A 576,716-nucleotide genomic window follows, 5' to 3' on the forward strand; every position below is an offset into this window, starting at 1 on the left:
TTTGTACTGAGATGGGGTGGACCCACTGGCTCCAACCTGGTGAGACATACTAGTGTTGTGCAGTGTTGTACTACCTACACTAGTTGAGGCCTACTGAACCTAGCTTGAGCTGTAGCAAGGGTGTGCTTATCCCTTCACAAACAGCTCTAAGTTCAGTAGAACTTATTGATACTAGCTTGACTTTATATGTACCTTAAGTACCTTTAGTGGTTTTCAGTTAGTAATTCAAATAGAGATTTTCTGGTAAAACAATGGCAAGCTGGAATCCCGCACGCTGCCCACCAATGTGAGAAGTTGGCCTGGCATATGGTGGTCACTAGTTATAGTGGCCACCTTGCACCAGTCCAATTCGACTCTTATGGTAGATAGGTTTAAGACAACCTTTTAAAGAAAGCTATCCTAGTGGTAGCTGTGGAGAGCAGCCTTCAGGCTAAGTCTCTGAGGAATGTAAAGCAGCTTGTTTTACCTTATAATCTCTTGAATTACCAAATAAAAAGGACACCACACAGGTCTATATATCAAATATATATGTATTTATTTCTAGATACACTCTACTAATCTCTGTATGAGATTAGAGCCCAGATACACATTCAAATGTCAACACTTCTCAATAAATTAAGCACAAATATGGCTGTAGCCCTAGGGGTGTACCAGACCATATACTAAAAAAATGGGTTAACAAACTCGACTTGCAAAATGAAAAGGCCTAGGGCCTTGGGAATCGCTGGGGCTTTACTTCTGCAGTGTTAGCAGGTAAGTAATCAGCCCACGGGAGATGCGTGCAGTGCCTAAACACAGCCGCGGGTTTCCTATAGGTTTCAATCGCAAAAGTCGCAGTTTATATTTTAAAGTTTTAGGGCACTTCGGAGAAGTCACCAAGCAAGCCACTTACAGGGTAAGTATTTCGAGGGCCAACACACACTTGGGCACCGGAGTGCATGAGTTACCTCACCCAGGGAAGCCGGGTGCATAGGTGTCTTTTGGTGTCGGGTCGCGATGCTGTTTTCAATGGAGATCACTGAAGACTTGCTGCTTGTGACGACTGAAGAGGTGTCCGCTGGAATCTGAAGATGGATTGAAGTTGAAGAGGACCTGAAAATTGAGGGGACAGAGTTCAAAGTCACTTGCCAGTGACCGGTGGCCAGCAGGATGGATGACCACTGATATCATGTCGCTTCAGGTCGTCGATGGTGATTTGTCTCTTTGTTCACGAGGTCCAGGAGGGATCGACGATGACCAGCAGCTGGATTCGGAGGGTCCCACAACGTCAGCAGCTGATGACGGTGTCGGCAACCAGATTGGAGCCAACAAGCCTTGGCAACTGCAAGTCTTGTGTGGAATGAAGATTAAAGATGGTGCAGACCAGCAAGGTCTGATGGACTTACCCAGCAAGGGTAAGTGAGGGCAGGCCTGGAGCAACCAGGAGAGCCCTTGAAGCCGATGAGAAAGTCTTTGGGTGAGTCACTAGCCAATGGGCAAGCAACCGCAAAGATGCCTTTGCAGGAAAAGTTCCACAGGAGCCCACGGTCACCCGGGACAAGGTAGGCCACTGATTTTCGGTACCAGACCTGCTAGGGACTTGTACTATAGATGGTCCAAAGCACAAGTTCGTAGAACGTTGTTTAGGGTTTGCACTTGAAATCAGTGGACGCCACAGCTTCGCTGGGGACTCAAAATGGCCGACGAGAGGTCAGGAAATCTACTTCAGGGGACGCAGGGACTTCGGACTCCGGCGGGAATAGTGAAGTTTGAGCAAAGTTACTGGTGCCTGCCAAGCAGGTGAGTCACTCCTTGACTCCAAGGGAGATTCTTCAGTCTTCCAGAGATAGTGGAACGTCGAAGGGCCAGGATTGTTCTTTGTAGGGCGTCATCCAGGGTAATCTGAATTGCATTGGCAATGCTTGGTATCTTATAGTGAAGATAGGGGAGGGACTAGCTCTATGACCACTCCTCTAGGAGGGTCAGGGTAGTGGGTGGTTACACCCACTTCCCTTTGTCCAGTTTCACGCCAGAGCAGGGGCAGGTAGCCCCTGAACTGGTTTGAGCTGGCATATGCACAGAGGAGCCTACTGCTCCCCCAGTGCAGGACTTCAAAGCACTCTAAGAGTGCACCCACCCAGCTCCAATACACTCAATCCTGTCTGGGAGGTGGTGACACCTCCCTGTGACAGGATACCCTTTGTTGGGCTTCCTCCACTGCGAGTTTCGGTCAGCAGCAGGAGGGCAGCCCAGTGTCTGTGCTGGTGGCATCCATTTTGTGATGCCAGGGCTCTAGAAGATATTCTACCGTTTAGTACAGTGGGTACATGTCGTCCCCTCTAGAAGGGTGGGATCCTACTCCCACACCAGTTACTGGTGTGGGGGTATGATTCCAAGTTGTTTGACACCAAACATGACATGTTTTGATGCAGTCATTCCAAAGTTAGCATTTACCGCGAGGTTATAATGCACTTAAGAGTATATGGTTTAACCGCATCCACAAACAGCAGCAGAGAATAGACTCTGCCAGCTGCAGAGGGGTCCTACTCATGCAGAAGCACCCCCTCACATAGTAAACCAAGCACCCTGCCCTCAGGATTGTTAGGGCCTGCAAGAGGGGTGACTGATAGGTTTATATGTGTGTGTATGGTGAGATATAGGAACCTATACCTCAGTGAGGAGTGCTAACACTACCTCACACAGGCTGCAGTAGCAGGCCTGTGGTGTCAGATTGTGAATGCTTCCCAGGGGTGGCATAATGCATGCTGCAGCCCCTGGTAGGCCTGTGAAGTACCAATGCCCTAGGTACCTAAGGTACCATATACTAGGGGCTCATAAGGTACCACAGTATCCAATCACTAGTGCATCTAATATGCACACCAAGTTGTTTTAGAGAGATCAGTGAGACTGGGGCCCTGATTAGCAGGGACCCAGCCAGACTGTAGTCAGAAACCAGTGTATACATCAGAAAAAAGTGGGGGCAACATAAGTGCAGATCCTACTCTCCTACACTTCCCCACTACAGAAATCGACCGGGGCCCCGACAGGTCCACCTGTTCAAAAGGGGCCCATAAAATGTTACAAGTGTGGTAACATGGGGCATTTTGCCTCCGATTTAAAGTGTCCTTTGTATGGTAAACCAGCACCCACTGGTGCTCCGCCCCGGCAGATAACTAGTGTAGCCTTGGAGGAGGAGATGGCAGTCCAAGGTGGGTGGGGTCCGGCAGAGATGTCCCTTGTCTCATTAGGAGACTGAAATGGTCCCCCAAACCCAGCTGCCGGATAACACTAAGAAATACAGGCAGTGGGTGAGCATCAATGGCCGTAGGGTGGAAGCTCTCAGAGATACAGGAGCCAGTGTGACAGCTGTCAAGTGTAACCTGGTGTCTCAAGAGCAGGTGGTCCCAGGAGCATTCTATCCAGTAGTTGCCGCTGACAACACAGAGAGTCACTGCAAGGTGGTTCAGGTGCCCTTTGAGTGGGGGGGGGGGGTCTCTGGTACTCTTCAGGTAGCTGTGAGGCCAGCCATGCCTGTAGACTGTCTGTTAGGGAACGACTTGGAGAGCTCACCTTGGGCGAAGGTGGAGTGGAGTGCTCACCTGGAGATGTTGGGTATGCCAGATTAGGCGTGTGTCGCCACACGGTCCATGGCAGCAAGTAGAGATGCTCAAGAGCTCCTGGAGCCTGAGAGGGAGGCCCAGGGACCGGCCTTAGAGAGAAGAGGCAGGGGACGCGGGAAACAGGCCCCTGTAGTTCCCACGGCCCAGGAGGAAGCAGACCTTGAGGGGGATGCCCTGGAGCCTACCGGGGAACAAATAGCTGAACTGGGGGACCTGCCTGAGCTGACCCATTGGCAGCAGGAAGGAGGGCCCTCCAGGGAGGACTTTTGTAAGGCACAGAAAAATGCCCTTCTCTCGTGGGTATGCGGCAGCAGGCTGCAGGCCAGGCCGCAGGTGATCAGTCTGGGTCACATTTCATTTAATGGGAGAACGACCTCCTATATACAGAGCCTAAGGTTGCTGAGCCTGGGTCAGCCCGTGCGCTGGTGGTACCCCAGGACTTCAGAGCCTTCCTACTGGGGCTGGCTCACGATGTGCCATTGGCAGGACATTTGGGGCAGGACAAGACCTTTGAAAGGCTTGTCACCCACTTTTATTGGCCTCAAATGCGCAGGAGTTCAGACACTCACTGCAAGACCTGTCAGACTTGCCAGGCAAGTGGAAAGAGTGGAAGGAAGCAGAAGACTCCACTCCAGCCATTCCCTGTGGTCAGTACCCCATTCCAGCAAGTGGGGATTGACATTGTGGGGCCACTGGACCCCAGGACAGCCATGGGCAACAGGTCTATCCTGGTCCTGGTGGACCATGCCACCCGGTACCCGGAGCCATCCCTCTGAGGACAGTCACGGCCCCCGTGGTGGGACGTGCACTGATGGGAATTTTCTCCAGAGTGGGATTCCCTCTAGAGGTGGTGTCTGACCGGGGTACCAATTTCATATCCAAGTATATGAAATCCCTTTGGCAAGAGTGTGGTGTAACTTACAAGTTCACCACACCTTACCACCCCCAAGGAAATGGGTTGGTTGAGAGATTCAACCGTACCCTCAAGGGCATGATAATGGGTCTGGAAGAACCCATGAGGCATAAGTGGGACGTCCTCTTGCCATGCCTTCTCTTTGCGTACTGTGAGGTGCCACAGAAGTCTCTAGGGTTCAGCCCCTTTGAGCTCCTGTATGGCCACCCAGTGAGAGGACCTCTAAGTCTGGTCAAGGAAGGCTGGGAGCAATCTCCCAGGAAACCTCCCCAGAGTGTATATAGCTACATGCTGGCCTTCAGAAATCAGACTAGGCGATTCAGGCAACTTGCTGAGGCAAATCTGGAAGCCAGCCAGGAGGAGATGAAGCGGTGGTACGACCAGAATGACACTCTGGTAGAGCTTCAGCCTGGACAAAAGGTGTGGGTCTTGGCCCTCGTGGAGCCTTGAGCGCTCCAGGATAAGTGGACCGGTCCCTTTGAGGTTGTGGAGCGCAAGCGTCCAGTTACCTATTTGGTGGACTTGCGGTCTCCAACAACCCCTTAAGGGTCCTTCATGTCAACCGCCTCAAGCCCCACTTGGAGAGGTCCCAAGTGGGCATGCTCTTGGCAACAGATGCTGGGATGGAAGAGGAGACTGAGCCTCTTCCTGACCTCCTGTCAGCCCAGGAGCAAGATGGGTCAGTGGATGGTGTCATCCTCTCTTCCGCCCTGACTCCTGAGCAACAGAATTATTGTCGCCAGCTGCTGGGACAATTTTCTGATCTGTTTTCCCTGGTTCCCGGTGTCACGGATTGGTGCGTCCATGATGTGGACACTGGGGATAGGTACACCTGTGAGGCACAAGGCCTACAGGGTGACTGACAGGGTGAGGGCCTGCATCAAGGAGGAGGTCTCCAAGATGTTTGCACTCGGGGTAATTGAGTCCTCCAGAAGTCCTTGGGCCAGCCCAGTGGTCTTGGTCCCAAAGGCTGCAGCGCCGGGAGCCACACCCGTACTCCGGTTCTGTGTGGACTACAGAGGACTCAATTCAGTCACCAGGACTGACGCACACCCCATCCCCAGAGCTGATGAGCTCATAGATCGGCTAGGGGCTGCCAACTACCTCAGCACGTTTGATTTAACGTCTGGGTACTGGCAGATCGCCTTGACCGAGGGGGCCAAAGAGAGGTCAGCATTTTCCACCCCAGATGGGCACAACCAGTTCCGGGTTATGTCCTTTGGGATGAAGAATGCCCCTGCCACCTTCCAGAGGTTGGTCAACCAGGTGTTGGTTGGACTGGACTCGTTCAGTGCAGCCTACCTGGATGACATCGCAGTGTTCAGCTCCACTTGGGAGGAACACCTGCGCCACCTCTGGGAAGTGTTGATGGTGCTGCGGAGGGCAGGCCTCACGATCAAGGCGAGTAAATGCCAGATCGGGCAGGGTTCCATGGTGTACTTGGGGCACCAGGTTGGGAACGGCCAGGTGGCGCCCCTTCAACCCAAGATAGAAACCATCCTGAATTGGGAGTCGCCCAAAACCCAGACAGAGGTGACAGCCTTCCTAGGTCTCACCGGGTACTACAGGAGGTTTGTCAAGGGGTATGGCAACATTGTTGCCCCCTTGACAGCGCTGACTTCTAGGAAGCAGCCCAGGAAAGTGATTTGGACTGACACCTGTCAGGAAGCTTTCGAGGCCCTGAAAGCTGCTATGTGCACCGCGCCCGTGCTCTTGGCTCCCAACTTCTCCAAAGAGTTTATCGTTCAGACAGACGCTTCAGAGCATGGTGTGGGGGCTGTTCTTTCACAGATTAATGAAGAGGGCCTAGATCAACCTGTTGCCTTCCTTAGCAGGAGGTTACTTCCACGGGAACAGAGATGGAGTGCTATTGAGCGTGAGGCATTTGCTGTGGTCTGGGCGCTGAAGAAGCTAAGACTCTACCTGTTTGGGTCTCACTTCCGGGTTCAGACAGACCACAGGCCCCTCAGATGGTTGATGCATATGAGGGGTGAGAATCCAAAGCTGTTGAGGTAGTCCATTTCCCTACAGGGTATGGATTTCATGGTGGAACATCGCCCTGGTACAGATCACGCCAATGCTGACGGTCTGTCCAGATTTTTCCGTCTTAGTGATGAGGAAGTCCCTGGGGTAGGGTAGTTCTCCCCACTTTTCAGCTGGACAGGACACGTTTTAGACCTGGCCCCTTGGCGTGAGTCTCCCTTCCACTTTTTGTCGCTGTGCCTCATGTGTTTTGCTGGTGTTAGCTGCTCAGAGCACTATGCCACTGCCAACCAGTGCCACAGTGCAAGTGCTCCCTATTTAAAATGTATATGTTGGTTGGATTCCATGATTGGCTTATTTGGTTTACTGTCAGACCCCAGTAAAGTGCACCAGGAGTGCCCAGGGCTTGTAAATACAAATGCTGCTGGTGGGCTTGCAGCACTGGTTGTGCCACCCACAGAAGCGGCCCAGTAAAATGTGTCTAAGGTCTGCCATTGCAGAACCTGCGTGCAGTCTGGTACTGTCATGCTGACTGGGCAAGTGCATCCACTTCCCAGTCCCTAAACCTTCCCTTAACTTCATATTAGTCACCCCTATGGTAGGCCCAAGGGCAGGGTGCATTGTAAGCATAAGGTAGGACAAGCCCCGATGTATGTGGCATGTCCTAATAGTGAATTACAGCCATTTTCGTTTTTCACTATTGTAAGGCTGCCTGTTCCCATAGGCCAGAATGGGCTGTTAGAATTGTTACATTCTATGATCCTAACAGACCCAGGGAACATGGTAGAAATTCGAGTTTAGTATGCCTGAAAGTTGGTATTTGCTTGCCTAACCATTTCAGCCCGCCTCTGCTATGATGTGTATATGCCTGTCTGGTTTGCGTGAGTGACAGGGCTGGGGAAACCCAGAGGGGCAGGGCTAGGTAGCCTAGTGGTGAATAGAGAGATTGACATCCAGATGGGTGGGAGGAGTGCACCTGGACTCTGACTAGGGCTGTGCTCTGCCACCACAATGCTGGCTCCACCTCCTGTGGAGCGGCTGATGTCTCTGCCCTGCACCCTGAATAGAAAGTCAGAGTCATGTCAACAAAGTGCTCAGGAACTGGTTTGGACTGGGCAAAGGCCCCTCTACCCCAGAGAAACAAAGGGATTAGGGGTATAAGTATTGGGACCCTGCTCCCAAGAAATTAGATCCTGTTTGACAAGAAGAACCTCTGCCTGAGGAGAAGGAGCCGGGAAAGCTGTAAGGAGGAGTACTGTCCCTGACCTGGGGGATTGGCCTTCTGTGGTTTCCTTGCTGCGGAGAAAGTGGAGAAAGACTACAAAGACTTTATTTCAACTTGTGCTTAAAAAGATCTCCAAGGGCTTGGAATAGAGCTTGCCTCCTGCTGAAGTCTCAGGAACAACAGACTTCACCCCCCAGCTCCCCAAAGTTCTTTGGAAGTGCCTGCTGCTGTTGTTGGGCCTTCTGAGGGACTGCGTGTCGCAAGGAGCTGGAAGCGCGACTCAAGAAGGAGAAGCGTGCCGCCGTCGGAGCTGCTGTCGTCGCATCTCGTAAAGTGTGTCACCGCTGCAGCATCGCATCGAGCAGAAGCGTCTTGCATCAGCCAAGAAGTGTCTCGCAACGCCGAAGAAGCGTGTCACCATCGCAGCCATCGTAGCTGATGAATCGCACCGCATCAAGAGAAGAGTCTTGCATTGAGGAAGAAGAGTGTCGCCATCGCAGCCATCGTAGCCGTCGCATTGCACCGCATCAAGAAAAGCGCCTCGCATCCACAGAGAAGCGTGCCGCCATCGGAGCTGCTGTCGTCGCATTGCGTAAAGGGGTGTCGCCACTGCAACATCGCATCGAGCGGAAGCGACTCGCAAATGTCAGAGAAGAGTGCCGCTGCCAAGGCCGCTGTCGTCGCATCACGTAAAGGGTGACGCCGCTGCAGCTGACGCATCGAGTCGAGTCTTCTCCCAACATCGGAGAAGCATAACGCATCTGGAAGATCTTCACGTCTTTATTTCTTTGCACCAAAAACTTCATCGCATCAACATCATTGCAACACTATCGTTGCCCTGCGTGTCACGTCTAAAAGGTACATTGACTTAAAGTGTTGCATTTAAGAACTTAAGAGAACTAAGCAAATTTCCACCATTTAAAGTAACAGTATTGTGTATTTTTGTCGTTTAATGGTCTTGTGGTAACTCTATATAAAGAATCCTTATTTTTAATATAAAACCTCTGTGGTGTCCATTTGTAGTGTTGTCACTTGGTTACTGTATGTGTTCACAAATGCTTAACCTATAACGCTCTGAGATAAGCCTTGTCTGCTCGCGCCAAGCTACCTAGAGGGTGAGCAGGGGTTATTTTAGGAGTGTAACCCCTTACCCTGACCGATGAATGGTTCCCTGCTTGTCACAAGTACCTACCTGTGCTAACCAGAGAACCCAAATTCTAACAGGCCCGGACGCACCTGACCTCCTGGAGCCCTGGCTGGGATTCGGGAGGCAAATGAGCCCTCATCGGGACTTCCAGGCCGGCCCGGCCATCTGGTCGCCCCATTGGAAAGCATTGCACGCGACCAGATGGCCGAGGGGAGAGGTGCGACCAGATGGCTGGGACCGAAAGGACTTCCATCTGTCCAACCCTGAGCCTCCAGGGCTCCAGGGCTCCAGGGCTGCAGGGCTCCAGGGCTCCGAGGCTGCAGGGCTCCGGGTCTGCAGGGCTCCGGGGCTCCAGGGCTGCAGGGCTCCGGGGCTGCAGGGCTCGGGGGGCTCGTAGACCCCACGCTGGGCCTCAGGCATGGGAGGCCCGCAGGAGCTCCTGGGGCCCGGACGCCCAGGGGGACCCACGGATCCCGTCCCGGGCACTTTGCCCCGCTGCGGGCTGGAGGAGGGAGCACCAGACGCCCCAGAGAAATGTCTTCCGGGCTTAGCCCATCTGGTCCCCGCCTGAGGACCGCCATCCCCAGGAGGGGTGTCCCGGCATACCCTGCCTCTAGTAATCCGGAGGAAGGCTACCCCCCTTTCTGGTAAACCGTGGGCACCGAGTGACGGAGAGGACCCTAGGCGCGGACGCGCCCGATCTCCTGGAGCCCTGGCTGGGATCCGGGATGCAAATGGACCCTCATCGGGACTTCCAGGCTGACCCGGCCATCTGGTTGCCTCATTGGAAAGCATTGCGCGTGACCAGATGACGGAGGGGAAAGGTGCGACCAGATGGCTGGCACCTGAAAGGACTCCAGTCTGCCCACCCCAAGCTGAGCCATAGCGGTAGGGGTAGGGCTCACGCCTGCCCACCCATGCAGGGCTTGGGGGGCTCTGCTTCCCGCGGGGCAGGGGGACCCCGGCTGGACCTCAGGCACTTGGAGGACCACCGGAGCTCTCGGGCCCGGGCGAGGACTGCCCGGGACCCGTGGAACCCGTCCCGGGCACTTTGCCACACTGCAGGCCGGAGGAGGGAGCCCCGGATGCCTGGGAAGATGTTGCCCGGGCATAGCCTATCTGGTCACTGCTGAGAACCGCGATCCCCAGGAGGGGCGTCCCGGCATACCCTGCCCCTAGTAATCCGGAGGAAGGCTACAACCCTTTCTGGTAAACCGTGCGCACCGAGTGACAGAGGGGACCCTAGGCCCGGACGCACCCGACCTCCTGGAGCCCTGCCTGGGATCGGGGAGGCGAATGAGCCCCCATCGGGTCTTCCAGGGCAGCCCGGCCATCTGGTCGCCCCATTGGAAAGCATTGCGTGCGACCAGATGGCCGAGGGAAAGGTGCGACCAGATGGCCGGGACCGAAAGGACTCCCAGCTGCCCACACTGAGCCATAGCGGTAGGGCTCCCGCCTGCCCTTGCAGGGCACCGGGGCTCTGCACCAGGGACCCTTGTCCCGGGCAGATGGACACTTGGCAGGCCGCAGGACGTGTGCTCCCAGGCCCTTACCGAAACTCAGGAGGCCCAGGCCGGTCCCTGCTTCTCAACGCAGCCAGGCCGGGGAGATCGGGGAGCCTGCCCAAGCACGAGGGACCCCAGTCCCGGGCACATAGGCCCTCAGGTTGTGCGCTCGTTTTCCACAATTTCTTTCAAAATTGTGCGTAGTTGCGCTAGGCAAAGTCCGCCCAGTCCTACTCAGGACATGCGCTCGTTTTCCACAATTTTTTTCAAACTTCTGCGTAGTGGCATTACGCATATTCCACCCAGCCCTAATGAAAATTACTCTAAACACACTTATTTTAGTTCCAAAAGTGATGATTCACATCCGACAGCCATTTACAGTCAAAAGATTTAACATCCAAAAAAATCACCATTACTGGCCATTTAGAGATCGTTCTTCATGTTCGGGGTAACATTTTTTCAACAGAAAATTGATTTTTTTAGACTGTACAAAAAAGGATTCCAAATGTCAATTGTATTGTGCCTTATGTTGACTAGCCACCTTTTAAGGCATCCCAGTGACCAAAAGTGCCACTTTTACAGACTTTACAGCCTACTCAGAAGCTTGTATTTTGCCCCATTTCGAGTATAAAAATGACTGAAACACACTTATTTTAGTTCCAAAAGTAATGATTCACACCCCACAGTCATTTAGAGTCAAAAGATTAAACATTAAAAAAATCACCATTACTGACGATAAGGAGATCATTCTTCATGAATGGGGTAATCGTTTTTCAACAGAAAATAGTTTTTTTTGTACTGTGCAAAAAATGATTTCCAAATGTCAATTGTATGGCACCTTATGTTGAATATCCACTTTATAAAGCCTCACAGTGACCAAAATGTACATTTTTATAGACTTTTCCTCCTACTCAGAAGCTTGTATTTTGGTCGATGTCAAACATGAAAATGACTCTAAAGACATTTATTTTAGTTCCGAAAGTGAGGATTCACATCCGGCAATCATTTACAGTCAAAACACTAAACATTTAAAAAAATCACCATTACTGACCATTAGGAGAATATTCTTCGTGTCCGCGGTCATCCTTTTTCACTACAAAAGACAGTGATTCTTTTGGGCCATAAATGTTAAATATTATTGTGTGAAGCAAAGTTTGCCTTTGAATATAAATATAGAGAAGCAAACTTTAAACTGCTCTGTGGGTTGCATTTTAGACCTATAAAGAACTCACATCTTTTTATTCATGGTGATAGTTGAACACTTTTTAGGTCACTATTCGGTTATTTTCTTTCTAGAAATCAAAGAACAATGTTTCTGAAATCCCGAGCCTAATACAGTAGCATTAATTAAATAGTATTCATAGTTGAGCATTTCAAAGTACACTGGGAGTTGCTGGTTCCCGATATCGAGAACCAACTCACAAGAACAACGTTTTTTTCTTTGACAAAATAATTGAGCTAGTGAAATTTCTTTCCCTAGAAGGGAGGTTTAAGGTTCAATTCTTTTTCATGATAAGCAGCTAAATTAATTTCACGGTAATACATTTTTCTGTTTGTAGATTCCTGAGTGATAAAAGATGACTTCTTTTTTATATGAATATTTACATTTTCACATACCTGTAACATCACGTTAACCATTGTCTTTTTCAGTGATTTTCAACGTTTTCTTGATGTAAACATAGATATTATTACCATACTTAACTCTAACGTCACTTTGACATTGTGTTTTTTAAATGCATTTGTGAGGTTTTTTAACTTATCAATATATATGTTACACGAACAAGGTTGGACTAGGGCAGAAAAAAGACCCAAAATAAAAGTGGCGCCTATAAGTGAGTCAGATAGTTAAAAAAAAAAGGCCCCATATTTGCAAATCAGAACTGTTTTGAACGTGTAGAGACACTCTGTATAGGTGGTTTTCAATGTATGGGAGACTGTGTAGATTTGTGCATGCTGCAAGCAATGTTTGTGGTAATATAAGATAAATCATCAGCACAAAATTACCCTCTACACTAATAAACAGGCCCACAAACAGCCAAACACCGGCCCACAAACTGACTTGTCAAACCTGCCACTCTGACACTAACAGACTGCTGTGGTATGAACTCTGCTCATGCCTTCGACTTACACTTCTTATCCATCCGAATTTTAAATCCAAGATAAGATAATACATCCTAGATTTCCCATAATTTGAATCACTAATATACCACCCTATCCCGACTCCACTTCCCAGTAAAATAGAATTAATGGAAACTTCCTTTAGTGTACTATTTATGTACATGAATTTTTTTCTGGGACAGCGGTGCTCTCTAGTGGCATTAAAAAGAAGTTCAGGTGTTCATCTGTCGCAACAAACAGAAAATATGTGTTTAAGTAAGGAATTAATATGGGCAAGATTTAAGGAACAACAGGCATAAGCAATGCCAGTAGATCTGGTGATTTAGACACTTATACATTCACTCTATCATTCATCCTTGCACTCATTCATCTATTCATCGACCCACTGATTCTTTCTTGCTTTCACCCACTCTCTCTCCCACAATAAAGCACATGCATTAACTCAACGAGCATTTGGACAATCAATTAATTAGAAGAATAAAGCTTAAAAAGATATCGCCACCTAAACGAAGTAAAAAAATGAAGCATTGGATTGGTATAGTGTGTTGTGTATACACAGTGTAATTAAAACCTACCCTTAAAGGCATAATGGCTTAAACATATACATTTAACCATAAATATGTCATCCCTACTTTCTTTGTCATAACTTTTCGTAATAAATAGATGAGATCTAAGGCATCTAACACAACGCGTCTTAATGTACTATTTAGTTATATAGCCTTTACCATTGGCTTGTAACTATAACCATGTCAGGCCTATTGCATAGAGGATAACCTTTCCCACATGAAAGTCAAGGGCATACAGTCATAAAATGGCAGATATACAAAATTAGATTTGGCAAAACAAAATACAAGCCCCTCATAAAGTGCCTAATAGCGAAGATTATCACAGTTCAAGTCTTTAAACCTTGGGGTTTAATGGGGGATGCGGGTGTAACCAACACCAAAATCCTTAGGTGTGATAACAGTTCATCTTATTGCTTGCCACCATAACTGACTCTGCCTCTTTCAGTGGAACACACACCTCTACCCAATCAAAAGCTTGCAGAGAGGAAGAGCAACTTGTGGGCTAAGTCAAAGCCCTGCTCTTAGTATTAATCCTTTTTCTGGTGAGCACAAAAGGTCTGAAGACAGTTGTGCTGTCAAGCCTGACTTAAAAATTAAAGGAAAATTCCGATCCGCATTAGATTTGTTGTAACCTGTGACTCTAGATGTGGGCATATCAACCACTCAATCACTTACTTAACAATAATTATAAAGTGTCCTTGAAATGAAAAATGACCCAATGCCCAGACCTTTGGAAGAATGTAATGATATATCTGGAACAAAAGATGTGATCGTGTGAGGGCATATTTGTCTATGTTCCAAAAGGTAGCACCTGAGAAGCCTCTCTTGTCTGTTTCTACTACTTCTGGGACCTATGACGCACTCAAAAAAGTCCCAATATGATCAGATGTGTACAGCATCCATGCGGTCCACCAGCAGGCAGGGAGCAATGCAAATCTCGAAATGTTCTTGGGTGATTTCCACAGGAAGTATACTCATGCTGATCAATGAGGACATGGATGCTAGCTTACAAATGTATTTATTTATTTTACAGGTTTGTATAGCGCCCAAATCACCCCCGAAGGGGTATCCCAGCGCTCGTGGACTGACATGAGCGTACTGGCACTATGAGAACGTCTAGAACAAATGTATTTTCAGTGCTTTTCTGAACTTAAGATGGTTCGGGCATTGCCTTAGTGTGATAGGGAGTGAATTCCAGTGTTGAGAGGGCAAGGTACGAAAAAGCTTTTCCCCTGTCCTAGGCTTGTTAATCCGAGGGACTTTAAGGAGGGATTTAGAGCTAGATCGCAAGTCCCTAAGGGGATTGTATTGCTGTACTTTCTCTGCGAGGTATGCTGGCCCATTTCCGTACACCGCCTTATGACCGATGCAGCAAACCTTAAATCTTATGCGTGTGTGCACCGGCAGCCAGTGGAGTTTTTGCAATAGCGGAAGCGACGGGGATTTGTGAAGGGCATTCAGTACCAGCCAAGCCGCTGTATTTTGGACTACTTGTAAGCGATCCAGTGAGGCCTCGTTAGCCGAGATCAGTGGGGCATTACAATAGTTGAGTCGACTCAAAACTAGCACCTGAATGGAAGTCTTCTGTGTGTGGTCTGGAAGTAAAGGAAATACCCGCCTTAGCATATTCAGCACATAAAAACATGTGTCCACCATATGGGTCACCTGTACCTTCATGTTCAGGCTCTGTTCGATTCGCATCTCCAGATTTTTCACTGATGTCTTTGGAACGAGCGAGACACCCAGCTCCCCTGGCCACCACTCAGACGTCCACATCAGTGTTGCCTCTCCGAAGAGCAGAATCTCTGTCTTCCCGGAATTCAATTGTAGATAGTTGTTATGCATCCACTGAGATATTGCTAGCATGCCGGTGGAGAAGGTGGTCTGGGACGTCTTAGAGGATTTGTCAAAGGAAACGGTAAGCTGGGAGAGGGGCTGCTCTGTTGTTCAGGTAGACAGGCTGGCACTTGGTATAGGAGACGTGAAACCAGTTGTCAAACTGGTTTTCCACTGGTGTGTAGCACCCTTGGTGGCCACACCTCTCGGTTGGGCTAGGGAGCTCCACATGCAGAGAGAGGGGTCCAGCCATATTGGCAGTGGGCAGAATGGTGCATCCTGGGATTTGCAGAAAGTGGTAATCCGGTGGGAGGGTGCCTGGTAGCCCACTGGCTACCAACTGCATTCTTCCCTGAGCGCATTTTCTGAGCATTAGTAGGGGACCCTGGCACTCAGAACTTAGATGTCAAATGGACTGGAAGAAGGACCAAAGAAAGACTTCCCTTCTGCACTGTGGAACCAGCAGACAGAGGTTGCACCTACGTGGACTGCACCTGCTGAATCTGGTGGCTAGCAAAGGAGAAGGACTGTGACTGCTGAGTCATGCTCAAGGAGAAGTCATCTCCAGAGCCCCAGCCAAAGTCATGAGACCCCAAGGGCCAGTGAGCAGGCCTCCTGTTCACAGCACAGGGACACAAAAGCTGAGAAGCCTGGTGGTGCAGGTTGGCAGCCCAAAGTCTTTAACCTACCACCAACCAGCAGGGACCAGGACCCATCGCATAAAGTTGCACCCAAGTTTGCTGAGCTAGGGAGTGTCACCAGAGTACCACTGGGACCTAAAAGGATGAGATATCATCCCAGGACAAATTGGCCTGTGACTGCTATAATGTGTGACCAGAAGTTCAGAGAGGATGTGAGGGACTTTGACCTTGTGACATGGACCACCTCTTCCCACTTTGTGGACCAATGAGTAGTCGCAGCAAGACCCCTGTTGCATCCACAGCATCCTTTGAGCACCTTCAGCATCCTTCATCTCTTGCATCAGGACCACTTTCATAGGAAAGCCCTGCAAAGGATGCAAAGTGCCTACAACTGACTGCTTCACCTGCTGAGGTAACTGTTTCTGAGGGACTGATTGGTCCCCCTGAGTGACTCTCTATTGGATTAGGTCACCTAAAGTGACTCTAAGTGACCACATTGCTGCTAGCCTAAACCTTTTGGTGAAAATGTTTCTATGTGTCAAATTCTTTGAATTTACTAAAGCTTTATTGCAGTTGAATGGAATAACTTGATTTACTATACCTAGTAAATTATATATCTCCACAACATGCAAAACAAAATGTATATCCCGTATTTGTAAAGTGTGAACAATTACCCAAGGGCTTCAAGGTACTGGGGGCCATCAGGAAGCTTAAGCAACCTATTGCCCACAGTCACATGGTGCTGGGCTCATCTGCTGCCGGCGCCGGGATAGAACAATGAGTCCCTGTGTTCTGGAGTCAGCCACCCTGGCCCCTATGCCACAACTCTCTGACACATCTTTTTTGTTGTGGTGTCTAAAAATACAGTCTATTTTTACAAATCGGTTATGGATTTTCATGGTGTCTTGTTGATTTCTTCTGCAATTGTTTTGGTACTGTTTCAGTTTAACATTGGTTTAATTGGGTACGCCTTATTTGTCAGAGCCACAGCTACTCAGGGTTGAGCTGAAAGTTTGACAAATGAAACCTGAGGGGTTGATAGTACATTACATGGTGAAGTTGCACAAGCACACAATCACACTATTTAATACACCCCACTTCCTCACAATGTCCAAATGTGATGTTATTGTTTTACAAATGTGTGTCCACTTCACAAGCTTTGCATGCATTTACTGCTCATTACAAGCTCATAAGGCCAGCAATTTTTTTCCAGAGGGTCCATAAATGGCCAAACATAAGTCAATTTAAAGCACATAGAACAGCCCAACAAAACGTTAAGAAATGGAGCCTGTTGAACTCATGCCCACCGTGTGTGTCTCTAGGAAGAACTTAAACTTGAAGAGTTCTGTGGCCAGATGTACACCCAGTCAATTAGGGAGTCGCAAATTGTGTCGTATTAGCGACTCGCTAATTGGGATGCATAACAATATCTGAGGCACTGTTTGGGATTCCCAATGGGGTCGCAAATTGCATGCCTCATGCTTTTAAATTAGGCTGCCTCGATTTGTAAACCCATTGAGAATGGCTGGCACTCCCTGAGGTGGTGGCCTGCTGGGGTCAGCAGATCTACATGTCTGGGACTGCTTTCCTTAAAGAAAAACGGAATGCATTTAAAAAATAAAAATGAAACTTTTCAGTTCCATTTTTTAAGGGCAGGCAGTGGTCCCTGGGACCCCTGCCTACCCTTAAAAATATTTGTGCATGCATTCACAAATAGAAAGGGACCCCTGGGGACCACTTCCCGTTTGCGAGTGCTTTACCACCCTTCTGAGAAGGGTGGTAAACTGCGAGTGTTTTGCGACCAAAACATTCTTACATAGCTTAAGGAGTCACTATTATGAAGGGATGCCCCTAGAACGCCCCTTCCTAATAGCGAGTTGCTAATCCTACTTTGCGAGCCGCAAATTGATTTGCCATTTGCAAAATAGGATTAGTACATGTGCCACAGGTTTTTTTCAGGCGCAAACGGGTCTTAATTTAAAAACCCATTTGTGCATGCAAAAAACCTTTGTACATCTGGCCCTTAAACACCTCTTTAATGCCTCATCTTAATTGTTACAGTGAGGACCTGGTTTGGCAGTTCGGGCTGGACTGTTCCCATGAGGCACAGGGCCAAGACTGATTTGCATATGGCTGGGTTCAAACTGGAATGGCATGGTGAGCAAAAAAACGATGGATTTAGGCCCAGATCTCTGTACTGGGGTGAATGTATGACATTGTTCTGCATTCTGTCCATCAATTGTTATTTTTGCATTTGTCACCCCGAGTGGGAAGGGTATGCTCAGATGTGAGTCCCTTGCTCTCCATGCCACTGGAATCAAGCTATCCTGGCTGACGAGGGCTGAAAGCCCGAAACCGGTCCTAGGATGCTTGTTTCCAGTCCAGGGAGGACCTGGCTTGGCAGTTCGGACTGGACTGTTCCCATGGGGCACAGGGCCAAGACTGATTTGCATATGGCTGGGTTCAAACTGGAATGGCATGGTGAGCAAAAAAACGATGGATTTAGGCCCAGATCTCTGTACTGGGGTGAATGTATGACATTGTTCTGCATTCTGTCCATCAATTGTTGTTTTTGCATTCATCTTAATTGGGCATTGAAAGGGAAGTTGGTTTGGTGGTGAAGAAACATCAAAACTAGGGCATGTTTTTGCTCTCTTGAACAACTGCTGCATCTTTAACTTTAGATATATCCGCCCTGTGCTCACAAAAAGCCTTAGGACCTGACTATAAGTTTGACTGTCTGTTGGACTGCCAAACCCATGGTTGCAGTGCGGTAACTGCCTTACCGGACCATTGCAAGTGCCAGAAATCTATGATCCCTCAGCAGTGGTGGGGCGGTCAGAGGCTCAAAATATGCTGGTGGTGCCTCTGCAGCACCGCCAAGCATATTATGAGTTTCCTCACCACCACAGTTTTCATGGAGGTGAGCCTGACATGAAAGGTGTGGTAGGACTTTTGTCTCGAGGTCTGAGGATGTATGCAAAGGTGTGTATAAATCAAAAGGAGGGAGAAAGAAGGGGTATGACCCACTCAGCTTCTTTGTCTCAATCGTTTAAATATCAAATGGAGAGTGGATCACAGGTCCTGAAAGAACCAGGGTTAGCAGCAGCAGTACTAGGTACTGTTAAGAAACCCTCAATCACGTGTTAATTTTCAGGTGGAATTTAGCGGTATGTTCGGTTATCCGCTAGTCGCTTGACAACGTGACAGCATCATCATCGGGTTAATGAGTGCTTCCTCCAACCGGAGGTTATTCCTCTGGTTTTTCCAGTTGTGATCAGAGAACCGTGTTAGGTGTGTAGTGAAGTGCTAAGTGGTGAGTGAAGAAGAATTAAAAGACTCGAAAGAGCCAGTTTGTAATTTTAATGAAACTGGGTTCGAGTTGAATTAAAAACTACTTATCGTGCACTGAGCAGACTATTTAGGGTCTGGTGCACTAAAAAAATGTGTCCAGAAAATAGGTCGACATGTTTCAGCCTTGTCTCATGCCCCGGAGGGTCATATAGGCTTTCATCAGGACCCTAGTGTATGTGTAGGAGATTCCAATATTAGAAGGGATCTCCCTCGTGAGATAGGTGAATACTATTGTTTCACCAATCGGTCTGTTTTCTTTTTAGAACTTATTTCAACAAATGAAAAAAATGAAAAAAGGGGGTGAAGGGAAAAAAAGGAAATAAAAGGACATTAAGAATTCAGTCCGAGTGTATGCTGTCAGGATGTTCAAAATTCGAGACATCAACTGTCGTAGCAATTTATAGAAATGGCAATACTTTTTACATGTAACATAGACAATTTGGCCACTCATACTTATTCATATGCAGTAACGGCAAAGTGAGCCCTCCTTTCTGAAAGATTACAATTTACAAGAAAAAGACAAAATTACACAAACACAGCAACCAGTTTGTTCTAAAGTTGCGATCAGGTAACGTGTCCCTGGTGGGGCACTAGTTTCATGGTATTGAAAGATCAATAACGTGGGTAGTATCTAATAGCGTCCAAGCTCAATGCCTACATAATGGTCTCATTTAGTAATGTTATCAAGTCTATCCCTTAAGAGATGAAAATAGGGTACAGAAAGCAGTGCAATCGGTAAGAACGTCAGTTAATAAGCGTGCCCAATCTCCCTAAGACAGCGGAGGAGGTGACGTTATACTGTTAATATAAGGGCAAACGCTGTCTAAACGTTAGTCAATGTAAAAGAGAAAGACTCTAACGCCGAACTTTTATGGTTATTTCCATATATACAAACAGAAGTAACAAACGGCTTTAGCGCTTCGAAAATGAAATAAGGAAAAGAATACCTTAATCGTTCAATCGGAGGGTTACATCTGGTAGGGTAAGCTGTGCACGCTCTTAAAAGGGAAAACGAAAGGTATTAGAAGTTTAGATACGTTACGTCTCTTCATCGGTTCATCGGCGTCCTCGTGTCAGGAGCAGTACCTATTCGGCGGCAATACGCGACTTGTTCTGTCACTGCTTCTCTCCACCCAGTGTGGTGCACAGTGTAACCGGGTCGAGATAAAGAGAATGTTCATGGAAAACAAAAGAGGACTCGCGTCACAGTAAACTAACCTGCCTCACTGTTGGTAATTTATATGTTATATTGCTCCAGCCAATAGATGTCATCCTGTTGTTTAGCAGTCAGTTGTTACTCATGAATATTTACCGCAGGATAGTGGTTCACTTATATCAATAAAGTTTGTCAAAAAACAAAGATCAGATGAATGCTTCGTTTATCTCGCAGGATGTTTGTTCACAGAGCAGTATTTCTTAGGACAGCATTTCACTTGCACCAGTGGGATTTTCACTTGAGTAGAAAACAAGGAGGGTTTCATTTTCCATCATCAGGTTCTTTCAGCACTGGAGTTCAGAGCAGTTAATTGTTACTCATGAATATTTACCGCAGGATAGTGGTTCACTTATATCAATAAAGTTTGACAAAAAACGAAGATTAGATGAATACTTCGTTTATCTCGCAGGATGTTTGTTCACAGAACAGTATTTCGTAGGACAGCATTTCACTTGCACCAGTGGGATTTTAACTTGAGTAGAAAACATGGAGGGTATCATTTTCCATCATCAGGTTCTTTCAGCACTGGAGTTCAGAGGTAATGGACCCATGTTTAGATTGTGATGCAACATACTTAGCGGTGACTGATTTCGCTATGATATGAATAAACATGTCTCTGTGAGGATATTGTTGCGATTAAGTTGAAGTTCTATCATGTTCACCTCTAATGTGGTTACCAGTTTTAGATTATTATCTCTTAATGCTGAGCCACGGGATATTATCATTCAATCCGTGAATATATGTGCGTAAGCGGTAAACCCACCTCTGCTCTTTTTCGAACAGGATGCTTTCTGCATTGACATTTTTCGTTGTTAGTGTCTCTAAGACCACCTATTGAAGGTGATCAACTGTGTGACCTTTCTCGAGGTAATGACTGCTCATCTTGGTTGTACCTTTCTTACACTTAACGTTACTCTTATGTTCGCAAAGTCGTAGCTTTACTTTGCGGCAGGTCATTCCTATATAGCGTAGTCCGCAGGGGCAAGTGATCATATAGATTACATAGGTGGTGTTACAGTTGGTAGGTTTTCTTATGGTCCATTTCAAGTCTGGTAGTAGTTGTAAGGTCTTGGTTGCTTTAGTGAGGTAACACACAGAACAGGAGCCACAAGGGTAGTGGCCAGTTACTGGTGTGTAGTTCCAGAGGCTAGAAGTGATCGCCAAGCTAGGTTTTGGAGGTGGTCTTGTATGTACTAGCATATCTTTCAAATTTCTGGTTCGTTTGTTTGAGAATCTTGGTTTTGGCCATTTCAATGATTCAGACGTGAGGATTTTCCAATTTTTGTTAATGATTTTTTTGACCTCATTAGATACCAAACTGTAAGTACTTACACAGGTGACAAGATCTTTTGTGGGTTCTCTCACTGTTGTTTCCATGAGGGCTTCCCTTTGTTGGTTTCTAGCCCTCTTTTGGCTCTTCTTGATGGTATGCTCAGGGTAGTCCCTATTTTGCAGTTTGTTGCAGAGATCTTTAGCTTGTTCCTTATAATCTCAGATATTACTGCAGTTTCGTCTTAGACGGAGGAACTGCCCATATGGTAAATTCTCCCTCATTGGGCGTGGATGAAAACTCTTAAATGACAATAGACTGTTCTTGGCAGTTGGTTTAAAAAAGGTTTTTGTTAAGCCTGGGCGGCAAATTCCGTTCCGCTCGCGGAATTAGCGTAATTTCGCGTTCCGCGGAGAACGCGAAATTCCTCAAAAGTCTGCTTTCCGCGATTTCGTGAAGTTTTTGCTTGTTCGCGTTCTCAAAATGCATGTTCGCGAGATATTTCTCCTCGAGCACGCAAACAGCAATTGCGAACAGGAAAAAAGCATCGCGAACAAGCAATTCCGCGTGTTCGCGGAATTTCTGCGTGTTCGCGGAGATTTTTTACCGTTTCGCGGAGATTTGCGTAACGCAATTCCGCAAATTCCGCCCACCCCTAGTTTTTGTCTGGATAGTGTTGTTCTCGATGAATATGGTGACGTCTAAGAAATCCAGTGTGTTGGAACTGGCTGAGTAAGTGAATTTTAACCATTCATCTCTAGTATTCAGCCACTGGTGGAAATCGATGAGGGTTTTTTTGTTCCCTTCCCAGATCAGCAGGACGTCATCGATATAACGTTTCCAGAAAACTATCCGCTCACGAAAAGGGTTAGTCGGACTCAGTATGTTCTTGGTCTCGAAATCACTCACGTATAATCCGGCCATGCTCGGCGCAAATGTACTCCCCATGGAAGTACCATGGCATTGTCTGTACATGATGTTATTGTACTCAAAATGATTTTCGGTGAGCGCCAGTCTACAACATTCAAGAATAAAATGTCTGGGCGTCTTGTGGTCCCATTGTTGACTGAATAGTAGCTCTTCCAGAGTGTCCGGTGTCTTCTTTTGTGGAAGGCTAGTGTACAGACTCTCTACATCTAAACCCACTAGAAGCATCTTGTCTCCTGAGAATTGTTGGTCTTGAAGTGAGTTTAGGAGGTCTTTGGTATCCTTGAGATAGGTAGGTGTCTTCTGTACCAAAGGTTTTAAGTAATGGTCTGCAAACTGGGACAATGGTTCCAAGACAGATCCGATCCCCGAGACGATTGGTCTTCCTGGGGGTGGTCTTCTTTCCTTGTGGATCTTTGGAAGCGAATAGAAATATGGCATCCTTGGTGTCCGGGCCAGAAGAAAATCTGCCTCGGTCTTTGAAACAACAGTGAGAGAACCCACAAAAGATCTTGTCACCTGTGTAAGTACTTACAGTTTGGTATCTAATGAGGTCAAAAAAATCATTAACAAAAATTGGAAAATCCTCACGTCTGGATCATTGAAATGGCCAAAACCAAGATTCTCAAACAAGCGAACCAGAAATTTGAAAGATATGCTAGTACATACAAGACCACCTCCAAAACCAAGCTTGGCGATCACTTCTAGCCTCTGGAACTACACACCAGTAACTGGCCACTACCCTTGTGGCTCCTGTTCTGTCTGTTACCTCACTAAAGCAACCAAGACCTTACAACTACTACCAGACTTGAAATGGACCATAAGAAACCATACCAACTGTAACACCACCCATGTAATCTATATGATCACTTGCCCATGCGGACTACGCTATATAGGAATGACCTGCCGCAAAGTAAAGCTACGACTTTGCGAACATAAGAGTAACGTTAAGTGTAAGAAAGGTACAACCAAGATGAGCAGTCATTACCTCGAGAAAGGTCACACAGTTGATCACCTTCAATGGGTGGTCTTAGAGACACTAACAACGAAAAATGTCAATGCAGAAAGCATCCTGTTCGAAAAAGAGCAGAGGTGGGTTTACCGCTTACGCACATATATTCACGGATTGAATGATAATATCCCGTGGCTCAGCATCAAGAGATAATAATCTAAAACTGGTAACCACATTAGAGGTGAACATGATAGAACTTCAACTTAATCGCAACAATATCCTCACAGAGACATGTTTATTCATATCATAGCGAAATCAGTCACCGCTAAGTATGTTGCATCACAATCTAAACATGGGTCCATTACCTCTGAACTCCAGTGCTGAAAGAACCTGATGATGGAAAATGATACCCTCCATGTTTTCTACTCAAGTTAAAATCCCACTGGTGCAAGTGAAATGCTGTCCTACGAAATACTGTTCTGTGAACAAACATCCTGCGAAATAAACGAAGTATTCATCTAATCTTCGTTTTTTGACAAACTTTATTGATATAAGTAACCACTATCCTGCGGTAAATATTCATGAGTAACAATTAACTGCTCTGAACTCCAGTGCTGAAAGAACCTAATAATGGAAAATGATACCCTCCTTGTTTTCTACTCAAGTGAAAATCCCACTGGTGCAAGTGAAATGCTGTCCTAAGAAATACTGCTCTGTGAACAAACATCCTGCGAGATAAACAAAGCATTCATCTGATCTTCGTTTTTTGACAAACTTTATTGATATAAGTGAACCACTATCCTGCGGTAAATATTCATGAGTAACAACTGACTGCTAAACAACAGGATGACATCTATAGGCTGGAGCAATATAACATATAAATTACCAACAGTGAGGCAGGTTAGTTTACTGTGACGCGAGTCCTCTTTTGTTTTCCATGAACATTCTCTTTATCTCGACCCGGTTACACTGTGCACCACACCGGGTGGAGAGAAGCAGTGACAGAACAAGTCGCGTATTGCCGCCGAATAGGTACTGCTAATGACACGAGGACGCCGATGAACCGATGAAGAGACGTAACGTATCTAAACTTCTAATACCTTTTGTTTCCCCTTTTAAGAGCGGGCACAGCTTACCCTACCAGATGTAACCCTCCGATTGAACGATTAAGGTATTCTTTTCCTTATTTCATTTTCAAAGCGCTAAAGCCGTTTGTTACCTCTGTTTGTATATATGGAAATAACCATAAAAGTTCGGCTTTAGAGTCTTTCTCTTTTACATTGACTAATGTTTAGACAGCGTTTGCCCTTATATTAACATTATAACGTCACCTCCTCCGCTGTCTTAGGGAGATTGGGCACGCTTATTAACTGACGTTCTTACCGATTGCACTGCTTTCTGTACCCTATTTTCGTCTCTTAAGGGATAGACTTGATAACATTACTAAATGAGACCATTATGTAGGCATTGAGCTTGGACGCTATTAGATACTACCCACGTTATTGATCTTTCAATACCATGAAACTAGTGCCCCACCAGGGACACGTTACCTGATCGCAACTTTAGAACAAACTGGTTGCTGTGTTTGTGTAATTTTGTCTTTTTCTTGTAAATTGTAATCTTTCAGAAAGGAGGGCTCACTTTGCCGTTACTGCATATGAATAAGTATGAGTGGCCAAATTGGCTATGTTACATGTAAAAAGTATTGCCATTTCTATAAATTGCTACGACAGTTGATGTCTCGAATTTTGAACATCCTGACAGCATACACTCGGACTGAATTCTTAATGTCCTTTTATTTCCTTTTTTTCCCTTCACCCCCTTTTTTCATTTTTTTCATTTGTTGAAATAAGTTCTAAAAAGAAAACAGACCGATTGGTGAAACAATAGTATTCACCTATCTCAAGAGGGAGATCCCTTCTAATATTGGAATCTCCTACACATACACTAGGGTCCTAATGAAAGCCTATATGACCCTCCGGGGCATGAGACAAGGCTGAAACATGTCGACCTATTTACTGGACACATTTTTTTAGTGCACCAGACCCTAAATAGTCTGCTCTGTGCACGATAAGTAGTTTTTAATTCAACTCAAACCCAGTTTCATTAAAATTACAAACTGGCTCTTTCGAGTCTTTTAATTCTTCTTCACTCACCACTTAGCACTTCACTACACACCTAACACGGTTCTCTGATCACAACTGGAAAAACCAGAGGAATAACCTCCGGGTGGAGGAAGCACTCATTAACCCGATGATGATGCTGTCACGTTGTCAAGCGACTAGCGGATAACCGAACATACCGCTAAATTCCACCTGAAAATTAACACGTGATTGAGGATGTATGCAAAGGGGCACATGGTGTGCCCCCCTGTGTACATGCACCCCCTGTTCCTGTTCCCTCAGTGGGCCCGATTCACAGAACTAACTTAAGACAAAATCCTAAAATTACTACCGTTTTGGTATTCACAGAAGGCACTTACTCATTTTGGTATTCGTACTTACTCATTTTGGAATTCACAGAAGGCACTTACTCATTTTGGTATTCACAGAAGGAACTTACTCATCAATGAGCAAGTGCCTTCTATGAATACCAAAATGGTAGTAAGTTTAGGATATTCTCTTAAGTTAGTTCTGTGAATCGGGCCCAGTATACCTTTGGATCTCTCAGACATCAGTTGAGGGGCATCTAAAACCAAGTCCAGTAGACAGCACCTCCAGGATTATGGCTACAGGGATAGGCTACATGTGGGGCACGTGAACCTAAGGATGCTATCTTCATGTCTATTGTTTCTATTCATGGGACGTTCAGAGTTTAGGACCTTTTGCTCCTGTCCAAAAGATGTTCAAAGTTGGAAACTATAGGCTGCATTGAAGAAAACATTTTCAGAGTTGGGGCCAATTGTGCTATCCAATAGATGGCAAGATTTGGATTTCTAGGTTATGTACTAAGATGTTCTGAATTTGATTTAAATGTTGTATTGAAGAAATGTTCAGAATTGGATCTCTAGGTTTTAACCAAGAAAAATTCAAATGGATCTATCGGTTGTATTGAAGTGATGTTTAGAATTGGGGTGTATGGAAACTAACCATCTTCCAACCCACACATTTGTTATGAAGCATACTTTTCTCATGATCCTCCTTAGCGCCAGAGTCCCCATACACACCCAGCGATTAGAATTTCTCTAGCGTCGCCTAGAAACACTACCACCTGTAGGTCCACTCTCATAAAAATGCTCGTTGCTAGAGAATATTTAACACATAGTGATGTAAAATGTGAAATGCAGGAAAAGTGTTCTTCATTTGCAACATTTTTTTAAAAACAAGCAACAAAACTGCACCAACGAATACATTTAAAGCATTTTATTAAAGAACATGTGATGTTTTTATTGTGCAGTTTATACCAAAACAATGAATAAATGACATTTTACGTTAAAGTTTTTAGAAGAACACTCATGTTACTTAGAGACTATGCAAATAAAACAGGGTATAGTGTACACCGTCGGAGAAAGCTAAAGGACAGGGCTGCTGAATGGGTAGAACAGTGTAACCATTTTTAAAGACTGTGTGCCTTTGTGAGGTAGCAGAAAAGTGTCTGCCCTTAGTAAAGTGCTGTTAATTTCAAACATGCCAGATGTGACAAAGAAGTGGTATGTATTTCCAATAAAATCTTCTTGAATTTTCTACTCAAGGCATTCAGGAAGTTTTTATTATGACTAAATAAAATATATGCCGGGTTTGAGGAAACCTAGTGCAAAGAAGTTTGCATACAGTCATCTTGTCCTAGGCAAGACCAAGAAGAACATAAGAAAGACACTAAAGGCCCGATTATAAGTTAATGCGGTGCAGGAGTGTGTAGTATGCCTCCACTGTGCCCCTGCACCACCGACACTGGCGGCTGCCTGCCCACCAGATTACGACTTAAAAGTGGTCTGGCGGGCAGGCGGCGTGACAGTCCTGCAGTGGTGTCTTTAAAAAGGCACCACAATGGACCTGAGCAACAAGGTTCCTGCACGGCATGGACTTGAAAGTCCATGCCATGCAGGAACTGGTGTGCATGCACACAGAGGGGCACATATTATGCCCTCCTGTGTATATCCACACATGGAGGAGGCACATTGGGCCCTGTAGGGCCCTCTTTGTTTCCTTTCTGCCACGGTTTACATGGAGGAGGAACTTCCATTACACCGCTGATGGAGAGGAAACTCGTAATATGCTTGGCGGGAGTACCGCGGTCCCGCTAAGCATATTGCGGTTTCCGATTTCCAGGCAACCTCTAGAGAATGCCAGTTCCCTGGTGACATTGGCGGTCCCAGGGCGGTCCAACCCCCTAACTCGTAATGTGGTGGTCAGACCACCTGTGTGGTGTGACTGCACCGTTGCGTTCACGCGTGTTTGGCAGTCCTCGGACCGCTAGGCTCGTAATCGAGCCCTAAGTGGTTCCAGTGCTTAAACTAAGCCTGTGGATTCTGGTGCTTGGCACTGGAAATTAATTGTCAACACCTGTGCTTGTGACAGTCTGCCACAAGGTAGTGCTGCCTGGCTAATTTAGAGATGATCACAACAACAGCTAACAATTAATTCAATATACATTAAAAATGATCATTACCTGCCATCCAAGCCATTCATATAGCTTTAGGGCCTGCAATAGTTTGAATTGTTGCACATGTAGGAGTATGTTGATTAGTAGTCCTGCCAGTTTGTACTGTTCTTATGATGACTGTGGGGCATTGTGCCCCTGACATGATTCTTTTAACTTGATTGAGGGAGACTCTGTGCTTTTATTGATTATTTTATTTGCTGCTGTTAGATTTGTCTTATTGAGGTGATCATGAGGTGTTTTAACAATGCTTTTTAGGTTGGAATGTACTTTTATGGCTGTGTTTAACTGCCACAATACAGTATCATCCGATCTGATCTCATTAGTAGTTGTGTTGTTGCTATCATTGGCAGCATGGCAGGGACAATATGTGATGCAATCTGCAGTGACCTCCTAACTAGAGCCCTGGCACTTATTTGTTTTTACAAATTAGCAAAGTGCATTTAGGAGAAGCTCAGATAGAGAAATAGAAATTATAAGCTCACCAGTATTAAATGGAAATGGTGTGTTATGATTTTGTTTTATGACATCAGGGTGGATAGAAAGGGTCCCTTCCATGGCCGAGGACATCTTGCCTGAGTACTCAATACTAACCTTTGTTGTTTTTCTTTACTATTTCACCTCACTACATGCAAATCCTGTGTGTGCATTGAAGGGCTCCTTGTGACATTGAATGCAAACCAAAGTAGGGATGTATGGTTTGGAGGACAGCACCATGTACACTCTCGTTTTCCAAGAGCGACAACCATCAGGTAAACTCTGCTGTAAAGGCAGTAACAGATTAGAGAGGGGAGACCTATCCATTTGCCTGTCACGAGCTTGGGAGAGTTGGAATGAGCCCCAAACAGTGTACATTTTAGAGGCTCTTCCTAGTACTGCTAAGGTCCTTTTATACAGTATGATGCAGAGGCTAGTAGAGAGAGAGATGCCCCCCCTTTGTTGTGTAGAAAACCACTTTCCTTGGGTAGCTTACACTTTATTAGTGTAGGATTTTAATGGAAGCAATCCCGCACTCATTTAAAAATAAAGTTTCCTATCCAGTGGTACATATATAATACCCCAGTATGCTTCAAGGGAAGAGTTGTGTTTAAATTCTAGGAATCTCCCAGGCAGGGACTAGCCTTCTAACCACTCGATATTGTTCAAGGGAAATGGTTAACCAATAAAGCTCTTTCAGTTTTTCAGCAGAAGGAATGGGGGCTTCTGTAGGATTGTCCTATAATGCCTTCAGACACAGCTTCATCAGTGAGTTTTTGGGAATGGTTGGCATCTATTATGTCCCTTAGAGCTGTGGTATAATGGGCCAGCTCAGGAGTGGACGCGAGCCTTTGCCAGTTTAAGATTGGACGAAGTTAGCCTTATTGGCTAACGATTTCCTACTGAGGTCTACCAACAATTACTTTATGGGCGTGCTTTGCAGGAAGGCGTGTTGCATACCTCAGAAACTTGTTCTCAGATACTGAAAGGTTGCCTACATTGGAGAAGCCCCATAATTCAGAGCCATAAAGAACAGAGCACAGAACCTTAGTGTCATAGATTTGGAGGACTGGGCTAATAGGCTTTGAAAAGGAGCTGTTAAATTCCTTGGGCAACACACTGGCCATTTGTCAGTGTTTCAGGGCCATATTTTGTGCTTGGTGGTTTCAGGACATATTGGAGGCTAGTGTGATACCCAAATTTCAGAAAACCTCTATTTTTTCCAAGAGTTGGTCCCCAACCTTCCAGTGTCCTTAAAGGATTTGTCCTGGTTAAATGTCATATGTTTGGTTTTATCTGAGTTTATTACCAGGCCCGCATCTTACAGAATTCCTTGTAACGAAGCAGAGCACGCTGTAAACCACTTGTTTTTTTTTAAATTATAAGTGTGTTATCTGCAAACATTAGAATGGGAATTTTAAGCCCTGCCAGAGTTGGGGAATTAGTGGGGAGACACTTGAGAAACTAGACAATACCATTGAGGAACAATGCAAAAACGGTGGGAGCCAAGACACACCCTTGGTGCATCCCTTTGACAATGGGAAAATGGTCAGTGAGTGGACTTGGGTGAAATTGTTGCCATGTAGTCAAAAATATATTACTAAAGCATAGTGTGGTAGCTACTGTCATTAACAGACAGCACATTATTCCAGTGACATGGCAACTAAATTTGCACAGACAAATAGTTTTACTAATAAAACCTTATAGCTCACAAATGACAATGTGTGGAAATCGGGTTTCAGTGAAAATGTAACACTTGCGCATCACCAAGCAAAGTTTCTTGATTTGTTGAGATCCTGTTCAGTTAATAAGCTTTATTCGATTATCTGTGATTGTTCTGAAATAATTATATAAAGTTAATTGATTGATTAGTTAGTTGTGAACCTGTTAAAATCATTTCCATCACACATTACAAAAAAGCATTTTATTTGTGATTTATTAACTGTGGATGGAATTTGGAATATTTTTACAGTTCATATATAAATAATTACATTTTCTTGTGTGTAAAAAAGAAATGACAAAGTACAGCCTTTCATTTCACAGCTGCGATACTTTCACATACTTCAATGTACAAAATACTTAAACTTTGCATTCAGAGAAAGAAAACTTTTCATTTAGAGAAAGAAAAGTAAACACCAAACTTCAGGTAAAAAACATTGACAGCCATTTGTCAGCAGACATAGCCTGACGTTTGGCCTCTGACTTAGAACAGAGCAATGCGATAAGATAAAACTAAAGTTAAAATGTATATGTATTGCTCATTCACCTTCTGAACTCCAGCATGGTTATTTTGGGGATTCTGCAGCACACCCTACTTCCGGCACCTATGTTTGGATTGTTTGAGAATGAGACATCCTTCATTTTGAGTCATTACTGCTTGTTTATAGCAGTATGAGGGATTTGTTTCCTATATTACTAGATTGTGCAGTCATCTGGAGTGTTATATCATTAAGAGTGGGAATGTTGTTGTGGATTCATACTATGTAGAATCTCCTTTAGCTGGTAAAAATTCCTATGCTGGCTCTACCTCAGAGTGACTTTGTGTTACAATAAAACATGGAACATCAACCCAGCACTACATCTAATATCTCAACAATCTTCATTTCTATTCTGCACAAAAAATAGTAGATGTGGGGGACTAAGAATTCCCATGTATTCAATGTACAGGTAGAGCAGAAGTGAAAGTTTCTAGCAATGCTTTGCCAAAGTATAACTTTATGGCTAGTCTAATCAAACACTGCCAATTGGGGTCATGGCTTCTGTTTTTTTTAATTTCAGAAAGTCAACATATGAAACATATAGATTAAATAATTAAAGGTCAGGAGAAAAACAAAGATAGCATATACATTTTTAGGCATTATCTACTTGTTAAATAATTCAAACACGTGTAACTAGAATTAAAAAAGAAACCTAAAATCAGTACTATAATGAGTCTGAACATTCATGATCATTGATTAAAGTCACGTTGGATGAAGACTTCTGTAATGTGGGCACCTGCCCAGAAAACACATGATTGACTCTACCATTAAATTCTTGATGGCCTTTAAGCATCATTCATATGCAAAGACATTTGAACACAAGAGGCAGATAAATAATTGGCTTAAAAGTAAAACAATTTCTAGGAATACCCCAGAACATTGGGCACAGGGTTAATATCGCCTTCTGGAAATTGTATACATGAGACAAATAGAATAAAATAAAGTGTTCCGCTGAGACATCGCTCATTAGGATCCCCACTTATTTGCGAGTGGTTTTCTGTGTCTTGCGTCTCTTTTTTGCATTGGTGTTTTTGCCGTTTTTAGGTTTCTTTCTAAATAAAAATACAATATGAAAAAAGGGGTTAGTAAGGTTTAAAACAAGCAAAGCAATTAAGATGTTGATATAGACCATTTGGAAGCTCTGAGTGTGGTTGTGTTGTACTTGGCGGGCAGACCCTTCATACGGGAGTCTGGAGCCATTAAGGTAATATGTAAGTTCTTTATTTCATGTTACGTCTTAGAATGCAGCAACAGCTTGACTGGTCCTCTTAGCGCTCTGTTCTCACTCCAACTGTCATCCGCATCTGTTGGAGATTTTTGTGTATTCATGTCTCTATGCTTTATAACAACATTCCCCATGCACATTTCACTGTTTGTTATTCCTGCAGCACACAGTCAAGCAGAGTCATGTTTGTTTATTCTCATTTTCGTTGTTCCTGCTGTTCTCGAGGAATCTTCCCCGGCTCAGTGAAAAACATTTATCTTTAATTCAAAGTCCTTCTGTTAGCTCACTATAACCTATTCATTCATAATAGCTTGCTTTTGTTCACATATTGTTGCGGGGATTCTGCTCATACACAGAACTATGCACAAGACAACAGGACCTCAGTAAATAGGGGTGTACCTCCTACCACATTAGTACCCAAAATCCCAACTGACTAGCAATAGTGTCTCATTCGGTCTGCTACAAATATCAAGAAGCTACGAATGTTTAGACAACCCAGAACACGAGCACTCCCAACTCACTTCAGAGTCGCAGGAACAAGACAATCTTTCGCTAACTTGTACTTGTCCACAATAAGAATATTCAGAGTCACTAAATAAGTTCAAAATGTTTATTTTGACTATAGTGATTCATAAAACAGTATGAAAACCACGACCAGCAGCAAAATGCATAAAGCTAGCATCATTAGCATTGTTACAATATCATAGAATACAAATGGAGTCGTCATTTTATGAAGACTGTGAAAAAGGCAAAATAACTAGTCCTAATCACCCTCCCCTTGGCAGTAAGAAGTTATGTTATATAACAGAAGATCTCTAGGCATTGTTAGCAGGCCCCCTACCTGAAAGCCTAACTGCAAAGGGTTACAACATAGGAACAGCAGAGCTCAGCTCCATCGCACGGCTTTCTTCAAGTGTGTTTTAAACACATGCAACAACGCTATATCAAAGCACAATTCTTCCATATTGCAGCTGTTGGTAACATGTTTTGTCTAGGTAATAGGGACTGACCAGAACAGAATAACAAGAGACATTGTTGATCGACCTTGCACATTATTTTCAGACAGAATTGAAGGGAAATCTGAGAACTTGAAAAACAATCTGTTATCTTAGCACTTTCGACAATGTATCTAAGGGCCACATAACACCATATAACACCCTCCCCCTGGTAAGTCAGTAGGACATAGACAGAGGAACAAAAACGGAGTGAAAAAATCAGGCAGTGTTCAAAATATTGTTGAGGAGCTTTCTAAAAAAAACAAATCTGAGAAAAAGGGAAAGTTCAAAGAAAAAGCTAAAGGCACTTTGAGCTTGAAAATAAAGAGTCTGTAAACCAGACAGAGGAGTTGTGACAACCTAAGCAGTCAATCCATGAAGGTATGTGTGCAAAGAAATGCAATTCCTTCCAAGAGTTCATCCTTGTTATCGGTAGAAAAAAGCGACGACATCCAATTAAGTAAGTCGAAGGAACAAACATGTTCCTCATAAGCAGGAGCATCCAAAAGTAGAATATGGAAACTTGCATGATATTCAATGAAACTACATTGTAGGAATGTCTGCACAGCCGCACAGATATCCCATTGAACCAAAATTCCAAGTAAAGCTGCACGGGTCATTTTACCATCCACAGAACAAGCCTCGTCATGCGCCTCTAAGGGACCCATCAACAGGCTGAAATCAGGGATTGGACACCACGTGTCGATAAGCAAAGTTCCACCACCCAGGAGAAATGACATCTTTTGCAATGAAGCACTGGTTGCACGCAAGTATAATAGGCAAAGCGGAAGGTCAAGTCGTAACTTACGCCAGGGGTTGCTAAAGGCAAGCATCCAAAAGCCTCATACAGGCGATTATGGTACAGCTGTAGCTGGGCCGGCCTGTGCAGAGCCACAAAGCGAGCAGCCATTACAAAGCACAATGAGGAGAAGCAGGACACCAGGTGCTAGTGCCAATATTAAGGGGAACCCTCTGAAAACGCTGAAAAATATAGAATGAATAAAAGCCAGTATCACCCCGAATATAGTTTGAAAGGAAGAGACAAGGCCAGATCCCACACATTTAAAAAAATGTGCAAGGCCTGTTGTCTCAGATGCATTAAATATTTGGTGAATTAGTTCCCCAAAATGAAGTGGGAGGTTAGTATTAAGAAGCAACTGTATCTCACTCGAGGTCCGAGCTACCTGTATTCTGAATGTTTCTCGGGCTTAAGTGAGTGCCACCTCCTGTTGAAATAAAAGGGGTTTGAGCCTGCTCAACTTGTTGAACTCTGCTTTCAAAGTCGGAGTGGAAGGCCAAAGTGAAGAATCTAAACTCCCTTGCGGGGGCGAGAAAAGGACATTGCTACAGCAAGTTACGTGCTGGGAAACTGTTGCCAATTATAGGACTCCCGCCTGCAGACCACAGCGGACTTGATTGTTTAAAATAAGATAGCTGCCGTTAATAAGCAATGTAAAGACTGGAGTAATGGATGGCACTGGGGTCCCTTTTAAAAAGCAAGCCAGATTTGGGGCTGACACGTTACACTCCCCGTGCAATTTAACGTGTTTGCACACTCCTCCCCTGTAAGGAAAACTTCTTTATCCTCCCTCAGACACCGATAAGCAAAGGGCAGGGCCCATAATTTATGCAGAAAAGCACTACCAATCGGTTCAAAGCGGCCAACAGGAAAGTGTTGAATACATGATTTAAACTGGAAAAGTGAAAAGGGCAAAGTGATAACCCCATGGATTAACCAAACAGTAGAGTCTGTTTCCGCTACTGAAAACGGCAAAGGGTCCAATTGCTCAATGTGTAACAGCATGTATACAGCATCTTTCATGGACATAAACCTCTGTTTATCAGTCAGGTAAAAAGGCAAAAATAAAGCAGTGGCATTCAAATAATCCCAAGGCACTTTACCCATTTTCAGTATCTGCAGTGTCCAAGCAAATTGCATGACCGACCTGCTTTGCCTCTATACTACGGGTATGGTCTATTATGACCGAAGCCTCAATCGGAACGCTGCACTTACCCTGATGAAGTTCCATCAACTGGAACGAAACGCGTTGGCTGTTGTCCTGTGTGTATCTACCATTATATGCAGATGAATAAAGGATTTTCTTGAAATATGATGGCTTCTTTGGATATGTGACTTCATTCCTGGTGCCGCCTCCACTTTTCTTCAAAAGTTTATTCCTGGGTTTTCCAGTAGGACCTTTCTGCAGCAGATCTTGGAGACGTTTGGCACGGGACTCTTTGATTTGTGGGACTTTGGTATTGATGTGCTCAACATCAGTCGGCTGTGCGATCTCTTTTTTGTCAAGATATTGCATGACCGACCTTAACTGATTCTGACCATGATATAACACAGAAACATCACTTTGCACAATACCTATTACAGAACAAACAATATTGTCTAAGGAGTAAATGCGTAAAGAAAGTGTGTTAATGCTTTTGTCCACTACAGCAAGGACTTTTTCTTAATTAGCCTGATCAATTTGACGCAGACGGAAGGCTGCTTTCATCTGTGAAAGTTTCCAAATTTCATTATAAGCGGCATAAATAAATCGCTTGGCTCTTGGATTGCGGGGCCCAGGAGAAAATTAACCAAATCAATATCATTCGATAAGAGGTAGATGCCAGGGTAGAGTGTTCTAACCACTGCTGGCATAATTTACCCACCGAGTATGTAGTCACAGAATGATGAGGTGGATAACGAGGGTCAGGTTTAGTCTGAATGAAACCAGGTGTAACATTATAGAAACGCAACTGGCATGCATTTGCATTAGTTTGCCACACTAACCATCCTGATGAATCAATTTCCGAATCATTAAAAGAGGCATTTTGAAGCAGAGCTTGCAAAGCCACAATGGTTTAGTTAGTGTGTAAGAAATCAAAAGTTATAATATCGCGCACACCGGTTTAATCTCTAGATATGGTTGAATCTTAACAGGTAGTGGCGTGCTGCAAGAGGAGCGACCCCTAAACCAAGGTCGGTAGATAATGATAGTTGCACTGTCCCATCCAGGGTGGTGTCCCTCTGTGCGCACAGCGCTGTGGGGTAACAAAGTTACCAAATTTTCTCAAACAAAGGTTGAATCAAAGTTCATTTATTCATGATTAGAAATTCATTATTCTGTGTAGCAAATTTTCACATGTTGTATCAACAACGGTACCAACGGATATCCTCAATGCATTTCGGGTTGAAACCCTTCGTCAGGAGGAATCCTATAAACAGAAATAGGAGATAATGTAGCATGTCCCCTCAAGGGATTCCATAATTCAACGTATAATAATGCAAAACAAAATGATACCACAGTTTTTAGCCTAGAACCTTGTGAAACTGAATGTGTGGCATATCCCGTCCGGGATACCAAACACAAAGAAAGTGCGCGACAGAAGATAAAGGAACGCAATTGAAAGGAATCACCAAACGTGTGACGTTAAGCCCAGACTACCCGCTGTGTTCAGTTTAACGCATATGCAGAGTGCGCCGGAGTAAAATACGGTAACGGCAGCATATTAAGTGAAATAGAACCACGTACCAAAGTCGGGTAAGATAATTAGTCGGCGAAGTTACCTCGGTTCACTCGTTTAGATGAGCATCTCCCAAATGCTCCAATCCGGAAGACTATTACTGTGCGTGTAACCGTGTTAAGTAAAGGAATCCAGTGGTAAACAGAAAAAGAGGACTCGAAATATGGCGGCCATCTTAGAGAAGGGAAATTTAGACGAAGTCAAACCGTGAGTGGAAAGTGAATCAGTAAACAACAACTCGAAGGAAAAACGTGTTTGTGTGCGATAGACGTCACTTCCCTCTACACTTCAATTCCCCATGACATGGGGTTAGAAGCCACGGAACATTTTCTTTTACAATCACAGACTCCTCATGATTTACAGGTTTTTCTAATGGAGCTATTACACTTCACACTTTATCACAGTTATTTTTTTCACAACAATCAATTTTTTCTCCAATTGAATGGAACATCTATGGGCAATTGTGCAGCTCCTTGCTACGCCAACCTGTTCATGCATAAGTTTGAATTGGACCACATTTTGCACACCACACCTTGGGAGAATCACTTGCTACTGTTTGTCCGCTACATTGACGACATTTTTTTAATTTGGAGAGGTTCCAAAATCACATTGACGGAAGCGATTATGAACCTTAATACCATCAACGATAGGCTGAAGTTTACCTTCCACATCAGTGACACACACATAAATTTCTTAGATGTTCACATCTACATCGTTGATCAACACATCCAAACTACACTTTACAGGAAGGATACGGACAGAAACAACTTGCTACACTATCTCAGCTTTCATCAGCCATCACTCAAACGTCACCTACCATATTCACAAATTCTCAGGATAAAACGAATCATTTCTGAACCTCAACAACTAACCCAACAAACTTTGGAAATGGAACAACGCTTTGTAAAGCGAGGCTATCCATCACAAATCTTTGCAAAAGCCATTGACAAATCGCTAAACAAACAAAGGAGAACATTGTTGGAAAAACAAACAACATCTTCAGACTCATCTTCGAGAATGGTTATGGTCACAAAATTCTCCACAGAAAGTTTCAATATCTGGAAATCTATTCTCAGGCATTGGCCCCTTCTACAAATGGAATCTGACTTCAATCAGATTTTTTCGGATCAACCTTTGTTTGCCTACGAAAGGAGCAAAAATTTCATGGAGTTATTAAAACCAACATGCTCCCCACAGCTTTTTTCCGAATACAAGGGCACCATACCTTGCCACAATTGTGGGAACTATAACAACATCATTACAGGTAACAACATACAGCATCCAACCAAGGGCCACAACATAAAACTGTTTGTTTCAGCGACCTGCGATTCTAAAAACGTTGTCTACATGTTGAAGTGTCCATGCGGCCTGCCTTATATCGGCAAAACTGAAAGAAAAATGAAAACCCGACTAAATGAACACAAAAGCAACATCCGCAACAATAACCTCAAATCTACAGTAGCCGTACACTTCAATGAATACAAACACAATGTTAGTCAATTACGCTTCCTAGTGTGTGAGACAGTTCCATTAAGAGAAGGATGTGACAACAGAAAATTTTTGATCCAGAGAGAAATCTCTTGGATATACAAAATGAACTCCATGGTACCCCTTGGACTGAATGACCGCCTCAAACTGAGTTGCTTTATTTGACTTTGTATTGATGCCTGCAAGAACGTTTAAGTGTTTATACATTTCATACCCGAATTGAATGATACTCAAGCCTTTTTTGTGTTTTAATTGACATTACATTTATTTGTTCTATTATTTGTTCTTTTTAACCCATTTTGTCTATGTGCTTCCTCCATCATGTTTTTTATTCCTGGACCTGTTGTTTGATTTTTCATAACTTTATTGTTTCTAACACAACTTTTTTCAACTAATACTTTCCTTTTTTTCCCAACTAACAGCGTGTATTACAAATTGAGAATCTTATTTCACATTTGGTTATTTGTTACTTCGCACCCGATCTATCTCACGTTCATTTGCACACAAACACGTTTTTCCTTCGAGTTGTTGTTTACTGATTCACTTTCCACTCACGGTTTGACTTCGTCTAAATTTCCCTTCTCTAAGATGGCCGCCATATTTCGAGTCCTCTTTTTCTGTTTACCACTGGATTCCTTTACTTAACACGGTTACACGCACAGTAATAGTCTTCCGGATTGGAGCATTTGGGAGATGCTCATCTAAACGAGTGAACCGAGGTAACTTCGCCGACTAATTATCTTACCCGACTTTGGTAAGTGGTTCTATTTCACTTAATATGCTGCTGTTACCGTATTTTACTCCGGCGCACTCTGCATATGCGTTAAACTGAACACAGCGGGTAGTCTGGGCTTAACGTCACACGTTTGGTGATTCCTTTCAATTGCGTTCCTTTATCTTCTGTCGCGCACTTTCTTTGTGTTTGGTATCCCGGACGGGATATGCCACACATTCAGTTTCACATGGTTCTAGGCTAAAAACTGTGGTATCATTTTGTTTTGCATTATTATACGTTGAATTATGGAATCCCTTGAGGGGACATGCTACATTATCTCCTATTTCTGTTTATAGGATTCCTCCTGACGAAGGGTTTCAACCCGAAATGCATTGAGGATATCCGTTGGTACCGTTGTTGATACAACATGTGAAAATTTGCTACACAGAATAATGAATTTCTAATCATGAATAAATGAACTTTTATTCAACCTTTGTTTGAGAAAATTTGGTAACTTTGTTACCCCACAGCGCTGTGCGCACAGAGGGACACCACCCTGGATGGGACAGTGCAACTATCATTAGTTAGTGTGTAACCATATTCAGCTAAGGAAGGAATGGAAGGGGCATTCAAATGTTTGACAGTTGCGAGGCCATAACAAGTAAATGGTAACGTTTAAAAACAACAATTGAGTCGGGATCAGGCAGGCACGATGTAATGCCTCAGTGCCCTGAACCTGCCATGGCTTTGTGCCCCAGATTGATTTTAAATCTATAGTCTGTTTCCAATGGTCATAACCATGTGTAGCCAACTGCGTTCTAAACAAGTTGGCGTAAATGAGTTTAGTGTGGGATAAAAGGAACTTGGATTCAGGGGATTTTTGAAGCCTAAAAATATAGGATTCAGGATTAGTGAAATCATAACCTGAAAAATAGGTGAACTTATTTCTAGGAGTTTTAGAAGTCCCCTCTAAGGGAGTTGGACAATGTTTAGAACTCACTATACAGGGAAGAGCTACAAAAACTTATTAGTAACAGGTAATCGTGATAGTAAAAGAGACACACTACTATCCCTTACTATCAGAACCTAGAATATTTGTAAAAAGGAAAAAGCATTATTCTTTTAATTCTGCCCTCACACACTCTGCAGTGTCATGCTTCATCATTGGGCCGCGTCAAACGCCCCCGTGCAGACCAACACAGAGGGCGGAGCGCAATGTTTTTTTTAAGAGATGAAGGATGTAGTGGTGAGGTCACAGAAAGATGAAAGGTGATAACAAATACAACTGGTGACAACAAAAACAAAACAAGGAAAAGTATTCCCTCAAGAAGGGACCACAGGTGTGCAGACATATATACTAAAACTACCTAGGGGGCGACTGTATACAATTTTATTCCTGTCACCTCCTGGCAGAATTTAAAAATAAACTGTTGGGATTGTTTAGGGGAGGTAAAGACCCCTAAATCCCAGCTGCTTGTACCAACATGTTTCTGCCAACATTAAACGCTCACAAAAGTCGTATTGGCATTCATCAGGGTGTTGGTCCCTTAGGTGTTTAGTCTAACCCCTATTTGGGGATTCGTTACCTTCTAACAACAGGCAGCCGCTTGTCGTTTTTTGTACTGTACTCTGAACAGTTTTCAAGAGTGAACAATTTCTGAAAAAGAGTAGAGCATATTCATTATCGTTCTACTTCTCTCATATACCTTTCATAAAAGTAACAACTTTCTCCTAAGAAATAATGCCACCGAGTATCGTGTCTCCCAGGAGAAAACACCACACTACGCCACTAAGGTGAAACTGACACAGTGCGTAATGAAAAGGTATCCATTATTCCCCCTAATGTGAGGAAAACAAATATCTTACCACCAAGCCTAAAAAATCAAGTTTGAACACATCTTTGTGGTGCTAGAATGCCATGCTGTTACCCACTTGTCACCCCAAAGTACGTGCGGCTTCCAAAGAATATGAGAGAGGATGCAGAAAGGACTTACAAGGGTTTATTGGAAAATCTCCAAACCCGGGACCGGCGAGGGACCGTGGTCCTGTAGTCACACTCTATTTACCAAACGAGATGGAAGGAACAAACACCGCCATCAGTTCAACTTCCCACTCTCTCGTAATTTATCACCAGTACTAGTCTCTCGCACTCCTTCTACTCGTATTACTTACTACTCCAAGGACCCACGGAACTGATCGCCCTCACATCGGTCCTCCATCGATGTAGACAGAGCCAGATAACATTCATTTAAATATCCGAATGTAAACTACCTCGACCGGTAAACGCTCTCCTAACACACGTCGTTCCGATCATCAGTTACTGTGCGAAAGGGAAGACGGACTACTCCCGAATGGGACTCTGTTCGTATGAGGTATCAACCACAGCTATCTTAGCAGTCCTAGCTAAACCCCAATTTGCGTGGACTAACCACGAACATCTTGGCTCCAACGTGCGGACTCGCATTATTTCCGTTTTTTAAAAAAAAAACAATTCTTTTAGGGACAATAATGCATTTATTAGTCTAAGCCTCAACAAATTAGTAAATCCCCCGTTTCTTCACTGTGTTGCCTCCATAGGGGGAAGGGCATTATGCGAATGCATATTGCAACAGCTTTGTTGTTCAAAATCTTAATATTGGCAACAACAGAGATATTATGAGCTCTCATTGTATTTACCATGACTTCTTACTGATGCAAAAACCAAACAGCTTATATTGTGCAAGATCTTAATACTAGAAACCTCAAGAGGTATTTTCAGTTCGCATTTTTATTTATCCAGTATCATCATTTTTTACCTAACCCATACAGATGGAACCATGGGATGGAATCATTTAGACCCCTAGTACTACTTTTCAGTCTGTTTACCCACCGTTGTTCTCTGATAAACAGAAAGCTGGCAATATCTACTGTATTGGGAGATATAAAAGGTTTATCCAATACAGTCCACCTTAAATCATGTTCTTTATGTTTGTTTTGGTGGAAATGGGCTGTCAATTTTGTGTTTGTTTTACCGCAACGTATTGTACTGAGATGCTCCAAAATGCGCGTTTTGACTCGGCGCGTGGTCATTCCAACGTACAATAGGTTGCACGGACACCTGATCATGTAAATCACATTCTCAGTGTTGCATGTAGTATGTCTTCTTTGCTCCCAGGGGTGATCTGTCCCGATCTCCACCTTTTTCCCATTCAGCGACAAAGGGCAAGCCCTACATGAGCCACAAGCATAATGTCCCATTACAGGAGGCAAAAAATGTTCTTGATGGCAGCCCCTGTTGTCAGCCCTTGATGTTCGCGGGCGCGTATTTACAATGGTATCTTTTATGCTTGCACTTTTCTTAAAAGAGAATAGTGGGAGAGGTTGTTGTAACCCATTTGAATTCAGGATCCTCCAATTTTTTTGTACTATCTTTTTTACACAGTTAGATGCTGTACTAAATGTTGTAACACAAATACTGCTCTCAACTCTTTCTTTGTTTTGTGTTTGTAGGAGGGATTCCCTATTGCAATTTCTCGCTCTTTTCTGTGCCTTGGAAATAACAGTCTCAGGGTAGTCTCTGTATTTCAATTTCTCACTCAGGATACTCGCCTGACCGTACGGCAAGTTTTCTTTCAGTGAACGGGGATGGAAGCTTTGAAAGGGTAACAGATTGTTCCTGTCCGTCGGTTTATGAAAAACACTACTCGCTAGGCCTCCATTTTCTGCTCTTATCCAAAGGTCCAGGAAAGGTAGTGCCTCATTGGTCAGTGTGCTAGCGAAAAACAGAAATGGATTTCTATGGTTTAGCCAGTCCATAAAGGTATCTGCCGAGTCTCTGCTGCCTCTCCAAATGATAAGCACATCATCGATGTACCTACGCCATACCCTAATGTGTTCTAAAAAAGGGTTGGCTGATGTAAACACTGTCTCGTTTTCAAAGTTAGAGACATAAAGGCATGCCAGACTGGGGGCACAGGAACTACCCATGGAAGTTCCATGGGTCTGTAGGTAAAAACAGTCTTCAAACTTAAAGAAGTTCTTCGTTAAGGCCAATTCCAAAAGACTCAAGATGAATGCCCGAGGTGTGTTGTAATTCCATACCTCAGCAAAGAGTATGTTCTCAATAACCCTTAATGTTTCTTGCTGAGGAATGTTCGTGTACAACGATTCAATATCGAGTCCCATCATCAAGTCTCTATCAGGGTCGAATTCAAGGTCTTTAATCAAATTCAAAACCTCTCTTGTGTCTTTCAGGTCGGCTGGCATTTTTTGTACAAGAGGCCGTAAAAAAACATCACAAAACTTGGACAAAGGTTCAAGTATTGAGTTAGTGCCTGATACTATCGGCCGTCCCGGAGGGGGCCGTGTTGGTTTGTGCACCTTAGGCAGAATGTAGAAGTAAGACACTGTTGGATGTAAATTACAGAGGAAAGCTGCTTCCTTCTGGCTAATCCAGTCGTTTCCAACTGCCTCTTCCACATACGTGTTTATCACAATTCGTAGTTCATCCGTCGGATCTTCCGGCAAAATTGCATAATTTCTTCTGTCACCCAAGAGACGGAGACATTCAGAATTATCAACATTCTTGTCCAAAATCACTAACGCTCCCCCCTTATCAGCAGGTTTTATTATGAGTGTAGGGTCATCTCTTAGTTCATTCAGAGCTTCCCTCTCAATTTTGGAGAGATTAGAGAACGATTTTATCTTGTCGGAATTCTCCAACAGTTCGACTTCCTTCAATACTGCTTGATCAAAAACAACCACCTCTGAGGGTAATTGTCCTACATTGGGAACAAAGGTCGAATGATTTTTTAACCCTGTGTCATCCCCTTTCTCCTGGACCTCTTTATCCTCAAAAAAGACCTTCAGACGTACACTTCGGAAAAAACCAGCCAATTCACATTTGAGCTTGAAGAGATCTAACTGGTTTGTGAGAACAAACCCCAGTCCTTTAGAAAGGACCATTTTTTGAGTTTCTGTTAATAACCTACTACTTAGGTTCATTACTAAGTGTGTTCCCTGCTGGTGCTGGGTTCCACATCTCGTGCCATGCTGCGTGTTATCCGCTGGTTGATGTCCTCCCATTGAACCCGTTGGGTTTTCTGTGGTCTCTGCCTCCCTCTCCCCCTCCCCCTGCCTCTCTCTAAAAAAGGTGGGTATTCATTTTGGAAGAATTGAGGTGGGCCCATAGGTGGATACATGGGAGGCCATCCAAATCCCATCTGAGGTGGTGGGTGGTAAGGACGTGAATATCCCCTTGACCAGCCCCTACCCCTAAATCTAGGTCAATAATCCGCATCACTGCTTTCACTACCAGAGCTAGATGTATCTGTCTGGTTCTTGGTAGTCTTCTTCTGTAAGTTTTGATTCTCTTTCAATTTGATATATTCATCATTCACATAAGGATACACCTTCTCTCTAGAGAATTTCTTCAGGTCTTTTTGTAACTTGTGCACCTTTGAATTCATGAGATAGTCCTTGTACTCATTAACTGTTTTATTCGTCTCCTCTAGTTTTTTCTTAAACACAGAGATCTGTATTGATGTTTTTAAATTATCCTCGCTTATTTGGATTTGCATCAGAAGATCGTCAGAGATCTTTTTCGCCGTGTCTATGATTAGGATGAGCCAGTCTCTGGAGCATCTCCACGCGATCAAAGACCAATCTTTTCGGAACGAAGCATTGTCCAGAAAGATAAGAGGTTCATTAACCATGAGTAAACCCCCTGGGGCAGCATTTGCCCGAAGATATTCCGTGAGGATTGCTCCGTGTAGAATGGTTTTGACTTGAGTCCTCTTTAATTCAGTTAATGTGTCCCAACCTTCTACCTGTGTCAGAGCCTGGGTAAGTGTGGCGTCCCCCAAAAGAGAGGGACAAGATAAAATCCTAGTGGCGGCTTCGTCCCCATAGGCGAGGCCTCTTTCCTCCATAAGTAGTCTGAAATCTAACTACCTTTTTTAAAAAACAATTTAAGGAGGCAAACAGGAATTCCCTGTAGAAATCTCTACGGCTCGGCGGCCGTGCTAACTTATACTATCACAAGGAAGAGATACAAGGGAGAGCTTAAGCCTTCTCTGACTCCCCTAGCAAACGTTTAGAACTCACTATACAGAGAAGAGCTACAAAAACTTATTAGTAACAGGTAATCGTGATAGTAAAAGAGACACACTACTATCCCTTACTATCAGAACCTAGAATATTTGTGAAAAGGAAAAAGCATTATTCTTTTAATACTGCCCTCACACACTTTGCAGTGTCATGCTTCATCATTGGGCCGCGTCAAACGCCCCGGTGCAGACCAACACAGAGGGCGGAGCGCAATGTTTTTTTTAAGAGATGAAGAATGTAGTGGTGAGGTCACAGAAAGATGAAAGGTGATAACAAATACAACTAGTGACAACAAAAACAAAACAAGGAAAAGTATTCCCTCAAGAAGGGACCACAGGTGTGCAGACATATATACTAAAACTACCTAGGGGGCGACTGTATACAATTTTATTCCTGTCACCTCCTGGCAGAATTTAAAAATAAACTATTGGGATTGTTTAGGGGAGGTAAAGACCCCTAAATCCCAGCTGCTTGTACCAACTTGTTTCTGCCAACATTAAACGCTCACAAGAGTCGTATTGGCATTCATCAGGGTGTTGGTCCCTTAGGTGTTTAGTCTAACCCCTATTTGGGGATTCGTTACCTTCTAACGACAGGCAGCCGCTTGTCGTTTTTTGTACTGTACTCTGAACAGTTTTCAAGAGTGAACAATTTCTGAAAAAGAGTAGAGCATATTCATTATCGTTCTACTTCTCTCATATACCTTTCATAAAAGTAAGAACTTTCTCCTAAGAAATAATGCCACCGAGTATCGTGTCTCCCAGGAGAAAACACCACACTACGCCACTAAGGTGAAACTGACACAGTGCGTAATGAAAAGGTATCCATTATTCCCCCTACTGTGAGGAAAACAAATATCTTACCACCAAGCCTAAAAAATCAAGTTTGAACACATCTTTGTGGTGCTAGAATGCAATGCTGTTACCCACTTGTCACCTCAAAGTACTTGTGGCTTCCAAAGAATATGAGAGAGGATGCAGAAAGGACTTACAAGGGTTTATTGGAAAATCTCCAAACCCGGGACCTGAATGGGAAAAAGGTGGAGATCGGGACAGATCACCCCTGGGAGCAAAGAAAACATACTACATGCAACACTGAGAATGTGATTTACATGATCAGGTGTCCGTGCAACCTATTGTACGTTGGAATGACCACGCTCCGAGTTAAAACGCGCATTTTGGAGCATCTCAGTACAATACGTTGCGGTAAAACAAACACAAAATTGACAGCCCATTTCCACCAAAACAAACATAATGAACATGATTTAAGGTGGATTGTATTGGATAAACCTTTTATACCTCCCAATACAGTAGATATTGCCAGCTTTCTGTTTATCAGAGAACAACGGTGGGTAAACAGACTGAAAAGTAGTACTAGGGGTCTAAATGATTTCATCCCATGGTTCCATCTGTATGGGTTAGGTAAAAAATGATGAAATTGGATAAATAAAAATGCAAACTGAAAATACCTCTTGAGGTTTCTAGTAAAAAGATCTTGCACAATATACGCTGTTTGGTTTTTGCATCAGTAAGAAGTCATGGTAAATACAATGAGAGCTCATAATATCTCAATATTCAGATTTTGAACAACAAAGCTGTTGGAATATGCATTCGCATAATGCCCTTCCCCCTATGGAGGCGACACAGTGAAGAAACGGGGGATTTACTAATTTGTTGAGGCTTAGACTAATAAATGCATTATTGTCCCTAAAAGAATTGTTTTTTTTTAAATAACCGGAAATAATGCGAGTCCGCACTTTGGAGCCAAGATGTTCGTGGTTAGTCCACGCAAATTGGGGTTGAGCTAGGACTGCTAAGATGGCTGCGGTTGATACCTCATACGAACAGAGTCCCATTCGGGAGTAGTCCGTCTTCCCTTTCGCACAGTACCTGATGATCGGAACGACGTGTGTTAGGAGAGCGTTTACCGGTCGAGGTAGTTTACATGCGGATATTTAAATGAATGTTATCTGGCTCTGTCTCCATCGACGGAGGACCGATGTGAGGGCGATCAGTTCCGTGGGTCCTTGGAGTAGTAAGTAATACGAGTAGAAGGAGTGCGAGAGACTAGTACTGGTGATAAATTACGAGAGAGTGGGAAGTTGAACTGATGGCGGTGTTCGTTCCTTCCATCTCGTTTGGTAAATAGAGTGTGACTACAGGACCACGGTCCCTTGCCGGTCCCGGGTTTGGAGATTTTCCAATAAACCCTTGTAAGTCCTTTCTGCATCCTCTCTCATATTCTTTGGAAGCCGCACGTACTTTGGGGTGACAAGTGGGTAACAGCATGGCATTCTAGCACCACAAAGATTTGTTCAAACTTGATTTTTTAGGCTTGGTGGTAAGATGTTTGTTTTCCTCACATTAGGGGGAATAATGGATACCTTCTCATTATGCACTGTGTCAGTTTCACCTTAGTGGCGTATTGTGGTGTTTTCTCCTGGGAGACACGATACTCGGTGGCATTATTACTTAGGAGAAAGTTGTTACTTTTATGAAAGGTATATGAGAGAAGTAGAACGATAATGAATATGCTCTACTCTTTTTCAGAAATTGTTCACTCTTGAAAACTGTTCAGAGTACAGTACAAAAAACGACAAGCGTCTGCCTGTCGTTAGAAGGTAACAAATCCCCAAATAGGGGTTAGACTAAACACCTAAGGGACCAACACCCTGATGAATGCCAGTACGACTCTTGTGAGCGTTTAAAGTTGGCAGAAACATGTTGGTCCAAGCAGCTGGGATTTAGGGGTCTTTACCTCCCCTAAACAATCCCAACAGTTTATTTTTAAATTCTGCCAGGAGGTGACAGGAATAAAATTGTATACAGTCGCCCCCTAGGTAGTTTTAGTATATATATGTGCACACATATGGCCCCTTCTTGAGGGAATACTTTTCCTTGTTTTGTTTTTGTTGTCACTAGTTGTATTTGTTATCACCTTTCATCTTTCTGTGACCTCACCACTACATTCTTCATCTCTTAAAAAAAACATTGCGCTCCGCCCTCTGTGTTGGTCTGCACGGGGGCGTTTGACGCGGCCCAATGATGAAGCATGACACTGCAAAGTGTGTGAGGGCAGTATTAAAAGAATAATGCTTTTTCCTTTTCACAAATATTCTAGGTTCTGATAGTAAGGGATAGTAGTGTGTCTCTTTTACTATCACGATTACCTGTTACTAATAAGTTTTTGTAGCTCTTCTCTGTATAGTGAGTTCTAAACGTTTGCTAGGGGAGTCAGAGAAGGCTTAAGCTCTCCCTTGTATCTCTTCCTTGTGATAGTATAAGTTGGTCAATGTTCCCATTGGGTAAAATTAAAAGCAGGTCTCAACGTGTTCGTTTTGTGTAAAGAATGATGCCCATAATGTTGATAGCAAAAGAAATCACCATAATTGGCAGAATTTGAATACAAATTTTCAGCATCCAAGGCAGCATAATACTTTAAATCTGAAAACAATGCATGAACTTCTTGCACATCCCAATCATCCAAATGTATGTCCCGTGTCACCACATCTCCTAATGAGACGCGAAACGTGTATGGCACTTGAAGGACCTCAGTTAGCCATTTTTACTGCAGAGCGTTCAGGGAGATAATGGCCATTTATAAGTAAAAAGAACAGTGTCACAAATCCAATTGACATGAAGAGAAAAATTAGTATGAGCACCAACCAAATGTAGGTCCATGGGGGAACAATGTATGTCTTTTTGAACCAAGAGTAGAAAATAATCAATTTAGATGGTGGTGCATCAGACAAACTGGATGATGAGGAGGACGAGTCAGAAGAAAGGTTTGCCGGTTCTCCATCACAGGCACTTACTGGACTTGCAAGCAAAGGTGAAAGTGCCAAATCATCCATTCGTACACATGGGCTAGATGGCATCTCACTCACGGAATCAACATCCGGAAAAGGGCACACAATATCTATTGCAGAAGAAGATTGTCGCAAAGGTTGAAGATGAATTACAGTGTCCATCATATGAGCAGACATCCGTTTGGCAGCAGATGACAGCAAAGTCAATGGCGCTAAGGAAATTGCGGTGCACAAAACTGCAGGTGTCACACTATTCAGAATCAGCCACACGGTGTAACTTGACATTGTCCACTGAGATGTAGCCATTGCCTTTGCGACCTGGCAACAGTGGTAGAATGACTGTACGAGTACCCTTTAGTCCAAGTACTGAAACAAGAGCATGGTAAGAGGGACCAAATACTTTTTTGTTCTCAATCTTCTCATGTACCAGAGCCCCAATTTTTGGAAACCAACCGGTAACAGGAATCAGTGGTACTTCAGCAGTGGAAGAGGGTAAATGCTCAGTTGCCAGGGTAGCACATTTCTTTTGTAGATCCTGTAACATAGCAGAATGATTATCTACATCAAACTTAGAGGCAGCCACCACAATGTCCAGACCATCAAGGTCAGGAACAAACATGTGAAAGCCAAAGAGCATTTCGTAAGGGGTCCGCCCACCCAGAGATCTTCTAGGGAGATTATTTAGTGCACGTTGGACTCCTTGCAAGTGGGACAGCCAGTTCCTGCCAGAACCTAAGTCTCTAGCTGTCAAGTATTGCTTTAAGTCACGGTTCATTAGCTCCACAACTGAATTGCCCTCGGGCCTGTATGGAGACGAAAACTGCACCTGTACCCCCAACAACTTCATCGCATCCTTGTAAGCCTTAGAGGCAAACGCTGGACCTTGGTAAGAATGGAAGGTACTACAGGCAAACAAACCGACAAAGACACGCAAATCTCTGATGACATTTCAAGCATCAGCCCTATGTTGTGGCCAGACCCACAGAAATCTAGTGCACAAATCAAACACAACCAAAATATACTGGTATGCAGTATCAGAAGAAAGAGGACTGCAGTGATAGACACAGCCAAAAGGTCTATCAGAAATACATAGTTGTGTTTGTGGCGGACGTGGGACCACAGAAGGCTTGATTTGTTGACAAACATCACAGCAAAGAACATAGTTACAAGTCTGTTTATATAAAACACACCACCTGTAACGTTGCTGAAGAATAGAGACTGTTGCCAACACACCAGCATGGGCCAAAGCAATGCCTTCGTGTGCGGCCTTGATCAAAGCTTGTCTGTGGTCTGAGTTGTCAATAAGCCGATCCTCAACCGAAGGAATGGTAGCATAAGGAACCTGTTCGAGAGTTACATGATAAGAATACTTAGAAGGGAAACCTGAAGGATAGTTACCCCCCTCCCTAGTTGCAGCAACCACTGCCAGAATCTCATTATCTATTTTAGTCATAGATCTTGTAACTGCTGCTACGGAACACGTGGCTACTGCAGACTTGGCTGCTTCATCAGCCAAAGAATTACCAACAGCGTGCATTCCGATACGCTGGTGGCCAAGAGTGCGAATAACATGTGTGAGAGGCAGACGTTGTTTAAGATCTGCCACCCGAACCCAAAGCGTTTTTTGCTTAATTGTGCTACCTTTAGAATAGCGGTAATCATTTTGAGACCAAAAGAATATGTTGTCATTGAACGACTGGACACAGTAGTAAGAATCACGCACAATAAGAGTATTCACCAGAGGATCAGCGAACTCGAGAGCAAGAGCAAGAGCACGCAGCTCCTCCATTTGCGCGGTACAGTCACCTAGTGCCTGAGTGTGCACAACTCCCCATCTACAATGGAGCCAGCTACAATAGCGCAAACCGCTGAATAAGCATGTTTGGAATCCGTGGCTGGTTGCGCCGAGCCATCGGTATAAATTATGCATTTGTATCCACTCAGATGAAGAAGCAACAAAGGAGGTGGATGAACAAATTCATACTGTAAAACGTCCTGAGTCTGAAGTGATGGATCAAAGACAAATGTGACATCCGAAGATGTCAAGGAAGTAGCCCACTGAATCCAATGTGGGTGTAATGCCTTCGAGTTAGGCACACTTGCTTTTGTCACCGCTTCTAAAACAGAGAAGGGGTGACCATAAGAATGCGTTTGCCCTGCACTATTGAGGGTTCCTTTAGGATCGCCATCTGCACTGCCCTCAAGATTTTTTCAACGGAGGAAAAACGCATTCCAGCCGCAGTGTACAAGTGTGATTTATATGCAATAGGTATTGTGTGTCCTTCATTGAATGTTGAGTACCTGAAACCCATTGCCCCTGAAACAATACATATTACCAGGTTGGTGGTGTTATCACAAGTCATTAAGAAGTTAGTCGCAAGCAAATCCGCCTGCAAAGACATTTGGAACGGAAGTATGTTCCGGAAGCCAGCTGGCAGAAGAAAACTTAGGTTGTATCAATGCATAAAGCAGTTTGATACGCTGGGCATAATCGGGAATACATGTCCTCCCGAAATTAAAAAAACTCAGCAGGGATTGTAACTTTTTCAAAGATGAAGGTGGTTGCAAATGTGCACATTTCACTAGGAAGTGAGGTGCTAGACCCCTTCCCTCATTATTGATCTCATAGCCCAGAAAGAGCACTGCCAAATGGGCAATGTGTGACTTTGCAAAATTGAATTTATAACCATAGTCGTCAAAAGACAATATTATGTGGTAGACTCAGTCAAGATGCGGCGTGAGGTCGTCGTCAGTCAAATAAATGTCATCAACATACGACAAGGCCTCAGGGTCAATGTCTTGCAACAAAGACACTATGCATGCAGCAAATGCCCCGGGGCTATACTTATACCCCATAGGCAATCGTGTACATTTTCTTCTGATTTCCGATGGCACTGAATGTTGTCAAGTCACTACTCGCACGGTCGAGATTGTGACTGTAGAAACCATTGGAATTGTCAAGTGTTGTTTTGTATTTTTTACGAATAATATTGTTCACCAGAGACGAGTTGTGTGTGTTTTGCACCACAAAGGTGCGGCAATGGCTGTTCAAATTTCTATAATCCAATACAATCCCAAATGAACCATCAGGTTTAGGGACAGTAAATAGAGGATTATTCATAGGTGATGTTCATGACTCAATTACCCCCTGATACACCAACTGTCTTAGAATGTCACAAATCAAAGCTTTTGCTTCACGTTTAATGGGATACTCAGGTTGAGGTTGTGGCTTAGAGCGCAACGGAATTTCATAAGCCGGTGATTCAACATCCCAACCGACCTGATTGCGAAAAACGGTTGGGGCCAAGGCAAAAGCCCATTTTTCCGCGAAAGCCGGCGCTTGATCCTCAGGGACACAACATGAAAAACTCGGAAGTATCACATCTTCCCCTCGAGAATAGGCTAACACAAAAGGTGGAGGCCAGTCCCTCTCCGCTAATAAAATGTCATAAGAAGCGATCAGATTCTCCCAGAAAACTGACTTAATGGGACGCTGAATATCACCTTCAATAAAAAAATGACTTCATAGAGTCCTTCCGGGGGGGCAACCCGGTTATCTGCAGTCTCAATGATAACGAATGTGTCAGTTGCTGTCGCATCCAGACGGGGACTCAGAGCCTCCCTGACTATGGTAACTTCAGCCGCGCTGTCGAGCAGGTTCACTGCCCATGTCCAATCCAGGAGTCGCGTTCTCACCGTCTGTGGCATATCTCGCTGTTAAAGCGGCAACCTTTTTCTTTTGAACAGGATGTCAGGTACGAGGGAAATCACCCTGCTTGTCCTTGACTTCAAACTGTCGAGGCTGTTCAGGAAGTTGTGGCGAAGGTTGACTTCTACCCCGATCCTGGCGATCACGTCCACTGGCTTGTGAGCCTGATGTTTCCTGTAAAGAACGAGGAGACTACTGATCAGGAAACTGAAATCTACAAGGAGACTTAATTTTAGCATGGTCGCGCAAGTCATAAGTACTTTCAGAAGCATCAGGGGTCGGTCAACTTGCACGCGAACCCTGCTTCTGTTGTTTCTTATTTCTTTGCCATTTCTTTTTAGGAAAGAAAGGGCGCCCATCCTTATCAGGCTGGGCTTTCTGTTGACTTAAAGACTGCCTTTGTGTTTGAGTCGTAGGCTTATTTCTCAGACTATTGCAGCCTAAAGATTTATAAGCCTTCGCAATAATCTTAGGTAATTCTCGTGATTTGTCAGGATCTGCAACCACTTCTAAGCGGTTTCCTACTTGAAAGCTAATGGCATCGCCTTTGACATTCACAAGGATCATATCAGCAACCACGTTGAACACCCCCACCAGTCTCATCCCCAGCTCGAGAGCCGCTTCGGCTCCATGTTCATCTTGAATGCAATTAGTCACAGAGGGGAGTATGGTCATGGAGGGAGTGCCGAGAAACATAGAATATACAGCTGCAAACACCCTGCCCCAGGTGTTACAATCAGCCAATTCAGGAATTAAGTCTTCAGGTAAAATAATAGTTAAGATCCTGTGTTTCTCCACAGGAGTGGTATTAGGAAAGACAGCTTCTATTTGTCCAAATTTCTCGGCAAGCCAATAAGGAAATTCATCCTTATTCTACGGGCGCTTGACCATGACACAATTAACAATAAGGGGACTGATGGTCATGCCACCAGGACCCGCAGGTTGTACAGCAGCGCCAGGTGGTCTCAACTAAACGGCGCATGTTACATCTCTATACACGTGTATCAATGAAGTGTGTATGACGTGGAGCTCTGCTAGTGTGGCAGTTGTAAAAGCACGTGGGTGTGGGGTAAACCCAGCCAAAACAGGCCATGTGGCCCCATCTATAAACAAAGGGCCTAAACGGACTACCGTTATTGGATGTGGGAGGGCGCCATTAAACCATATATGGTGCTGCCAAGCTGTAAGCGGAATCTCAAGAGCTCTATAAGGCTGATATTGCTGAGGAACGGCAGTGGGTGTGTATGTGTGAAACATATTATCAGTTTCATCCACCATCGGTAAGGTGACCCTAGAATAAAATACTTCAAACTGGTGAGACGGATCCCCTCCAACCACGAACATAAGCGTGATCCCAGCATCAGGGACTACGTAACGGGTCAAATGTGCCCTCAGCGTGGCTCTGCTATGAGCCGGAATATCAACTACAGCCATTATAGAGAAGACAGTAGAACAACTTAAAAAGTAGCAGCGCAAACTCGGGATATAAGAAAAGAAATACATTTTAAAACTTCAATCTTGAATAAACCTGTAAAAACATCAATATAGGAGGTTTGGTTTCACCGTCACAGCTGTCTCCGGAAACAGAAATGAGGGGGTTGTGGACCAGCACGAGCACTACTTAAGCGTCTCGCGATAAGAACCAGACCAAACGTTGGCGGCGCCATGTTGCGGGGATTCTGCTCATACACATAACTATGCACAAGAAAACAGGACCTCAGTAAATAGGGGTGTACCTCCTACCACATTAGTATCCAAAAATCCCAACCCACTAGCAATAGTGTCTCATTCGGTCTCCTACAAATATCAAGAAGCTACAAATGTTTAGACAATCCAGAACACGAGCACTCCCAACTCACCTCAGAGTCGCGGGAACAAGACAATCTTTCGCTCTCTTGTACTTGTCCACAATAAGAATAATCAGAGTCACTAAATAAGTTCAAAATATTTATTTTGATTATAGTGATTCATCAAACAGTATGCAAAATGCATAAAGCTAGAATTATTAGCATTGTTACAATACCATAGAATACAAAAGAAATCGTCGTTTTATAAAGACTGTGAAAAAGGCAAAACAACTAAGCCTAATCACCCTCCCCTTGGCAGTAAGAAGTTATGTTATATAACAGAAAATCTCTAGGCGTTGTTAGCAGACCCCCTACCTGAAAGCCTAACCGCAAAGGCTTACATCATAGGAACAGGAGAGCTCAGCTCCATGGCATGGCTTTCATCAAGTGTGTTTTAAAAACATGCAACAATGCTATATCAAAGCATGATTCTTCCATATTGCAGCTGTTGGTAACATGTTTTTTCTAGGTAACAGGGACTGACCAGAACAGAATAACAAGAGACATTTTTGATCGACCTTGTACATTATGTTCAGACAGAATTGAAGGGAAAGCTGAGAACGTGAAAAACAATCTGTTATCATGTACAGGGCAGACGCAAAGTGTTGTGAAAACACACACTCGCAGAGACGTGCGCGAAAGCAGCAGCATAGGGCAAGCAAAACTCATGCTAACTTAGCAATGTCGACAATGTATCACCATATAACAATATCTAAATATTCTACCAATTCTAGATGACATTAGGAGAGAGTGGGCAGAACCAATATCAATGTAGTGGGATAGCTACTAGGTGCTTGGGCAATATGCTGCTTAATAAAACTGCTCTGGTTTGCCGACAGTATTACACATTTGATAATATCAAAATGAATCTGCAGTTTAGTGATTTCATATGCAAGAATAATAGATTAAAATTCTCGATTTGGAAGATGTGCTGGAGAACTTTCCTGTGCAGCTAGGGATGTTGCTGGTTTCTCATTTGGTTTGCCGCCCACATGGGACCTAGAATATTTTTGATTTTGATGTTCTCTGTAATACTCTATTTGGTGAGGAGCCTTTATGGCATTGACTCTGTACCGTACTTCTTATGAATTTTTGTGATAAATCCTTTAAATTATTCAGCTGATCTAGAAATCAGTTATTGAATGATCCCTTTTACTTAATTAACGGCATTTGGACTATTTTGATGTGTTGAGAGGTGCCTTGCCAAGCGGACACATTGCGTCATGATATTGGGGTCTAACACCTTCTCTAATTCGGCAAACTGTGGGTATTCTGTTGAGGTAAAATTTAGGGGTGTTGAGATTGCCCCCTCCACCCCCAATCCCAGGCTTTGACCTGCACGCAGATCCCAACATTCCATGCATTATCATATTCTCACAGAAACCACGATCAACTTCAACCTGCCACAGCACACCCACTCAGCCTAGACACATCATGTTACTACATCATCCCCTTTCCTTATACATCAGACAGACCAAACAGGTTGCATACTAACTAACCAGATAATAAGATGGGCATTTATATTTTTAACTTTGATACCTGTATTTTTATATGCAGAAGTTACAAGTGGGTGGTGAAGGACATTTCAACTATGCAAAAAATCACAAGTTTTTTTAAACATATTCAAATTTAAACTATTGCGAACAACTTCAAATTGTTAAAATGCTATAGTTCAGTGAGTAGACTTCAATAAGAAGACATTCATAAAGCTTAAAGTCTTATGAAATACTAGTTCTTTTCTTAAACCTTGCCTTTGGCAATATGTGTATGGTTATGATTGATTTTGACTTTACCAAAGTTAATCAATTACTTTGCCAGCTACTTTAGTGGCAGGCATTTCACAACCTTGAGCGGTATACAGAATTTAGAAAGCCTGACATGTTTCTAGTGTAGTAGTTACTTGGGACTGTGAGGAGGTAACTGGCCTAGTAGTAGGGAATGAGGATGTAAAAGATTTTATATGCGTGTATTCCAACCATCTGTATCACAACTCAGGGTATTATTATGATGCCGGTGGGACCGCCACCGCCACCCCGTCGGTAGTGGTCCCATGACAGACAGCCCTTCGGGCCGACCACAGCATTATGATGCAGGTGGTTGGACACTTTACTGTTGGCGGATGGGCCGCCTCCTCCTACAGGATCTACTGATTCCGAGGTGGCGGCGGTTGGAATCTTGATCCTAATTGGATGCAGTGCCTGCGCAGGCACTGACGTCTGGATTACAATGTCCATGACCGACAGCCTTTTCAAGGCGGTCCCACAGCCATGAAAAGGCTGTTGGTAAGCGACTTTTGGGACCCCAAGCAGAGCCCACGTCCCCCAGGGGCCACTGGCAAGTGGCCAGGGGGCACATGTGGTGCCCCATAAAACATCCATGCACCGTATGCCTGGCACACAGTACATGGAAGTTTGTTTGAAATGTGCCCTTTTCTACTACGGCTTGCGCTGCGGGCCTTTCCCAGGTCAAAGCTGAATCAGCAGTAGCAAAAGGCATTTTACGACAGCCTGCATGGTGGTCATATCGTAATAGGGCAGGCTGGACCGCCAATGTCTTGTTGGATGGACCTCTGCCCGTGACGATGGCAGTTGGACGCTTGTCTGACTGCCATTGTAATAAGGCCTTCAGTTACTTGCAAATCAAGGTAAGCCAAATAATCTTAAATAATACTGATTCCCCATTTTCTCTCTGTTTAATTAAGATGACTTCTGTCAGAGGTGGGGAATAAACAAAATACAAAAACAAAACTGCTCAAGAGATGAGCAATATGGGAAGAATGATTTCAAGTAATAGGCATTTATATATTGCCCAAGATTAAAATTAGAGGCAGTCACTGTAAAAGCTATAAGGGATAGGACCTGAAACTAAAAGTTATTTCAATAAAAGACTGGAAGTCTACGATGGCAGAAAAGTGTTCAAAACATGTCCATACATGGACCGTGGACCCTAGTGGCTCAAAGTTAAGAATTTGCCAGGTTTGTAGTGGGGGTGCGTAAAATTCAAATTTTATTATTTGTTTTGTAAATATACAAAATTTTTGAAAAATTATCAAAGTTACTTGAAATAATAATCTGCCATTTAGCTCTATATTTTAGTGCAAAATAAGTCTGAGGTATTTTGTGCTAGAAAATTACAGCAAAAAACACAAGTGCCATTAACAACAGCCCTTCATGGTCTGGTCGTTAGTTTGAGTTGTCCCTGTGCTCTAGCATTAAGATTTTTCTGTGAATGGTTTATACTTATGAAATGTGTCATAATGGCGTAATTTCTGTAATTTTGCAATACAAGTGTAATGTGAAATCCCAGAAAGGATGAGAAATTAAAATGGCGTAACGAAAATTTCACCCTGGCCTACATTGGAGGGTCTACTTTAAGAACTGCTGAAATTGGGTCTACTGATAAAAGTTGCCTTAAAATTCTCTATCACAAACTAATTTACTCTAGTGCCCCCTGTTGTTAGTGGGAGAAACAAGATGGGTGCCGGTCAGCACAAGAGTCACAAACACCAAGCTGAATCTCACAAAAACACTAAGCTAACATGGTGACTCACCTACAGACCCCAGCTGTTGCCCTTTGTGTATTTAAGTCCCTTGTCTGTGTGTTTGTGCCCTTGTGCTCTTCCCTGGAGTGTTGTGATGGAGAAAGGTAACTGTAGTCCAGCCCATAATTCCACAACCTAATAAAGAACCAGCTATGCTAATGCGGTTAATCACGTACTGTTGACTGCTGCTGCTGCTGTCATCTGTCTCTCTGCGCTCATATACTGGTTGGGCAAACGCAGTGGATGATAGAAGTGGTTTCCAGCATTCTTATTAAACAAGCATTGGCGAAGCCTTTGAAAAATTTGTTTTGCTTCGTCAGTATTTTTGGACATGCTGCACAGCAGCACAGGTTGCTGTGAAACATGGCTGAAAGTAAAGAAAATAATAGCAATATGACGCGGTCAACGCTGGCCGCATTATAGCACTTTTTTCTTCACTTTAAGCAATGTTGCACAGCAACATATCTTAAGAATCCAATAGATCTTTCAAAGGCGAGACCTATTGGCAAATCTTGTTAATAAATCTGCCCAATAATTTTATACTTTTGTTAATCAGACACATGCTTATTTGTGTGTGCACAAAAAGTCATACTGCATGTTCAGATGCTCAATAAGAACAGTATAAAGAAGAATACTATGAAATGTCTTGTTGATGCATCTTGAGTGATTTTCCTGAGAGAAACATATTTTCAAAGCACATTTTTCACATTAGTCCCAACTTCAAGAGACCTGAAATTTGCAGATTGAAAATTGTGCACCTGATGATCACCACTATAAGTGTGCACTATACACACCTGATTTCGAAGTGCACCATCAAGAAAGGATAATTATATGCAATTTACACATAGGAATGCACAAACCGCTATTACCTGCATGTTCTACCTGCGATTTAGTTTACCATCCACAAACTGCGGGTATTACTTTTGATGCAAGTTGAACTTTGTTTTTAATTGTGCTGTAGGTGGGATAACCTCCCAATTGGTGACCAATGCCTTAGAAATTCATTTTATGGCCAGGACACTTTTACCGAAAAAGTGACACTCTTGCTTTTCAAATGCACCACTTGGTGCAAAAATGTTCCATTCCATCAGCCATCACCACTAGTGATCCAAAATGATTAAGGGGCCCATTAGGATAGCGTTTGGAAATGCTCCCCAACCGCCATGGCAGTGGGAAAAGACCGCCTGCAAGGACCGTGGCATAACCTCCGTTCTAATTAGGATGCTCCGCAGTCGAAATCTGACCGCGGCAGTCGGATTCTGGCGATTAACATTGCAGTGGTTGCTGCTGCCAGCAGCACCGCCGCAATGTCAAGAACAGCATGTCCTGCATATCCCTGCACTGCGTGGCAGGCACTCCACAGTGCCTGCCACCTGTTACAGGGACATGTAGGGGGTACCATGGGTACCCCCCAGTGCAGCCACCCTCCAACACATTGGGGGCCCGCAATGGGCCCCTGGAACATGCCTCTGCATGCCTTTCCATGGCGGCTCCACCGCAGCGAAAGGCTGGCTACTACCGGCATCATAATCGTGCCGGCGGTGCTTGGCCCTGATCCGCAACAATTGTAGCGGTCCAGCTCTGCCCGCCAGCAAGCAGGTAGACTGCAACCGGCAGAAAAGTGGCAGGTGGAAAATCACACCGCGGCGGTCATGTCCGCGATGCTAATTGGACCAGCGATTTTCCGGGTTTCGATAGTGGGCGGATGACCGCCGCCGGTCCGGCCGTTGCCCGCCGGACCGGCGGCGGCCATCCGCCCGCCATCCTAATAGACCATTAAATTCTTTCTTGCTGAACAGCTCATGTGTAAAACTATTCTCTTTACAATAACGTAGGAAAGTGCGGTGTTTAACAAATACCAAATGGAGTCTATAAGTTTAATGCTTCCCACTGACATATGATGCTTTTTTAGCTCATTATTTGAATTTTGCAAGTACTTCGAGGTAGGTAACATGTGATAGAAGAGTTGAGAGTGCACAATCTACGCTATGGAGTGCTGTCTTATATACAGCTCATTTTCAAAGAACTTGATGCGAGCCACAGAAAACCAGCACAGTCAATGCGTCATCCATTCCCAAAGACATTTCACCTTTTTGTTGCATCCTTACTGCAAAACAAACATTGGCATAGTATTTGAGACCTTATAAATGTTTAGCCAGAGCAATTGACTTTGCCAAAGTCTTTAAGGTATGGTGTAGAGCAGTGTGGCTACTGGGCAGCATGTTGAAAAGTTATAATAAAAAAGTGTTGTAAGCACTTTTGTTATTTTATATATAACCAAGAAAATATTATATAGAACTGAACGACCCTATTAAAAAAAGAATTAACATAAAAAAATTCTTCCAGTAAGTTTGTTCTTTGTTATAGCTTTTTTTTTTGTTATGGGGGAAGCGACCATGAACAGCACCGGTAGTGAGGTGGTGCTACACTGATGCAGAGGTGGTGCTGCACGTGTGCACAGGTGGCGCTGAACTGTTGCTGAGGTGTTGCTTAGATGGTGCTGCGCTGGTTTGAGGTGGTGCTACGCTGGTGCGGAGAAGGAGCTGTGCTGAGGCTGAGTGATGCTGTGGTGGTGCTGCTGAGTGATGCAGAAGGGGTGCTGAGTGACCCTGACTGGTGCTGCGCTGATACTGAGGTGGTGCTGAGGTGGTGTTGCACTGGTGCAGTGCAAAGTGTAATTGATTAACCAGCAGCTTGGCTAAAGGGAGCCTGCCCTTCGCACCATCACTGAGAAGGGAGGATGGTGGTACGGAGGAGGCAGGACTGGCAATGGGCATTCAATAAAAGGCGTTTTCCAATCAAACATAAATCCTGTTTGGCTAGGAACACATAATGTAAAAGTTCCTAACTTAATCAGTTTAGTGGAGATGTACACATAATATAAACACACTCATGGCAACAAACGATTTTAATTTGGCTCCACAAGTGGCAATTCACATGCATCGATAAACATGGCATACTGCTCACACATACTAAACGTATACACATGTCCACGATCCTGGCAACACACCATTCCTTGGCCACAATCAACATACCTTGTGGCTCTTGGCTTGTCTTGCTGCCTGCCTGGTTATTTAGCTGCAGCAAGGTTAATGCATCAAGGTTAATGTCATTGTCTCCCTGCTGATGTGCAGAACATGGATCTATATTTGTATTCACAAATGTACATTTATCTGCTGTGTTGGACTTTGCCCTTTTTGCAGGGTCATCCCTAAACTTTTTGCCTTTCTCCTAGCCTTTTTTCTGACATGGTGTTGTTGGTTTTAGGACTCTGGGTACTTTAGCACTGCTGTCCAGTGTAAAGTGAGTGTGCACTCTGTGTTAAATATGGTCAGATTGGTCTGCACCAGTTTGGCATTTGTAAAGTGGTATCCCATATACCCAGGGCTGGTAAATTAAATGCTACTGGTGGGCTTGCAGTGCTGATTGCGCCACCCACTGAAGTAGTCTTTCAATACTATCTCAAGTCTCTGCCATTGCAGGGCCTGTGCGCGCAGTGTTACTGCCGCTGTGACGTGGCACCTAAAGTGTGCGCCATGTCTATGACCCCCCTTTTACTGCATGTAAGTCACCCCTAAGGTAGGCCCTAGCTAGCCCTATGGGCAGGGTGCATTGTGGGTAAAAGATAGGACATGTACCTTAAGTGTGTGACATGTCCTGTTAGTGACAAATAGCCATTTTGGTTTCTCACTACTGTGGGGCTGTCCTCCCATAGGAAAGTATTGGGGATTCCCTGATAAGTGTTTCAGTGGTAATTCCTGATATGAGAGGCGCAGCGTGGTCAAGTTTGGGATATTTGGAATGGTGATAATAAATGCAGCGCAATGGTGTGTGCAGATTTATTGTAACTATTTTACAAATGCCACTTTTAGAAGTTGGCATTTCATTGTGCTATGTGTCTGCCTGCCAGATGTGAATTGCATGTCTGACTTGTGAGTGACAGGGGCTGGGAGGTGTGTGTGGCTCCAGGAGGGGCAGGGTGAGTCAGCACTAGGCTGAATAGCACATCTGCATTTGGAGTAGCGGGAGGAGTAGTCTCCTGACCCTGAATAGGATTATGCCTGCCCTAGTGAATGCTGGCTCTGCCCTCTGTGGTGTATCTGATGACCGAGCCCCCATCTCCCACAGAAGGGTGTGAGCACTGTAAACAGAGTGCTCCAGAACCAGTTCTAACTGGTTCCCCCAAGCCCTGTGCTTGCAGACAAAGGAGAAATGAAATATACATATAGGGGCTGTGACCCTATGAAGGTGCTTCCTTGTGACTTGGGGGGACTTGCTGCTGCTGGACCCCAGGAGGATCTGCCACAAGGTTCTGCCTCCCTGCTGGAGGGCCTTGTGAGCTGGCCTGCCTGGGCCCAGCCTTCTGCCACTTAGGACTTTGGAGATTTGATATGGCACTGCTGAGATTTGTACTCCAAGGAGATGGCTTGCGCAGGGCTGATCTGCTGCCCTGCTGGACATGGTGAGCGCTGTGCTTGAGGCACCCCTCTGAAGCATGAGGGACACTTTACCTTATTATGCCCCTCAGCGCTGTGTCTGCACACCTGGAGTGCGCGGTGGGCACTTTGTAATTATATCTCTAAAGCCCGAGAAAAGGGGCTCCAACATTGCTTGTAATTGTGCACTGTGGCCGAAACCGGAAGTCAGGCAGCTGTTGCCTGGTTTTGTGCGGGGCTCCCATTAGGAGAGGAGAGCCCCGCGTGAGTTCTAAACCAAAAGAGAGAGTGGCTCCTGCCAGTCCAGTGCAAGCGCATTGTGGGTGCTTTACTTTTGCCCATTCTGAGCTCGAGGAGGGGGCCCCAGATACCCAGAGCCTCGTGAGCGCTTCCCCGAAGTTGCCAGAAGCCAGGCGGATGTAGCCTGGTTTTGGGCGGGGCTCCCGTGAGGAGAGTAGAGCCCAGCAGGATCTTCAAGCATGGCCGCATGCCGGGGGAGACCAGAGAGGAACTCAGCTGACGGGTGGGAGAGAGAGGCGGAGCCGACGTGGAGGGCAATACCTTGATCCTGTGATGAAGGAAGCAGACCAACCAGGCAAAGGAGATCACTCTAGGAGGCCTGCAGATCTGCGGGTGAGCCAGCTGGTGGTTGTTGCCGGTGGAGGGGAGATTGAGTTAGTGTCTCCCCTCCCCCACCTCACGAGGCATGTTGTGAGTTCTTTGGGGCACCAGTGCCTTTGTCCCGAGCCGCACTGTCTGGGAGCATGGCCGCTGGAGACCAGTCTAGGTCAGAGCTGTCCCCTTCCAGGAAACGAGCCACCTGTTGTTTTCCGGCCCAAGGGGCCACTGGCAGAATGCACTCTGTGCGTTAACGGCACTGAAGCGAGTCACGCGTTCCTGACGTGTTGGAGCTGCACTGCACGGCCGCTGCCAGTTCCACTTTGCTTTGACGTCGAGGGTAATCTCTGGCGGGAACGAGTTGTTCTTGGTGTCTGGATAGCGGGCTAACCTCGATGGAGGCCACCGAACCTGGAGGAAAGGAATATCCTCAAGGACCACTGCGCAGTCAATGTGGTGATCCCCGAGGCGCTGTGACTGCCAATTGAGGGCCAGTTGGCTCCCAGAGATATGGTTGCCCAGGGTGCAGTCCTGAGTAGGCTTAAGGTGGGCCTGATGTAATGAGTATGGTGTATGCATAATGCTGATTATTACCCTGCTGTTCATACCTCATGTGTTGTGTTGAGAGCACTCCTACCAGTGGTTGTGGGGTGGGTACAACTATGATGTTTTCTGATTGCTGTGGGGCCATGACAACTGTGGTGCACGGGGGCTGATTCAGAGTTCATGCCTAAAGTGATGCGTAATAATATTTAGGCCTAAGAGGTTATGCATAATGTGTTTGTGCTAAGTAATTACTGGCGGTTTTACTACATACCAGATCTGATGGTTCTAACAGCGGCCCGACTGGCCCTGTCCTGTATATAATCCCCCTGTAAATTACTACCTGGTGCCAGTTGGCACAGTGTATATGTGTGATTATGATTCTTATGTGCTTTGGATAATACAAAGGCTATTTTTATATAATATTGTGTGGAGTTTCTTTTGTAGTGTGCCTAGTGTGTTGCTGGTGTGTGTGTGTGTTTTGCGCAAACGCTTTACACATTGCCTCTGGGATAAGCCTGACTGTTCGTGTCAAGCTAGCAAGGGGGTGAGCAGGGGTTATCTTCAGCGTGTAACTACCTTGCCCTGACTGGAGTGGTGGTTTCTGCCTGGCTTTGGCGCAAGCCTTAGCCAATTAGAATTCCCATTTCTAACATGCTGTTATTACCTTTTAAACGATTTTGCTATGACCTGTCAAAGGGCCTTAACTTGGTGTATGCTATTTAGGGTTCAGCTAGGCCTCTACGCCATCTTGTTTAAAATGGATGTCTTACCCTGTACATTCACTGTTTATTATTTCTGCGGCACACAGCCAAGTAACTTCAGATTTGTTTTCTTCCAAATTACCTTGCTCTCGATGAAGTCTCTCTGATATGGGCTCAGTAATGTTTCACCCTTAAAGGTTTTTCCACCTGCTCACTGTATATGCATTCTTTCAGAATAGTTCACTGTTGTTTTGTAACTAGTTTGTTCTGCTATGTCCAGATGACATTAGCATAGAGGAGGGTGAATCAATATGTATTTATTGTACTATTTCTTCGGTGGTAAAACAGCTTGATGCTTTTAATTCTGTGGTCTGACATACTAAAAATGTATTATTTGGATTGTGCCATGATGAATCTGCAGTTTTCATTATATCCTATTAGAAGATTTCCTTTGCAACCCTCACATTTGTGGGCTAGACATAGGACTTTGAGGGACCTTTCCTACGCTACTAGGGATTTGGTCCAATTTCGTAACTATTTTGCTGCTCATTTGGGTCTTTCCTATGACCGAGAACCTTGATGGAAATGACTTTATGCATCTGCACTTTACCATTTCTGTATTGAACCTTTTTGTTTTTTTGTAATAAATGCTCATGTATGAACATCGAGGAATGGAATGTCTGCACTTTTTAACTGGCTTCCTAAAAAGTAGCAGAAAAGTCAGGGCCCTAAAGCAATTAGTAAGAAATGGCAGTGATGAATCTCCGTAGACCCAATCAATGTCATGTCGTTAACTGCTGTAACAAGAGCGAAATAACTGAATAGGAATGGCAAGCATGCTAGTAGATACAGCAACTCTGGAGCTAGGCTTGTTAGTACAGATTGTATCTGCCTTACATTAATTTCCAGAATATATTTGAAGCTGATGTTTTAGTTATAAACCATGCAATATTTGTAAAACTAATACCTTAGTACCAGCTATGGCAGTCATGTATTACTCATGTAGAGGCATTCCAAATTGAAAAAGCCTTTTTGACATTACTGCTGGCAACCCTGCCTGATGCATTGAGTTTACGGCTGCTGGTAATCTTCTAAATGGTGGCCAGTAATCTTGGCTGAAGTGATCACTATTACTCATAATATTAGTAGCTCAGGCATCATTGCTTTAGAGATTTCTGCAATGTACATCAACATTTACTCTCTGGCACCATTACAGGTTGGATGGATCACAAGTGCCCGCACCAGGCATTAGCGGGTGTGAAACACTATGGCAAATTTTACAAAGTGGAAATGCTGCTCTGCAAAATCAAGTGTTCATCTGCTGAGGGACTATAGGCAAAAGGACAGAAGGGCAACCAAACTCTCACCATATCCCCCTCCTATGGCACAGGGGGAGAATTGATGGCTCCCCCATTCATCTTACCCACCTCACTGCCCTGGATGCTCACCCTAGGGCCAGACCCACAAAGTTCGAAGAAGGTGATAAATTGTAGCAAAAAAGGGACTGTCATCAGGACTGGGACAAGGCCGTAGTAAAGTAAGAGGAGGGGGGGGTTGTCCTAGCCATCCTATTCAAATGCTGCAAAACCAATTTAACAGAGTAAAGGCCATCAATTGAAGTGATGTGGACTATAAGCATGTATTTGCTACTTTTTTCTGTACCCTTTACTCCACATTTAATCATGGATCAAGTAAGTGCGGATATGCTTCAATCAAGAACAAACTATACCGAGAGAGAAACTGGGAATGAGACACCTTTTGATGACCTTCACTGCTGATTGCAAAGAGACGCGATGCGGTCCGTTTCTATGCAAACTTTAAAGGAAGCAACTCTTTTTACCGATTTGTGAAATTGGCAGCAGTGCAGCGCTGTTCAAGCTATATGTTGAACCGACTGAGAGCTGAAAGGAATCATTAAAGAAAACATTGCCGGCACGGCAAAAATCGTCAAACCAAAGTACAGTTAGGTTTCCATTTAACCGACAGCAAGCATTCTTATACCCTTTGTAAAAGCACTGCCCTCCTGGCGCAAATCGTGCCATCCACATTTTAACCTGCCTCTTCTCGCTGCAACATGCACATTTATTTCTCTAATTAATCAGATAAACCAGTCCAAGCCCTGAAGAAATTCCCACAAACAACCTTGGGATTCGAAACGCGTCGGCACTACACAACGTGGAGACTTTTGCTTTTAATTAAGTTTTCCCCAGTAGAAATGTTATTTGAATTGTCTCACTACTGGGCAGTGGCGGTTCACTGAGGGAGTGCTGTGGGGCCGTGAGACGGGGAGGGGTAGGGTGGGGGTAGTGGACTCGGACATACGAGGGACAGGGGTAAGGTAAGTAATTAAATAAATAAAACTATTTACCTTGCGCTTGCTGCATCGCCAACTCAGGGATGCAGCGAGTGCAAGGTAAATAGTTTTATTTATTTAATTACTTACCTCACTCCTGTCCATCGTATGTTCAAGTCCAATACCCCCACCTTGCCCCTCCCCTGCCCTGCCACTGCGCAGCACTCCCTCAGTGATCCACCACTGCTACTGGGCGTAATGTTTCACCTTCCCCCTTGGGTAGCAGCTTCTTGAATTTGTTTCACAATGTGGATGCTAAAGGTTGTCCTAGTAGCTGCTCCGTTTGTGAACTAAGACTGGTGTTATAATGTTTAGATAAATGTATCACGCTTCATGTATTGTTTGATACATCATATTTTTTCATCGCAAAGTTTGTATGTCTTTGTTTTATTTGTTGTCTTAATATGTATAATTTGTTCTTGATTGAAATGTATCCGCACTTACCTGACCCATGATTAAATGTGGAGTAAAGTGCACAGAACAAAGTAATAAATGCTTATAGTCAATATCAACTCAATTGATGGCCTTTAGTCTGTTAAATTGGTTTAGCAGCACTTAAATATGACGGCTAGGAGAAACCCCCCTCCCTTCTTTTACTTTTGGAAAGTTCGCATTTTCTTGACTTAGCCATTCAATGCCTGTGTCTGTCTTTGGGCACATGACTGGTTGTAGCTGACATTTGGGCTTTGTGAATACCTCCTAGACAGCTGCACCTAAGAGAGAGCTTAAGCGTGCCTGGATGGGCCGTCACTGATAGGATGAGAGGGCAGAGCTGGACCCAGCCCTACTTGAAGTTGAATAGGCTGTGTCTCACCACCACATAAAGGGCAGCATTCCCCCTATAGTTAGTCTGGAGCCAGTGCAGTGAAGGCAGGATCCTTGGGGACGTCATAGGGAAACCCTTTAGAAGCTTCTCCCGTGCTTTAAAGGCACAACTGGGTATAAATAATGGCCCTCAGACACCAACTTCTCAGCATACTTCTAGACCTGTGAATACTCTGCCTGGAAGAAGAACTGATGTGCTGTTGAAGGACTGCCACTTTGCTGGACGGCTGCGCTGCTGGACTACTTCCTTGCTGGTCTGCTACCTTACTGTGCTGACCTGCAGCCCGCTGCCCTCTTGCCTGGTTCAGAAGGACTGTACCTACATCTCTTGAACATAGAACCACAGACTGACTCCAAGGGCTAGTTGGCTGGCCTCCTGACTTGAGCCTCAGGGACAGAAGGTTCTAACAACCTTAACCCAGCATCTGGACTCTGCCATCTGCGTGTCTACTCAACCAAGTGGTGCCACCCAAGTCCTGGATCCTTGGAAGGGGGCCTAAGGTGCTCTTACAGATTCTGTGGATCTAGTGGATCTGATTCATTTCCACTGTTGCGTGGCAGATCCCTGAGCAGAAGCAACACATTGCTGCTACTGCGTGGACCATAACCCGCATCGCATCACAGCCCATTGCCGCATCGCACCCTCTGCGCAGGCTCTCACATCCTTCATGGTCGGCAGGCCTTGACAACGAAGCAGGACTCTGCATCACAGATTTACAGCTCTTCTGAACCGACCCATCACCTGACTACGTGGAACATCCTCAACTCCAGACTCCACATCATTAGCCTGACTGAAGGGATCGTCAATGATTTCACAGGATCTCGCACCGCAGCCTCACTGCTTCTCAGAAGCAATGCATCACTTTGGCTGTGTGATGCATCTTTGACATGTATCCTCACAATGCTCTGCAAACCAGGATTTAAGATACTTTGTTCAGCGGGCCTAACTGGGTGCCTGTAGCTGGTCCACAATCCTTCTTGGTTGGCCTGAACTTGTGAATTCACCCCTGCCTAGTATGACCAGATATCCACGGTTGACCCTTTGCACATTTTGCCACTGTTGTCACAAAAATGGTTAAAATCTAATAACTCCGGTTCTACTAATTTAATTTTTGTTGTTTTGGTCTTTTTTATTTATCAAAAATTGCTCTATTTTTCAAAACTGGTGTGGGATCCTTTTGTGATATGTTTACACTGTGTTACTGTTTGAAGTGTTGCACAAATACATTATACTTTGGCTCTGAGTTAAGCTTGACTGCTCCATGCCAAACTAACTGAGGGTTGAGCACAGGCTAATTTAGAGTTTACTTGTGACTTCATCCTGAGAAGAATTGTTGTTGCTGCTTGAAAAGTTATTCACCCCTCTCAACCAGTAACCCAATTTCTTATTCTGGGGTTCAGCGTTGAGGATTTGAACTTGTGTTTGTGCAGTGCCATAAGGTACATTTTGTGTTATACTACCACCTCACATAAAAATTTAAGTCCAATTCGCTTTTCTTTAAATTCTCCTTGATTGGCTACTTTTGTTTTTCTAAATCTACTCTCTTTGCTACCTGACTTCTGTCACCATACCTCCAGTGATAGAGTTTGAACTGGTCAACTTGGAAACTTGCACTGTGACTGAGCTCATGCAGTTCTGCCTGGAAAGGTGGCTCCCCACAAAGAAGAGCACCAAGACGTTGGAGCTACAGAAATCTCTGAGGGCCTGGTGGAAAGTCAACCAGTCACTGACAACCATAGAGGAGCAGGAGGATGACCAGGTTGAGTAGGATCATGACCAGGATATTGGTCCTGAAATGTTGACTTCAGTGGAGGAAAATGACCCCTCTCCTGTAGTTGAGCTCCCTGCCAGAGCAGAAAGCAGTGTATCCTCATATGGCCTTTACCAAGACGTGCTGGTGGACAGAAAGGTAGGGAGGGAGTTTCAAGCTGCAAATTAAACATGGAGAAATAACTGTCCCTTGCTGAAAAGAAACTTGCTTTGGAGCGTTGGCTCATGAAAGGAGCCTAAGATGCTGGAATTGAAGGTAAGACAGGCAGATTCTAGTTATGGTAGAGGCATACACTCAGTGTCTGAAGGAGATAAGAAGGCCCAGATACCCGAGGACCTGGTGCCCCGTTATGTGGTGGGAGATGATAATGACAAATGGTTTTCAGCTTATGATGTGACCCTGAGAGTACACAAAATCCCAAAGGAACACTGGGGAATGGTCTGTGGAACCATATGCCTCCAGTGGGAAGGGACACTCTTCTGACCCTAGAAGTAGAGGGTCAAACTAGGTAACCTCCATTAAAACTATCTTGCTAGCTAAATTTGGCCTTACTCCTGAAAAGTATTGCCAGAGGTTCAGGGAAAGCCACAATCAATCAATAAATCAATCATGGCATTTGTAAAGCGTACTACTTACCCGTAAGGGTGTCAAGGTACTGGGGGGTGGGGGAATGCTGCTACTGTTCGAAGTGCCAGGTCTTGAGGAGTCTTCTGAAGGTCAGCAGGTCTTGGGTCTGCCGTAGGTGGAGGGGGAGGGTGTTCCAGGTCTTGGCAGCAAGGTGGGAGAATGATCTGCCACCGAAGGTCGCTCTTCAGATACGGGGGACCACGGTGAGGGCGAGGTCGGCGGAGCGGAGTTGGCGGATGGGGGTGTAGAAGCTGAGTTGTCTGTTGAGGTACGCTGGTCAGGTGTTGTGGAGTGCCCTGTGTACGTGGGTGAGGAGTTTGAAGGTTATCCTTTTGTTGACGGGGAGCCAGTGTAGGTCTCTCAGGTGGGGTGTGATGTGGCTGTGGCGAGGGATGTCGAGGATCAGGCGTGCAGAGGCGTTCTGGATGCATTGAAGCCATTTCAGGAGTTTGGCCGAGGCTCCTGCATAGAGGGTGTTTCTGTAGTCCAACCTGCTGCTAACAAGGGCCTGGGTGACCGTTCTTCTCGTTTCGGTGGGGATCCACTTGTAGATCTTGCGGAGCATGCGGAAGGGTGTTGAAGCAGTAGGAAGAGACAGCATTGACCTGGTCATGGAGAGGGTGGAGTCGAGGATGACCCCTAGGTTGTGTGCATGGTCGTTGGGTGTTGGAGCTGTTCCCAGTGCGGTCGGCCACCAGGAGTCGTCCCAGGCCGAGGGTGCGGATCCGAGGACGAGGACCTCCATCTTGTCCTAGTTCAGCTTCAGTCAGCTATTCCTCCTCCATTTTGCGACGACCTTCATTCCTTCCTGGAGGTTTTTTTTGGCGGTGTGGGTCCTTGGTGTGGGAGAGGATCAGCTGGGTGTCATCGGCATAAGAGATGATGTTGAGGTAGTGCAGTCGGACGACGTGGGTGAGTGGTGCCATGTAGATGTTAAACAGCGTTGGGCTGAGGGATGAGCCCTGGGGTACGCCGCAGATGATCTTGGTGGTTTCGGAGTGGAAGGGGGGGAGGCAGAGGCTCTGTGTTCTGCAGGAGAGGGAGGAGGTGGTCCAGTCTAGGGCCTTCTCTTGGATCCCGACGTCATGGAGGCGTGTGCCTAGTGTGCGGTGGCAGACCGTGTTGAAGGCAGCTGACAGATCCAGGAGGATGAGGGCTGCGGTTTCTCCGTTGTCTAGCAGGGTCCTGATGTCATCGGTGCTGGATATGAGGGACGTTTCGATGCTGTGGTTGCTGTGGAACCCGTACTGGGATGGGTCCAGGATGCTGTTCTCATCGAGGTAGCGGGTCAGTTGTTTGTTGACGGTTTTCTCGATGACCTTTGCTGGGAACGGTAGCAGGGAGATGGGCCGGAAGTTCTTGAAATCCTTGGGGTCCGCCTTGGGTTTCTTGAGTAAGGCGTTGATCTCAGCGTGCTTCCAGCTCTCCGGGAAGGTTGCTGTCTCGAAGGAAGTGTTGATGGCCTTCCGGAGATGAGGTGCGATGGCGGTGTTGGCTTTGTTGAAAATGTGGTGTGGGCATGGGTCTGACGGAGATCCAGAGTGGACAGTGTTCATGATCTTGATGGTGTCATCATTGTTTATGTTGGTCCAGGAGAGCAGGCAGTTGGTGCGGGTGGTGGTCATGGGGGTGGAGGTCTCAGTGGTTGTCGGGGCAGTCGTGGCATTGAAGCTGTCATGGATGTCTGCGATCTTGCGATGGAAGAAGGTGGCCACAAGCTCCCAAATCAGTCTTGGGTGGATGTTTTGGACTATGCCAGTAAGGCACTAAAGGGATGGGTGAGGGGCAGCAAAGTCAATGATTATGACAGGCTATACAACTTGATTCTCAGGGAGCACATGCTCAATATTTGCTTTACAGAGCTGCTCCAGCACCTAGTGGACAGCAGGCTTACTGACCGCAGGAAGCTTGGTGAGGAGGTGGACCTCTGGGTTAGCATCAGAGTGCCCAAAATGCATCTGGGCTAGACTCCCAAAAGGCTGTCAAGGGCCCCACCAGAAGAAAGAGAGGGGAGAAAAACATAAAAATAAATAGTTCTCAAAAGATCCCCAAAATAATTTTCAAGGAAACAGTGGTAACCAGCCCCAGTCTGGAACCATGAGAAAGGAATTCTTTGAAAAACATACAGGGAGGTTTGTCCCACAGTGTAATGAGTGTTACAAATATGGGTACTTCAAAGGATACTTCAAATGTCCAAAGAGAACACATACACCCACTGGTGGGCAGACAACTGGGTTGGTGAACGTTGCATTCAGAGAGGAGTTGGCCCCAGTGAACTTTGGAGAGAAGACAGAAGTGATCCTACTGCCCTGGAGGATAAGGAGATTGTGCTAAAAGCCCATATACCTGCAAATACTTCTAAGTACAGGCAATGGGTCACCATCAATGGGCAGCAGGTGGAGGCTCAGAGAAACACATGAGCCAGCATGACTACTTTAAGTTGTCAGCTGGTGGCCTCAGAGTAGGTTCTCCTTAACACATTCTACCAAGTCATAGTCGCAGACAACCATGAGAGTCATATACGGGTGGATCTGGTTCCCTCTGAGTTGGGGGGCTTAGGTTCTCTAAAAGTAGCCGTAAGCCCTGCCATGCTTGCAGATTGTCTGTTAGGCAATGACCTGGAGCTCACAATCTGGATGGAGGTGGAGCTCGGGTTACTCTTGGAGATGTAGGGATGCCTGAATGGGTCTGTATGACTACATGGTCTATAGCTGCCCGGGAAGGACATCTAGGGTGCCTGGAGCCTGGAACAGTGGCCCAGGCAGCTGCCAAGAAGAGGGGGAGCAAGGGGCATAGGAAACCAGCCCCTGAGGTTTCCACAGTCGTGGTTAAGGGGGCACCTGAGGAGAATGCCTACCAGGGAGGACAGAGCCGCCCTGGGTGACCTACCTTAGCGCACTCAATGGCTAGTTGAGGGTGGGCCCACCAGGGAGGAGTTCTGCAAAGCACAGAAAGAGTCCCCACTCTAGAGGGCTTGAGGTGGCAAGCAGAGGCTCAGGCAGGAAGTAGTACCTCTGGAGATCACCTAATCTACTGGGAGAATTACGATCTATTAGCGATGGGTGGTAAACTCTGCTCCGCAGGTGGAGTTTGCAGTGTTTTGCAACTCTGCACTCCACTTGGAGCGTGAAGTTCTGCAAGAAACTCTGATTACTGTTGTGTGGCCGAGTTTACCTCCTACAAAACCAGAATGTACGGTTTTTATGTCGGTAGTTTTCCAAGCGACAATGGGATGCAATGGCTCCATGTCAGTGATTCCAAGATGTTCACGCCAACCTTGACCGAGCAATTCTGCTTTTCAATCTGGAACTGAAAGCATAAGATGTCCTAGCAGATTTAAGATTGATGTCTGCACAGTAGCAGAACAATCTGCATGTAAGCTTGTGAAATGCCCTCCAAATTTCAAGAATCACTGTAAACGTAACATAAAGTGATTTGTGGCAGGCTGTAAAGCACATTGGCAATACAGGCTACACTTTTGCCAAATGGGAGGGTGTGCCAGGGCCTGTAGCTTGCACAGAGGTGGTGTATCTGTGGTCACTCTACATCTATTTCTTTAGTCACCAGGCCCGCCCCTCGTCACCGCCTGTTGCTAAGGCCAAAGTGAAGCATGAGCATGGGACGTCATTTACCAGTTGTTTAGGTAACATGTGTAATATTCTATAGACTCTGTGGCCTTACTGGGACCGGTACCAAAAAGCAGCTGAGCCAAAAAGAGCAGCCTCTTCCCTGTTCGGAGCCTTCCTAAATAGCTCCAATGAGCCCCGGCGTTGCACCTTTCATTCTCATCCCCCAACCCCTGATCCCTGAACCCCGTATACCCTATTAACCTTCAACCGTTGTAGAAGTAGTGCCAACCCTATTGTTGATCAACGATGACTCAGACCACGCAGCTGAGTGTCAACATGTCCCCCTTGCCTTCCTCTTGGGCATGGCACTAGCCTAGGGCATGGCACTAAACTGGTGATCATGGCGCTACTGCCCAGCTTCAACAGGGCCCTTCGGAGTGTGATCTGTGCCAAGAGCAATGTATGGAGCTCAAAGGGGAGAATTTCACCAGTATAGGGGGGAAGAGAGTGAACTGGCCTTGTGTGTGTTTGTGAGCAAGCTATGAAGGGATAGTGAAAGGACTGTAATGTTAACATAGGTTGGACTAATGAGCAAAAGGGACCGTTTTTTGGTTATCAGTAAAGAAAATCATTAACTAATGGTGCATGTCTGGAAGTCGGGGAGCAAGGTTCAGTGCCTTGAGTCCAAACCTATAAGCAGGGATTTCTGTGTTGCAAGTAGTATACGTGATGCTTGGCTGAACATTTTATTAATGTCTTGAGATCTTCAAAAACTGTATGAATTTGTATATAGTTCTATCAGTCGCTGTACCTTGTCAGATGTTGCCATCCAGTGGGAGATCAGTGGAATGAGGGGGGGGGGGCAGAACTCCATGGAATTTCACAGTTTTTATGTTACTCTGTGGAGTATAACTCAGTGAGCTCCACCCACCTCTACTTCCTATATAGTAGGCCTACAGTTCCTAGACCTGGGGCAGCCTGCATGTTCGTGGTACCCCAGTGCTAGAGGATCTGCCTACTGGGTTTGGCTAACATTCCCGTGGAAGGGCATCTGGAGCAAGACAAGACCTTCACCAGGCTTGATGTCTACTTCTACTGGCCCAGAAGAAAATGATCTCAGATACATTCTGTAGGTCTTGTCCCACCTGACAGGCCAGTGAGGGGTCAGAGAAAAAGCTCAAGGCTCCCCTGAAACCATTACCTATTGTTAGCACTCCCTCTGAAACAGTTGGCATCAACATTTGTTGACCCTTGAGCCCAAAGACAGCTTTAGGCAAAAGGTTCATCCTGGTCCTGGTGGATCACACCACTCGCTACCCAGAGGCCATCCCTCTGAGGTTGGTGACTGCACCTGCAGCTGCCAGGGCCATGATGGGAATATTTACCCATGTGGGGTTCCCCAAAGAGGTAGTGTCTGACAGAGGTACTAACTTCATGTCTCGTACATGAAGTTCAGGTGGGATGAGTGTGGAATAACTTATAAGCTCTCCACATCCTATCACCCCCAAACAAACAGTATTGTGGAGAGATTCAACAAGACCCTCAAAGGTGTGATAGTTGGCCTTCCGGAGCCCAGGAGGTGCAAGTGGGATGTCCTCCTGCCATGCCATTTCTTTGCCCACAGGGAGGTGCCACAGAAGGGGCCGGGGTTTAGCCCCTTTGATCTATTCTATGGCAGCCCTTTTAGGGGACCTCTTAGCCTTGTCAGAGAGGGTGGGAGCAAGCTTCCAGTAAACCCACTCAGGATGTAGTCAACTACATGCTGGCCCTTGCAAAATGATGCATCATTTCTGGAAGAGGGCAAAAAGCAAACTTGAGGCCAGTCAAGAAGTTATGAAACTCTGGTAGAGTTCCACCCTGGCCAGAAAGTGTGGGTCATGTGCCTGTGGAGCCCTGGTGGACCTCAAGACCCCTAGAAACTGCTAACGGGTGCTTCACGTGAAGGGCCTCAAATCACACTTTGAGAGATCCGAAGTAAGCATGCTCCTGGTGACAGATGAAGAAGTGAAAGAGGAAAGCAAGCCTCTCCCTGACCTCCTGACTGTCCAATGGCATGAAGGGTGAGTGGAGGGTGTCAGCCACTCACCTTCTCTGGCCCCAGAACAGCAGAGTGACTGTTACCAGCTGCTGGGGGCATTTTCTTCTCTGTTCTCCCTCACCCCTTGACTCAGACACCTGTGAAACACTGTGCGTTGATAAAAATAGGATTTGCAGGTTGTCAGACGAGGTGAGGGACAGTATCAAGGAGGAGGTCACCAAGATGCTCATGTTAGGAGTGACTGAGCCCTCCAACAGTCCCTGTGGTGCTGGAACCCAAGGATGCCCCACCGGGTACCACTCCACAACTTAGGTTCTGTGTGGACTACAGCTTACTCAATTCTGTCAGTATGGCTAGTGCACACCCCATCCACCAAGATGATCAGCTCATCGACATGCTGGGCGCTGCCAAATTCCTAAGTACCTTTGATCTTACATCAGGGTACTGGCGGATGGCTCTGACTGAGAGAACAAAAGAGAGATCTGCATACTCAGTCCTAAAGGGCCACTCTCAATTCAGAGTGATGCCCTTGTGGCTTAAATAAGGCCCCTCCCACCTTTCAGAGGCTGGACAACAGGGTTTTTAGCTGGGAAGGAGGAATTCTGTGCTGCCTACATGGGAAACATAGCTGTCTTAAGCTCCAGCTGGGAGGAATACCTGTACCACTTTCGGGAAGTGCTTCAGGTCCTGCAGCAGGTGGGTGTGACTATCAAGGCCAGTAAGAGCCAGATTGGGCAGGGTTCTGTTGTATATATGGGCCACTTCGTGGGCAGGGGCAAGGTGCAGCCCCTTCAGGCCGAGTTTGGAACTTTGGGGCATCTCCCTAGACTGAGGTGAGTTCCTTCCTGGGACTTAGAGGATACTATAGAAGGTTTGTTAAGACATATGGCACCTTTGTTGTCCCCTTAACAAAGCTAACTTATAAGAAGCAGCCCTGAGAGGTGATCTAGACCGAGGCCTACCAGAAATCCTTTGATACCCTCAAGGAGGCCATGTGTACAGCACCATACCAAGGCTCCTCACTTCTCCAGGGAGATTATAGTGAATACAGATGCTTCAGACCATGGCATAGGGGTTGTCCTAGCACAGTTAAATCAGGAAGGCCTAGACCAACCAGTATCCTTAATTATCAGAAGGTACCTTCCATGGGAACAGAGATAGTGTGCAATTGAAAGGAGGCCATTATGTGATCTGAACATTGAAGAAGCTAAGATCATACCAGTTTGGGACCCACTGCCAGGTTCAGACAGACCACAGGCCCCTCAGATGTGCTCATACAAATAAGGGGTGAAAATACCAAACTGTTGAGGTGGTGCATCTACCTACAACAAATGAAATGTTGATGTGGTACACCGTCCAAGGTCAGACCATGCCACTGCTGATGGTCTAACCGGGTTCTTTTGCCTTAGTGTTGAGAACTCCCAAGGGGTTGAATAGTTCTCCCCACTTTAAGCTGGGGGAGACACATGTTAGAACTGTCAGCCTTAGGGTGGTCTTCCCCTTCACCCATTTGCCATCCTCTTACATGTTTGCTGATCTCGTTTTTGTTGGCCTTAGGACTCTGCACATTTTACCACTGCTAACCAATGCTAAAGTGCATCTGCATATTGCTTAAAACCTGGTAACACTGGCGTATTCCCAATTGGCATACTTAATTAGCTTATAAGCCCATGGTAAAGTGGTACACTTATTGTGCCACCCACATAAGTAGCCCTTTAAACATGTCGCAGGCTTGCCATAGCAGTTGTGTGTGCAGCTTTTAACTGCCATTTCAACCTGACAAAATAAACCTTTTGCCAGGCCCAAACCTTCCTTTTTAATATATATATATGTCACCCCCCTAGGGTACGCCCTAAACAGCCCACTGGGCAGGTTGAAGTGTCTTTAAAAAGTAGGATATGCACTTTAAAGTTTTACATGTCCTGGTATTGAAACACTCATAATCATTTGTCACTTCTGCAAGGCCTACCTCTCCCATAGGATAACATTGGAGATGCCTTATTACATTTAATACGCTGTAATTTCTAAATGGGAGAGGGTAATACGTTCATGTTTGGTGTCTTTGGAATTGTAATGAAAAATCCTAACTTATGATTAAGACGGATTTTAAATTACAATTTTGAAAATGCTACTTTTAGAAAGTTGGTTTTTTCCTGCTTTAGCTAATTAGTGCCTGTAGTCTATCGCTGGTCACATGACTGGGTGTAGCTAACAGGTGAGCTTTATGTATTCTTCCTAGACAGCCACACACAATATAAAGCTTAGGTGTGCCTGGATGGGCCATCACTGTCAGATAAGAGTGTGGAGCTGGACCAAGCCCTACTTGCACTTGAATAGGCTATGTTCTTACTCCACACAGAATGCTGCATACCTCTTGTAGTTTGTCTGGACCCAGGGCAGGGAAGTCAGGATGCCTGGGGACTTCAAAAGCTTCTCTCCCACTTCAAGGACATAACTGGGTATAAATACTGGACCTCAGACACCAACTCTTCAGCACACTTCTGAACCTGTGGATACTCTGCCAGGAAGAACTGTTGTGCTGCTGAAGCACTGCTACTCTCCTGAACTGCTGCCCTGCTGAACTACTGCCTTGCTGGACTGCTGCCTTGCTGTGCTGATCTGATGTCTGCTCCCCTCTTCTCTTGCCTGGATGAGAAGGGCTGGACCTACATCTCTTGAACTCAGAACCCCAGAGTGACTCCAAAGGCTTGTTGGCTGGCCTTCTGACTAGAGCCTCAGGGACTGAAGGCTGTAACAACCTTAACCCATCACCTGGACTCTGCCATCTGTGAGAGTACCCAGCCAAGTGGTGCCACCCCAGTCCTGGACCGTTGGAAGGGGGCCTAGGATGCTCTGCCAGTTTCTGTGGATCCAGTGGAAGTGGCACATCTCCTCTACTGTGTGGTGCAACCCCAAGCAGAACCAACACATCACCACTACTGCGTGGACTGGAACCACCACAAAGACCTTTATTGCATCACAGCCCATCATAGTTTCCGACCAGCAACTGCATGACAAATCCTCAGCATAGGCCCTCGCATCCCTCGTTGATGGCAGGCCTTGATGGTGATGCCAAACTCCACATTGCAGCTTTGCAGCTACTCAGAACTGACGCATCGATCCAAATTCCTGGCGCATCCTTGGTTCTGGATACCGAATCGCAAACCCTGGTTGACGGGATCCTCGAAGATGACTCAGAACCCCACACCGCAGCTTCTCCTTATCTCGGACCAACGTGTGGCTTTGGCTGCATGATACATCTTTGATAAAAATCCTTGCAACTCTCCTCAAACCAGGATTTAAGGTACTCTGTTCAGCAGGCCTAACTGGGTTCCTGAAGCTGGCCCACGTCTGTCACCTCAGCCTGAAATTGTGACTTTGTCCCAGTCCGGAACAACCTGATATCCTCAGTTGGCGCTTTATGCATTTTGGTGGTATTTCCACTAAAATCTCTAAAATTGAATTTCTCTGGTTCCACTAATTCCACCTTCATGATTTCAACCACAGAAACAATTAGAGATAGTATTGCTTTAGCTAACCCTACTAAAATGTCAACTGACTATCTGCGGCACAAACCCACTAGTCCTTGGTTTGTAGTACACTCAATTAAATTTCACCCATGAACCTTTTATTTAAGTGCAGGTCTGGCTCCCCCACAGGTCCAGTTCCGGCCTTGCTGATTCGCAGTTTTAAAGCCTTCATTTTTCCATCCTTCTCAACCTTCTCAATTTTCCTTTGGCGGAGGTAAGTGCTTTGGAGGCTTCTAATCCGGACCTAATGGTACCACTGTTATCCTTATAATCCTGCTGTCAGTTGACCTATTGGCTTGCTCCAGCCCAGCACAGTTCTGAAATAATTTGTTGCTTGACTGATTTGCTACTTTCTAGATTCAAATGACATCTTAGATTATACTCAGTTAAATGTCCCCTAATTGAAAAGGCAACATTGGTAGTTGTAGATGATCTGCTCGTGGAGGCTCATTGTGATAAAAGTCAATGCCCTGATATTAATTAATTTCTTAGCTAAAGTTAACAGGGTGGGGACTACAAAATTCTCATAAAGCAACCTCAAGAGATTGGGAGTACAGGCATAGCGCTTCACAGGTTTATATAATTTCTGTCAAGCATATCTCAGCAGATTCCTCACAGATGCTGTAAAATGTGATGCTCAGGTTCAAATGGACTCTCAAGGTCTTCTTTATGAGGAATCTCTGACTATTCTATTTTTTCATACTGTGGCGACTAGGAAAATAGCCATATCAACCCTCAGTCAGTCATCCCCCAGCTACTGACAAGACCTCTCTAATACGCCGGTTACAAGTCGTCCAAAATCCCATAACCAACCTGGCTTTAAACATTCCCTGGTTCAGCCACTCCACTCCCCTTCTGAAACCCTTCACCGGCTTCCTTTATGGGCTGGTATAATGTTCAAAGTTCTATGAATAATACATAAACCCATCCATGGTTTCACACCAAAGCTTCTAAATAAATAGAATATATAACTGTAAGATTTCTTCACTCTGTGAGTAAAGATCTACTCCATATCATCACATTTCACTGAACTTTCCAAGTTTTTGGGATGATTTCTATTCTGGCACCATCTATGTGGAATTTGTTTCTGAACACTTTAAAAGTCATTGAAGGTCACAAAAATAGATGTTTGAACAGTTTCTGTATGAACCAACAATTGCTGCTTCTCAATTGTTTGAGTGTTTTAGCACTAAGAGACTCACTCAGGTGATAGTGAAGTTTATTGAATGCAAAATCAAACGAAATCAAACCCTTAGAGGATGTTTATTATAATACAGCTTTAATTTGGCCATACAGCAACATGGGAATAGCAACAAAATTAGTGTGCTGTCTTGTGCTTAGTTAAAGACACTATAAAAATGAGGCAACAGAAGTGAAAGCATAGGTTGCAGTGGCCACACATCTGGGCCAATTAGCAATGTGGCATGGCATTTACAGCTCTCTACCTGTAATCACCATAATGGCCTTCTTTAGGGTTCAACAGCTGGTATGTTTGCCTGCTTGAGAAGCAGAGGGATTTACTGAGCTACCCTTGTGGAAGATAGATGTCTGTATTTACAGATCTCTACCAGGCACAGTCATGGTCACACATGTGCAACCTTGGATTTCAGCACCTCTTAGTGAGCAGAGTAGTAAGCAGTTTATTCCTGAAAAGTCAAAACAGGAAAGCTGCATTGTTGAGGGATGACAGCCAAATAACTCTTCACTGTGCAAAACTCAGGGCCAATGTATTTCTAAAGTTAGGTAAAGCAGAGGCCTTATGAATCCATCTGCAGAGCACAGTTCAGACATTGTATTGCATTCTGTGGATACTAATAAGACACTTGGGGCCTCATGTAGGTAGCGTACCAGTTACCACTTCTTAAATACCGAGCCGTACCGACTCGGTATTTAAGAAGTGGTAACTCGTATGTAGGTAATGAGTCGGTAATTTTTACCGATTCGTTACTAGTCGGTGATTACCGAATCGGTATTTACCGATTCGGTAATGAGGCATACCTTCCCATTGATGGGAAGGTATGCCTCATTACCGAATCGGTAAATACCGATTCGGTAATGGGGGGAACACATACAAGGGTGGCAGGGTGTCACATTGACACCCTGTTGCACCCCTGTTTCGGCCATGTGTGCACATGTGGCACACATACATGCCCTAAGGGCATGTATGTATGCCACATTGCACACTGCTACGCGGGTAAAAATGCATGAATACATACATTAATTATTTACCACCAACTAAAAGTTGGTGGTAAATACCGACTCTAAAACACACCCACACACTCCCCCTACATCTCGATTTTGCTGTCGGAATTTACCGAATCGGTAAAATTACCGATTCGGAAAAGTTACCGATTCGGTAACATTACCGATTCGGTATTATTACCGATTCGGTAATTTTACCGATTCGGTAAATTCCGAAAGCAAAAATTGTCCCCCTACATACCATTAGCCAAAATACCGGTCGGTAACGGTAAAATTACCGAAAATCGGCCGTTACCGACCGGTATTTGGCTACCTACATGAGGCCCTTGGAGTTCTATAAACAGGTTCCATAAATGAAAATGAAGAGAATCACTTACTTTAGTTCTTTCAATTTCTGCTTAACCCAGCGGACTTTAGGATCAGAGCAGATGGGTCCCATCACATTTGTGTAAAATCTAGACCAAAGGAATGAAACACACAGACAAGTTCATAATTGCATATTCTATCAATTCAACAAATCTTTATTCGATTGTTACATTATGAAAGATACACTTCAATAAAAGGATAAAGAGTATATGTGAGACAAAATAATAAAAGAAAAAAGGAAAAAAGAAACCTCGAAAAGGGTCCAGCCCTAGAGGTCATACTAAAACCAATAGCATAACGTAGCAATCTTCCAAGTTTTATAAAAGAATAAAACGAATAAAACTAAAAATAACAGGGCGTAAGTACATATAAATTCTGAAACTTAAAATACTAAGGGTTAGTCCTCTTAACTAAGACCCTGAGAATAGCCCAGGACCAACTTAAAAATTTAGCCAGAGCAATAAGTATGTCCTCTCAGGTGTTAGTTCTCAAAATGCGCATTGCTGTTTTATGTGATATGGTGCCTAAATTTGAGCAAATCGGCTTAAGCCATATTTGCCTAGGAAGAGCAAAAGCTGGGCACGCAAACAGAACATGAGCAATAGACTTTTCCTGTGTAATACAATTGCATATTCATATTGCAGAGAGGGACTTGAATATTGTTTACATAGTGAGAGACCTGGTTCCTGGGGTCCTGGAACAGTCCGTGGTTACTGTTCTTTGACTAGACATTTACCATAGATATCCTGGGCCAGGATATTGTTTGACCCCAAATTGGATGACAAAGTACTCCCTGTTAACACTTGGCTGTCTCAGAATAGCAAGCTGCAACAGACTAAGACTTACTCAAGGAGGTATTCACATTCACGAGGCAAAAGGGCTCTTAAATGGCATTTTAAATAGAATGTCCAGCCGCTGCTTTATTTTATGAAAGAAAAGTGCTAAACTAAAACATGAGAATAATAACATGTATTCTAACTAATGGACAGTAGATATAACCAGAAGCCCAAAAAGAGGAGTGTCAACTAGCCCATAGCCCCACCCTGTTCAAAATCTACATGACCCCCTAGCAGACGTCATCTGATCCCATGGACTCAACATAATCTCCTATGCATGCAGAACTCAACTGATCCTCTCGCTCACCGAGGACCCCGCCAATGCAAAAAAAACAACTTCTGCAATTCCATGACCAGTGTAGCCGACTGGATAAGAGACCACTGTCTCCAACTTTGCTCCTACAAAACAGAAGTACTGATCTTTAGGAAAAACACCTCAGCATGGGACCACAGCTGGTAGCCTGCAGAACTCGGACACACACTGACTGACCACGCGTGCAACCTCGGCATCTTCCTTACAGCCAACTGACCATGAAATAACAAGTCAACACAGTCGCCTCCTCCTGCTTTCACACACTGCGCAAGGTCCGCAGACTCTTCAGATGGATCCCGACCAACACCAGAAGGACCATCACTCAGGCTCTCGCCACCAGCCACCTCGACTATGGCAACGCCCATCATGCAGGCATCTCCAGCCAGCTTCTCAGAACACTCCAGACTATACAGAACACCAGACTCATCCTGGACCTTCCCAAATTAACCCACATCACCCTCGCCTGAAAAACCTCCACTGGCTCCCCATCCAGAAAAGCTGCCAGTTCAAGATCCTCACAAATGCCTACCAAGTCCTCCATGACCTAGGCCTGCCTACCTCAGCCATTAACTGAACTTCCACCAACCCGCTACACACCTATGCTCCTCTTCACTTGCCCTCGCACACACCCCCTGCTGCTCCTTTCCCAACATCATGTTCAAGTCCCTGAATGACCTCCACCTACAGCTTCGTACAGCCCCCTCGCTGGCAGACTTCAAAAAGAGACTCAAGACCTGGCTCTTTAAAGGAGACTCAGCACCCAGATACCCCTAGGGTTGACCGAGTTGCCCTTTACAAATGTTGAGTGATAGTAACTACAACTGTCAATTTAAAATTATCGGGTAGTGACTTGAGGTTCAAAAGTAAGTGTACCCGATTTAAAAAAGGTAAACTTAAACCGGAAGTCTTACTTTAGACCTGAAGTATAAGTTTAGACCTAAAGTCTACGTTTAGACCTGAAGTCCAAATTTAGAAGAACATGTGAAAAGACCTGATTAATTCTGCTGACACCACTGTAAATGTCTTTTGGCCTGGGGAAGAGGGCAGTCACCTCTTATTCAAATATGGGTGCACTTTGGTTACCCCCTTTCCTCAGTGCCAATTTGAAGAAAAACAACAAGGTCAAAAAGGTTCAGGGCAAGACAGTACAGCTCTCTAGAGCAATGCAGGGAATTTTCCATCACAACACAAGGGAAGACAGCCAGTGAAGGAGAAAAATGGAAACCAAGATAATTATGAGCTGTTCGTATAGCTTCACCACCCTGAGGCTTACAGGTGCTGGTGATATTTGGATGGAGAGAGAAGTGGAAAGTTGAGCATTAGCTTGATACATGTATAGAGTTTATTTTAAAAAGATTTTTGTTGAGTTTAAATGTGCATAAACTTCAGTTTCTGGGTAGACTGTCTGACATTCTCTAGATATCTAGACAAAGGATGCTGTCTTCTTATGCCTTGGGTTCTATACTATTCTTGACATTATGTTGAGTGGAAAGTCATCCCACAGCGGTCGGAGGCTTTGCGCCTGACATCATAAGTTTCCGTCTGACCGCCGTATTATGATACTGGTGGTCGGAGAGAACCCCACTACCAATGGACTCATGGAGCCAGTCGGGGCAGCGGGAGGAATTGTAATCCCAAAATGGCAGCAGAGCCCGCCTTAGCTCCGCCGCCGTGAATACAATGCCCCTTTCCACTTGCCCTTTCATGGCATTCCGCCCACCATGAAAAGGCAGGCAGAAAGTAACTTTGGAGGCTCCTAGCAGCGCCCCCTTGCCCCTGGCACCCCGCTATGGGGCCTAGGCAGCACCTGTGGTGCTCCCCTAAATATCCCTGCACCATGTGGCATGCAGCACATGAAAACATACATTTTTCTATTGCAGCTTGTGTTGATGACATTTTCTAGCAGCTGCACAAGCTGCAATAGAAAAATCTATGTTTCTGACAACCCATAATACTGCGGGTGGAACCGTCGACTAATAGTTGGACGGATTCCATCAGTTGAACGCGCGTCCAAGCAACATCATAATAGGGCCCCAAGTCTGGATAAACCATTCTCTAAGGGAGGTGCACCTGAACAGCACTGAAATCTTATGATACAGTAACATTAAGATAATGCAGGCCCCTTTGCAAAATCATGAAAACATAATGCACCATAATATGATCACACTTCTTCTTTAATCTTTCTAAACACTTTGTTAATGAAAATAATTAATGGAAATGTGAAAAGTTGAAGTACCAAACCATCTCAGACTTCTGCACAATAGCCATTTGTGAATCAGGCCATCAAGAATAACAAAACCAATCCTAAGAAACCTTTAAGATAAACAAATGATCAACTAGCAAACTTAAAGCTACCATAAATCTGTGTGGCGTAAAATACTGTAGATAGTGACATCCTACTTCAATGAGTATTACGGCACATGGATATTGTGAGGGCAACCTTTGCTTTTATTGTTTCATTTCTACAAAAATGGTATCAGCAAAAAAGGCTAAGTCTGTTTGCCCACATGGCCACATAAAGAGGCCTATTGACTAATCAAATTGAACAATATTAGAAGCTATTTCTGTCCTACCAGTAGGGTAGACAGATTATACTATACCCGGGAAAGGTACTGTGAAGCCAACTAATATCTCAGATGTTCTAAGTCATGTGTACGAATGCACAAAATTGAGCTATGACTTAATGGGTCAAAAAATGGAAGTGTGTAGTTTTTGGAAGGGTCATACTAGCCTACTAATATTTCAATGGCCATCACTAGGTAGTCCTGTTGCTTTCAAGAAAAGCCACAATTTCGGAAATCCCATTTGATCAGCATGATGGTTCTTTCCACAAGTGAATGCTCTCACAAGCAACACACACCTCTAAACACATAAACTCAGCAAAGTCAATCCCATGCTCAAATTGCATCACATATCAGAAACAGTCTGACTTTGGTGTTATCAGGCCTGGACTATTACAATAGCATGTACTTAGGCTTCCCGAAGAGCATCATGAATGAGCTTTGATTTAGCAGGAACTGGGTCACTAGCTAAGAATTAATGTTGAGGAGTACTTACCACATGTGAATTATAGGCAGAAGCGTAGGATGCAGAAAGAATCCAGGAAGCAAACAGTTAAGATGTATTTATCGAGCAATCTGCCAGTTGGGTGCCAATCATATCTTAGTTTGGTAACCAACTGGCAACAACGTTTTGTCCTAACCAGATTGCAGTTGGGCACTGCTCATCAACTGGTTGCCTTTCGTGATATGAATAAATGATTTACAAGTTTGACTCCCTACCCCTGTGATGGTTTATCGACACAAAGCACGCATCGCTTTATTTTATTCTGCAGTTTTTTTGTAGATTGAGAAAACGTTATTTAAAACCAATCTTTCTTGCACTAAATATCAGGGTTTTTAAATTTGTGGAACATTATTTATTTGCACTTAAAAACCCTTTTGTATGTTTTAGTATTGCACTTTGTTAGAAATGGGATTTCTGGTTGACTAAGGCTTGCGCCAAAGCCAGGCAGAAACCACCACTCTAGTCAGGGCAAGGGAGTTACATGCCAAAGATAACCCCTGCTCACCCCCTTGGTAGCTTGGCACGAGCAGTCAGGCTTATCCCGGAGGCAATTTGTAAAGCATTTGCGCACGCACACAACAGCAACAACATCCCAGGCACACCACAAAAGGAACTCCACACAAGGTTATATCAAAAATAGCCTTTGTATTCTCCTAACACATTAGAATAGTAATCATACAATATACACCGTGCCAACTGGCACTGGGCAATATTTACAAGGGATTATATACACATAACAGGGCCACAGGGACCACTGTCAGAACCATCACAAAGCAAACTTAGTAAAAGTAAAACAGATCCTAAACGTTCAACCAGTAAACACTAGTAATCACTGTACTTAGCATCAGCCTGTAACATAAACTACATTATGCCCAGTATCACATCAGGCGCGAATTACATTCTGCGCCAACCTCACCAGCATAAACACATAATGCAATTCTCTCAGAAGTCTAATCGCATTAGACCCTAACCTACTAAGTATAACTACATTAGGGGCATAAATCACACAGTGGAACATAATCTCACTAGCATAAACCATGATATGCAAAACAACCTCATAATCATAGAACACATTTAGAGGTATAACACAGGGTGCGTAAAACATACTACATGAATTACATTTCCTAGCACCCAAAATCACATTAGGGCCTGGGGCCCTACAACCCTCACAGTCCCCCTGGCCAACTGGCCATCTCAAAAAGGGGGCTCAAATGCCCTGTGTCCCGAAAGTCAGGGCGCGCTGCCTAAGCAGCGAAAGTCAAGGGTGCGCAACTGCGCAAACCTAAATGTAGCAGCTGACCACTACTTGCTGGGCAGCTGGGAAGGTATGGGGTAAAGGAGTGCATCTCACTCCTTACTCAAAACATGCCCCCCAAAGAACTGTGCGCCTAAACGGTGCAGCTGGCACTACGTGCTGCGCAGCTGTAAATAATGGGGAAGGCCTGGCACCTCTGTGCCACCTCTGTCCCTCTCAGGGACTATCTCAAGAACTGCGCAAAAACGTTGCAGCTGCCTGCACTCTCGCAGGGCAGCTGGGATCAGCAAGAGCGTGGGCCCCACTGTGCCTCTGGACTCCATGTGCCCCCGGCAGAAATGCACCAGCCGCTGCAGCTGCCAAGAAGCCAACTGGGGCAGCTGTAGGAAATGGCCAAGGCAGGGGCAGGGGCACAGGCCATCGGGCCCTCTTAAAACAAATATTGCCCCCACATTGGAGCACCCTAGGTTCTAAGAATAATGAGGACAAACATTGAAGCCACATAGGCTCTCAAAATCACTGTGCCCCATGTTGGAGCCACGTAGGCTCTGAAACAAACATGGCCCACGTTGGAGCAGCCCCCCTATCAGGCAGGGGCCGCTTAGAACTGGCTCCATGCATCACTCGGCACCCACACGGGACCTTCAAATCACCTCAGCCCCATCGTTGGAGCCGCGCGGACTCTAAGGCAATCATGACCCCGTTGGAGTAGCCCTGTCAAGCGGGGCTGCTCTGGAGAGAGGCACCGGCGTGGTGCTTCGACTTTACTCCCCCCCAGCCGGCTTCAATCACCGGCTCTTCCTGGCGGGGATTCCTCTTCGCCTGGTCCCTCTTCTGGGACCGGGACTTCAATGTGGAGCCGGCGAGGCTCCTGGCAGAGTCTTTTTGGAGGCAGGGATGGGCTCCCGTCCTCCTCCACACCTGCAGCCACGCTTCCCCTTGCTTCCCGGCATCTTCTCCTGGAAGGCGGAATCGGCACCCACGAGGCCCCGCCCACAGTCAGGCGGTTGCGTCTGGCTTCTTGTGGGACAGATCGGGTCACAGCGGTGATTCACGATCTCGGCGGCAATTGCGGGGTGGGCAGCCGCGTCTTTCAAAAAATAAACAAGCGGCCATGCGGGGTGGGCACCCGCAATTTGAGTATAAAAATAAGCGGGGTGGGCACCCGCCGACCAAAAGCACCATAAAGCGGAGTAGGCTCCCGCTATTTGAAATAACGCCAAAGCGGGGTGGGCACCCGCCATCTAAGCATAAATGGGGGGAATCCTTACATCGGGATTCCTTCAGGACATGCTGCTGCTCAGTGCTGCAAGGGCAATTAAAGGATAGCACTTCCAGGCGCTAGATGGAGCCAAAGTCCTGGGGTAAGGAGAATAGCAAATGGTCCCAGAAGTCTGTAAACACCAAAATAAAGGCAAAAGGTTCCAGGGTATAGCTAGGCCCAGGGAGGCAGCTCTCCTGGCAAGTCCTCCTGGGCCCCAGCAGCAGCACGCCCGGCAGCAATCAGGATCCAAAAGCAGAACATCTTCATGGGGTCACAGCCCCTTCTTTTCTACAGCATTTCCCTTTGTCTACAACTGTAGGGCAAGGGGAGTACCAGATACAACTGGTTCAGGAGCACTTGAGCAGTTTGTTTTGCTCAGCTCCTCTCTTCTATTCACAGGACAGGCCAGGGACATCAGACGCACCACAGGGGGTGGAGCCAGCATTATGGAGGGAAGGCACAGTCCTATTCAGGTCCCAGGTGCAACTCCTCCCTCCATCTACATGCAGATCTCTCCATTCACCACCGGGCAGACTCACCCTGACTCCTAGAATTCCCCAGCCCTCTCCGCTCCTGTCAATCACAAGCCAGACATGCACTCCACATCAGGCAGGCAGACACACAGTACACAGAAAGGCCAACTTCTTGAAGTGGCACTTCTCCACCAGTCACCATAAATCTGCGCACACCATTGCGCAGCATTTATTCTCACGAGTTCCGTTCGCGCATACCAAACTCGACCCTGCACTCCACTCACATCAGGAATTACCATGGACACAAATATCCCCCATGCATTCCTATGGGAGGGCAGGCCCATCTCACCACACATACACAGAGAGTGCACGCACTTTACACTGGACCCCAGTGCTAATGCACTCAGAGGCCTAAAATCACCAACACCATGTTACAGAAAAAGTCTAGGAGAACGCAAAAAGTTTCGGGGTGAACCTGCCAAAAGGGCCAAGTCCAACACACTTTATATGTGGCGTGCTATACATCTTAAAAAAAGCATTGTATAGTAATATATATTTTTAGAACTGATTTGACAGTTTTAATCCTTATGTTTTCAAATGTTATATTTATTTGTGACATATTTTAGGATCTTTTATGGTACTAGTATTTGTGCCGAATAAAGAATTCCATTGATCGATTCAGTACTTAGCACATAACACCCATGTTGCAATCCTTGTTTAGGTTACTAGTGAGACAAAGAATATCTTTTAACATCCTCTACATGACTCACAAAACATAGTGGCATGTCTTGCATGTCACTGACCACTGAAGTATACAAAAAGTGATGAATGGAAAGCTTGAGTTAGTCTCAGCAACTGGTAATTACTTAGGCCGCATCACAGCCCATCATTATTTTGCACACCATACCACCTCAGTTTGGACCCAGTAAATCAGCTTTGTTCCTGCTCGAATAAGAACAGTCCAGCCTGAAATACCAGGCCAGCTCCTCCCTCAACCACAGCTAAAGCAGCCCAAGCAGTCCAAGACCAGTTTGTCCCTTATTAAGGCTCTTCAGTCAGGTATAGCTTGGTTCCAGTGACACAGTGTGCACGTCTGAGCCTACCTGTCCCACGTAGCGCATCGCACTGTAAAATACAAAAAAGTGACGGATGGAATGTTTGAATTAGTCTTAGCCAGTGGACGGGGCCACATCCCAGCCCATCATTATTTTACACACAATGCTATGACCAAGCACATTTATAAACCACCCATGAAGAGAGATCTGCGGCAGACAAAAAGATCAACCCAGCTCCCTTTAACATAAACATTATGGAGGAAAAGGTCTTGGTCATCAAGAGTTTTGGAACAAGTGGAGTTTGCCACTTCTGTGAAACCTTCTCAACTTACTAAGCAGAAACTGCAACAAATTTAATGTAGCTGTGAAAGTACCTGACTATTTGGAATTCCACATTCAACAAACTAATGAACAATGACAGATGCCAGAGTGCACTGAAGACCAGACCTTCACCATACCTTCTTAGCAAATATGTTGAGTTCTCAGAATAACTAGATTAATGATTTTGATAAATGTTATCCCTATTGCCATTTTCTCCGAGAACCAATGAATAATAAAATACATATTATGTCTTGAATACATAAAGGTCTACGTGTGCATTGCCACTACAATATATGTAACATTTCAAATGTTAATAAATACTTTTCAACAAACTATGCAATTACATCTTACATAATTTAATATATGGTATGCCTAAGCAAGCATCAAGAAGTACCATTAGTTAACTAATCCTGCCAACGACTGCCACTTTTACAACAAGTCAAGAATTAGAACCCATCCATGTGAAGATTCAGGTTGCCCAGGTATTTTTTCGAAATAATTTGTCTCCTACTCAGGTTCTTGTGGCACCTCTCATATTATTTCCCCAATGTAGATGATCCTATCTTGATCCCTGTTGCTGCATAATATACTACAAAACCGCTTAGCCTCTTTCAAAATATTCTTGCAATGGGAGCAGACACTCTGGATATTAACACATGTAACCAAGCATTATCTCTCTAAAACTCTATGGGCCTGGTCTAAAGTTTGGTGGACACAGTACTTTGCCACAAATGTGGGTGGGGGAACTTTGTCCTCCGAAATGATAACATGTGTTCCCCACTTTTTACCTTGGCACCCCATTGATGGATTGGCATGAATTTGAAAGTATGGATAGTAATCTCAACATAGGAAGTGCCTACCAGGATTCATGTATATTCATCAAGCAGTGCCAAACATTACAGGCAAATCAACAAATGGCTTTTCAATTGACAAAATATACAAAAGATCTAACCCTTCACCTTGAAAGTGGACCTTTAGTCAGAAAGTGTGATCTTTTTAGTTTGGTGTACATATATTCAATCGTTTTTGAGTTATTATCAGTGTTCGAAAAAGTTACAAAGTGGCTTTCAAGGGCTAACACTTTCATATTTGCATATTATTCGCAAATCTGAGAATTTAAAAAATAAACCTATCTGATTTGATGAGGGAGCCTTCTGCTCTCATGGTCCCTTTCAGGTCAACAGATCCAGAGATTGATCAATGGAGCCAAAAAAACTGTTTGACTACCACAAGACAACAATTCCTCTTGAGGCAGCTATTGCAGAAAAAGTGGCACAGTGCCCTTGTCCTGCAAAGCATATAAGGGGACAGGGTAGCTACAGGTCACACTGAGGAGATCTTAAAGGCTCTCGCAGGATGCTTTCAAAATGTTTTTTTTTTTAAACTCAAAAAGGGCCAAGATTCGAGGACTCCAAAATGGATCCACGGACCCCTGTCTCACAAAAAATATCTAAAATGGGGGCCAGGATCTTCTGACTCAGGGTAATAGCTATGCCTTTGACTCTTGCCCTGGATCCGTAGATCTTACAGATCAGCGGATCCCCAAAAATTTGAAATGAGAAAAAATGTGACCTGATCCCGCGCTGTCCATGGTCAAAGGCTGTGTGCTGTGGTGATGAGTTGTTGGCAGTAGGATGGCCTGCATCACTTGCTGCAGGCCAGGCCCTGTGCCAGACCCCACAGTGAACAACTAAAGGTTGTGAGATGCAGGGGTTGGGTCAGTGGCAGTGGGTTGGAAGAAGGGTGCAACTGCAGACTGGGCCTTGTGCTGAAAACCATCCAGTGCATGGGCAAACGCAGTGTGCTTCAGGGGTTAGGTAGCACCTGTGGGTTGGGTAACCAGGACATCTGCCCAACTCCTGCGGTTCACAGGCGATACCCCTGCACTGCAGGTATGGCAGTGGGTTGTGCACAGAACATGACCACATAATGCGCATTTTGGCCACACAATTAAGAAAACCTTGCCACATTATTTGGTATTCTGTGGAGGCGTAATCCTAGTAATGCAGGCAGTGTTAAAGCGCAGCAGAGTGGTTTGGAGGTGGATGATGAATCCGTATTTCAAAACGAACTGTGAAACATTTCTCCCATGTTTCAGGCATCACTGTGAAATTTGGCTTTTAATTCATAGCATCTTAGCATTTAGTGTACTACAATTGTGTTTGTGTGTGTGTGTGTGTGTGTGAGAGAGAGAGAGAGAGAGAGAGAGAGAGTGACTGGCAGAGACAGTACCAGAGCTTTTACGGTTAGGACAGAGTTTCCATAAAAAAGGCATTTTTGGTTTCTTAATAACATTGGCACCATTCAATGAATGTGCATGAAACTTTCTCAAAAAGGGCACTGACATTGGGTCTTTCATGGAAAGTTTCATGCAGATCTGTCAAGCAGGGGAGTACCAAAAGTGCCATTTCCCATTTTAATTCATATAGGATTATTTGCTCTTCAAGACAGAAAAAACATCTGAATGAAATTACACCACATTTGGCACAAAGGTAGAAAAAAGATTTTGCTTTTCATAGTTAGTTGTAAATCCATTCAGAGGTTTTCGAGAACTTGGCCTTCAAAAAAGTGCTCTGGTTGGCAAGAAGAGGTTAAATATTAGAGACATCTGAACCATTAGTTCGCAGAGCATCTGTTATACCTGTACTGAAGACCTCGGCTGTTTCAAAATTAAAAAAATAATTTGATCTGATTGCCCTAAGGAGTTTTTTATCCCATCATCCATTTTATTACCATGGATATGAAGAGAGATCTGAAGTACTGGAATGATGGAATTGGTTGTCCACAACATCCAGAATAAATATTGTGGCTGCCCTTACAGGTTGGGGTGACTCAGTCTCTGCATCCTGAAACTATTTTTTAAAAAGCCACATTTGTGGAAAGAGTTTGCACGCCCTGTATCAAGTCCCATGTGGTGGAATCCCACTGGGACTGGTTTGTACTTAAATTTAGAAACAAATGCTGAGTTTTTTCATAGGATTTGTGGATCATCCACAACTTCCAACAAGACCACACAGTGCCATAGAACACTTTTTGTTCCTTGGAACCAGCATGCTTTCCACACCTGGTGGTGCGAGACCAGGGCAAGCCTCACCGACCCATCTTAGCCTACTGGAGTGTGTGTGGTTCCAATTCTGGTGCCTTAGATTATACATATGTCCCTCAAGCTTGCCAAAAGCTAGACCCTTTGGCACTTGCGGCTAACTACTGCTGCACGTGACAAAAGGTCATGTGTAGTGGAAACTGAATTTCCATTGAGGGAGGGGGACAGGGCCTGACTAAAGGCCAGATCCTGCATCCGAAACCCAATGCATATATCTGAAGGCCATGTGCAGTGTGAGTTAGATGCTCGCAGAGGGAGCAGATGAGGACCTTGCTGCAAAACAGACCCTATGACTAAATGTTACTGATACCAGTATTAATTGCACACACGATTATTTTTGTAATTTGTAGGAACTGTGCAGCCTCCACCAATCTGTCAAGGGAGCTGCAGGTAAACCATGCATAAAATGAGGTTTTGCCTGTTAAACATGGAGGATACATGGTCCCCCCAAAACTTTTGATAAAAGTTTTTATTACAAATACAAATCATGGCAAGATGGCTGCCGACTGACCTCGATGAGAGTTGCTGCGGCTTCTCTCCCTCTGCGCTTTCTTAGGATGCCATGACAAAGGGACGCTAAAACCACCCCGTTTTTTGCACTCGCCTTCGCAATGATATGAAGCTGTTGAGCATCGGGTGTCAGCTGAAAGCCAGGTCGTTTGCAACTGTTCTCTACCTGCTTTCTCAAAACCTCTGGTGCTTTCCTGGCGTGCCCCGGAAGTGCTGCTGGTACTCTGAGCGGATTATGGCCCCGAAAATGGAGAAAGCGAACAAGGCAGCCAAAGCTGCAAACAAAGACTCTCTGAATATATCTGTGGGCACAGGGGGGGCCACTGGAGCCCCCGGTGTCCTTAACTCCAAAGCTATCAACACTGCTCCTGTGTCTACATGGGGGCCGAACCCAGCACGGCGAGGAGGTCCAGTGAGAAAGGCTGACGGCAGTGGGAAGGATGTCGGCGCTGCTTAGTGCGACAGCGGGCGCAGAGGGAACACTGCGACAGCCGAAGGTGGCGGAAGCCTTCTCCATGTCCTCACCTTCGGCCTCCGCCGCTTCGGCCAAAAAAGCAAGTGAGACCACTCCAGGTTTGACGGAGGCAGGGGCAACAGAGACTGGGGAAGCCATTCAGCCCTACATGGGAACAGTGCTGCATGAACAAACCGGACCGGAGCAGGGTTTGCAGGTGGGTCTGGTTCAGCAAGTAGAAGCCTTGCAGGTAGAAGGCGCAGAACCTTCACCATCGCAACTTCCTTCCTTGGAGACTGCGGGTGAGCGGGCGGACAATGCTGAGGCTGCGCTAGAGGGTGGTTACTCAACTGAATCTGTGGGGTCATTGGGGATTCGCGCTATGAATGGGGCTTAGACTGAAAAAATAAGCTGCAACGGCACTATCAGCACTGCTGTAAATGAATGGGTATGCCTTACTGCACTTGCAGATAACATTGCAGATTATAACCCAAAACAAATCCTACAGCGCCATGAGATGACGCATGGATCTCCCGAGGAGAATAAGTTCTACTCTCTCAATGATGACTCTGAGTCTCCAGCACTTAGCGATTTTAACACTTCTGAAGAAACGGACTCAGGGGAATCCTCCACCTTGCAAAAAGGCTGCTGTAGTAAGTCAACGTTTCAGAAGCGCAGAGTAAGGTCTAGAGCAAGTCCTGTTAAAACTGACTTGGCAACGGCACGAAAATTGGAGTGGGATTATTCGGCTACTAGCATGGTTTATGAGAATGACGAGCAAGCGGGATCAGGCGGTTCAGCTGTGCCTCCTGGACCCTCTGTTCCTCCCTCACTAGACTTAGTATACGCTACCCTAAAACAAATGCAGGGGAGGCCAGAATGGAAAGTAGGAGGTCGCTTCAAGCAACTAAAAAACTGCAGGCCTCCATCCGCTATGTAAATAAACTCTGCACTAAAATGGCCGAAAGGGTTGCCCATGTGGAGGATAGAACTGTTGCTTTAGAGGAAGAGGTCGATAAACTACAGGAATTTAAGGAACAGCAGGAAAAGCAAGCAATGGATGTGTGCTGGAAACTCGAGGACTTCGAGAATCGGCAACGGAGAAACATTGTCCGATTATTAGGGACTGTCGAAAATGCTAAAGGGGGAATCATAATGCCTTTTGTTGTTTCCTTGCTAACGGGAGCTTTTCCGGATCTTGCCCATTGGAATTGAGATATGGAGGTCCAGCGGGTCCATCGCTTCCCAATGGTGCAGAGGAGGAATAACCCAGCTAGGCAAGAGGAGCGCCCTAGAGCAATCCTGATTTATATTGGGAATTTTCTTCTTCAACAAGCTATAATAGACAAGGCAAGACCAGACGCCAAGCGGACTTTTGACAAACACATCTTTTTTGTGCGTCCAAATTTTTGCCACGTCATGGAGGTGCGCAGATGGAGACTCCGACAGTTGATAACTGCATTTCAGGGGCTGGGCTGTGAGGCGTACTTGTTATTTCCTGCTCGCCTTAAGGTTATTGTTAACGGACGGATTCAAATGTTTTCTTCTGAAGTCAAAGCTCAAGAATTTATGACAGAGCTGAAGGAGGCAAAAGGGAGGGGTGATGTAGCCCGCTAGCTGCAAGGGGAACCAACAGCAGAATGACTGATTATTAACCATTGCTTTTGTATTTTGTATTTCATCTACTAAGCTGCGCAGGGGGGTTTCTTTGGCGGTGGTATATATAGGGGTAGAGGGGGAGAAGCGATAACGATAACTTGAGATGTGAGATCGGGTGCCACACATAGGTCATGATTGACCTATTTGCCTCTATGGGTTGTAGGGTGGGTGGGGGAGGAGGGAGGTCTGACTCAGGGGGGATTTGGGGTTCGGAGGGGTAGGTCACAGCACAGCAAAGTACAACGTATGAGGAAATATGGGGTTAAAGGCCTTAGGAAGTATAGAGAAGGGTTCTCCTTTAAAAGGGAAGTGGAGGACATGGTGGTATTAAAAGAAAGGAAAAAAAATAACTACGCAGAAGGAAAGCTACCCAAAATTGCTTTATGAATCTTAGAGTCGTCTCAATTAATATTTGTGGGCTTAACGATCAAGCCAAGTGGCACAGGGCGGCAGTTATTTTGAAAACACTGCGAGCTGATATCCTATGTTTTCAAGAGACCCATATAGAGGGTACTAGAGGAAGAATTCTTGAACAACTTGGGTTTAGGCTACTGGTGGCCACTAAGCAAGGTACTAAAACTAGAGGGGTCACTAGCCTCACCCGAAGGAAAAATATAATTGTTAAAAGGAAACTGTAAGATAGGTGGGGTCAGTGAGTATTAGTGGAATTTGTGTTTGCTGGGGAGCCATTCACTGTGTGTTCGGTGTATGGCTCAACTGCAGATGACCCAGAGGTATTGGAGTTTTTGGATGATGAGCTAGCCAAATGGCCTACCCCACTAATAGTATGCTGTGATTTCAATATCAATGGGCTTGGAGGACTCTGGGGAAATGCTGGTGATATATACTCTGGACGTAAGAGAAAGGTCTTTAAGGCACTCACTAATATGGTTAGCAATCACTAACTCATAGACCTATGGAATCATTTAAATATAAAATTTCCCGGTAGTACGTTTTTTTCTGCCCCACACAAGGCGGTACACAGACTTGATTACTTTTTTGTTTCACATTCCTTAGTACATCGGGCTAGAATAGAGAAACACCCAAGGATATTATCGGATCATAACCCCCTAGTCCTTACAGTGGCTTTCACTAACGGAGAGAGGGGTGAGCAGACATGGACTTTGAAAGGGGGCTTCTAATAGACTCCGAATATTTCCTCCATATGAAGGGGTGGATTAATGCATTCTGGGATATAAATAGACACAGCCCCAGTGCAGGTGCAGTGTGGGATGCTTTTAAAGTGGGTGTCAGAGGGGAGACACTTAGTGGCCCATTAGGATATCCGTTTGCCACCCTAGCGGTGCTGGGACCGGCTGCCAGTGGTGCCGCGGTCCCACACCTGCAATTAGGATGCCACTGCCACCGTGGCGGTGGCATCCTCCATTCCCAGCATTGTGGCAGGCGGTGCTCACAGCACCGTCCACCACAATGCTGGGAATGCACTGTGTGCATTGTCATGCACAAGGTGACAGGCACCGCGAGGTGACTGCCACCATGTCCATGACAATGCCATGTGCACCCCCACCACCTACCCTGGGGGCCTGCAACGGGCCTCCGACAGCAAACCCTGCATGCCTTTCCATGGCGGCATCGCCGCCACAGGAAGGCATTTCTCCGCCTGCATCCTAATATGGATGGCGGTGTCATGCCGACACCGCCACCATATTGTGCACCTTTTCCGCCCGATAGACTGGTTGACCAGCTGAAACCTGGCAGACAGTCTTTCCACCCGCAGGGGTCCCCCCTGCCATACTAATATGTCTGGGGGAAATGGGTGGTGGGTAGGGAAGGATGTAGGGTGGATCACCGCCCCCATGCGGGCGGTGGCGTTCCGCCCTACATCCTAATGGACCCCTTAGTTTAAGCCTACATCGGCAGAAGAGGGAGGCGCAACGTGAGGAAACGCTCTATAAAAACTTAGCCAGGATTGAAGAGGAGCTGGCAACTGCAGTGAATGAAGGTTTATTAATTGACGATACCCTGCTTCGGCTAGCCTGGGCCAAGGCATAATTTGGAGATCGGTCTGCCGCAAAGGCAGCGGAAAGTTTCTTAGCTAAAAGAGAGCATTGCCATGAATTCAGTGAGCGGGTCGGGCATACGCTGGCAGTTAGACTCAGACAAAGGAGTGTTGCGAGTGAGATAAATGAGATCATAGATGACTGTGGAAATCTAGTTATAGATCCCACTGGGATCCAGGAAGTGTTTCAACAATTTTACCAACGACTATATGGTGAGGAACGCCAGGTGTGGCAGAATTTAACTCAGTGGTATCTCAATAGCACACCATTGCAGAGTATTGAATCTGAGGACAGTGAGAAGCTGGAGGTAATTTTGACACAGGATGAGATCTATGGTGCGCTGAGGAATCTACCCTCAGGCAAGGCCGCTGACCCTGATCAGATTCCTCTGGAGTTTTATAAAACTTTCTTGGATGAAATCGGACCTGATCTGGTTGATACGATCCACCGGGCACAATCTGGGAGCTCGGTTCCCGAATCTTGGGCAGGAGCCGATATTATAATATTTCTGAAAAAGGGCAAGCCGTCTCTGGAACCTGGATCATATCGGCCAATTACGCTCATAAACTGTGACGCTAAGATTTTGTCAAAAGCTCTGGCGACCAGATTAAATACTATCATGGCAGAGTGAACTTTTATACCCAGCTGTTTGGAAATCCCACGCTGCCAGAAATCTTCTCTGATCAAATCATGGCGGAGTGGGCGGGGCGTGGTCTCTTGAAAGTTGGGGACTTAATGGGTTCTGAGGGAATCTATCAATTTAAGGATATTCAGGACAAATTTGGTATTGGTACTAGGAACTTCTTTAAATATCTCCAGCTTAGAAGTTTCCTGAGCAAAAAGGTGGGCGGGCTTAATGGCTTTGGTAAAGTTAAAGCCATAGACGTTATAAGAAGCGGTGAGGGCTGCACTATAAAAGGAATTTATTTTGAACTTACATCACTCAAGCAGGACGAGCTAGAAAAGCACGGTGAAAAATGGAAAGGTAGGCTGGGTATTGATCCGGATAACTTTCTTGAGTCTTTAGAGCTAGGGCAGACAGTTTTATGCACTGCTGGGCTTCAGGCTCAGCATTACAAGGATAGCACAGTGGGGAGGGCAGGAGGGAACTAGGTGTTCCCGGTGTGATTTTCCAAGCACTGACTTAGTCCTTATTTTTTCCACCTGTTCATGTCTTGACATGTTAAAATCCTCAATTAGGACATTCTGTGAACATACCTTGGATCTTAAAGTTAAGCTAACCCTAGCCCTAATGCTTCTTGGGGTTGATAACAGCCAGGGGCAAGTTATGTCTCACCGCTTTCTTTTTCTTGCTATGGCAGTTTTGCGAATCTGTGTTGCTTCTGCCTGGCTTGATAAAGCTGCCCCAACTTTTCAGCATTGGCTCGCCAGGCTACTTGCGGTATTTAATTTGGAGAGGGGAATCTACGAAAGGAAGGGCAAGAGAGGGAAAACTCTTGGTAGACGTATATGGGCACGTTTTTATAGTTGGAAGGAATTGCAGTTTCATAATGGGCCCTAGACATCTGAAAAAGATTGGCATGTAACTACTGTCGTGGCATATCCCCTCTGTTTATTTGATTGCTGGATCTTTATTTTATAGGATATTTGCTAGAGCTTCCTTTTAGTCGTGGACAAGCCTCAGCTCACTTATTTTCTCCTTCCCAATTAGAGCTTACGTAAAAAAGTATGTAAAAGAAAGTGTTTTTTTGAAATGTCGTATATAAAAGATGGAATGATTAATCCTCATACGTTAATGAAATGTATGTACATAATTGGTGCTGTTTATAAATGAAAACTGCAATTATGAATAAAAAAAAAAAAAAAAATGCAAACAAAAAATACAAATACAAATCACATTTATAAAGAATAGTTGCTTCTGAGAAAAGGCTTTGTGTTGAATTATTTGTTTTGTCCACACTTATAGATGGGTACATTCTATTCAAGTTGCTGAGGAAAATCCTATTCCCTTTTAGTGTCAAATGCCCTACAACTCCTTGGAAAATTCAAGGCATGTTGAACCGGATGTTTTGTGGATGGAACCCATGCCATACAGAAAAACTTGTCGGACCACTTCCACGTTTGCTTTTGACAGTTATTGGAATATACAAAGCCTTTTCCGGGGAAAGAGATACATCAACATGCCAAGGGTTTTGTTCACTGGAAATGATAAAAGAACACTGGTTATAATAATAATGGTTATAATAATACTTTATTGTTTGATTTCTTAAAACCATTACAATATAAATGCGTTCAATTAATTCATAAAGAAGACAACTCAATAAAAATTACAAACTGTGTTTTTCTTTCAATTCACTTAAACAATGTAAGCAGTTAGAATTCTGGTCACTTACAAGAATGATACACTCGAAATGCACAGTCATTACATGTGGGTGCACATATGGTTGCACATATGTCGTAATATTTTACACCAAAGTTAAAAGTTGATGCCATTTCATTCCACTTATGCCAATCTATGAGCCTCATGTAGGTAGCGAAATACCGGTCGGTAACGGCCGATTTTCGGTAAATATGCCGTTACCGACCGGTATTCAGACAAGTGAGATGTAGGAGTCCAAAAACCACTTTTCGGTAAATATGAGGCGGTAAATACCGATTCATAGTTACCGAATTCTAAAATACCGATTCATATTTACCGAATACATAATTAACGAATCGGTAAATATGAAGTGGTAAATATGAAGTGGTAAAAATTTAAAATGACATGTAGGAGCAGTCGGTAATTAAGAAATCCAGGAAAATCGGTAAATAAGAGTCGGTAATTAACACGGATTGAAAGCAGGTGGTAACCATCAACAATGCACATAAGCAATCCCAAAATGCAACAGCGTGGACAACATGGCCGCCATGTACGTCATTGCAAGGCGCCTACGTCTACAGGCAGCAGGACTGAGGGTGTGGCGACGGGAGGAACAAATCTACAGACAGCGCATCACACTATTCCAGCTGACTGATGCAGAGATACATGAGAGGTACAGGCTACACCCCGAAACCATCATGGACCTGATAAGGGACCTGCACCCACTCCTGGACCAGCCAACAAGAAGGGCGCACGCCATACCACCACATGTGCAGGTGCTCTGCAGCCTACATCTACTGGCATCCGGCAGTTATCAGGTGGTGATAGCTGCGGTGGGTGGTGTATCCCAGAGTTGCCTGTCCCGTTTCTTCAGGAAGTTCCTGGATGCCATGATGCAGAGAATGCACCACTACATAAGCTTCCCAAACACACAGGCTGCACTGCAGAAAACAAAAACAGACTTTTATCACATGGCACAGTTCCCCCATGTCATCGGCTGTATTGATGGTACACACATCCCAATCTGTCCACCAGCTGATACAGAGCACATCTACAGGAACAGGAAGTCCACCCACTCCATCAATGTGCAGGTGATCTGTGATGCAGGGAACATCATCACAGATATTGTTGCAAAGTTTCCTGGGAGCACCCACGACTCTTACATCTTCCAGAATAGTGGGATCTACACACGACTGAGTGCCGGCGAATTCGGAGAGGGATACCTGCTGGGTAAGTAACAGTGACGCCCCTTGAAACCTGCAAATCAGAGTGTATAGAGGCATGTAACTGATGGTTCCCTGTTACTCATCCAGGCGACAGTGCATATGCATGCCGTTCATTCATCCTCACTCCCTACCTACACCCAGCAACCCAGAGTGAGAGACGATACAACGTGGCCCACAAAACAACACGCAATGTGGTGGCGCGCACGTTTGGACTACTGAAGAGCAGGTTCCGCTGCCTCCACAAGAGCGGAGGCGCACGCCAGTACAAACCCATCACCTGCTGCAAGATTATTGCCACTTGTGCAATGCTGCACAACCTTGCCACGAAAAAAGGTACAGATGTGGAACTAACATATTTTGAGGACAACGAGGATGAGTCAGGCCAGCCAGAGGGCAGCGCAGCTAGAGTGCCAACTGCAATCGATGGGAGAGAGAGACGGGCAGAGATCACATGCAACTATTTCTGAGTAAGTGAGGGGACACAGCGAGTTGTGAGAAGTCATGACGTAGTTTAATGTGGCACCACGCCATGAACACATGAACAGGCCAATCTGGCAATATACCATCTATACAAGGAGTATGTCCAGGGTTACGTCACCCAATGGGAAGTGGCTAAGCAGGGCCACATCAATGTTTGCGCATACGCGCTGCAGTGGTGGATTGCACGGCCTGTGCATCCTCACTAGAGCCAACCCCAAGCCGCCTGCTGCTCCTGCGTGCTTCGGGGACGGGGGGTGTGATGCTGCTGCTGGTGTCGATGCTCTCCGCAGCATCCCCTGCAGCAGTTGTCGACGCCTGACTAGTCAATAGCACCCCTAGTGCACTTGTCACCTGCACCATCCCCCGAGACAGGTCGCTGCAGCACTGTGTTAGGCCCTCCTGCATCGTCACAGAGCGCCGGCAAAGTAGGGAAGTCGCAGTTGCCAGACGGTTGAGTGCCCTGCTGGTAGTGTCCCTTCTCTGGCGTTCCCAGCGCCGTGCTTCGATGTCAGCATCTAATTTGCTGCACAACTGCTGGATTGACTGGGACATGTCCCGAATGCCCGCAGCCATGCCGCCAATGTTTGTGTCCATGTTGACTAAGCTTGTCTTCATCACCCGCATGTGCCTCTGGACTGACATAACTGCCTTTGATTGCAGGCGCTGTTGCTTCAACATTTGGCCCTCGAGCCCCAAGAAGACACCATGGCCGTCAGTGGGTGCTGGTGGACTCTGGACACGCGACCTGCGGCGCCCTCTTGCTCCCGTCTGTGCTGCCTGTGAGGTGTGGGGCACAGTGGGATGGCTCCCTTCCTGGGGCCCGGTGCGGTCTTCTGGGCCCATGCTGTCGTCTGACGAGGTGTCGAAGGCTCGTAGCCTGGCTGCTGGACGCCTCCTCATTCTCACACCTGCAAGCGGAGATGTGGCCGGTGATTCGAACATGAGTGGCGATGCTGGCTGTGGTTGTGGTGATGCTGGCTCTCGGTGAGGTGATGCTGGCTCTGTGTGCGGCGAGGCTGGCTGTGTTGGTGGTGCGGCTGCAAGTGGGCCTGCTCCCTGGTCTGAACTCGTGCTGGCTAGAGGTGATTTTTGTGGCCGGTGTGCCGTCTCCCCTGCAGCATGCCCTGTACTGCATGATGTCACATCTGTGGACAGAAAAACAACATTGGCTCAGTGTCCCCGAAGGGCTGCATTGCAAGCGTCACAATAAATCATTTCACATTCCAATCTGTCCTCTGTCTCCTTGTGCCTCGAGTGCGTGACATGCCTTGTTGCCCTGTGACATTTACGTCATGGTTAGTGTTGCCCTGACTACATCTCCCGGAATGCATTGCCTGTCTGCACTGACACGTGTGGACTGCAGTGTGATTCTCGTTTCACAATGGGGGATGTGGGATAGGGGTAGGGGAGGCTACATTGCTGTGCTTTCGTCTTACCTTGGTGTGTTGCGGCTCTGGCAGAGCTGTCGGCGTCCCCAAGACCCACGACGCTCTCTTGCTCGATTGTGGCCGCCACCAGCTCCTCCAGTTCGGTGAGGGCAGGTGCCCTGTTGGTTCCACCTCCGGTCTGGCTGGCCTCCTTCTGGATGTCGCCCATCTTCCTCTTGGTCACAATCCTCAGGTCATACCAGCGCTTTTTGAGGACCTCAATGTCCCTGTGGGTCACTCCCACAGCATTGACCTGCGCCTGGATGGCCAGCCATATGTTGCGCTTTTCGGCCTCAGGCACTTGCAGGGATTGCCTCCCAAACAGCTTCTGGTGCTGCTTCACCACCTCCTCCACCAGCACCTGGAGTTCCTTGGGGCTGAATTTGAGCTTCCTCCTCCTTTCCCCTCCGTCTTTCTGTGTTCTCTGGCTGGACATGCTGTTCGTTTCCCGCTCGCACATGCAACTGCTCCCTGCCTCTCCTCTGCACTCCAAGCCTCTCCAGGGTCGGCTAATTATGTACACCTGCCTGGGTGTGGCCACTTCGGCTAATTGTGTACACCTGCCTGGGTGTGGGCAGTTCCTGGTTGGGTGGGCTGTCGTTGCACAGGATTAGCTGTTTCGTCAAGTCATGTGATGTTATTTACCAAATCCGTACATACCGATTCGGTATTTTCCGAATCGGTAGATACCACCTCGGTATTTTCCGATTCGGTAGATACCACCTCGGTATTTTCCGAATCGGTAATTATCACCTCGGTATTTACCGAATCGGTGAATTCCGATTCGTATTTACCGAATGTTACCGAATCGGTAACTGTTACCGAATTTTTAGCTACATATAACTTACCGATTCTAATTTACCGATTCGGTACGGCTCGGTATTTAAGAACCGGTAAAATTTATTTACCTACATGAGGCCCTAAGTAACGTGCACATTAGGCAAACACATATCCTTGCCAATGCTGCCATAGTGAGCATACTCATAATCCAAGTGAACAAGAGAGTAATTATCTATCCACAGACAAACTATGTTGCTGGAGTCTGTGTGAACATCAGCGAAAGAGCTGCTAAATGAAAAGGCTTTACCCAAAAAAGTGATTTGAATAGAAGTAATTAATTACATTGTGACTGGCTACTTTCTGTCAGAGAGAACAAATTATGAGGTAACAAATAAGGGTACAATGAGAGGTATCCAATGCAATGTGGCTCTCCCTTCCAGAAAAACACAGTTTCCCCCTCTTAGCTTTGCAAATCAATACCATGCAGTGAGAAGTACGGTCCCTGCAGTAAATGGTTTAAACTCCTAAGGGATTACCATTGACTGTCAATGATTTTCAATTAGAATTCTCCCAAAGAACGAAATAGGGATGGTGAACTTTTGATCTGACTAGAAACAGGGATATGGCAACCTCTCTGACATTACAACCTTGAAAACTAGTGTATAGAAGAAAGGTTTTTTAGTATTGGGTAAGGCTATTGAGATCATGTGAAGTTTTACCTATGACTTTGTTTGCAAAAAATAATTTTTAAAACTTTATCTCTAATCAGCTGTTACAGCCTGACTTTGGAGATTCAAATGCGTTCCATAATAAAGATGATGTGGATAAACTGGATGAGGCGATATGTTTAAATTAGAATACTTTTTGGAATTCATTCTTCCTACAGTTTCTACTAAGTGTAAGAGAATTTGCAGATTGATTACTGCTTATGTTTTGTACAAGCAATGTATTTTCCTATATTACTGTCTATTACATATGATGTATTCTTAAAACAAAGAAATATTAAGGCAGGACGGAGGAATATACAGGAATTTAAATAATGATGTTCTAACTCATGCACATTTGGTTAAATGACTTCTTAAAGTGAGAACAAGCTCTAATGTAGGTGTGCTAACCATGCTAGCATACCATCTGCAAACATTGTGAAACAACACAAAGGGAAATGCCCACTAATTGCAGTGTAAAGTATTTAGGAAACAGTAGTACATAATAGTGTATGCAGAGAGACACCCAGCTAAACTATAGATTTGAGTCATCATAAAGACCAAACTGTTGAAGAAAGGTGTTCACAGTGTGATTATTTTGCAATTAGCTATTAAAAGGCAAATTGTGTACTGACCTGGTCAAATGGTTTTCAAAAACGTGATCAGAGCTAACCTCTACTGCAGCTGTGTTAATCATGCTAAACTAGACTAATTTATACACACAATGTCAGAAAGCACTAAGGCAAATGCCTACTCATTGTGCATGCAATACAGGTAGTTCAACTAAAGTAACTATTTGATAAATTGCAAGCCGCTACTGTGTAATGTGCGTGTGTGTGTGTGTGTATATATATATATGAAAAATGAAGGTTGCCGCTTATGTGGGAAGCACTCACCTGGGGGTAAGCCAGAAAGCAAACAGGCAGCACAGACAGAGCCCTTCTCCACACTGCACACTGACAACGCGTTTCGAAATAACTTCCTTCCTCTGGGCAGTTGGGAGGCAAATGAGAGGCAAACAACGGGCTGACAGTACATCCCCTCTTTTATTTCCACAGCGTAAATGCAGAGTAAGTGGATTAAACTTGCATTGTGGGACTGGTAGTCTTTAATTTCAAGTGGGCGTTGCCTCGCAATTGTTACACAGTTCAAGGTGGGACAACCAAGGTTCAAAGAAGGCACCTTTATCACGAAGGCTCCCCAGGCTCCGCAACGCCATGCCAGTGCAAATGCGATGGACCTGTTTGGACGGACGCGCGCAGGCAAGGCAGAAGCTCTGTTGTTTTGCTTGACTGATCATGTTATATTAGACCCTGTGTTTTAAAAAACTTTTAAACCTTTTTTCTTTTAATGTGATATATGCACTGACCTACTATTTGCACTTTGGGGGATACTGATTTCTGTTTGTTACTCAGTTGCCCCTCCCCGGTCCACCACGGGTGCTGTCCTGATTGTGTGGAGGGAGGAAAGGCAACTTCCGGACTTGGGAGGTTAGCGCTCTAGTTTTCGCGCTTCTCCCTCCATTTAACTGGATGCCCTGGCATACGCGCAGCGGACACCCGCATTATGCTATAAATCGGATTGACCGGAAGATTGGTAGAGGAGGAGGTATAGCCATTATCTTCAAAAATACTTTTTTCTGTTGTATCTCCGCAGATCCCATCTTAGACTGTGAGAGTTTGGCCTTCTCCCTAGAGATCTCTCCTACTAGCACTTTCTCTGGCATCCTAGTTTATCGCCCTCCAGGTAATGCTAGACAATTTCTCAATGCACTACCCACTGTACTGGCGAACCTAGCCTTGGGACCAGCTAATTATACTATACTAGGTGACCGTAATGTACACCTAGATAATTCATCTGATAAAATGGCTATGGAGCTGACTGAGAATTTGTCAGCACTCCAACTTATGGAGACAGTGTCAAAACCTACTCATTCCAAAGGTCATCTTTTGGGCCCAGTCTTTAGTAATTGCAGTGAACTTACTATTGGACTCCCCATCTCCCTTCCTTGGACTGATCATTTCCTGATCCTGTTAATTTGGGAAATTCTCGGACCCGTTCGCTCCCCTAATATAATTCCGGTGTGTGAGCGAAACTGGACTAAACTCCCAATTGATCAGTGGAATTTGGTCCTGGAAATTAATAGACCATCCCGTGAGGTAAATTGTAATCTGGGGAAAGCTAATGAGAGATTTAACTCCTGGATCCAAGGCTCCTTAGACATAGTACTTCCTAAGAAACCTGCTTATATAACCAATAGGCCAAAAACTGCACCGTGGTTTACTCATAATTTGAGGGAACTTAAACAGTGCTGCAGACGGCTTGAAAGGAAATGGAGGTTGGACTATTCAGATCTCAGTAAAATGGAATATAGGGAATCTATTAGACGCTACAAATCCGAAATGAAAGCTACCCAAGCCACATTTTATGAACAGAAAATCAAATTAGCTGCAAAGTCTCCTAAAGAAATTTTTTAAATTGCTAGAACCTTCACTAAACTGCCTCAAAAACCTCCCAGGTTGAACAATGCTTTGGCACACTGCAACATTTTGGCAGAGTTTATCCAAAAGAAAATTCAAACTATTTATCAGGCTTTCTCGCCCTCTCAGTCCACCAGCTCCACGATTGTCCCTGCTGAGCTGACTGTAGGGCCTCATACCCTTCTAGCACAATTTCCTCTCCTTGACTCTGCCTCGCTTGGTCTAATTATGGCACACATAAAATCAGGCTCTCCCACAGACCCTGCTCCCCCCCAGGCCCTCACTTTAGTGGCTGATACCATTTGCCCTATAATTTTGGACCGGGTGAATTCTTCTATTTCCTCAGGTTCAGTCCCGTTAGCGTGGAAATGCGCAATGGTTAAAGCCCTTCTAAAAAAAACCTAACCTGGATCAGGACAATCTCGCCAATTATCGCCCTATTTCCCCCCTGCCATGGGTGAGTAAGATTCTAGAGAGGCATGTAAACAATACTATGGTAGCCTTTCTGGAAACTAATAATTTACTGCACCCCTCACAGACCGGGTTTCGTCCCCAGTTGGGTACTGAGACTGCCCTCCTTGCGGTGACAGAGGAAACAAAAAGGATCCTGGATCAAGGGGGCACTGCGGCTATTATCCCTCTTGACCTCAGCGCCGCGTTCGATACTGTTAATCATACTACCCTGATCCTCAGACTCAAGAATTTGGGAGGGTCCGGTATGGCAGTAGAGTGGTTGCAATCTTTTCTCAGTGACCGCTCTTTTAGGGTTTTTGAGGGAGATGTAGTTTCCAACCAGTTTCCCGTCAAGTGTGGGGTTCCTCAGGGCTCTGCCCTGAGCTCCACGCTATTCAATATATATTTGAGACCCCTGGCAGAGATCGTCCATCCATTTGGCATAAAAATCATCTCCTATGCAGATGATACCCAGCTCGTGGTGGCACTTAACCACTCCGAGGGGTCATCTAGCACTCTAGGCTGCTGCCTAGAGGAGGTTGCCAAGTGGATGGAACGCTTTTGCCTTAAACTTAATGGGGATAAGACGGAGCTTATGCTCCTGGGCAATTCCCCTGTTTTCGATCTGGCATATCTTTGGCTGGATTGCCTAGGCCCGGCCCGGGCCCGGCAGATCAAATCAAGAGCCTGGGCATCTGGATTGATCATTCCCTTACGTTTAGTCACCAGGCAGCAAAACTCTCTGCAACCTGCTTCGGGCTACTAAGGATGCTTCATAAGGTTCTTCCCCTTCTTCCTTTCCACGCTAGAAGGATCATGGTACAAGCCCTGATCCTCTCTCGCCTGGATTATGGAAATGCATTATATCTGGGAGCTCTGCAGTATACCATCAATAAGCTCAAAGTCATTCAGAATTGTGCTGCCCGTAGACTTCTTCAGATTCCTCGTTGGCATTCCGTCAAACAAGCATTAAAGAGCTTGCACTGGCTGCCAATCAGGGAAAGGATCCAGTTTAAGGCTATGTGCTTGGTCCATAAAGCCTTTTGGAAGAATGGCCCTCCCATTCTCCAATCTCTGATTACTTCCTATCATCCGAAGAGAGACCTTAGGTCATCTGTATCTTTTCTTGTCCTTCAACCCAGAATAAGGAGGGCCAGATGTGGGGGTCGATCCTTCTCATTTAATGGTGCCACTGGTTGGAATGCCCTTCCGCTTCAACTACGGAAAGAATCCAATCTTCTATCTTTTTGCAGGCTCCTGAAAACTTGGCTGTTTTAGCTTTTTTCTTTGTCTATTGTCCTTTGCCTGTTTAGTCCGCAGCGCTGGGAGGCCTACGGATAGCCATCGCGCTTTATAAATGTCATTCCATTCCATTCCCATTCCGTTCCATATCACAGCGGTGCACCCCGTGACCTGGGCTTGGCCACTAAACTTGAAAAATGAAGGTAGCCATTTATATGGGAAGCACTCACCGGGGGGTAAGCCAGAAAGCAAACAGGCAGCACACTTAGAGCCTTTCCCCACACTGCCAACACGTTTCAAAATAACCTCCTTCATCTGCGCAGTTGGTATGCAAATGAGAGGCAAACAACAGGCTGACAGTACATCCCCTCTTTTATTTCCAAAGTGTAAATGCAGAGTAAGTGGATTAAACTTGCATATAGATATATATATATATTAAAATGTAATATTTTAACCTCAAAGAAGCACTGAAATTCACCACTGATAGTTTACAGAAAAAACTAGATCTTGTTACCCTACAATGCAGAGTGTTGTCATCAATGATGTTATTTGAGATGTTATTGGTGACCTCACCAATGTGATCACTGAACATCATGAGTGATCCAATCTGAGGTCAAAGCAGAGTATTCCAGTCTGCTCAGCAACTGTAACTGGTGAATGTCAGATTTATTTTGTTTAAAATGTTACGTTTTAGCTGACATTTTCATCTAACTATAGCGTCACTTTAACCTTTGGATTTTTCAGTAATTTTCAGAGGTTTTTTTTAATGCGAAAAAAGATATTATACCACTCTTAATTATTCAGTCACTTTAGCCTTTGTTTTTGTCATTGAATTTCCAGATGTTCTTTAATATAAAGTAAGTAAGATCTTATCATACCCATCCGCCAGAGCGTGGCCAAAGCCCCACTGCGCATGGCTGCTGGTTGTGCACAGTGTGGGGTTGGGTGCATAGTCTGGCCTGAGCCTGGACCTACAAACCATCTCACCCCCAACCTAATGGGCAGTCAACGCCCCATGGATACTCACACCACAAGGGCTACGGTGTGTCATGGTATTCCTAACCTGACCCCTTATGTCTCTTTTCAGACAAAATGTAAACAAGCAATGGCAAGTTCCACAGTCAGCTGAAGCTTTGAAAAACTTTAAAAAAATTGTATTGGGGTACTCTGGACCACTTTGGGCTCCCAACTCTGGCAGAGAAAAGGACAATGGGGCTAGCAAGAATTTCTAGGACAGTTACTTGTCACCAAAGCAGTCTCAATTCCAGTTCCAGGCTGTATTGGTGATCCACAATAGACTTCAATGGAATGGTCCTGATGCAAGCGATGCTGGATGCTGAAGATGCTGTGGGATGCTATGTGGTAAAGGGGGTGTTCCTGGGGCTACTCCTTGATCATCAGTCTTTGTGGGGCGACCATCACCACAGGGATTGATGTACCTCAAAATCTTGTTGAGTCCAGCAAAAGTCCAGTTGCCACTGGACTAGTGGGATCCAGTAACAAAGAAACCAGAGCCCTTTGGTGTAGACTTGTGTCCTTCTTGGGTGACCAAACCGCACTCCGACAATTTGTCCAGCAGACTTGATGCAACTTTGAAGCATTGTTACTTGGTTGTCCGGGCTGCATGTTGGCGGTCAGTGGTGATAAAGAAATTGTGGTTACTGATTTGCCAAGTACTTTGCTTTTGTGGCTCTGGAGCTGAAACTGGAAGTTAGCAAACTGACTCTTGGAGTTCACCTGTTCTCAGGAGAGACTCTTCCATGAGCGCACCACAACCACAGTCCTCTCTTTGCTAGCCTAAGGATCAGTAGGTGCAGTCCAGCATTTAATGCTGCCTCTCTTGCCAGGTCCAGGGAACAGCAAGGCAGTCATACTTCAGTCCTCTCTGTGGTCCATATGTGATATGAGGAATGAGTTTCAGGGGTGCCTTATTTATGCAGAGAAAGTGCCCTCGGGGAATGTGGTTGTTGCTAGACTACTAGGCCCCTTCCTGCCTGATGACAGCTTTCTGTAATGTGTGGCAGCTAGTTCTCCCATTATGCTCACTCCCATGCTGGTAGACCCGTCTCTTGGCATGCAGAGCTTGGTAGCCCGCCATAGAGGTGTAGCTACATTAGGGCTACACGTCCATGGAAAAAACAGTTTGGCGGTCGTTTTCCCCTCTTTTCACAGCGCCGAACCAACAACCTGAACAAAAGATCAGCCCCTCTCATGGGTGTCCACCATTTGCCCTTCAAAGTTGGCTTCCCCTTTGAAGCTCGATTTAGGGCTCACACCCTGTGTGGCTTCCTGCCAGGGAAAGGTGACACCTCTTCCAATGGCATGCCTCTTTTGTTTCCTTTCCTGGGAGACATTCACACTTCTCCGCAGGGGCAGAAGGATGTCTTGTGGCTGGAATATACGAATTGCCACTGGAAAAATTAGCCAACAGAGTGGTAACTTTCTAAAAGTTGCTTTTAGTTAAAGATTACATTAAATTAGACGTAGGCATTAAGTCAGGCTTAATGTAACAATTATTTTGATACATTGAAGTCCCAAGTTTAGTAGTCCCATTCAAGGGTAAACACAGCTGAGTTGTTAGCTTGTAACCATGTACTTGAAAATGGCACTACCATCTTTTCTGCAGCAAAAATGACAATTCGAGTTTTTTACTGTGACAACTGAAAATATATGCTCTACTTTTTAATATACCGCACCCTGCCTTAGGACTCAATAGGTCTGGTGTAGGTGTGATGTATATATATATTCACTGAAAAAACAATAGGTTTTAGGGGTGTTATAGTTAGCTGGACATTTCACTCGAACAAAACCATTGAAATTCCTCCGATATAGTTAGTTGTACTAACAACATCTCGCGTGCCCGCAATCCACTTCTGCTGATGTCACATATTACATCATTCATGATGTGGTCAGTGACTAAATGCTAATTTCTAACTATAACGTCTCTGAAACCTATGGTTTTTTCAGTGAATTTCAAAGCTTTTTTAAATGCTAATTTTCAAGTGCAATAGTAGTTATACCTATTTTTGTACTGATTTTCTAGAGTTTTTTTTAACTGTTGATATTTTGTTCATTAAATAACATTATATATCTTTCTGAAAATTGCAATAACATTTTTTTTTTTAAATTAAAACTGAAATACTTTTAATTTTTATTTTATTGTAATATATTTATATTATTTTCTTTAAAAAAAAAAAATCCCAAATTTTTTTGGAGTCGCGCACCCAAAGCGTACACATCACGGTGGGTGCGTGGATTCTAACTGCCATTTTAGAAACGTCGTGAAGGATCCGCGTACCGTGTGTGACGGCTGCGTGTTTTTCAGTTACATCATATACATTTAATATTAGGTGATGTGTGCGATTGGTATGCGACCAGTCTGCGACTCCTGCTCCCATGCATTCGTGACACATGCGCATTACGGTACGCGATGCTTGCACGGTGGCGGGTCCCGCGTGACGTTATACACGTGCTGGGGCGCACTGGTTGCGTGACTCCCGCGAAATTCTTTATGTTCTAAAATGATATGTATGTGTGTTTAATATACATATTAGGGCAAGAGACTATCTAAGATATTCATAAAAATAATATATTTGTACTTATAATAAACTTATATTATTTTTAAATATATTTTCGCGAAGTCGCGTCGGGTGCGTGCTTCTTGAGCGCAGAGTGCGTGGATCCCATGTGACCTAAAAAAAAAAGATTTCATTGGTTCATAACATTTCCCACTGTAACTATTGAAGGACCCCACCCTATTTAATCATTCTATTTGGAGTATCTTTAGAGAGACATCTCTTTTGCTACAAGAACCCTTTTTGCTTGTTTTTTTTTGGTGTTTTTCAAAAATTATCAAACAAAATGGCATCTGGACAGCAGCAACAGCAGGAGGAAGTATCTACTGAAGAAGAATTCTTGCAGGAGGCACCATGTCCACAGAGGCCGGAATTTGTTGTGTGGAAATTCTTCACTTTTCCAAATGCGAGAAAGGTGACGTGCAAAATTTGTGACTGAGTCCTGTCAAGAGGCAGTGAAAAAAAAACTCTTGTGGCACTAATTCTATGTACAAGCATCTCCGGACCACACATCCTCTCAATCTTGCTCGGGAGGAAATGAGGCGAGCTGCTTTGAAACCCTCACCTGCTGTGACAAGTACATATGGAGTGTCCTCAGGAACACCTGCAATGGACATTAGGCCAGAATTCGCCTCTCTCGAGCAACACTGCGTGAAGTGTAAGAAACTTATATGCTTCGGTGAGCAGTCGGTGGATGCAGTTTGTGCTGCGCACGCAACCATCGTTGTTAATTTTTTTGTTTTTTTGTGTTTGGAATGATAAGTAATTTCAAATGTTTCCTGTTTTATTCGTTCTTTTTTTTGTGAATGTTTTGAAAAACAACCCAAAAAAATACAAAATTGTTCAAAAAATAAAAACAAATACAAAAGAAAAAAGAAGAAAAAAAGTTCTTATCAGAACTACCTTATCTGGTTAAAGAAAGAACTATAATTGCAAGGTAATGTGTGAAAGTTTGTTGAATATATGTATACAGCATGATTGACTGAAAGAATGCATTAGTAGTGTATGGTGAATTTATAGGTGAATATTTATGAGGAAGTACTGCAGCGTGACACTGCAAGCTCTTTAGCTGCACTGCACTGTGGCACTTCTGAAGCACAGGGATGTGACATATGTACATGAATATGTTGCAACTCTGTGCTTCCCTATGCACTGCTGCACAAACTGCAGCCAAGCGGTGACACAGGCACCCTTGCACCATGGTGCAAGGATGTCTGTGTCGTGTGGAGATTGTTTTTGTGCAGGAAAGGACACCTTCCTACACAAAAACAATCAGTAAGGCATTTTCCTCTTTTAATGTATGCTGTGGAATGCAGCATGCATTGAAAGAGGAGAAAATGAGGAGAAATGAAAACAATTCTCCTCGTTGCGCCTTGCTACACCGACTCTAGGATGGGGCAGCATTCACACACATCTCCAGATTTATGATTTCTCATAAATCTGGAGATGTGTCTTGTTCTATGGGTGTTGCGTGGGAACACCCACAGCAACACCTATGGGATGCCCCTTCAACGCAAAGTTCTGTGTATGAAGGGGTCGTATTTACAAGGAGAGGAAAAACCACGCAGGGTGGCTTTTCCTCTCCTTGTAAATATGAAGGAATGCCTGGCGCCATCAGTACGTTACAAAAAGTGACATACTGGTGGCGCAGGGTGCTTGTAAATCTGCCCCATAAGTGCTTAGGTATTAGCAGACTGATACAATAAGAACATAGTGCTGGATGGGTGATTGAAGAATTGCATGAGACTGACAGGAGGTATCCTACGCTACATGGGTACTACTTCAGTATTTAATGGAGTGGACCAATAGTATGTATCTGCTTAGATATTTGTAGGGATTATGCACAGAACATTTTATGTGTACTTGGTCATTTTATAAGAATACCACTAGTAACTGGAATGATGACAGTGCTGAACACTTAATTTATAAGTGCTTACGTATTGGTGGAGTGATAGGATAAGTAGATAGTGGTAGATAAGTGATTAAAGAAGTGCATGGGACAGACTGGACGATTCCTACATTGCATGAGTACTAACTGGGTATTTAGAAGAGTGTATCAATATTATGTAGCTAGTTAGAGGTCTGCTTGGATAGTGCACAAAATATTATAGATGTATTTGTGTTAGTAGCTAGTCCATTCCATAAATTCATGACTAGTAACTAGAATAATTACAGTATTACAAACAGAGTGTATAGTGAATTTATAAGTGCTTAGGTTTTTGACTACGCCATTCCTTAAGTATACGACTAATAACTGGAGTAATTTCAGTGTTGCAAAGAAAGTTCATGCTGAATTTATAAGTGCTTAGGTATTGGCGGAGTGATAGGATACGTAGATAGTGCTGGATGGGTGAATGAAGAAGTGCATGGGACAGACAGATGGATTCCTAGACTGCATAGGTACTAAATTTAGAAGAGCGTTTCAATAGTATGAAGCTGGTTAGAGGTCTGCATGCATAGTGTACAAAATATTGTACCTGCACTTTTGTTAGTGGCTAGGCCATTCCTTAAGTATATGACTAATAACTGGAGTAATTTCAGTGCTGCAAAGAGAGTGCATGCTAAATTTATTAGTGCTTAGGTATTGGCAGAGTGATAGGATACGTAGATTGTGCTGGATGTTTGAATGGAGAAGTGCATGGGATGGACAGAAGGATTCCTAGACTGCATAGGTACTAACCGAGTATTTAAAAGACTGTATCAAAGCTATGTAGCTGATTAGAGGTCTGCATGCATAGTGCACAGAATATTGTAGCTGTACTAGTATTGGTGTGTCTATGGCTTCGAGAAAGGTAGTCTGTATTTTAGGGTGTGAGGAGATGCATCAGATGATCATCAGTGATGTCATGAGTGATGTAATATGTGACGTCATAAGCAGTGCATTACTTTAATCCAAAAAGCTGGTGGCCATATTGGCCTGGTCACGATGTGAAAATTCAGGAATTGATACAATAAAGAAAAGAAAACAAGTGTTAATATGCACACAATGTCATTTCAGCATATCTTGCCCCGTGACCGCCATACCTGTATGATCGTCAACGTGACTTATTCATAATAAACATACTTAGAATTGCAAACATCAACATAAACAATGGACTACACATTACTTTAAAGTGAAAGGCTATCGGCCATATTCATCTGGGCACGTTGCGTACTATAATGGTTCTTACACAAAAGAAAGGGAAAAAAAGGGGTGTTAATATACACACACTATCCCTAAATAAAGTTCTAGCGATTATAGTTCCATTCCATTCACAGCTCATTTGAGATGTCTTGAGTGATGTAACTGACCATGTCATGAATGATGTAATGTTTGAGGTCATTAGCAGTACATTGTGGGGGCATAAGTTATAATTAGCTCAGGTAACTATAATTGCAGAATTTCACTGGTTGTGAATGAGTGAAATCTGAGTCTAACTATACCGTCCCTGTAATCTTTGTTTTTTTCAGCTAATTTCTAGTTTTTTTTTTATGTTAAGTAAGATGCATATCACAATGGATGGTGGGGGGTTGGAAGCAGGACCTGGCATTGTGCTGCCCCCACCCAAGCTTGCTGCTCCTGCCTTCCCTCCTCCTAGCTATCCATTGTCCAAGTCCATGTCCCTGCTCCCTTAGTACAGCCCTGTGTGGCTGTTGTTCTGCCACAGGCCTTCCCGCCTTCTCTAAACAGTTAGCTTGCTGCCACATCCACCTCCTCCCTATCCTCTGTTGTCTGAATCCATGGACTAGCCTCCTTTGATGTGCTGCTACTGCCCTCCATTTAGCATGATGTACCAGTCCACTCCTCCTGCCCTCCATTGCCCAATTCTATGCCCCATCATTGACCTCCTGCTTAGCCTCTGTGCTTAGCTTGCTGCCCCTATTCTCCTTCCCCCTGCCATCCGATGTCTTTGTGCATGCCCCTGCTCCATCCTTTTTGCCCACCATGTTCCATGGACCTGTCACTCCTATCCACTCTGAGTGTTCTGTTGAGCTGCCACTCCCCTCCCACCTGCCTAGCATTGTCAGATGACTGTAACCTGTCCCTGCCACCTCCACCCTGCATGTCCACATTCCATGCCCCTATCCCCTTCCTCCTGTCCTTCATGGTCCATTTTACTGCCACATCCTTCTGCCCTCCCTGGTCTGTGGTGCTGCAACTGCTCCTCCTGCCTGCCCCATGTGGTCTGTTGTGAGGCCCCTTCCCCTGAACTCTCTTGTCTGTGCCCAGATCCTGACCCTCCCTTCTATCCACCATGGTCCTTTGTGCATGCCCCTGCACCCTCCTTCTTGCCCATCATAGCCATTGTGCTGCCACCAACCCTCCCGCTTGCCATGCATGGTCTTCTGTGCTGCCACGTCCCCTCCCTCCTTCCCTGTGTGGTCAGCTAGCTGCCCCTGACCCCCTTCCACCTTCCCTCCATGGTCTGTGTGTATGCCATCATAGTCTCACTGCTGCTCTCCATGGTGTGTCTTGCTTCTAGTGCCCATCCTGCCTGACCTCCATGGTCATCTTGCTGCTCCTGCCCTGCCCCCTTGCCTCCAGCCCTCTGTTTCCATGTGCAGACCCCTATTCCCTCCCTCCTGGCTTTTATGTTCCATTGTAATGCCCCTGATCCGTCTCTCCTGCCCTTTATGGTCTGTTATGCTGCAGCTTTCTCTCCTGTCTGTCCATTATGGTCAGCTAGCTACCATTGCCTCTTTCCCCTCTGTTCTCTGTTGTCCATGTGCATGGTTCTGTCCCCTCCCTATTGCTTTCTATGGATTGTTGTGCTGCACTCCCGTCCCGCATGCCCTGTGTGGTGTATTGTGCTGCTGCAAACCCTGATGCCTGCCCTGTAGGGTCAGTTTGGTGCACCTCTCCATGTCCCTCCTGTCCTCTGTTATCCGAGTCCATGTCCCTACCCCAATTCCTCCTGCCTTCCATGATCCAATGTACCATACTTGCTAACATTTTGAACTTGGTAAGAGGGAGATTTTGAAAAGAAAACTGGGGTATTGATTTTCCCATTTGACTTACATTGAAAAAGAAGAGATTGTAGACAGGAGACAGTTCAAATAAAGCCCATTTGGGCTTAAAAACATTGGACGTTTCCTGGCTGAATCAGGTCTGTTGGCATATATGGTTGTACTACCACTGCCTCTTCCTTCTGCCCACAATGGTCTATTATATTCCCACAGCCTCTCTTGCCAGTCCTGTATTGTTGGTTTGTTGCCCCTGCCCACCTTTCCACTGCCCTCCATAGTCTGTTGTGCTGCCACTAACCTTCCTGCCTGCCCAGTGTGGTCAAATTGTTGCCTCTGCACCCTCCTACCTGCCTTCAATTTTTAGAGTCCCTGGCCTCTGCCTCTCAACAGTATCCCAATGAACAACTAGATTGCTAACATTCTATATTTATTACAAAAGTGTCGAACGCCTGACGTCATCTTGGTGTAATCAAAACTGTAATACCTAGAGCATTTCCTTTAGAAATTACATATATGAGAGGGTCTTATTTGCATCAAAATTATGGTTGGTGCTCTAAAAAACTAAAATGAGGACATATTGTCTAAGTTTTCAAATAGTGACAAAGCACGTTTTAATTATTTGTTATTTTTATATTTTTTTTATCCAGTTGACCACTTGATTAAATGTTGCACTTAGGGGAGAGGATGTGGTGTTACTTCCAGAGCTGCAGACTTTGCAACTGGGAAACCAGGTTGGAGTTTCTGCTTCAGATCGACATTCTGTGATGCTGGTAAAATCACTTAATCTCCCCATGTCTACAACCAAAGTGAATTTGTTCTTGTGAGATGTAAGGTGAGCAGCCAAAATATCGAAACTAAAATATCTACCTACACAAATATCGAGTTTTAAATATCGAAGGGACAGAATATCGATGTCAATAATATCTATGGACAGAATATCGATCCTAAGGGAAGTATTTTAATATCGATGCTAGTAATATCGAAGTTAGTAATATCGACATCAAATATATCGATTTTACTAATATTGATGTTACTAATATCGATATTTATATTATTGTTATGTATTTTATTATGTATTTAAAATGTATGTGTTATATGTTTTTCGTTAAGTGTTCTACTGGTTTTAACATATATGTATACAATTTTTATATGTTAACAATGGTTTTTTAAGTCAATTTTGTGTTTTAGTACCGTAGCGGGTTGTGGGTTTATAGGGGAATAGGGTGGGAAGTAATTTAATTATATGGAATTAATTATACATTTTTAGGAATTATAAATTAATTTTAATTAATTTTTGCGTTTAAGTTCTGTAGCGGGTTGTGGGTTTATAGGGGAATAGGGTGGGAAGTAATTTAATTATATGGAATTAATTATACATTTTTAGGAATTATAAATTGATTTTAATACATTTTTGCGTTTAAGTTCTGTAGCGGGTTGTGGGTTTATAGGGGAATAGGGTGGGAAGTAATTTAATTGTAATTAATTAATAATTTATTTTAATTTATTGGTATTGATAATTATATTATTGTTAATTAAGTATTAATTGGTAATTAATTTTTATTAATTGGCAATTAGTTTTAATTAGTTGATTAATTAATAATTATGTTAAGTGTATTATTTTATTAGTGGAGTGTGTCGTGCGTTTATAGGGGAATAGTGTTGGAAGTAATTGAAATCTAATTAAGTAATTATTAAATTAGTTGTTGGCTATTGATAATTAATTAATTGGACAGTAATTATTAATTGGTAAATATTTTAAATTATAATATTTTGGTTATGAAAAATAATTAATTGTTGATTAATCATGAATTGTGAATTAAATATAATTAAATATTATGCATTGATATTTCTAATTAATATATTAATAAGTAATTATTAATTGGTAATTAATGTGTAATATTTATTATTTTGGCGTATGAAAAATATTTAATAGTTAAATATTTTTTAATTGGTAATTAATGTTTCATAATTATTATTTTGCGGTATATACTTTTTTAAATGGTTAAATATATTTTAATTGGTATTTACTTTTTAATAATTCATCTGTTTTTGGTTATGAAAAATATTGTATCCTTTAATATTTATTATTTGGTAATTAATATTTATTAATTATTATTTATTGGTATTTATTATTAATGCATTGTTAATTAATTATTCTTTGGTAGTTATGTTTGTAATAATTATTTATTGGTATTTGTAAATAATTTTGAGTTATTTATTAATTAAATCACTAATTATTTTAAATAATTATTTTATTTATAACTATGTTATTTTTAACTTTTACGCTATCCAACACTTTCCCTACTGTTGCACCCTCTGGAGTTGGAATAGTAAATTTTATCCCTACGCTATCCAACACTTTCCGTACTGTTGCATTCTCTGGAGTTGGAATAGTAATTTTTACCCCTACGCTATCCAACACTTTCCCTACTGTTGCACTCTCTGGAGTGGGAATAGTAATTCTTACCCCTACGCTATCCAACACTTTCCCTTCTGTTGCACTCTTTGGAGTTGGAATAGTAATTTTTACCACTTCGCTATCCAACACTTTCCCTACTGTTACACTCTGTGGAGTTGGAATGGTAATTTTTACCCCTACACTATCCAACACTTTCCCTACTGTTGCACTCTCTGGAGTGGGAATAGTAATTTTTACCCCTACGCTATCCAACACTTTCCTTACTGTTGCACTCTCTGGAGTTGGAATAGTAATTTTTACCCTCACGCTATCCAACACTTTCCCTACTGTTGCACTCTCTGGAGTTGGAATAGTAATTTGTACCCCTACGCTATCCAACACTTTCCCTACTGTTGCACTCTCTGGAGTGGGAATAGTAATTTTTTCCCCTTCGCTATCCAACATTTTCCCTACTGTTGCACTCTCTGGAGTTGGAATAGTAATTTTTACCCCTACACTATCCAACACTTTCCCTACTGTTGCACTCTCTGGAGTGGGAATAGTAATTTTTACCCCTACGCTATCCAACACTTTCCCTACTGTTGCACTCTGTGGAGTTGGAATAGTAATTTTTACCCCTACGCTATCCAACACTTTCCCTACTGTTGCACTCTCTGGAGTGGGAATAGTAATTTTTACCCCTACGCTATCCAACACTTTCCCTACTGTTGCACTCTCTGGAGTGGGAATAGTAATTTTTACCCCTACGCTATCCAACACTTTCCCTACTGTTGCACTCTGTGGAGTTGGAATAGTAATTGTTACCCCTACGCTATCCAACACTTTCCCTACTGTTGCACTCTCTGGAGTTGGAATAGTAATTTTTACCCCTCCGCTATCCAACACTTTCCCTACTGTTGCACTCTCTGGAGTGGGAATGGTAATTTTTACCCCTACGCTATCCAACACTTTCCCTATTGTTACACTCCCTGGAGTGGAAATAGTAATTTTTAGCTCTACGCTATCCAACATTTTCTTTACTGTTTTTTTTGGAGCTGGAGTAGTAGTTTTATTGTCGGTGCTATTTAATATTTTTTGTATTATTTTAGCTAATGTAATATATAAATAATTTTAACAATATTCAAATTAAATGTCATTTTTTAAATGTGTTATTTATAATTATTTTATTTTTATTCATGTTATTGTTTTATGTGTATGATGTATTTGTAATTTATAATAATTTTTAACAAGTTATAAGTTATTAAAATAATTATTAAAATGTATTATTAAGTAAGTATATATATTATATATTATATGTATATGTTTAATTAATGTTTTATTACATTATATATATTAATTATTAAACATTATAACATATATTTAATTATGTTTATTTTATTTATAAGTATTATTTGGTTTATTTTACATATTTTTTTTAACTAAAAAATACTTTATATTTTTAATAACGATATTTTTGACATTCTATATTTTATTTTCGATATTTTTGTACTTACCATGTTGTAGATAGGATCTCGATATTCTTGTCATCGATATTTTTGTGTCGATATTTTTGTAGGTCGATTTTCTGTCCGTCGATATTCTGTCAGACATTCGTGATGTAACCAATGCTCATGTAAAGCACTCCAATACCTGAAAAGTCTGCACTATATAAAACTGCAAAAACACAAAAAATAAAAAGTGTTTTGCACACTTCTGTCATTGGGCAGCATGTGGGGTACATCTGGGTGATATTTGTGCTGCATTTGGGCTCTTTTGTCTCTAGTGGCCATCATCGGAGATTTATTTGTTATGAAGTTTGCTAATTTCCTCATTTACTGCAGTCTCCTCAGTAGGAAATGCTTTCAGTTTTTTACTTTGTTTCCATCAAGAAGGTATTCAGATATGTCACACATTTGCCATAAATTCTGAATGTTAGCACTTTAGTTGCTCATTAGATCACTGTAGTAAAGCTACTGCTCACCACGGATGTCTGCTGCTGGTATTAAAAGTGCATGTTTCAGTCTGCATGTCAGAATGTTTTAATGAAATACAAGAGGATTTGAGAAGTCACTCAAAATGTGCCCTTATTTTTCTTTCTTCAGCAATAATCATAATTTCTATGGCAAAATGAACCCCCTCATTGTGTTACCAGTTTATTCCAATCAAGATGGCTTCAGGTGTGCCATACTTTTGTCATAAGTAAGACAGTAAGCGCTCTAATTGTTCTTTAAAACACTCTGGGACATTCTGTCATTGAGCTATACTTGGGCTACATCTCGGTGATATTTGTGCTACATTTGGGCTCTTTTGTCTCTGGTGGCAATCTTGTGAGACTTATTTGTTTTGAAGTTTCCTAATTTCCTCATTTACAACAGTCTCCTCAGTAGGAAATACTTTCAGGTGTTTTACTTTCATTCCATCAAGAAGGCATTCAGATGTGTCACACATTTGCCATAAATTCGGAATGTTAGCACTCTAGTTGCTTATTAGATCACTGTAGTAAAGCTACTGCTCACCAGGGAAGTCTGCTGCTGGTATTGAAAGTGCATGTTTCAGTCTGCATGTCAGAATTTTTTAATGAAATAGAAGAGGATTTGAGAAGTCACTCAAAATGTGCCCTATTTTTCTTTTTTCCACACTAATCATAATTTCTATGGCAAAATGAACCAACTCATTGTGTTCCTTTTAAATTAAACTTCTCACTCTCTACTACTCACTCGTTACTCCTTTCTACTACTCACTCTCTACTACTCTCTCTCTACTACTCTCTACTACTCTCTACTACTACTCTCTACTACTCACTCTCTCCTACTTACTCTCTACTACTTTCTACTACTCACTCTACTGCTCTCTACTACTCTCTACCACTCACTCTCTACTAATCTACTACTTACTCTCTACTATTCTCTACTACTCTCTCTCTACTACTCCCTCTCTACTACTCACTCTACTGCTCTCTACTACTCACTCTCTACTACTCACTCTCTACTACTCTCTACTACTCACTTTCTACTACTCACTCTCTATTACTCACTCTCAACTACTCACTCTCTACTACTCTCTACTACTCACTCTACTACTCTCTACTACTCTCTACCATTCACTCTCTGCCACTCTACTATTCACTCTCTACTACTCTCTACTACTCTCTCTCTACTACTCACTCTCAACTACTCACTCTCTACTACTCACTCTACTACTCTCTATTACTCTCTCTACTACTCACTCTCTACTACTCTACTACTCACTCTCCACTACTCACTCTCTACTACTCGCTCTCTACTACTCTCTACTACTCACTCTACTACTCACTCTTTACTACTCTACTACTCTCTCTGCTACTCACTCTCTACTACTCTCTACTACTCACTCACTACTACTCACTCTCTACTACTCTCTACTACTCACTCTACTACTCACTCTTTACTACTCTACTACTCTCTCTGCTACTCACTCTCTACTACTCTCTACTACACACTCTCTACTACTTGCTCTCTACTACTCACTCTACTACTCACTCTACTACTCACTCTCTACTACTCCCTACTACTCTCTACTACTCACTCTGTACTACTCCACTACTCTCTACTAATCACTCTCTACTACTCACTCTGTACTACTCTCTACTACTCACTCTCTACTACTCTCTACTACTCACTCTCTACTACTCTCTCTCTACTACTCACTCTCTATTACTCTCTACTACTCACTCTCTACTACTCTCTCTACTACTCTCTACTACTTACTCTCTACTACTCTCTCTCTACTACTCTCTACTACTCACTCTACTACTCATTCTCTACTACTCTCTCTCTGCTACTCAGTCTCCACTACTCACTCTCTACTACTCTCTAGTACTCACTCTCTAATACTCACTCTCTACTACTCTCTACTACTCACTCTCTACTACTCTCTACTACTCACTCTACTACTCACTCTACTACTCACTCTTTACTACTCTCTACTACTCTCTACTTCTCACTCTCTACTACTCTCTACTTCTCACTCTCTACTACTCACTCTACTACTCTCTACTACTCACTCTACTGCTCTCTACTACTCTCTACCACTCACTCTCTACTAATCTACTACTCACTCTCTACTATTCTCTACTACTCTCTCTCTACTACTCCCTCTCTACTACTCACTCTACTACTCTCTACTACTCACTCTCTACTACTCACTCTCTACTACTCTCTACTACTCACTCTCTACTACTCACTCTCTACTACTCACTCTCAACTACTCACTCTCTACTACTCTCTACTACTCACTCTACTACTCTCTACTACTCTCTACCATTCACTCTCTGCCACTCTACTATTCACTCTCTACTACTCTCTCTCTACTACTCACTCTCAACTACTCACTCTTTACTACTCACTCTACTACTCTCTATTACTCTCTCTACTACTCACTCTCTACTACTCTACTACTCACTCTCCACTACTCACTCTCTACTACTCGCTCTCTACTACTCTCTACTACTCACTCTACTACTCACTCTTTACTACTCTACTACTCTCTCTGCTACTCACTCTCTACTTCTCTCTACTACTCACTCTCTACTACTCACTCTCTACTACTCTCTACTACTCACTCTACTACTCACTCTTTACTACTCTACTACTCTCTCTGCTACTCACTCTCTACTACTCTCTACTACACACTCTCTACTACTTGCTCTCTACTACTCACTCTACTACTCACTCTACTACTCACTCTCTACTACTCCCTACTACTCACTCTACTACTCACTCTCTACTACTCTCTACTACTCACTCTGTACTACTCCACTACTCTCTACTAATCACTCTCTACTACTCACTCTGTACTACTCTCTACTACTCACTCTCTACTACTCTCTACTACTCACTCCCTACTACTCTCTCTCTACTACTCACTCTCTACTACTCTCTACTACTCACTATCTACTACTCTCTCTACTACTCTCTACTACTCACTCTCTACTACTCTCTCTCTACTACTCTCTACTACTCACTCTACTACTCATTCTCTACTACTCTCTCTCTGCTACTCAGTCTCCACTATTCACTCTCTACTACTCTCTAGTACTCACTCTCTAATACTCACTCTCTACTACTCTCTACTACTCACTCTCTACTACTCTCTACTACTCACTCTACTACTCACTACTACTCACTCTACTACTCACTCTTTACTACTCTCTACTACTCTTTACTTCTCACTCTCTACTACTCTCTACTTCTCACTCTCTACTACTCTCTACTACTCACTCTCTACTTCTCACTCTACTACTCTCTCCTACTCACTCTCTGCTACTCTCTCTACTACTCTCTCTACTACTCTCTACTCTCTATTACTCATCCTCTACTCTCTACCTCTCTCTACCTCTCTGTCTACTACTCTCTACCTCTCTACCTCTACCTCTCTACCTCTACGTCTCTACCTCTACACCTCCACCTCTCTCTACACGCACACATATGCACATATATGCATATGCATTTATATATATATATATATAAAACACCTCTACAGTTTGCCGCCTCTCCGCTCCTCCCTGTGTCCCACTCAAGAGCGTTCAGTTCACACATGACATATCTTCTTTGTTTTCAAAAAATAATTTTTTTGTCACTGCCCACTCTCTACCTCAAACTGTCAAGTTTTGACTTTTCCTGCCTCAACAACAATCGCTTCTTAATCTTGGCCCACTTGGGCTCTATTACCACTAAAACACTCTCTGGAGTGATACCCAATATACGCACACACCTAGGATACATATTTCTTGCCTTACGCACAAAGGTCTAATCTTTTTAGTTTTGGTTATTTATTATATATACCATTGCATTAAGTAGACTGTTTTTTCTATAAGCGTATCCATGTGTTCCAATAACGAATAAGTCAATTCTTTAGTGGATTTTAAACGTATATATCTCTCCGTGAGGAATCCCGTATAGTAGGTTTATACCAACAACCTACAATTGCATGTACAATATAGATTATTTTTCTACACTGTCTGTTTTTCTGACCTTTTTGGTTTTCTTAATTTCACTGCTATCATGCAATTATTAAATAATGGTACAGTGTTTTCTTTATCCGTAATGTTCCTTTTGCAACTTGGTTTTGACACTAAAAACCCGCTAGGTCGGTTTCTTGGGGTTGCCATAACAACAACTCTAACATGACCTTTACTATGTCTATGATTTTTTGTTTGGTTGCTGTGACAACCGCAGTTGAGTGACGAGACAATTATGTATAAATAATTATGTTTGACCACTTGTGAATTGGATGCAGTGAACAAGGCGGCTGTTCCCGTCGAAACGCGTCTGTGCCACATTTGGAAATAAATCCTTCTTTGCTGAATCTACTCACGGTGTCGGTGCCTGTTTGTTGGACGCTGTCAGGATCGAAACATATATATATGTGTATATATGTATATATACATACATATATATAATCTGCATATCTATATAAATATAAATATAAATGCATGCATACATATACATACATGCATGTTATTTACATTACATTTTGAAAGACACTAATAAAAGCAAAGCTAAAAAGCCACCTAATTACAAACAGAATTGCTTTAAATTAAACGAGGGCGAGACCTATTGCATTTTCAATGCTTGTTTACTTTGGTTCCATCAAGAAGGCATTCAGATGTGACACATTTGCCATGAATTCTCAATGGCAGCACTCTAGTTCCTCATTAGATCTCTGTAGTAAAGCTACTGCTCACCAGGGAAGTCTGCTGCTGGTATCCAAAGTGCATGTTTCAGTCTGCATGTCAGAACTTTTTAATGAAATAGAAGAGGATTTGAGAAGTCAAAATATGCCCTAATTTTTCTTTCTGCAGCACTAATCATAATTTCTATGGCAAAATGAACCCCCTCATTTTGTTCCTTTGCAAATTAAATGTTTTAAGTGTTACCACTTTATTCCAATCAAGATGGCTTCAGGTGTGCCATACTTTTGTCATAAGTAATACTGTTAGCGCTCTAGTTGTTCTTTAAAACACTCTGGGATTTCTGTCATTGGGCTATACTTGGGCTACATCTCGGTGATATTTGTGCTACATTTGGGCTCTTTTGTCTCTGGTGGCCATCTTGGGAGACTTGTTATGAAGTTTCCTAATTTCCTCATTTACTACAGTCTCCTCAGTAGGCATACTGTCAGTTTTTTACTTTGATTCAACGAAGAAGGCATTCAGATGTGTCACACATTTGCCATAAATTCAGAATGTTAGCACTCTAGTTGCTCGTTAGATCACTGTATTAAAGCTACTGCTCACCAGGGAAGTCTGCTGCTGGTATTGAAAGTGCATGTTTCAGTCTGAATGTCAGAATTCTTTAATGAAATAGAAGAGGATTTGAGAAGTCACTCAAAATGTGCCCTAATTTTTCTTTCTGCAGCACTAATCATACATTCTATGGCAAAATGAACCCCCTCATTTTGTTCCTTTTTGAAATTAAATGTTTTAAGAGTTACCACTTTATTCCAATCAAGATGGCTTCAGGTGTACCATACGTTTATCATAAGTAGGAGTGTTAGCGCTCTAGTTGTTCTTTGGAACACTCTGGGAAGCTGCAGTAGAACACAAAGGAATCAACTGACAGTCTCTGCCCTTGTTGGATGTACATGTTTTACTGAGAATGTCAGACTTCATTCTCACATGACTAAGAAAGATAATGTGAATTTACAGAAAATATGCTCTCAGTTTTGCTTATAGATCACCTTCCAAACCTCTGTGGGAAAAGCATGTGAAAATAGTTTTCTCTCAAACATGATTCATGATATCCCAGCAGAATGCTTTTTCACATGGTAAAATCACCTTAGAACATACCACAATTCCTAAAATGAGTATGGTACCATCAACAAATGATTTATAATGTAACTAAAGTCTTAAAAACTTCTATTAACTGCAATGCTTTTTAATGAGGTGCTATCATGTATATTGGTCCCAAGATGGCTGCCAACACTTCTTGGATGAAGTGCTGACAGCCAATCAGATCTAACGATGAGATGTGTGGTTAGGCTCCGCCCAGATATATATGTGAATTTACTTTTGATTTTCTCAGGAACTTCTGAACGGATTTACACCATTTAAGCAAAAGGCACAACTCTGAACCAAGGTCTACCTTTCTGCCAAATTTGGTATAATTCCGTTCAGCAGTTCGGGCTGTAGCTGCGTCAACAGGTCCTATGGGAAATTGCATGGGGAAAACGCGTTTTGGGACCCCCCTTTTTTCTCAGCCCCCGCTTGACGAATCACCACGAACCACTGCTGGAATGCTCTTAGAAGGGTAGAACGATTACCCAGAAAGGATTTACTTCAACAAAAAGATCGTAAGGAGCAAACCGGCAAATTCCGAATGATAACTACTTTTTCTGAGGATGCAGATAGTCTGAGAAGAATAATGAGAAAAAACTGGCATGTATTGAAAACTGACGCCATCATTGGCGCTGGCATTCCAGCGGCACCTTTAATTACATTCAAAAAGGCCCGGTCACTCAAAGATAGCCTTGTACATAGTCATTTAGATGCTATACCATCAAGACAGGGAACTCTAAATGAAATGAAAGGATTTTTTCCCTGTGGAAAATGCAAGGCATGTGCCTTCAGTAAAAGGGTGTTAACGTATGAGATAAAAGGCTTAAGAACAGCCAATAAGATAAATAAATTCATGACATGCAATACTACACATGCAGTTTATTGTCTACCATGTCCCTGTGGACTCAGGTATATAGGGAGCACCATACATTGCGTGAAACTAAGAGTGCTGGAACACATGCGTGCGATTACAATAAAAGATTTTAACTATCCTGTAGCACACCACTTTGCCCTTAAACACAAAAGCGACAGGGATCTGTTGCAATATTTCAGCATCGATTGTGTACCATTTGACATCAGGGGAGGAGATAGAGTATTGAAATTGAGAAGATTGGAATCTCGATATATCATAGATCTCCAATATAAATCCCCTAATGGATTAAATGGTGGAGAAGAGTTGACGGTTCATCTGGGCAATTAGTGTCATCCATCGACTAATGAAATCAAACTATTGTTAATGGATTAATCTTTGTTTAGACAAGTATTTTTCTTTTGATATATTTTTCTTTGGGGATCTGAAACACTGTCATTGACTGAAATCATAAAATTAACATTTGCAGCATCAGCCGATATACGGCTATAATAATAACTGACTTGGGAGATTTGCAACCTGGGATGACGGGTTGCGAGTGGCCGATACACGTCGAGATTACAATTGGATGTATGATCACCATAACAGTAACAATATATAACCAAATGAATTTGTGATGAATTTTCATTGAATATTTTGCTTTATAAAATTTATTGACTGTTCGTGATATAGTAGGCAATGTATTAACAACCTCTCCAAGATGGCGCATGGATAATACAGCGTGTTGCCAGCCCTTGTCTGTTTCGATGATAATCAAATTGATGCTTTAAAATGGCGCCTCACAGCGCGTACTGTAAACACTGATGAAGGATCTACTCTGAAAAGCGTCTGTTTTGTATTCGGTTTAACGAATAAACCATTGCTGAAATGAAGTCCCGTGAGTGCCGTCTTTCCTTCTACAAAACGAGGGAATTGTGGAGCTTTCATATTGTGCGGTGCACCGCCGCATTCTGGCACCCGCCCCCTTGAGTGGCTCGCATCTCGGTGTATCGGAGCAGCATATATGTATATATGTATATTCACTGAAAAAACCATAGGTTTCAGGGGCGTTATAGTTAGGAATTGGCATTTAAAAAACCTTAGAAATTCAATGAACAAACATAGGTTTCAGGGGCGTTATAGTTAGCTGGACATTTCCCTCGTACAAAACCCTAGAAATTCCCCTGTTATACTTAGTTCAGCTAACTATAACTCGCGACCCCGCAATGCACTGCTGATGATGTCACATATTACATCACTCATGACATGGTCAGTGACATCACTGATGACATCACTGATGACATCTCAAATGACATCACTGATGACATCACTGATGACATCATCCATTGAGTATGTGTTTCTGAACAGTTTTAATATGTTTAATACAAAGGGAAAGGCCTGTTGAAAAATAATTGGGTGTACAAGTGTGTGAATGGATGATTTTCTAGGTGTGTAACTGACTCTATAAGTGAGTCATTAAATGTATCTTACTGCAGACTAGTGACTAAACTGTGTGAATGTCTGTATGTGTCTGTGTGTTGGTGTATAAGTGGCTGCATGGTTTTGTGAATAGCTATATGAGTGTCTATATGGGTTATTGATTGGTTGTCTGAGTATCTGTATGGGTGCCTGAGTGTTTGTGTGGGTAGGGTGTGTGTGACTCTGTGACTAGGTGTGTGAGTGGGTGATTCAGTGGGTGCATGGTTTTAAGAGTGCATCTGTGATGGACTGTATGGTTGGGTGAGTGTATGTATGGGTGTGTTAGTGATTGAATGTATATCTCAGTTGTACATGTGTCAGTAACTACATATGTGAAACGCAGTGTATATGTGTGTAAGAGTATATAACTATCTATATGTGAGAGTGTGTGATTTTGGGAGTGGCTGTATGCGCCATAGTGCAAGGATATCTGTGTCATGTGCTGTTTGTTTTTCTGCAGGAAGACACAGAATTTGTTAGTATTTTTATGAGTAAGTGAACTTGAGTGTTTTTAACTGTATAGGTGAGTAAATTTTACTGTGATTAATTATTTGCATGACTGACTAGATGTGTCATTACCTCAATGGATGATTGGCAGTGTGTGAGTGTCTATATAGGTGTATAAATGCACAGAGTGACTGTACAGGTGAGTGAGTGAAGATGCATGTAGATCTAAGAGTCAATGAGTGGGTATGTAGTTATTGGTATTGGAGTATCTATGGTTTTCAAAATGGCCGTCTGAAATTTTGAGTTGGTGTATCCAAAGTTATATTAGGGTGTGAGAAGGTGTACTAATTTATCACATAGGTGACGTCATCAGTGATGTCATCAGTGATGTCATTTGAGATGTCATCAGTGATGTCATCAGTGATGTCACTGACCATGTCATGAGTGATGTAATATGTGACATCATCAGCAGTGCATTGCGGGGGCACGAGTTATAGTTAGCTGAACTAACTATAACAGGAGAATTTCTAGGGTTTTGTACGAGGGAAATGTCCAGCTAACTATAACGCCCCTGAAACCTATGGTTTTTTCAGTGAATTTCTAAGGTTTTTTAAATGCCAATTCCTAACTATAACGCCCCTGAAACCTATGGTTTTTTCAGTGAATTTCAAAGGTTTTTTAAATAACAATTCCTAACTATAACGTGCATGAAACCTATGGTTTTTTCAGTGAATTTCAAAGGTTTTTTAAATGCTGATTCCTATCTATAACTTATCTCTGAAGATATCATGAAAAGCATTCTTTTTTAAAAGTAGGGTGCACATTAGTTTTGTGGAAAAGCATCTTTGTGATTGGTTAAGAAAAAGCAGTTTCAACGTGGAGTACATATCAAAGGATAAAATTTGCTCAGATCAACCACACCTGCTACTTGCATTTGGAAGGCACTGTTCGAACTTAAAACAATCGTCAACTTTTAACCTGCACGTGTCGTTAAATATTCAAGAAAATGTTACAAAAAAATATCGTTAAGTTTTAAAAAATTGATGAACTTTTAACCTGCACGTGTTGTAGAATGTTTTAGAAAGTGTGTTGATAGAATACGTTGCACTTCTGACTTCTATGTGTTGTTGAATATTAAAAAAACGGTTCATATGGAAAATGAAAAAGAAACCAATAGAGAAGTTTTGAAACCTAAAAGCATCAAGGAACTATTCTAATTTATTCTTTACATGTATTTATGTGTGCAGCAACAAAATTATAGACACAACAGCACTAGGAAGAGGAAGAAGCAGGGAGTGGGGGGAGGAGGGGAGGGGGGGAGATGGGCAGAATGGCACACATGCACAATTAAGTACAACACACATATAGACTAACAATTGTCAAAATGAAACACACCAACAAGCAGCACAAGTCACACAACCCGCCAACATCACACCACTGAACGAGCATAGAAGTGAAAACCACGCTGCATTCATACAGGATGTGTACAAAGGCCAGTCGTTGGTGTTGTGGGATGTCTGCGACCATGGTCATCATGGATGAGATGCCCAGCATGTGGCACATGGTCGAGTTCACTGTATGTTATGTTGCCAAACGGCTGCACCTCCCACGAGCCCCCACACTTTTGTACGGTACGCTGTTGTATCTCGTGCACTCGTACCGCACACCATTGTAATGCCTATTTGCGCATGTCCTGCTACATTCCAACTACAACATCACAGTGCCGTTTGGAGGTGGTGCATGCCAGTTTACAACATCAAATGCTGCGGCTCTTGTAGCAGGCCACACCAGAACACAGAGACACACTTACCACACTTCCTGTACACGGACATGTCCGACACACCCCGTTCCCCTTGCCAGATAGGCACACCCCTGCACTGACCTGTGAACCCCAGACCAGCACACGCCAGTTGTGCATGCAGGAGGATGCGTGCGTAGCTACACATCCAGGCTCACTGCCAACGCTGAGGTGATAGCACACTGTGATGTTGCAGGGCTCGTGCCTATCATGCTAAGACAATGACCACAGGGACACACTTACTAAGATGTGGGTTTGGGGGGCATTGGCGGTCCTGGAGTTGTTGAGATGAGTCTTCTGGCCCTCATGGGTATCCCTGTATCATGCTCATTGACTCTATGCTACCTGTGGGTGTTCTGTTGTGGCTCTTGGCTGTGTTCCCTTTCATGGTGCAGGTAGTTGTCCTGCTTAACACCAGCAGAAAGCAGGTGTAAAATCCCTGGTGCTAACGTGTCTTATCGCCGGAATTTGTTTTGCATTGCAATTGGTGTGAAAGTTGTGATGTGATTTTTTTCGTGTGCAGAATAATATACGAACTGAGCAGTGTATCTCATCAAGATCCAGCACCTGACACACTATTCCCAATCAATATAAATACAATGAGATTTCTTAATAGATTTTGTGTGTACACTGTAAGTGCAGCCAATACCTCAGTGCAATTCAATACAGGATTTTAGTATTTAGAATAAATCGGAAAGGTGCACCTCGTGTCTTTTTGCACGGGAACGGCTACTCTCCATTTCATTATCAGCACTTTAATGGAAGTAAAGTTGAGATAAATCTAACACACTATTCAGAAGTTGGTGCAAACTGCAGATATCACCAGTGTTCCAGCGATAAGTGCACCAAAATTTAACACCATGGTGGACTCCATCAAATAACAGTAATAAGAACAAGAAAGAGTCACACAGCAGTTAAGAGAACAACCAAAAACATTATTCATTTTTTTTTCAAACTTTATTTTTTATAATAATAAATATACAAACGAAAAACTATTTTCAAGCTTTATTTTTTTATTAACATATATATGAACAATAAACTAATAAACAAAATGTAACAACAATAATAAAAAACAACAAGGCGGAACACTACTGTGGGGACAATGGATGTCGACAACAGACCTGGAAAATAAGAAAGATTGTTAAAAAAAAAATCAACATGGTATTCTCAACAAAATACCACAAGAAACAAATCACAAATATATAAAATGCATACAGCTAACAAAATTGTATAAGTTTAATTACAAAAACTGTAAATGTTGCCGCTTTAAAATATTTACCGAATCTGAAGAAAATGTTTTGCAGAAGGCACCACACCAACAACGTTTTTCTTCAGTGGTGAGGACATTTTTTACTTTTTCCAAAGAGCAAACAAAGACCAATGCCACCTTTGTCACTCGCAAGATTTGCCAAAGAGTTCTGTTACGAGGAGATCCTAACAAAAAATACTCGTGCGGCACAGTAAGTATGATGAAACACCCGAGGGACCCTTCATCCAAACAATCTTGCACGAGAAGAGTGCAAACAGATGAGAAACACTCCTGTTCTGTATCTGTAAAAAAGAATCACAAATAAATGTATATTAATAACTTTCAAATGTATGCTATTCCATTACTGTACAAACACATTTTATATAAAAACTGACTATGAAACTATAGCCCTGAACCACAAGTGTGACGATCATTAAAACACTACATGCATAGTGCATACTACTTTGAAGCAGTTCATGCCCTAAAGCCTACCTCACTAAAAGACTACATGGTAACTGACTAAATGATTACAGTACTATAAGGAGACACACTGGGTGACTCACAGGGTGTTTGCTAGAAGAGTATGAATACTAACTAGGGAATAGAAGGTGTGAAACACAACTGTGTAGGTGATTAGAGGACTGCATCCATACTGCATAGGCATTTAAAGCAGTCCATGTGCTAAGGCCTGGCTCACTGCATGACTACTTGGGTACTGACTGAATGATTATCGTACAGCAAGGAGAGTGCCTAGGTGAATTTATAAGTGCTAAGCTTTTCGCACACGGAATAGATTAGTACCTGGTACTGAATGGGTCACTAGAAGAGTGCAAAGGCAGTGACAAGTGCTGGACTGTATGGATACTGACTAGGAAATTTAAAGTGTGAAAGACAAGTGTCTAGGTGGTTAGAAGACTGCATGCATAGTGCATAGGGGTTTGAAGCAGTCCATGTGCTAAGGCCTGGCTCAGTGTATGAATACTTAGGCACTGACTGAATGATTAGAGTACTGCAAATATAGTATCTTGGTGAATTTATAAGTGTTTGGGTTTTAGCACAGTGAATGGATTAGTACATGGCGCTGAATGGGTCACTAGATGACTGCAAAGAGAGTGACAGGGTATTTCCTGGAAGTGTATGGATACTGACTAGGGAATTGAAGGTGTGAAAGACAATTGTGTAGGTGGTTAGAGGACTGCATACATAGAGGATAAGGGTTTGAAGCAGTCCATATACTAAGGCCTGGGTCACTGGATGAGTACTTGGGTACTGAATGAATGATTAGAGTACTGTAAGGAGAGTCCCTGGGTGAATTTATTAGGATTTGGCGCTGTGAATGGATTAGTACATGATGCTGAATTGGTCACTAGAGGAGTGCAACGGCAGTGACAGGGTGTTTCCTGGAAGTGAACGGATACTGACTGGGGAATTGAAGGTGTGAAAGACAAGTGTGTAGGTGGTTAGAGGACTGCATGCATAGTGAATATGGGTTTGACGTAGTCCATGTGCTAAGACCTGGCTCAGTGCATGAATACTTAGGCAGTGACTGAATCATTAGAGTACTGGAAAGAGAGTGTCTAGGTGAATTTATAAGTGTTTGAGTTTTGGCACAGTCAATGGATTAGTACATGCTGTTGAATGGGTCTCTAGAGGACTGCAAAGGATGTGACAGGATGTTTCCTGGAAGTGTATGGATACTGACTAGGGAATTGAAGGTGTAAAAGACAAGTGTATAGTATGTCAGAACACTTTTATTTGATGCAATCTATTTGGTACTTAGAAACTGACTAAATAATCAGACTACTTCTAGGACAGTGCTTAGGTAAAACTTTTAAATTTTCAGTTCTGCCACAGTAAACAGAATAGTACATGGTACTGCACCTTAGTGTCAAACCCTGACTCATTGTATCAATGCATAAGCAAAGACTAGCTTCTAATGCTACTAAAACTTGACAACATGAGAGGTTTTAAATTAGTTATCTGTCAGCAAATACACAATGTTACCAAATGCTTCTCTCACAGTGGTTCTCAAATGCACACAGACTCACAGTGTAATTCTAGAAAACAACCACTATACCTAGGAGTTTACCAAAAATCATTCACTACTGTGGAAGTGGTAAGCGAACTGCACACAATCGTCATATTTCAGGACTGCACTTTTGTGTCAAAGCATGACTCATTTAATCAAAGCATAAGCAAAGACTGGCTTCTACTGCTACTAAAACTTCACAACATGACCAGGTATATGTCAGCAAATACACGATGTTACCAAATGCTTCTCTCACAATCCTTACCCAAATGCACACAGACTCACAGTGTGATTTTAGACAAGCAACACTATCCTAGGAGATTACCATAACTCATTCACTACTCTGGAAGAGTTAATGGTACTGCACACAATCTACATATTTAAGTACACCACATCAGTGTCAAAGCATGACTCATTTAATCAACGCATAAGCAAAGACTGGATTCTAATCCTACTAAAACTTCACAACATGACAGGTTTTAAAACAGTTATCTGTCAGCAAATACATGATGTTACCAAATGCTTCTCTCACAGTGATCCCAAATACACACTAACTCACAGTGTGATTCTAGACAAGCACCACTATCCCTATGAGTTTACCAAAACTCATTCACTACAGTGCAAGTGGTAAAGGAACTGCACACAATCTACATATTTCACAACTGCAATTTACTGTCAATGCCTGACTCATATAATGAAAGCATAAGCCATAACTGTCTTCTAATGCTACTAAAACTTGACAACATGACATGTTTTACAACACTTATCTATCAGCAAATACACGATCTTACCAAACACTTACCTCACAGTGGTTCCCAAATGCACACAGACTCACAGTGTGATTCTAGACAAACAACACTATCCCTAGCAGCTTACCAAAACTCATTCACTACAGTGGAAGTGGTAAGGGAACTGCACACAATCTACATATTTCACGACTGCACTTTAGTGTCAATGCCTGACTCATTTAATCAACGCATAAGCAATGACTGGCTTCAAATGCTACTAAAACTTGACAACATGACAAGTTTTAAAACAGTTTTCTGTCAGCAAATACACAATGTTACCAAACGCTTCTTTCACAGTGGTTCCCAAATGCACAAAGACTCACAGTGTGATTCTAGACAAGCACCAGTATCCCTAGGAGTTTACCAAAACTCATTCACTACACTGGAAGTGATAAGGGAACTGCACACAATCTACATATTTCACGACTGCTCTTTAGTGTCAATGCCTGACTCATTTAATCAACACATAAGCAAAGACTGGCTTCTAATGCTACTAAAACTTGACAACATGACAGGTTTTAAAACAGTTTTCTCTCAGCAAATACACAATGTTACCAAACGCTTCTCTCACAGTGGTTCCCAAATGCACACAGAGTCACAGTGTGATTCTAGACAAGCACCAGTATTCCTAGGAGTTTACCAAAACTCATTCACTACACTGGAAGTGATAAGGGAACTGCACACAATCTACACATTTCACGACTGCACTTTAGTGTCAATGCCTGACTCATTTAATCAACACATACGCAAAGACTGGCTTTTAATGCTACTAAAACTTGACAACATGACAAGTTTTAAAACAGTTTTCTGTCAGCAAATACACGATGTTACCAAATGCTTCTCTCACAGTGGTTCCCAAATGCACAAAGACTCACAGTATGATTCTAGACAAGCACCACTATCCCTAGGAGTTTACCAAAACTCATTCACTATAGTGCAAATGGTAAGGGAACTGCACACAATCTACATATTTCACAACTGCAATTTACTGTCAATGCCTGACTTATATAATGACAGCATAAGCCATAACTGCCTTCTAATGCTACTAAAACTTGACAACATGACAGGTTTTAAAACAGTTATCTGTCAGCAAATACACAATGTTACCAAATGCTTCTCTCACAATCCTTACCCAAATGCACACAGACTCACAGTGTGATTTTAGACAAGCAACACTATCCTAGGAGTTTACCAAAACTCATTCACTAGTCTGGAAGAGTTAATGGTACTGCACACAATCTACATATTTAAGTACAGCACATCGGTGTCAAAGCATGACTCATTTAATCAACATATAAGCAAAGACTGGATTCTAATGCTACTAAAACTTCACAACATGACAGATTTTAAAACAGTTATCTGTCAGCAAATACATGATGTTACCAAATTATTCTCTCACACTGATCCCAAATACACACTAACTCACAGTGTGATTCTAGACAAGCACCACTATCCCTATGAGCTTACCAAAACTCATTCACTACAGTGCAAGTGGTAAGGGAACTGCACACAATCTACATATTTCACGACTGCAATTTTCTGTCAATGCCTCACTCATTTAATGAAAGCATAAGCCATAACTGTCTTCTAGTGCTACTAAAACTTGACAACCTGACTCGTTTTAAAACAGTTATCTGTCAGCAAATACACGATATTACCAAATGCTTCTCTCACAGTGGTTCCCAAATGCACACAGACTCACTGTGTGATTCTAGACAAACAACACTATCCCTTGCACTATATCAAAACACATTTCTTCATCTAGAAGTAGTACTACATTTTAGTATAGAAACATAACATAACTCATTTCACAAATTCAGAAACAATGACTGGTTTCTAATTCTACCAAATATAAAAACTGCACAGTTATCTGTCTACAAACACATGAAAAACACAAATGCCTATCACAGAATGGTTTCGACATGCACACACATTGTAGAGAAAAAAAGTACTCCCTACACTTTAGCAGAAAAAATACATTACTCTGATTAAAAGCAAAATAGTCTACATACATCCCCTCACAATTAAATAACTCATTTTTCAAGTTCTTTTGTAGATTAAGGAGTATATCAATCACTCACCATATTTTCTTTTACAGAATCTCTGCACTGTGCACCTCTCAGCAAAAGCAAAGAATGAAAAAGTTTCCCTTTCATTTTCCACACATATACATGTAAACATCAAATCACAATCCTTCGCACATAAACTCAAAAGCAAACACACATTTCTATTGGTTAAACATTTCAACCCTTTCCAACTGAAATACATTTCAACCCTTCCCCCAATCTGTCTTCTGCCTGTTACCATAGAAACAGCTCATGGAACAGTGCACTGAGCTCACAGGTCACAAGTTCAGCACACAATGTTCCTACACAAGGCAGGAAGTGTGCTTGACTTTTCAACATATCAGCTTATCATATATAATGTTCCTTACAATCTGTTTTTGTTAACCAATAACAATCATACCTTTAAAAAACAAAAATATACACCCTACCTTTCAGTGTAGAAAGTTGTTATACAACCAATGATTTCTTGTCGTTTTTCAAAAAACGTTGCCGTGGATCCGCGCACCCACCGCGAGAGAATCCGTGCATCCAACGCGATGAGATGCATGCACCGTGCGCGCATTTCCCTTTTTTTTTAAAAAAAAAGGGGGGCCACACGGGTTCCTTCTGGGACCCCCTAAGCAGATCTAGAGGGTCAGAGTATTTCCACTTTGCCCCCTTTATATCTTTTACACACTTCTTCCCCTTCCATCTTCAGCCTCGCTTCTACCGAGGCAGAAAATGGCCGCCAACAGTTCCTTGTGTTGAATGTAGAGAGACACTCGACAGCCAATTTAGCATTCAGCGTGCGATCGGGAGGGTGCGCGCTCCGTTCGGGGAGGGTGCGCTTACGGTGCGGGTATGGTCCGCGGATCCTACCCGGCCATAGATATCACTAACTTTTTTACCCTAATTTTCTCAGGAACTACTGAACAGATTCACACCAAATATGCAAAAGGCACGAGTCCGAACTGAGGACTACCTCTTTGCCAAATTTGGTGTCATTCCGTTCAGCGGTTCGGGCTGTAGCTGCGACAACAGATCCTATGGGAAATTGCATGGGGAAAACGTGTTTTGGGACCCCCCTTTTTTCTCGGCCCCCACTTCATGGATCACCGCAAAACTTTCAGGGTAGAAGCGGAGCGGAGCTGGCCAAAAGTTTGGAGAATTTCGCGAAGGTATTCCCAATAGAATGTTGCAGATTTCCTATGGAAAATAGGTCCTAACTATAACTATCTACTGGCGACTGCCAGTAGATAATATGTATAATATATATTAATACATGTATAAATGTATATATGTGTATATATATATATATATATATATATATATTCACTTAAAAAAACATAGGTTTCAGGCACGTTATAGTTAGGAATTAGCATTTAAAAAACCTTAGAAATTTACAGAAATAGCCATAGGTTTCAGGGGTGTTATAGTTAACTGGACAATTCACTCATAGAAAACCGTAGAAATTCCCCCGTTATAGTTAGTTCAGCTAACTATAACTCACGCGCCCACAATGCACTGATGATGACGTCACATATTACATCACTCATGACATGGTCAGTGACATCACTCATGACATCACTGATGACATCTCAAATGACATCACTGATGACATCATCCTTTTGATAGAGTGGCAGACCTACTCTCACCCTAATACAACCTTTGATACACACACTCAAAAATAGAAACTAACATTTTCTAAACAATGGTCATACCAATACCAGTTACAACAATCTATTCAGTAATTCTAAGATCTACATACACATCCACTCATACAACAACAGTCCTATATAGTAACTCATAAATGTACTCACTCATCATATGTATTCATACACCTTTACATCCTGTTACACACCGCCACTCATCCATAGAGTTACTCACACACATAGTCACTCATGCTAATAAAGAATCAAACCTCCATTTACTTACATACACAGTTATACACACACCAGCACACTTACTTCTACAGAAAGTTACACATACTTAGTCTTTTTAAAAATCACTTAAAGAAACACATACTTATTCATTCAGGAACTATTCCAATCTCTCACACTCACATATACTCACTTATATACAGCAATACTCACATATACTAGTTTAAAACATATGTAGTTACTTATAAAGACACTACTGAGACAGTCATTCACTCACTAACACACCCATACACACACTCATCCACCCATACAGTCCTGCACACATACTGTCTTCAACAGATACAAACAGTGACGCACTCATTCATGCATCTATACACTAAGTAATATGCTCCACTGAACCATACAGACACTCAGACACTCATACTGATACACGAAAAACCAAGTAGTAACCCATATAGACACTCATGTAGCTACTCACCAACCCATGCAGTCACTTATACACAAAGTGAGAGACCGATACAGATATTTACATATTTAAACATTACTCACTAACCCATGTATTCACTAAGATACACTTAATCAGTCTGTTATACAATCAATTTTACAAAAAAAATCATCCATTTAGACACTTATATACCCATTTATTCTTCCATCGACCTTGAGATCAACATATATAAAAAATATTTAATTTTCAGAAAGACACAAATTCAGTGGATGATGTCATCAGTGATGTCATTTGAGATGACGTCACTGACCATGTCATGAGTGATGTAATATATGGCGTCATCATCAGTGCATTGCGGGCGCGCGAGTTATAGTTAGCTGAACTAACTATAACGGGGGAATTTCAATGGTTTTGTAGGAGTGAAATGTCCAGCTAACTATAACACCCATGTTTTTTTCAGTGAAAACATACATATATAGTAGGTAGTTATAGTTAGGACCTATTATCCATAGGAAATCCGCAACATTCTATTTGGAATAACTTTGGCGCGGGTTGACGAATCTTCGCAAAACCAGTGAGGCGCTCTGGTCCGCTCCTATCCTGAAAGTCTCGGGGTGATTCGTCAAGCGGAGGCCGAGAAAAAAGGGTAGTCCCAAAACATGTTTTCCCCATGCAATTTTTAATAGGAACATTTAATTGCAGCTACAGCCCGAAATGCTGAACGGAATTACACCAAATTTGGCAAAAAGGTAGCCCTTGGTTCACACTCGTGCCTTTTGGTTAAATGGTGCAAATCCGTTCAGTAGTTCCTGAGAAAATCAAAAGTAAAATCATAGATATATCCGGGCAAAGCATAACCACACATCTCATCGTGAGCTCTGATTGTCTGTCAGCACTTCATCCAAGAAGTGTTGGCAGACATTTTGGGACCAATATACATGATAGCACCTCATTAAAAAGCATTGCAGTTAATAGTAGGTTTTAAGACTTTAGTTACAGTATAAATCATTTGTTGATGTTACCATACTCATTTTATGAATTGTGGTGTGTTCTAAGGTGATTTTACCATGTGAAAAAGCCTTCTGCTGGGGTATCATGAATCATGTTTGAGAGAAAACTATTTTCTCATGCTTTTCCCACAGAGGTTTGGAAGGTGATCTATAAGCTAAACTGAGAGCATATTTTCTGGAAATTCACATTATCTTTCTCAGTCATGTGAGAATGAAGTCTGACATTCTCAGTAAAACATGTACATCCAACAAGGGCAGACCGTCAGTTGATTCCTTGATGTTCTACTGCAGCTTCCCAGAGTGTTCTAAAGAACAACTAGAGCGCTAACAATCCTACTTATGACAAACTTATGGCACACATGAAGCCATCTTGATTGGAACAAAGTGGTAACTCTTAAAACATTTAATTAAAAAAGGAACAAAATGAGGGGGTTCATTTTGCCATAGAAAGTATGATTAGTGCTGCAGAAAGAAAAATTAGGGCACATTTTGAGTGACTTCTCAAATCCTCTTCTATTTCATTAAAAAATTCTGAAATGCAGACTGAAACATGCACTTTCAATACCAGCAGCAGACTTCCCTAGTGAGCAGTAGCTTTACTACAGTGATCTAACGAGCAACTAGAGTGTTAGCATTCTGAATTTATGGCAAATGTGTTACACATCTGAATGCCTTCTTGATGGAATCAAAGTAAAAAACTGAAAGTATTCCTACTGAGGAGACTGTAATAAATGAGGAAATTAGGAAACTTCATAACAAATAAGTCTCCCAAGATGACCACCAGAGACAAAAGAGCCCAAATGTAGCACAAATATCACCCAGATGTAGCCCAAGTATAGCCAATGACAGAATGTCCCAGAGTGTTCTAAAGAACAACTAGAGTGCTAACAGTCTTACTTATGACAAAAGTACGGTACACCTGAAGCCATCTTGAATGGAATAAAGTGGTAACAATTAATACATTTAATTTGCAAAGGAACAAAATGAGGGGGTTCATTTTGCCATAGAAATTATGATTAGTGCTGCACAAAGAAAAACTTAGGGCACATGTTGACTTCTCAAATCCTCTTCTATTTCATTAAAAAATTCTGACATGCAGACTGAAACATGCACTTTGAACACCAGCAGCAGACTTCCCTGGTGAGCAGTAGCTTTACTACAGTGATCTAATAAGCAACTAGAGTGCTAACATTCTGAATTTATGGCAGATATGTGACACATCTGAATGCCTTCTTGATGGAACAAACAGAAATATCTGACAGAGGCCCATAAACAGTTAAACAACAGGAGTTGCTATGTGAAAATTAATGAGAACATCATGATTACAAGTAACATTGAATTCAATGGGGAACTTAATCAATGGTTTGAACAGGGTCTGTTAAAACATGATGAATTTATGTTTTTAAAAATCGAACAGCCAACTACACCAGTGTACTATTTAATCCCGAAAGTGCACAAGGATGTAAGTAACCCACCAGGGCGGCCAATAATCTCAGCTATGGGGAGTGCGTTAGAAAACACATCAAAATTTGTAGATTCTTTTCTAGGCCCCCTAGTCAAGACACTCCCATCCTATATACAGGACACGGGAGATTTTCTATGCAAAATTTACGATCTCCCTTGGGAAAATGATTACCTGTTGGTTACAGTTGATGTGTCAACACTATACACTAGCATTAAACATAATGATGGACTACGAGCTGTGAGACACTTCCTAGGGACAAGACCAATACAACTATGGGCACACACACAGATGGTGATAAGAATGATTGAGAAATGTCTGACGAGCAATTATTTCTTGTTTAATGGGCAATTATACCATCAAGTATGCGGTACTGCGATGGGCACCTGCTTCGCCCCCAGCTATGCCAATTTGCATATGGGCTGGTGGGAGGAGCAGGTGATCCAAGTGCAGTATCTGAGCGAGTGGGAGAATCACATAATGCATTGGAGTCGTTTTATAGACGACCTATTCATTGTATGGAAAGGTACTGAAAGTGAAGCAAGAAGTTTTATTGATAAAATTCAGACGAACGAGTTGAATCTAAGCTTCACCAGTGAAATCAGTAACTCCAATGTCAATTTCCTAGATTTAACTGTATATGTCCATGATGGCAAAGTACAAACAAAGCTGTATAGGAAACCAACCTCAGGCAACACACTTCTGCACGCTAAAAGTTTCCACCCAGTAAACCTCAAGCGTAGCATCCCCTATGGAGAAAGCCTCAGGGTAAAGCGTAACTGCAGTGAGGCAGGGGAAACAAATGCAGAACTCAATATTCTGAAACAAAGATTCAAGAGTAGAGGGTACCCAGATAATTGGATTGACACGGGAGTAAGGAAAGCGACAAACAAAAAGAGAGAAGAACTACTTTTTGAGACAGACAAAAAACAAGAAAAGACTGAATCGCAATGTAGATTTATAACAACATATAGCCAGCAACACCAAGAAGTAAGGAGTATCTTGAACAAACATTGGTATTTAATCAAGAATGATCCAGTTCTCGGAAAAAATATACCCCGGAGACCACAAATAACGTTTCGTAAAGCAAAGTCTTTTAAACAGTCTCTAGTCAAGTATAACTTAAAAAAAGCTAAACCAAAAACAACATGGTTAAATAAAAAGGAAGGGTTTGTGAAGTGTATTAAATGCAAAGCATGTAAACATGGCAGAAACACTGACAAGTACAAACTAGGCCTATCTGATGGAATGTGAAAGATAAGAGGCAGATACACCTGCAAGACCAGTTATGCTGTCTACGTGCTACAGTGCCCTTGTGGTCTGCGGTACGTGGGCAGCACAATTTTAGAGGCTCACAAAAGAATCCTGCAACATCTGAGGGCAATTAAAAATGGGGACAGAACATACCCAGTAGCGAGACATTTCGAGAAAATGCATGGGAAAGAGACCAAAGGCCTGACTTTTTATGTGATAGATGCTGTTGAACACAATGTAAGAGGTGGAAACCGAGAAAGAAAGCTTAGACGACTGGAGTCCCGCTATATAATTGAGTTAGACTCCAAACAACCAGGAGGATTAAATATTGAGGAAGACTTACACACACATCTGTAGATAGATCTTGTAAGGGAAGAACCGCCATATTGTGAAGAGTGTAATAATGAATTTTAATCAGGAAGAGTATTGTATAGATTTTTTTGTGACAGACTCGAAAAATTCTGAAAGATTGCCATGTATAGCATTTAGTAGTAAATCAAAGAATGAAATCGTAACTGAATGCAAGCCCACTGGGGCATAATTGTTGTAGCGGTTTGTCATAAGCTCACATGAGCGAAATTGACAAATATTGTTTATATGTCAAACATAATAATACGGCACCAAAATAGAGCGTGCAATTTTATTTATATTGTTTAATTGTTGAACTATTCGGCATGAATTTAATCATGAAAACCGTTGTATATGATGTGAAGATTTCATTCTAAAAACGTATTTGACTATTGTTGTGCAATACTTGAAAAAACTACGAGTCTGTTTTCACGTTTGTCACGATTGTAGTTTACCATGTGATTAGTTTTCAGGCACGTATGCACTTTAAAATGGCCGCGCGTTTTGAATTTCGCTATCAGTGAACAAGGCTGCTTGGCAGTTGAAACGCGTTTGATAACGGCAGTTTAAATAAAGCTTTGAACCTCACACGGCGTCGTCTTCTTTGGATGGATGTATCAGGACCTGCTCTCGAGAGGTCCTTCGTGGCGACGCAGCTCTTGCTAAGGAGTGGCAAAGAAATACTCGAGAGAAGTAAGAGGATATATATATATATATATATATATATATATATATATATATATATATATATATATATATATATATAAACACATACATCTATATAACTGCATATGCATATATATGCATATATATATGTGTGCCTGTAGAGAGAGGTAGAGAGAGGTAGAGAGGTAGAGGTAGAGAGGTAGAGAGATAGAGGTAGAGAGGTAGAGAGGTAGAGAGTAGTAAAGAGAGAGGTAGAGAGAGGTAGAGAGGTAGAGAGTAGAGGATGAGTAATATAGAGTAGAGAGTAGAGAGTAGAGAGTGAGTAGTTGAGAGTAGTAGAGAGTAGTAGAGAGAGTAGCAGAGAGTGAGTAGTAGAGAGTAGAAGAGTGTGGGTAATAGAGAGTGAGTAGTAGAGAGTAGTAGAGAGTGAGTAGTAGAGTGAGTAGCAGAGAGTAGTAGAGAGCGAGTGGTAGAGAGTAGTAGAGAGTGGGTAATAGAGAGTGAGTAGTAGAGAGTAGTAGAGAGTAGTAGAGAGTGAGTAGTAGAGTGAGTAGTAGAGAGTAGTAGAGAGTGAGTGGTAGAGAGTAGTAGAGAGTGAGTAGTAGAGAGTGAGTAGTAGAGAGTAGTAGAGGGTGAGTAGTAGAGAGTGAGTAGCAGAGAGAGATTAGTAGAGAGTGAGTAGTAGAGTGAGTAGTAGGGAGTAGTAGAGAGTGAGTAGTAGAGAGTAGTAGAGAGCGAGTAGTAGGGAGTGTGTAGTAGAGAGTGAGTAGTAGAGAGTAGTAGAGAGTGAGTAGTAGATAGAGTAGTAGATAGTAGTAGGGTAGTAGAGAGTAAGTAGTAGAGAGTGAGTAGTAGAGAGAGTAGTTGTGAGTAGTAGAGAGTGAGTAGTTGAGATTGAGTAGTAGTGAGTAGTAGAGAGTGAGTAGTAGAGAGTGAGTTGTAGAGAGTAGTAGAGAGTGGGCAATAGAGAGTGAGTAGTAGAGAGTGTGTAGTAGAGAGTAGTAGAGTGAGTAGTAAAGAGTGAGTAGTAGAGAGAGAGTAGTAGAGAGAAGCAGAGAGTGAGTAGTAGAGAGAGTAGTAGAGGGTAGTAGAGTAGTAGAGAGTGAGTAGTAGAGTGGGTAGTAGAGAGTAGTAGAGGGCACGTAGTGGAGAGTGATTAGTGGAGAGTGAGTAGTAGAGAGTGAGTAGTAGAGAGTGAGTAGTAGAGAGTAAGTAGTAGAGAGTAGTAGAGAATGAGTAGTAGAGAGAGATTAGTAGAGAGTGAGTAGTAGAGAGTAGTAGAGTGAGTAATAGAGAGTGAGTAGTAGAGAGAGTGTCGTAGAGAGTAGTAGAGTGAGTAGTAGAGAGTAGTAGAGAGTGAGTAGTAGAGAGAGTAGTAGAGAGTAGTAGAGTAGTAGAGAGTGAGTAGTAGAGAGTGAGTTGTAGAGAGTGAGTAGTTGAGAGAGTAGTAGAGTACTAGAGAGTGAGTAGTAGAGAGTGAGTAGTAGAGAGTAGTAGAGAGCAAGTAGTAGAGAGTGAGTAGTGGAGAGTGAGTAGTAGAGAGTAGTAGAGAGCGAGTAGTAGAGAGTGAGTAGTAGAGAGCGAGTAGTAGAAGGAGAGTAGTAGAGAGTGATTAGTAGAGAGTGAGCAGTAGAGAGAGAGTAGTAGGGAGCCGTAGAGTGGTAGAGAGTGAGTAGTAGAGAGAGAGTAGTAGAGAGTTGTGGCGTACTAGAGAGTGAGTAGTTGAGTGAGTAGTAGGGAGTAGTAGAGAGTGAGTAGTAGAGAGTCGTAGAGAGCGAGTAGTAGAGAGCAAGTAGTAGAGAGTGTGTAGTGGAGAATGAGCAGTAGAGAGTAGTAGAGAGTGAGTAGTAGAGAGTAGTAGTAGAGAGTAGTAGAGTAGAAGAGAGTGAGTAGTAGAGAGTGAGTAGTAGAGAGTAGTAGAGTTAGTAGTAGAGAGGGAGTAGTAGAGAGAGTGTAGTAGAGAGTAGTAGAGAGTGAGTAGTAGAGTAGTAGAGAGTGAGTGGTAGAGAGTAGTAGAGAGTAGTAGAAAGTGAGTAGTAGAGAGTAGTACTAGAGAGTAGTAGAGAGTGAGTTGTAGAGAGTAGTAGCAAGTGAGTAGTAGAGAGTGACTAGTTTAATTTAAAAGGAACACAATGAGGGGGTTCATTTTGCCATAAAAATTATGATTAGTGCTGAAAAAAGAAAAAATAGGGCACATTTTGAGTGACTTCTCAAATCCTCTTCTATTTCATTAAAACATTCTGACATGAAGACTGAAACATGCACTTTGAATACCAGCAGCAGACTTCCCTGGTGAGTAGTAGCTTTACTACAGTGATCTAATGAGCAACTAGAGTGCTACCATTCAGAATTTATGGCAAATGTGTTACACATGTGAATGCCTTCTTGATGGAATCAAAGTAAACAAGCATTGAGAATGCAATAGGTCTCGCCCTCGTTTAAGTTAAAGCAATTCTGTGTGTAATTAGGTGGCTTTTTAGCTTTAATAATAATAATAATAATAAAGCCATTTCTAAAGCGCCTGGCTGCACTAAACATTGTGTGTCCCCGCGCTGGAATGATGCTATATCACAAGAGGCAGCGATTTTGAGAGAACGAAGAAGAGGTCAGGGGGAAAGGAGGAAATTAGTTGGGTGGGAACAGGTGAGTTTTAAGTTTAGCACGGAATCTGGTTTCTGAAGGTTCCATACGGAGGTCAAGCGGTAGTTCATTCCAGTGCCTGGGAGCCAGGTTCCTGAAAGAACATCCACCCATTCTGGCTCTACGAGTGCGGGGGAGTTTAAGCAGCATCGCTCCGGATGACCTCAAATTCCAGGTGGGACGGTGAATAGTGAGGAGCTTTTGCAAGTACCTTGGGCCTTTGCCATGGGCGATGCGGTGCGTGAAACATAGGGCTTTGAATTTAATGCGTTCCTTGACCGGTAGCCAGTGAAGTTTTGTTAGAGCATTCTTCCCAGATGCTCTGCGGGACAGGTTAAGTACCAGGCGAGCAGCAGCGTTTTGTATGCACTGAAATCGGTGCAAGCCTTTTTTACTTAAACCTAAAAGCAAAATGTTGCCGTAGTCAAGGTGGGGTGTGACCAAGGCATGAACAAGTGTTTTTCTGGCATAGATGGGGAGCAGGTCAAGGACTTTTCGGAGGGTTTTTAATGTGCTGAAGCACTTACCCGTAACTTTGCTAACCTGAGACCTGAAAGAAAGATCAGAGTCAATCATTACTCCGAGGTTTCTAACAGATTCGACGGGAGTGGTAACATTTCCTAGTTCCGCGGGCCACCACATATGCGACCAGGCATTTGGAGATTCTCCAATGACTAGAAGTTCCGTTTTATCGCCATTTAGGCGCAGGCAGTTGTTATTCATCCATGTTGCCACTGATGACAGGCATTTGGAGAAATTAATGGCGTCTTCCGTGTGGTCAGGCGTGAGCTTGATCATCAGTTGGGTATCGTCAGCATAAGTGACAATATCCAGCCCGAAAGCTTCGACTATGTGGGCCAGGGGTTCCATATAGAGGTTGAACAAGGTAGGGCTCAAGCTGGAGCCCTGTGGAACCCCATGGCTCAGCTTCCGGGGGGAAGATTTAAAAGGGGGGCAGTACATTTGGAAACTCCTGTTATCTAGGAAAGATTTTATCCAGGCAAGGGCGGATCCCTCCACTCCCATGTCGGAGAGGCGAGACAGCAGCGTTGTGTGCAGCATGGTGTCAAAAGCTGCACTTAGGTCTAATAAAATCAACGCTGCTGTCTGTCCTTCATCCACCATCTGTCTGAGACATTCGGTGGAATAGAGGACGGCTGACTCCGTCGAGTAGCCGGCTCTAAACCCCGATTGGGTGGGGTGGAGAAGGGATTCCTCCTCTAGATATGTCATGAGTTGCCCGTTGACCACTTTTTCCATTACTTTTGAGCAAAAAGGAAGAAGGGATATGGGACGAAGATTTTGAAATTGGGATATGTGGGTATTGGGTTTTTTTTTAAAAAGGGATGACCTGGGCTGTTTTCCATGCATCAAGCACATGGCATTCTTGGAAAGAGAGGGTGACGATGTGAGCAATCTGATCAATCATGCTTTCCAAGACTCCCTTACAGCGTTTGGGGGGCACACGTCGCAAGGGGAGCCAGATTGTATGCTGTAAGCAATATTCATCAGTTCCTGTCTCTCAGGTACTTTGAAACATGTCAGACAAGGTTTAATGGTGGGGTTGTCTCTGACTTCCACATGTTTGCTAGAGGGATCAATGTTGTCTGTAAAAGTGGCATAGATTTGATCAATCTTGCCAACAAAATGATCAGCTATAGAGTCACATAATTCGCTAGAGTAGATGTCTTGCGCTACGAGTCTAGTTGGAACTGTTAGCTCTTTGTAGATAGTGAAGAGTTCTCTGGTGGGGTTGTCGGCGGATTCTATTCTACCTTTAAAGTGGGCGCCTTTCACTGTTCTTATAAGTTTTTGATATTTATTTAATTCTATTCTGTAAAGTGACTTATTTTTTTGGTTGTAATTTTTCCTCCATTGTCTTTCCAAGTTTTTGCATTTAACTTTGGCTATTTTGAGTTCCTCGGAGAACCAGGGGGCAGTTTTGGTATGTCTTGCGGGCGGTTTGTGTGTCCAGGGTGCTACCGTGTCTAACGGGTTGGACACCAATTTTTCGTAGCTATTCCACGCCTCATGTAAGGTATCGCTAGGGGGTGGGGGTTTTTCAAGTAGGGTGAGTTTAAATGTCTCCTGATTTAATTTTTTCCAATCTCTGCATTTCTGGGGTAGGGATTTGTTAGATCTGGATTCTATAGAAGTACTTTCTATTTCAAACGGGATGATGAAGTGATCTGACCAAATAGTTCTGATCGAGGGGAGACCTTAACACCCTCCCAATTGGCAAAGATGGGATCGAGAAGATGGCCTAATTGGTGGGTGGGGGATTTGGATTGTAGGTTAAGCTCTAGGGCTTTCAATGCTTCTGCCACATCTTGTGCCTCCCTACAATCAGCAATATCTAAGTGGAGGTTTAGGTCACCTAAGATGAGAAGTGCCGGCTGGGTAATCAGTTCTATGAGTTGGTCGCCGAACTGGGCTGCCCCTCCGGGTGGTATATGAGTAGCCCGTTGATGATGTTTTTGGGTCCTGCTTTTATTGTGAAAAAACCGCCTTCGCTATTAGGTAGCGAAACCTTCAATAGGATGCATTCTAAGTCTATTTTGTCAAATAGAGCGAACCCCCCACCTCTCTGTTTCTGTCTATCTAATCTAAGTAGGCAGTAACCTGGAGGGGTGGCTTCGAGAGTTTCTGGCGACGAAGTTTCGTCTAGCCACATCTCAGTGAGAAAAAGAACATCGGGACAGCTTTCCGTCAGTAGATCATGTATCTCAATTTTATGTTTCTTCAGGGATCTGCAGTTAAGTAATAGCATTTTTAATTTAGCTGTCGCCCGCTTTTCCTTCTTCAAGAGTTGGAAGGTGTGATTACAGGTTTCACAGACGAGGGGTAGAGAGTCCGCTTGCAAAGTGTGGTAGCAACTATCTTCATGTGTCGGGCATAGAGATAGTAGTTCTTGTTTAGTGTAAGATGGCTCCTGTCTGTGAGTTGCCGTCATGTCCGGTGGAGCAGAAGAGGCAAGGGGTCTGGCCCCAGGCCCCGTTCGGTCGCGGACGGGTGCAGACGGGCTAGCCTTTGGCGCGCCTTTGGTGCGCTGCCGACGCTCCCGCTGCGCTCGTCCGCTGCGCGTCCTCTAAATGCACATAGAAATAAGGATGGTGGGAGGCGTGGCCTCCAAGGAAAGGGCGTGACCCGGGGCTTGGCAAGCGAAGGCGCTGATTGCTTTCCCGATCCCGCAGCAGTGCTGATATCCGCTGTGTGGGGGTGAATGAAAAGGCAAGAATGGCAGGGAAGTGCCCAGAGGTGAGTTGCCTTGGCTAAAAACAATTCAGAACAGTGATTTAAAAGTAGTTTTTTTTTTTTTCTGTAAAGTTCTCCCGGCTTCCGCCTCAGGAGGATGTAGCTTCAATGGCGCGTCTAGTACTCAGCGCGCTTTTATAGGCAGTGTCGGAGTGGGCGTGGCCTCCAAGAAAAGGGCGTGACCAGGGGCTTGGCGCGCGAAGGCGCTGATTGCTTTCCCGATCCCGCATCAGCGCTGATATCCGCTGTGTGGGGGGGATGAGAAGGCGAGAATGGCAGGGAAGTGCCCAGAGGTGAGTTGCCTTGGCTAAAAACAATTCAGAACAGTGATTTAAAAGTAGTTTTTTTTTCTGTAAAGTTCTCCCGGCTTCCGCCTCAGGAGGATGTAGCTTCAATGGCGCGTCTAGTACTCAGCGCGCTTTTATAGGCAGTGTCAGAGTGGGCGTGGCCTCGAAGGAAAGGGCGTGACCCGGGGCTTGGCGCGCGAAGGCGCTGATTGCTTTCCCAATCCCGCAGCAGCGCTGATATCCGCTGTGTGGGGGGGAATGAGAAGGCGAGAATGGCAGGGAAGTGCCCAGAGGTGAGTTGCGTTGGCTAAAAACAATTCAGAACAGTGATTTAAAAGTAGTTTTTTTTTTTCTGTAAAGTTCTCCCGGCTTTCGCCTCAGGAGGATGTAGCTTCAATGGTGCGTCTAGTACTCAGCGCGCTTTTATAGGCAGTGTCGGAGTGGGCGTGGCCTCCAAGGAAAGGGCGTGACCCGGGGCTTGGCGCGCGAAGGCGCTGATTGCTGTCCAGATCCCGCAGCAGCACTGATATCCGCTGTGTGGGGGGAATGAGAAGGCAAGAATGGCAGGGAAGTGCCCAGAGGTGAGTTGCCTTGGCTAAAAACAATTCAGAACAGTGATTTAAAAGTAGTTTTTTTTTCTGTAAAGTTCTCCCGGCTTCCGCCTCAGGAGGATGTAGCTTCAATGGCGCGTCTAGTACTCAGCGCGCTTTTATAGGCAGTGTCAGAGTGGGCGTGGCCTCGAAGGAAAGGGCGTGACCCGGGGCTTGGCGCGCGAAGGCGCTGATTGCTTTCCCAATCCCGCAGCAGCGCTGATATCCGCTGTGTGGGGGGGAATGAGAAGGCGAGAATGGCAGGGAAGTGCCCAGAGGTGAGTTGCGTTGGCTAAAAACAATTCAGAACAGTGATTTAAAAGTAGTTTTTTTTTTTCTGTAAAGTTCTCCCGGCTTTCGCCTCAGGAGGATGTAGCTTCAATGGTGCGTCTAGTACTCAGCGCGCTTTTATAGGCAGTGTCGGAGTGGGCGTGGCCTCCAAGGAAAGGGCGTGACCCGGGGCTTGGCGCGCGAAGGCGCTGATTGCTGTCCAGATCCCGCAGCAGCACTGATATCCGCTGTGTGGGGGGAATGAGAAGGCAAGAATGGCAGGGAAGTGCCCAGAGGTGAGTTGCCTTGGCTAAAAACAATTCAGAACAGTGATTTAAAAGTAGTTTTTTTTTTTTCTGTAAAGTTCTCCCGGCTTCCGCCTCAGGAGGATGTAGCTTCAATGGCACGTCTAGTACTCAGCGCGCTTTTATAGGCAGTGTTGGAGTGGGCGTTGCATCCAAGGAAAGGCCGTGACCCGGGGCTTGGCGCGCAAAGGCGCTGATTGCTTTCCCGATCCCGCAGCAGCGCTGATATTCGCTGTGTGGGGGGGAATGAGAAGGCGAGAATGGCAGGGAAGTGCCCAGAGGTGAGTTGCCTTGACTAAAAACAACTCAGAACAGTGATTTAAAAGTAGGTTTTTTTTCTGTAAAGTTCTCCCGGCTTCCGCCTCAGGATTAGTGTTTTTCATGTGCATAACATGCATATGTATGCGTATATATATATATATGTATATGTATTTATAGTTGTATTTATATAGATATGCAGATCATATATATGTTTATATATGTGTGTATATATATATATTCACTTAAAAAACCATAGGTTTCACACATGTTATAGTTAGCTGTACATTTCACTCGTAAAAAACCAATGAAATTCCACGTTACAGTTAGATCAGGTAACTATAACTTGCGCGCCCACAATAAACTGCTGATGACGTCACATATTACATCACTCATGACATGGTCAGTGACATCACTCATCACATCAATGATGACATCTGAAATGACACACTGTGGATTGCGGTCGCACAAGTTATTGTTACCTGATCTAACTATAACGTGGAATTTCATTGGTTTTTTTACGAGTGAAATGTACAGCTAACTATAACATGTGTGAAACCTATGTTTTTTTAAGTGAATTTGTACGTTTTTTTAAATGCTAAGTTATGTATTTTTTTTTAAAAAAAAATTCTGGTTTTTCACCGTGCGCACACCCTGCGCGCACGGTGCGCTTCGCGCACGGTGCGCACGCTGTGGGCAGTTGCGCAGTTCATACCGTGCGCGCCTCGCCTTTTTTTACACAGTAACAATTTTTTTTTTCCCTTGTGGGTCCTTCAATTTATTTAATAAATGTGATTGTTCTTTCGTTTTTTTTTTTTTTTTGCCGTGCGCGTACGGTAAGCTTACCGTACACGCACTCCGCTATTTTATTAAATGTATTTTTCGTACTTTTTGGTCCTTCGTGGACCCCCTGACAAATGCTAGGGGGTCTGCAACTCTCTCCGTTGCCCCCTTTTCACGTTATCCACCTTTGTTTTCGACCGATTCGAATGTTTACAGTCATGTAACCACCAATCAGAATTGAGCTCGCGCACGGCACCGTACGCGTACGGTAAGCTTACCGTAAGCGCACGGAGCGCGCTTACAGATATATATATTGATTTAAATGCTATTTTCTCAGGACCTACTGAACAGATTTACACCAGACCTGCAAAAGGCACATCTCTGACCTGAGGACTACCTCTCTGCCAAATTTCAAGTAATTCTGTTCAGCCGTTCGGGCTGTAGCTCGGACTAAAGGTCCTATGGGAAAATGCATGGGGAAAACACGTTTTGGGACCCCCTTTTTTCTCAGCCCCCGATTGACGAATCCCCCCGAGACTTTCAGGGTAGGAGCGGAGCGGAGCGCCCCACCTATTTTGAAAATTTCGCGAGGATTCGTCAACCGGCGCCAAAGTTATTCCAAATAGCATGTTGCGGATTTCCTATGGAAACACGGTCCTAACTATAACTATCTACTGGCGACCGCCAGTAGATAATATATATACACATACATGTATATAAATGCATATGCATATAAATGCATATATATATGTGCATATGTGTGCGTGTACAGAGAGGTAGAGAGGTAGAGGTGTAGAGGTAGAGGTGTAGCGGTAGAGAGGTAGAGGTAGATAGGTAGAGGTAGAGAGGTAGAGAGTAGTAGAGAGAGAGGTAGAGAGAGGTAGAGAGGTAGAGAGTAGAGAGTGAGTAGTAGAGAGTAGTAGCGAGTAGTAGAGAGTAATAGAGAGAGTAGCAGAGAGTGAGTAGTAGAGAGTAATAGAGTGAGTAGTAGAGAGTGAGTAGTAGAGAGTGAGTAGTAGAGAGTGGGTAGTAGAGAATGAGTAGTAGAGAGTGAGTAGTAGAGAGTAGTAGAGAGTGAGTAGTAGAGTGAGTAGTAGAGAGTAGTAGAGAGTGAGTAGTAGAGAGTGAGTAGTAGAGAGTGAGTAGAAGTGAGTGAGTAGCAGAGAGAGAGAAGTAGAGAGTAAGTAGTAGAGTGAGTAGTAGAGAGAGAGTAGTAGAGAGTGAGTAGTAGAGTGAGTAGTAGAACATGAATAGTAGAGAGTAGTAGAGAGTAGTAGAGAGTGATTAGTAGACAGTAGTAGAGAGTAAGTAGTAGAGAGTAAGTAGTAGGGAGAGAGCAGTAGAGAGTGAGTAGTAGAGAGTAGTAGAGAGTGAGTAGTAGAGGTTGAGTAGTAGAGAGAGAGTAGTAGAGAGTGAGTAGTAGAGATTAAGTAGTAGAGATTAGTCGAGTAGTAGAGAGTGAGTAGTAGAGAATAGTAGAGAGTGAGTAGCAGAGAGAGGAGTAGAGATTAGTAGAGAGCGAGTAGTAGAGAGCAAGTAGTCGAGAGTGTGTAGTAGAGAGTGAGTAGTAGAGAGTAGTAGTGAGTGAGTAGTAGACAGAGTAGTAGAGAGTGAGAAGAAGAGAGAGTAGTAGAGAGTAGTAGAGAGTGAGTAGTAGAGTGAGTAGTAGAGAGCGAGCAGTAGAAAGTAGTAGAGAGTGAGTAGTAGAGAGTGAGTAGTAGAGAGTAGTAGAGTAGTAGAGAGTGATTAGTAGAGAGAGAGAGTAGTAGAGTGTAGTCAGTCAGTGTCAGTCATTGTCAGTCAGTGTCAGTCTGTCAGTGTCAGTCAGTCAGTCAGTGTCAGTCAATCAGTGTCAATCAGTGTCAGCCAATCAGTGTCAGTCAGTGTCAGTCAGTCAGTGTCAGTCAATCAGTGTCAGTCATTGTCAGTCAGTCAGTGTCAGTCAATCAGTGTCAGTCAGTGTCATGTCAGTCAGTGTCAGTGTCAGTCAATCAGTGTCAGTCAGTGTCAATCAGTCAGTGTCAGTCAGGCAGTGTCAGTCAGTCAGTGTCAGTCAGTCTGTGTCAGTCAGTCAGTCAGTGTCAATCAGTGTCAGCCAATCAGTGTCAGTCAGTGTCAGTCAGTCAGTGTCAGTCAATCAGTGTCAGTCATTGTCAGTCAGTCAGTGTCAGTCAATCAGTGTCAGTCAGTGTCATGTCAGTCAGTGTCAGTGTCAGTCAATCAGTGTCAGTCAGTGTCAATCAGTCAGTGTCAGTCAGGCAGTGTCAGTCAGTCAGTGTCAGCTAGAGCAGCTCTGCTGACCTGGTTCTCTGGCTCTGAAGCAGCTCTGCTGACCTGGTTATCTCCCTCTAAAGCAGCTCTGCTGACCTTGTTTCTCTGGCTCTACAGCAGCTCTGCTGACCTAGTATATATCATTTTTATGAATATCTTCGATAATCTCTTGCCCTAATATGTATATTAAACACACCTACATATCAATCAATCAATCAATAAATGCTTTATTCGATTTTAGAAAATAGTAAAATGATAAAAGCACAGAATTCAATAAAATCCGATCATCTATAAAATTACATTAAAATATCATAATAAAATACAGCTATTCCAATTATACATGATTTTACATAAGTGTTAATCAGTTAAACTTCTTTTTTCCTCATTATACTCTTCAAAAGCCCCGTCATAGCTCCAATACAGTACACATTATCCAACAATTTCAGAAAAAGAAATGCCGGACAACATTGCTGCCAGCCTCCCTGCTTTAAGATAGGCTTAATCCATCTAGCTCTTTCTTTGACATAAAATTTACAAAATAAAACAACGTGCATTGTAGTTTGTGAGGCAATGTTGTCACAGGGGCAAAGGCAGAGTTTCCTAGACCAATCATTTACAGTGGGAAAAGAAACCAGGCGATGGAAACAATCAAATCTGAGCCTTGTCAATATATATCTATCAAACTCCCTTAGGCAGCATACTAGATAAAGCTGGATGGAATAGCTAGACAGGCTCAGTTGATGTTGGATCACAGAATGTTTGCTTATCTCTACCATCAGTCTAAGGGACTCAAAGTGCTGTAAACATAAAGATTTAAGGTCCTTTCTCGATAAGGTGCACATAGTGTCAGGGTTAGAATAAAAATCAGGTCTACATAAATCTCGCAATAAATTGCTTATATAGTTTAACCATGGAATTTTTTTGGCCTGATCTAATCTCATGGAATCTTTTATGATCTCTCGATTCAAATCTAAACTGGAAGAGGTCCAGATCCTGCCAAAGCAAAATTGGTTGAATTTTAATCAGGTCGGAGATATGGGTAATACCCAGTTCATTATGACAATTAAAAATGGAAGAACTCCGTGGCACGGCTAAAATGAACCTTAAGAAATCATTTTCAACCATTTGGATTGGTGCAACGTTGTAAAAACCCCAGATCCCCGCTCCATATGTAGCAATACTAATGCATTTAGCTTGATATATTTTCAGTAATATTCCTGGGGGCATTTTCCCCAATTTCCTTGAAAAAAGCATCAGTGCCGCAGTTGACCTTTTAAATAGGAGCGTTCTACTCTTAACCGCTGGCCCCCAGGAGCCCCAATCCTCTAATAAAATTCCAAGATAAGAAAATGTTTTAGTTGGTTCAATCCTACCGTCCCCCGTTACTAATGTTCTACATTTGTTCTTCCGTTTCCCACAGGACATCACGAAAGTCTTTGTAACGTTTATTTTTAGGCCTCTGTTATCCATAAAATCATTATAGGCTGAGAGTGCCCTCAGTAGGCCAAGCTGGGTTCTAGCCATTAGCACTGCATCATCCGCGTAGAGGAGGGAGACAATCTGCTGATTCTTTATTATTGGGGAATCGCTCACCCTGGCCACCAATTCCTCTTCCAATGCGTTGGTATATAATGTGAAGAGGAACGGGGCCAGTACGCAGCCTTGCCTAACACCCCTCTCCACGCGGAATGATTTGGTGCACTCTCCCTTTAATCCATACCTCACTTTGGCAGAGGCCCCCTGAAATAATTGTCTCAAAAATAAAACTAAGGGGGGATCAACTTTTAGTTCCTCTAAAATGCACCATAATCTACTATGGTCAACACAATCAAAAGCGGCACTAAGGTCAACAAATACCACAAATAAATTCCCTGCCTTCGCTTGGGTATATTTCCCCTGTATCAATGAAAAATTTAAAACCTGTTTGATAGTGCCCATCCCCTTTCTAAACCCGTATTGGACCCGACTTAAGATGTTATTGTCCTCGGCCCACTGTTGGAGTCTGCTTAACACAACCCTTCCTGCAATTTTCATAAAGGAATCTAAGAGGAAAATAGGGCGATAACATACAGGAACTTAAAACTTTTTTGCGGTAGTCGCGCACCCAGCGCGCCCCAGCACGTATATGACGTCCCGCGGGACCCACCACCGTGCAGGCACCTTGTACCGTAATGCGCATGTGTTGCGAATGTGCGGGAGCAGGAGTCGCGGACTGGTCGCATACCAATCGCGCACATCACGTAATATTAAATGCATATGATGTAACTGAAAAACATGCAGTCGTCACACACCGTACGTGGATCCTTTACGACTTTTCTAAAATGGCGGTTAGAATCCGCACACCCACCGTGAAGGGTACACTTTGAGTGCGCGACTCCGAAAAAAAATTGGAAAAATTAGTTTTTTAAAAAGAAAAGAATATAAATATATTAAAATAAAAAATGAAAACAAAAAAATGAATCAATATTTCAGTTTGAATTTAAAAAAAACAAAATTGTGCAATTTTCAGAAAAATAAATAATGTTATTTAATGAATAAAATATTTATAAATAAACAGTTAAAAAAAAGTACAAAATCAGTACAAAAAAATAGGTATAACTATTATCACACTTAGAAATTAGCATTTAAAAAACCTTTGAAATTCACTGAAAAAACCATAGGTTTCAGAGACGTTATAGTTAGAAATTAACATTTAAAAAACCTTAGAAATTCACAGAAAAATCCATAGGTTTCAGGGGTGTTATAGTTAGCTGGCCATTTCACTCGTACAAAACCATAGAAATTCCTCTGTTATAGTTAGTTCTGCTAACTATAACTCGCGCGCCCGCAATGCACAGCTGATGATGTCACATACTGCATCATTCATGACATGGTCAGTGACATCACTGATGACATCACTGACGACATCTGAAATGACATCACTCATGACATCACTCATGACATCATCCACGTGACAATCTGATACACGTCATGCTACACTAGTATAACCTTTCATCACTCACTGCAAAATACAGAGTACCATATTTGAAACCATTGACACACCAATACCAGTTACTACATACCCACTCACTGATTCCTAAGTCTACACACACAACTACCCATTCAACAACAGAATCATTTATACATGCAGACACTAATTAATAGAACACTATCAAATGCACTTATACACACATATATAGACATTGACACATCAGCAGTCATTTTAGTCAGTTATGCAGTCATCCTACTCACTCATTCTTGCTTTCATTCCCCCTGATTTTAATCTGCTGCTGCGACCCCCCCTGGCCCTCACCGCACATAATATTGAGTGAAACCAACGCTATTTTGCGGGTCCGGGCTCCGGGGCTCCTGGGTCACGTGACGACGCCATCTTGGGAAGGCTGTTCCCTTCCTTTGCTTGGGGGTTAGCGCGCTAGCGCTTCTCACCGCCACTCGCCTACTTAAGGTGAGCTTTGACATGGGGTCAGCCTGGAGAAGGTGACCACCGCGTTTGCAGAGATCTTTTGGATAAGCGCTGTATTGTGGCTCGCGCTTATTTTTAAAATCATCCAATTTTGTATTTGTGTTTATTCTTGCTTTCATTCCCCCTGATTTTAATCTGCTGCTGCGACCCCCCCTGGCCCTCACCGCACATAATATTGAGTGAAACCACCGCTATTTTGCGGGTCCGGGCTCCGGGGCTCTTGGGTCACGTGACGACGCCATCTTGGGAAGGCTGTTCCCTTCCTTTGCTTGGGGGTTAGCGCGCTAGCGCTTCTCACCGCCACTCGCCTACTTAAAGCTCGCCTGGAGCGAAGCGGTCACGCGTAGCGGTCATGCCTTCCCTACGCCTGAGTCTCGCCAGAGTCCTGCCCGTCTGCGCCCGTCAGCGCTAAGGCAGGGCTAGGGCAGGGCACTCTGGCTCTCCCAGGATGATATCTGCTGGAGACCTGCGTCTACTGCGCCGTGTGGTAAGTGGCTGCCATCATGGCGCCCTGGATCCTCTTAGTGGGCCTTACCAGTGTCCCACCTGTTCCTTCAAACTTCCGAAACCGCTGCCTATCTTGAGTCTCCAATCAATAGCTCCTATGGTCCATATGCCAGACCCTGCTCTGGGCTTAGTTACCCGTCCTACTCTCAAAATTTTCCACCTGAATGTGAGATCACTGGCTTCTCATTCTCAAGAAGTATTCTCTCTGATCACTGATGAGAACCCGGATATCTTCTTCTTCACCGAAACCTGGTTGCATGACCAATCTACGGCTGTCATAAACTTAGCCCTCCCAGTGGGATACATCATGCACTCGCACCACCGTAATGCTAGAGGCGGAGGCATCGCGGTTGTGGTAAAAACTTGCTATCCGTGCGCCTGGAATCCTACCATCATAGCAGGATGCGAGAGCGCGCATTTCAACATCACAGTAAATCCCCACTTCACTTTTTTGGGACTACTAATCTATATGCCTCCCGGTCCCGAGGGCGCTTTCCGTCTCAGCCTCCTGGAGGTGGTCTCCTCCCTAGTCATGAAAACAGCTAATTTCATGATCATTGGAGACCTTAACCTGCACATGGATGCCCCACTCTCCAACTCCGTCTATAGCCTCCTAGCTGATCTTGAAGCTTTCCAATTAATCCAACTGGTAGAACTACCGACTCATACTGGCGGACACTTGCTTGACCCCTTCTTGACGAATATCTCCACCAATATCTCAGTGCTCCAGCCCAAGCCTATGGCCTGGACCGATCATTATCTGATCGAGACGCATATCACCACTATCATTCCTCCCCCTAGAAACAACACTCCTGATATTCTCAAACGTCCCTGGAGAAACCTGAATTTAGAGCACTTTCACCATCTTTTGATGAAGCACCACCCTCAACCCCCCAAGGAAGTCTCCCTTGGCTATGATAGCTTCTGTAAGTGGTTAGACCACTCACTAGATACTCTTATACCTGCCAGGTGGAGTAAGACTAGATCAAGTCCCTCCAGCCCCTGGTACGACGAATCCCTTAAGATGCTTAAATCTTCTTGTAAAAAAGCGGAACGTGCATGGCGCAGAACCTATGATGCTGACCTTAAATCAGCCTATAGGACCTGCACCAGAACGTACCATCGGGCCATTTGCACAGCCAGGGCAGCCTTTTACTCTCAGGAGATAAAGAATAGTACGAATCCTACCAAGGTTATCTTTAGGGTGTGCAAGGACCTCACTAGTAAAAAGACCGCTACTATTTTTACAGCTTCCATGGCACATTGTGAGGATTTGGCCTCGTTCTTTGTTGAAAAGGTGGAGGCCATCTACAGGTCATTCTCTCAGCCCTCCATCAGTGAGAATACCAGCGCTCCATTGGCTTCTAAACTGTTATTGGCCATTCCAAGTCCCACTCAAGAGGAGTTCAAAGCTTTGACAATTAAAGTCAAATCCGGGTCACCGGATGACCCTATGAGACCCACTCAATTTCGGGAACTCGCCGAGTGTTGCTACCCGGCTATGCATAGTCTCATTGATCTCTCCTTTAGCACTGGCAGTGTTCCCACTGCTTGGAAGCAGGCTACCATTATACCAATTCTTAAAAAACCTTCCCTTGACCCTACAAAATCAGAGCACTACCGACCCATCTCCCTTCTCCCTTGGATGGCCAAATTAGCCGAAGCTCACGCGAACCGTATTCTATCTTCTCACCTGCAGGAAGCTAACATACTGGACAATTCCCAGAATGGATTCCGAGCAGGCCACAGCACCGAGACTGCTCTCTTGGTTGTGGTGGAACATATCAGGAAAATGCTGGACCAGGGTCAGACGGCGGCACTAATCCTATTGGATCTTAGTGCCGCCTTTGACACGGTCTCCCATCAGATCCTTTTACAGCATCTTGTGGAGGCAGGAGTTGGAGAGATGGCACTTGAATGGTTTCGCTCCTTTCTCACGGATCGAACCTTCAAAGTATCTTCACCGCCCTATGTCTCTGCCCCTCGCCCCATTCTCCAGGGTGTCCCGCAGGGTTCGGCTCTCAGCCCTACCCTATTTAATTTGTATGTTCAGCCGCTGGCGGAGGTAGCCCACAGTTTTGGTCTCACCATGGTGTCATACGCCGATGACACGCAGCTGGCGGTGGCACTCAATGGTGATTCCAATATGGATGCCTCTACCTTTCAGTCAGCTCTTAAGGCAGTGGCAGGTTGGATGGCGAAAAATCGACTCCAACTCAATGCCACCAAGACCGAGGTTATCATCTTTGGCAGGGAAAGTGGGCTATGGGGAGACCATTGGTGGCCATCTGAGTTGGGTCCTGTTCCCATTCCTGTAGCTGAAGTCAGAAATCTCGGGGTGTGGCTTGACGACAAACTTTCTTTCACTCCCCACACCAAACGTGTAGCTGGTATCTGTTTCGGCGCCCTGCAGTGCCTTCGGCCCATTTTCAAATTTTTTGATGCGGATACCAGACAGATCATAGTTCAAGCCCTGGTTCTCACCAGATTGGACTATGCCAGCTCTCTGTTCTTGGGCGTGAATCAGGCAGAACTAGCTCGCCTTCAGCGGGTTCAAAATGCGGCGGCCAGGATGCTGGTCGGCCTTCCTAAGTTTGTCTCTGCTCGTCGTACCATCCAAGATCTCCACTGGCTACCAGTAGGTCAAAGAATTAAGTTTAAAGCTCTTTGCTTAACTTTTAAAATTCTTAAGTTAGCCTCCCCTCCTATTCTCACCCAGACAATCCTTCACCATGCCCCTTCCAGAGCCCTCCGATCCGCAGGGTCTAATCTAGCCATTGTTCCACGCTTCAAAAAAGCAAGAATAGGTGGACGTTCTTTTTCGGTGCTGGCGGCAACTCTTTGGAACTCTTTGCCTTCCTCACTTCGTTCCATCCCAGACCTGCTCCCTTTTAGGAAGTCATTAAAAACCTTCCTATTTTCCACAGCTTAGTCTCTTTCCCTTCTGGTTATCTCTGTTGTGTTGTGTTTTATCATTTCCAAAAGCGCCGGGACGCCTCTTGGCTGCGGCATCTGTGCGCTATATAAAATAAAATACCATAACATAACATAACTCATGAAAAAAATTAATCACACTTACATTTACTCACTTACACAATTATCCAACAACACCTCATTTATTTAAACACATAGTAACTCATAGTTAATATGTTAAGAAATCACCCGTACAATTATATACTCATTTATATAGTTACTCTCACAATCACTGACTCTTACACATACTTATTTATATACACAAACTCTCACATACAATCCCTTTCATTTTTTTACTTTGTTGAAGATGTACAACTAAAACATATATTCGCTCACCAACACACAAATAAATACACTCAGTCACCCAAACTACTGTTTCCACATGCACTCTTAAACCTATACACCTAGTCATTCAACCATTCACACATCTATGCATAGAGTTACACACACCCCATCCAACCACACACAAACTCAGTGTCCCATACAAATACTCACCCAACTAATCAATAACTAATATACACACTCATGTAGTTAGTGACTGACTGGTGCAGCATGTTATACAACAACAGAGACAGTGATGCACACATTCACATAGTTTAGTTACTAATCTATGTATTAAGTGAGGCACTTTTAATTACTCACTTAAACAGACAGTCAGACAGCTACTAAATCCTCCATCCAGACAGTTATATATCCACTCAATCTTCAATACAGATTAGTATATATATAATGCATATTTAAATTTCAAACTAAACCGCATTCAATGGATGATGTCAGAACTAACTATAACAGAGGAATTTCTACGGTTTTGTACGAGTGAAATGTCCAGCTAACTATAACACCCCTGAAACCTATGGTTTTTTCTGTGAATTTCTAAGGTTTTTTAAATGCTAATTTCTAACTATAATGTCTCTGAAAGCTTTGTTTTTTTTCAGTGAATATATATATATATATTATCTACTGGCAGTCGCCAGTAGATAGTATAGTCAGGACCTAGTTTCCATAGGAAAAGTGTTTTTTGTTTTCCCAATAACTTTGGTGCCGGCTGACGAATCTTTGCAAAATTTCCAAAACTTGTGGGGCGCTCCGGTCAGCTCCTATCCTGAAAGTTTCGGGGTGATTCGTCAAGCGGGAGCCGAGAAAAAAGGGGGGTCCCAAAAGGTGTTTTCTCCATTTTAATTCCCATAGGAAACTTTAGACACCGCTACAGCTCGAACTGCTGTATGGAATTACACCACCTTTGGCAAAAAGGTAGCCCTTGTTTCAGAAGGAGACCTTTTTTTCAAATGGAGTAAATCCATTCAGTAGTTCCTGAGAAATTAAAAAAATAGAGGTCGGAAAACCAATTTCTCATAGGAAACTTTAGACATGGTTACAGCTGAAACTGCTGAACGGAATTACACAAAAATTTGGCAGAAAGGTAGCCCTTGGTTCAGAAAGAGACCTTTTTTTAAAATGGTGTAAACCTGTTCAGTAGTTTTTGAGATATTCAAGGAAAAATGTGTTTATATATCTGGGCTGAACCTAACTACACAAGCATGAGCTTGGCTCTAATTGGCTGACAACACTTCAATCCAGGAAGTGTTGGCAGCCATTTTGGTGCAATGCTTTTAAGTCCCACCTAGCAACACAGCGCATGCACTACACGCTTTGCGAGATCTATTGTTGTCGATCTACCTAAACACCACTGAACTAACCTAAACCCTAAAACACTACCCCCAGCACGACCCCCTACAGTACAACAAACACCACTGCACTACCCTACACCCTAAAACACTACCCCAGCTAAACCCCCTACACTACCCAAACACCACTGCACTACCCTAAACTCTAAAACACTATCCACAACATAACCCCCTATAATACACAAACACCACTGCACTATCCTAAACCCTAAAACACTACCCCAGCATGACAAGCTACACTACACAAACACCACTGCACTACCCTGCACCCTAAAACACTACCCTCAGTATGACACCCTACACTACACAAACACCACTGCACTACCCTAAACCCTAAAACACTACACCCAGCATGACCACCTATACTACCCAAACACCACTGCACTACCATCAATCCTAAAACACAACCCCCAGCATGACCCCCTACACTACCCAAACATTGCTGTACTACCCTGAAACACGACCCCCTACACTACACAAACACCATTGCACTACCTGCAACCCTAAAACACTACCCCCAGCACGACCCCCTACACTACACAAACACCACTGCACTGCCCTAAACCCTAAAACACTACCCCAGCATGACCCCCTACACTACCCAAACACCACTGCACTGCCCTTAACCCTAAAACACTACCCCAGCACAATCCCCCTACACTACCCAAACACCACTGTACTGCCCCAAACCCCAAAACACTACCCCAGCACGACCCCATATACTTTCCAAACACCACTGCACTACCCAAAACCCTAAATCTACCACCAGCACGACCCCCTACACTACACAAACACCACTGCACTATCCTAAACCCTAAAACACTACCCCCAGAATGACAAGCTACACTACACAAACACCACTGCACTACCCTAAACCCTAAAACACTACCCCCAATATGACACCCTACACTACACAAACACCACTGCACTACCCTAAACCCTAAAACACTACACCCAGCATGACCCTCTATACTACCCAAACACCACTGCACTACCATAAATCCTAAAACACAACCACCAGCATGACCCCCTACACTACCCAAACATCACTGTACTACCCTGAAACACGACCCCTACACTACAGAAACACCACTGCACTACCTGCAACCCTAAAACACTACCCCCAGCACAACCCCCTACACTACCCAAACACCACTGCACTGCCCTAAACCCTAAAACACTACCCCCAGCACAATCCCCCTACACTACCCAAACACCACTGTACTGCCCTAAACCCCAAAACACTACCCCAGCATGACCCCCTACACTTTCCAAACACCACTGCACTACCCAAAACCCTAAATCTACCACCAGCACGACCCCCTACACTACACAAACACTACTGAACTACCCTGAATCTACCCCAGCATGACACCCTACACTAGACAAACACCACTGCACTACCCTACACCCTAAAACACTACCCAAGCACGACCCCCTACACTACCCAAACAACACTGCACTACCCTAAACCCTAAAACACAACCCCCAGCATGACCCCCTACACTACCCAAACATCACTGCACTACTCTGAAACACGACCCCCTACACTACACAAACACCACTGCACTGCCCTAAACGCTAAAACACTACCCCCAGCACGGCCCACTACACTACCCAAACACCACGGCACTGCTCTAAACCCTAAAACACTACTCCCAGCACAATCCCCCTATACTATCCAGACACCACAGCACTGCACTGCCCTAAACCCAAAAATTCTACCCCAGCACGACCCCCTACACTACCAAAACACCACTGCACTGCCTTAAACCCTAACACACTACCCCAGCATGACCCCCTACACTACCCAATCACCACTGCACTATCCTAAACCCTAACTCTACCCCCAGTATGACCCCCTACACTACACAAACACCACTGCACTACGCTAAATCCTGAAACACTACCCCATCATGTCCCCCTATACTACACAAACACCACTGCACTACCCTAAACCCTAAAACACTACCCCCAGCATTACACCCTACACTACACACACACAACTGAACTACCCTAAACCCTAAAACACTACCCCAAGCACTACCCCCTGCACTACACAAACACCACTGTACTACCCAAAACCCTAAGCCACGATCCCCAGCACGACCCTTTCACTGCCCAAACACAACTGCACTAAGCAAAACCCAAACACACTACCTGCAGCATGACCCCCTACACTACCCAAACACCACTGCATTACCCTAAACCCTAAATCTATCCCCAGCACGACCCCCTACACTACACAAACACCACTGCACTACCCTAAACCCTAAAACACTACCACTAGCACAACTCCCTACACTACACAAACATCACTGCACTGCCCTAAACCCTAAAACACTACCCCCAGCACAACCCCCTACACTATCCAAGCACCACTGCACTTCCCTAAACCCTAAAGCACTAACCCCAGCATGACCCCCTACACTACACAAACACAACTGCACTTTCCTAAACCCTAAAACACTACCTACAGCACGACCCCCTACACTACCCAAACACCACTGCATTACCCTAAACCCTAAAACACTACCCCCAGCATGACCCTCTACCCTACACAAACACCGCTGCACTACCCTAAACCCTAAAACACTACCCCCAGCATTACAACCTAGACTACACACACACAACTGAACTACCCTAAACCCTAAAACACTATCCCAAGCACTACCCCTACACCACACAAACACCACTGTACTACCCTAAACCCTAAGCCATGACCCCCAGCACGACCCTTTCACTGCCCAAACACAACTGCACTACGCTAAACCCAAAAGCACTACCTGTAGCATGACCCCCTACACTACCCAAACACCACTGCATTACCCTAAACCCTAAATCTACCCCCAGCATGACCCCCTACACTATACAAACACCACTGCACTACCCTAAACCCTAAAACACTACCACCAGCACAACTCCCTACACTACACAAACATCACTGCACTGCCCTAAACCCTAAAACACTACCCCCTACACTATCCAAACACCACTGCACTGCTCTAAACCCTAAAGCACTACCCCCAGCATGACCCCTACACTACACAAACACAACTGCACTGCCCTAAACCCTAAAACACTACCTACAGCACGACCCCTACACTAACCAAACACCACTGCATTACCCTAAACACTAAATCTACCCCCAGCATGACCCCCTACACTACACGAACACCACTGCACTACCCTAAACCCTAAAACACTACCACCAGCCCAACTCCCTACACTACCCAAATACCACTGCACTACCCTAAACCCTAAATCTATCCCCAGCACAACCTCCTAGACTACACAAACACCACTGCGCTGCCCTAAACCCTAAAACACTATACTTAGCACGACCCCTTCACTACACAAACACCACTGCACTGCCTTAAACCCTAAAACACTACCCCCAGCACGACCCCTACACTATCCAAACACCACTGCACTACCCTGAACCCTAAATATATCCCCAGCATGATCCCCTACACTACACAAACACCACTGAACTACCCTAAACCTTAAAACACTTCCCCAAGCACAACCCCCTACACTACTCAAACCCCAATGTACTACCCTAAACCCTCAAACACTACCCCCAGCACGACTCCTTCACTACCCAAACACCACTGCACTACCCTAAACCCTAAAACACTACCCACTACACTACACAAACACCACTGCACTACCCTAAACCCTAAAACACTACCCCCAGCACGACCCCCTACACTACACAAACACCACTGCACTACCCTAAACTTTAAAACACTACCCCCAGCATGACCCCCTACACTACACAAACACCACTGCACTACCCTAAACCCTAAAACGCTACCCCAAGCACAACCCCCTACACTGCCCAAACACCACTGCACTACCCTAAACCCTAGAACACTACCCCAGCACGACTCCCTAGACTACACAAACACCACTGTACTACCCAAAACCCTAACACCCCCAGCACGACTCCCAGCACTACCCAAACACCACTGCCCTGCACTAAACCCTAAATCTACCCCCAGCATGAACTCCCACACTACACAAACACCAGTGTACTACCCTAAACCCTAAAACACTACCCCCAGCACAAACCCCTACACTACCCAAACACCACTGCACTACCCTAAACCGTAAAACACTAACGCCAGCATGACCCCCTGTAATCCCGCAGCGCATCCGAGCGGGATTTCCAAGATGGCGCCCGCGACCAGTCTCCCAGAAGGGGAGGTTAGCGGTCTAGTCGCAGGGACGCTAGGATACCAAGAGGGCGGAAGTAAAGCCCCGTCGGCGTTCGAGGAAGGAGAGGAAGAAGCCGAGACCGGAGGAGAGGAAAACGCCGACGCCGGGAAAAGAGAAGAGGACTTCGCTGAGGCGACAATAGACGGGGAGGCTACTGCGAAGGACAGAGAAGTAGGGGAGAGAGACCTGCAGAAATGGGAGACCCAGCTCCAGGTGCAGTGTGAGCACAAGAGAAGAGCAGAAGACACGACCCTACTGCCTAGAGGCACCACCTGCAGGTCTGACCGACCCAAGGAGGAGGAGGGCGGCAAGACCCCTACTGCCACGACCCAGGAGGGCCATGGCTGAAGGAAAGTACCTTTTGTTGAATACCTCAGCACAGGGTGGTGGAGACTGGGACACTAAGCATCTACGCTTAACTGCCTAAAAGGGGAACAGCACACTCCCTTCTTCGCACGTGTGAACCCTGGGGACCCTGAACTCACATCCCGGGTGATGGGTGACGGTATTTCAGGATAAGCAGGACAGCTTTATTGAGTTTGTTTTTATTCTCTTTATTTTGAGGGTCACTGCTCCGGTTTTCCCTCCTTGTGAGACGGACAGAAATAGAGGAGGAACAGACCTGGACATCGCCTACACCAAAGGAGAGAGGGCTTTCGGAGCACCTGGACATTATCTCCCCCCCTTCCTTTTGGACAAAAGAAAGGACAGTGTACAGCTCCCTAATACGGCCTTAGTCTGGTATTTCTCTGTAAAACGTTTCTATACAGTACCTGACCATTAAACATCCCCACGAACACCAGTACGGCCTGAGCGTCTCATTACTAGGGTGATCACACCCCCTACACTACCCAAACACCACTGCACTACCCTATACCATAAAACATGACCCCCTACACTACACAAACACCACTGCACTACCCTAAACCCTACAACACTACCCACAGTATATCCTAAACCCTAAAACATTACCCCCTATACTACACAAACACCACTGCACTACCCTAAACCCTAAACCACTACCCCCAGCATGACCCCCTATACTACCCAAACACCACTGCACTATCCTAAACCCTAAAACACTACCCCAGCATGACCCCCAAACTATACAAATACCTCTGCACTACCCTAAACCCTAAAACACTACCCTGAGCACGGCCCCCTCACAACACAAACACCACTGCACTACCCTAAACACTACATCTACCCCCAGCATGACCCCCTACACTACCCAAACACCACTGCACTACCCTAAACCCTAAAACACTACCCCCAGCATGACCCCCTACACTACCCAAACACCACTGCACTACCATAAACCCTAAAACACTACCCCCAGCACAACCCCCTACACTACACAAACACCACTGTACTACCCTACCCCTAAAATGCTAACCTCAGCATGACTCCCTACACTACCCAAATACCACTGCACTACCCTAAACCCTAAATCGGCCCCCAGCACGAGCCCCTACACTACCCAAACACCACTGCACTACCCTAAACACTAAAACACTACCCCTCGCACAACCCCCTACACTACCCATACATCACTGCACTACCCTAAACCCTAAAACACTACCCCCAGCACGACCCCCTACATTACTGCACTACCCTAAACCCTAAAACACTACCCCAGCATGACACCCTACAATACTCAAACACCACTGCACTACCCTAAGCCTTAAATCACTACCCACCGCATGACCCCCTACACTACCCAAACACCGTTGTACTACCCTAGACCCTAGAAAAGAAACCCCCACCCCATGCCAAATCCCCTTACCTCTCACTCCTCGTGGGGTTCCTCTCTCATCGTGGTTCCTTCTTCACGTTGTCTCTGAGGGGTGGTGCACGTCATTGCGAGGAAACGGAACAGCCTCTGTTTCCTTACAACGACATGGATCATCTACATGTTTTTTAGAATGCATGGTCATTTACCATACATACCTTTACAACAAAATTTGTTGTAAAGGCATGCATGGTAAATGACTATGCCTTCTAAAAAAATGCGTAGTAATGACTTTGCGATGTACAACGCATGCATGGTAATGCATGCGTTGTAATTGTATCCCAAAGTAAAAAAGTCGTTGCAACGGCTGTTTACCAATTGTAGCTGGCCCCTTTTCTTCAGTGAGTTATTTATTTGATAAATTAGGAGGAAGGAATGCGTTTTTTTTACTGAAAAGTGCATTCCCGGCTGTTGTATTGTGAGTGTCCATGTGGCCTGGTTTCACTTCCGGTGAGAGAGTGGAAGAGTCTGTTTGGATCTAAAGGAGTTCTGTTTTTGGACGGGGCCGGCGCGACACGTCATCAGAAAACACAGCTAATTGAAAGCGTCCTCCCTGAAATGTGGAGCGCTGCCATGAGAGGTCAACGAGTGTGCGTCCCACCGCAGTATGACCGTACTGCATGACCCATGTGCCGCCTCCAGGGTACGGGACGCAGAAGCGGCATCACAGGTCCTCTTGAAGACCGTTGCACCACTAATTCTACAGTTTGGAACTAGGGCATTTTAACCTCATTGTTCCTGCCAGATACAAAGAGAAGATCCTGTGTTAGTCAGTGCCCTCGTTACCTTTTTGTGGGTTGTGGTGCTTGTCACTTCGCTGCCCCACCTGTGCACACGACTGGGCACCCCACCTCGTGTGCCAAAATTAGGGCCTCTGCCCTCGGATCACTGGTTTCAGTTTCTGGAGTGGCAACATAAACAGTTGCTCACAAAGGACTAGCCTGAACACTTAGGTGAATATCCCCTGCACCAGCATTCCACGGAAATTCTTTCCTAGCTCTCCCATGTCGACAAGGATGTCATTATAGCACAGCTTGGCTTGCGTCACCGTATGACGTCATCGGAGCCATAAGAGGACCTTGTCGGCGTGCTGATGTCTGTTCCACCCATTTTTTCTGTGCCACCAAGGCAAACAGATGGACCGAGACATTTTCACATGTATACATAGTATTCTAAATATATATATATATATATATTCAATGAAAAAACCATAGGTTTTACAGACATTATAGTTAGGAATTAGCATTTAAAAAACCTTTGAAATTCACTAAAAAACCATAGGTTTCAGGGACGTTATAGTTAGTTGGACATTTGACTCATATAAAACCATAGAAATTCTGGCGTTATAGTTAGTTGAGCTAACTATAACTCGCACGCCCGCAATGCACTCCTGATGACGTCACATATAGCATCACTCATGACATGGTCAGTGACATCACTGATGACATCACTGATGACATCTCAAATGACATCACTGATGACATCATCCACGTGATAATCTGATGCACATACTGATGCCCTAATATAAACTTTGATACACCCACTCTAAAATACAGACTACTATTTTTGAAACCATACACACAACAATGTCAGATACTACATACCACCGATTATTTCCTAGGTCTACACACACATCCAGTCACGTATACATGCAGTTACTCATCAATACAGTACTATAATATGCACTCATACACCTATACATGCAGTCACACTCCACCACTCATCCATAGAGTTACTCACAAACCTAGTCAGTCATGCAAAAAATCAATCACATACCCATTTACTCATGAATACAGCTATACACACTGACTTTGTTATTTATACACACACCACATCACTTATTTATGCAGATACTAACACATACTTACTGTCTTATACAATCACAGATACAAGCAGACACTCATTTATACACCCACTCTTCAAATAACTTACTCTCACATATAGTCATTTATGTACTCCAACACTCACATATACTGCCTTAAAACATATGTTGTTAGTCACGCATATACCACTGAGACATTCATTCACTCACCAACTCACCCATACATACACTAACTCACCCATACAGCCCTTCCCAGATGCACTTTTGAATCCATACAACCAGTGAATCACCCACTCAGACATCTATGCAGAGTCACACACACACCCACCCACACACACAGACACTCAGGCACCCATTCAGATACTCAGACAACAAATCAATAACCCATATAGACAATCATGTAGCTACTCACCAACCCATGCAGTTGCTTACACATCAACTGAGAGACTAATACAGACTTTCACACAGTTTAGTCACTAACCCATGCATTTAGCAACACACGTTCAAATACTCACTTATACAGTCAGTCACACACCTACTAAATAATCACTTCAGGCACTTGTAAATCCACTCATTCTTCCATTCACCTTGCCATAGATATATATATGAAAAATATTTAAACTTTATAGAAACACACATTCACTGGATGATGTCATCAGTGATGTCATTTGAGATGTCATCAGTGATGTCATCAGTGATGTCACTGACCATGTCATGAGTGATGTAATATGTGATGTCATCAGCAGTGCATTGCGGGCGCGTCAGTTATAGTTAGCTCAACTAACTATAACGAGGGAATTTCTATGGTTTTATATGAGTCAAATGTCCAACTAACTATAAGGTCCCTGAAACCTAAAGGTTTTTTAGTGAATTTCAAAGGTTTTTTAAATGCTAATTCCTAACTATAACGTCTGTAAAACCAATGGTTTTTTCAGTGAATTTCAAAGGTTTTTTATATGTTAATTTCATATTTTAATATTTATAAAACCTATATTTATTCTATTTTTTTGTAATATTTTGGAACCCTATTATCCTTTTTGTTTTGAACTTTAAAAATGATGTAATGTTTTATACCTCCCCCCAAAAATATGTATATCTTTTTTTTTTAGGGAGAAAACTGGAGTCCCGTACCGGTAGTGTACCAAGCTCCATCAGCACGTGAATACTATCCGCCATATTGCTAAACTCATAAATGATGCGCATTTCGTATCCAAGGGGTTCATGGCACCACGTCCCGCATCACATTATATATGTATGAGGTCGCGCCAGTTGCTACTTTGGTATGCGACGGGTCAGTACCAAGCCACGCGTTACGTCATGTACGTATGGTGTCGTGCCCGCTGTGCGTTGCATATGCGATGAGTGCACGCTGCAAGGTCCTATGTTACGTCATAGACATATGGTGTTGTGCCGGGTATGCCAGTCCCTCATTTTTTTTTATGTCTCAAAACTATATGTAAATAAGTTTAAAGTGTATATGAGAGCAAGCGATAATGTAAAATGTTTTAAACATTTATATATTTCTAACTGTAATAAACTTATATTATGGTAAATATATTTTCTCAAAATCGCGTCGGTGCGGCCTCCTTGCACGCTTGGTGCGCGATTGCCATGTGACCTTAAAAAAAAGCATTTCATTGGTTCATAATATTTCCCATTGTAACAGTTGGACGACCCCACCCATTTTAGTCATTCTCTCTACAGCGTTTGATGAGAGACACCTCTTCTGCTCAGAGAGCTTTTTTGAAAAGTTTTTTGCTGTGTACACATATCTTATACTACACACAACATGCAACGATCATCTTGATCAATATACATGGTCTGTACAGTAGCCTTCCATGTGTGATGGCCATGCATCTGAAACGTTACATTAAAAAACAAATGTGCGTTACACGATGCCCCTGGTGTGTGTGTCTGTGCATTATTGTGCTGCCTTTCGGCCTGGTAATTGGTGGCTTGAAGGGGTATCATCAGCCACGGGCAGAGTGCACATCCTAGATCACATGTGACAAACAGTAAACAGAAATGTGTAGATTTGTGTTGCAGTATGCTCTGTTGTCAGGCTTTACCATACCAGTATAGTAGTGTGTCATATGTGAGACTTTCAGATTCACAATTGACATGCATTGCTTGACTGTAATGAGCGTTATCACTGTGTATGACGTAGCCTCACTGCAAATCCTTCCTCCATCCAAGCACATTCACATGTGTGCGCTTCGCGATAGGAACACTTTCAATAATACCACACACCATTGACATGCGTGTCTGCGCATATCCACAAGCTTGACAACGACATGTGATGTTGGCCATTCAATGTTTTCAGACAGCATCTCATTATCGATAGTTGCCGCCCTGCTGGTACATGCTATATTAATGTAAATTGCGGATTGTGCGATGTCAAAACTGCAACAGGGACACACACATAAGTACACTTCCTGGCCAGGCAGGAACTGAACAATGCCCAGGTCCCCGGAATAATTATTCACACCCCTACGCTGAACTGGCGTACGCAAGCCCAGACCACTTTGCGTACATATAAATAGGATAACGAAGACGCCACATGTCCCAATTCTTCCACACTGCCTTAGGTGATATGGCCGCATCCACGTCGCATATCACAATGCGCAATAAAAAAAGGGATCCATGAGGTGTACACCATCCTCGCAATCAAAACTTGATTTGAATTGTGAACCCTGCTGGCCTTCATGTTTGGACACACAACAATGACAGCAGGTGAGCAGTTGGGCCTGGGTGCACAGGGGCTGCAATTGAGCGCGGTGCTGCAGGAGGGGTGGGGTGCATCAGCCTGGGTGCGCAGGTGTAAACAAGCGATGTTGCCGTGCATAATGATGTGATCTCTGACCTCATTCAGTCACATCTTTGTCTCATTTTAAGGACCTGCTGGACTGTACTGCAGGCCTGAGCCAGTGGGCAGCGCTGCCCTACAGACACATGGCGTTGGCTTTTGGGGGACTGAAGTGAGCTGATTACTAAGTGTACATGCACACAGGCTTGCTCCAATGCATTACACACGCACATTATGCTTCTAGCATGTGCTCGGTTCCTTTGTATGTGAACGTTGGCATAACATATTATTATTTATCCTTATGTATTCTCTTACACTCCAACTCCTCTTTGAACCACGATTACCACTAACAGTTGGTAGATCGTACTTTAAGAAGTAAGGATGCACTCAACTGGTGTTCTCTATTAAGCTTGAAATAAACCTTCATTTACCTCAAGATGTTTCCAGCATTATATTGTTTCTCCCTTTTCAGACACTGAGTTAGTTGCACCAAAATCGGCGGAGCAGGTACTCAGCCCGTGATGATGCCCTGGGCATTCTGACGCCTTCCATCGTGGTATCAAGACATCGTCCCCGACCGGAGTCCTGCTATGCCACCCTGAGAGATGCACCCCGAAGTCGGAGCTCGCACCGGCACGTCGTTGGACACACCGGTGGTGGCAGGTGAGCTGTGAAGCCTCGGTGCCCAGAAGCTGCAATTGAGCACAGTGCGGGGGAAGGGGCTGGGGTGCAGCAGCCTCGGTGCACAGGTACAGGCAAGCAATATTGCCGTAGATAATAATGTAATCTCTGACCTCATTCATATCTCTGTTTCATTTTAAGGACTTGCTGGACCTCACTCTTTCTCGCGGACCCCAGCGTCCCACACACACGGGTGAAGGGAGGAGAACCGTGAGGGCTGGGTGCAGTAGGCCGATGCTCTGTCTCATCTTCCCTCTGTTCTTTTGACTCTCCCTCCCCTTCTCCCTTCCACCCACTCGCTCTCTGTCCCATTCTCACTTTCTTCCTTTCATTCTGACTACCTTTCTTTTTCTCGTGGACATGGCACACATACTTATGTTTCCTTTCTGTCTTGCAGGTTTTATATGCTGCTTCCAGAGGAGTCCCACCCACTTATTTCATGTTATACTGTCGTTTCTTCAAATAAAGTTGCATTTCCATTTATTTGTGTTGTTTTAATAAAGGTTATTTTTTTTACCAATAAATAAGTGAGTGTATGGGTCTTCTTTTTCTGACAACACTTGTCTGTAGTTTATTGTGAAAATTGGCGGTTGATTGGAGGTTATGAGGGAAAACATTTGTAATTTTGTGGTGCACCTACCAAATATAAACCAACAGACTATTACATAAATGAAGCCTGGGTAATTCTACAACTGCAAGGGTTCTATGAGTGTATCACTTTATAACACCATGAGTACTGCCCGTGTGATTACAGAACCAATAAGCCACTGCCTAGGGCCACCGAGGCTTCAGGGACTGGCGAGGCCCACCCTGCATATTTAAGTAAAGCCCCAGAGGGTGGCGATCCCCAGACTTGAGTTGGCCTCGAAACCTCCCGAACAATTAGTAAACAATACCCAGGGAGGTGGCGATCCCCTAGGCTGCGAAAAATCTCTGTGCCCTCCCGTGCCTAATTTACATGTGAGATTAAGGTCCCCAGTGCTGCAGAGACCCCAAAATATAATATTAGGATTGGCCCCGGAACATTACCCACCAGGGGGCTCATTTAAATGAACTGATGAGACCCTGCTTCATTTTTTTCCCTCCATTTTTACCATTCGGATCCGCTTTATTGAAGCAATATGAGCTTTTCCTCTTCTCGCTTCAACGAGGCAAGCAACGATTTGATATCACAGGGTGGAAGCAATGTTCCTGCCCTGTAATAGCAAACATAAATGTACCGCGGATGCACACCCAAGGACATTGTATGAGCTGCGCCTGGCAGGTGGCACTCCATAGGGCCATGATGCATTGGTTACTGCATAACTACAGAATTAGTATAAACGCATACTAACACTACTTGCACACGTGTAGTACAGCGAGCAGAGTGTAGTGAAGAAGCAGAGGAAGCCCAAAATCAAAAAATATAAATCCTACCAGAGGTCGGATGACATAGTCCGATGAGCCGATGACCGTGGGATGAGTAGAAACAGCTTCACAAAAAAAATGGGTCTTCAGCAGAACGCAAGGAAGCTTGAAATATTGCTGCCTTCTTTTTACCTTCTCCTGCTCGTTGCCAAATTTATGTAGTGAAGAGGCAGACAGCAGTGGATCCGATAAGTAGATTTATTGCAGAAAAAGAAGACACCTTAAACAGCCACCAACAGGAGCAGACAGCAAGGCAACCATCTTCTCCAGCACCGTGTACAAACTCCCCAAGATTCCCCTCATGACAGCCCTACATTCTAACATAACATACTTACATTCTAGTAGCATTACATACTAACATTCTACTATGACTTACATTGGAATACTACACAGAGCACATGGCTTTACAGCAATGAGCTTATGGTTTCATCCACGAGTCTTGAGACCGGTAGGGGTGAGTAGTTTGCTTCCCACTCCCTCTATTGTATAAATACAAACTAACACTACTTCCACAGGTATGCTACAGCGCCCAGAGCGCTTCACTTTACAGCAATGAGCTCACGGTTTAGGCTCACGGTTTAATCCCCAAGTCTTCAGACCAGTAGGGGTGAGTAGTTTGCTTCCCACTCCCTGTATAGTATAAACGCATACTAACACTACTTACACAGTTATACTACAGCGGCCAGTATACTACAGTGCCCACAGCCCATCACTTTACAGCAATTAGCTTGGTTTGATCCCTGAGTCTTCACACCGGTAGGTGTGAGTACCTCGCTTCCCACTTCTGGTATAGTATAAACGCATGGTAGGGGTCAGTAGTTCGCTTCCCACTCCCTGTATGGTATAAACGCCTACTAACACTACTTGCACAGGTATGCTACAAAGACCAGAGCACATCACTTTACAGCAATGAGCTCACAGTTTAGGCTCTCGGTTTCATACCCGAGTGTAGCAGCATCTCATCTAAGCACCATGTCACTCTGAGCAACAGCACACTTTCAGACCGGTAGGAGTGAGTACTTCACATCGCACTCCCCCACAGAGGTTACAGTGCTCCTATCCCCCTGTTTCCTACTCTTTTTGCCTTTTTGTCCCCTTACTCGTTTCAACGGAATCTCAAAATGGCTGCCAACACTTCCTAGTTGCAACAGCTCGTAGCCAATAATCAGCAAGCTCGTGCTCGAAACGCCTCAGCCAATCAGATTGCAGAATTCCCAAATATCGATGTCTATAGATTTCGATATTTCTCCAAAACTACTGAACGGATTTACACCAAGTAAGCAAAAGTGTGCTTTCTAGACCAGGACCCTTCTCCCTGCCAAATTTGGGGTAAATCCGTTCACCCGTTCGACTTGTAGCCTTGTCTAAAGTTTCCTATGGAAATTGCAGTGAGAAAACACGTTTTGTGACCCCCTCAGCTCCCCCTTGTCGAATCACCCCCAAACTTTCAACATAGGAGCTGATTAACCCTCGGAGGACAACCACGCTACGCTCGCGAAGTTTGTGTAGTTTGTGCTACTTCGCGCTACGCGAATTGCACGTAGCACAGTGCAAAATCGCGTAGCATAGTTGGCATTTTTTGCTCGCTCGTGGTCCTCAACGTCACGTTGGCGTCCACAAGCGAGCAAAATTACATCCCGGCGAGACTTTTTCCCCGTTCATGATCCGCAACATCAAGTTGCCGATCGTGAGAGTGGAAAATAAACCTTCCGGGGAGATTCTCAACACAGGGAGGTCAGGTTTCTCATTGCGAGTGGTCACGTATGCTCATGACCGCTTGCGATGAGAAACTACCAGTCCACGTTGAGAAAAATCTATTTGAGCGGCAGAAAACAACCGCTTGCACTGTGCAAGATGCTCTTTGCAATGATTGCACAGTGCGGACAAGCATCCGGCACTGTGCAATCATCGCGAACAGCGTACTACGCAGTTCGCGTAGTGAGAAGTGCACTTTGCGTAGCTACTTGTAGTGTTACTACGCTAACTACGCCCAGGGTTAGAGCTGATATGAACAAAGAAGTAGTTTGGAAAATTTCATGAACATTCATCAAACAACGCCAAAGTTATAAGCAAAACAAAAAATGCTCTTCCTATGGAAACTTGTTCCTAACTATAACTACCTACTGGCGACCACCAGTAGGTAATATAGGTAGGTAGGTAAAGCTTTATTCGATATAAAATATCATAAAAGCACAACATACAGTGATAAAAAAAGGATCAAGATAGACATAAAAACAACAACAATGATCGTGAACATCTTAAAAAGTTATAAAAACGGTTAAGAACAGCATATAGGAAACAGAGACAAAGTGCTTAGTGACTTAAAGTTCGTTAAAGTGCAGATAGTGGTCGATCACAAAAGTGGATCAATGCAGTTGCGCTGAAATTTTTTTCTTACGCAATAGCCAAGCACAGCCCAAGTACTTGGCAATGCCGCAGACAATAGTAAGGGACGAGGTATCAGTCTGCAGAATGCGTAGCACAGTACGATAGTCACGGCATCCCAACATTCTACAGATCGGACGTAACCATTTGGCTCTTGGCCTTCGATAATGGTAGCAAGCAAATAAGAAGTGAGGAGTAGACTCACTAGGTGCTGTGCAGCTCGGACAACCAGCAGATGAAGGTAAGGATCCCTTCCAGCCAGCAGTCACACAATTAAGGGGGAGGGACCCTAATCTGAAACGTACATACAGGGATCTGTCCAGTGGGGACTGGATGAAGTCAAGGTATGCCTCCAGTTTACAAAAGGGCTTATGTTCGAAGAAGGCCTCACTCAGCTTCCCCAGTTTGGGATTATTCAGATCTCTTGTATTTACCCAACTCCAATAAGCTTCCTTAAGATCCTGTTTCGGAGGGGGTACCTGGGATACCCAGGAGTCTTCATAGCCAATAAATTTCAGTGTTTGCTTTATGTGAGTGAACCATTTTAACCTCCGCCCAGTGTCTGCTAATAAGAGATCATTTAAACCTGCTGCATATTTAGCAAGTTCAGGGGTCCTCCGCAGTCTTGCCCAGAATAATAGGGGTCGTAGACGTGCAATGTCCTGAATAGAGTGTCTCCCCAGGTCATGCAGCAAAGGTTTTAGGGGGGATGATGTTGGGACAGAGATGAGGTTCCTCATAAATTTGTTCTCCGAGACAACCAAATTGTGAATGTTTTCATGGCCCCAGATTTCAGCCCCATACATAGAGCTAGACAGTGCCTGAGCCTCATATACCACAAGAGCCGGTGCCACAGGTCGACTAGTAGAGAGATGTTGTTCTCTTATAATGGCACCGGAAACCCTCTTGTGGCACAGAAGCATCTTAGTCAGATGTGCACTCCAGTTCATCCCTTTTGCAATACGTATCCCTAGATAATCAAAAGAATCTACAATGTCTAGGGGAGTGCCATCAAGAGTAAAAGTATAGCTAAAACATCTCGGAGGGTTTATAACCATTAGTTTAGTTTTTTCGGTATTAATAATGAGCCCATAGGATTTGCAAAAAGAGGCAAATCTGTCTAGGTTTCTTTGTAGGCCAGCCGGGGATTTTGAAATCAGGAGAGTGTCGTCGGCGAACAGGAGGGTGGGGATCTTTTCGCCAGCCAGGACTGGCGCGTCGGCAGGGACCTCTCTGAGGAAGTCCACCACCCCGTTAATGTATAGAGAAAACAGGGTGGGAGCCAGCACGCAGCCCTGGCGTACCCCCTATTCACCGCGACACTCCCTGTAAGCTGGCCCTGGGCCCCCCATCTAATATTGGCATGATTATTTTCGTGTAAAAGCTTTAAAAAGGCAAGAATCTCATGGGGAACACCTAATTGAAATAAAACCTGCCACAAGCGTTGGCGGGGAATTAAGTCGAAAGCCGACTTTAAATCAATAAAAGCTAAATATAGGGTTCCCTTGCCTAGAACTACCGTTTTCCAATATATCATAAAAAATCTAAAAACTTGATCCATAGTGCCTACCTTTTGTCTAAAACCTGCTTGGAAGTGTGATAAAACATCCCCATTCTCAATCCAGCATCTCAGTCTCATTAGGAGAACCCTGTCAACCACTTTCAGTATTACGTCAATTAGACTGATGGGTCTATAGTTAGCAGGGTCCTCCTTGTTGCCTTTTTTAAAAATTGGTACCACCACCGCGGCTTTCCAGGACTCAGGTACTATGGAACCCTTAGCTATGGCGTTCATGACAACAGCAATAAATGAGGCCCAGGGAATTGGGTCGTGTAGAAGAAGATCACCTGGTATGCCATCAGGCCCAGCCGCCTTACCGGGGGCAATACTTTTGATGGCCAAAATAGTTTCGTGGGTCCCAAAGTTAGTCTCCGCTGGGAACTCAACAATGGGTGGCAAATCATCCGCCACCGATGTGTCAGAGACAATATCACCCTCATATATAGCAGAGAAATGGTCGAACCATTGCAGCTCCGCTATATGATTTGGGATGCTTATTGTTTTGGCCCTTTTGGCTCTGTTCAAAATGTCCCAGAAGGCTGTAGAATTCCGATTTAGAGCCGCCTCCTTGAGTTCCTGCCAATGATTTTCTTCCCATTCCCGTTTGGCGTCTTTCAGGGATCTTGAATAGTCTTGTCTTGCCTTACTGATTTGATTTCTATCCTGTTTCCTTAGGGCTTGGGACAGGGTGACTCTGGCCTTTTTGCAACCTTTAGAGTACCAAGGGTTTCCGCTCCTCGAGGAGTCCACCTTGGGACGGGCTTTCTCCCCCAGAATAAAGAAGTCCCCTATTTTACTGATGGTGTCAAGATAGACAGAAGCTATGAGGTGGGGATCATCCATTTTGGTGCTGGCATCGCAGAGTTCGGTGTGTTTTCTAGCTAAAAGCTCTTTGATCGAAGCGAGCTTCTCCTCATGTTGGGAGATCCCATGCCATTTAAGGCATCGACAGCACCCTGCCAGTGATACCTCCTTGGTTGCCATTAGGGGGGGTAATATATACAAATGCACAACCAATAAAGGCATAAAGAAATAGCAACAGATCAAGCATTTCTCACTATTAAAACATACGCATGATTAAGACATATTAAAAACATTCATGCCAAACAGTAATAGCATCTTTTTGGTAGAAACAGGTGGACAAAGGGGAGGCGGGTGTTACAGTGAGGAATCCACAGGCAGATACTGTATCCACCAGAAAAAGCATTACCGAAGGTAAGTAACTTGTTCTTCTGATGGATACTTCTGCCAGTGGGTTCCTCACCTTTTGAATAGAATCCCCAAACCGCACCTCACCTGGAGGAGGGTGTTCACCTGACCGGACCACACAATCTTGCAAAACAGATCAAGCAAAATGGCCATCCCTCCTAACCTCCGAATCCAATAATAATCGAATAATTTTTTGGTGAAATTATATTGAAAATAATACTTTAAAAATACTTTTATTAATACATTTAGACAAACACTTAAAGGCAATCTTTTATTTATAATTAATTTAAAGATATTTCATGCTTTACAAATTACACCGAAGTCGCGACCCCAGTGCGACTTTTCAAAATGGCTACCAGAATGCGCGTAGCCATCGTGTAGGGTGCGCGAAGGGCGCGTGATTTCTGTATAATATTTTAAAAAAAAAGATTGACTATAGTTTTCCGAACTAAAATGTTATCACAAATTTTTTAAATATATTTATATATATGTATATATAAATAGAAAATTTTAAAAAAACATAGATTTGAGTACATTAGACTTGCAATTTATTTTTTTTAAAAACCTTTGAAATTCACTGAAAAAAACAATGGTTTCAGGCACGGTATAGTTAGAAATTAGCATTTAAAAAACCATAGACATTCACTGAAAAAAACATAGGTTTCAGGCATGTTATAATTAGAAATTAGCATTTAAAAAATGATAGAAATTCACAGAAAAAAACGTAGGTTTCAGGAACGTTATAGTTAGTTGGACATTTCACTTGTATAAAACCATAGAAATTCTGGTGTTATAGTTAGTTCAGCTAACTATAACTCGCGCCCCCGCAATGCACTGCTGATGACGTCACATATTACATCATTCATGACATGGTCAGTAACATCACTGATGAAATGTCAAATGACTAACCCTGGGCAATGAACTCCGCTCCACTCTCGGAGTTTGCGGAGATTTGTTAACTACGCATTCCAAGAAAAACAAGTAGTCAGGTAAAGAATCCACCACGTAGTCAGCTTCTAAACTGCACCCACAAATGCTTTGACAAAGCAACTTTACAAGTTAAAAAGCATTTTAAAGCAATTTCAAAGTTCACAAAAGTGAACTTTGAAATTGAAATATCAGGCAATGAGAGAGGTTATGATTTCGGGGTCCCTCCTAACCTAGGGGGCGGACCAAGCAGATGCCTTGAACACAAAGAGCATATCATGCTGAACGATTTAGTGGTGTTCCCGTCCTCTTAGGACCACCACAAGCATAGTTATGGGCAAAAATACAATCCCAACCAAAGGCCCTGCTAAGCATTATGGGACGAGATTAGCAGTGGGCAGTGATATAGTATCCAATATCAAAATAATTCTACAAAGAGCTGCAGTTCAACTCGTTGTTACTAGGTGCCCCTCACGAGTCAAATGCAAAAGCATTGAATCAAGTTGCAGTTCCACTAGTCGTTACTAGATGTCCCTCACGAGTCAAATGCAAAAGAAACACTTTCATGAAGCTGCAGTTCAGCTCTTTGTAGAATTTATAGTATTAGCTCTCAGCTCAGGGTTTCAGTGCTCTTGCATTTGACTTGTGAGGGACATCTAGTAACGACTAGTGGAACTGCAGCTTGATTCAATGCTTTTGCTTTTGACTCGTGAGGGACACCTAATAACAACGAGTTGAACTGCAGCTCCTTGTAGAATTATTTTGATATTGGATACTATAATATTCACTACCCACTGCTAATATTGTCCCATAATGCTTTTCAGGGTCTTTGGTTGGGTTGGGATTGTATTTTTGCCCATAATAACTGTGCTTGGGGTGGTCCTAAGAGGATGGGACCACCACTGAACCATTCAGCATGATATGCTCTTTGTGTTCAAGGCATCTGCTTGGTCCTCCCCCAAGGTTAGGGAGGATCCCAAAATCATCAGATCTCTCACTGCTTGCTAAATTATCACTTTTACTTTTGTGAAAAGACTATATGCATTTTAGCATGTAAAGACAGACAAATCCTAAACTTACTACCATTTTGGTATTCACAGAAGGCACTTACTCATTTTGGTATTCACAGAAGGCACTTACTCATTTTGGTATTCACAGAAGTTAGGAGTCCTAACTTTAGGACTCCTAAATGCCTTCTGTGAATACCGAAAGTCTTAAAATTAGGATTTTTCTCAGTTTAGTAGTATTATAGTTAGGACTCCTAACTTTAGGACTCCTAAATGCCTTCTGTGAATACCGAAAGTCTTAAAATTAGGATTTTTCTCAATTTAGTAGTAGTAAAGTTAGGACTCCTAACCTTAGGACTCCTAAATGCCTTCTGTGAATACCGAAAGCCTTAAAATTAGGATTTTTCTCAGTTTAGTAGTAGTATAGTTAGGACTCCTAACTTTAGGACTCCTAAATGCCTTCTGTGAATACCAAAAGTCTTAAAATTAGGAATTTTCTCAATTTAGTAGTAGTAAAGTTAGGACTCCTAACTTTAGGACTCCTAAATGCCTTCTGTGAATACCGGAAGCCTTAAAATTAGGATTTTTCTCAGTTTAGTAGTAGTAAATTTAGGAGTCCTAACTTTAGGACTCCTAAACTGAGAAAAATCCTAATTTTAAGACTTTGGGTATTCACAGAAGGCATTTAGGAGTCCTAAAGTTAGGACTCCTAACTTCTGTGAATACTGAAGTGAGTAAGTGTCTTCTGTGAATACCAAAATGAGTAAGTGCCTTCTGTGAATACGAAAATGGTAGTAAGTTTAGGATTTTGTCTTAAGTTAGTTCTGTGAATCGGGCCCAGAGATACTTGTTATTCTGCCAAAAATATATGAGGTCTCTGTTAGCGGAACAATTCACATATTTTTTGTTCAACTTTGTGGACTTCTGCGTAGTAGTTCTCCATTAACTACGCCCACCCTTACAAATTACATCACTGATGACATCATCCAGTGACTGTGTGTTTCTGTAAAGTTTAAATTTGTTTTATATATATGGCAAGCTGTATTAAAGAATGAGTGGGTGTATAAGTGTCTGTATGGAAGATTTAGTAGGTATGTGATTGACTGTACAAGTGAGTGATTAAATGTGTCTTACTGAATGCATGGGTTAGTGAATAAACTGAGTGAAAGTCTGTATCAGTCTGTCTGTTGTTGTGTAAGCTGCTGCATGGGTTGGTGAGTAGTTGCATGAGTGTCTATATGGGTTATTGATTGCTTGCCTGAGTATTTGTATGGCTGCCTGAGTGTGTGTGTGGGTGGGTGGGAGGTGTATGACTCTGTGCATAGATGTGTGAGTGGTTGATTCACTGGGTGTATGGGTTCAAGAGTACATGTGGAAACAGCTGTATGGGTGGGTGAGTGTGTGTATGGGTGTGTTGGTGAGTGAATGGATGTCTCAGTGGTACATGTGCAAGGAACTACATATGTAAAAGGCAGTATATGTGTGTGATGGTGTATATAAATAACTATATGTGAGAGTCAGTAATTGTGAGAGTGGCTGCATGGATGAGTGTGTATTTGTATCAGTGAGTCTATAAGAGAGTAATTATGTGTTAGTATCTTTATGAATAAGTGAGGTGGTGTCTGTATAACTGTATAGGTGAGTAAATGGAAGTATGATTGATTCTTTGCATGATTGACTAGGTGTGTGAGTAACTCTGGATATGTGGCAGTGTGTGAGTGTCTGTATAGGTGTATGAGTGCATATGATAGTGTTAAATTGATGAGTGACTGCATGTATGAGTAACTGTATGGGTGAATGAGTGGATGTGTGTGTAGACCTAGGAATCAGTCAGTGTGTATTTAGTAACTGGTATTGATGTGTCTATTTTTTCAAAAATGGTAGTCTGTATTTTAGAGTGGGTGTATCAAAGGTTATATTCAGGCGTGAGGAGGTGCATCAGATTTTCACGTGGATAATGTCATCAGTGATCTCATCAGTGATGTCATTTGACATGTCATCAGTCATGTCACTGACCATGTCATGAATGATGTATTATGTGATGTCATCAGCAGTGCATTGCGGGGGCGCGAGTTATAGTTACCTGAACTAACTATAATGCCGAAATTTCTATGGTTTTATACAAGTGAAATGTCCAACTAACTATAACGTTCCTGAAACCTATGTTTTTTTCAGTGAATATATATATATATATATATATATATATATATATATATATATATATATATATATATATATATATATATATATTACCTACTGGCGGTCGCCAGTAGGTAGTTATAGTTAGGACCACGTTTCCATAGGAAATCCGCAACATTCTATTTTGAATAACTTTGGCGCCGGTCAACGAATCCTCGCAAATTTTTCAAAATAGGTGGGGCGCTACGCTCCGCTCCTACCCTGAAAGTCTCGGGGGGATTCGTCAAGCGGGGGCTGAGATAAAAGGGGGGTCACAAAACGCGTTTTTCCCATGCATTTTTCCATAGGACCTTTAGACACAGCTACAGCCCGAACGGCTGAACAGAATTACTAGAAATTTGGCAGAGAGGTAGTCCTCAGGTCAAGGAAGTGCCTTTTGTAGGTTTGGTGTAAATCTGTTCAGTAGATTCTGAGAAAATAGCCTTTAAATCAATATATATATCTGAGCCAGCTTACGGTGCGCTTACGGTACGCTTACCGTACGCGTACGGTGGCGTGCGCGAGCGCGATTCTGATTGGCTCTTAGATCTTAGTAAACATTCGAATAGGCCAAAACCAGGAAGCGGCGGCCGCCATTTTCTCTCTCGCACTGAGAGTGTGGATTAAAATACAAAGCACAAAAACATGTAAAGGGGCTGTTTGGACAGCTCCAAAACACCTAGCCATGTTGAGGGAGTCCCCAAAGATCCCCCAAGGCCAAAAACGGAATTTTTATTTTTTCGCTAATTTCGCCGATTACGCTTACCATACGCGTACGGTAAAAAGATATTAAAAAAAAAAAAATTATCCACACTCTCCCCACCCCGTGTGCAAAAAGTGCCCGAAGGGCACCATTTGTGCATGGGTTATAAGAGGTGAGAAAAATTTAAATATTACCTTTCAAAACGAAGTGCATCATATGTCCTCTATGTGCGCACGGTGTGCGAAGCGCATCGTGCGTACATGGCCCATCTAGCGTAACGTGGGCACGCGGTGCGCGTAGCACACCGCGTGCCCACCGTGCGTGCACGGCACTAACTGCGTAAAGTGGGCGCGCGGTGCGCGAAGCGCACCGCGTGCTCACTGTGCACGCACGGTGCGCGAAGCGCACCGTGCGCGCACGGAACGAACTGCGTTAAGTGGGCGCGCACGCCACGAATGGCGTAAAGTAACTTAGCATTTAAAAAACCGTACAAATTCACTGAAAAAACCATAGGTTTCACACACGTTATAGTTAGGAATTAGCATTTAAAAAACCTTGCAAATTCACTGAAAAAACCATAGGTTTCACACATGTTATAGTTAGCGGAAATTTTACTGATAAAAAACCAATGAAATTCCCCCGTTATAGTTAGTGCAGGCAACTATAACTCACGCGACCGCAATCTTCTGCTGATGACATATGTGTCTTTATGAAAAAAAAATATTTGTAATATATGTATAGCTAAAAATTTATGGAAGAAGACATGGGCAAATAAGTGTCTAAATACAGTATTAGCATCAGCAGAGGATTGCGGTCGCGTGAGTTATAGTTGCCTGCACTAACTATAACGGGGGAATTTCATTGGTTTTTTTATCAGTAAAATTTCCGCTAACTATAACATGTGTGAAACCTATGGTTTTTTCAGTGAATATAGACAAGTATATACATATATTAAAAAGGGAGGCCTGGGAAGTCTAGTAAGCAGTTTAAAACTGCTCTTCCAGTCTCCAGTGGCAAACTTGGAGATATGTTTTAATTTGTCACACTAAGGGTAGAGTGACACAATAAGTGCAATAAGTGCTGCCGCATTGGAGGTACTCCTGGCATCATATACTAGGGACTTACTAGTAAGTTAACTTATGCTAATTAGATATAGGCCAATCCAACACATACTTTTAACGGTCAGAACGCCGGCACAGACTGAGGGCTGCTTAGCAGGCCGCAATGCACTCTTAGAGTCGAAAAACCAGCAGCATCAGTCCAAAACTTTGGGGTGATCATGCAAAAAATGCATTTCCGTACAGTTGCTATGTTAGCCATATCATTAATTTTGACCAGGATAAACTGACATAAAACAAATCCAATTGCCCACTTCTTTGAAGATGAATTCAGACATCACCTTTTCCTAAATTGGGTTATCTGTCTATCATCTCACCGTATACACCTCAAAACTGGTAACAGGCAGCTTTGCCAAATTTGAAAAGCATTTTACCACATTAACCAGCAGATGTCATGACCAGAGTGCTATGGGAAAGTTAAGAGCATCTGTTCTTTTATTTCTGGTAAAGTATCCAGCAGAATGGCTGGATATGAATGTTGAAAGGAGTTGATAAAACAGAATGACAGAAATCAGGAAAAATAACTTTTTCGTCCTTCCTTGACCCTTTCTCGAGTTACAATTCTTCAACAGTTACTGTTGATTTCATGAAGTTGCACCCATAAATTGTTTAGGACCATTTTGTCCAAGGTATAGTAATGTATGATAATCATGGTCTTAGGAGGACGTGTTCTAATTTAATCAAATATTTTATAGTGTCCTTGGTGAAACCTCCACAAAGATTTCACAACATCGTGACTCAAACAACACTGGAGCTAATGCCACAAAATCATTATTACTATCGTATATGGATCGAGGGAGTTCTAGAAATGGCCCAAGGATTGTCTTTCTATTTTCTGAATATAGTTAACTATCTTACTGGGAACATCCATTACAACGCAGTCTTTACAACAGCTTACCTTTAAAACGCAACTGTTACAATGCAACTGCCTTCACATCGCATGCCAATACACTGCACGCCATTACAATGCATGTCACTACAACGCATGCCATTACAACGCATATCATTACAACGCATGTCATTACAATGCATTATAAGGTAAGTAATGGAGATTTCTTTAGTATTAAGGTGGGTATGGGTTTTGGGGTACATGGAAATAGTAATGTTTACCCCTACAGTATCCAACACTTTCCCTACTGTTGCACTCACTGGAGTGGAAATAGTAATTTTTAGCCCTACATTATCCAACACTTAGTAATTTTTACCCCTACACTATCCAACACTTACCCTACTGTTGCCCTAAAAGTATTATGCATTGTAATGGTATGGGTTGTAATAGTATGCATTGTAATGGAATGCGTTGTGATGGTAGTTTGTGAAAAAACGTTGTAAAAACATGCAATGTAATGTTAGTTGGGATGTAAAGGCTGTGTTGTAAAAACATGAGTTGTAATTGCATGCGTTGTACAGTCATATATTCCTCTTACTCCATGTGATACTTGTCATCATAGAAGACCTCTTGCCAACCTTAAAGGTTTGTTTGCTTGGCCCCTGCTTACTTTCCACTAGAGATGGTGATGCAATGAAAATCAACTCTGAAGTAGTTTGTAAGAGACTAGAACAATTTTTCATAGATAATCTACTATTATGTCAGGGTGGTTTTGTACTGCTTGGAACCAAGAACATGTGTCGCACTTTACAAAAATTATAAATAAAAAAATGCATGGCTTTCTTCTAATTGCAAAGATAATCGTACCATAAGTGTGAACACTTTTTAGAATACTCACATAACAGCCTTCACACAGGGATGTAGGGCAGCCTGTTGTTTCACGTGCGTAATAGGGTACGGGAAACGACTTCCAGAGACAGATTTGCAGCAGTGAGTTTCCACTTTGCTGGGCCGGAAATCTAGGGGAAGAGACAGACAGTTTTGAATCCTTCTCCGAATCTCAGTGCCTCTTGTGCATTCAGCAAAAAGTGAGCTCACAGACATTTGAACTTGGGAATGTGAGCAAAACACACATTTGAACATACAGTACAGTATGTATTATTCATATCGGAATGGGGAGTATTTCTCTTCTGTTCTTATTAATATTATTAGGTAGTGGCTAAAGACAGTCTTAGACCTATTTTTTCCAATATTTTACTTGCACTTAGAGTTGGCTTGGGGTCAATCACTTGGTCATGATTGGATGGCTTTGTGTTCTATCCCACTTGTCTGCCCTTGCCTGCCAATGATTTAATGACTTTCCTCCATATCCTTTTGTTCTTCAGATCAAGCTAATAGATCAAGACTATGCAGGAGCTATTGGCTAAGCCAATTTGTTTTAGCAATGTTGAACACCAGCGTGGATACTGTTCAGCATGGTGAAAAGTTAGTGGCATACAGGAGAGTGGAGTGGAAGAGAGTGGTATAGAGTAGAGTGGATTGTTGTGGAGTGGCATGGAGTGAAGCGGAGTGCCATGGAGTGGCATAGAGTGGAGTGGTATAGAGTGTTGTGGAGTGTCATAGAGGGAGTAGAGTGTCATAGAGTGGAAGGGCATAAAGGGTAGTAGAGTGGCGTAGAGTTGACTAGAGTGTCATAGAGTATTCTAGAGTGTCGTAGAGTGGAATGGCATAGAGCAGAGTAGTGGAATGAAGTAGAGTGGCATTGAGAAAGTTCCATACAGCATCATAGAGTGGAGTAGAGTGTGTAGTAGAATGTTGTGTAGTGGAGTAGAGTGTTTTAAAGTGGAGTGGCATAGAATGGAGTGGTGCACAGTGGGGGGCATGGAGTAGTGCATGGTAGAGTGGAGTGGTGAAGCGTGGAGTGGAATGGTGCAGGGTAGAGTGCAGTGGTCTAGAGTAGAGTGGCGTAGAGTGCAGTGGTGCAGAGTAGATTAGAGTGGCATAGAGTGGATTGGCATACAGTGCAGTGGTGTAGCGTGTAGTGGCAAAGAGCGCATTGCTGTAATTGGTGCAGGGTGCAGTGAAGTAGCGTAGAGCACAGTGAAAGATCTTTATTGTTTCAGTTAATAAAAACCATACAATATGGAAAATAGTTATACCCTCTATATCTTCAAATTTTTAGCTAAAGATTTCATAAGAAAATTATTAGAAGGTTAATTAATGAGAAAATATACAGTGTTGCTGACCTTCTAAATAAAAACAAGACATAAAATCCTTTAAAAACCCATCTATGAACCTTACCTAACATATTAAAACCACAATACATGGTCCGATTTAAATTTGCAGAGAAACTGAGCTTCCATCAGTCCCAATATTGGAGTCAAGAGTGCTATTGCTGCTACCACTTCTTATTTGTTCCTAACTGAGGTACTTAAAAATTCTTTGGTACTTGCATATACTACACAATCAACGGCATGGTGAATTTTTTGTCCATTTTCATTATTATCTGTTTACAGTTTAAAAGGGGATCCGTTGAGTCTAAACCCTTGATTATTGCAGATCTGCGAGACCTAATCCATCTATCATTAAATGCCTTTTTTTTAAAAAACACAAATGAGACGACTTTAAACAAGGACATGTGCAAATAAGATGAATGAAGTCTTGCTTCTCTGCACCACATAGTGTGCATAATATAGGACCATCGTATCTCTATATGTGCTGATCCGCTAAGCTTGTTAGGAGCCCAAACCTGGTGGCCATATGTTTCCGTTTTAGGTAGTATGAATATGTTGTGTTCAGATAGTCCGCCATACGTAATTTTGTATAGGACTGTAGTACCTTCCAGGCATGAGACCTCTTTGCAAATTTATTTTTGTCCTCTACTAATGAAAGTAGTTTTGCCATTTTATTTGCCACCTTACGAAAAACAGGAAAAGAGGGGGACTATGTCCAGAGACTTTGGTCTTTGTTTCTTCCAAGGCCAATTTCAAAAACTTGCCATAACTAGAGTGCTGATCTTCTTTCTGGGCCAGCCACAAGGCATCGTGTAGGTCATTCGCTCGACTTAACCAGATTTTGTACTAGCTTTTGACATACGCATAGGATCTCCCAATCTCTTGATGAATCCGGCCAAATTCCAGTCTCACCTGCACTGGCAACGCATTCTGTGGTAACTTAAAAACCCTTTTGTGTGCTTTCAGTCGTATCTTGTCCAACAGTTCAGCATCTGTACCGTGTAGAAGGATGCTTGCGTACTCCACTGTCGGCATCAATTTGGCAGGTATTACGGCAAACAGTGGCTTTAAAGATGGACCCTTTAGCTTTTTTGAGAGGACACAAAATGCATAGATTAGGCCGTTACCTTTTGTTTCCAGATAGTTTTTATGTTTTTGGAAATTTAAAAGATCATCACTGTACACCCCTACATAGTTGTAGTTATTAACTACCTCTAACGTTATTTCTAACAGCCTGACAGGGAATTTGCGTCCCGACCGCTTTGCAATAGTCATCGTTTTTGTTTTCTTTGTGTTGATTTCCGAGGCATTGTCATTTGCAAATGTTGCTAGCTTGTTTAATGATCTTTGTAGGCCAACTCATGTCAGGCTGAGTAAAACTATATTATCGGCGTAGCAAAGATGTCTTATCGGCAATAGGCCCAGACGTGGTAGATGAGAATTTGTCTCTTTTAGTCGTATTGAGAGGTCCGCCAGAAAGAGATTAAATAAATGGGGGGCTAGTACGCAGTCTTGCTTTAGCCCTATTGCCGTGTGGATTACCCTTGTAATTCCCGTACCATCTGCAATTTTTATTCTTATCCAAGTTCCAGTATACGATTGAATTATGGCACGCAATTTTAATTCTGGGAGACCCATCTTCTTCAATTTACATCACAGTAGACCTCACTCTATGCTGTCAAATGCTGCTTTAAAATCAATAAAACAGAGCAGTAATTTTAAATTCAGACGTTTATATCTTTCTGCATGTGCAATCATGGTCAAAGCAAGTATGTTATTTGCTGTTCCGAACCCCTTACAAAAACCTGCTTGGTTCATTGGAATCAACTTATTTTTAGTAGACTATTCCACTAGGAGCTCCAAGATTATCGAAGCGTAATATTTCACTTCCACATCCATTAGTGCTATGAGCCTATAATTTGCAGGTGCCGATCTGTCTCCGCCCTTGAATATTGGTTTAATTATTGCACCTTTCCAACTCATGGGCAGATTATTCGATAATTTTGCCTCCATAAAGAGCCCTGACAACGGGATCACCCAGTATTAATGGTCACTGAACAAAATGGGTATTTCACTAGGCCCCGGGGCCCTGCCCCTTTGACCTGATTTTATTATTTCATTATCTTTTCAGCTACCTGTAGTTGGTAATCCTTGATTTTTGACAGTTCATTGGATGTATCTGGAGACTTAGATTCCAAACCAATATAACTGTTTTTATTATCATGACCTGTAGCTTTTTTAAAGGTGCTACTCATGTAATTTACCCAGTCCGACTCCGTCACACATGCGTTGTTTATAATTTGCAAGGGTCCAGTTATTCCATTTATTATTTTCCAAAACGCTTGATTGTTCAATTTTTTAGCGCAGAAAAGAAGCTTTGTCCAAAACTGCTCCTGGTTCGATTTTTGGTCATTCCCAATTTGATTTTTTATATATTCTTTTGTGATTTTTTACAACATTCCATGTGCTCGCATCATTATTTATCGTATTCTTTCTGACCGCCTTCCTAATTTCTTTCCTTAATGTTAACGCTTTGTTTGACAGTTTCACGGTCTCCTTGCTTCTTTTCTGTCTTACATGCTCCTGTTTGGGTGCCAGGCTCATGAACTTTGTAGTAAAAGTTGTCCAGTTTAGTACTTGATTGCTTTCTGTAGCTATATTAGTTTCTAATGCCTCCTTAGCTAGCTTTGCTAGCTCTAGTAGATTACCAGCCGAGCATCTTGTGCGCTTCAAATTGGCTGTAGATAGGTTGCCTATCATTGTGGGGGCTCCCTGGTACTTATGAAAATCAGTTCTAATTTCCAGATGCTGATATGAATGATCACTTTGTGTTGTATATTTAATCATAAATTTCCTCACTTGATTCAATAAAGGTAAAGATAAGATTGTAAATTCTATTACTGACTGAGAATTTATACCTTGATATGTCCAACATGGGGGCATGTCGTCTTGCGTTCTTCCATTTAATATTCTCAGTCCTAGATGTTCCAAGGCCATGACTGTTTTTTGTCCAATTATGTCCCGTCGTTTTGTCGTTGGGGGTTTTTGTACCGGTACAGATCAGAAGACATTTTGCGCATTTATTAATTCGTCCTCCTCGGGGGCGGACCGGCGGAAATGAGGTTGGTATTAAAATCACCTGTTAATATGATTTCCCACTCTGGGTTCGCCAGTCTGTATTCTGTAATTATCAAGAGTAATTTATCCAACGGCAGTTGTTTTTTCCCTACATTTGAATGCAAATAGACATTTATTAATAATATTGTTGTTAAGTCATGTTTTAACAAATTGTCTAATTTGATAACCTGTATGTCTGGAGTTGTTGTACTAAGTTGCTCCGAACATATGGCTACTGCAGTTGAAATGTATACTGCTAGACCTCTCTTAGCTCTCCCATACCGATGTGTTCTTGTAGCGTTGACATGATGAAGTTTATAGTTAGCTACTTCCTGCTGATTTAACAACCAGGTCTCTTGTAATGCAATTATTTCGTATTTATTCCAGTGTATTGGTGGGACATCCCCCTGAATTTAATTTTTAGCCCCCACTATGTTCCAAGAAAGACGCTTTAGACAATCGTAATGAGGACTGTTAGCTTGGTTGATAAGTAATTCCCTTGTCGGAACGTTGAGAGTTGCAGCTAACCCTCCCCAGTGCATTGGACCCTGCCCCCATGTTTGTATATTGTTACCATTACTAATGTCACCCTTTTTACTTCTAGCATTTTGTAGTACCAAAAACACCTGGCTTTTTTCAGTGTCTGGTGAATTATTCTTCACGATCTTCATTAGCGGTAATGGGTAACAAGGTCTTAAGGGTTTTTCCAATAAGATACCCCATGCTTCAAATTGTTGTGTGGCATTCATAATAGCTTCCACTGTTTCCTCATTTCTCCATGTCGCAAGTGTTCTTTCCATCTGTTTCTTTTTATTATACATTCTTTCGATCTGTTTCTTTTCTTCAAGAGGAATACATTTGATGGACAGTAATTCAAATTGAGACAAGTTTTTTAGAGCAGGAATTTCAGCCAGAAGTCGCATTATATTTCCTCTATTAAGGATATCTTGCTGTGGGGGCAAGGCTTGAGCGCCGAGGAAAATGGCCGCTGCTCGTCGGCGCTCCGTGACGGAGTAGTGCGTTGGGCTACCCCCAGGGCATCCTTGCCTCACCTTGGGATCTTTCAGCAGTGGGAGCATGCCTGGGACACTCGCCTGCATCACCAGGGATATCGACGGCTTCTGGAAATGACAGAGTTGGCTGGTTTTTGCTTTTTGCTTCCTCTCGCGGCTACATGAAAGCCGCGGCCGACATTTTGAATGTTCCGGTTTCCCGCGTCTCGTCGATGAAGCTTCTCCTCACACCCGGTTGCTCATGTGACTAGCGGTGAGCGTTTATGGCCTCAGGTGTTCCGGTTCTTTGACATTTGCTTCCTCCTGACTCCGTTTTGTGGCATTTCACTCAAAATATGTTCTGAGGCATTAACACCCATGGTTTAACGCTCTAGCCTCATTGGATTATTTCTTCTACCCAATTCATTTTTGTGTTTCTTTTAACCTTATTTTCTTTGTGTCTTTTTTGATATATTTTGGCATCCTTTTCCGCATTTCTTTGGTTGAATGGCAATGCCTCGCACTAACCGTGGTAACGCCCAGCAGGCCAAAAATACATCAATGGAGGATTCTAATCCTTTCAGTATATTACAGGATTCTATGGAGGAGCCTAGTTCTGACTCCGTCAGTTCTAAACTTTTGTCTTCTGTTACTTCGTGCTCCAGCGCTAAGCCAGTCTCTAAAATTCCTTCTGCCTCTCCTTCATCTTCTGGTAAGAGAACAAAGGTTAACCATCCATCTCCTCCAATTACTTCACCTACAATTTCAATGGAGATTTTGTTCGAGGAAATACGCTCTCTTAAGCCATACATGACAGAGACTAACTTTCGCCTCCAGCATCTCGAAGATAACTGGTCAAACACAGAGAAGAGGGTTGATGCTCTTGAGATTTATGTAGAATCTATTCACGCTATCACAGATCCCGTTCCTGATATGCGAAGGGAGATCTTGCATCTTGCGCAGCAGGTGGAGAATTTGGAAAACCGAAATAGGCGTAATAATCTATGCATTTATGGCCTTTTGGAAGGCCTTGAAGGTCCTGATCCCTTGTCGTTTTTTCGCTCCTTCCTACCAAAGCTTCTCGGTTTTCCTGAGTCGCCTCCTCTCAACATCCAGCGAGCTCACCACTTGGGTCACAGTCCGGTTTCTTCTGCTGCGTCTTCTCCTGTGAAACCTAGAGGTGTTATTTTATATTTCTTGGAGTACACCACTTTGCTCAAAGTCCTTCAGGCTGCCAAACAAAAAGGAAAGATTCTCTGGAATGGCTCTAATCTATTCTTTGCTCAAGACTATTCTAAAGCCACAGCGGATCGCCAGAAGAAGTTTTTGGATATGAGGCCTGCACTCCGTAATTTGAATGCTCGTTATGGTTTATTTCATCCGTGTTTGTTCAAAGTGACATATCAAAACAAAACAACTAACTATGAAGATCCTGCACTTCTCCAACATTTTTTGAATACTTGCAGGGATGAATCCATGGACATGTCCCGATCGTAATTTCTTTGACCTGAATTGGCATTTGTTGTGGTTATCTGTTTCAAGTTCAATTTTTGCATTTTTGTTCAGTATATGACCTTGTTGGTTAACATTTTTTCTTTTCTGTTTCCTTCATAGACGCACTATATGATCCCTTCCTTCTTATTCCTCCGTTATCCCTGGAGGTCGTTGTTCCTCGTGCCCTCGTCAGTCCTGGAGTTGTCCGTCTGGTATGCTGCCTTTTCCTATGTGGCTTCACCCCCCCCATCCTCAAAGTTTATCTGTGGTATGTCCCTATGATAAATTTTATTGGGTTTTTCTACTATGTCTCTTTGTTTTCTGTTTTTCTTCTCAAATATTAGTGATATTTTGTATTTTTTATTCTGTAATTGGCTCTTTTTCATTTTTTTCTGTCTCCCCTTATTCTTTCTTCTTTCATCACAGTTATACTATGTGTATTGTTGTTGTTGTTATTCTGCTTCTTGTCCTCGTCCTTTCTTTCACTTTTTTCGATCTTCTTGATTTGCTATTTTTCTTCATTCCCCAATTTCTGGTCTACCCCTGGTATTTCTCTTCTTACTTATTTCTAATTCTCACTTTTTTTACTTCATACCTTTCTGCTTACAATCTCTCTTTTTCAAGACTCTTTCTTATTTCATACTTCTTTACCTTATTCTATCAATACTCCTCTAGTTGCATTGTCATTCTCTCAAATTATTATATGATGTTTTATTTTTGGTTACCCTTGTACATAATTGACTCTCAGACAACTTTTTTGATATAAGTTATATTTTTAGATGTCGTTGAATATACTTACCTGGCATGTTAAAGGTTTGGGTTCTCCCATTAAGCGGCAACGTGTTTTATCTCACTTAGCAAACTTGAAAGGGGATATTGTGTTATTACAAGAAATTCATATAAAAGAGGTTGAAGTTACCAAATTACGCCGTAATTGGGTAGGTCATGTTTTTGCGTCTCCTGGTTCAGGGAAACGTAATGGTGTTGCTATTCTCTGTCATAAGCGGTTAAATATCAAAGTTACAAATCAAGCCAACGACCCTGATGGTAGGTGGGTTACTGTATCTCTGTTGATTGATAAAATCCCTTTAACTATTTTTTAATTTGTATGCTCCCACTATACAAGATAAATTATTTTGGCCCCAGATGCTCGCTTCATTGATGCACTCTTCTGATGATTATCTCATTTTAGGGGGTGATTGCAACACGGTTATGGACCCTATTTTAGATCGAAGGTCCAATTCCCGGTTCTCGCCCTATCCCATGCACACTCAATTCACATCCACTATATCCCAACGTTCTCTTGTTGACTCCTGGAGACTCTGCCATCCTACACTTCGGGAATACACATATTACTCACCGGCTCATTCTTCCCAGTCCCGGATTGACTACATTTGTATTTCTAAAGCTTTGACCCAACATATTACCCATTCTGAAATAGGCTCTATTTTAATCTCTGATCATGCTCCAGTTTCCTTGCGCCTAGATTTACTCCCCCCATAAAAGGTACTTGGAGATGGAGGTTTAATAATTCTCTCCTATTAGATCCCAAATTTACCCCAGCCTTCCTTGAGTTTTCATCCCTATTTTTAACAGAAAACGAGTCTCCTCTGATATCTCCTCAGGTGTTATGGGACACTTTTAAAGCTGCTTCTAGAGATTTCATTATTTCATTTGTTTCCCATAAAAGGCGCGCTGCATCTCATTTCTTACAGTCAATTAACACGCAAATTAAACAATTGGAACATTCTTATTACTTAACTAAATCTCAATCTGACTTAGATAAACTTCTTAAGGCCAAATTCTCTTTTAATAAACTCTCCACGGAATCTGCAAATTTATTCTTACTTAAATCTAGTGCCAAGTATTACAGCGCGCAAAATAAGGCAGGCAATCTTCTTGCCAAGTATCTTAAAGTTAAAAGAGAGCGCACAAAAATCTAATCTATTGTCTCCTCATCTAATATTACACTTCATAAGGATGAAGATATTCTAATGGAATTCACTAACTTTATCAAAATATTTATACTCCGGAGTCTCCTCCCCTGTTAACGGACATTGATCATTATTTATCCTCTATCCCCTCTCCTTCCTTTCCAGAAACTGATTTTGCACCATTAGAAGCAGATATAGGCCCTAAAGATATTCTGGAATCCATTCAGGTGCTTAAAAAAGGCAAAGCTCCTGGACCAGATGGCTTCACGATAGAATTCTATTTACATTTTTCCAATTTGCTTGTTCCTAAACTTCACCAACTATTTTCATTTTTCATATCGTCCAAAAAATCTGAAGGCTCTTTTCAAGAAGCCTTAATCTGCCTCCTTCCTAAAGACAATAAGGACCATACTTTATGTTAAAATTATAGACCTATTTCTTTAATCAACCTGGACTACAAGATATGTGCAAAAATTCTTGCGCTTCGTCTCGACAAAATTTTACCTAAATTAATTGGTAAAGAACAATGCGGTTTCATTGAGGGTCGTCACCTTTCTGACAACACCCGACTCTTTTTCAATGTACTTAGTAAGTCCCATTCCTACCAGCATTCTTTAGCTGCTGATGCATTCGACGCCAAAAAAGCATTTGACAGGGTTAATTGGCAATTTATGTTCACAGGTCTTGTTTAGTTTGGTTTTGGCCCGAAATTTCTTGCTTATATTTCTTTATTGTATTCTTTTCCTAGATCTTTTATCTTAGCTAACAGCCTTGTTTCTTCTTCGTTTCCCCTCTTCAGAGGTGTCCGACAAGGATGTCCTCTTTCTCCTCTTCTTTTTATTTTGGCATTAGAACCTTTCTTGACAAGAATTCGAATGAATAAGGATATTACCGGCTTCCCTTATGGGGATAAATATTTGAAACTTTCTGCCTATGCGGACGATATCTCCAACCCCCAATCCTCTATTCCATCCTTTTTATCGAAAGTCTCTGATTTTGCGAAGGTATCAGGTTACAAACTTAATGTTGATAAATGTGAAATTCTCCCTCTGAATAAATTTTGTTTTCATGCAGATTTTTTGGCCTCTTCTTTTCATTGAAGTCCGATTAAGATCAAATACTTAGGTTTGTGGTTCAAATCCTCTATTAAAGACACTGTAACACTAAATATTAAAAACCTACAAACAACTCTAAAAGACTCTACAACTCGTTGGCATCCCTTGTTTTTATCCTGGTGGGGTAGATTAGACTCTATTAAAATGATGTTATTTCCAATAATTTTGTTTTATCTCTCTAATTTTCCAGTTAATGTCCCTAAATCCTGTTATAAAAATATATATTCTACACTATCAAAATTCCTATGGCAACATAAGAAAGCTAGGATGTCTTTTGCAAAACTTAAATGTCCGAAGCAGTTGGGTGGAGTTAATTTTCCGGATTTTGCCTCTGATCATACTTCATTTTTTCTTAAGCATTCTGTTTCCTTATTATCTGAACATGTGTCTGATATCACTTCTCAGCCTTTGTGAGTAGAGGTTGAATCTTCCTTCTTTCACCCTTTCACTTTTGAAGAATTTGTGTCATTGTCCCATACTCCCAAGAAATTCTCTCTCCCCGTTCTTAAAAGCTCTCGAAAATATTTTCCCCTCTTTTCCTGGAGGGTTTAGATGATCGCTCACGTTTCTTGCAATCCCCCATGTGGTATAATCCTCTTATTAAAATTAGAAACAAGATGCTTTTTGGAAGGACTGGAAAGATCTCGGTCTTAATTGGACTCACCAACTTTTTCATGAAGGTACTTGTATCTCCTTCTCTGTCCTTCAATCCCGCTTTTCTTTACCAGTATCCTTTGAATCCAAATATAGACTATAGAGCACGGTTGCGCAAAATAGTTATGATGCCCTTTCTGATTCCATCATTCACACCAATTCTTCTCCTCTTCCTCTCCCTTATTTACTTGCTTCTTCCTCCGCTTCCCAAATCTATAAAAAATTAAGGGATACTTCTAGCAATCGAGATAAATCTAAAATAGAAAAAGACTGGGAATCAGATTTAGAGGAAGCATTTTCTGTTTTAATGTGGCAAAAAATTTGGACCAAGATAAGGAAATCATCTAGAGCAGCAAATACAACTCAAACGTTATTTTTTATATATAATAGACTTTTGATCACTCCTGCCAAACTGCATATACTTGATCCCTCCATTCCCTCCTCTTGCTGGTCTTGCTCAGCTTCACTGGCAGATCTTTAACATATGTTATTTACATGCCCGGTGATTTATACGTTTTGGACCCATGTGTGGAAACAGATTAATAAAACATTTTCCATCCATTTCCCCCTTACTTTTTCACATATTTTCTTAGGCAGTCTCTCATACATATGGTCCTCTTCCACTACTAACACGTCCATTATTGATTTACTTATAGCCGTGGCGTTTCAAAAAATCACTAAATCTTGGAAGGATACCTCAAATGTTTCTTTTCAAGCTTGGTAGTATGGAGTTTGTTATCATCACAGATTAGACAGGGCCTATGTTTATCCCATTACACTTGCTATTAAGCGCGACTTACTATGGTTACCCATCACAAACTTCTTAAACGTATCTGCTCGATCCCTACCTTTACATAATCCTTGTACAGAAGAAGTTCCCAAACCTCCATGAAAATATTCCTGATGGTTTCATGTATATATTCATATAGATTGTTTTATGTTTATTTTATGCATCTTTATTAGAGGAGTTTCTGTACATTTTGTGTATCTGTGTATACTTTTTGTATACTTTTGTATACCAATGATTACATTCTTAATGCATATGTTTTGCTTTATTAATTGATATTTTCTTTCCCTCTCCCTTCTATCTCCTTCCCTTATTTCTTTATTTCTTCCCCTTGCTTATGACATTTTTTTTGCAATTGATATGTGTTTAGACATTATGTTCTATTGTTATTCTGTTTTAATTGAATTTCAATAAACTTTCCTTTAAAACTAAAAATAAAAAAAGGATATCTTGCTGTACTTGTGAGGTGTATTTGGGCGTTAGGATAATCTGCTTGCTCCAGCTATCCTCTTGATTTGTCTCAATATATGATGACATATGATTTAACTTGTGTGTGTGGTTCTGTCATCACTATTCTAGAGTTTACCCCTACTTCATTTTTGTTTTGTATATTAACTTTAATTAGAACTTGCTCTTTTAGCACATCTTCTATGTGTGTATCCCTTTGGGGAACTTCGTCAGATTCTTTCAAGTCCTGAGGATTGTTGTTTATTACAGTCTGTGTAGATCTTATCTATGGGGAAGTACGTGAGCCATTAGTATGTTCTGGCCTACCCTTATTATTTGATTGAGTTTGGCCTTTAGAGATGTTTGATTCAGAGCTTAGCTCTTGTCGTAATGCCAGTCCCGTCACTATACTGTTGTGTGACTCTGCTTGTCCTACAGTTTGATTTTATTCCTTTTTTCCTTACTAATGTCATCTCACATTTGTGTGGAATATCTGTATTCTTTATTTGTTTTGTTAACTTGTTCCTTTTGGTTCTTGTAATTTTTTTATTTAATGTCTCCTGATTGATTTGACTTCAGGTCATTGACTCCTCTGTATTTGTACTATGTCTTGTTGAATTCCGCAAGGGTGGTGGATCATTGATTATGTCATTCCCATCTTCCCTTACATGGTTTATAGATTTGTTTATTTGAACTAGTTGCATTTTGTAAAAAATATGGAACAATCTTTTTTCACCGTTATTGCTCTTCCTCGCTTTCCTTGCCTGTTTTTTTTGTCTATTCGTTTGTTTACATGACTTTGAATCATCTTTAACAATTATCATAGCCTGTTGTTGTTTTATTTGTTTTGTAATATTGTTCTCAACTTCTAGGTCCCCATCGGGGGGCTTAGATGCTTCATTTGATTCCCGTAGTTTTGATTGCTCAAAGATTGAAACTCGCTGTGTATCTTCAATCGCTTTGTCTCTATGGATTACATAGAGCACGGTATCATAGGATACAGTGGTGCAGATCAGATTAGAGTGGCTTATGTGGATTGACCTAGAGTGCAGTGGTGTAGAGTGTAGTGTCCTGGAGCGGAGTGATGCAGAGTAGAGTGGTGTAGAGTGTAGTGGCATACACTGCATTGGCACAGAGTGCAGTAGAGCAGCGTAGACTAGAGTGGTGCAGAGTAGAGTGCAGTGGTGTAAAATGCAGTGATATAGAGAGCAGTGGTTAGAGCTCAGTGGCAGAGAGTGCACTGATGCATAGTACAGCATCATAGAGTAAAGTCATGTTGAGTAGAGTGGTGTACAGTGCATTTATGAAGAGTGCAGTGGTGTAGAGCGGAGGAGTGTACCATAGATTGCAGTTTCATAGAGTGCAGTGGCATGGAGGAGAGTAGAGTGGTGTAGAGTGGAGTGGCGCACAGTGGAGTAGAAACGCATAGAGTGCGGTGGCGTACAGTGAGGTGGCATAGAGTAGATTCTTTCAGAGTAGTGAAGTTGTGTAGAATGGAGTGATGCAGGGTAGAGAGGAGTTGTGCAGGGTAGAGTGCAGTGGTGTCAAAGTGGCATAGAGTGCAGTGGGATAGAGTAAAGTGGTGTAGAGTGCAGTGGCATAGAGTAAATTACAGTGGCATGGAATGGACTGGCATAGAGTGCTTTGGAGTAGTGTGGAGTGGTACAGAGTGCATTGGCGTAGAGTGTAGTATGCAGTGGAATAGACTGCATTGTTGCAGAATGGCATAAAATGGAGTGGCACAGAGTACACTGGAGTGGCCTAGACTGGAGTGATTTAGAGTACAGTGGTGAAGAGTGCAGTGGTGCAGAGTAGAGTGGCACAGACTTCTTTGGAATAGAGTAGAGTGGTGCAGAGTAAAGAGGCATAGAGTAGAGTGGAGTGATGCAGAGTAGAATGCAGTCACGCAGAGTAGAGTGGTGTAGAGTGGAGTGTTGCAGAGTATAGTGCAGTGAGGTGGAGTGGTGCAGAGTAGATTGGAGTGGTGTATGAATCGTGTGGTATCGCACTGCCATTACAGACAACACATTTTCAATTGAAATGACCATTACATTTGCACAGACATACAGTTTTACTGATGGAACTATACAGCACACCAAAGATAATGTGTGGAAATGTCATAACCAAGTGTATTGATTTGTTTTGATCCCATTACGATATTTGATTCTTCCACACTTCCGAATTACCAAACAATTTGCTTAATTTGTGCTTCCCTAAATCGGATATTGTCTGAAATATCTGCACAGTTCATGTACAGTCAATTAAATTTTGGTGTGTGCTAGAAAAAATTAACATTGTACAGACTTCCTCCTGTGCACCCTCGGAACACAGCACGATTGTCATATAAATCCTCTCACTTTGAAGCCAGAGAAAGAAATGTAAACACCAATATTGCGCTGAAGATAGTGCTGACATTTGATCTCTGAATGCATAGCAAATGTGACAAGATAAGAACAAGATTTAAAGGCTGGTTTACAGAAAGGAGTGTTGGAGGCAGATACAAGGGGCCCTTGTAAACAGGCTATGCTCCACGGAAGGTATAAGCTGGACAGCTTAAAACAAACAGACTCAGCAAACAGAAAGCAAGAAAATGTGAGTTACGAACCACAAAGTCAATGGTCAGCAATGGATGGAATGCATTCCCAGAGAAACTTTCCAGATTACCTAGTACAGCATCTGCAAGTGGTACAAAACATGGGGGTCTGCCTACTATAGAAGCTACTCAAACACTCTTCAGTACCTCTGAAGAAGTTGCTTCCAGTGTGCAATCGGATTATGTTTTAAACCCTGACACTGACCAACCAAGCCCTCCACAACAAGGGTCCCTCACATTTGAATAAGAGGATCACGGAATACAGAATAGGGAGATCGCTGTGATCTAGTAACGCTGGCTTGTTAATAGTCTCCCATCTTAAAAAGCAATGGAGAGGGGTTTCCTCCTTCACGGCAATGGCAGTTGGCGTGTGGAACCAGATACCGGGCCATCTGAGATTAATTGCTGAGGAAGTAATTTTCAAAAAAGCACTGAAAATGTACCTCTTCAAAGTCTAGGGCTTCAGGATGCCTGTCAGATCTGCCACCGCTGCACCTGTTTCTGATGTCTAGCGCCGGGACACTCCTTGAGTAGCCAAGCGCATTATAAAAACAATTCATTTATTCATTCAATGTCCCCAAAATGACTTTAGTAAACCAGACAACTGCGCTGTCTTTTAGGTTTTGACCTAAAAATCGCCACCTGCATTATGACACATCCACACACATGCATCACAATGCACACATGTGCAAGCATCACAGCTTTCACGTGCATCACATTGCATTCATGCTTTTTGTCGTCCATCTTGGAATATGTTTTCTGTAAAAGAAAACCCATTTCAAGATATGTGTACCATCCGATTGGCCTGGTAAATGCTTGTTTTGAAATATGCAGCAGTTCTTGGTACGGGAGAGTGGAATGTGATGCCCCCTTCCTAAACAACACTCAATGCATCTCTTTTCTCAGTTGCATTTTGGACATATTTGCACCGCTAATTAATTGATCAGAAACCAATAGGATAGGTGGTAAACAGGCAGGATTTTTTCTCAGATCTCTCTACGCACATGCCGACCAATCAAATTGGAAAGTATGTCTTGAGGCCCCTGGGGAAGGAGGACTTTGGGACTACCCATGTGTGGTTGACCAGATTTTGAAAATTCAAGGCAGCGGATGAAAGGGCCTCCTATTTCATGCATAGCGTTTCCTAAAATTCACCTACCTCTTTTACTTCTTCTTTTTTTTCTTCTTACCATGTTCCCGGTGGATCAGAATCCATGTGGAAACTCTAGAAGTGTGCACATTGTCACCATATCTACAAAATATGGCCACAGACTTGACTGCAAAATTAGCCTTTTGTAGGACCATTTTAAACAAACCCATTAAAAGGACTGAAAATCTTATAAACTAGTTCCAACAATGAAGATATTTACTTATCTGTTAGTCTACCTCTTTTTTTCCTTGGCTTTATTTTACTAAAATAATAAGTGTAAACTGATGGGTGTGAACTAGTGAATCCGTGGGTCATCATACCATAAAAGGCTCATAGAGAGACAACTCCTTCTATAAGGGGAATGAGTGATTAAATAAAACGGAGCATTCAATATTAGAAGCATTGTATTTTACAGGTTTGGGCCAGTAGTTTCGTTCTTTGTAAATGATATTAGTTGCTAAATTTGCTCATTATACATAAATGGTGAAGACCGTAGAAGTTGCAGAATTTAGAGAAGAGCTGCTGCCTTGATTTATTTTGGTTAATGGTTTATTTCTGAGGAAACCATAATGCTGAAAAAGCAGAATGAAAAATGTATATTACCAGGCGTTCACAAAGGTCCATAATAAATAGAAAGTTGCCCTATGCAACAAAAAATGGGACAGTCTCCATACGAAGTGGGGCAGTGCATCACATGATCATATTTTATTTGAGAATGAGGAAATAGTTGATGGATAGGAGAAGGTCTACACAGGCATCAGTACATACATACACTCTTAAAGACTGGAACAGCGTACCATGAGTCACTTTTCTGTTTCTTTTTTCTCTTTTGCTGTTTTATATAAAGCGAACTCGATCTGAAGGTATTGCAGCACTTTACATGGGCTAAGTTACATTACATAAAGACACATTCTTTTTTGTATGTGTTTTTTTGCACGGGGTGATTATATGATTTGCTCAGAATCACAAGCTGTTGAGCTGACGCTTAGCCTCGAACCTGGTTCCCCAGTTCCAAAGTAAGCTACTCTTACCGCTACACCACATCCTCTCCAGAAATACAAAGTGGACTTGAGGCACATTGCCTCACTTAGTAATAGGAATCAACAATGCAGGTTCCTAAATCTGAAATCAAATCAACTTTAATGATGTTTTGAGAAGGACTAGAGAATCAGAATTAGAGTTTGGTGTGTGCTGGGTCATCAGAAAGCCGGTGGTTTGGCAGAGATTGCATTTTTTTTCACTTTCTGTCACGACAGTGTCCAGATTAGGAAACAATACTTGCCCCATTAGTCTCTCATTCGTTTCCACTGTGTCTTGGTGACTGGGGTGTCCCCGCAGATAAGGATTTGACCCAAACAGGCCCAAGTGTAAGCTAATGACGTTGACGTTTGATGAAGTCACAGGGGCTATTTAAAAGAGTGCTAGTGGGAAAGCTGCAGGACCTGATGTTGTCCCTTTTGACATGTATAAACATTTGCCTGACTTATGGGCACTGATCCTGCCACAAGCACTGAATGGGGCAGCAAATTGACATATTCCTACAACCCGGGCAGAGTCATTGGTAATTCCTATTTTTAAAAAGGGCTCCAAAGGTGGCCCAAAATGCTTCTGCCCCATTTCCCTCCTAGATGCCTCTGCCAAGATTCTGTGTAGAGTAATCTTGGAAATGCTAGAAGATTGGGCTGAGGCAAACAGCATGCTTACAGATTTCCAATATGGTTTTAGGATAGATTTGGGAACAGTTGAACAATGTGTCAACCTGGACCTTCTCATAGGGATATAAATGAGGGCCAAGCCCGGCAATTTATACTTGTGTTTCATTGACTTGTCAAGTTCCTTTGATTTGGTAAACCACACAATTCTGTGGCAGATCTTGTCCTACATGGGAGCACCATCAGAAATGGTGTCCTTATTATCTTAACTATAGGAAACTACTAGCAAGAGTGTGCTATGGACCTAATAGGGAATTTTCTCCACCATGTAATATTCTGAGAGGAGTTAGGCATGAGTGTGTATTGGCACACTTTCTGTTCTCCCTGTATATTACCAAAGTGTACAGACTGCCCCATGGTGTGACTGCTGATCCACCAAGAGTTGATGAAAGTAGTGTCTAGCAATGGCTTGCAACGTTTTTAATGGACAGATTTTCTGAATTTCTGGAGGAGGGAGATCTTAAAATAAAACATATACAATGATCTGTGGAGAGCGCAAGTGTAAATCACAAAGTCACTACGTCAATGGCACACAGATTACGAGGATCACATTGTTCTCCTATCTGGGCATTCTCGTCACTACTAGCAGTTCCTGTATTAAGCAAATAGAAAATAGCAGGTTAAAGATGGTGTGGGCCCAAGAGGGCATTTTTAAATTTGCCCACAAGTTGGTTTGTAAACCAATCAGGAAAATGATTGGTTTACAGCCAATTGTACATCAGTAGCCTTGTACAGTAGTGGGCTCTGGAGTCATGCCAAACACACTACTCTCCAAACTCGAGAACATTTTTCTACGGCGATTACTCACCGTTCCCAAACCCACACTGGTGGGTACAGTACATAGGGAATTGGAGCTGCCACACCTGCAAGACCTACTATAAACAAAACCTGTATAGCTCTGGCACTCTAGTTGGTGCAACGAGGAGACCGGGTTCGCAAAAACAATCACATTAGATTGTCTATGATTGGACAAGGCGTTGAGAATTCTGTGGCTCTCGGGTATTTATAGAGAATTGGCCCAGCTCAATGACTCTCTGTTGTTAGATATTGCAGATGGTATATTGGTATATCGCAGTCCAGCAAGAGGGAACTGATGCTTATGCTACTTAAAAAAAGGCCCTCTATGACTGCACATCTTTCCGCGACACCAAACCAGTGGTTCCAGAAATACTTGCTGATGACATCTAACTTCCAACACAACTTGGTCCTCACGTGATTACGCTTGGGCACAACCCATGTACTGGTGGCTTTCCCTAAAATGAAGCAATGGACGGATGAGACAGTAAAAGGCCTGTGCGACGGATGATTGCCCCAATCCACTTTGAACTTTATTTTATTTTGTCGTTTTTCTATACTGAAATTAGGAAATGTATTCTAAACCTTTATTTATAGCAAATAACATTAGGAAGCATCAGGAAGCCTTTCTATGGTCAAGCATTCAAGATCTCTTGTATATACTTTAGCATATACTTATATGTGTATGTACTTGTTGGGCTCTGGAGATCAGCCCTAAAGCTGTCTACTTCCGCTTAGGGACTTTCTTTTCTGTTCAACTGCCTCTATTTAACTGTCTTGATAGAAAATGACCAGTAGAGGTCAGTAAAATACCAGAATTACTTTCTGCTTGTTCAACTGTTTCTATTCAACTTTCTTGATAGAAAACGAACAGCAGAGGTCAGCAAAATGCCAGAATCACTTTAGCATTCTCTAGATTCCAGTCCATAGAAATTATCTTCTACGAGCACCCGTAGACAAAACGTTTTTTAAATCTTGTATTTTCAGTGAAATGAACACCAAAGGCCCTGATTCTATATTAAAAACTGAGCTTTGGACTATACCATTTCCCCCTGAAAGACAATATGTCTCTCCATGTGTTTCCATACCTGGCGTGTCATACAGTTTGGTGCTTACTTTCCCTCAATGTTAAAGAATAGTAAATGTTTCAGCACCCAGGCTAATATGCTGCATAGCTAAATACATATAAGGTCCCAAAAGTGAGACCAATTGCATTGCAAATGCTTGTTGCTTTAATGTTCCTTGGGGAACTCAAACACGTGTTTCCGAGTTGCGTAGTTTATATGAAGAGCAAGTCGCAATAGGAAATAAATAAGCCTTATGTAACAAATGTCTCCCGTTGTGAGTGAATAATGGATTCCCATGGCCTTAGTATTCACTTCTGGATATTGTAATATCAGGTTAATCTCTTTTTTCACATCAACATAGTGGGACCTAGTTAGAGGTTTTTGTTGTGGGGAATGTAGAGATATTGCTGCCAGTCTTTTCCTTTTGAATACAATGAATTTATAGGAAAGGTTAATCAGCATTGTAAATGCCATAAGGGACTCTTTGAATCTTTCACTTTATGGTTGCCCTACTAGAACTAGTCAGGCATGCATCAAGTTCAGTTGTGTGCCATGATTTGGCGTCTCCCACAATTCATCCTGCACTTTCGCCATTTTGTATACCATTCTCAGGTGCTAGGTAATATATTTTTATCATTACTCCTAAAGTAATTGATCTTTAGACTGCACAACAAGCCGTGCTTATTTATATCATAGTTTTGAGCAAATGTATGTCCAATAGTAGTTATCTTTGCCGACTAATATATATCGGTTGCATGTTTCACAGAGAAACTCGTTGCCTTGTTGTAAGTTATTACTAGAATGTTTGTGAAGGTTTTTACTTGTTTTTATTATTTTTGTTTCTAACTTTTGGAGTTCATTTGATTCTGCAATATATATTTATTGTCTGATTGTTTTTCTCTTGCAATATGTACTTGTCTTTATGGCCTTTTTTGACTGACTGACTGGGGTGTGTCAGCTGCATTATCGGAGGCACCGGTGAAGTGGGATTGACCTTCCAGTTGTCTCTGACTTTTGCACCTCTTGGGTCATGCACCCTTTTGTGTTTTATTTTCCACAGTGACTATGGGTATCTTGATTTTCAGTGCTTCAGTGAGGTTGTCCTTCTAGTGCAGGGCCATGGCAGGCCTGTATGACCCTATCCCCTTGCCATGGCCCTGCACTATGGCACTGATGAAACTACACTGACTGCTGGTTACACTGCATACTAAATGTAAGTCTTGCACCTGGCGCATACAGCAGTGTGGAGCAGAGACCCACCATCGGTAAAAGAAGCCTTTAGGAAAAATCAACCAAAGAGAACCTTCCGATCAAGCAAAAGCATCAGGCTGATAGTTCCAAAACGTAGCGAAGAGACACATGAAGAATGACGGAGAAAAGTTATGGTATGATTATACACCTGCTGTGTGTTACATTTAATGGAGTAAAGAGAGAAGGAGAAGAGAAGCCCGGAACCGAGATATATATTGGGTTGAAAATATGAGTTTACCTTGTGTTTCTTCACGTAGATTGTGACAACAAGCCAGCGTTCCCACAACGGTCCTGGGTTCAGAGGATTACTCTTAAACTCGGGTAAGATGTATTATGTAATGCACTCTACAATTTCTCTTCCCCTTTTTATTATGCAAAATGGGTTTGAAAGGGAAAAGAGTCCTCTTCAAAAGGGGCTCAGAATTTTAGTGTCTACAAAATTTCACAGGTTTCTGAGTACTTGTAATAGCAAGATTATGCTTTCAATTTTAATGGATCAGAAATAAGGGTGGGCGTAGTTCGCGAAGTAGCACTTCGCGAATCTACGCAAAGTGAAGTTCGCACTACGCGAGCTACGCGTAGCACTTCGCGAACTGCGTAGTAACATGTTTGCACTGTGCAAGATGTTGTTTTCAATGATTGCACAGTGCGGATAAGCAACCGGCACTGTGCAATCATTGAAAATGGCATCTTGCACAGTGCGAGCTGTAGTTTTCTGCTGTTCGAGTAGATTTTTACTCGAGCGGCAGCTTTCTCAACGCGAACTGGTAGTTTCTCATCGCGAGCGGTCGCGAGCATACGCGACCCCTCGCAGTGAGAAACCTGACCTCCTCGCGTTGGGAATCTCGCCGGGAGGTTTATTTTCCATGCTCGCGATCGCCAACTTGATGTTGCTGATCGCGAACAAGGAAAAAGTCTCGCCGGGATGTCATTTTGCTTGCTCGCGGTCGCCAACTTGACGTTGAGGACCGCGAGCAAGCAAAAAATGACCGCAGCACTACGCAACACTACGCTACGCGTGTTCGCACTGTGCTACGTGCAGTTCGCGTAGTGCGAAGTAGCGCGAACTTCGCAAACTTCGCGAGCGTAGCGTAGTGCTTCGCCCAGGCTTAATCAGAAACGGAGCACAACATAAAGGTGTATTGGAGATGGGAAATGGAAACAGTATGATGATGGTGTTTTGAAGGGGAGTGAACAAGACTTTGTATGTTTTGTCTCCCTTACAGAAAATGAATACCCTACTGGAAAGTAGAAGGCGCATCATATATACAAACATTTTTTTTTTAAATAAAACAAAATCTATTTATTCACAAAGACCAAATTGTGAGTCAAGACCATTTAATCAAAGGGATCGACATCCTGAAGAAGGCCTCGATGACCCATGGGAGCTAGAGTGGAAGGCCGAAACATGTTGGTACTTGCAGTGGGGATTTAGGGGCAGTTACTCCTCCTGCGTATCCCCAGATCGCATTATTTTTAACCTTGTCAAGGGGAACCAATAAAAGAAGGTATTACAAAGGTGTCTCATTAGACAGTTTTATTCTATTACTTTTCTGCACTAAAAATCCCTTCTTTAGGGAATATTCTTCCCTGTCACTAATTTTCTTTTCTTTTCTCTCTCACCACTAAAAAAATAGCGCTCCGTCCAGTGGGTTGGTCCGTGCCTGGACGTTTGCAGCAGCCCTATGATGAAGCATGCCACTGCATAGTGGGTGAGGGCAGTATTAAGAAATCTTTTGACTTCCCTTCTTCCCCTGGTTCTCACTTATTAACTATTCCTGTGTAGTAGAAGGGACAAGACCTTTGTAATTCAAATTGGGTTAATATCTCTGGCCCTGTTTTTATTAGTCCCTTTTTCTTTTTGTGAGTTATAGATATTGATAGGGAGCCTCTGAAAACTTTGCTGCCTGATTTAATCTTTACCTGTGACCTGGGGCTGAGGAGCAGGGCTGGAGGGGCGTGTGTGGAGCTTGGTGCTCGATTCCGCGGTCGCTGCTGATTCTGGCTGCAGTGTGTAGCGAGCGGAGCGTGTGGACCACATCCCCCAGAATTCCTGGCTGTTGGCCCGCCCCCAACTATCCTGACCTCCGCGCCCGGAGGCGCTAAAAGCGGACAAGCTCCCTCGGGGGAGCGGGAGCCTCTGAAAACTTTGCTGCCTGATTTAATCTTTACCTGTGACCTGGGGCTGAGGAGCAGGGCTGGAGGGGCGTGTGTGGAGCTTGGTGCTCGATTCCGCGGTTGCTGCTGATTCTGGCTGCAGTGTGTAGCGAGCGGAGCGTGTGGACCACATCCCCCAGAATTCCTGGCTGTTGGCCCGCCCCCAACTATCCTGACTTCCGCGCCCGGAGGCGCTAAAAGCGGACAAGCTCCCTCCGCGTCGCGGGACGCGCGCGGGCGGCGCTGGGCTAAGGGCGGGCCCTCTTAGGCCCTCAGAGGCCTGAGGAGACTGGACTGGGCCAGAGACGCTGGTCCTGGTCACAAGATCTGTAAGAAGCAGCGGGGGTGATATTGAGTTTTGGCTAATAATTGTCAGTGTTTTAAAAATTGTTATCTAAGTAATTATTAACGGACATAACGTTCTATCAATTCAGCAGGCTTGTGACGAGGGTGTGACTGTTTACAATATGTCTAGATCTAAAGCCTCTTCGGGGCCACGTACAATGGATAACTACTTGGTTCAGAGGGTTAGTAAGATAAATTCTGAAAGACGACAGTCATTGGGGAAAGCCAGTACCCCACCCCGAGAGAGCCCTTCAGGAGGGTTATCAACCTCCGGTATGGAGGATGCAAACAATCACTTTGATTCTACTACCCCGGAGGTGGTTGAGTTAACTGAGCTGGGGCAACTTGATTCTGTACAAATTAGCCCCAATGAGTTAATATTAGATGACTGCCATGACAGGGCGGAACAATGTTCACCTCCCCCAAAAAAACGAACAGTAAGAACATGCAGGAAATTCCAGTCAAAAAAGGGGACATTATGTAACGGAAAGAAATCTGCAGACCCATCAGATAAAGACATCGGGAATACTGCCTTGAGCTCAATTAAGAAGGTGGGAATAGAGGATAATATTGTTAGTAACATTGAGGAGATTATTGGTACCAAGATCAAGGACATAATAGATCCACTGGTTTTAAAAATAGAGGAGTTAACGGAAGAAGTTGTCAGATTGGGCGGATTGCTAAATAAGGCCTTAGGCAAATTGGGAGAAGTGTCTGCTGCTTCTCCTGTTATAGATGTGGTAGCCGACACTACTAACACCCAAAGTAAGATCCAAGGACAGGGAGACCCTGCTAAGAAAGCCATAGAGAACAAAGGGAACGATGGTGCTACTCTGGCAATACCACAAATGAGCACCGACCCATCAGGCAGTAATTTGGCTGTTATAGATAATATAAACAGTTGGGAGGGAAACAAAATAATGGGTGCTGTTAATCTCCCACCTGAGTGTGCTCCCTATGTGGTGGTACTCACAAATGTGCCACCGCTAGATAATAAGGTTCCCCAAGAAACTCATGATTCCTTAAAAAACAAATGTTTGTCGTGGTTAAATAGACAATGTGGTTTCCCATTGAACTTTTCTGACAATATTTTGACAACCAGAAGAGCCAACTGGATTGGGAGTGATAGGAAAAGATTAAAAGGGGACTGTGTAATTATTAACTTCAAATATCCGCAGCATGTTTCTACCGTCCTCTTAAGAGCGGCATCTCTCCCAATCTTGGATGGTAATGTATGTGCTAGAGCACTGGGATACTTTTATAATCACCTTAATGACAAAGGGAGGGTTAACAATAGAAATTCTACTTATCCACCTATTTACAAACCTCGTTTTGATATCCCTACTCAGAACAGATTTCTTGCACTTAGCACTCTGGACTCTAATGATTGACGTATAAAGGAGACGGAGATATGTGCGGGAAGGGAAGAGGAACTGAATTTAGAGGATCATAGAGATGATTGTATATCCGTAATTTCTGGTATAACAACTTTGACCCCCAGATTGGTGCCTGAACAGGATGAGGATGAGATCATACCAGATGGTTGTATGAATTCAGGTGATTTGGGCCAAATTACTGAGGTTGGCATTACGGAGGGAGATACCCGAGGTACCCCTAGTGGGAGTACGATCAGAGCAGGTATATGTTCCAGGTTGGTGTGCTGGAACGTAGCTGGTCTGAAATCCAAAAGTAGGGACCCGGGTTGGAACTCCTTTATTAACAGGTATGATATCCTATGCTTTCAGGAAACCTGGTGCAAAGATAATATTGATTATGAGGGGTTCGTTTCATATAACCTGCCAGCATATGGAGAGGGACCGGGTAGAGCTAAGGGGGGTTTACTCACCCTTGTATCGGTCCACCGACAGATGACGGTGATAAAATATGTGCCGGTAGGTGACCTAATACAGATGATTTGGATCCAAGAAGGCAAAAACCGTAATATCCTTCTGATCAATTATTATAACAACATTTTTGATAGTACCAGAGGCAGAATAGTTACCGATCTGACCAATGCTATTGAGAACCTAAGTTCGATTTCTCATGAAGTTTTTGATATCATTTGGTGTGGGGATTTCAATGTCTCATTATGTGAATTACTATCCACAAAAGCATGTGGGGTTACAAATAATGCTGGATGGGAGGCCCCACACTTTGGGCATGATATGTATGGGGAAAAAGTGAATGCATTAATGGGGTGCCTTGACCTGGAAATTTTGGATTGTTGCAGGGATAGTAATGGTTCACCTATCCCCACATTCAGGAATTGGCGTGCCAACTCTGTAATTGACCATGTGTTGGTATCCTCCAGTATTGCCGATTGTTTTGGCCCACTTGAAATTGAAATAATGGATACTAGCGATCATAACTGTATTATTGTGTCCATGACTTTGTGGGAGGAGAATTATGAGGAGATAGGGACTACGGTTGAAAACATTGAAGCACACAGGGTTAATGGGGTAAGGCTGAGGTGGATAGGTGCTAAAGCATCTGAATTAACCAAGTCTATTATCATGAAGAATTTAGCAGACATTGTCTTTATTTTAGAAAATAGATTAGATCATGAGCGGGTCTTATCTAGTTTTAAAGGTATCAACAATGCCATTAACGACAAGTTCACAAGCGATAGTAGGGGCAGCAAGAAGTCTGGCTTTGTTTGGTTTGATAAAATTTGTTCGGCTGCCCTGACCGACCTTAAGCAAGCCCTAGCAATAAGACCTAGGGATAAAAAACTAATAACTACTCTGAGGCTAGATTACAAAAAGGCTATTAAAGAAAGGAAGAAGGTTTTGCAGCTACAAGCGTGGGAATCTCTTAACCAGGCGGCAGAACTTTCGAATTCTGGATTATTTTGGACAACAGTTAATTCTCCGTTCCTTAAGGAAACAAATATGCCTGAGTTAACAGCAAATGTTTCCTGTGAAGGATGGATTACCCATTTTTCTAGTATTTTTGACTCAAATAAAAATAGTAATGTTGGGTCAGATAGCTGGCCTATTATACCACTCGATATCACTGTGGAAGAAGTGGAAAGAGGGATAAGGGCAAGTAAGGGAGGAAAGGCCCAAGGCCCGGATGGGGTCCCAAGTGATGTATATAAGGAGACGCCAGAAGTATGGGGTCCGTTGTTGGCTGTTGTTTTTAATGCCGCGGTCTGTATAGGCCCCCCGCAAACTTGGGAGGAGTCTATAATTGTACCTATATACAAGAAGGGATCTAGGTCCGATGCAAAAAATTACCGACCAGTCTCATTATTGGATGCCTCAGTAAAAGTTATGAGTAGGATTATGTTGGTTAGACTGGAAGAATGGGTAGAACAGGACCATATTCTGACAGATAGCCAATATGGCTTTAGGAAAGGTAGGGGTACACTCGATCAATGCATTAATTTAGAATTATTGATCGGGAAATACAGCGAAGCCAAATCTGGCCATATTTATATGTGCTTTGCTGATTTAAGTAGCGCCTTTGACATGGTCGACCACTCTATTTTGTGGAAGACCCTGTTAGAATTAGGGGCGCCAAAGGGCATAATTTATTTTCTTGCCAGAATGTACGAGAGACTAAAAACATGTGTACGTTTTGGTAGGAAGGGTGAATGCACCAGGAACTTTAGCGTTAAACGCGGTATAAGGCAGGGTTGTGTTTTAGCTCCCCTTTTATTTATTTTATTTATAAATAATGTTGATGCTATTTTAAAAAAAGTACCTGCAGATGCCCCAATGATTAACGGCACCCCCGTCCCGGTGTTATTATACGCCGACGATGCTGTATTACTGTCAAGAACCCCGATAGGGTTACAACGATTAATGGATAGTTTTGCATCTTTTATTGAAGATAAAAAATTAGTTATCAATAAAAGCAAAACTTATACAATGATCTGTGGCCCAAAGAAAATTAAACATGCAGCGAAAGGGTTTTTTATAGATAAGTTAAAAGTGCAGCAGGTGGACAAATTCTGTTATTTAGGTATAACCTTTGCTGAGGATAAAAATTGGACACATGAATTTAATAATATACGCAATAAAATGGCTAGAAATGCACATGGAATTTTTAGATTTGCACAGAAAATTGGGGATCGTAGGACCAGAGATATGGTAAAAATTTATCAGGCTAGATGTGTTTCGATTGCATTATATGGGGCTGGAATTTGGGGTTACAGTGGCGTACATGAGTTGCAACTGGAACAGAATTCTTTCCTTAAAAAAGTATTGTGTTTACCCACTTCGGCCTCCAATGCATTATGTCATCATGAACTAAATGTTAACTATTTATCCGATCTTTTGTCACTTAGACCTTTGATGTTGTGGAGATCAATTTAGTTGAATGAAGAAAAATCTTTCACTAGGTCTATAATCCAGGACTGTATGCGATTAGATAAAGTTAAAGCAATACCCTGGATTAAATACATTATTATGTGCTTTTCGGATATTTTCAACCTGAATATTGTAACTGATCCAAATGTTGTCTTATCAATCCCCAAGATTGAGCTGAAAAGGGTTTTTCTAGCCTTTGCCGAGAGGAAAAGAATAGTAATTGCAGGTTCTTTGTCCACTGTTATGTTTTACAACAGATATCTGTCCATGGAAGGATTTCCCGTCTATCTAACTCTTGTCACCAGACCAACACATAAATTTGTACTAACCAGACTGCGATTTGGAATAGTGCATCATCTGGTGGCACATCCTGTAATGAGAAAATACCCTATAGGCCCTTGTAGATGCGACGGTTTTTCCAAACAGAGCACAATGCACTTTATATTATTTTGTAAGCTGTACTCTAACTTTCGTGTTATTCTGCTAAAGCCCATGTTTGTTAAATATGGAACACGCACGGTTGAGCAGGCTATGAAATTGATTTTTAACCTACAATCTGCTGATATTTGTTTTTATATCGCTTCCTTTTAAACAAATGCATCAACCTGAGGAAAAGTATGTGTTTTTTAGATGTAGATATGTGATTTTAAGGTGTATTTTATGTTTTTAATGATTAATACTGTATATGAAATGCGATTATGTCTGCTATAAGTGTTCATGTTTTGTTTTGTATTTGTGAATGTGACCGTGTTTGCTTTTATGGACATTAACTTGCTCCGAATAAAGCTGAATTGAATTGAATTGATAGGGAAGTCAGAGAAGGCTCATTCCATGGTCTCTTTTTTGTGATTTTTGACAATTAATGGAGTGCCAGTGATTTGCCTCTTCTTTGAATGGTCAAGTAAATTTTTATTTTTTAAACTCAGGTGCCACAGTGCCTAACCAGGGCACCCTACACTATTATTATTGTTGGGGCCGTGCCAGCACGCTGCAACCGGCCCCATGGGCTGTACAGGAGTAGGCAATATTTTGCCTTTCCTAAAAAATATTGGTGGGGTGCTTGGCAGTGGCGTAACAAACATTGAGGGCCCCCCTGCCACATACACGGAGGGGCCCCCGCTCCAAATTTAGTCCGGAGCTATTGGGCCTAAGTACTGTGCTGAGGGGGCCCCCTGCAGCTCGAGGCCCCCCTGCACCGCGGGGGCTGCTGGGGCCTGTGTTACACCCCTGGTGTCTGGTGCATAGATGGGGCACCCCACAGCATTAGTCATGATACCCCAAGTCCTCCTAAACCTCCACTGATCCCATGTCTGCACCCATACAAGGCATGACAGGAGTCAACATTGATCCCTCCCCTGCAGGAGTAGGTTTTCTTTTACTCCCGCTGGGAGGCAGCAATTCTTAGTTCCCTATACGCTAGAGAATGGGCAGGGATAAGCTTTTGTGTGTCACTGGGACACCGCAACGGAGCCGGCATGAAGGTAGCTTGGGGATTGGGGCTGCCCACCCCGTCGCCTTTAATTATACATCAAACCAAGAGGAAGAGGCCCCTGTGGCCTGAAGGTGACACTGGGAGGGCAAGGCCTCTTCCCCTGTATTCATACATCAGCCCAGGAGATATGGGCCCGGGTGCCTGAAGGAGGTTTGGGGAGGGGGACCGCTCACCACCCTTCCCTTTTTTTTAGACATTTTCCCCAGGGGATGGGGCAGCAAGGCATCAAGGAGGCTCTGGGAGGGGGATTACATTCCCGTCTCCTATAAAATATATTTTCCTGCCTCCTCTGGCCCTGGCCTATCCCTGTAGGATTTGTTTTTAATGTGGTGGAGCCCGTACTTTTATTTATTTATTTTACTGCAGGTTTGTGGATCCACCACAAATTTGCGGTCCATTTTAAAAAAACTACTCATTTTAGGCCTGAGGGGTAGGGGATCCCTTTCCTGTCCCCTAACATGTTTTTTTATACTTTGTTTCAAGACAGGGGACCTAGTCCTGAGTCCTAAAATGGCTGCCACCACATCTTTGTTGATGTTGGGGCAGCCAATCAGATCTCATCTTGAGATCTGGAGGCCTTGTGGATCCCCAGGGTTGAGAAATATAAATTTTTGAGCCTTAATTTCTCAAAAACTACTTAACAGAATTACACCAAATTACAAAAAAGAACGTTTTCTGGACCAAGATTTAGCTTTCTCCCAAATTTGGTGTAATTTCGTTCAGCCATTTTGGAAGCAGCTGTGTCTAATTTTTCAAAGGAGAAATAAATGGGGAAAACACTTTTTGAGACACCCCCTTTTCTCAGCCCCTGCTTGACGGATAACCCCAAAGCTTTCCAGTAAGGAGCTGCGATGAATGAAACTGTTTGTGGAACGATTTTGTGATGATTCTTCAAATATCACCAAAGTTATGCGCAAACTAAAAAATGCTTTTCCTATGAAAACGTGGTCCTAACTATAACTACCCCATGGTGACTACTACTGGGATATACATATCTGTATCGGCCTACCAAAAGCCTCACTCAGAATGGCGATGGAGATTTGGTGACTGGTCACCGCTGAAGCATTCGCCCAAGCGGTAAGGAGTATTGTACTTACTACATTTTGATTGTGTGGACCTCTCCCGATCCCGCAAGAGTGTTTATATTGCTCTGTCAAAGAAATTGGAGACTTTTTGAAGATTAGCGTGAAGACGTGCAGTTGCCTCGGACCTGCTGTACAAGCATTGATTATAGCAAACAATATCTTTGATAAGAGTGTTTCCAAGAGTGCTTCCGGTGCATGACTCCAGGGATATTAAAAGCACAGGACTTTGGGTTTTTCTTGCATAATTTGTTGTACAAATGGATGTCATTTAAGAACCTAAATATTATTTTTTCTTGAGGGGAATTATGGGACTGGTAGTCCTCTATGTCGCTAAAACAGGCGTATGGTATTTGAAGTGCCTGAAAGTGCAAAATTGTACTCATTTTGTGTTCTGTACCGATATTGCAAATTGGAAATCCTTGAGTGTATATTTATGTTTATTTAAGTTTGGCATCGAAACTTGGAGTACAATACTCATGGTATAAATTGGGAGACGTGAATCTGTTTCTTTTCATTCTTTAACAATATATGAAGGCAATGGACTGTACGCAAACAAATGAATTTAACCACTGCTATTACTAAATGTTAATGTCAAACAAAGTCTTCTTTATTTTATGAATATTAGAGTGCAGATTGCTATTTTTTATGAAAGAAGTAGAATCTCCCACTGCAGAAGTATGATAGTATTGGAGTAAACTGGTAGACTGCATATGCATCAACAGCAGAATGATCAATGGTGCATTATGCCTTTTATTGCAACATAGGTGCAAGCTTTCAGCAGTTCCACTATATTGATACAAACATAGAATTTGTATTTGTAAATTTAATGCAATGCATCAGTGATGTCATTTGAGATGTCATCAGTGATGTCATCAGTGATGTCAGTGACCATGACATGAGTGATGTAATATGTGACGTCATCAGCAGTGCATTGCGGGGGCACAAGTTATAGTTAGCTGAACTAACTATAACGGGGGAATTTCTATGGTATTGGACAAGTAAAATGTCCAACTAACTATAACTTTCCCTAAAACCTATGTTTTTTTCAGTGAATGTCGAAGGTTTTTTTAAATGATAATTTCTAACTGTAACGTGCCTGAAACCTATGGTTTTTTCAGTGAATTTCAAAGGTTTTTTAAATGCTAGTTTCTAACTATGCCTACAAAGGTAGGACATCTGAAGAAAGAAGAAAAAACTCATAGAAAGAAGCAAAAGAAATGCAGAAAGAGGCAACAGAAGTCCACAAAGACGAAGACAATTGCAGAAAGAAGCAAGACGTGCAGAAAGAACCAACAGAGGAGCAGAAAGAGGCCTTGTTGCAAAATCATCCTGTGCCCACAAATTTTTCAGACGGGTACCGGTGGTAACTGACTCTGACTAACCAGGACTAGAGCCAGTGCTATGCTAAAAGACACTTAGAATACAGTGAAAACACCTACATACACCAGGGAACAGTATGCGTTGGGGTACCCCTGTGATTAGCATGACCTCCTCTGTAAGGCCCAGTACATAATAGGGCAGGGGGATTATAACTACCTCTTAAAACGCGCCACAGGCGCGTTTGCACAGTGGTGAAGGGGGGGGGGGGGCCTGAGGTGACATGTGTGTAAACACACCCTGTGGCGCGTTTTATGTTGGGGGATAAAGTCCCCTTGAATCCTAAGGGTCCCTGGGGTCCAACTAGCCCACCAGTAATCGCCACAGAGCTGCATTGCAGAGAGGTGTAAAAAGGGGCACGGCCTGGACCACCTCTCTGCAAAGCAGGCCTGTTGCGCTTACTAGTGATACCTGGTGGGCTAGTTGGCCCCCAGGGGCCCTCAGGATTGAAGGGGAATTAATTCCCCAACTTAAAATGCGCCACAGGGCGTGTTTGCACACGTCACCTCAGGCCGCGCCCCCTCCCTTCACCACTGTGTAAACACACCCCATGGCACATTTTAAGTTGGGGGATTAAGTCCCCTCGAATCCTGAGGGTCCCTGGGGTCCAACTAGCCCACCAGGTACCTCCAGTAAGCACCACAGAGCTGCGTTGCAGAGAGGTGTAAAAAGGGGCTTTGCCTGGACCACCTCTCTGCAACGCAGGTCTGTGGCGCTAACTGGAGTTACCTGGTGGGCTAGTTAGCCCCCAGGGGCTCTCTGGATTTAAGGGGAATTAATTCCCCAACTGAAAATGCGTCACAGGTCGTGTTTGCACACATGTCACCTCTGGCCCCGCCCCCTCCCTTCACCACTGTGTAAACACACCCCATGGCACAATTTAAGTTGGGGGATTAAGTCCCCTCGAATCCTGAGGGTCCCAGGGGTCCAACTAGCCCACAAGGTACCTCCAGTAAGCACCACAGAGCTGCGTTGCAGAGAGGTGTAAAAAGGGGCATGGCCTGGACCACCTCTCTTCAAAGCAGGCCTGTGGCGCTTACTAGTGATACCTGGTGGGCTAGTTGGCCCCCAGGGGCCCTCAGGATTGAAGGGGAATGAATTCCCCAACTTAAAACGTGCTTGCACACGTGTCACCTCTGGCCGCGCCCCCTCCCTTCACCACTGTGCAAACGCGCCCCATAGCGCATTTTAAGTTGGGAGATTAAGTCCCCTTGAATCCTGAGGGTCCCTGGGGTCCAACTAGCCCACTAGGTACCTCCAGTAAGCGCCACAGAGCTGCGTTGAAGAGAGGTGTAAAAAAGGGCATGGCCTGGACCACCTCTCTGCAAAGCAGGCCTCTGGCGCATACTAATGATACCTGGTGGGCTAGTTGGCCCCCAGGGACCCTCAGTATTGAAGGGGAATTAATTCCCCAACTTAAAACATGCCACAGGGCATGTTTGCAGAGTGTTGGTGGGAGGGGCTGGGGCCTCCGCAAAGCCGGTCTTTTTTATTTATTTTTTATTTTAATGGAGCTGTGTGGCCCCCCTTCGTTTTCTATTTTATTGGCCCTGGGGACCTCATCCCCCAAGACCTGACCCCTTTTTAAAAATAAAAATTGGAAGGGGGCCACATGCCCCCCTCCCGAGGCCATGTTCAGCCCCGGGAGCCTGGCCACCTCGTTGGGGACCGTGGGGGGAGCCCCAATGCCCCCACGGTCCCTGCCGGCTCCCCACCTCCTGCGGGAGCTGGCATTGCTTTTCCACACGGGGAGCTGCTGTCATGCAGCTCCCATGTGGAAAAGCAATCTGGTTTGCATTTTGGAAGAGAGAGGTTTCCTGCTCTCTCTTCGATAATCCAAACCACTGTTTGCTATGACAGGGTGGGAGCCGCGAAGATCCCGCCCTGCCATAGCAAACTGCAGTGTCCCGGGAGTGGGCACCCCGGGACACTGCAGGAGCTGACCTTGGGGGGTGCCGGTCCCCCGGTCCATCAAAGGTTCCAGGAGGGGGGCCACGCGGCCCCCCTCCCTAGCAATACACAGCCCCAGGGAGGTGGTGGACCCCGAGGCTTGGGGTCCATAACGAACCCCCAAATTTGCATATTAGTGCCCCGGGAAGGTGGCAGTCCCTAGGGCATGTGGGGTGGCTCGAGCTCCCAACACAGGTGTTTTTTTTTAAAAGAAGCCACGGGGCGGCGGGGGCTTACCCCTCTGCAATTAATTAATGGAAGCCCCGGGAGGTGGTGGTCCCCGGGGCTTGCGGGGGTCCCCCTGGGCCCCTACAATTCTTTTTTAGCATGCCCTCGGGACTTGGCCCACCCGGGGGCTAAATAATAACAAAGCGCGGGAGCCCGTGCTTTGTCTTTTTTTATTTTCGCGGCCGGATACACGGGTCCTCCGCGCATCGTGCTGATTTTTGTTTTTTAATGCTTTTTTGGGCCCTGGGGGTCCGTGTGGGACCCCCTAAGCAGACTTAGGGGGTCAGGGTGTTTCTACCCTGCCCCCTTTTCTTATTTTGTGCGTTTTTCTGTTTTATTATGCCTCGGTTACCGAGTCACAAGATGGCTGCCAACACTTCCTGGTTTGAAGTGTTGACAGCCAATTAGCATGAAGCTCGTGGTCGGGGGGGTGCGCGGATCCACTGCGGCCATAGATATCAAAACTTTTATTTTTGGATTTTCTCAGCAACTACTGAACGGATTTACACCATTTTAAAAAAAGGTCTTTTTCTGATAGAAAGGGCTACCTTTTTGCCAAATTTGGTGTAATTCCGTTCAGCAGTTTCGGCTGTAACCGTGTCTAAAGTTTCCTATGGGAAATTGATTTTTTGACCTCTATTTTTTGAAGCTCTCAGGAACTACTAAACGGATTTACACCATTTAACACAAAAGTCTCTTTCTGAACCAAGGGCTACCTTTTTGCCAAATTTGGTATAATTCCGTTCAGCAGTTCGGGCTGTAGTCGTTTCTAAAGTTTCCCATGGGAAATAACATGGAGAAAACATGTTTTGGGACCCCCCTTTTTTCTCTGCCCCCGCTTGCTGAATCACCCCAAAACTCTCAGGATAGGAGCTGACCGGAGCGCCCCACGAGTTTTGAAAAATTTGCAAAGATTCGTCATCCGGCGCTAAAGTTATTGGGAAAACAAAAAACGCTTTTCTAATGGAAAATAGTTTCTAACTATAACTACCTATTGGCAACCACCAGTAGGTAATATATATAAACGCTCCAACTTTCCTCCAAATTAAGGAGAATTCCAAAGGAAGACAGCACTCTCGGGGGCAGGTTCTGTTATTTTATTAACACGGACCACAGGCACTCAAAACAGACGCGTTTCGGCAACGGCCTTCTTCGATGTTTAACGAAAGAGCCAGATCACCCTGTTTATAAATGTCATTACTTGCGCATTTCCGTTAGCAACATAAACAACAGACAATAATGTGCAATCACATAAGTAACAAACGGGAGCGCCATCTTGGAGGTTCCAACTTATGCCTGCGTACATTTCAGTGGCAATTAAACATCCAGATACATCTATATAACTGATCCAGAACTGAAGCAAATACTTCATATGCCAGCACGCAGTGGACTCATGAAAATATAAAACATGGCGATACATCAAGAGAGAGGCAGCAAAATTCAAACATCAATAACGCCCTGAATGGGCATAATTATTGCTTGCCTCCCAAACCTCAATCCCGCCCTGAATGGGCCCTTATCTTTGGGACACTCCCCCTTATTTAGTTTGTAAAGTTGACAATCATGGAAATTTATAATGCATGACTATAGGTAATAAACAGGGACAGCAATGTTCGCAATTCATACATCATGTTACATTGAATATTTGAGCATGATTTTTTATATAAAAAGTTAATCATTCCTAGATCAACAAAAAAATCCTACTAAGAAGATCACCAAGCTGCATATTAACTACATACACTACATTCATGATTCAGAGACAAAATCAAAACAATCTCAATCTCAATCTCCCAAATGTACAGTCAGTTCCTCACTGCTATATAGACCTTGGGTTGATTTCGTCTGGAGATCAATTATGAAGCGGAATTTCAGCCACCGTAACTTCCTGATTCTATCCCCACCCCGTGGTTTGATTGGCACATGATCAAGACAGAAGTAGCTTAACAGATACCTGTTGCGCTGATGTTTTTTATCAAAATGACATGCAACTGGGTAGGTTTCATCCCTATTAGCGATGGCCCTCATGTTTTCTAAAATCCTGACTTTGGTGGGATGAATTGTGCTGCCTATATATCGTAGGCCGCACAGGCAGGTCAGGCAATACACAGTGTAGGGGGTAGTACAGGTCAGGAATTTTCTAATGCTTCTCTGGGTTCCTATAGCTGGAATATCATATGACAGGACCCTTTTACTTCCCTTGCAGGCCTTACATTTCTCACATGGGAAAAACCCATTAATGATCCAAAAGCTGATCTAGGGGTTTCTGTAATAAGATGGCTATGGACAAGGTCATTCTTCAATGATCTTGCCTTCCTGAAGGTGACAAGGGGGTTAGATGGTAAATCCTTCCCTATTATGCTGTCTGTCTGTAAAATATGCCAATTCTTCCTCAAAATCATCTTATGGTCACTAGCGTTTTCAGAATAAGTTGTTATCAAGTGGAATTTATCTTCCACTTCTTGTGATTCCCTCGCTTCCTTGTTCATGTTTTTAACAATAGCTGCTCTCTAGCCAGAGAGTTAGCTTTCTTCAATCCTTTGCACAGGCACGTCTGACTGTACCCTCTCACCTGGAAACTTCTCATGCTGTCTCTCGCAGCTACTTGAAATTCTGCATCACTTGAGCTATTCCTCTTTAATCTCAACAGCTCCCCATAGGGGATGCTGTTGATGAGATTTACTGGATGGCTACTCGATGCATGATGGGTAGAATTACCAATGGTTGTCTTATGATAAAGTCTAGTATTTAGTCTCCCCTCTTCCACATAGACATTCAAATCAAGATAGTTCACTGATTCAGGGCTAACTTCACCCGTAAACTCTAAATTGACCTCATTCATGTTTAATACCTTGATGAAGTCTAATGCTGTTTCCAGTGAACCATTCCAGATGATGAACAGCGGTACCATGTGACCACTCGATCTGTCCATCCCTTATTGGACTTGGCCCAGGCCACCTGCTCCTCTCACCAGCCCACAAAAAGGTTTGCGTAGCTGGGAGCGAAGCAGGTGCCCATGGCCGTCCTGAGACCTGTCTAAACCGTTGAGTCTGAAAGAGAAAAATGTTGTTATGGAGACAAAATCTGACAAAGTCCAACACCAGAGCACTGTGTTCCATGAACTTCAAGGGGCGTGTATCCCAAAAATATTTTATGGCCACGAGGCCGTCCTCATGAGCAATCGATGTATACAAGCGTGTGATATCAAGCACCATCAATTGGAAACCTTCTTCCCAATGCACAGAATGCAATGTGCCCTAAGAAGTCTTTGGTGTCCTTACTATAGGATTTCAAATTCTTGACATGTTGAAGAAGAAATAAATCTACATACATCAACATATGCTCAGTCAAGCTCCCTTGTGAAGCCACTATTGGTCTTCCAGGTGGCTCCAGTTTGTTCTTATGCACCTTGGGGAGGTGGTAGAAAGTTGGAATAGTGGGATTCAATTGCTTCAAAAACAAGTATTCACCCATTTCAAGCAAACCCTTGTTGTGCCACTTCGATATCAATATCAATTGATGGTAATCAGTAATGCTTTGATGATATTCCTTATCAGAAATGACAACATAGTTTCGTAGATCGGAAAGTTGTCAAATGGCCTCCTTGTTGTAATTCTCCTTAGTCTGAAGGACAATGTTCCCTCCTTTGTCCGAGGGTTTGCAAACAATGGCGGTGTCCTCGCTTAAGCTCTTCAATGCCAATCGTTGTTTGCCAGAGAAATTGCTGTTGTTCTTGTTTCTGATGAGGGCGGGATTGAGTTTTGGGAGGCAAACAATAATTATGCCCATTCAGGGCATTATTGATGTTTTAATTTTGCTGCCTCTCTCTTGATGTATGGCGATGTTTTATATTTTTATGAGTCCACTGCGTGCTGGCATATGAGGTATATGCTTCAGTTCTGGATCAGTTACATAGATGTATCTGGCTGTTTAATTGCCACTGAGATACAAGCAGGCATAAGTCGGAGCACTCCAAGATGGTGCTCCCGTTTGTTACTTACGTGATAGCACATTATTGTCTGTTGTTTATTTTGCTAACGGAAATGTGCAAGTAATTACATTTATAAACAGGGTGATCCGGCGCTTTCGGTAAACATCGAATAAGGCCGTTGCCGAAACGCGTCTATTTTGAGTGCCTGTGGTCCGTGGTATTAAAATAATGGAACCTGCCCCCGAGAGTGCTGTCTTCCTTTGGAATTCTCCTTGGTTTGGAGGAAAGTTGGAGTGTTTATTCACATGCGGATGCACCTCCGCATTTTGCAAGGACCCGTCCGGGAGTGCACCGAGCTGGTGTACCTGGAGCGATATATTACCTACTGGCAGTCGCCAGTAGGTAGTTATAGTAAGGACCAATTATCCATAGGAAAATCATAACATTCTTTTCCCAATAACTTTGGCATCGGTTGACCAATCTTCGCAAACTTTTCAAGACTCGTGGGGCGCTCCGGTAAGCTCCTATCTTAAATGTTTTGGGGTGATTCAGCTAGTGGGGGCCGAGAAAAAAGGGAGGTCCCAAAACGTGTTTTCTCCATGTTAATTTCCATAGGAAACTTTAGACACGGCTACAGCCCGAACTGCTGAACGGAATTACACCAAATTGGGCAAAAAGGTAGCCCTTGGTTCAGAAAGATCCCTTTTTGTTAAATGGTGTAAATCCATTCAGTAGTTCATGAGAAATGAGAAAATGAAAAAGTTTCAATATCTGGGCAGACCCTAACGAGACATCTCATCGTGAGATCTGATTGGCTGTCAGCACTTCATCCTGGAATTGCTGGCAGCCATCTTGGGACCAATATACATGATAGTACCCCATTGAAATGCATTGTAGTGAATCGAAGATTTTGAGGGTTACCAAAACTATAAAGGGTGATAACAGACTATAGCTACATTAGAATTCATTTGTTGATGGTACCATACTAATTTCAGGATTTGTGGTGTGTTCTAAGGTGATTTTACCCTGTGAAAAACATTCTGCTGGGATATCATGAATCATGTTTGAGAGAAAACTGAAGCTAAAATGAGAGCATATTTTCTGTAAGTTCACATTATCTTTCTCAGTCATGTGAGAATGAAGTATGTCATTCTCAGTAAATCATGTACATCCAACAAGAGCAGAGACTGTCAGTTGATTCCTTTGTGTTCTACTGCAGCTTCCCAGAGTGTTCTAAAGAACAACTAGAACACTAACAGCCTTACTTATGACAAAAGTATGGCACACCTGAAGCCATCTTGTTCGGAGTAAACTGGTAACACTTAAAACATTTAAGGTTAAAAAGGAACAAAATGACGGGGTTCATTTTGTCATAGAAATTATGGTTAGTGCTGTAGAAAGAAAAATTAGGACATGTTTCAAGTGTGATCTCAAATATCTTCCTGTTATATTTCAAGAGAAGCAGCCTGTCAGTTGATGCCTTTGTATTCTACTGCAGCCTCCCTGAGTGTTCTAAAGAACAACTAGAGGGCTAACACTAAAGAACAACTAGAGGGCTAACAGTTTTACTTATGACAAAATGATGGCACACCTGAAGCCATCTTGATTGGAATAAACTGGTTACACTTAAAACATTTAATTTAATAAGGAACACGATGATGGGGTTCATTTTGTCATAGAAATTATGGTTAGTGCTGTAGAAAGAAAAATTAGGACATGTTTCAAGTGTGATCTCAAATGTCTTCCTGTTATATTTCAACAGGAGCAGCCTGTCAGTTGATGCCTTTGTGTTTTACTGCAGCTTCCCAGAGTGTTCTAAAGAACAACTAGAGCGCTAACAGTCTTACTTATGACAACATTATGGCACACCTGAAGCCATCAAGATTGGAATAAACTGGTAACTCTTAAAACATTTAATTTCAAAAGGAACAAAATGAGGGGGTTCATGTTGTCATAGAAATTATGGTTTGTGCTCTAGAAAGATAAATTAGGACATGTTTTTAGTGAGATCTCAAATATCTTTCTGTTTTATTTCAACAGGAGCAGCCTGTCAGTTAATGCCTTTGTGTTCTACTGCAGCTTCCCAGAGTGTTCTAAAGAACAACTAGAGAGCTAACAGTCTTACTTGTGAGAAAATTATGGCACACCTGAAACCATCGTGATTGGAAGAAACTGGTAACACTTAAAACATTTAATTTAAAAAGGAACACAATGAGGGGGTTCATTTTGCCATAGAAATTATGGTTAGTGCTGTAGAAAGAAAAATTAGGATATGTTTTAAGTGAGATCTCAAATATCTTCCTGTTCTATTTCAACAGGAGCAGCCTGTCAGTTTTTTTTTTATTTTTTATTTTTTTTTTAACTTATTTTTATTGCCATTTTCATATTCCAGACATTGACCATCATACACAACCATCAGATAGACATAGCAGAGTATACATCCAGTAGTGGGACAGAACAGCTGTGTATATCGCTTGTACATAAACAGGGAGCATAAACAATGTATAGAGAGAGCATGATGTTTATATCCTGTTGTCCGGGTTCCAGATATGGCATAGAAACTGGGGCGGAACACGGGCAGAAACTAAGGAAGGGGTATGGAAGAATATATCCAGTTACATTAGCGATGGTATACAGCGTTGTTTGGGCAGGACACCTCTGCGACTCGTGTGTGCTTATCCTAGTGGGTGCGACCGAGGGCTGCGACCGCATTCCAGACGCCAGGGCTTGAGGAGCAGCCTGTCAGTTGATGACTTTGTGTTCTTACTGCAGCTTCCCAGAGTGTTCTAAAGAACAACTAGAGAGCTAACAGTCTTACTTATGACACAATTATGGCACACCTGAAGCCATCTTTATTGGAATAGACTGGTAACACTTAAAACATTTAATTTAAAAACGAACAAAATGAGGGGGTTCATTTTGCCATAGAAATTATGGTTAGTGCTGCAGAAAAAAAATGAAGGGCATGTTTTAAGTGAGATCTCAAATCCTCTTCTATTTCATTAGAAAATTCTGACATGCAGACTAAAACAATCGCTTTCAATACCAGCAGTAGATTTCCAGTTAACTCCCTGGTGAGCAGTAGCTTTACTCCAGTGATCTAATGAACAACTAGAGTGCTAACATTCTGAATTTATGGCAAATGTGTGACACGTCTGAATGCCTTCATGATGGAATCAAAGTAAAAAACTGAAACCATTTCTTACTGAGGAGACTGCAGTAAATGAGGAAATTAGAAAACTTCATAGCAAATAAGTCTCCCAAGATGGCCACCAGAGAAAAAAGAGCCCAAATGTCGCACAAAATATCAGCCTGATGTAGCCCACATATAGCCCAATGACAGAAGTGTGCAAAACACTTTTTTTTTGAGTTTTTCTGCAGTTTTATATAATGCAGACTGGTCAGGTATTGGAGCGTTACATATTACTTGGACTCCTTATTGCGTATTTTGCACGAAATAAAAAAACCACCACCGCATCGGTATTTGGCCGGCTGTCGCTACAGAGCCCTTAATCGTACCGGTGCTGTTTATATATCCATTCGGAAACAGTTTAAGGTACGCTTGCCTAACACACTGTCTGGCTAGTACTTCAGTTTATAGACGGTTTAGTTTATTCTATCCTATATTTACCTATTTAAACATATATCATTTTGTTTTTAGGTCGGGGGTAACATTTGGATTATCTTCCTCTTCTAAAAACAACTACCGCATTCGTATTTCGCTGTCTGTCGCCACAGAGTTTCTAAACATACCGGGACGTACCAGGAGTTATCTTCTATGTAAGTTAACTTATAGATACAATTATGGTGATTTATATTCAGCTAGATACTCCCACCATATGAACTAATGAGACGGTTTGGCTTGATTTTTTCATCCCTGCCGGTATATTTAGTACCTATTTTTCATCCTTGCTGATATTCCATATTGGAAAGCTGCCGGGAGAAATGACTCTACCAAGATTAGAATGTATATAAGATGACTGATACAAATGGGCAATCACTAAATAGTAAGTATATATCATTGCCCAGATGTCCCCCGTTTTTCTCCTTTATAAGACATAGTATTGGGTATTTTTACCCAATCTAATTATCCATATTTCTCTATATATTTTTACCAACTGTTTATGCAGATAGTCCTCCTTGAACTTGCCCGGTCCCACTATTACTTCGGAGCCATTTATATTCGAAGGCCCATCTAGAACTTTCGTTTGCAACAATTCTATACCCAAATTAAATAAGTGAGTAATATGAAACTGCACTGTTGGTTTCTATGTGCTTGTAGAGATGGTGTTCTGAGACCTTCCATTTGATTTTCATAAGTTACAATTAATGTATATATCGTTGGTCTGTTGTTTTGTTGTTCTTTGATGTAACATTATGTTTATGTCTTTTCTATATAATTTGACTAATGCATTATTGCAAGTTTTATAAAACTAGACAATATGATGATTTCTCTCATGTTCTCTTCCTTTGTGCTATAAAGCAGTACCTGGCACTAACCGCAATAAATGTATTTTATGTATTATATGTATATATGTTTATATGTATATAGTGGTCTATAAAAATGTAAAAAGATTGTAATATATTTAGAACCTAGGTGTATATGTATTATAATTATAAAAGTGTAACCATCACAATATATGTTGTTTATATATCTCACACAGCTCTAAGCAATAGACGGTTTCCTGACGAAGGCTGTATAGCCGAAACGCGCGTAGTTTTCCATCTACCGCATTGCTTCTATCAACTCTATATATCTACATTGTTTATATAACTGCCTTTATGATGTATTGTATGTAAAAAAAGTAATGAAAAAAATGAATGATGGATAAAAAGTGAAAAGATCAATATTAAATATATTTTCCTAATCAATACTTGTGTGTGGAGGAAAATATTCTTATTTTTGCATAACTTATTGATAGTTCATGGTTAGTCTTTTACTATACACCTAGTCATGTACACTCACTTGCTATAACTACTTACCTAAATAGTATTTTGCACGAAGTACATGAGATTGATCTTGCGAAACATTGAACTTTACGATTCTGTTAACCTGAAGTTGCTCTGAACCTGGCTTTGTAATACCCGTTTTTACCTACTGGTTTCAATTAATTCTCACTGTATTGTATTGGGAAAGAGGATTTACTGTTTTTATGTACACTTGTATGACCTATGTTTCTAATTCAGATCGAATAAAGTTTAATGAATTCTATGGCAGGACGGAGGCAAGGATTATGCATATCTTTCCTCACTTTATTTGCATAGCAGTTCAAAGAAAACGTAAAACAACAATCATTAAACAAAAGACTACACAACCCATAAACCATTAGAGGGGTAGTCTCCAAGGCAACTATAGTCCAATCATATCACAGTCCATTGTATATAATATTGTGACGTCCCTTCTGCTTCCTCTTTCTTCACTGCTCGTCAGTTAAGTGCATTCCTTACATTCTTGGCTTAATCTGACGTTGTTGCTGTTTGTATAGCGGTTTCTTGTGCACATTATTAGCATTATTGCCTTGGTATAGTTTCATATTTCCTGCGCAGCAGGCTCTTGCCCGAGAGCGTTCTCCCCCTCGCAGTTTCTCCCGCTGTGTGCTCTGCGTGCAGTGAGATCCTGTCAGGTGCATCTGGTCCGAGCGAGGCAGCTCCATTGAGCGCTCCCGCTGGTCTTTACGCGTGCTTGGGAATCCGGTCACTCCTTTAGCGTCCGCTTGATTCCCGACCAACCCTCGCCTAATTTTGACGCTGCTACGCAGTTATTTCTCCACACGGCCACGTTAGTGACCAGCGCCACCCGGTGGTGGTAATTGGTATTGCGTCTCAGGCTTCGGGGAAAGCCCAGCTGTTGGAGCACCGGCGAGGGGGCTGCCTTAGGGAGTTTAAGGGCATTTGTTCTCAGCCCCTACATCCGAATATAGCCAGCCTGGACCCTTGGCCCTTCGGACAGGGTTTAGTTTACCGGATCCTCAGGTTAGGACTGAGGGCAACTATCCAGATTCAATTACTTTTAAGGAGGTAGAATCTGTGATTGAGGGTTTGCCCCCAAACAAAGCCCCAGGACTCGATAAGCTCCCGGGGGACCTCTTCCGCTCTCAACCTAAAATTTGGGCCCCATATCTGACTGTTCTGTTTAATGCAGTTCTGACGGGTTCTGCATTGCCAGACACATGGCTAGGGGCTGAGATTGTACCGATCCTTAAGAAGGGTTTCCCACTAGCCCCATCCAATTATAGACCCATCAGCCTATTGGATTCCACTCAAAAATTGTTGGGACGAATTTTATTGAACAGACTGCTAGACTGGATGGAGGCGAACAAAGTATTGACTCCCCTACAAGCTGGCTTTAGAGCCGGCATATCTACCTTGGACCAGATCTTTCGGCTCCAGGTCCTTTTTTGGAAAACAGCAAGAGTGGATGGTGGCAGCCTCTACCTTGTTTTTGTGGACCTGCGGGCCGCATTTGATCTGGTCCCTAGGCAGAAACTTTGGATGGTACTGAAGGACCTTGGTCTCCCACCATACCTACTTGATGTGTTGATTCGCCTCCACACAGGGAACTTTGCACAGGTGAGGTGCGGGAAGAATGGGGAACTATCTGCATGTTTCCCTGTAACTCGGGGGGTACGACAGGGCTGTGTATTGGCCCCTACATTATTCAGCCTGTACGTCAATGGATTGATTGACGAACTAAATGGTATTAAGGATACTGATGCCCCACGACTGGCTTCTGGTCGGGTGCCCGCTTTGATGTTCGCGGACGACACATTGTTGTTATCCCGGACATCATCGGGCATCCAGCGGGTATTGGACAGGTTCGCGACCTTCTGTGCTTCGCGAGGATTGGAGATCAACTTGGGGAAAACCAGGTTTATGATCTTCAGTCCCCCGAGGCACACACGCCCGAACCGTGTACTGGGGGGTGTCCCCTTGGAAAGAGTCAAGACCTTCACATACCTGGGGGTCACACTTACTGAGAACTTTGCCTGGGATGCTCAAGTGGTAAAATCTTCTTTGAGGCTATCTCAGATATCGGGGGGTATTGGTAGACTTCACAGAACTTCTACTTTCAAACCTGTTACCCCTGTATTAGAGATCTATAAAACCCAGGTTAGGTCCGCAGCATTGTACGCTGCAGAACTGTGCGGTCATGCAAACACATCCAATCTTCGGAAGGTGGAACAAGCCTTCATGCGTGGTTTGGTTGGCCTCCCCCAGAGTACGCCTCTAATACCATTACGCTTGGATATGGATTTGGTTCCCGTTAATGACTTGGCTGCCGCACGACCACGGCTCTGGTCTGTCCCTGAGCTTGAATTCTTCAGAGCAGAATTTAGTGCAATCTGGGGGATGCTAAAGTGTAAGAATATTCCCTGGCTTCTCCATATAAAGTCTTCCTTTTACCAAATCGGCCTGCCCCAACTTTGGGACACCCCGGATATTAGCTGTATGAGGACTCAAAGGACTGAGATACTGGCAGCTGTCAGACTTTTTAACTCTAATATATTAAGCTGCTCAACTTCTCTGGGCAGGTTGACCTCCGAGTTTCTATTGATGAAAACTGAATCTAAATTGGAAGTATTTCTGGATGTAGTACAGCCTCCACTGGCGAGGAAACTTTATACCCAGTTGAGATATGGTTGCCTCCCAATTGGGGTGTTTACATCAAGCTGGGGAAAATCGATCGAGGCCAACTGCCCAATATGCAAAACATGCAAAGAAGATGTTGTGCACATTTTGTTCTTTTGTCCAGCATACAGCACGACCCGAAAATGCTGGCTTTTCCCTTTGTGCAAAAAATTGGGCCTCAGAAAATGTGTACAAGCTCGCAGAGTTCTAACCTATGATACCAACCCACTTATTGTCTATGCAGTTTCCCGTTTTCTATTTGCCATGTGGAGGAGAAGTATGAGTTTTAATAATTCATAGCAATGGCTATCAGTTTTTATTTTTCTATCAACTGATCATGATAACTCATTGTTTAATAATTGTCTTTTAAATTAACATTTTTCTATTTATGATCTTATTTTCGTACTTGTATATATTTTATTGTACTTTTATGGTCTTGCGACCGAAATAAAGTTATCAAAGTAAAAGCATTTGTTCTGCTGTCACACCCTCTGCTATGATGTCTTCTCCAGAAGACCATTTTTACACCTCCTACCAGGAAGTGGAGGAGGAATGGCCCCCCAACTTCTCCCTCCAGCAGTGGACCAAGCCCTCTCTCTGGCGATTTCTAGGGTGCTGGCTCCTCTTAGGCATCAGGTTGATAAGCTGGCGAAAAGCATCCCTGGGGTGTTCAGTGACCCAGATCTGGTGGTGGCGGGTCCCAGTAGCTCCCAGATGGGGAATAAAAGGGCCGTTAAGCATAACGCGGGCACTTGGAAGGATTTGATAAACTTACGGAGACCTTCCTCAAGAATTTGTGGACGTTAAAACATGCACCCTGCCGGGAGGAGGAGGACTCCAGAGAAAATTGCGACGCTGTCACCACTATTGTAGACCCAGACGGCGGGTTTCCCTTAGAGGGAGAGGGTGTATCGGAGGACGATTTCTTCTCCAATGAGGATAAGGACTCGGGGCATCCCTGGCATCCAGAGTCCCACTCCTCTCAGTCCCGGGTTGGGGATGGGGTCTACTCGGACATGTTTGAGCCTACCCAAATTTACCATCCTAGGTCGGTGGAGTGGACCCCCGACACCAAAGTGGCAGAGTATGTTGTGGGGAAAATCCATCAACCTCTTGAAAGGGAGGTCAGGAATAGGATGAGGGGAGAATACCCAGGTCCTCACTGAAGGGGAAGGTGGCACACACACCTGAAATTGATGAGAAACTATGTACCTTTTTCTCCAAGTATATGAGGGATCCCAAGAAAGGAACTGATAGGTCTTGGACGCGGTAGGGCCCTTGACCCAAATTATTCATTTGGCAGAGCGTTCAAAAGAGTCAGGATCCCCTTTGTCCATGGATATTGTGGCTGTTGGGCGCACTACCCTAAACCTTAAAACACTAACCCCTCCACTACCCAAACACCACTGCACTACCCTAAACCCTAAAACACTACCCCCAGCATGACACCCTATACTACCCAAACATAACTGCACTCCCCTAACCACTTAAATACTACCACCAGCATGACTCCCTACACTACCCAAACACCACTGCACTACCCTAAACCCTAAACCTACTCCCAGCACAACCCCCCACACTACACAAACACCACTGCACTACCCTAAACCCTAAAACACTACCCCCAGCATGACCCCTTCACTACACAAACACCACTGCACTGTCCTAAACCCTAAAACAGTACCCCCAGCACGACACCCTATACTACCCAAACAGAACTGCACTCTCCTAAACACTAAAATACTACCACCAGCATGACTCCCTACACTACCCAAACACCACTGCACTACCCTAAACCCTAACTCTACCCCCAGCACAACCCCCTACACTACACAAACACCACTGCACTAACCTAAACCATAAAACACTACCCCCAGCATGACCCCCTACACTACACAAACACCACTGCACTACCCTAAACACTAAATCTACCCCCAGCATGACAACCTACACTACACAAACACCAATGCACTACCCTAAACTCTAAAACACTACCCCCAGCACGACCCCCTTCACTACCTAAACACAACTGCACTACCCTAAAACTCTACCCCCAGCACGAGCCCCTTCACTACCCAAACACCACTGCACGACCCTAAACCCTAAAACACTAGAACCCAGCACGACCCCCTACAGTACACAAACACCACTGCACTACCCTAAACACTAAAACACTACCCCCTACACTACCCAAACACCACTGCACTACCCTAAACCCTAAAACACCACCCCTGCACTACCCCCTACACTACCCAAACACCATTGCACTACCATAAACCCTAAAACACTGCCCTAGCACAACCCGCTACACTACACAAACACCACTGCACTACCAGAAACCCTAAAACACTACCCTAAGTTTGACTCCCTACACTACCCAAACGCCACTGCACTACACTAAACCCTACATCTACCCCCAGCACGACCCCCTACACAACCCAAACACCACTGCACTACCCTAAACCATAAAACACTACCCCCAGCATGACCCCCTACACTACACAAATGCCACTGCACTACAATAAACCCTAAAACACTACCACCAGCATGACCCCCTACACTACTCAAACACCACTGCACTACCCTAAACCCTAAAACACTACCCGAGCACGACCCCTACACTACCCATACACCACTGCACTACCCTAAACCCTAAAACACTACCCCAGCACATCCCCCTACACTACTGCACTAACCTAAACCCTAAAACACTACTCCAGCACGACCCCCTTCACTACCTAAACACAACTGCACTACCCTAAACCCTAAAACACTACCCCCAGCACGACCGCTTCACTACCCAAACACTACTGCACAACCGTAAACCCTAAAACACGACCCCCTACACTACACAAACACCACTGCACTACCCTAAACCCTAAAACACTAGAACCCAGCACGACCCCCTACAGTACACAAACGCCACGGCACTACCCTAAACCCTAAAACACTACCCCCTACACTATCCAAACACCACTGCACTACCCTAAACCCTAAAACACTACCCCTGCACTACCCCCTACACTACCAAAACACCATTGCACTACCATAAACCCTAAAACACTGCCCTAGAACAACCCCCTACACTATACAAACACCACTGCACTACCCTAAACCCTAAAACACTGGAACCCAGCACAACCCCCTACAGTACACAAACACCACTGCACTACCCTAAACCCTAAAACACTACCCCCTACACTACACAAACACCACTGCACTACCCTAAACCATAAAACACTACCCCCAGCACTACACCACACTACACAAACACAACTGCACTACCCTAAACCCTAAAACACTACCCCAGCACTACCCCCTACACTGCCCAAACACCACTGCACTACCATAAACCCTAAAACACTGCCCCCAGCACAACCCCTACACTACACAAACCCCACTGCACTATCCTAAACTCTAAAACACTACCCTAAGCATGACTCCCTACACTACCCAAACACCACTGCATTACCGTAAACCCTAAATCTTCCCCAGCACGACCCCCTACACTACCCAAACACCACTGCACTACCCTAAACCATAAAACACTACCTCCAGCATGACCCCCTACACTACTCAAACACCACTGCACTAGCCTAAACCCTAAAACACTACCCGAGCACGACCCTCTACACTACCCATACACCATTGCACTACCCTAAACCCTAAAGCACTACCCCCAGCACATCCCCGTACACTACTGCACTACCCTAAACCCTAACACACTACCCCAGCATGACCCCCTACACTACCCAAACACCACTGCACTACCCTAAACCCTAAAACACTACCCCAGCACGACCTCCTACACTACCCAAACACCACTGCACTACCCCAAAACCCTAGAAAAAAAAACACCCCATGCCCAATCCCTCTTACCTCTCACTCCTCGTGGTTCCTCTCTCCTCGTGGCTCCTGCTTCACGTCGTCTCTGAGGGGTGATACACGTCGTTGTGAGGAAACAGAACAGCCTCTGTTTCCTTACAGCAACGTGGATCGTCTACATGTTTTTTAGAACGCATGGTCATTTACCATACATACCTTTACAACAAAATTTACACAACCCAAACACCACTGCACTACCCTAAACCATAAAACACTACCCCCAGCATGACCCCCTACACTACACAAATGCCACTGCACTACAATAAACCCTAAAGCACTACCACCAGCATGACCCCCTACACTACTCAAACACCACTGCACTACCCTAAACCCTAAAACACTACCCGAGCACGACCCCTACACTACCCATACACCACTGCACTACCCTAAACCCTAAAACACTACCCCAGCACGTCCCCCTACACTACTGCACTAACCTAAACCCTAAAACACTACTCCAGCACGACCCCCTTCACTACCTAAACACAACTGCACTACCCTAAACCCTAAAACACTACCCCAGCACGACCGCTTCACTACCCAAACACTACTGCACAACCGTAAACCCTAAAACACGACCCCCTACACTACACAAACACCACTGCACTACCCTAAACCCTAAAACACTAGAACCCAGCACGACCCCCTACAGTACACAAACACTACGGCACTACCCTAAACCCTAAAACACTACCCCCTACACTATCCAAACACCACTGCACTACCCTAAACCCTAAAACACTACCCCTGCACTACCCCCTACACTACCAAAACACCATTGCACTACCATAAACCCTAAAACACTGCCCTAGAACAACCCCCAACACTATACAAACACCACTGCACTACCAAAAACCCTAAAACACTACCCTAAGCTTGACTCCCTACACTACCCAAACACCACTGCACTACACTAAACCCTACATCTACCCCCAGCATGACCCCCTACACTACCCAAACACCACTGCACTACCCTAAACCATAAAACACTACCCCAGCACGACCCCCTACACTACACAAATGCCACTGCACTACCATAAACACTAAAACACTACCACCAGCATGACCCCCTACACTACTCAAACACCACTGCACTACCCTAAACCCTAAAACACTACCCGAGCATGACCCCTACACTACCAATACACCACTGCACTACCCTAAACCCTAAAACACTACCCCAGCCCATCCCCCTACACTACTGCACTAACCTAAACCCTAAAACACTACTCCAGCACGACCCCCTTCACTACCTAAACACAACTGCACTACCCTAAACCCTAAAACACTACCCCCAGCACGACCCCCTTCACTACCCAAACACCACTGCACAACCGTAAACCCTAAAACACGACCCCCTACACTACGCAAACACCACTGCACTACCCTAAACCCTAAAACACTGGAACCCAGCACAACCCCCTACAGTACACAAACACCACTGCACTACCCTAAACCCTAAAACACTACCCCCTACACTACACAAACACCACTGCACTACCATAAACCCTAAAACAGTGCCCCCAGCACAACCCCTACACTACACAAACACCACTGCACTATCCTAAACCCTAAAACACTACCCTAAGCATGATTCCCTACACTACCCAAACACCACTGCACTACCGTAAACCCTAAATCTACCCCAGCACAACCCCCTACACTACCCAAACACCACTGCACTACCCTAAACCATAAAACACTACCTCCAGCATGACCCCCTACACTACTCAAACACCACTGCACTAGCCTAAACCCTAAAACACTACCCGAGCACGACCCTCTACACTACCCATACACCATTGCACTACCCTAAACCCTAAAGCACTACACCCAGTACGTCCCCGTACACTACTGCTCTACCCTAAACCCTAAAACACTACCCCAGCATGACCCCCTACACTACCCAAACACCACTGCACTACCCTAAACCCTAAAACACTACCCCAGCACGACCTCCTACACTACCCAAACACCACTGCACTACCCCAAAACCCTAGAAAAAAAAACACCCCATGCCCAATCCCCCTTACCTCTCACTCCTCGTGGTTCCTCTCTCCTCGTGGCTCCTGCTTCACGTCGTCTCTGAGGGGTGGTACACGTCGTTGTGAGGAAACAGAACAGCCTCTGTTTCCTTACAGCAACGTGGATCGTCTACATGTTTTTTAGAACGCATGGTCATTTACCATACATACCTTTACAACAAAATTTGTTGTAAAGGCATGCATGGTAAATGACCCTGCGTTCTAAAAAAATGTGTAGTAATGACTTTGCTATGTACAACGCATGCGTGGTAATGCATGCGTTGTAATGATATGGCGAAGTAAAAAAGTCGTTGTAACGGCTGTTTACCGATCGAAGCTGGCCCCTGTTTTTCAGTGAGACATTTATTTGAGTAATTAGGAGGAAGGAATGTGTTTTTTTACCGAAAAGTGCATTCCCAGCTGTTGTATTGTGAAAGTGTCCGCGTGGCCTGGTTTCACTTCCGGTGAGAAAGTGGAAGAGTCTGTTTGGATCTAAAGGAGTTCTGTTGTTGGACGGGGCTGGTGTGACACGTCATCAGAAAACATAGCTAATGGAAAGCATCCTCCCTGTAGTGTGGAGCAGTGCCATTAGAGGTCAACGAGTGTGCGTCTCACCGCAGCATGACCGTACCCTGTGACTCATGTGCCGCCTCCAGGGTACGGGAGGCAGAAGCAGCATCGCAGGTCCTCTTGAAGACCTTGTAGCACTAATTCTACAATTTGGTACTAGGGCATTTTAACTTTGTTGTTCTTGCCAGATACAAAGAGAAGATCCTGTGTTATTCAGTGCCCTCGTTACCTTTCTTGTGCGTTGTGGCACTTGTCACTTCGCTGCCCCGCCGGTGCACATGACTGGACACCCTACCTCGTGTGCCATCTCCAGGGCCTCTGCCCTCGGATCACTGGTTTCGGTTTCTGGAGTGGCAACATAAACAGTTGCTCCCAAAGGACTAGCCTGAATACATAGGTGAATAGGCCCTGCACCAGCATTGCATGGAAATTCTTTCCTAGCTCTCCCACGTCGACGAGGACATCATATTAGCACGGCTCCGCTCGCGACACCGTATGACGTCATCGGTGCCATAAGAGGACCTCGTCGGCGTGCTGACGTCAGTTCCACCCATTTTTTCTGTGCCACCGAGGCAAACAGGCAGACCGAGACATTTTCACATGTATACATGTATATATATAATCACTGAAAAAACAACATAGGTTTCAGGCACTTTATAGTAAGAAATTAGCATTTAAAAAACCTTAAAAATTCACTGAAAAAAACAGAGGTTTCAGGGGCGTTATAGTTAGTTGGACATTTCACTTGTACAAAACCATAGAAATTCCCCTGTTATAGTTAGTTCAGCTAACTATAACTTGGGCGCCCGCAATGTAAATGTAAATGTAAATGTGATGACATCACATATTACATCACTCATGACATGGTCAGTGACATCACTCATGACATCACTGATGACATCTCAAATGACATCACTGATGACATCATCCAGTGAATGTGTGTTTTTTCGGAAAATTAAATATGTTTTATTTATGTGTATCTCAAGGCCGATGGAAGAATAAATGGGTATATAAGTGTCTAAATGGATGATTTTTTTTGTAAAATTGATTGTATAACTGACTGATTAAGTGTATCTTAGTGAATACATGGGTTTGTAGTGAAGATTGCTATCTATATACGTACAATGCTAAGTTAGCACAACCACGTTAGATGTTAGAAAGCCATCTTGCCGCTTTTGCTACTTTTGCACACAACACTGTAGTTACATGTTATTAATTAAGAAATGCTTGCTCGCCTTTGCTTCACATGGGAACTGTCTGTTGTTCACATCCCTAACAGTTAGTAGCGACCTTGGTCTGAACATTGTGTAAAGAAACAGTCTGGGTCGCTAGACGGTGCATGTTGTTGGGTTCAGGTTGATCGGCCCACTATTTAGCCATAACATGCGCGCAGCTGCAGATACCTGAAAGTCGGGTGCTTTTAATATTGCAGACGCTGCATGTTTTTAGACATTCGGAAGAAGAGCTTTCTCAGGAGCAGAGTCTAGCTGATCCTGTGATGTGATTCCACTAAGCTGATCCTTACGGTATGGGGTTCCCCATTCAAGCCTAGAGACCTTTTATTAGTAATAATAATAATATTAGTTTACTAGCGAAAGGAAGGTGGCTGATATCCACTGTCATTTTATTATGATTACTCCTTTCATTTTCTATGGTATGGTATTGTAACTATGCTGATGGTTTTGATCTTAATCATTTGTCTGCTTATGTTAGCCAAAGTACTGCATCTTAGGACACGAGGTTTATAAAATAAACTCTTTAAACTTTACTGTGTCTCTGTTTATTCTGTTGTGGACTGATATGAGAATAATGACGAACAGGTATTTCTGATTCCCACCATTCCTGAGAATACCCTAAGTCGCTTGTTCTGGGTTGTCTATACATTGGGACCGCCGAGATAAAACTCAGATAACGAATGGGACACTGATGCTGGTCGAATAAGGGGTTCTGGGTTCTGAGGTGAGTTTTTGGTACACCACAATTCACTGAGGTCCTGGTTTCCTGCGCATAGTTATGTGCATAAGCAGAATCCCTGCAACATGGGGGCGCTAGGTGGCGCACACGCGGAATGGCTGCACTGTAGTGAGGCTCCCGCAGCCCAGTGAAATTATCCTCTAAATATCCTGCTCAAGACTGCGGAGGTAATCCCTGTCCCCATCGGAGGCGAGAGGGGCTCTCAACGATGACTCGCTGAAAGTTTGAGGCGGATTGCACCGGGGAAACTGGAGCTACGAGGCGGGGAAGTCCGCCCGGGAGGCAGTTGTGGAGCGCCAGTGAACGGTTAGACGGCCGGTGGAGGCACCTGAGACCGCGGCTGCCCACGAGGGAGCAGGCCGCAAGACGTGTCCCTGCAGGGCGGCAGAGGCGGACCTGAGCACCGTGGTGAAAGTACCAAAATAGCAGGCACCCCGACGGGGACAGAGCTGCTGTGGGCCGGAGGCTCGGACAGCGGTGGGGCCCTGGAGAGTCAGCTGACCCGGCGGTGAGTGAAGTTTGAAGCCGAGCCTGGATTGAGAGCGCTGCCGGGGGATATCCTGAGTGCGGGGAGCACGCAACGGACAGTAAGGAGGACAGATTGTTCCCCTATGGCAGAATTAGCGAAACTGGATGGGCTGGCGGGCTGGGGCCTGATAGCGCCGACCGTTACGCTAACGCCTGGAACGAGGGAACTGGTGCGCGGGCTGCACTATTAGCCGGCTGAGACCTGGGAGGAAGACACGGGCACTGATTGTCAGGTGGGGGAACATAGCGGCAAAGAGCTGATGTACTGCGGGGCATGAAGGAGCCATCAGACAGGAAGACGCTGCGGACTGAGTGCTGGGCTGGCGCGGTGTTGAGAAGTCTCCTACCCTGCGTTACTACCGGGAAGTGGGGAGAGCGATTGGAGTGAAGGGACGTCAGAGATACCAACAGGGGAGCGGAGCAGTGAGAGGCCCCCCACAGAAGACGTTGGCGGGACAGGCCGGCGCAGACGGAGATTACCGGCAGCAGAGGAGACGGCGAGCGACGGAAGAGTGAGGCAGGTGCTGGCGGAATAGAACGGAAGGAGCTACGCCGAAAGGGAGGTCGAGTTGAAGATGCCGAGGTCCCCGACAGAGGAGGCATTTTGGGCAAACCAGAGCCTAAGCAATCGAAGCTGCATTTTGAGGGGGCGCGACGAGGGGCACAAACTCAACAGGGAGGACAACCCCAGGAGGGGCGAAATGAAACCCAGGACAGAGTGGCGGACGCACCTGCGGACACTCAGAACATCCTTCAGGAGATTCCTCAGGGGTTTGCCACCGTGGTAGAGAAGGTGGACCGCATGTCGACCAGAATGGACGCATTGGTCCACAAAATAGAAGGTCATGAGGAGCGGATTCAAGAGGCAGAACGGCGCCTATCAGAATCGGAAGATGCGACCTCCAGACATAACACGCAGCTAGCTAGAATGGATAATCTGCTGCGAGTGATAGCTGCTAAGAATGAGGACTTGGTAGCGCGCAGTAGGCGCAATAATATCCGCATTATGGGAATTCCGGAGTCCACCAATGTTGGGAGGCTGGAGGTCTATGTGGAAAAGATGCTACTGTCCACTATAGGTGCAGAGGAGTTGTCCAGCCAATTTATTGTGGAGCGCGCCCACAGATCTCTGGGTCCCCGACCACAACCGGGAGCTAATCCGCGCCCAATTTTTGCGAGACTATTAAATTACAGGGACCGCGATGTGGCCCTGCGGGCCGCCAGAAAGAAACAAGCCATGGTGTATGACGGGAACACCTTTTCAATCTATCCTGACTTCACCCCTATGGTACAAGAGGAGAGGCGGAAGTTCCTTGATGTGAAAGCAAAACTGCGTAAGGTGCAAATAGATTATGCGCTGCTCTGGTGGTTAGTCTAAATATCGAGTTTTAAATGTCGACCTGCAAGTATATCGAGTTGTTAATATCGTAGGTAAAGAATATCGAAGTCAAGAATATTGGTGGACGGAATATCGACCCCAAGGTAAGTATTATCGAAGTTAATAATATCGAAGTCATTAATATAGATGTAAGTAATATCGTAATGAAAAATTTCGATGCCAATAATATCGATATTTTATTAGTGTAATGTATTTTAATATGTATTTTATTTGTATGTTAAAGATTATTGTAATGTATTTTAATACATTTAAAAATAAATGTTTAGAGATTAATAATTATTTAAAATATAATTTAGCGTTTTAGTATCAGAGCGGGTTGTGGGTTTATAGGGGAATAGGGTGGGAAGTAATTTAATTATAATTAATTAATTAATATGTATTGTTTAATTGGTATTTATGATTAATTAATTGTTAATTAATTACTAATTGTAAATTAAATATATTAATTGATTAATTAATTGTTAATTTATTATTAATTGTAAATTAATTTTATTAATTGGTTAATTATATAAGTTATAATTAGTTTAATATTAATATTTATTTATTGGTATTGTTAATTAATTAATTGTTAATTACTAATTAATTGGTGATTTAATTTTATTAAGTGATTAATTGATGATTAAATTAATTATGTGAATTTTTATGTGCAGTGGGTTGTGGGTTTATAGGGGAATAGGGTGGGATGTAATTAAATTCAAATAGTTACTGATAATTTTTATTTATTTGTAATTAATAATAATTAATTGTTAATTAATTATGAATTGGTAAATAATTGGTATTAGTACGTTAAATATAGTAAATATAAATAATTTATTATTTCATGTTATTTGTTGTTATTGCTAATTAATGTATTGTTAATTAATAATTAATTTGTGAATAATTGTAATTTGGTAGTTAATATGTATAAATTAGTAAATAATAAGTATATTAATTATAAAGAATGTATTATTAATTGTAAATAATAGATAAACTGATATTTAAATGTATTGTGTATTTTGTATGTGTAGTGTGTTGTGTGTTAAAGGGGGAATAGTGTGGGATGTAATTTTAAGTTATTTATATAAATATTTATTTTAAATAATTGGTATTTAAGAATAAATATTTTGTAAATTAATTATTAATATGCTATTTTTTTATAACTAATTATTTAATTGGTTATTATGTTTATAGAATCCCTATGCTATCCAGTGCTTTCCCAACTGTTTTACTATCTGGAGTAGGAATAGTAACTTTTACCCCTACGCTATCCAGCGCTTTCCCTACTGTTTCACTTACTGGAGTGGGAATAGTAATTAGTACCCCTACGCTATCCAACGTTTTCACTACTGTTGCACTCTCTGGAGTGGGAATAGCCATTTTTACCCCTACGCTATGCAATGCTTTCCCTACTGTTGGACTCACTGGAGTGGGAATAGTAATTTTTACTCCTACGCTATCCAACACTTTCCCTACTGTTGCACTCTCTGGAGTGGGAATAGTAATTTTTACCCTTACGCTATCCAACGCTTTCCCTACTATTGCACTCTCGGGAGTTGGAATAGTACTTTTTACCCCTATGCTATCCAGCGCTTTCCCTACTGTTTCACTTACTGGAGTGGTAATAGTAATTTGTACCCCTACGCTATCCAACGCTTTCCCTACTGTTGCACTCTCTGGAGTTGGAATAGTAATTTTTACCCCTACGCTATCCAGCACTTTTCCTACTGTTGCACTCTCTGGAGTTGGAATAGTAATTTTCACCCCTACGCTATCCAGCGCTTTCCCTACTGTTTCACTTACTGGAGTGGGAATAGTAATTTTTACCCCTACGCTATCCAGCGCTTTCCCTACTGTTTCACTTACTGGAGTGGGAATAGTAATTTGTACCCCTACGCTATCCAGCGTTTTCACTACTGTTGCACTCTCTGGAGTGGGAATAGTAATTTTTACCCCTACGCTATCCAACGCTTTCCCTACTGTTGGACTCACTGGAGTGGGAATAGTAATTTTTACTCCTACGCTATCCAACGTTTTCCCTACTATTGCACTCTCTGGAGTTGGAATAGTAATTTTTTTCCCTACGCTATCCAACACTTTCCCTACTGTTGCACTCTCTGGAGTGGGAATAGTAATTTTTACCCTTACGCTATCCAACGCTTTCCCTACTATTGCACTCTCTGGAGTTGGAATAGTAATTTTTACCCCTACGCTATCCAACGCTTTCCCTACTGTTGCACTCTTTGGAGTTGGAATAGTAATTTTTACCCCTACGCTATCCAGCGCTTTCCCTACTGTTTCACTTACTGGAGTGGGAATAGTAATTTGTACCCCTACGCTATCCAACGCTTTCCCTACTGTTGCACTCTCTGGAGTTGGAATAGTAATTTTTACCCCTACGCTATCCAGCGCTTTTCCTACTGTTGCACTCTCTGGAGTTGGAATAGTAATTTTTACCCCTACGCTATTCAGCGCTTTCCTTACTGTTTCACTTACTGGAGTGGGAATAGTAATTTGTACCCCTACGCTATCCAGCGTTTTCACTGCTGTTGCACTCTCTGGTGTGGGAATAGTAATTTTTACCCCTATGCTATGCAATGTTTTCCCTACTGTTGAACTCATTGGAGTGGGAATAGTAATTTTTACTCCTAAGCTATCCAGCGTTTTCACTACTGTTGCACTCTCTGGAGTGGGAATATAAATTTTTACCCCTACGCTATCCAACGCTTTCCCTACTGTTGGACTCACTGGAGTGGGAATAGTAATTTTTACCACTATGCTATCCAGTGGTTTCCCTACTGTTGCATTCTCTGTAGTTGGAATAGTAATTTTTTTCCCAACGCTATCCAACACTTTCCCTACTGTTGCACTCTCTGGAATGGGAATAGTAATTTTTACCCTTACGCTATCCAACGCTTTCTCTACTATTGCACTCTCTGGAGTTGGAATAGTAATTTTTACCCCTACGCTATCCAACGCTTTCCCTACTGTTGCACTCTTTGGAGTTGGAATAGTAATTTTTACCCCTACGCTATCCAACGTTTTCCCTACTGTTGCACTCTCTGGAGTGGGAATAGTAAGTTTTACCTTTACGCTATCCAACGCTTTCCCTACTATTGCACTCTCTGGAGTTGGAATAGTAATTTTAACCCTATGCTATCCAACGCTTTCCCTACTGTAATTTTTAAAAACATTTAATAATGTATACGTTACAGAAATTATTATTAAAATTAATTATTAAGTAAGTATATATATTATATATTATATGTATATGTTTAATTAAAGTTGTATTAAATTATATATATTAATTATACATTTTAAATATTATACAATATATTTAATTATGTTTATTTAATTTCTAAGTATAATTTGGTTTATTTTACATATATTTTTAAAGTAAAAGAAAAATGATATTTTTAATAACGATATTTTTGACATCGATATTTAATTTTCGATATTTTTGTACTTACCATGTTGTAGATAGGATGTCGATATTCTTGACATCGATATTTTTGTTGCGATATATTTGTAGGTCGATTTTCTGTCTGTCGAAATTATGTCATACAACCGCGCTGCTCTATCTGGCACGATTGAGAGTGACACATCAAGGCAAGCAACATTTCTTCACCAAACCGAATCAAGTGGAAGACTTCCTAAAACAAGTGAGAACAGCGACTCGTTGCGGCGGAGGACGGCCGCCGGTGCAGTCCATGGAATCCAAGGGAGACGAGGAGGTCTCGGCATGAACAGCCACGAGGGGGCCCGGATTGGCTTCTTTGGACTCTGGGAATATAATTGGCATACCATGCAGCTGAGGATCAGTACAATGCAGATGGAAGGGGGAATGGAACGCCGCATTGAGCGAACTATTGACTTCATCGGGCAACCTCTGGCCCCCTAGAACTTAACTGCGTTGCCTGGGAGAGGCTAGGGGGGCGAGAGGATGCTGTGTGACCAGGGGCAAGGCGCTATGCACCCCGGTTGGGTGTTGTGGGGCCGAGTGTGACTCTGTTGGGAAGGGGGGGATGGGGAGGGGATACATCGCTGGCATGTTGGGGTTGCTTCAGTGGGAGGGGGTGGGGACTAATGGGCTGTTTGCTGGTTTATACACGTTGTTCATCTGGGAGGATGCTCACGGGGCACACCAGGGGTAAAGTTGGAGAAATTGGGCATGATGTCTTTTGAGCTGGCTACTGTACTGGGCTGTTGGGCAGAATATGGGTTGATTGGTACCGCTTGGATGGGGCACCAGGTCATACAAGATGCACAGGGGTATGACTGATCGGGACGCGAACAAACTGAACATCATGACGTGGAATGTTCGCGGGCTGGGGGACGCGCGGAAAAGACGACAATTGTTGTCTTACCTAGATAGACACAGCACACACATTGCTATGATACAGGAAACACACTTCTCCCCACAGGGGAGCAACCGTTTTGCGTGCAAATGGGCGGACCACAGGGTATTCTCCTCCTACTCCTCCTATGCGCGTGGGACGGCAATACTCATAAATCGACAGGTTCCCTTCCACTTAGGGGGGGCGATGGAGGATCCACAAGGACGATATTGCCTTATGTGGGGGCGATTGGGATCGGTGACAATTACATTGGCCTGTTGTCATAGGCCGAATGTTGATCACCCGCTTTTTTTTTCCACGCTGTGGGCTAAGATTTTCGAGGTGGGTTTCCAACACATCATTTGGGGTGGGGATTTTAACGCTACGTACAACCCGAGCTGCGATAGATCACATCCGGCCCTGAATCATTATACAAAGGCAGCTGGAATACTTAGAGACACCAATGAGGAATATCAGCTGGTTGATGCCTGGAGGCATGCACATCCAGACTCCCGTGAGGGGACCCATTTTACAGCGCGGGCGGCTTCCTGGGCGAGACTCGACTATTGGTTGGTGTCGAGGGGACTGGGGCCTGCGATAGTTCAAGTACAGCATCGGCCCGAACATATTCGGACCATGCTCCGGTAAGGCTTACGCTGTCATCAGAGGACCTCGAAGTGCTGAGGGGCGGCTGGCGGTTGAGAGCGGCCATGCTACTGGACACAGTATTCCAGGAGGAGTTGCGGGAGGAAGTATATGACTTCTTTGCCCACAATAAGGGCTCGGTGAAAAGTGTGGAAATTATATGGGAAGCCTTCAAGGTAACAATTTGGGGGTTTTGTATATCCAAGGGGTTCAGGGTACTTAGAGACATAGTCCGCTCACTGCAAACATTAGAAGGGGAACCAAAAATGATTGAGACGGAGCTGGCCCAGATGCAGTCCTGCGAAGCCCAGATACGGTTTAGAGATAAACTAACTGAATATATGAGCACAGCGGAGAGGGAGGTGCGGTTCCGGAGTAAGCACTGGAAGGCCAGACACTATGGTGAGGGAGAAAGGCCAGGGAAGATGTTGGCGACCCTGGTTCGAAAACCTCGATATGCAAATTACATCTTGGAGATTGAGGACTTAGGGGGAGTAGTTTACCAAGACTCGGAGGGTATACTTAATGCATTCATGAAACACTACGAACAATTATACACCACCACCAGAAAGGATGATTTGAATCTGGAAGAATTTTTGGAAGATGTAGCGCTGGGATGGCTAAGTGATGCGCAAAGAGAGTTTTTATGCGCTCCATTTGAACTAGATGAAGTGCGAGAGGTAATCATGAGTATGCAGTCGGGGAAAGCTGCTGGGACGGATGGTATCCCAATAGAATTCTATAAAACATATATAGATATTATGGCCCCTGTGCTACGTGAAGCATATGAGGAGTCGCTGGAGGTTGGTTGCCTCCCTGCCTCAATGAGGGAAGCACTTATGATTTCGCTGTTGAAGCCAGGAAAATCGCCGAGGGCGTGTGACTCTCATAGTCCGCTGTCCCTCTTGATTTGTGATGCCAAAATACTGGCTAAACTGATCGCTACCCACCTGAGTCTTTTGCTGGAAAATCTGATACTCCCTGACCAATCCGGATTCGTCCCAGGTAGGGCCACATCCCATAACCTGCGGACGCTCTTTACGGTACTCAATAATGTCTCGCCAGAGCTACCCCTGGCTGCGATTTTTTTAGATGCCACTAAGGCGTTTGATTCGGTAGAGTGGGACTATGTCTTTGCATAATGCTGAGAATGGGCTTCCCACCCCTTTTTTTGTCATGGATTAGATTGCTATATACAATGCCTGAGGCTCAGATTCTAATAAATGGGCTCATGTCTGGGCCGCTGTCCATCACGAGAGGCACTCGGCAGGGGTGCCCGCTTTCCCCGCTGCTTTTTGCAATAGCGTTGGAGCCGCTGGCGGCGAAATTGCGGCAGCACCATAAAGATAAAGCACTGAGATGTAATCTGCGGCAAATACTAATTTCTCTGTATGCGGATGACATTACACTGTACATCCGGAATCCGCAAGATAATCTGAATCCGGTCCTGAGGGAGTTTATAATATTTGGAAAACTGTCCGGGATCCATATCAACTGGGTAAATCATGTATCTTCCCGCTGACAGAGGCGACCGATAGATTTGAGCCAGACTATCCCCTGGAATGGTGCGATGAGGAGGTGCGCTATTTGGGAATCAGGGTGACAAGGGACAAAGACGAACTTATGCGCCAGAATTATGGCACCGTCATGATGCGCATTGCGGAGAGCGTGACTCGGTGGAATGAACTACCCCTGTCAATGGCAGGACGAGTGTCCTTGATTAAAATGGTGATACTTCCTCAGCTGCTCTATTTATTCCTCAACATCCCATTTTAACCAGGGAGGCACTTCTTCGCGATGCTTCGGTCAGAACTAACGCGACTGGTCTGGGGAGGCCGACAGCCGCGGTTACAATGGGACATACTCACCAGACCATACTTGCAGGGAGGTTTTGGAGTGCCTGATTTTGAGTTGTATTACCTTAGCGCGCAGGCTCATTACACTTGGTACTGGATTGAGCAGCCTAGGTATATGCCACAGTAGCGGCAGAGCACTGGCTGGCTCAGCTGATTCCAATAGATGGACTATTGTTTGAGCAGGTGACACTGAGAGATAAGAGGCCGACTAGTCACATGTACAATTAGCGCCTGGAATCGGATCGGACACACACTGGGCGCACCCATGACGTATGCGGCCTCACTGCCCCTTACGTACAATCCAAATATGCCTTTGTTGCAAGAGGCGGTGTTTCACCAGTTCAGAAAACGGGCGAAGATCGAGACATGGGGGGACTTGTATCATGAGGGGCGTTTCCGCACTGTGGAGCAACTGTTACAGGGGCAGTTGCAGACATCACTTGATGTTTTTCTGTATATTAGACTAAGACTGGGGATACGTAAACTCACACCGAACGTCCCGGAGGAACCGAGGGCACTAGCCCCACTGCAGGTAATGCTCAAATGCAAGACAGCTACATGATTAGTATCACTCATTTACAGAACGGTGCACACGCAGAGAGAATTAGCTGACCCAAGCTCACGGGCGCGTTGGGATGAGGAGCTTGGCATGACGCTCTCAAATGAGTAGTGGGAATATTGCTGTCTATAGACTGAGAGGGTGGCGGCCAGCAGTTGACTCCGCATGATACATTATAAATACCTGCATTGATTATACTATACGCCAGCTAAGATGCTTGGATTTAAATTGAGGGATACGGACAGATGCAACCGGTGTGGAGTGCCTGGGGCGGACTTTTTGCATCTGGCGTGGGAGTGCTCGGGGGTGAATGACTACTGGCGGCAGGTATTTGAGGCCCTTTCCCGTATGACGCACACACACATTGAGCCCACACCTGTGATGGCACTACTGGGGTATGTCAAACTGATACAGGCGACACATCGAAAATATGTTGCAGTGGGGCTCCTCATGGCAAAGCGAAGGGTGGCCTGTAGGTGGGGTAGGGGGAGGGCCCCGAAGTTTAAGGACTAGATCTCTGATCTGGTGATGTGCCAAGAGCAGCTGGCCCTGTTTTCGGAGCTGCTGCCCAGTGCTTCCAAGCCGCGGAATATTTGGGCCCCATTGACCTGCTATTTGCTGGAGCATCCCCCAGAGGGATCAAACCCAGTGGGCGTGAGGGACGCTGCTGGTTGGGAGGTAGGAGTGGGCCCTGAAACGGTGAGTTAATAGTCCCGTGGAACTGGAATGTGGCTGTGAGGTGGAGGTGACTTGCTACACAGTGCTGACAAACAATAGAACTGCCTAGAAGAGGTGATGCTGGGAAATGATGATCTTACATGTAAAGGGTATGAACCAGGGAGGGTTGTTTTTTAAGGACATGGGTGTGCTGGCCGGAATTGGTGATGGCTTGTAGACTCCCTTCATTGAAGAGGTACGGTGGGATGCGATAGGGTGTACTGCTCCAAGTGTAAATACAGATGTAAATGCCAGTACAGTTTGTATATTCTGCAACATGCCGGATGCTATAAATGTATAAAACTAATAAAAACAGTTTAAAAAAAAAAAAAGAATCCCTGCAAATGGCGCCCAACGTGGGGCTATTGATTTGAAACGCCTTAGTAGTGCTTATATTAGTCCACAACACCCTCACTCTGGTTTCCGGTTGACGGGAGTGACGGTTAACCTACCTGTGTTTCGACTAATAGGTTCTTTCAAGCTTGATCTTTAAAATGGTTATTTTTTACTGAACCCCAGTGCTACTGTGGATATCGTTGATACTCTTTAGTGTATCCTTATGGCGGTCAAAATAGCTGCACATAGTCGTACACCTCTGCGCCGTCATTTGACGACGTGTGGGGTGCCTGATGATGGGATGGCTGTTATTTTTGTGGTGAGCGCTGATGCGTCCTACCGATATGAGTTGTTTTACTCTTGGGTGACTTTTCCGGCTGTGGATGACGATGATACGTTTCATTCCTTTACTTCCACGCAGCTGCCTGCGGTCTATACCCCGTATAGGACACAAGAAATTCCAATCTCTGCCTGGCAGCATACCATTTGGTTTAATGGCGCCCTTCCCCATGCGGTTGCACCGGCTAGAATGGGCCCGTTGTCTATTGCAGGGGCCACATTGTTGGTGCTGGCCGGCTTCACGCCTCATCCCCGTTATCTCACGGTGGCGGTGGCTGAGTTGCGGGTACTACACACAGCCCTGATTACAGTTCATAGGGCTTTAGTGCAGTACGTGTCACGCAACATGCAGGTGGGGGCACCTGCTGTTGCGGGACAACCAACGGACCACCACGCGGTGGTTATTAGTCCTGTTATGGTTAATTCGGTAGTGGGCAAGCGCCCCCAAAATAAGGATGATTTTCCTTATTGGCTTGCTGAGAAATTTGACCAACTGGAGGCCGTTTTTCAGCATACCACTCCTGTGGAGAAACACTGGATACTCACCATTAGCTTGCCGAAAGACTTGGTCCCAGATATGGCCGATTGCACAAACTGGGACAAGGTCTTTGCCGCGACCTACTCGAAGTGCTTCGGCACTCCGTCTATGTCTGTACTACCCTCCGTCATTAAACGTGTTCAAGAGAATCACGGGGCGGAGGCAGCTGTCGAATTGGGAATGAGGCTTGTCGGAGTGTTCGATGTGGTGTGTTCCATGGTAATGGGCAACCTCAAGGGCGATGCCATGCAGTTCCAAGTAGCTAATATGCTGGACCTCGTGGATGAGCTCGACAAGCCCAAGTAGTTTGCTAAAATAATTGCGAAAGCCTATAGAACAGTAGGCCATAGTGCCTTGGGTGTTAAACCGACCGTGGTAGTTCCTGATATAGTACAGCAAACTAAGGTGAGCTCGTCTACTAAAGACGAACGCCCGAACTTTCCAAAACAAAGTTGGTGGGCAAAGAAACAGGGGAAGCAGCAACAGAAACAGGGGTCTCATCCTGCCTCACCCGTGCAGTCGTCCAACGAACGCACATATGATCTGCGCGATTGATCTCGTATTAAGTCACCTGATTTCTGAACAACGCTCTCCTCGTTCTTCACAGGAAGCATCGGCTTCACAATCCGGTGGCGGAGACCGTGGGAAAGGAAGGGTGCCCAAGGTCGTGAGCAACCCCGTCAGACTGACGGCAAAGGCAAGCAGGACGAGTCTGCACGTCAATGACCCCCGTTTCAGAAGAAGAAAGTTGCTGCACTAACAGCGAGGTATGCCACAGATATTTATTTATTTTTGTATTTATTGTTAAGTTTATAAAGCGCGACAGCTACCCAAAAAGGGTTTCCCGGCGCTAAAGATATGGACCACTTGAGGGAACTAGAAACTTAGAGGAGAGGTTGGAGCAGATTACTGGCTAAAGAGCCAGGTTTTGATGGCTTTGCGAAAGCGCGTATAGTTGGTTTCCAAACGTAAGTGCTGAGGAAGGGAATTCCAAAGCTTAGGACCCAATAGGGAAAAAGATCTGCCCCCCATCCTTGCTAGGCGAACTTTAGGTACACAAAAAAAACCTTGTTTTGATGATCTCAGACAGCGAGCCGGAATGTAGGTTCGCACAAGGGTTTGCAGATAGCTAGGGGCATTGCCCCATTTGATTCTGTGCATATAGCTGAGTGTTTTAAATTTGACCCTTTTTCCGATCGGTAGCCAATGGAGTGCCTTAAGATGTCCTGACATATGTTCCCTTCTGTTGCATTTGCAGAGCAACCTTGCTGCAGCATTCTGCGCCAATTGTAGGCGGCGCATGGTTGCCTGTGAGGACCCCAGGTAGAGAACGTTTCCGTAGTCTAAACGGGAGGTGATTAATGCATTTACCACAGACTTTTGGGTGTCGTCCGGTAGCATCCAGATGATTTTCCTGAGCCACCTCAGGATGGTAAAACAGGTGGATGTTAGGTTAATAACCTGGGGCTCCATGGTTAGGCCATTGTCAATGATAATGCCTAGATTACGAACTTTTTGTGAAGGAGTGGGTAGGGAACCCATTTCGGATGGCCAGTGTCTTGGGTTCCAAAGGGTTTGATTTGGGCCCACGATTACAACCTCCGTTTTGCTACCATTGAGTTTGAGCATATTTTTGCTCATCCAGGTGGAGATGTTCCTAAGACCAGACTTCAGAAGGGAGGGGGAGTCCTGGTCACCATTGGAGAGTGAGAAAATAATTTGTGAATCATCAGCATAAGTAAACATGTTTAGACCTGCTGCTTCAGCGATCTGAGCAAGCGGAGTGACATATAGGTTGAAGAGCAGAGGGCTTAATACCAAACCTTGGGGGACACCATGAGGGGATAGGTGGACATTCGAGGTCGCATTACTGGAGGTGATTTGAAAAGTCCTAAGAGTTAGGAAGGATGATATCCAGTCCAATGCTGTGCCCCTGATACCTATAGTGGAAAGTGAGTTTAACAAAGTGTCATGGGAGATAGTGTCGAACACCGCACTGAGGTCGAGTAGAATCAGTGCGGCGGTCTCACCTCTGTCAACTAGGAGGCGAAGATTTTCCGTCACACCCAGCAGTGTGGTCTCTGTTGAAAAACCAGGGCGAAAGCCCGATTGGGAGGGATGGAGTATGTTGTTTTCCTCTGAGAAACTAGCGAGGTGTCCATGAACATGTTTTTCCATAACTTTGGAGAAAGCAGGTAAGAGAGATATTGGGCGGAAATTTGCCAGGATTTTTGGATCTGCCGATGGTTTCTTAAGAAGAGGTGAGACCATGGCATGTTTCCACATTGCTGGAACCTTAGCTGTGGTGAGAGATACATTTAAGGCTTGGCAGATGATGGAAAGTTGTGGGATGTCGAGAAGTCTAAGTACAGAGATTGGGAGGGGGTCGCTGGGAGAGCCAGATTTAACTTTCCCTAAAATGTCTTGGAGACCCTGAAGATTTATCTCGGGCCATACTGTAAGTGGCTCGTAGGACAGATATGATGTTGGGGAGAGGGTGATCATCTTCGGGACGAGGTCCTGATCTGTCGCTGTTTGTGTCTGGTGTTGCTTTACTATGTCCTGGTGAATGATGTCGATCTTATCTGTGAAGAAGCGCGCCAGTTCTTCGCATTGAACATAATTCAGTGGAAGAGGTTTGGCTGCAGTGTTTGAGCCTGCTAAATCTTTTACAAGATTAAACAAAATTTTGGATTTATTTGAGGCATCTGAAATTGATTTCGCCACATAATTAGCTCTGGCCATGGAACATGCTTTGTGATAGAGCTTAAGTTCTTTTCGGTAAGTTAGGCAGGCTGCAGGGGAGTAGTCCGTCCTCCAAAGACGTTCCAAGCGTTTACACTTGGATTTGGCTGCCTTCAATTCCTCGTTGTACCAGGGCGCAGGAGCATTGTAGGATGCAAATTTATTACGTGCCAACGGGAGACAGATGTTTAGAGCTCCTAATAGCCAATTGTTTATATTAGAGGCAACAATCTCAATATCTTCAGTATTAAACAATTCATCTAGAGGGGCAGAGTTTAATACAGACATAAAGTAAGTTATGTCCAGTCTCTTCCAGTTTCTTTTGCCGGCCTGCCCTGTCAATCCGGAGGATCTAAAAGTCAGATGGTTAGACACACTGAAGTAAATGAGAAAGTGGTCTGACCACTGTAAGGGCGTGGCTGGATGGCTAAGTGACAGGGGAAAACTGGAAAAAATTGCATCCAGTAGATGGCCGCCTTTGTGCGTGGCTCCCGAATTCCACAAAGTAAGATTCATGGCAGCCAGATCATGGATTAGATTTGTGGCAAATTTGTTCTTATGGTCATCTAAGTGTATGTTCAGGTCACCAATAATAGATAGGTTGCTGTAATTTAACCTGACCGAGGCAATCCAGTCCACCAGTTGCGTGACCCAAGAATGCAACGGGCCAGGTGGTCGGTAAATCAAGAAACCCATAAAAGAGAAATTCGGATGGAGTAAAAGTTTAAAGAGGGCTATCTCACAGGCATTTAAGGAGACATGTTCCAAGGTACAATGCAGTGATTTTTTGAAAATGACTGCTATGCCGCCCCCTACTCCGGTGGTACGATCTTGTCTGACAATCGCATAATTTGGCGGAAGAGCTTCAGCTATATCTGGGCCTGAGCTGGCGTGAAGCCACGTCTCAGTAAGGAATAAGGCATCCAGTAGATTGTCGGATAGGAGATCGTATATATTTCTTTTATGTTTACCAAGGGATCTACAGTTTAGGCTTCCAAGGCGCCAAGTATGTGTCGGCTTGTGACCTTGGGAGGTGGGCCTACAAAGCTGGGGGACATCGAGTTGAAAATTGCAGTTAGAACATGAGATGGTATCATACCTGTCATTAGGTAGAGTCTTGCAGTGTTGCTTAACAGGGGGTCGCATGGACATTAGTAGATGAGACGAGTACACCCTTGGTCCACAAACGTGGGCTCCTGGGGAGGAGGGCCCTAGGCCCGACATGGCGCGGACGGGCGCAGACGGGCTTCCCTTTGGCGCGCCTTCGGCGCGCATACGGCGCGCCCGCTGCGCACGTCCGCTGCGCGTCCGGGGAAGGCACATTGATGTAGGGGGGTGGAGGCGTGGCCTCAGGAAAGTGGGCGTGGCCCCGAGGTTTGGCGCGCGATGGCGTGGATGTTGTTCCCTTCCCGTCACAGCGCTAGGATCCGCTGTGCAGGGGCGATTCAGCAGCTTTCAAGAGGTGAAGTGCTCACAGGTAGGAGTACAGTGCAAATTAAAAGCAGTAACAATTTCAATGCTAAAAACAAGACGAAATGTGCAGCAAACTCTCCCGGCTTCCGCCTCAGGAGTGGTAATACTATCTTTAACGCGCTCGCGGTTCTGCGCGATTAAGAAGGCTTTGAAATTGAAGTGGGCGTGGCCTCAGGAAAGTGGGCGTGGCCCCGAGGTTTGGCGCGCGATGGCGTGGATGTTGTTCCCTTCCCGTCACAGCGCTAGGATCCGCTGTGCAGGGGCGATTCAGCAGCTTTCAAGAGGTGAAGTGCTCACAGGTAGGAGTACAGTGCAAATTAAAAGCAGTAACAATTTCCACAGATAGTGCGGACACAGCTTCAGAACCTGACATGGGCACTAACGCTGCTCGACAGCGCAGCGGAAGTTACAGTAGTGCGACGAGCACTGCGTCCATATCTGGTGGCGACAGCAACTGATACGTTTATAACTGTAGAAAATGCTGATACTCGAGTGGCTCCCCCTGACAGACTGTATAACATTGTCCTTTTAATTGAAGGTGACATTCAACGCACAATTCAAGGGATTTTTTGGGATAATCTGACCTCTACCTATGATATTCTATTGGCTGAGGCTGATTGGCCCCAGGCTTTCGTTTTGGATGCTCCTAGAGGGGAGGAGGTAATCCTCCCATCCTTTGCGCACACAGTGCCAAAGGACCAAGCTAAGAAGTTTATTGTAATCAGGTAGGCTGGGATATATTGTCCCCCAGCCATGAAATTCCGTTGCGGTCCATGCCCCAGCCACAACCCCAATATCCCATGCGTCGCGTAGCAAGACCTCATGTCGCGGCTATCCTTGAACATTTGGAATATCAAGGTGTAATTGAAACATGTGTGTCACAAATGAATAATCCTTTATTCACTGTGAGGAAGCCTGACGGGTCGTACCGCCTGGTTTTGGATTACCGGCATTTAAACTCTCATTGCCGGACATGCGCAGTACAGAATACCCACAGTTCGGCTCTCGTCGATAGTCTCGTGAGAAACTGGTTTAAAACCACACTTGACATTTCCAATGGCTTTTACAGCCATAACCTATCCTCTCTCTGTAGTGAGTGGACGGCGTCTACCTCGGGTGGCAAGCAAAAACATTTCAAACGGTTACCAATGGGCTACAAAACCAGCCCTGGTGTCTTTGCCGCTCGTGTAGTCTCTCTGTTAGAGAGTATTGACCCTGATGCGTACTCATATGTGGATGACATTTATCTCACAGATGACGAGTTAGGACCGCATCTGCGTCGCGTTGATCGCATCATTGTTTTGTTTGCAGACTTCGGCTACAAATTCAACTTTGCGAAGTCTCACATTGCGGAATATACAGTGTTGTTTTTAGGATACGAACTCAACAATGAAGGTCGAAGATTGGCTCCGCACTTCCTAGAGAAATGCGCATGCCTACGTGCTCCAACAACACTGAAAAAATTACAATCTCTGCTGGGCTTTATGAATTTCGGTCGCACGTACATCCCGGATTATGCCCAGCGTATCAAGCCGCTTTATGCCTTGGTACAACCTACTTTTTCCAAATCATGTTGGCTGCCAGAGCATTCGGCTATATTGCATTTGTTACAAGCCGATCTTCTTGCTTCTAAGTACTTACTGACATGTGATAACCACACTAACCTGGTCATAAGAATTGTTCCGGGCGCAGTGGGTTTCACATACTTAACGTTCAATGAGGGCGACACAGTCCCCATTGCGTCCAAATCACACCTGTACACTTCCGCTGAATTGCGATTTTCCGCTGTCGAGAAAGTTCTGACGGTAGTGCAGATGGCGATTCTGAAAGAGCGAGCGCTATCGCAAGGTAAACGCATGTTGGTGGTGACACCATATCCTGCCCTTGAGGTGGTGACGAAAGCGAGTGTACCTAATTCTAAGGCTTTGCATCCAAGGTGGATACAATGGGCTACTTCCTTGACATCTCCTGACGTCACGTATATCTTTGATGCAGCTTTACAGACTCAGGAGTTCTTAGAGTATGAATTCATTCATCCAGCTCCTCTGTCTTTGCGCTCGCTCGAGGATTACCATTGTGTCATTTACACTGATGGTTCTGCGCAACCGGCTACTGGATCAAGGCACGCCTATTCAGCAGCCTGCGCAATTGTGGTCGGTGCTTTCGTGAATGGTGAATTCCAATCCGATGTCGTGTATACGCAGTCATTGGGTGATTGTACCACACAGTTGGAGGAGCTTCCTGCTCTGGTGCTTGCGCTAGAGTTTCCTGATCCCCGAGTCACTACTCTTATAGTGAGTGACTTGTTTTACTGTGTTCAATCTTACAACGAAAATCTACATTTTTGGTCTGCAATGAATATCGTGACTTTAGAGGTAGCACAATTAAGCATAAAACGCTTTGGGTTCGAGTGGCAGAACTTAAAGAACTTCTGCCTCTCGTGAATGTAATTCACACTCTTGGTCACCAACGAGTTGGTGTCCATGCTGTCGGCAACAGCCTGGCTGACGGGGCAGCAAAAACAGCAGTGGCGACATACTTAGTAGCAGCAGTTACAAGATCACAAAGTAAGAAGATGATAACATCTTGGCAGCTATTGCTGCTACAGAGAAGGGAACAAAATATCCGAGAGGTTTCCCTTCTCGTTACCATTATCGCTTAAGTCCTGATAACATCCCGTTAGTGAGGATTAACGATGTTGGTGACAGATTGATTCCCAACGCGGACTGCAGACCATCTTTGATATTAGTGGCTCACGAGGGCATGGCGTGCGCGCATGCCGGCGTTGCAGCTACTGTATCTCTGTTACAACAACGTTACTGGTGGTGCGGTTTATATAAACAAGCTCGCGCATATGTTCTTAATTGTGACATTTGCCAGCAGATAAAACCTTCATCTGCGGCACGCCCACCACAAACTCAGTTGTACATATCTAATAAACCACTAGGTTGTGTTTATTTAGATCATTGCGGTCCTTTTACCTCTGATACTGCGTAAAAATACATCTTGGTTGCAGTGGATTCGGGCACACGTTTTCTGTGGGTGTGGCCACAAAGGAGTGCTGATGCCCGTACTGTCATCAAGGATTTGCGTGTCTTTGTTGGAAGTTTTGCATGTGGTACCTTTCATTCTGATCAGGGCCCTGCATTCGCCTCTAAGGCGTACAAAGAAGCCATGAGAAATATGGGGGTCCAAGTCAAATTTTCGTCTCCATACCGACCTGAGGGTAATAGTGTAGTGGAGCGAATGAACCGTGACTTAAAGCAATCTTTGACAGCCAGGTTTTAGGAACTGGCCGGAACTGGCTAGCCCACTTGTATGAAGTGCAACGTGCACTTAATAATCTCCCTAGAAGGTCTCTGGGTGGGCGGACCCCATACATGATGCTCTTTGGCATACAAATGTTTGTCCCAGACCTTGATGGTCTAGACATGGCGGCGTCGGCCGCACCCTTTGATGTAGATGATCACTGTGCTGTATTGCAGAATCTTCAAGAAGCCAGAGACAGTCTAGCGAAGGAACACGTACCCTCCACATCTGATGCTGCGCTTCAGATTCCGGTAGTCGGCTGGCTACCTCGTGTTGGTGATCTGGTCCGTGAGAAGGTGGAGAAAAAGAAGGAGTTCGGCCCCTCTTATCGTACACCAGTTCCGGTGCTTGGAGTACAGGGTACACGTACAGTCATTTTACCTCCACTTCCTGGTCGCAAGGATAACAGGTATATTTCTATTGACAATGTCAAGCTACAGCGAGTGGCCGATTCTTCTTAGTATGACACCAGCGGTTTCTTGCCCTTTGATGCTGAGAAATTCTGTTGTGGCCCCTGCTTCTAACACCTTGCCTGATGTTGCCGTCGAGATGCATACAGTTACTGGTCCTTTATTGCCATCAACAGTTGATGGATTACCTGAAGACGTTGAGCATGCTTATCCTGCGGATCTCCCGTTGCCTGTTTTACAATCAACCACAATTGCCCAGTCACGTTGCTCCTTTGACACTAATTCAATGACTTCCATTGCCCCGTCAAAAGTTTCAATTTTTGTTGCCTGGTTCAAAAGACATTTTCTAATTCCCCCTTGGACTTACATTTGGCTGGTGCTCATATGTATTTTTTTGTTTATGACCATTGGCTTTGTGGTAGTGTTTTTTAGACTTATCAATGGACACTACCTGAAAGAAAGAACTACAATTCGATTAATTGATGGAACTTTGGCCCCCCACTCCTCATCACATATCATGAAGAGGGACCAGACTTTTATGAACATTACTGCCTGGCCGGCCGGCCACCGCTGTATGGCTTATCCACGGGTTAATCACGTTACCATTCCCCCTGTTTAAATTCAGTTTGTGCATGAAACATTATGCCCTTGGCAGATATGAAAAACTTGGTACTGCCTTCCTGCACGAAGTTTGGTCACTCCCATTCACGTATAGATGTGTGAGGGACAGAAAATAGGTTTACTTAAAAGGTGAAGAGTGCACTTCCACTCCAGATCACTCTGTGGTGTGTCGGCACATTCAATTGCATGGTGCATGTAATATGCACGCTCCTAATTTAGCTTGCGTCCTGAAAGGGATCCCGGTGCCAGTTATAACACCGTCTTTTACGCTGCTTGCTAATGGTAGTTATTTGCTGTTAAATAATGAAGCTTGCTGTGGGATGTTAGTGGGAATTCCCTACATAGTGACTGTATCACACAGAGTAGTCTGCTGTAATAACGTCCTTTTCCCACCCCCGCATGGGCGGCTCAATGTATCCATCTGGCCTTCCATTCCAACCTTGAAAGCAGAGTTCAACAAGATGAGCAGAATAAGGGCTCTATTGTCTCAAAAAGAAGTCGCGTTGACTTCGTCCAGGGAAACATTTGTCCTTCATGAAGCAAACAAGCGCACGGAGGTGCAGGCGCTTTTGAATACTGATCTCCCACTTCATTTTGGGGCCCTGATTCAGACTATCTTTAATGCCTCGTCAACAAGTGGCCTGCCTAATTTTTTTTAAATTGTGGGCTCCGGCCTCGAGACCTCCTTTCAAACTATTTTTGGTGTGATACCGGCATTTTTTCATTCTATTTTTTCCAGCGTCTTCGGGGGTCTCCCTTTACTTCTCGCCCTCGTAGCTGGGGTGCTTTTGTTGATCTGCGTACTACGCTATGGATGCACAGCTTGCGTCACACGACAGCATGTCCCGGCTGCTCCATCTTCGTAACCGGATGCTTGAATACTATGGAACTTTACCACTGGCAACTCTAAGCATTGCCTATGGATTGTCCTTCCAGTTTCCCTACTTTACTTGTGTGCAGCCTGTCTTTCATTGCCTAGATTGTCCATTCCAATGGGCTCTGGATTTGTGCCTGTCGAACTCGGTGTCTCCTGCCCCGGATTATGATCGGCTAATGAGCCCCTTAGTGGCTCATGAGTTGGACTGTTCTGGCGTCAGGATTATAGCCTGTGGAGCAGCACATGGAGTCCTAGGGAATTGGGACATCGGAACGGCTGCAACTGAATTCTTAGTGAGAAGTTATCTTGAAGAACACACCAATTGTCTTCGAATGGTGCTTGAGGCTCCGGTTGTCGATGAACATGTGTGTTCCTTCCCCTTGCTGAGCTGGATGGCAGCTAATTTTGCAGAACGTTCCAATGATTTCCTCTTGGAAGCTGTTGCAACTTATTGTGCTTATACCTTGATGGATTGACTTTTTTCCCCTTCATTTCATTACGCATCCATCGATGATATTTTTTCCCCCTTTAAATGTTTTTTTTTTCATTCTTTTTATTTTTTTTTCTCTGTTTTTTCTCTTCGAACTTTTTCACTTACCTTATATGGACTAGCAATTGATGCCCTTGGTTCCGTTCTATCATACTTGAACTCTGCGTTCTTGCAAGTGCGCCCCTACTGGTTAGTGGTTCAATCAAGGGGGGGGTGTAGTGAAGATTGCTATCTATATACGTACAATGCTAAGTTAGCACAACCGCGTTAGATGTTAGAAAACCATCTTGCCGCTTTTGCTGCTTTCGCACACGACACTGTAGTTACACGTTATTAATTAAGAAATGCTTGCTCGCCTTTGCTTCACATGAAAACTGTCTGTTGTTCACATCCCTAACAGTTAGTAGCGACCTTGGTCTGAACATTGTGTAAAGAAACAGTCTGGGTCGCTAGACGGTGCATGTTGTTGGGTTCAGGTTGATCGTCCCACTATTTAGCCATAACATGCGCGCAGCTGCAGATACCTGAAAGTCGGGTGCTTTTAATATTGCAGACGCTGCATGTTTTTAGACATTCGGAAGAAGAGCTTTCTCAGGAGCAGAGTCTAGCTGATCCTGTGATGTGATTCCACTAAGCTGATCCTTACGGTATGGGGTTCCCCATTCAAGCCTAGAGACCTTTTATTAGTAATAATAATAATATTAGTTTACTAGCGAAAGGAAGGTGGCTGATATCCACTGTCATTTTATTGTGATTACTCCTTTCATTTTCTATGGTATTGTAACTATTCTGATGGTTTTGATCTTAATCATTTGTCTGCTTATGTTAGCCAAAGTACTGCATCTTAGGACACGAGGTTTATAAAATAAACTCTTTAAACTTTACTGTGTCTCTGTTTATTCTGTTGTGGACTGATATGAGAATAATGACAAACAGGTATTTCTGATTCCCACCATTCCTGAGAATACCCTAAGTCGCTTGTTCTGCGTTGTCTATACATTGGGACCGCCTAGATAAAACTCGGATAACGAATGGGACACTGATGCTGGTCGGATAAGTGGTTCTGGGTTCTGAGGTGAGTTTTTGGTACACCACAATTCACTGAGGTCCTGGTTTCCTGCGCATAGTTCTGTGCATAAGCAGAATCCCTGCAACTGGTTAGTGAGTAATGTAAATAGCTGAATCAGTCTCTCTCTTTGTGTATATGTGGCTGCATGGGTTGGTAAGTAGCTACATAAGTGCATGAATGAGTGACTCACTGTTTGTATGTGTTGAAGACAGCATGTGTGCAGGACTGTATAGGTGGATGAGTGTGTGCATGGGTGTGTTAGTGAGTGAATGACTGTCTCAATAGTGTCTTTATGAGTAACTACAAATGTGTATTCAAAGCTTTATTCGAGGAATATACTCATAAAAGCACACACATTTTAAAATACATCACATTAAAAATGTTCCTATTTATACATACTGTTAAAACAGTTGTGCATACATAAACAATACAAATCTTTGGTGTACATTTACACAGAGATTACTTGTTACCCCAGTTATATTACATTAATAGAAATTGCCCTCCGTCTAATGGACCATGCCCACCCCAGATACTTTGCTGTACCCAGAACAATAGGCATATCAGTGGTGGTGCAAATAATTTGTAGCGCCTCAACACCCCTGGTTGTCCCTAGATTTCTACAAACAGGAGCTAACCAAACTCTTCTCGGGGTGGCATAAGCTTTACACAGGAATAGAAAGTGACCTATATTTTCCTCAGTTGCACCACAAACCCGGCAGTACGAGGTGGTTGAACTCCTCCACCTACCCGTCAGTGATCTCAGAGGAAGGGCACTTGATCTTAACTGGAAGAAAAGCTTCCTATCCCCTGGGTTAGTAATACTGTCCCAGTATAGTTCCAATACAGGACACAGTTTGATTTCTAAGAAACGCCCCGCCATTGTGTCTGATCTCGTTCTACTCCAGAGTCTGCCATCTATCCAGTCCCAATATAAGCTTTTAATTATGTTTTTACGTGGAAAGGGTTCCCCAGATGGATTATCCCATAGATTGGAGAGGCCGAGGTCACCTAGAGCAGTCCTAAGATTTTTTAACCAGACTATTTTATGAAAGGTGTCAGCTTTAAATATGGCAAGGAACCCCTCTGCATAATGCCGTATCTCTGGGATAGTCCAGAGGCGTCTCCAATAGAGAATCGGGCGCAATCGCGCTCGGTCACTAACTGATCTTCTCCCTAAATCAAGACCAAGCGGGATTAATGGTGTACTCTGAGGGAGACCCGTGATTCCCCTAAGGAACCTATTCTCCGATATTTGCAAGGGGAGAAGCCTCTCGAAACCCCACAGTTCAGCCCCATATAGGGCAGACCCAATAGCCTTGGCATCATATACTGCCAGGACTGGTTTTATAGGCTTTGATTTAGACTTTTTGTGTTCCACCCGAAGTGCCCCCGAAATCTGTTGATGCCTCAGGACCGCCTTTTCTATATGTTGAGACCATTTTAGATTGTTTGCTATCTGCACCCCAAGGTAGGTAAATACAGTAACCACCTCAAGCTCACAGTTGTTCAGAAGTATTTTAGGCCGGGGTCTACGTTTTGGTGAGAAGGCCATCAGCTTGGTCTTGCCCACGTTAACTTCCAGGCCATGTTCCCCACAGAAAAAATCGAAGATGTTTAAAGCTCGCTGCAAGCCAGCCGGTGTTTTAGACAAAATCAGCGTATCGTCTGCGAACATCAGGATCGGAACCCTGAGGCCCGCCAACGAGGGTGCATCGACACTGGCATCCAGCATCCGAGCCACAATTCCGTTAATAAATAGGGAAAAAAGCAGGGGGGCCATAGCACACCCCTGTCGTACTCCGCGTTCAATCGGAAAGTCGGCAGATGATTCACCATTCATACCCCACTGAACTTTGGCGAAATTACTCTCATGCAGCCTCATTATCAGAGTGAGTAACTCAGCCGGAAGGCCTATTTCGCTCAGAACTGCCCAGAGCTTTCTCCTCGGTACCAGGTCAAAGGCAGCCCGAAAGTCGACAAAGGCAACATACAGGCTGCCCTCGCCGAGCACCACCGTCCCCCACTGCAGCAGAGCAAAGCGAAACACCTGGTTGACTGTGCTTGTAGCCCGCCGAAAACCAGCCTGATAAGGGGACAGGGCGTTGTTCTCATCTACCCAGTCCATTAGTCGATTTACCACCATTCTCCCTAACACTTTTTGGATAGTGGCAATCAAACTTATCGGCCTATAATTGGCCGGGAGGGACCGATCCCCTTTTTTATATATGGGTATAATATTTGCTCCCTTCCATAACTCTGGGACTGCCGTTCCCTTCGCAATAGCATTTCCCAAAAGGAATACATACCTAGCCCACCTCGCCTTATCGTTTATAAAAACATCAGAGGATATCCCATGTAGATCTGGGGCCCTTCCCCCTTGGGCAGAGCATATTGCAACTTCAGTTTCTTTAAGGGAAAATAAATTCTCAGTGGGGAATACAGCTGAAATTACTTCCACATCCTTAAACTCGGTAATCTCAGCATATTGGGGTTTGAAATAATCCACCCAGGCACCCTCAGCGACATTATTGTCGGGTTTATTTGGAGTTCCACCTCTACCCCACTTGACAATATTCCAAAATAACCTGGAATCCTTAGCCCCCGAGGCCTCCTTCAGTTCTACCCAATACTTTTCGTCCCATGTTTTTTTTGCTAGCGATACGCTAACCTTGTAGTGCTTCCTAGCCTCGCTAATCGCTGCCCTGTCCCTATTCCTGATTGCTCTTCCCAAGCTTAGCCTGGCTTCCCTGCACTGATGATTGAACCACCTAGCTGGTTTGGGTGGTTTCCTATTTATCTTGCGGGACCTCAAGAAATGCGGTTTTAAAAGGGAAAAGAGTTTATTGTGTATGTCCGTTATTTCCCTAGAACCTGGGATTACGGGGTTTGCAGCCTCCACAGCAGCGATTGCAGTATCCACCTCGGAACTTATAAAGTCCATAGATTCTGCATTCGCCAATACACTCGGCCAGTTAAGTCTGCACATGTCATTAGCCATGATAGGCATTGGGCCGTCACTTAATTGAGGGTTCCCTGATATGGCCATCCACCAGTTATGGGTCACACAGAGGGGATTGTGGTCACTTTCCAGTCTACCCTCGATTTTCATGTCACATACCAACTGCCACAAATTGAGGCTGCAAAGGACATAGTCTATCCGACTTTGGTTATGACCATTGTCGAATGTACAGGCACCTTCCCTATCGCCCTTCGTCCTCCCATTTAGGGCTCTCAACCCATGTTCCAGGCAAATGGCATTCAGTTGTAATATATCTTTCGTCCACCGCTTAACAGGAGCCAGATTTAAAGTCGGAACACCCCATTGCGTATCCTCCTCTTGCCCTAGGGGATCATCCGAACTATCCAATGGTTCGAAAGTCCTATTTAGGTCACCAGCTACTACAACTTTGTTACCCAGGGACTGCGATTCCAAAAAAGTGGACAAAGCCTCTAGAATGGGTGAACTCCCAGTGGTACTGCCCCTGGCATAGATGTTGTATATATCTATCCCTCCCCACTTTTCTGAGGCTATTCTTAGCATTTGGATGTCCTTACAACCCAAATCCACCACTTTGATTGTTATTTGAAGACATTGCCTTATCCAGATTGTAAGGCCTCCAATCGGTCGACCCCTAGCTCCTCTGCTGGCTGGGATTGAAAAATGTAAGTAACCAGGAAGAAATATAGGGTCACAAGCCCATGTCTCCTGGAATAAACAAACTTCAAAGCCATTGACGAAATCTATCCAGTTTTGGGACATCAACTTGCTACTCAGCCCCGCGATGTTCCATGAAAAAAACTTCCCTAGACTGGGGCCGTCTATGGGTACTGCTCCTACACAGGACATCCCAAAGTCGTTTGTTAAGATTCCGTCATATCCCTCCCTCTCTCGGGTGGTATCCTCAGTGTTGTGATCAACCTCCTGGGTGCCAACAGTGCTAAGTGTAATTAGTTCCTCATTTTCAGAGTCCCCAGAAATTGAAATACACTCCCCACATATTTCCTCCAAAATCACAGTCTCCCAACCAGTTCTCATTTCATTTGGTTCCACATTTTTAGTCAAAACAGTTAACACAGGCTTCCCACATATATCCCAACGGGTTATACCTTCCCTACTGTTCGTGGAATAATCGGAATTTGGTCAATAAACCCACCCCGGATCTTTCATCACTTCAAAATGATTGTACGTTGGTCCATTATAAAAGTTGTCCCGTTGTATGGGTACAGTGAAAGGAACAAACCCTGGGGAGGGGAGATTGTTATAGCAACCTAGTTCACTGATCATATCAAATTGAACACCTGTTGGTCTTGGATAAAAGAATGTAAGATCAACAACACCAATTCCACCACTGCTTGTGCCCCAATTTTGCTTCGTGATCAGATGTGCCACCCTAGGATCTTGAAAATGAACAACTATACACTCCCCCCCCAAGTGCTTAGGAGTACAACCTATCCAGTCTGTCCTTCTCACTCCAATAATCAGCCCGTCCACTTCCCCGGGCAGTGGTCTATTTACCTTTAACCAGTGCATTACCTTGTTTTTTAGCATCTGGAAGGATTCTCTTTGCCCGGCCAACAAAGGTGGTACATTAGTAAGGACAGCCACGAAAGGATAAGAATCTGGAGTGAGATTCATAGGAGGTATCCTACGGGGTGCCTTCATCGGGAGGGTGTCAGGCAGGATAATGGCAGGAGCAGCAGGACCGGGTGTTGGAATACTTGGTGGTAGTTGGGAACTATTCAATACAGTGTTATTAGTTTTGGAACTGTCATTGTTACCCCTAGCAGGAACACCAAGACGAGCTGTTGAAATGCTTGGTGAGGGTTGGGAACCATTAGATACAGGATTGCCACTTTTGGAGCTATCTTTATTACCTATAGCCACAGTATCAGGCAGCTTGTTTTTTTTAGTGGTATTACTACTTGGACGGTCCGACAAATCTAAATTAGTCTTGGGGATATGTCCCTTCGACTGAGGCCAACTTGCAATGCTGACTACGGGGGGAGGAGGCTTAGCGATGGACACACCATTTGCCTGACCATTTGGTTTCGGAAGATTGATACTATCCCCCATCCTAGGGTGGGACTTGATTAGGGATTTGGTGGAAAAAAAGTTATCTAGAGTAGCCTGCTCGAAATGATCTAACCGATCAGCCAATTTTTTAACTCGTTCCTCAATAGGAGTCAAGAGAAGCCTCATCAGCCTCTCCAACTCGTGGAGCAGGGGTGGAGCAGAAGATAAGGTCTCAGTCAACACCATTGCTGAGGGGTCATTCGTGTTAGATACAGGACTAGCCGGAACAACTCTGTCTTTGACAATCTTAACCCCACCAGAGCCAGCCCTAATAGACTCGCAGGAAGGGCGTAGACATATTCCAACCTTCCTTATTTTTTTCGGATGTTTAGGAAGATAGCACTTCTTCGGGGCAGCACTTCTTTTATTACTTGGTTTAGTTTTAGCCACGTGAGTTGACAAACTCGGTTGGGCAGTGGTCACCTGCCCTGTAGGTAAACCAGTTAGTATAATGGACGAGGTAGAAGGCAAAATGGGCACATCGTGACCCACAGACGAGCCAGCCAACAACTCTGGTGAAGGGGGAAAGGCGTAAGGCGTTTCCAGTACAGCTGGCAGGGTTAGGGATGACAGGGGAGGAACCAATGCCGGGAAACCCTGAGGTGGCCGTTTCTCCAAAGGAATTTTAAGGAGTTCAATAGATAACCTACGCTCGGCACGCCTCTCCGCCAAAGCGATCTCTTTGTCAATATCTAGGGTTACCCGACTAAAGTATTTGTCTAGAGGACCCAAAGTGGCTGACCCCACCTCGGCCTGAGTAGAGATCTGGGCAGTTGTATTTGAAGGAGAAGACATACTTTGCAGCCAACGAGCTTTAAAAAGAACAATACTATATAAACAAACACCAGAGGTCTCTAGATACAGGGAATGTACTGTAAGAAGTGGTCAGAGGGCGCAATGTCAAAGAGCGGGCCCAGCCCAGCCTCCTTCAGCCCCTGACGGCCACAGACGGTCCCGCCCTTGTCCCAGGCTTCTCCCGGGACGCTCCCGCGCAGCGGAAGTAAGCTCCACTGTTATAGATCAGACGTGACGTGCAGGGGGCGGGGCTGACAGGGAGAGCGGGCCAGGTGTTCTCAATCGGCCAGGCAGGGACTCCTGGGAGACGGAGTCCCTGCAGAAACGCTCGCAGCCCTGCCCAAGAGCCCCAGCACAACACAGACTGCACAGCCTCTCCACAGATTCCCCAGCGGCAATTCCAATGAAGCGGCTCCGGCGAACAGTGGGCTCAAAAACAGTACAACAGCCCAAGACCAAGAGTCCAGGAGCAAGGGTCCGTCAGACGCACCTTCAAATCAGCAAGGGATACAAATGTTTTAAACTAGTATATGTGAGTATTGGTGTGTGTAAGTTAGTATATGTGAGAGTGAGAGATTGGAAGAGTTCCTGTACAAATAAGTAGGTGTTTCTATAAGTGATTGTTTAAGAGAGTAAGTATGTGTAAGTTTCTGTAGAAGTAAGTGTGGTAGTGTGTGTATAACTGTATATGCAAGTAAATGGATGTTTGATACTTTGTTTGCATGTGTGACTATGTGTGTGAGTAACTCTATGGATGAGTGGCGGTGTGTAACAGGATGTATAGGTGTATGAGTACATATGATGAGTGAGTACATGTATGAGTGACTGTATAGGGACTATTGGTGAATGAGTGGATGTGTGTGTAGGTCTTGGAATTACTGAATAGGTGTGTTGTAACTGGTATTGATATGTCCATTGTTTTGAAAATCTTAGTTTGTATTTTTGAGTGTGTGTATCAAAGGTTATATTAGGGTGAGAGGAGGTTGCCACTCTATTACAAGGATGATGTCATCAGTGATGTCATCAGTGATGTCATTTGAGATGTCATCAAGTCATGAGTGATGTCACTGACCATGTCATGAGTGATGTAATATGTGAGGTCATCAGCAGTGCATTGCGGGCGCGCGAGTTATAGTAAGCTAAACTAACTATAATGGGGGAATTTCTATGGTTTTGTACGAGTGAAATGTCCAACTAACTATAACGCCCCTGAAACCTATGTTTTTTTCAGTGAATATCTATATATATATATATATATATATATATATATATATATATACATATATATTCACTTAAAAAACCATAGGTTTCACACATGTTATAGTTAGCTGGACATTTCACTCGTAAAAAACCAATGAAATTCCCCCGTTATAGTTACTGCAGGCAACTATAACTCACGCGACCGCAATCCTCTGCTGATGACGTCAGATATTACATCACTGTATTTAGACACTTATTTACCCATGTCTTCTTCCATTAATCTTTAGCTATACATATATTACAAATATTTATTTTTCATAAAGACACATATGTCATCAGTGATGTAATATCTGACGTCATCAGCAGAGGATTGCGGTCGCGTGAGTTATAGTTGCCTGCAGTAACTATGACGGGGGAATTTCATTGGTTTTTTACGAGTGAAATGTCCAGCTAACTATAACATGTGTGAAACCTATGGTTTTTTAAGTGAATTTGCAAGGTTTTTTAAATGCTAATTCGTAACTATAACGTGTGTGAAACCTATGGTTTTTTCAGTGAATTTGTACGTTTTTTTTAAATGCTAAGTTATGTATTTATTAAGTATTTTTTTTTCAGGTTTTTCACTGTACGCGCACCGTGAATTATTTATTTATTTTTTAAATCGCGAGGTGCGCGCACCGTGCGCGCGCTGTGGGCGCTCGGTGCGCTTTTCGCACCGAGCACCCACGGTTCGCAGTGTGTGCCGTGCGCGCGCGGTGCGCGCACCTCGCGATTTAAAAAAAAATAAAAAATTGTTTTTTTCTCCCTTGGTGGTCCTTCTGTGACCCCCTGCCCCCTTTTCACGTTCTCCACCTTTTTTTTTCACCCCCTCAGACTGCGAGAGACAAAATGGCGGCCGACACTTCCTGGTTTCGACCGATTCGAATGTTTACCGACATCTAACAACCAATCAGAATTGCGCTCGCGCACGGCAGGGTGCGCGCACAGTGCGCGCATGGTGCGCGCGTATAGATATTGATATGCTTTTAAATGCTATTTTCTCAGCAAATACTGAACAGATTTACACCAGACCTGCAAAAGGCACTTCCTTGACCTTATGGCTACCTCTCTGCCAAATTTCACGTAATTCTGTTCAGCCGTTCTGGCTGTAGCTGCGACTAAAGGTCCTATGGAAAAATGCATGGGGAAAACGCGTTTTGGGACCCCCCCTTTTTCTCGGCCCCTGCTTTGATGAATCACCCCGAGACTTCAGGGTAGGAGCGGAGCGCCCCATTAGTTTTGAAAATTTCACGAGGATTCGTCAACCGGCGCCAAAGTTATTCAAAATAGAATTTTGAGATTTCCTATGGAATCTAGGTTGTAACTATAACTATCTACTGGCGACCGCCAGTAGATAATATATACATATACATATATATTACCTACTGGCAGTCGCTAGTAGGTAGTTATAGTTAGGACCTATTTTCCATCAATCAATCAATCAATCAATCAAGAAATTTGTATAGCGCGCTACTCACCCGGAGGGTCTCAAGGCGCTTGGGGGAGGGGGGTCCGCTACTGCTCGAACAGCCAGGTCTTGAGTTGCTTCCTGAAGGAGAGGTGGTCATGGGTCAGACGGAGGTGGATGGGGAGGGAGTTCCAAGTCTTGGCTGCCAGGTAGGAGAAGGAACTTCCTCCCGCGGTGGCTCTTCGGATGCGTGGAACGGCGGCGAGGGCGTGGTTGGTCAAACGTAGCTGGCGGGTGGGAGTGTAGAAGGTCAGGCGGTCTTTGAGGTACCTGGGGCCCAGGTCGTGGAGGGCCTTGTGTGCGTGGGTGAGGAGTCGGAACGTGATTCTCTTGCTGACGGGGAGCCAGCGTAGGTCTCTAAGTTGTCCGGAGATGTGGCTGTGTCGGGGGATGTCCAGGATGAGTCGTGCGGAGGCGTTCTGGATGCGTTGGAGCCTTTTCTGAAGTTTGGCTGTGGTTCCGGTGTAGAGGGTGTTTCCGTAGTCCAGTTGGCTGGTGACGAGTGCCTGGGTGACCGTCTTCCTGGTTTCGGTGGGAATCCATCTGAAGATCTTTCGGAGCATGCGTAGGATGTTGAAACATGACGATGAGACGGCATTGGCTTGTCTGGTCATGAGAGGGAGGAGTCCAGGATGAAGCCCAGGTTGCGTGCGTGGTCCGTTGGTTTGGGTGCGCTGCCCAGGGCAGGGGGCCACCAGGAGTCGTCCCAGGCAGAGGGTGATGGTCCAAGGATGAGGACTTCTGTCTTGTCTGATTTCAGTTTCAGGCGGCTGTTCGTCATCCCTTCGTGTAGTTTGGTTCTGGCGGTGGCGGGTCGTTGGTGAGGGAGAGGATCAGCTGGGTGTCGTCGGCGTAGGAGATGATGTTGAGGTTGTGTTGGCATGCGATGGCCGCGAGGGGGCTCATGTAGATGTTGAAGAGAGTGGGGCTGAGTGATGATCCTTGTGGTATGCCGCAGATGACTTTGGTGGCCTCGGATCTGAATGGGGGGAGGCGGACTCTCTGGGTTCTTCTGGCGAGGAACAAGATGATCCACTCCAGTGCCTTCTCTTGGATTCCGATGTTGCTGAGGCGCTGCACTAGGGTGCGGTGGCAGACAGTATCGAACGCTGCGGAGAGGTCCAGGAGGATGAGGGCCGCTGTTTCCCCGTTGTCGAGCAGGGCTCGGATGTCGTCAGTGGCTGCGATGAGGGCGGTCTCGGTGCTGTGGTTGGCTCGGAAACCGGACTGCGAGTGGTCGAGGCATCTGTTCGTCTCGAGGAAGGCAGCAAGCTGTCTGTTGACGGTCTTCTCCATGACTTTGGCAGGAAAAGGGAGGAGCGAGATGGGGCGGTAGTTCTTGAGGTCGGTGGGGTCCGCTGATGGTTTCTTCAGGAGGGTGCTGTGTTTGTCATGCTTCCAGCTCTCCGGGAAGGTGGCTGTGTTGAAGGAGTAGTTGATGATGTCCCGGAGTTGGGGTGCGATGACGGAGTCTGTCTTGTTGAAGACGTGGTGGGGGCATGGGTCGGTTGGAGATCCGGAGTGGATGGTGTTCATCGTGCGGATGGTGTCTTCGGTGCTGACCGGGGTCCAGGCGCGGAGGGTGGTAGTGGGGGGCATCGGTGCGATGGTTGAGTGCGTGGTCTGTGCGCCAAAGCTGTTGTGTATGTCGGTGATCTTGCTGTGGAAGAACGAGGCGAGTGAGTCGCAGAGGTCTTGCGAGGGAGTGATGTCGTTGTTTCCGGCGCTGGGGTTGGAGAGCTCTTTGACGATGCTGAAAAGTTCCTTGCTGTTGTGGGCGTTGTTGTCTAGTCGTTCCTTGAATGCTGTCTTCTTGGTGGTGTGGATCAGCTGGTGGTGTTTGCGGGTGGCGTGCTTGAGGGCGGTCATGTTGTCTGTAGTCGGGTCTTTGCGCCAGGCTTTCTCGAGGGTACGGCAGTTCTTCTTGGAGTTCTTGAGATCGTCGTTGAACCAAGAGGCTGTCTTACTGCCGGGTCTGCTGGGATGGCTTTTCAGTGGTGCGAGGTCGTCCGCGCAGTTGGCGATCCACTGTGTGAGGTTGTTGGGTGCTTGGTTGGGGTCCGTTGTGCTCGGAGGAGGGTTCTGGCTCAGGGATGTGGTGAGCTGGTCGGTGGTGATATTGTTCCAGCTCCTGCGGGGAACCTGTTGCGGATGGTGGTGGTGGGTCGTGGTTCTCCTGAAGCTGAAGTGGACGCAGCTGTGGTCTGTCCAGTGTAGTCCGGTTGAGTGGCTGAAGGAGATGTGCTTGCTGGAGGAGAAGATGGGGTCGAGCGTATGGCCGGCGTGGTGGGTGGGGGTGTTCACCAGATGCTTGAGTCCGAGGTTGGCGAGGTTGTCCAGCAGGGCGGCGGTGTTGCTGTCGTTGTTGTTCTCCAGGTGGAAGTTGAGGTCCCCTAGGAGGATGTAGTCAGCGGAGGAGAGGGCGTGTGGGCTGATTAAGTCTGCAATGTCTTCGCTGAATTGTGTGCGCGGTCCTGGGGGTCTGTAGATGAGGGTGCCTCTGAGTGTGGTCTTGGAAGTGGAGGTGTTCGGCGGCTGTGAGGGTGTCGTCGGAGTTGGTCGTGATGCGGATGGAGTTCTTGTGGACGATGGCGATGCCTCCTCCGGTCTGGTTGACGCGGTCCCTCCGGGTGATCTTGTATCCGTCCGGGATGGCGATGGCGATGTCGGGCGCTGAGGAGGCGTTCATCCATGTTTCCGTGAGGAAGGCGACGTCTGGGGATGTGGTGTCGAGCAGGTTCCAGAGTTCCACGGCGTGTCTGTGGACGGAGCGGGTGTTGAGCAGGATGCACTTCAGGTGGTTGCTGCTGGTGCTCGGCTTGGCGGGTGCGGTATGGGTCCGGATGCAGGAGAACTTGCAGGAATGGCAGGTGAATGGTCCGTGGGAGCGTCTTGGGGTGGCTCGGTAGCAGCCGGGGATCCGGCCGGTGTTGAGTGCGATGAGGGTGGCTGCGTCGTAGGTCCTGCGGGTGGGCTGGCATCTGCGGGGGCCAGGGGGTCTGGTGCTGGGCGCGGTCCAGGCGCGGACGGGCGCAGACGGGCTTGCCTTTGGTGCGCCTTTGGCGCACCTTCGGCGCACCCGCTGCACGTGAACGCTGCGCGTACGCGTGCACTCTGCCATAAATGGCCAAGTGGGAGGGAGGAGCAGCTGGGAGGCGGGAGCGGGGCGGCGAATGGGAAGGGACACAGAGAGAGAAGGGGGCGGGGCCGCAGGGGGGCAGTGGCGGGGAGAGGGCGGGAAAACGCGGCAGGGGCTGGGCACAACAACAACAACAAGTGGGGAAAACGATGAACAGAGGCAAAATACAAAATGCAAACGCTACAGAGGAGAAAATGAAAAATACAACAGTCAAGGGTCAGGAGCACAGCTGCGGGCAGCGGCGGCACTCGGCGGGATCGGTGGCAGCCTGGGCTCACTCACTCGGAGTGTGCGTGGTGCGTGGGGTGACCGGCCCAGAGGGTCAAGGGTCACTGCTCACCACCGCGTGCACTCCACCATAAATGGCCAAGTGGGAGGGATGAGCAGCTGGGAGGCGGGAGCGGGAAAATTCAGGAAATCCGCAATATTCTATTTGGAAATCTTCGCGAAATTTTCCAAACTTTTGGCCAGCTCCGGTCCGCTCCTATCCTGAAACTTTCACGGTGATTCGTCAAGCGGGGGCCGAGAAAAAAGGGGGGTCCCAAAACGCATTTCTCCCCATGCATTTTCCCATAGGACCTGTTGACGCAGCTACACCCCGAATTGCTGAACGGAATTACACCAAATGTGGCAAAGAGGTAGTCCTCAGTTCAGAATCGTGCCTTTTGCTTAAATGGTGTAAATCCGTTCAGTAGTTCCAGAGAAACTTAGAGTTAAAAAGATAGATATATCTGGGCAGAGCCTAACCACACATCTCATCGTGAGATCTGATTGGCTGTCAGTACTTCATCCAATAAGTGTTGGCAGCCATCTTGGGACCAATATACATGATAGCACCTCATTAAAAAGCATTGCAGTTAATAGAAGGTTTTAAGACTTTAGTTACATTATAAATCATTTGTTGATGGTACCATACTCATTTTAGGAATTGTGGTGTGTTCTAAGGTGATTTTACCATGTGGAAAAGCCTTCTGCTGTGATATCATGAATCATGTTTGAGAGAAACCTATTTTCACATGCTTTTCCCACAGAGGTTTGGAAGGTGATCTATAAGCTAAACTGAGAGCATATTTTCTGTAAATTCACATTATCTTTCTCAGTCATGTGAGAATGAAGTCTGACATTCTCAATAAAACATGAACATCCAACAAGGGCAGAGACTGTCAGTTGATTACTTTGTGTTCTACTGCAGCTTCCCAGAGTATTCTAACGAACAACTAGAGCGCTAACAGTCTTACTTATGACAAAAGTATGGCACACCTGAAGCCATCTTGATTGGAATAAAGTGGTAACACTTAAAACGTTTAATTTACAAAGGAACAAAATGAGGGGGTTCATTTTGCCATAGAAATTATGATTAGTGCTGTAGAAAGAAAAACTAGGGCACATTTTGACTTCACAAATCCTCTTCTATTTCATAAAAAAATTCTGACATGCAGACTTAAACATGCACTTTGAATACCAGCAGCAGACTTCCCTGGTGAGCAGTAGCTTTACTACAGTGATCTAATGAGCAACTAGAGTGCTAACATTCAGAATTTATGGCAAATGTGTGACACATCTGAATGTCTTCTTGATGGAACCAAAGTAAAAAACTGAAAGTATTTCCTACTGAGGAGACTGCAGTAAATGAGGAAATTAGGAAACTTCATAACAAATAAATCTCCCAAGATGGCCACCAGAGACAAAATGCAGGACAAATATCACTCAGATGTAGCCCACATGTAGCCCAATGACAGAAGTGTGCAAAACACTTATTTTTTGTGTATTTGCAGTTTTATATAGTGCAGACTTGTCAGGTATTGGAGTACTTTACATGAGCATTGGTTAAATCACACAAGATCAAATTCATTTTGGTTGTAGGCATGGGGAGATTAAGTGATTTGACCAGAATCACAGAATGTTGAGCTGAAGCAGAAACTCCAACCTGGTTCCCCAGTTGCAAAGTCTGCAGCTCTGGAAGTAACACCACATCCTCTCCCCTAAGTGCAACATTTAATCAAGTGGTCAACTGGATAAAAAAACATAAAGATTACAAATAATTTAAAAGTTCTTTGTCGCTATTTGAAAAGTCAGAAAATATGTCCTCATTTTAGTTTTTTAGAGCACTAACCATAATTTTGATGCAAATAAGACCCTCTAATATATGTAATTTCTAAAAAGAAATGCTCTAGGTATTACAGTTTTGATGACATCAAGATGACGTCAGGCGTTCCACACTTTTGTAATAAATAAGTTCATTGGGATACTGTTGAGAGGCAGAGGCCAGGGGCACAAACTCTGAAAATTGAAGGCAGGTAGGAGAGTGCAGAGGCAACAATTTGACCACACTGGGCAGGCAGGAAGGGCAGTTGCAGCACAACAGACTATGGAGGGCAGTGGAAAGGGGGGCAGGGGCAACAAACCAACAATACAGGACTGGCAAGAGAGGCTGTGGCAATATAATAGACCATTGTGGGCAGAAGGAAGAGGCTGTGGTAGTACAACCATACATGTCAACAGACCCGCTTCAGCCAGGAAACGTCCAATGTTTTTAAGCTCAAATGGGCTTTATTTGATCTGTCTCCTGTCTACAATTTCCTCTTTTTCAATGTAACTCAAAGGGGAAAATACCCCAGTTTTTTTTCAAAATCTCCCTCTTACCAAGTTCAAAATGTTCACAAGTATGGCACATTGGATCATGGTAGGCAGGAGGAATTGGGGTAGGGACATGGACTCGGATAACAGAGGACAGGAGGGACATGGAGAGGTGCACCAAACTGACCCTACAGGGCAGGCATCAGGGTTTGCAGCAGCACAATACACCACACAGGGCATGCGGGACGGGAGTGCAGCACAACAATCCATAGACAGCAATAGGGAGGGGACAGGACCATGCACATGGACAACAGAGACAGAGGGGAAAGAGGCAATGGTAGCTAGCTGACCATAATGGACAGACAGGAGAGAAAGCTGCAGCATAACAGACCATAAAGGGCAGGAGGGACGGATCAGGGGCATTACAATGGAACAGACAAGCCAGGAGGGAGGGAATAGGGGTCTGCACATGGAAACAGAGGGCTGGGGGCAAGGGGGCAGGGCAGGAGCAGCAAGATGACCATGGAGGTCAGGCAGGATGGGCACTAGAAACAAGACACACCATGGAGAGCAACAGTGAGACTATGATGACATACACACAGACCATGGAGGGAAGGTGGGTGGGGGTCAGGGGCAGCTAGCTGACCACAAGGGGAAGGTGGGAGGGGCCATGGCAGCACAGAAGACCATGCATGGCAAGCAGGAGGGTTAGTGGCAGCACAATGGCTATGATGGGCAAGAAGGAGGGTGCAGGGGCATGCACAAAGGACCATGGAGGATAGAAGGGAGGGTCAGGACCTGGGCACAGACAAGAGAGTTCAGGGGAAGGGGCCTCACAACAGACCGCGCGGGCAGGCAGGAGGACCAGTTGCAGCACAACAGACTAGGGAGGACGGAAGGGTGTGGCAGTAAAATGGACCATGGAGGACAGGAGGAAGGGGATAGGGGCATGGCATGTGGACAGGCAGGGTGGAGGTGGCAGGGACAGGTTACAGTCATCTGACAATGCTAGGCAGGTGGGAGGGGAGTGGCAGCTCAAAAGAACACTCAGAGTAGATAGGAGTGGCAGGTCCATGGAACATGGTGGGCAAAAAGGATGGAGCAGGGGCATGCACAAAGACATCGGAGAGCAGGGGGAAGGAGAATAGAGGCAGCAAGCTAAGCACAGAGGCTAAGCAGGAGGTCAATGATGGGCCATAGAATTGGGCAATGGAGGGCAGGAGGAGTGGACTGGTATATCATGCTAAATGGAGGGCAGTGGCAGCACATCAGACCATGCATGGCAGGAGAGAGGAGGCTAGTCCATGGATTCAGACAACAGAGGATAGGGAGGAGGTGGATGGGGCAGCAAGCTATTGTTCAGAGAAGGTGGGTATTAGGAACTTTATTGTTTTTAAAATGTGTGTCTGTGCGAACTACTTAAAATATGAACAAGTATGCAGCATAATCTCACTTTTATTCAGGAAGAAGAGGACGTTTGTGACTGTGACTCCGGGTTCACTTGGCAGAAACACCCCCTGACCCTCCAACCCCCATCGCAAAATGTAATGCCCATGAAAAGGGTAGGTGGACGCAGTGTTATATAGAACATAGTCCTGAGAGCACGATTGAAAATGAAAACTAGATATAGTATATGGTATAAACTATGCACCAAAAAGTGTGATATAAGATGAACCGGGTGTGAAATATAATATGCAATACATTGTGCGCAATGACAGTGTAATATGGACAGGGCAGTGTTGTGTAACCTAACTAGTCTCTAAAGTTGTAATGTAAAATATGTGCTGGGGAGTGTAACGTTGCATATGCACTGTGACAAAGATATGGATCCCAGATTGTAATATGTATAGCATAGCGCTGTACATTATAACATAGGCATCGAGAAAGGCACGTTATATGGGGAAATATAACCCGTGCGAAGGCAAGTGTGGCATGACATATTCACGGGGTGGTGTTACAATGCACATGGGTTAGAGAGTGTCATAGCATACGCACTAGCTGGTGGAATACAACACAGAGGTGTGTGGCACTTGGCGGGCACTGATGGGTGTAACACAGCATTGGGCTCAGCCAGGAGCACGCTGTGACTCTTAAGTGAGGTTTGTCTCCTTTCCAGAGAGTAAAATAAAAAGTATTACACATCCGGAGATGGATTTGTGTTTTATTAACCGTGAGGGGGGTTTCTTGCATAGTGTGGTCGAATTTTTGTTGAATCCCCTTTGAATGGCTTGGTGTGCGTGTGTATTAAATGTGCCCGTCAATAGCTACCTATGTTTGTATAAATAAACGACAAGCGTGTCTACTTGGAAAGTACCCACCGGCGGGGGCGCCGGGATTAGGCACAGTAGGGCGTCAGACACGTCAGAGCTTCACTAGCGGTGTAAATACATTCCACGTGGATTCATTGTATGCATAGTCACCTTTTAATGAATATCACACAAATCGTCAAGGTGATAGGTACATACGGTTTGTCCAGCATGTCCTAGGTGTTTCTATAAATATATATATTTTTTAAAATAATAAAAAACAAAGGCTGGCCCCGGGGGATGTGGTCCCTGGGGCCATAAGTGCCCTGAGGAGGGGGGCAATGCAGCCCCCTCCTAAAGAATTTTAAAAAAAGGGCCATGACCCGGGGGTTGGGGTCCCCGGGGCCGATTAAGGCCTTGGGAGGGGGGTCACGCAGCCCCGCTTCCAAATTTATTTTTTTCAACAAAAAAATTAGGGTGCAGGTCCTGGGGGATGGGGTCCCCAGGGCCAATAAATTAGAAAAAGAAGGGGGGGCACACAGCCCTCCCTCTTTAAAAAATAAAATAAATAAAAGACCGGCATCGAGCCGGAGGCCACGCCCCCTCCTTGCAGCAATCTGCAAACGCACCCCCTGGCCAGTTGTAAGTTGGGAAATCAATTCCCCTTCAATACGGAGGGTCCCTGAGGGCCAACTAGCCCAACAGGTATCTCCAGTATGCGCCAGGGAGATGCGTTGCAGACAGGTCTTCTGAGGCCACGCCCATTTTTACACCTCTATGCAACGCAGCTCTGTGGCGCTTACTGGAGGTACCTAGTGGGCTAGTTTGACCCTAGGGACTTAATCTCTCAAATTAGAACGGCCACAGGGTGCGTTTACACAGTGGTGAAGGGAGGGGACGGAGCCTGAGGTGACGTGTGCAAACACGCCCTGTGGTGCATTTTAAGTTGGGGAAATAATTCCTTTTCAATCCTGAGGGACCCTGGGGGCCAACTAGCCCACCAGGTGCTTCCAGTAAGCGCCACTGCTCTGCGTTGCAGAGAGGTGGTGCAGGCCGTGCCCCTTTTTACACCTCTCTGCAATGGCGCTTACTGGACGTACCTAGTGGGCTATTTTGCCCCTAGGGACCCTCAGGATTCAAGGGGACTTAATCTCCCAACTTAAAACGGCCACAGGGCGTGTTTACACAGTGGGGAAGTGAGGGGATGGGGCCTGAGGTGGCGTGTGCAAACATGCCCTGTGGCGCGTTTTAAGTTGGGGAAATAATTCCCTTTCAATCTTGAGGGCCCCTGGGGGCTAACTAGCCCACCAGGTGCTTCCAGTAAGCGCCACTGAGCTGCGTTGCAGAGAGGTGGTCCAGGCCGTGCCACTTTTTACACCTCTCTGCAACGCAGCTCTGTGGCGCTTACTGGAGGTACCTAGTGGGCTAGGTGGACCCTAGGAACCCTCAAGATTCAAATGAACTTAATCTCCCAACTAAAAACGCCCACAGGGTGTGTTTACACAGTGGGGAAGGGAGGGGACGGGGCCTGAGGTGACGTGTGCAAACACGCCCTGTGCGCGTTTTAACAGGTAGTTTTAATCCCCTGCCCTATTATATACTCGGGGCTTACAGAGGAGGTCATGCTAATCACAGGGGGACCCCAACGCATAGTGGTCCCTAGTGTATGTAGGTGTTTACACTGTATTCTGAGTGTCTTTTAACATAGCATTGGCTCTAGGACTGGTTACTCAGACTCAGTTACCACTAGTATCCGTCTGAAAAAGTTGAGGGTACAGGATGATTTTGCAACAAGGCTTCTTTTTGCTCTTCTGTTTGTTCTTTCTGCACGTTATCCTTCTTCCTGCACTTTGATTCATCTTTAAGGACTTCTGTTGCTTCTTTCTCTATTTCTTTTTTTTCTTTCTGTGCATTTTTTCTTCTTTCTTCACATGTCCTATCTCTGAAGGCATAGTTAGAAATTAGCATTTAAAAAACCTTTGAAATTCACTGAAAAACCATAGGTTTCAGGGGCGTTATAGTTAGCTGGACTTTTCACTCGTACAAAACCATTGAAATTCCCCCGTTATAGTTAGTTCAGCTAACTATAACTCGCGCGCCCACAATGCACTGCTGATGACGTCACATATTACATCACTCATGACATGGTCAGTGACATCACTCATGACATCACTGATGACATCTCAAATGACATCACTGATGACATCATCCTTGTTATAGAGTGGCAGACCTCCTCTCCCCCTAATATAACCTTTGATACACACATTCAAAAATAGAAACTAAAATTTTCAAAACAATGGACATACCAATACCAGTTACAACAACCTATTCAGTAAATCTAAGATCCACATACACATCCACTCATTCACCAACAGTCCTATACATTCACTCATACATGTACTCACTCGTCGTATGTACTCATACACCTATACATCCTGTTACACAACGCCACTCATCCATAGAGTTACTCACACACATTTTCAGTCATGCTAATAAAGAATCAAACATCCATTTACTTGCAAATACAGTTATACACACACCACCACACTTACTTCTACAGAAACTTACACACTTAGTTTTTTAAATAATCACTTATAGAAACACATACTTATTCATACAGGAACTCTTCCAATCTCTCACTCTCACATATACTCACTTATATACACCAATAGTAACATATATTAGCTTAAAACATATGAAGTTACTCATAAAGACACTATTGAGACAGTCATTCACTCACTAACACACCCATGCACACACTCATCCACCCATACAGTCCTGCACACATGCTGTCTTCAACACATACAAACAGTGAGTCACTCATTCATGCACCTATGCACTAAGTAATACCCCCACCGAACCATACAGACACTCATACTGATACTCAAAAAAAAAAACTAATAACCCATATAGACACTCATGTAGCTACTCACCAACCCATGCAGCCACTTATAAACAAAGTGAGAGACTGATACAGATATTTACATATTTAAACATTACTCACTAAGCCATGTATTCACTAAGATACACTTAATCAGTCAGTTATACAATCAATTTTTCAAAAACAAATCATCCATTTAGACACTTATATACCCATTTATTCTTTCATAGACCTTGAGATATACATATATAAAACATATGTAATTTTCAGTAAAACACACATTCACTGGATGATGTCATCATGATGTCATCCGTGATGTAATCAGTGATGCCATGAGTGATGTCACTGACCATGTCATGAGTGATGTAATATGTGACGTCATCAGCAGTGCATTGCGGGCGCGCAAGTTATAGTTAGCTGAACTAACTATAACGGGGGAATTTCAATGGTTTTGTACGAGTGAAAAGTCCAGCTAACTATAACGCCCCTGAAACCTATGGATTTTTCATTGAATATATATATCTTCACTGAAAAAACCATAGGTTTCAGGGACGTTATAGTTAGAAATTAGCATTTAAAAATCCTTGGAATTTCACTGAAAAAACATTTTAAAAACCTTAGAAATTCACTGGAAAAATCACAGGTTTCAGCGACGCTATAGTTAGTTACAGTTATAGTTAGCTCTACTAACTATAGCAGCCGAATTTCTCAGGTTTTATACGAGTGAAATATCCAACTAACTATAACGTCCCTTAAACCTGTGGTTTTTTCAGTGAATATATATATATATTTAGACACAAAGTATAATATATATATATATATATTCACAGAAAAAACCATAGGTTTCAGGGGTGTTATAGTTAGCTGCCCATTTCACTCATACAAAACCATAGAAATTCCTCCGTTATAGTCAGTTCTGCTAACTATAACTCACGCGCCCGCAATGCACTGCTGATGATGTTACATATTGCATCATTCATGACATGGTTAGTGACATCACTGATGACATCACTGATGACATCTCAAATGACATCACTGATGACATCACTGATGACATCATCCACTGAATGTGGTTTAGTTTGAAATTTAAATATGTATTATATATATACCAATCTCTATTGAATATTGAGTGGATATATAACTGTCTGGATGGAGGATTTAGTAGCTGTCTGACTGTCTTTTTAAGTGAGTAATTAAAAGTGTCTCACTTAATACATGGATTAGTAACTAAACTATGTGAATGTGTGCAGCACTGTCTCTGTTGTTGTATAACATGCTGCATCAGTTGGTCACTAACTACATGAGTGTGTATATTAGTTATTGATTAGTTGGGTGAGTATTTGTATGGGACACTGAGTTTGTGTGTGGTTGGATAGGGTGTGTGTAACTCTATGCATAGATGTGTGAATGGTTGATTGACTAGGTGTATGGGTTTAAGAGTGTTTGTGGAAACAGTTGTTTGGGTGACTGAGTGTATTTTTTTGTGTGTTGGTGAGCGAATATATGTTTTAGTTGTACATCTTCAACAAAGTAAAAAAATAAAAGGCATTGTATGTGAGAGTTGGTGTATATAAATAAGTATGTGTAAGAGTCAGTGATTGTGAGAGTAACTATATGAATGAGTGTATAATTGTAATGGTGCTTTTTTAACATATTAACGATGAGTTACTATGTGTTTGAATAAATGAGGTGTTGTTGGATAATTGTGTAAGTGAGTAAATTTAAGTGCGATACATTTTTTTCATGAGTGAGTAAGATGACTGCATAACCGACTAAGATGACTGCTGATGTGTCAATGTCTATCTATGTGTATAAGTGCATTTGATAGTGTTCTATTAATTAATGCCTGCATGTATAGATGATTCTGTTGTTGAATGGGTAGTTGTGTGTGTAGACTTAGGAATCAGTGAGTGGGTATGTAGTAACTGGTATTGGTGTGTCAATGGTTTCAAATATGGTACTCTGTATTTTACAGTGAGTGATGAAAGGTTATACTAGTGTATGATGAGGTGTATCAGATTGTCAAGTGGATGATGTCATCAGTGATGTCATTTGAGATGTCATCAGTGATGTCATCAGTGATGTCACTGACCATGTCATGAATGATGCAATATGTGACATCATCAGCAGTGCATTGTGGGCACGTGAGTTATAGTTAGCAGAACTAACTATAACGGAGGAATTTCTATGGTTTTGTATGAGTGAAATGGGCAGCTAACTATAACACCCCTGAAACCTACGTTTTTTTCTGTGAATTTCTAAGGTTTTTTAAATGCTAATTTCTAACTATAACGTCTCTGAAACCTATGTTGTTTTTTCAGTGAATTTCAAAGGTTTTTTAAATGCTAACTTTTAAGTGTGATAGTAGTTGTATCTATTTTATTGTACTGATTTTCTACAGTTTTTTAACTGTTTATTTATAAATATTTTATTCATTAAATAACATTATATATTTTTCTGAAAATTGCACACAAAAAAATGTTTTAATTAAAACTGAAATATTGATTTTCTTGTTTTCATTTTTTATTTTAATATAATTGAATTATTTTCTTTTTTTTAAAATCCAATTTTTTTCGGAGTTGCGCCCTCAAAGTGTACACATCACGGTGGGTGCATGCTTTCTAGCCGCCATTTTAGAAAAGTCATGAAGGATCCGCGTATGGTGTGCGACGGCTGCGTGTTGTTCAGTTACATCATATACATTTAATATCATGTGATATGCGCGATTGGTATGCAACCAGTCTGCGACTCCTGCTCCCGGGCATTCGCGACACATGCACATTACGGTACAAGATGTTTGCGCGGTTGCGGGTCCCGTGTGACATCATATACATGCTGGGGCGTGCTGGGTGCGCAACCCCGCAAAAAAAAAACTTATGTTCCAAAATGATATGTATGTGTCTTTAATATACATATTAAGGCAAGAGATTATGTAAGATATTCATCAAAATAATATATTTGTACTTATAATAAACTTATATTATTTTTAAATATATTTTCGCGAAGTCGGGTGCGTGCATCGTGAGTGCAGAAAACCAGGTCAGCAGAGCTGCTGTAGAGCCAGAGAACCAGGTCAGCAGAGCTGCTCTAGAGCCTAAGAACTAGGTCAGCAGAGCTGCTCTAGAGCCAGAGAACCAGGTCAGCAGAGCTGCTGTAGAGCCAGAGAAACCAGGTCAGCAGAGCTGCTTTAGAGGGAGAGAACCAGGTTAGCAGAGCTGCTTTAGAGCCAGAGAACGAGGTCAGCAGAGCTACTCTAGAGCCAGAGAACCAAATCAGCAGAGCTGCTTTAGAGCCATAGAACCAGGTCAGCAGAGCTGCTTTAGAGCCAGAGAACCAGGTCAGTAGAGCTGCTCTAGAGCCTAAGAACCAGGTCAACAGAGCTGCTCTAGAGCCAGAGAACAAGGTCTGCAGTGCTGCTGCAGAGCCAGAGAAACCAGGTCAGTAGAGCTGCTTTAGAGGGAGAGAACCAGGTCAGCAGAGCTGCTCTAGAGCCAGAGAACCATGTCAGCAGAACTGCTTCAGAGCCATATAACTGGGTCAGCAGAGCTGCTTTAGAGCCAGAGAACCAGATCAGCAGAGCTGTTGTAGAGCCAGAGAACTAGATCAGCAGAGCTGCTCTGTAGCATAAGAACTAGGTCAGCAGAGCTGCTCTAGAGCCAGAGAACAAGGTCAGCAGACCTGCTGTAGAGCCAGAGAAACCAGGTCAGCAGAGCTGCTTTAGAGAGAGAGAACCAGGTCAGCAGAGCTGCTTTAAAGCCAGAGAACCAGGTCAGCAGAGCTGCTCTAGCTGACACTGACTGACTGACACTGACTGACTGACACTGACTGATTGACACTGACTGACACAGATTGACTGACACTGACACTGACTGACGCTGATTGACTGACACTGACTGACTGACACTGACTGACTGAATGACACTGACTGACACTGATTGACACTGACTGACACTGATTGACTGACACTGACTGACTGACACTGATTGACTGACACTGACTGACACTGTTTGACTGACACTGACTGACTGACTGACACTGACTGACTGACACTGACTACTACTCTCTACTACTCTACTACTGACTCTCTACTACTCTCTACTACTCTCTCTCTACTACTAACTCTCTACTACTCACTCTCTACTGCTCTCTACTAGTCACTCTCTACTACTCTACTACTCTCTACTACTCACTCTCTACTACTCACTCTCAACTACTCACTCTCTACTACTCTACTACTCACTCTCTACTACTCACTCGCTACTACTCTCTACTACTCACTCTCTACTACTCACTCTCTACTACTCACGCTCTACTACTCTCTACTACTCACTGTCTACTACTACTCTCTCTACTACTGACTCTCTACTACTCTCTACGATTCACTCTCTACTACTCACTCTCTACTACTTACTCTACTACTTTCTACTACTCTCTTCCACTCACTCTCTACTACTCACTCTCTACTACTCACATGTTACTACTCTCTACTACTCACTCTCTACTACACTTTCTACTACTCTCTCTCTCTACTACTCTCTACTACTATTCTCTACTATTCACTCTCTACTACTCACTCTCTACTACTCTCTACTACTCTCTGCTGCTCTCTACCACTCACTCTCTACTACTCTACTACTCTCTCTCTACTACTCACTCTCTACTACTCTCTCTCTACTACTCTCTACTACTCACTCTCTACTACTCACTCTACTACTCTCTACTACTCACTCTCTACTACTCTCTCTCTACTAATCACTCTCTACTATGCACTCTCTACTACTCACTCTCTACTACTCGTTCTCTACTACTCACTCTCCACTACTCACTCTCTACTACGCGCTCTCTACTACTGTCTACTACTCACTCTCTACTACTCACTCTCTACTACTCTCTCTGCTACTCACTCTCTACTACTCACTCTCTACTACTCCACTACTCTCTTCTACTCGCTCTACTACTCACTCTCTACTATTTTCTACTACTCACTCTACTACTCTCTCTCTACTACTCACTCTCTACTACTCACTCTACTACTCTCTACTACTCACTCTCTACTACTCTCTACTACTCACTCTCTACTACTCACTCTCTACTACTCTCCACTGCTCACTCTCCACTACTCATTATCTACTACTTGCTCTCAACTACTCTCTACTACTCCCTCTACTACTCACTCTCTACTACTCTACTACTCTCTACTTCTCACTCTCTACTACTCTCTCTCTACTATTCACTCTCTACTACTCTCTACTACTCACTCTCTACTACACACTCTCTACTACTTGCTCTCTGCTACTCGCTCTCTACTACTCTCTAGCACTCACTCTACTACTCACTCTCTACTACTCTCTACTACTCACTCTCTACTACTCACTCTCTACTACTCCACTACTCTCTATTACTCACTCTCTACTACTCACTCTCTACTACTCTACTACTCTCTACTACTCTCTCTCTACAACTCACTCTCTACTACTCACTCTCTACTACTCTCTTCTACTCTCTCTACTACTCTCTACTACTCACTCTCTACTACTCTCTACTACTCACTCTCTACTACTCTCTCTCTACTACTCTCTACTACTCACTCTGCTACTCACTCTCTACTACTCTCTAATACTCTCTCTCTGCTACTCACTCTCTACTACTCTCTACTACTCACTCTCTACTACTCTCTACTACTCTCTACTACTCACTCTCTACTACTCGCTACAACTCTCTATTACTCACTCTACTACTCACTCTCTACTACTCTCTACTACTCACTCTCTAATACTCACTCTGTACTACTCACTCTCTACTACTCACTCTACTACTCTCTACTACTCACTCTCTGATACTTTCTCTACTACTCACTCTCTACTCTCTATTACTCGCTCTCTACTCTCTACCTCTCTACCTCTCTCTCTACTACTCTCTACCTCTCTACCTCTACCTCTCTACCTCTACACCTCTACCTATACACCTCTACCTCTCTGTACATGCACACATATGCACATATATATGCATATATATGCATCTGCATTTATATATATGCATGTGTATATATATATATACATATATAAACATATCAATTTAATCTGCATATCTATATAAATATAAATGCATGCATACATATACATATATGCAAACATATGCATGGTATGTACATGAAAGTTTGAAAAACTCTAATACAAGCAAAGCTAAAAAGCCACCTAATTATAAACAGAATTGCTTTAACTTAAACGAGGGCGAGACCTATTGCATTTTCAATGCTTGTTTACTTTGATTCCATCAAGAAGGCATTCAGATGTGTCACACATTTTCCATAAATTCTGAATGGTAGCACTCTAGTTGCTCATTGGATCACTGTAGTAAAGCTACTGCTCACCAGGGAAGTCTGCTGCTGGTATTCAAAGTGCATGTTTCAGTCTGCATGTCAGAATTTTTTTAATGAAATGGAAGAGGATTTGCGAAGTCAAAATGTGCCCTAATCTTTCTTTCTGCAGCACTAATCATAATTTCTATGGCAAAATGAACCCCCTCACTTTGTTCCTTTGCAAATTAAATGTTTTAAGTGTTACCACTTTATTCCAATCAAGATGGCATCAGGTGTGCCATACTTTTGTCATAAGTAAGACTGTTAGCGTTCTAGTTGTTCTTTGGAACACTCTGGGAAGCTGCAGTAGAACACAAAGGAATCAACTGACAGTCTCTGCCCTTGTTGGATGTACATGTTTTACTGAGAATGTCAGACTTCATTCTCACATGACTAAGAAAGATAATGTGAATTTACAGAAAATATGCTCTCAGTTTAGCTTATAGATCACCTTCCAATCCTCTGTGGGAAAAGCATGAGAAAATAGTTTTCTCTCAAACATGATTCATGATATCACAGCAGAAGGCTTTTCCACATGGTAAAATCACCTTAGAACACACCATACTTCCTAAAATGAGTATGGTACCATCAACAAATGATTTATAATGTAACTAAAGTCTTAAAACCTTCTATTAACTGCAATGCTTTTTAATGAGGTGCTATCATGTATATTGGTCCCAAGATGGCTGCCAACACTTATTGGATGAAGTACTGACAGCCAATCAGATCTCACGATGAGATGTGTGGTTAGGCTCCGCCCAGATATATCTATCTTTTTAACTCTAATTGTCTCTGGAACTACTGAACGGATTTACACCATTTAAGCAAAAGGCACGAGTCTGAACTGAGGACTATCTCTTTGCCAAATTTGGTGTAATTCCGTTCAGCAGTTCGGGCTGTAGCTGCGTCAACAGGTCCTATGGGAAATTGCATGGGGAAAATACGTTTTGGGACCCCCCTTTTTTCTCAGCCCCCGCTTGACGAATCACCACAGTGGGAGTACCACTGTACCAACCGTCCAGATATTTTGACCTCTAATCTCTCTTAATTTCTTACATATATATATATTCACTGAAAAAACCATAGGTTTCACACATGTTATAGTTAGCTGGACATTTTACTGATAAAAAACCAATGAAATTCCCCCGTTATAGTTACTGTAGGCAACTATAACTCACGCGACCGCAATCCTCTGCTGATGCTAATACTGTATTTAGACACTTATTTGCCCATGTCTTCTTCCATTAAATTTTAGCTATACATATATTACAAATATTTTTTTTTCATAAAGACACATATGTCATCAGCAGAGGATTACGGTCGCGTGAGTTATAGTTGCCTACAGTAACTATAACGGGGGAATTTCATTGTTTTTTTATCAGTAAAATGTCCAGCTAACTATAACATGTGTGAAACCTATGGTTTTTTCAGTGAATTTGCAAGGTTTTTTAAATGCTAATTCCTAACTATAACGTGTGTGAAACCTATGGTTTTTCAGTGAATTTGTACTGTTTTTTAAATGCTAAGTTACTTTACGCCATTTGTGGCGTGCGCGCCCACTTAACGCAGTTCGTTCCGTGCGCGCACAGTGAGCACGCGGTGCGCTTCGCGCACCGCGTGCCCACGTTACGCTAGATGGGCCATGAACGCACGATGCGCTTCGCGCACCGTGCGCACATGGAGGACATATGATGAGCATCGTTGTGAAAGGTAAAATATATGTTTGGTTTAGCTCTAATAAGCTTGGGGCACCTTTTGCACACGGGGTGGGGAGAATGTGGATATTGTTTATTTTTTTTATTATTTATTACCGTACGCGTACGGTAAGCGTAATCGGCGAAATTTTCGAAAAAATTAAAATTGCCTTTTTTCACTTGGGGGATCGTTGGGGACTCCCTCGACATGGCTAGGTGCTTGGGAGCTGTGTAAACAGCCCCTTTACATGTTTTTCCCCTTTGTTTTTCAACCCCCTGTCAGAGTGCGAGAGAGAAAATGGCGGCCGCCGCTTCCTGGTTTCGACCGATTCGTATGTTTACTAAGATCTAAGGGCCAATCAGAATCGCGCTCGCGCACGTCACCGTACGCGTACGGTAAGCGCACCGTAAGCGCACCGTAAGCTGCCACAGATATATATATTGATTTAAAGGCTATTTTCTCAGAATCTACGGAACAGATTTACACCAAACCTACAAAAGGCACTTCCTTGACCTGAGGACTACCTCTCTGCCAAATTTCAAGTAATTCTGTTCAGCCGTTCGGGCTGTAGCTGTGTCTAAAGGTCCTATGGAAAAATGCATGGGAAAAACGCATTTTGGGACCCCCCTTTTATCTCAGCCCCCGCTTGACGAATCCCCCCGAGACTTTCAGGGTAGGAGCGGAGCGTAGCGCCCCACCTATTTTGAAAAATTCGCGAGGATTCGTCAACCGGCGCCAAAGTTATTCAAAATAGAATGTTGCGGATTTCCTATGGAAACGTGGTCCTAACTATAACTACCTACTGGCGACCGCCAGTAGGTAATATATATATATATATATATATATATATATATATATATATATACATATATATATATATATATATATATATATATATATATATATATTAAAAATTAAGAGAAATTAGAGGTCAAAATATCTGGACGGTTGGTACAGTGGTACTCCCACTGTGCTGCAAATTCACACAAAAGAATCTGATTGGTTGAGAGGACTTTTTTACCTGTCAGCTCCATCACTCTCCCAAGACCGAGCAATCTGGTTGGCCGTAACATCAACAGAAATATTGTGACTGCCATTTCGGAAGTAGGAGACAACGTCCCTGTTTTCTAAGTTTCTAAGTAAAAAATAATATACAAGGGGCAGGGTAGGGGTAGCTTGACCCCTTGTGTGGGTATCCTGGGACAAAACCCATAGGACATAAAGTGCCAAACCATGCGGTCAATGGGACTCCTGTGGGAGCTAGCATGGCCCTCCAGTGAGGTCCTGCTGAAGTACTCAGGTGTACCACGGGACAGTGCAAGTGTCAAAAAGTAAAGCTTGCACTGTCCTGTGATACCTTGGATTGCTGCTTGTGTGTCGGTACTGGGGGAGTACCGTGTACTCTCCCGCAGACAAAAATATGCTGTGGATTTACTGATCGTGGGGTTTGGACAGCAACCTGGGGTTGGCTGCCCACAGGGTAATGGGCAGTCAACCCTACGTTGCGCACAAGTGAAGGATGTGCACCGCAGGAAGTTGGTAATTCGCAGCAGGTTGGTCACAAGACCTGGCCGCCTGCAGGGTTGTTAGGTGCAGGGCCTAGCCACAGGCTATGGCCTGTGGCCATACTCCTCCAGGTGTGGCCAAGGATTGTGTGAGGCTGGGGACGTTAGATGCACGTGGGGGGTTGGTTGCTGTGGCCATGCATCTTCGTCCAACCCCTTGTGGTGCACGGTTAATTATATCTTACTTTAAGTTAAAAAAAAAAGAGAGAGGAAATTTACATGGTAATGTTACATTTAAAAAAAAAAAATCTGCAGTTATTCTTTGCTGACCTAACAATAACTTGGATTGTGCCCCCACAATGCACTGCGTATGACCACACAAATGACATCACTTATGACAGATTGGAACCTGTTGGCACGCAGTGCAGCTGCACCTCTCCAAGCGCCCTAATGCTAACGCTGCTCTATGCTCTCACTCATCTCACATCTGCATTGCACTGTTCACTCTCAGTAACCACCTGTGCGGGTGGTAAATGGGAGTGGAATATGCGCTTTATTGGGTCCAGGAGGTTGATTCTCAAGTGGGTAAGTACCCAGTAATACTGGATCGGCGTGCTAATCTTCGTTACAGTCCACAAAACTCTTGAAACTCGGACTTTGGTGGGTAGAAACTGACCGGAATTGGTAAATATAGGGCACACAGATACAAAAAAAGTACAGGGACTTAAAGCAGCTGAGAAAACATATGTGCACTCTGTAACCTACCTCAAATTAAAAAAAATAGCCATGGCAGAATTACAATGTAGTATAAAATGCCATCCTATTTATGAAGAATATCTTGCTTTCAAACGTAGTTGTAATCACTGATACTGAGAAACGCGACCCTTCACTTACCTCCAAATAGTATGCCTTTGCACATTGGAAATACATCTAAATAGCTCAGTGGCTTCAAAGCGTTTACAGGATAACACGGCATGTAGAGTTTCATAATTATATATTTTTTAAAACATGTTCCAAAGAATTCAATTAATCAGAACACCTGTTCCGTATTCCTCCGCTGTATGGGGCGCATTAAAATCTCCTTCTGTTGCTGATGAGCAGCGGGTGTACTGTACTTACACGAGTCTCCTTGAACACACGCATGCCCGACGAGGAGGAGGAGGAGAGCCAGCCTGGGCATATTCCGCAGCATCACTTCGCCTCTCGTGATAGACAGTACCAGGGCGGTAGATTGCAAATGGCCCTTCTGGTCGTCACAAGCTTGTGTAGGCATTTTGAAGGGGTGTTTTAAGCCCCCTTCGCCAACACACCCCTATTCTCCGTTACTGGGACTTTTTGTTCGAAGAATTTCCGTTGTGTGCAGGTCTACGCAGCAAGAGGAGGTAGCAACAGTGCCCTCTGAGGCAAAGGTGTGAAAAGTTCGGGTTTCCTTCCTCAAGTGACTGGGAACGTGTCGTCATTGCCTCTCTGGCGGAGACAGAGGCAAGTGAGCGTTAGGTTAGTCACGTGGTGGCGGTGGTGCTCATTTAAAAACACGAATATGTGGATAGTCATTTAATAAGTACCACTGAGGAGGTGGTGACCTGTAACCTTGTGGGTGAATTCAGCTGCTGGCGAGTTCTGTTCGGACATTTGTCGATGGTATCCAGTGGAATAGCCCACACAGTTGAACAGTTTCACACATCTATGTAAAAAACAATGAATGAATGAATATCTAACTTTTAAAGCGCTCTACTGCCCAAAACTGGCGTCTAGGCGCCGTTGCATATGTAGGTTTAATTCATTTCGAATTAATGCATCATAATAATAACATGCAAGACCCCAAATTGGCTGGATGGCTTTGTGACTGGCTAAGTAAGAGTGGTATGCAAGCATCTAGTCTTTGTGAAGGAATTTAGCTTTTTCAAATTCGAAGTCAATTAATTTCTGAATCTTTGTGGTAGCGGTGGGATCCCTATCTAGATCCACCGATAACATCCTATTGCCAAGCATGGCTCTCCTGGGATTTAGTGCATGGAAGACATTGCTAGCAAGACCACAAATACTAATAGGCAAACAGATAAAAGAAGCACATACATTTATTTTGAAAGCTTGACTACAAAAAATATGACATTGTAACATCTGAATGTATGTTTAGCACTGTAAACGTTCAATAACAGGTGAGTAGAGTTAGCTAGTTTCAGCTTTGTGCAACAGAGAAGATCGATTTATTTTGTTGAAAGTAGAAATTTGATAAAAAATCAAATTATTGTCTGCTTGATCGAATATATGTCGTTGCAACGCATGCCTTTTCCACGCATGCAACGGAATGATTTTTTTACGCATAGCATTTACATCGATTTTTCCTTTACCACGCTTTTTTTTTGGGGGGGGGGGGGGGAGACCCCTCCCAAGCCCCCTTTTTTCTTTTTTTTGCCTTGTCTTCGCCGACACTAAAAAAGGACGGACGCATTTTTTCGGATGAGGTAGAAGACGTTCCGTGAAGACGTTGCTTGCGTGATAAAGACGGTCATGGAAGCAATACGCGTTGTGAAGACGTTTACGAGGTAAGTGTACCGTTGTAAACGTAACGCGTAAAAAAGCCTTCGTGGTAAAGGCTGTTTCAAGCTTGATCTAGGTACACTAAACCCACGTTTTTTGGTACTGGGCTTTTTATTAGGCAAATTTAAGCATTCTAGCAATGGTAGTTTTTGTTTTCTTCAATTGAGCCAATGCGCTTATAAAAACCGATCTGTAGTGAGGAAGTATTGGAATGAATACACAAAAGTTGGTGTGCGTCAAGTGAATTGCATTGTAGGATAAGTATGATAGCCTAAAGATACCAACGCTGAAGTTGGCTGGCAATGCCATGTTAGAAACTGGTGCTCATTCCAAAGAGAAGAATTGGATGACACTAGAGACTGGCAATGACTTCTCAAAGGAGAGATCAATATAGGTGCTGACACCACTCATTTCTCTACCACAAAGTGGAACCCTTAAGCAAACGAACTAAAGACTAACTGGATATGAAGCCTTCAACAGTTTTACTCATCCATCCGTCCCTCAGTCCATTTGTCTGCTCATCCATCATCTCTCCGTTTGTCCCTCTGCCCTTCTAGCTGTGTCTGTCTGTGTGTTTTATGCTTGTGTCTGTGTTCTTTCACGATAGGATCTGCATCTGTATGTTTGTTGCCTGTGTGGACCTCTGTGTGTTGGCCTATGTACGTGGATTCCTGAATCTCCCTGGAGTTCCCCAGCAGCTATTCAACTGTATGTAACGCTTCAAAAATCTATATCAGGTCCTGATTCCTCACGTTTTAATCTCGGCCCTACATTTGCCCTTTTTTATCCATACTTTCCTCTCTAGATTATTTCCTTTATGCTGGCTGGACTCAAAAGGTTCACTTCTCACCCCAACTTGTAAGTGGAGATCATTGCATTCAGAATGCCTCCCCTCTATAGCTTCCTTCTTTTCAATTTAATGTTTTGGTACTTTGGGGAAGAACTAGAGCAGTATGCTGCCTTATAAAAGCATTATGACATAACTTCTGTTGGGCTTTGTGAATGGTTTACTAAATGTCCTACAAAAGTCTAACCTACTCACTTTGTCATTGGTTGTTTAAATTATGTCTTTACTTGCAGTCATGTTTCAGAGTTGATTAGCAACATTGGAAAAGACTGATTCAACTGAGGGTGATACAGGTAACTCTGGTGGTATGTTGAAATTTGGGGAGCTTCTTGGGCGTCTAGAATAATATGGAAGGTAAAAAGGGGATTCTTCTTGAGTGTGGCCAGCAAAACAACTTCATAAGGCATATTTGCTTTGCTTCATTTGCACTGAGTGCCAGTCCCATTCCACCGCGGAGTGGAGGACTGGCGCCTCTTACTGGACTGGTTTCCGCTTTCGCCTAGCAGTCTAGTCTGCATATAAAAGCAGATGGAGACCGATGCGCGCAGTGATAGCGGTAAGACCGGAGTGTCGTGTCTTACTTTTTAAGTACATATTAGAGCTGAATTTTTAAAATTGTAATTTTAACTCACTCTTACTCTTTGGCTGCTAATCCCTTTCCTTTGTTGCACTAAATCTGCTGTTTGCTTTGTTTGCACTGAGTGCCGGTCCTGTTCCACCATGGCTATTAAGTACCGATTGAGTGGAGGACTGATACCTCTTACCAGGCTCCTCACTTCCGCCAGTTGGTTTCCGCTTTCGCCTAGCGGTCTAGTCTGCATATAAAAGCAGATGCAGACCGAAGGGTGCAGCGCATGCGTGCAGCAGGCATGCCACGGGCGCGCCAATGGCGTCCCTAAGGCTAGCCTGTCTGCGCCCGTCAGCATCCCGGAGGCATCTGGCGCTGGCCATAATGCCAGTTGTACTAGTGATAAGGTCTCACCTATACAATATAATAGGGAGTCTTTATTGAGTTGTATTCAAACATCTGCAGGTCATTGCAGTGTTGTTGACCTATGCTTACTGTCAGATTTTTGTTGCAAGAATTGTAGGTGGTCCTTGCCTCTTGCCAAATCACCAGCTCTTAAGATCCCCTACGGTGATAAAGACAGCAGAGACATTAAAAAATCTCGGGGCATTAGGGCTGACCTGGTTAACTGCCATTCCTTGCAAAATCACGCTACACACATATATGATTTACTTGCTGATGAAAACCTGGATTTGCTGTTTCTTACTGAAACCTGCCTTTCCGATGCTTCTAACCCCAATATTGCTATGGCTGTCCCTATGGGTTACAAGATTCTTAGGAAGGACAGATCGGTAGGGAAAGTGGAGGGAGGCAATAATTTTCAGGAATGACTTAGATTGTTCTCAAATCTCTACTGAAACTATAGAGTCCACAGAGTTTCTAGGTTTTCGTTGTATCATTTCCCCTCACCAGAGCTTCGCTGGGTTCCTGATATATAGGCCCCCGGGCGCCATTAGTAATTTTATCTCTTCATTTAATTCAGCCACTTCTTCCTTGGCCCTAAAATTCAACAATTGTCTTATTTTAGGGGACTTAAAAATACACATGGATCATGATAAAGATCCCCATGCTAATCTTTTAATGGAAACATTGCATACGTTTAAGCTGCTCCCTGTTATTTCCTCGGACACTCATGTGAAAGGACATACTTTGGACCAATTTTTTCATAATTTCAATTTAATGGCCAGTTCCCCCTCCTTATCACCTGGTCTGACCATGTTCTTCTTAACTTTGACATCCCCCTCGCCACTGTTGCTTCCCCGGCAACTCCTGTGCAAATATTCTCCATTCACAGAGCATTCCATGAGATTTCCATTCCTGCGTTAGCAGAAGCCCTAAATTGTTCCTTACCTAGGCTGATGTGCACGGCAGACCAGGATGCTCTTCAATTGGACGGATGGCTTCGCTCCAACATCGAGGCCGCTGCTCCGGCTATTACCCGCTCTTCAAAAAGGTCAACCCCTCCGGCTCCCTAGTATTGCAATCACCTTAGAGAGAGTAAAAGGAACTGCAGAATAAAGGGACAGAAGTTGCGAAAAATGTACCTTCCCGAAGATAGGAAGGCGTATAAAGATAGCCTAAAGTCTTATCATACTCTGATTAAAAGGGACAAGACCGACTTTTATAAATCTAGTATTGATAATGCCCAAAACAGGAGCAAAGAAATTTTCAGGATAGTTAAATCCTTTACTTCTCCTAAAGCCTGTACTGCGGCAGGGCCTCGCACAGAGGAATGGGCAAAGAAGATTGAAGAATTTTTTCACAGGAAAGTTTTCCTGATCCAGCTTGCACTCAAATATAACTGAGGACGAGTTGAATTTTTACAATAATGCTAATTGTAAATCCCACATTTTCGATCCTCCTCTCTTCTGCACTTTCCCTGAGCTTCGGCCTGAAGAATCCTTGTCTCTTCTTCAAAGTATCAAGTCAGGCTCTCCTTCTGATCCCTGTTCAGCTAATATTCTTTCTCAGATTGCCTCTACAATCAATCCGATTGCCTATCAGCCTTTTAATACTTCCCTTTCCACCGGCATAATGCCTACATCATGGAAGCACGCTAAAATTCTGCCCTAATTAGAAAAAACAAATGCGGATCCAACAGATCCAGAGAACTATAGGCCAATTTCCTTGTTTCTGGCCATTTCAAAGATCTTGGAGAAGTTTGTGAACAAAGTTTTGCAAGAACATATTGAAGAAGGGAAGCTCCTTCATGAATCCCAGTCTGGATTCAGGCCCAACTTTAGCACGGAGTCTGTGTTGCTGGAAGTTACCGAGTTTATTAGGGGCAGACTGGATGTAGGAGGCAAGGCCATTCTGATATTGCTTGATCTGTCAGTGGCCTTTAATACGGTCCCACATGAGAGGCTTTTAAATAGACTTAAGAACATTGGCCTCAGTGGGACCATCCTCAAGTGGATGTCCTCCTACTTGGAAAATAGATCTCAGGACATTTGGCTTCCACCCTTCTCCTTTCTAGTTCCGTTTATCAATGTTGGCGTCCCTCAAGGCTCTATTCTTAGCCCAACCCTTTTTAATCTCTACCTCTCTCCCTTAGCATCTCTGGTAAAGGAAGCAGGCACCAAAATTGTCTCTTACGCTGACGACACGCAGCTTATTTTCTTGTGTGACAAAGGTTCTGACTTTGATGGGGCAATGATTAATTCCTGCCTCTAGAAGGTTTTTAATGCAATCCGGATAAGACGGATGTGGTTTTCTTTGGTGGTCATGAAACACCTGACTGGAACTCCTGGAGGCCTAAGGACTTGCCACTTCAGCCTGTTGAAAAAGAGAAAGTAATTAATCTAGGAATAATCATCGACAAATCACTGTCGATGCATCCTCAGATTCAACCTCTTTCAGGCATGTACTTCGGTTTACTCTGAATGTTGAAAAAAATCCTTGCCTCTCCTACCACTAGAGAGCAGAAGAATCGTTGTGCAGGCTCTTGTGACATCTAAGCTCAATTATGTCAATTTTCTGTACCTTGGTATCCCAAAATCTCTGACCCAGCATCTGCAAGTGGTCCAAAATGCGGCTGCCAGAGCCATCACGCGATCTAGTCTTAGAACATGTATGACCTCGGATCTTAAATCTTTGTACTGGCTCCGCTTTAAAGAGCGGATCGACTTCAGGGCCTTGACTATCTTTTTTAAAGCTTTTCACAAGGTCGGTGCTGTAGACCTTAATAAACGTGCCAACTGGTATTTAACGTCCAGACCCTTACGGTCCTCCGATACTAATTTGCCCATTATGCCCAAAATACGTCTTACTCGTACAGGCGGCAGATCCTTTGGTTACCTGGGTGCAAAGCTCTGGAACAACCTGCCAGAATCCTTGAGGCTTGACCCTAACTTACTTTCTTTTAGAAAGAGCCTTAAGACATGGTTGTTTCAATAAAACTACTGGCCTTTCTACTCCTCTCCTATCGCTGCTTAAGTTCCAGGACACTCTTGTTTGAGTAGCTGTGCTCTCTACTAAATACCCATTTTCATTTCATTTCATATTTGTTCATACTTGCAAATTATTCTATGGATTCAGCGATGTAAAGTATTCAGCCCCACATTTTTCCGCAGTGATCATCACTGCTTTGGCAGTCCTGCAAAATTATTCACAACATCCTGATACTTCATTCAAAAGATTCACAACATCTGGATTCTTTATTTGGATTGAATGAAGACCCAACATCCAGTTCTAGTTTGAAAGTTCATAACCATTTGTTCAGATGAGGACTTGGGAATTAGTTGAAGATATGTATATCTTGATAGTTTCCTGGAAGGGTTTTTATGTAGATGGTCTCACGACCTAAGTTGATCATTTTTATCAAGTGCTTCAAAAATGGAATCCCAGACATGCACCGGTGGAGAGATCAATTGTACTTTAACCATGCCATGACTGTAGACTCCCATATAGGTTGCCTTTTACATAAGATGGATCTCCATGTTTTTTTAAGGCATACCAAATTTGAAAGCATTCCTCAAAACCTTTGAGCTAACGTTTAAAAAATATTGAGGAGCAGAGAATCTATATAGAAGGCATGCCCTGGTAAATAGTTCCATCATGATGGTGAAAAGCTGACTTCCATTTTGACAGCGGTGCCACCCATTTTTTTTTGAGCTGTGGAAAAAGGAAACCTAGAATAAAATGATAATAACCCTATGTTATTATCATTATATTTTTCCATAGTGAGGCAGGTTTAGGGGGCGGGGCGGGCGGGGCTGGGCTGTCGTCACAGGCAGTAGAGGAGGAGTGGTTGGGGCACTGAAGTGTGCATGATGGTTTGGCCAGCTGTCTTGGGCTAGTCAAACAGTCATGCACGCTTTGCATGTTCTCCACCGGCGGTATTGTAAAGACTGGGTGGAGAACATGCACAGGCTCATATTCCCAATCTGAGCACCAAACCACAGCACTCAGACAAATCACAACACTTCTGTCATGGGACAGCAGTGTCCTGAATGGCTTAGGGGAGCCTGTGTGTGTTACCTGCTTCCGGAAGGAACAGAAGAGGACAGAGGTGAGGTGGCAGCCAACAGCAAGGTACGTCACTTTTAATTTCATCAGTGCAAATTATGCTTGTATCACGCATGCCAAACGGTTTCAGCACAGGGGCAAACGCTATGCTATGTTTTAACTGCACAAATTCTCATTTGCAAGTTTCACACCATTCAAACTTGACATTCTTTTTTATGAGTTTCCTCATATTCACTATCCTGTTTGCAAAATATGTTATGAACCTCAAATAATATTCGACTAAGTCCAAAAATGACCGTAAGTGGTCCTAGTCTTTAGGGAACCGAGGCATCTTGTATGGTTTTTCCTAATTTCCGCTTAGGTGACACACCATGCTCATCCAACCAATGTCCCAGACAATCTACTCCATCCTTCTTGATTTTGAACTTGTTTAACTTGATTGTTAACCCACTGTCACACAATTTTGATAACACACCATACAAGCTCTTGCCATGCACTTCTTTGTTTTCGCCAAATATCAGAATTTTGTCCTGGAAATACGTTATATGTGGCCTTCCCCAGAACATGTGGTGGATGGCTATTCTCAAAACCACAGACTCAGAAGCCAATACAAAGGGCATGTGTGCAAACCTGAATGCCCCCTCAGGCGTGACAAATGGGGTTAAAGGGCTTGACTCAGGAGTCAATAAGATCTGGTGGTACGCAGATTATAAATCTAAGGTGGAATTCACCTTAGGTCCCTTGACCAACATTAACATGTCACTAATATTGGGCAAGGGATGCCTGCTCACCCATATTTCCGTATTGAGATCCTGGTGATCAACACTCATCCTAAGATCCCTATTTGCCTTCTTTGCCAGCACAATTGGAGCCAGCCACTCTGATGCCTCTATTTCTTTAATGACAATGTCCCCATACAACCTGCACAGCTCCTTTCTCAGGATGTGACTTCTATCGGTACCCAAGTGTCCACTTTAGCAGCACTTAATTGACTGAACTCTCTTTTTCTTTCATACACAATCAGTACCCGGCCGGGTCCCATTGTGAGTATCTTCTTTTTTCCTCCTTTCACTCACGTGTGGCACACTCTTTTCACGTGGCTGCGCATTCCAACCATCAGGTACCTTCCATTCTCATATAACTGTCTCATATTTGTCACATTTGTGCCGGTAAATGGGCCCTATGCTTACCCTATCCTTCTCTTGCTAAATGTCCCTACATACCTAGGTCGTGATAAGACCCTACATCTCCTAGAGGGTCGAAACGTTGTCGACACAAAAAGAAAGCGAACCATTACTCAGCACATTTCAATGTATATAGCTGCTGTTCACCCTGTATATATTTGATAATGGTTGACTTGTTTAAAACTATGGAAACCTTGTAAAATTGTCACTACTTTCACTATTGTTTTAGGTTCCTATTTTCACTTGGAACACCACGCACAAATGTTTTTCAATTTCCTTTCTCATTGTATATATCCCTGTTTGAAACATATAAACATTACTATGTTATACTGAATCATTGGTGTATGTGGTTTCTTCCCCCCCTTAAGCCCTCCACTGCGATTGTGCATCCTATTACCAATATTGACAGTATTATTCCACAGGAACCACTGTCTTTTTTAATCTAATACTTATCCTGGTTCCTTAGTGAGTAGGGTTCCTCTGTTCTGTCTCTCGGCCCAAACAATGCTTAAGCATAGCCGTTTTTTGCACTACACTAAATATGTCTCCTTCTACTGCTGTTAGATAGGCCTCAAAACCCTCTTTCCAATCCTCCCTCTACTGGTGCATTTAAAAAAGGCTTAGGAGCAATCAGTCCTTTCATCACTACATTTTGTACAAAAGCACCAGTTATGTAAGGTCAATATTATGCCAAAATTCTCTTTGTTATACAGTTTACTGAAGAAAGTCCATGAGTGCAGAATCCAATTATCAGTGCCAATGCTTGTTGGAAGAAAATCCATAGAAGTGCAGAATGCAATGTCAAGTCTTGTTGGCAAACTCCTGTCACAGGAATACACCAGCTGTCAATGCAATGTGGGCCGACAGAGAGGCAAATGCTGCTCGCACCGACTTCACTAGGCGTTATGGGTACAGTTGCTAGGGAGTGACCCAAAGGCTAACACGTGCACTCGACCCATGCGACTTCACTCAAACTGGCCTCACACGCTTGAAAAAATGTTGTGGCATATGTAATGAATGAAAAATATACTTTTAAACAGTACGAAGGTGTCTAAAGGGCTCCACAATCAGGGACACTATGTACAGTTCCTGCTTCTGTGAGATTCAGCTGTGCACCGTTGGGTCAAGGTCAGCAATGCTGACTACGCTTCCCTCTGGGACTGGGTTCGGATGACCTCCGCTCGTCACCATTGTTTCGGCCAACAAAGATGCAGCCTCAAATGTTAATGTGATGGAAGGTAAGCTTATTGCTAAGAGAAAGCTGTCGCTCCACTCACATCGCATGCCTGCTCTAACAGTCGGCTTAGAATGCCGATCTCCCCAGCCCCTCCATCATTCCACTACGCAGAATGCCGCTCTTCCCCATTAATTTATATCAATTATATGCCCTGCACTTAGAACTTGAAAGTGCACATAAAAGATAACTATACATTTTACAAATAAAAAAATAACATTCATAAAGTAAAATAACTCTAATTTAGTCTTTAAACCACATTAAAATCAGTCCATAAGACACTATAAATATTCCTTCAAATTATATTGATATGTCCCTTTTCGCCCATCTCTCATGTTCACTCTTTGCCCTCTTCTTCCATTTAATATAACCCTCCCCAGATTTCATAGTCACATGCTTGTTTTGTACTTCTTTACTACCTCTTCTTCATCTATTTCAGTTTTCCCATCCACTCTCTCCCTCTCCTCTCTTCTTCACTTTCTCCAAATCATACTGTCTCCCTACACTCCATCCGTCACTCTAGCACTGTGTTGTAGTGTTTTCAAAAACATTTTTCCAAAAGCAGAATACATTTACTTCTTCAGAGGAAATGGGAAAAAGTTCTGAAGTCATTACGTTATCCTGATCTATAACGTTTAAAATTTAGAAAGATGGAGCCCTCATAATGGGCCCGATTCACAAAAGTAATCTGAGTCAAAATCCTAACTTTATGACTTTCGGTATTCACAGAAGATATTTAGGAGTACTAAAGTTAGGATTGTGTCTCAGTTAATCTTAAATTTTGGTCTTAAGTTAAATTTAAGACAAACTTAAGTTTAACTGAGAAAAAATCCTAACTTTATGACTAGGGGGCAGATTCACAGAACTAATCTGAGATAAATCCTAAACTTACTACTTTTGGTATCCACAGAAGGCATTTAGTAGTAGTAAAGTCAGGACTCCTAACTTTACTATTACTAAATGCCTTCTGTGAATACCAAAAGTATTAAGTTTAGGATTTTATCTTAGATTAATTCTGTGAATCGGCCCCTAGGATTTTTTTTTCAGTAAAACTTAAGTTTGTCTTAAGTTTAACTTAAGACCAAAACCTAAATTTAACTGAAACAAAATCCTAACTTTAGTAATCCTAAATGCCTTCTGTGAATACCAAAAGTCGTAAAGTTAGTATTCTGTCTCAGATTACTTTTGTGAAATGGGCCCTCAGAGAGCAAATCACTGTTGTGTGTCCCCCTTTCATTTGAAAGCAGGATGGCTAGGTATATTCTAGTAAATATCCATGCATCTCATCAACAATGCCACCATCATATTCAACGTCATTTTGAAGAAATGATGAAATTCGAAAAAAGAAACATGCAACTTCACCAAATAATGTGTGAAAAGGTGGTAATGTTCAGTTTTCGGAATATAAAGTAACCCAAATTCAAAGCCAGTAGCCTAAATTCCAATGTTAGATGGTATTATATTCTAGCAATGTTTTTAATCTGGATAAACTATTAATGTAATTTTTGTTTTGCATGTAATTGTATGTTTTGTGTGGCCATTGATTATCTACAAATGTAATTTAAAAAAAAAATCTCAACTTGTGTAAAAAGGTCGCAACGTTCCTCTTTCAGACTAACAAGCAAGTAGTCCAAATTCAAAGCAAAGTGGACCTTTTTCTATGTGGTTGAGACGTCCACCTCTCAAGAAATGATGGGCCTCTCAAGATGGATAAAGTCTTCAGAAGATGTGGATCTCTCAGAAGAAGGTTGTTGTTTAGGTCAGACTCTTCAAAACAACTCAAATAATTAGTACTCACAGAAGAAAGTATTCAAGAATACAATACACTTAAGACCTACATTTTTTATGTAAAGAGCACAGTAAGGGAAAAAGCCTCCTAACTCATCCCTCTCTGAGCAGTAATGGTCACACAGGTGGATTAGGCATACTCAGGAGCAAGGAGGTAATTCACTATGACATGGCAGGTGAGGTCATTGGCATTACATCTTTGTCTTTTACAATGAGGTTAGTAAAATGTAAAATGTCAATGACTGAGGCCAATTGGTATCTCCCTAATTTTTGACTTTACTATGTCTTCTATTTATTCTCAATTCTACTCTGTATAAAGCACAGAATGTTAATTTTAACAGAATTCTTTTATTTTCCTCATTTCAATGATTTCTAAAATTATAGAAGGAATATCAGCTCCTGTTAGAGGCATTACTTTGCAAATGCTGGAGACATTGTTCTTTCTCCCACTGACATAAAAAGAGCAGGAGTTCAATGAGACTAAACTCCAAGTTTTTTTTTTAACTAAGAGTTTTTTGTAGCATAAAAAAAGTGCATGTTAACAGGGAAGGTGAGGTTCATTAATCTGCCTTCAAGGAACAGAGATAGATATATCTCAACAAAATGTGATGATTCCATTGAGGGGCCGATTCTGATTCCGGGCGCAAAACGTACTGACCGACACGGACCCAGAACAGAGACTGACCAACACGGACCGGCACCGTACGACCCGTGCAGTAGGATGCAACACGTGTGAATTACAACCGACACGTACGGAATACAAGCCGTACGACCGAGCCGTAGGGAAAACAGTGATTCGCCCGGAAAATGGACGCGATTCGCACCGACCGACACGCACTGGGAATGAACCCGACCGACACGTACCCACGATGTTCGATTCGCGCAGTACGATGCAATGCGTGTAAAACCAGACCGACTCGCACGGAGCCCAAGCCGCATGACCGACACGCACAGAAAACAGGGACCTGAAGCAATAGAGATCTCCGCGACCGACATGTATGAAACACAGAAGAAAGTCAGCGTGAAAGAGCCGGAAAAGCCCACACGAGCCAACATCAGCTTACCTCTCGGTCAGAAGAACGTGTCCTTCATGCCTAGAAAACCCAAAGGAAAAAATTTAAAAAAAGGACCAAACAAGCAATGACAAAGTCAAGAAATATAAAAAAAAAAACTTGGAACAAAGACACACCCACAACTGCACCTATATAAAGGACACCAATCACTACCATGATCCTTTGCAAATTGAATACAACAGCCAGCAGAAAACACCATCACACAGCAACCACAGACACACCCACAACTCACCCATCACACAACTTTCACACCATTAGCACCTCACCAAAAGCACCCACACATACAGCTAGCAAAACCGACACTCACCCACCCTCACTTGCACCCTCACACACATATTGGTCACCACCACCACCCATCATCATGCCCCCAAAGAAGAATCCAAAGTTCACAGATAGTGAGTTAGAAGTGCTAGTAGACAAGATCATCAGAGTAGAGCCACATTTGTTTGGTACATTGGTCCAAAGTACCCCCATGTCACCGAAAACGATGATGTGGGCGAGGATTGTGGACAAGGTGAACGCACAAGCACCAACGTTGCGCACAAAGGACGATACCCAGAACAGGTGGTATGACGTGCGCAGGAGGGTCAAGAAACTCATCGAGAAAGATCACGCCTTGAGTCAGCGCACTGGTGGTGGCCCTCCTGCCAAACCAGTATACTTCAGGTCCTGGGTGTCAGGGAAAAGGCAAATACCGTTGCTACCCTCAATTTGCATCAGAAAAGATCTCGAGTGACGGTTAAACCCTCCTGCTGTAACGTTTGGACAAATGCCTACTAGAGATTAAGCGCACCATTTCAAGATGGCCGCTTGACTCACCAGAACTACCTAAGTACTGTTTGACGTTCGAGATCTCGCGAGATACGAGATTTCGTGCATCAGCGAAGTGCGTTCTAATGCGCACTTCAATTTAGTCCCTTGTGAGAGAAGTTGTGTTTAGGGTGCACTCTGTAGAATCCGAGCAAATTCTAGTGCGCGTCACGCGCTGGTGGTGTATACTTCCGTAAGCTACGGAAGAGGAATTGTGAAGAGGAAAATCCCGAGTTCAAGTATTAAGGGGATATTCCTTCACGGTCCGCCTGAGAGCAGTTAAGAGCCTTCGGTGAGAGAAGAGATAATTAATTTCCAGGTGATAAGAAGCAGAAGTATTCAAAGAGGAACTTCGCAACCTTCCTGCTCCGATGGGAAATCGTCGAGCTTAGGGAGGTCAAGAATTGGTGTCCGGACTTCAAGAAACAAGTAAGAACAACCGTATAAGACTAGAAATTCTTGTACTCATTTGCTGAAAGTTAAGAGACCACGCATGCAGGCGTATTCCCCAGTTATCACCCCGCCTTGCGTTCTTTCCTATTCTCTCCTTCCTCAGTTTTCCTTTTACTTACCTTTTTGCGCGATTTCCATTGAAAGCCAAGGATTGCCAGTGGATTGCATCACCTAAATCAGAACAATAGTCCATAAAGACTCTGTGATCAACCTACCATTTACCAAGAGCTGCGCAGTCCTCATCATTCAGTCAGACTACACAAGGTAAGAGGATAAGAAGGGGAGGTGAATTAGTAAAGAGACTGGAGGAGGGAATAGGCGATCACCTGACTGAATAATATCTCTTTGTGCATTAGGTTGATAGAAACACATGCCAGAAGTAGTCAGCTGAATCAGAAGAGGAGCCCAAACTCCAGCAAACCTGGGTAGGGAAGGTAACAAGGAGATAGAACAGAGTCAGCCAGGTAATTAGAGTAAATAAGAGTTAAGTGATTTCTCCCTCTGTGCATTAGGTACTCCAAGACAACTATATCAAAAATAGAAGGAGTCCAGAAAAGCTCGAGTGTCTCTTCTTGTCCCATTCCCCTTTCCCCCTGCCTGGAGCCATTGTATCTTACGGTGCGTTCCGGGAGGTGGTCATTGGGAGCTAGCAGCGTTCTGCCTCCGTGGGAATTCCGACGCAGCTTCTGACACTGGGAGGGGAAGGTGCGGGACATCCTCCCACCAGAGAGCGTCCATGGTCTAGCAGACATACCAGAGCCTGGTGAGTACACAAACAACATACTCACTATTGTGTGGCAAGGGGACAGTGAAACCATGCACCGTTAGCAAAGTCACAGTAACCAATAGATAATCATCCCAAGATGTGTATGCTAGTCAGACAAACACAATACATGCCATCTCATAGTGACTTGTAACTGTGTCATGGCATGTACAAACCTACCAACAAATAGAGCAAGGCAGTGGCACAAAGCCAAATAAACACTGTTAGACATTTTGCCACCACAAACACACTACCTCACAGTGCAGCTGACTGACAGGAAGGAATAGTGGTTATGCAGGTGAAGTGAGTGTATCCAAAAGCATGATGGGGTTTGAAGTCACAGATAATGCCCCCCCTCCAAATTGGCCCATCAAGACCTCTCTGAATCATGCCCATATCACAGAGAGTGGAAAATGACTGACAAGATGGCTGACACTGGGTCCCGCTGTGGGGAGCACAAGGCCCTGGTAGCGGTTGTGCGCTGTCAGGAATCGCCGTCCGAAGTCCTCGGGATTGTGCCGATGCTCAACTGCCCCAAGTCCGAAGAGCAATGTACTCGGACTGGTGAGATAGTTAAGTGGGGGAAGGAAAGGATGGGGTCTGCAGGGAGGGAGATCTGAGGAGACACAAGAAGAACCTGATTGGTCCCTGCTGTTCTTTGCACCTTACCCCACCTCCACTCACTCCCTCTTTTACCAAGAGATCTATGTTTGAACCATTTTCCCCTACCAGAAACAAAAAGGGTGAAGGCTGAGACTTGAAGAGAGAGGAGGGGGAGTGCACACAGTCGACCCAACACTATTGAAAGAAAGAAGAGAAAGAGAAAACCTTAAGCAGAGTTCTTGGGCGTATAACATGTTCCCTTACTTCACCAGGACGGATCCCCAGTTCCCGCAACCTACCCAAAGGCGAGGACGGCTAGGTGGATGTGTGCACCAGAGGCAATCGCCTTGCCCTCCCAAGTTTCTCTCTCTCCTAGTGAAAGTAAAACATAAATGACAGCTCAGTACAGAGTATGTCCCCCTCGCCGGCTACTTTTCTCTCACCACAGAATTACAACCAGAACGAACTGATACAAAAGACATTGTGAATCAACAGTGCAGTTCAACCCTTCGGGTGTATGATTTCTGCCACTGGTATCCTGGTATGTCTGGGAGATTCGAGAGGTGAAATGCCCCGAGGGATCCTCACTGAGGAACCAACACAACCATACAAGGGAGAGAGTATTTATCCACTCGATTGTCGCCCCAGTATTGGGTTGGTGTAAGTACATGTGTGGAACTGTTCTGCTGTGCTCAGAAGCTCAAGGGTGAACGTATCCGTTATTTCCTCTGCAAGAACCCCCGAAAGGTTTAGGCTCGCCAACAGAAGAAATAACAAATAAAGCGCTGGCTGTCTCCCCAACGGAGGAATGAATGAAATGCACTTGCAAGCGAGGGAAAACAAGACATACAAACGAATTCAGGGATGCAAAAGGGTTCCTCCGCATGAGACGCCCACTGGCAGTCTCTCCAACGGAGGAACTTTCTATAGAACGATAACCAAACGAGGTGCGACAGGCTCACGGTGAACCACAGTGAGTACGCTAGCGTCTCTCTCAGAGACTCCGGGAGGTAGTCTCCCCCAAGGGACCAGCGCTCAACCCAGATCTCTCACTTTGCTCTGCAACCAGGGTTGCGTGTACTCACGGTACCGCTTCACAGTGTTACGTGGTCTTACACCACGGGGTTCGTCACAGGAGCTAGCAGCGGTCGGGACGCTGCTCCGGTCGAAAATCATCGGCAACGCTGACTCTGCCTGGAATGTCTATATCCGGCTTCTGGGCGTAGCGGCGGTCACGTGCGACGTGACGCCGCTAGGCTTCCTGGGAATTGTAGTATTCCGCTAGTCCGTTATCTTCACGGTAGCTCTCCTGTAGCGGCGCCGTCAGTGTTCACCGAGGCGTGGTCCTGACATGCGCAAATCAGAAGCAGGACACCACTGCCTGACATCCTGAAAGACAACTTGCATGCCTTCCAATGGAAGCACATTTCATGGTGGGATGTCTGGCCAGGTGGGAAGGAGGACTGACAGCTCTGACCATACTTACCAGCATGTGGTGACTTACTAGGTAGAATGCATTGACTTACACTGTAGTGAAATATCACCCAAAGATATACCGCACTGGGTGCTGCTGTGTGAAGCACAGGGGCTCTCTTTGGACTTGTAGCCAAACAAACACCAGGACTTCACAGTCAGCCATCTTGCCATTGCTGCCACACTCCCTCACAGGGAAGCAGAGTCAAAAGGAGGAAGTATGGGCATGCTGGGAAGGGGATGTAGCCAAAAGCATGATGGGAGTTGAAGTCACTGACATTCGCCACCCACCCACATAGCCCAGCAAGCTCACACTGAACCATGCTCACCTCACAGGGAGTGGGAATGGACTGACAAGATGTCTGACACTGGGCTCTGTTGTGGGGAGCACAAGGCCATGCTGGGAACTGAGCAACAACAAATACCAGGACTGCACTGACTGACATCCTGAAAGTTAACCTACACCCACTGCAATGATGGCACGCTTCATGATTGGATAACTGGCCTGGGGGAGAAGGAGGTCCTGACTTGAAAACAAATAACACCGATGCTGGCCATGCACACACCTTCTATGCTAAAACACATCGCACACGTGGTACCAGTCACTCACAAAGATGATGCCGGGCAAGATGTCTGACACGTGGGCCTGAGAAATGATGTGGCTGAACATCACACATATGCACTGGCCAAACCAAACACGGTCGCCCACACAGCCATTGCAACCATATGTTCAAACTCACTGTCTGGGGATGCAGTGTCCAGGGGTGCCCCCAGGCCTGGTTGGGGAGGTGTGTCTTTCAGATGACAAGTGTGGAGAGCCATATATAGTACATTGCACAAAACACACAGGAACTCACATATACATCTTTGACAGGGGACATCGGACAGTGAATGGAATGAATACACCAATATAGCCGAAACCATAGCATGGTCTCATTCACACTCGGTGCTGTTGTGAGCTGCATTCCACTCCTACATCGTGCTGCAGCATATGCATCCTTCACACAACACACCACTCACTGACATAGACACTGTAGACACAAGGTCTAACCTGGACTGCATTAGAGGAGACATGCTACTCACAGCAGCCAAACTGCAACACACACACCACCGGCTCTCACTGTCATGAGCATTGAAAAGCCAGAGTACTACCTTGCCCAATCCATGTCACCATGGAGAACATTGACAAGTCAAATCACATATGCACGTACAAAACTCAGCACCAGACTCATTAACGATGGTGACATCATCACTTGTATGAAATTAGATGGGAACTAGGAACACTGTAAAAAAACACTTTCTCCAAAGAGATCACAGTCATACCGGACTGTGACCATGTAGAACCAATACACCAATGTGACACACAAAGACTAGCAAAATCTTCTACCACACATGCCCCAATCTTACAACATCTCCCAAGTGGAATTGCACGTATGCCCTTGTTAAAGCTCAAATGTGTACAGGAATGACACACCTGTGTCAGCAACGTGATGGTCCTTGAGTAGTAATGGCCATGTACAGACAAATCTATACATGAGCTGGGCATGACAACCTTGGAAAAAGCAGTGTACAGGCACGCATCCTGACGTACAGTAGAAAATGTCATGTATGTGAACCTTTGATGCCTGTAGAAACATAACTTACATTGTGTGCCTCTTCCAAACACAGGTGGTGCTGGGGACACAGCACCAAATGAAGAGGAGTCCCTGTCCAGACTCTGGTGGACCCTCATCTCTCTGGTGTGGATCCGTCTCTGTCCTCATCGGATGACGATGAACAACCTGGCACCTCCGGTGTGAGTCATCATGCAGCACCAGCAGTACCAACATCTGCACCCCCTGTAACCATACCTCCAGCATCTGGCAACAGACAGGGCACCCCCGCCAACATGGACAGACCAAGGCCACAGAACACCAACAGCACAGGGACACAGGACCCCCAGGAAGCTACGGACAACACCACCAGCAACAACACCCAAGGGGGCCCAGTGTCACCGGTGCATGCCACCGCAGGTCCTGCCCGTGTGGATAGGGGTGATGGGAAGGGTGGTAGGCAGAGGGCGCGCCTTGGACAGGGATCTGGACTGCATGATGACCCCCAACTGGCACACATCATAGATGCGTTCCAGGATAGCACCGGAGGATTCGGCCAGGTAGTGGGGATCCTCAAGGACATTCAACAGGAGCAGGCTGCCCATCATTTCCACATCGAGGCAAAGTGGGATGCACTTACTGCAGTGCATCGGGACATACTCCAATGCCTCTGCCAGATAAGCACCAACATGTCCACACCTCCCTGTGTGGCCACAACATCTGTTGCTGCACCATCTGCCAGTGCCACAGGGAGGGAGGATGACTCTGGCGGAGAGTCCCCTGCACCGCAGATGCCTCCACCTGAGGATCCCTCCCCCCAAAGAAGAAGAGGGGTCGTCCGAAGAAGGACAAGTGAGACGTAGATGTCCCTGCACATCCCCCACGGCCTCTAAACCTGTTCTGGACAATGTTCTTTGTGCGCAACCCATTCACCTTGTCGTATCTAACACATCTCGCCTAAATGACATGGAGGGTTCATGTTGGCCCAATGTAGCAGATGACTGTGGACTTTACTCTGGACATTTCAGCTACCAACACTTCCAACTCTACTGTGAACTTTGGATTCAAAACCCAATGTACAGCACCCACCATCCTGTGCACTATCCTCACACATGTTTGTAAATAAACTCACCAGTACACTATACTTGACTCTGTTGTGATTCCAACTTGTCATGTGCCATGGAGATGTTGATCTGCTAAACAACACAGTGCATGCCAAATACTACAACAATGTGACCACCGTTATGTGAGTCATTATGATGTGACTCATGTGAGGAAGACACACCACTATGGCACCACTGCACATACTCACCATGTCCATGTAACTCATCCCACACAATGATGTTGACCTGAAATACATTGGTATGCACAGACACCACACCTATCCACAGTCAGTGGTAACAAGCCCACAGGTGAGGTAAGCAAATGTCAGTCAGATGTGGGAAGACAGACAATGCACCTAACAAAGCGTAGCACAGGTTCATTACACATCATCTACATGTTTATTCCACAATAGTTGCAAGGTAATTGTACATTACAGTGAACACAAGGTCACAACGTGTGGGAGAATTGAAGTCCAGGGGTGTGTGGCACATCACTTGATGGGAATTGACAACTTCCACACTGGTGTTGGATTCTGGGTGTTGGGGGTCAGTGTTGACCAAACAACAGGCAAAGTACCCTGGGAAGGACAGACACAAGGCACAGTCAAAAGCACAGCAGAACAGGAGAGAAATGCAATACACATGCACAAAACATGTCAAAATAAACCTACACAGAATCAAGTTAGCAGTTCGACACTATTGTGGAGTACAGACCACCTGAAAGGACACATCACTGCACGCATCCACTCAAGTGGCACACAGACACACTCAAACAGCAACAGAGCAGCCCCAACACATTCACGCTAACTCAATACATTGACATAACAACTAGGCCTGGGCTAAATTTCTGTTCCGCTCGCGGAAATTGCGATAATTTGACATTTTCGCATTCCGCGGAAAGCGCCAAAATGTCAAAATTTCCGCATTCCGCAGCTTAGCGATAATTTGTTTCTTGCTCGCGCTGTAAAATAATACATTCTCGCGCGCGCGAGATCGCCTTACCTGAATCCCCGCGTTCGCCGACAAGTTCTCCCGATCCGGTCGCGTTCTCCACGAGATGTTGGATTGTTGGTAGCCATTTGCGCTGTCTCGCGACAGTTCGCGCCCGCAGTAATGTCATTGGTCGCGCAATCACGTCTTTCTTCTCGCGATCATGCACCGCGTGTCCTAAACATATCCAACCTGAAACTGTGTCCATGACTCATGCCCATAACTGTACAGTTGCACATCACAGTGGTAATGTGCACAGCACACAAAGGATTCTGTCCCCCATGAACACGTGCACAGCCTGGGAGTGGCTGCACAAAAGTGCCACACAAAAAACAAAATGTTGCCCCCCCAAACACACAGGGAATGCAGCCTTGCATGCCATGGGACACAGTGTGACACATGATGTAGTGTGGTAGGTGTGCACCTGAGTCCCTGGCAAGTCATTGTCTGTGGAAGCCGTCAAAAAGTCACACCAATGTCAACTGACGCGGGTAACTTCTACAGACACGCATTGCACAGTTCAGGACCGAGACCTGCGTAGGCTTAGACATTGACTGCAATGTGGACCAATGCGGGTGACTATCATGCATACGTGTCAAGCAGGCATGGACCGAGCCGTGCATACGCTTAGCTATTGACTGCAATGAGAACCGATGCGGGTGACTATCATGCATACGCGTCGTGCGGGCATGGACAGAGCCGTGCGTACGCTTAGCCATTGACGGCAATGAGAACCGATGCGGGTGACTATCATGCATACGCGTCGTGCAAGCATGGACCGAGCCGTGCGTACGCCTTGGCCATTGAATCGTATGGAGACGGGTGCATTGGTATTTTCAAACTACGTGTTGTACAGTCAGTTGACCGAGCAGTGCACACCCATTGGCTCTGGACTGTCATGGAGACGGATGCTGATTCAAAACTTGTACGAGTTGTGCGCTGGAAATTCAGTTGGATGCCTACAACAATGTTGCAATTACCAGGGTTTTATTAAGGTGAAGATTTGAACGATGCGGAAGACGTGCACGAGTCGTACAATTCCATGGATTGGCCAGATTCATAGAATGCAACCGTGTTGGACCTATCACTTGGGACACATGGCACAGAGTCTGCCTCAGCAGCACAGATATAAGGCTGGCTGGCCACCAGGAAGCTCACTTGCCTGCACTACATGCTACTGGACCACATCTCTGATACCACTGCTGCTGTCTCTGCATCCTTTGGCTACTGCTATGGCACTTACTCTGGAGAGGGCCCCAGCCTTCACTGAGGAGGAGAATCAGGCCCTGCTGGACGGGCTCCTTACATAGTACAGCAAGCTGTATGGGAAACCAGGGGAGCAGGTGAGTGTGCAGTCCACTGCCTTCCTAATTGTGCATGTTGTCTGACTAGCAGTACTAGCAGTATGCACACCAGTGGCAAGCATACTCACTGAGTACTTTCACCCCCCAAAGTGTGTAGGTACATGTAATGAACAGGTGTTATGCAGCTAAAGTGCATTTGTGCAAGCTTAAACTTCCCAGTCATTGTTAACATGTCAGAGATGCAGGGCATTTGTCCATTTCCATGGGTGCACTTCTTGTGTAACTCATTTTCCTTTGTGATGACGACATGTATATCCAACTATGTGCAGCACAAATATGGGGCCTGTGTGTTAATGGACTTTTAACTTTGTCATCCTCACATGTTGATGCCCACCAGAAGCAGGAGATATGGCTGACCATTGCCCGGGCAGTTCGATCGATGGGGGTCTACAAGCGCCAGATCCGCAACTGCCAGAAGAGGAGGCAGGACCTTCGGGGCTGGACCCGGAGGTTTGCAAGGGTCCAGCTGAAGCTGTCGCCTCCACGCAGGAGGGGCAGACACCAGACCCTGACCTCCCACATGCTCAGGATTCTGGCGGTGGGCTTACTGGACCTGGATGGGCAGCTGAAGACCAGGCTGCAGCAAGGAGGGGGTAAGTCCATGCCTAATCTGTGTACTACGTCTGACATGCTATTTGCAGTCTTTTGGCCAGGTCACACTTCCACATTATGTCGGTTTTGTAGTCCAGGACTCATGTCCCTCAATTGTGTGATGCACCCTCCTCATCTGATCCACAGGTGTGGACCCTACAGTCTGTGGCTTGTGTCACTAGGGCACTGTGTCCCTGCAGTCAGCTACACTTCAGGTTCCGGACAGCATCTGTTACCGTGACTCTGTTGTGGGTTTCATGGGTGGGTCAATTGTTTACACAATGCCTGAGATCTGACATGTGATCTGTGTGTGCCCTTGATATGTGTTCCAATTGCTGGTCTGACTCGCCACATGTGGCTGGGGTATTTCAAACACACCCATGCAGCAGGGGACTCAGGAGTATGTATATCAAGTGTGTCACACTTGCTTAGCCACCTGATTACTGTCCATGGCTATACACTGTTTCACGTAGACCTGGGTAGTCATACCTACTCAAGGGCATTCAGAAATACTCAGTAATCCCACTCCTGTGTATCAACTCACAGGTTGTGCTTAGTGACATGTGCCTTCAGGTGTCTGCCTCTGTGTCATTTTGGTGTGACTTCCTTTCCGGACAACTGGGGTGTTGATGAGTTTGAGGGTCAGCAGGACATCTGATATATGACTATGAGAGACAAGACCTGTGTGACATATAGGTGTGCGATCACTTGACAGTGCACAATGGTGTATGCAACTGTGAACGTCAGGCAGCTGTGTTTCATGCACAGCAGACTGTGATGTGCTCATGTACAGGGAGGTGTGTTCGCAGAGACTCATATGTCTGTTTTGTATGATGTGGGGTCATCTGGGTCCAGGATATGCTGTTTGCAGGAGATGGACAAGTGCACTTGTCAGCTGCAGAGTTAGCTTTACCCATGAACTATGATTGTGACACAGTGCATACTGTTGTTGTCTGGGTGCCCTGCTCCTGTGACAGGAGAAAGTGATGACTGACTTTCCAGGCATGCCAGTGCCATGGCATTTAACTTGCTATGAGTGATCCTGCATTGGAGTCAAATGTGCTCCATGCACCCCATTGTGGCATTGACTCTCAGGACATGAGAACATCATAGTGTGTGATGCTGGTATGCATCACAAGCATGTGAAATGAGACTCTGGTCATCCCTTCATCCTGACACCTGTACTGAGTCAGTGGCAAGAGATGTGATGTGTGTATAGTGACATACACCTACATGTTCACTTGCAAGTCCAACAAATGTGTAGGTGGTGCATGTCTGCACATTGGGGTATTAGCTTCCAACATGTAACAGACATATGGGTTCAAGTCCAGGAGGGACATGAGTGTCATGGTTGATGGTGAGACTGACAATTGGCTTATTCTAAACAGTGTGAGTACTTTGAGCATTGTTCAGCTGATGATGCTAATTGACTGAGGCTATCAGCAAGTGGCAGAACGAGTGTTTGTGTGCTTTTTAACCTGTTTAGTCAGAGCGCCGTGTGGCGCGTTTTTACTCCTTGTTCTGAAATTTGTTTTAACTTGCAAAACCTGAAAACGTACCTTGTAGTCTGTGTGTTCGAAAGCAGCTCTCTTACTCGCACTGTAAAACCATCTTACACACGCTGCTTTAGCGTGACGATTTCTGCTTTCATCCAGCGCCGCCATCTTGGGTGTGGTATCCTGCTAGTGTGCCACTACCTGCCGCCATTTTTGCGAGGCGCTCTAGCGGTTGGGAGGCCTGTTGTGTATCTATTTAAGACCACCTGATGCAAGCGCGCAGCCTAATTGACTGAGGCCATCAGCAAGTGGCAGAACGAGTGTTTGTGTGCTTTTTAACCTGTTTAGCCAGAGCGCCGTGTGGCGCGTTTTTACTCCTTGTTCTGAAATTTGTTTTAACTTGCAAAACCTGAAAACGTACCTTGTAGTCTGTGTGTTCGAAAGCAGCTCTCTTACTCGCACTGTAAAACCATCTTACACACGCTGCTTTAGCGTGACGATTTCTGCTTTCATCCAGCGCCGCCATCTTGGGTGTGGTATCCTGCTAGTGTGCCACTACCTGCCGCCATTTTTGCGAGGCGCTCTAGCGGTTGGGAGGCCTGTTGTGTATCTATTTAAGACCACCTGATGCAAGCGCGCAGCCTAATTGACTGAGGCCATCAGCAAGTGGCAGAACGAGTGTTTGTGTGCTTTTTAACCTGTTTAGTCAGAGCGCCGTGTGGCGCGTTTTTACTCCTTGTTCTGAAATTTGTTTTAACTTGCAAAACCTGAAAACGTACCTTGTAGTCTGTGTGTTCGAAAGCAGCTCTCTTACTCGCACTGTAAAACCATCTTACACACGCTGCTTTAGCGTGACGATTTCTGCTTTCATCCAGCGCCGCCATCTTGGGTGTGGTATCCTGCTAGTGTGCCACTACCTGCCGCCATTTTTGCGAGGCGCTCTAGCGGTTGGGAGGCCTGTTGTGTATCTATTTAAGACCACCTGATGCAAGCGCGCAGCGCGCGCGCACAGCGGGCGCGCCGATGGCGCGCCGGAGGCGCGCCAGAGGCAAGCCCGTCTGCGCCCGTCCGCGTCCCGGACGCTCCCAGCGCCAGTAATGCTATCCGACAGTTAGAAAGAGTGACATACAGCCGCACACAACTATTACAGATAAATCCTCTTAAGGGTCCTGAGACAGCTGGGGCCGATCTTGTCTGTGGCCTAATCAACAGTCGGTCGCTGGTCAAGCACTCTACCGATGTGTTTAGTCTACTGGAAGACCTGAAACTGGATGCACTCTTTGTAACAGAAACCTGGGCCACCACGGAATCTGCCGTTGGCCTGAGCGGGGCATGTCCTAGCGGCTATACAATTCTCCACAAGCCCCGCAGTACGGGCAGAGGAGGAGGAGTGGGTTTAATCTTTAAGGATGCTCTGGACTTCAGACGTTGCCAGATCGACGAGGTCGGGGGTATAGAAATCCTGGGCTTTTCACTTCAGGCCCCTAGTGGAAACCTGCTCTCGGGGATGCTCTGTTACAGACCACCGGGCGCGATCACACAATTCCACCTCCTCGCTGAAATTATCACCAACCTAAAGCTTACTCACACTAATATGGTCATTCTCGGTGACTTCAACCTTAGCGAGGATGGAGGCCTTTGTGGCCAACTGAGAAACCTCCTATACACGTGTTCCACCTTGAATCTCCATCAATTGGTGTCCAGCCCCACCCATCAGAAGGGACGTATTCTAGATCTGGTCTTCGCCAACCCAGCTATAATTGAAGTCTCCAATATAGTGCCATTGAATTGGACCGATCACTTTCTAGTCCTTCTAAATATGGCAATGCCCTGCCAAAAGAACCTACCTAGCCAGCGGCACCTTCACAGGATGGACAGAGAATGGGCCAAACTGGCCAAGATGGACTCCATAACTACATCCTTTGATGTCAATCTTTTCTCCTCCAACAGGTCTGTGGAGGATAATTATAGGTCTTTCACGGAATACATTACCAAACTGCTAGACCAGCATATCCCCATAAAATCCTTAAAGAGGGTAAGGAAAAGATCAGCGCCCTGGTACAATGAGAAATTACATCATCTCAGACTCTCTCGCAGACAAGCAGAGAGGAAGTGGAGAAGAAACTACTTCGAAGGAGACAAAAAGGAGCTAAGACTAGTTAAATTGCAATATAAGTCTCTCATCCTAAAATCCAAGGCAGATTTTTACGCTAATTCCATCACCCAGGCTTCTAACGGGTCCAAAGCCCTCTTTAAGATCGTCCGCGACCTTTCCAATCCAGACTGCATGAATAACCGAGTCGCCCCCTCGCAAACTCTGTGCAACGAAATTGCCTCCTTTTTTCAGGAGAAGATCTCCAATATTGTGAACAAAATGCAGGACAATCTCCAGGTCAGTCCTGAGGAAATAATCAGCCCAGCTGACGGAGATCATAAACCAACTGCTAGCCTGGGCAGTTTTCAACCTCTCTCTCACGAAGCCTTTGACACTCTGATCGAAAGTGTGTCGTCTGGCTCGCCCTTAGATCCTCTTCCCCATAAGATGTGGAAGCTCTATGGATGCAACACCTTTCCCTGGTTAAGGTCAATCTGTAATCAATCCCTGACGGCCGGATCTGTTCCTGGATGCTGGAAATTAGCAGTGGTAACCCCACTGATAAAAAAAACGAACCTGGACCCTCTGGAGCCAGCTAATTTCAGGCCCATCTCTCTTTTGCCCTTTCCGGTAAAGATACTGGAAAAGTCTGTAAGTAAGACTCTGTCTCAGTTTCTGGAGGAGAACTCTCTGCTCGACAGGGACCCGTTCGGCTTCCGTCCTAGTCACGGTACCGAAACAGCGTTAACCACCATGCTGGACCACCTTCGAATGCGTGCCGACAACGGAAATGCTATGATTCTGGTGCTTCTTGACATGTCGGCAGCATTCGATACGGTGAGCCACCCAATCCTGTTAGAGAGGCTGAGGCAGTTAGGCGTGAAGGGCAGAGCGCTGCAATGGTTCTGTTCTTACCTAGAAGACAGACAGCAGGTCGTCACCATGTCACCGTTCTCCTCTGGCAGAGCGCCAGTTGCATACGGGGTGCCGCAGGGGTCCGCTATCAGTCCCATCCTTTTTAACATCTACCTGCGGCCCCTGTTCCCGCCTATTAAATCTTTCGGAGTTAGCTTGGTGAATTACGCCGACGACACGCAACTGGCCTTCTCTCTAGAGGGCGATGACGCGCTTTCCATGGACCGCTTCCATCAGTGCATGAATCAGACCACAAACTGGCTCAGAAGGAATTCTCTTCAGTTTAATAGCGGCAAAACTGAGGTGGTCTTCTGTTCGCATTTCAGGATCCCGAAATATCTCCCTCCCGATTTTCGCCTTACACCGGAGGAAGGTCCCCTTACACCTGTCAAGAAGGTTCGTAACCTTGGGGTGATCATCGATGACGACCTCCAAATGGTGTCTCAGGCAAGTAAAACTGCCAACGTCTGCTTTGCCCTGCTGCGGCTACTTCGGAGCATACTCCCCCTGCTTCCTAGGGAGTCGCGAGCTACTGTGGTGCGCAGCACGGTATTAAGCAGACTTGATTACTGTAACTCCCTTTTCCTGGGAGCTCCACAGTATATCCTCCAAGGATTGTTGAGGATTCAGTCAGCTGCTGCCAAGCTAGTGCTAGGCAGGCGACGCTGTTCCTCGTCGGCCAGAGCATTAAGGGACCTACATTGGCTTCCCGTGGGGGAAAGGATCGTTTTTAAGTCCTTATGCCTTACCTTTAGAGCAATACATGGACTGGGCCCAGCCCCTCCACAGGATAAGTTTGCCCGCTACTTACCAAGCAGGCATCTTCGCTCATCTACAGCCGATCTTTTGACAATTCCGAGATTCAAGCGCACTAGGGTAGGCGGAAGATCCTTCAGCACTGTAGCATCTGGCCTGTGGAACAAGCTCCCTGCGAACCTGCGACAGTGTACCTCCCTACTTGAATTTTGCAAGGGACTCAAGACCTGGCTATATCCCAAAGTCTAATTAAGATGGGTCTTTCTTTTGACCTCCTTCTGTCACCTTTCGATGTAGTTCTTAGTCAAAAGCGCCAAGATGCCCGTAGGGCGATAGATGCGCTATACAAGTTCCACATCAATCAATCAATCAATCATGCCAGGGCTTGCCCAGTGATGTGCTGTACTCACTGTGGTGTGTGCGGTCAGTGCAGGTGACTGATGTTGTTCTTTGTTTCCTAATTCTATCCAGATACATCCACGGCCACAGGAGGGGGCAGCTCCACGGACCAGGAGGAGCCACAGAGCCTGACTGGGACAGAAGGCGAGGAGTCGGAGGGACCCAGTGGCACAGAGTGCAAGTGGAGCCACACCGAGGAGTCCTCAGCACCATCCACCCCAGCTGAGGGCCACAGCAGCTCGGAGGATGACTCCCTTGTGGAGGCGGGTGTCAGCAGCCACCAAACCCCAGCTAGTGAGGCTGTCCCCGCCACAGCCACCACCATCACCACCCTTCCATCCCAGAGGTCCGTGGAGGCTCCCATGTTTGGGAGCATGTCTCCTTTGTGCCAGGCACCGCACCCCCTGCCCCTGTGTCCCCTGCTGCCCTGAGTGTGGAGGCTGTGGACTTGCTTCGACAGATCCATGGAGGGCAGACATCAATGCTGAGTGTCCTCCATGCACACACCAGTCTATTGTCACAACTGGTGTCGTTCATGAAGGGCATTTCATCGGGCATGTCTGCCCTACAGAGGACCAATCAGTCCATGGCCTCCTCCCTGACGGCAGCAAAGTCCGTCCTCCAACAGTCCCGCACCCCTCCTACCCCTGCCCCACCCACGATTCCTAGCACCCTACCTGTCCCAAGCACACACGCACCAGCACATTCACCCAAACCCACAGACAAGGGCAGCACACAAACACCCAAACCAAGGGCTAGGCATGCACACAAGCAACCTCAGGGGACTGATACCACACTCACAGGGAATGGTTTGCAAACACAACAACAGTCATCCACAAGAACTCTGAGGTCCTCTGATACCTCTCCCTCCCAGCCCCCTTGCCTTGCGTGACCTGCAACCCTATCTCCCCAGAAGCTCTTCCTCTGTGACCTTGGCCTCTACCCCACCGACCCAGCAGATCCAGCTTACAAGGGGAAGAGGAAGTCCCCACACACAGAGGGGAGTGCCCCTCACACCCGGACACCCTCTCCCAGGCGAAGTCAGACTGAGACCTCCACCCGCAAGTCCCCCCGGAGCCGGAAGAGCAAGACCCCACCCCCGCCCCGTAGCTCCACGACAAAGTCTCCGTCCTCCATCCCCCAGGTCACCACTCCACAGGTTCAACTGCCACACCCTGCCCCAGGTTCCCCCACCCACAGATACACCATCCCCAAAATGCTCAGGTCCTCCCTCACCACACGCTCTTCCACCCCCGGTCAGACAGTTTGTGCCACTGATGTGGGGACCGTGACCTCCCCCTCTGTCCTGCTAACCTCACCTGAACCCCCTTCTGCTCCCATTGAGTTAGGCACCGCAGTGGAGTCAACTACCACCCCGTCTGACTTGGGCACTGCAGTGGAGACCCAGTCCACTCCATCTGACCTGCCCACTGCAGTTGTGCCAGCACACACCCCATCTGACTTGTGCCCCACAGTTGTGACTGCACCCACTACTTCAGTCAGCTCCACTGCAGTTGCCAGTGACTCTCCTGCATCCATCACCCCTTCACTGCCTCCTTCTCCTGAGCCCTGATCCTGTCCCTACGGTGCCTGGCCTGCCCCCATATATGCCCCTCCGAGGAGATGTCCCCTGTCCTTACCAGTGCAGGCAAGCAATGTGTGACAGTTGTCACTCAAATCACATTGTTGACATGTGGATATGTATTGGCCATTGGCCTTTGTTTTGAAAGGACTTTGCATTTAAAAATGGCTGAATAAAGAATTTTTCTTTATACTTGTGAATTTTAATTAGCTGTACATTATGTTGATGATGTTTAGCATAACCTTGCAGTTGTAATGCTGGATTTCAAATGTTGAATACTGAGGTGTTGATGTGAGGTACTCCATGTGGTCCATGAGATATATATCTTCTTCTGGGCGGTATCCATGTCATTCTTTGCAGCTAACTGGGTGTGTCATGAATAACAATTTGTGAACATCTCTGTAAACATTTAATTTGCATGATCACATCTGTGGCTTGCACACATGCACATATGATGTGCTTCCCATTGTTCAATTTGTCTATTTCCCTGACTGTGGGCGCATCTCCACTGGACATGTAGGTGTGGGCATCATTGGTGTAGGAGCAGCTGGGTCCTCTGTGCAACTTGCTGTACATATGTATTGAGTATGTGCAGATGGCTTAAGGGACACTCCCGTACCCAGGCTGTTGTGACCAGAGTTGGGGTGGGTGAAATTTGCGAAAGTGACTTTCGCAAATCATCGCGAAAATGTTAAAAATTTCCGCAAACACGCGAAAATATCGCAAAGATGCGGAAGTTTTTTTCCCGCCCGTTCGCGGTATTTTCTGCGTGGTCGCGGCTCGCCAACTTACCCATGCGGTTGCTCGCGGGCGCGGCCGTATTGTTTTCACTCTTCTCGCGGTGCATGATCGCGAGAAGAAAGACGTGATCGCACGACCAATGACATTACTGCGGGCGCGAACTGTCGCGAGACAGCGCAAATGGCTACCAACAATCCAACATCTCGTGGAGAACGTGACCGGATCGGGAAAACTTGTCGGCGAACGTGGGGATTCAGGTAAGGCGATCGCGCGCGCGCAAGAATGTATTATTTTACAGCGCGAGCAAGAAACAAATTATCGCTAAGCTGCGAAATGCGGACATTTTGACATTTTCGCGCTCTCCACGGAACGCGAAAATGTCAAATTATCGCAATTTCTGCGAGCGGAACGGAAAATTTAGCCCAGGCCTAGACCAGAGCCTTCATTGTGCAGTAACTGATGGCTGACAGACCAAGTGTTCTGCTGACATGACTGAGACCTGCTGGGACTATATTTGGCACAGCTGAGCTTCCACAGGAGTTGAGTCCCCTCAAGTAAGTGTGCTGTTCCGTGACATTGCCTGGGCCCATGGTGTGTGTTGTGTGAGCATGTATGTGTGTGTCCACATCCCTTTTCATACACAGGCAGTGTTCCCTTGATATGTTCCTGTTGTTTATGCTTGCTGAGTTCTACTGTGTTCATCTCACATCTTTGCCATGGGCTACCAGATGTGTGGGTGCATGACACACTACTGTGAATTGGTGTTTCATCATTGGGATTGGTTAGTTCTGAGTGGTGATGATGTGGTCAGATGCAGATGGGACACAGTCAGGGGTCCCCAAGGCACTTCTTTGTTCGCAATATCATGTAGTTGTCTCTAGGTGGTACCTTTCAGAGATTGAGACATGTGTATGGGTGTGTGACTGCTCCCACTCGTCAGGTTCAGGGCTGCAATGTTGGCAGGTGTCAGCATGTGTGCCTTGTGGTTCTCCTTGGCTTCTGCATTGTCCTTGGACTGTGGCAGGTATTCCAAAGGTTACGGGAGCTTTTACGTCATGGCCATGTACCGCATACTGTGCGGTATGTCTGTCATTCACCAGGGTTGTAGACTGTCCTTGTGTGATGAGTCTGTGCACCTTAGTTCCTCCCAACATTACTGTGTTTGTCATGGGTGCATGTGCAATGTCACCTGTCCATGTGGGCTTCACAGATGCACATTGGTGCAGTTCAGGGTGTGTGGTGTTGAGAATGGACTGATGTAAATGTTTGCATGGATGGGCCCCTAGCTCCTGTTTGTTCATGGATGACGGGCCATGCTGAATGATTTGTGTTTGTGTAGGTGTGATGTACGTTTGTGGCACAGGGCACATGTCTGGGTTTCACAGTTTGTACAACATCTACCTTTGTCATGACAGTGGACATATCATGCATGCTTGTGTCACCCCAATGTCTGGTCCCTGGGGGTCGTGCTGTTGTGTGTCAGTCTCTTGCTGTGCTAGTTGCTGTTCATTCCAGCTTGTGTCACATGTGTCTCTTGTGCTCCCTCTCATCTCACAATGCCCGATTGCCCACTAAGGGGGGCCCAATGATGGGTTACTTTTGTATGGCACTGTGTCCACATCTGTCTCACTGTGGATCAGTCCCCCGCATGTGTTGTGCCTGGGGATACTGAGACACACACACACACACATGCTGTGTCAGATGTGCAGTGTGTGGTTGCCTGTTTGTGTTTGTGCATCTGCACCAGTGCATTGGTATTTCTGTTGTGGGCCATTGTCTGGATGTTGTTTTTGTGATTTTCCCTGTTGTCCCTGTGAGTCATATCACATCATTCTGCACATTCATACTGGTTGTTAGGTCCCATTGCTGCCATGGAATGGGACTTTGTGACCTGACACCTACAGTTTACACAGGATGTATTGATTTGTGTGTATGCTTTGTGATGGTCACTTCTACTTTTGTGTCATTGTACACTGTATGCAATGTCAGCCCCCATGGGTGGTGCTTGTCTGCACATGGCCGAGAGTATGTTTGTGTTTCACAGCACTGTTAGCCTCACCACATCTCTGTGGGTATAGGACACAACCACTACTTTGCCACAAAAGTGTTTCATGTGTTGGGACCAGGAATCATACATGCTGTTTGGCATTTGCAGCTTTGACCATGATGACACGTACCTTGTGGTCACTGTGATGAGGGGGGCTTTAGACCCCATCACCACAATGCTCAACATTTGCTGCATTTTGGAACCCCATAATTAACTTTTGTTCTACACAGTGAGGGGGTGTTAGTTTTACATTGACACAGTGCTATAGTGATGCTTGCCTTGTGTAGGCCACACTCAATTTTTGGTCACACATGTGATGGTACATTGTATGTTCGAAGTCATAATCACTGTTGTGGGCATTTGTCACAGACTACACACTGTTGTCATGACATTAGGGTGGATGTATTTTGCTGACATACCCAATGTTGGTGTATGATGGATGTGTGGCGCATCACCCATCCTATGGGTGGGGGGGGCAGGAGTGCTGGGCAACATAAGCCCTATGTGTGGGGGTGGCAGGAGTGCTGGGCAACATGTCCCCTATGGGTGGGGGTGGCAGTAGTGATGGGCCACATAGGCCCTATGAGTGGGGGTGGCAGTAGTGATGGGCAACAGGTCCCCTATGTGTGGGAGTGGCAGGAGTGATGGGCAATATAAGCCCTATGGGTGGGGGTGGCAGTAGTGCAGGGCAACATACGCCCTATGGGTGGGGGTGGCAGGTGTGTTGGGCAACATAAGCCCTATGAGTAGGGGTGGCAGTAGTGATGGGCAACAGGTCCCCTATGGGTGGGGGTGGCAGTAGTGGTGGGCAACAGGTCCCCTATGGGTGGGGGTGGCAGGAGTGATGGGAAATAGGTCCCCTATGCGTGGGGGTGGCAGGAGTGATGGCCAACATAAGCCCTATGAGCGAGGGTGGCAGTAGTGATGGGCAACAGGTCCCCTATGGGTGGGGGTGGGAGGAGTGATGGGCAACAGGTCCCCTATGAGTGGCAGGAGTGATGGGCAATATAAGCCCTATGGGTGGGGGTGGCAGTAGTGCAGGGCAACATACGCCCTATGGGTGGGGGTGGCAGGTGTGTTGGGCAACATAAGCCCTATGAGTAGGGGTGGCAGTAGTGATGGGCAACAGGTCCCCTATGGGTGGGGGTGGCAGTAGTGGTGGGCAACAGGTCCCCTATGGGTGGGGGTGGCAGGAGTGATGGGAAATAGGTCCCCTATGCGTGGGGGTGGCAGGAGTGATGGCCAACATAAGCCCTATGAGCGAGGGTGGCAGTAGTGATGGGCAACAGGTCCCCTATGGGTGGGGGTGGGAGGAGTGATGGGCAACAGGTCCCCTATGTGTGGGGGTGCAGGAGTGATGGGCAGCATAAGCCCTATGGGTGGGGGTGGCAGTAGTGCTGGGCAACATAAGCCCTATGGGTGGGGGAGGCAGGAATGATGGGCAACAAAAGGCCTATGAGTGGGGGTGGAAGTAGTGATGGGCAACAGGTCCCCTATGGGTGGGGGTGGCAGTTGTGATGGGCAACAGGTCCCCTATGGGTGGGGGTGGCAGGAGTGATGGGCAACAGGTCCCCTATGTGTGGGGGTGGCAGGAGTGATGGGCAACGTAAGCCCTATGAGTGGGGGTGGCAGTAGTGATGGGCAACAGGTCCCCTATGGGTGGGGGTGGCAGGAGTGATGAGCAACATAAGCCCTATGAGTGGGGGTGGCAGTAGTGATGGGCAACAGGTCCCCTATGGGTGGGGGTGGCAGGAGTGATGGGCAACATACCCCCTATGAGTGGTGGTGGTAGTGGTGCTGGCCATGCAACCCCTATGGTGGCCTGTTCCTAGTGGCCAGGATATGGATCCTCTGGGTGTGACATTTGGCAGGTACGTGTCGTTTGTTTGTGGGGTGGCTGTCTGACTTACCGTCTGCTTCGTCCGCATCTGTTCCTGATCCGGTCATAGATGTACAGTACTGGTATGACCTGCGCGATGGGATTCATGATGTGTTCGTCTCGTACACGCTGCTTGTTGCTCCGTCTCGTACCTGTTGCACGCTGGTCCGTCTCGTAGCTGTGGATTGTGTTCTGGCACAAATCGTACTTGATATTGCTTCTTTTACGGATGCTGGGACGTGCTGTATGTGGCGAACCTGTCCGGCACGTATGATTTGCGCATCGTACTTGTCCGGCCGTAAACTGCTGTGGATACTGCTTCTGGGCGACTCAGTTCAGCGTTCTGAGGTACGGTTCGGACAGAGAATGAAGCTTGAATCACAGCCTACGTGTCGGTCGGATTTGTGTCAGTTACGCACATCGTACTTTGTCGCCCGGACGGACCGGCTCCGGGTACGAGTCGGTCGCAAGGTAAGGCTATGAACAGCTCTCGGAGAGCAGTACGACCCGGATCGGAATCGACCTCTAAGTGTCTTACCTTCCATGGCTTAGGCCATTCATTTTGTCCCTCCATTATATCATCAGGCACCCTACTATTTGAGTAACATATGTACTTATATAAAGAGATACCCTTTCTCGAGAAAGGGTGATCTTACAGACTCAATAGGCCAGATGGGAATGTTTCACTGATGCTGTCTGATTGAACTCCAGACTCCTCAAATAAGTAATTTGTACCGTCTCAGTCAAGCGCTCCTAAGTAATTAAAAGGCAACACAAAATGCTTTATAAAACTCAATAAATCTGTAACTTGTGTGTTAAACATTGGGCAAAGTACTTTACCATCCTGCTCAACGCCCTTATAAATGGATCTCCCGTTCCTGACTCTTGCAAGGGTGCCGAGGTGGTCCCAATATTTAAAAAGGGTTCCAGGGAGGACCCTGCTAACTACCGCCCGATCAGCCTTATTGATGCTGGCCAGAAGGTGGTTGTCAGGGCATTACTAGAGAGAATCCTGCTGTGGATTAATGAGAATAACATCTTGTCTCATTACCAGGCAGGATTTAGATCAAATACAGGCACAATCGACCAGGTCTTCAGACTCCTCCTTCTATATTGGAAGGTGGTCTTGATCGGCAAGGGTAGTCTCCATCTGGCGTTCATCGATCTGAAGACAGCCTTTGACCTGGTCCCTCGAGATCGTCTATGGCTAGTTATGAGGGAAACACGTGTGCCCTTGCCGATCCTTGACCTTCTCATTCGCTTGCATGAGGGTAACTATGCCCAGATTAGGGGTAACCAGAATCAAAAAACTGCAAAAATTCCTGTTAATAGGGGAGTCTGCCAGGGCTGTGTTCTGGCACCCACCCTCTTCTCTATATTTGTGAACGGGGTGGTGACATTGTTACAAGACATTCCAGCAGACGCCCCAGCCCTGGCGGGTGACAAGGTCCCCGCCCTCCTTTTTGCAGACGACACCCTGCTAATCTCCAAGACCCCAGCTGGGCTACAGAAGCTCTTGGACAGATTTCATTTGTTTTGTAATCTAAGAGGTCTGTCTATAAATACAACGAAGACCAAACTTATTCATTTAATTTACGCAGACCATCCAAAATTATTCCCAAATTGGATGGAATTACTCTTGAACTTGTAAAAGTTTTTGATTACCTTGGTATCAGAATTTCCGATAATGTCAGCTGGAAACCCCACTTGGACAAGATGCTCCTACACATGAAACACTTTTGTGGCAAAGTAGTGGTTGTGTCCTATACCCACAGAGATGTGGTGAGGCTAACAGTGCTGTGAAACACAAACATACTCTCGGCCATGTGCAGACAAGCACCACCCATGGGGGCTGACATTGCATACAGTGTACAATGACACAAAAGTAGAAGTGACCATCACAAAGCATACACACAAATCAATACATCCTGTGTAAACTGTAGGTGTCAGGTCACAAAGTCCCATTCCATGGCAGCAATGGGACCTAACAACCAGTATGAATGTGCAGAATGATGTGATATGACTCACAGGGACAACAGGGAAAATCACAAAAACAACATCCAGACAATGGCCCACAACAGAAATACCAATGCACTGGTGCAGATGCACAAACACAAACAGGCAACCTCACACTGCACATCTGACACAGCATGTGTGTGTGTGTGTGTCTCAGTATCCCCAGGCACAACACATGCGGGGGACTAATCCACAGTGAGACAGATGTGGACACAGTCGGGTTGCAGGGGCTATTATGAAAGAACATCGACCCTCCCAGAGCAGGCCCATTGCACCCTCTCTAGTGATTTACCAAGCAAAAGCTGTCAGCTCTGCCCTGTATGGTGCCGAGTTATGGGGCTTCGACAACATTGAAGAAATCTCCAGGTCAGAGAATAAATTTTTGAGGGCACTGGTTTCAGTCCCAAGGGGCACCCCCCTCAAACCTCTACTTAGTGATCTGGGTAGACGTACAATTGAGGACCTGGCAAGATTGCGCCCCCTGCTTTTCTGGGCACGTTTATGGCGCACCCCCGAACTATCAAAGTATGCAGAGGGCCTTAGAGAAGTGATAAACACTCCGGGCTCACACAAAGTGGGATGGCTCTGCAACATCAAGAATTTTTTTTCCCTGTTGGGACTTAGAGAAGTCTGGGAATCCGGCAAACTAATAAATAAGATCGACCTCAAAAGAGCATATTGGGCATGGATTGACACTAAAGAGATTAGTAACCCCAATTTAGGTAGGCTAACAGAAGACTTCTATCTACATAAGCAAGTCGTTAGCCTTGAGCCTTATCTTGATTTTATCCAGAAACCAAGAGATAGAACGCTTTACATACAATTTAGACTGGGCACACTACCAACCCGAGAGTACACTAACAAATGGAAGCCTCCCTTCCAAACACCGGCATTTTGCCCAAATTGCAGCGGGAAGGTCGAAAGCATCGCACATCTTATGTTCGAATGCCCAGCCTACAAAAATCCAAGAGGCAGATGGCTAAGTCCTGTCTGCAGACAGCTGGGAACATTGAACCACCGTGTAGCCCTTAGAATTGTACAATCAGACACCAGGGCTGTGCTGGTTTGTGGTGTGGCCAAATTTCTTGGATGGTCATGGATAATTAGGCTCAAGTCTTTCCGTTCTGATATGAATTTCTAGCCTTTTATACCTCACCTTTTTTAGACTGTTTCCTTCAATCATAAGCATCGGGTTGAATACCTGAATTTAATTCTTTTTTACCTGATTGTAAATAGTATATTATATATCAAATATATGTATCAATTTTTATCTACCTTCCTTCTACATGTCAAACTGCATCTTTTATGTATGTATGTTGATGCTTTTATGAGATAATTTTTATCGAAATAAAGCTTTGATTGATTGATTGACATTAGATATTATTCCTTTAGATTCGGATTAAGGCAGCCATTTAGATACCTATTAGTTCTTCCTCGAAGCAGGCCCAAATCTCGGAGAGGTGGTATTATCTCACTGTATCTTCAGCGCATGTTAGCCCATATTCAATGCATATGGCCCAAATTTCAATACTAGAATGCATCATATTTTAACAATGATTTTAAGCTTGGTCAACTACAATTATAATTGTTGTTTTGTATGCATTCGTATGCTTGTGTGGACATTTCATTGTCTAAGTAAACATATTACTTTTTTTTCTAAAAAACTTCAATTTACATGAGAGAAAAGGTACATCGATTTCAGTTTCAGAGCACTAAAAAGTAGCCCAAAATCAAATCAAGTATTTAAAATACCACAAAGTGGACCTTTTTCCATGGGTTTGACAGTAGGATCTCATTCTCTGGATAGGATGAGCCAATCAAACATAAGGTCTTTAAAAGACATGGACCACCATCCTTCGCAGAGGTTTGCCTCTCACAACAAGATTGATTCTTTACACCAAACTCTACAAACCAACATGGGTCAAGATTCCCAGAAGAAGAGCTATAAGAATAGATAGACTCTGAATACCAATGTTTCTGTCCTAAAGAGAAGTTCAACCTGAGAAACCTCCTTACTTGTCCCTCTCGGACCAGATATGGTCACACAGCTGAGTTTAGGCACACTAAATGGCAAGCAGTAACTCACTTATAAATGGCTGATGAGGCCATTTGCATTGTTTGTTTGACCTTATCAATGAGGTTGGTAAAATGCTAAGGACACTGTGTGCCAATTGGTCTTTCCCAATTCAATTTCCTATGTCTTCTTTATTACATTTTCTAATCATGTTTATTTCTTTTGTTTTCTTTGTAAAGTGCAGAACTCTGTTTTTAATAGCAATCTTCATTTCAATATATTCTGGGGAATATGCTTCAAAAAAGGAATATCTGATTCCTGTTTTGAGCACCTACAATGCAAATGCCAGAGGAGATTACACAGACTTGCACATTGTTTTAATAATAGAGCAAGGGGAAGTTGCTTATTGGCTCTGGGGGCCGCTGAAGGGTATTGCTAACCCCAGCTGTCACAGTGCCTGAAGGAGCTGCGTTTTTCATAAATAAAACAATAAAGGGAGAAACCCTGATTCTACGAAAAAGGGACGGGGTAGCAAATGTAAACAAAATCACAAAATAGCCATATTCACGAAATCTTCCCGTGGAAGAAAACTGTATCTTAGTTTTGACCTATAAATGGATCATGTGCTATATATTCTTCATACAACGACCACTTTATAGTACAATATGTGAATACAAATTTGTCTGCTGTAAGTTTAAAACCAACACAACAATTTTACAGTGTTCAAAATATTAAACATTTATTATTATCAAAACAAAATAACACTTCAGGTTTTCAAGAAGTTAAAAACAATTTCTCACAGAGAAAAAGTAGCGCAAATACATTAAAAATGTATTACAAGAAGACTTTTTATGAAGTAATGTAGACGCAGCGTTTCGGTGAATAATTATTTCTCCACCTTCTTCAGGACAAAGTATTTTTCAAAACAAGTACATCTAAACAGCAGAAAACACTTATTAATAAACCGTAAGTTCATGTTGGATACATCACCAAAGTACTATAAACAATTTGAAAACAATAAACCCATTGACTGTGGTAAACATTTAAAGATAGTTAAAAATAAAGAATAACATATGATCCATTGCATTTATAGGGGAGTATTCTTTATTAAACCCACCTATTTCCGTTGTGACAAAATCCCAATGGGAAATATTTATCTAGAAAGAAGAGTACAATGTGAGTGCAAGAACTCCTTATCCCTTTCCATTTGTGTGATGTTCGTGGCCAAAGCCTACCTTTAATTTTTAGGCCAATATTCAGAAAGTATGGTAGAACCACCGGCAGTCCAATTTAAAAGCCTATACAAATGAGGGCGCTGATTTCTGTATAGAGAAGGTTAATTTTAAGCATTACCTCTACGCTTTATCTCTATATTTAAATACTTCCACTTTATTTAAAACTGGATGAGGCTTACCAGTTAGACTCGAAAACCCTGTGTGTAAACTCCTTCAACTGTCACCATTGGGCATTTTTCTCATTGTCTGGATGGTGTTAGAAAGAAGAGACCTGAGTTGTGGTTCAGATACTCAAGAAAAGAATTGTTTTACATCCCATATTACTTTATTCGAAATCATTTTTACCTTTTATCCAAGGGATATGTTGAGGGTCGCACAGTGCACTTTAATTTAGCACAGTATCATGTATTAGGTTTTTTGCAACACAAATAATCCGCAATTACTATTTCGGTATATTGTCGAGTGTTATGCATTTCACTTACCATCTTTATTATTTCTTGGTGATGGTACTTTTAAAATTTGTTGTCATACTATTTCAACTGCTTTTAGAATTAACAGCAATCCAATACTAGACTAGCATTTAAAATGGCTTTAACAGTCTCTTTACATCAGACAGACCTGATCTTATCCCTACATAAATAAAATGTTATTATTTATGTTTAAAACTTTGACGCTGATGCACAAAGCACTCTTTGGCACTGGTGCAAGATATTTGCAACGGAGGTTGTCTTTTTACCGTCCAGTCCGTTCACTGCGGTCAGATTCTCTCTTTCTGGCCGTGGTGCCGCGGGTTAGGAAGGCGCGCACTGGGGGGCGCTCTTTTAGCTTTAAGGCACCCCAGCTTTGGAATTCGCTTCCGCTGGCTCTATGCAGCTCTGCTAATTTGCTGCAGTTCAGAAAGAGCTTGAAGACCTGGCTTTTCAACCTTTAGGTTTTTCTCTCTCCCCTGTTGCCTTGTGCTATGCTGTTTGTTTGTTTTGCTGTGTTACACTGAGCTGCCTGTGGAAAGCGCCGGGACACTCCTCTGGAGTAGCCGTGCGCTATATAAACACACTATAACATAACATAACATAACAGAACAAGGATTATTCGACCGGTATGTCCATCCTAATACCGTCGAAACTTTGACTCATTAAACAATCCTCCTATTGGACAAGGAGTTATAGCCTTGTGACAGACTTAATGTTTCTGCTTCCCCTCCTTGTTAAAGGCAGTTGTCAAATCATTGCTTTAGTTATTTACCAAATTGGAACTCTATAGTAAGCGTAAATTACACGCAGATGTTAAATTTCTTCAGTAACACTTCTAGGCCACACACTGTAGTACTTTATAAAATTCGATTATATATTAAATGCCAAAAACAACCCTAATAGCTATAATTGATGACTATGCATCTATGCTGTAGCAAAGTTACTGGTCGTAGATTGCGGCTTTTAAAAAGGGCTCACTTTATCACTCTATTTTGTGTAAAATCCCGGCAAGGATTGGGTGCCCCGTAAATATGTAGGGAGAAACTACCCCAATTCTGCCACATCACTAGACTAAATAATAAAATGCCAGCACAAACTTTAACTTCTAACGTGAGACATGCAGTATTTCTGGATATTTCACTTACCGAAAAACTAGCAGATGGCTTCCCCGTTCTACCAATACTTCCGGGTCTGAATTGAGCGTCCTTACGTTGCGGACGTCATTTTATAGAGCTCTAGTAGCCCTAGAAATCACGTGTGGGGTGGAGCTTCTCCACAATATTCCTGTTTCCCATTGAAGAAAGATCCGTCATATTGGAGTTATCTAAAAGGCGGCTAAAAAATAGAGCCGTATTTATTCTCGCTGTATAGTTTCATCGCTAACAGATGAAACCTATAAAAAATAGGGTATACTCTTCATTATCCTTCAAACTGCCTATAGCTATCTTATGTCCAACTAAAGTTGCAGTTTTATCTCTATGACAGCCTACTTTTAAGTGAAAGGAATAAAAACAAAATATAAAAACCTGCAAAACGAGGTTTACCAACATGGTCACCCCTAGTCCTATCTGTCCCTCATTGATCATACTTATAATCTATCTCCGGAATTTGTCTAAACAACTATCTAAAAAACATACAGAATATCGCTCTAGGCGAGTCATTCAATATTCTAGTACAGGTTTTTTTTTATTAAAAAGGACAAATTATTTTGCCTAAAGGTAAAAAACAGCTCAACTTTTTCTTCATTGCACTGATGGAGGAAGTTAAATTAACTTTTCCCACTCTTCTTTGCTATTGAGTCCATTTCTATATGATTTAAACTTACACATATAGAATTGTTCTATTTTTTTTCTTTTAATTGCCATGTCCCCTCCTCGTATATTCATCTGGATCGTTTCAATGATGCACCATTTCAGCTCCTCAATTTTATGATCCTTTTACAACCAGTGCTCCACTAACGGTGCACTTATTTTGTATGGATAGCTGATTTATATTCAGTTATTCTGATTCTAGCTTATCTTGAGGTCTCTCCTACATATCCCTTATTGCAAGGGCATAGTATAAGGTAGATGACGTTCTTTGTACGGCAGTTCACCAAACTTTTAACATTATGTTTGACACTGTTATGTATGATAACTGATCCTTTGACGATATTGGCACAGTTATTGCATGAGCTGCAAGGATAATTCCCCTTAGGAAGAGGACTGTTTGATATGCTCAATTGGTTACTTACCATATTACTCCTATATGTATGTACTAAACAATTTTGAATGGTACGATTCCTCCGGAAGGAAAACATTGCTTTATCTAATTTTAATGTATCTTTCTTATTTAGAAGGTGCCAGTTTCTATTTATTAAGTTTTTTATTTTGTTACTGATACTGCTGAAATTTGTTACAAAAATTATTGGCAATTTATTTGCGTCTACACTCTTAGGGGCTGATTTGGATGGCGGGCGGCCTTTAGTCCGCCCGCCACCCTAGCAGTGCTGGGACCGGCTGCCAGTGGTGCGGCGGTCCCGCACCTGCAATTAGGATGACACCGTGGCATCCTCCATTCCCAGCATTGTGGTTGGCGGTGCCCACAGCACCGCCCGCCACAATGCTGGGAATGCACTGTGTGCATTGTCATGCACAAGGTGACAGGCACCGCGAGGTGCCTGCCACCATGTCCATGACAATGCAGGGGGGACCCATGTGCACCCCCTTCCCCTAATACCCTGGGGGCCTGCAACAGGCCCCCGACAGCAAACCCCACATGCCTTTGATGCTGCCACGGAAAGGCAGGTCTCCGCCTGCATCTTAATATCGATGGCGGTGTCATACAGACACCGCCATCATATTGAGCACCTTTTCCGCCCGGTCGACTGGTCGACCGGCGGAAAACTGGCGGACGGTCTTTCCGTCCACTAGGGTCCGCCCCGCCATACTAATATGGTGGGGGAAATGGGAGGCGGGCGGGGAACGATGTAGGGTGGATCGCCGATCCGCCCTACATCCTAATGGACCCCTCATTTTTCGATTTGAATAATGAGTCCCTATCATAATATTTAGCTTGTTTTTATGCACGTTTAACTAATTTTTTGGAATAGCCTCTATCAGTAAATTTTATGATCATATTCGTAGCATGTGATTCAAAGTCTCTCATATTTGTGCAATTTCGCCTTAGCCTTAAAAACTGTCCAAAGGGGATTTCAACCCTTTGGCACGCCGGATGATTACTCTCATAGTGGAGCATTGTGCTTCGATCTGTCGGTTAGTTGTACAGTTCCACCTGTAATACCCCCCTATTGTTTTAATTTTTATATCTAAAAAGTCACAGGTTTCCTTATTAATAGATGTTGTGAACCTGAGGTTCTCATCACCCAAATTAAGGGAGTCAATAAAATCTGCTAGTGATTCTCTAGCCCCTTTCCATAGGAGGAAAACATAATCGATGTAACGGGACCAGTTGGATACATTTTCATAGAAGGAGGCGAGTTTGTTAAAAATATGCTTCTCCTCAAAAGAAGTGACATAAAAACAGGCTAAACTAGGAGCACAGGTCGCTCCCATGCTAGTGCCTTTTACTTGACGGAAAAACTCTGTATTAAAAAGGAAGATATTGTTGTTAAGGATAATTTCCATGCATTCAATAATGAATGTTGCATGTGGAAGTAAATCTCCATTTTCATTTAAAAAGAGGCCCTGTACCATTTGGATGGTATTATCCTGTGGCATATTTGTGTACAGGGCCTCTATGTCAAGTGTAACCAACCATTGTGTCTTTTCGTCAAAGGGGAGATTCTACACTTTGTGTATCATGGCAGTGGTGTCCTTAATGTAGGCTTTTTGTTGTGCGACTAAGGGTTGTAAGAACACGTCAACGTATTTACTTAGTGATTCTGTTAATGAATTCATACTTGTTAGACGGACAGGGAGGGTCGGCCGAGGACAAGGGGAGAGGTCTCCGGGGAGAGCCGTCTCCAGCGATCGTACCGATGCGTAACTTCCCCCCCACCGATATACACCACACAAGGATAGGATTTAACGTTCTTTATAAGCGATTTCTTAAGGTACGATGGAATGGTACAAGGAGGTCTGGACTCAGGGGTCCCCTCGATTCTAGTCTCTTGGTTTGGGAAAGGGGGTAGCGGGACAGTCTGGTTACCAATCTGGTAGCTGAGATGGTCTGATGGATAGCTCACAATCCTCGAGCTCGATGTTCTAGCTTTGGACGGGCCGCGGCAGCGCCAGCAGGTCCCGGTGAAGGTGGTCGTTACACGGTCCGCGGCAGCGCCAGCAGGTCCCGATGAAGGTGGTCGTTACACGGTCCGCGGCAGCGCCAGCAGGTCCCGATGAAGGTGGTTGTTACACGGTCCGCGGCAGCCCCAGCAGGTCCCGACGAGGATGGAGGATGCAGAAGGCCGCGGCAGCGCCAGCAGGCAGGACGATAGTTCACAAGGCAGGGCTACGGCAGCGCCGGTAGTCCGTCAAGGCTGAGTTCTCTCGGTGTCTCTCGACTCCAGGATACAACTGCCTTCCTGCTCTGGAGCTGCCCTAGTTATAGGTCTGGCGCCCTTTGATGTCCGGACCCTCGCGCTTGGAGGTCGGAAGGTCCGGGATGAGGGAGTCCAGACACCCAGCAGGGGGGTGGAGCCAGCGCCCGGGGGAGCTGGAGGGCGATCGGCACCTGGCGGGGGAGAGCCATCGACAGTTCTTTCTCCCATTGACCTGCCAAGTGGTCCGTTCACCTCCTGGGTGGATGGTGGTGCCGGGATGTCGGGGCCTGGCCAGGCCCAGGGTTAGGGTCGAGCTGAGGCCACGCGGCCTCGTGGTGCAGTGTCCAAGATGGCGGCTGATCCGGCCGGGGGAGCCGGTAGTGGTTCGGCCCCATGATACATGGATGTCCGGGGGCAGGAGTTCCGTCGGGAGACGGGGTGCGGGTTGCTCTTGTGGGTAACACCTGGGGGTCCGGGGCTTGGGCCCTGTGATGCGGGGAGGGAGCAAGCCCTTCATGTGGCCTGTCCAACATGCGTCCCCCCCAGCTGAAGGCGGGGAGAGTCACCCATCCTCTTGGGGACTCTCCTCGTCGAGGCGGAAAAAGCGTGACAGGCCATCTGCGTTGGCGTGGTCTTGGCCCGGTCGATGTTCCACAGTGAAGTCCATCCCCTGCAGGGAGATGGACCAGCGCAATAGTTTTGGGTTTTCCCCCCGCATCTGCATTAGCCACTGCAGGGGTCGATGATCGGTTTGCACCCGGAAGTGGGTACCGAAGAGATAGGGCCGGAGCTTTTTGAGGGCCCACACCACTGCGAAGGCCTCCCTCTCGATTGTGCTCCAGCACTGTTTTCGGGCCAGGAGGCGTCTGCTGATGAAGGCCACCGGCTGGTCAAGTCCCTCGGGGTTCAGCTGGGAGAGGACCGCCCCGATGCCATGGTCGGAGGCATCCGTTTGCACAATGAATTCCCGACTGTACTCGGGGGCCTGGAGCACAGGGGCAGTGCACAGGGCGGCTTTCAGCTTTTCGAAGGCCGCTTGACAGTCGGGGGTCCAGTTAATCTTCTTCGGGTGGTTTTTGGACGTGAGACCCGTGAGGGGCCCCACAATGCTGCCATAGTCCCTCACGAACCGCCGGTAGTAGCCGGTGAGTCCCAAGAAGGCTCAGACCTCGGTCTGCGTGACTGGGGGTTGCCAGGACTGGATGGCAGCGATTTTGAGTTGCAGAGGGGCCACCAGACCGCTTCCCACCTGGTGTCCGAGGTAGGTCACGGACCCCTGACCAATTTGGCATTTGCCGGCCTTGATTGTGAGGCCGGCCCGCTGGAGGGCCTGCAGGACCTCTCGGAGGTGGTGGAGGTGGTCGGACCAGTGGCGGCTGTACACAGCGATATCATCCAGGTAGGCGGCGCTGAACTCTTCTGGCCCCGCCAAGACCTGGTTCACTAGTCGCTGAAAAGTAGCTGGGGCATTCTTCATGCCGAAGGGCATGACCTTGAAGTGGTAGTGGCCATCGGGGGTAGAAAAGGCGGACCGTTCTTGGGCTCGGGGTGTGAGACCGATCTGCCAGTAGCCCGCTGTCAGGTCGAAGATGCTGAGGTAGCGGGCAGCCCCCATGCGGTCGATCAATTCATCCGCTCGGGGGATGGGATGAGCGTCGGTCCTGGTGACAGCATTCAAGCCCCGATAGTCGACGCAGAATCGGAGTTCAGGAGTGGTGCCGGGGGCAGCAGCTTTGGGGACCAGCACGACCGGGCTGGCCCAGGGGCTGTCCGAGGGCTCGATGACCCCGAGCGTGAGCATCTTGGACACTTCCTCTTGGATGCAGGCCCGCACCCGATCTGGTACGCGGTATGCCCGGTGTCTGATAGGGGGACTGTCCCCAGTGTCCACGTCATGCAAGCACCAGGGGGTGACCCCTGGGGTGAGGGAAAACAAAGTAGCAAACTGCAGCAGGAGGTCCCGGCAGCCTTGGCGCTGCTCTGGGGTGAGGGCCTCGGAGAGCCGGACCCCGTCCACGGAACCATCTTTCTCCTGAGACTTCAGGAGATCAGGGAGAGGCTCGGAGTCTTCTTCCGCCCCACTGTCTGTAGCCATCAGGAGGCTGAGTTCCGAGCGCACAAAGTGGGGTTTGAGTCTGTTGGTGTGGAGGACCCGGAGGGGGTTCCGGGGAGACTCCATATCGATGAGATAGGTGACGGGGCTCTTGCGTTCGACCACTTTGAAGGGCCCCGTCCACTTGTCCTGCAAGGCACATGGTTCGGTGGGGGACATCACCCACACTTGTTGACCAGGTTCGAATTCGACGGAGGAGGCATTTTGATCGTACCATTTTTTCATGTCCTCCTGACTGGCCTCAAGATTCGCTTTTGCCATTTCCCTGAATCGCCGGGTCTGATTGCGTAGTGCCAGGAGGTACTTGAAGACGTCTGGAGGGGTCTTTAGGGGGGGCCATCTCCCAACCTTCTTTGATTAGGCTGAGGGGCCCTCGCACAGGGTGCCCGTACAAGAGTTCGAAAGGGCTAAAACCGAGGGACTTCTGGGGAACTTCTCGATAGGCGAAGAGGAGGCACGGAAGTAGTACATCCCACTGGCGACGGAGGGGCTCTTCCAATCCCCCAATCATTCCCTTAGCGTGCGGTTGAATCGCTCAACTAGTCCGTTTCCTTGAGGATGATAGGGGGTCGTGAATCGGTAGGTGACCCCGCACTGTTGCCAGAGGGACTTCATATATTTCGAAATAAAGTTTGTGCCTCGGTCGCTGACGACTTCTCGGGGGAATCCCACCCGGGAGAAGATCCCCATTAAGGCCCGGCCGACCACCGGAGCTGTTACAGTTCGCAGGGGCACAGCCTCGGGGTAGCGGGTGGCGTGGTCCACCAGCACCAGGATGAACCGATGTCCTTGTGCTGTGCGGGGGTCCAGGGGCCCCACAATGTCTATCCCCACCCTCTCGAATGGGGTGGTGACAACTGGGAAGGGTTGCAGAGGTGCTTTGAGCTTGCGGCCGCTCTTTCCGCTGGCCTGGCACGTGGGGCAGGACCGGCAGTGGTTGAGGACGTCGTTTCGCATCCTCGGCCAGAAAAAGTGGGTCACCAGGCGACTGTAGGTTTTGTCCTGGCCCAGGTGTCCAGCCAGAGGGACATCGTGGGCCAAATTCAACAGGAAGTCTCTGAAATGGAGGGGCACCACCAGCACTCGACTGGCCCCTAACTCCGCGATTCTCTGTTCACTGTATAGCAGGTCGTTATCCCAATAGACCCAATGGGCTCCGGTGGTGTCCCCTGCGCTCTGGGCGATGGCTTGCTGGCGGAGTCCCTCGAGGGAGGGACAGGTCTTCTGCTCTTGGCGGAACTGTTCCTGGGTGGGCCCCCCCTCTTGACGCCACTGAGCCAGGCCGGGAAGGTCCTGGGGCTGGGCGACCCCTTCGGGGGTTTGCTCTGGGGGGTCGGTATAGTCGGTGTCCTCTACTGGAGCGATCGGGGGAGGAGGTGCAGGCCATTCTGGTTCTTCTGGTCGGGGGATGGCACGGGCGGCCATGGACCGGGTGGTTACGCACGCCCAGTCCGGGAGGCCCAGCATCCCCAGGTGCTCTCTTCTTTCGACGGCGGCCCACGGGGAACTCTCAAGATCATTCCCCAGGAGACAGTCCACGGGGGCATCATCCCGGACCGTCACCTTCAACATGCCGGAGACCCCTCCCCATTCGAAGGGGACGCAGGCCATCCGACATAGACTCTCGGAATTGTCGGCTGAGCGGACGGGGCAGAGAATGTTCGGCAGGATCTGCTCTGGTTTTACCAGGTGACAGCGGACGGCCGTCACACTGGCCCCTGTGTCACGTAGGGCTTCAGCCCGGCGCCCATTAATGTTCACCCACTGGCTATATTTTCTGGTGTTGGCGGGTAGGGGGGCCCGCGAGACCAGGTCTTTTCCCCCTAGGCACGCTAGAACCATGGCGGCCGGTTCCCACTCTTGTTGTGCCTGCTCGTATTCTTCTTGTTCCTCGGAGATTTGTTCTCCCCCCAGGGCGGCGGCAGCTACCTGGCGGGGTTTTTGAGTTTGGTTCTGTGGACAGTTCGGGTCATTGGCGTAGTGGCCGACTCGCTGGCATCGGTGACACGTGACGTTGGCTCGGAACCCCGGGCGCATCGGGGGGCGGGGTGCTGGCAGTGGGAGCGGCCGGGACGGTGTCTCTCCCTCGCCCCTGGCCTCCTCCTCCTCCTCGGGGACGGTGCTGACCTTGGTTGTTCCGGTTCTGCTCGTGTGGCCCTCTCCGGCCCACTCGGGTGCTTTCCCACCGGTCAGCTTCGGCGGCGAGTTGCCATGGGTCAGTCAATTTACTGTCGAGGAGGTGCTGCCTGAGCTCGACGAAGCAGTTGTTAGATAGGTGCTCCCACACCATGAGATTAAAAAGTTGCTCGTAGGTCGTTACGTGGCTTCCCTTGATCCAACCCTCGAAGGCTCGGCTGAAATAGTTGACATATTCCACCCAAGTTGTACCCGGGATCCGGGTGCAGTCCCGAAACCTCTGGCGGTACATTTCGGGTGTGAGCCCATATCGGGTGAGGAGGGCAGCCTTCATGTGGTCATAGGATGACATCTGATGGTCTGGGAGCTGTAGCAGGGCATCGCGGCCTTCGTTGATGAACCTCCCCCATAGGCCGGCTCCCCAGTCACTTCGATCGATCCGGTGGGAGGTCATGGCGATCTCGTAGGCCTTGAACCACTGTTGTATGTCGTCCTCTCGGACATACTCTCGGACGACATCCTTGGGGAGGTGGACTTTCTTTTCTGTTGCTCCCGGGGTGCGCGGTCGCTCAGGCACCTCCGGTTCTTTGTTCTGCTTCCGTAGTTCTATTTCTGCCAGTTTGCGCTCGTGTTCGTGTGCTAATCTTTTTTCTTCGAGCTCTCTCTGCCTCTGTTTTTCTTCTCGTTCTTCTCGGAGCCGCAGATGTTCTAGGTTCAGTTTTTGCTCGGCTAATTTTAGTTCACCGTCCATTTTGAGTCGTGCCATTTCTAACTCATGTAGTCTGTTTTTTTCTCTTTCTTGGATCTCTACCTGCGAGAGGCCCGTTCCTCGCTCCTCGGGAGCCGTGGCGTTCCTCTCCGATGCTGCACCGTTTCGGTCTGGGGATCTGGCGACCCCGGTTTCTGCCCACGACTCAATGGCGTGCTTAAAATCGTCTTTGGTACTCAGGCCGGTGGTAGCAATGCCTAGTTCCATGCAGAATTGTTTCAATTCACGATGGCTGTACTCTTCCAATTTATCCATCTGGAATTTCTCGGTGGATCCGCTCTCTTTGGTTGACATCGTGGTTTTGTCGTGGGGTGAGCTACTCTCTGTACGATTACGCGTTGATTCGGATCGTGCCGCTGGCCACCAATGTTAGACGGACCGGGAGGGTCGGCCGGGGACAAGGGGAGAGGTCTCCGGGGAGAGCCGTCTCCAGCGATCGTACCGATGCGTAACTTCCCCCCCACCGATATACACCACACAAGGATAGGATTTAACGTTCTTTATAAGCGATTTCTTAAGGTACGATGGAATGGTACAAGGAGGTCTGGACTCAGGGGTCCCCTCGATTCTAGTCTCTTGGTTTGGGAAAGGGGGTAGCGGGACAGTCTGGTTACCAATCTGGTAGCTGAGATGGTCTGATGGATAGCTCACAACCCTCGAGCTCGATGTTCTAGCTTTGGACGGGCCGCGGCTGCGCCAGCAGGTCCCGGTGAAGGTGGTCGTTACACGGTCCGCGGCAGCGCCAGCAGGTCCCGATGAAGGTGGTCGTTACACGGTCCGCGGCAGCGCCAGCAGGTCCCGATGAAGGTGGTCGTTACACGGTCCGCGGCAGCGCCAGCAGGTCCCGACGAGGATGGAGGATGCAGAAGGCCGCGGCAGCGCCAGCAGGCAGGACGATAGTTCACAAGTCAGGGCTACGGCAGCGCCGGTAGTCCGTCAAGGCTGAGTTCTCTCGGTGTCTCTCGACTCCAGGATACAACTGCCTTCCTGCTCTGGAGCTGCCCTAGTTATAGGTCTGGCGCCCTTTGATGTCCGGACCCTCGCGCTTGGAGGTCGGAAGGTCCGGGATGAGGGAGTCCAGACACCCAGCAGGGGGGTGGAGCCAGCGCCCGGGGGAGCTGGAGGGCGATCGGCACCTGGCGGGGGAGAGCCATCGACAGTTCTTTCTCCCATTGACCTGCCAAGTGGTCCGTTCACCTCCTGGGTGGATGGTGGTGCCGGGATGTCGGGGCCTGGCCAGGCCCAGGGTTAGGGTCGAGCTGAGGCCACGCGGCCTCGTGGTGCAGTGTCCAAGATGGCGGCTGATCCGGCCGGGGGAGCCGGTAGTGGTTCGGCCCCATGATACATGGATGTCCGTGGGCAGGAGTTCCGTCGGGAGACGGGGTGCGGGTTGCTCTTGTGGGTAACACCTGGGGGTCCGGGGCTTGGGCCCTGTCATGCGGGGAGGGAGCAAGCCCTTCATGTGGCCTGTCCAACAATACTGGAGACTATTGGTCTCATAGGGGGATTTTGGATATCTTGGTATTCATCTTGACAGATGATGTTGTCTTCCCTGGCCAATTTAAGTAAACCAGTTACTCGTTTAATCAGACTATTCCATTCTACTCTGCTGGACTTTTGATAGTGTAATTCATTATTCAATAAGGTACGTATTCTTTTATTATAATGACTGCTATCCATTACTGCGATGCTCCCTCCTTTGTCGCCAGGTTTTATTGTTATTTCATTGCACTGTTCTAAATCAGTCAGAGCCTTATTCTGTAGTGTTGCTAGATTGTTTTTCATCCAGACTTTTTTGTCTAGAAGTTCTTCCATTCCTTTTTCTACAACTTTTTCAAAGAGTTCTATATCCCTATTAACCATCTGTAATGATGGGGTCCAAGTGGATTTTGGTCTTAAACCAGATCTATTATCAACTTGTATTCTCTCTTTACCCTCAAAGAAACTATTTAACATCACTTTCCTAAAGAAATTATGAAGATCTCCCTCTAAATTGTATCTATCAATAGGTGAGGTAATGGCATAGGCAAGTCCTTTCTCTAACGTCTCCATTTCATCCTTAGTGAATATTCTGCTGGATAAGTTGCTAATAGGAGCTTTATTTTCTACTCCCAATTCTTCTGGTTCCTTGTTTTCATATAGGTATGTTTTTGTGTTAAGTTTTGGGGATAGAAGCCCCCTCTTCCCCTCCCTCTGCCCTGTTGTTTTGGCCATCATTTATTTGGTGTTGTTCTAAAAAAGAGAAGGTGTCTCTACTTGTTCCAGGGGTTACCTCTCTATGTTTATTTGTGCAGATGTCTTGTTGTAACTCATTATCAGATTCAGAACTTGTGTACGAGGTATCAAAGAAAGTAAAACTTTTTTTAGGAAATTATCTCTTATTTTGTTGCCAATTATTTTTGCCTGGGTAGTCTTCCCTAGGTTTATCATAATAGTCTTTCTGTAGATATGGATAGACATTTTCTATGTTGTAATTGTTAACGTCTTTCCTGAACTTATTTGATTTTTTGTTAAGAAGGTATTCCTTATACCCATTCAAATCCCCTTGTATTTCATCTAACTTCTTTTTAGTTTCTTCTAGAGAGGTATTCTCTTTAAGTTTAATTTCCATATCTTCAAGTTCCTTCCTTTCTATGCCTAGTATTTCATGTGCAGTTTCTATTATAAGTAACATCCAGCCATGACTGTATCTGTTGGCAATAAAAGTCCAGTTTTCAATAAATGTTTTGTTTTTGATGAACTAACTCATCCTAACCTTACGACTAGTATTTTGTCTCAGTTAAACTTAACTTTGTCTTAAGTTTAACTTGAGACGAAAACTTAAGATTGACTGAGACAAAATCCTAACTTTAGTACTTCTAAATGTCTTCTGTCAATACCAAAAGTCGTAAAGTTAGGATTGTGTCTCAGATTACTTTTGTGAATCGGGGCCTTCGGTTTTTTTAACTGAGACTTGGCTTCATGATGGTTCTCTACCTAATGTTATCTCGGCACTCCCTAACAATTTCTCCTTGTTGGGTGTTAACAGGCCCCTCAAAGTCGGGGGTGGTATTGTCATCATTTTTAAAACTATTTACAACTGCAAAATTGTTGACCTTCAGATTCCTAATTGTGAAGCCTTGGTCTTTTCCATTCCATTTAATCATACATTCCCCTTCTCAGGTGCCCTTGTTTATCGCCCTCCTAGGCCCTTGCTTAATTGGTGCTCAGTCTTTTGTGATCTACTGGCTCCCCATATTCTCCACTCTGCTAACTTTTCTGTGCTTGGTGACCTTAATCTCCATCTCGAGAACCTTGAAGAGAATCAGCCTCTACTTTCACTGAGGGTATGAATATTATCAATCTTCTACTGTTAAATTCACTTCCCACTCACATTGCTGATCTTCTTCTCGACCCTATTTTTTCTAATCTTTCCATTATTTCTGTTGCACTTCGTTTCCAGCTTTGCTGGACTGATCATTTTGCACTTCCCTTTTCCATTAAGCTTCCTGGTTCCTCTTCCACTAGACCAACCTTACAGCCTAAAACTCGGAATTGGTCCAAACTTAATATGCCTTCTCTAAACAAACTGCTTCGGGACAATGTTCCTACTCTCGATTCTTCTCCTGACCAAGCTCAAATTAGTGTACACTCTTGGCTCTCTGCAGCCACTGACGCTGTTCTACCTCTTGTCTCAAAACCTCAGTTTAGGACACATCGCCCTGCTCCTTGGTTTTCCGACTCTCTTAAATACGAGAAAAAGTGCTGTAAAGCATTAGAAAGGCACTGGAGGAAACAATTTCTGTCTGTTGCCAAACTGGTGTACTTGGGAGCATTAAAGAGATACCATGCCCTGAGTAGATCGGCACGTGCTGCCTTTTTCATAGATAAGATTTCTAGCTCCCAGCACTGCCAGAAAACTCTGTTTAAGGTGGTTAATAAACTCTCTGCCGCCAGTGCTTTTTGCCTCCTCCTTCGCTCCCCCAACCTCAATGCAATGAGTTAGCATTGTTCTCTTACAACAAAGTCAAGTCCATTCACACCCAACTTGCTGTGGATGCTATTCAACAAGGGAATATAACACTTCCTGCTGGTCTTGTGGCAGGTTCTCCTGAATTTTCTTCCCAGACCTCTGCGCCTGAGCACTCTGAACAGATTAGCTCTTGGCCTCTTTTGGATTTGCCGTCTTTGAAGTTGTCACTGAGCTCTATGAAGTCTGGCTCTCCTGCTGATCCTCTCCCCCGTTCTAAACTCAGTCTTTTGGACGACTCAATCCTTCCTGTGATCCTTAATTTACTTAACAATGTTTTAAGTACAGGCTTGGTACCGAAGGGGTGGAAGAATGCTCTTGTCCTTCCTCAATTAAAAAAAAGAGGTCTTGTCCCGCTTTGTTGGTCCAATTTTCATCCTATTTCTCTTCTTTCTATGTTTTCTAAAATCTTGGAATGGCACATTAATACCTTACTTTCCACTTTTGTTACTACATCTAATTTGTTACATCCATCTCAGTCTGGATTCAGACATGGCCACAGTACTGAGTCTGCTCTCCTCGGGATCCCTGAGCACCTCAGACTTCAACTTGACTCCGGGGGCACCACGGCGCTCATCTTGTTGGGTTTGAGCGCTGCGTTCGATACGGTGTCTCATCCCTTTCTGTTAGACCGTCTCGAAACCTTTGGTATTGTGGGCTTGGCTCTGAAGTGGCTGAGGTCTTTCCTTACTGACCATACCTTTCAGGTCTTCTCTAACGAAGTGAGATCGCACACGATAGAGTTAACCTCTGGAGTTCCTCAGGGCTCCATTTTGAGCCCCTTACTTTTTAATATATATGTTCGCCCCTTGGCCGACATTGCAGAGGAGTCGGATCTGACTAACTTCTCCTATGCTGACGATACTCAGATTGTCTTCTGCCTTTCCGCTGCTTAGCACCAGGATCCTTTCTCATTGCAGCTTGGCCTGAGGAATATTTCATATTGGCTGACCAGTAATGCCCTGAAGCTTAACAGTTTCAAAACGGAGGTGCTTATTCTGGGCAATAACCCTGAGCTTTGGGGTATTAAACACTGGCATGACGATTTTGGCCTTATGCCTGTCCCTGTCGCCAAAGTTAAAAACCTGGGCTTTATCATTGATAAACAACTCTCCCTTAAAACTCAGGTCTCCAGGATAGCTTCATCTTGCTTTGCTGCTCTCCAAGGGATTAAAAAAAACTCTGGTTAATCCCACTGGCAGCTCAGAGAACGGTTTTACAGGCTCTGGTGATATCCAGGTTGGACTACAGCAAAGTCCTGTATTTGGGCACTGATAAAGCCTCTTTACATCTGTGGTAAATATTTAAATTACCTGTACTATTTTTTATGTGGTAAAGTCTAGTAAGAATAACTCAGTCAAAATAAGAGGCAGAATCCGTGGTATTAGAGGTTCTGAAAAGGGCTTTATTCCTTACAAAGGAATTATGGTTCGAACCAGGCAATCTTATTCCATCACCACGAAGGTTCAGGAAGGGATAGGCAATACATTATTGACAAGTAACAATATATATATGAAAAGCATTGCATTAAGACAGATGCAGGAGGCGTAACAGCTGATAATACAGATAAGAATACACATACGTAATGAAAATGGGCGTAATAACAGGCGTATACTAGAAACGTCATTTAAAATGATGTCACAAGTGGGTGGATCCATAAGAGAATCCTGCAGTGTCAGCAGAAATGTTTGGCAGAGATGCGCGCGCAGCCGCATGACGTGTGATTGACGTGCAACTAGAGGGTGAAGGGGAATTGACATTTAGCTCTACATGTGGAGACAGAAGTCTGGGGGGTCAGGTCAACCTAATCCCAAATCGTATCTAATATCTTTGTTAAAGGAACTGTTTTATCCAAAAGGAAAGGTCTCTCGGACGGAATCTATTCTATACTGACTGTTAGTGCATGTACAAGCGTCTATGTGTCTACATGAGATGCGAGGGGGCAGGAATCTTCCATGGCAACAGGGGCTATGAATTACTTGCATAAAGACAGCGAGGCCGGGCCCTTTGCTCGGTAGCTGGAAGGATGTTTACCTAAAACTACTAGACAGGAATGCATTGGATGAGGAGCGGAGCAGATAACTTGAAGGCTGAATACAGTTTTTGGCAGGCAACAGGCCGCGTCAGGCACCGTTGGCCGCGCAGGGAGTAGGACAAAGTTCATGGATACGGATGCAGGTCCAAGCTGGAGCATTTCAGAGGCAGAAGCAGGAAAAGGCTTGATGGCAGAATTCAGGGCCTGCTCGCCTGAACTGTAAAACGTGAAAAGTGAACCATATAAAGTCGGTGGCCAATCATACTTAGGAATGGAATATTCGACCCATTCATGGCGGATCTGAAAGAGGACATGTTGACGTTGGACGCACATGTATTTGCGTCTTCATAGCTGGAACTGGAGGGAACATACATGTACTTGTAGCATGTACATGGAGCCGTTGGGGTCTAAGATAGGGGACACAATTGACCATAAAAATTCATATTTCCTCATTCCCTCCTTGTCCCCTACGGACCCTTATGAAATATCCATCTTCATCAATCCATCAATCTGTTCATATAGCATCATTTGTTCTTCTTTCTTCTTCCGGGATCTTGAATGAAAATTCGAAGGCGGGATACACGATGTGGCACACAGACCACAAATCGCTGGCCCACATTGTAGACACAAGCAGCAACTGAATAGAATGAGAAAGCCAATACCTAGGAAGGATAGGATCCTCCATCCCCAGGCTGACAACACGCTCCAGAACCAACCGGACCAAGTCCAGGTGCCTGGATTCTGGTGTATCTGGCTTACGATCTTATGAAGTCGAGTTATGGCTTTATATACTGACGGCGCGTTTTCTGGTATGAAAACACAGCAACTTGATCCGATGACCCTACAAGCTCCGCCCCTATCGGCCAGGATGACGTCAAGGACAAGACGATTTTGAAGAACAACAATCTGCATCGCAGACTGCTCCTCTGTTAAGTTGCCTAAGGCGGAAGTAGTTTCATTCACTACTGCTTCAAGGGTTCTAGTTAATCTACGTATCAACTTACTATTAGTGACTGTACCTATGTAGGGAAAGAAACCTTTATTAAAATCTGTGTATTGCTCCCATGCTGTTTCGGTGTAGTCGACAATCGGGAGATCTCTCTGCTGTCTATTGTGTACTAAATGGGTATTCCTATGGTAATCAGGCGGGGCTAGGAAAACAGGTGGCAGAAGGAATGCAATGTAACAGGTACCATCCCAATCTAGGGGTAGGCGTATGTATGCGGTGTGACCACAGATGAAGTAGGAGTGACGAGAAGCTCTAAATGTAGATTTGCCTTTATCACTGAATTCTATTACAGTGGTACATTTACTATGGCCCATGTGTATTGAACCATTCTTTCTTACACATAATTCGCCTCTAACTGGAAATACTGACATAGCGGGCAAGATTGGTGTAGCTTCGGATTCAACATTCAGGATCATGAGATTAAGTGTAAAGTTACCTAATCCATATACTTCATTTTCTAGATCAGTTCCTGTTCTTTTGGGAAGTCCCTCCTTGTTAGGGTAGCAGACTTTAAGTAAAACTAGGTTCAGGTTTCCCCAAACCCAGTTGTCTTGATAAACTACTGAATTTGAATCTAGGGAATTAATCAAACTAAACCATGCTCCACAGGAGCCATTGTGTGTGAATGGATACGGAAAGAGAGGCAGAACTCCCTTGTATTTCTGATAGGGAGGGAGTCGGCCACATATCCAACAATTTGTAGCATTGCTGGTCTGATGAGAATGATGTAACATACTAATGAATGTGTTGTTGCGCAGCGCAAATCTATAGGACAACTCATGCGGGGGTAATTCGCTAAAAGAATGTTCGGCAGTAGCATTGAAAGCACGCTTGGAAATAGGGTAATACATGTGTAATAATATACTGGCAATGATAATCAGAAGACTTAGAAAAAACATAATTAACAATGTCACTATGAAGTGACTACGAAGTGATTTACAGTACGCATGTTTCTTGAGCTGTTTCTGTCTATTTCTCTCTCTATTTCGGTCTAGAGGATACATGTCAGAGACAAATTCAACCGATTCACCTTGGAGAGGACTTAAACAATCAAATTGTCTGACTTGCTAGACCTTAGTTTCAGTTTATAGTTTTCTTTTTCTGGCTTGTCAACCAGGGGGAGTTTTGAGTCAGTCTGTGAGGGAATGCAGGGCTGAAAATCCAAGTCGGATGATAGTCCATGAAATTTTTTGATATGGCTCGAGTGCAACCACCCTTTACGTCCCTCAATCTTCACGGCTGTCCTTGTGGTCAATAAGACGAGTTTAGGCGACTGCCAGCGAGGCTCCAGCGGGTTCCTTCTGTCGAAGTTCCTTACAAGTACAAAGTCTCCCGGAACCACGTCATGGGGCTTCACCTCAGTGTTATCGGGAAAAGCTGCAGCTACCTGTGAACGACAAGATTGTAGTGCAGACATCAAGGAAGCCAGGTAATCTGTCAGCATATTACAATCAACATCAGTTATTTTACGGGGTATAGGCGTCCCCCACATATTTGGTGGTCTACCGAAGATCACCTCATACGGGGATAGCCCTGTTCGAGAGTGTGCTACCATTCTCATGTAAAAGAGCGCAACTGGTAAAGCTACTATCCAGTCGACACCTTTTTCTCTACATACTTTGGACAGTCTAATTTTCAAAGTTTGATTATGCCGCTCCACGAGACCTGCTGCCTCGGGATGTCGGACACAGTGGAATTTCCATTGATAGCCTAACAGAAGTGAAACATGTTTCATTAGCTCGGATGAGAACGGTTGGCCATTATCTGAGTACACGACACGGGGCAAACCATACCGTGGGAAGAATTCTCGAACTAACTGTTTGGCAGTAGTCGGGGCAGTGTAATCTGAGACGGGATACGCCTCTGTCCACCGGGAAAGAGCGCATACAACTACAAGGACATATTTGAATTCTCGACATCGTTCCATCTGGATATAATCCATCTGGAGGACTTCAAAAGGGTGATCGGGGGGTTGAAATCCACCCTGTTCTACAGGTACGCCTTTTCCTGGATTGAACTGACAACAAATCATGCAGGTACGTACTTTCTGTTTAGCTGCTGCTCGCAAGTGTTTATTGAACCAAATGTGTTGAATACTGTCTAGCATAGCTTTCTCTCCTAGGTGCGCTGGACTATGTATTGTGTTAATGATGACTTGAACCATTGAGTCGGGGAGAAACCATATAGATTTTCCCTTCGTCATCCATCCTTGATCCGTTTGGATCCCTCCTAATTCAGTCCATCTCTTTATTTCTTCTGGTGTAGCATGTGTCTGTATGTCAATTACATCAAGGGCGGGATCCTTAACTGTCATGCAGTGTGTTGGTGTCGGAACTATTGTCTTTGTCGTGTCAGTTGGATGAGTCTGATTCTGAGCAGTTTGTTTAGCTGTTCTGTCAGCTAGGTCATTACCCTGAGAAATAATGTCAGTCACTTTCGTATGGGCCTTGCACTTCATAATCGATATTGCAGTAGGCAGATGTATTGCATCTAACAGAGCTTGAATAAGGGGACCGTGCTGGATGTGGGCACCGTGAGAAGTTAAATAACCTCTCTCTCGCCAGAGCACGCCGAAGTCATGGACGACTCCGAATGCATAACGTGAATCTGTGTATATGTTGACTTTCTTATTTTTGGCTTGAATACAGGCTTGTGTCAGAGCGATGAGCTCTGCTGCTTGAGCTGACAAGGTATCGATACAATTCGTTTCAATAATTTCAGTATCTGTTGTGACTGCATAAGCGGCCACTAACTCTCCTGTATTTGTTCTCATGCATGAACCATCTACATACAATGTCAGGTCTGGATCTGATAATGGAATATCTGTCAAGTCTTGTCTGGGTTTCGTCGTAATAGTAATAACTTCAATACAATCATGTGCCAATGGGTCTGTTCCACTTAATGGCAAAAGTGTGGCAGGATTTAATGTACTACAACGTCTGATTTCTATGTGTGGCTGGAACAATGTCAATTCATAACCCGTCAGTCTTGCTATAGTCAAGTGTTGTGTTTGGGTCCGGTTCAAGAGAACCTCTACTGCGTGTGGTACTTGTACTGTCAATTGATGTCCTAACACTATGGCATCGCTTTGTCTGATTGCTAAAGCTGTTGCTGCGACTGATTTCAGGCACGCAGGAAGAGCCTGAGCTACGGGATCTAATGTACTGGAAAAATAAGCACATGGCTTGTGTGATCCTGCTTGTTCCTGCGTGAGTACTGACAAAGCAGTACCTTCACGTTCTGTAACAAAGAGTGTAAAACGTTTGCTGTAACATGGTGTTGCTAAAACAGATGCTTGGCATAAAGCTTTCTTTAAGCTTTCAAAAGCTTGCGTATGTTCCTGAGTCCAAGGGAGGACAGTCGATGTCGCTGCCTCCTGTGTTGTCAACTGAATGAGTGGTTTCGCTAGAAATGCATATTGAGGGATCCACTGCCTACAGTACGAAGTGAGGCCTATGAATGCCCGTACCTCCTTTTGTGTCTTGGGTGGTGGCATGTTAACAATTAACTGGATACGGTCGGGTGTAAGCTGTCTTCCCCCCTTGGACAGCAAGTGCCCAAGGTACACAACTTGCTGGACACAGAATTGCAGCTTTGAAGGGGACACTTTGTGCCCCTTGTCGGCTAAGAAATGTAAAACCGTCAGTGATGCTTTTTCACATTCAGGTTCGCTTCGGGCGGTGATCAGCAGATCATCGACGTATTGAAGCAGGGCAGTGTTAGCAGGCATGTGGATACTGTCAAGTTCTCTTTTCAGTGCTTGGCTATAGATGCTGGGGCTTTCTGTGAATCCTTGAGGTGCGCGTGCGAATTTAAAACTTCGTCCATTTAAACTGAATCCGAACAAATATTGGCTTTCCGGATCGATTGGGACGCTAAAGAAAGCGTTCTTAAGATCAATTACAGTAAAGAACGTTGCTTCTGAATCTATAGCTGTTAGCAATGAGGAGATATCTGGGACCACGGGGTATTGTGGTACAATGCATTTATTTAATTCTCGCAGATCAATAACTAATCGATATACTGGTGGTGCTTTTGGATCAGTTTGTTTAAGAATCGGAATTATCGGGGAATTACATACATTGGAGTCGGTTTCCACAACCACTCCTTGTGCAATGAGCTCGTCAACGATTTGCAGTAAAGCCACAACAGCATCTGGGGGTAACTTGTATTGTCGCATTCGTGGTAGTACCACTCCTGTTTTGAGTGTGACTCGATATGGTGTAATGTGCATGCAACCAACATCAGTGGGGCCTTGCGCCCATAAATGTGTGGGTAAATTCTGTAACCGGTGATCCATGTCTCTGGACACATAGTGACCTTTAAAGTCACGCAAAAATAGTCGTACTCCTTCCGGAGAACAACATATTACAGCTCCAAGAGCCTTCAATGTTTTTATACCTAACAAGTTTTCTGGGCATGATTTCGTAAGTAATAGATCTGTAGTCCGTGTTAATGGACCGACTGTGAATGCAAGTGGTTGCGATACTTCGTTGATAGTGGGCTTTCCTGAAAAACCAAGGGAAACATTTTGTGAGCCTGAGAGGGGTGCCCCTGGGACTTCGCTGTGACTGATAGTTGTTCTGCTTGCCCCTGTATCGAGTAGAAACTTTCTGTCTTTCCCTAATACTTGACTCTGTACATAAGGACCTTCTTGATCTACGGGAACCTCAATAAGGGGTAAGCCAACTTCCCTCTCTAGGCTATTTCATGTGTAGCGCTGATACTCTGGATAGTCATTTTGTGCATACTGGTACATCTGTTGTGTCGTGTTTTGTGTTGCAGCAATAGGCTGTGGCTGTTGTTGTGGTTGTTGTTGTTGTTGTGGTGCGGTCTGTTGTACAGCTGGCATAGGCTGTATATTCTGAGGTACTTGTTGTTGGATCTGATCCTGTCTAGGCGGACGTGGTCTCTCTTTCGTTATACCCGTAGAGATATTATGTTTCAGAACTGCGCAATCGTGTATATAATGACCTGGCTGTTTACAATAGTTGCATGTCCCTCTAACAGGACCTGCTGAATCATTGGACTGCGTCGTACCCTTTTTATGACCGTCAGCTGGAACTGACTGAGCAACAAGCATTTTCATTTTCGTGTCTTTCATACGTCTTTGTTCATGTTCTTGTTCTTCTCTAATTCTATTGTGATGATATTGTAACATTTGTAACATCTGTGACGGTGTGTTACCTTGCCAGGTACTCTCGAATTTTTATACTCTATTCTTAACTTGGGGCAGGGAATTCTCAACTAATTTTGTCACAAACAGATGTGGATACGACTCACTACTTGCTTTTATGCCACTATTAATACCAAAACATTTTTCAAATGGGGAATAGAAATCACTAGTGTCTTCATCTTGTTTTTGTTTACAGGCTGAAATTGCACCCCAGTCTTCCTTTTTCGTAGTCAATAGACGTGGTAGTACCTGCACTAATAATCCTGGTAATGCTGTAGTCTTTTCCCCAAGCCCTGAACCTGGAGCTCGGGCTTTTTCTTCGTTTTCTAATGCTGTCCACTCTATCTTTTGGTCTCCCACCTCCCATTCCTTTTCTTTGAGTTTCTCGTAAATACCGGCAGGCAATAAAACTTTCAATATTTTCATAATGTCAGGATAAGTATACTCTCCCATGAGTAAAATGTCTTTTATCTCACGGTGGAAACCTGCTGGGTCTTTGTCATGGCTGGGTACTACTTTCTTCATTTCTAATAATTCAATTTTAGTTATGGGCGTGTACACAAACACGCGTTTAAAAGTATTGTCCTCACCTCTGATTGGGTGCACTTCGCGTAAGGGATTCTGTCTGTCTATGTGATACGTTTTTCTTTCCAACTTGGGGGGAACCGAAACATGTTCTGGGCATACGAAGACAATGTACTGGTGTCGATATTCTAGGATTTCTTTAATTAAATCAGTACCTGAACCTCTCCATTTATTTGTGAGTAATTCTATCAGTATATCAGGTAGGGGACCAGGATCAGAGTGTTGGCTTCTATATAATATAACGAGGTGTTGTATCATGTATATACCAGCTAAACGCTGTTCGTCTGGGGTAAGATTCAAAAACGTGTGTGCTAACGCATCATCACTGTATTTTTCAGAACTGTCAGCCCATTGTACTGCTGACCTGGCTAATTCTTGTTCATCCATAGAATCGAGCATGTGATACCCCCTTCGGTCTCGGAGTAATTTATCAGCAGCTTGGAATAGGTACTCAGGGGACCTTGCATTTAACATAGGGGCTTGAAAATGTCTGTTGCATTCTGGACGTATCGGACGTATTGGATCATTAAAGTATCTGGTATTGTTACAAGGTCTTCCCCTACCTACATAGGCTATCGTTTCTAATTGTCCTGTGGGCATTTCTGATTCTTCCTCCTCCTCTCCCTCTGATTCAGTTTTGTCTGCCTCCAATCTGGCTTTATGTATTCGTTCTACTTCTTTGCGAATCTTTCGGCACATAGCTACTATACATGTCTGTTTATCATGTTTTCCCTCTGATATATTCTGACCCCATCTGGTAAGTACTTGCATTTCATCCTGGTCTACCTCGGACCTATCTCTGTCTCTGATCAAGCAGTTTATGAAGAAACGTAACAGTAGTCTCTGTATATCCACTTTCTGGTATTCCATGGCTTCGTCAATACTTTCAGGGCCTTGCCCTGTTTGGACAAAGCGATATATATTGTCTAAATGTTTAATCATTCCTGGTAGTGTCGTTAAATACATTGAAGCTCGTCGTATACGTAGTGATGATAGCAGCATTCTGTCATTTTTACCGGGCACTGGATCATATCTACAATCTACAAGATGTTCCTTAAACATGTCGGACGTTGCTATTTGGGGTGTACGTTGGTTTGCTAAATCTCTAAGAGACGATTTACTTCGTGATGGTGGCGTGGCGAAAATTGCTGCCGCACCTCCTGTCGCACCTTCTGAGGTGCTAAGCACGAAAGGATTTGTGGGATGTAAGGTAGAAACTGTGGATGCGGGAAAAGCGGTGGAAACAGATGGACCTATTGGAATATGCGGAGGAGTTTGTGGTTGCGGAGTTGGGGGCGGATGATCTCGGGGTTGAGCACCATCGACAGGTGGCGTGTGTGGTGGAACATTAACATATTCGGGAGCTACGTCGTCTAAATAGGAGGAAAGGAAAATATCTTTTGCGGTCTTGGGATGTGCTTTAATCGGGAGTAATGGGGGTGGCAAATCTTTCGGTATTTCCGGGGTGGCCTTAGGTAAACCTTCGGCCAAAAGAGGATACATACCATTCATAAGAGTGTTTCGTTGTCTGTCTACTTGTTCTGTTTTTACTCGGATACCTTCCTCAACTAATACGTTTTCTCGGGCTTTATTTGAGTTCTCCCTACTTTTCTCTTCCAGTCTGAGCGCTTTCTCTGTGCGCCTATGCTATTCTTTACGCCATAGTTCAATGGCATCTTTCTGTGACTGTCTGGCTTTCTTTTTCCATAATTCTTCTTCTACTCTCATGATGCAATCTGCATCCCATGTCCCAGCTGCGGGCCATCTCTGACTTTCTGCTAGATCCTTGGTGTAGTCCACCCATAAGTCAAGATATAACACGGCATCTAGGCCATGTTTATGATACATAAAGTACCCTGGAGTGTCCCTAGGTGGAATGGGAACAGCTTCTTCGAGTACTCCTTTTCTAGTTTTGATCTGTCTTAATTTTGAAAAGAACGGCATCTTTAAACCTTGCTACTTGATTCTTACTTGAACTGAACTTGAACACAATTAATACAATAAACACAATAATGAACACTCATTCATACCACAATTTTTAAACACATTAAAACATTTGACATTTAACATTTAACGAACAATGATAATTAGGAGAAAACTAACTACTGACATAATACTAATACTAGATAATACTGAATTATATACATGAACATACTGGATATACTGCTAAACAGTACAGATACACTGCTAAAACAGTGCAGACCGGATTTGTGTACCCAAACCCGTCAGGACCGGCACAAACCAATGTGCACGTCTAAATGCCTCCCCAGCAATGGTACTCACCGGGTAGCATGGAACGGAAGGCCTCGGAACTGAACTGAACTGGACCGGACTGGACTCGACTGGACTCGGAACTTCGGAACCTGGTGGGCCTCTGTATACCTCGGATCTTGCTCTCTCAGCTAGGCTCTGGTCGGGATACTTCGCACTTCTCACCGCCTCGTCTGGGTGTTGATCGCAGCCTCAGTCACCCCCGCTTGGCCGGAGGGAGATACAGGAAATCCTGCGGGTACGCGTTTTTGTCCGTTCAACTGTGGCAGGGGACCGGGCCTGCAACGCACCTCCGGCGCGTGAGATGAGAAAGTGTCCCTGTTCGGGCGCCAATTTATGTGGTAAATATTTAAATTACCTGTACTATTTTTTATGCGGTAAAGTCTAGTAAGAATAACTCAGTCAAAATAAGAGGCAGAATCCGTGGTATTAGAGGTTCTGAAAAGGGCTTTATTCCTTACAAAGGAATTATGGTTCGAACCAGGCAATCTTATTCCATCACCACGAAGGTTCAGGAAGGGATAGGCAATACATTATTGACAAGTAACAATATATATATGAAAAGCATTGCATTAAGACAGATGCAGGAGGCGTAACAGCTGATAATACAGATAAGAATACACATACGTAATGAAAATGGGCGTAATAACAGGCGTATACTAGAAACGTCATTTAAAATGATGTCACAAGTGGGTGGATCCATAAGAGAATCCTGCAGTGTCAGCAGAAATGTTTGGCAGAGATGCACGCGCAGCCGCATGACGTGTGATTGACGTGCAACTAGAGGGTGAAGGGGAATTGACATTTAGCTCTACATGTGGAGACAGAAGTCTGGGGGGTCAGGTCAACCTAATCCCAAATCGTATCTAATATCTTTGTTTAAGGAACTGTTTTATCCAAAAGGAAAGGTCTCTCGGACGGAATCTATTCTATACTGACTGTTAGTGCATGTACAAGCGTCTATGTGTCTACATGAGATGCGAGGGGGCAGGAATCTTCCATGGTAACAGGGGCTATGAATTACTTGCATAAAGACAGCGAGGCCGGGCCCTTTGCTCGGTAGCTGGAAGGATGTTTACCTAAAACTACTAGACAGGAATGCATTGGATGAGGAGCGGAGCAGATAACTTGAAGGCTGAATACAGTTTTTGGCAGGCAACAGGCCGCGTCAGGCACCGTTGGCCGCGCAGGGAGTAGGACAAAGTTCATGGATACGGATGCAGGTCCAAGCTGGAGCATTTCAGAGGCAGAAGCAGGAAAAGGCTTGATGGCAGAATTCAGGGCCTGCTCGCCTGAACTGTAAAACGTGAAAAGTGAACCATATAAAGTCGGTGGCCAATCATACTTAGGAATGGAATATTCGACCCATTCATGGCGGATCTGAAAGAGGACATGTTGACGTTGGACGCACATGTATTTGCGTCTTCATAGCTGGAACTGGAGGGAACATACATGTACTTGTAGCATGTACATGGAGCCGTTGGGGTCTAAGATAGGGGACACAATTGACCATAAAAATTCATATTTCCTCACATCGGCTACAGGTCATTCAGAATGCTGCTGCTCCTCTTCTTTTCCACGTGCCAAGATCTGCTTCTGCGTCTTCTCTGCTCCACCAACTTCACTGGCTTAAAATCAATAAGCGTATTGCTCCTTCTCACATTCAAAGCCTGCTCACACCTTATGTTCCAGCTTGACAGCTGCGTTCTTCAAACCTTCCATTGTTTTCAGTTCCCAGGTTCCAGCTCGTCTGTATGAGGGGTCGCTCCTTCTCCTGTCTTGGCCTCAGGCTCTGGAATTCCCTTTTGATTGACCTTAGGAACTGTTATTCCCTGCTGCTGTTTAGTGACTTGGTCTGATTTCTCTTTTCTTTTATCCTTTGTGACCTCTGCTCTTTTGTCTAGCTGTGTCGGCCACCACATGTTTAGCACTGGGAGACCCTGCTGGGTAGCTGTGCGCTTTATAAGTGTAATAATAATAATAATATTAACACAAGAAAAATTCGAAATCCGGCCCCTTAATTACCAAAGAACAGGAAGTGATGCAACAGGAAGGTCAACCACCATCTTGGATTGGGAGAAGAAAGTTGAAATGATAAGGAAAACCCCCAAAAACCCATCCCCAACTTACTCTGGAAACTGGACAGAAGAATCATGGGAAGAAAACAAGGAAAATGGCAGCAGAAAACAAACTGTCAAGCTCTTCCTAATGAGGTATGCAGAGGGAAAACAGACAGTATGCTGAGAAACTGTGGTTTACTCTTGAACAGCAGTCTAAACAAAAATACTCTTATTAGTGGGCCACCCCCTAAACTAGCGGCGTGCCCAGCAAGAATGGAGAGAGGCCGTGGGATGCACCTTTTCTTAGAAAATAAACAGCAGGCCGCAGCACTGTGCTGCAGTATGCCAGAGACTGTAAAACAGGTGCCGCAGACCAGCTCGCGGCCTGCAGTGGTAAAGCAGGAGGCGCCGCTGGCCGTGAGCTGGTCCACGGCATCACAAACATGTTTTATTGGTGTCAGTCTCCTCTGAGCATTTGAGATGCAGTTGCCTATCTGTGGGATTGATCTGGGTCTTCCCAGTTTGTGCATTTGTCTTCGGGCTAAGTGTAACCCCCACCTGTGACCTATCAATCGGTAGGCTAGGGTTTGGGTAGCAGACCCTGCCTGACCATGTATCTCTGACTCGGGGTTGATGCGGAAGTTATCTTGGGTGGATTCAACAGCAATGATACAAGTTCATTATTGCGTGTACATATAACATGGCGGTCATTGATATCACATTTACCAATGTTAACATTCTTATGCGTACATTTGTCATAGCATACATCAACATGGTTATTATCAGTATAGAATCACAAAGAAAGGAAAATAGAGTAAAAAGCGTGGCGCTGTATCTCAGTTCCCTGTTTTCCTCTCAGGGAATATGTTGAACATTAGGTCATGTACTGATAAAAAACAGTCTGAATCTTAAATATTCTTCATCAAGCAGTAGTAAAATTGACAGCCAACACATGTTTCGCGAAAAAGTTTAGCTTCTTCAGGGCTTTGAGAATTGTTTTTTAATTCACGGATAATTATCCACAATCTTGATACGAGGTTTCCCAGAAAAATCTTCACTGCACAATCTAATATCTGATAATAGTGTCCAATAACAATATCTGGCAGTAGCCTCACGTCATGATACTGAGTCTCATCTCTGTCTGACGCCCTGAAGAAGCAAAACTTTTTCGCGAAACACGTGTTGGCTGTCAATTTCCCTACTATTTGATGAAGAATTGTAAACCAACGTATGATAATCTTTTCTACTAATTCAAGAAGAACTGTCTCGAAAGGGAGGCACAATAAAAGAATGTGCACGGATAATTAAGATTCAGACTGTTTTTTCTCAGTACATGACCTAATAGTATTTACCAGTATTGACATTGTTATGTGTACATATATTATGGCATACATCGACATCGTATTTACTGGTATTGACATTGTTAGGTGTACATATATTATGGCGTACATTGAAATCCCATTCATGGATATTAGCACATGGTATTCTCCTTCCTCCATAAAGACACAAAATCCCTAAAATATCACACTGTGAGAAAATTGGCATTATCAAAAATTAGCATTACCAAAAAGAGAATGAAATCATATTGCTACACTGTTCCTGTTCACATGATATACATCTGTAAATGAAAATATGGTGGAGGTGGGGGAGGCGGAGAGAAGAGGAGGTAAAAGAGCCCAGTGCTACATCCCTTCCGACATCACACGGTGTGCTTTTAAACTGTTAATTTGCTTTGCTGGATTGGTCACAAGTTTGTAACACAATCAACTTTCTATCTCCACGTTGTTTAACCATTACCCCCTCATCTCCTTCACTCAAACACTCCCATTGCAAGAACTTTTCCTTGTCTTCCCAATTTGTTACTTATTTTTAATATACACTTCCTACAATAAGGATATCAAAGTGGACATAAAACAATACATTTTCAACAATGAAATAAAAATAGAAATCCTATGAGAAAATACCTCTCTAGTCAATTTACCAAGATGAAAATCAGATTACATGAGGCATAAATATTCTTCATCATTCATTTAATATTTCTCACTCTTCCACATCCTTAGTATCATGTGTCTTTCCACTCTTCATCTGTACAATGTATCCTTCTACAACTTTCTTGAACTAACCCTCATGTTATCCTTCTTTATTACACTGAACTGCATCATCCCTGCCTCCATTTTTCTAGCCATGTTTACCCTTCTTTTACACATACCCACCTCAGTTCCCACAAAACCCGTCCAAACAGACCTTCCAACTCCGATACAAGGGATGTAATAAAATTAGAGAAACAGTGGCTAATCCATCAAGCTACCTGCGTGAAAAGGTGACTTCTAGGTGGGTATTCAAATCATGCTGTCAAAATTCCTAGTCCCCATCTACCACATTAATTGGTGAGAGAAGGAGGGCTAGAGAAGTTGACAGCAACCCTGGTGTTCCACTATAGCCCTAGAACCCGCCGGAGCAGGCTCTACCGGCCACTAAAGGCCCGCTCCAGCGATAAAGGCCCAAGCTGAGGGCGAGGGCCTTTAACTAGGGAGTGGGCCTTTAATGGAAGGTAGAGCCACATACGGAGGGCTCTAAGGCTATTAGAACATTCCACCACTAGAGGGCATAATGTTCTAATTTGCAAAATAAAGTCCTCATGGATTGAAATCCCCTCAGGCTCCGTGAGGCCTGTTGTTCACAACAACAGCTGTGAGGAAACTTTGAAATGTTGCAGCTCCAGGCTTCTACTGGCCATTAGAAGCCTGATTTTCATTCGACCTACCAGCATTCCAATGTTCTAATAGTATACTAGATGTAGTAGAGTAGAAACATTATTATGGCAATTGTTGTTTACTATAGCCAATGTGGATTTAGCAAATGGTAATAGGCACAGGAGAAGGTATATCACACTTAGTACATTAGCCAGACACCTAAATGTCCATCAGCTAACCCAGGATTCATTGACCCACATCTATTTGTGAAGCAAGAAGACTCTGTTGACCAGCCAGTAGGCTCAGTAGAAATGCACTTCTATTGGTGCCCACAAAATACTCTATGGCAGTGATACTCTAAGTAAGGTCCGGGGGCCGCATGCGGCCCTCTTGGCCTTCACCTGTGGTCCCCAGCAGAACGACCACGCTGGACTGCGTTTCACTTGAGACAGCATTACCATTCAAAAAGATATGAAATAAAGGGGCAAGTGTTTTATTTACATGTTAACCAAGGTAAAAGAGAAGAAGCAAATAAGGTGCCTTTCACGACTTAACTTTAGAAACACATTCTTTTTTTTATATAACCAACTTTATTGAAAGTTTTGCGGCAAACCACAGCATAACACAGTGTGATAGTAGATTAGTATACAAGCATGGCATGGTAGCAAGCTCAGACATCAATAGTGTATAGCATTGCTTCGTCATATTGATAAGCCATATTAGTCACACCATTTCCCCCATATACGTTCATGTTTTTTTGAGGCAGCCACGGGCAACAAAAATCAGCATCTTCTGGAGTGCACACCAGTCCACCCCCGCATGCCAACCTGTAATAGTTGTTGGCTTTTGTTGTTTCCAGGCTACGGCCACATCCTGCTTGGCAACCAAACAAGCTGTCCCCAGAAAAGCAAGTTCGGACTCAGGGCCCCCCACCTCCTCCATGAGACCCAGTACACAACATGGGGCATCAACTCCAGGGGTTGGCCCAGAACACATTTATTTTTAAAGAAATCTTGAAACAAAAATGTAAAAAATATGATGCAGTTTCTTCAAAATTCATAAAAATGTATTTCATGAACATGCAGACGCATTTCACCTTACTACATCACTGCATTCAGAAGTATTTTTCAAAACTGATAGTTTTCAAAAATGAATGTCAAAACATTCAAGCCTCCTCCCACTTATATAACAAAGCTAATAGTGAACTAAGAAGCAAGTCATTTGTCACATGGAACCTCTGGGTGGCCTGGGTTGTTATTACCAATGGGCAACATTGTAGGTTATTATACAAACACAAGAAAAGGTTTTGTACAGTGTATATCTTAAACTCATGTATTTCAAGGGGCTCTTATATGTCGTTATGAAGAAAAAGGGGCAAAATAAAATTAGACAATTGCCTAGGATCACAAATTTTAGTCAAGCAGGGAGGCCTTGATTGATTCTAGTTTTTCTGGTTTCACATGTGCAAATTTATTTCATTCCGAATAAATAATCAAGTTGCTTTTTTTTTACACTTAACTCTCTCAAGATACCGATATCAAGCAGAGAAGGCAACTCCCAAGGTGCTGTAGAGGGATATCCATTCAGAGACAGCATAACACAGTATTGTCAAATCTATGACTTATTAGAGATCAGGGGCTTCATTTAGAGGACAGTGTGGAATGTAACACTCAAAACAACACCATGACTTACTGACCACACCATGATTCGCTTCCCTTATGACCACGTAAACCACTGCCCCCCTACAATGCCCCACTCCCACCATGTTGGCATCAGTGCAGCCCTCGGGACATCACATACTCTGTGGCCCTTGAGAAAATGTTTGCGAGTACCCATGCTCTATTGGTCTCAATATCAGTTGGGTTGTACAGGCAGGCCAGACTTCTATGAGGGTGCAGAGACAGAATATCGAATCAAAAATATCGACTTACACTAACATCGAGTTAAAAATATTGTGGGTCAGAAATATCGACAGACAAATTCTCGTGGTCAAGAATATCAAATTTAGGTATCGATGTTAAAAATATCGAAGTGTAAACTATCGTTTGCTAAAATATAGGGGCCGATTCCAATCTCGGTCGGAAGGGCACCGAATCGGGTTCGGCCGGAAAAACTATGAGCCGTACGCTAATTTTCCAGCCGACTCGTACAGCTGTACGAGCGAGCAAGTACGATGCGAGCTACATGAAATTCACCGACCGAGTCGCTTCCGGGTCCGAACCGCTCCATATGTCCCGGTCGGAAGCTAACCGTGGCGTGCAATGTATGCGATTTACAACCGAGCCAGTACGATGCACGCGTCAGACAGCCTGTGCGAGCCGGAGTGACCGGCTCGCAAAAGCTCCCGGAGTCGTACTTTGGGGGTCCGCGTCGGTCCCCCTGACACCCGCAGCCCTATGACTTGGACACAGGGGGGAGACCTATGGGTCTCCCCAACACAGGCATGTACGGTGCGGGTGGCACCGACGCATACCCACTGTAGGGGGCGCACTTGTTAGAGACGTACCCATTCAGTCAATGGGAGCCAATGTACGCGTCCTACGACCGGCTCCCATTGACTTCTATGGGAGTCTGACCGAATCGAGTCCGACAGCATACGTGCGCATCGTACTCGCACGGTCGGACTGTAGGGGTCCGGCTCGGTTGGAAAACACTACGGATCCGACTCGGTCGGAGTGCTTTCTGACCCGGATCGGAATCGGCCCCATAGTTGTTAAAAATATAGATTTTTTATTAATGTTATGCATTTTAGTATATATTTTACATGTGTGTGATGTACGATTTTTGTATAAGAATTGTTTGTATTTTTAATATGTGTTAGAAGGCGACCTCAGAGGGGCCCGAAGGGGCACGGATTAGCCTGAGGTCAACCCTCAAGGTATCATAGCCGAGCACTGGCGGGAGACTCCTCAGGGGTGGAATCTCGTATCTAGGATCGTACACTCGGCACCACATGACAAAGAGACACCACACCGTGAGTTCTTAAGAACAAATCTTTATCAGATCGGAGTCGTAGGATCTTTATGATCAGCAAGGCAAATATATACAAGTAGAGCACGGGCTCACAGAGTCTCGGGGGGGGTAGGAGGTAGCGGGACAGTCTTTGGGGATGTGGATCAAATGCAGGGGCGTACCCGGCGCACAGCTCACAATCCTCGAGCTGGGGGATACGCTTGTCGTCGTCGGGGTCCGGCGGGACAAAGAGCGTCTGTGGGAGCCGCGAGTCACTCAGCAGGGCTCAAGCACAAGTTCGGAGGTCTTACGATCTTTTCGGGGAGCCGCGAGTCACTCAGCAGGGCTCAAGCACAAGTTCGGAGGTCTTACGATATTCAGGGAGCCGCGAGTCACTCAGCAGGGCTCAAGCACAAGTTCAGAGGTCTTACGATCTTCAGGGAGCCGCGAGTCACTCTGCAGGGCTCAAGCACAAGTTCGGAGGTCTTACGATCTTAAGGGAGCCGCGAGTCACTCAGCAGGGCTCAGGTGTTTCCAAAGGCGAATCTGCCGGATAGTCCCAGAGCACCCCTTGTTATAGGACGACCCCTCTTTGATGTCCGGAGTCTGTGCAGACAGGGGTCTTGTCACCTGGGGGTCGCTTGTCGGGGTTTCCTGCCATTGTCTTTTGATCCTTTCAGGGCCGGGTCGGGAGGAGTCCCAGACACCCAGCAGGCGTGGAGCCAGCCCTCGGGGAGGCCGGCGGGCCGATCGAAACCCACCTTCCCAGGGGAGCTCAGAGGTGCGATGGAAACTGCTCCTCCCTCTCTCATCCCAATGGGAGCGCGATGTCCCCCAGCCGGAGTGGCGCCTCTAGGCCAGGGTCGCGCTGGGGCCGGGCGGCCATCATGGTGCATGAAGTGGGCACGCGGGCCCGGTGTGGCCGAGAGGAGGAAGGCCGCGGACGGGGAAGTCCGGGTCGGGTGTGTGAGTGTTCTGATGGGAAGGATCGGCTAGGCCGTGTGCTCGGGGGCTGCGTGAGGTGCATGGGTCAGGTTATGTGGTGCGGGGACAGGGATGGCCATGCCACGAGGCCGGGTCTAACACGCGTCCCCCCCAGCTGAAAGCCGGAGAGAACTACCCATCCTTTTGGGGGTTCTCTTCACTGAGGCGGAAGAACCGGCCCCAGGTAGACTACCGAACCTTGCCCAATCTGGCAATTGCTGGCTTTCACGGTGAGGCCTGCCTGGCGCAGGGCGGTTAGCACCCTCCGGAGGTGCTGGAGGTGCTCACTCCATTCGGAACTGAAAACTGCGATATCGTCTAGATAGGCAGCGCTGAATTTTTCCAGCCCGGCCAGGACTCTATTTACCAGTCGCTGGAAGGTGGCCGGGGCATTTTTCATCCCGAAGGGCATCACGCGAAAGCGATAGTGCCCATCCGGGGTGGAGAAGGCGGACCGCTCCTTGGCTCCTTCTGTGAGCGCAATTTGCCAGTAGCCGCAGGTGAGATCGAAGGTGCTGAGGAACCGAGCAGCCCCGAGTCGGTCAATGAGCTCGTCGGCTCGGGGAATGGGGTGGGCATCGGCTCGGGTGACTTCATTGAGTCCCTGGTAGTCCACGCAGAAGCGGAGTTCTGGGGCGACACCGGGGGCAGCTGCTTTCGGGACCAGGACCACGGGGCTGGCCCAGGGACTGTCTGAGGGTTCGATCACTCCTAAGGTCAACATCTTCGAGACCTCGGCTTGAATGCAGGACCGGACCCGATCAGGGACTCTGTAGGCGCGGTGTTTCACCGGTGGGCTGTCTCCCGTGTCCACGTCATGGACACACCAGTCGGTGACTTGGGGGACCAGGGAGAATAGGTCGGAAAACTGCCCTAGGAGCTGGCAGCAATCCTCACGTTGCTGGGAAGTGAGGGATGGGGAGAGGTTCACTCCCTCTACGGAGCTGTCCTTCTCTTTGGTGCACAGGAGATCCGGGAGGGGATCCGACTCCTCCTCGGCCCCGTCATCGGTGGCCAGCAGGAGGCTCAGCTCCGTCCGCACAAAGTGAGGCTTGAGGCGGTTCACGTGGAGGACCCGGAGGGGGTCCCGTGGTGACTGGACGTCCACCAAGTACGTGACCTGGCTCTTCCACTCAATCACTTTGAAGGGCCCGGTCCATTTATCCTGGAGGGCGCAGGGTTTCACGGGGGCCATGACCCATACCTGCTGGCCCGGCTGGAACTCGACCAGAGTGGCATTCTGGTCGTACCAGCGCTTCATCTCTTCCTGGCTCGCCTCCAGGTTGGCCTCGGCCATCTCTCGGAACTTCCTAGTCTGGTTTCGGAGGGTCAGGACATATCGGAACACATCTCGGGGGTGGCCTCGAGGCGCCGCCTCCCACCCTTCCTTGACCGGGCTGAGGGGCCCCCGGACGGGGTGCCCGTAGAGTAACTCAAAGGGGCTGAACCCCAAGGATTTCTGGGGAACTTCCCGGTAGGCAAACAGGAGGCAGGGGAGCAGGACGTCCCACTTAAGCCGGAGGGGCTCTTCCAGGCCCGTGATCATCCCTTTCAGAGTCCGGTTAAACCGCTCTACCAAGCCGTTTCCTTGGGGGTGGTACGGGGTGGTGAACTTATAGGACACTCCACATTGTTGCCACAGGGACGTCATGTATCTGGAGATGAAATTCTTACCGCGATCGCTCACGACCTCGCGGGGAAAACCCATACGGGAAAAGATTCCCATCAACTCCCGGCCCACCACGGGGGCTGTGACGGTGCGCAGGGGTATGGCTTCAGGGTATCGGGTGGCATGATCCACCAGGACGAGGATAAAGCGGTGTCCTTGGGAGGTTGGGGGGTCCAGGGGCCCCACGATGTCGATCCCGACCCGTTCAAAAGAAGGTACTGACGACAGGGAAGGGTTGGAGGGGAGCCTTGCGCTTTCCTCCGCTCTTCCCACTAGCCTGGCACGTGGGACAGGACTTGCAGTGGGCTTCTACATCCGCTTTCATTCTGGGCCAGTAGAAGTGAGTCACGAGGCGACTGTAGGTTTTGTCCTGGCCCAAGTGGCCTGCGAGGGGGACGTCGTGGGCCAAGCCCAGGAGGAGGTCTCGGAAGCGTAGGGGTACCACCAGCACCCGGGTGGATCCTAGCTCCACCGACTTCTGCTCGCTGTACAAAAGGTCATTCTCCCAATACACCCGGTGCGTTCCAGTTTGGTCGCCCGCGGCCTGGGCCTCTGCTTGTTGCCGGGGCCCAACCAGGGAAGGACAGGTAGCCTGCTCCCGGCAGAACTCCTCTCGGGAGGGGCCCCCCTCGTGGTGCCACTGGGCCAACTCAGGCAGATCGCCTAACTCGGTGACCTGCGCGGAGTCGGAAGGTGGGGGTTCGTCACTGGCGACCGACCCTCCTTGTGGGGGGATGTGGGGACCCTCGGCGGGGACCATCCTGTCTTCAGTTGTCGGGGCGTCGTCGACTTCCCCAAGGGGGGTCAGTCGGGCTGCCATGGATCGGGTGGTGGCGCACACCCACTCAGGGAGACCCATCATCCCTAGGTGGGTCTTGCGCTCGACTTGTTTCCAGGGGGAACTTTCCAGGTCGTTCCCCAGGAGACAGTCGACTGGCTGGGAGGTTCTCACTGCGACTTTCAGTTTACCGACCACCCCTCCCCACTCAAAAGGCACCAGGGCTACCTTACACAGACTTTCCGTATTGTCAGCGGAAATTACCGGGCAAAAGACGTTGGGGAGGACCTGGTCTTCGTTGACCAAATGACTGAGGACACCGGTGATGCTGGCCCCGGTGTCACGAAGGGCCTCTACTTGGTGGCCATTGATCGTTACGAGCTGCCCATATTTCTTCATGTTGGAGGGCAGGAGGCTTCCAGGGACCATTTCTCTATCTCCTAATGATACTAGGGCCATGGCTGCGGGTTCCCACTCTACGGTCTCTTCAACCTCCTCCCCCAGTGCTACATTGGCTATCTGTCTAGCGGGGGTGCTGCCTGGGTGATGTGTGGGGCCATGGGGCATTCAGGGTCGTTGGCGTAATGCCCGGGCTTCTGACAACGGAAACAAGTGATGGTCACCCGGTGCCCCCGTCTCACGGGGGAGCCGGATACAGCTGGTGGAGGTGCCGGGAAATGCGGAGGTTGGGTTTTCGGGGGACTGGACTGGGACTCTCTCTGCCCTCCCTGGTTCCCCCCCCCCTCTCTGGCGGGGTGGTCCCTGACTGGCTCGGGGGTACTCTCCTACAGGGCCCCGGGAGACCCGGGTGTTGGTCCAGCGATCCGCCTCGACAGCCAGCTTTCTCGGATCCGTGAGCTTGCTGTCGAGCAGATGCTGGCGCAGTTCCACAAAGCAGTTCGCAGCCAGGTGTTCCCATAACATAAGGTCGGTTAGTTCTTCTAGGGTGGTTACCTTGCTGCCCTTGATCCACCCATCGAATGCGCGGCTGAAGAAGTTTACATACTCCACCCAGGTGGTGCCCGGGATCTTCCTGCAGTCCCGGAACTGCTGGCGGTACATCTCCGGGGTGAGGCCGTACCTTGTGAGGAGGGCCTCTTTCATGTGGTTGTAGGAGGTCTGCATGGAGGTTGGTAGGTCGAGCAGGGTGTCTCTCCCTTCGCTCAGAAATCGTCCCCACAACCCGGCCCCCCAATCCTTCTGCGGGACCCGATGGGAGGTCATGGCGACCTCGTATGCCTGAACCACTGTTGAATGTCATCGTTTTTGTAATATTCTTTGACCACATCCTTGGGGATGTGGACCTTCTGCTCCGCCGGGGAGGCCGCCTCTCAGTTTCCCGGGGTCCGCGCTTCTTCGCTTTTTGCTTTTAGCTCCATTTCCTTCAAGCTGCGTTCGTGCTCCAGTTGAAGTCTCCTTCCTTCGTGTTCCCGTTGGAGTTTCTTCTCTTCTAGTTCTCCTTGCACTCGCATCTGTTCCACTGCTAGCTTTTTCTCGGCAAATTTCAACTCGTACTCGATTTTGAGTTTGGCTAATTCGAGTTCGTGATGGCGACTTCTTTCTCTGTCTGTGAGTTCCTCCAGGGATAGGCCCCCGTCTGGTACGAAGCCTCGCACCTGGTTGCTGCTGCGTTCTCCTTGGGAGGGTTCAGCTTCGTCGTGGGGCTCCACCGCTCCTTCTGGGCGGGGGGCTCCAGAATCCACCCAAGCTTTCAGTGCCTTCTGCATATCTTCTTTGGTGTTGAGACCAGTGGTAGCGATTTTGAGTTCTTTGCAGAATTGCTTCAGTTCTCTGTGTGTGTACTCCTTCAGTTGTTCCGCCTGGAACACGGTACTGGTGTCGTTTTCTGTGAGAACCACGGCGTTTCCTTCTGCCATCTTTGTCGGTAGTGCGTCAGCCGTTCACGGTACGATCTGTAGATTATGGGCCCGAATCCCGTCGCTTGCCACCAATGTTAGAAGGCGACCTCAGAGGGGCCCGGAGGGGCACGGATTAGCCTGAGGTCAACCCTCAAGGTATCGTAGCCAGGCACTGGCGGGAGACTCCTCAGGGGAGGAATCTCGTATCTAGGATCGTACACTCGGCACCACACGACAAGAGACACAACACCGTGAGTTCTTAAGAACAAATCTTTATCAGATCGGAGTCGTAGGATCTTTAGGATCAGCAAGGCAAATATATACAAGTAGAGCACGGGCTCACAGAGTCTCGGGGGGGGTAGGAGGTAGCGGGACAGTCTTTGGGGATATGGATCAAATGCAGGGGCGTACCCGGCGCACAGCTCACAATCCTCGAGCTGGGGGATACGCTTGTCGTCGTCGGGGTCCGGCGGGACCAAGAGCGTCTGTGGGAGCCGCGAGTCACTCAGCAGGGCTTAAGCACAAGTTCGGAGGTCTTACAATCCTTTCGGGGAGCCGCGAGTCACTCAGCAGGGCTCAAGCACAAGTTCGGAGGTCTTACGATATTCAGGGAGCCGCGAGTCACTCAGCAGAGCTCGAGCACAAGTTCGGAGGTCTTACGATCTTCAGGGAGCTGCGAGTCACTCTGCAGGGCTCAAGCACAAGTTCGGAGGTCTTACGATCTTCAAGGAGCCTTGAGTAACTCAGCAGGGCTCAGGTGTTTCCAAAGGCGAATCTGCCGGATAGTCCCAGAGCACCCCTTGTTATAGGACGACCCCTGTTTGATGTCCGGAGTCTGTGCAGGCAGGGGTCTTGTAACCTGGGGGTCGCTTGTCGGGGTTTCCTGCCATTGTCTTTTGATCCTTTCAGGGCCGGGTCGGGAGGAGTCCCAGACACCCAGCAGGCGTGGAGCCAGCCCTCGGGGAGGCCGGCGGGCCGATCAAAACCCTCCTTCCCAGGGGAGCTCAGAGGTGCGATGGAAACTGCTCCTCCCTCTCTCATCCCAATGGGAGCGCGATGTCCCCCAGCCGGAGTGGTGCCTCTAGGCCAGGGTCGCGCTGGGGCCGGGCGGCCATCATGGTGCATGAAGTGGGCACGCGGGCCCGGTGTGGCCGAAAGGAGGAAGGCCACGGACGGGGAAGTCCGGGTCGGGTGTGTGTGTGTTCTGGAGGGAAGGATCGGCTAGGCCGTGTGCTTGGGGGCTGCGTGAGGTGCATGGGTCAGGTTATGTGGTGCGGGGACAGGGATGGCCATGCCACGAGGCCAGGTCTAACAATATGTGTTCCATTTTTAGTAGTTTTATTAGTTTTTATTTCATTTTTGCGTTTTTAGTTCTGTAGCAGGTTGTGCGTTTATAGGGGAATAGGGTAGAAAGTAATTTAATTATATAAAATTAATTGATCATTTTTAGTAGTTATTAATTATTTTTTGTTTGAATTTTGCGTTTTTAGTTCTGTAGCGGGTTGTGGGTTTATAGGGGAATAGGGTGGAAAGTAATTTAATTATATTACATTTCTTGAATATTTTTCATTTATTATTATTTGTTTAATTGAGATGTTATAGTGTTGAAAGGGTAAAGTAATTTATTGTTAATTTATTAGTAATTTGTTGGTAATTCATTTTAATTTGTTGATAGATAATTAATTATGGTAATTGTGTAATTAATTTTAGGTGTGTGTTGTGGTGTTTATAGGTGTAAAGGGTGGTAAGTAATTTATTTTTAATTGATGAATTAATAATTAGTTACTAATTAATTTTAATTATATAATTTAGTAATTAATTATGGTAATTGTGTAATTCATTTTAGGTGTGTGTTGTGGTGTTTATAGGAGTAAATGGTGATATGTAATTTGTGTGTATTAATTATTATTTAGGGGCCGATTCCGATCCTGGAAAAACCGGGTACGAACCGTCGGTCGGAGCGTTTTCTCCGTCTGACTCGTACCCGGTAAAAAAACATTACAAACATGTAAGTACGATTCGCACGGAAACACCATTTCCGTACGAATCGTAAAAATCACCGACCGACGAAAATATACATACAAATGTGATCCGGGAAAGCGCCGACGTGACATCGGGACGCATGCAGGCTGCGTTTCACGAACCAGGAAGTACGATCCGCACCGACGTCACCCCGCACGGATAAAATTCTCCGCCTGCCAAAAACTGCCGGGAAATCAGGACGATGCGCGCAAGGAGCACCTGTACGCGACGGACAGCCATGGACCCGAACCTACGTGTCATCCCAGCCTTCATAGCAGTCCACCTGCTCTACAGGAACCGACGCAGACGCCGCAGAAGGTCAGAACAACACCCAGGGGCAAAGGGGGGGGACAGGGGCAGGACCCAAAACCCACACCCAAGTCACAAATCATACATGCCCTGGACATACCTGACCCTCAGGGCCTGGTCACTTCGAGGGGGTGGGGGCGTGTCCAGCAACAGAAGTGGATGTACACGCGAACCGGCAACACAACAAGTCCGGTACGTACCGTACCCACGCCTTAAGAGCGTGGGTACGAGTCGTACCACGTCCACCCCTACGTCACCCCAATAATGGCGGTTCGGCCCGTACCCATGTTCCAAAGGCCTGGGTACGGGCCGTACCTCCACCCGTGTATGTACGGCGTGTACCAACACCCCACCCGTGGATGTACGGACCGTACCCACACCCGCGTACGTATGGAGCGTACCCCCACCCCAACAGTGTATGTATGGAGCGTACCCCCACCCCAACAGTGTATGTATGGAGCGTACCCCCACCCCAACAGTGTATGTACAGACCGTACCCCCACCCGTGTATGCATGGAGCGTACCCAGACCCGCGTATGTTCGGAGCGTACCCCCACCCATGTATGTACGGACTGTACCCACACCCGCGTACGTATGGAGCGTACCCCCACCCCAACAGTGTATGTACGGACCGTACCCCCACCCATGTATGCATGGAGCATACCCACACCCGTGTACGTATGGAGCGTACCCCCACCCCAACAGTGTATGTATGGAGCGTACCCCCACCCGTGTATGTACGGACCGTACCCACACCCGCGTACATATGGAGTGTACCCCCACCCCAACCGTGTATGTATGGAGCGTACCCCCACCCCAACAGTGTATGTATGGAGCGTACCCCCACCCGTGTATGTACGGACCGTACCCACACCCACGTATGTATGGAGCGTACCCCCACCCCAACAGTATATGTATGGAGCGTACCCCCACCCGTGTATGTACGGACTGTACCCACACCCGCATACGTATGGAGCGTACCCCCACCCCAACAGTGCATGTATGGAGCGTACCCCCACCCCAACAGTGTATGTATGGAGCGTACCCCCACCCCAACAGTGTATGTATGGAGCGTACCCCCACCCCAACAGTGTATGTACGGACCGTACCCCCACCCGTGTATGTATGGAGCGTACATGCCCAGACACAGGAGGGGTGTGTGCAGAGTCCTCCCAGAAGTGCCCAGACACAGGAGGGGTGTGTGCAGAGTCCTCCCAGCAGTGCCCAGATGCAGGAGGGGTGGGTGCCTATCATTCCCAGCAGTGCCCAGACACAGGAGGGGTGGGTGCAGAGTCCCCCCAGCAGTGCCCAGACACAGGAGGGGTGTGTGCAGAGTCCTCCCAGCAGTGCCCAGACACAGGAGGGGTGTGTGCAGAGTCCTCCCAGCAGTGCCCAGACACAGGAGGGGTGTGTGCAGAGTCCTCCAAGCAGTGCCCAGACACGGGAGGGGTGTGTGCCTATCACTCCCAGCAGTGCCCAGACATAGGAGGGGTGGGTGCCTATCACTCCCAGCAGTGCCCAGACACAGGAGGGGTGTGTGCAGAGTCCTCCCAGCAGTGCCCAGACGCAGGAGGGGTGGATGCCTATCACTCCCAGCAGTGCCCAGACGCAGGAGGGGTGTGTGCAGAGTCCTCCCAGCAGTGCCCGGACGCAGGAGGGGTGGGTGCCTATCATTCCCAGCAGTGCCCAGACACAGGAGGGGTGGGTGCAGAGTCCCCCCAGCAGTGCCCAGACACAGGAGGGGTGTTTGCAGAGTCCTCCCAGCAGTGCCCAGACACAGGAGGGGTGTGTGCAGAGTCCTCCCAGCAGTGCCCAGACACAGGAGGGGTGTGTGCAGAGTCCTCCCAGCAGTGCCCAGACACAGGAGGGGTGTGTGCAGAGTCCTCCCAGCAGTGCCCAGACGCAGGAGGGGTGGGTGCCTATCATTCCCAGCAGTGCCCAGACACAGGAGGGGTGGGTGCAGAGTCCCCCCAGCAGTGCCCAGACACAGGAGGGGTGTGTGCAGAGTCCTCCCAGCAGTGCCTAGACACAGGAGTGGTGTGTGCAGAGTCCTCCCAGCAGTGCCCAGACACAGGAGGGGTGTGTGCAGAGTCCTCCCAGCAGTGCCCAGATGCAGGAGGGGTGGGTGCCTATCATTCCCAGCAGTGCCCAGACACAGGAGGGGTGGGTGCAGAGGCCCCCAGCAGTGCCCATGGAAAGAAGAAGGGTGGAGTACCCACAGATCCAATGGCCACAATTGTCAGTCAGGTGCACAAAGACCCTGCAGTACATGTAACACATGTGTGCGAGGCTGGGAGTACACACATGCATACTGCCTAAAAGGGAACATGTCCACATGAAGTCATGTCAACAGACTACATACACAAGTACAGTGATCACCAAGGATGAAATGAATGATGCAGGTGGAGACATCGCTCTGCATGCATGGCCAAAGTTGAAGGGGTCCGTCACACACCCAGCTAATGTAGACACAGCTCAACACAACATATTGGAAACACCCTGCAGGGAAGATGTCAGGGTACACAGAGGAAGGAACACACCTTGGGACAATTTCACCATGCAGTAACTGCTTACATGAACAAAGAAACTTAGCTAACACCTTGTGATGGCACACAGATACCAGGGTCCCCCCTATGACCAGCACACTACTACATTTCCCACACACCCAACACATGATCACCACCCAAAATCATGTAGCAGCCCCACCAACAGCAATACCAGAAAAGCAGTAGTTTTCTAAGGAAAAAAAATGGCTTTATTCAGCATTATCAAAAAATGTTTGTGTGGATAAAGTTCAATATTTACAAAGCCCATAGGGCAGTCCATAAGTCACAGCTGGATGGGGGACACAGTGGGACGCGTGTCCCCTAGCTTGCCTGCACAGTTACATTCCGTTGTCTTCCACAGGGGTGAGGGCATCATGTGGGGGGGAAGAAACAGGCACCACAGGGACAGGAGGGTGAAGGGTAGGCGTCGTGGGTGCAGGGATGGAGGACTCCACCACAGGGGGTGGGGCAGGGCCAAAGGTGGAGGCCAGGAGCTCGCTGCACACCTTAGCCAGGTCCGCCAGGGAATCCCCTGCACCCGAAGGAACCACAGGCCCCAAGGAGGGGGGGGGGGGGTCAGAGGGATGGGTCGCAGCGCCACTGGGGGAGGGTGTAGACAGGGGGGGGAATCAACCACCCTGACCGAGGACTTCCTTGACCGCTTGCGTGGTGGTGTCACTGTGGGGATCAGGAACAGAGCGGCCATGAAGGAGCCTCTGGGGGAGATGTGGCCAGGAGAGCTGAGGGGAGGGGATTTGGAGGGAGTGGATTGGGTGGAATGCGGACTCCCACTCTGGCTGCGTGTCACACGTTTGCCCCCGACCCAGTGGGTGTGCCTACTTCACCCTGTGTGTGCGTGTCAGGAGGTGTGCGGTGGACCTTCCCTGCTGGTGTGGTGCCTGTGTGTGCTGTGGTGGGCGCATGCTGACGTCTGGGTGTACGTGGGACAGGCATGGGAGTGGGAAGTGTGGATGGGGCAGGGGTAGGGGGTGGGACGTAGCGCTGCAGGAGACCCACTGCTGCAGTCATTGTGGAGTCTATCGACCTCAGCAAGCTGCGTTGGTCAGCCTGCGATGAATGAATGCCCTCCAAGTATGCCTCCATGTTGTTGAGGACCTGGCTGTGGCCATGGAGGACATTAAGGATCGCAGCCTGACCAACCTGCAACTGCCGCTGGATGTCCACAGACTCGGCATTGGTGGCAGCAGTGGAGACAGGGGCAGGGGGTGCGGTGCCTGGCAGGAAGGAGACATGTGGTGACCGGGCACGTTGGGAAGGGACACGAGCAAGTGGGAGGCGGCTGATGGCAATGGAGGGGGCGAGATGTAGTGCCGCTGTCAGCTGCTGGTGCAGCCGCCGCCCACTCGGAGAGATCATCCTTGGACCCGTCAGCTTCATACTCTGTTGTGCCAGTCGACAGGTCCCCGGCTTCACTCTCCTCCGCCTCAGTCCCACTTGATGTGCCAGCCCCGATGTCACCGCTGGCACTGGTGCTCGGTCCCTCTGCTCCGTCTGTGCCCATGTCTCCCTCCGTGTCCCCCGACGATGCTGTGGGCAGGGTGAAGAGACAGAAATTAATCATACACCTGTATACATATGTCACATGAGTCCACTCTACATAGGTCACAGTGCATAGCCTGAAACAAAAGAAGAGTTACATCTACAAAACAAGGTACATATGTAGGGCATGCAAGACACAGTTGTTTGACCCACCATGCCACCGAAAAACTATGGAGAGCATGACACAATAGCAAATGAGATGGAATGGAATTTTGACTGAGGAGCACGGCCCTGGGGACAATCCAGCACTGCATCTGCACCACACAGCGTGGCAGGAAATAGGGATGAGCAGGGACCATATCCAGGAACAAGAGGCACATGCAGCATAGGTTAAACTGAAAACATGCCCACCATGACTGGCACACTGCACCTTGAGTGCATGTCCAGACAAACATCACACACTGGCCAGTCCTAGCAAGGAGATATCAGGATGTGACATGAAGGCCATGGCCGCACCACCCACCCCCTACATGAGACTATTATTTGGAGACACAGGAAGCACTTACAACCCTTAGTCGGGTGAAATACACATGGGATGCAACAAATCAAGGTTGCACACAAAATACCCAAGGTGCGCCTGTCCAAATAATCATGTACAAATGGGCATCATCAGATGATTGTAACAAGACACACAGGCAATGTCCACCGTGAGTATGAACAAGGAAAATCAGGTCAGTCTGTACAGTGGACACTTGTACTACATTTCACGTCAATATACATTTGGCCAGGGGACAATGGCACAGAGCACAACCTATGCTGTAGACACAGAGATTGTCAACATATTCAGATTACACACATGATACCTAGGAAAATATGCCCCTGGGGACAGTAGTGGCCACACAACTCCATGCTCCTGAATGGGAATGACTGCAACACACGCTACCATCCCCGCACTATGCGTACCGCACACTCATGCACATCATGTCACAGGACACCACATAGGACATGCGTGCTGTAAGGCCTCACACTTGAGAGACTAACTCCCATGTCTGGACTCATCATTAGTGCCAACTGACATGGAACCTACAAGACCAGAACTGGACAGGGCACAGGCAAGGTCCCAAAACATGTTACACACCACCCCCACACATGATGCTGCAGGCATTGTACACGTGGAGAAGGTGCCAGGCTACATAACCTTGTGACGGAGTGACTTCACACAGACCAGGGAACACATTGCAAGGGGGGGAAGGGAGGCAGGAGAGCACTGCAATACTGTGGGTAACAGGATATGCACAGCACCATTAAACCCTGGCAGTGCATCCATGGAACAGTGCACTTACAAATGCTGGTGAAACACAACAAACACACATGTACCTACCCCCTTCCTGCTTGTTTCCAGTCCAGTGAGGACCTGGTTTGGCAGTTCGGGCTGGACTGTTCCCATGAGGCACAGGGTCAAGACTGATTTGCATATGGCTGGGTTCAAACTGGAATGGCATGGTGAGCAAAAAAATGATGGATTTAGGCCCAGATCTCTGTACTGGGGTGAATGTATGACATTGTTCTGCATTCTGTCCATCAATTGTTGTTTTTGCATTTGTCACCGCGAGTGAGACGGGTATGCTCAGATGTGAGTCCCGTGCTCTCCATGCCACTGGAATCAAGCTATCCTGGCTGAAGAGGGGTGAAACCCCGAAACCGGTCCTAGGATGCTTGTTTCCAGTCCAGTGAGGACCTGGTTTGGCAGTTCGGGCTGGACTGTTCCCATGAGGCACAGGGTCAAGACTGATTTGCATATGGCTGGGTTCAAACTGGAATGGCATGGTGAGCAAAAAAATGATGGATTTAGGCCCAGATCTCTGTACTGGGGTGAATGTATGACATTGTTCTGCATTCTGTCCATCAATTGTTGTTTTTGCATTTGTCACCGCGAGTGAGACGGGTATGCTCAGACGTGAGTCCTGTGCTCTCCATGCCACTGGAATCAAGCTATCCTGGCTGAACAGGGGTGAAACCCCGAAACCGGTCCTATCCCAACATGCCATGGCTGATCACGCCTCTCCGCAACCCCAGCATGGCTGCCGAGCACCGCTACAACAACGCCCATGGGCGGACCAGGCGAGTGATAGAGAGGACGTTTGGCCTCCTGAAGAGCCGATTCCGTTGCCTCCACAAGACCGGTGGCGCACTCCCATATGCACCGGTGAAGGTCTGCAAGATCTTCCTCGTGTGCTGCATGCTGCACAACATGGCAGTGGAGAAAGCTGTGCCACTCATCCTGGATCCGGATGAGCAGGACCATCCACCCGTGGAGGATGAAGGGCTTGGTCACGAGGCAAGTGATGTGGAGGAGGAGGAGGCGGTAGAGGACATCCGGAGTCGGCTCATACGCAACTTCTTTGCTTAGTGGTGAGTTCCAGTGTCTGAGTGTGCACGCATTGGGCCGTGTGTGGCATGTGTTGCAATGTGTGTGTCCATCTGCATGTCTGCCAAGTGAGTCAGAGGTGTGTTTGGATGTGTCCCTCGAGTGATGGTGCAATAGAAGAATGTTTTTCCAGAGTCATCATTGTCACCTAGCATGTTGACAAGATTATACGTGTCGAGTACATGCACATGCATGCGGATGTGCTTCTTTTGGCTGACTTCTGGTGTGTCTCTCATCCACAGGTACTTGCGCATGCTGTCTGCTGGTGGCGTTGTTGTGCTCCTGCTATTCCTCATGAACACAGCAACATGTGCTGAATCAGCATTACATGCAAGGACAAGTTTGAAAATCTCCTTAGGGTAAGGGATGCAGCACGGCTTTTTGGGAGTGGTATTTGTTTTGAATGTGTGTGCACTGCTCCTGTTCATGTTTGGTTACTTTGCATACATGTAGAATCACCATGGGGCACATGACCTGGAGCAGAATTCACCTGAATTGATGGTCAGACTTGGTGACAGTCATCTGTAATGGGATTGTGATGGAGCCATCAATGTGTGTAACACTGGCCTCAGAAACATACGGGTTGCACCGGGTTGACATGGTGTGTGAATTCCCCATTAGGGGCTCAATGGTGTATAGCAGGCTCTCCGTGAGCAGCAGGGGGTGTTTAGCTGTAACCCGTCACTTGTGTGCCAGTACCATGGATTTCCAGCATCTGTGGTGCTAAGGGGGGTGCCAGTGTTGGTCCCACGTGTTCATCCACATGACCTGTGTATGTGTTGACAGAGTTGCATTAGCATTCCGACACACATGAGTAATAAAGGTGTCCCTCTGCCTCCAAGGTGCCTCATCTCTGTCAATGGTGGTCTGTTGCCACTGTGCATGCGGCATGTCTGGCATTGTTCTCAGAGATGGTGCATATGAGTCTATGTGTAGAGTAGCAAGATGCAAGCTGTTTGTCAGGGATTAGATTCTGTATTGTGCATGATGTCCATGGCTGTGTAGGTTTTGTGGCATGTCAGTCTCCACGACTGCTGCAGGATGACCTTCTCAATCCACGCACACCCTCAGGATGCAGCCCACACCCACAACACAACCTTGTGGCACTGTGATCCAGCACCCAATTGTGCCATCTCCATGCATCCAACCTTGGCTGGCCCACCATTCTCCACATCCACCTGACTCAAGCATGCAGGACATGGTTCTGCCACGTGTCTACACATACCTGGGACTCCCACCCCAGGACACTCCACATGATCCCTGACCTCTGCGCATGACTGTTGCTCTTCTAAATAGGTCTGTGGGCACAGTTGTGCGGGCACCCCCTAAGCTGGTTGGGCCCATCACGGGTGAGTATGGTGCTCCATGTCTGTCTTGGATGGTACGTTGTGACCCATGTGTGTCCTGTGCCAGACTCAGACCCCAGGGTATGGTGGTTCGGAGTTAATTCAGAAATCAGGCATGGTTTGACTTTACAACACACACATGTAGTGGAATAATGCAAAATGACGGCATCATCTTGTGATTGTGATGAATTTTATTAGTGCTGGGGTACGTGTTTGGGGGGGTGACAAGAGGTGCTTGGCGGGAGTGTAGAATCCAAAGTTCACAGGGAGAGTTGGTGTCCTTGCCATTGACAGTCATCAGAGTCTGTGCCAAAGTCTTTGTCAACATTGGTCAGACAGTGACCAGCAAGGCCATGTGGCAGAGAATGTCCTTTGCTGCTGTGCTGCTGTTGGGCCATAGGGCCAGGTGCCAGGCCAGGTGACCTGGGAGATGGTGATGTTCCGCTGACTCTCACGGTCTTTTGCGTGGATGACCCACCTTCCTGCGGGGACCCTCAGACACCTGGCTTGACGGTGCAAGGGACGCTCCGTCAGATTAATCCTCCTCCTCCTCCCTCCCTGTGTGTGGTGCTGCTCTACGCCTGGTGGCACAGGGAGGGTTTGCCAGGCTTTGGGCGATCTGACGGAGGGATTGGCTCACGTCCCTGTGCACCGCCAAGTGCTCTGCATGTCTTGCCTCCATCCTGGCATGATGCTCAACCTGCAGGGCCATCATCTCATTGAGGGTCTCCACTACCTGGGCGATGCCTCTGGAGTCACGCCGGTATGCATCCAGGATGGTTCTGACGTGTGCCATAGCCGGGTCCTGAGCCAACTGGGCAGGTTCGGGCCTCCGCCGTCCTCCACTCCCACCACCCCTGCCCACTTGCGCCTGGCCTGCCGTTGTGGGCACATCGGGTCTCCGGGACCCCTGAGGGATGGCATTTGCGGTGTTGCCTGCCTCCTCCTGGGTGCCCGGAGAACCTTGTCCCTCCTGGACAGACTGGCTGCGTTGTTGTGTGCGGGCAGGGCTCCTGGGTGTCTCCTGGGATGTGGCAGGAATGGGGGTGGTGGTTGGCACAGTTGTACCTGACGCAGGTGCTGCAGGTGGATGGACACCAGAGGGACCAGGTTGGCCTGGGTCATCCACGGAGTGGTGAGAGTCGTCGCTGCCGGTGGGGTCCTCTTCACGCAGAGCCTGGTCCTGTGAGTCTTCCCCCCCAGTGTTGGGGGGAGATCGATGACGTTGACCTGTGTGTGAGGGAGACAGTGTTAATTGTGTCACATGCGACATCCATGTTTCATTCTTTTTTGATTTGGCACAGTTTCTCTGGGTGGTTGGAATTGGCTAGCATTCCTCACACAGTGCACTTGTGCATGGGTATGTCCCTTGGCCACAGCTGTCGACACTTTACCTATGTGTGACACAATCTTAGTTGATGCATATTTTGGGAACGCAGTCAGCAGTGTAGTGAGCGGGCGTAGCAAGCCATGCAGAGCCGCCTTACGTGTTGCACTGTACGTGGCCAAATGGTGTTTTTTCCATGCTATTTGAGCATGCAGGTAGGTAACTTAACAATTTGTGACAGGGTTCTGACGAACACAGTGGGTAGGTATACTGGGTGTAAGGTTCTGTTTGTGCCTGCAGCACGGATGTACTCGTGCACAGATTGACACATGGCCTAGTGTTTATCAAAGGTTGAAGGGGGGGTTAAGGCACTGCCAAACCTTGTCTACATGCACACAGTCCACCTGCTGACGAGCGGACATGGCCACACCACCCAAGGGTGATTTGGTCTCCCTCTGTCTCCCTTTCTCCCTCCCTCTGTCAGCCTCCTCCCTCTGTCCATCTCCCTTTCTCCCTCCCTCTGTCAGCCTCCTCCCTCTGTCCGTCTCCCTTTCTCCCTCCCTCTGTCTCCCTTGCTCCCTCCCTCTATCAGCCTCCTCCCTCTGTCCGTCTCCCTCTGTCTCCCTTTCTCCCTCCCTCTATCAGCCTCCTCCCTCTGTCTGTCTCCCTTTCTCCCTCCCTCTGTCAGCCTCCTCCCTCTGTCCGTCTCCCTTTCTCCCTCCCTCTGTCAGCCTCCTCCCTCTGTCCGTCTCCCTTTCTCCCTCCCTCTGTCAGTCTCCTCCCTCTGTCCGTCTCCCTTTCTCCCTCCCTCTGTCAGCCTCCTCCCTCTATGCGTCTCCCTCTGTCTCCCCTTCTCCCTCCCTCAGTCAGCCTCCTCCCTCCCTCTGTCTGTCTCCCTGTGTCCACCTCTGTCTCTGTCCCTCTCTCTGCCCCTCTTCCTCCCTCTGTGTGTCACCCTCTGTCACCTCAGCCCAGCTTCCTGGGCACACACAGTTTGCAGGTCTTGCAAAGGCCATTGGCTTGTTCATGTGGGTTTGTTTCTTCTCTGCGGGCACCCATTGGGCGTAGTGTCTGAGTCTGCGCTGCTGCTGTGGCGGTGTGTGCTGACACTCTTTCAGTGTGCTGCGTCTTGATTGGCTGCTGTTATGTGCAAATTGTGCCTTCATACCCATGTCGTCCTGCAACGCGGCCACCATTAGTAGGCAAAACAGTACTGTGTGGGGACACACTGTTTGTATGGCTGTGCCCTTAGCCATATGGGCTGAGGGCATTGTTGTGTGCTTCAGAGTTGCTCTATGTTAGTTTTGAGGCCCACCCTCCCGGCATCAGGGACATCCTGTCTTGTGTTGGTGTTTTGTGTGGCCTGTGACTTGGCATGGCCTTGCTTGGGGCAATGGGCATGGAGGCGCTAGTGGCATGTGTGTGTTTTTGGAGTGTGGTTGTGTCCGGTGCTGGCTTTGGGGGGGTTGCGTGCATGATTGGTATTTGGGTTGTATATGGCGTTCCCCCCATGTGAGGTGAGTTGTTTGTGTACTCACCAGGCTCTCGGACTCCCCCTAGTCCGTCTACTATCAACGGCGGCAGCGTGGCCATCACCTTCTCCTCCCAGGGATGGTAGTGTACCGATCTGCGGGCCGGCCCTCCTCCAGTGATGTTGGCCTGGTTGTGCTCGTCTGTCATTTTGCGGCGGACCGTCCTCCACAGATCGTACCACCTGGCTTGGCACTCATGCCTGGTACTTCTGGTGGACCCAACAGCATTCATGGAATTGACTATCCTCTCCCACATGGCAGTTTTTTCTGATATGATGGTCCGTCTGATCAATGTTCCGAAGAGCAAAGCTGTGGCTCGACTCTGATGATTTTGTCGACAAGGGACTCCAGCTCGTCCTTTGTGAACTTTGGATTCTTGTTGGTGGGCATAGTGTGGGGTGTGGGTGTGGATGGTTGTGTGGGTGTGGGGGTGGATGGGTGTGGGTGTGGATGGTTGTGGGTGTGCAGGTGTGTGTGTGTGAATGTGATGAGGGTGTGTTTGTGATGGTGGTTGTGTGAAGGAGTGCAATTGTAAGGTGTATTGATGGTTGAAGTATGGTGCAGTGCGTTGTCTCTGGGGTCTGGCAGCAGTGGATCTGTTGCAAAGGATCATGGTTTGTGTGTGTTGGGCCTTTTTATTGGTCCATTTGTGGGTGTGGCTGTGTTTGAACTTTGGGTGGGTGTGTTATAAGGAGTGGTAGTGGTTTGGGCCTCTGTTTCTATGTTTGTCAGTTGCAGGTCAGTGTATAGGATGTATTTGGCCTTGTTGGATATGTTTTGTGGTGTTGTGTGCCTCAGATTGACTGTCCTTGTGTTTTTTTGGTTAGTTCTGGTTCAGTAGGAGTGTTTTTAGCCTCTGTACGGTGCGTACATGGGCCATGTTGTTGTATAGTGCTGTCCTTTGCTATGGCTTAGTACGACTCGTACATGCCCGATGTTGGGTGAGGGTGCTGGTGTGTGGGCCTGGGGTAGGGTGCGTATGAACACGGGCAGGGTGTTGGTCCGCACCGTCCATCGGTGGTGGTGTTTCGCACGGTACATACAAGGGGGGCTGGGTGTAGGGTCCGTACATACATGGGTGGGGGTACGGTCCGTACATACAAGGGTGGGGTGTTGGTACGCTCCATTCATACACGGGTGGGGGTACAGTCCGTACATACACGGGTGGGGTGTTGGTATGCTCCATTCATGCACGGGTGGGGGTACGGTCCATACATACACGGGTGGGGTGTTGGTACGCTCCATTCATACACGGGTGGGGGTACGGTCCGTACATACATGAGTGGGGTGGGGGAACGCTCCATTCATACATGGGTGGGGGTACGGTCTGTACATACACAGGTGGGGTGGGGGTATGGTCTGTACATACACGGGTGGGGTGGGGGTATGCTCCATTCATACACGGGTGGGGGTACGGTCCGTACATACACGGGTGGGGTGTTGGTACGCTCCAGTCATACACGGTGGGGGTACGGTCTGTACATACACGGGTGGGGTGTTGGTACGCTCCATTCATACACGGGTGGGGGTACGGGCCGTACATACACGGGTGGGGGTACGCTCCATTCATACACGGGTGGGGGTACGGTCCGTACATACACGGGTGGGGTGGGGGTATGGTCCGTACATACATGGGTGGGGTGGGGGTACGGTCCGTACATACACGGGTGGGGTGGGGGTATGCTCCATTCATACACGGGGGGTACGGTCCGTACATACATGGGTGGGGTGGGGGTACGGTCCGTACATACACGGGTGGGGTGTTGGTACGCTCCATTCATACACGGGTGGGGGTACGGTCCATACATACACGGGTGGGGGTACGCTACGTCCATACACTGGTGGGGTGGGGGTATGGCCCGTACATACACTGGTGGGGTGGGGGTACGCTCCATTCATACACGGGTGGGGGTACGCTCCATTCATACACGGGTAGGGGTACGCTCCGTACATACACTGGTGGGGTGGGGGTACGGCCCGTACATACACTGGTGGGGTGGGGGTACGCTCCATTCATACACGGGTGGGGGTACGGTCCGTACATACATGGGTGGGGTGGGGGTACGCTCCATTCATACACGGGTGGGGGTACGGTCCGTACATACACGGGTGGGGTGTTGGTACACTCCATTCATACACGGGTGGGGGTACGGTCCGTACATACACGGGTGGGGTGTTGGTACACTCCATTCATACACGGGTGGGGGTACGGTTCGTACATACACGGGTGGGGTGGGGGTACGGTCTGTACATACACGGGTGGGGTGGGGGTCCGGTTCGTACATACACGGGTGGGGGTTCGGCGCGTACATCCGCGGCCGGGGGGCATTTTGCGCGTACATGCGGGGTCTGTGGTGGGGTGTTTGGCGCGTATGCGGGCACGTGTCTCCATGGTTGCTATGGGTGTTCGGTCCGTACGGTGTTTTTTGCATACAGTTGTGAAATCGAAAGGACGGGAGTGATTGTACTTGCGCGGTCGGGCTTCATTTTTCCGATTCGTACGGTAAATCGTCCGGGGATGTGTCAGACACAATTTCCGACCCGAGGACGTGTGGGGGAGTTTTCCGGATGTGATTCGTATGGAGTTTTTCCCATGCGAATCGTACTTGGCAGTTTGTACGGTACTTGTGCGACTCGTACGTAAAAAAATACGGATGCGAGTCGTACGGTATTTTTTTTTTACCGGATCGGAATCGGCACCTTAGTTGTTAATAAATGTTAATTATTTGATATTCATTTTGTGTTGCTTTTACTTTTAAAGGGGTAAAAGGTGGGTATTAAATACATGTTTAATTATTTAATTATTGGTTATTAATAGTAATAGTTTTCCTTTTGAAAATAATATTTAATTGTGTTTCATTTATTTATAGTTTCATTTAGGTGTGTGTTGTGGATATTATAGTGTTAAAGCGTGAGTACCCAATGTTTATAATTTGTTTTTATTAATAAGATTTTGTAATTGATTATTAATTATGTTACTTATGGAAATCTATTTAATGAAAAATCTTGAAGTGTTTTGTTATTTGTGTGGTGTTATAGGGTAGGAAATTAAATAAATACATTTATGTTTTAAATATTTGTTGTTTGTTAATATTTGCTTCTTTTAAATAATTATTGTTTATAATTGTATTTATTAATTTATTTTATATATTATTAGTAGGTTTTTGTTTTATGTAATTAATATTATGATTTGTGTTCTTTTATGTTTAATATATTTAATTTTATATTTTTAAAATATTGTCTATTAATAAGTTTTTTAAAATGCTGTCATATTTTTTTTCCTAATTGTTTAAGTGTTATTAGTAATTTTTGTTTCTCTGCTATCCAACACTTTCCCTAATTTTGCACTCACTGGAGTGGGAACAGTAATTTTTACCTCTCCACTATCCAGCACTTTCCCTCTTGTTGCATTCACTGGAGTGGGAAAATAATTTTTACCCCTCCGCTATCCACCACTTTCCCTACTGTTGCACTCACTGGAGTCGTAATAGTAATTTTTATCACTGCGCTATCCAACACTTTCCCTACTTCTGCACTCAATGGAATGAGAATAGTATTTTTTGCCCCTCCGCTATCCAACACTTTCCCTACTGTTACACTCACTGGAGTGGGATTAGTAATTTTTACCCCTCCACTATCCAACATTTTCCCTACTGTTGCACTCACTGGAGTGGGAATTGTAATTTTTATCCCTCCTCTATCCAACACTTTCCCTACGGTTGCACTCTTTGGAGTGGGAAAAGTAATTTTTGCCCCTCCACTATCCAGCACTTTCCCTCTTGTTGAACTCACTTGAGTGAGAATAGTCATGTTTACCCCTCCACTATCCAACATTTTCCACTATCCAGAACGTTCCCTCCTGTTGAACTCACTGGAGTGGGAATAGTCATGTTTACCCCTCCACTATCCAACATTTTCTCTACTGCTGCAGTCACAGGAGTTGGAATAGTACATTAGGTTCCTTTGCTATCCAACAGTTACCCTACTGTTGCACTCACTGGAATGGGAATAGTCACTTTTACTCCTCCTCTATCCAACACTTTCCCTATTGTTGCACTCACTGGAGTGGGAGTAGTAATTTGTACCCCTCCGCTATCGAACATTTTCCCTACTATTTCACTCACAGGAGTTGGAATAGTACATTTAATTCCTACACTATCCAACACTTATTCTACTTTTGAACTCACTGGAGTGGGAATAGTAATTTTTACCCCTCCTCTATCCAACACTTTCCCCACTGTTGCACTCTTTCGATTGGTAATAGTAGATTTTTCTCCTCCACTATACAATACTTTCCCTACTGTTGCTATCACTGGAGTGGGAATTGTAATTTTCACCTCTCTGCTATCCAACACTTTCCCTACTGTTGCACTCAATGGAGTTGGAATAGTAAATTTAATTATTCTGCTATCCAACACTTTCCCTGCTGTTGCACTTAATGTATTGGGAAATGTAAGTTTACATTTTTTTAAATAGTTTAATGGTTTAATTTATTATAGAATGATTTTTTCAATTTTAAATTATTGATAAATATATATATTTAATTTTTATATTTAAAGTATAAAAATTACATAAAGATAATAGTTAATAAACGATTTTTAAGTAAATATATGTATATGTGTAAATTATTATGTTTGTGTGTTTATATTTTTAATTAAGTTTATTTGTTTATATGTATATTGCATTTAATGTATTTTGTTCAAAAATAATATTAATATTTAATATATTTAATATATATTATTTTATTTAATATATTTTTTTAATCAATATTTTTTACTTCTATAATTTGTACCTCAATATTTTTGATTCAATATTTTTATACTTACCTGTTAAGGTATTGGAGTCGATATTTTTGCAGTCAATATTTTTTTTCAAATATTTAGAACATTGATGTTTGTTCTATCAGTGAACCTTCTCGGAGGACATAATTACCAATATTCATAGGTAATACTTACTCTGCTGCATAGGAGAGCAAAGAGGAGAGGGGCCAGCGAGAGCTGGGCCAGAAGGCCCAGAGGGCCTCTGAGTCCAGTGATGATGGTGGCAGTGACACTAAAGTGCCTTGTACAGGTAAAAGAGACCACATCCCAAAAGACCTTGGGGCATTTTTTAAAACGAAATCGCGCAGTGCAGTGCCGCAAGCAATTTAGATGCGTAGCATCATTAAAAAAATGCAGGGATGCACCATATTTACAAGAACACCGTGCACCCCTCTGTTTTCTCTTGCAACAACGCTACAAAAGCTGACTATCACCAGTGGAGGCACCCTTCCACCATGGTACAAGGGTGCCTGCTTCGTAGGGATGGTACTGTTTGTGCAGGAAGGGTCACCAATCGTAAATGGTGTTTTGCTCCTTCCAGGTGTGCTGGAGAATGCAGCACACATAGAAGGAGCAAACAACGAGGAGAAAAACATATATTTTTCCTCATTGCAGTACTCTAGCGCTTCCTTTTCAAAGGCTTTAGTTTTTGCCACTGCCTCAGATTTATAGGTCTTTGTAAATCTGGGGCAGTGTCAAAAAGCAATGGGTGTTGCACAGGGAACGCCCACAGAAACACCCATTGGTCGTCCCTTTGCTGCAGAAAAGTGCAGCACAGAGGGCCATATTTACAAGGCGGCATTAAGCCACGCAAAGTGGCTTAGCTCCACCTTGTAAATCTGGCACAGTGCACTGCGCCACCGGAATGTCAGAAAACATGGCGTTCCAGAGGCTCAATGCCCTTGTAAATGTGCCCCCTGGACCCTAGTTATGTGGTGGGAATTACATTGATAAGTGGTATGCAGCATGCTATGCATAGAGGTTCCAGAGGACTCTTCATATCCTGGGCCACCTCCTGTCTAGCAGAGATTTAAAAATCCCCTTTTGCCAACAGTCGATGCTACAATGGTCCAAAAGATGTCGAAAACAGTAGATTGCATCTTATAAGCTGAAAGGCAACGCAGTGTAAAACTAGGGAAAAATAATTGTTATGTAAGAGTCTGGTGGGAAAACAGATTGTTGTGCCAGATCCTCAAGAAAAGAAATAGTATCTTACAGGGCAGTGTATTAAAGGCACTCAGGAGAAATTGTTTATCACAATTCTATTGTGTGGCCATGAAAAAGAGAGAAAACACTAATAGTACACTCAATAGCACTGGGCTTACCATAGTACAGCTCATACCGGAGGCAACCATATACCACTCGAGAAAAAGGGAAGGAGTGATGCTTGCAAACATACGCTTGGTTCTAGAGGAGAATATGAAGAGAACCAGGAAACTAGAAATTATAAACTATGGGGCTCATTAGGACAGCGGACGGACTGAAGTCCGTCCACCATTTTGGAGTAAACCGGGACCGTCTTCCATGCATGCGGCGGTCCCGCACGCCGGATCAGGATGCGTCCGCCACCATGGCAAACAGATCCTGCATTTTAACATTGCGGCGGGTGGTGCTGACAGCAGCACCCGCCACTATGCGAAAATGCCGGGTGTTGCATTTCACAGCACTACGTGGCAGGCACCACACGGTGCCTGCCACGTGGTTTTGTGAAATGTGGGGGGGTACCATGGGTTCCCCCCAGGTGCACCCTCACAAGCCCCTTATACATGGGGGGCCCGCAACGGGCCCCCGTCACCAATCCCCACCAGCCTTTCCAGGGTGGCATTGCTGCCATTGAAATGCCAGCTGTAGCCCGCATCATGATTTGGTGGACGGTGCCTGCTAGGCACCGTCACCATATCTGGCCTTGAGGACCGTCTGCCAGGCAATCAGTGAGATTGCTTTAGGCGGATGGTTTTTGCGTCCGCTACAGTCCTAGCACAATTCCCTCTGCCATCGTAATGTGGCAGGGGAAAAGCGTGGTACGATTGCATAAGGACCGCCACCTAATGACTGGCTGTGACGGGCCTTCTGCAATCGTAATCGGCCCCTATGTGTCAGGTGAAAACGAGTAGTGGCAGGATAAAATTGAATCACACTCACAATCTAGGGGTGGTAGTATTGTAGCCACATATCTGTAAATGTCAGAGGAGTGACGTCTTTAGAAAAGATTAGAAGAGAAACCAGGGAGTGTCTGCTCAATAGTTCTGACTGGGTAGATGAATTAAGGATCAATATCTAAGGCCACATCATTTGGTTTCCCAGTAAATGATGACATATGTGGTCACATCCTAAACTTACAATTGAATTCGGAGTGTGGGCAGGAAGGCACTGACCATAACTGTAATTATTTGTGAGTATCTGTATCTAGGATCATTATAGACAAATGCTACATAGATGGCACCGGCAATCAGCTTACAGCTAGGGAATTGATCTAAAACAGATAGTGATAGCCCAAAGAAGATGGGTGCAGGTGGGATTGTGAGCAAGATGTAGCCCACTTGGGCTTCAAAAGGTACTAGAATCTTTTCCATTGTTCCTGCCCCGCACCTTCCCTCCTCCAACAACATCCCTTATGGACCGCTAAGACTGCAACTGATACCAGTGTGAGCATGGTTAGTAGAAATCTGTTAAATACAAAGAGTCCGTGGGTCTTACAGGAAAAAAGTATACAAAAACTGGCTGATATAAGGCAACAGGACAACAAACTACAGAGGGAATCCTCTTAAAGAGGACGGAATCCCATCACCCACTGAGGTGGCATGCTTCATCATTTGGGATCTCCTCTTAACCGCAACCTAGTGCGGTTAAGTAGCTACAACTACTTGCACGTGTCAAAAGGAGGAGCTCACGGATGTTTTAAGATGTATCAAAGAGGAACTAGATCTCCTAAAGATCGATGAAGCTACCTGAAATGTGTGTGGATGATATATAGTGCAGCGTGGAATAAATGTGTATTAAAATTGGCTACCTAGAGACAAATGTTTTTATTGAGGATCCCTAGGTGTCAAGGTTTAAAAAGCAGTATACGCGCGGTCTGAGCAAATTAATGATCGCGCTGGTGAGGAGTAAGGTTTACATGTTTCAGCCACATGAGATCAAAACTATGATCAAGGCTTTCTTCAGGACCAAGATATGTTACTACTGCATCCAAAACAACAGTGAAAGTGAATTTTCACAGCGGTGTGAACAACCAGGAAGATCTCCCGGGGTAACGACGGACAGAGCGTTGCCTCAGTTGTTACCAGGAGTGGTGGGTGGTATCCCCGATTTCATACGGGTGACTTTCCAGTATCCCTGTAGTGTTTTCCATAAGTACACAGGTATACACATGGTTGTATCATTCCTATAATAGACTACTTTCTTGTGGAAATTCACTTTCACTGTTGTTTTGGTTGCAGTAGTAACATATCTTGGTCCTGAAGAAAGCCTTGATCATAGTTTTGATCTTATGTGGCTGAAACATGTAGACCTTACTCCTCACCAGTGCGATCATTAATTTGCTCAGACCGCGCGTATACTGCTTTTTAAACCTTGACACCGAGGGATCCTCGATAAAAAAAATTGTCTCTAAGTAGCCAATTTTAATACACTTTTATTCCACACTGCACTGTATATCATCCACACACATTTCAGGTAGCTTCATCGATCTTTAGGAGATCTAGTTCCTCTTTGATACATCTTAAAACATCCCTGAGCTCCTCCTTTTGACACGTGCAAGGAGTTGTAGCTCCTTAACCGCACTAGGTTGCGGTTAAGAGGAGATCCCAAATGATGAAGCATACCACCTCGGTGGGTGATGGGATTCCGTCCTCTTTAAGAGGATTCCCTCTGTAGTTTGTTGTCCTGTTGCCTTATATCAGCCAGTTTTTGCATACTTTCTTCCTGTAAGACCCGCAGACTCTTTGTATTTAATAGATATAGTAAGGGGACTTGTCCACGCTGGTCTGTAAACTTTCCCTTAGACCCTCTAACCTACCTGGTTTTGTGATAATAGAAATCTGTTACCAAAATTATACAGCTGAATTATGGTTCTGTACAATTGTTTTGTATACTTCTTGACTCAGATGATCATAGTAGACATTTCCATTTTTATGTGGTATTCTTAATGCAAAAACATTGAAACATAAAACAGATAATGGTAACCATTTGACTGAAGAAAAAAAAGCCATACTTCTACCAATATGTTTGAACTAAGGGAAAATGTAGAAAGAGTTCAAAGAGACAATAAAGGTTTCATGAACCTCACTTAAAGTAAAAAGCTGCAATAAAAAATACAAATACTTAATAAAGGGATGAATAAATAAGCTGATGCACATTCGGGATCAGGAGATAGATTCAAGAGTTTTCTAACTGAAATGCCTCTGCAACAAGAGGAGTGAAATAACAATAACTCAAATAAACTAAACATGTTTTTTTAACTCAGTGCATTAAGTCTGTTCACAGCCTTTAAGAAAGGAATCAATGTATACATTAATTATGTGGCCTAGATGCTGGTGTGAGTGGAAGAGAAGCAGTCTCTTTTATTAGACAAAACAGCATCTTAGTCAGCACTTCAAATGACTAAATAGCCATGATAACGCCTAATGGGCTTATTACGATGGATGAAATATAGCCACCGCCGGGCCAGTGGTGGCGATCGTTCCGCCATCGTCATGAGATTTACCCCGCCACATTATGATGGAGGTGGGTACCACGGCAGAGAGAAAGTCTGCCCGCCGCTTTTCCGCCAGTAGCAATTGTCACGATTGCCCAGCGGAGCGGTCAGCATGCTCACAATGGCGGCAGACATTTATGATGCCAGTGGTAGCCAGCCTATCGGTGGCGGTTGAACTGCCATTGAAAGGCTGGCGGAAAATGTCTTCCGGGCCCAGTTGTGGGCCCCCCTTGTGTTGGGGAGAGGTGTGGGTGCACTGGGGGGGGGGGGGGTACCATTACTGCACCAAGTGGCAGGCCCAGTGTAGTGCCTGCCACGTAGTGCAGTGAAATGCACAACATACTCCTTTCAACATCGCGGCGGTGCTGCTGTCAGCATCCACCGCCGCAATGTTAAAGGTGCAGAATACGACTGCTGAGGTAGCGGTCCCATTATAATTGAATAGGCGGGACTGCCTCATGCATGGTGGTCAGACCCAATCACTGCTACGTTGGCGGGCGGATCAGATCCGCCCGTCATCAAAATGAGCCCCTTAGTTCCTATTTCTTTTTCTGCTGTCTTCATTCTTCCCCACTTTTGCATTATCAGCAATTTTCACCTTAAATCAAAAAACTGCCTATTCTAGTTCATTATGTTCTGCTTGGCTGGGTTTACTGTCTATTTCCCTGATTTAAAACAACCATTGCCTGCAGCAAGCTCACATCCATGCAGTCTTTCATGCCTTGCAATCTCTTGTACAGGTTGTCTTCACAACAAGTTCAAAACTGCCCGATTTCCAAACATGGACCACTCTTTTAGCTATCTAATTCAATAATGAGCCAACTTTTATTTCAGTACCCGGGCCAATTTTTTTGCCCAAGTCCGACCCAGAGATACACAGAGAAACATGGCTATCAAGGAAAGTGCAATTTATGGTGTGGTTACTTGGAGGATATGGTGAAGCGTCTTGAGTAGTTAGCGAAAACTGATTTCCATCACCCAAAGAGAACGAAACTTTTTTATAAAGTTCTGGCTACCACATTGTTGTGGCATCATTGCAGGGAACATAGCAGGTCTTATTATGGCCCAACTCACTGTACTTAATGTATCACCCAGTGAAGGATAAAAGGCTGAGTTTTCTCTGGTGGGATTCTAACGGAGGACCTGCAGATTGTACACTGATTTCTACAGTAGATACACGGATCCACAAAGTGGAGACTGAACTGCTCAGAGACTGTACTGCAGCTAATGGAGAATTGTAATGCGTCACATGCAACTTGGAACACACAAAGGGTGATGGGTGGAATTCTTGCAATAAATTCAACTTCTGGAAATCGCTCTGGGTAGTATTCCAACCCATTGTTCTTTTGTCCACCATGCTATCTCAGTTTGGATCCAGCTATGTGCAAATCAGTAATAACCCTGCTCAATAGCAATAGTTCAGCCTGAACTACCAGGCCAGATCCTCCCTGAACCTGAACACAAACACCCCAAGACTGGTTTTTCCCTGATTGGGCTCTTCCTTCGGTTGCAGTGGCACAGTAAGCACGGGATTCTCATCTGGCCACGCCCTTGCCACTTATGGCGGTACTTGAAACACTCAAAAGGTGAAGCGTGGAATGCTTGCAACAAGTCTAACCACTGCCAATCGTTTGGATAGGATTCAACCCTGCTCCAATGGGCATAGTCCAGCCTGAGCGGCCAAGCTAGGTCCTCCCAAATGGAATCGGAACACAAACATCCCAAAACCGGTTTAGCCCTGATTGGGGCTCATCAGTGGCCAAGATAATTTCAAGCATTCCATCCATCACCTTGTTTTCATATGCTACTTGTAACACTGTTTCACAAAATACTTTGCTTGTTTTTGCAGCACTCCAGTATGTCAATGACGAATGGTCTGTTAGAATGAATTTGTGTGTATCCCTAGTGGCGTATAATATGAAAAGAGGGTGAATTCATACACAGATTAGGCAACGACAGTGCACGTATGCCCTTTGTCTCCAAAAAATGGACATGGAAACTGCATTCCTGCCACCAAACCCAGGAGAGTCCGACGATCGGTTTTGAAAGTGGAAGGTACTTTTCCTCTTAATTTGTATATGCTTTCAAAGCAAGGCCAGCAGGACCCTGGAACTAGTTCGCCCAGCCTTAACTGAAAGGCAACTGTGTGACTTTTTCACGTGGGTAGCAATTTGTAAGGCGCACGACTGTCTTTATTGTCTCTAAAATGCACTCTGACTAATTATCAGTACTGAACTCCTAGCTTGTTCCTAAAACTCGAGGGCTGCTGTGTAAGTTTCTCGATGTGTGTTGTGTGACTTCATGTTTCTGTCTCTACCATTCTCTAGTTGTTTGTGCTTATGGGTCACCTGCTCTCTCACATCCTGTGAGAGCTTGCTTTTACTTTATTTGAGTGTCTGATATGTTACCTCTAAAGTGGTCAGTTTTTGCGTATACTAAGTGACTGTATATGAGGGTGTTTTCTCTGATTGCATTTTTGCCTACGTATATGTGTCTGTTCTTCTGTGCTTATGTGTCTGCACTGTCTCAGGTAATATGTCTGCTTCCCTATAGCTTGTAAATGTCTGCTAGTATGTGTTTGCTCTGTGACTGCTTTTATGTGTCTGTATTTGGCTGCTAGGCAACAGCTTTTGTGTTTGTTCTGTGGCTCCTCGCTTGTATACTTGTGTGTGTCTGATATGACTGTGACAGTGTTCATATATAGTTGTCAACTGACCTCACATCCTGATGGTTACTGAGAAAGTAATGTATTTTTCAAATAATCCCACTATGTTTACAAGGGTGAAGATGAAACTACAAATCCCAGCATCCTTGCTGCTGTTAGTGAAACAATCACTGCTCCATCACCCCTCAAACACTGCACAGAGGCCCAGATGTACTAACATTTTGCATCGAGGTTGCATCACTTTTTAAATGCAGCCCTGATGCAAAGTTTACTCTGGGATTACTAAGCCACACGAAGCCTGAATTGCGTGGCTTTTCGTTGGTTAGCAAGAAAAACATAACGTAAGGCGATGCATAGTATTGCCTTGCGTTACTGTCAGGAAGGCATTCCAAAGTGGAACATTGGCGTTCCCATGCATCTCCCATGTAGACTGATGCAAACCCATATTACTAAAGGCAGTAAATCTGGGTTTGTACCAAAATTATGTGCCTACCAGAAGCTGTTGAAATATCACCATTTCTCCTCATTACTTCCTCTTTCCATGTATGCTACCTTCTACATCGCACATGGAAAGAGGAATATGCCTCTGAGGATTGCTTTTGTGCAGGAAGGAACCACTTCTGTGCAAAAATAATCCTGTCTGTAAAGCAGAGATCCTTATACCATGTTGCAGGGGTGGCTGAGTTGGCGCTAGACTACCTGGAGTGTGCCAGTGCTGTGAGTAAGCATAAGTGTGCCATATTTTAGTAGACATGCACATTTCTGTTCTCTCCCTTTCATGCAGCACAGCACAACAAGTTGCCTTGCTGTGTTGAATTGGGTGAAAGCTGACTAAGTCTGCTGCATTTGTGTGAGCCACACATTAAACGCTATTGTCTTATCTATAAAGACTCTTCTTCTCAAGATCCCATTTCTGTAAAAAAAAAAGAGAGAGAAAATTAGATGAGAATGCCGAAAGGAAGTTGGAGGGCTTGCCTGATGGCCAAGAGGAGATGCCAGTCATGCTACAGCATGGTCAAATTTCTGTGATGGGATGTTGCTGGCTTGCAGATTATATCTACTGAAATGGTGTGGTGGTGCCCAGCAGCCCAACTATGGCAAAATGCTGGCTCTCACATATTGGTGGTTGATTGTTTGCATTTTGGGGGAATCCATGCCTTGACTGTGCTCACCTCTTACAAAATGTTATACTGGCATATTGTGACCAACAATGCCATGATGCTGCTTAACCGTAGAATGAAGCTGGCATAGGCATAATGCAGGCTAACCATGTTCAATAAAGGATAGCCATTTCATTATGATGTACGTCACTGTTATAGATCTAAACTCGGCATATAAGTGGCCATTATCGACATATTGCAGGCATCTATGGCATGAAATTGTGATACTTAGGGATGCAAGGCAATAGAACTTCTGAATGATTGATGACAGTCATAGATTAATATTATTACTATTACATTTCAGGATACAAATTAAAATGATAGGCATTTGTTTGGGGGAATGAGTTTTTTTTTTTTTTAATTAAGTGTGTGTTTGATAACGTCCATATTTTTACAAGCTAGTGTTTGGGGACAAAAAGGTTGTGCTCCGAAAAATAAATTTAAAACAGATGTTTTAGTGATATTACTACTTCTATCCTAGACCCTAATCTGTAAGACTGATGAAACCTGCCTGCGGTCAATGTGCACTGGCTCCATAACCGGACCTAGCAATGCTCTGAAACTGTAAAACATGTCTAAATCTGATGTACTACCTACGATTACATGCAAGATTTGAGCACTTTTTATTTTTCCACCTTGTCCCTTCCAATCAATCAATCAATAAATCAGGATTTATGTAGCACTTCTAATCACCTTATAGGGTATCCAGGCGATTTCAGGTCCCGGGATATCTTATCGGGTGATTAGTAGCGCTATAGAGGAGATCATCACTTATAAAAGAATGTTTCCAGTTTATCGCAGAGTAGGGAACCACCTCGATAACCTCTCTTGAGGAAGGATGACTGACTCACTCCACTTGCAGAAATTTAGGTCAGATAGTTCACCACATCGGCCACTGATCTAACAGTGCTGCATTTTGCTCAGTATATTTGGCTAGATAGTGCACCCTTTTGGGTCTTGTTTGTGACACATACAAATGTTTGATCTGGTATGTGAACAAGCGTACAACATATGACATTGTTACATGCAAATGAAAGCACTTAATGAACACCCTGTATGATCCCCAGTTGAGCATCTTGACAGAGGTGTAGTGAAAGCCCAGAAAGCTTTGGGTAGTGTACCTGAAGGCAGTTGGCTCCGCCAGCACCTGTGAGGCAATTGGTTCCTTCCAGTGAGGTAAGTTGGCAAAGCCTCATCCTAAAAGGTTTGGTTTCTGGCATTTTTTTTTCAAATTAGGCATTGACTGCTTTGCTGGGCCCAGAGGCAAAGCCTTAGTCCTTCATGAGTATGGTCATTTGCAGCAAGGCAAGGAGGTGCAATTGTTTCAGACAGTAAAACAAACACTTTCCTAAAGTTACTTTTCTATCAGAGTTACGAAAAATCTACTTTCACATTTGAATTTGATTTTTTAAATAAAGTGAACACAAATTTGTAAGCAATGCCCTTGTATTTTCACAGGCAGAGAAATAAAATTATGCTTTTATTTATAGCTAAGCCTGTTCATGGAATAGGCAGCTTTACTTACACGGTGAAAACAGCTTTTGAGTAACAGTTCACTGTGAGGGCATGCTAGTCCTAATGTGTACCTTGTCGACCTATAAGTACCACTTTTGGGGTTTCTTAACTAATATATAAAATAGTTTTTTCTTTGCTAGAAGCAATATACTTGTGTCATATATATGAGTGGCATAAATACACACTGCAATCCACCCTTGACATATAACTTCCACAACACACATTTTCCATGCCAATTTACAAATGCCTTACTAGAAAGTTAAATACACAAATTGGCTGAAGTCAGTTTTATAGTACACTTTTAGGGACAGAGCAAAAGGATTGTGGCATTGAATGACAGTTTCACAATGCACACAATCACATGTGCAGCAAACAATAGGGTCTATAGTAGGGCAAAACATCCAAAGGAGATGCAGAAATGTTTAATTTATTATGATTCTCAGTTCTCAATTCAGACATGCACACCAACTCCCCTGCAGGCACTCATCTAATTGGTCTCTTACAGACATCATCGATCACACCAAGCACTGCAGAGCTGCGAACGCACCGTCTGTCAGTCCTGATGTCTATATTCCTCCATTTTCCTGCACACCATCTTGGTACATCCCAAAGCACATCACAGACTAGTTCTGCAGGAACCCACACCTGTTTTCCAAAAGAGCAGATTTCGCTACAGGAGGAAATATGGAGTAGGCCACAACAGTAACAAGCATTTGCAATGCAATAGGTCTCGCAGTTACACGAGTTAAAGCTATTGGCATTGTAAATGACAATGCCAATAGGCATTGTTATTTGCAATGTCAATAACTCAAACTCGCGTAAATGCGAGACCTAATGCATTGCAAATGCTTGTTATTATTTTTCTGTCCTGCTTCGAGTGTCAACAGTGGAAATCGTGTGAAGACCAAAACGAAAGTATTTTATGGCATTCGGCGGTACTTCTGAAGCCAACGCTTGGTATTGTCAGTGAGTGCAAGATAAATTGGTCTATATACTGTCAAAGAAATTGATGCTGTAAGTTGCAACACTTCTGACCTAGATGGGAGGCACATGACACCCATGAGCACCCAAGGGAGGGGGTGGCAAATGGCGTGTACATTTCGCGGGCGCTTTGATGTTCGCAGTGGCCGCGCGGCTCACTGAGAACATCAAAGCGCCCGCGAAATGTACACGCAGGCTGCCAAATGGTGCGCGCGCCGCATGCACTGTGTGAAAGTGATCGCAATCGCGATCACATCAAGCGGCCGTGCGGCCCGCGAAAGTGAAAGCAAACAAGTGCTTTCAGGCCTCCAAATGGTGCGCGCGCCCGGCGCACATGCACTGTATTTGGAGGCCTGAAAGCACTCGTAATGAACAGATGTTACTTCTGCCTTCACTGGTGAAGCTGGACAGACTGGATGGAGTGTGACTGGATACAAGGGGGAGGGGGGTTAAACTATCAGCGAGAGGACGACTCCAGGGCCTAATTAACTTTACAGCATGCAGGCAGAAGGGGTGGGATGAAAAAAATGGCACTGAAATGTATGCACGTGTGGACAGCGGAGCACCACAAGCATTCTTATCCAGCAAGTGACTAGGGCTGTGTGTAACATGAGAAGTTTCCTATCTCATTCAGAAATACTATTTATATAGCGTACATCATCAAATGAACTGGGTTCAGGTGCTTAAATAAAACAGAGGTATTACGGCGCAGGTTAATATTGGTCCTTTATCTATCACACACTGTCCATCAAAGTATACTGAACAGTGTTTTGCCAGTTATTTTGTTTCTTTGTACCAGGCCCACACTGGAATGTTTGGCATGGCACCACAAAGGCCAAATCAACATGCGAGCATCCTTGATTGTATCTGTCTGGCCCAGTGGGCGAACGAAAGAAGTGGTGGTGGGTTTGGGACATGGAGGAGGGAACAAGTATGTGTAAATCACAGCCCCTTAAACTCAACTACAATGGAGAACGGGTAGAGTCATTCACTCTACCCGTTCTCCATTGTAGTTGAGTCCTTAACGAGAATGTCAGAGAGAACAGAAGGAGATAAGACAAGCAGTATCTGATACGGGGAATGTCTTTTATTAATGTGCATAAATAAAGTGGTGTGGACTCGAAAAGTGGCTCCATGCCAAAGCTCCGGCCCCGCCATGCATAATTGATGGGAAGGGGCGCGGCCACCCGATGAGGGCCCATATAACCTTCCGGTCGAGATCCCGTTCTATAAAACTACAACAACAACAAAACGAGACCTATTGCATTTTCAATGCTTGTTTGAACTGGATAACAAGGGACATACAGGATGGATCATGTATACAAACGTTGGGAGGCCCTGAACGGTGTTGACCAACACAATTCAATGCTTTAAACCAATAATGTAAAGTTATACAAAATGATTAAGTGGACACATTGTATCGATTATTAACATCACTCCTTATCGACAAAGAGAAAAAGGCCCCAGAGCTCACCTCATTCTTCGGGCCTCTGCTCACGGCTTTCCCGTTCGAGCCTGGGGTAGCCATGTCCTTGGCGTGTGGGCACCTGCTCCTCAGGGGATCCGGGCTGTGGTCGCCATTGCTGCAAGGCGCGCTGCAATCCAATAAACCATTCATCATGGGGCCGGGACCTGCAGCAAGAAACAGGATATGTGGAGTGAGGGGAGAGTGTGCAGAGAAAGTTGGTATCACGGAGGCAGCGAGGTAAGGACAATGGAGTAATGGGAGAGGGAAAGGAAAGCATTAGGCCTAGAGGAAGGAGAGTGAGGACAGAAGAGGGAGAGAGAAGCAACGGATGAAAGGAGAGAAATCGAGAGAATGAGATACAGGAACATACAGGGCGTGAGGAGGGAAGTATGGAAAGATGGTAAATGGGGAGACGGACAATGCAGCATAACGGGCGAGGGTAAGTACGGAGATGGCGGGAGGGAGAAACGAAGAAAATTAGAGAGAGAAGGAACAGTAGGGGGGAAATGAGGAGAGAGAAACAAGTACAAAGAAACTTAATGAGCGAAGAAAGAGTGAACTCGAGCAATGGAAGGAAGTAAGGAAAGGAAGTATATTGGAAGAGGTGAGGTCCAGGAGCTGTAGTGAGGAATAAATGGGGTGGGGGGTAAGGAGGGAGGCTGGTTGAAGAAAGGACGCAGAAGGTGGCCAACTAAAGAGTCTCCATAGGAAGTGATGAGAAGCGGAGACATGGGGAAGAAACACCTCTGCGATCAGTTGTCCTGCAGTTCCCCCGGGGCACAAGCAGGCATCCACTTCTGTCAGCTAATCGTAGCAAAAAGACAGAAGTGGATGCCTGCTTGTGCCCCGGGGGGACTGACATTAAAAAAAAGATAGCGAAGCGTCATTTTCGTTGCTATGGCAACAAAATGGTGCGTCGCGAGGGGCTGACAGTGCTTTTCAGGCTGCCAAATGGTGCGCGCGCCCGGCCGACGCACATGCACTGTATTTGGAGGCCTGAAAAGCCACTGTTTGCACTTCCAAAACTCGCTTACTATAAGTCTCGCCAGTGCAGCGCTAAAGCGCTGTCTCAGGCGAGACCTAAAAAGGAGAGACGAGGAAGAAGAAAACAGTTGAAACAGCAAACATCAAGAAAGGAGGATGAGAAATGATCAAATGTGACCTGAACTGGGGAGATTTCCTAGCGGAATCATTACAAGTTTTGCAGACTGTCTTCTGATGCACTGGTGCATGAAGTAGAATCCCAATCCAAAGCAACGGAGGAAGGACAACCGATTCAGAGTTTATCATTAGAAAGGCCAGGCTCATTCGAACAAAGCTGTTCCTGAATGCATAGTAGCAACTACTTTTGGGGGAAAGTCTCTGTAAGTCTTTTCACCCTTTTAATAGCACATACTCTAAAAAACATACATGCATCTCTGCCCTGGAGAAAACGTACTTTTCCAGCATGCCATTTTTGTAAATAAAAATAGCAGCACTGTCACAATGTAACCTACAGAATTATTTACCTGTAAAAAAAATACTTAACATTGATTATCTAATGTGCTGCATATGTTCACATCAAGCACATGGATGAACCCCGAAATGTCCACCTAAGTTTAGTCACCCCCGCATGGCTGGCAAACAAGATAGCGATTTTATCCTTAGGTGATCAAGACATGGTTTAACATCCAGTCCCTCAATACCATGCAGCAGGCCAATGAAAAGCCTCACTGACCACCAGATGCCATCTTGTAGAGGTATTCTTTCCTAAGGAGATCTAAAATGCTCTCCAGGAAAATCTAGCAAATGTCACCACCATTCTCACTGGTTGCCCATAGCAGACAACAACATTTACAGGCACCTCTGCACAGGGCAAAGACATTCTCACAACTGATCATACCTAAGTCACTGGAGAAGGAACGCCACTTATCTGCGCATAACTACTGTCAATCGGAAGCTTGAAGTCATTGTTGAAACAAAATTGAAAAAGAGAGTCATAGCATTTCAACCCCACACAAAAGGACAAAATATATACTAACTTCTGGAATTGTGGAATAGCTTCTCCTACTGAGATACCAGGTTCAGTAAAAGGCCTACCAGAATAATATCAAATTCCAATCAAAGTAACTTTTAACAGAGGGATTTGGTCAATGATGTCAGATCAGATCTCAAAACCTAAGCAAATTTCATCAAACAAAGCAAAGTTCTGGATACCTGTTGTTGGTGATTGATAGAGAAAAGAAATAGGAAAAAATATTATTTGTTTATCTGTACCCTGAATGGACCCTAGCGCTCATGACGGAACCACTCCGTCATGAGCCACGGGTGCCGTGTGCTCATGACGGAGTGGTTCCGTCATGCTGCGGCCGTTGGCCGCCGCTCCTCCCACGCTGCACTGATTCCCCGCCTGTGCGGGCGATTAGCGCAGTAGGCGGAGTCATGACGGAACCACTCCGTCATGAGCACAGCTCAACCGTGGCTCATGACGGAGTAGCTCCGTCATGAGCACAGCGCCACCGCGCTGCCCCCAAACCCCCCCCCAGCGCTGCGGCGGAATTCCCGCTGCAGCCAAGGGGTTAAAGTAAAACTGAAACCTAACCGCAGAACTATTTGGTGTAGAGGAATCATAGAAGAAGAAGGGACACAGAGAAAATCCCAACTTACGCTATCCACCTAGACAAAGTAATAGCAACCACGACCTGGACCTTTATGAAAAGGAACTTAACATTCACTTAGAGGATTACAGAAGAACCTTTAGACTGCCTGATGAACCAGGTGAAAATCCAGCCGATACACCCAGGGTCTCCAGCACAGAGGGCTGACAGGAGAGATGAAGAGCAGTCAATTTCATGTCTGTCTAGAAACTGCTTGACTTATAAAAAAGATTGAATATAAGATCACTTTACCTTGAGTAGAGACAGTCATTCGCTTCATATGTCCTACCTACAAAACCTGGAAAACAAACGATCTCTCACAGCTCTAAAACTGTGGCTCTGACAATGCTCAACTTCGAAAATGATGCCCAACAAGCTTGCGAGCTGAGCATTATGCTGGCAAGGAAAAGTGATTAAAAATGTGGAGACATTTTCAGAGGAGGCACCGGTGTGCCCGATGAAGTCTGTCCAAGAATGCTTCACTCATCGGTTGTAATGATCCAAAAGAGATCAAGAGAGATACAACTTGGGCCTCTGTCATTTTGTGATTTCCACTGAAAGACTGAAAGATAGTCAAAGTGATGGAATGTGTTCTCTTTTATGATGGAAGACACAGCTCTCTGCGTTTGAGATGAAGAAACAATTTGCAGAAACTCACTCTGGTCCAAAGTTTAATTTAACTTGTTTTAGCCTAACTCGATCAAACTAATTTTTCTGCATGACGGGCATTAACATCTCAAATTCATCTTGCTTAATGTCCTTGTCATAAAGTATAGACAGTTCTGTTTTTGGTCTGGATGACAAAATCCATCTAATCTTATGCCTTCATCCCTCACTCTTGTTTTTTTTCTAGTTTTCTGCCTACCCATCCTCCTCCCTTTTAACCTCCATATTTTTATTGAACGACCTAGAGTGTGGCCCCCTCTTTCCCTCTCCCCCATTGCTCTTTGATCTCTCTGGCTCCTTTTCCATGCCAATTGTCTTGCTCCTTCCTGTTCCTCCATCGTTTCCCCGTTTTTTAAGTAGAACATTGTTTTGGAGGGAATATCTTTTGAACGCACTATCCACATTTCCATCTCCCTCCGTCTTGAGTGCCTCTTTGAGACCCTTTCCTTTTGTCTTTTTTGTTTCTTCTTTTGTGTTCCATTGCTTGCTTCTCCTTCTCTGGATTGTAGGATGTGCATTTTGAAAGCTCTAACTATGTTTCAGTACTGAGAACCCTGTAGAGACTGAAGGATGGAAGACAGGCAAATTGAGAGTTATGTGGATGTTTCAGTGTTTGCAGTTCAGGTCATTATATGCATCAGAACAAAAGAGCTTCGTGAGATCCTACATATGTAACTGTTTTGTAAGCAGCAGTGCATGACGCCAAACAGGAATGTTTTGTGAATGTTCTCTGGACGTCTCAATACATGGATGGCTTTGCATTAAGATAGGTCATGAAAGAAGGGTGTTATGTGAGCTCTGCCGGTGGCTCTAGTTTTTTCGGCATGCAGAACCCATATGAGTAATCCTGAGACATGTTTTTGTTTTGTAGGGCATGGTAGAGAAAGAACCATGGTTCACAGAATTTCTCTTCTATGAAACAGGCAAGAAAGAATGGCACCAAAGAAATCGCGTTAAACAATTTCATTAACCTTTTGTTGTTTTATGGGGTATCACGAACAACAGATTCCTTCACCCCCTCAAATAAAATAATTACAAAATGTTCACAAAACTTATCAAAAATAACAAAACAGTGAATCTCGTGAGGTAAAATGGCTTTGCAAAACCCACTGAGGGTTGATTTGGTAGTTGGTGACATTAAAAAACGATAGGGCGCTATAAACATACATTAATTTAAGAAAAAGAAAAAATTAAGGTTTCACTTACCTTATCCTGCAGCACTTCCTCAATGTTCTCCAATCCCTGGCTCCAGAATCTTAAGAGCGCGCGGTGACACAGCCAACTACATTATCCAATCTGGACGCTGCTCTCATGCTGTTAAGCAGGATGAGTGAAGCGTGTCTGGTTTGCAGGCTGGCGCAGCTCTCCGATAAGCACTGAAGGCCTGAGCCTGCTCTCCAACCCAACTGTCTAACATATCTGGGATAGAGGGATTTGAAATATGGATATCAGGCTGGCTCTAGTAAGATAGCCGGACAAGCCTACATGCGCACTTTAAACTGAAGTGGCCACTCCTCATTGCTGCCAGTCAGCAGCAATGACGCACTGCCCCACCCCACACTAAATGGCAATATTAATCACGCTTTCTGCAGCAGTGTGTGGGGGGCGACGCTTCTACGCTCCTGTCCACTGCTGTCAGTTTTGTCTTGTTTAGGTTTTAGGCAGAATGTTCATTTCCACCCATGCATAAGCTGTCATGCCCCACCATGACATGAAGTGACCAGCACATTCAGCACCTTTCAGAAGCATTTTGAAAACCAATATTCCAATCTGCCTAGTTCATTCCACTCATAATCCTTTCAGCACACCTCCTGGAGGCTGTTGTAATGGAAGAACAATGGTTTAGAAAACGTATTCTCTCAAAATCAAAACGTGCTACTCGCCTGGGTAATGACACCCTTTGGAAATGCAGCTGCAAAACAAACAGACTGCCCAAGAGACAGGAAAGCTTTTAAATACACTGTGATGAAATAGATAGGTGGCTTATATATACCTCCCCTGCTAATCCCCTCAATCGTGCTACTAATCAAACCTTACTAAACCAACCATTCCTGTGGTGCCATCAAAAGTGGCAAATGCTGCTGAGCATTGCTCTTCCTCTATCCAGTCACTGATGTAATCTCCATCTGGGTGTGATAAGTTGTGTTTCAGTCTAACCTGCCTTGGTTCTTTTCTCGTGACAATCCTATAAGCAGGAGTGGCCCGTGCAGGTAATAGTTGTAGGGCTGTGTTGAGGGGGGTAGGGGGGGGTGCAGGGGGGTACGGGGGAGGGATCAACGGACAAGCACAATGGAAAATGTATTAAATAGATCATTTTCCCTCGTCATCCTTGCTGAAACCTCCCCCCCCACACTTCCCCACCGCGCTTACCTGCACAGGCCGCTCCCACCGATAAGGTATTATGAAGTCTGAATTAGGGTCTGCTGGAGAGTGTCCACAATGAGACCAAGCCACAGCAGTTTGCCAGCTTCTGCTTCACAACCTCTGAGTGTGCCCCTCCAATGACTTCCCATTCTTGCTGTCCACTCAGAGACCTCTGTAAGTCCTTGTGAAACCGTCTTCGAATCTGGTGATTAATAACTGTGCTTCATCCGGTTTATGGTGCTCATTAACTTCTGAAAAGCATGGCTGTCTAGATGGGTGTTGGGGCCAGAAGTAAAGCCCCCCTCCCATCTGGCACCACACTAGCTGTTGTCTTGCTTGCCATATGCTTGTGCTGTGCAAGGGAGTGACAACATTCCTTGCAATTGTTTTTTCAGGGCTTCCTTCCCCTTAGCTGCCCTTTTGTCTCTGCTGCATTTATAAGCTGGGTGCCCCCCACTGCACCCTTCTCGAATTTCCCACATATTGCTCTAGTCGCTCTATTTGGCCCCATGTGGGTTTTCGTTGTGTTTTGCTTTGCCTGCTGCATACTGGAAGGGCTCTTCTCTCTTATTCACCCCTTCCCTGGCTGCTACCAACTCATGAGTGTACGCAGTCATGTCTTCATGGCTCCATTGGAGGCTGAGCCAGGTGTATATTTTTAGCCTGAAACCCTGATCATACCATAGCCATACATCACCCTGGAAATGTGCGATGCCTCATGAATTTTTGCTAGTAAAGACATAGGGTCTTATTACGACTTTAGGGGGTCCTACCATCCGCTGTAGGACCACCAAAGTTGTGTTGCTGCCTCCCGTCAGATTAGGACTTCAATCCTGGTCTGCTGAGCAGTTCTGCAGCTGTTCTGCAGCAGTCTGACAGCTGTGGTCTGTTAGGCTCATAGAAGAGCCTAGCATGCAGACCGTTGCTGTCAGAGCACCGACTGCACATTCCTGCACTGTGTGGCATACATGTCACACCATGCAGGAAATGGGGGTGCAAATCCAGGGGGCACAACATGTGCCCCCTCGCATCCGCCCCCAAGCTCAGGAGCGGCAGGAGGTCCTGTTAGGGCCCCCTTAGTTGCCTCACCTCCACCCTTTTCATGGCAGACTCAACGTCATGGAAAAGGTGTGGTTTGGTAACTCCTAATATGATTGGCGGTGCCGCAGCACCACTGCCAGCATATTACTATGCCTGACCATTGCACAAACGCCGCGGGATCCTTGATCCCCGGCAGTCGCAGCAGTCCTGTGGCTGTCTAACTGTCACACTCATGATACTGCGGGCAGGCCCGCAGTGTGGCGGTGGTCGGACCACCACCATGGGTTCAGCAGTCCTATGGACTGCCGAACTCGTAATAAGGCCCACAGTGCTGCTGCACTCTATGCAAACTTCTCAACTATCATGTACTGTTTCACTTGAGAGTGATTTCTGGGGTCCTTTCTTTTCTAACCTCGTGTCTCTCTTTCTTATCCTCATCCTTCTTGTCATGGTTTAGTAGGACTATACCCTGCTTGCTGCATCTCTAGTAATGAAAATGTCAATGAGATATTTTTTCCAAATTCTCTCTTTAACTGATAGTAGGATGTCTCCTTGGCCGCATAGAGGTGTTGGCTGGTGATGCCCTAAAATAACTGCGAGACGGTAGAACCATTTTGCAAAAGGTTAGTGTTTCCTGTGGGGACCACCATGCCTAGTTGATGTGTGCTACACCTCTTCCCTTGCATGCCAATTAGTTGCTCTTGTGGGCCTTTGCGTGTCCGATTGGCTACTGATTGGCAGTCTGCCCTATGTGGTTGCAAGGTTATGCTCATGTTTATGCTGGCTCCTTGTACCCAGGACAGACAGTCTAGTTGTGCCCCTTGCAGGGGAAGGCCCTGTGACTGCAACTGCACCCCCTTTTGTGGGGCTAAATTGTGTGTGCTTGCCACCCAATGCCAGAAACCTAGAGAATTTGGGTCCCGCTGCTTTGGGCTAATAGCCCATTCTGAGGGTGCATCAACGGTGCCTTTTCTGGTCCTCCCTGGATCACTATCCATTGTAGTTATCAGGGTGTTGGTCACTTCCTAATTGCCTATCCTGACTTCCGCAGCCTACATTACCTGGCCTGTGAGTTGCACTGCCAAATGATTCACATGCACCCCAATGTTGACGGCCGGTGCCAGCTGCATAATGCATCCAAATGCCTGCCCCAACTGCTACTATACTTGTCCTCACGTGACCTGTGGTGCACCTTGTTGCTGCACACTTCCCCACCTTGTCTGTGTTGCTGATTGACAAAGCTGAGCTGGTGTTTGAGAAAAATTTTAATTCACTGTGGGACCGGGCAGCGTTGCTGCTACTTTATTTTTTGAACCACTTGTATGCCAAAGTTATTGATACCAGGTGCAAGTTCCTTCCTTCCTGCTTCAGGTTGCATACCCCACCATGCTTTACCCCATGCTAGTAAGCTGTGAGCAGACTCCAAGGGGGTTTGCACAGCATTCATTGGAGGCTGTATGATGCTGACTGTGCCGCTGTGCCCGTGCTCTGCCATGATGGCTTCAGACCCAAGGTTTGTGCCTTCTCCACCATCCTGTAGTTCTCTCTTCCTTGTATTGACCACACTTGGAGCCCTCTGCCTCTTCTGTGCGGCAACTGTACCACCATCCTCATGCGCCATCACGGTGACTTCAGACACTGGGTGCATGCCTTCTCTCCCAGACTGCAGACCTTTCTGTCTGATGCTGGCTGGTCTTGGAGCCCTCTCCCCCTGTTTTGCTGCTGTGTCCTCTGCGCTGTTGGGTCTTGCTCCTTATAGGCAATCCCCTGTTGATGCTGCTCAGCAAGTTCCTGTGTAAGCGGGGGTGTTTTGCCAAGAACCTTCTTCATGAACCACTCCTGGCTGTGCACTACTTCAGTTGCTCTCTCCAGCTCACTAATTTGCTGCACATCCTTCTCTTCAGTTTCGGTGAGACCATTGTGCTCAATCTGAGAGCTTGCCCTTTATTAACTTTCTACTTCTGTCCCACAGCTCAGTTACTTCCACTGGTCCTCAAATCATCTGTTTAAGCTGTCTCAAAGCCTCTTTGCTTTAACCTTGATGTAGGGGTTAGCCCATGGAGTTTCTATGCTATAGTCCACTGCCAGCTGCAGCAGTACTTAATTTGTAAAAGAATAAGTGCTGGGGCTCTCGCCCGGAGGCCACTGTAGCTTCCACCACACATTGCCTCTGCCTGCTGCCAATGACAGTAAAAACACAACTACTAACCATCACACTCTTACAAGTGTGACAACTCATACTATTCCAGGCCCCCAAAGCTATAAGAATGGCTTGGGAGGCAGATATTAGTGATTGTAAATGTAAATTGAACTAATAAACAGCTGTTGTTGTGCTAATACCTAAATTAGCGAGACAGCCCACCATGTGGCAGACTGCCATATGCCCAAGAGCTGGCAATTAGGTGCCAGTGCCGAGCACCACGAACCACCTGCTCAAATTTAGCACTGCTGCCACCACCGCAATACAATTAGCCATGTGACTGTCCTGCCTGATTCTCCGCCTCTTATGACCAGATTAGGAGAGTAGTCTGGGTGGCCTTATTCACTAGTGTTGGCGCCTCCTGGTGCTGCTGCTCCTTCTTTCTAGGGAGCGCAGTGACAGGCAGCATCGATTGTGTCATGCAGCTCTTTTTTTCTTTTCAGCCATACTGCACAGCAGCTGCGATGCTGAACACCATGGCTAAACAAGCATTGAAAATGCAATAGGTCTCGCCCTAGTTTAAGTTAAAGCAATTCTGTTTGTAATTAGGGGGCTTTTTAGCTTTTCTTTTATTAGTGTTTTTCAAACTTTCATGTACATAACATGCATATGTATGCATATATTTATATATTATATGCCGACATATTGAACCGTCCACCAACGGTATCTACAGCATCTAGCATTTTTTCTTGGGCTGTATGTTCCTCAATAGCTTTGGCATTTATGCCATATATTTTATATATATATGTTTTTAGTGAATTGTAAATAGATGGTCTTTTAACCCCTTCGCTGCGGCGCGAATTCCGCCGCAGCGCTGGGGGGGTTTGGGGGCAGCACGGTGGCGCGGTGCTCATGACGGAACCGCGCCGTCATGAGTCACGGGCGAGCTGTGCTCATGACGGCGTGGTTCCGTCACGACTCCGCCCACTCTCTAATTCGCCCGCACAGGCGGGGAATTCGAGCCGCGTGGGAGGAGCGGCCGCTCCATGACGGAACCACGCCGTCATGAGCACACGGTGCCCGTGGCTCATGACGGCGTGGTTCCGTCAAGGGCACACAAGGGGTTAATTGACTTATTTATTTATTTATTTTCTTACAAAGAAAACAGCGAAGTTTGCACATATTTATACATTTACGCCATATTTATGTAACCCAAAGATTGGTTTATTGCGTGTTTGCACATTTGTGAGTGGTGCTACATTGAAGTGTTCTTCCATGTCTATGATCTTGGTGATCACATGATCCAAGTTTGAACCATGAACTCTGTGCCAATGCTATATATTGGATCATTGTTATTTTTCACGTTGTCATGTGAACAAGGCTCACCTGAGCCGAAACGTCAAGACAACATCACGAATGAATTAAAATAAGCACTTAACTGAAGGTCCGTGTCTTCCTTTTATTTTGAAGCTGTGACGCCCATCGTCGTCTTCACTGTACTTAGCGGCAATTGGATATATGTGGCGGATTGGTTTCGGCAAGCCATAACACGGGACCCTTTCTTGCAACGGTCAACGCCGTCAATCGAAACTTTATCCAAGTTCCCTTGGATCATATTTGCTCCGGAAAGAAAAGGCGTTTGACCCCCCCCCCATAACCTGAAGGAAAACGGAAGTCACACGGAAGCTGAGAGCAACTTGCGAGAGCCGAGTCGGAAGACGCGGAGTATCGGAGGAGGTATCCAGCAGTCGTGACACTACAGTAAGCAGGTTTGAGTGGGGGAGGAAAGCTAATCGTGCACAGGCGCATTTCAGGAGTCAAGACAAACAACTGACTTTAAGCCACCAAATAATTATCATTCTATTAGCGTGATGTCGGCTGACAACGTGAGAGACCGGGAATCAGCCGCGTTATCTATGTTTACAGATAGTCTCCCAATCCCTAATAACATACGCGGAAGAGTGAATGAGGAGACTAACACCACCAATAAATCTCTTAAAGACATTTTTAAAGTATTGGAAAAGATATCCAAAAGTGAGCAAGCCAAGTGGTGGGAAGCTAAATCCTTACAAGGTTACATTGAAGTGAACCGCATACAGAGGGGTCTCCGTATTATGATAGCACCCAGCTACGAGGACCCGAATCCAGATTTAATGAGGGAATGGGTTGAAAGTAATTTAGATGCATCTCGACGACTAGTGCTCATCCTTATCAAATATGCGGAGTTAGACCGAACCAAATTACTAACAGAAATAGCTTCCCTACATGAGCAACTTGAAACCTTGGGCACAAAAGAGGAAAAAGACAAATTAACTATTGAAATGAATTCACGCCTAAAAAAACAGGAGGCCAGGATTATGGAAAGAAAGGCATACAAATTTCAACGCGACAGAAACGATTATGATTTAGGTCAAATATTTACATTCTCAAAAAAGTTTGATGTTCTCAGAAATCCCGGTGATACAAGCCAAGTAAAAATTAGAAATACTAGAAAAATCAATGAAGCGGAATCTTCCGTGTCGGAGTTGAGCTCAGGGGCAGGCACCGAATCGGAAACTGAGATGCGTGATAAAACACAGCTAAAACAGAGTGATAAGCCAACCCCCGGAAGAGAAATTCGTTTTTTAAACCGGGAAAGACTTCAAACGCTCAGACCTCGGACCCAAAGGCAGCACGGAGAAAATATGCCAACTACAAATGCAGGCAGAGGCAGAGGGCGAGGAAGAAGCACTGCCTTTGCAAACAGAAAGAGGGGCAGAGGTCAATGGATGGCCAAGGATTAATACCTTCCGATGTAAATGACAAAACCATCATTAATCTCACTTCTTGCACTTTAACTGATGAGGAAGAGGGCATCCTCAAGTTATGTTTATCGTATGTTCCCCCGTGCAATATGAACTATGCCAACACAAGATGTGATATCTACAAACCAGTAAGAAAATTGAAACTTCGAAAACATTTTACCCTTAATAATAATGTAGATACATCTATGCCGACTAATCAGCCCCCCTTAATCAGTGACTCATGTAAACCATCAATGACAGCTGAGCTTCCAGAACTATGGGAAACGGATGGAACAGGCTATGAGCAGAATACAGCCAGGGCATATGTAGGAGTCAAAATGCGTTCTAAAACACCCTTTAAGCCTCCATCTGTCTTTAATCCCATTATGCCACGGGACGCAATTGACATTTTTCATGAAAATACGATTTGTCAAATAAAAAAGCTTTATAAAAAAACAGTAACACAGAAAAAGAAATACAACAAACAATCTTTTGAATATGACACGCTCATGAAGAAACTTGGTGCCAATAAAAGTATTGTGATTCGACAAAGCGACAAAGGTGGAAATGTGGTTCTTATGATGAAATCTGACTATGACAAAGAGGCCTACACACAATTGAATGACCGTCAGTGCTATGAAAGAATTAATGCAAGTGCACTTAAAGCTACCCAGCAAGATTACCATTTGAAATTGATCAAATGGAAAAACAAAAGGCTCATCACTGAAGCGGAGTTTAAATTTCTTAAAGTGGACAATCCGGTAACCCCAGTAGTTTATTTTATTCCCAAGATTCATAAAAATGAGAATAAACCCCCTGGTAGACCAATAATTTCAGCTAGGGGGGGTTATTGGAAAAAACTTCAGTTTACATTGATTATTTTTTACAGCCCTTTGTCACAAAACTATCCTCATATATACAGGATACAGGAGACTTTTTGTGTAAGCTTCAACAAATCAAGTGGCTTGAAGGATACTGGATGTTAGCTCTAGACGTTACTGCATTATATACAAGTATCAAGCATGATGATGGTCTAACAGCAGTAACATACTATTTGAACCAAAGGGAAGATCAGGAGAAGGAGCATAATAACATGTTATTACAAATGCTTAAATATTGCTTAACAAACAATGTCTTTATGTTCAATAATCTCCTTTATCGCCAACTACAGGGAGTTGCAATGGGGGCCAGTTTTTCGCCAAGCTTTGCCTGTTTGCATGTGGGCGCTTGGGAGGAACTGGTCCTCAGAGTCAAATTCAGGGATGAGTTAGACAAATATGTGGTACCATGGTTTCGCTACATAGATGATTTGTTTGTTATATGGCGGGGCAATGAGAACCAAGCTAAACGATTTGTTGCTGACATTAATGTAAATGAGTACAATCTGGCATTTACTGTAACTATGAGTCAGACATCAGTAACCTTTTTGGATACTGAGGTATATACTATCAATGAATCTTTAGAAACAAGATTATTCCATAAAAAGCCAGCTGGCAATACACTTTTGCATGCTGAAAGCGCACATCCAGCTCATTTAATTGCGGGCATCCCGTATGGGGAAATGCTACGCATTAGAAGGGTGTGCAGCAATACAGCAGATCTGGAGGCTGCTCAACTATCCAGTAGAAAAAGATTCATTGAAAGAGGATACTCTAAAAAAAAGCATTGACAGTGCTATTAGTAAATCGATGCAGTATACCAGACAGGAACTCTTAAGTACCTACACCCCTGTGTCCCAAAACACGAACACTACCCAAACTGTTATCCCTGTTTCAACAGCTAACACCTTTAGAATCATCACAGGTTTTAGCAAGCAACACAAAGACATTCACAGGATCATCAACCGTAATTGGCCCATAATTTTGAATGATCCTATTATTGGTCCTTCTTTACCTACGCGTGTTTCCCTTACGTGCAGTAGAGCCTCCTCAAAGAGGGACCTTCTTGTTGATAGTAACCCTGAGACCATTGAAAAGACCACTTGGTTGCAAACCAATACAGTATTTTTTAAATGTAAAACTTGTAAATCTTGCATACATGGGGTGAGCACAAAAACTTACCAGGATGGTTTCAGCAATTTTGAACATCAAGTGAATAAGCTACTAACATGCAAAACTGAGTTTGCTGTTTGTATACTTGTTTGTCCATGTCCCCTTAGATATGTGGGTAGCACGAAACTGGCCGTACACAAACGGATTTTACAGCATCTCAGAGCCATATCTAATCAGGACAACACATATCCTGTGGCTAGACATTTCAGGGATTTCCATCAAAGTGATAATCGTCTTCTTAAATACTTTGTAATTGATGCTGTTAATGCTAGTAGACGAGGAGGTAATAGAGAGACTAAGCTCCGTAAATTGGAAACCCGGTATATTTTACAATTGGATACCAAACACCCGATGGGGCTCAATGTCACTGAGGATCTTTATACTTGTTTACCTTAATTCTTGTATATTTCAGTGAATACTAGCATTTGGTTATGTAGGAAATTAATGGATTTTTTTTTATCCTTTTAATATGTCCCTTTGATGTGCTGATATGCCGGCTGGCATTCATCATTCTGAGATGTTTTATTCAGGAATTGGGATATTAGTTTGTTTTCTTGCCATTTATTTGCACAATGCAATGGGACTTATTTCTTTAATCTTTTTAGTCTCTTATTTATGATCTCTTTCCCCTTTTTACGAAAGCCACAGTAGATTTACAATATATATATATTTTCTCAAAGTATGTATTTATGATTCTTTCCTACCAAAGTGAATCTAGGAAATAGTTATTGCTTTTCATTTTTGGATTTGTTCTTCTTTTCATCACTCTCAACTCTGCATATAGTTCGATCCATTTTAGTAACTGGCACATATCATGAGATCTGTACATGGCTATTTTTTACCAAAGTTTGTTATATTATGTGTATTCTGGCCTTTGCTGTTTTTAATGTTTGCACTTTAAAGTAATCATGTTGGACGATAGTGGTTATAGGCATTTATGCCGACATATTGAACCGCCCACCAACGGTATCTACAGCATCTAGCATTTTTTCTTGGGCTGTATGATCCTCAATAGCTTTGGCATTTATGCCATATATTTTATATATATATGTTTTTAGTGAATTGTAAATAGATGGTCTTTTAATTGACTTATTTATTTATTTATTTTCTTACAAAGAAAACAGCGAAGTTTGCACACATTTATACATTTACGCCACATTTATGTAACTCAAAGATTGGTTTATTGCGTGTTTGCAAATTTGTGAGTGGTGCTACATTGAAGTGTTCTTCCATGTCTATGATCTTGGTGATCACATGATCCAAGTTTGAACCATGAACACTGTGCCAATGCTATATATTGGATCATTGTTATTTTTCACGTTGTCATGTGAACAAGGCTCATCTGAGCCGAAACGTCAAGACGACATCACGAATTAATTAAAATAAGCACTTAATTGAAGGTCCTTGTCCGCCTTTTATTTTGGAGCTGTGACGCCCATCGTCGTCTTCACTGTACTTAGCGGCAATTGGATATTTATATGTATATGTATGCATGCATTTATATTTGTATTTATATAGATATGCACTGCTGATGACGTCACATATTACATCACTCATGACATGGTCAGTGACATTACTCATGACATCACTCATGACATCTCAAATTACATCACTCATGACATCACTGATGCCATCATCCTTGTGATAGAGTGTCAGACCTCCTCTCACCCTAATATAACCTTTGATACACACATTCAAAAATAGAAACTAAAATTTTCAAAACAATGGACATACCAATATCAGTAATTCCAAGATCTACATACACATCCACTCATTCACCAACAGTCCTATACAGTCACTCGTACATGTACTCACTCATCATATGTACTCATACACCTATACATCCTGTTACACACCGCCACTCATCCATACAGTTACTCACACACATAGTCACTCATGCTAATAAAGAATCAAACATCCATTTACTTGCATATACAGTTATACACACACCAGCACACTTACTTCTACAAAAACTTACACATACTTAGTCTTTTAAAAAATCACTTAAAGAAACACATACTTATTCATACAGGAACTCTTCCAATCTCTCACTCTCACATATACTCACTTATATACAGCAATACTCACATATACTAGTTTAAAACATATGTAGTTACTTATAAAGACACTATTGAGATAGTCATTCACTCAATAACACACCCATACACACACTCATCCACCCATACAGTCCTGCACACTTGCTGTCTTCAACACATACAAACAGTGAGTCACTCATTCATGCATCTATGCGCTAAGTAATACCCCCCACCGAACCATACAGACACTCAGACACTCATATTGATACTCAAAAAAACAACTAATAACCCATATAGACACTCATGTAGCTACTCACCAACCCATGCAGCTACTTATACACAAAGTGAGAGACTGATACAGATATGTACATATGTAAAAATTACTTTCTAACCCATGTATTCACTAAGATGCACTTAATCAGTCAGTTATACAATCAATTTAACAAAAACAAATCCATTTAGACACTTATGGACCCATTTATTCATCCATCGACCTTGAGAAATACCTATATAAAACATATTTAATTTTCAGAAAAACACACATTCACTGGATGATGTCATCAGTGATGTCATGAGTGATGTCACTGACCATGTCATGAGTGATGTAATATATGACGTCATCAGCAGTGCATTGCGGCCGCGCGAGTTATAGTTAGCTGAACTAACTATAACGGGGGAATTTCTAGGGTTTTGTATGAGTGAAATGTCCAGCTAACTATAACGCCCCTGAAACCTATTGTTTTTTCAGTGAATTTCTAAGGTTTTTTACATGCTAATTCCTAACTATAACATGCCTGAAACCTATGGTTTTTTCAGTGAATATATATATATATATTACCTACTGGTGGTCGCCAGTAGGCAGTTAAAATTTGGACCTATCCAAATCAGGAAGTGTTGGCAGCCATCTTGTGCCTTTGTAGAACCGAGGCACAAGAAACCTAATAAAAAAACTCAAAATTCACCCCCCACACTTCACCAGGGACTGTCACCCCCCGGGGCAAAGTATGAAAAATGTATTGGGGGGCTTAATAGTTTAATGTGGGGCCTCTAAGGCCCCCCCGAATGCCGGGGACCACCACCCCCGGTGCTCAACTTTATTAACATTGCGGTGGGACCACACAGCCCCCCTGCAGGCCCGGGGACCGCCACCCCCCGGGGGCTTTATTTAAATAAAAAAATACCCTGTGTTTGGGGGCTCAAGCCCCCCCCAACATGCCCCGGGGACCGCCACCTCCCCAGGGCACTAAAGATTCAAATTAGGGGGTCTGAGATGGACCCCACAGCCCCGGGGACCACCACCACCCGAGGCTTTGTAAAAGATGGGAGGGGGCCTTGTTGTGGCCCTGGGGACCGCCACCCCCCAGGGCCGGCTCCTGCAGTGTCCCGGGGTGCCCACTCCGGGACACTGTAGTTTGCCATGGCAGGGCGGGAGCCTCGTGGCTCCCGCCCTGTCATAGCAAACTGCTTTGCTATTTGGAAGAGAGAGCAGGAAACCTGCTCTCTCTTCCAAATAGCAAAGCAAATTGCTTTTCCACAGGTGGAGCTGCATCTTAGCAGCTCCCCGTGTGGAAAAGCAATGCCGGCTCCCGCAGGAGGCAGGGAGCCGGTGGGACTGTGGGGGGATTGGGGACCCCCCACGGTCCCCAATGGAGAGGGCCAGCCCCGGGGGATTGGGGCCACACGCCCCCCCTACCCAAAATGTAAAAGGTCCTGGGGATAGGGAGCCCAGGGCAAAAATATTAGGAAAAGAAGGGAGGCCACACAGCCCTCCTTCTTAAAGAAAAAAAAGAAAAAGACCGGCATCGCGCCGGAGGCCACGCCCCCTTCTTGTAGCACTCTGCAAACGCGACCCCTGGCAAGTTTGCAGAGGGGGAACAAATTCCCCTTGAATACTGGGGGTCCCTGGGGGCCATTTAGCCCACCAGAAACCTCCAGTATGTTCCAGGGGGCTGTGTTGCAGAGAGGTGGTCTGAGGCCACGCCCCTTTTAACATCTCTCTGCAATGCAGCTCTGTGGCGCGCACTGGAGGTAGCTGATGGGCTAGTTGTGCACCCCAGGGACCCTCAGTATTCAAGGGGAGTTAATCCCCCAACTTAAAACACGCCACAGGGCGCGTTTGCACAGTGGTGAAGGGAGGAAGCGGTGCCTGAGTTCACATGTGTGTAAATACATCCTGTGGCGCGGTTTAAGTTGGGAAATTAATTCCTTGTCAATGCTAAGGGTCCCTGGGGGGCAACTAGCCCACCAGGTACCTCCAGTAAGCGCCATGGAGCTGCGTTGCAGAGTGTTGTAAAAAGGGGCGTGGCCTCTGAACACCTCTCTGCAACGCAGAATCCTGGCACACACTAGAGGTACCTGGTGGGCTAGTTGGCCCCCAGGGACACACAGGATTGAGGAGGAATTAATTCTCTAACTTGAAACGTGCCACAGGATGTGTTTGCAGATATGTCACCTCAGGCCATGCCCCCTTCCTTCACCACTGTGCAAACACGCCCTGTGGTGCGTTTTAAGTTGGGGAATTAATTCTCTTTCAATACTGAGGGTCCCTGAGGGCCAAATAGCCCAACAGGTATCTCCAATATGGGCCAGGGAGCTGCGTTGCAGACAGGTGTTCAGAGGCCATGCCACTTTTTACACCTCTCTGCAACGCAGCTCTGTGGCGCTTACTGGATGTACCTAGTGGGCTAGTTGGACTCTAGGGACCCACAGGGCGTGTTTGCACAGTGGTAAAGGGAGGGGATGGTGTAGGAAAGTGGCTCTATATATACTGGACCGATGTAAAATCAGCCGAACTACGAATTCCAATCTACTCACCTATTATCAGGAGAGATCTCAGTGCTGCATCTTTGAGACCAGTACTGATCCTGAAAAGTAATTCTAACTGTACTTACCAGTAACTTGAATTTCCTTCCATAGGCTAACATTGATTTGGTTCACTTGGAAATTCTTCTAAGTGTGGAGTTTTGGAACTTCAAAATATTCACCTAAAATCATCCAAACAACGAATTCCAATTTACTCACCTGTTATCAGGAGAGACCTCTGTGCTGCATCTTTTAGCCCCGTACTGATCCTGAAAAGTAATTCTAACCATACTTACCAGTAACTTGAATTTCCTTCCATAGGCTAACATTGACTGGTTTCACTTGGAAATTCTTCTAAGTGTGGAGTTTTCGAACTTTAAAATATTCACCTACAATCATCCGAACAACAAATTCCGATTTACTTACCTGTTATCAGGAGAGAACCCAGTTCTGCATCTTTTAGCCCAGCGCTGACCCTGAAAAGTAATTCTTAACCGTACTTACCAGTAACTTGTATTTCCTTCCATAGGAATCCATTGTCTGGTTTTCACCAGAAAAGTTTCTAAGTGTCAACTTTTAAAATACAATAATATTCCTTAAAAATCAAGAGTGTAACCAAAACGCTTTTACTCAACTGTTTACAGGAGATGTACCAGGACTGAATCTAGGATCCAGTCCTGTGGTTAGAAAAGTAATCCAGAAAGTAACTAATTGCATTTAACTAGAAATTCCCATTGAGCTCAATGTTGCATTGGGTTTGAAATTGTGTTGTCCATTGCAACAACTGTAACTACTGTACTTAAAAGTCTATTGCCTATTTGCAAAGCATTTAAACTAAAGTAATTCATTGTGAGAAAGTACATTTTGTAATGTAATGTATAATGTAATTATAATGTAATTAAAAAAATCTAAAAATAAATAGTTTTAAAAAATGTAGTAAATCAGTATAAAAAAATATATAACAATTAATACATTTAAAAATTTCATTTACAAAACCTTTGAAATTCACTGAAAAAACCAAAGGTTTCAGACATGTTATAGTTAGAAATTAGCTTTTAAAAAACCTTCGATATTCACTGAAAAAACCATAGGTTTCAGACATGGTATAGTTAGGAATTAGAATTAAAAAACTTTAGAAATTCACTGAAAAAACCATAGGTTACAGGGGCGTTATATTTAGCTGGACATTTCGCTCGTACAAAACAATTGAAATTCCCCCGTTATAGTTAGTTCAGCTAACTATAACTTGCGCGCCCACAATACACTGCTGAAGACGTCACATATTACATCACTCATGACATGGTCACTGACATCACTCATGACATCACTGATGACATCTCAAATGACATCACTGATGACATCATCCTTGTGATAGAGTGGCAGACCTCCTCTCACCCTAATATGACCTTTGATACACACACTCAAAAATAGAAACGAACATTTTCTAAACAATGGTCATACCAATACCAGTTACAACAACCTATTCAGTAATTCTAAGATCTACATACACATCCACTCATACACCAACAGTCCCATATAGTCACTCATACATGTACTCACTCATCATATGTACTCATACACCTATACATCCTGTTACACACCGCCACTCATCCATAGAGTTACTCACACACATAGTCACTCATGCTAATAAAGGATCAAACATCCTTTTACTTGCATATACAGTTATACACACAGCAGCACACTTATTTCTACAGAAAGTTACACATACCTACTCTTTTAAAAAATCACTTAAAGAAACACATACTTATTCATACAGGAACTCTTCCAATCTCTCACATATACTCACTTATATATAGCAATACTCACATATACTAGTTTAAAACATATGTAGTTACTTATAAAGACACTATTGAGACAGTAATTCACTCACTAACACACCCATACACACACTCATACACCCATACAGTCCTGCACACTTGCTGTCTTCAACGCATACAAACAGTGAGTCACTCATTCATGCATCTATGCGCTAAGTAATACCCCCCACCGAACCATACAGACACTCAGACACTCATACTGATACTCAAAAAAACAACTAATAACCCATATAGACACTCATGTAGCTACTCACCAACCCATGCAGCCACTTATACACAAAGTGAGAGACTGATACAGATATTTACATATTTAAACATTACTCGCTAACCCATGAATTCACTAAGATACACTTAATCAGTAAGTTATACAAACAATTTTACCAAAAAAAACATCCATTTAGACACTTATTTACCCATTTATTCTTCCATCGACCTTCAGATATAGATATATCAAAATATTTAATTTTTAGAAAGACACACATTCACTGGATGATGTCATCAGAGATGTCATCAGTGATGTCATTTGAGATGTCATCAGTGATGTCATGAGTGATGTCACTGACCATGTCATGAGTGATGTAATATAACGTCATCAGCAGTGCATTGCGGGCGCGTGAGTTATAGTTAGCTGAACTAACTATAACGGGGGAATTTCTAGGGTTTTGTACGAGTGAAATGTCCAGCTAACTATAACGTCCCTGAAACCTATGGTTTTTTCAGTGACTATATATATATATATATATATATATATATATATATATATATATATATATATATATATATATATATGTGCATATGTGTGCGCGTAGAGAGGTAGAGAGAGGTAGGTAGAGGTAGAGAGGTAGAGAGAGGTAGAGATGTAGAGAGGTAGAGAGGTAGAGCATAGTAGAGAGTAGTAGAGAGAGAGGCAGAGAGAGAGGTAGAGAGAGGTAACGAGGTAGAGAGGTAGAGGTAGAGAGATAGAGAGTAGTAGATAGAGAGGCAGAGAGAGAGGTAGAGAGAGAGGTAGAGGTACTGAGGTAGAGAGAGGTAGAGAGGTAGAGAGTAGAGAGTGAGTAGTAGAGAGTAGAGAGTAGAGAGTGAGTAGTAGCGAGTAGAGAGTGAGTAGTAGAGAGTAGTAGAGAGTGAGTAGTAGAGAGTAGTAGTCAATAGTAGAGAGAGTAGTAGAGAGAGTAGTAGAGTGTAGTAGAGAGTGAGTAGTAGAGAGTAGTAGAGAGTGATTAGTAGAGAGTAGAGAGTAGTAGAGAGTAGTAGAGAGTGAGTAGTAGAGAGTAGTTGTGAGTAGTAGAGAGTAGTAGAGAGTTAGTAGTAGAGAGTGAGTAGTAGAGAGTAGTAGAGTAGTAGAGAGTGAGTACTAGAGAGTAGTAGAGTGGGTTGTAGAGAGTGAGTAGTAGAGAGTAGAGAGTAGTAGAGAGTAGTAGAGAGTGAGTAGTAGAGAGTAGTAAAGAGTGAGTAGAGAGTAGTAGAGAGTGAGTAGTAGAGAGTAGCAGAGAGTGAGTTATAGAGAGTAGTAGAGAGTGACTGTAGTAGAGAGAAGTACAGAGCGAGTAGTAGAGTGAGTAGTAGAAAGTAGTAGAGAGTGAGTAGTAGAGAGTGAGTAGTAGAGTGAGTAGTAGAGAGTGAGTAGTAGATAGTAGTGAGTAGTAGAGTAGTGGAGAGTGGGTACTAGAGAGTAGTAGAGTGAGTAGTAGAGAGTAGAGAGTAGTAGAGAGTGAGTAGCAGAGTGAGAGTAGTAGAGAGTGAGTAGTAGAGAATAGAAAGCAGTAGAGAGTGAGTAGTAGAGAGAGAGAGTAGTAGAGAGTGAGTAGAGAGTAGTAGAGAGTGAGTAGTAGAGAGTACCAGAGAGTGAGTAGTAGACAGTAGTAGAGAGCGAGTAGTAGAGAGTGAGTAGTAGAGAGTAGTAGAGTAGTAGAGAGTGAGTAGTAGAGAGTGAGTAGTAGAGAATAGTAGAGAGTGAGTAGTAGAGAGTCAGTAGAGAGTAGTAGAGAGTGAGTAGTAGAGAGTAGTGGGGAGTGAGTAGTAGAGAGTGAGTTGTAGAGAGTGAGTAGTGGAGTAGTAGAGAGGGAGTACTAGAGAGTAGTGGAGTGAGTAGTAGAGAGTGAGTAGTAGAGAGTAGAGAGTAGTAGAGAGTGAGTACTAGAGAGTAGTAGAGAGCGAGTAGTAGAGAGTGAGTAGTAGAGAGCGAGTAGTAGAGAGTGAGTAGTAGATTGAGTAGTAGAGAGTAGTAGAGAGTGAGTAGTAGAGAGTGAGTAGTAGAGAGTAGTAGAGAGTAGTAGAGTAGGTGCCCGTAGTTTATGTGCTTTACGCTCCTGGACAGACCTAGACATATATAGGTGGTGCAGACTTTACGTGCCTCACGCTCCTGGATAGACCCACAGACCCATATCTTCGGGGGTAGACTTTGGTGCCCGTGGTTTACTTGTCTTATGCTCCTGGACAGACTCCACAGACCCATCTACTGTCAGGGTAGACTTTAGGTGCCTGTGGTTTACGTATCTTATGCTCCTGGGGGGAACCCACAGACCCATCTGCTGGTGGGGTAGACTTTACGTGCCCGTGGTTAATGTGTCTTCTGCTCCTGGACAGACCCTACAAAATATATTTACGATGCCCTCTCACAATTGTGTGCGCAATATGCTCGGACACAATCTCTGTGCATCACACACGACACAGCACAGGATCTACCTCAACTGAAGGATTTTTAACTACTCTATACAAATGGACTCGGTGCCAGCAAATCTCTTTAGACTTTGCACGGGGCGGGAAAGCGTTATACACATGCCATTTTGAACTAAAATGTTCGGGCTACTTGTGAAGTATCTGGGTAGGCCCATGACAGGCTTGCGGCTCTGCCACACGGTAGTGGGGAGGCGGGGATGACCAACACTTAATTCAGACATCCACATATAAGTGCGGGTACCGTGAGGCCGCGAGCAAGGAGAGAAGGCGCTGAAGGCAGGCACAAAGAGGGCTTCATTTCCTGCCCGGTATGATGGCACATTAAATCCGTGCAGCTGTGGGATTGCAGCTGCCTCCACTCCCCCAGCTGTCAGGGCAGCCTGGCTTTGCTGGAAGTAGATGGGTCAGCCGGGGCCTGGGACTTACGCTGCGATTACAGAGGAATGCGCAGCAGTAACATCGGAGAGCGCACTTTGTGCATTCTATAGGCACTTAATTAACTTCATCACAAGCCTTAAATCACCATAATTTTCACGTGCATTATTCCATACTGCTTCTGCACTCTGGCCACGCCCATCCAGACGGGCTTTTAATTAGTTCTAAGCAGCACAAAGTTACTTCTCACCAACCGTTAACTTCTGCCGGGTTTAACCATAAACAAACCTTCGCACAGCATTTCATTTTTAAAACGGGCTTTGCTAGAATCTCTCTACTTCAGTCGGGCTACCATTTTGTGAACTGCCAACCAACCCCACAAAGAGGAAGTTACCTCATAGGAGAGCAGGATGTGAACTTCGCGATACCTTCACAGAAGCAACATAAAAAAAACACTGTTAGGCGTTAGAGGCCTTCCCTGCCAGGCGCGGAGTCGTGGATGGTGAGGGAAACAGAGCTAAGGCGCTCAACAACAGACGTGCGGCTGATCAACCCCTGGCACTGATCCAGGGATTGTCTATCATACAGAGGCCAAAAGCTTAGTGGTCACTGAAATCAAAAACATCTTGACACCATGCTCATAAAATGCATGAAACGAAACCCACCACCGAAATGAAACCCACCACCAAGCAGAAAAATAACTGAGGCCGCCTTTGCCCGTTTGTCCTCCCCGTGACTCCCTGCCTGCTCCACAGCTGTTGTGGAGACTTTTCTTATCTGCTTGTAAAATAAACAAGCAGATTAGAAAAGTCTTCACGACAGCCGTGAATCAGACGAGCCCGTCCAGGAAAAAGCCAAAGGGAGGCAACTAAAAACCCTCCTTTCCAATGGGAAGCCAGCGTTTACCATAAACACTGATGCTACCCAATGGAAAGGAGGAGCGTGATTGAGCCCTTAACTTGTTTACTATAAGTCTCGAGGCGAGGAGCGCATGCGCGCTCCAACGCCAGCGGAGACCTAAAAAGAGTTGACAAAGCAAAAAAATCTTGCATTGGCAAGACCTATTGACTTTGCAAATTCTTGTTTATATCCTTAGCAGATATACAATAAAGTATATACGTATGCGCAGGGCTGTGAGCTTTGTTTCCCTTGCACAACGCCTGGTGTTTGTGTTTTCTGAATCTGTTTTTTTTTATTGATTTTACTAGACATGGAAAGTAATAATGCTATTTCTGAAATATGCAATATACAGTGGGGTAAGACAGGGTGTTAAACAAAAACATCCAGAAGGCACACATGCAGGAAGGGGGCGGTGGCAAATACTATGGCCAGCTGACAATGCAAGACTCGGGGGTTCAGGAAATCTAATTATGAACTTTCCTAAAGACTTCTTCTCTCCCATATGAAGGAAGATTTGTTGATCTTCTCTCTAAATAAATTAAAATACTTTCTTAACAGCAAACAATGTGGTTACTTGCGTAAATAGTAAAATCCAAGCACTTCACTGTTTCTATTTTGTGTTGAATTATAAACCAAGGTTAAATGGTAATATTCTGTTAAAGACTATCATTTACACTAGAGTACTGATCGGACTTAGTTTGAGAAAACATTCCCACTGCAGTGAAGTGAGGCCGCATGCGCTGACCAAACATAAGACTGCAAATAAGAGTGATGATGAAGCTAACCAATGGTAAGCAATGTTAGGCTCCAATCCCCCTTAAATCTAACAAAATTTGTTGCAAGCAACAACGCATATGTTGTCTCAGGTGAGAGCTCAAACGCAAGGCCTAATATGCTATCCAAAGACTGCATGAGATAAAACTACTCTACAGTGCCAGGCTCTGAAGGTTGCCGTGTAAACAAACACACCAATCAGCATATCAGCAAGCATTTTATCAATACTGCATCAAAACCCTTTTATTGCCACCAAAGCATCATCAAGCACTGGCAATTTTGCGCTCTGGAGCCGAGCTCCACATCTTTCTTTAGAGCACCCCTTGGGCTCAAGAAATGTCATTTTGCAAGCTGAATCTGCATATTTGCATTGTCTGATCACACTTAGACCAACCTGCTGTCAAGGTAGAGTCTCCTGGTAAAAGGAGAGATTTTCCAACAGCCCCTCCCACTCACCTGTAAGCTGATCCCTCTGCTGTTGATGGATGTGCTCTTAACTGTTCACTCTGCGCCCAAGCACCCCAGTGATGAGAAGGATACAAATCTCAGTTCTCCCTTTCCCATGCATAATCCTTTGCAAGCCTGGTAATGTACAGAGGTCAGAAGGGAACAGATGGTACCTACATCATGTTCCCAGCACCAATTTGGAAACAAGCATTGGCAAAGTCAATAGTTCTTGTCATTCAATTGTATTACCCAGCCTTTTGTCTTTGTCAATGTTTCTTTCACCTCAGTATTGTCAAAGAGAATAAACAATGCTCCTTTGCCAATGGTGGAGGGCCAGCATTGGCAAACATAAAAAATTAGACCACAGTGCAATAACATTTAAGTGCGCATGCATCACCATGAGTTTTTTTACATTATTTCAACTTTTAATTCATTGTTCCAAGATGGCAGGTGCCAATCATGGAGCAGTAAATTAAAAACTAAATACTTGGAAAAGCGCATCAGGGTGAATGGAGCGCACCACAAGCAAATAACAGCTACCAATCCCACCACAAAAAACCCAAAACATTTGTTTAAAAAAAGAATGTGAAGACCGCAGTGGGAGTGGCAGGAGCAGAAGCTAGCACCTTCTGGTAAGAGCAACAAGGAGTAGGGAAGCAGGGAGCAACACAGGAACTTGGGAGTCGGGGGAAATAAAAAAACAAAACAGATTAAGAGGGTTGTAGTAAGCATCAGACAAGAAGGGGGAGGAAGCTAATTGTAGATGTGGGGCCAAACACACAAGGAAAGAGATCAAGAAAATAATACATGCATTCCCACGGAATGCTGCAAGAATGTTTTTTTTCTCAAAGTGAGAAGTGAAAGGATAGAAATCTGCCATACAAAAAGAGGGTATATGCTTCACGGGGATATACACACAAAGGAAGGAAAGTACCAAATAAACAAACAAAAGAGATTTCAAGAACACCAACTAATGGTAAGCAATGGGCTGATCCAAGCCCACTGTAAGTTTTGGTATTATTCATAATAAGTCTTTGACACCAGAGAGCTTAAAGCTGTCTGTAGCCGACCTAAAATGTATAGCACAACAAAGTGATCAAAAGATCTAATAAGGCCACTTTGATTTCTCTGTGGCTGCAGGATTCTTATTTGTTTGAAGTTGATGCAAAAAACAAGAAGCTTCTTGGGTAGTAAACCCATGCATGACCTCACCCAGAAGGAGGAAGGACTGAGGAAAAGATTTTTAGAAGTATATACATTGAATTGTTTGTATTTTATGTAATGAATTCTCTTCATTTATAAGGTATGGAATAAGGAAGTGCTTGTTGAAGTCAAGTATGGTAAATTTATTTCCAATACATAACTTAAGCATTAACTGCATTAACAAACAGAACTTATTCTGTAAAGCACTGCTTTCTTAACGGGGAGCAAGACATAAGTCAAATGGCATCTGTGGTTATTCTCCTTTTTCTGTAAAAACCTAAACATTGGCTGGCTAACTAAGGCACGATGTTTCCTTTGCTACAGTCTCAATACATCAGCAATGCATGGGCTCCTGGGACTTAATAAATGTGTTAGACCAGCCATCTTTTGGCTTGTCTCCCCTGTCTTTTTGCTTTTTGACCTCCTGGTTTTGACTCTGTTTTTGATGGCTTAGTGGCGCACTTTCTCACTACTGTTCAGTGTTAAAGTGCAAGGGCTCCTGTTGTAAATTGTATTATGGATCGGTGTTTCCATGATTGGCATATTTGATTTACTAGCAAGTCCCTAATAAAGTGCAGAGACAGTGCCAGGGCCTGTAAATCAAATGCTGCTATGGTAGTGCCACCCACACAAGCAGCCCTGTAAAGGGTTCTCAGACCTGCCACTGCAGTGTCTGCGCACAGTTTTTAACTGCTATGTCAACCTGGCAAGCGCTCCCAGTTGCCTGGGGCTAATCTTCCTCTTTCTTCCATGTACGTCACCCGATGGTAGGCCCCAGGTACCCCTGTGGGCAGGAAGCAGTGTATGTGAAACGTAGGACAGGTACTGGTGTGTGTACCATGTCCTGGTAGTGAATTATAGTATATTTCGTTTTTTACTATGTAAAGGCTAACTGTCCAATAGGATAGAATGGGAGATACTTTGTAACATTTTACAAGTATAACTTCCCATTGGGACGAGATAGAAAAATTAAGTGTAGTATGCCTGGACTCAGAATATAAAAATTAATCTTTTAGTAAAGATGATTTTTATGTTCTGTGTTTGAAAATACCACTTTTAGAAAGTAGGTATTTTCCTGCTTAGCCATCCTGTGTGTCTCTGCTGGGTTGTGGATTGACTGTCTGGCTTTGGAGTGACAGGGGCCGGGGATGTGCATTCACTTTAGACATCCACTGGGGGGTTTAGGTGTGTCCTGCCTTTCCTGGATGAGCTAGGGCTGGGCTGAATAGACCTGGGCATCATTTGGAGTAGTGGGAGGGGATTTCCTTGCACCTGAATGGGCCTGGTCTGCGTTACACAATGCTGTCTCCACCTCCTGCTGGGAAGCTGGGCCAGAGAGTACAGAACTTGTTTGGACTGAGCACAGGGCCTCTCAGCCTGAGAGAACAAAAAGAAACTTAGTATAAATATTGGGGCCCAAAACCCCAGAACGTTTGAACTGTTTTGGACCAAGAAGCCTGCCAATAAGAAGAAGCTGTGAGGAAGAACTACCACTTTGCTGAGTGCTTTGCTGTGTTGGCCAGCAGTGGCTGCTTCCGTCTTGGGCAGTGAAAGGAGTGGACTGAACTTACTCAACTTCTTTCTGTGAGTTTCTCCAAGGGCTTAAGGTAGAACTTGCCCCCTGTTCAAGAAGTCTAAGGAACAGCAAAGATATCAAGTTCATCTGCTATCAACACTGGGATCTGTGTGTTTTGTGCTGCAACGGAAGAAAAAGCAACCCGATGCCGTCAACGATGCCACTGCCGACTCCGTGACCTGAAAGCCCCGCTGAGGGCACCGCCGCACTTTGCACCACAACCCTGGTCGCACTGATGCCGATGTCGCCACCGAGCTGCTGCTTGCACCGCGACCTGTGAGCACCGCACTTCGCACAGCCTACTTCCACCCCGCCACACTGGTATCACTGATGATGATGCAGTTCATCAACCGATGACAGCGCTTCAGTAGCGACGCCGCCGCTGCTTGTACCGCGATCTGCGAGCATCACGAACGAGCACTGCATCACTTCGCACTACAGCCCTGGTCTCACTGACGCTGCTGGACGACCATCACCGAGCTGCTGCCTGCACCGCAACCTGAGGGCACCAAATGCTACACCGCTGCACTTTGCACCGCAGCGCCGATGCCTGCCAATGTCGGTGCTCAAAACTTCAATCAGGAGGAGTTCGATCTGCAATGTGTGTGACTTCAAGGGCCCGACGACTCCTGCACCAACTTATGGAACCGACATCTCCCAATCCATCCATTCAGAGTTCAACAAGAGGTTGCTGACGCCCTGCTTTTCTAAAGGTACTGTTCTGTGGGTCTTCCCGACACCGTAGCTGGCCCGCGACACTTCGTCAGCCAGAACTGTTTCGATTTATTGTTCATGAAGCCTTGATTGCCCTGGATGATTTCAAGGAACTGGATTTGAAGCCTATTCTGATTATTGAGGTTCTTGAGAACTGTAGTGTGGATTTTTATCATTTTTGGTCTTGTTGGCACAGATAAAATATTTGGTATTTTTCTAAAACTGGTGTGGTGTCTTTTTGTAGTGTTTTCACTGAATTACTGTTGGTTATGTGCAAATGCTTTACACACTGCCTCTGAGATAAGCCTGACTGCTGGGGCCAAGCTACCAAAGGGGTGAGCAGGGTTTATTTCAGTAGTGTATCCCCCTTATCCTGACTAGGAAAAAGGGTCCCTACTTGGACAGGGTAAAAACCTGCCAACTAGAGACCCCCATTTCTAACCAAATGCATTAGCCTAAATTCATTATCATTCAGGCAATGGAGTATTCTGTGAAATATTGCAGCGCTGCATTGCATGAATGAGGAAATAGCGTACAGTGACAGATTTATCAGGGGTTATGTACAATGATGTCATTGGTAGCATGCATGCAAAAAATGCATGTTTAGCATGATGCTAAGTGTTACGTTGCAATGTAAATGTGAGGTGGTAGCCTTGCATTTCATGGAAGCTGCACCTGAGGTACACCCTGAAGTACAAATCCACATTTTGTAAAGCGCGAACAATCACCCGTAAGGGTCTCTAGGCGCTGGGGGCTGTCGGGAAGATTAAGCAAGCTATTGCCCAGAGTCACTTGGTGCATGGCTAATCTGCTTCCGGCGTCGGGGATCAAACCGTGATCCCCAGATTCCAGAGTCAGTTGCCCTGGCCGTGGCGCCACACCCAGCAAATTACTATGCAATGGCAACCAGCAAAGGGTAAGCCATGTAAAATGAGTAACTTTACTTCAATTCCACCCGCTGCAAGTGGGAATGTCACCCGATAAGCTGCTTGCCTTTTTTTTGCGTTTATTTCCCTTTGGTGTTAGAATTTCACAGAAAGCCATGACATGTTACTTTAGTTCATCAGTTTGGGTCAGATCTAGTGCTTTTGCCCTTCCTTTTCCCCTTTATGTCCAATTTGTATGCATCAACATGGAGGCTGGTCCAGTGCAATGCAGAATGTTCTGGGGCCTGCAGCTGCTCAAACAAGCTTTGGTATAAAGAGGTTGATCAGCTCTGCAGTTTGCACTGTTTCAAATTGTGCACCATAACTGTCACACAACCGCAGTTGCTAAGCTTTATTACATTTGAGCCATTATCTTTTACAGATGTGTAGTTGAAAACAATCATCTGTTTTGTTCAATGCTACATATTGCAGACCAGATAAAGTACTTCATACAGGATTACTTAGGGTTAAACAAACATGACTAGGGATAAAACCATCTACAATCTGGCATTCGTTCGTGAATTTTACCAAGAATATCCAGCACAGCTTTTAGTTGACAACAGTCTGCTTTATTGTCAGAGCAAGACAAAAACCCACAAGAGATCTCTTCAGCTGTATCACTTTACGCACTACATGGTTGTCTTATACCACAACAAAGCAACCAACCCAAATTGCTTTCAGGACCTGACTGGCCCTACCGGGCACTGGGCGTTTTCCAGGTTGCCTGGCATTGTGGTGGTGGGCAGTGGCGGCCGGCACAGGTAGGAGCGGTGGGCAGTGAGGCTGGGTGGGGTGGGGGGTAAGTCGACATGTGACGGGGTAGGTAAAATGAAAAATTAAATAAAACCACTTACCTTGCGCTCGCTCGCCCCTGAATAAACTGTATTAAGCGGAGCCCTTAACATCTCACAGGATAGTGGAGTTAATAATGACGTAGAAGATTCAACTGACGATTCTACTACAGATCCAACACCTCCAATTTTTAAACCTAAGAGCACTTTTGTTGCTCCAGTGTCACACAAAACTCTGGACACATTTGAATTACTCGTACAACAAGACATGAAGAAGATTCAATATTCAAACAAAACAAAAAACCTGAGCAGGGCCGAAAAAAGCGTCCTAACTAGACTAGCCAGAAATCCAACAATTACGATATCGAAAGCGGATAAAGGAGGAGGATTAGTAATTATGAACTCGGAACACTATCAAAGGAAAGTCCTCGAACACATCACGAATGAAGCAACTTACGGAAAACTGGATCAAGATCCCACCAAGGAAATTTCTAAAAATCTCAACCTCATGTTAGAAAAAGCGGAAGAACTCAACTGGATTGATTCACCCACCAAAAAATATCTTAAGACTGACTTCCCACGCAGACCAAAAATGTATTTACTACCAAAGATTCATAAAAACCTGATGGATCCTCCTTTTAGACCCATCGTCTCTGGTTGCGACTCCATATTTGAAAAACCCGGTCGGTATATTGATACTTTTCTGCAGTCATTTGTTCAAAACTGGGAAACGTATATTGAAGATACCACGGATTTCCTGAGAAACATACAAATGATTAAAAATCTAAACACAGAAAATTGGATTTTATGCACCATAGATGTGGTTGCATTATACACCTCGATACCACACGCGAATGGAATTGAAGCAGTCGAATGGGCTTTATTGCAACAGGAAAACATACAAATACCCAAATATTTCATCCTACAATTACTAGAGTTTTGTCTGCAAAACAGCTATTTTTGCTGGGACGAACAGTTTTACATACAACTGAACGGTACATCCATGGGCTTTCCAGGAGCACCTGTATACGCTAACACGTACATGGCAAAGTTCGAAAATGACTATATCCTCAAGGATTTCACATGGAAAGAAGGTCTCATATTCTTCAAACGCTTCATCGATGACATCTTCCTCATTTGGAACCAGTCAGAACCAGCACTTATCAACAACATACGGACACTCAACCTGATAGATCCTCGAATACAATTTACCTATACCACCAGTCGCAAGTCAATCTCATTTCTAGATGTCTGGATAGACATTGAACAGGGTGAAATACACACCAGTGTCTACAAAAAACCGACTGACAAAAATAATGCTCTACTTTTCAGCAGCTTTCATCCTCCTTCGTTGATTCGAAACTTACCAGTTTCCCAATTTCTGAGAACTAAACGAATTTCCTCAACCAATATGGCGTGTGAATTCACATGGCAACAACAGATAAAGAATTACACAGACAGAGGGTATCCTGAGAATCTACTTTTAGAGCAACTTAACAAAGTCAAAATTTGACCACGTGATGAGTTACTGAAGAAGTCTCCCAAAGAAACCAGCACACGTACAGTTTTTGTTTCTAAATATTCCACGGCATCCAGGAGGATCAAACAAATCATAAACAAGCACTGGAATTTACTCCAACTAGAAACCGACTTCAAAGACCTGTTCAAAGACAAACCATTGTTTGCTTATACAAGAGCACAAAACTTAAAAGAAATGCTATCTAAAAGAAAGAAACCAACACGGACTCTTGAATCAAGCAAAGGCACACAAAAATGCTGGAATTGTACTCATTGTAATAACGTAATTACAGGAGATATCTTATTGCATCCATCTACGGGTCAAAAAATCAAGATACACAGCAGCACAACATGCAATTCTGAAAATGTAATTTACACTATTAAATGCCCATGCGGATTGCTATATGTCGGTAAAACCGAGAGAAAAATGAAAACTCGATTGACAGAACACAAGAGTAAAATACGCACCAAAAGCACGACTTCAAGCATAGCGACACATTGGGAGGAATCACGACATCAAATTGCCCAACTTAAATTCCAAATCATCGAAGAAGTACCAAAGCTCACAGATCGTGACAACTCAAAGTACTTATTACAAAGAGAAGCATTTTGGATTAAGAAACTTAAAACCCTTACTCCTCACGGACTCAATGACAAATTTGAGATGGCTTGCTTCCTCTAAACAAACACTAACATTTGATACACGCACTCCGCAACGGGATCCCAACTCAATTCGAAACTACCACCATTCAAATGCATTTGACCCACTCTTATCTCATACCAGACATTCCACATTCATCAATAGACCATACGACATTTATCCTCAGATAGAATGTCAATGGATAGTACATTACAGAATATGATCTGAATTGTAAAATGATGTTCTGTATCTATATGTTCATATGAATATTCATTATGTTTCTCGTCCAGAGATCTCAGATTTATGTGCACAAATTCCAAGGTTAATGTTTAGAATCAACTTACTAAACATAATTGCATAGAACAATACTCACCAGCACCATACCTTTCATTTTCTTTCGGTGAGCACGTTATGTCACTTCCAGGATTATCAATTTTCATTCTTATTATTATTTTTTTCGACTTTTTGTAAAACTTTATTAGGAGGGGCAAACCTACACAAGAAATGTCAGTTCAACAGCCCCGTTGTCCCAAAAAAAAAATTTTTATTCAGGGAATTACTTTTACCATTCAGACGTTTAAATACTTCACCCAGGCTCATGATCGTAAACTATCTACGGGGTTTACTTTCATAAACATAGATCAGGATTATCCACTTCCGCCTTACAGTTGGCAGAAGCTTAGTCCTTTTAGAGTGTTCACCCTTACGGCGTGACGTATAAACTTCTTTGAAACTGACCAGGAAGTAAACCTGCGATCGAGAGCGTTCGTGGATGCATACGCCGTTACTTGTATTTTCCGACTCGGTAAGCATATCTCCCTTCATCCATTTGAAGTTTTGAAACTATTGGCCCTAGCATTTATCCTCAGCTGAGGTAAAAGGTTCTACCCTTTCATTTTAGATTCCTTACGGTCTTCGGTCACAATCAACTCCGGTCCCGGTTCTCTTCACGTCATACGGTTTCATTTCCACTAGAACTCCTTTAATCAAGGTGAGCCACGTTTTAAGCACAGCGCTGACTACCGTTACTTTTCACGCAGATCAGTTAAAACTTAGTTCTTATTTGTTCTACAGACCCCTATCTTCATCGCGATATGAAACATATAGAACCACATACACAGACCAGGTACGAAATTGGGTTTTCAATGCTTTTTGAACTGAATGACGAATAATACGAGGGATCAGTTCTCTTCAATTTATTTCATACTGTTTCTTTAGAGAATGAACACGCGAACTTGCGAATTTCGAATCAATTCCCAAAGGTATCGTATACCTCACCTTTTGCTTCAATTACTATCTAATGATCACGCAACGTGCAGATTTTGATATTTTCTCCTTTCTTTCAACAGCTTACCCCTGATGAAGGGACCATGAATGTCCCGAAATGCATTGGGTGCTTGTAATGTTATTTGATTTTCAACTTTTGTTCAACATTTATGTACAAGTGTACACATATTGAATGATTATGTATATTGTGTAATCATAGAAACGCCTATCAAAAAATTGTATATGATTTTTGTGAATTGTATGTTAATTGAATTAAATGACTGAAACAACTTTACAGCAGTGCACATTGCAGCCCTAGTTATCTCTACACTAGGCCACTCCCTTAGTGGAGTTAATAATGAGACACAGGATCTGAATCTTGTGTATCTTAATGTTACATAAATAGCATACATTTTACAAAAATAATTTTGCGGTTTCAGGATCGTATAGTTGCCAATAATCATCCAAGCATGCGACCTCTTGGGTAACGTGGCTTTGTCTTCAAGGAGAGAGATCTTCTTGACTAGCGGGTTTACTGCTTTTGAAAAGCGGACTGAGAGAACGCACCATCCCAGAGCTCCTGTGAATGGAGTTTGTTCACGGCTTCCTCCACATGTCTTCACTGAGGGTGATGGGTTCCCATTTATTGCAGTCCATACAACTTTAATTAAAGTTCTGCTATGAGCCAATTTCAATCTGACAGGTCTTCTCGTAGGCCCCTTATCTTAAAAATATTTGTTTTGGGATTCCAAACTCTAGTTGTATCTGTGCAGGAGATATCTTATTTTGGGAGGGAGAACACATTTCTAAAAGTTCTTAGAATAGCTCGCCCAATGACCATTGCGCCTCTTTCACGAAGGGCCTCTGAGCCGTACGCCAGAGTTGGTAGTCGCTTGGCAGATGTCCCCTTCAGGATCTGTAATATACTAGGGCCTCTTAAGGCACTAGAGAGAGCACTGTGGCTGACATTAGTGCCGCCCCTTTCCTCGTGATTAGCGATTTGTGTTCAGCAAATGTTGCTTTTCCATCTATCATGACTCGAAGGTAGTTATCTTTTGTAACATTCTTGAAGGGCTAATCCTTAGGTACCGTTCATATAGTGTAGATTGTTTTCTTATAATCAACAGGGTTGTGAACTTTGCACAATTTTGTTCCATTGTGTGTGCTTCAGCATGCTGTGTTAGTGCATTAATTAGCCTCTGTAGACCGATCTTGGTTTGGCTGTCTAAAACTATGTGATCGGCATAGAGTAGATTGGAAATAATTACATTATTCAGTTTATGGGCATGTGATAGGAGATTAGCCAGAGCTAGTGAGCTAGTGAGAGATCAGACATAAACAGGTTAAACCTTATATTGCCACAAAGGTATAATCCAAAATTGATTGTAAAAAGAGTGGTGAGTATATGCCGGGGGTCATTCCCATGGGGTTCTACCATTCACTGATCTTAACCCCAGCTGCTCCAGGTCCTCTGCCAGCACAGCACCTAATTTATCTCTGCGCTTGGTATTAATTGATTCCACAGAGACTGCAGTGATATTCCAGATGCTGTTTTGTGCAATGATGTCTTCAGCAAGATCCGATGCATGAATTAAGTTGAAGTTAGTCTGTTGACAGAGGAATTGAGCTTGTGGAGATCTTTTTATTAGCGCTAAAATGATGTCCAGAATTATTTGTTATTGTTTCTACCTATGTTTTTGTGTTAGAATGCATATAGACATTTATTAGTATGAGCAAGGTCTTGGTCCCAGAGATCCAATTGATTATTTGCGGAATCTGCAGGCTGGATGATTCATGGGGAGTACGTCGAACGACCCCTTTTATTGATGCGGAAATATAAATTGCTAGCCCCCCATTGGTCGTCCAAAAGTTGAAGCCTTAACTGCAAGCATATCAAATACCAAGTACCCGTATATTAAAACTCGTGCATTGACTATGTTTCTTGAAACATAATTATTTGAAATGATTCCCAGTAATTTAATACAGTCTGATCTAAGATATTTGGAGCAAGGCCACCAATGTTTCATGAAGATATTTTTAACAGGCCTTTGTTGCTAATTTCTTTTGTTGTTAGGGTTCATTGTTGGATTGTTCGCTGTAATATTGTTGGTAACCAATACCAATCACTTCTCCCAGAGTGTCTCCTTGGGCTCATTGATTCGTAGAGATAAGTTACTACTGGTGGCTCCCCTATAGATCGACATGGGACCTCTTTATAGAGTCTCCACGACTTCCCATCTCCGCTATTCTCTAGCCCTGAGATGCATTCAGTTGTTTTCCAACTGGAGGGGTCATTGAGTTTTTCGGTAGTAATATTTTTGGATATCCAAAGTGATCATAGCTCTGATTGTAATTTCCCAATTTTCGAGGATTTTTCTTTCAGCACTTTGCTTGCTATTTTCCCATTTTCCCGGGTGACTAAGGTGGCCTCTCTTTCAAATGCCGCTTGTGACGGTAAAAAAGCTATCGATTTTATATGCGAGTTGGCCAAAGACTCCATGGATGGAATTTCTTTTAATAATCTGGGATATTTCCCTGATTCATTATATCAAAAGAGACCTGTGAGCTATCCTGTGGAATAAGTAGAAGCTTATCACCAGCTTTTCCTTCATCCCGGCACATTCTTTGGTCTTCCAGAGGAGAAATTTGTGAAAATTCATGCCTGAGTTTCATTACAGAATCCCCGTATGGAGGTAGCTCATGTTTGCACTGCCTTGGGTTGATGTACTTGCAGAACTCGGAGGAGTCCTGGACCATGTCCCTTTATCAATGTTGGAGAAGTGCTTAGTGTTTCATGTACTGCTGATTCTTTTGAACATCTGGAAATGACATCCTCAGCCAAGTTCTGAGGGGATGAGTTATGCACAGTGCATGGAATGCTAGATGGATTTGCTCTGTTTTCTATAGATGATCTTGGGGAGTTCTCCACTTCACTTTGAATATTTCCCTCAACTTTAGCCATATTTGGACTGGTAGCATTTATAACGGGGCTTCATTCCAGTGTGTTTGTGACAACGTATTTGTTGGCATCTGCACTGCTGTATTCGAATTCCTGCTTTTATTGATACCCTGTGCTGCTGTCCTCTTCTGATGTATTAATAATTATATTTGTGTCTCAGTTTCTTGGATATCTATAGAGGGGCCATTAGTTTTTGATGCCTTGCTTGATGCTCACTTCTTATCTATTCGTTCAGATTGCAAATGGGGCTTAGCAAAAATTGGGAATAAGTTCCCCATACTGCCATTTCCCCCAGAGCCCTTGATCCTTTTGTTGTGGGTCTTTTGCTGTCTTCTCCTCAGCCTCTTTGTAACAACTTGGGTGTATTGCTTCACCTGCATATATTTCTGGTGCATTCAGACTGTGTTGCTTTTTTATTACTTTCGAGACCTATTTTTATTTTTTTCTTCCTGTGCCTTTGAGATGATAGCAACAGATGTGATATGTAAACAGGTATTTCCTGAGACTTTTATTTGATTTGGAGAATCACATAGGATCCTTACTGCTAGTTGGGCTAGTGGGGGTCTCTTAATAACTCTGTTCCTCTAATTCATTGATTAATTTAGCACTCCCTTTGTCTTTTGCCTCTTTTAGCTGATACTTTATTTCTGTTAAGCCTGTGTCCAACGTTGCCGCTTAAGAGCTTAGTTTATTAATCACTGGCGAACATGCACAGTTTAGTGTGACTCCTGCATGGATGAGTGGTTTGGTAAATTAGGCATGACACCTGCTGACCCCATGTGTTGAGGCTGTTAAGATTAGCTATTTTAGTGTCAATGCCTGTGCTAAAATATTAAGCAAGTCCAGCTGTAGGTCAAGGTTTTTTGACTGATAATTTCAGCATCAACAGTCCTTTGAAATGTTTTTACAAGTAAGAAGTGTCAAGTGCTGTTTGGTGGGTCTGTCGTTATGGGAGTTTCGTCTGTCCTGGCAATCTTTCGCTGTTTCTTGTACCTCTGAGGGCTTGCAAAGCCCTATGTGGTCTTCTAGCTTCGACATCTGTTCCCTCTTTTCTTGGACCTTATGTGGCATTCCAGCAAGTATCTCGAACTCTAAATCTTGTAGAGGAAGGCTCAAGGAGTCTAGCTCATTTAAGGCTTCTTATTCTGATCTGGCTCTGTCCACAGCGGCTATGACCGAGGCTAGTACTCCTGTAGATTCCATGTTACAGGTAGCCTTGGGACCATTATCTGTTATCATATTTTGCTACACAGGCTCCCCTTTGTTCTGTGTTGGCCTCAAAAGAAGAGGCTCCTTCTCAAGGTAGCAATGTGCACTACTCTGACTAGTCAGGGCCAGGAGCATTCTAAGATATTCCACTGAGCTATTCGAGCCCTCCCCCACTCGGAGCCGTACGGTCTTCGGTGTTCACGGGTGTTTAGGTTGCACTTGTGCTGTTGATTTTGGTTGGGCCCAGGAAAACCATTTAAATGGTTTTATTTTTTTGAGGTTGGGATGAGGATTTTACTGAGTTTGATCTTTTCTCGAGAGATTGTAGACCTGTAAATTTGCCGGTTGTCGAGAAAATTAAGCTAAACTGAGTAAGATGGCTGAGAACATTTTCATCCAGGTCAGAGGAGGGTGGAATAAAGGGGGTGAGAAGCTTCTGTGTTTTTTCCAATTGCTCCCATTTGCTCCAAGAGTAGCTGACCACACATCTACTGCTCCAGAGGACTCTCCTTCTTCCACCTGCCACTAAGTCCTGGAACACCCTTCACCTCCAACTCCGTACTTCACCTTCGCTGACCCACTCAGGAAGGGACTCAAGCACCTGGATACCATCTTGGGTGATAAGCCACACAATATAACTGCTTTACTGATTGATAGATGTTTGCTTTTATGCTTCGCTAGTTTGGGTGGCCCACGGACTTTGGCAGACATCATTAATACCAACTTTTGCTAGCCGTAAACTATTTAGATGCATATAATATGTGTACTGCAAAGACAGTCCACAGGGTACCTGTCAGTGATGGCAGCTCTAACCTCACTCAACTCCTTTTTCACGGATCGAGTCCACTATCCCATTTGCCATGCCAGGCTCATCTTGCCTTATCTCGACCTGGGTAAGAAATGGTTGTAAATATGTGGAGGTTCGCGACAATATGAGGAGTAGAACAGAGTGGGCCGATTTAGTTGCAGAAGCTTCTAAATTGGTCCCTTTTAAATGCTCCCTAATTTGAGGTAGTTCTATTCCACTCAAAATGTGGAAGCTATATCGGATAGCAGGTGGCTGCCTCCTTACCTCCTTGTTGTCCTTAGCTTCCCTGTGACACTTCTCCATGCTACTGACTGTACTGTCTATTTCTTTCCGTTTGTGTAACCCAATACAATGGGAGTTAGCAATCCTCCTCTGGCTTCTTCTAGCTAGCTCCAACCGCCTTGAACCTAATTAAACACATCCGAAACCCACACGCGAGGATAGGTGGTAGACAACAGCCACAGCATCAACCTCCAGCCCAGAGCCAAGCCAAGGTACAGTCTGAGAACAGCTCAGCTCAGCTCTTTTTTCAACGCAAGATTGTAAGTGGCATTGTAAGCAGGAGCGGGGGAGCACACAAAGGGAGGCAAGCTGCACCAGAACCTAGTCCAGCCACTTTTGAGACCTTCCCGCTCCACCCTTGGAGAAGTGATAGCACCACTTCCACGCCACCGTGCCACTGTACAGAAAATGGTGTATTTTGTAATCCAAAAAGGAATGGTTTTAGAGTTCTCTTTTTGTTACTCAGAATATGCAATACTTTCATCATAAATGGCAAACCCTTCATGTTATAGTTATGCTTGCTCGCTCTGCTGGCTCTCTAAATGCAGTTTGAGGGTTAGTGTGACAACATTTGTCAGGTTGGCACTTGGTGCCCAGTCTGGCTTTGATTGCTTTTAATTCACCCACCCCCCTATTGCTGGAAAATTTCTCCAGGTCCCCAATCGTTTCTCTTTCTCTAGACCAGATGGTCATCTTCCACAGCTCTTCTTTGTTTCTATGCCCCCCCGCCCGCTGCGGTTTGTAATGTCATTCAATGTTACCCCAAGCAATCAAATGTGTAAGGTGTGTTGCCGTGGATGTCCTCCAGGAATGGGCGTGTTGATCCTTATTTTTGTTCTATTTTACTTCCAAACTTCATACATAGAACTTTGAATGTAACTTGGCAGCGCTGCTACAACTTTACTTTCTCCTAACCTACTATTTTTTTCCTCACCTGAGTGCACCAGTATTCTGGTAATCCTGCCCTTTCAATGTTCCTGGTCTCTGTGACGTTTTAAGGCATAGGCAAAGTGGGCTCTGGCCCAGGGCCCCAGCCTTTCCTGGCCCCTGATGGAGCCAGCTGGGTTATGCAGAGTCTTGCCCTGATGACCTTGAATAATACTTAAACAGATTGTTTTAAATATAAGTTTGCTTTCATTTATTATTAATGTAGGTGATGTGTGAGAATCTATTACAGGTAATTTGCAAAAAAAGTTCATATTTCATACAACAGACATAAAAAATGTTTTTTTTACATCACAATAGGACCTCACATATAAGAAATGGGAGGGTGTCACAGAAAGTATTCTCAGTAATATTGGTGAGCTGCAGATATGTTACAATATTAAAAACGCACACATCACTATTCCTGAATATTAGATATCAAAACACTAAGAATGTGGACAAGTGTGCCAGTGCGCTGTCAGTGACCTGGCCAAAGAGGGTGCGAAAGAGCTAAAATTGGATCATAAATTCAAAGCTGTTCCGAACAGGGGCCCCAAAATCAGTTTGGTCCAGGGCCCCCAAAATCCTTCAGATGTCCCTGCCGGCCCTGTCACTTATTAGACCCAACTTTATACAGCTCCAGCTTCCTATATCCTTAAATACAGTTTCAAATAAATCTTTGGCTAATCCGTTCTTCTCCATGCCTTTTTAAAGGGCCACTCACTTGCACAGCGGATGTGACAACTCAAACATCTTGGAAGTACCTTAGCCTCAGTCAGCTTTACTGTTATTCCTACAACACATACCGCATGATAAAAATTTAGAATTGCCTGGCCCCAACAGGAGAAAAATGTGCAGTGCTAAAGTACACAAAGACAAAAAAGTGTTGACGATAAACTCCAAGAAATTAGGGTCTTAATGCCGTTGTTCTTATTACCCTTCACAAAAACTTCCTGAAACAAACACAGGCATGATAGGTCGACATTTTACACTGTGGGGAGAAAAGGACATGCTCGCATGTTGACGGTAACACGGCCAGCATCCCCTTTGCCCATCCAGTGTCCCTTATGGAGAATGAGTTTGCCTCCTGACTGGCGGAGAGCCTCTTTCTTGTCTATGATTACATTCAGTATAATATACCTTCTTTTGAGGCAAGAGGAGATTTCTTTTTAAACGAGGGCAGGTTACACTATCTGAAGAAACTGAGCACCCATTCTTAGGTCCCCAAGTAAATGATAATTAAGGATCCCTGTTTTCCGTGTTTACAGATTTTTACAGATACAGACAGAAAACCATTTATTTTCCTGTCTGTATTTATTTTTAAAGGCGGATAAAAAAGGAAATTGGGTTATTTTTGAGTGGTTCTAATTGCTGTCAATCAGACTGACAGGCCAATGGCTGTGTGATTGAAAGGTACTGGGGTTAAAAAAATAAAGGAATTTTAGTAAAGAGCCTTAAATAGAAGTAGATATGCACAACCTTGATAATAAAATGTTCATGTTTTCTTATAAGTTCATATTTTATAATCTGAGTGTGTTTATATTACTATAACTTTTCAGGCATGAGTGCATATTTATTGGTTAAATAAATGTAGAAAAACACTTGTTTCAGATTCATTTTTTCACAAAACTCAAAATGAATAACGATAAATACAGAAAGAATTAGCAAAAAATAAATACAAACGGATAAATACAGACAGAAATGTCCCAAAAAAAATACCATAAAACTGCTAGCCCTAATGATGATACATAGTGTAGAAAATAAAATCTACTCGCTTATGCGCTTATTTGATTTATTTTAGAAAATATGTATACAACATTAGAAGAAAGCTGTTTTTTGTTAATGTTTAAACATGATGGTCCCTTTTTAAGTGGTCAGAGGAAAGCAAAAAACAGAGTAAACCAGTTTTTTTTGAGAAGTTGGTCAATGATGGTTCCTTCTCGTGGTTTACACCTTACACTCTGCTTGCACAGGATATCTGGGGGCCATTTTCCTTTTACGTCATGTGTTCCTGCTCTAGAGGGTGTGATATATTTCAGAGTATTTCCGTGCTCTCGTTAGAATGAAGCAGAACTGAGGTGCCCACAGGTCGCATCCTGTTAACTGGTCACTTGCCAGAGTCAAGCCTGAAGATCCACTGCTCGTCTTGTTCAATACATAGAAGGCAAAAACCAGACAATACATTTTGATATGATGCGTACTGAATTCAACCTGTGCTATACTGCTGAAAAGTATGGCGTTCTGCCTACAATGGTGGCTTTAATAAGTTAGACATTTTGTATATCGTGTTTAAAAAGTTCCATAAATGATAAGAGCCCCTAAGCAAGCTGCATCCATTCACACTCGGATTTACTAAAAATCATTCTGCCCCATGCTACAGGAAAATGAGCAATAATAAAAAGAAACATATTCCCAAATCAGACTCCTAAACTGAGGAAAATCCTAACTTTAAGACTTTCGGTATTCACAGAAGGCATTTAGGAGTCCTAAAGTTAGGACTCCTAACTTCTGTGAATACCGAAATGAGTAAGAGCCTTCTGTGAATACCAAAATGAGTAAGTGCCTTTTGTGACTACCAAAATGGTAGTAAGTTTAGGATGTTGTCTTAAGTTAGTTCTGTGAATCGGGCCCACAGTGCTTTCTGTCTCAGACTGGGACCTTGTAGCAATAACCATAGACAAGTCACTAGTCTCCACTTCACCAACCAGAATTACATTCTGTGGCTCTCTGGTTAATGACACAGACCTCTGCATTAACTAATAGAGGTTTCATAATGTATGCCAGTGCATTTCCCACTGATTAGCTTAACTTGCATTTTTTTCATTTAAGATATGATTTATTTTATATGTAGTTACCTGAAGGTTAAAAACCAAAAAAAGGTAATGAATAGTTTGTTTTTTAGGTGTGCCTTTGACTTCACCCCTACCCTTAATCTCACTGCCCCCTTAGCGCACAGCATCACAGTTCCCATACTTTTTGTGATGCACCTCGACCACTATGCAAAACACTTGTTACTGTTATGCCAAATAAACTCTTGTTCCTTAAGTCCAAATCTAAATCTGCTGGCTTACCAACCTGTCTTCATCAGGCCTAGGTTATCTCAGTTTTTATTTTTTTGGATGATTTATCCCCCTTTTTCAGGTCCTAAACATTCCTTGCTTTCTCCTTGTATTAACTAGGACTCTCTCTTCCATGGACTTCCAGCGACACCCAAATACATCAAATGTACAAAATTACTCCCCCAGCCTTACCTGCTTCCAACATAGTCCTTCCTTTTCTCTAAGGGTAGGAGGGTTGGCTTGCACATGTGATGAAAAACTGAATTAATCCTTGATACACTTGCACAGCTTGAGCTGCGATGCTTTGACCGTATCACCCGTTTACTACCACAATATCCCCATATAGGGAGGGAGTTCCTCCCTTACACACAAGACCTGCCTTTGAAAACCATCACTTCCAAAACTGTTAATTGCTGTGGAAAAGGCTACTTTATAGGAAGCAAACATAGCTCACAATGCCACATCATTTGATTAAACCATACATTCTGAATGTCCCCAACATTGTACTGACAAGTGAACTCTAACACATCCCTCTATACATACCCTCACAGTAAATGTCTCACCTCCCTCCTCTTTGTTAATCTCAAACACTTATTACTGTCATACTTAATCAAATCTTATTCCTTAAGCCTCAATCTCAGTCAGCTCCTTTACCAGTCGACCTGCACCTGGCCCAAGTTCCGCTTGTTGATACTCTTTGCTATACTTCTCAGGTTCTAAACCTCTCTCTTTGCCTATGGAAAAACTCTCCTGTGATGTGTTCCTTCTTTTTCTGTCATACCCTTTGCCGCCCTTTCCCTAGAAACTTTCCAGCACCAACATCATCCTAATTAGGTGCATCCTGTATCCCAGGAGGGACAAGAGCACCCTGTCCTGAGTCAACAGCATTGGCCATTTGCGCTGTATGTCCTCATGACAGACCACACCACTATTCCTGGATTTACAAAATCTGCATATCTCCCTTTTACTTCCTTCGGTGTCATTTATATGGACGTGGATTACAGGCCCTTCTCCAGGCCCTCCTTGGTAGCAATTGTGTCAGTGTTCCACCACTTGTCTCTTACAACTGTCAACTCATTTTTCATCAACTTCAGTACCTGCAACTCCTTAAGCTGTACCAGGGCATTCTCCTCCATATAAATGAATAACATTATTGGTCTGATCCCTTCTCCCCTAGCTCCTATAACGTAGGCAACAGCTGTCCCCCATGCACGCACCTTAATCCATGCCACACTAATGACACCTTTTCATCATTTATCCCAGCTACTGGCCATATTATTAGCATTTCATATGCTGTCCTGCCTGTTCACCATGGAGATGCTGCAAATCCAAATCACCTTTCTCTGCTGTCTGCCAGTTCCCCATCCTGCCAATAAAGCAGATTCTATTAGTAACACCCTCACTTTTGTTGCTTGGCCATACATGCCCCCATATCTTAGCTGACATCTGCTCAAACGCTTCACCCCATCCTAGTCATTGTTTCTCAGTCATGTGACTGTCGGAATACTTGCATCCCATACTGTTTATATGGTCATCCCTTGCCTCACAAGCATTCCTCTAATACCCTGGCACTTTCCTGACCATTATTTCTTTATCATCTTCATTTCTACAAACTCTCCTTGCCAACATTCCTCTCAGGTCCTCATATTGGGCATGGTTCACAAAGCTAAACTTACTCTTTTGTGTATGTCATGCACTGTTATGATTATTTGCTATTTACAAATGAATTTTATGAGTAGTATCTTTACTACTGTTAAGTCTAGCACATAAAAATATAGGACTGTCCTATCTTGCTATGTGTGGAGACAACACAGTCATAAAAATACTGCTCGTAAAATACCTTTGTGAATACCAAGCAATCATACATTTACAGAAAAGTGTATGCTACCTTTACTGAATCAGGCCCCATGTGTTTACTTTGCCACTGGAAATATTTCTCTCCTGACTGATCTCCTCAAGTTTACCGGCATACCCTTGTCTATATTGCTGATGTGTGCCTTAATCCTCACATCAATCCTTTCCATCACTACATCACCTATTCTCATAGCCTTGCAGTGCCCCAACTCTACAGTTTCAGATACTTTCAAGGCTCCAAAAATAGGAATCCAAGAATGGCTCAGAATAGCCTAGTGCCCGGGTGGACGCTGACATGGATCTCACCTGTAGCATGATGTTGTCCAATGGCCTCCTTAACGTGTCAGCTGTACTCTCTTACATCGTCATCCGATGACTGCATTCACCTTGACTTCGTGGCCTGCCTACGTACAAAAGTAATCAAGGTAGTGGAGCATTTGTCTGATCTCCACCTCCACTTTCATCGCCCATTCCAAAAAGATACCAAAGGTTTTAAGGACAAAACACGCAACAAAGCAGCCCATCTGCATTGCCTTGTCCACAAATAATGGCCTTAGAACTGAATACCCAAAAAGGGAATTTATCAGAATGAACTAGTAGTACCTGGGACGCAAACTTCTCATCTGATATGCCAATCTCTTCACTAACACTACCTTTTCTCACAAGGTCAATTACCTCATCAGTGCTAGAGCAAGACACTCAGCATTTGCTCTGGTCAATATAGTAGTTTGTGAACTCACCTTCTGAGCAGAATAGGTGGTGAAAGGACATATGAAGCAAAAGCAATCCACTCGTCCTCTGCACTGATGGGATGGGCCTCATTGGCATCATACACTGGAGCCTGTCTACATGATTTAGATGGTTCTAGCCCCCTCCTAGCCCTGAATTCCACATAGCGCTTTAACTATACTAGTCCCCAGTAGCAGATGATGGCTACCTAACATCCAGGTATTTGAAGAGTGACACACAGCACTGTGGATATTTTTAACAGAAAATGGTCATAAATAGAAAGCACTGAGTAGTAGGTACTACTGGAGCAGAATGAGTAAGTATTGAAAATGTATTCATCACGAGTGCATGAGTGGGATCTGGGGGGTGCAGCTGCGGCCTGAGGTTAAAAGATGTATTCTAAATATCTGGGAGCCCACGGACCTAAACACTAAAGGCAGAATCTGGGTGACGCTGGGGCAGATGGTAGCGAAAAGGAACATAGCCAGGCACTGGGGAGCGACAACGCCGCCAAAGATCAGTGCCTGGAAGCAGGACATGGACTGGTGTATGGCAAGGGAGAAAACGGTGTATGTGGCCCGTGGATGTCCTCGAAAATGGATACAGCTATGGACTAAATGGAATGTATACCAGGGGAACATATGTGAGCCCCCACTGGCCCCCTCCCTAGAAGAACAAGTAATGCCTTGCAATCCCAGAAACGAGACAGCATAATAGTGATGCTACACTGTTAAACAACTGCTATAACTTGTGACCAACAATGTAACTTGCGGGAAGAAAATGTACGCTTGTATGCCACTGCCTTTTGTTTGTTCATTAAAAAGATGTTTAAAAAAAAAAAAAAGAAAATGTATTCATCAAGAACTTCACCCACAATGGGCAGCGGCTGGCTGGTTCAGATCCCAGAGGCAACTGACTCAGTCAGCTGGAATCTTCACCTCCCTTTCCCTGACAGCACAGGAATTACCATAGCAATGCCATATTTTAAACCTCAACATTATTTGACCATAAACAGGCTGTGGTGTGGCTCGGGTTCATGAGCATCCAAGCACGGGACACATCAAGAGCAACACCGCTATACACTACAAACTGCTGTCAATGTTTCAATGTTAGTTTGCATTCTTGGCCATTAGGCCAACTCCCTTTCCTCTGTGTGCTATTGTGATGGAATGTTGGAAGATAGAACATGGAATGTGGGCTAGCGTGGGTGGTTCTAGGGTGGCGGTTAAAAGGGACAGTTGCTCATATGATGTTCAATTTGCATGCTGGTGCCACTCTTAATGTGGAACCTGTTGCTCTTAAATAAATTGCCTTCTTACCTGACATGTGACCCATCTTTCCAGTAATGGCGATGAGTGACAGTTAGAGTGGCACTGACGTTTAATGAGGCTGAGTTGGGGAATGTAGATGTGCTGCGCAGGATCTGAATTGGATTTGCCAAAGTGTTGGTCCAGTTGCTGGAGGAGCCTCGAAGTCGTGTTGGCTGCTTCGGTGTTGCACAAGACTGCAAACTTCTTGAGTCACTGCTGGTTGGGGCCAAAGCATTGGTCCAGTTGCGGGAGGAATCTCGAATCATGCGGCACCGGTTTCATGTGCCAGAACTGCAAAGTTCTCGAGCCGCTGATGTATCAGGAGGTTGTGGTGCATTTTGCTGAAGTGGGCGGTATCTTCTTGTGGATCACCAGAGAAACGGTCAATCAGGTGTTTCCCGATTGTGAACTGTCAGAGGAGCTGCCTTTAACCGCGCATGTGTTAAACCGAGGGACTAGCTCTTCAGGAATATACCATAGTTTTTACTTGCACACCATCAATGCATACTACACAGGTAGGTAAGCCTGTAGTGTTCCACGATGGTATATTATCATGTGTAAGATTTTATTCAATAAACTATGGCCTTGCTGAGTGTTATGTGATCCGAGCATCAATCTTGGGAGTTATTCAGGACATAAGATACCAATGCAAGGTTTCATGTGGATTGATATTGAATTTGGTAATAGGAAATGTCATGGGAAAGTGTATGTTGCCAATAATGGTGGCATGATTCTTGGATGGCCACACATTATAGAACTTGGAATGAAAATTGGTCCGAATGTCAATCCTGCAGTGTATGGTGTGCAGAAGGGAGAAAAGTGCTGTGTGGAAAATAGTAATAATGAGAGTTAATGTGGAAACTTGGAGAGTGGTTATCCGGATGTTCTTTGTGGTCAACTGGGAAGAATGAAGAAATTCAAACATAAATTTATTCTTCACGCGGATGCTATACCTATTAGTCAGAAATTAATTAATGTGCTGGTTAATTACCAGGTGAAGTTGGAGGGTATTTTGCAGGATTTGTGTGAAAAGGGGATAATTGAGCCGGTGGAAAGCTCTGATTGGGTTTCACCGGTTGTAATTTCACTTACGGCTAATGGGGATTTACACCTGTGTGGACTTGAGGTGTTTAAAAGAGGTAATATGATTTGATACTTTCCTTTTGCCGAACTTGCAAGAACTGACTTCGTCAATAGGAAATGCTACTTGATTTTTGAAAAATCGATCTAACCAGTGCTTACCATCAAATCAAATTAGAAGAGGAGTCCAAGCATTATACGGCCTTCATTACACCTGAAGGTTTGTACCAGTACTGCAGGATGCCATTTGGACTAGCAAGTGCATCGGCGTTTTTTCAAAGAGTAATGAACAGAATTCTCAATGGAATACAGGAAGCTAAAGTATTCCAAGAAGATATTTAGATTTTTGGTAAATACAAGTGCTCCCACGATAAGGAATTACATGAGGTTTTGTTGGCGCGCAGAGAAAATGGTTTATCTTTGAAAGTGAGAACTGTGAGTTTGGGATGCAACAAGTGGAGTACCTTGGTCATGTGATTTGGAAGGATGGGATTTGACCAAAAATAAGTTGTGTAGAAGCTATTATGGATACTCCGGAGCCCAAGAATAAGGAGCAGGTAAGGTCATTTTTGGGTCTCACAGAATTTTATTCGAGATTTGTGAAAAACTATGCATCTAAGGTGGAACCTGATCAAACATTATTGAAAATAAATGCAAATTTGTTTGGTCTGGTGAGCAGACTGAGTGCTTGGATGAGGTTAAGAAAGAAATGTCTGTGGCGCCATGTTTGAAGTCGTTTGAAAGGGAAGTTGATTGCATATTATCAGTGGATGCGGGTGGCTATGGCATTGGTGTTGTTTTTTTCACTGAAATATAAAAGTGTCTAATGGATTGTGGCGTATATATTTCTCACACCCTATCACAATCTGAATGTAATTATTCAGTCATAGAAAAAGAGTTACTTGCAGCTGTGTGGGCAGCCAAAATATTCAGCATGTTTGTGTGGGGGAAAAAATTAAAAAATGTTACTGATCACAAACCGTTGGTGAATATTTGAAATCCAGAAGGTGGGACGAACTTGACACAAAGACTGGCTAGGCTAGCATCAAAACCACAAATGTTTAATTATGATATTGAGTACATTTCAGGGAAAAGCAATGCCATTGCTGATGGGTTATCTTTAAAAAAAAAAATCTTTTGTTGTGTCCTCATTCTGTCAAATCTCTTGCTGGTAGCGCTCTTTCCAAGTTGCCACAAACATGGGGCAGAGACTTTCCACCCAAGAAGCAATGCTGTTTCCTCATCCAGCCCTTCACCAGAGTGCTCGTAGCAGAAGGAAACCAGGACCAACAGCAATTTTTGGCTTAATCATCAGATCTCCTGGAGCGTTGACTCCATTCAACCAGCAATGCCCAAACTTTCTACCGGCTTCTAGAGTCACAGGCCATGCCGAACTGACTTGTAGAGATTATATTTTAATACAGTCAGAAGAACAAGGAGGACTACCAGACTTCCAAGACCTGCAAATCTCCCGTCTCCCCAGGAGGATCGCATAAAAAATAAATCTGGAAGTAACAGCATTAATTCAAGTTGAACCATCCTGATAGAGCCCCAGAAATATGAGATTAGGGCTCACCTTAACTTGCTGGCCAGTTACTTCAACCAGAATCTTACACAACTCAGTCCAGTAACCGGTGATCTTAGAGCATGACATAAACATATGTATATCGTCCGCCAGGGGATCCTTACATCTTGGGCATACGCACTGGATTCCTGAGAGCCTTGACAATTTAGCTGGAGACCAATTAATTCTATGTGTGGTAAAAAGATGGTTATGCTTAAAAAAAGCAGGTTTCACTACCGCTCTTAAGATCGCAAAAGAGCCAAGCCAAACCTCTTTAATATTTCCACCCGCTAGTTCTTCGGCCCAAAGCTTCGAGATGTCCATGTCCAGGTCATCGTCCGCATCTACCAGGGCCTGATACCACAGAGAGACTTCCTTTTTCAGAGGGCCTGTTCTCATTGCCTGGTCTAGCCAGGAGTCCTCTTCCTCCTCTACCCAAACCTGCCTAGCCCACCAGGAGGAGAGTTGGTATTATTTACATCTAGTTAGTTGACCCCTGGTGCAATTACTCAGAACTTTCCAGCTAACCAAAGATGATGCAGTTATGTGGTCCCCCCAGCAAAGCAACCCTGCAGATTTTAAAGGCTGACTAAGCTGGTCTCTCAAACACTCAGGGGTTCCCAGAGAATCCCAGATCAGAGCCCGAGAACAATAATAGGGAACTCCTAGTTTTTTCCAAAAAAACACTCAGGTCCTTAAGGCCCCCTGCAAGATATTCAGCCTCACCTTTTTAAAGTACTTCGGATCACCATATTTGAAGAGGAAATGGCTCTGCCCTTCCCTCAGTCACTTAATATTGCCCCAAAAAGTAGTCCCAAGGTGGACCGATCGACTTTATTTATTAACATATGACAATTCATATGTAACAATACGCCATAAGGTCGGGGAGAGCCAGCCCCCCTTCTCCAACCTCCTCCTCAGCTTTTTCCAGGATATCCTTGATCCCTTGGAGAACCAAATAAAGCTACCAATCTTCCCTTGCAGTTTATCTACCTCTCCTTTGTCAAACGGTAAGGGTATAGAATTAAAAAGGAAGGTGATCTTAGGGAGGACAATAATTTTAATGAAGTTAACCTTACCATATATGTTAAGGGGTAGATTCACCCACCTTGCCAAGAGCCTCCCAATCTCTAAACTTGCTTTCTTCCAGTTAACCTTAGGAACATCATTCAGCTTCTGCGTTATTATAATGCCGAGATACCGCATTTGCGACTTAACCCCCAGGCTTTGCCTAGGCTGGTTCCACTCCATAATTTCTGTTTTCCCTCTATTTACCTTATAGACCGATACCTTCCCAAAAGATTCTGCCTTGGCCATTACGTTAGGGATAGCCACCTCTGGATTAATAGTGTAAAGTATATGATCATCCGCGTACAGGGCCAGCTTTGCCACCTGACCAGCAAACTGAAATGGAAGAATTGTAGAATCCGCTCTGATCAATGAGGCAAACTGTTCTAAATACAGATTGAATAAAAGCAGGGACAAGGGACACCCCTGCCTAGATCCTTGTGTAATATTGAACCAATCCGATAGCTCCCCATTAACCAAAACCCTGGCTCTAGGCAGATGATACAGATTTTGAACAGCTCTTACTATAGACTGCGGAAACCCAAAAGTCTTTAAGGCGTCCCATAAGTAGGACCAGTGGACTTGGTCGAATGCCTTTGCAGTGTCTACAGCTACTGCAGTAACAGGTAAATTCTGAGTTTCCGCCAAATCAACAACCCCAAGCATTAAAAAGGTAAGCTTGTTGAGCTACCTTCCGAGGATCAAACCTCTTTGGTCCTGGTGTATAATCCCTTCGATAACCTGGGCCGACCCTAGAGGCCAGTATCCCCGAGAAAACCTTATAATCGGAATTTAAAAGAGATATTGGCATATAAGAATCCACTGCCAGAGGGTCTTTACTTGGTTTCAGGATTAAAGTGACAGTGGCCTCGGCCCATGACAGCAGGACTTTTTCCTCTTCCAATAATATGGCATTAAATAGGCATTTCAACGCTGGTACTATGGTGTCCAGGACTTTAGAATAAATCGCGACAGGAGGGCCATCAGGCCCAGCTGCCATCCCCCCTGCCATTTTACTGATCTGTACACGGACCTCATTCTCCGTGATCTCTGCCTCTAAGAGCCTCTTTTGGTAATTTTTTTAACTCTGAAGCTCAGTCTTCCCCAACCAGGCCTTTATGCTTTCCTTCCCAGGTGAAATATCATCACTATATAAACTACACATATATCTACGGGCCTCTGTACCTATATTTGAATTAGTGTCTAATACAACTCCTGATTCAGCATCCCTCAGGTTTAGAATTACATTTCAGAACTTATCAGTTTTCGCTTTCCAGGCCAGAAGCGAACTGCACCTCTCTCCATAGGAAAAATGCAGCAACTTGCCTAACCTCCTCCTATCAAGTAATCTTTTGTCAAGTTGCCCTTGATATTCCGCCTGAAGGTGTTCTAGCTCTTTACTAAGAGAGGGAACTCTACCGGAACCTTCCAATTATGCCTTTTGGAGGTCACATTCTTTACACTTGATCTCCTTAATTAGTTCCTCCTCCTGCCACTTGGAGGCCTTCCTCTTTCCCACCATTATGGAACTACCTATTGCCCTTAAAAAAGCTTTGAAGGCATACAAATGACTTGGATTTTAGTGGAACCCATATTGGCTTGGAAAAAAAGACAATGCCTCATCCCTTATACTTGATATCACCCCCTCGTCTAACAGAACGGTTCTATCTAAGGTCCACCTTTTTATACCATATTTATAATGATATCTAAGGGACAAGAAAATTGCCGAATGGTCTGAAAGAATAGCGGGCAGGTGCTTAATATCATCGACCTCTGCTAATAGCTCCTGATCTACCAAAAAGTAGTCGATGCGGGAATGGTGGCCATATTTTTTGCTGTAGAAAGTAAAGTCCCTTGTCTCTCCCATCTTGCTCCGCCAAATATCAACTAAATTAACCCCTTCAGCGAGGCGCAGATTACCGCGCCGTGCTGAAGATTCGTTGCGCGGGCGGGGCCGTGACGGAGCAGTTCCGTCATGCGCACAGCGCGACCGACGCGCATGACGGAACCGCTCCGTCACATGCATCGAAGGGGTTAAGCTCGTGGATCATGGTCTTCACCATTGTCGAAGTTCGCGGAGGACAGACATATTAAACTTTAGAAGTTCTATCCAGATCCTTATTTTGTACTATATTGAAATCATCTCCAATTATTACTGGAGCGATAGCTTGTAGAAGACTCTATTCGAGCTTAATTAAGGCATCTGAAGCCTCATCATTAAGGACATAATAATTAGCAAAGACAAGTGGCATCCCCTGTATTATCAGGTTGACAGCCAACCATCTACCCAAAGAATCAGATTCATATCTTACTAACTTTATACCTGAATTGTTTCTAATAATAACAGCCACCCCTCTTGAGTTGCCCCTCTGGTCCGAGCAGACTACTTCCTGGACTCAGCCCAATTTATTGAAAGAAGAACTACACTACTCCTGTTTCAAATGAGTCTCCTGGAGCTAAATATCACTTGCCTCGCTATTCTTAAGAAATTCAGAGACCCAGGCCAACTTGTTCTTGGACCTCAAACCGTTCAAATTCCAAGAAATGAAATAAACCAGGTTTGACCTACTCATCTTCGAGTTTCAGCCCCCCTGCTTCCATGGTCCCCCTTTAACCTATCCTCATAATGGGCTACCCCCCCCACAGAAAATTAAAAGGCGCACCACACCTAGACACATACGGGCATATGACAGAACAAGGAAAAAAAATCTATTTTTCCACCATGCTCCCACCACCCAGTGCACCCCTCCACCCACCCACCTTTGGGAACCCCCTTTCCTATCCCTAGGTGATGGTAACGCCTTTCGCAACCACCCGAGCAGGGAGAGGAAACCAAAAATATATTTGAGAAAAAAGGAAAAGAAAAGAAAGCATGACCAAATATCCAAGTTATAAGGCTAAATATAAGTGAATTCATCCCAATGGAACGGAAAAAGAAAGGAAACATAGCTCACTGAGCCTCAGCTAATCCGATCCATCCATCTGCGCCAACAGGGTATCCACCTCTTCAGGATAGCTGATATTATGCATTTTGTTACGTCACATTATTTTCAGCATCGCAGGAAATTTAATCTGGACCTGGGCGCCCTTGCTACGTAGATCATTGCCTCTGCGCAGCTCTCTTGCCAATGTCAAAGCATATTTGGTAGCCAAAGTCCCCAAATTTTAGGGAACACTCCTTCAGGGCTCGCCCCAAAAATAACTCCTTAACAGCGTAAGAGAGGAAATGTATCAACATTTTCCTAGGTGACTTCCTCGCAGGATTCAAACTAAAGGGGTCCCTATGAACTCTTTGAATCTCTCTGTCCAAGTAGATATCTGTGATACCAAAGGGGATGATGGACTGTTCCCATGAGGCACAGGGTCAAGACTGATTTGCATATGGCTGGGTTCAAACTGGAATGGCATGGTGAGCAAAAAAATGATGGATTTAGGCCCAGATCTCTGTACTGGGGTGAATGTATGACATTGTTCTGCATTCTGTCCATCAACTGTTGTTTTTGCATTTGTCACCCCGAGTGGGACGGGTATGCTCAGACGTGAGTCCCGAGCTCTCCATGCCACTGAAATCAAGCTATCCTGGCTGAAGAGGGGTGAAACCTCGAAACCGGTCCTAGGATGCTTGGTTCCAGTCCAGGGAGGACCTGGCTTGGCAGTTCGGGCTGGACTGTTCCCATGAGGCACAGGGTCAAGACTGATTTGCATACGGCTGGGTTCAAACTGGAATAGCATGGTGAGCAAAAAAACAATGGATTTAGGCCCAGATCTCTGGACTGGGGTGAATGTATGACATTGTTCTGCATTCTGTCCATCAACTGTTGTTTTTGCATTTGTCACCCCGAGTGGGACGGGTATGCTCAGACGTGAGTCCCGTGCTCTCCATGCCACTGAAATCAAGCTATCCTGGCTGAAGAGGGGTGAAACCCCGAAACCGGTCCTAGGATGCTTGGTTCCAGTCCAGGGAGGACCTGGCTTGGCAGTTCGGGCTGGACTGTTCCCATGAGGCACATGGTCAAGACTGATTTGCATATGGCTGGGTTCAAACTGGAATGGCATGGTAAGCAAAAAAACGATGGATTTAGGCCCAGATCTCTGTACTGGGGTGAATGTATGACATTGTTCTGCATTCTGTCCATCAACTGTTGTTTTTGCAAGCAGATATCTGGCCTATCCTGGAGTAGCCCCTCCCCCAGAAGCTTACATATAAAGCCTTTAAAGTCGGTCGATTCAGAACCTTCAGGAATATTGAGGAGTCTCAGATTATTGCGCCTTGAATGCACTTCAAACCTCCCCAAATCCTCTTGTAACAGCTTTTTCTGTACTTTGAGGTCCACAATGTCTCTAGTATTTTCAGACAGAGTGGTTGACAGAGACTTTACCTCGCCTTCCAAGGCTGAAGTACGTAGGGCAATCCCATCTAACTTTTCTTCCAATATCCTACATTTCTATTGAATGCACCTTTGATTACCTTCCGAGATCTCAAACTTCTCCAGAATATCTTGCCTCAAGCTGGAAAGCAATTTCTCAACTTGGTTCCCTGGAGGGGACTCTTCATGAGGGCAGTTATCCATCCCAGACCCAACGCCACCGTTGTCCTGAACCAGTCTTGGTCTGAGATCCTCGGCTCCCCAATCAGCTAAGCAGTCTTGAATAGCTTGGGTGTTCCCTACCGATTCAGATTCTGGTTCAGCCAACAAAGAGAAACGGTTTTCCCTGAAAGGGAGGCTGGGGAGAAGGCTGGGGAGGAGGTTGGGTAATATTACTCCCACCCCCCTATGCTGATGCAGATGCAGACGCAACTTGCTCCATAGTTTTGCAATATGACCCAAGTGAAGGGGGAGGTTTGGGGGTAAACGTGCTTCTTTTAGCCCTCAACTCTTAGTTTTTACACCCCCTTTAGACACCCTGTTTACAGAAGAGACTGCTGAGGGGTTCACGGAATGTCGGGTCTTTTGCACTCCCACTTAATCCTTTTCTCTCTGGGACTGTACGTAGGTGATATCTATTTCTTAAGGGGGTGGGGTTCTGTGGCTCCGTTGCAGAATGCAACTTACTTGTTTTCACGTTCTCCTTAGTAGCCAGTACAGGGACCCCTCCAGCACACTCTTCCCTTAACACTTCATTAGCAGAACTCATACAGGAAGGTGGAACCTGAGGGGGGGGGGATCGTGTTCCATCCACCCCTGTTGTGCCTTAACTTCACTTAAATGCTGCAATATCTCTTCACACGCCTTCCGTGTCAGGTCGGGACTTTTCCTCAAGCTCCCCCATCCAAGAAGACCCGCAAATGCACCACTGCTATCTTTGTTCCGATATCGAACCTCTAAAGGCAGGAGTCTTGTGCTGGCTCTACCACTGCCAGCCCGGAACCCAGCTAACGCTACAGCCGAGCGGGACCTCCACAACAAGGCCACCGCCCAGCACCAATTTCCCTGGAGCCTGCCGAAGGAGATGTCTGTGCCAGTACACATACGTGGATCGGAGGTAGGCTCGTTGCTACCAATACCGTATCAGAAAAAGAAAAAAAAGTAATCCCTGCTTTCTGCCTCAGTACTTCACTTCACTTCATGCTTTCCATTTGGCGGATTCACTCGCTCGGGAGCTCCCCCGACTGGCGTCAGCCAGCCACCATGTTCACCGTCAGGTGACCTTGCCCTGGTGGATATCTAAGATCCGATGCTCACTGATTGGTTAATGAGATTACCATAGTGCCAATATCGGCAACTGTAGTCACATATCCACACACCATACATCAATAAACCATACACTACCTTGTTAGTGGAGAAATTTGCTGCAGGTTTATTAGCATAACCAATATGCCAACATGGGCGATCCCAGGGCAGGCCAACCCATATGCCGCCTGCCCGTCTGATAAGCCTAAATTACACCGTGGCCGTCGCCAATTGGTGTATACCAAATCTTGGGAGGGGCCACCCCTCCCATCCGTGGACCACCAGTCCACCAGTCCACTCGCTTACTCACCCCCCCCCCGAAAGAGGTGGGCGGAGCGTTCCTGGCAGCCCTCGGTTGCTCAGACCCACAACCGCCCGTAGGACTAACGGGGCGCCGTAGTTCTTCCAGGGGAAAACGCTAAGACATCCCTGGGTATCCTGGCTTAGCACCAAGCTGTGCTGCTGCATGAAGTACCCCTTGGTATCTGCAGACTCTGGATCGCCCTGTAACTCCTCCTGCAACACAAAACAATAGGTTAGAAACATGACCCCCCCCCCCAAAAAAACCTTATATTGGCCGTCCGCCGGGTAAGCGGAGGGGCGGGCAAGGCGAGACGGCAGGGAACAAGAGGCTGAAAAATAAGCGGGGGACAGCCTAAGTACCCTTGTCTCCTCCCCCTCCCCGGAAATGGGGTCGGCCAGACGTCTTCCCTGGACCTGACCCAGGGAACTAGACGGACGACTCCAGTGCCTTCCTGTGGCACTAAGGCGGCCGCCCTATTGAGGATCAAGGATGACAGACTGAAGGATGGAGAAGGCGGACAGCCAGGTGTCAATGGACTTCTCTGGCCATTGCTGGGACCTGATTTTCTTGTCCTCCTCTTTCCCCCCAACCCTCCGGGCATCTTGGCCGTGTTGGCCCAACAAGAGTAAGGAAAAAATGTCCAGAAATTCACGCCTCCAAATAAATTCTTTAACTGCCACAGGCACTTCCCATGACAACAAGCTATGACCTGACAGTAGAGGAGCATGGGTGACCGCCTTCTTAATTGTTGCTGACTGAACTGCCACTGCCGTGGTCGAAATCCCGAGCTGCGGCACGGTGGAAGGAACGCCTGGGGGTGGGGACCGGCTGGGGGAAGACGGCAGTAGGTTGCGCTGCCAGCGACTCCCCCCCCAACTAGCTGCTGCCGTTCCCCCCTCACCAGTGCCAGGCCTAGCCCTGGGGTCCCAGCAGGTGCAGCCACCAGCCCGGAGGCCACAGCTGGTCCCGTCGCTACAACATCTATGCTCTTGCCTGTGTCACTGCGGAAGGAACCCCCAAGGTTGGGCAACTCTGTGGCCTGCGTGCCTTTCCCTTGTAGAGCCCATACATTTGCTGCCGGAGTCAAACCCCCCCAAACAGTTTGCAGGTGAGGCTCCCCCGGTTGCTCCAGCCCTCAAGAGGCCAGATCTGACCTCCTCCATGAAGCTCTTTGGAGTGTCATTGAGCTTACCCAAGTCCTCAATGGTAGCGAAATTCGTATGCGATGGGCCTCCGCTTGTGGGGGGACAGTTCCTAGAGACACGGGCTGCGGGGCAGGCCCTGGTGCACCTCTGGGGGTAGGCGCCGGCCGACTCTTAGGTGGCGGTGCGTCCGCCGGGAAGTCTTTCACAGTGGCCCTGCGAATCCGCTTGGGCTGGGATGGGCCAGCCTCCTTGATAGGCTCCTGCCCCGTGGGAGAGCCACCAGAAATGACCCCTGAATCATCGGGGTTGCTGGCCTTCAGTAGGTCTGCAGCCCAGGCCAGGCCCTTGGACTTGGCGAGTTCAATGATGGCCGCTAGTTGTACGTCCTGAGGGGTGCCCTGCTGGGTTTCCTCTACTTGGGACGTCATCGTGAAGAGTGAAGGGGAAACCTGGCTATCCATCCCTCGAGCTCAGGTCGCCTCAGTCTGAAAGAAAAAAACGTCGTGAGCTGCAGCCTACAACAACCTGGACAGGTACACCACACATCCTCAGATGTCCCTTCTGCGACGCCCAGACCCGCTCTTTACTTACTATCTAGGATTAGAGCTAGTGCACCTGACAGGTCCGATCCGGCAAATTTCCAAGAATCTGTATTAAAATGAAGCAAATATTAGATTGCAAAGCCCCCCCTCAATTGTGCTTCTTCTTATGGCCATCTTATGCCTAAATTGCTCTTGGTGACCCCACTGTTCCCGCTGACCCACTTACACTCCTTGTCACTAGCAAAAGGTCCCGGTGGCTCTATGGATCATTGGTGGGATCTGTGTGGGACAAAGTGAGAGTAATTACTATACACACCCCCACAGTAGCTGCTCCTCTGCCTTTCCCGGCGGAAAGCCTACCGGGAAGACAGTCTCCCCCACCCTGAATCACCGTGACCGAGCCCGCTGAGAACTCTCCCCCCCCCCCCGGGCAAGCCCCACACTGGCAACGCGCAGCTCGGGAACCGGTTCCGGGCTGTGCCGTGCTTGCCCGGGGCTCACGAGATGGGGGCGAGCCCTACATCAATGTGGGATAGAAGTCGACCTGCTGCTTAAGGGAGAGCGGAACAGGCCTAGCCAACCGGCCACGGAACTCTCCCCCCACCCAGGCCTCTGGCCGGCAGACCTTGCCTCCTGCCCCAAAGTCGGCAGCTGCACAAGAGCACCCCATACATTACCTAATCAAGCACAGGGAGAATAGAGATTATCCCAAACCCCAGGACGCGTCCCCGAGGCTCGAACCCTGGTTTCCTGCACCAAAGTCGGCGGATGGACATGAGCACCGTGTTTACGTTACATATTCAGGCGCGGAGAGAATGAGAGATGTATCCCGAATCACAGGACGCGACCTCGAAGCTCGCACACTATTTCCCTGCGTCAAAGTCGGCGGCAGCACATAAGCACCGTTTTTACGTTGCGTAATCAGGCACGAGGAAATAAGTGATTTTCCCAAAATCACAGGACGCAACCTCGAGGCTCAAACGCTATTTACCTGCGCCGAAGTCGGCGGCTGCACATGAGCCTATTCAGGCCCGGGGGGATAAAGCAAAAAATGTTTTCCCCCAAATTCACCGGGCGCGACCTCGAGGCTCGGCCCGGTTACCTGCCCCCAGGTCGGCGGCTGCACGTGGTCACCGTATTTAGATAGCATATTAGGCACGGGGAGATTAATTGATTTCCCCAAATCACAGGACACGACCTCGATGCTCGAACCTGTTTACCTGCACCAAGGTCGGCGGCTGAACATGAGCACCGTATATACATACATATTCAGGCACAGGGGGATTAAAGATTTTCCCAACTCACAGGCGTGACCTCGAGGCTCAAACCCTATTTACCTGCGCCGCGTCGCGGCTACACATGAGCACCGTATTTACATTACAGTTTCGAGGCCCGGGAAGATAAGGAGATATTCTGAAAATAACAGGGCACGACCACGAGGCTCGAACCCGGTTACCTGCACCCTAGTCGTCAGCTGCACATGGGCACCGCACCTACATTACATATTCAGGCACGGGGAGGCGGAGTGCATTGCCCAGGATCACGGACGCGATCTCGAGGCTCGATCCCTGGTTTCCTGCACCCAAAGTCGGCAGCGCTGCCGACGGACCAGATCCCCTCCCAGAACACATACGGGCACCATATAAGGGCTTGCGGGTATGGGGGCCTGCGGTTGACCCGGCTTGCCTCACAGCTCCCGCACGTTATGGTCCAATCTCCCCCCTTGCCCCCCGTCGTCTGGAATCCCCACCAGAGCCCCCGTCTCGTGCAGCATAGCCCCAGGCATGCGCCCGCCACGGGCGCTCGGGCGGGCGCGAATCTCCCTTCAAAGAGGTCCCTGAGCGCTTCCACCACATAGGGGGGGGGCGATGGCGAAAAAAGGGGGAGGGGAGAAAGGGCCGGATCCCCCAAGGAAGACTTTGCCGAGGCCCGACCGAGCCCCCGATTCCCCGCTGGCGGGAAGACGCCCCCCCGCCGCACACGCAGCCTCCCAGGCCATCGCATTGGGCGTATTCAGTACCACAGGGCCCCGTCAACCTGGTGCTGCCCAGGGACAGGGCCGGGGCGGGGGGAGGAGGCAAGCAGACTCACCGCGAATCGACGACTACTGCGGGCTGCTGGTTGCGTGGACGATCAACGAGCTGCGACCTGCAAGGCGAGATGGCAGGGAACAAGAGGCTGAAAAATGGGCGGGGGACAGCCTAAGTACCCTTGTCTCCTCCCCCTCCCCGGAAATGGGGTCGGCCGGACGTCTTCCCTGGACCTGACCCAGGGAACTAGACGGACGACTTCAGTGCCTTCCTGTGGCACTAAGGCGGCCGCCCTATTGAGGGGCCGCTGCGCAGCCTCCCCGGGCAGTCTTGACAAAGGATTGCATGGTTGAGTCAGGAATGATGGGAGAATGAGTGTGAGGTGGCTCTTACTTATGAGGATGTTGTGAGGGGCGTAGATGTGATTAAGGAAGGTGAACAGATACTGACTGAAAGTTTGTGCGTACAGGAAATGGAGAAAGATGTGGCTCTGGAGGCTGTCGGAAGGTGTTTGGTGAGTGGTTTGCCAAGAGAAGGGCAGTTGCGAGGAGAGTGCTGCGTGTTTTGGAAGGTGATGGATGAGTTATCTGTGTCCAAGGGGGTGAAATTGAGAGGGGACAGAATTGTACCTCTAATTGGAGTACAGGAATGCATTGTAAGCATTGGTCACAAGGGGCATGGTGGTATGTCGATTACTAAATAAAGAATCAAGGAAAACCTTTAGTGGCCTGGATTGGATGGCATGGTGGACCACTGGATTAGGAATTGCAAGCTTTTTAGTTTAAGTGACAAGGTGGCTAAACACTTGAACATACCTTTGACGAGGGTAGAGTTACCTGAGGGTCCGTGGCAGAAACTGGCTGTTGATTTTCTGGATCCTTTTTCTAACTTGTCATCTAAGAAAAATTATGCTATTGTACTAGTGGATTTTTTACTCTAAATGGCCGGAAGTAAGAATGGTGGAGAATGTGACGACAGAAGTTGTGATTGAGTTCTTGGAGGATATATTTGCACGGGAAGGTGTCCTGGAAGTGCTAGTGTTGGATAATAGGGTGCAACTGACCTCCACTAAAATGCAGAGATTCTTAGCGGGATCTGGAATCAAACATGAGAAAACTGCGCTATATCATCCAGAAAGTAATGGACAGGTTGAGCAGTTTAATAGGGTGATGAAGGAGGCCATCCAGATAACTCTTGTTTCTGGGTTACCATAGAAAATGGATTTGCAAGATAGATTGTTATCGTACAGGGTCACCCTGTATTCAGTGACAGGGGAGATGCCATTTGAATTGTTGAGAGGAAGGAAACCGTCTACAAAATAGGTACCCTGGTGGCTACTGAGGAGGAATGGGAGAATAAGAAGCAGGGTTGTGACCAAAGGATGAGGAGCTAGAGGTAGAGACGCTACAAGATCATACCATACAGGAACAAACTTGCCAAAACAGGTGACCTGAGGTTAAGGCAGGTCAATTTGTACGTGTGAGAAATCCCAGATTTGTTGTGAAGGGTGACGCAAGATGGTCAGAACAGTTGGGGGTGAGAAGAGTGTTGGGGAGTGCAGTGGAGTTGGAGGATGGTAGACGGCAGAATCTACATCAAGTGAATTTATGCAATGCTAAGTGTGGTGGTGTCACATTGTGTAAGGCGTGAATGGTGAGTCATGTGAAGAAAATGGTTAGATGTTGGGAAAGGATTTTGTGGTGGATTCATGGAGAACTGGGGGTGAGGTAGAAGGTGGTGGTTGCAATGTGAGTGGAAGGGATGTGGAGGCTAGCAGTGATCCTGGAGTGAAACAGGTGGCAAGGATGAGGAAACTTCCTGTTCATCTTGGGGATTACCAGTTGGGATAACCTGTCCCAGTGAATATTGACTTTCAGTTTCCGTCTGGTGAATAGTGACATTCTGATGTATTGTAAGTGCTAATTATAAGTTGTATGTAGGTATTGTTGTTGTTTGAAGGGAGATGATGTGTGTGGTATTGTTATGGAATGTTGGGGGGGTAGAACATGGAATGTGGGTTTGCGTGGGTGGTTTTAGGGTGGCGGTTTAAAGGGACAGTTACTCGTATGATGTTCAGGTTGCACACTGGTGCTGCTCCTAATGTGGAACCTGTTGCTCTAAAAAAAAAAATGTTTTCTCACCGGACGTGTTGACCCATCTTTCCAATACTCTACCTGCAACCCCTTTTTGCTAAGTGTTTCAAAGAGCAATAGCTTGATTATATACACATACTCAGTAGCCCATATGATTTCTTCTGTACCCATCAAAATGTGCCCTCCGAACAATGCCACTATATCCATGTAGGTCAGCTTCATGCCTGTGCTGGCAGTGACCCCTGACTGTTAGCTGTCCCTTACATCCCCTTTATCATTTGTTTTCCCTGTTTGAAGCTCTATCACTTTTCCGCCATCTTTTTCCATGACCTTTACCCCATTCCTCATGCTTACCTAATTTTCTTGATTTGACCCCTTCACCCAGTCCACTCTACTATCTTTTTACTTGCCACCTCTTTTGGCCTCACCCACACTCTACAAACTTTCTGGTCTAAAACCTTGCCCCATGAATCCTAGCAAATTATTTAGAACGCCTTGATCATGCATCTGTCACTAACCCTTCCACACCTTGGTGTTGTAGCTTAAGGTAGAAATCCACAAGATTATTATGTAAGTTATCCAAGTAGTTTATTGAAGTACACATCTGATTGAAGAGCCCATCCTCAAACGACCTCCATCACTGCAGCTCTGTTACTGAATTGCGTTAGGCAATTATCAGACAAGCAATAAGAACTACAGAACATGGAATGCCATTTGTAAGATTACAGACATTTAGAAGATACAACATCAGAGCAAAGCGATCGCTAAAGCACGCGTCTAACACTGCAGGCACATACTGCTAGAATACAACACCAGGCTCCCTTGCCCAATTCTCCCACCTCATTGTCCTCAGCACTTTTTTGTCCTTAAATGTTCCACCACACACCCTCATACTCACTCTGCCAGTGGCCTATGCATATGTCTGCTCAAGCCTTGCTGCAGATGCCTCTTCTTTCTCCCATGCCCTTTGTTTGCCTCTGTGGGCTGTAGCTTACCCCTTTCCACCAGGTACCACCACCAAGGAGCCACTGATTACTGCTCACCAGAACTGTTCCAGTTATGTTCAGCACCCAACTTTCCTCTATATTATCAATCTCAACACCCATGCAGCCTTTTGCTTTGACTGTGACTGACTTTCCGTGAACAGGTCTCCGGCCCTGGGGCTCTGGCCCATTTCATGTCCATGTGCCTCTGGTTCTCTCCTCGGTCTGTGCCCATGGATCTGTTGTCTATCACCAACTCTATTCCGATCTCCAGCCTCCTCTCTCCAATTTGAGCCTCACACAACAATCCTCTTGGGATGAGTGGCACTCCATCCAGATCAACTCCCTCTGTACTGCTCGGGTTGAGTGCACCATGACTCACTGATATTCCTGGCATGCTGGGGGACAAACCTAGAGGAGTAGACGATCTGAATAGAGAATACTCTATTTCCCACTCTTTCGGGTAACCTGGCTGGCTGCCACCTCGCTGGTCCCTTTGCTGCAGATCAAAGCTTATAAATTCTCCCTACTTCCACGGACAGAGTAATTTCACAGTCATGCGCACATACACTCATCATACGCTGGTGGGGCCCATTACACCAACATTCATTCTATCACTCTATCCACACTGAATATAAGAGAGAACTCCTAAATCAATCTGCACCTAATTTGAGGTCAATGCAACCAAATTGAATTGTCTTGAGTCATGATAAAAAAACAGTTAAACACATCTGAGATCTCAATAACATGACAAAGAAATAACCACCTGACACTGTGATTCAAACAAGAATTATTTATCTAAATGAATTCATATGAAAAGCCATTCAATCTGCAAGATCATTATTCTCATATTTACCTATTCTGGCTAAATGTCGTACTCTAAGTCAGGACAGGTCTCTCGGCAAAGAATTAAAGTCTCTCGGGCTGTAATATAGAGTTGCCGCCGTCCTCTCAGTCAGCATCGATCCTCTCGAGCATAAGTTCAGGAAGAAGTGGCCTTAGGCCTTCTCTAGTCTAGTAATATTTATACTAAAATTTACATACTAAAAGTTACAAACAAATTCTAAAACGTCCGTTAAGCAGGAAAGGATGTCAGCTTGCAACATTAGAAAAATCTCCGCTCTTGGATATCTCGAAATTCAAAACAAGGAAATAGGAAGTCCAAAACTAATTTGTAACATCCATGGATGCTCTTCTCTGAAATTGTATCACTCGCAGTGAAGCCACCACAAGTTTATCAAAATGTTCATTTGTGACAAAAGTTCTCTACCAAGGATAACTGGCGGTCATCCCAGAGTTGTCATCTTTTTTCATAACTTTTAGTTCAGGCAGAGGCCGAGGTCCCAATCAGCGAGGCCTCTCTTCATATTTCATCTACTCAAATGCAGGTTGTAGATGTCGGCCATTTTCTTAGCAGGCCATTATGGACAACTTAATTAAAAAGAAACACAAAACAACGTTACTACATTGTATTGATTATACAGTGTTAATTCCCACTAATACCCTTATGTGTATGTATTTATCTAGCCATTTGCGACATAAAAAAGTATTAAAGCATATTATTTAAAATCGCAATCACATAACAAATATCACATAAGCCACACTCATTTAATTAATTTGCTCACCAACTTAGTTCACTTATTAATTTAGCCATGCAATTGCATTCCCACGTATAGTTCTTTCATTAGTAAGGTTGGTTAATAAAAAACTCAACAAAACTTAGTACTTAATAATTAATCATTAGTAATTTTAATTATGACATACAAACATATAAACTGATGTTTGGGTTTAAATAGAAAACCCTGCTCCAGCACCTTTTCCTTCTGCTCGTCAAACAATGCATGTTACCATCACTTCACCTGTTTCTGGTTGACTCTGCAGCCTCAATTCCCGTGTCTCTGGGAATGTTCTTGTATATACTCCATTACGATGTGTTTACTCGGTACTGGCACTGCACCTGAGGACCATTCCGGAACTCTTTTTGCAATCTCATTATCATTTATGGATGGCGCCCCTTCAAGAGCTATGGCTATCTTCTTTTGTGGACCTACCTAATATCATCTCCTTCTTCTGAGAACATGCCCTTTCTGACTGTCCTGGGAATTGGCTAGGGCCTCTCATGGCAGTATTCTGACAAGTCCATCCCTGTTTTGTCCAAAGGCATTCTTCCCTTTCCCAAGGGCCCCCTCAGCTTCTCCCATGAATCCTCCACACACTCTAATTGCTGTAGAGACCACAGCAAAACAGTGCTCTTTGTGACCTAACACTCAATGCAAGCTCTGAAGGGCCTTGTTTAAAGCTGGCGGACACTCTACCGGCTGCTGAATGCACTGAATTGGCTGTCTCAACCTCAACGGCTAATACCTTTGGCACTCTCTGACAAATTATGCATTACATATATGGATTAGTGAGCATAAGAAGAAAATATATTTTGTTGAGATATTGTGCCACTTGGGTACCGGAGATCCCACAATTTGTGGTATGATTCATTGCTTGGCTATTTCCCAATACCCAAAGCACTTGGTGGTGTTTGGGTGGGCTAGACCATCAAGAGTGAGTGCTGGATAGTATCAACAGGGATTAGAATGGTTGATAGATATTTCAGTTTAAAACTGCCTATATTTAATTTATTCAGGACCACACTTATAGGGTTAAAAATCAGAGAAGTTGTGATAGTAATGGGATATTATAAACCTACCATCCTTAATAAGGCACTTGTCAACATGTTTCAGCTGATCTTCAGTGGCTTTCATCGGGATAAAGAAAGCCCTACATTTTTATCATATTCCCACAAAAGAGGAAATACAACAAAACGCACACTAGTAATGAAATGTTATTATTCACTTATTGATTTTTCCCCGGAATTATCTGTAGAAAAAAACCTAAAGTTAATCAACATTTTTTGGTTTCTGGAATACATTTTTGTTTTTGGGCGGCATCAGCCAAAAATAAGATTCATGAAACCCAGCAAAGAGTGAGGCACTTCACACACATGTGAAGTAAAAGTGTGAAAGAGGAGCTGGGTCATTCCTCCTTGAAGGATTACCCTGTGCTGATTGGACTGTGATAAATCTACATAACATTTGGCAGAGCTTTAGAAGAATTGGTTTTCTGTTGTTACGTCAGGTGTTGTGTTGCTTTATCAAGTGGTTTCAAAGTTGAGGAAGGGCAATAATATTTTATTAACTTATAATTTTGGTGCTGTTTGATTAATCTATGATATGTGGCAGACTGTTAGCTTAATAGGTGGGAATGGGGGAAAATTAAAAGGTGGGTTAAAAGATTTTTGATTTGTTAATAGCGGTTGTGCTTTTTGACAAATCTCTTCGAAATTTGTCAGAGACTATGTTAACTTGCTCTTGGTATTTTTATATATACACAATGGTTCACTAATCAAGAGCACATTTTATGAGGCAGTTGACAAGTGTTCATTTACTAGTAAATTTGGCATGCTTTTTTATAAGCGCCACAATAGTTGGCAGACACATACTAAGTTTAGGCTTGGTATGCCAAATTTTAGAATTATATCTTTTTCTATTGTTAGGGTGATGTAACGTCAAGCAGTGACATGTTCAATATCAACAGAAGAGTTTCCTGCTGTTCAATTACAGAGCAGTATTTCAGTGATGATTAGAAAGCAAATAGTTTAAAGAAAAATCCCAGGTAAAGAAACAGTGTCCTATAAGCGTTTCCCACATCCGAAACATTGCTAAGGTCATACATTCTTTACTCTCAATCACCATTTTCTTTGTACCCATCCATATTATTTTCACAGATCCCACTCAGATTTTCGGATGTAGTTGAGTACTACCCGCTGAAAATATCCTAAGAACACACACATTCACATTACTTCTCTAAAGTCTGAGGACAGGTATTTTAAGAATCCAACAGAGTTTGACTGAAATGTCTCAGGAGAATTTTCTGTGGCCCTTGCAGTTTTTCCATGCTTAGAGTGTCTGACAGGTGTTACAATCACTTCTCACCACAGGAGTACTAAGATTCCGTCATGGAAATGTGATGGCTTATCTGGCCGTGCGGGAAACAGCCATTACATCGCATGCGTAACAATGCATGCGATTACAACGCAGTCGTTACAATGAACGCGTTGCTACATCGCAGTACCATTACTACGCAAGTCGTTACAACGACTTGCTGTAGGGGGTGCTCTAAGATAAGGAATAGTATAATATACTATTCCAACACTTTCCCTACTGTTGCACACACTGGAGTTGGAAAAGTAAATTATACTATTACAACATCCAGCGCCCCCTACAGCAAGTCGTTGTAACGACTTGTGTAGTAATGGCACTGTGATGTAACGACACAGTCGTTGCAACAACCGCGTTGTAATTGAATGGGTTGTAAACGCATGCGATGTAGAAGTATATATTCGGCCATGCACAAGGCCAAAGACATCTGCCTACACAGAGAATTCAACAGAAACTTAATTCTATTACAACCCCCCAACAATGCATACACATTGAACCTAGGTATAGTATATGAAACATCTGTCGCATCCAAAACATGAATGTGATCTGTTCATATCCAAGGATATGTCACGTTTTGAGCAGCTCCATCAAGGGAGAGGGGCACAGGTAAATGGGGGCCGTAAAAGTTTAGTTCACTAATAACTTTGGTGTTGTTTGGTGAATCAGTATGAAATTTGGCAGACAGCAGTATAAGCCATGTTCTACACATTAGGCTTCATGAAGGTCAGAAATGGGGGAAAGCGTTAAAGTGTGGGTCATAAAGAGTTCATGTGCTGATTGTTTTGGTGCTCTTTAATGAATCTGCGTTTAATTTACAGTTTGGTACCAAGTTAAGAACAGTACAGGAATGGCAGGTTTCATGAAGACCCAAGCAAGGGGAAGTGGTGGGGGTGGCACACATTTAAAGGAGTTTGTCGTGGACTGATTGCTCGCAACCACTACAAGCTATACTTTTCAGATAGAAATCAATAAGGCCAGCAAGTAGCAACACATGTACCTGATACAGTATACCTGTAATGAGAACAATGCAGTCTGGTATATTAGCAATGCTGGCTAATAACAGTTCCAATGCAGAAAATCAAAAGATAACAATCCTGCAAAGTCAAGATAAATTAAGAGAAAAAGCCATATGTCCCTGGTTGACTTTGCTTTGACAGCCAGCACTGGGAAACCTACACATCTGTCTGAATATATTTCGATACACCGCAATGCAAAACAACGCATACTTTTACCCTAAAGTTATCAGTTTGCGGGGGTGCTAGAGGGCACACAGCAAGATGGCTGCTCTTTAGAGCTGCTCCGCCGGCCGCGCACATTATCCGCCCATTATCCTCGCCATACTGTTCTGATTTCTGCCTACACCAGAGGGCACAGTGTGTGGAGGAACTGTGGACTGCCCTGGCTGAGTGCTGTGGACCACGGAGCCGTCCTCGCTGTGATTGCCGGCTGAGAAAGCTCTGGACCTGGGCTGGCAACATGGCTAAGTGGGCTGTGCTCTGACTGGGTGACTGAGGTAGGCCGCGACTAGCGCTGGTAAGGGTCTGTGAGTGCTGAGGGAGTGCGCTGCGCCTTGCGCCTGACACCCGGTAGGCTGTACGGTGCGACCTGGGGGTGCGGCAAGCTCCTCGCTGTGAGTTTCGGCTGTAGCTGGGGGGCTGAGCTGCCTTCGGGTCCCTGCTTGTGAGGCTTGTCGGCGACGGGCTCGCGGAAGGCAGGACTGCGTACCCTGTCCTCGGGGCTGGCTGGCAACCTGTAGCGGGTCTGCACCAGGTCGCTTTTAAGGGCTGAACCACGTTCCCGTGTGCAAGCGCACTGGGGGCCCATCTTTCGGCCGTGTTCTTTTTTTTTTGTCCTCACCATGGCATGCTCCTGCCCTGAGCCTGTCTGCTCCAAGGGGCCTCCTTGCCATAATCCTTTGAGCGCCCATCGTAGATGCTGGGACGCTGGTGTCCCTGATCCTCTGCTGGTGCCGTGTGAAGTAGCTCTGTTCGCGGACCTGATGACCCAGTGGGCCCGGGTAGGCCTTCACCAACAGCGCAACACCTCTTGTAACGGCGCTTGCCCGCCATCTTTGCCTGAGATCACACCTACAAACGAGCTCTCGACGGAGTGTGTCTCTGGACTTAACATTCTGCACCCTCCAGGCAATGTTTTGTATTCAACTATCAACTGCGCTTGCTCCATCGATGCCCAGGGTATCCTGACTGTACCTCTCATTGCTGTATGCCTACTGTCTGTGGCTGTGCCTACTACCCTCTCATTGCTCTGGCCTCTTCTGTGTGGGGAACGTGGTGGAGTGTGGCCTGCTGCACCCCGGACACGTGAGGACTCCCCCTCATACACGGCTGCAGTACAGTGTTAAGGACATGAGAGGTGCCTATTGTCCCCTTGGGCCTAGCTGTTGACCGGCTATTACAATAGCACAGATACTGGGCTGAGACCTACATTGCACTGGTGGTGTTGGGGGTGACCTCCGGATTTGCTGCGGCTGGAGCGGCGTACCTGGTTCTGTCATTGCTCCTGCCCTTGAAGATGCTGCACCTCTCCTACCTGGGCACAACTACACCCTGCTCACTTGCCACTAACTCCGCTGTGACACGGTGCTACCAGGTGAGGCCCACTTTCCAGTTTCACATCTGCATAACGCTGCTTACCATATCCAAATCATGGGCAAAACTGAACGCGGTCAATCGCGTCTCACATTTGAACACCGAAAAACCAGTAGAGCCTCTCAACATGCGGCCTCAGACTCTGAGGCGGAGGCCCCAATTGAACACCTCACTAACATTGACAAGACCCTTCTTGCGGTGCAGGCTAGCTTACAGTCAATTGATGGCAAGATTGACCACGTTAACCTACGCATGGACCATATGTCCGCAAAACTGGACAAACGCGCTGCGTCTGGGGGAGACTGAGACACACCTTTCTGATGCTGAGGATGGCTTACAGCAGGTGACCGCCAAGACGTCATCTATGGAGAAGGTGCTAGCTGTCATACAGGCCTGTAATGAAGACTTGGAAGCCAGATCGCGCCGTAACAATGTGTGCATAACGGGCCTGCCAGAGTCCACGAATACGGGCCGTCTTGAGACATATGTGGAGAAACTCCTTCGGGAGGCGTTCGGAGCAGAACAATTATCTCCGGTCCTGATTGTGGAGCGGGCTCATCACTCCCTGACTGCACGTCCCCCCCCCCCCAGGCACCCCACCGCATCCTATTATTTCTCGCCTCCTCAACTACAGGGACGGGGATGCTGTGCTCTGTCTGGCTCGTGAGAAGGGTGCTATCACCTACGAAGGTAACGCTTTTGCATTTTATCCGGACCTTACGGTGGTGGTACAGGAGGCCTGAAGGGAGTACCAGCCTGCCAAAAAATTGTTAATTGTGGCACACATACCATACACCATGCTTTACCCTGCGAGGTTGCGTGTGGAGGATAATGGGAAATTCAAAATTTTCTTTTACCCGAAACAGCATCGGACTTCGCCAAATCTGTCTCCCGTCGTAACTGATCCTCCAAGAATGTGGTGGGAGATGGGGCTACAGGAACTTCTGACATGTCGATTGAACACCCTTGAGTCACATAAACTGGAGCTATACATGCCTTTGTTTTCTTTTCCTGTACCTCATCGCAGGCAGGATGCCAAGTGGTCTGAAATTTGCTCTGAGTTAGGGAATGGGTATTGCAGACATTTGACAAACTTATGAATATTTGTGCCTCTCTTTTCTCTTACTGTTATCGTCTGCATCAAGATATTAGGGTGGGCAACTTCTCTGTTATTATGTGATGTGCTACTGCAGAAATTGGGGGGGAAACAACACACGTTTGCTCGACAACCTCCAGTCTCACTGTGAGGGAGTTTGTGCTCCGGCGCCCCCCCTATGGGCATTCCCCATGATTGGTTATTCCCTTGGTGCTTTACTGGGGATTTGTTACTGGGTGTTCGGGATGGCTCAAGCATGTTGGGGCTGCTGAAGTGGGTGTGGGTGACTGCAGGGGGGTGTTATGGGGTCTGTTCATGTGGCTGGCTATCTGAGTAATGTATTGGATAATGCTCATATGTTTTATTCGTCTGATAGTAATAGGATAGATTCTTCTCACTGTATACTTTCCTCTTGCTATGCACAGTAATGGTATGACAATTTCTTGTTTAACATGGAATGTGCGGGGGCTAAACACGCCAAAAAAGATACAGCAGGTGGTTGCGCATTTGTAACGCCATGGAATCGGTATCGCCCTTCTGCAAGAAACACATCTCACAAAGGCTACTGATAAATTGGTTTGGACTCGTTGGGCTGGCTACCGTCTGGCCTCTTCTTATTCATCCTATAGCCGGGGGGTACTCACACTTGTAAAACAAGGGTCTTCCTCTTGCAGCCCTCCAAACCCATGTTGACTCTGCGGGTCGTTATGCTGTGGTACACGGGACATTGGTAGGCAAATAAGTCACCATTGCAAACACATATGGTCCTAATACCGACGACCCTGACCTCTACGAGAGTCTTATCGCGGTACTGCGTGGCTTGCCTGATGCTGTGGTCCTCTGCGGGTAAATCTCAATACACACTTGGACCCCGGTAAGGACAAATCCAGTGGCAGGGTGGGGCATTCGCCCGGGGCAGCCCGAGCAATTAATAATGGGTTGGATGAACTGGGGCTGCTAGATATATGGCGAGACAGACACGGAGAGGCACTTGAGAGTACGCATGTCTCCACAGCACATGGTAGTTGGTCTCGCCTCAACTATTGGTTAATGAGCGAGGGAGCAGCAGACTGGGTGACCGATGTAAGAAATCTACCTTGCACGCTCTCCGATCACTGCCCTGTATGTCTCACTCTCTGCATTCCTTAAACTGTTCCCCGTTCCTTCACTTGGCGCCTCAGGCCCTAGGCGCTGTTAGACGCTTTATACTTGGAGACTATACGCGAGGCCATTACCCAATATTTTGCCCATAATAAGGGATCCGTAGATAGTGCAGGGGTGCTTTTGGAGGGGTTCAAAGAAAGCTACTGTGCGTGGCACCTGCATCAGTACATCAGCTGGCATCTTAAAGGACCTGCGAGGCCAGTTGACCAAGGTGGAAGCCACCCCGAACAAACTCAAGCGAGACTATGAGAATGTGCCCTGTGAGTCGACTATGGCATCCATTAAGGACGCCATACTTGAGCATACGAAACTGGCGGAGGAGGAGATGAGACACATTTCCAAGCATTATGTGGCTCGCTCATATGGGGAGGACGGGAGGCACCACTTAGCTACAAAGATTAAACGCCACCTGAACCAAGACATAATCACGAACATCACAGGTGATTCAGGTTGCGACCATTATAGCGATACTGTCATAACGGAGCAGTTCAGACAGTTGTATGTGAAGCAGTATACCTCACAGGCTGAGACGAACACTGCTGACTTAGATGCTTACCTATCACAGGTGGCCATTGCATAGCTGTCGGATGGTCAACGAGATTATATAGATCAGCCTATCACAGCTGAGGATATCCGCATGGCAATAGGCTCTCTCCCTAACCGAAAGGCGCCTGGCCCAGACAGATTTCCCTCTGAATTTTACAAGGCTTACGCTGAGGAGCTCACTCCCTTCTTGTTAGAAATGTATGATGAGGCGTATGATTCGGGATACTTCCACCATCCCTTCGCGAGGCATTAATCATTACCTTACTTAAAAAGGACAAGCCGCCCTCTAACTGTGATTCATACCGGCCACTGTCACTCATCAACACACATGTAAAAATCTTGGCGAAGATACTAGCCACCCGCCTCCAACCGCTCATGTAGAACCTCGTACTGCCAGACCAGTCTGGTTTCATTCCTACGCAATCTACCTCTCATAATTTGTGTACACTGTTTGCTCTCTTTCACACCCTATCTCCTGATTTGCCAGCCGCAGCCATCATGCTTCAGGCTGCCAAGGCGTTTGATTCAATAGAATGGGGCTATCTGTTTTTTATACTCCAACAGATGGGTTTCTCTCCTTTCTTTATTTACTGGGTGCTACTACTTTACACAAACCCCACAGCGCGGGTCCGGGTGGGAGGCCATACCTCGTAACTGATATCTATCACTAGGGGAACCAGGCAGGGGTGCCCCCTTTCACCGCTCTTGTTTGCGCTGACCCTGGAGCTGCTGGTCCGCCTCATCAGGCAATGCCACAAGCAAGTTGGTCTCAACATTCTCCCTCGTCCGCTTATTATTTCGCTATATGCGGATGACATGTTGCTTTTCATACGGGAACCCCATACGCATTTAGCAACGGTTCTGCGGGAATATATTTGGTTTGCTCGGTTCTCTAGGCTACATATTAACTGGGCTAAATCTGTGGTGATGCCACTAACTACGTGTACGCGCCCACATGAGCCTGAGTTCCCTCTTGTATGGCCAACAGAGTCAGTTAAGTATTTAGGGATCTGGGTACACCGGGACCCCGATAGAGTGCTCCGCGAGAACTATGGAGCTTCTATGACGGCGCTGGAGCAGCAGGTAGACAGATGGGTTCATCTTCCACTTTCTCTTGCAGATCGTATTGCCCTAATAAAAATGGTGGTGCTACCTAAATTTTTATATTTTTTTAATAACATACCGATCCCTCTCACCCAACATTTTTTCATGCGTTCACTGCTTCTCCATCTGATCTGGGGTGGACGGCAGGCTTGTGTGGGCTGGCAGACCCTCACTCTCGATTATAAACACGGGGCCTTCAGTGTACCCAATATATACCTGTATTTTCTTTGTGCGCACGCTCAATACGCCCATTTTTGGTACACGCCTTATGCTTTTATTGCACACGTGGCTGTGGAAAAGTGGTACACGCATCCCATCCTGTTGAGCTCTATATTAACCCACAGGCATAGAACCATGCCCCGCGATGCAATTACCACTATCAACACGACGATTATAGCCTGGCAGGCGCTAGGCCGAGAGGCTAGAAAGCTGCTGTTGTATTCCCCGTTACTACCTCTTGCTTACCACTCGGACATATCGGTGACTCATGAGGCGGGGGCTATGCGTACAATGACACAGGTGGGAATTGATAAGATGCAGGATCTGTACCCTAATGGCACCTTTTTGACATCCAATGACCTTGAATTTATTCAGCACAAGACCCCACTGTTCGTTTTCTCGCTCCACATCCTAAAAAAAGCATTACAAGCCCACTACCCAACGTTTCCTGTAGAACCCCCAACGTCACTGGCACTACACACATTACTCACCAGCCCCAACCGGCACAAGCTTGTTACTAAATTATACCAAGCTGCTCGGGAGGATAGGACCCCTCGCAATGATAAAAGTCTGGACAAATGGAATGCATGTTTAGACACATAGCTGATCTAGAAAGAATGGGTACACTGCTGCCAACTGACTAGTGCCCTCACCTCTAATGGGAAATTACGCATAATACATTTCAAATACCTCCACCAGGTCTATTACATGCCCCACAAACTTCTTAAATATGGTTTCAGGGACACGGACACATGTACGCGGTGTGGTGCCTCGGGTGCAGATTTCTGGCATCTGGCCTGGGCCTGAAGGCGGGTGTGGGCATATTGGACTGAGGTAGTTGTCAAACTATCCAAGATCATTGGTGTTGAATTGACATGCTCACCGCAGGTGTGTTTATTGGGCCTACTTTCCTTCCTGAAAGGTGTCAAGGGCAGACTAGCAAGGGTGGCACTACTTATTGCCAAGAGGCGAGTGGCGATGGTGTGGGACAGCCCGCGAAGTCCTACAGCAGAATAGTGGCTCAGGAATTTGGTGTATTGCTGAGAGAATTTAGTGCTATATGCGGAAGAGCTACCAGTGACCTCAGGGCCAAACGATATATGGGAACCTTTCTTGATTTACTTGCGGTCGAATGTGCAGTCCAATACTCCTGGCACTGTTACTGTGTAAATAGCAATCAGTATACCTGCATGAGCTGTACAATATATGTACTTGCATTATCAAGACTAGAATCTACCCTCTATGTATGTACATTATAGCTACGAGTTGTTTGATGGTTACGTTTTTGCATCAATATGCTTTTCAATGCCTCATTTATACACTGTATGAGACTTTATGAAAATCAATAAATAATTATTTTTTTTAAGTTATTAGTTCGCAAGTACCATTACAACACAATTTTTTTCTATGCATACCATTAGATAGCAAGTTTCTGGAAATGCTTTTAAAATGTCATTACGACGGATCCCTTTATCCCGCATACTTTTTCCATGCATTTTTAGTATTAAAAAACACCCCTACACTAAGCTAAATTCTACATCCAAATACACTACCCTACACAACACAAACTCAGCAACACTACCCTAATCCCTCAAACACTACCCCCACCACGACACTACCCCTTCCCCCAGACCTGTCCCTACACGCAAACACTACCCTGCACGAACCCCTTGACACTACCATAAAGCCTAAATCACTACCCTACACTACTCAAACACCACTACTCTACCCTAAACACTAAAACACTACCCCCTACATGACCAATCCTGTCCCTACACTCTAACACAGCCTGCACAACCCACCTGACACTACCCTAAACCCTAAAACACTACCCTACACTACACAAACACCACAACACAACCCTAAACCCTAAAACACTACCCCTTGCACCATACTACCCCTTCCCCCAGACCCGTCCCTACACTCTAACACTACCCTGCATACCCACCTTACACTACCCTAAACCCTAAATCACTACCCTACACTACACAAACAGCGCAACACTACCCTAAACCCTAAAACACTGCCCCCTGCACGACCTTCCCCCACCCCCCTGTCCTGTCACTACACTCTAACACTACCTGCACAACCCACCTGACACTACCCTAAACCCCAAAACACTACCCTACTATACACAAACACCACAATACTACCCTAAATCGTAAAACACTACCCCCTGCACAACCCTCTCCCTTCTCCCAGTCTGCTCCCTAAAATCCAACACTACCCTGCACGACACCCCTGATACTACCCTAAACCCTAAAACACTACCCTACACTACACAAACACCACAACACTACCCTAATCCCTAAAACACTACCCCCTGCACAAATCACTACTCCTCAAACACAACAACACTGCCCTTAATCCTAAAAGACTACCCCCAGCACGACCCACCCCCTACCCTAAACCCTTTAAAACTACACAGCCCCTCTTACCTCTCTCTCTTCGTGGTTCCTCTCTGCTCCTTCCAGCGTAGTGAGAGGGGCGGTGCTCGGTGCACGTCGCTGTGAGGAAATGGAGGAGCCTCAGTTTCCTCACAACAATGTGGATCACATTACAATGCTTGCGTTGTAACAGTGCATGCGACGTAATAACATGCGTAGTAAAGGCTATGTGTTGTTACAGCACATGCCTTGTTACGCTTGCATTGTAATGGTATGCGCAGTAAAAGTCGCGTACTAATGGCTGTTTACCCATCTGTCTATGAGCTTCCCCAAGTGTCATGCACCACTGCATTCCATATACTAAAAGTTGGCTTACAATACATTTTGTTCCTTTCATGTGCCAGCTGTTTTCTTTGTCCTACTAGTGACCTCTTTTACCAAGTATCCTCCTGACTTCCTTGCGCTACCAGATGCTTCTCTGTTCAGTTGGTGACCCTGTTGACTAAGCATCCTCCCAATGTCTTCGACTAATCGTAGGCTTGTTCGGGTCAACATGACCTAACCTGTACGTCTCCCTCAATCCGCAGACCTTGACAAAATACAATGCAACATCTTGGCAGAACATATAGCTTTGTTGATATGACTAAATATATCTAGGTATCAGAATTAGCGTAAACAAGATCATCCAACCTCTAGTAGTGCAGTACATGGGCTTTTGCATGCATTTTCACTCACCAAAACTGCCTAAGCTAATTACCCCTTTTGCGTCACAATGTCTTCCGCGCACTAATTCCTGGCACTCTCCACCCATTTACTTGCAAAGATTAGATTAGTTGAGCATTTCTACATATATCCAACTGCCTCGTGAGCACATTTAAACTTCATGTGCATGTATGTTACTTTAGGCTGCATTTGCATACATGCTACTGTGGAGTCCGGTAAACATAGCATTGGGTATTTTTGCCTTGACATAAAGCTGTTTAGTGCATACATATAGGCTATGCATAATGATAGCTAATACAGTAAAAACAATGAGCAAGCAAATCAGGGTGTGTAACACCATGTTAAGAATGTTTGTAGATCCTGGCACCCAGCCAAAGAATAAGTCATTCCAGTGGTTCTCTGTTAACCATTGTCTATGCAAAGCGGTGTGTATTAATTGCTTGGCATCATTAGTCATGCAGATAGCTGTGTCTTATGTCAGCTTTTCACCTTTGTCAAATGTAATAAAATCATTCTGTGCATACTGTCTAATAGCTTCTAATCTAGGTAGCGTAATATCGAATGGGACCTCTCATCGAACCTACAACAAGCATTGTGTGAACAAAATATTGTGTCAAGAATATTGACGATAAAAATATTGTGCGGGTAAGTTTCTATGGGTAAGCAAAGATTTACTATGCTTATCTCCACATATATGTATCTTAATTATATATATCCTTAAGGTATGTAGCTGTGGAGTTAAGAATAGTAAATCTATATTTACTTATTTGAACTTACCATTTCAATATTTTGGTCCTTCATATTTTTGACAAGATATTCTGTCCACACAATACTTTTAGCATCAATATTCTATCAGATAAACCGCCGTAGCTGTCTCCATTCAGCTTCGAATTTTGCAAATTGTTGATTTGTAATATTCTTCCATAATACACATTGTATGCCTTTGGGTATTCTATGAGTACTTCTGAAAGCTTCTTCAAATGGCTCATGTGTAAAATTGTGCTATTGCCAATCTCCATATAATGCCTGTAAGACCTTCCATATTTACTGTGAATACAGGGGGCCCCACTGTGATGTAACCTTGATAGCTGCGCCTGTACTGTATTCTGTGGATGATAATATGTTCCTAATGGGCTCAGTATTATAAGAGTTAAGTTGCCCCAGCCTAAGGACCCTACATCTCTACTAATCCATAATATTGGTAACGGCCACAAATGCTGTACCCATTAGGCGCATAGTGGATCATACATTGTATCCTTCCCTTTGCTAGCATTGATTATTAATTTGTCTTAATCAATAAAACTTGTCGGGAGAGCTTTTTTGCATCTTATATCTAACAACAGACTAATTACCTAAATTGCTAGCCATGTGCTTCTATGCTGCATAAAAAATAAATTGAGGAACACCATGGTGTTGGTAGAACTGGGATTTATGCTACTCATGTTTAGACCCAATATAGTGATGGAACATGCCTCATAAATGGCTACACCCAAAAGCCATTGGAAGAAAGTAATGTGGGTAGTTGGTGGAAGTATGTACCCTCTTTGTCCTGAATGTGATTCAGGATTCTTTAATGTTGTTCATGAAAACCATCAATCAGATTCAGAAACGTGGTCTCTGCTGCTGCTTTATTTTTCCGGACCACAGACACCACGTTTCTGAACCTGATTGATGGTTTTCATGAACAACATTAAATAATCCTAAATCACATTCAGGACAAAGAGGGTACATACCTCCACCAAATGTCCACATAAAAAAGAAAAGCTGGAGGCTTGTACTTTGTGCCCGCCTTGTTCCATTTGGCTTGGAGACTTCTACCATAACACCTGGTAGATGTGCGTGAACCTGTGAGAACTCATATTGCTTACATCGGTATGATGAAGATGCCACAAAAGGCTAAATTTCACTACAGTACTTGCATGTCATGTTCATGCTAGATTATAGTGGTTGCACCATTACAGGTGTTCCTTGTAGCTTGCTCAGTCCATTGGCATGACAAATTAGTTCTCCAGGTGATTTTCCAGGTCATCACTTTGGCAACCATCCATTTTAACCAGGCACCTGCACTTTGCAGAGTGAACCTGCCCTTTTATTTTCAGTGATGTTGGTTTATTGCACTGCAAAAACGACATGGAGATCATAGGTGGCATTCTGTACCCACAGGGCTCCTGCAGTTGCAAACACCAGGGTGAGATGGAGCCACAGAGATCCTCCATATGAGTCTGTGTGGTGAACATCATTGCTGGTATAAATACAGGCACACTAGAATATTTCAAAAGCACAATGTTAGATATGTCAGCCATAGGTGATCTTCCCCCAAATGTTTTGCCTCCTCCCCTCCGGTTGTGTTGCATTCGTTTTTGTGGACCTTAGGACTGTGTGCACTGTGCCACTGCCAACCAGTGCTAAAGTACTTGTGCTCACTCCCTAAAACGTGGAAAAATTGGCTTACACCTGATTGACTTATTTAATTTACTTATAGGTCTCTTGTAAAGTGGTATACCATATACTCAGAGCTGGTAAATTAAATGCTACTAGTGGGTCTGCAGCACTCATTGTGCCACCCAATTAAGTAGCCCTAACGCATGTCCTAGGCCTGCCATTGCAGCATTGAAGCGGTTTTAAACTGACAATTCGACTGGGTACATAAACCCCTTGCCAGGCCTAAAACTCCCTTTTCAATACATATGTCACCCTTAAGGTAGGCTGTAAGCAGCCCATAGGGCAGAGTGTATTGTATTTTACAATTTGGACATGTACTTTTATGTTTTGCATGCCCTGTTAGTGAAAAACGCACACATTTTGTTTTCCCCCTTTGCGAGTCTTACCGCTCCCATAATATTGTGTTACTTTATAACATTTAATAAGTTATAACTTTTGTTTAGAGCAGATAGAATATCATGTTTGGTGTCTTAGGGATTGTAATTTTAATTCCGCTTTAAAGGTAAAGTCCGATTTTTAGTCACAATTCTGAAAATGACAATTTTAGAAAGTTGGCATATTCTTGCCCTAAACATTTGGTGCCTGCAGCCTGTTTCCAAGGTCACATGATTAGGTGTAGTTGACAAGTGGCTTTGTGTATTCCTCCCAGACAGCCAACCAATAGAGGGACTGGATGTTGGCCAGATGGGCCATCCTAGCATGATTAGGGGTGGAACTCTGCATAACCCTACTTGCACCTCTAAGATCCTGCCTCGGCTCACAGACAAAGAGCTTCACACTAGCCAATTGTGACTGAAGACAGTCAGGGATCAGGGAAGGGAGGCAGGACATTCCAGACACTTCTGTGGGAGGAAAACCCCAGAAGTTTCTTCCACTTCAATACAGGTGCCAGGTATAAAATAAGGACTGTTAGACCCATTCCTCAGTTCACTTCTGACTCTGTGGAAGGACTCTCAGAGGACTGCCCAGCTGCCTGAGGCCTACTGTGTACTTCAGAGAACTGCCCTGCTGCACCAAGAGAACTGCCCAGCTGCCTGCCCATTGACCTCAGAGGACCTCCCTGCTGCTTGAGAACTGCTTTTCTGCTTAAACTCAAGACTTCCAGAGTGACTCCAAGAGCTATTTGGCTTCTCTCCTGATCAGAACATCAGAAAAAGCTATAACCATGCAGAACCTGGACCCAACCTGAGTGAGTCCTGATCCTCCAAGTATGGCCCCTCCAGTCCTGAACCCTTGGAAGTGGTACTAAAGGTGCTCAAATATCCCAAATCCAAACTTGCTCTGAGAACCAAGAGTAGGCCGGAACATACCTGCTTGCTGATCCGCCCAAGGTGCATTACTGGTCAGCATGACTTTGCGGTAGCTCCCGCAACGTTCTTCTACGCAGAAGTAAATCCTGTTTCAGCGGCTCCTCATAGAAGTGGAGCCTTCTTTGGCTGGAACCTGCGGATTTATCCTGCTGGAGATTTTTGGCTTCCATGAAAGAGACTAAGTCCTAAATCCAAAATCTTCACTGCGACTTTGTCCAGTGGCTCCTCGACAATCACACCTCCTCCTTTGACATCGCTGGCTGCCTTGACCCTCTGAACTTTACCTTCTCAGACATTATTTTGAAAAATTCTTCTAAGTCCGAAGATTAGCAGAGACTGGGTCCCAATCCACTCTGTATTTCCGACCCGTGCTCCATCTTGGTCAGCCATAACTTTTGACTTTGACCTGGTCTTGCACGGCTAAATGTCTCTGATCGATTAGGTGCTATTTTTCACTTTAAACTTAAAAAATGTATAAATCCGGTACTACTGATTCGATTTTTTTTGTTTTGGTCACGGATGATGTATTAAAATGTACTTGATTTTTCTAAATTGGTGTGGGATTTTTCTTGCGTTGTGTTTTCACTTTATTTCTGTTTGAGTGCTGCATAAATACTTTACACATTACCTCTAATAGGAGCCTGACCGTATTTGTGCCAAGTTACGAGTGGGTTAAGAACAGGTTCATTTAGTGATTTTTTGTGGGTCACCCAGACAAGGATTGTGGCTATTGAGTAGGGTTTCACCCCCACAACCAACAACCCAATTCCTCACATAAAACATATGTACTTCCTATTCCCTGACTTAATATCTCCTCAGTTTCTGCTTTCTTTCTGGGATGGTGTACCCACACTTTCCTTCCAGTTCTCCCAAATGCCTCTTCCCCTCTTTTGGTAGTATATGGGGGTCCAGATCTTTCCTCTATTTGTGGGATGTGTGCTTTTTCACAAATTAGTTGTGCAATTCAATCATGTATTTGGTATGATACAGCAGTTTCTCCATGGTTCAGTGATATCACTTTGATCTCCTCTCTGTATTCAGGATCGATACCTTCTCTCAATTCTGATACTCCTTTGGTAGCTAGTCTTGACCATGGGGCAATCCAGCCATATGTTGCCACCTCTATCCCTAAGGGAATTAGCTTTGCCTACCCTATCTCTCCATCCTCCAGGGCAAATAAGTCTAAACCTATTCTGCCATGTGTGGCCATGTGTGGCCTGTAATGGAAGTCTGGCTCGGGGATCTGTTTTCCATTCATATGATCATTGTGGGTGTAGCCCCAGTGCCCTGTCATTCAAATACATGGAGTCTGTTGTACTATTGGCCTATTGGTTAGCTCAAACAGTGCGCTGTTTAGTATATTACGCCACCTGTTCAAGTTCTGTCATGCTGATAGCTTTCTTAAGTGTCCTTTCAGCAAACAATTGTATCTTTCTATCATTCCTGCTGCTTGTTGTTAATATGTAATGTGCAGCACCCACCAAACCCTGTGTTCCTAAGCCCAGTCCTGTAATGCTTTCCCCGAAAAATGGGTATGTCTGACTGTCTATATTTCTTCTGGTTCCTCATGATGCCTAATTAGGTAATCTAACCCCCTGCAAAGTGGATTGGGGGTCTGCAGACTTACAAAGCAAGCCTAGAATGAGGCAAGAATAAGTGTCCACCATAGTCAGCACGTAACCTTTGACTACTTCCTTAGGCAGTGGTCAGAAATAGTTCATTGGCCACCCTGTGACCACTGCAGTTCCTCTTTTGATATGCCCACCTGGTTTCTTGTGTAAGGGCATATGCCTGATCTGCATGTAGGGAAGTCCTTCACTGCTTGCTGCAATTGGTTTTTGGAGTCTGGGATGTGTTGTTGTTGTGCCCATGCACAAGTTCTATTTGCTTCCAGATGCCCTGATGTTGGGTAAGCCAGGTTTGCTAAGGTCACTTCAGCTTCTTCATTGATGACCACTGGTCATGCTTTAGTCATTTGATCTGCTTCATTGTTAAATAGAGATGCAAGAGAGGTGTCTGACGAACAATGGGCATAGACAAAGACATAGATTTTACACTCATGCCCTTTCTTTGACATCTCTGTCCATACTTGCTCATCACCTCATATAGGGGTACCTTTGAATTTCCATCCATCTTTGTGCCAGGTCGACTCCCGTTTAACAGTCCTTGATAATTGGCCCAGATGTCAGTGTATCCAAAGGTTTTTTCTCCAACAGGGACCTACCTGCTCAATCACTTCTGCTACCTCTTGTGTTTCAGAAAACTGGCTAAAATTGCTCTCTTCTCTTCATAGTATCTCCATTTCGGTGGCAGGTTGGAATGCTACTGCTTTTCATTGCCTTTTGTCCTTCTGATACTGAGCAGCCCCATCAGTAAACCATGCATTTTGTTGCTCTCCTTCAGTGAGTTGTTCAAAAGGGAGGGCAGTTTTGAATGGCGAGGGCTCCATTTTACTCACTTCTGATGGAGGGTCTATTGTCTGTAAGCTCCCTGCCCCCAACATACCTTCTTCTAGCCTGGACACCCCTGTGAGCCTGGGCATTTCTCTTTGCTGTTGATACTATTTCTACTTTATGAAATTATGATGGAGGACTCCTGTGCCCTACTGTAGGAAGGTGGATATCTGACTATGGTTACCCCCAAATTTTTGCCTAGTGTCTAGCTGGTTTTTCGACTTAGTTGGCCTGAGATCCTGCCATTCAGGACCTCAGCCCATCTGCTCTCTCTTTAAAATGGACTCCATGTACCCTAGGTACATACCCAATTGGTTGGATCACCCTGTCAGCCCCTGTACCAGTGTACACTAGGTACCCAGGGCATTGGTGTACCCAAGGCCTGCCAAGGGCTGAAGCATGTATTATGCCACCCCAGGCTTGGCCTAACAATTTGACACAACTGGCTGATCACTCAGCTGGGGTAAGTGGGTGTAATCACCTCTTACTTAGGTGTAGTATACCTATACCTAACCTTAAATGGGACACCTGGTAACCTATAAGTCACTCCTATGGCAGGCCTTAACAATCCTGAAGGCAGAGTGCTTGGTTCCATGTGAGATGGTGCTCTGGCATGAGCTGAGCCTGTCTGCAGTGGTCGGAACAACTTCCTTCTACTGTTTCCAGATATCGTCATACCATATACTCTTAAAGTGCATTATGAACCTCGCGGTTAAATGCTATCTTTGGTTTGGCTTTATCAAAACATGTCGAGTAAGGTGTCATACGAATTGGAATACTAACCCCTCGCCAATTCTGGCTACGGGGTTAGCATTCCACCCTTCTAGAGGGACACGACATGTACAGTACCTGAAACCCGGGTAAAATCAGACATAGCCTCAGCTCCACAAAATGGATGCTGCCACCACAGACACAAGTCTGCCCTCCTGCTGCTGGGAGTCCTTCCAGCTTGGGAGGTGTGGACAAAGGGTTTCCTGCCAGGGGAGGTGCGTGCACCACCCCAGACAGGATTTTGTGTATTGGTCAGGTAGGGCTTGAAAGAAACCAGACATGCCTGTGGCTCACAAGGAGCCTCGGTGCATATGCCAGTTCAAACCGGTCCTGGGGCACACCAGTCCCGGGCCTGGGGCGAGCTGGACAAAGGATTGGGGGTGTAACCACCCCCCTTCCTGGTCCCACCCATAGGGAGGGACCTAGCAGGTAGTCCGGCCCCTAGAATCCGAATAAAGGTAGGAGCTGTGTCCTAGGACTTTAGACATCCTGGAATCAACTTAAAACTAAGAAGAAGACGGGAACTTCGACGCTCTGCTGCACAGAGGACTGAAGCCAATCTCCCCTGTGGTCAGGGAGTGACCACCTTGCTAACGCAAGCACCATCCAGCGAATCAACGTCTGCTTTGCCGCCGCCTCCCGCCGGAGCCCGAGCCCAGAGACTGACAAGACCTGGACCTCCAGACCTCTCACCGCCCGATCCACAGTCCCTGCAAAGAGGAGACCCGTGGAGGCACCGAGACACGTGGAGCCAGCCATCTTGAAACGACTACGACAAGCTGACCAGTGCAACAACCGAGGCTCCCTCCAAGTTGTGCTTTGGGTCCTGAGAAGCCCAACCCTCGAGCAGCATCTGCACCAAAGGTGAGCCCTCCAGCATCTCCACGATCTGCGTGGGGCCCTTCTGCATTTTGCCACTCGACGCGCCTAACCGGTTGCTGGCCCGCTGGCTAGTGGCCATCTTGGCGACGAAATCTACAACAAACACCGCTGGTCTGGTTGCTCCAGACTGGCCCTTGCTCCCCTCCAAAGGAGCAGTTCCTCTGACCTTGCTGGTCAGACCCATCAGCTTAAACTCCTTGCCTACAACAATTGCTTTTGCCAAGGCTTGTTTGCTTCGATCAAGTCGCCGACACCGCCGACAGCGAGAGCCTGCGTGGGACAGCTCGTGACTCGACTCCTGGACGTCGTCGACCTTCAGGGACCACGAGGCTGCAGAGTCAAGCTACACCTTCCTTCCTGTTTGCACCCGACATCGCCTGGTACCCACCTGGTGCCACGCTGGTCACTGGCTAGTGACTGTGAACACTGTCCCCTCTGCTTACAGGTCTTCAACATCTCCGATCCACTCTTGGATCCACTGCATCTCTTCCCGACCGACCGCCTGCAGCACTTTTGTCTACAGGCCCCACGGAACCGATAGAAGAAACCCGACGCACTTCGAGGCCTATGCACCCGCTTCCTGTGGGTGAGGTAAAGCTGGCACTCCCGTGCCCAAGTGTAGTATTACATCTCTAGTGCCTATGTTCCAAATCTTAAGTTCCTAGGTCATCCGGAAGATTCCTTTTGCAGTAACTTTGTACTTTTTACGCACCCATTGAAACCTATGGGAGCACGCGTGTGACTATTTGCTCTGCACACGCCACCCGTGGACCTCCTGGTCACTAACTGACGTTAGCTCCTTGTAGGCCCAGCGATTCTAGAGGCCCTAGGCCTTTTCCCTTTTCTGTTCGTGGTACTTATACCACTATTTTAGTATATGGTTCGAGTGGCCACCAGGGCCTATCCATATAAAGTGCAACTTCTGTGTATTCTGTGATAATCTTGTTTGACGATTTGTGCTCCTGTGCTCATAAAGAGACTAGGGGTTACTTTGAGAAATAAATACATATATATTTTGAATATATATCTGTGTGGTGTCCTTTCATTGGTATAAAAGGGGGTTACTATTGGTAAAACAGCTTGCTTAACACGCATCACGAGTTTAGCCTCAAAGACTGCTTAGCCTACGCTACCACTAGGGCAGCTAGTCCAAAAAGGTTGACTTACAACCACACCATAAGGGTTGCTTGGCATGGTACAAGGTGGTCACTAGAACTAGTGAACAGCATATACCAGGCCAACTTCTCACATTGGTGAGCAGCGGTTGGATTTGAGCTTGCTGTGTTTTACCATTGTAATCTCTTGGTTACCAATTGAAAGATCACATAGGTACCTGTAGGTACATATAAAACAAGATTAGATATACTTAAGTTCTACTGAACTTAGTTGTTGTAGAGCAAAGGGAGTAGCACACCCTGACTACAACTACTAGATAGGTTTAGTAGGTAAACCCAAGTGTAGGTAGATTGCAACACATCCACCCACACTTAAGAGCAATGGCTGGGGCAGAGGGGTCCACTGTACCCATCTCTGTTGAGAGTGACCCCCCCGAGGGCACCATCCATCTTTGCTACCCTTAATCAGAATGAGCTCAGGCAGTTGGCAACTCTTAGAGGCCTTAAACAGCCCAAGAACCCTACCTCTGCTTTGCTCAGAGAGCTCTTGCAAGAAGATGAAAATCAAAAAGAGCTCAGGAAAGCTTCCCAGTTAGCCCCCTTAGGGACAGGAACAGGAGGCCCCCCTTCTGAAGATGCCACTGAGGTACCCCTTCCCAATAGTCACCCCTTAGATGGGATGCCTACCACAGAGGATGAGAGTGAGAAGGATACTGACAGTAGTGAGGATGAAGGGAGAACTAGCCCAGTGCCAAGTGTTATACTTGGCCCAGCTAAACCAAGGCTATTGGGGACTGACAGTGGGTTCACCCCACTGGATCCCCCCAGTGGACTTAACACAGGGCTTGGAAGGCAAAGGAATCGCTCAGGTGACTCCAATGCTTCCCATGGCTCTAGAGGCTCTCAAGGTCACTCCAGGAGAAGGATGACCACCCCTCAGAGGAGGGAACATGAGGCCAAGATGCAAGAAGCCCAGCTGAGGATCAGGAAGCAGGAGCTAGAAGTAGCCCTGATGGAAGAGAAACTGAGCAAGGCTAGACAGCATAGAGAGAGTGGGTCTATACCCACTGGTGGCAGCAATGTCCCTAGGGACAAAGATAGGGTCTTTGACAATAGGAACCTGTCCAAGATTGTGCCCCCCTACAAAAGTGGGGATGACATCCACAAATGGATGACTGCTCTTGAGAGAGCCTGCAAAGTGCAGCAGGTTCCTGAAGACCAGTGGGCAGCAATCTTATGGCTCTCCTTTGAGGGGAGAGGCAGAGATAGACTCCTCACTGTTAGAGAAGAGGATGTCAGAAATTACAGAGTCCTGAAGAGTGTCCTAGTTGATGGGTTAGGCTTAACCACTGAACAGTACAGGTTAATGTTCAGAGACACCCAGAAGACACAGACTCAGGACTGGTCTGAATATGTGGAATGTGCCACTAAGGCTTTGGAGGGTTGGTTGCTGGGAAGTAAGGTGTCTGATTATACAGGATTGTACAATTTGATGATGAGAGAGCAGATTTTAAGTAATTGTCAAAACCAGCTTCTCCATCAACACCTGGTAGATTCAGATTTGACCTCTCCCCAAGAATTGGGAAAGAGGGCAGATAAATGGGTCAGGACCAGGATCAGGCCTAAAAACCAGGGTGGTGACCGAAAGAAAGATACCACCAAGCCTCAAGAGAAGGGTGGGGATAAAGAAAAAGAGAAACCTTCCTCAGGGCCCCAAAACTCCACACAGGGTGGTGGGTCCCAAGCTCCCTCCTCTACCACAGCCAAAAAGCCCTACTGCCATGAGTGTAAAACTCCTGGGCATTGGAAAACTGACAGCGGTTGCCCAAGGGCTAAAAACAAAACTGTTCCTCCAATTACTCCTGTCACACCACCTATTACTGTCAGCAGTAATCCCCCAGGTGGTGGGAGTGCCCCCAGAAATCTGGGTGGGTTTACTTGGGGAACACAGGGGGACCCTGGCTTAGCCAATTCCCCTGCAGCAGATACTCTTGTCTGTGATGGTGGCATGGGGTTTGCCAACTTCACTGCCTGTCCCAACACTTTGGGTAGGTACAGACAGGAGCCCTACATCAATGGTACAAAAGCTGAGGCCTACAGAGACACTGGAGCTAGCATCACAATGGTGGCCCATTGGCTAGTTCCCTCTGAGCAGCTTTTGCCTGGTTTCTCCTACCAGGTGACCAACATTGATGGCAAACAGAACAGTCATCCCATGGCAGAGGTATGTCTCAGCTGGGGAGGGGTCACTGGCCCTAAAAGGGTGGCAGTGTCCCCAACCTTGCCTGTAGACTGCTTACTGGGGAATGACTTAGAACTCTCAGCTTGGGCTGGAGTTGAACAAGACACCCATTCTAAAATGGTAGGCCTGTCACAAAAGGGTAGGGGGGTTGTGCCATTCACAACCCCTGTCCAAATAGATTTCCTCCCTGAAAAGGTTGGAAGGGCAGTGGTAGCCACAGCCCAGGCACAGACAGACTTCCCTGTAGAGACTGGCAGAGCTGTGACAGTCACAGCTCAAACACAAACTGAGTGCCACCCTGAAAAGGTTGGCAAGGCTGTAATGGTCTCAGCCTATACTCAGACTGACATAGGTGTAGTGAAGCCTGAAACAATGGATCACTCCACACAAACTGAGAGTAGTGGGGAGGAAGAAAAGTCTCCCTCTCCCCAGACATTAGGAAAAGGTCAGCCTCCTCAGGGATCTGACCTCACCCCTTGTGAAGGAACTGCCCCAGAGGTAGCCAGGCCTGGCCTGGCAGAGCCTCTGATGTCAGTGGCCCCTTCCAAGGTGGGACCCAGTCTGGTGCAGGTAGCCTGCCTCTCTCTACCCTGCCTCAGTCAGCCCAGGGCTGCAGAGGTCAGGGAGGCCAGTGGACCCCCAGAGGGCCCCTGTCCACAAGAACCCCCCCATCAAAAGAATGAGGATTGCCTGGCTAGTAGCCCTAGTCAGGTGATGGGTAAAAACATTCCTGAGGGATCTCCTTTACAGGTAGTTAGGGACCTCCCCCAGAGGGATTCTGTTGGGCACAGGCAAACCTGGGACCTTAGGGCCCCAAACCTGACCTGTCCCTCCAGTAAGCCCACAAAAGGGACCCAGCCTCCAGCTTTAGGTAGCCAGAGGCTGACCCTGAGAGCACAGTGCAACTCAGTTAAGGAAAGAAAGGCATCCATGGTGAAGGATGATTGGAGGAAGCTGAGGTCTCACTTTGAGGACACTCACTTCAGTACTCCATCTCAACACCAGCCTTTTACTTTGCCAAGACACACCAAAGGTAGAGATTCCCTATGGTGGAGACCCTCTGATACCCTTAGGGTGAGGGATTGCTTAGTGGACCATGAGACAGGGGGTAACCATGCCAGTGCTGGTTCCTCCTTATATGGCCACTTGGGCAATATAGGCTTACCTGGTCAAGGTCAGCCTTATCTCCCTTCGTTTGGGGGGGGGGTTGTGTAGGAAGGTGGATATCTGACTATGGTTACCCCAAAATTTTTGCCTAGTGTCTAGCTGGTTTTTCGACTTAGTTGGCCTGAGATCCTGCCATTCAGGACCTCAGCCCATCTGCTCTCTCTTTAAAATGGACTCCATGTACCCTAGGTACATACCCAATTGGTTGGATCACCCTGTCAGCCCCTGTACCAGTGTACACTAGGTACCCAGGGCATTGGTGTACCCAAGGCCTGCCAAGGGCTGAAGCATGTATTATGCCACCCCAGGCTTGGCCTAACAATTTGACACAACTGGCTGATCACTCAGCTGGGGTAAGTGGGTGTAATCACCTCTTACTTAGGTGTAGTATACCTATACCTAACCTTAAATGGGACACCTGGTAACCTATAAGTCACTCCTATGGCAGGCCTTAACAATCCTGAAGGCAGAGTGCTTGGTTCCATGTGAGATGGTGCTCTGGCATGAGCTGAGCCTGTCTGCAGTGGTCGGAACAACTTCCTTCTACTGTTTCCAGATATCGTCATACCATATACTCTTAAAGTGCATTATGAACCTCGCGGTTAAATGCTATCTTTGGTTTGGCTTTATCAAAACATGTCGAGTAAGGTGTCATACGAATTGGAATACTAACCCCTCGCCAATTCTGGCTACGGGGTTAGCATTCCACCCTTCTAGAGGGACACGACATGTACAGTACCTGAAACCCGGGTAAAATCAGACATAGCCTCAGCTCCACAAAATGGATGCTGCCACCACAGACACAAGTCTGCCCTCCTGCTGCTGGGAGTCCTTCCAGCTTGGGAGGTGTGGACAAAGGGTTTCCTGCCAGGGGAGGTGCGTGCACCACCCCAGACAGGATTTTGTGTATTGGTCAGGTAGGGCTTGAAAGAAACCAGACATGCCTGTGGCTCACAAGGAGCCTCGGTGCATATGCCAGTTCAAACCGGTCCTGGGGCACACCAGTCCCGGGCCTGGGGCGAGCTGGACAAAGGATTGGGGGTGTAACCACCCCCCTTCCTGGTCCCACCCATAGGGAGGGACCTAGCAGGTAGTCCGGCCCCTAGAATCCGAATAAAGGTAGGAGCTGTGTCCTAGGACTTTAGACATCCTGGAATCAACTTAAAACTAAGAAGAAGACGGGAACTTCGACGCTCTGCTGCACAGAGGACTGAAGCCAATCTCCCCTGTGGTCAGGGAGTGACCACCTTGCTAACGCAAGCACCATCCAGCGAATCAACGTCTGCTTTGCCGCCGCCTCCCGCCGGAGCCCGAGCCCAGAGACTGACAAGACCTGGACCTCCAGACCTCTCACCGCCCGATCCACAGTCCCTGCAAAGAGGAGACCCGTGGAGGCACCGAGACACGTGGAGCCAGCCATCTTGAAACGACTACGACAAGCTGACCAGTGCAACAACCGAGGCTCCCTCCAAGTTGTGCTTTGGGTCCTGAGAAGCCCAACCCTCGAGCAGCATCTGCACCAAAGGTGAGCCCTCCAGCATCTCCACGATCTGCGTGGGGCCCTTCTGCATTTTGCCACTCGACGCGCCTAACCGGTTGCTGGCCCGCTGGCTAGTGGCCATCTTGGCGACGAAATCTACGACAAACACCGCTGGTCTGGTTGCTCCAGACTGGCCCTTGCTCCCCTCCAAAGGAGCAGTTCCTCTGACCTTGCTGGTCAGACCCATCAGCTTAAACTCCTTGCCTACAACAATTGCTTTTGCCAAGGCTTGTTTGCTTCGATCAAGTCGCCGACACCGCCGACAGCGAGAGCCTGCGTGGGACAGCTCGTGACTCGACTCCTGGACGTCGTCGACCTTCAGGGACCACGAGGCTGCAGAGTCAAGCTACACCTTCCTTCCTGTTTGCACCCGACATCGCCTGGTACCCACCTGGTGCCACGCTGGTCACTGGCTAGTGACTGTGAACACTGTCCCCTCTGCTTACAGGTCTTCAACATCTCCGATCCACTCTTGGATCCACTGCATCTCTTCCCGACCGACCGCCTGCAGCACTTTTGTCTACAGGCCCCACGGAACCGATAGAAGAAACCCGACGCACTTCGAGGCCTATGCACCCGCTTCCTGTGGGTGAGGTAAAGCTGGCACTCCCGTGCCCAAGTGTAGTATTACATCTCTAGTGCCTATGTTCCAAATCTTAAGTTCCTAGGTCATCCGGAAGATTCCTTTTGCAGTAACTTTGTACTTTTTACGCACCCATTGAAACCTATGGGAGCACGCGTGTGACTATTTGCTCTGCACACGCCACCCGTGGACCTCCTGGTCACTAACTGACGTTAGCTCCTTGTAGGCCCAGCGATTCTAGAGGCCCTAGGCCTTTTCCCTTTTCTGTTCGTGGTACTTATACCACTATTTTAGTATATGGTTCGAGTGGCCACCAGGGCCTATCCATATAAAGTGCAACTTCTGTGTATTCTGTGATAATCTTGTTTGACGATTTGTGCTCCTGTGCTCATAAAGAGACTAGGGGTTACTTTGAGAAATAAATACATATATATTTTGAATATATATCTGTGTGGTGTCCTTTCATTGGTATAAAAGGGGGTTACTATTGGTAAAACAGCTTGCTTAACACGCATCACGAGTTTAGCCTCAAAGACTGCTTAGCCTACGCTACCACTAGGGCAGCTAGTCCAAAAAGGTTGACTTACAACCACACCATAAGGGTTGCTTGGCATGGTACAAGGTGGTCACTAGAACTAGTGAACAGCATATACCAGGCCAACTTCTCACATTGGTGAGCAGCGGTTGGATTTGAGCTTGCTGTGTTTTACCATTGTAATCTCTTGGTTACCAATTGAAAGATCACATAGGTACCTGTAGGTACATATAAAACAAGATTAGATATACTTAAGTTCTACTGAACTTAGTTGTTGTAGAGCAAAGGGAGTAGCACACCCTGACTACAACTACTAGATAGGTTTAGTAGGTAAACCCAAGTGTAGGTAGATTGCAACACATCCACCCACACTTAAGAGCAATGGCTGGGGCAGAGGGGTCCACTGTACCCATCTCTGTTGAGAGTGACCCCCCCGAGGGCACCATCCATCTTTGCTACCCTTAATCAGAATGAGCTCAGGCAGTTGGCAACTCTTAGAGGCCTTAAACAGCCCAAGAACCCTACCTCTGCTTTGCTCAGAGAGCTCTTGCAAGAAGATGAAAATCAAAAAGAGCTCAGGAAAGCTTCCCAGTTAGCCCCCTTAGGGACAGGAACAGGAGGCCCCCCTTCTGAAGATGCCACTGAGGTACCCCTTCCCAATAGTCACCCCTTAGATGGGATGCCTACCACAGAGGATGAGAGTGAGAAGGATACTGACAGTAGTGAGGATGAAGGGAGAACTAGCCCAGTGCCAAGTGTTATACTTGGCCCAGCTAAACCAAGGCTATTGGGGACTGACAGTGGGTTCACCCCACTGGATCCCCCCAGTGGACTTAACACAGGGCTTGGAAGGCAAAGGAATCGCTCAGGTGACTCCAATGCTTCCCATGGCTCTAGAGGCTCTCAAGGTCACTCCAGGAGAAGGATGACCACCCCTCAGAGGAGGGAACATGAGGCCAAGATGCAAGAAGCCCAGCTGAGGATCAGGAAGCAGGAGCTAGAAGTAGCCCTGATGGAAGAGAAACTGAGCAAGGCTAGACAGCATAGAGAGAGTGGGTCTATACCCACTGGTGGCAGCAATGTCCCTAGGGACAAAGATAGGGTCTTTGACAATAGGAACCTGTCCAAGATTGTGCCCCCCTACAAAAGTGGGGATGACATCCACAAATGGATGACTGCTCTTGAGAGAGCCTGCAAAGTGCAGCAGGTTCCTGAAGACCAGTGGGCAGCAATCTTATGGCTCTCCTTTGAGGGGAGAGGCAGAGATAGACTCCTCACTGTTAGAGAAGAGGATGTCAGAAATTACAGAGTCCTGAAGAGTGTCCTAGTTGATGGGTTAGGCTTAACCACTGAACAGTACAGGTTAATGTTCAGAGACACCCAGAAGACACAGACTCAGGACTGGTCTGAATATGTGGAATGTGCCACTAAGGCTTTGGAGGGTTGGTTGCTGGGAAGTAAGGTGTCTGATTATACAGGATTGTACAATTTGATGATGAGAGAGCAGATTTTAAGTAATTGTCAAAACCAGCTTCTCCATCAACACCTGGTAGATTCAGATTTGACCTCTCCCCAAGAATTGGGAAAGAGGGCAGATAAATGGGTCAGGACCAGGATCAGGCCTAAAAACCAGGGTGGTGACCGAAAGAAAGATACCACCAAGCCTCAAGAGAAGGGTGGGGATAAAGAAAAAGAGAAACCTTCCTCAGGGCCCCAAAACTCCACACAGGGTGGTGGGTCCCAAGCTCCCTCCTCTACCACAGCCAAAAAGCCCTACTGCCATGAGTGTAAAACTCCTGGGCATTGGAAAACTGACAGCGGTTGCCCAAGGGCTAAAAACAAAACTGTTCCTCCAATTACTCCTGTCACACCACCTATTACTGTCAGCAGTAATCCCCCAGGTGGTGGGAGTGCCCCCAGAAATCTGGGTGGGTTTACTTGGGGAACACAGGGGGACCCTGGCTTAGCCAATTCCCCTGCAGCAGATACTCTTGTCTGTGATGGTGGCATGGGGTTTGCCAACTTCACTGCCTGTCCCAACACTTTGGGTAGGTACAGACAGGAGCCCTACATCAATGGTACAAAAGCTGAGGCCTACAGAGACACTGGAGCTAGCATCACAATGGTGGCCCATTGGCTAGTTCCCTCTGAGCAGCTTTTGCCTGGTTTCTCCTACCAGGTGACCAACATTGATGGCAAACAGAACAGTCATCCCATGGCAGAGGTATGTCTCAGCTGGGGAGGGGTCACTGGCCCTAAAAGGGTGGCAGTGTCCCCAACCTTGCCTGTAGACTGCTTACTGGGGAATGACTTAGAACTCTCAGCTTGGGCTGGAGTTGAACAAGACACCCATTCTAAAATGGTAGGCCTGTCACAAAAGGGTAGGGGGGTTGTGCCATTCACAACCCCTGTCCAAATAGATTTCCTCCCTGAAAAGGTTGGAAGGGCAGTGGTAGCCACAGCCCAGGCACAGACAGACTTCCCTGTAGAGACTGGCAGAGCTGTGACAGTCACAGCTCAAACACAAACTGAGTGCCACCCTGAAAAGGTTGGCAAGGCTGTAATGGTCTCAGCCTATACTCAGACTGACATAGGTGTAGTGAAGCCTGAAACAATGGATCACTCCACACAAACTGAGAGTAGTGGGGAGGAAGAAAAGTCTCCCTCTCCCCAGACATTAGGAAAAGGTCAGCCTCCTCAGGGATCTGACCTCACCCCTTGTGAAGGAACTGCCCCAGAGGTAGCCAGGCCTGGCCTGGCAGAGCCTCTGATGTCAGTGGCCCCTTCCAAGGTGGGACCCAGTCTGGTGCAGGTAGCCTGCCTCTCTCTACCCTGCCTCAGTCAGCCCAGGGCTGCAGAGGTCAGGGAGGCCAGTGGACCCCCAGAGGGCCCCTGTCCACAAGAACCCCCCCATCAAAAGAATGAGGATTGCCTGGCTAGTAGCCCTAGTCAGGTGATGGGTAAAAACATTCCTGAGGGATCTCCTTTACAGGTAGTTAGGGACCTCCCCCAGAGGGATTCTGTTGGGCACAGGCAAACCTGGGACCTTAGGGCCCCAAACCTGACCTGTCCCTCCAGTAAGCCCACAAAAGGGACCCAGCCTCCAGCTTTAGGTAGCCAGAGGCTGACCCTGAGAGCACAGTGCAACTCAGTTAAGGAAAGAAAGGCATCCATGGTGAAGGATGATTGGAGGAAGCTGAGGTCTCACTTTGAGGACACTCACTTCAGTACTCCATCTCAACACCAGCCTTTTACTTTGCCAAGACACACCAAAGGTAGAGATTCCCTATGGTGGAGACCCTCTGATACCCTTAGGGTGAGGGATTGCTTAGTGGACCATGAGACAGGGGGTAACCATGCCAGTGCTGGTTCCTCCTTATATGGCCACTTGGGCAATATAGGCTTACCTGGTCAAGGTCAGCCTTATCTCCCTTCGTTTGGGGGGGGGGGTTGTGTAGGAAGGTGGATATCTGACTATGGTTACCCCAAAATTTTTGCCTAGTGTCTAGCTGGTTTTTCGACTTAGTTGGCCTGAGATCCTGCCATTCAGGACCTCAGCCCATCTGCTCTCTCTTTAAAATGGACTCCATGTACCCTAGGTACATACCCAATTGGTTGGATCACCCTGTCAGCCCCTGTACCAGTGTACACTAGGTACCCAGGGCATTGGTGTACCCAAGGCCTGCCAAGGGCTGAAGCATGTATTATGCCACCCCAGGCTTGGCCTAACAATTTGACACAACTGGCTGATCACTCAGCTGGGGTAAGTGGGTGTAATCACCTCTTACTTAGGTGTAGTATACCTATACCTAACCTTAAATGGGACACCTGGTAACCTATAAGTCACTCCTATGGCAGGCCTTAACAATCCTGAAGGCAGAGTGCTTGGTTCCATGTGAGATGGTGCTCTGGCATGAGCTGAGCCTGTCTGCAGTGGTCGGAACAACTTCCTTCTACTGTTTCCAGATATCGTCATACCATATACTCTTAAAGTGCATTATGAACCTCGCGGTTAAATGCTATCTTTGGTTTGGCTTTATCAAAACATGTCGAGTAAGGTGTCATACGAATTGGAATACTAACCCCTCGCCAATTCTGGCTACGGGGTTAGCATTCCACCCTTCTAGAGGGACACGACATGTACAGTACCTGAAACCCGGGTAAAATCAGACATAGCCTCAGCTCCACAAAATGGATGCTGCCACCACAGACACAAGTCTGCCCTCCTGCTGCTGGGAGTCCTTCCAGCTTGGGAGGTGTGGACAAAGGGTTTCCTGCCAGGGGAGGTGCGTGCACCACCCCAGACAGGATTTTGTGTATTGGTCAGGTAGGGCTTGAAAGAAACCAGACATGCCTGTGGCTCACAAGGAGCCTCGGTGCATATGCCAGTTCAAACCGGTCCTGGGGCACACCAGTCCCGGGCCTGGGGCGAGCTGGACAAAGGATTGGGGGTGTAACCACCCCCCTTCCTGGTCCCACCCATAGGGAGGGACCTAGCAGGTAGTCCGGCCCCTAGAATCCGAATAAAGGTAGGAGCTGTGTCCTAGGACTTTAGACATCCTGGAATCAACTTAAAACTAAGAAGAAGACGGGAACTTCGACGCTCTGCTGCACAGAGGACTGAAGCCAATCTCCCCTGTGGTCAGGGAGTGACCACCTTGCTAACGCAAGCACCATCCAGCGAATCAACGTCTGCTTTGCCGCCGCCTCCCGCCGGAGCCCGAGCCCAGAGACTGACAAGACCTGGACCTCCAGACCTCTCACCGCCCGATCCACAGTCCCTGCAAAGAGGAGACCCGTGGAGGCACCGAGACACGTGGAGCCAGCCATCTTGAAACGACTACGACAAGCTGACCAGTGCAACAACCGAGGCTCCCTCCAAGTTGTGCTTTGGGTCCTGAGAAGCCCAACCCTCGAGCAGCATCTGCACCAAAGGTGAGCCCTCCAGCATCTCCACGATCTGCGTGGGGCCCTTCTGCATTTTGCCACTCGACGCGCCTAACCGGTTGCTGGCCCGCTGGCTAGTGGCCATCTTGGCGACGAAATCTACGACAAACACCGCTGGTCTGGTTGCTCCAGACTGGCCCTTGCTCCCCTCCAAAGGAGCAGTTCCTCTGACCTTGCTGGTCAGACCCATCAGCTTAAACTCCTTGCCTACAACAATTGCTTTTGCCAAGGCTTGTTTGCTTCGATCAAGTCGCCGACACCGCCGACAGCGAGAGCCTGCGTGGGACAGCTCGTGACTCGACTCCTGGACGTCGTCGACCTTCAGGGACCACGAGGCTGCAGAGTCAAGCTACACCTTCCTTCCTGTTTGCACCCGACATCGCCTGGTACCCACCTGGTGCCACGCTGGTCACTGGCTAGTGACTGTGAACACTGTCCCCTCTGCTTACAGGTCTTCAACATCTCCGATCCACTCTTGGATCCACTGCATCTCTTCCCGACCGACCGCCTGCAGCACTTTTGTCTACAGGCCCCACGGAACCGATAGAAGAAACCCGACGCACTTCGAGGCCTATGCACCCGCTTCCTGTGGGTGAGGTAAAGCTGGCACTCCCGTGCCCAAGTGTAGTATTACATCTCTAGTGCCTATGTTCCAAATCTTAAGTTCCTAGGTCATCCGGAAGATTCCTTTTGCAGTAACTTTGTACTTTTTACGCACCCATTGAAACCTATGGGAGCACGCGTGTGACTATTTGCTCTGCACACGCCACCCGTGGACCTCCTGGTCACTAACTGACGTTAGCTCCTTGTAGGCCCAGCGATTCTAGAGGCCCTAGGCCTTTTCCCTTTTCTGTTCGTGGTACTTATACCACTATTTTAGTATATGGTTCGAGTGGCCACCAGGGCCTATCCATATAAAGTGCAACTTCTGTGTATTCTGTGATAATCTTGTTTGACGATTTGTGCTCCTGTGCTCATAAAGAGACTAGGGGTTACTTTGAGAAATAAATACATATATATTTTGAATATATATCTGTGTGGTGTCCTTTCATTGGTATAAAAGGGGGTTACTATTGGTAAAACAGCTTGCTTAACACGCATCACGAGTTTAGCCTCAAAGACTGCTTAGCCTACGCTACCACTAGGGCAGCTAGTCCAAAAAGGTTGACTTACAACCACACCATAAGGGTTGCTTGGCATGGTACAAGGTGGTCACTAGAACTAGTGAACAGCATATACCAGGCCAACTTCTCACACCTACCCACTCTAATACCTGCTCCTCCTTCTCTTAGCCAGCTCAACAGTAGAATTTTTGTTTTCAAACCGACTGGTCGGTCACTGGTATTGTGCTCTGTCTCAACTAGTACCCAGTATGCCCCTGATAACTCCCTCTCTAAAGGGGTAATATTGCTCATTGAGTGTGTCCATTTTCTGGACCAATACTTGAGCCACTTTCTTTCTTTCCTGCCTCTGCCACAGACTCTTTACTCCCACATCATCCTGTATTGCTATCTCATGCTTCCAAGGAACCCCCTTAGTGATTGGACCTAGGGAAAATTATTTCTTTAATGCATCTTTTTCTACTTCAAAGCTTCCCGTTGTTTGGAACCCCACTGAAAGGTGTGTTTCTTCCTGGTTACTTGGTACAATAATTTCAGTATTAATCCTAAATGAGGAATGTGATATCTCCAAACCCCCATTAACCCAATATATTTATGCACTTCTGCATTTTCTGTAGGGCCCTTCAACCGTAGCACCTTATCATTCACTTTTTGTAGTATTCTTTTCACCGGTCCTGCCCAGCTAGTCCCCAAAATGTTACTTCTTGTGTTGGACCCTGCACCTTTTGGGGTTAAGGGCGCACTATCTTTGCTGCAAGTTGTCAATCAGCCTCTCTAGTGTCTCGGTGACCTAATCCTCTGTGTCCCCAGTTATCATTATATCATCAATGTAATGTGTCAGTCGGAAGTCAGCCGCTGAAAAGTTGGCCAGATCCCTGGCTATCAATCCATGACACGAGGTATGAGTATGCACATACCCAATTGGCCATTCCCAAAATGTGCACAGTTTACTACCCTACATAAAGTCAACTTGATCCTGACTCACCTCATCATTATCAATGGAGAAGAAAGCATACTATAAATAAATAACTAAATGCTATTCTCCCACTTCTTTGCTCAAATTTCCAATCAGTGTTATAATGTCAGGAACAGCTGTTTTTAAATGAGGGGGTATCATATTTAACAATCAACAATCATTCTGTAGGAACTGTCTGGTTTTCTCTCTGCCATAGAGGTGTCACAACCGTGTCCGGGGCTCAGCATCAGGGTAGGCGCAGGCACATTATTCTCTCTTCCTTCTATTGTTGCATGACTGGGAAACGCGTGATGAAGGGACTTTGTTTCCCAGCATCAGTGGAGGCAGGCACAGGAAGAGGCAATGTGTTGAATTTACGAAGCTCCAGTGCCGGTAGGTTTCATATGCGTTTATTGTATGTACATAAGACGAGAACAGCACCAACGTTACAGCCTCTCTCCCAGCCCACAAATCAATCCTCAAACCCCGTACATTCTAAAGATGACCGCATCACATTCTCAATGTGAGCAGGCCACGAGCAGGCCACGAGATCACAACAACACATCCCCCTCCCACAAACGAAAATAAAAAAAAATTAAATACAACATAAAAAATACAACATACCCAAACAACAGTAAGAGCAAGAGTAATCCCACCTAAAAATGAATGAGAGAAGAAGGAAGAAAAAAAAACCCCACCCAACAACAATAATTAGAATATTAACAACAATACAAATTACTACTAAAATCACACATTAATGTAAAACAAAGTCTTTAAAACTGGCAGGCATATGCTTATCCCTGGGACTCCTAGTATTGACATTAGCCTTAGGAAACTGAGGTTTGGAATTAAAAGATGGTGAAGAACCCAATGATTTCTCCATAAACTTCACAAGTCTGGACATACTCCAGGTGGAACCCGAATCAACTCTCACTACATTTTTTTTTATGGCAACTATAGTGAAGGACCCAAGAAAGCAGACTTGCCTTTCTGAGTATAATTAGGATTCTTGACCAAAACATATTTCACCAAGTTGCCATTTCTTTTGTCTCACACACATTCTTGAATCACAACTCGACTTATATTTCTGTTGATAACTAGAAATCTTGGCACGTTTAGTCTCAACAGAAATACCATTATCTAAACAGACTGGCAACCAAGTAGGGTTTAGTTTGGAGATAGCCTTTCTACCCCTCAGAGCTTCAAAAGGTGAGATGCGAGTAACAATATTGGGAGCAGTACGTTGTGCCCACCAAGTATCTCTCAAGACACTGCTGAAAGAAACTTTACATTCAAGAGCGCGCTGAGCACAACTTTTGACCACTCTATTAATTCTCTCAGTCAACCCATTACTTTGTGGTGAGTACAGCGTAGTTTTTTGATGAATGATGTGATCTTTTAAAAACTCACACATTTTGTGAGAGACAGATTGCACTCAATTATCCGTTACTAAAAACTTGGGCAACCCCTCCATGGTAAAAACGTCCTTGAGGAAGTCAATCACAACTAGGGGTGGGCGGAATTTGCGCAATCGCGTTACGCAAATCTCCGCGAAACGGTAAAAATTCTCCGCGAACACGCAGAAATTCCGCGAACACGCGGAATTGCTTGTTCGCGTTACTTTTTTCCTGTTCGCGATCACTGTTTGCGTGCTCGGGGTGAAATATCTCGCGAACACGCATATTGAGAAGGCGAACAAGCAAAAAATTTTGCGAAGTCGCGGAACGCAGATTTTTGGGCAATTTCGCGTTCTCCGCGGAACGCGAAATTACCCAAATTCCGCAAATTCCGCGAACGGAACGGAATTTACCGCCCAGGCCTAATCACAACCCTAGTGCACACAGAAGAAACACATCTGGTGACCACCCACTTTGAGGTGTAGTCCACCAACAAAATGACAAAACGTTCACTGGAAGGCAAAAGTTCAAATTGACCAGCAATATCCAATCCAAGCTTGGTCCACACAATTTCAGGAATTCCTACAGGTGAGAGCGGGGCAACATTAGTAACACGAGATTTATCATTTGCAGCACATGACATACAATTCTTAACAACATCCTCAGTCATATGATCCATATTAGGCCACCAATATCTTTCTCTCACCCTGGCCTTTGTAAGGCTTCTGCCTAAGTGTCCCTCATGGGCAATGTTGATCAATCTGCTCCTGAAATTAAGGGGAGGAACCACTCTGTCACCTCTCATGACATTCCCATCATAAAATGATAACTCCTCCCTTACAGGCCAATAGGATTTCATTACATGGTCCAACGTTTTATAGTCAGGCCACCCTTGACTTATCTACATCTTGAGGGAAGAAAGAACCTTATCCTTACTTACCCCATCTAACCATTCCTCACCAGACAAGGTTGGCTCAGACATCCAGCAAACACTCTCAATTTCAATCTCACTCTGATCTCTGATCTCACTCTGATCATAGTCAATAGGTAACTGCGAGAGACAGTCAGCAGACTTATTCATGTTCCCAGGTATGTATTGCACGTGGAAATTAAATTCCTGGAGACCTTCACTCCAGCGTTTCAACCTGGGTGTAAACTGTTCACTATGATGGCATGAGAATATTTGAACCAAAGGATGATGATCCGTTTTAACCAGAAAAGGTATACCCCAAAGATAAAATTTAAAATGATGTACAGCCCAAAACACACTTAGAGCTTCTCTCTCTACGCATGAATAATTCACTTCAGCATGTCTGAGAGCCCTAGAGGCGAAAGCAACAGTCCTCTCTTCCCCATCCACAACTTGCGAAAGAACTGCCCCCAAACCCTTAAGGCTGGTGTCAGTGGTAAGAACAGTTTTACGGTGGACATCAAAATGCCCCAAAGTAGGTAACCTCCCAATCTCCTTTTTAATCACAGCAAATGCATTCTCACACTCTTCCGACCAGGCAAAATGTGTCCCTTTCTTGAGCAAAACCCTGCTGGGTTTAGACACACTAGCAAACCCTTTCACAAATTTAGAGTAGAATTCAGCTAAACCCAAAAATGATCTGACCTGATCTCTTCAATGACTCCCAAATCTAGAAGTCTTTTGAGTTCTGACTCCAGTCGTGCCAACATCATATTTGGCACTCTTCTGACTTTATGTACACAAGGTACAGCCCTATCTTTAAGAACAATTTTGTGCTCAAAACCTTTAAGGCACCCCAGAGAATCGGTAAAAACTTCGGGAAATTTGTCAAAATAATTAACAACTTGACCACTTTCTGCAAAATCCACTAACATAACTTGGTCTCTAGGATAAATAGCACTGGCATTAAGCATAATGCCCAAATCACGTTGATGTCTCCATCCCAGGAGATTATCCCCCCTCTCAGCTATGTAAACCTTACCTAGCGTTTGTCTGCCCTTGAATTGGATGTTTGCTATTACATATCCTAACACATTTATTTTAGTACCACTATAACTTACTGGATTTATATCTGGTGGTAATAACAACATACTGTCAAGGCCAACAATCTCATCCCATTGTTTGTTGCCCACCATTGTGAAAGGCGAGCCAGAATCAGCTAAAACTACAAAGTTATTTATATAGGAGTCAAATAAGTTCTTGCATCTCTTCCAAGGAAGAATAGGGTCACCTTCTTCAGAAAGAAAAGGTGGCGGTTGAGACATTCTGGAAGTAGTGGCCAAGACGAGAAAAGATGATTAAAAGGAATAATTAAAATTCTGCACGTTACAATGAGAACACTGTGAGAATAACTTAATGTGGCCAGTTAAATATAGTGTGAGTAAATGCTGTAAGAAGCTCGAGTGTTTGATGTACTTGTCAGATAAAATTTTTAAAAAAATCCTGACAAGGTAATACAGTCCATTGAAGGATTTCCGATGCAATTCAACCGAGAAGAGTTATAAACAGTTCATAAAAAAAACAAGTTGAAGGAGTTAGTGTTATCCTCACCATGCATGAATCCAAACCACTTGAAAAAGTTAGTGTTAACCTCACCATGCATGAATCCGTGTAATCCGTGTGAGGATCTGTGCACACCGCTGGTAAATATCTCTTTTTACCAAGTAAAACACAAGATGGCGGCACTTTGCGTGAGTCCAACGTGAGAGCGTGCGTTCCAGTGACCAAACCAACGCTGACAAAGACTGATGACGTCGGCAATGGGGCGTGCGCTTGTAGTGTAGCGCGCGAGACAGAGCTCGAGAGGAGACTGTTAACTGTAAGTAGATTGACGAACGCCTTCAGAAGTCAAAATAAGCATTTAATCACTTACGAGAAATTCCAAAAATGTAGAGAAGCCGTAGAATGAACATGAAGAAAGTAAGTCGTTTAACAATAAGTCACGTTGCTCGTTGCTCGTTGCTCGTTGCTCGGGTTGGTCGTTCACTAAAAATCCAAAGGGGAGTTGGTGCGGAGGTACCTGTCCCCGATCAGGTTAAAACAACTTGTTGCCAGTGTTGAATTTACGAAGCTCCAGTGCCGGTAGGTTTAATATGCGTTTATTGTATGTAGATAAGACGAGAACAGCACCAACGTTACAGCCTCTCTCCCAGCCCACAAATCAATCCTCAACCCCCTGTACATTCTAAAGATGACCGCATCACATTCTCAATATGAGCAGGCCACAAGATCACAACACAATGGAAGTCAACTGTTGTGGGAAGGCAGTATATAGCCTGTCCGCTCCGCTGCTCCGTGCTTGGCATTCCCGTTTTGCGCATTTCGACCTGCCGTCCTGTACTTCCTGACTTTGGATTTGCCTGCCGGTGATCCGACGAGTCTTTTGCCTGCTGCATGCTGTCCTGACGGCTCACTCTCATGCCGCGACTCCAGTCTTTCTGTGGAGTCCATTCCTTCCCTGCTACGGTGGATTCCAGGAAGGAGCCGGTTTGCTGTCCGGTGCCTAGGAGCTAAGCGGGGAAAAGAACCTTTCCCAAGTCTTTGTCCTCTTCGATCCGCACCACTCCTGTGACGGAACAAGGAGATGGTTTTGTTTCTTCTGCCCTGAGGCGATGCAGGAATTGTAACGTTCCCGAGCTTTGTCTGCCTCTACTTGCACCGCTCCTGTGTAGGAACACGGAGCTCCTCCATGTTACTGTCAAATAAGTGATGGGGGTGTGCTAGTGTCTGAGCACTTTTGTTCGTGAGACTTTATGCTATGTTCTTTATGTTTCTTGCTCGCTGTACCTGGGATCCTGTTATTATTTGGAACTTTCCTTGACTTGATTGCAAAACAGCTGCTGGTTCCAACTTTGTCTGTGGCCAAGTGCTGGCATTCAGACACTGTTTTCCTGTGAGCTGACCAAGTGGATGCTAGGGGATGTGAGTTTTGCTGGAGCTTAGACTACAGTGCATTACATAGGGGAAGAATTGCATGCATGGTTGTTCTCTTATTTCTTTCTCTTCTCTTGCACACGGGGTACGTCATAAGAGTCAATGTTCGATGATGTTCTGGCTGGCGCGTCCTCCATCCAGAGTTGTTTGTTGTTTTCTCCCATTCCCTTTTCCCCAACACACTTCTCACAGTGCAGCGAGATACGCACCTTTGTTCCCTTTGTGGCAGTGTAAAGAGGAAGTGGGAAATTATCTGCTTTCCATCATCCCCGCTGGACGTTATCAGGAGTGCAGTGGCGCCTCTGTCTTCAGGATCCGACAATAGGGAAGTTGACAAGGCTCACAACTGGTCTGAGGACACCCACCTCCAACAATCTCTGAATAGTTTCTGAAATCTCCTTGTATCCATCAGGTATGAGGTACTGCCTAATAAAACTGGCTCAGGTCAAGGGGGCACATGCAAGGGGCTGCATGTGGTACACTGTGAGGAGGAGCCCTCCTTCAGCCCCGTGACAGACCTGCACGACCGTGTGTCTCCCAGTGAGAGGTGCGCGCCCGTCCAGCAGGGGTTAACCCACCCGAACTCCTCTTCCCTACAGGAACGCCCCCTGAGAGAAATGAACCAATGGGAAGACACATGGGACCATAGAAGGGCGGACTCGACAGCCCAGGTGGCGGTTGCGGAAGACGCCTGGAAGGAGGAAGACAGAGAACCGAAGACCGAGAACGACTACTGGGAGGAACAGCGTGAGAAGACAGCGGAACCGGGACCCGGAGAGGACGGTGACGGCGACGATCCCATCCTGGTCGAGGAGGACGACGCGGTGGCGGAACCGGAGTCCTGGTCCGAAGAGTGGTGGACGCCCCCGGAGGATACTTGCACGCCGCCGTAACTCCGGAGAGTTACGGCTTCTGCGGTACGTGGTACAGGGCAGAGGGTCACAAGTGGTGGTGGGAGGGAGCTACGGCCATTTCCGTATTTTGTTTCGTAGGTGGGGAAAGGGGAGCACTGAGAGACATAGGTATAAGGAATAATAAGCACTATCATCTCGAACCCTCAGATTAGACAAACCGGGGTGACCCGCCATATATTATTGCAAGTACTTGTCACCTGAAGCAAGGGACGAGGTTGTGACTGTAAAGACGTTTTGTTTGCCAGACTGTTTCTTTTTTCTATCAAAGACCTACACATCCCGGACCATCCCCCAAACCTATCCCTCACCTCCTTAGCCTGAGCACTGGGTGTGTCCGCCCCTTATTTTCCCCTGGGTGACGGTAGTGAGTAGAACCCCTAGACAGAAATACTTACCGCCTGTTGTCTCTTCTCTTCTATGATACCCGGGGAACGTCAACACCAGTCTCCTGGAGAAGACCCATCGGCAGACGAGCCTCAGGCATCCTTCACGAATCACCCTTCACGAAGCCTACCTATGTTTACCCTTCAAGTGTTTCATCTGTGTCTCTAATAAATACGCCATCATAGATCCACGCATAAGACCTCCTCGATTCTTTTTCCGCCCTTCCCTCTCACACACACCCTACAGAAATCTTCTCAGGCCTCACACCAAATGTAAACTTCCCCACTCTGTCTCGACAGCTTTGCCCAGTAGTAAGTCCATACCAATAATACTCTGGCACCTCAGCTATGAACATATGAACTGTAAATGGTTGTCCTTTGCCTATTGACAGTTTCATCTTGGCAGGTTTAGCTTCAGTTTCAGCACCCCTATAACTGTTAATAATGAAGCTTTTCCCAGGTCATTTATGGGGGTTTCAATTTATTAATGTTACTTCTGCTCCTGAATCAAGCAGTGCCATCACATGTTCTGTTGTTTTGATGATAAACAGTGAGAGGTACATATGGTATCCTGTCCGTTGAGCTAACCTCCCACACTGCTCTCACTCCCGGGATTTGGCATGACCCTCATCATAGCTCTGGGACTTCCCAGCCATCGCTGGGCAACTCTTTGCACAATTTTGAATTCCAATTCCACCCTTTGCTGTCTGATCCAGTCTTCCTCTCCTCCCTCTCCTCTGCGGGAGGTGGAGAGGGCTGTTCCCAAAAGGGAGTAGTCTCATTATTTTTTCTGTGCTCTAGTGCTCTCAATTTAACGAATACCAAAACTAGTTCGTTTTAGATCTATTTGCTCCTTCTTCACTCATGCATTCAGTAGATCTATCCACATCTGTAGCAAGATAAGTCTTATGGTGGGCTCTTCCCCCTTCGGCATATCCTGGTGCTAAATAGAACTGCATTGCATAAAGAACTTCGGTGGAAAATATGTGGGTTTTGTGAGACAGCACCATTTAGTGCAGATATACAAAGAGAGAGCATTCATGCTTGACATGTGACCACTGAAAATAAATGCCCACAGATACAAGCTTTCTTGAAATTTGGGATGTTGACATAGCAACATATTCTGGAGCAAAGACGTCTCCCAGGAGCATAGAAAATAAAAAGAGAGTGCATGTAGCTATTAGAAGGTACAGTATCTAAAGCTCATGACAGAAACAAAGGGCTTTGAAAAAACTGAATTTATGTATGGGTAACCATTGAAGAGCAGAGAGATGAGCTGTGACACTTACTTTTCTGCTTAAACCCGGGATGAGGTGGGCCACCGTATTTTGAATAGGCTGCAGTCTGTAGAGAAGGTACCTGAGCAAACCTATGAACAAAAGGTTGCAATAGTCCAGCTTAGAGATGATAAGATCTTGCGTCAGCCATTTCCTGGAGGAGCTGGTAAGCAACAGATTGATTTTCTTGATTAGAGGTAAGCTTGTTGATGTGGGACTCGAAAGAAGGTTTATCTCAAAGGTTACCCAAGATTCTGGGCTCTGCAAGAGGGTGTAAGATGGGTGCCACTGGTGTCTGGCTACTGGTTGGCTTACCAAATTGAGGTCTTGCCAAGTACAAGTACCTCATTCTGATCCAAATTGAGCCGGACAGAGTTCGAGGACATCCCGACGGCTACTGAGCATAGGCATCCTTTAAACTGGTTCTGGAAATGGTTACAATCTCCCTCAAGGTGAAGGATCAACTGGGAATCACTTGCAAAGGTGAAGAAACTAAGGCCAAAGGAAAGGGTGTCACAAAGATGTTGAAAAGTGTGGGGCACAGGACAGAGCCCCGTGGGACTCCACATGTGATGGCATTGAATGCAGAATGAAAAAGTGCCAGTGCTAGGAGGCTGGTGGAAATTGAAGGCAAGCAGGGGCATACTGAAGGGCTGCAGGGGTGTGAAAGCACATAGAAGAGCTGCGAATGGAGTGAGAGGGCACTCAGAGGGTGTCTAGTTGTGGGACGCAGTGAAAAACTGTAGCTCTGAGATGCAGGACACAAGTGATGCAGGATATGTTGCACAATACAGAGGGACTGCAGATGGTAGGGGCATACCCACCAATCAACAACAAAATAAACACAGACCACCACATACCAAATCACCTGCCATTGTAGGTGGACATAATCAATGTTCTTCATGCAAGCACACAGCCAACATCATATATTAACACAAGCAACATCATATGCCAAACACACATACTATCATTCATCCACACCACTCTCTTCAAAAGATATAAAAAACTCAATGAAATTCCATAAAAAAGAAAAAGATTGAAAAACAGTTAATGTTGACCAATATAGTAAGTGGCTTTGTCATAAAAACTAAAAAGTCATGAAATTCATGAGAGAAGGTGCTACCTTCCCTTCGGTTCCCTGCACTAATGTGCTAAGGCTACCTTAACTCCCACCTCCACCATGCAGTCTTTCCAATGTTGCACACTTATTCAAACAAAATAGGCACATTGTACAATATAAAGTATCATATTCTAAAGCATTCGCCATCATATATACATCAACGCAATCAATATGATTTGTCAACAAACCTACCATAATATGCCAACACACCCACCTTGATATGTGCATCCACCAGCAACATAAGACAATACACCCATCACATACAGCCATCCACCTAACATTACATGACAATACACCCACCACTATGTGTTACACAACTACCAGTTTACACTTGCCTGCACACCATCTCTCTGCCCCATAGCTATCTTAAGATGTCTGCACCCACCAACATACATACATACATACATCTGCCGTTGCATGCCCACATAGCCACCGTCATACACCCACACAGGAAGCATCATATGCTTGTACACCTAGCTTCATACAACTAAACATCTAAACATCCACCATAGTACACATTGACAGCTACCATTGCACAACCACATACCGCATGCCAAAACATCACTTATTGCTCACTCACTCAGCCACCATTTACCAGTGCCTTATAGTGTCACTCCAATAACGTAGTCACACCATCACACAACCCTTTACACACATATACACATAAGTATTCAGTCTCTGAGATACATTCCATTTCAAACTATCTTCAGTAATAAGAAAGGTGTGAGTTAAGGTTGACATGGTACAGTGGGGATAGGACACAAGGTGAAAGCACCTAAACCTTAATGATTTTTTAAATACACCAAAACCACTTATTTTGGAAACTTTCTTTAGTAAAATACAAAAGAAACAAGTTGATATTATTAGCCAGGATGCACTTTGCAAAAGTGTGGGTAAGTGCAGACATGGGCAGATAGGGATTACTAGGTACCAACTATGGTGTTTGAGGTTGATTGCCACAACTGTTTTTGTGCCTGCCCTACTATGGTTCTGCTAACTAGGTCAAGTACACCTCTTCTGCGCTTGACTTCCAGGGTAGCAAGGATGAGAAGTCAAAAGCTTCTCACAGAGATAGTGCAGTTGAAGAGCTCAGAATTCGAAAGTCAACTAATAGACACAATAACATACTGTCTAGACCTGTGCTTATCTTTTGAACAAAAGAAAATAATCACACCATTAAACATAATACTAGACAACTCAATTAATGGAAAGCTTCACTAGTTTGAAATCCTGTTTATGATCTTCAATTGCTGCACACTTCTATACCTGTACCCACTAATGGAGTTTCCCAGCATCTAAAATTGATGGTGCCTAATCTGGGATACGGCACGGATCAGGCACTACTGCAGTTCACTCTATCATCCCCAAGGTGAATATGAGCTCAACAGTTCAAGACTCACTTCTTGTGGTTAGTCTCAAAACTTGTAGTTCATCCTGCAGACCTTAATCTGCTACTCATGCTGTAATAGTTCTCAAGCCTGGTGCTTACCTGCACCTTAGAGTTGCAAATATAGGTGGTGGGGATGGACATGCACCATTATCTTGCCCCTGTAGTGTGGTTTCAGAGCTGTCAGTCCCCTGTGACAACCTTGCTGTGAACTAGAAGACTTTAAATAGTAGCAGCTACCAGTGGAAGTTCTCAAATTTGGCAATGATGGCATCTCTAATCTTAGTGCAGAAGGGATCCTGGTGCAGACGTGGCCTCTAGGCCCATCTCACAATATTTGAGAACTTTGGCAGTTGGCGCATGGCTGACCAGGGCACTTCCTTCGGCGTTGACAGAGTGGTCAGCTCTGATGCTTGTGATGAAGCAGAAATTTAATTTCAATTGTAGGGGTGCATCATAACCACACGTAGAGCGCACCCTCATATAATCACTTGTTGTATTAACGTGATGTGTTAGAATTGTGAAATGTATTGACATGGAAACGTGATGTATTTTAGGCCATTGAAAAGTAACATGGAAAATCAACGTAGAATATGAATGTAACTAGCAGAAAACATTAACGTGAAGAACTTGTTTTGTGCAAATGACAATTATACATGTACTAGATGTGCTTATTAATTATGTCATTCCATACATGGGTAGATGCATTAGTTGGAATTACATCAATGTTATGTGAATTTGTAAAAGTTTATATGATGCTTTCTTATGTTAGCTGAAATTCGTAGTCCTTAAATGCAAGTCCCTGAAAACTCTGGCTTTAGAATTAACAGTGTGAATTTCATGTGTGCTGTGGGACTTGTTATTTCTCACATTTTTTGTTGCAGGTGAAAGAAGCGCTTTCACTAGATAGAATAATATCTTTGTTTTACTAGTTAGGCCAGGAGAGAAAAAGTTACAATTGTGTGGCTTGAGTCGAAAAAGAAAGATTGTTGTGTTTCACACAGGAGAAGGCCTGGGAACCAAGGACAAACTGTATTGAAGAAGGTAAACCATCAACATTGTGGTCCCAGGGTGGATGTCGTGATACGAAATGCAGCATGGGAGTGCCACCTGAGAATATTTGTATGTTGAAGATAGGGACAGTGTGCCACTTGCTTGCCTTCAGAGAGGGAGCATCCTAGAATGAGCTATGCCTTTGGTAGCTTTATGCTACATGACCCATTGATCTTGGAGATACCTCTTAGGGAGACTCCATGTGCTTACACCTTTTATCCTGAAAATGCTTAGTAGGGGATGTCACCTTAGTGCTAGAGTTGGGACAGTTTAATGCTTTTTATTTACCAACCCTCGTTGTAGGGAAACTTGGAATCATGCTTCCTGATTTTCTGTATTCTACTTCTTGAATTATTTGTATTCCTGATGTTGCATCATTTAAACTGGATGCGCAGATTTGGCCTCATACTGGTTCCTTTGTACTTCTAGTACTTCTATACTCTCGTGTTGAGGTGTCTTTATGTTCAGCTGTTTTTGGCCTTATAATAAATTAACAAACCTTAAGAAGTTATCCGTGAGTTAATATGTATCAAAGGGAATTGTTAGCTGATTGATTGTTTAGTTAACAACTTTTCCCCCCTTTACACTTAAATGCTGTGAAAAAGAACCATTGAATTGTAATTCCAGAACAGGTCTAGAACTTTTGTGCCTGGCCCTCTCACTGGCACCACCAGACTCAGCAATGGCGAGCTGTCAAATATTACTCTATATTTAACTTTTGCAGAAGGTTTGGTGTTATACATGACCTAAACCATTTAGAGAGACCATGGTGGGTGTGGAAGGGTGGAGGAGACACCTTTCACACAGATCACTCCTGGCTATACTCGCTTCTGGTCCCTAACTCTCTTTGGTTGTTTTTCATGCAGGGAACATGGTGAGTTTCTCCTCTTCTACAATGTCTCCTCCTGCAGGGTCGGGCACACTCATATTTCTCCCACCAGGCTAAGCCGCCCAGCAAAACTACCCTCTAGAACCTATTACCTTGATACTAGCAAGGGTACACTGATAATTAGCCCAACTGTTCGATATCTCCCTGTAAAGTCCTTCATCTTGATGTGGCTCCTAACGCAATAATCCTATTCAATCATCTTGAGCTGTTTTTTATCACCCTTGTTATCCTGTCCTTTTTATTTCCCCCTCTTCTTTTTTTTCTGTTGAAACACTGATGGGCAACCTCCCCTTGTTTCATACCTCTTTTTCCATCTATTTAACTGTCCTAGTGGATTAAGTTCGGCACTTCAGCCTGATACTGATGGGCAACCCCCTTTTTTCATGCCTTGTTTTTCCATTTATTTAATTTTCATAAGTGGATTAAGTTCGGCACCCCAGCCCCTTTATCCAGTGCACACGTCATTACGTGTGCATCCGCTCTGGACATACAATGCTCCGTGCGCCGCCCTTCACCTCTCACGCGTATAGACGCGTGCTCGACTTCCAGAGGATTGAATAACCGGAACCGCATTGGGTCACACTACGGATTAGCACTTCAGCTTCTAAAACCCGGTGACTTTCACAGGTGTTTTCAATCCACTACTCCCGCCATAGCAGGAACTCCAATTAACGATCCTATTTAAACCCCCGCCCACCGAGCTCCATTGTCCAGTGGAGCCGCGGGGAGGCCAGACACAGCGGGGCAGTGACCCAGTAACAGTGAGTACGGCACAGCCGGGGACCCTCTTTGGTCCACAGTCAGTATGGTAGTACGCCAAAGTGTCCATTTCCGGTACTGATACCTTTGCATATTACCATTTCTCTTTCTAGGTTGAGAAGACAGGCACCCCGTTACAGGCTCATGGGGCATTTTAACCTCTCAATTCGAGTAGGTCATCTTTCTCCACCACTATGCTTCTTTCATTCAGGAATCATCCCCCGTTTTTAATGCATCATCTAACCCAACCTTTTTGGATCGCTAAACCTGATCCTTTGACATAGTGTGTGTGCTTTATGTTTAATGTATGTGTGTCCCTGTCTGTCTCTTTTTTCCTCCTACTATTTTAGCGGGATACGCCACCATCGAACTGCACTAAGAGTAATGATAAAGAAGTATATGGTCACTCATCTCACTTCTTTGTTGCAGGTATATTATACATTCACCATGGCTGGCTATACTGTATGTCGCGCTTTAAGATACATGTACCTCCTTTCTTTATTTCAGATGAATTGATACATGATACTTAATCAGGTATCCAGCAAGTGCATTGGGAATCGACATGCACGTAAATCTTTGTGACTATTAGCAGAATTTTGCAGTGCACATAAATTCGTGAGTGTAGACAGGGATCATTCTAGTCCTGACGAAGAAGCTTGGGGAGCTTTGAAACATTTTGACACACCTAGGAGGCATAGCTCATTGACGCATATCTACCTCCGCCCCCTTATTTTTACCAATACCAGCTCACAGGTATATTAAAAAAAATTCTAAACCGACGAGCCAGGTATTTTTTAACCTCACCCTCCCATCCACTCCTGACCCTTGCACTCACTTCCCTACAAAACACATAGTCGTTTTCACAACCAAAGGTAGGAAGACCCCTATGATGAAGCATGACACCAAGGGCCCTTTTGGTGTGTGAGGGGTATTTTAACAACACTGTGTGTTCTTTTCCCACCATTGTAGGAAACACACATTACCTGGGAGGACATTAAAATATTCTTTCTAAAATCTGTTCTGAGGGTGGATCTTTTTGGTTTGTAAGTTACTGAAGGAGGACGTATCCACCTCCACTACTGTTGTTAAAGTAGTACCTCTCTACTCCCCCCTTGTTTTTTTCATTCCTCTCACTGGCACCACCAGACTCAGCCATGGCGAGCTGTCAAATATTACTCTATATTTGACTTTTGCAGAAGGTTTGGTGTTATACATGACCTGAACCATTTAGGGAGACCATGGTGGGTGTGGAAGGGGGGAGGGGGTGGAGGAGACACCTTCCACACAGATCACTCCTGGCTATACTCGCTTCCGGTCCCTAACTCTCAATGGTTGTTTTTCATGCAGGGAACATGCTGAGTTTCTCCCCTTCTACAATGTCTCCTCCTGCAGGGTCGGGCACACTCATATTTCTCCCAGCAGTCAGGTAAGCTTCTAGGCTCTATGCAGACTCTGAGGCTCCTCCAGCACAAAGTTTGAACTACAAGTGACATCCTCTCACCTCTGGGAAGCTCGCTGTCATCATACCTGATCAGACAGCAGTCCTTCCAATTTTCTGCGGAGCACCTCTCCCTTGGCCATGAAGAACAAGGAACTGGAACATAGAGGAGTGGTGTGGATTCAACGTTTATACACATTTTCAAACAGGGGATGAGAATCCACTGTCTAAGATTTCAGAAACAGTTTGGGGTGGTTCTTTTTCAAGAGTAATTTTGCTGGTGTTCTTAGAAACAGTCTTTGTGCTATGTGATGTCTCCCGCCGCAGGTAGCAATGATGTTGGTTCGAAGCAGGAAATCAGGAGTCTCCAAAACAAGGGCACAATGAATCACGAGATCTTTGCACCTGGCAGTCATAGGCCTTCTTGAAGCAGTAATCAGGGGTATCAAAATGACAGGCCTAGACTTCCGTGCACTCCCTAGTTTTGTGTGATACCAGGGAGAAAAAAGGAGAGATACCAAACTCACAAGCAGGCAGCCATTCAGGACAGAGGTACACTCCTCACCACCATGCAGGGAAGATTCCCCTCCCAATATCCTACCTTAATACTCGGTCCTGAGTTATATCTAGAGTCAGACTTTGCACTGGACAGTTTGCTAGCCATAATCAATGCCTATAACCAAATCATGCTGCAATTTCTCTTTAAAACTCAATGCTTGTGCAGTTATATTTTTAACTAAATGCTGAAATAGTTGATTTTTCACTTTATTACCAAGTAGCGTTCCAGTCTCCGTTCTGTGTGACAGGCACTAATTTTGTAAAATGTGTAAAAATAAACTAATTTAATAAAATATTTTTATTTACTTTTAAAAAGAATTAATGCATTAAAACTGAGATATAAACAATACATACTGAAATATCAATAACAAACACGAAGCAGTATGTTTTCCTTAGCACTAGTTTGTGGTTAATTATAAACAAGATAAAAACACAACACTTGATTTATTAAATGCTGAAATATACGAAGAATTTGGAAAATCAATGTAGTATGGTATGCTGTTTCTAACTGATTCACATTTATTGGGGAGACACACTGTTAAAGTAACCCTGGTCAGTCAAGGATGCTCAATCCTAAAACCATTTAATAATTTTAAAAAAACCTTGGACAGAAAATGGCAAAAGTATGAGAACACGGGTTACCTAGCAGCACACTGATTGCATTATTTGTTGCCGTTGAAAGACTGAATTACGTTTCCACCAGTGACAATTCTACTCTGATTTTAACACAGTTCTATTGGTAAACTTAGTGGTGATTTACGTTTTCTACACACTTGCAATAGGCAATTACGTTTCAAAGGACATCTTGATTTGCAGACATTCGATGACTCTCCTTGCATGATGCCTCGGGGCACAAGTCCTAAAAAGAAATGGGGGACTAACCAGGTTAGGCAGTATGCAAGTGAAATCATGACATGTGCCATCACAGCGCATGATGTCACGACTCGTGACATTGCACGTGACATAAAAGGAAGTGACATCTCTGGATGTGACATCACAAGAAGTGACATCCGATATTAACACCTCATACATGTTTATCAGTATATCATGAGTAGTGTACATTTAAGCACATTTTGAGATTTGACAAATGAAATTTGGCGTTGGGTTGTGCTAAAAAAGTGGCGCAATCCCGATGCAAAATCTGGGCCTCAACTAAAATATTTATTTTCTTAAACCCTGTCACAAAGAAATTGGGAACAAGGAAAAGCATGGCAGTAGTTCTGTTCTGCTTAATTAGTTTAACATTCTTCATTTTAAAATATTTTATGGGCTAAGGCATGTGCTACAGAAAGCCCAATAAATCTCCAGGAATAAAAATAATGGTGGTATAACTCTGGAGGTTAATGTGTTTGTTGGAGAGATCTGTGTTTTGTGAAGTCCCAGATTTGAATCAAAGTAGCATAGCAGGTTAATGTGTCTCCTGCAAAGCACATCGTGTAACATGCAGATGACAGATTTTTATTTTATGTAGAGAGTGCCGGCGTCTTCCTCAACCACTTGCCACTACAAAGTGGTTGAGGAAGACGCCGGCACTCGGAAGGAAACCTCTTTTCTGACAACAGAAGGGAAATTCTGAAAATAGAACACTCGACAACTTCCTTCTGAGTGCAGCCCTTTATTGGTATGATGCCATGGACACTGTATACAATCCCAGAAACACGTAGTAAGCTTCTGTTAAATAAAGAACAGGTTCACCACTGGCGCTACAACACACAAGCGTCTGGGCATCCACAACAACAGTCACTGATCTCCAGTCTGAGTCCTGAGGAGAACCCTAGAACCATTCAGGGTTTGAAACGCGTTGACTTCCGGGCAAAGGCGAATGAGCTTTTGGTGTGCTGGATGGGGACTGGTCAAAAGAAATTTCTTTCCCAGTGGGCAGACAACCCTCATCACAACTGTGTAGCCCTTTTCCCCATACACAGGCAAGACAGCTGGAACGGTCAATGGTCCGCCTGTGATCTATGTGTCAAATATGGACTGGTTGTTTGCAGGACACTTGTAGGACATTTATAATTGTATTGGTGTTCATGTTTTTTTAACATGTTTATCATTTATGTGTTTTTGTTGTAATGTTGAATTGTGTTATGTTTCCATAAGCATGGCATACTAAATGAGGTGTTATCCATCTTATGACATTAATGAATGTTTTAATTCACATGTGCATGAAATAAGTCACAAGTGATGTGAAATAAATCACATGAACTTAGAATTGTTGGTTTAAGCTCATATATGAGGTATCAGTAATAACCTCTCCGGTCAACGTTTTGTTGCACAATATTTGAGTGGTCCAGGCCGGGTAGTGACAGGACCCAAGCCTCTCTTGTTTATCCTTTCAGTACAAATCCAAAATTGAACATGTCCTGCTATCTTTTATTGGATGCCAAAGGTGTATGTATCACATTAATAAATGTTTGAATTTATCACTGATGTGCTGATATGAATTTCCTTGTAGGCTTTCATTTAAGTGCAAAATAATGTGCAAAATTTGGGAAAAGACTCAAATGCTTAAACACCAAGGAACATTTTGAAATTGCACATAAAGTTAGGAAAAGTTCAAGTTGCTTTAAAATGATAGAAAAAGTCAGTAGCTAGTCATCCTGAAACCATCACTGACAGCACAAATATCAGGGTGTGACTGGTTAAGAACAGAAAAGTCACAGTTCTTTGAAGAAATATTCTTTACACAAGCAGATCATCTTCTTCGCCCATTTCTTTTCTGTTTGCTGTTCCTATAGGGAAAATATAGCAAATATTAGAAATGGTGTGCCTCAGTACAAAGGAATGGTGCTGGTCATTATATCAATTTAGGAAATACATAATTCAACTAAAACTTTATTTGAGTTCACAAAATACATTATAAAAGTACAGATTTAATTAAAAAAAGACATTTCATTTTAATAAACATAAATTAGCATGATACACACCAGCTAAGAAACATGTAATATGATAACATACATTAAGATACTTTAAAAACTGCAAATATAATAATGCTGGCTTAGCTTGCCTAAAATTCAAGGGTAAAAGAAGGGGACGGATATACTTGTGTTGTAAACTTGCCCACCTTGGACAGATAAGAGTTATATGCAAAGTGTCTAGTGCAGCACCCATATCACATGAACAGTTTGGGGAATCAGAGGGTCTATGCCACCCTCTAAGAGTAAGGAAACATGTTTAACAGAAAGTATGTTAAAAATCTTCTGAGCAAAACTTGCATGTCTATCGTAAGATACAGTTCTAGTTTACTTGGGGAGGACACCATCCCATGATGGATGCATTTACTTTTAATCAAAACACCTTTATCCCTTTCCCCCTTTCTATGTGCCATGAAGGCCGACTTGAACCAGGCTACATCTGTCTTTTTAATCACCCCAGGATCACTGCACAATTGAGGTTTACCCAGCACCTCAAGAAAATACATACGTTGTAGTTAAGTTGAATATTACAACTCTAATCCAGGTGTCATTGTGACAAAGAGCAAGAGTCATATGACCCTCAACCAGTCAGCAATTGTATTTATTTTTTCAAGTGCTTGCATATCAAAAAGTCTTCAAGGCTATGTATGATATAAAAAATTACTGCTACAACTAGAGGTGATAAAGTATCTTGTGAACAGCTGAATGGCACAGAAATGGAGCTAAGAAGCCAAGATCTCAGAGCTAGAAATATCTCAAACAGGCATTTTCCCAAGGACATATGAATAAGAGAATGAAGAAAAGCGATTTTACAAAATGAAATCCCCTATTATGGAATAAAATCCAAAATGAATTACAAATTGGGACTCAGCTATTTAATATCAGGCAGGCAGGGCCAGAAGAAGTACAAGGGAATGTCTTGCCAAATCGTGCACACAGACACAAACATTTGAATACTACATCTGACATCGATCTGATATTGATTACTGTCAGATCCTTACTTGAGAAAATGGTGGAGATGAAAAGTTCAACGTATCAAATCAATTTGACAGTCCTTGAAAGGGTGTTAAAGTAAAACGCAATATACCTAAGTGATACTGTGAATCGCAAATGCCCATGATCCAGAGCATGGAAAGGGCGAGACAAAGGGGCATTCCCCCCTACATGAAACACACAAGAAGATGTTTTCATGGTTTGCAACCGTTCTAAGAATTGAAGTTCAACAACTTCCCTCGTTAGTAAACATTTAGAAATTAAAACCGGTTTGTGCGGTACATTGTCCACTGTACGAGAGGCAACTATGGGCATGAAGGAAGCAGAAAGAAAACTTAATGACCGCGGCATGCTCCCCCAATGTTCTTTCACCACCCAAAACTTTTTATTGTAGTGGGTTCTTTCGCTTCAGATGGTACAGCTCAAAAACAGTGAGCAAGGTTTGCCGCTTTCTGAGTTGTGCTGTCTGGAGACAACGCACTAAGGTCCTTATGTACGAACACATTTTCCCATAGACACAGAATGGATAAAACCCTTTGATACATCTGGCCCTAAGGACCTAATCATGAGTGGCTCGTTAAATTCCGTGCGCCGTGTAAACCCTTGTGTACGTACGGGACAGAATTACAAGTTTGGTTTTATTTAACGCATCCAATAATTATCAGAAGCCTTGAATAACCCCACATTCGTTACATTTCAGCAGGTCAAAGCTACCGAAATGTAAAGGGTGAACATCATACGTTATTATCATGTGATGGATTTTGGTACATTAAACACCAAAATCTGCAAGTTATTCCCCAACAACAATGCAATAGGTGTTATTTATCGCACTTGATAAATAATCTACCCTGTGGTATTGTTATTCATCATGTGCGATAACACCTAAACTCGTGATCAGGGACATACTCGGAGAAAGATTGGGTTAAATAAATTCAGCTCCTGCCCTCAGGCACCTAAAACAGGCACTTGATTCTGTTGAGGTCTAGAAAAGCCCATCATGATACTCCATCGCAGACACCTTAGAAGCCCTCCTCTGCACTACAGACTTCAGCTAATAATAAATCCGGCTGAATTGTCTAACTTTCTAGTGTTCAAATCATTTCAGGCGTTTTAAAGTGAATCCACTCAGTGGATTGTGAGCACAAACCACTGGGTGTGGGAATTTCATTAGCCTCTAAGGAGCAGCATTTTCTTTTAATGATGTTAGGGCTATGGTTATCTAAGAGAGGTCCTCCGGCCATTACAAGGGCCTTAAAAAATAATCCAGATGGTTACCAATCACTGAGAAATGTAGCGCTTCAGCAGTCAAAAAGGAGAAATTAGGCTGCTACGCAAGTGAGTTCTTTTCTTGCGCTCAAAAACTTGCAAAACATTTTGATTGCAAGTTGTTTCCTTGTATTTTAATTTTGCTTCTATTTTATTTTTTCTGTTTCTTCCCTTTCACTTCTTTTCATATTTCTTTGTCGTTTTTTATCTTTTCATTTCTGTTTCAAGTCACATTTCAGGAAACATGTTTTTAAAAAACCTGTCTTAAAGCAACACGTGAATGGAAAGAATAATTTTCAGTTAGTGCAAAGTCCACTCCTCTCAGATCTCACAGCAAATCACACCCTGTCTCCAAAAGTTCTCTTGATTCGTCTTATGCTGTTTAGTGACTCATCTAGATATTACCCCTCATCATTTATCACCACCTCTCCCTATTCCGCTTCGCACCTTATGCCCTCCAGTTTATTCTTTCTCTGCCCCACAGTTCTTTCTCATATGTTGCTTCCTCGCCTTTTCTTGCGTCACTTACTTGAGATTTTGAATGGCCCTTTCAGCCCAAGGGGCTTTTGTATGTGTGCAGAAGGCTCCATTTCTTTCTGTGATAAATCTACAAGGAAACACATTTTACAGGTTCAATATTTCAAGGAAACACACTTTACAGGTTCAATATTTCAAAAATGTTTTATGGAGCATGTTTTACATAACAATATTCATACAAACACAAATGTCCCTCATCTTAGCTTGGTAGGTTGCCATGTGTCATTGATAACAATGATAAAAACAAGCCGGTGGCTTAATTGTCGCAGTCAAGGCAGCATAAGACTGAAGACAAAGAAGAGAATAAAGAAAACACAAGCCCAGAGGCCATCTGAGCTCTCACAGTCTGGAACAGCACCCCTGTTTCTATCACGACTGCCCGAACCCTGCTCAAAGTTAGGCGAGCGTTGAAGACACCCCTCTCTAAAGGACACTACTTCATGACAAAGTAACAGTCCACTTCCGTTCTCAAAAATCAGCTACCCCTTAAATCCTTTTTGCCTGTATCTTTGCTTTTTGACTCTCTGCAGCATTATGTTTCTATTTGCACTGGACAGTATATGTATCGCCGCGCACTCTTATAATTCTTTTTTTTGCAGAATTTCTGTAACAAAACTTTTTGGTGTGCTACACCATCACTAGCACTGGGTCTGTCAGTGCTAACATACATCAATTGTCAAACGCGCCAGGTCTTTGGACCCAATTCCCGGCTGATGGGTGCACTTCAACTTGAAACAAATTAGTTTCTCTTCTGATTATATGTGACTTTCTGACCCCAAAAAGAACACTTTGAATCCATTTCATCAACTCAAACCATGAATCTAAATGTCTTCATCATTCAAAATATATCCTTCTTTGTGTAATATATTGCAATCCAGTAGCTCGTCAAACCCAATGCATTTCGGGTCTAGAATGACCCTTCCTCAGGGGTCTCTACAAACGAAATGAAATAAGAGCCCGTTATAAACCTGGAAATTGTACATGTCATCCTAAACATGATGAGAAAGCATAATGAGAAACTTGTGACTTCTGTCACGCTACATTATTCACGTGTCATTAGTGTGAATGTTACGAGTAAACTACATTGGCAATATGACCACGGTCAACAGGGTCTATGATCCGACACCTACAAGAACTTTGGGGCATATCATCAAGGGCATTATCGCCGCACTTTTTGCCGCTAAAGCGGCGATAATCTTAACGCCCTATCAGCATGGACACGTTAGCGCGTGTTTCCATGCATTTTCCCTGAACGCCCATTTGTGCATCTCTAATTAGATGCAAAGTGGGCATTCCTCCCCCAAATAACGGGAGAAATGTCGCTAAGCGACATTTCGCCTATTATCAAACCTCCCGCTAACTGGCATGGCGATAAGAAAAGTAGCGCTAACCGCGCTTAACACTACTTTTCTTACCCCTGCTTTTAATCTGACTTAGCCATTATATCCAATGGAACGTGGATATAATGGTTACGTCTGACCTCCCCTATCACCAACGTTTCGCCGATCGTTGTACGATTATAGCTGGATTTCCAGTGATAATCGCACAATATGTACCTATCGCTGGTATTTCTATCGCTTTTGAGATAAGCATCGCTGATAGCGCACTATCTCAGCGATAGAAACCAGCGATAGCCGGCGATAATAATCCTAGCGTTAAGTGCGCTTAGCGATAATTATCGCCGGTTGTTGGTGATATGCTCCTTAGTGAGAACATACGAGTGAAAACCGCTCCGTGATTTGCGCTACACACACTTGAAAAAAAACCATATTTCATTAGGGTTTATAGGAACATAGCATCCTTCAAGCGATACGAAGCATCATCTGAGATGCATAGGTCCACTGCAGATAAGACAATGAGAGCAGCTATTGTCTAGTCTGTTGCAGATTGACAGCCAGCATAGGTACACTGGAGAGCAATGGTCAGCAAACAAGTAGAACTGCCTGTAGAGAAATGATCAGATAGCAAACAAATCTGTGCTACACAAATACCACCTGAATACATAAATACTGAAATAAACACAAATGTACAAGCACTGGCAGTGCCACTAAGTCGAGCTATTTAAACGTGAGTGGTTCTTCATTCGTTGGTGAATTTGTGTGTGTTGGTGTGTGAATAAGTAAGTGGGTAATGTGATAAGCAATTAACAATTAAATGGATAAGTGACTACTGATGAACTGTTGAGTGCATGAATGGATTCATGAGTGGGTGCATGGATGGGTAAAGAGAGCTATACCAATTCTAACGGCGGGGGTTCATACAACAGTAGTGCAACAGTAGTAACAGTTTTATAAAAACACAAAGAAGTACAATAATATGCCCCTGCAAGCACTGCAACAGAGCTTGACAGTAGCATGCCAAGAAAACTCAATTAACAGCATTATGCCAGTGCAAGCATAACAACAACAGTGGGCACAATTCTACCAAGAATGGCTATAATAAGACAAGATTTACTACTATTGTGCTAGTGAATACATAATCAGGAGTGGGGATCCCTGTGCCATGAATTCTCACCATATGCAAGAATTACCACCATTGTGCATATTCAGATTTTCATAATCATTTAGTAATTCTTAATGCCAGCTACGGTGGGTGCAGGTAACAGCATTGGGGCTGGTTTGGGGGGTATTTCGAGGGACGATGCAGAGGGAAAATTAAATAAATAATTAATTTGCCCTCGTTGTCATCTGTTGGAATACCCTGCAACCCGGATTTTAGACCAGCAAAATCAATCATTAATCTTAACTGCATGTTTCGATTTGCCCTTTCACTCAGTAGCCTTTGAACATGTTGAAATTTGCACTGTTACACATTTATACTTAGTGCATGTTCAGATTTTCAACGCTAATTATTCATCTTGAATATTTGTTTAAGTCCGTGCTATCTACCTGTCAATCCATATTTGCATCATTACTTTGAAGACTTGGCAGAATGGGTATATTTATACCATTACTCATCAAACTAGTGCATGCTCATATTCACACCATCACTCAGTAATCATTGGTACGTGCTGAGATTTTAACCTTCACTCATTAATCCTCACTACATGCCCGTATTTAGACCAGCACTCAATAATACTGCCACTCTCAATTTGCAAACATATAAACAAAAACAATACATTTGCTAATAACATAATACCATTTTCATGTGCAAATGACAATGGGTCTCATTTAGAGTTTGTAATGAACTGAAAACCCTCACATTTCTGGAGGAAAATCTAAATAAAGAGTAGAATCCACCAGCTGGATTTCCTCCAGCATTTGCACAGTACTGTGGAGTCAATGTGGGTGGTGGTTTCCTTTGTATTTAGAGTTTCCTGAAGAATTTGGACTATTTTAAGCTTCGGCTTAACACTAAATGAGGCTTATAGTGTTTATTCTGATGGGACTACACTCCTCCTTCTGCAAAAGTGAATATTTATTTCTTAAGGTTCCTCTGAATTCAGCAGAAAGGGTGCAGTACTTCAGGATATCAGTAGAGGATCTTCTAATTCAACAACAAGGATGCAGTTCTGAAGGTCTATGGGCATCATATGTTTTGAAATGGCCAGAACTCCCAGCACCTGACTTTGGGGGACATCGACTGCCCCTCCTGTTGATAGTGTGAATCCGTCTTTGTGCCTGTGTACTGGACCGATGTGTCCACGCCTCCCTTTATGTGCTGCATCCTCCAGTGTACCTAGCATCTGTCCTGTATGTCTCTCCTCTGCTAGTCACAGTATACCCCACCATGGAATATTTCCTTCGCAGATCATTGGCAGGTATACATTTTGGTACTACAAATAATTGCTGTGCTTCGTTAACAGCGCAGTGGTGCCAGTGCAGTGTTGGAAGCCATCAAGCTCTGAATCTGTATCTGTACTTCTGACAGATGTTGCTGGGCTACATTCAAGTTTTATCTCAAACAGCACAAATGTTTCCATGAAGGGAGATGTAGTATCTGTATTTTGTTGTCTGAAATTTGCCTTCTGGTGTCCCCGGCATTCTAGTTGCCTGTGTTTCAAGTCGTTCAGCTGTTCCAGGCAGTGCACTTGTTTTTACATTTTGTGTTTTTTTTCTTTGCTTCAAGTAGGTATTCCAAGCAAAATGCAAATCTATTATCAACCACCCCGTTTCGAAAGAATCGTTGGGAGCCAGTATGAAATAGGAGACCTACATACTTGCCATTTATCGCAAATGTTTTGATGTTGAGCGGAAGAAAGGTCTTTAATCCAGTTTATTGGTAAGGGCTTTTATTCAGTTTATTGGGTTTGGCCTTTTATTCAGTTTTTTGGGTGTGGGCTTTTATTCAGTTTATTGGGTATGGGCTTTTTCAGTTTATAGGGTAAGGGCTTTTATTCAGTTTATAGGGTAAGGGCTTTAATTCAGTTTTTAGGTATGGGCTTTAATTCAGTTTATTGGGTATGGGATTTAATTCAGTTTATTGGGTATTGGCTGACTGTTTTTGACCATCAGCCAAAATGCACACCTTCACCAGGTACTACAGTGGGAATTTAAAAGAATTTGTAGAAGCTTTGGAACATCTCAAATTACACTTTACTGAAGAATCTCTTATTCTCATGGAAAGAAGCAAATTCTATATTAGATATAGAGAGCAAATAGAGTACTGTGCTGTTTCGCCTCGAATTGTGAATTTGATGGTACTATTAACCAATATGTTAGAAATCAAATAGTTCTTCATTGCTACTTGAAGGAAATTGGAGAATGAGTTTCAAGCCACAGACATCTACTCTCAAGGAGACTATAGATATTGAGAAAGGTGTGGAATGATCAGCATGCTCTATCAAGAAGTGGTCTAAGGGCAGACAACTGTCTGTTTGCTTGGTTAGAAACAAGCAAGTTCAAGCAAAAGGTGATGCAAATGGTAAAGAGAAAGAAACAATTGTATTGAGGGCTTCCAAAAAGGTGGGATGTTTCGCTCGTAGTTTGACGGAATTACATCTGTGATAATAAGAACGATGCAGCTGTAGGGAAATAGTGCTTTAAATGGAACAAACATGTTTATTTCTTGAACGTGTGTGAGAGTGGTCAGTAGAAAGGCAAAGTGAATCAAGATATTGAGAATGATATGAGTGACAAAGTAAATTTAGTTGTGAGTTTTTCTGAACATTAAGTAGTTAAGAAGTTGAACGGAGAGAAATCAAATTGTGTTGCTGAAGAGATGTTCATTCCCCAAGAAAGTTACATTTGTATTGATAGAAGACGGTTCAAGTTTTAGCAGATTCAGGTTCACATTTTACTATAATTTCTGAAACCTTTTTTTGAGGAAAATCTTACTCTGTTTGTTCTGCTCATTTCCTCTTCTCTTTGATGCTAGGCTCCCCAGTTGGAGATGTTACAGAGGCAGCAGAACACAGGAAAAGAGATCAGGTGGTATTCTCATTCCGCTGTAAAGGCCGGAACTGGACAGTGGAGATTTGGCTAATGGCCTTCAGTTTGTGAGCGTGAGCATCAGAGTGGAAGCGGGAGCTTCAAACCTTGCTCCCTCTTCTTTGAAGCTTGTCCACATGCAATATGGTGAACGGTGTCAGTGTGAAGGACTGGCCTCTTGTACGCAAGTGGGATCTGTGAGTTTTAGGGTGAGTACCACAGAATTTCATTCTATCATTCAAGTCTCTTTTTCTGGGCTTAGTTGAAAGACAGCCCTAGGCACTGATCTGCATTTTTTTCAGATGTCACTCCTTGTCCCTTTGAAAATGGGTGGTTTGTAGTTATGGTGCCTTGTAAGAGGGGTCGGACAGTTGCGGGACAGGGCGGATCTGGGTGGTGAACAGCATTAGGGTGTCTGAAGTTATGCCGGTGAACGACTGTTCCTGGCAATGTGCTCTATTTCTTGCCATTTTAAGGTAGGTTGGGGTTACTGACTTCTTTTCTTCAGACTGGGCATTGCATGTCATAGTGGGCTCTGGGCCCTGCATTGCAGAATACCCAGTAGTAGCAAATGCAAACTGGTGGTCAGTTTACAAGGCCAGGTTTTGTTCTGTTTTCCTATTACTGACTAGGCTGGACAGCATTGCTTTGGGTGGTGGCCTCCGTCTCAGAGTAGAAGCACCAGAGCAGGAAGGTGAGTGGAGACAGTCTCTTTGAAACAGGAAGTACCTGCTTGCTTGTTCCTCTTCCTTTTTTTTCCCAGACTCATGCTGCCTCTCCTTTGGCTGGCTTCTTCTACTTGCTTCTCTCCCTCCTCCATGCAAGAACTCCCTCCTGTACCCTTCCCCCAAACCCTCAGGTAATCCCACATACTCCCTGCACTCTGGCACTTCCACTCACTTCCTTCCAAAGGCCTCCAGGGGCACTGCCGCCCCTCACTTGTTCCTCTCAGTGGTGCCTATCAGGAGAAGAAACCATCAATCGTGGGAGAGGAGTGACAGAAGCAGAAATGTTGGACAGCTGCCGTCAGAGGAAACTATCTTTAAAAAATGAATGTTGATGCTGTGTGTGTGTTTGTGTGTGTGTGTCAGTCAGTCAAACATTCTTTATACGGTTTTTCACAACCATAAAAGAAGACATTGAATTCACATATCAATAGATGATATAGAAATTCATTATAAACATTCTGATTAAGCAAACTATATACAATGAAGCAGGTCTCGGATCACCAATACTAGATATGAATACATGTCTGATTCATTAAAACTGGATAAACAGCCAGAGAAGGTAAAGCAAAATACTGTGTATATCTAAAAGAAATCACATTAAAATTAATAGAATTAAAAAGAAGAAGAAAGTGTGTGTGTGTGTGTATGTGCGTGCATAGTGCAGGTACAGAGTGTGAGTGTGCGCACTTGTGTACATGTGTGCACATGTGCATGTCTGTCTGTGGGTATGTGTGCATGTATGAGGCGTGTGTAACTTTGATGCCATTGCTCAGCCTGGTAACATGCTGGCCCTGGCACAATGGTGGTAAGTATTGGCCAGTTTTGAGCATACATTCAATGTTGACCACCCAGAGTAAAAAATGTTCCTGAGTTAATGAATGTAATTCCTTGTATGTCTCTCTGGTATAATGATGCTTATCTCTGACCTAATGCCTAGTCTGACAGACCGGTGGACTTTCTTGACATATTCTGTGTATTCTTGTCGCCAAGGTGCTTGCCCAGGGCATAATGGCAATCCTGGCAGTACTGTGGTCATTCTTGACATTTTGCTGACACCCACTGAACAATGACCTCCAACTGTGGCCCAATATTCACATAGGCACAATGCTGGCAATTCCCACAATCCAGTGGACATCTACGGCATTTATTTATTGTTATGGTTCTGACAGTAGGGTAGCCGTACTTGCCATACCATGGGAATGCCCTGCACAATCCTGCACAATCCTGGTAATTTTTAAAATGGGCAAGTATGGCACACACACCTTATATAATGCTAGCCTTTGCATTATGGTGGTGATTCATGACATCATGTGGCCACCCACGGCATGTCAGTGACACTGTAGCATACTGCTGGCTGGGACTTAATGGTAGAAATTCCTGGCATATTATGGGCAGCCATGGTATGAAGGTACCATGGAACAAATGTAAGCATTGTGAATACATTAAAGTTCAAGCTGCCTCATAGAACAGAGGACCCAGTTCTAGTGCCCAAGCGTAAAGTATATGCTATTCTACGCACTTAGCCAACCTCCCCAAAATATAGGATAAGTGGGTTTTTCCAAGTGCTGATATGTGGGGAAAAGGGCTTAGCAAGGCGAGACATATTGCACTTGCAATGTGCTACCCATTTCCAGACCCAATCAGATAAGCTCTGAGAGGCGCGTGAGACTTTAGGAACTTCCTTGTTAACTTTTAGCAGCAGGGAGCCAGGGGGTGTCTGGTGGCAGCAAAGGTGTGGGCTGTCCACAGCAGGTAACACTCCTATGTACACCACAGATGCTAGAGTTCAACAGACGGAGACACTGTGAAAAAATCCTACTTGGGGCCTTTTTTAAGGAGGGTTGAATATTAAAAGTAGAATCCAGGACTTAAGGCCTGGTAAATTGTATGAGCGTTGCGTTGTGAAAGAGGTGTTTTAAAGCAGGAGTTCTAGATACGAATAAGATAAGCTGAATTTACATCCGAAACTGCATTTCATGCAGTGTTTTTATTCCACGTATGTGACATATTTTTGGAAACATGAAGAATTGGTGAAAAATTGTACGCATGTATTGGTTTCATCTTGTAACTTTATAAAAAAAAGGAGGAATGAAGTCAAAACTTTTTGCATCGCAGAGTCAATGGGACAAACTACTGTTTATCGTTTTTCCTAAGTGATATTGCCAATACTTACATGTAGGCCTCAATACAAGGCCCCAATTGCCTTTGCCGTTTGTAGTCTGCGATGGTATGAGGTATCCTGGATTTGGAAACAGACTTGCAACAGCGAGTGGTCACTTTAGTAGGTCTGCGATCTGTGAATGGAAAGAGAACACATCACCATGTAACCTTGTCCACGTGCACTCCAAACAGACGGGATTGATACCCCTAGCTCAGAGAAGACCAAATTGTGTGGCAGAGTGGACTCAGTTACGTGGCAAGAAAAGGCAGATTATGCGGCGCATTTTGTGATTCTTTTACTTCGCTATTTTGTCATTTTTTCACTTGTTAACACTGCCTTTAAAAAGGTTTCACCTCGTTAGTATCACTTTAACACTCAAATACAGCAATGAGGTACTGAGAGGTGCCCATTCAACCATCGAAAAGGCCTTCCACTGCGAGGCAACACATTTTCAGCTTTTTTAGTAACTTCTGATATTTTTGATTTAAAAGCAATTTTTTGTTCAAATCTGCAAATTATGCAGCAAACGATGGATTATGTGGCAAATGCGGCAAATCCACATCTGACCTTTAAAAATTGTGATCTACTCACTCTTGGACTGTGCTACCGTTAATTATTCAGTAGTTTAAGGGCCTGCCAATTTTCCCTATAATGCCCTGCCTTCTAGGATAGTGCTTTTATGTACATTCATTCTATATTGCACCGAGTATGACTGTAAAATATAACAAAGAGCACTGGACTTATGCAATTCTACCAGTGGGGATTTACTGTGCATAACACATGATCCACAATTTCAGATTCCGAGAAATTCGACTAATTTCTAGCTCAAAAAACGAAAATCTAATTTTAAAAAGTGCAGCTCTCTCTAACTCTCTATCTCATTCTAAAGCCTTGCATTTCTCTCTTTGTACATGCCTATTCATCATTCTTTCTACCTGTACCTTTCTAGCTAGTTCACCTTTTTCTCTTTCCTTTACATCACTCCCTACCTCATTCATCTCTCCATCTCAACTTTATCTTCACTTTCCTTCTCAGTATGTTCTTCTCTCTCTTTCTACCACTCTCTGCACCTCTCTGTCCCTGTTTCCTGTCTTCTCATATTTCTCTTATTCAGCAGAGCCATGGGCCAATGTCTGACCTGACTAGGGTACCCAAATGTAAAGGAGAGTAGGGACAAGACAGGGGAACAGAATTTAGGCGTAAAATAACAGACCCACTAGAACGGTTTAAAGCATTGCACAGCACTTAGATTTTCACTGTTGCAGCAAGAATGGCAAATGTGAAGGAGAATTTATTTTTAATTTTGAATATCTGGGAATTAATGCCACCATTTCAAGTGTTATATGCATACGAGGCATTTTAAAAATGTGCATTGGCACAATTAAACAATCGCCCTTACAATCTTTTTTCTACATTGGAAGGAACGGCAGTTTAGGCCCTAAATTCCGCATAAACTGTTACTACAAGGCAAAATAATCTAAATTCAAGCACATAGGGAAGTGGCTTTATTAACTTTTGTTGAGGCATCTTTTTTTGTAGTGTTTGGCTCATACCAAGTAGTTTGAACTTTCGGCTGTTTTGGGGGTTCTCCGTTTCTGACAGTTTAACAAATAATTCAATATTGCTTGACATCACGGGGGTGTAATTAGAAAAAAATGATACATTTACAGTTGTTCTGAAACACTCTTAAAATGGCACTGTGTGAATATTGGCCCCTTATATTGACTGTTGTAACTCCAGGAGTGAGTCCCGTCCTCCCTTCCTCTCCTAGATCTGCACTGCGCCTCGAGGAACAATTGTTCACAATGTTTTTGTTTGCTGCATCTGCTTTCATTTTATGCTTCAGGCAACGGCCTGTCAGAAGGATCATTTCACATGCTCGTTTCACACACATTCACCACTGCACACACTCACTGCTGCCAGTACTCACTGTGTCAGTCAGTCTCTCGCTCACTGCTGCCAGCACTCACTGTCAGTCAGTCTCTCGCTCAATGCTGCCAGTACTCACTGTGTCAGTCAGTCTCTCGCTCACTGCTGCCAGCACTCACTGTGTCAGTCAGTCTCTCGCTCACTGCTGCCAGCACTCACTGTGTCAGTCAGTCTCTCGCTCACTGCTGCCAGCACTCACTGTGTCAGTCAGTCTCTCACTCACCGTTGCCAGCACTCACTGTGTCAGTCTCTCATTCACTGCTGCCAGCACTCGCTGTTAGTCAGTCTCTCGCTCACTGCTGCCAGCACTCACTGTGTCAGTCATTCTCTCACTCACTGCAGTCAGCACGCACCGTGTCAGTTAGTCTTTCACTCACTGCTGCCAGCACTCACTGTGTCAGTCAGTCTCTCGCTCACTGCTGCCAGTTACTCACTCACTGCTGCCAGCGCCCACTGTCAGTCAGTCTCTAACTCACTGCTGCCAGCACACACTGTGTCAGTCTCTCACTCACTGCTGCCAGCACCCAGTGTCAGTCAGTATCTCACTCACTGCTGCCAGCACTCAATGTGCCAGTCTCTCACGCACTGTTGCCGGCTCTCATTGTGTCAGTCAGTCTCTCACTCACTGTTCCCAGCACTCACTGTCAGTCAGTTTCTCACTCACTGATGCCACTCACTGTCAGTCAGTCTGTCACTCACTGTTGCATTCACCTCCTGCTGTAGTCATTCCCGCACTACTACTAACTCCGAAGAATCCGTTCGCTTTGCATTGATATATTCCTCTACTCACATATTCGGTGTTAGAGGCATTCCCTTCTTTACACTCACACGTTCAGCGGCCTTTTACTTCTTCCTTTCTGTACTAATTTACTCCTGCACTCTAATTCATTCTTATACTCCTTAATTCATTCACTGCTCCGCTCATTCACTCATTCTGATGCATTATTTCTCCTGCTACTTGTTCACTGGTACACTCATGTAATCTTGTACATCAATGCATTCTTCCTAGTACTCACTCATTTACTGCAAAACTAATTTACTCATTTATGCTCAAGGCTTTTTTCGTGAACCCGGGCGGTTTCATTAACTGTTGCGCACATTCACTTCCATTCACCCACTCATTCTTTCCCGCACTCATACACTCAATGCTGCACTTATTCACTCATGTAAGCTCACTCCTTCCTTCCTGTACTATCTAATTCGCTGGAGTATTCATTCACCTCTGTACCAGTTATACATACATTCAGATAGAATGATAATGTGTTTCTGTCTTCAGGGCTGCCCTACTATGACTGCATGGATGGATCACAGCCACAAATGAGCCAGCGCATTCATCCATCTATGCTCTCACTCACCCATCCATCCACCAATTGACTCCTTTTTCCACCCACCCAAAACAGACACACCCCAATCGCTAGTCAGTGTAGAAACACTTAGATATAAAAGTCCAAACCCATTGGCTTTGCCAGTGTTTGTTGCTTAACGTTTCAGCCTGGCCATAGCCTTTCCCCTCTGGGCTGAAAACATACACCTGCGATTATAGTACCATTTTCCTATACCCCCCATTTATCATTAGAATTGTCCATAACCAGCAAACACGGGCACAAATTAAGCAGTGCGCATAGAGTTACTTACAATCGTCGGCCATTGCCGTCATTAGACAGAACAGCAGCACTGCGCACACCCCCAGCGTGTTCCTGTTCAGCAGCATTGTCCAGGGTCTGCCCAGCTCGAAAGCGGGGAGGGGAGCAGGCAGCCTATATAAAGCAGCTCACCTGTGCGCTGGCCACACCACATACTCCTCCTCTCTCGGTGACAGGGCGTGGAAACACACTACGTCTTCCTGTTGCACACAGACCACCACCAAAGGAAACTACTCGGAATGGAAACATAAAGCGGGACTTAAAATAGTAAATGGCTGCACAGTTTCCTCATCGCGGCCTGCGTGCTCACACCTCCTCTCCCTTCCACCCGAAATGAGTGTTAACTGTGTGACACGGTAGCAGCAACTGTAATGGACAGAGTGATGTTATATATAGACGTGCAAGGTAAAGACGCGGTGTGGTTCAACGATTAGAGCGGCAGACTTTGAAGCTGGGAAAACGGGATCGTGTCTGGCTGAAGGCTCAAACGTCATGTGATTCTGGGTTAATTGCTTAATTTCCCAGTACCTAGAAATGAATGTGTCCGTCTGTAATGTAACTGGTGCTCATGCAAAGCGCTCTGATACCTCCGGGTCCAGCTCGCGCTATATAAAATTGAAACAAAAAAAGCCTAACACCATGTGACCTTTTCACAATTAACTTTGAAAGGTGTATTTTTAGCACCGTTTTGCCACTCTGTGTCGCCCCAGCTGACAAACGCTACCATTACCAAAGGCATTAGCTCTCATTTTACTGACAGTGTGCTCTTACCCTAATATATTAATTCACCACTTTGTCAATGCTTCCTTTATTAAAAGAAAATTATTGTAGGGGCCCAAACTTTTTTTATGAACTCGCCTCTAGCGATGTGGAATGCAGGAGTCTGCCAAATTCCAACGCGGCATCGTTTGGATTTAATCTCATGTCTTTTTCTTGGATGTATGACGTTACAACGCACACTTTTACAACGCATGCACTTACAACGCATTTTTTACAACGCATAATCCATTACAACGCATGACATTACAACGCATGACACTACAACGCATTTTAAAAAAATACCTTTACAACACATTGCCATTATAACGCATACTACCTTTACAACGCATACCATTACAACGCATTATATTAAATTACATTTAAGGTAAGTATTAGATAGTATAGGGGTAAAAATTACTATTCTAACTCCAGGGGGTGCAACAGTAGGGTAAGTGTTGGATAGTATAGGGGTAAAAATTACTATTCTAACTCCAGGGGGAGCAACAGTAGGGTAAGTGTTGGATAGTATAGGGGTAAAAATTACTATTCTAACTCCAGGGGGTGCAACAGTAGGGTAAGTGTTGGATAGTATAGGGGTAAAAATTACTATTCTAACTCCAGGGGGTGCAACAGTAGGGTAAGTGTTGGATAGTGTAGGGGTAAAAATTACTATTCTAACTCCAGGGGGTGCAACAGTAGGGTAAGTGTTGGATAGTGTAGGGGTAAAAATTACTATTCTAACTCCAGGGGGTGCATCAGTAGGGTAAGTGTTGGATAGTATAGGGGTAAAAATTACTATTCTAACTCCAGGGGGTGCATCAGTAGGGTAAGTGTTGGATAGTATAGGGGTAAAAATTACTATTCTAACTCCAGGGGGTGCATCAGTAGGGTAAGTGTTGGATAGTATAGGGGTAAAAATTACTATTCTAACTCCAGGGGGTGCATCAGTAGGGTAAGTGTTGGATAGTATAGGGGTAAAAATTACTATTCTAACTCCAGGGGGTGCATCAGTAGGGTAAGTTTTGGATAGTATAGGGGTAAAAATTACTATTCTAACTCCAGGGGGTGCATCAGTAGGGTAAGTGTTGGATAGTATAGGGGTAAAAATTACTATTCTAACTCCAGGGGGTGCATCAGTAGGGTAAGTGTTGGATAGTATAGGGGTAAAAATTACTATTCTAACTCCAGGGGGTGCATCAGTAGGGTAAGTGTTGGATAGTATAGGGGTAAAAATTACTATTCTAACTCCAGGGGGTGCAACAGTAGGGTAAGTGTTGGATAGTGTAGTGTAATATTATGCGTTGTAATGGTATGCGTTGTAATGGTAGTATGCGTTGTAATGGAATGCGTTGTAAAGGTAGTTTTTAAAAATGCGTTGTAGTGTCATGCGTTGTAATGTCATGCGTTGTAATGGATTATGCGTTGTAAAAAATGCGTTGTAAAGGTAGTGCGTTGTAAAAGTTGCGTTGTAAAGGTTGTTCCCCCTTTTTCTTCCACCCTCTTCCTGTTTCTTCATCTCACTCTAACATGCTCTTTTTCATTCTTGCTTTCTTCCTTGGTCGCTGTTTCCGATCACTTTCTTCCTTCTTCTTCCTCATTTGTTGTCTTCCCCTCTCTTTGCTCCGAGTCTGATGATGAAAAATAACCCCCAGTCTCCAGAAATGAGTGACAGAGCTCACCACCTTTACGAATAGACCCCGTCCTAGGGGCGGCCTGGAGGGCCAGCTGTCCCAAAGGAGTCCCACTCTAGGCACATTCTCAAGAACTGGAGAGTGCCCATTTAATTTTTAAAAGGGTATCCAGAATATGATGTCATAATACATCTCAAAACCCCAGCTGACATCAAACAAAAGCAACATTCTTGCATGTTTATTGTTATGCAGTGCTCCAGTGGGAAGCTTCGACGGAATCCCCATCTGAGGCCATCCTGCATGTAAAAAGGGCTCGGAGAGCACTGGTGAGCTCCGATGGAACCCCTTTGAAACCCCCCGTGCTGAGTGCCATGTCCAGAGAAATGAGCAGCGCTGGTTTTGGCAGTCAGCGGCCGATGGCGTAAAAGGGCTGTGACTTAGGCCTGGGCCAAAATTCCATTCCGTTCGTGGAAATTGCGATAATTTGGCATTTTCGCGCTCCGCGGAAAGCGCGAAAATGTCAAAATTTCCGCATTCCGCAGGTTAGCGATAATTTGTTTCTTGCTCGCGCTGTAAAAAAATACATTCTCGCGTGCGGGCGATCGCCTTACCTGAATCCCCGCATATGGGGAGAGGGAGGAAGTGACACAGAATCTCCAAGTTCCTGTTCCTGTCCAGCAGGCTCCTCCCAGTGCTTTGTCCATCTCCTGCTCATTCTGCCTTTGGATTTTGAGCTGGAAAGATCACTCTTTTTATTTCTGCTGCATCATTGCAATTGGATTTTAGGATTTTTGGATTTGGATATTTCACAAGTAAGTGGTTGTTGTGTCTGTTTGATTGGGGGCATTGCAGTTCTTGTAACTACAATTTATTTTTGGTAACTATCATTACTCCTTTTTTTTTTAAATGTTGTGGGTAGTACTAGTCAGTAGTAGGCCCGAGCTAGTCATGGTCATGGCCTAATGGGTGTGTGTGTGTGTGTGCATGATGAAGCAACTGTTCTTTTAGTGTTTTTTGAATGTCTTTAATTTTCAAGCATCATTTAAGGGCATGGATGGCATTGGGTTGAGTTGGGGAAGTGTGTTTTTTTGGGGTGGTCTTTCTGATGTTGTTGGGCCTGGCCATGTGGCTGGTGGTCATTTTGAACCCTAGGCCTGCAAGCTTGCCTGGCCTTGTCTGCCAACAGGCCTGCTTTTTCATCCACTAGGATCAGGATAGGTAGCCACAGCTTTATTAATCAAGTGTTTTCTGTGTGGTCTGTCGAATTTAGACATCATTTAGGGCATGGATGGCATTGGATTGAGTTGGGGAAGTGTGTTTTTTTGGGGTGGCCTTTCTGATGTTGTTGGGCCTGGCCATGTGGCTGGTGGCCATTTTGAAGCCTAGGCCTGCAAGCTTGCCTGGCCTTGTCTGCCAACAGGCCTGCTTTTTCATCCACTAGGATCAGAGCAGGTAGCCACAGCTTTATTAATCAAGTGTTTTCTGTGTGGTCTGTTGAATTTAGACATCATTTAGGGCATGGATGGCATTGGATTGAGTTGGGGAAGTGTGTTTTTTTGGGGTGGCCTTTCTGATGTTGTTGGGCCTGGCCATGTGGCTGGTGGCCATTTTGAAGCCTAGGCCCGCAAGCTTGCCTGGCCTTGTCTGCCAACAGGCCTGCTTTTTCATCCACTAGGATAAGAGCAGGTAGCCACAGCTTTATTAATCAAGTGTTTTCTGTGTGGTCTGTTGAATTTAGACATCATTTAGGGCATGGATGGCATTGGATTGAGTTGGGGAAGTGTGTTTTTTTGGGGTGGCCTTTCTGATGTTGTTGGGCCTGGCCATGTGGCTGGTGGCCATTTTGAAGCCTAGGCCGACAAGCTTGCCTGGCCTTGTCTGCCAACAGGCCTGCTTTTTCATCCACTAGGATCAGAGCAGGTAGCCACAGCTTTATTAATCAAGTGTTTTCTGTGTGGTCTGTTGAATTTAGACATCATTTAGGGCATGGATGGCATTGGATTGAGTTGGGGAAGTGTTTTTTTGGGGTGACTTTTCTGATGTTGGTTGTCTTAAAGACATGCTTTTGTTGTATGTGTCTGGTGTGTTGGTGTGCAATGCATGCACCCTGCAGACCTTTTTGGGGCCTGTGAATGTTCGTATTTCCATTTTGTTGCATTAAAAAGGCAGAGCAGTGTGCTTTAGCATGCAGCCTTTACCTGGCTTTTATAGGCCTTTTGTCAGCTCCTGGTGTTTCCCAGCCCCCCTGCTTGTTTGTGTTTTGTGAGTGTCCATGTGGCTGGTGGCCTTATTTTGTGTTTGGACTGGGAGTTATTATTGTCCTGCTTTTGCCATAGGCCTGCATGGTTTTCCTATTGGCTATTTGGCTTACTGCTTCCATCCATCCACCCCCTTTGCCAGCAGCAGCTCCATGGATGCCGAGATGCTCAAACAATTTAATGGCAAATAGGGTCCACCCCACTTCCATTACATTTTTATTTTGGTGGTTATTATTAACTTTCCTATCTTTCCTGAGAGTGTAGTGTGTGACTGTACACAGTAGTATAACATAGCCCTTGTTAAAAAAAAACCTCATAAATGGCTAGACTATATTTTTTGTTTGCACTAGTGCAGTACTAAATAACTGAATCACAACAACAAATGCAACATTTCACTGATGTTCTTCTCCTGGCTTATTTGGTTTTAGGTGCACAAAAGACAGAGGAGGAGGTGTCACCAGCATCACCCGGCTACCCGTTGTACTGCCAGCCAGACAGAAGTCCTGCTGCGCATCACGTCCACGTGTGACCAGAACTTGTTGTGCATCGGCATCCTGCCTGACATCTGAAGAAGATGGCCCCAAAGAAAGTTACCTGGTCCAGTACCAAGAAAGTTGGCGGTGAGAAGAAGGAACAGAAAAAGGAAGTGCCATTAACCACGACTGGTGGTGTGCCGGCCAATGTTTTTTTTGGCACCCAAAAAGTTACGCCTGCAGAAGCGTTGTCCGGGAACCAAGCTGGGAGCAGCACAGCGGTCCAACCACACCAACCTAGGCCCAAGGGCTTTAGTGTCGCAGAGGTAGCCAGTCTACTAACGAGCAGCGATGTTGAAGAAATGTCATTACCACAAAGCAGTACACAATCAAGTTCAACGCAGGCGCAAACTCAGCAGATAAGTGTGCAGCCGCAACAAGAACAGCAGCAGCCGCAACAAGAACAGCAGCAGCTGCAACAAGAACAGCAGCAGCCGCAACAAGAACAGCAGCAGCCGCAACAGCCCACCATAGTAGTTGTTGCTCCTGACGTAGGGGCATTTCAGGAAATCGAGCTTCCTGCAGACAAAGTGGAGCAAAGTCAAACCACTGTTTCAGAAGATCTATTGTCTTCCAGACCACCAGCAAGGAAAAGGAGGCTTAGTCCATCATCTTCTTCTTCAAGCCCCGCTTCTGATGATCGTGATGCCACTTGGGTCCCACCACCTAAGTCTGAGAGTGATATACGCCACAAGACAATGCTTCTGAAAAGGAAGGTCCCAGAAGAACTTAGAGTTATGGAGGTAGATGTAGAAGAGGGGGGTGATGATGATGATGTTGATGAAGATGAGACAGTCATCACGCACATTACTCCCGCCCCAAAGGGATTGGAGACCAACATTCTCACCCTATCCAGAAAGGCTGCTACTGAGCGGGATGTAGCACGGATATCACCAACACAGCTTACACCACCACTACCTCCAGCTGCCATATTTTCCAAGGCCCGGCAGGGACCTACATCCAGCTCAACCATCTTAGTAGGTAGTGGTAGTAAACGTCACAGTCTAGGTGCACAGGGTCACATTTCAAGCACACCCTCCAGTTCATCTGGTATTGAAAGTGGCACATCCAGCAGTGCCAAAAAGTTCTCCTCCCCAGTTTGGGACTTTTTTTCTGTTAGCACCAAGGAGGAGAACGTTGCTATATGCTCAATTTGTCGTCAAGGTGTTCGGCGTGGTAAGCTTGGTACAAATCATGGTACCGGAGGACAAGCAAGTCATCTCAGAATACACCACACTATCGTGTGGGAGAATCACCTACTTCAGTTAAAAGAAAGTAGAAAAACTCAACCCATTGAAGTTGGTCAGGAAGAATCAGGGAGCGATATTATTGCGGTGGATGGTGAAGAAGAGGGAGGCATTTCTAGCCCTGTCCCCAGTAGTGCAGTGGTATTGCCCACATCCTCCTCAGTAACATCAGAGTGGCACCGCAGTAAGAGCCATACTCTGAGTCAGGCTGAGACACCAAGGCGACCGAGTACCGCAATGAGACAATCTGTGTTGTTGAGCCTAAGTGGGTTAATGAAAACAGCACCACAAAGGAAAGTAATCCAGCCTACCATTGAGAGCATGTTTAGGTTGGAGGGGCAGTTCCAACGCAACCACCCAACGGCACGGTTGTACAATGCGAAGCTGGCTAAAATGTTAGCGCTGGACCTTCTTCCTTTTTCATTTGTGGAAGGGGTGGGTTTTCTTGAATTTGTGTCTGCCATCTGCCCTAAATGGAAGGTTCCCAGCCGGTCATATTTCGCAAGAATTGCTGTTCCGGCACTACATCATGATGTGCTGGAATTGGTTGGACAAGCTTTGCAGCAGAGTGCTGTTCACAATATCCACCTGACAACAGACATGTGGACCAGTTGCCAAGCCACAGATTACATGTGCATCACTGCACACTGGATCTCTTTTGTGGGGGTTAGAGATAAGCTATCTGCACGAGGTGCTGTTGACACAGCTGCGATTTTTGAAGGTACTCGGAAACATGCAACTGTAGCCATGTTCGCCATGGAGAAATCTCATACGGCTGAAAACATTTTACACGAGTTTCGCAGCAAGGTTTTTGAATGGCTGCGGCCAAGAGGGCTTGGTATTGGTTTTGTTGCCACAGACAATGGCAGTAATGTACTCAAGGCCATGGCACTTGGTTCCTATTTCAGGGTTCCGTGTTTGGCGCACTGCATAAACATTATAGTTCAAGACTTTCTGAAAAAAGAACCCATAGTCAGCAATTTACTGGCCATCTGCAGAAGAATATGCACTCATTTCAGCCATTCTTTTAAAGCTCGGAAGCAGCTGAGGATCATCCAACGTGAACATAGAATGCCAGTCAAGGCACTCACCCAGGAGGTGGCAACACGCTGGAACTCAACGTATTACATGCTTGATCGTCTGTATGAGCAGTACAGGTCACTCCATGAATATGTCTGGAAAAGAAAAGGGGATGCTACTGTTAAAGGCATGAACCTTGAGCTGGAGCAATGGAGCCTAATTAAATGCCTAACTGAGATGCTTTGTCCTTTTGAGGTCTTCACACGTGAAGTCAGCAAGGAGGACTGTACAATGGGCCAAGCTATCCCATTATTGCAAATGCTAGAGCATCAGCTGAATAATGTGTCTGAATCATACAAAGGTGTAGAGGACAAAAGGGAAGGTCATGACTTGGTGGAGAGCTTATCCCGTCGCTTAGCTGAAAATGTAAGGATACAAAATAAAATTTTGTCACAAGAACAGTACATTTGTGCTACAATTCTGGATCCACGTGCAAAATTTGGACTGAAGACATTCTTTGCTTTTTCCGAGATTGATGTTGCCCGCTACAAAACTTGCATAGCTGAAGCGGCCAGTAAGTTGGAAAACGAACGGCTGCTAATTAAAAGCCCGCAAGATCAACCCACAAGAAGTACTGCAGCAGGCCATACAGGATCAAGTGCAACTTCGTCAGCTGAGGGCAGTGCGTTTGGATCACAAGACTCACCATCACTATCGACCACAGCAACAATAACTGGATCAGTAGGCGGAGTACAATCATTACACGATTGGTATGTAAAGTTAGGCATTAATAAGCACAGTGCTGATGCACAGAGAAAAGAGCCCGAAACCTTACCAGCAGCAACCCTGAACATTGAGCGGATGGTCCAGGCCTATCTGGACGACCCAACAGAGGTGTACATTGATCAAAACCCATTGCAGTATTGGTATAGGAAAAGGTCTGAATGGCCACAGCTCAGCAGGCTGGCGATAAGCTATCTGGCTTGCCCTGTCGCAAGGGTCTCTTCCGAACGTGTTTTCAGTGCTGCTGGTTCCATTGTAACATTGAGAAGGACCAGTCTATCACCCAAAAACGTGGAGAGGTTAACAATGATCAAAATGAATCAGCACTTCATACCACCGAATTACACAATACATGAAGCAATAGAGGAAGATGAGGACAGCGGCTCAGGTGATGGAAGTATTGTGTCACATGATTACCTACTACTGGCTGAACCCCTAGAGTTTGAGGACGAGCTATACTTTCCTGACAATTAGGCTTGCACTTACTGTCTTCCTCCCTTTTTTCCCCCCTTTGTTTGTGTGTCTGTCGTTCCGGTTACAAACTTGTGAATCACAACAAATCCATTACCACCGTCTTCTACTCTTCTAATTTAATATACAAGTTTCAGGTGTCTGCAATTTGACAGTAGAGTCCTCCGAATCCAGCTCCTCCGCTCCATCATACTGAATCTCCTGCTCAATTCCATTTCCCTCATGAATGATGATTGGATGATGGTAAATAATACAACAACAAATTCAAACTTTCCTAATCCTTCCAAAAGAAGTGGAGCATGAATCAGATGACTACTGTAGCTATACTCCTTTCAGAGCAGAGAGAGACTGGCCATTAACTGAAAATAAGATGGAACAGGTAATGATTGATGCCATGCATTGGCCGCAGAGTCGCAGACTGAATGATTTAGATTTTGGTGTGTTTGTTGTGCATGAATTTATGTAATTGTGCACTGCCACTAATCAACTTTCTACAGAACACACTAAACTTAACTCAAGGTAAATTCAATTTTCCCCATCTTGCAAATATTAAATTTGTACTTCTCCTACAGCTAGGTGATACATTGCTTTTAATTCAATACAGGAAGGGGACTCACTCAATCTGCGCAATGAGTATGATTGACACAACAGCACCGTCCATCATGATGATGGCGAAATAGACGGCCCGTTAACTTAAGATGAGAAGGAACAGGTAATGACAATTAATGGCATGCATTGGACACCTGACTCTGAGCGATTGGTCTTTGTGTTTTCGTTGTTTCTTTGTTGTGCACAAAGTGAAGTCAAAGTGTACTAGTAATCTATCTTTCTGTACACACTAAAGAATGACTCAAGTCAGTAATATTTCTACTCTTGTTGTGTAATAAAATTTTTACTTATACTGCAGGCCGATCTTCACAGTCAGTCAGTAAAAGTATCGGAGATGATGATGAAGTCAGGAGGACGTTTCATGAGTGGCATAAAACGTAAAAGCCTAAAGGTAAACACGTCAACAACAACCACAGCAGACCCAAATGTCTGTGTAGAAGTGGAATAGAGTGTAGCGGTGGGATGACTGCGGTGCATTGGTTTTACTAACTTAAGCTGTAAAATGCTATGTTTGGAATGGATAATGTGCTTTGCGTTTGTCCAACTCTTTAAAAAAAAAAAAAGTACTTTTAAGTCTTAACGTAGGATGTGCTACTGCTAAGCACTGTGGGCCTGCTCTCTCCTGTTATTGTTGAAGGTCAATGCTGGAAACAGACTAGAGTAGAGATGATGCATACATGCCACCTCGGAAAGTGTTCTTGTTGCACTACACCATAACTTGTGCATTTGTTTCAACTTTATTTCTCAATATCCCCTCTGGTTTTCCATCTACAATTACAGGCCGGGCCTTGCCCTATACTTTGGAAAACATTACAATGCACACTTACCTTACCAATAAATCAACATTTTTTTTCCAGCCAGCCAGTGGCGAGTGGCGAGGCGACACACCCAAGATTGATGGATGAGAGGAGCAAGAGGAATGCCGAGATGCAAATCCAGTCCACATTTTTTACCAGGATAACACAGTAACAGTATCCACTTTAATCTTCTTTTAAATAATTTGATTAATATTTTGTACACAATCTTTACAACAGTGTGTTCTTGGAGTTGTTATTATTATCATCATTAGGTTTGCTCTGTATTTACGATTCTTCCCTACCAATATTAAAAATTTCTATTTGCTATCTGTAAAAGTATTAAGGCCGGAACAACAGAACAAGAACTAGAAGTGTATGTAATCCGGGTCTCTCATCATCATGCATGCATTTCCTTTTTCTCCCTTAACATATGGATATGGTAGTCTTCAATGATTGTCGTTTGTTTGTCCATGCATACTGTTTTTCTATGTCAAACCTTTCCCAAAAAAACCCTTCCCATCCATTCAACAAACCCTAACCCTCTTCCCCCGGGCTGTGTGACTTATTGTCGAGGTGTGACTAAATTAAATGTACACGAATACTTAATCACACACTTGCTGGGGTGGATGTGGCAAAAGCAACACTACTTGAATTTCAAGGCAGAGCGATGATCTTCTTCTGCTTGCCCAGTTGCCCACCCATGAGTAGGATATTTCAGAGGTTATTTTGTTTAACAAAGGAACATATACCTCAGCATGAATTGCCGCCATTGATTGGATTTGTTTGTTGTCATTCCTCATATACAGTACTAACTGTTAGGCTGTAGGCCTAGTCAAGTGACTCGACACAACTATAGTTTGTAACTCTGTCTAGTAGGCTATCCCAACCACCATTATGTTTTGTTGTCAAAAATTTGAGCATATTATTGTTGCTCGGTAAGTTCTGTACTGTACTTCATTCTACTACTCCTCTAACAGTCTCTGAAAGGCGATTGACGGTCTCCTTTTCTTTTTTTGCAAATGCTGCCGCCCTGCCAGTTTCTACTACTACTACTATACTACCACCACCACCACCCCAATCATGGCATGTATGAAAAAGGAAACCATCTTCACCATGCAGCCATTGCTGTGCCACAGTTGGACATAAACATCAAGCACCGGTAAGAGAGAAGTTTGGGGGAGGCAGAATTAATAATGGACATGTTGTCAATGAATTCATTTTCACACACCAGTCCAGATAAACAATGCATAGACTAGAGGACAGACTGAAAGTACTAGAAGGACAAGTCAATGACTGAGGTGTGTCGCATCTATCTGTTTGTGTCTTATACAGTAAGCCAATTATTGAAATCAAACACAGGCTATGGGCGGCCATGCACCAGCAAGGAAACAGTGTGATGTAAAACAGTTACCCCACCTACAAAACATTAACAACATTGCATGTAACATAGAAAAATATATTTAATTTACCCTAACAAAAATAAACTAAACCCACAAAAGCTGACCCACCCCCCTCCCTAACCCCAACCAATGTCCATAGGAGAAAAAGTCTGTAACGCCCAAACAAGTTCCCACCCACCCACCCACCCACCCAAACAAGAATTAAAAAAGGGGTAGAACAAGATGACAGGGACTAAGGTGTGGGGCGGGACTCAAGGAGGACACGCATCTGGCCCTCTAAACGGGCGACGCGGCGTCTGAGTGTGCAGCAGTTGCAGCCACAGTGGGGGGGCACCGGAGATGGCACTACGGTAGCGGTGGGCAGCCGCCAGACGGTGGCGCCGTACCGCTGGAGGGCGGTGGCTGGGGCCCAGGGCACTGGAGGAGGCTTGAAGAATTGCTGCCGCAGTCTCCTCCTCCTCCTCGGCTAAGACCACCAGCCGCCGGTATTCCTGCTGGATTGCCTCCAGCTTCCGGCACCGTGCCTTGGCGGCCAACTCCTTACGATTTAGTTTCGGAGTAGCTGTGTATCAAAAAGAAAAAAAACAAGACAATTGTAAAATATACTCTTAGAAAAACAGTAATACAAGTTAATTATTTTATACACATAGTGGCATGCTCTATAAAGCACAGTAGTACATAACATTTGAAATCTCGCCCGTCCTTCTTCCTTCCACCCGTCTTTGACTTTTTAGTTGAACAGTGAGTGCACCAGGTGCACTTCTCCATAAAACTTTCAAAGCGGAGTTGAGGCCATTGGTTACTCAATACTCCCGCTCCTATGCCAATTAAAGGGAAATCTAGTCTTCTAGTTTACTCTTCAAACGTCCCCAACAACTCATACTTACTTACACCATCGGATGGCGGGCGGACTTCGTCCGCCCGCCATCCTCACGCTAAAAAGGGTGGGGGTCCCGTGGGGACAATTTATTAGGATGATGCGCCCGGAACAGTGGCGGGCGCATCCTGTTTTTTTTATATTCTGGTTGGCGTTGCCGAAAGCAATGCTAAAAATACATGTTGTGCTGCTTTTCCAAGCACAACATGACGGACCCCGCACGGAGCCTGTCACGTTTTGCTTCGAAAGGCAGGGGGGGGGGGTACCATAGCATAGGTAGGTAGTACCCTCCATGGGGGCCCCCAAGCATACTCTGCAATGTCTGCATGCCTTTCCGTGGCGGGCGGCAATGCCGCCACGCAAAGGCATTCCAAAATGCAGATTATATGGCTGGCGGTGTGTTCAGAGAGACACCACCGCCATATTGAACCCTTTTCCGCCTGGTCGACATGTGGGGGGTCTGAATATTTTCTACAGGGATGGCGGGAGGTTTGCCCCTGCGGTGTCGGCAGTGAATACCGCCGGCCCGGCGGGGGCAATACGCCCGCCATCCTAATGGGGCCCTAAGTCGCAACTGTACAGTATACATATATATATATATATATACAGTACACCCTTGCAGTGAGTGTACTGTCAAGTTCAACAATAGTTAAGGATTATGAATCTAACCCGCCACTGGTGCTGCCACTCCCCCTACCGCTCTGATGCTATCTGCAGCAACTGCCGCATCCTTGCCCTCCGCTTCGCCTTCGCTGGCCCCGGCAATGGTGGTCGGTAGTGCGCCTAGAAAACATTACACATTTATTAGGCGTCATATACACCTCCCCCTATTGATCAGTAGCAAGGTTGAAAAATGAGTTAATACTAACATACATCACTAGTACAAATCAGGTAGTAGTAGAGTAGACACTAATAGTTATATATGATCATTGTAGCCTTTGCTTAATTAGCCCTAGCCATGCTACCATTTTACCTTTGTGTCTTTTATTTTTCACATGTGACGTTACCTTGCAGCTTCTTGTATAAGACATCTTTGAGCCCACATGACCTGCCTCACACTGCTACTGTCTAGTCTACGTGCTGCGTACAAGCGGTCAACAAAAACATTAACAAGCCACTTTTTTAGGAAGTACTGGTGTACTGTTAGTCCATATTGCTTATCCATAAATGCTACACTTTTTGGCACGGCTGAGAAATGCTTGCAAGTTGCAATATACTAATGCACACCATTTCATTTTTCGCATTACAGACGGAAGATTCCCTTCTACGAACCAGAGCTTCTGAATGATGCAACAACTACCAGTACTAGGTTCTTCTAAGGTGAGGGGTCCCTTCACTCACATCTACATTTATAAATGTATATAAACTAAATTCCTAGGGGATGGTGGTGCTGCCTTCCACCACTGTTCAGTTATCATGATTTAATTCCCAACTGTATAAGTGTAACAATGTATATTGTTTTAATGTTATTGATTTTCCGGTTGGTGCTGCATTTTAGAATAAAACAATGTACAGAGCCTCGTTCTCAATTCAAAATAAACATTTTGAACTTACATAGACTTGGTGGTATTTGGTGTGGACTAACTTACACGAGTGAGCAAATTAAAGTAAGGGTGTGCATGTGCATTGCTTCCACGACTGAGAGGTTGGGTGTGTTATGTTCTGGGTTGTCTACTTGTTGAGTATCTTGGGGGGAGGGTTCGGAGACCTAATAGTTATGACAAGACAGTACTATAGTCGAGCAGTGGAATTGTGGTGGGTGCTGAATTTCTGATTGAGGTGTGTGAGGAAGGTCCAACCTACCATCACCAACATCCTATTTTCTGGTGCAAATGTCTGTGTATGTGCAAGATCCCTACAACAGTAGTAGTATGTCCTATAGGCTATCATATCAAAATAGTAATGAATCTGGTTGGGCTTTTGTTGCTGTGAATTTTCAAAGCCTCAAGATTAACAAAGACTCAAGATCAATAAGAGTAGAAGTAGTACAAGACGACCACCCAAAGGATTGGACTCAATGGCTCGAGCTACTGGTGAATATGAGTTTTATACTACAACCTTTCACATAAAGAGTGCCACTGGCCAACTGGGCAAGACTAGATACTACAGTACAGATAGACAGATAGTATTAGTAGTAATGAGAGTCATCATAGCGGAGGCAGGGATAAGATTTTTGAAACCGTACAGATCGAAGGATAATTGTTGGTAAAAAAAATAGCATTTGGAAACAAACAATAGTTCGTGAAAAATATGGGGCAGTAAAAGTTATGGAATAAGAAATATTATTAAAAACAAGAAGACTTACTGGGGCCAGCAGAGGAGCCCTCATTGGTGTCCTCCTGGTGCTGTTCGGACTGTTGTCCCGCCGAACCCCCACTCCCTGTCTGTCTGCCCCTGGGTGCTGAATGATGAACAGGAAAGATATAAGAAAGAGACAAACATTGATGGATGGTGTCAAACAAATATAATATTTTTCAACAACGGTCAAAAAACACTTATGTAAACAACAATTGCAATAACTAAATTGACTGATCTCATCTGGTCAACAAGTAATATCGGGGGATTTGCAGATCGACTACTTAAGTTACTATTTATCAACAGTAATCTAGTCTTCCATTCTGATTCCAGAATACTAAGTTACAACTAAGCCTAAGTACGATGTACCACCCAACCTAGCCCACCTATTCCAGGCATGCCAATTGTACATTAAGTATGCATTTCCACTTTATTCCTCAACAATGTATATGGTCAAATCATGGAGGACACATTTTTTTTACACCAAATTTTGGGTTGATTGATTGATGCTGATGTTCTGCTAGTGCTAAGCCAATTACCACCACTCATTGAACAAACTAGAAAAGGTTCTAATAAAGACTGCCGTACTAGCAGCACATCACGTAACTGAGGGGGCATCACGATACCACTAACAAAGTAGAAGCTCATACAAAGTACTAAGTATCAATCCGCCCCCATCTATTAGTGACAGGACAAAGTAAGGAGTGGACTAGAGTCACTGTAGCATTACGTAACTTAATTTCTCTAAAATAAACTCGTAAAGAATCACGCAAAGCAAGCGCAAACGCAAAGTTACAAACAAGTAACTGGCACATGCATCAAGCAAAAATCCAGTCTGTAAAATACCGAATCGGTAAAATCAGCCGTTAGCGAGTGTCAAAAACCGAATCCCAATGCATCAACACTAATCGGGAAAAAATAAAGAATCGCTAAATAATTCCCCGGAAAAATAAGGAATCGCTAATAACCAGCCCGCAAAAATAAATAATCGCAAAATACCGAACTCGCTATCACCGAAATCACTATTAGCTCCCGGCAAGTGCCAATGGCTAATAACGAACCGCTACTCAATGCATCAAAAATCGCAAATACCGAAAATCCCCAAAATCGCTATTTAGCATGAGCAGATTAAGGGGAATCAGAACCTGGAGGTAAAGTTACCAAAAAAAGAATAAAAGCTGGAAAAAAAAGATACATGTGCCACAGATGGTACCAATCAGTAAGCCCTTAAATTTAGCCCAGGAGACCCTGTTGGCTTGCACAAAATGGCAGCCCTCTGCGTGCTTGCAAGGAGGATGTGAATCAATGCAGCAGGACAGCGCAGGAGATGGGTCCAGGAGAGAGTCTTCAGAGTGCACATCACATTGCTAGGACAGAATGAGGATGAGGTGTACGACAAGTATCGACTGAATCGTGCCATGATCATGCGCCTAATTGCAGACCTCGAACCACTACTACAGCACCAGACACATGGGACCAATGCAATCCCTGCGCACGTCCAGGTCCTCTGCAGCCTGCACCTACTGGCCTCAGGGAGTTTCCAGGGGGTCATCGCCGTAGCCGGAGGCGTTTCGCAGAGCGCACTCTCACGCTTCTTCCACAAATTCATTGATGCCATGCTGACAATGATACACACCCACATCAGCTTCCCCACAAACCCACAGCAGTTGGACCGCAACAAACAGGCATTCTACCAGGTGGCCCATTTCCCCCATGTCATTGGATGCATCGACTGCACGCATGTCCCCATCTGTCCACCCTCTGCCAATGAGTACATATTCCGTAACCAGAAGTCCTACCACTCAATCAATGTGCAGGTTGTGTGTGATGCCCAGCACATCATCACGGACCTAGTGGCACAATTTCCGAGGAGCACACACGACTCCTACATATTCCGACACAGTGGCATCCACAGGCGCCTACTCAACGGAGGATTTGGAGAGGGACTCCTGCTTGGTACGTACACATACCTCTTCCAAACATGAGCACCACACATGTATATACATCACTGTTGCTAAGCCTTTGCTTCCATCTTGTAGGTGACAGTGCATACGCCCTGCGGGAATATATACTCACCCCCTACATCAATCCAGCAACACCACAGGAGCAACGATACAACGCGGCCCACATAAGCACCAGGAATGTAATAGAGAGGACCTTTGGGATTCTGAAGAGTCGCTTTAGAATCTTACATAAGACTGGTGGTGCCTTGCAATACAAACCTGATACCTGCTGCAGGATTGTAGCTGTATGTGCCATGCTGCACAACATCGCAACCAGAAGGGGGATACCCATAGAGGTGGACAGGAATGACGACTACCGGGATGACCAACCACCCGCACAACACCGACAGGCACACGTACCTAACACAGCTGAGGGGCAAAGGAGGCGGACATTCATCACGCAACATCCTTTCTGATCCAGGTAAGAATGAACCATGACGATTTCATTAGTGGTGCTACTGTTTAATGCACAGGAGCACTGAGGTATGTGCGGCCACAAATGAAAGAAAATAATATCTCCCCAATACAAGCGTAACAAAACATGCCCGTTGTAGTCACGGGTGTGCAAGTGTCAAATGGGAGAGGACCCTGGTTACCCCACCATGGTCATGGATGGCTTTCAGTTTGTCTAGTGGCGCTTGCCACGAACGCCCAGCCTCCTTTCAGGTGTCTCCTCAACCTCACCACGGCCTGTCCCTGTGGCTGTGGAGCAGCGCGAACTGCGCCTCCTGGTGCTGGCCTCCGCCACCGAAACACTGCTCACACTTGAGGCAGCCTCACTGCGGTCCTCCCCTCCGAATGCGCTAGCACTGAAAGTACCGCTCTGCAGGTGTTCCACTGCAGCGGTCACCTGGACTAGGGCCTTGGCAACATCACCGCAATAATGGCCCAGGTCCACCTGCAGTGACACCGAGCGGCGTGACAAAACAGCAGTGCTAGTGATGGCCTTCGTAGAGGCTGCGGACCGAAACAAGTTCTGCCGGTGCCTCCTTCTCTCGCTGTCATGCCCTGCTCTCATGGCACGGGTGAGTTTCTGTATGTCCTTCCTCAGGTTCCCATTACCCTCTGCCACCACAGTGGTCATGTCCCTCACTGCCGCAGTCAGGGTACGCATTTCTTTTGCTAGGCGCGCTATGTTACTGCTGATGGTAGCCATGTGTCTGCCCTGCAGGCGCTGGACACGCAGCATCTGTTCCTCAATGCCACCATTTGGGGAGCTTGCATCTTGGCCTACATTTGGTGTCCTGCGCAGAGCGCTGCGGCGCAGTGGCAGTCGGACACGTGCTGGTGGTGCTGCAGGCGGTGGGACGAGTGTTCGACTTTGGCCCGATGGTGTTGCAGGTGTCTGACATGCATCCATCACCTACATGGGTGACCTGCGTCTCCGCTGTTTTGTTGAAGTTGCCGCAGCAGCAGGTCGTGGTGGTGGTGGTGGTATGGTTGCTGGTGGAGGTGGTGATTGCGGCTCTGCCGGAGTATCGACGTCAGAATCGGCTGGTGTCTCTGATATGATTAGCCGGCCGCTGTCGTCGGAATCGCCAGGAGATGCATCTGTGTGTGAAACAGTGCATGGTTAGTGGGATTGTTACAACTAAGGTGTATTTTACAACATGCATGTCCTTCTATGATTCACTAAATTAAATGTCTATTTCTAGCTTCTACTGATGTTGTGATATTTATTTTTATTTCTTCCTGTACATGCACACTAGGCTGAGATGACTACAACTCCCATGATGCACTACTCTTATGAGTGAAGATGTGTGGGGCAAATCTGCATGCGCACTGTGATCGTGCTGGGGGTTGGGAATGGTTGTACGCAATACTGGGTATGGGCACAGCCATGCATCTTACCTTGGGCACTTGTGGCTGCGCCGGAGGTGTCCATCTGTGTGACTCCCACGACGGCCTCTGGCTCGATGGTCCCTTCTACCAGCTCCTCCAGGGCAGTGTTTGCTGGCACTGTTGATAGTCCCCCTCCTGTTCTAGAAGCCTCCCGGAGCCTTTCAGCGATCCTCTCCTTGGCCCGCTTCCTGAGGTCGTTTTTAAATCGTCTATGCTGCGGGGCATCACTCCCACCGCATTGACCCTCTCTCTGATGCGCAGCCATATGTGACGCTTTTCTCCCTCTGGCACCTTTAGGGACAGCTTCCCAAACAGCCGATCGTGTTTGCTGCTCACCCCCTCGATCAGGTGCTCCAGCTCCCGGTCGGAGAACTTGCGCTTTCTCTTTCTTGCAGATTCAGCGCTGGCTGGTGCATCTTTCTCCATCCTGGTTGGGTAGGGTGGTAGTCCTGTCAGTGGTGATTCACTGGGCTCAGGCTGTCTCCAGTTCCTGCTCCTGTTAGCTCCTCTGGTGAGTGGATGAGGGTGGGGCTGCTGTACTTCCTGGTAGTGATGTCATAAGACCGTGTCCGGAGCGACCCGTTTTTTGCGAATTCGCTATTACCGATTTCGCTAATACCGATTTCGCTGTTACCGAAATCGCTATTAGCTAATTCGCTAATACCGATGTCGCTTTTTGCTAATCGGTGTTTGCTATACTCGCTATTGTGGATTCGGTAAATATTAGCGATTTTTAAGGAATCGCAAATTTTTACCGAATCTGTTGATGCATTCTGAAATGCGATTCCTTAATAACGATTCCTTATTTATCGCTATTAAGGATTCGCTTTTGGATTTGTTGATGCATGTGCACCTAAGATTAGTAGTAGCGCAGAAGAGCACCTGTGTCATAATCACAGAAGACTTTTAAACGTAATTAACCTGGAATGTAAGCAGCAACATTCTAGCTGGTTGGAAGACAAAAAAGATATTCGCAATATATAACACAGAGCAGAAGAACAGATACAAAGTTGTAATAATTAAATAGGTACTCACAAAGCCCTGGGACCTCCACTTCTAGCAGGACCAGCAGGTCCTGCTCACGGTCCAGGATGTCGGACCACCGGTGTGTCAGCTGCGCCTGGGTGCGCCGGACCACAGAGAAGCGCACCTTCCCCCACCGCTGCCGACGCTCCCGGAGGCCGTACCCGTACCCAGGCCTGCCACCTGCTGTCAGGGTTGAGGGGAGGTGGCGCTGCACAAAGAAAATTAGTGCAGCCAACTCCACCTCCCCAAATAAGGCCTGTGCCTGCACCCCTTGTGGGCGCCGCCTTCCGCAAGGAAAGCGGTCGCGGCTCTGGCTTCGTCGTCCACCAGCCCTACCCTTAGACATGGTTCTGGGGTAAGAAAAGGTAATGAAATTAAAGAAGTAAAGGAAATAAATAATAGCAGGAAATAGAAAGAGAAAAAGTAGCTAAAAACAAAAAAAGGAGACAAAAACCAAAAATATAGAAGCTGGAAAATAGTAAGATAAATAATAAATAAGAAAGATCAAAAAGAAGTGGGTTTAAACCAAGGATTGAAAAGATTTGGAGAGGATTGAAAAACAGGCCCCAGAACCATGCAATAGAGTGAAAAACAAGATGGCCGCACCCATTGCGACCACGTGCGCGCGTTCGCGCGATATTTTCTCCCCGAGCAAGCAAAAAGCAAAGCGATCAAGTAAAAGCGGTCGCGAACAGGAAATATCGACCGCGAACGGGCGCGAACATGCATTGCGCGACCCGAAACAGGAAGTAAGCATCGCAAGAGGGCGGGACAAGTGAAAACAAGATGGCCGCACCCGTGAGCAACCGCATGGGTAAGTTGGCGACCCGCGATCACGCAAAAAATACCGTGAACAGGCGGGAAAAAAACTTCTGCGTCTTCGCGATATTTCCGGCGTGTTTGCGGAGATTTTTAGCATTTTCACGATAAATTGTGAAAGTTAATTTCGCAAATTCCGCCCACCCCTATGTGACTAGCGGCAGAGCGAGACCCATCAGCATCAGAGGCCTGCTGCAGAGAGAGGCCCGGAGCATAAGACTAGTGGCAGGAGTAAGTGAGTAGTGAGAGAGGACCCCCAGGGGTTCCTCGAGGATGGACTCTGCAGCATTGAGGTTGGGACCCAGTGGCGCAGTGGGTGCTAGAGCCTGGCGGGAGGCCTGACTTTGTGGCACAGATCCGCCTGCCCTGAGCAACAGCAGCTCGAGGTGGAGGGACAGAGTAGGCACTGCGGCTGGACGCGGAGGTCGGTGCGCTCAAGGGGAGACCCTACCAGCCTGCGCAGCACTCCTGCATGCCCATGTGGCAGCAGCGAGAAATCGGGGGAGAGGCGGCCCCCTGGGAGGTGCGCCCTGAGAGCAGGGAGTGCGGACAACCTCCTTTCCCGATCAAACAGATGGGGGAGTGTCCTCAACAGGTATGAGGAACAGCTGCAGAGGGCGATCTGGCAGTCAAAGGGAGAATAGAGTGGACAAGAAGCGTGGAGGACATCTGACTCATGAATGCCGTTAAGCGGCGCACCGCAGTCTGGCTAGTGCCCACTACCCCAGTCTCTCTCCCACAGTACTTCATTTTTCCCATTCACAAACTCTCCTACATCGGCTATGGAGCCTTCATGCCCTTCAGCGCCGAGCTAACCCCCCTTCCCACAGCATGGAGCCCAGCACGATCTCAAGAACAATCCCAGGATCCAGCATGCCGTCTCTGCCCACTACCACCCGGCCTTCCACTCCTACAGCCATCACCAGCTCAGGGATCCCTTCAGGCCCAAGATCATCACCTGAACGAGCACCGCCAAAACCCCAGCAAAGGCGAGGAGATCATGCTCTGTAAATATGTAATATATAATTGTCCAACCCTAATCGCTTCAACTCTTCTTAAAAAGTAATCTTGAGTGAATTTGCAACCTGTATATATGTAACTTTAACCACTAGTATCTGTAGTAGACTTATGTACTTACTACCATTCTTTTTTGTATGATTTTAGAGTTTATCTTCTTGTATCTGTTATGTTATTCATGTACTCTGTGGTCCTTATGTAATGTAGCTGGTATTGTAAACTACTCTGACACCTTTGGGTAAAGTTCACGCTATATAAAAACGCATAAAAAAATAGAATTAAATTAGCGATTGTTAAAAATGCAGGACTGGGCAAAGAGAGCTTTGCAGTGCGAGAAAGCAGTGGGGCAACGCTCCTCTGCCCTAGTAGAGGAGTTGCCCCTGCCCAGCAGAGAATAATTTATAGTCAGAAAGTGAAATGACAGACACAAACTGAAAATAATTTTAGTTTCACAATAAAAGTGAACATTTTATGCACATCATTAGAGAATAGATATTTTTCTTGCGTTCTTTTTATTTTCTTCTTGCTGAGAGGCCTCACCTGCGGCAATAAATTAACAAATTGTTGCCATGTGAAAGTTTCCTAAATATAGAACATTCTGTGGCTCATTCTACTTAATTTACATGATATTCATATGTTTGATGGATATCTGTCCAAGTTTACTGACTTCTGCCAGAGTCACATGTAAATAACTGGACACTGTTTTGAATGCCAGTATAGGCTTTTCAACACTTCATCCTTCTGAGACTGATACAAATATATTTTTTCATAAAAAACATTTTATTGATTTTCTAGAAGAACAACACAAACTCGGGTGATCATAAGCAGGTTTTCTATTATCCCTAACCCAGTGCAATCCTCAAATGCCTCCCGCCGCTCCCACGTTACTTCAATCATGACATATCCAGCTCTCAGCATTTCCATCAAGAATTCCAAATTTTGGCCAGCGTGTTGTGATAAAGTTGACCACAATAAAGCTCCCTCTCTGTAACAGCACAATAATCCATTGTTTTTGTCCAAGTTGAATGACTCAGATTTTGTTCCGCTCTCTGTGCAATGTCTCTCTTTGGAACAAGATATCCCAGGTCATCTACAGTCATTTTGCGTCAGTAACCATTTCAGTCCTCATTTATACCAATTGGCACAACTTTACGGATATCTGTACAGGTCTTCCCCAAACCCTAGATAATGTACCACCCTCTTTATTCTGGACTTATGTTACCTCTGGGCAGGACAGATCACACGATGTGGATATCGCAAGCTGACTAGCGGCCATCTTAGCTGCAGTCCCCACCTCATGCTCTAGGGGCTCTACATACCTCCCAGAGGCCAGACGCAGGGAGACAAATCTGTCTGGTGGCTTTATAGTAAGGGAAAAGTAGATTCAGGATATACCATGTCTGACTATTGCTTCCAAAGTATACTATGCCTCATGAGGACTGGACTCCAGTGTAGAGGGCGGTTACTCTATTTACAGGGCTAAAGCGGGCCTCAATTGAAGGTTTCTGGAAAATTATGCTTGATGGGGGTCAAATACCTCTGCAAGAGCCTCAAATAATTTCAGATGTGCCCCCCCCCCGACATTACCCACTCTGGATTTACCAATGAGTTCCTATTGCCTAAACCCCTCTAATTTTGTCAATTGATGTAGTGTTGTGTCCAGCCACAACAAGGTTGCCCTAGTGATTTTGTCCTGCTAGAAAATCCACTTAGGAGCTCTCTGCCAACAATTTAACACAGCTGAGATGGCACCTGGCAACACCTCCAGGGGTCTTACTCTGTAGAGGTATTTCAACAGATCTGATCCCTCAAACAATTGGAGCGCCCCTCAACAAGACCGACAATATCTCTCACCAAAGAACAACCTATTCATAATGGGAACATGTGAGGCCCAGTACTAAAGCTTAATATCTCCCATTCTGAATCCTCCCTTAAACATGGATTGAATACACTTTTACTACAAGATCGTGGGAGACCTGCCACCCCACCTGAATTTCTGAGATGTGCTTCTGATAATGCTAAACAACCAGTCAGGGACCTCCCCGGGGGAATTCTGCACAGTATAAAGCAATCTTGGCAGAGCAATCATCTTAAATAGAGCAACTCTTCCTACTGTTTTAATGGGCAAGGTATGGAGATCTCTTCATAGTTTGCTAATTAGTGGGGCAAGGTTGAGCTCCCACTTTATTGTTGGGCAAGGTATGATGTGAGCCTCCAAAAATTCAAAGCTGCCCTACAGTCGATACTGCGGCTCAGCGCACGGACCCAACAAATCTGATCTTCTCACTAGGTGTATCTCCAACTTCCTCCAGGTCAGCGGGAGATCAGAAAGTTCCTAATAGAGGTCCAAAATTGTCATAGTCCCCGTTACGGCTGATTTATTGGAGGAAAAGCAAAATGTAGTCCGCATTTAAAGCCACCCTGTCTGTGAATCCATCTGCCTAATCAAAAACACATGAGCTCCACACTGTGTGGAGGAGGGAACAAGAGGCACGGGGTTTTAGGAGCTAGCAGCCTCCAACTATGAATGTTTAACCACAAAAGAGCTGCTCCTAAAGTGATAACCACTATAAGGTTTGAGTTATATTGTGAGTGGGGACATCTCACAAAAAGTAACGGACTGGTCTCACACACCACCTGGTGTCATGCTTCATCATTGACCAGTCCTCGCCCTCTAAAACCTTGGTTTGATAGAGGGCGGGCATACACCTGACGACAGGGATGCACTTCTAAACTAAGTGGGGGCCCATGTATGAGTGAGTGAGATTAAAAATGTATGGTTATTCTCATTGTGTTTTTTAATGTGAAAAGCAACTATATGATGTTTAAAAGCAGGTGACGGTATGTGGGGGAATTAGTGTCCCCTAACCGTGTTTAGAGGCCGACATGTTTCTGCCGTCTTGGCCCAGGAGGGTCCAGGGCATTCATCCGGACCTAACTATGTAAATGGGGGCTCCGTTCTTACCAAAAGTGGCAAGAGTGTACCACTGTGTGGGCGTGATCACTGTCACACTCCACAATTGGATGGCTCCTAGAATCAAGCCTGTAAAAGAAAATGTAGGGAGAGAAAAAATATATAACACCAGACCGTAGTAGTGGCGAATAACTGAACTCAATTCATGCACTGATCCAGTTTCTGTGTGAGTGACTACTCATGTGACATGTGCCACTCAATTTGTGTATATGATGGGGATGCAAAGGTGAGAGCACGTGTCTCACTGTTCTTACCCTAAAAACCAAAGCTACTGGCCCCATGGGAGGAGGGGAGGGGAAACCCCTGTTTGTCAGAACCTGTGGAAAAAGCATATAGATCACAGCTAGCGTGAGAATTATGGTTTTTCAAGTACAAACACACAGAACATTCATCCTCAATTGTGCTAATTGCCCCAAAGTACCTTCATTCAATCCGATCTCATTCACACCCTTACTGCCTCAAGGAAAGTTTCCTGCGTGGATCCTAGGCGACTGCTCCTGTTCCTCCCCGGTGTAGGACTGGGTGGAGAGCCGTTGTGCTTTTATAGTCTGCTCACTTAAGCAAATTGGTTTTAAGTGGTGCTAAGTGAAATCAGGTGCGTGGTTTCCTGTGTCCCTGGAGGGGAAGCCTGATTTATCCATGGCCGCACTGTGCACATGCTCAGTGTGGTTAAACCCGGAGCACTACTTCCTATGTCCTGAAGCGCGAGTGCCTGGTTTCAAAATGGTGGAGTTACACACATGCTCAGATTAGAGAAGTGAAGCGCGTGACGGAAATCACTGAGGAAAAGTGCGTGGTGGTCCGTTCCCTACGCGGCAGTGCCTAGTTTTAAATTGGCAAAAGAACACGCATGCTCTTGTGTGCTATTGGTGCGTGACTGCCAAGGCACCCGATGTGGAAACGGGTGTGCGGCCAATTACTGTGATGCAAGGTGAAATTCTACCTAGATTTTTTAGCTGCCCAGAGGGGCGAGATTTTGCAGAAGGGGCAGAAGTACACGTCTGCTCTGTGTGTGACTGGTGCATGACTGCGAAGCACCCAGTGTGTGAACGGGTGAGCGGCTGATTGCCCAGAACAAAGGGGGGGTATTCTACCCAGAGTCTAGAGCTGCCCAGATAGGCGATGTTGTGCGTGTACTAGCGGGCAGTTTTCGGTTGGACGTGCTCTGATGCACTTGTGCAAACAGGTATTCCAAAGGAAGATCATAATAAGGGCGATAAGGGTAAGGATGTCAAATGTTGGGTATTGGCGCTGAGTGACTGCGCTATCATTTCCATTCATGTGTTAAGCCTGGGTGAAAGACGGTTCCATCTGCCTACTCAAAACCTTGAAATAGGTCATCTCTCCGAATCTACTCTGACAGTTGCTCTAGCTAACACAAATTGCAATGGCGAAAGTGGACATCCCTGTCTTGCACCACGCCCAATCGGGAATGGCAAAGACAGGATGCCTTCAACTGTTACTCTTGCACAAGAGCCCTGGTCTAATGCCACTCGTATGCCAGGAAAAAAGGGTCAAAAGTTCCACAGAAGAGCAACAGAGGCTTTATAAAAGTCCATAAAGCTTGTGGGCCACTGAACTAATGCACTTTGGCTAGCACCACTTGTATTTTTTCTATGCATTGTCAGGCTCCCGGACCTTGCATAAATCCATTTTGGTCTCTGACCAAAAATGTTGTGATAGTCCATGGTAATCTAGTGGCCACAAAGTTTGCCAGTATTTTAATTCCAGCTTTAAGAAGTCGGTTGGTAAGACTCATACCGATTTGAGGGTTGATCCGGGTTGAAGTTATCTGAAAATGACACCCCTCTAAGACCAGGTGAGAAAAGCCCCCTTTGCGCCACTTTGTTGAAATGTGTCAACAAATGAGTGGCTGGCAAGGTGGCCTGCTTCTTAAAAAATTAAGTTAGAAAACCGTTAGGGCCAGGAATTTTCTCTATTTACATATCTTTCAAAGCTTCCAGTATCTTAACTTCCATTACAGGCACCTCTACCAAGCCTCGGCTGGTTGCCGATATTAGTTAAACTGCTTATGCAACAGCAAAGGGGGTTTATACGCTCTTGTGCCTGGCAGTTTTCATTGCAAAGTTGGCAATAATAGGTAGCAAAGGTATCAGTAATACGGGTTGCGTCCTGCACCACCTTCCTAGCATCTCAGGTACACATTGTGCTCATAAGCTACCTATTTCTAATTTGTCCTCTGTGTCTATGAAGTTAAATGTGCTCAAACTCTCTGCTTGAACCTACATAAAAGAAGTGAACAAACCCACAACCTCCCCCTTCCTACACTTCTACATAGCACTTTTGTCACCAATAACAACAACTATTGTGAGTAACCTCCCCAGGAGGAACAACTCTCCAAAATGAAAAAGTTGAGCATGGCAGTTAAATGCCACTACTTTTCCACCCATCCTTAATATACATATCGGAGTGAGTGATCAGAGGAGTTTCACTGCATTAATCTCACATCATGGAATCAAATGTTCGTTGTTTCCCTCCCTGGTATAGTTCGCCCACCACTGTGACCCCAGCTTTGTACCATGATCTCTGTTGTGATTCTGGGTCACCATTCATACATGTGGGCAAACACCACAAAGGCAGTCCAAGGGCATCTGGGTCTGCCCCTTTCCTACCCCAAGGAATACATTCCAGCAGTGCTTTAGGCTACCTCTTGGAGTGGTCAGCTCTGCCCACTAGTGTAACTAAACTTAAACCCCACGCCAAGCTACAAACTACATGGAGGGCTCCCAACTCAGTAAGGAGCTCTCAGACCAGGGTACTGTGCTGAGGGGCGCCCCTGTAGCCCGAATACATTCTCCTAAATTTAGAACTCCCTCTGGGCCACATTTATATCTGTCTAAACCATTTTTAACCTAATTAGAGGTGCTTAACCATCTCAAAACTTTCTGAAATTTGCAACTAGCCATTAAAGTATTTCCTTATAGCATATTAAATCCAATTAGATCCAGATAATATTGTTTTAATACAGGTCTAACAATTATTATACAGCCTGTACAATTAGGTCAAAGAATTTTGGACTAGGACTGTGGGGTTTGCTCTTGGAGGAAGTAGCCTGTTATCCCTTAAGCCCACTTTGTTGTTTAGCATCTTTCTAAACCGTGTCTAGATTTTGTCCCACCCATCCCATCAATCAGATCATTTTGGCTGCCATGTAATGGCACTGAGACCTCCCTCATTGAGGGAGATCATAGGTTTGTCAATAGATAATCAATGCCTTGCACTAACCCATATCAAATTTTCTAAGGCTGTGTTCAGATTCTTTAAAAAGGTTCTCTTAATAATAGTTGTATAAGAACTTAGGGCCTCTTTTATGAGGTTTTAGCGCAGTGCAGCGTTGCAATGAATCTTGCTGCGCTGCCCTATGTCCTAACAAAAGGGCAGAAATGTGGCATACCATGAGATATGGCACATTCTTGTCCTTTTCCACTGCGTCTGCGCACAATGGGCTGCCATGCGCTAACGCAGGCACCCTTGCACCACGGTGCAAGGGTGCCTGCATTGTGGGACGATTTATTTTGTGCAGGAAGGGATACTTTCCTTCACATAATCAAGCATAACAGGTGATTTCCTCTTTCTATGTGTGCTGCAGAATGGAGCAAACATAGAAAAAGGAAAAAACGATAAGAAATGGAAACATTTCTCCTTGTTCCACCTCCATAACGCTACCCCTGGGGTGGCGTTAAATTGTGACGCATTCCCAGGTTTACAATTTCTCGTAAATCAGGGAATGCTTCAGATTACATGGGTGTTGCGTGGCAACACCCACAGCAACACTCATAGAACACCCCTTTCATGCAGTGTTTTCATTAAAGGGGCACATGTTTACAAAGCCATGAAAAGCCACGTAAAGTGGCTTTACTTGGCCTTGTAAATATGCTGGGGCACATTGCACCACCGTAATGTCAAAAAAGTGATGTTCCAGCGTTGCAAAAGTGCCGTAAGGGGTCTCATAATTAAGGGCCCTTCTTCTGAAAAGTATGTCCTCCCTTCTTGCTAGACCGGAACTCCCAGGTACTTGAAGTGTCAAGTTGCCATTTGAGGGGCATGCCCAAGGCAGGGGCTATGCCAGTTCCTTTGTCCCACCTAGCAGGAACAAACAGGATTTGTCCCAATCGGTTTTGACAACAGCCACTTGTTACAAACACTTCCAGCTCCTGTAATATTTTGGGACAATACTTATGGTGTTTCTAAGGAACAGTACGGTGCCATTTCCATACAGGAATATCATATTGGCAGTGTGTGGCACCTGGATTCCCTGTGCATGTGCCTTGCTCCTCATTGTGTAAGCTAAGACCTCAATAGCGAAAGCAAAAAGCATGAGTGATAGGGAATACCCTTGTCTAGTACCACGTTACATTTTCCATTGACTTGAGTAAACCTTGATTAAAGCTGGCCGGGCTGATGAGGGGTGATACCCTGAAACTGGTCCCGAGATGTTTGTTTCTGGTCGCCTGGCAGTATGGGCTAGACTGTTCCAATGAGGAGCAGGGTTAAGACTGTTTTGCTTTTGGCTGGTTCCCAACTGGGGTGACATGGCGAGCAAAATAACAATGGATAAAACCAAAATCTTTGACTGTGGGTGAGTGTTTAAAAAGTTTCACCACTCTGCACATCATTTTATTTTGTGATGTTGCTCTCATTCAATGTCCTGCAAGTCTCTATTTTTTGGGAAGTGCGGCCACCATCGGCCTCTTAACCCCTGCACAAATTAAGCATTTCAGCTTGTAGGGATGACTTTTGGCTTGCGCGAGCCAGATTCAGGCTCAGTTCGCCAATTGTCAGAGGGCGCACAGACCTGTCTCCACTAAAGTTAACTGTCTGCATTAAAGTCCTGCAGACAGCAGCATCCATCATAAATCCGGAGATTCAGACTAAACTGCTTATAATCCTTTTTACTTGCTGGAAGGGCCATTTGCTACACCATTAATAACCTTTCTTCCCCTCCCATCTCTCTCTTATCCCCCTGCAGACACACACCAACACCACCAACACCACCAACAACTTGGCACTAGCGTGACCAAGTTACACAGTGAGTGAATCAGAATGTTTGTGGGAGGTGCCTAAAAGTTTGTGCTTAGAGGTCAGTTACTGATTTGGCGTGTGAATGGCTTGTAAGCACAAATTGGACCCCTGCTACCTTATTTTATTCACAGCTGTGGAGAGGGCACCACATTTCTTTCCTCCCAGCGCGCTAGCTGTGCAAGGGCTAGCTCCGGCAGCTTGCAAAAGAGGTGGAAACTTTTAGTATTTTCTCTGTGTGCTGCATGCTTCTTCCTTTTTGAGACATTCAGTTTAACGAGTGTGTACCACCAAGTCCCAACTTTGCAAGCTTTTATGAGCCATTTATTTTCTCAAAAGTAACAGTGCCAATTGCAGGCCAGTGAACAGCCCCAGAATATCAGAGACACTGGAGACTGTGGTGTGACCATAACTATCTTCTCATCTGAAAGACATTCTAACGCCATTTTCTGAAAGATTTTCACTCCCACGACGGACAGAAAGCAGTGCTTAATTCATACAAAAAAAGCTTTTAGGTGCTGCGGTTGCCAAATGCCTGGGTTGCTGAACTGACCACCTAGGGCCATATAACAGAAAGTGCCCCAGGGGTGCAAAGGGCATGTAAACTTGTAACCCGCTTCGTGCACCCCCAGGGCACTTTAGTATTACAGAAGGTATTACAGATGCCAGTGCCGCCCCTTCTGTTATAGTGATAGCACTGGCGCCCATGAGGACATGCCCTCATTTGTGAGGGGTGTGACCCAATGCAAATGAGGGAATCTCTTTGCCCCTGCGTCCAGAGTGTATTATCGATGAGGGAGAAAAGGTAAAGAAGCTGTCTGGAGGCCAACTGAAAGTGCTTCACAAAAAGGTGGACCACTGTTAGTGCAACCCCTGAGTGCAGCCCACTGGAGGGGGGGAAGGGGGTCCCAAGGACCACCCAGAAATCCCCTTGCAGGTGGGTGCAGTCACTCACTGCACCCACCTGCAAAGGGAACACTAATCCCTCCTCAAAATGCAGGTGGGTTGTAGCCTGCACAATAAACCACGGAGTGGCTTTGAAACAGCCTCTCTGTATTTCACTTGGATCTGCTGACCCCAGGGCAGCACACGTTTGCGGCTGCCTGGAGGGCAGCACATTCTCTGTACTAGGGTGCACATTTCCTGTTTGTGCACAGTGCACCTATTCAAAGGTAGCCATGGAGAAAATGGGAAGAGTGCACCCCATCTGTAATAAGGGCCATAAGCTGCCTTGTCTTTCTTCCAATACCCTATAAACTGTCTCTCTAGCTCATGCTACCAGGTTTTTATTTCCTATCTTGGTCCCATTTCTGCCTTACCCTCTTTTGCTGTGGCACCAAATCTGATTATGAAAAAGTTACCGGTTCCCAAAAAATAGTGCCAAACTTGTCTGCTGATTGTATTAAAATTCTTGGCAGCATCTGACACCATCAATGAAAACATTCTGCTCGTACACCTATTCTTATCTGCTCTGAAGTGGCTCCAACAGGGCCCATGCACCAAAGCATCCATTTTGACTTGCTTTGATTTGATTTGATTTATACATTTGTACAGCGCACAAATGCTCAGGGGCGTCTTGGCGCTAGAGTCGGTAGGACAGAGTGATGCTGGTGTGGAATACAAGCTGCATCAGTTGGAGAAGAGCCAGGTTTTCAGCGCTCTTCTAACAAACTTAAGCGATGTGCTGCTCTTTATCGAGATTGGAAGAGGGTTCCAAGTCTTAACTGTCCTAATCTTTTTTAGATGGCAACTTTTTACATGCTGTGCATGTACATTGTTACATACTCAGAATGTGATCTGCTTGCAAGGACTTTTCTTAGTAAGCATTTTATCACAACTCTTGTACTTTCTCTCCAAGGCCAAAGAACACTGAGCACTCTGCCCTTGCATTTAGTTGTCCGGTTAGAGACAGGTCTGAATTGGAAAGAAAAACAATCATATCAGCTTTGCACCTATGACTTGATAGGATGTAAATAGCAGATAGCCCCACCAGGAGCAGCCTCCCTGCTGCTCAGTCGGGACACTCCAACTGACACTCAGGACATCACCAGACCCCATGCATTTTATTACATCACCAACCATTCAGCATTCCATTCATCACCAAGCACTCCAGCACTCATCCTGGCCAAGCAATAGGGAAGATGTAGCTAAGGAAAAGAAATGGCAAAGGTTAAGTCACAGAATGTAACATTGGGTTGGTGGTCACTTTGTTTGTTCACTTCTCCATTGACCTTCTGTCTTACGGAAAATCCTCTAGAAAAAGATGAAGACAAGTGAGAGCGTTAGGCCTCACGAGCGAGCATGGTTTGCATGCAAGAGACAGAGCAGGGATACACAAAATTCAGCCCTGACAAAGTCCCCAGACCCGATAAGGCTCTTTGAGTGGGCTGTAACATGTTGGCACAAAGGGTATAATTTGACTATTATATTCAATAGAACCTTAAAATTCAAATTTTTATTCATACCCCACTTACCCTAATATTAAAGAAGCATTTTTGGGTATACCTAGAGGTATTTTTAACTAATCACTCTACTGGATCCCTTCATGTCCAGCTTGAATTTATCTAAGAATTCCCATTCCATCTATGTTTGAGTCCGACCTGGCGGTACCCTCTTGCCAGAGTGTGGATAGGCACCGATGATGAAGGATGTCACGATAAGTGAGTGAGGCGTCTACTCCAATATCTTTGGACATACCCACATCTGTGGATACTGCAGAGGTGAATACCAACTCCCTGACAAGAAGAGAATCCATTACCCTACCGAAAGAGAAAGAAAGACTTTTCCTGAAAAATTCTTTTGATAAATCAGTTGCTCGTGTGTGAGAGTAACAGTTAAGTCACAGCACATCCCCTTTCCTTAGGGAAACTATAAACAGAAATCATGCAAAGAACAGAAACATGCATATAATCAAAAAATTGCCAAATCTTTAAATACATTAAATTCACAAATGATTAATGGAGCATTTCTAAAGTATACTGGCATTAAATATCACAAAAAGAATTGACAGAGCATTCCTGAAGCAAACAATAACTTCTAAAGCAATCAACAGCTCCTGAATCAATTAAATGCATTAGGATCTACCCCATCCCCCGTCCGTATGGAACATAAAGCAATAAGCATACCGAGACCAAAGAAGACAAGGCGTAACACACAACACACCATGTATCTCTGACTGAACAAGAATTTCAGACAACACACTTCACAAAGTAACTAATATGCATGCCTGCAACACAACACTTGGGAAGACCCATTCAGCACTGAGGTACAAACAACCCCACAACTCTGTACTAGGGTACTCACAACCCTACATTTCTGTACTAGGGTACTCACCACCGACAACTCTGTACTATACCAGGAAATATTGAAACTATTCAGGGTCTAGTTGTGGCACTTTGGGATGTGTATCCTATGACTCTGGGATAGTCAGTCCAGATCTACGTTTGAGTTAGACCATTTCTAGGTCAGGCCAGGTACATGGACTTTTCTGCAGAAATGTAACTGCGTTGTAATGCCTACAAAGTCACTATATTTCCTGAAGAGCTTGATCTCTTGGGGGCTTTCTGTCTTCATATGAGGGTGCACTTCTTTACTGTGTACTTGTTGCCACCTTATTGTGTTAGTGAACTTAGAACTATTCTGATGTGTGAGAATGGATTCGCAATTGGTGTTGCTTTGATCGTATACACAATTAAATGAGCACAGCGGGTCCCTATCAGGATGCAACTAGAATTGTTTGCAATACTAGATTAGTGGCGCTTTACAATTTGTAAATCATTCTGCTTAACCGTATTGTCCCCAAACGTTTGAGACAGCCATTTGTAAGCCTTGTTTCTCAGTGCATCTCTTCCTTCATTTTTGGTCACAGTAGGTAAGTTACAGATGGCAAATTTCCTGGGGTCTTTTATCCACTTTGTCACCACCTGGTCTACGCCTAATAACCTCTGGTCTTCAGACAGAAGAAGACTTTCTGGGATGGTTGAGGATGAGGTACCAGGCCAATCTGTTTCCTCTACTCCGTCCTTTAGAAGGTAGACTGATTTATTCGATTTTTCTAGATGCCCTTGAACAAGTGCGCCACATGGTGCAACTTTCTTTTTTTGATGGATTATCATGCAGCGGAATTCCCGCTTGTCAGTTCAGCACCACTGTTTTATGTCGTTGGTCTTTTTGAGCCTGATATAATTAGCTCTGTTTTAGTGTATGTAGTATTTTAACTTGGTTTTTAAACTCTCTTTTTAAGTTTTATGTTCTGTTTTTAATCAGATGTGTGATAGGGAGCTTTGTTGTGTATATGGGCCGAAAGCACTTTAATACATTCAGTTCTGGGGTGGGAATGCCATTCATTCTGTTCAGATGGGAATGAGGAGGAAGAGGTGGCCATCTGAATTGTGACTTCTGTTTGCACTTGGCAAAGTTCATTTTAGCCATTACAGGATATTCTCAAACTTGCTTGATTATTTCATTCTTTTTAGTCTTCTTGGACCAATTTGCACACTAAAGACAATTCTCTCACGATTCCTATTTCTCGTTCAGATTTTTGCGATAGCAGCTGCAGCAATAAACTCAGCACAATAATTCTTGAATTGCTCTTTAGATAGTAAAACTCTGGGGGGGCATATTCTCAATGACCTATCGCCGAGTTAGCGGAGCTTTATTGCCTCAAAAGTGGCGATAAATTCATGGCACCATTCACATACTGGTGCTAACAGGTGATATCACCGGTTTTCCAGTGATAGCAGCCGCAAAAAACATTGCCATAGATGACAACCGGCAACTAACGCTAATGAGATTCAGAGTAGGTGTTCCCGTGCAAAAAGCTGCGACAACACCACTTCGAAACATTCTCAACGACCAGCCAGATCAGCGATAAGAACACAAAACATGCTATAAGGCGCGTTAGCAGCAGGGATTTAACACCTGCTCCGACCTGGTGTTAAGTCGGATGACACCCTGCACCATAAAGGGAGCCGAGCCCAGGGCCACACCTGAAGAACAACAGATGCCATGGAGCTACTCAACATGCAGCTCGGATCCCCAAAAGGGCCACAACATACACCGCCACACCCCCAGGCCCGCCACTCCCCCGGACCATCCCCACCTCCCCAGACCACGACAGAGGCAGCGCAGACAAAGACCGCAGACCTTCAGAAAACGCACCAGCCTCTCAGACTTAACACCAGAGGATGTCATTGCCAACTACAGGCTCAAAAGGACAACCATCCTACACATCCTGACCATCATTGCCCACAGGCTGACGGTACCAACACAGCGGACAACCAACATCCCTCCGCAGACAAAGCTGCTGGCCGTGCTGCACATGTTGGACTCTGGGATCTTCCAACCAACAACTGCCAGAGCCGGAGGAGTCTCACAGCCAGCCCTATCAAAGTTCCTCACACTTGTCATGGATGCCATCATCATCTTGGTACCCCAGTACCTTCACTTCCCACACACTGCGCAGGAACAGCTGGAAACCAAGCAAGGCTTCTACGCCATAGCTGCCTTCCCGCACATGTTAGGGGCAATTGACTGCACATATGTACTCCTCGTGCCTCCCGCCCCCACTGCACACAATTACAGCAACAGGAAGCACACGCATTCCATCAATGTGCAGGCATTAGTGGACCACTGTGGACTCTTCACCAATGTCGTCGCCAACTACCCAGGCAGTGTGCATGATTCCTTCATCTTCCGACAGTCCATCATCAACCAGCACTTTGAGGCTGGCAACTATGGGAATGCATTGCTCGTTGGTAAGTATAAAATGGACACACCACACACCTCAACTCCACATTCGTGCAACTCACAACTCTGGGAATGCACACATTACAAACTCACACACAAAATGCCAAACAACATCCCCACCTACCAGACACGACAGCACAACTTACTGTGGTGACCTGGGCAAGCCATGTACATGAACCATCAACAGCATGGCACCTCAGCCACACAATAGCAGAATGTGGGGAGAGGTGGGAACCATGCATGTGCGAAGGAGGCAAGTCACCCATCAATGAGAATGTACACAAGGCCAAGTGTGGCGTGGATGTGCCGGACAGACTGCAGTATGCAGACGACAGACATGCCCATGTCGACATATACTGCTGGTGTTTGGAGTGTAGTGAACAGTGGACGCAACCATGTTATCCCAAGCAGTGGGGAAGAGCAAGGAAACTAGCTCGTTACATCCCCCTGTAAGCGTAAGTGGAGTGGGCTGGCCCGGCGTACGCCAGGCCAGTGTAGGGATGTGAATAAAAAGCCCATAGCTCTGGGTGTGGTTCTCTTCTGGAATGGCCAATGTGTCTGCCAGGGCGGCGCCTCCCAGCCCACCTCGAGGCCGATGCATGTGAGCGGCGGTGCCTGCGATCATGTGTGCCTGCTGCACCCCAGGCCACAGATCCCTAGACCCATCTTGGCCGCCCCTGCCAACCAGGCCACACCACTCACCTTCCGACACCGGCGTGTGTCAAAGAGGGCCCACCACATGCCTGTGCAAGCTCCAAGCCCGAGGCACGCGACCTTGGCAGCCTCCTCAGAACATCGCTGTCCTCCCCGAGACAGGCCCGCAGCACTCCCTTCCGTTGACATACTCCACCAGCCTACACAGCGGTCAAGTAGGTGTCAGGATTCATTCCCGGTAATCAAAAAAATATTACCTCTGACACCATGGATACTACAAACTTAAGCTTACCAGATGGGTTTTTTTATTTACCCCTGGATTGCAATTAAATGCGAATCTATTTATTGTATTCCATCAAGACATGTTGTTCCTATGCAGCGCCTACTTAAACAGAGACTAGGTGCTCCGTGCAATTTACAATACATTCATAATGAAAAAACAAAAGAAATTAAATAAACGCAACCTTACGTACATACACAATAACGAATACATTGTGTGATCAAACATAAAGAAATATTTTTTGTACAATTTACAGGCATCAAGTTCTGAAGATTTAAGTGAAAAGAAAAGTCCTACGCTCTTCTCAAACGGGAGTATAGGGACTCCTTTTCATGTGGCCCTCACGGTACAAGAGTCTTTTAAATGCCAAAGAGAGGTCGCCTCTGAGTCTATAAACCAGGTGTGCAAGACCGTATTGAATGAATTGCAAATAGTCACAATGATTTGACATCGATTTATCCTGGGTTCTATTAGGCTCGCCTCTTCATGAAAATAACCAACACGTTTCGACCTTCTGCGTGGCGCTTCTTATCTCAAAGGTCTTCATCAGGGTAGATGTATTTATACGAAGGACTGGTGATATCTATTTATATAAAAAATACAGATACTAGTCAGGACTTTTAAAGGTGTGAGGAATATTTATAAGTGAAAGGATTTATTTAATCAAAAGTTTTACGTACCACATTTGTAATTAGAGGATTTCAGAATCCGTAACTCGCTTAGTCAAGGAAGGATCTTTTAGGCTAAAACAAAACAATGAACAAAAAAGTATATAGACTATCATGAGTCTTAATGCTGGTCTCTTTAATGTTTTATTTAGAAAGATGTTAATCCCTCGAGCCTACACCAAAAAGTGCCTAAGGTGAGGAAAATCGTTCGGGGGAGGTAGCAAAGAGTGTCAAAAAAGTATTCAGAGATGTTTGATGAGCGCACAGTGGAAAAAGTTCATTATCTGTGCCTCGCAGAGAATGTGCATAGCTCTTGCCTTTAGATATTGGGAACCGTGTAGGGGCCAACCACCTCTCTATCGTGCGTACGGACAGAGCATATGACTGCCCTTAAGTCCCCAATGTGATAACTAATATTAAGGAGGCACGCACTCTTTTTACCTACGTTTACCAGGAACCGGCTTCTACGATATCTTTAAACAGGGCCCGACGGGCCGGCTGCAGATCACCGTACTCTCTCCGGGCGGAGTGCATCTTGATGTTTAGTCTTCAGACAAAAAGTCAATCCTTAAGACGCCTCAAAAGTGTTAATTCCTTTTATTTGGGCTCTAAGAAAGAGCGTTCCTGCACTCGCACCGGAAAAGCCAACAAAGAATTTCCGGGTTCTAGGACAGGGAAGGGGGCGGGGGCGGTTCTACTGTGATGTTGTTCCCGTGCGTTGCTATGGAGCCTGACGCTAGTGCAATGAACTTTATTTAAACAAAGTTCAACAAATAAGAAACAAAGTAAGAAAAAAACTCCGTCTTTCCGAGTGATGTCTAAGGGGAGTTGAAAATTAATATGTATACATTGCTACGAGATTTTCTTAGCGTCGGCAGGTTTAGAGCAATATTTTAAAGAAACTTATAATCTAAACTCTACAGAGCTGCTCATGTCATGAATTCTCCCATTACTACTACCATGCTCACAATACAATGTTGGTAAAATACACACATATTGTCTTTACATTGTACATAGATTAAAAGGGAAAGGAAAGAAAGAGCAACTGTATAGAAGCTTGCTTAAATCCAGTGATTGAGCTCACTGAGTTCATTCAGTCCATTGTCAATAGTATTTAAATACATGATGGTTTTTGCTTCAAATCTAGATAAGAGGGTGTTGACATTCCCTCCAGACACATGTTTAAGCACAGTCCATTTTATATCGTTAGGACTGTGCTGGCGTTCAAGGCAATGTGTGACCATCGGTGCACTGATAATCTTGAATTGAATTCTGGAACGATGTTGAGTCATTCGTGTCTTAATGAATTGGGTTGTTTTTCCAACATATACTTTAAGGCATGGACAAATGGCACAGTATATCACATTGTGTATATTGCAGTTCGTGAAAGACTCATGTTTTACAAATTTATTTCCATGCGTGAAGATAGAACCTTCTATTGTGCTTTCACACGAGGAGCAATTGCCACATCTTCGATGACCTCTGATGGGTGGTAAAGTAAGCAACGTTCAAATTGGTTGGGTGATTTTTTTCTTAGTTGTGTCGGCATGCACTAGTTTGTCTTTCAAGCTTTTGTTTTTCTTGAGTGCAAAAATTGGAAGGTTTTGTAGAGGTTCCAGGGCTTTAACGATGGACCAGTTTTTTTGTACTATTTTCTTCATATCGCTGGTGCATTGTGAAAAGGTGGTAACGCAAACGAGAGGTAAATCATCCCCTCGTTCTTTGGGTACCAGCAATGTTTCCCTAGGAATATACCACGCTCTCTTCATGGCCCTCTTCAAGAGCTTCTTTGGATACTGCCTCTCAACCAATTTGTTCATGAGAGCATTTGCGTTAGTAAAGTAATCCTCCTTCTTCATACAGTTACGCTTTATTCTCAAAAACTGACTGAAGGGCAGGTTTTCCCGGAGATTGCGTTGGTGAAAGCTGGAAAAGTGGAGTATGGTATTTCTGTCTGTTTTTTTCTTCTACAGGGTCGTGTATAGACTTCCTCCTTCATGTTTTATCATCAGGTCTAAAAAGTTCATCTCAGTTTTGTCATAATTGACAGTGAATTGAATGTCCCTGTTCCTGTTGTTGACCAAATTGAGAAATTCCAGGAGTTGTTCTTTGGAACCGCGCCATAGCATGAATACATCATCGATGTAACGGTACCACATTTTAATGTGACCGTCGTATGGATTATTGGTGTAGATCCGCCTGTCTTCAAATAAGGCCATAAACGTTATGGCCATTTCCGGCGCGAATGGACAACCCATTGCTGCTCCTTTTATTTGAACAAATTGGGATCCATTGAAAGTGAAGAAATCATATTTCAAACATATTTCCGCCATTTGCCGTTGTACTGCTCGATTTTTCCGGTCTTATTGTGTTGAAGGGTGATTTAGGTGACTTCAGTCTCTTTCCATTCAAGTCTAAGGGATAGAGTAGTGTATAGAGCCTATCTATTAGGCACTTCGACATGATCCTGTGTTCTTCCCCATAGATCAGGGTTTGCATACATATCCTAGGGGATAGATTCGTTAGCATTAGGGGTAATCTGTTCTGTAGTGAGGGTATTTCATGGAGCCGTGCTGAATTCAGGCCTGGTAGGCCTTAAACGGGAGAGACTCCATCTTTCCTCCTGCTCTGGCAGCTTGGAATGTTTCTAGGTCATAGGCAGTGTTTTAGTTAGGAGGTGTTATTCGCTTGGAGAGAACCGGTTCAGGCCGGCCCTTATCGAAGGATTGTATTTTTCTTCATGCCGAAGACACTACATCAGGCCGGCCGGCTGGGAACGTGTCCTTGGCACGGGGAGGTACAAGAATTTGGTGGGCGGCAGGTTACGGGCTGTAATTTTCCATGAGGAAATACACGTCTATATTAGTGAAAGTTTGAGGCAGATACTTGCACTTGCTTCTAGTCCATAGGCGGCACCTGGCCGTTAGTAGTAAAGCTGCTACTTATTCCAGGGAAGACAGATGACAAACTTGGAGGTGGAGAAAAACCGAGAAATAGATATTCCAAAGAGAAGAGAGTAGCCGATGAGGAAGAGGTCCCAGTGACTCGGAGAGGGAGACGGGAGTAAACCCGTGATTGCGGAGGTGTGACTTCCAGGCGAAGCCGAGGCGCAGACGAGAAGGGAACCTAGATGACCATTGAGTGCAGGCTACATACGACCAAGGTGATGTCAACCCCTTACTATTAGAGTGTACAACTTAATCTTTCACTTTTCTTTGCAGGTTATGTGATATGTATTATGTTCCGTGAGTGCGCATGTAATAACTAAATAAAGTATTCAGTTTGTAGTAAAGCAATATGTGCTACGTGTTCTTGTGTAAGAGGGTAACCTATTCTTCTAGTCAGCTGTGACTTGACATGAACAGATGTTAATCCTGATCAGGTAGGTGGTAACTGAGTAAGGGAGAAAGGAGCCCTTCGAACTAGGGAACAAGTTGTGCTCAACTAGCTGTCTCTGTGTGATCTGATATATAGTAACACTGATGTCGTGGTAATTATAGGATGAACTCGTGCTAAGGCTGCCGTCTGGGCAGGAAGTCCTGGGTCCGTTTGGGACCGCGAGGCTGTGACTGCCGTCTGGGCAGGAAGTCTGTGGCTGCCGTCTGGGCAGGAAGTCCTGGGTCCGTTTGGGACCGCGAGGCTGTGCTAAGGCTGCCGTCTGGGCAGGAAGTCCTGGGTCCGTTTGGGACCGCGAGGCTGTGGCTGCCGTCTGGGCAGGAAGTCCTGGGTCCATTTGGGACCGCGAGGCTGTGGCTGCCGTCTGGGCAGGAAGTCCTGGGTCCGTTTGGGACCGCGAGGCTGTGGCTGCCGTCTGGGCAGGAAGTCCTGGGTCCGTTTGGGACCGCGAGGCTGTGGCTGCCGTCTGGGCAGGAAGTCCTGGGTCCATTTGGGACCGCGAGGCTGTGACTGCCGTCTGGGCAGGAAGTCTGTGGCTGCCGTCTGGGCAGGAAGTCCTGGGTCCGTTTGGGACCGCGAGGCTGTGACTTGTAGGTCTTGGTATATATAGTAGGAATTCCCTGTCCTTAGGTGGTACATATATGTGGTTATTTAGGTGTAAATAGGCCCTAGGGAGGGGGTAACGTTCTGGTTTGGGTTAGAGAGGCTCTGCTGAGCGGGTTCTATCTGATCCGAAGACCCAAGCAGAACATTTGGCGTCACGAACCGTTTACGAAACCTGTGTGCGTTGTAGTTGTCTTGTGTTTGCTTTCGGCG

The 576,716-nt window shown here is 45.0% G+C and overlaps 2 protein-coding genes across 3 annotated transcripts; both read right to left on the minus strand.

Moving 5' to 3' along the window:
- Positions 1-30,237: 30,237 nt before the first annotated feature.
- LOC146785372 (eotaxin-like) lies at positions 30,238-295,829 on the minus strand. The gene is made up of 4 exons (XM_085634366.1): positions 295,590-295,829; positions 189,866-189,986; positions 81,115-81,192; positions 30,238-31,638 (listed from the first exon to the last, which is right to left on the minus strand). The coding sequence occupies exons 1-4, from the start codon at positions 295,741-295,743 to the stop codon at positions 31,566-31,568; spliced, it is 426 nt and encodes a 141-aa protein (XP_085490492.1). The 5' UTR covers positions 295,744-295,829; the 3' UTR covers positions 30,238-31,565.
- A 223,982-nt stretch (positions 295,830-519,811) lies between these two features.
- LOC146785373 (uncharacterized) lies at positions 519,812-536,117 on the minus strand. 2 transcript variants are annotated; one of them, XM_085634367.1, is made up of 4 exons: positions 535,886-536,117; positions 532,194-532,314; positions 523,916-523,993; positions 519,812-520,944 (listed from the first exon to the last, which is right to left on the minus strand). In XM_085634367.1, the coding sequence occupies exons 1-4, from the start codon at positions 535,905-535,907 to the stop codon at positions 520,908-520,910; spliced, it is 258 nt and encodes an 85-aa protein (XP_085490493.1). In that variant the 5' UTR covers positions 535,908-536,117; the 3' UTR covers positions 519,812-520,907. The 2 variants fall into 2 exon arrangements, with proteins under 2 accessions (XP_085490493.1, XP_085490494.1); XM_085634368.1 differs by having other exon boundaries at positions 535,746-536,089.
- Positions 536,118-576,716: the final 40,599 nt, after the last annotated feature.

Source organism: Triturus cristatus, chromosome 11 (assembly GCF_964204655.1).
Source record: "Triturus cristatus chromosome 11, aTriCri1.1, whole genome shotgun sequence".
Taxonomy (NCBI): domain Eukaryota; kingdom Metazoa; phylum Chordata; class Amphibia; order Caudata; family Salamandridae; genus Triturus; species Triturus cristatus.

Bases quoted from the DNA above. Each gene is read 5' to 3' on its own strand.
- LOC146785372 (XM_085634366.1), bottom strand. From the start codon at position 295,743: ATGCCTACACAAGCTTGTGACGACCAGAAGGGCCATTTGCAATCTACC. The intron at 189,987-295,589 runs GTAAGTACAGTA...CTCTTCCCCTAG, and splicing joins GTGTGTTCAAGGAGACTCGT to ATTTCCGGCCCAGCAAAGTG. The intron at 81,193-189,865 runs GTGAGTATTCTA...CCTTTGGTCTAG, and splicing joins CCCTGTGTGAAGGCTGTTAT to ATTTTACACAAATGTGATGG.
- LOC146785373 (XM_085634368.1), bottom strand. From the start codon at position 535,821: ATGCTGCTGAACAGGAACACGCTGGGGGTGTGCGCAGTGCTGCTGTTC. The intron at 532,315-535,745 runs GTAAGTAACTCT...TTCCATTCACAG, and splicing joins GACGGCAATGGCCGACGATT to ATCGCAGACCTACTAAAGTG. The intron at 520,945-523,915 runs GTAAGTGACGCA...TTTTCCCTATAG, and splicing joins AGGGCCATTCAAAATCTCAA to GAACAGCAAACAGAAAAGAA.